Consider the following 576,716-nt stretch of genomic DNA (forward strand, 5'->3'; position numbering starts at 1 on the left):
TGGCTTATATTCTAGGGTGTGATTCTTATTTCTCAGGCGCGCCCTTTCTGAGGTGTAAGATGAAATCCCACAATGCTCAGTGAGGTCTCTCCACTCTGGATGGGATGGAACTCCAACATTCCTAACACTGCACACTCTCTGTTACCTCCTTCCACTCTCAGCCATGGGGCAGATGACCTCTGCCAGGCCTCCCGGAGTCTCACCACTGCATGCTCAGGAACTCTGGGCCAAGGGCACATACAATGCGTTTTTACAAAACACACTCTTTTCCTTCCCTGAAAACTCCAGGCCCTTCAGCAGCCTTGAACTACTCTGACTTATACCTTTTCGGTTCAGGGAGACCACTGCCCCTGGGGATCCATCTCTCTGTACCATGGCAGGAAGAGCTTCCCTGGGCAGAAAGGGCAGTTTTGGTGCTCCCATGGTGTGCTTTCCTTTTCTCAGGGGTCATAGCCTTGTGCTATTTAATGCCTTAAAACAGTTGTCTCATATATTTGAACTATTTTATAGTTGTTTTCAGTGGGAGGGTATGTCCTGTACCAGTATACTGCCATAACTGGAAGCAGAAGTATAATTTCTATTTTTAGATTTTTTTAAAAAACCAGAGAATCTCACATTTCCCTTCAACAGAAATACGTGTTTACATAAGCAGTTTGTAGTTGCCCTAGCTGCTTCCATGTCTTAGCTTGGGCAGCTCTTTCAATAATAATAACTTGCATTCATACAGCCCTTTTTAGTGCTTAAGAACTGTCTTGCAAATAGTATTTGATTTATTCCTTACAATATCACATTAGTCTCATTCTACAAATAAGAAACAGGCCTAAACATACAATTGTCTCAATATAGTAGTGAGAATTTCAACCCCAATTTTCTAACTCTGACTTTAGTACTCTTTACCTGTGTGCTGCCTGCTGCCCAGCATGGTGGTGTGGTGAGCAGGTACACATCCTCGGGGCGGGGGGGGCGGGGGGGGTGGGGGGGTGGGGGGGTGGGGGGGTGGGAGGGGCTCCCTGAGCCTCCCTCCCTGGCAGACTCTCCTCCGCATTTCCTCTGTGCACTCGTGGGATGGAGTCCTGTCCCATGTAGGGCGTGCTCCCTCCCTCTAATCTGTTTCCTTCCATACTCTAATCTGTTCTCACCAGAGACCCCTGATTGCCAGGCAATATGTTGTTACAGACTTTATTTTTTCATTGGTGACAATGAAGGAGGGGTTTTTAGCACATACCGCACAAACTTGATTCCAAATGTCTCTAAGATTGTCTGTTTCCCTTGGCCTGTCCCACATGCATGCTTTCATTTCTGCTCTTATACCCTACTCCTGTGTGTAGTGCAACTCCATCCTAGGTACAAACTAATCGACAGTCCAAGAGTCCAGCCTCTACTAGTCTATTGTCTTTAGCCGACACTCCCTGGAGAAGAATCTTGTGCCAACAGCCAAGAAAATGAACATTCCCCGCCCCATAATGGTACACACTATAGCACAATGGATCTTGGAAATAGTCTAAGCTCAGACTCTAATTTGTTGCTTTGTTACTTTAAAACAAATTGGAGCCCATTCTGGTTTGGCAAGGTGATATCTATGCTACTGCATGTACCTGTTACTCCTTTCAGGGTGAACCATAGTGCCCTGTTGAACTGTACATCTTAGTATCCATCTGTTCTCTGCCCAGGGACAGTGGGTTGAGAGATGAAAACTCAAGCAGGGATGTTGGCATGTCTCACTCCTGTCGGGGACTGAGCATAGTGTCAGAATGGGGAGTCCAGAGCTGAAAGTGGATTGCTCTCCTATTTTGACTGCTGTCTACTAACAACTTTGCATTGCTGAAAGCTGAGGTTTTATTGCAAAAGTTGTTTTCATCTTTGAACCAATCTTGAAGCCTTATTGCTAATCATAACAGATGATGTTGCTATTGCCTCTCAAAGTTACTCATAAATGGTCAGCTAGTTTTGTGAACTGGGGACAGGAGATGAGCTTGCATGAGGATCGGACATTCATGTTCTTGCTAACAGCTGCCCTTGCTCTTGGGGCAACACGCTTCTTTCAGAGAGCACCATAGGCACTGTGTGTGAATGGATGTGCTTGCTGGTCCTGTGTGGGTGATGTTATGGATAGATGACTTGGAATGGTTCAACCTAATTAATATACCCAAAGGAATGAGAATTTGGATTCTGTGTTTCAGAGAATTTCATTCTATTATTCAAAAATTTCTTTTATCACAACTTCAGTGTTACTTTACAGTTAGCCATGGAACATTGGAGGACTGTCAGTTGCTTGTTCAAGTTATGGAGGAGGTGGTTCGAGGATGGGGGAGGAAGGAGCCAAGTGAGAAGCTCTGAGTCTGTTGGGGAGAGTGCCGGTGAGCGCATACAATGTCCAGGGTTGCACTTTAAACGAATGTTTAATTACATTCACCTAAACACCACCATCATCCTCATTTTGTCAGAAGCTCAGAGAGGATAAATGGACACCAGTGGTCACCCTGCTAGTAAGCAGTGGACGCAGAACTCAGACCTATCTCAGACCTATGCTATTGGCAGAACTTTTTTTCTTGTCCTTGGCCCCACCCGGCATTGTTGGACTTCTGAGTGTACAGCCCCAAGGGGCCTTTCTGCAGAGCGCGAGTGACTGGCCAGAACTCAACAAGTTCTGTCATAGGCTGAGGAGTGGGCAGAGCCAGGCATCTGCCGACTCTCCACTTCTGCTTTCTCCAGGAAGTGAGCAGAGTCTTAGCGCAAGTGATTCATAGTGAAACGTCGTTGAAGGCTGACGTCGCTGGGCCAAGCCCTCTTCCCCCGAGTCTGAGGTGCTGTGGCTGGGGATGAGGGGGCCTATGCCATCTGACATCTGCAGGCCCTGACTGCCACCCCACTAGGTAGGTCACCTTGCTCTTGACCAAGCCAGGCCAGCCCAGAGGTGGGCCTGGGACAGACGGGGCCTACCGGTTGTCTCCTGGAAGACTGTCTGTGGGGGCATGTGTGCTCCCCAGGGCCTGTCCGGGTTTGTGGACGTGGGAAAGGGGGTGAGCTGAGGAGCAGGAAGTGTGGTGGGGGGCAGGCAGCCCGTGTGGTCAGGGCCGTTCCGGTGCCTGTATCTGCTGGGGTGTCTGTCACCGTTGGGGTTTGCCACGCTGCGCCAGGCTCCAGCACTTCTCATCCTCTGACAGCAGGTCAAGCCCTTTCTTGTGGTTCTGCTGATGACGGTGACCCTGCCACATCTGGGAAAGGCTGACACTGACCCATGCCAGTTGTCTAGGGGATGGGGAGAGGGCGCTGCCTGTGAGACTCCCCCTCCAGGCTCCTGTGTAGGCCTCTGACGAGTGCAGAGCAGTGGGGACCACTTTCGACTGGCCACCAAGAGAGCTGGGTCTGTGGCCCCAAGGTAAGTAGGTGCCCCTTCAGGCCTCACTTCTCTCATTTGAATTACTACAAAAACCTTTGAATCACCAACATTTTCTGAATAAGTAAGACCACCTGGCTCATCTCCTCTTCCTCTGAAATTGAACCTTCCAGAACACCACTAAACCAATCATTTGTCCCAATCTCTCTAAAGGGAGGAGGAGCTGACTTGATAACTAAGGGTTTTATGTATTACCCTTTCTAAGGAACCCTTTGATTTTAATATGATTTTCCACTTAATTATTCAACAAATATTTAGTGAGAGGCCATTCCTCGCCAGGTGCTGATAAAGGCAGCAGGGTTCTGTGGAGCACAGTGCCATGGGCTAAAGTGGCTTGAAGAGCAGCAGGTAGAGAGTGGGGACTCAGGAGGCCAGGGGAGGCTCCAGTCTTCCAAGAGGGGACCTGTAGGAGGGGAGTTCTGGGCCCTGTGTGCTTCTGAGACATGTTGGCAAAGGTCTGGAGGGTGAGGCCTGCTGGAGGCCGGCGTGGCAGAGTGGGGTGAGGGGCATGCTTGGGCGCCCAGCCAGAGAGGTAGAGAATGGGGTCATGTCAGGGAGACCCTTCCTGTCTGTCCATCCTAGGACTTGGGCTGTACTCCCACAGGCTTGGGAAGATTGTCAAAGTTGAGTAGATAGAAAAGAAAATTTAGAAAAAGTGTGTAGGGTAGAAGGAGTAAAAATAATGTAAACCCTGTGTGCTGACATATTAGATTTTTTTTTAGGATCGTCCTCATCTTTGAAGTCCTCTTTGTGCCCATCCTTCTTTCTTTCTTTCTCAGAGGCAGCTACTCTCCAGAGTTTTGGGTTTATCATTCCCTTGCTTTTCTTTCTAGTTTTACTTGGTATAGATAAATTGCTGAATATGTGTGATTTAGTTTTGCATGTTCTTGAACTTTATAAATATAGAACTAAATATTCTTTTAAGACTTGCTTATTTGACTCAAAATTAGGTTTCTGAAATTCCTTCATATTGTTGCATATGCCTCTAATTCCTGTTTTACTGCTGTATGGTATTATATTATATAAAAATACCTCAATGTATTTCTCTGAGATACTGCTGATGGGCACTTGAGATATTTCTAGAGTTTTTTTTTTTTTCCTATTATAAGCAGTGCCAGTAGGACTATTCTTGTACATATGTCCTGGGGTGTGTTTGCAAGAATTTCTCTAGGGTATATACTCTAGAAATAGAATTGGTGGCTTGTAGGTTATACATATCTCTGGACTTCCTCTATGATACTGAATTGTTTTCTGAAGTATTTGTGTCATTTTACCCAACCATCAGCAATGCATCAGAGTTTCTGTTGCTCCACATCTTCACCAACATTTTTGGTGAAAGTATTGTCAGATATTTTATTTTGCTAATCTGGTGGAAATGAAAAGCCATCATGTTTTTAATTTGCATTTCTCAAATTACTAAGGTTTGGCATCTTTTTATATGTTTCTTGATCATTCTAGATCCCTTTTCCTGTTTAAATCTTTTGCCCATTTCTCTATGGAGTTATCTGTCTTTTATTCTACTGACTTGCCATCATTCAATACATATTCTGGATATTACTTTTTTGCCATTTTATATATGCTGCAAATATTTTTCTTTTGCTTGTGCCTTGTCTGCTTATGTTCTTTGTGATTTCTATGAATGACTGAATTTCTTAATTTCAAACAAATTTAATCTATTCATCTGTTGTTTTATGATATATACTTATGTGTTATCTAAGAAATTCTCTCCCACTATAAAGTCATAAAATTATTCTTTTATATTATTTTCAAAAAATGTTATAGAAGGAGCAATAATATAGTGAATGTCCATGGTCCTATTATTCAACTTCAGCAGTTTGCAACCGTGCTATTTTCTCCACTCATCTCCCCTAATCCCACTGGATTAATTTTTTTTTAATTTCAGCTTATTATGGGGGTACAAAAGTTCAGGTTATATATATTGCCCATGCCCCCCCATCCCCCTGAGTCTGAGCTTCAAGCATGTCCATTTTCAATAATAAAAAAAATATATAAGTAAGAAAAAGAAATAAGGAAAATATACAAAAAAATGTTCACAGTGATTATCTGGATCTTGAACAATTTTATGGTGAAATATTTCCATGTTTTGCAATAAATATATATTACTTTTGTAAGTGGGAAATAAAAATGACAATAGTGAAACAATATTAGAGCAGAAATTCAAGCTTTTCTTTTGACCTATTATAGCAAAGTTCTCTAAAATAACATATGAATTCATATTGCTATATAAATATATCTCATTCATAAGAAAGAAATGAGTCTAGTATCTTAATGCTCACATTATCCTAAATATCACATTTCTCCACAAAAATAAAATGTTATAATATTGCCTTTTACACTGAAATTTTTAGTTTACCTGGAAGTGGCTTTTTTGTATGGTGCAAGGTAGGGAGAAACATTTTCTTTTTCCACTGATCTATGACAACTTTGCTGTAAATTGAGTTGTCATGTGTATGCAGGTCTGTTTCTTGTTTGGTCCTCTGTCAATTTGACTATCCCTTTGCTGATGCCACACACTATTATTAACTACGGGTTTATCATAAATTTTGATATCAAGAAAGAGTCTTCCCTGCTTTTCTTCTTTCATCTATCTTGACTATTCTAGGTACTTTACTCGTTCATGTACATTTTAGAATTGGCTTATCAGGTTGAACAGAAAAACTGTGTTCACATTTGATTGGAATATGATTTGGGGAGAAGTGAAATTTTTATGAAAATGACTTTTCCAATTCATGAACATGATTTGACTCCCCATTTATTTAGGTCTTCTCTAAAGTATTTAAATAAAATTTTATAATTTTCTTTATAAACACTAGTGTTATTTTGCCTATATTTGTTCCTAAGTGGTTTAGATTTTTATATCATGTCAATTGTCATTTAAATATGTTTTCTAAACTGTTGCTGATGTATGCATGCCTTTTTTTGATAAACAATATTTTACATATTTATGGGGTACATGTGCTATTTTGTTACATGCGTAGAATGTGTAATGATCAAGTTAGCGTATTTGATGTGTTCATCACTTTGAGTATGTATCATTTTTATGTGATGGGAACAATTCAAGTCCTCTTTTCTAGCTACTTTGAAATATATAATACATTGTTGTCAACTACAGTAACTCTGGTCAAATGATAGAACTTAATACCTTTTACATACCTTTATGTTTATATTCATTCCCCACTCACCCACCATCCTCAGAATCTAGTATCTATTATTTTTCTGTCTACCTTCGTGAGATCAACTTTTTTAGCTCCCACATATGGGTGACAACATGCAATATTTGTGTTTCTGTGCTTGGCTTATTTCACTTAAAATAATGACCTCCAGTTCCATCCATGTTGCTGCAAATGATATAATTTTATCCTTTTTATGGCTGAATAGTATTCCCTTATGTATACACAACATTTTCTTTACTCATTTATTTGTTTGTTGATAGACACTCAGCTTGATTCCATATCTTTGCTTTTGTGAACAGTGCTGTGATAAACATGTGAATACAGATATCCTTTTGACAAACTGATTTCTTTTCCTTTCTATAAATACCCAGTAGTGGAATTGCTGGATTGTATGCTAGTTATATTTTAGTTTTTGAGAAATTCCCATACTGTTTTCCATAGCTGTACTAATTTTCATTTCCACAAACAGTGGATAAGAGCCCCTGTTTCTCTGCATCTTCACCAGCATTTATTGTTCTTTGCCCCTTTAAAAATAGCCATTCTAACTGGGATAAGATGATAGCTCATTTTAGTTTTGATTTGAATTTCCCTGTTGATTAGTGAAGTTTAACACTTTTTCATATCCTTGTGGCCATTTGTATGTCTTCTTTTGAGAATTGTCTATTCATGTCCTTTGCCCACTTCTTAATGGGATTTTTTTTTTAATTGTCGCGTTGTTTGAGTTCCTTGTATATTCTGGATACTAGTCCCTTGTTGGATGAATAGTTTGCAAAATATTTTCTCTCCTTCAACAGATTGTCTCTTCACTCTGTTGATTGTTTCCATTGCTGTGCAGAAACATTTTAGTTTAATGTAGCTCCTTTTGTCTATTTTTGTTTTAGATACCTGTGCTTCTGAGATTTTAGCCATAAAATCTTTGCCTGTATCAATGTCTTGAAGTGTTTTCCCTATGTTTTATTCTAGTAGTTTTATTGTTTCAGGTCTTACGTTTCAATCTTTAATCCATCTTGAGTTGATTTTTTGTATATAGTGAGAGGTGGGGGTCCAATTTCATTCTTATGTGTATGGATATCCAATTTTCCTAGCACCATTTTTCAAATAGGGTGTCTTTTCCCCTGCATATGTTCTGGACACCTTTGTCAAAAATCAGGTGGCTGTAAATATGTGGATTTGGTTTTGGGCTCTCTGTTCTGTTCCAGGTATCTATGTGTCTATTTTTATACCAGACCATGCTGTTTTGGTTATGATAGCCTTGCAATATATTTTGAAGTCAGGTAGTCTGATGCCTCCAGTTTTGTTCTTTTTGCTCAGGATTGCTTTGGCTATTCTTGTTCTTTTTTGGTTGCATACAAATTTTAGGATTGTTTTTTCTATTTCTGTGAAAAAGACATTGGTATTCTGATAGAGATTACATTGAATCTGTATATTGTCAGTATGGTCATTTTAATGATATTAATTCTTTTGATCCTTGAGAATGAGATCTCTATCCATTTGTGTCCTCTTCAATATCTTTCATCAGTGTTCCATAGTTTTCCTTATAGAGCTCTTTTACCTCCTTATCTAAATTTATTCCTAGGTATTTGATTTTTTTTTTGTAGTTATTGTAAGTGGCATTGCCTTCTTAATTTCTTTTAAGCTATTTTATTATTAGTGTAGAGAAATGCTGTTGATTTTTATATGTTTACTTTGTATCCTGCATCTTTACAGAATTTGTTTAATCAGCTCTGAGAGTTTTTGGTAGTGTCTTTTGGTTTTTCTAAGTGAAGGATCATGTAATCTCCAAAGAGAGACATTTTTACTTCCTCTTTTCCAATTTGGATGCTTTTTATTTCTTTCTCTTGCCAGATTACTCTGACTAGGACTTTCATAGGAGTGGTGAAAGTGGGAATCCTTATCTTGTTCCAATTCTTTGAGGAAAGGCTTTTAACTTTTCCCCATTTAATATGATGTTAGGTATGGGTTTGTCATGTACAGCCTTTATTATCTTTAGGTACGTTCCTTGCATGCCTAGTTTGGTGAGAGGTTTTTTTTTCATGAAGGGATGTTGAATTTTATCAAATGCTTTTTCTGTGTCTGCTGAGATGATCATATGGTTTTTGTCCTTCATTCTGTTGATATGATGTATCATATTTATTGATTTGCATATGTTAAACCATTCTTATACCCTTGGTATAAATCTCACTTGATTATCATTTTCCTGTGCTGTTGAATTTGGTTTGCTAGTATTTTGTTGAGAATTTTTGCATCTATGTTCATCAGGGATGTTGCCCTGTAGTTTTGTTTTTATGTTGTGTCCTTGTTCGGTTTTGGTATCACGGCAATGCTGGCCTTATAGAATGAGTTAGGGAGAATTCCCTTTTCTTCATTTCTTTAGAATAGTTTGAGGAAGATTGGGATCAGTTCTTCTTTATATGTTTGATAGAATTTGGCGGTGAGCTCATCCAGTCCTGGGCCATTCTTTGTGGGGAGACTTTTTATTACTGATTAAATCTTTCTATTTATTTTTGTTCTTGAACATTTTCTATTTCTTCCTGATTTAATTTTGGTAGCTTGTGTTTTTCCAGGAATTTTCCATTTCCTATAGGTTTTCAAGTTTGTTAGTGTATAATAGCTCATTATAGTCTCTGATGATCTTTTGTATTTCTGTGGTATCAGTTGTAATATTTTCTTTTTCATTTGTGATTTTGTTTATTTGGGTCTTTTCTTGGTTAGTCTAGCTAGTGGTTTATCAATTTCATTTATCTTTTCAAAGAACCAGCTTTGCATTTTGTTAGTCCTTTGTATTTTTTAAAATTTCTATTTCATTTAATTCTGCTCTGATCTTTATCATTTCTCTTCTACTAATTTTGGGTTTGGTTTGTTGTTGCTTCTCTACTTCCTTGAGGTGCATTATTAGATTATTTCTTTGAATTTTTCTACCTTTTTAATGCAGGGGTTTGTTGCTACAAACTTCTCTCTTAATACTGTTTTTGCTTTATCCCGCAGGTTTTGGTATTTTGTGTTTCCATTTTCATTTGTTTCAAGATTTTTTTTATTCCATCTTAATTTCTTCATTCACTCAGTGTTCAGGAGCATGCTGCTTAATTTCCATGTATTTGTGCAGTTTCCAGAGTTCCCCTTGGTTTTGATTTCTAGTTTTATTGCATTATGGTCTGAGAATATACCTGATATAACTTCAGTTTTTTTAATTTCTTGGGACTAGTTTTGTGGCCTAACATATGGGCTACCCTGAGGAATGTTCCATGTATTGATGAAAAGAATGTGTATTCTGTAGTTGTTGGCTAAAATGTTCTGAAAATATCTGTTAGGTCCATTTGGTCTAAAGTCCAGTTTAAATCCAGTGTTTCTTTGTTGATTTTCTGTCTAGATGACCTATTTATTTCTGAGTGGTGGGTGTTGAGGTTCCTCACTGTTATTGTATTGTAGTCTCTCTTTTTAGATCTAATAATATTTACTTTATGAATCTTGGCACTCCAGTGTTGGGTGCATATATATTTAGAATTATTTCCTCTTGGTAGATTGATCTTTTTATCATTATATAATGACCCTCTTTGTCTTTTTTTTTAAAAATTCTTTTTGGCTTAAAGTCTGTTTTATCTGATATAAGTATAGCTACTCCTGCTCACTTATAGTTTCCATTTGTGTGGAATATATTTTTCCATCCCTTAACTTTCAGCCTATATATGTCATTACAGGTAAAAAGTGTTTCTTGTAAGCAGTGTGTAGTTAGGTCATGTTTTTTCCTTCTTTTTTATCCATTCTGCCAGTCTGTATGTTTTAAGTGGAGAATTTAGTCCATTTATATGCAAGGTTATTATTGATATGTGTGTTTTTGTTCCTATCATATTGTTAATTGTTTCTGCTTGTTTTGTATAGTTTTTGTTTCCTTCTTTTTATTTTACTTTTTGTCATTGTGGTTTGGCAGTTATCCGTAGTGGTACAATTTGAGTACTTTCTCTTTCTCATTTGTATGTTTGCTTTACCATTGAGTTTTATAATTTTATGTGTTTTCATAATGGTGAATGCTGTCCTTTTGCTTCCAGGTTTAGAACTCCCTTGAGCATTTCTTGTAAGGCCAATTTAGAGGTGATGAATTCTCTCAGCTTTTGCTTGTCTGGGAAAGAATTTATTTCTCCTTCAGTCATGAAGGATAATTTTGCTAGATATAGTATCCTTGGCTGACAGTTCTTTTTTTTTTTTTTTTCAGTAATTTGAATATATCATTCCATTCTCTCCTGGCCTGTAAGCTTTCTGCTGAGCAATCCACTGTTAGTCTGATGGAGGTTCTTTTATAGAGGACTAGATGCTTTTCTCTTGCTGTTTTTAGAATTCTCTCTGTGTCATTGACTTTAAACATTTTGATTATAATGTGCCATGGAGAAGACCTTTTCTCATTATATCTGGTTGGAGGTCACTGGGTCTCCTGAATCTGAATATCTAAATCTCTTGCTAGACTTGGGAAGTTTTTATTTATTATTTCATTAAATAGATTTTTGAACCCCTTTGTTCTCTCTTCACCTTCTGGGATACTGAAAAGTTACATATTTTGTTTCTTTATGGTGTCCCATATAGCACAAAGGCTTTGTTTATTCTTTTTTCTTTATTTTCGTCTGACTGGATTATTTCAAAAGACATGTCTTCCAGTTCTGAGATTGTTTCTTCTGCTTGATCTAGTCTATTATTGAAGATTTCAAAAGTATTTTGTAGTTCATTCAATTAATTCTTTAGTTACAGAATTTCTGTTTTTTTTTTTTTTTTAAGATGTCTATCTCTTTGTTAAGTTTCTCATTCATATGCTGAGTTTTTTTCTAATTTATTTGTATTGTTTTTTGGAATTCTTTTGTATCTCACTGAGATTCTTTAGAATCAGTAATTTAAATTCTTTTTCCAGAATTTCATATATTTCTTTTTTTAAAGTTTTTTCTCAACAATGCATATCTATATTTTTATATTTCAGAATATTATGGGGGCACAAATATTTTGGTTACATATAATGACTTTGTTTCACCCAAGCCAGGGCTACAAGTGTGCCCTTCACCCATAGAGTGCGCTCCACATCCATTAGTTGTGAGTTTACCCACCCCGATCACCCCCCTCCCACCTGACTGGCACCCAGTGAATCTTACTACCATATGAGCACCTTAGTGTTGTTCAGTCAGTACCAATTTGATGGTGAGTACATGTGGTGCTTGTATTTCCATTCTTGTAATACTTCACTTCGAAGGATGGGCTCAAACTCTATCCAGGATAATATGAGAGGTGTAGTTCACTATTGTTTCTTTGTAGCTGAGTAGTATTCCATGGTATACGTATATCACATTTTATTAATCCACTCCTGTATTGATGGGCACTTGGGTTGTTTTCACATCTTTGCAATTGTGAATTGTGCTGCCATAAACATTCGAGTGCAGATGTCTTTATTATAGAATGTCTTTTTTTCCTTTAGTTAGGTGCCTAGTAGTGGGATTGCTGGGTCAAATGATATTTCTATTTTTAGCTCTTTGAGATATCTCCAAATTACTTTCCACAGGGTTTGTACTAATTTGCAGTCCCACTAGCAGTGTAAGAGTGTTCCAGTCTCTCCACATCCATGCCAACATTTATTGTTTTGGGACTTTTTGACAAAAGCCATTCTCACTGGAGTTAGGTGATATCTCATTGTGAATTTGATTTGCATGTCCCTAATAATTAGAGATATTGAGCTTTTTTTTATATGTTTGTTGACCATTATTCTGACTTCTTTTGAAAGATTTCTGTTCATGTCTTTGGCCATTTATTGATGGGGTTGTTTGATTTTTTTCTTGTTAATTTTCTTAAGCTCTATGTAGATTCTTGTTATCAGCCCTTTATAGGATGTATAGAATGAAAATATTTTCTTCCATTCTGTAGGTTGTCTATTTGCTCTAATGATAATTTCTTTGGCTGTGCAGAACCTTTTTAATTCAACCAGATCCAATTTATTTATTTTTGTTGCTGCTGTGATGGGTTTGGAAGTCTTCTTCATAAATTCTTTGCCTAGGCTGATGTCTGTAAGAGATTTCCCAACATTTTCTTCTAGACTTCTTAAGGTTTTATGCCTGAGGTTTAAGTCTGTTATCCATCGTGAATTGATTTTTGTGAGAGGTGAGAGGTGGCAGTCCAGTTTCAGTCTTCTGCATGTGGTTAACAAGTTATCCCAGCACCATTTTTTGAAAAGAAATTCTTTTCCCCAATGTATATTTTTGTCTGCTTTGTCAAAGATTAGATGAAAATATGAGGATAGTTTTATATCTGGGTTCTCAGTCTTGTTCCAAAGGTCTATATGTCTGTTCTTGTGCCAGTACTATGCTGTTTTAGTAACTATAGCCTTGTAGTAAAGCTTGAAGTCTGGTAGACTGATGCCTCCCAATTTGTTCTTTTTGCTTAAGATTCCTTTGGCTATACAAGGTCTTCTTTGGTTTCATACGAAGTGTACAATTATTTTTTCTAGATCTGTAAAGAATGATGATAGTATTTTGATAGGGATTGCATTAATTCTTTAGATACCTTTAGGTAGTATGGACATTTTAACAACATTGATTCTGCCAATCCATGAGCGTGGTAGGATTTTCCATCTGTTTACATTGTCTACAATTTCTTTTCTAAGTGTTTTGTAGTTCTCCCTGTATATGTCTCTCACTTCCTTCATTAAATATATTCCTAAATATTTAATTTTCTTTGATGCTATTGTGAAAGGTGTTGTGTCTTTGATTTGATTTTTGGCTTGACTGTTATTGGTATGTATGAATGCCACTGATTTGTATGCATTAATTTTGTATCCTGAGACTTTACTGAATTCATTTATCAATTCCAGGAGTCTCTTGGTTGAGCCCTTAGGATTTTTTGGATATAATTTCATATCATCAGCAAAGAGTGAGAGTTTGACTTCTTCTTCCCCCATTTGTACACCCCAATTCCCCTCTCTTTTCTGATTGCTCTGGCAAGGAGTCTAGTACTATGTTGAATAGAAGTGGAGACAGTGGGCAACCTTGTGTGGTTCCAGTTCTAAGCAGGAATGCTTTCAATTTTTCCCCATTCAGTATGATATTGGTTGTTGGTTTATCATATATGGCCTTAATAATTTTAAGGTATGTCCCATCTATGTCTGTTTTGTTAAGAGTTTTTATCATAAAAGTGTGGTGGATTTTGTCAGATGCTTTTTTTGCATCTATTGGAAGAATCATATTGTCTTTTTTCTTGCTTTTATTTATGTGGTGAATTGCATTTATAGATTTGTGTATGTTGAACCAACCTTGCATCTCTGGGATAAAGCCCACCTGGTCATGATGAATTATTTTTTTGATGTGCCGTTTGATTCGGTTTGCTAAGATTTTGTTTTGAGGATTTTTGCATCTCTATTCATGAGGGATATTGGTCTGTAATTTTCTTTTTTTGTTGTGTCCTTCCCTGGCTTTGGCATCAAGGTGATATTGGTTCATAGATTGAGTTGGGCAGGATTCCTTCCTTCTCTATGTCATGAAACAATTTCTGCAGTATAGGTACCAGTTCTTTGTAGGGCTGGTAAAATTCAGCTTTGAAACCATCTGGTCTGGGACTTTTTTTGTTGGAATATTTTAAACTGCTGCTTCAATTTATGTGCTTGTTATTGGTCTGTTCAGGAATTCTATTTCTTCCTGATTGAGCCTAGGAAGATTTTGTGTTTCTAAGTATTTGTCCATTTCCTCCATGTTTTGTAGTTTTGGGGCATACAGATTTTTATAGTATTGAAAGATCATGTTTTGTATTTCCGTGATGTCAGTAGTGACCTCTTCTTTTTCATTTCTAATTGAGTTTATTAGAGTCCTTTCATTTCTAGTTCTTGTCAATCTAGCAAGAGGGCTGTCAATTTTGTTTATCTTTTCAAAAAATCAACTTTTGGTTTTATTAATCTTCTGTGTAGTTCTTTTATTCTCAATTTAATTTAGTTCTGCTCTAATCTTAGTTATTTCTTTTCTTCTGCTAGGTTTAGAATTAATTTGCTCTTCTTTTTCCTGTTCCTTGAGACAGTTTATTAGTTTGTTGATTTGTGAGCTTTCTGTCTTTGGATGTGAGCATTTAATGCTATTAGTTTTCCTCTCAGGAATGCTTTTTCTATATCCCACAGATTTTGATATCTTGTGCCCCCATTATCATTTACTTCAAAGAATCTTTTGATTTCTGTCTGGAGCTCCTCCTTGATCCAGTGGTCATTCATAATAGATTGTTTAATTTCCATGACTTTGTGAAGTAGTGAGTGTTTCTGCTGGAATCGATCTCTATTTTTATACCACTGTGGTCTAAGAAGATACATGGTATAATTTCTCTTTTTTTAAATTTGTTAAGATCTGATTTGTGTCCTATGATGTGATCAGTTTTAGAGAAAGTTCCATGAGCTGATGAGAAGAATGTATATGCAGGTTTATTTGGGTAGAATGTCCTGTAGATGTCTGTTAGCCCCATTTGTTCTAGAGCTCTGTTTAAGTCCATTGTTTCTTTGCTTACTTCTGCTTGGAAGATCTGTCCAGTTCAGTTAGTGGGGTGTGAAATCCCCAGCTACTGTGGAATTACTGTTTATCATGCTATTTAGATCAAACAGGGTTTGCTTTATGTATCTGGGCACTCCTGTGTTGGGTGCATAAATATTAAGAATTATTAAGTCTTCTTGTTGTGCTTTTCCTTTCATCATCATATACTGACCATATTTGACTTTCTTTACTTTTGCTATTTTAAAGTTTATGTTATCTAATATAAGAATAGCTACTCCACTTTCTTTTGGCTTCCATTTGCCTGGAAATTTGTTTTCCAATCCTTGACCTTGAGTCTGAAAGTGTCTCTGTGGGTTAGATGCATTTCCTGGAGACAGCAGATACTTGGCTTGTGATTTTTTTTTCCACTCAGCAAGTCTATGTCTCTTCAGTGAACAATTCAAGCCATTCACGTTTATTGAGAGAATTGATATTTGGGGTAGATTTCTGTTCATATTGTTGGATAAATTCTTATTGTTTTGTTTTACCTCTCAAGCTATTGTGAAATCCAGGATCTAGACTTTAACTCTTGAGTGATTGTACTTTGGTGGGTGTCTTTTGCGCTGGTCAGTACATAATGCAGGTCTGAGTACTTCCTGCAGGGCAGATCTGGTCTTCACAAATTCTATCAGCGATTGCTTGTCTGGGAAAGTCTTTATTTCTTCCTCATAGATGAAGCTTAGTTTTGATGGGTGAAGAATTGTAGGTTGGCCATTATTCTGTTTTAGAAGATTGAGGATGGGTCCCCAGTTCCTTCTGGCTTGTAACGTTTCATTTGAGAAGTCTGCAGTTAGTCTGATAGGTTTTCCTTTGTAGGTTATCGCTGTTTCAGCTTTCTGCTCGAAGGATTGCCTCTTTCATGTTTACTTTGGCCAGCCTAATAACTATGTGATGTGGTGATTGCCTTTTCACATTGAGTCTCCCAGGAGTTCTGTGTGCTTCTTGTACCTGGATATCTACATTTCTGTCCAGGCCAGGCAGGTTTTCCTCCAGTATTCCAAGAAATAAATGTTCCAGCCCTTGTGTATTTTCTTCTTCTCTCTCTGGGATGCCTGTAATTCTATTTGGTTTCTTTACATAATCCCTTATATGGGATTATATGTTTTGTTCTTATCTCTTGCTTCTGTGTTGTTTTTCTTCATCTGATTTGTTTAGCACATAGGCATTATCTTCAAGCTCTGAGATTCTTTCCTCTGCGTGATCCATCCTATTCTTAAGGCTTTCTACTGTATTTTGTAGTTCCTTGAATGCCTCTTTAATTTCCAGGATTTCTGTTTTCTTCTTTTGTAATATTTCAATTTCTTTAGGGAATTTTTCATTCATTTCTTGTATTTTTCTTGTGGCTTCTTTGTGTTGGGTTTCTATTTTCTCTTCAATTCCATTGAGTTTTCTTGTAATCTATATTCAGAGTTCTTCGTCCTTCATTTTAATCATTTTGTTTAAGTTGGTATCCGTTGTTGAGGATCTACTGATTTCTTTTGGGAGTGACTCTTCTCTCTGATCTTTCATGTGTCCTGCATTCTTTCACTGATTCTTTCTCATCAGGCTATTTGATTGAGAACTGGAGGTGCTAGGACTGGTTTTTGGTCCTATCTCCAAGTCCCTAAGGGTCATTCATTGACAGTGTTGGGGAGTGGTGTGCTGATCTTGCATTGCCTTAGAGATGTTTTAGCAAGTTGGGTTACCTCTGACCTGTTGTCTTTGCCTCTTGCCAATGGAAATTAGTGAGTTTAGTCCCCCAGCTTTAGCTCCAAGCTGGTGGATCGCACTTGTGTGTATGACTCTACTGCCCTGTAATAGCTTGAGATGGAAGGCACTGTGTTCAGGTATAGGGTTACCCTCTCTGTTGTTGATTGTAGTTTGTATGGAGGAACCAGTTATCAAGGTAATCTGATGTCTCTGTGTTAGGTTTTGGTCCCCCAGATGGGGTATACGAATACCCCGATCTTTGGGAAGGGTCTTGCCACTCCTGAGGGTTACTTGGATCCTGTTCCCCCTTAAGGTGGGGGTAAGGGCAAGATAGATTGGAACTGGCCCCTGCAAGCCTGGGTGTGTGTGCTTCCATGGTTGCTTGATCTGCCGCTAGAGGAAGCTGCGAATATGTTATTTAGGGCTTTTTCACCATACTTGGGAGGCTGCTCCTGATGGGAGGGATTAATTGGTGCAATTGTTAGGATCTCTGGCCAGATATTTCCTTCCCTGTCCATAAATCCTAATGCTGTCAGCCACTCAGTTGCCAAGAGCAAGCCCTAGAGTTATAATCTTATTAGATGACCTAAGACAGTCTGCTGGGCTGAATCAACAGGCTGCCAACCCTTCTTCAGCAACAAGGCCCTGCAGATTCATGCCAGTTGCACAGAGAAAGTGGTTTTTCTCGCTTCTCCCCACTGCTAAGAGCAGAGCCCACTGCGCCCAGCGTGAAAGTTGCCAGGCTTGGGGAGGGGTGCTGCCTGAGTCCACCACGTGCCCCAGCATCTCTGGGCTGGAGATCCCACAGATGGCGGCCACCCACCCCTGGAGAACTAGTTGGGAGGAAGCACTCAAGATTCGCCCGCTGACACTGGCCTGGCAAGCCGAATCAACAGGTCGTGGACTATTTTTCGGCACCAGAGTCCCATGGATTCATGCCAGCCGCACAGAGAAAGTGTCTTTTCTTGCTTCTCCCTAACTCCAAGGGCAGAGCCTGCCGCAGTTGGCATGAACGTCCCTGGGCTGGGGGAGGAGTGCTGCCCGAAACTGCAGTGGCTTTCATTGGAGGTGACCACTCAGGATTTGGCAGATGCCTGTTCGGGGGGCTGAATGGACGGGCTGCCAGCTGTCCCCCCTGCATCACTGTCCCGCAGTCTCACATATGCCTAGCGGAGGGTCCTGTTCTTTCTGTCCTGCCCTGAGCCAGCTGAATTGTCAGCGGTTTCCAGGGGCAGAGCCCCCTTTTCAGCAAGCACCTCCTTTGTTCTGGTCCTGCTGACCACCAGAGGCAAGGTGCCTGTCTCCAAACTCCCTCACATGGTCGTGGGAAATAACCACTCAGACCAGTCCCTCCCCTCCCCACAGCGGTCCCAGCACTGGGCATCAGGGAGTTCAAAATGTCTCCTGCTATTGTCTCCTTTCCACAAAGACTGCCATCCCATGCCGCGACTTTGCGCTTACTTCAGGCGTGGCCCTGGTCTGAGTGGGTGTGGAGGCTGGTGGAGGAGCCGGGTGTCCTCCTATGGGTTAGATAGCACTGCTCTGGCTGGCCAGACAGGGGCGGCTGCCCCACACTCTATTCCCTATTGTGTATCTTGCACGCTTCAGTCTTTGCGATCCTATCTCCCATTCACCTTTTTTCCCTCCTGTGCTCTGTATCCCATGCTGTTCTCTGCAGATTCACAGCGCTGTTCTTTGTGGGGTGGGGGGAGCGATCCACTTGTGTGTAGCTGTCTGAGTTCTTCACCTCCTTCTCTGGGAGAAGAGAGCCAGGAGGTCACCACTAATCCACCAGTTTTTGTTTTTTCCCGTGTATTTCTTTTTGATTGGGATTCGTTTCTGGAGAATTACCGTGTTCTTTTATAGAGCCTCTGTAGGATTTCTTTGGCTATAAACAGCATCAGCAGTATATGAGATTTCTTTGGTGGCTTAGGGTGTAGTCATTAGTGGAGGCTGTGTTGCAGTTTTACTGGGGACTGACTGTGATGCCAGGTAGGCCAGTCTTCAGGCCTTGGTGGTGGCAGTGGTAAGCTGAGCATGCCTGTCCTTGCACCCCAGGGTGATATACACTGGCACCAGTGTTAGTGGGTCCAGGCAGGCTGATTCTTGGGCTTCCAGGTCTTTTTCTCAGATGCTGGTAATGGCAGCCTTGGACCTGGCAGGTGGGTGGGTTGTTGGGCCCCTGGACAGCCAGTGTGGTGTGGACAGTGGCAGTGGCAGTGGTGAGGTGTGTGTACTGGTGTTGTTGGTGGCTGTGACGTTCTCGTGTTGGTGGTCAATGCAAGTAGGTGCCAGTTATGATAATAGTGGCTGGATGTACAGACCCAGCCTCAGGCCTCTGGGGGGATTATTCAGCTACCAATGGTGGTGAAGCTGCCTGGGCAATCTGCTGTCCCCTGAACTGTGTGCTCTGGCACAGGAGGGAAAGCGGCAAAGCTAGGATGGGCTGACTTGTCCTCAGGATCCCTGCTGGTGTGTGTAGGTGCTGGCCATGGTAGGCAGGGGTGGGGTGATCTCGAGGCCATGGTGGAGTGCTCGGGTGGAAGGCAGCAGTGGCTGTGAGGGGGATGCTGATGCTGCCTTCAGCGATGGCAGCCTAGGCCAGCGGGTGGAGAGTTCATGTGGTCCTTGTGCCTCAGCCCAGGTGGCACTTATGTCTCTGCTCCAGGTGTGGCAGACTGTGGTTGCTCACACCTCAGTCCGGGGACTGCAGCCTCTTTTCTACCTCAGTGCCATCGCTGTGGGGCTCCAGAACAGTGCGCAGTCTGTTGGGGGAAGAGTTCTAAATTGGTGCCTTTCCATAGCTGCTTAGGGAATGTGAGGAACCCAGCGTGAGCTTCCTCCGTGGGGCAGGGCCATTGTCCAATCTCCCGGCAGCTCCTACGTTAGTGAGGGTCGAGGGGCTCTCCTGTGACTAGGATTGTAGGAGTCCATGGTGAGAATATGGACCACTGACGGTCTCTCCCTTACCGTTTCCCCATAGTGGGCAGTGTGTCCTGGCTCCCTGCGGATCCCAGCCAAGCAGGCTGCCTTGCTTCCCCTTTCTTTATTGCTTTAGATAGTGCCTGTCATTTTTCTGTTGAATTCCAGAGTTCTCTCTTGGATGATCTATTCAAAGTGTGATTATCTACTCACCATGTTGGTTCTTTTTAGTGGACAGAGAGAGTACAAAATGCCCCTAGTCAACCGTTTTGAAGCCCCCCCCCAAAAAAAAATTAAAATTAAACTGTATGATTGCATTTTAAATAAGAATCATTTGGACTGTCATAGCAAGAATAGATTGTAGGAGACTAAAGGAAGAAGCAAGACTATCAGTTAAGAGTCTATTGCAGGCCGGGCGCGGTGGCTCACGCCTGTAATCCTAGCACTCTGGGAGGCCGAGGCGGGTGGATCGCTGGAGGTCAGGAGTTCGAGACCAGCCTGAGCAAGAGCGAGACCCCGTCTCTACTAAAAATAGAAAGAAATTATATGGACAACTAAAATATATATATATACAAAAAAAAATTAGCCGGGCATGGTGGCGCATGCCTGTAGTCCCAGCTACTCGGGAGGCTGAGGCAGTAGGATCACTTAAGCCCAGGAGTTTGAGGTTGCTGTGAGCTAGGCTGTTGCCACGGCACATACTCTAGCCCGGGCAACAGAGTGAGACTTTGTCTCAAAAAAAAAAAAAAAAAAAAAAAAAAAGAGTCTATTGCAATAATCCAGACTAGAGGTGATGGTGGCTTGTCCCAAAGTGATAGTAGTAGAGATAATGCAGTGTGGTCAGAGCAGTCAGATTCTAGACAATTGAGAGTGGGATTTGATGACATTTTAGGTTTAGGGTGTGGGAGAAAGAGAGAAGTTAAAGATGACTCTAGAGCAACAGGAAGAGTGAAATTGTCATTTACTCAGCTGGGTCAAGGGCAGTAGATGCAGACTTGGAAGGTGGTGGTTATTCAGGAATATGAGTTTGAACATAGCAAGGTGGAGATTCCTATTAGACATCAGGTGGGGAAATGATGTCTTGGCACCCTCCACACCCACCCACAGTGACCTTCGTGGTAAACAAGAAGGTAGCTCAGCCAGCTGGGGCAGAGAAGGCAGTTATCTTGTGCAGGAGGGAAATGGGGAAAATGAGCTTCTCAGAGTTCCTTGAGTCACACCTGAAAGCTAAGACCCACTTTATTTACAACTAGGGCCTCACATTTGTAACCTCCCTCCAAGTTCTCAAAGTGCAGATGAAATAGTATCTCCAGGCAACATTCCTGATAGTCCGTTTTGAAGCATCTGCACCCCTTAAATGCTTAAATCTCAAAGTCTAGATCTGAGCTGTGTCCAATGTAGAAACCACCAGCTGTACTTGAAATGTGTCCAGTCTGAATTGAGATGCATTGTAAATGTAAAATACTCAACAGATTTTAAAGATATCATAAACTAACAACAAAAATTATAAAATATCCCAATACTTAAAAAGCATTGATTACATATTGAAAATATTTTGGATATAGTGGGTTAAATAAAATATATTTTGAAAATTAATTTAAACTATTTATTTTTACTTTTTTTTAATGTGGCTACTGGAAGATTTAAAATTACATATGTGGCTTGAATTTGTGGCTAGCTTTGTACTTCTATTGGACAGTACCCTTTGGAGTAATGATAATTCTTGTTACGTGGTTAGAGGCTTTCATGGGGAACACAGTTCAAGAAGAATGAGAAGTTGGGGAAGTGAAAAGTTACTTGTTAAAAATAATTCCAAGAAGAAAGAAAGTACACAGGCTAAGAAGAATGGGTTTAGTATCTACAGTACACCAGTGTTATCCAAAGGGCCAGCAGGATGGCTAAATAGTAGAAAGGAGAGCTTTGTTGGCGATATCAGTTTGCAGACTGGGAAGAGACGGTCTCTGGTCAGTACTGAAGGTGCTCTCTCTTTGAAAGGGAAAGATCAAGTTGGGTTTTATACCTCATAGGGTCCATATTACACAAGAGCATCATACATATTCATCATGTTTTGGGGGAAAATCTATATATGTTTATGAGGGAGTCAAGTATACACACAATGGGTAAACATATGTGTAACATACATTTCATGTTCACTTTGGGGTTTTAGTGTTAGAATGAAGTGTAATTTGGCTCTTCACATCAAAAGGTGAACCATAGGATACAAAGACAGTTTGTGCACAGTCTCTCTCAATTGGCCAAAACTGGTTTGAGGTCTGTAGTTGTTTATCAGGAAAGAATGTTTGTAAGGCTGGTTCTCAGTCCAATCAGAGTTGCAGGGTCTGGGTTGTAATCAGAGTCAGGAAGGGTCTGACATTTTGCATGGTAACTGCTATCGTTGGGGAGTTCAGCAAAAGTGTGGATTTTCTTGTAGGAATTTAGGGAGTTGCCATGCCAGCTGAGCCCTCAGCCCTCAGCCCATAGGAAACTTTTTGCTTCCTTAACCTTAGGATCCATCCTAACTGCTAAAGGGGCATTTATTTTGGTTTCTCAGATCACACCAGACACTGGGTATTTGCAGTCTCTTTTAATCCTCACCATGGGATCAGTTTCATTATTTGCATTTTATATATGAGAAGGTGGAGACTCAGAGAGGTATGATCCTTTGCCCTCAGATAGTCAGTGGCTAAACTGGGAGTTGATCCTAGTTCCACCTGATTTGAAAGCCCAGGAACTTTGCAGTAGACAACACTGCCACTAAAGAGTTGAAGAAGTGACACTTCTGGAGAGGAACAGTCAGTGTTAGACAGGAGTGCTAAAACTGCTCTTCCTCTTTGGCCAAATGATTAATTCTTCTTTTGAGAATTCGTCTTCACAGATGATTCACAGGAAACAAAATCATTGTGGTGGAGATCATTTCCCCAGCTTTGCCCATGACAGCAACAGAAATGCTGTGAGCATCCAGTGATTAGAAAGTGAGAGAGTCAGTTATGGGCGATTGCCCAAGAGGATGCTTCCTGGTCATTAAGTTTGATAATTTAAGGAAAAGGGCAACATAGAATATGTGATATGATGGTGGATGATTTAATGTGATTAAACTATTTATAAATCAATTATAAGCAAAATATGCCTGGATAGGAAAAGCCATATGCAAAAATAAAAAGAGAAATACTTGTTGATTTTTGTGTTTTTCATGTAATAATAGAAAATTTCTCAGTAGCATTCTAATATCAGCTTTTAAAAGGATACGCACAAAATATAAAGAGATACATGGCGAAGATAAATAAAGGTATGTGCACATAACGAAACTGTGTGGAGGTTGGCCAGAACATACAGGGAGCTGATAATGTTGAAACGTGCTGCAGAGACCCACAGGGCTTTCCCTGACTCTGAGTGCTGGACGGAATCCAGAAGAGGGCAGCCCCACGTGTGGAAGACAACAGAGGGGGCGATGCGTGGAACTGAGGCAGGGGAGAACGCCCCTGCAGCTGTGTCCCAGTGTCTCTGTCCTGAGAAAGGGTGTCCTTTAGGAGAGGGAGGAGGGTAGCAATTAAAAGGGTGCAGTGGCTGGGGACTGTGGGTACTGAGTCACAAGACTCCTCACTGATCCAGGGTTGACACCCAGCGCATGTGCAGCAGCGCTCCGGGGTGGGGGTGGGGGCGCTGCCACCGTCTCTGAGGAGTGTGAAGGGTGAGAAAAGAGCTGGGAGAATCAGGGTGGGCAGACGTGCAGATATTCAGATGGGGGGAGCCCCACGGGCGCTCCTGTGCAATCAGAACACAAGTTCCTGTTATTTCCTAGCACACACCTATGGGCCGGGACACATTTACCCTAACAGGGCAGCTGAGATGGGGACGTGGCTCCGTGGCGGGGCAGAGGGGCTGGAGGGGCAGATGCGCTTGGAGACACTCTCCTTTCTGTGCCTCCCTGGCGGGAGGGGCCCCTCAATCACCTGTCTGAAAGATCACCTTTGCTTCAAGAAATACTTCTTTCCTCGCACAGTTGAAAGTGTCTGAGTAGTCTCATTTTTGAGTTGTGTATTTATTTAATGTGATGATTTTTCGCTTCTAAAGCACTTTAAATCACTGTGGCATTTTATAATTGATAGAAACTTAGAATTGAGGGGTCCAAGAGTGAGAAAGGGACAGAGTGTTCATGAATAACGATAATGTGAGGAAGAAAGTGCTGAGAGTCCAGTAATCACAGGCAGTAGGTCCTGGGGAAAGTGGCCCATTTGGGAATTACACAATGTAGACTTCTGTGGAGCCTGCCTGACTCTACCCTGGCGTCCCTGCACAAGTGGCTATCACCCTGGAGCTTCCCTTTCCTCCTGCAGTGGGGTCATCCAGGCCCTGCTGTGTCCCTCCCCGTCTTGCTGCAGTCACAAAGAGAGAGAACGCGTGGAAGCAGCGCTGAAAGCTGGGAAGGGCTGTCCCCTGCTGCTGTCCAATCACGGGATGGCCCAGTAGTGGCAGGAGTTGGGAAGTGGAGAGGGCAGGGTTACTTCTGTCTGGAAGGCAGCCACAGCTCTGTCTGGAAGGCTGCAGGATTTGGACTCCAGGCCCTGAAGTAGAAGCTTCTCAGGCTGGGGAGGAGACCTGAGTAAAGACAGGGTCAGGGTGGGAGCAAACAGGGCATTTGGCCAGACCCCACTGGTGTGCAGTGGGAAGTTAAGCAAGAAGGGGGCTTGGCAGTTGGGTGGCATAATCAGGGCCCCCGAGGACATTTGAACAAGGGAGTGATATGACAGAGCTGTGCTCCCAAGTCCGACAGAGTGGGGTGGGTGGGGGCAGTGGGGAGCCTGGGGACAGAGGCCTGCCATGGCAAGGCCTGGGAAGGGACGAGGAGCAGTGGGGACGGTGCCAGGCCCACCCTGGGCTGCCTGTCTCACCCACTCGTGTGGCATTGTGAGGTCTCTTGGCTCCTTTCAGTTCTCTTCAGGTGCCATCCTCCCCACCTCCTGGGCATGTAGAAGAATTAGGTCTGGGTTAAAAAATATTCCTGGCACATTAAGAAGTTCACTGGTTTGTGGGAGACTCATTCTGGTTAAACAAATATTCAGCTCTCAAGGGAGAAATCTGAGGCCTGTGAACATGAGGCTAATTTGAATGGCAGGCCTTCACTGGCAGATGGGACCCTTAAGGAACATCTATTAAATGCGTCATGTTACAGGTGGGGAAACTGAGCCACAGAGAGGCAGAGAGACTTAGCTGGAGCTGAAGCCCCTTCCTCCCAGCCGCCAGCACTATGTTTCCTTGCTCTTCACTTTGTGAAAAGGCACCAAGAGGCAAAGTTGAAAGTGTTTCTTTTTCTGGTTATAACGTAAAGGCAGAGTTCCCTGGGTCCAGCTCTGCCTGGTACGGTATAGGACAGGGAGCCCGAGAGAACGAGCAACCATCTCTGTGTATGATGTGGGTGGTTTAGTGTCCTCGCTCGCTGTGTTTAGATGAGCCATGAGAATTAAGAGATGCTCAGTTCCTTACAAGTCAGGAATGCAAACTCCAGATGGGTTTCAAAGTTTCACTAGTGCTTGGGTGTTTGTATTCTGACTAAATTACACTTGAAATGTAATAAGCTAAATGGGACACTTGTGTGGGCAAGCAGAGCCATCCTGGAAGTGTGTAAAAATCTTTCTCATCTTCGCATGTGACCTTAGAGGTGTAAAGGATGCTGCAAAGCTCCCTGGAGGTTTTGCTTCTCCCAGAGTTTGGAGGGCGAGGAGTCGGGTGGGGGCAGCCCTACTCCCCCATCCCTCCCAGTTGCACAGGAGCAGCGTGGTTGGGCCCAGCCTTTGCTGTGGTTTGCTTTTGCTTTGCGGTGGCCTGGCTTACTTCTCCTGTCCTCAGGCTCCCTCTCCAGAGCACCTGCTCCTGTGAAGCCTCTTCCACCCTGTCTGAGCCACCGCCACCTCACCCCCAGTAAGCAGCTCCTTCCCTTTGCCCCTCAGGGCTGGATCCCTGTTCCTGAGGCACATTTCAGGGGTTGTATTAGAGCATCCCCTCCCCTGCCTTCTCTTTCCAGTATGCTGTGAGCTGCTGGCGGTGGGATCTGGGCCCCTATGTAGGCCCAGCATCTAACAGGGGGCTGCTGTAAACTGTCTGTGTCACTCTCTGCTAAGAGTCCGACAGTGACTTCCAGGACTGCTCCATGGGACAAGCCTGGCATTCCTGGCCCTCTTACCATGCAGGCCTTCACCCCGTCCCTGCCCCTCTCTGCTCCAGCTTGCCCTCGGGACCTCATACCCTTCCCCAAACACTCCTGTTGCCTGGAGTGCCTATCCACCTGCCTAGAGAGCCCATACTTGTCCTTTGGTGCCCATCATGGGCACCATTTGTTCTGAAAAGCACTCCCAGACCTCCACGCCCTCCCTAGGCTGGGCCACAGCCTCCTTACCACAGCCGGCACCATCCTGCCTGATGCCTGCCCTGCTGTTCCCCTGACTGTGAGCTTGGAGTCCGGGGTGTGGACCACGTGTGATTCTGCTCCTTCCATGTTTAATATTAAATCCAAAAACTCACAACACAGAGCATGCCAAGGAGAGCCATAGCCCTGGTGCCTTAGCCTGGAGGGTGAGTGACTAATGTGGGGAGTGCTGGTGTCAGTCGAGGTGAGTGATAGCCCGGGGGTGCCTATGTTATGCCGTGCTAATGACCTCAAGGCTCCCAGGGACCAGCGCTTCCCTGGGCAATGGCACGACCATGGGATCCTGTTCTGGACCTACCTGTGTGTGGTGTGAGCTGGGGCCAAACAGCAGCCTGGCTCAAAATTCCTATGGCCAGGGCTCAGCCGAAGCTTTGCAAGTCCAGCCAGGGAACTCCTGCAGTGCTGTAGGCTGTTTCCAGCTAGTACCTAAGGTGCCCCAGGGCATGTTCTTACCACTGTTGGCCTCTGTGTGAAGCCACCCTCCAGTGTGGGAAAGAGGACCTAGGTTCAACCTTGATTCTGATGCTTGTCGCAGTTTGATTTCAGATGAATTACTTGTTGTCTCTGAGTCCCAATTTCTCTGAGTCTCACTTTGCCCATCTGTATGGTGGGAATGATAAAGCGTACCTTACAGATTTTCTAAGATTAGAGAACATTGATATCTACTAGTAGATGGTCATTCATCTGTGGCCGTTCTTACTTGAGCACATTTCCTTACGTTTCAGTGAGACCAAGCCACCGATTGGCTCCTACGCTGGAGAGGCTCACAGTAATGGGACTGGGCTTCCTGTGACCTGTGCTGTCCCCAGCTCCTGTTTTTGTGCCCATCGTGTAGCTCAACCAAAGCTGAACCAAGAGGGTCTAGCCAGGGGAAATGTTCCTTGGCCATTTTTGGCAATGTGGAAGTCGGTACATATACCAAGATACAGAAGTGGCCCCTCGCCGGGGATACTGTGAGTTCCTGTTGCAAAAACCACAGAGGTGTGTGCCTGCAGGAGCACAGCACAGACTGGAAGCAGAAAAAGGAAGTTTTGAGGGCTGTGGATCTGCCTGGTTCCTGCCAATCAGAGTTCCCATCTTACTCCTCAGGGGAATTTCTGAACTTCTGGAAACAACCTGAGCTTTCTGCCTTCTCCTTGTGAGTCATATGGAGCAAGTGTAGGGCCCTGGGCTCTGCTAGTCTCTGCCTACAGGCACACGCAGCCCTGGCCCATGTAGGAGGTGGGGACACTCGCTAACTGGTGGGGCTTGGGGAGGCACAGGGTTGATGGCTAGGGTCCTCCATGAGGCAGAGTCTAGTGGCCATGCCTTGGTCCTGACAACATGCCCCCTAAGGACAAGCTGGACATGCAGGTCCCACAGGGTACCTGTCCATCTGCCCAGTTCTTGCCCTCCCACCCCCTGTCTGCAGGGCCACCCTTTTCTCCACCTGCTCCTAATGTGGTGTCCCCCTGACATGGGCTCACAGACTTAGGGACAGCCCTTCTGCTCGTGTTTCCACATTGTGTCCTCACGGTGGCCAAATCCTCACCTGCACACTAAGGCATTGTCCTGACATCCACACAACCAGCTCCTTGTTGTGAGAAAACCTATGATTGGACAGATGCGGTGGCCAGGCTGAGGGGAGAGGACCCAGGAGAGAAGCAGGGTCTAGAGTGAACCGGGACAGCTTACCCTGACCTTGAAGCTGGACCCTAGAGACTGACCGAGGCCCCAGAGCACACCCACAAAGGGTTATGAGAGCTCAGGCTCCCTTGGGAAGTGCCGCAGATTTCAGGAACCTCGAGGCAGCAAGGGGTAGAGTGAGGGAGAGGCTGTGTGCTGGCTGCTAGAGCCTCGGGGGGCAGGGGCTGGAGGCCAAGCAGGAGGACCGGGCACTTTGTGGACATCTAGTGTCTACTGGACACCCTCTCTTGTACAGTGGCTTGCTTAATTCTTCCCACAACCTTGCAAGGAAGATAATTGATTCCATTTTACAGCTGGAGACAGAGGCTCTACGAGCCTAAGTCACTAAGGCCACAGGTTAGAAAAAGGTAGACTAGGATTTGAATCAGATCTGTGCTGTGCTGCTCAGGGTTGGCCTGCCCTTGGAGCCTAGGAGAGGCCAGCCTGGCCAGAAAGGCTAGGTTCAGGGTGGTGGTGTTTCTTACCAGGGAGTCAAGGTAGAGGCTGCCCTGCAGCCCAGGCTCATGGGTCCACTTTTAGATGCACCGAGCCATCCGCCCGTGGGCCTGGAACCCTCAGCTCCCCTCTGCCCAGCTCATAGGTAACCCCAGAGCTGATGTCTGGCCTCTGACGGCAGGGCCTGCTCTGAAGCAGGACAGACCTAGAGGCGGCCTCCTATACTAGTTCTCTCCCTCACCAGCTGCGATGTTCGATAAGCTGCTTACCTCTCTGGGCCACAGTTTTCGGGAAATGGCAGAGCTGGGGGTTGGGTCTTGGCTAAGCACATCTTCCTAGGCTCCCTGCCTCGCCTGGGGGCACATTGCAGTCACCTGAGACCTTGTAGCCAAGACGACTCATGCCTGGGGCCCACCCAGACTGATTAAGTTGCAGTGTCGGGGGAGCATGGCCTCCTAGCTGGTTCTGGTATGCAGCCTGGGTGGGTGATGGCTGCTCTGTTTCCGAGCTCATCAAGTGACTCTTCGTCCCTTTGGGTCATCTCCAAAGTTTCCTGGCATCTCTAGGCTGTGTGGCTGCTCCCACTGAGCTTGTTTCCTGCCCGATCTCCTCCAAGAAGCCCTTCCTTCTCCACAGGACGCTCCTGTCCACCATAGCTCCACTCACATTTATTCTCCCGTAGTCCTGGCCCCTGAGAGTTCCTCTGCAGAGAGGACGTGCTGCCCATTACACAGCCCCTGCTGTGGGCTGCTTCTCGACAGGCCAACTCATGGCATTTCCCAGCAGCACATTCTTCAGGAGAGGGTTGAATTTGGGAGAGTCACTTCTGAGACGACATACTTCACTGCATTAGGATCTGGGACCAGAACCCAGGGCTTGAAGCCAAATCCCAATTTTCTCTGCATATGATGCTTCCGTCTTCTAGCCTGGGAGATAGCACAAATCTCCTGGAATTTTGAAATGCTCTGATGCCATTCTCTGCCCCTGAGAGCATTACAGTACAAGGCTCTGGGCTGCAACAGTGACAAGGTCTCTGTGACATAGTCCTGTTCCAGCTCTGTAGCTGGTGGTCCTTGTTTGCTCAGAACTGGATTTTCATGAAACGCCCTTTCTGAGCAGCAGCTGCCTCTAGGAGGTCAGGGAGGAAGCAAGAGTACTTCATCCCACTTCCGGTGTGTTACTGACAACCTCTTTCTCTTGGGGGTCCACTGTTCACAGTTTCATGCTCAATTGTTGTTCTGTTTGTCCTCAGCTGGGGAGACAGATTGGAGCTCCAACCCCAATATGTCTCCTCTTTTACCACATGCGCCTAAGAAGGCACAGTCTAACACTGGGCCTGCCACTGGTACCAGTTCAGTAAGTGCTGCTGGGATATGTGGACAGATGTGGCTGGTGAAGAGCTCCTCCAGGCTTTATGAAAGACTGCCGTGCTGTATCAGTGAGGGTTCTCCAGAGAAACGGAACAGCAGGTTGTGTTCACACGTGCGTGTCCATGCTTCTTGTGTGTGTACATAGACAGAAATTCCTTTTAAGGAATTGTCTTCCACAATTGTGGGGGCTGGCAAGTCTGAAATCTGAAGAACAGGCTGGAGACCCAGGGAAGAGTTGCCATCGAGTCCAAAGACAATCTGCTGGCAGCTCTGGAGAGAGGGTAGCGATCTCTCACAAATGTCAGTGACTCAGAAGCTCCACGCAAACCCCGCACGAGCGCTCAGGCCTCAGAGAGCACATGCTGTGGAGCTGACAGGCTCTTGCTGTTTCTCTATATGTTCTTCCACAGACACCTGGTACTCACCTGCTACTCACCCCAGGGGTGAGGTGGCAGCATGAGGGGAGGGACATGGGAGGTGGAGGGAGCAGAGTGTCCATGGACAGGGCTCTCAGGGTGACCAAGGGAAGACATGAGGTGTGGTCGTGGCCATCCCTAGAGAGCAGGAAGAGAAGGAGCTTACGTGTTCAGTGTCCAGAAATTTCCGGTTTGGGAGCTGGCAGCATGGGCACCTTGAAGCCAGCAGGGGCAGAAGCAAAGAGACCTATTTTAACATCTGTGTCCCTCCTGCCCCTTCGCACCAGACACGTGGAGCTCGGGCCCTCAGTTAATGTGTCACTGATTTGGGCGAGGACTTTCTTTTCTGGGGAGGGTGGGAAGAGGACAGTTTTGGGGGGCTGGACAACCAGGGCAGGTAGAGTGGTGAAGAGCCTCTGGAGACAGACAGACATGGGCCTCAGTGAGCTGCAAGCCCAAGCTCCTAGCCTCAGTTTCTTCATCTGACAGGGGCATCCCTAGTATCCTCCTTATAGAATCATTGTGTGGGCCAAACAATGCTGTTGCGCAAGGCTGAGCTCCCACTTCCCCGAGCCGCTGCATTCTCTCACACACACTTTTCAGGCTGGTTCTCTAGGTCCACTGTCTGGGGTGGGGATGAGGGGTGGTCAGGGCTTGCAGTACTGCCAGATAAAACCAAGACAGTAAGACATTTCTGCTTCAAAGGTCCCTCTCCAAGTCATCTCCTTGGGTGGTGGTCTTCAATGTGTGGTCCCTGGACCAGCTGCCTCAGTACCTCCTGGGAACTTGTTAAAGATACAAATTCTTGGGCCCCACCCCAGACCTACTGAACTGGAAACTCTAGGTCTGGGGCCCAGTAAGCTGGGTTTTCACAGTCTCTTCAGGTGATACTGATGCACACTGAAGTTTTAGGACCACTGCTTTCAGGAACAGGTTCTCCGGGAGGGCAGGTTTTATGCTGAAGGTGCCAACCTGAAGACCGGCTGCCAGCCAAGCGAGGCATGCCGAAGGAAGTCTCAGGGCATTGTGATCTTCTATCAGCTCTTTCCTCAGGGGCCCACATGGAAGACTCAAGGCCGCCATTCCATTACCGTTGGTCTCCATGTCTGCCCTTTCCTTCTTTGCTCTGAACATTGTACAGACTGTGCTCTGGGGCCCTACGTCACATCCCACAGGAATTCCAGTGCTCTTGCCCACTTGCTGCAAATTCTCAGGGCCTGTGTCCTCCAAGCTACTTCCATCTCCTACTTTCTCTGATCTTGTGAGTGAGTCTCGCTGGGTCCCCCTTCTATGTGATAGCTGTCCTCTCTGCCCAGAGCTAACCCAGGTGTGGAACACAGGTCCTCTGCAGTTGATTTCCCCACAATCCTTCCAGCACAATGCCAGGTGTGTGGCAAAGGCTACTGAAGTCTTGGGCCATAAGGGAAGGGAATTCTTATCACACCCCTGAAAACGCCAGCTGTGAGCATGCCTAGCCATGCCGCTCAAACTCACAGTGACTGTTTCCTCCTCCCTCCTGGGCGTGTGTTTGGGGCTCATAACAGTCCTTGGGCCCTCGGCTTTTGAGAGAATTAAATCAGTTTATGCTGCAAAGCCCTTGGCTCAGAACCCAGTGTGGAGCAAGCACTCAGTGGGGCCAATTATTGTTATTTTATTGTGGTCGATAAACTGGAAGAATTATATCTTCTTCCTTTAACTTGTACCTTATCTATTTTATTTATGAATTCTGGTAAAATATACAAAATGTAAAATTTATCATCTTAACCATTTTTAAGTGTACAGTTCAGTGGCATTAAGTACATTTATAACCAGCTATCTCCAGGACTTTTTTATCTTCCCAAACTGAAACTTTGTGCCCAATGTTAAACGCTAATTCTCCATTCTCCCCTTCCTCAGCCCCTCGAGATCCCTCATATATGTGGAATCATATATTTGTCCTTTTGTGACTGGCTTATTTCACTTAGCGTAATGCCCTCAGATTTCATCCATGTTGTAGTGTGTGTCAGAATTTCCTTCCTTTTTAAATCTGAATAATATTCCGTTGTGTGTGCTTGTGTGTGTGTGTGTATGTGTGTGTACATGTATGTGTATATGGAGTCTCTCTGGAAAGTATCCAGCCATGTAATATGAAAAATATACTAACAATGTCTGGATACTTTCTGGATAGCCCTGTATACACACACACACACACACACACACGCGCGCGCGCGCGCACACACACACATACACACACACACATTTTGTTTGCCATTCTTTCATCCACCGATAGACACTTGGACACTGGGTTGTTTCTCTCTCTTGACTATTATGAATGATGCTGCTATGAACATGGGTGTACAAGTATTTGTGTCTCGGCTTTCAATTCTTTTGAGTATTCTTTTACTTTTTATAGTTGACCCACCTTGTCTGTTAGTGTAGGATAATTGTCAAGGATAGATATAGTCTTTTTAGCTGGATGCAAAAGTGGGTGGAAACTTAGGGAGCAATCTGCACTTGACCGAGGCCTGGGAAGGGCCCTGAGTGAGCCCTTATCTGAGTGTGGCTTGTATTCACGGGAGTCTCAGTCCTGTCCCCAGCCTGTGGTGCTCTGGGGAGGAGGGGGTATGGTTAGGAGGAGTGCGTGGGCTTTGGAGTCAGACAGTTAGAACTTGCCTTGTGACCCCTTGGGAAGCCCTGCAACCTTTCTGAGCCTTGATTCCACACCTGTAAAATACTGCTACTGTTTGCTCCCTCTAGGGATGGTGTTGTGAAGATAAAGAGAGATGATACAGAGAGGAAAAATGCAGAGCCCACTATAAGTTAGCTCTCAGCAAGGAGAGTTGTTAATGTGATAAAATACATATTTATATCCCATTGTACTGGATAAAAACCGAGGCCAAGGGACTAAAACCCCTGCCCCTTGCTTTTCCATTAGTTCTCTTTCAACCTCAGGACATTTGTTTTCTTAAAGTCAGGTATATTGAGGTATAATTTACATAAAAACAATTTACTTTTTAAGTGTACAATCGACAAACATAGACAGTCAAGATACAGAGCATCTTATCCCCAGTCCCTGGCAACCACTGATCTATTTTCTTCCCCTATAATTTTGCCTTTTCTAAAATGTTGTATAAGTGGAATAAGACAGTATGCAGCCTTCTGAGATGGGTTCCTGTCTCTCAACATAAGGCATTTGCGATCCATCCAGGTTGCTGTGTGTCTCAGTAGTGTGTTCTTTCTTGTTGCCAAGAAGTATTGTATTGTGTAGATGTACCGAGTTTGTTTATTCATTCACCCCTTGAGAGGTATTTGGCTTTTTTCTAGGTTTTGGCAGCTATGAATAGAGCTTCTATAAACATTCATATGGGCCGGGCGTGGTGGCTCACGCCTGTAATCCTAGCACTCTGGGAGGCCGAGGCGGGTGGATCGCTCGAGGTCAGGAGTTCGAGACCAGCCTGAGCAAGAGTGAGACCCCGTCTCTACTAAAAATAGAAAGAAATTATATGGACAACTAAAATATATATATACAAAAAATTAGCCGGGCATGGTGGTGCATGCCTGTAGTCCCAGCTACTCGGGAGGCTGAGGCAGGAGGATCGCTTGAGCCCAGGAGTTTGAGGTTGCTGTGAGGTAGGCTGAAGCCACGGCACTCACTCTAGCCCGGGCAACAGAGTGAGACTCTGTCTCAGAAAAAAAAAAAAAAAAAACATTCATATGTAGGTTTTTGTATGAACATAAGTTTCCATTTCTCTAGGGTTAATAGCAAGGAGTGGAATTGTTGGGTACGTGTTTCACTTTCTCAGAAATTGCCAAATTGTCTTCCAGAGTGGTGATGCCATTTTGCATTCCCACCAGCAAGGGTGAGAGTTGTGGTCACTATGCACCTTTGCCAATACTGGCATTGTCAATTTTTGTTTGTTTGTTGAAGACATTCTAATAGGTGTGTCCTGCTATCCCGTTTCATTATCATTTTCCTAACAATAATGCTGTTGTCCACTTTGGTACTTCTGACTGTATCAGCTGTAGAGTCAGATTTGCACAGAGCATTCATAGTTCATACTTTACTTCTGTCTGCCCCGGCCCCTTTTTCAATTTGGTTTTAACTTGTAAGCTCCCCTTGTTCATGTGAAATGGTGGGGACAAAGGAAGCAAGCCCTAGCCCCACCCACTCGCATTTTTGGAACAGGAATGGCTTTGTTATTTTTTTCTGGCAGCTCAAGGTTGAAGCCAGGACCTTGCTGAAATCAGGGGCAAGGGTGTTTGCACCTGCCGACATGCAGTGAGGCACGGACTTTTGAACGGAAGGGAAAACAGACCATTTACAGGCGCACATGAAAAATTGCTGTTCTATTCCGTATCATCTGGTTTAGAGGCCTCCCTTGCTCTAGGGCCTGAGGGCCGTGGCTCATCGCGTAGATGGCGAATAGGCAGTTTCTGCACCTGGAGTTTATAATCCGGAAATGAGAATAGTCACAGACGCTGACAAGAAAGGGGGAAAGGACTTTAATCTTTAATTTTATTAGAGCAACTCTTTGTTTCCAGGCCCCAGCTTCTCTGCAGAATGCACTGAGTCCCAGGCTGCCCTCTGACCTACCCTTTTGGGTCATTCCATGTACCTTCTTGCTCCGGGAGAGCTTTCCCCCATAATAGCTTGTTGGCTTCATACTTCCAAGGGCTGCTAGATGACATCTCACATCCTTAGGCTCCTGCCTGTCTGCAAACCACTCAACAGAAAGTCAGGGATGAAAACACTCAATCAACATGTTTACTTAGCAGCCAGAACATCAGCACCCCAGCAGTTGCTTCATGCCCCAGATCTACGCTTTAATGGGGCAGCTGTGCACAGGGTGCCCTGTGTGGGTCGTTACCAAGCAGAACTCTGGTGATGCTACGTGACCCCACAGGGTGGGTGGGGTGGGGGGCATGATGGTTAGTGACACCCAGAGAGCTGGGCCCATGTGGCTGCTCCCAGCCCTGGTGCTGCTGAGGTCGCAGGGCAACTCTCCATCTCAGGGTCACTGCAGGCTTGCCATGTGGTTCCCCAGATGTGGACGGTGGCAGGGGTGGGTTTCCTCACCTGGTCTGAGCACATTGCCTGCAGACCCCAGCCATCTGCTCCGGCATCTGTGCTGGGAGCCCCTCCGTGACTAACTCCCATGAGAGCAGAATCCCCCGGAGCCCGGCCCAGAAGTGACATTTGTTTAACTTGTTCATTTTTGTGAAAAATGCCCTGAGCTCGAATTCCCAGAGGGGGAGGCCAGTTTAGGTGGGAGGGTTGTGCAAGCGCAGGGTTGGATCCTGTCTTCATTTGAAATTTTGATTTTTGTTTCATCACAGATGTTTTCGGTGTTAATATTGAGTTTTAGAAATATCTCATTAAATCATTCCTTTCTGGCACCCCCTTAGATCTTGTGTGCAGGTGGGTGCCTCCTTCACCTCCTCAGCCCAGCCCCGGCCCCGCGCAGGCCTCCCCGGGCCCCTGGCTCCTGGCTGGCCTTTGTTCACGCCAGCTGTGCAGCGGCTGCCGCCACGTACCAGGCACTTCTGTGGTTCTTCACACGGCCCTGAGAGGCTACTCCCTGTTTCCTTCCCTTTTCAGATAAAACCGAAGCAGGTGTTGAGTGATCAGTGATGGGCAGAGGGGCAGGGGCGGGGCAGCCACAGCGAGGCATCTGCGTCAGATGCCATGGCCACGCAATTTCGCGGATCCGCGTTTGTTTGAGATTCTTGCTTTTTTCTGTTGAAGAGAAGGTGAATCGAGTGTTTTACTTCAGTGAATAGACACAGCTTCTACACGGCAAAGGAGATCTGGGGTGGCTTCTGATCCTTCCCCTGGGTATCCAGCTTCATTCCTGCTCGTTGCGGTGTTGTTTTCTGACCCGATGGTCACTTCGACTTGCCACTTGCTTGTCCTGAAAGCGGGGCATATTAGCGGGGCATGTTAGCAGACTCAGTGCACTGAATAAGCCAGTTAGCAGCACCTGCAGGTGTGGCCACAAAATGAATTTTATATGATAGAAACAACACTGAGCTCGCTATAACAGCCACCCAGTGGGTTAGGTGGCTCTGTGCTGGGCTTGGAGCTGGCTCTGTTGGTGCCTGGGGTGGCAGTTTGATCGGGACATGGTGACTTTCAAAGTCTGGGAGAAATCCAAGAATCTTGGAGTGAGAAAAAAGAACTTGTTCCAGAGAGGGGCCTGGGCTAGGGAGGGAGAGAGATTTGGGGGCCATAGCACATAGGTTACTCTATTTGTTGATTAACTTATACTTTCATTCATTTATTCGCTGACATTTTATGGAGCATTTACTGAGCGCCAGTCCCCGTTAGAGGTGTGATACTCTTGCCTTCACAGAGCTAACGCTTAGTGGGTATGTGGCACTCACGGGTACTTAAAGCCATGGGGAAAAGCTGAGACCGCCTTAACAAGGAATCCATGAAATGAGAACACACCAGAGCCTGATTCCAGAGTAGCAGCTGCAGGGAGCCATGAAGGAGACCTCGCGGCAGACAGACAGAAACATGCTCAGCACCTCACACTGCAACAGATACACAGTGGGAAACAAAGGAGAGCATTTGCTTTTGTTTCGTCAAATCAGCAGGACTTAAAGAAAATGGTAGTAACCAAGAAAGTGTGAACTTTTATACACTTATGGTAGGAGCACTGTCCATTAACATGGCGTTTAAGGAGAGGCTATTTGTAAATATGAATGAAGAGCCTGAAAACTTTACCTACCGTTAGACCTAGCTATTTCCTTTTAGAAACTTAAGACTATACTATGTTGTTTAATCGTGAATATATGGAAAGACTTAGACATGAGGACTGTCATTATAATACATTTGATAGTAGTGAATAATCAGATACCATTTAAATGTCTAAGTGTACAGGATTATTAAATAAACCATCAACATTACTCTATAGCCACCATGCAGCCATTAGAAATGAAGGCATTGAGGATCTTAAATGATGTGGAAAATATTCGTCATATGTTGTTTTGACAAAAAAGTTGCAAACTAATTTATAAGAAAAATGGATCAAGAGACGATATTTGCAGTTTTTAAAATCAACAAGGGACCAACTTCTAGACTATACTCTTGTAAAACAATAAAACAAAAGACAAGTAAGGAAAAAATAAGCAAAGGTTGTGAATAGTCAGTTCCCAGGGAAGGAACTCCCAGAGGCTAGCAGGCATGTAAAGAGATGCTCATACCTTTACAGAAATGCAAATTCAAATGACAATGAGGGCTTACTTTTCTTCAATCAGATGAACAAACATTGGAAAGCTGTGTGGTGCCAAGTAGGGGTGGCAATGAGGTGACTCAGGAGCCATCAAATGCCCTGGGTTATGTGCAGTTTGGTGCCCGCTTTCTGGAGCCATCTCAGCTGGCGGTGCTTGGTTGCAGGGAGCAGGCATAAACCCTTGACTCAGCTCTGCTGCTCCTGCGAACATACACAGTCAGCCACATGCAGCCCAGCGAGGGGACCAGCAAGGGACTGTCCACCACAGCCTTGTGTGCAGTACCAGAAGTCGTGGGTAATTTAGCCTCCTGTCACTGTAACAGCCAACAAGGAAAACAGGCACGTGACGCCCCTTTGGAACACGAGGCAGCAGTTAGAGGAAATGAACTTGGCAAACACAGAGCCATGTGGTTAGTCTGAAGACATAATGCTGAGTGGAAGGGTAAGATGCAGAAAAGATGCGGAAGATCATTGGGTAACTTGAGATGTGTGTGTACAGAGATCACGCACTGTGTGCTGTGCTTTATAAGGCCCTGTGCTAGAGGAAAAATAGCTATGGAGCAGGTGGGGTGGGTGGGATGGGGAAGAAAGAAATGGGAGTGGGGAGTGAAGATCCTAGGAATAAAGCAATAAAGGAACAAAGTCAGAGGGAGCCTGCCCAGGCCAGGGAAGGAGCTGAGGTGTGAGCAAGCGCACCTCCTGCCCCTGAGGGTCAACCCAAAAAAGGAAACAAAACTCCCATAAGCCTACAGCGAAACACCCAACAAAAGCAAAAGTGTAAATAAAAATATAAATAAAAAGTCTGCTTCAGCAGTATTATGGGTATGTTCTTATTAAACTCTGTATTCACAGATAAAAGCTAAAATGTCAGCAGTCATTTTTTCTGGGCATCGGCAAGTTTTATATTCTTCTTGATATTTTCCTTCCCAGTTTGTGACAATAAATGGACATGACTTTTGTAATAAGAAAGCAATTTTTGAAAATGGAGCGAGAGTGTTGAGAAGTGTCTGATCAGAGAGGAGCCGGGGCAGACGAGGTTCTGTGCACGAGGAGTCAGAGAGTGTCAGAGAGGGGATGGCGAACCTCCAGGTGCCATGGAGCTACGCCCCATTCTCATCTGCAAGGAACGTGTGTTTGGGCTAAAATTAAGCGTAATCTACCCCCCACCCTCACCCTGCTGCTGTAGCTAAGGGCAAACCATTAGGGACCCAGCTCTGTGTGTCCCTCTGTCTGGTCACTACTCTGTGATGGTTGCGTTACGGCTGGACTCCAGGATGGAGTCCCTATGTACTGACATTGAGTTTGGGGAGGGCTTTTGTCAGGGAGCCTGAACTTCCTGGTTTCTCCTTAGATTTTACTGCACTCCAGACAAACACACAACAAACACACCTTTGTTCTGCTGTGAGTCAATCGCAACTCACCTAAAAAGTTTGACAATTGAAAAGTCAAGGACACAAATAAAGGTACCTCCTGAAGGTTACCTATGTGGTGAATCAGTCTTTGGCTATATTCATTGCACAAGTTCTTGTTCTTGTGCCTCCTGACTTGAAGTTCCTGGCTTGCACCAATTGCTCCTGTGTGCGCTTGGAGAGGCTCTCCTGTAAACTCAAGGACTTAAAGGCCATTTTGAGGATGGAGTCCTCTAAAAATATTGAGTGTGAACCAAATAATGCAGAGAATGAGGAATCTCTGTCCTTTTGGACTCATTTGGTAAAAGGAAATTGTGGTTTAAGATGTAGAATCACATGCGTCTACTAACACTGGTAAATATTTACATGCCTCTTTTATTTACTCAGGCTTCTAAAAGAGAAGCAGCATCAGGTAATAAAAAAACAAAAAGCAGACTTTAGTATTAAAGGTTTGCATTTCAACTTGATGTCTAGGTGCCTGTATGCCTTTGGCCCAGTCAGTTTCCTTTCTTACATAGAATAAGAAGCCCATCTGTCTATGTCTCTGTGAGAGAGTCCGTGTGAAGAGCCCAGTGCAGTGTCTGGAACATGCTAGATTGTCAATATGTATTAATCACATCTACACTGAATCCCTTTTTTAGAAAAGCCTTCCTGTTTAGTCAGTTTCAGATTAGTAGAGGAACCGTCTTCAGTAGGAACTGGACTGAGTGAGTACTGTACCTTGTCCCACAACCAGAGTAATCAGGAAGTCACGTGACAGGACTTTTCAATTTCGCTTGTTCTGAATTTAGATCTGCTTTGCCAAGGCATGGAGGCAGAAGATCTTTCCAAGGCTGAAGATGGAACTGAGGATCCAGGTTCCAAAAATGAAGACCAGCCCGCCGTTGTGCAGCCAGGTGTCCCACTCGGAGGGCAGTCGCCTGGCCCCACGGCTCTCTGGGACACGCTAGAAAGGCGGTTTCTGGAATATGAGCAGTTGACTCACAGGAGTCCAGATGAACGGCAGAAAAGCTTGTTAAGTCTTCTCCCCCTGTTCCTGAAGGTTGGTATTCTTATTTTTGGAATTGTAAGATGATATAGGGGACACTTTTGGGCTGACTGGAAACTGAAGTTGATGGTTTTAATATCCTCACAAGTGGCTTCTGATTGGTTGCTCAGAGGAGAGTTGTCTTAGTCTGTTTGGGCTGCTGTAATAAAATACCATAAACTGGGTGGCATATAAACAGCAGGTATTTATTTCTCACAGTTTGAAACCCGGGAAGTCCAAGATCAAGGCAGATTCAGAATCTGGTGAAGGCCTACTTTCTGGCTCATAGATGGCGCCTTCTTGCCATGACCTCATGTGGTGGAAGGGGTGAGGGGTCTCTCTCCAGCCTTTTTTTTTATAAGAGCATGAATCCTATTCATGAGGGCAGAGCCAGATTTTCTCCCAGAGGCCCTACCTCCTAATACCCTCACCTGAGGGTGAGGATTTCAACATATGAATTTCAGGGGGACACAATCATTCAGACCCCAGCAAGAGTGTTGCTCTATCTAATGGAGATGGCAAAGGGGTGGGGGGCTTGGAAAGGACAGACAGTTGGCCCCTGAGTAATACTGTCTCTTCAGTTAAAAAATTACATTGTTCACCCACAGTCCCCGCTTAGGAGCCACAGAAGAGACCAGCTCCTTTTGGGGATAGGAAAGGTGTGTCTTGACATGAGTCGCAGGGGTGGCTAGCAACCTCACACTCATAACGCCAGCACCGAGGCCTGGCAGAACCAGAGCACCTTGCAACAGATTGTGCCAATAATGTAGACTAATCAGTGGGGCACACCAGGGCTTTGCCTTATGAAAGGAACAGTGTGAGCAGTCCCTGCCCACGTCCCTTTCCTGGTCGCAGGCACGCTAGGGAAGCCCAGTTTACCCACCGGCTTGGCTCTCGGGCTTGTGGCATCTGGCAGCAGCTTGTGTGCAAGGGATTTCCCTCGTGATCTGGGAATAAAGCTTCTGCCTGTAAGGTCCGCCTTATAGTTGAAGTCTAGTGCAGAGTTGAAAATGTATCTTTTTGTGAATACTTAGTTTTTGCTTGACTATTGATTTGGGGTTATTATTGAAAAAGCATACACCTATAAAACATTGAAAGCATGGGGAATATGAGATGCTTTTCACATTTGAACGTAGACTAGGACAGATGGAGGCTTTAAAAGGTTTTATTGGGATGGCTTTGTTGATATATTTCGTCTAACTTAATCAGAAATACTTAAGTATTTCCAAAGATGACTCAAAATCTTGAGATCATATTTATAGGATGCACTGCATACTCAGCATGTCTTTCTGTAAAAAAAATGCCAAGTAACTTACTGTCCATTAATTCATTATCTTCTTCCATGTTTTGGACTTGTACCCCCATCCTTCCCATTTTACAGATCGGATAACTGGGGCTAGGTTAGGAGAGACGGCCCAGGTTTCTCATTCCTGGCCCTGCCTATCCTGACTACTCCAGATATTGGGAGGTGGGTCAGTCTTACTCCAGTTCCCAGATCAACTTTGCCTATGGAAGGAACAGTGTGAGCAGTCCCGCCCGCCAGTGCAAGTCACTGGGAATGTGTGTGGGTTCAGCCATTGCTGAGCTGCTGGACTGTACCTTTCCCACCACCCTGGGCAGCCCAGGCTCTGAAGAAAGGACTCTGCACCCAAGAGCTGGGACTTGGTTCTTCTTCACCTCTCTCTCTATGGTTGATTTGAGAATTCATTCATTTTTTATATCAGTATTTATTGAGCTCCCATACCCTGCCCTAGGGCTTGGGCTATGGGAGTGAAGAAGACGGAGGTTCTGCTCCCATGGCCCATGCGGTCCAGAGCAGAGGACACTGAATGCGCACTCAGTGGGTTTTGTTTGGCCTGCAGGGGTTCAACGTGAATTAGTGGCCATTTTTTCAAAATGGAAAGTTTTCACATGAAAATTGGATTTCCAATTTTTCTTGAAAATTTTGGTAGATGTGATAATACTGACAAATGGACAGAAAGGGTTAGAGATCCTGCAGCTTACCCCAGAACCCCCACTCCTTAACATCTTTCACCCAATGCATATCACTCATTTATGTTGTCTCATCCTATAGGCACTTGGGCTTTCAACCCCGTATATAATGGTTCCTGTCATAACTGACCCTTGGTATTGGTCTGTTTCCCAAACCCTGTCCCAGTAATTGGATGCATAACGGCCCTGTTGTAGAACACATAGGCTTCTGAGTCAAACAGAATAGGGCTCAAGTGCTGGCTGCATCCCTTATTAGCTGTGCATCCTTGAGCAAGTTACTAAATATTGCTGGACCTCAGTTTTCTTTTTTTTTTTTTTTTTGAGACAGAGTCTCACTCTGTTGCCCAGGCTAGAGTGAGTGCCGTGGCGTCAGCCTAGCTCACAGCAACCTCAAACTCCTGAGCTCAAGGGATCCTCCTGTCTCAGCCTCCCGAGTAGCTGGGACTACAGGCATGCACCACCATGCCCGGCTAATTTTTTCTATATATATATTTTTAGCTGTCCATATAATATCTTTCTATTTTTAGTAGAGATGGGATCTCGCTCTTGCTCAGGCTGGTCTCGAACTCCTGAGCTCAAACAATCCGCCCACCTCGGCCTCCCAGAGTGCTAGGATTACAGGCGTGAGCCACTGCGCCCGGCCTGGACCTCAGTTTTCTTATCTGTAAAGTAGAATCAATACCATTTTGCTGCGAAACTATGAGGGTGAGATAAGATAATGCATATAAAGTCTACAGCTCATGGAAAGTAGACACAATTCCCATTTCCTTTCTTCCAGGTACTAACTGAATGTGTGCCTGACTGTTTGAGATCCTGTTGCCATGATCCCCAAAAACTGCTGATATAATCTGCTAGTCTTTGACTCCCTGGAGCCCAACCCTGATAAACCCCGTAGAGACAGAATATTATAGGCTTCTCATAATTTCTATATTCTTTTATGAAGTCCTACATGCCTACAAAACATTAGTTCTGACTAATAAAACCCTGCCAGAGCCAGAGCCCTCAGTCTTCTTAATTAAGAGTTGGCAGTGGAAAGAAACGTGGGGAAGATGGGAGGTTTTCCTCAGGTACAGTGCAGATAACATCTGACCTGTAGATGAAAACTGAGAACATTCACTGGGGTATATAGGCCCTGGTGTAGGAAGTCAAGCTTGCAACCACTCTGTTCGGAATTTTATAACCATAAGGCAGTGTTCTTCAGGAAAAGCCCCCTTGGAAATATAAGAGCCTGAAACTTTATGCCATTTCCTGTGGGATGTGGCTGTTACTGTCAAAGCCTTAGGTGTGTATTGGTTGTCATGGAAATCACACCTCACCTGGGCACTGAGGCTCCTGAGTGCATATATGAGTCCTGGACTACTGTGTTTGATGGAGCTCGATTCTCTATACCCGCCTCTTTTCACTTTGGGCTCAAGAAAAATTAAAATGATCTGGAATGTTCTTTGTTCTGAGACAATGCACACAAGAGATTTTGAGTTGTTGCCCCTGCTTGGAAAGGGCTGTGTCCCTGGGTCTTGCCTGGCTGGCTCAGCCTCCTTACCAGTCAGACCCAGCACAGAAGGGGTGATCCACGTTGTAGCTGGCGCTGGGTAAAAGGTCAACAGCTGTGTGTGCCCGCCTCAGTGGCTGTCACCTGCTTCCACGTAGTGAGTCCTGAGATTTGACAATAGACGTGGTCTTGTGTAGCAGACATCCTCAGAGATGCTTCTTTGGCACCTTCTTCTCAGAGAGGAACTTCCTTTTAACCTGTTTGGTTTTCTACCATATCTGACTCCTCCAAACCCACAGCAAGGGATTAACCTTCTCCTATCCCTGTCATTGTTTTTACATAAATTTTCATTAACTGCTAGGCAAGTACAAAGGTGAGCTTGGTATATACGATAGTAAATTCCAGCCCCGTTCCCTCTGAGTTGAGGAAGGACTGCAAGCTTGCTAACCCACTCAACATTTTGGCTACTGTCCAGGTAATAAGGAAGAATTTAACGGAATCTCAAGGAATTGGAACCCCAACAGGGAGCTGCCCCAAGGGGTGAGTCAGAAATGAAGTTCTCACCTGGAACAGCTGGCTCCCCTTCTCATACAGGTTCTACATGCCTATTCATAGGACAAGGAGGGTTCTCTGCCAGGGCAAGTTGAACAGGGTCTCAGTCTTGATGTGATCTAGGGTCAGATCTCCCCAACCCTGTTTTTTTTCCTTTTTCTTTTTGTTTTGTTCTGATATCACTCTATTCTGTCTTTGATCTGTGCTAACCAAACTGTTTATTAGAATTGAGGCTGAGAGGCGAAATGACGCCCTAAGTTCAAACAGTTAGCAAGGGACAGAATCAAGACTTAGGGCACCTTGATGCCTGGGTGAGTGATCCTTTTCACTGATGATAGCTAGGTAATATCCACCAAGCTCGAACTGGCTAACTGCATATTCTATTTAGTGTTTACAAGTCCTTACAATAACCCTGTGAAGTAGGTAGTATTTTTATCCCAGCTTTATAAATGAGGAAAGAGAGGTTTAAAGATGTTGCATAATTTTGCCAGCGTCACCGTTGTTAGCTGGGAGCAGAACTTAACCCAGGAAGTCTGCTGAAGGTCTGTGTTGTTAACCACTAGGAACCCTTGCTTAGTGCTGGGGTTTGTAGGATGGGGCATGTCTGGTTTCTCTTTCCTTATCCCCTTATCCCCTGACTCACTGGACAATGACTTTGCTCGGCTAAGACCTTACTTTTCCCTTGTGCACAAAAAGAATGTCACCCTTTGCACACAGGATGTTTGGATAACAGACTCCAGGATATTGCAGACAGAGAGGAGGTTTTATTGCTTCATGCAGGAAGTAACACAGGGCCAATGACTTCTGTAGTGTGCAGAGCAATGTTTTTAGGAAAGATTCAATAGACTATTGTTCTTTTCCTGACAAGAGCCTTGGCTTTGGTCTTTTTAGAACCTTTCCATCATAAGATCTCACACCAAGAGAAGAAGGCATTCCTCCAGAAAGCATGGGCAGGTTCTGGCCTCTGGTTGAGTTTGCTTTGGTGAGAGAAAGCTCTTGAGATCCTCACATTACATAGAGATATTCTTTAGTAATAGATACTGGGAAAGTTAGAGCCATAGAAGTAGTTGATGATAATTCTTAGAATATGTACTTCGAGAGAAATCATGAAGTTAGATAGAGAATCCCCAGAAATTAGTGTAAAATCCCTCACTGTCTATGACAGACTACCCCGGGGAGGGGGGAGGGTGGGACCACATTGGAAGAAAGGGAAGTGCATGGATGTGGTAGATTAGATGTGCTGTGAATGGGCTCATGCTCCTCCCTTCAAGAGGTGGGGTCTGCGTCCTTACCCCTGAATCTGGATGGATCTGTGATGGCTGGGCTAATGAAATAGGGCAGAAGTGACATTTTCAGGCACTGAGTTCAAGAGACTCACAGCTTCTTCTTCCTGTCACTTGAAATACTCACTCTTAGAACCTGGCTGTGATATTGTGTGGAAGTCCTGAGTAAATGCCTATGTTGGGAGGAACCAAGGCCCTTGACCTTGAGGCTGTGTTTGCTGCTGACAGCCAGAACCAACCTGCTAGCCATGTGGGTGCACCATCTTGGAAGTGGATCTCTTAGCCCCCGTTAGCTGCCCCAGTTGAGTAAAGCTGAGAAAAGCTACCCCTGCTGAGGCTTGCCCAAATTGCAGATCAGCGAGCAAAATTAATGATTGCTGTTATTTTAAGCCATTCAATTTTGGGGTGTTTTGTTATGCAGCAAAAGTAACTGGAACAGTGGGTAACATGGTGTGGGGAAATTAATCCATTTCCTAGTACCAGAGGATTGGAATTAACACTAAGTTAGTTGTATTTAGAGGTGAGTGTATTTGTGTGTGTGTGTGTCTGTGTGTGTGTTTTCATTCTCAGGCTAACCACCCTGCCAGTGGTGTAGAGTTCGTGCCATTGATTGTGGTCAATCATTCTCATAAAAACCAACTGTGAATCTAACTGACAATTGAAGAAAGATAAGTGCCATTAAATAAAACAGCAGGGATAACCAACAATTATTTCAAGTGTGGTGTCCAGAGGCAATGAGGGAAAGCGCCCTTCCTTGTCCAGTACTGACTCTATCCCACCTTGGAGTGAGGCCTACAATGTATCTATTGTCATCTCATGGAAATAAGATTTTTGTTGTTTTACAGAGTTTCGATGCACCACTTTTTAATTTAAATTTACAAAGGAGAGGTTCCAGTGTGTCACATTAGCACGGAAACCTAATGCAGTATCTCAGAAATGCTTTGAGCTCTCTTAAAGATGAACCCCCCAAATTCTGCAGTAATGGAGTAATAGTAACATTGCGATCATGCTGGAAAACCAGCCAGGCTCTCACTGTCATTCAGAAGCTGTTTTTTTCCTCCCGTTTCCTCAAGAGCTTTTGTCATTCCTTTTTTCCTTTGGCGACCAGAGCATCATTTTCTTTCTTTTTCTTCCATGTGAGGGGACAGTCACACAGCCTGGTGGTGCAGCTTAAATAATGTTCGTAAATAAAAGTTTTAAAAAATATTGAGCAATATTCTCCCAGCACGTAACTCCCAGTTTGGGAAAAAAATTAGGGCCTTTTGGAAGCTGCCTTAACTCTTTGGGGTCTCCATGGTACCATTCGGCAAATGATTGGCTCTGTGCATCAAACAGCACCCCGGTGGCCTGAAGGAGTTAACGCCGCCTCCAGAAGTGCCCATCACGGTCCCAGGAAGGAGCCTGAGCCTTGGGAGATCTGGCTCAGAGTACAATTACTGTTCAGCTCACAGTGGCCCAATTTGCTTTATTGTAGAGTGCCTCCTGGAGTCCCACTGCTCAGAGATGATACAGATGCCTCTGAGTCAACTGCCTGCAAATTGGTCTTCGAGGGGTTCGCCAGTGCAGGGAGGAGGCGCAGGAATTTGTTAGAAAGAAATCATAGCAGAGTTCTCGGTCCTGGGGAGGGAAATCATCTTGCCACAGAAATTCCAAGCCCAGAGGACTGACTGACTTTTTCTCTCCAGGGATTAACGTGTCTGAGTGACAGCTGGTTTCCAGGTGGTAGCTATAAGTTTCATAGACATGCAAATGCTACTTGGGTATGTTCATGTGTGTGTGAAATTATTTAACTCTTGACTGCCACTGAACTGATTCTTTGTGCTTAATCTGACCTCAGCCTTGGTTTCTGTGAAGTGGGCATAATGCTAGTACCAACCTCAAAGGCTCATTGTGGGAATTAGTGGAAATAATGCATGTAAGTGCTTGGCCCAGCATTTGGCACAAGACCAACACACAATACATTTGGCCATTGTTACCGTGTATTGTGAGTTTTATAATCATTTTGTTCACTTATCAAGTACTTGTTGATGATCCACTATGTCCAATAGTGTTTAACAATAATCTAGCATTTTGGTTGTTTTAGCACAGTTCTAATGCAGTGTTTTTTTTGTTTTTTGTTTTAAATTTACAAAGGAAAGGGTCAACCATGTCTTTTTATAGGCTAGAAAATTAAAAAAAAAATCAGGCCCATACAAAATTTTTCTCAAAACATAACACATTGATACTCACAACCCAGTATATAAGAAATAAAACATTTCAGATAAACTAAAGCCCCCTATGTACACATTCTATAACCCATTTTCCTGCTGCCCTACTCCAATGATAGCTAATTCCCACATTGAATTTGGGGTGCATCATCCTCCGTGTGGATGTACACCCCTGTTAGATGCATATAAATATTCATCAGTAGTGTACAATACAGTCTTACAGGTTTTTGTAGATTCATACTGTAATACACTTTTACAACTTGCTTTTTCTACTCAACATTCTATTTCTGGAGTTTTTACATGTTGATACATTTAGCTCTATTTCTTTTTCAGTACTATACAGCATCCTATTATATAAATATACCACAAACGGTTCATTCATTGTCCTATCAATGCATATTATGTATTTTTCCCAGTTTTTCCCAATTACAAATAATGCCAAATAAATATTTCTTGTCCAGCATGTGGGAATATACCGAGGAGTATATTGCTAGGTTGTAGGGTATGTGCCTCTTTAACTTTATTGGACTGAGTTAAACATTTCTTCAGATGGGTCCTTCCAAGTTACACCTCATCAATAGCACAGAGCGTTTCCTGTGGTTCCTCACGTTCTTCTACATTTGGTATTATCAGGCTTTTCATTTTTGTCAACGTAAAGCATCTCATTGAGGTTTTATTTTGTATTTTCCTGATCATTAGCAATTTGTTATTTATTTTGTCTTATATAAATTATCTGTTTTTTCCTGTGTTTATTTTGTTGTGTTTTAAAAATCTGTTTGTCCTTTTCTTATCATTTTATGGAGGCCTAGTTAGGAATCCTTTGTCAGTTGCAATATTTTCTCTCAATCTGTGGCTTGCCGCTTCACATTGTTTATAAAGAGAAAATATTTAAAGGTTTTATTTTTCAACAAACAGTGTCATAGCAAGAAACACATTAAAAATGTTTTCCTTTTGGGAATTTGATGCCTTCCTCCCTTTTTCTAGATGGATGAGCTCAGCTTTAAACACACACACACACACACACACACACACGCACACAAAACCCAGTCATGTCTTTGGGCAGGGATTTAATTTAATACAAATGGAGAGTGGGGGCAAGTGGATGGCAGCTGGCAAAACTGCACTTCATGGAGGCCACTGGAGCCAGAAATATGCACAGTAGCCTACCTTCCTGGTGGGAACTGGGGATGGGGAATCACTGGAGCTCAAGTCCTTGGCCAAGGGCAGTCCCTCCGCTTTGACCATTGGTCTGGAAGGCGCCCTCCCCACCCTAGGACTGGTAAACTTGGCCTGTGACAATGAGGTGGAACAAAGAGTAAAGGACATCTGCCCAAGGACTGATGCAAGGCAGACCTAGGGGCAGGATTGCTGCAGAAACTGGGAGGAGATTCCAAAAACAGTCTCGCATTGCAAGCAGAATTTTAAAACTCATGACTTCTGTTAAATCTTTAGGTTGGTGCAAAAGTAACTGTGGTTTTGGATCATGAACTTTAAATCATTATAACTAGGCTCAAACACATCTTTATTAATCAAAATAGGGACCATTACAATCAACACAGTTTTTGCTAATGAAAAATAAGTTTGTTTATTCCTGTGGCATAAAAATCTTTGCTTTGGGATTTGACGAGCTCTTGGGAAGCATTTTCTGCATCCTGCTGGTTGTGGAAGCATTTTCCCTGTAAAAAGTTGTCGAGATGCTTGAAGAAATGGTAGTCGGTTGGCGAGAGGTCAGGTGAAAATGGTGGAGGAGGCAAAACTTTGTAGTCCAATTTGTTCAACTTTTGAAGTGTTGGTTGTGCGACTTGCAGTCAAGTTTTGTCATGGAGAAGAACTGGACCCTTTCTGTTGACCAATGCCAGCTGCAGGCATTGTAGGTTTTGGTGAATCTCATTGATTTGCTGAGCATCTCAGATGTAATGGTTTCGCTGGGATTCAGAAAGCTGTAGTGGATCAGACTGGCAGCAGACCACCAAACAGTGACGATGACCTTTTTTTGGTGCAAATTTGACTTTGGAAAGTGGTTTGGAGCTGTTTCTCAGTCCAACCACTGAACCAGTTGTCACTGGTTGTATAAAATTCACTTTTTGTCGCATGTCACAATCCAGTGGAGAAATGGTTTGTTGTTTTGTATAAGAAAAGATGTATCCCCATAATATGTTGAAATAAAAAAAGAGAAGATGACACTTCAAAACGATTTTTTTTGATTTTCAGTCAGCTCATGAGGCACCCATTTACTGAGCTTTTCACCTTTCCAATTTGCTTCAAATGCCGAACAACCGTAGATTGGTGGTTGAGTTCTTTGGCACTTTGTCGTGTAGTTGTAAGATGGTCAGCTTCGATGATTGCTCTCAGTTGGTCGTTGTCAACTTCCAATGGCCGGCCACTGCGCTCCCCATCTTCAAGCTTCTCGTCTCCTTTGCAAAACTTCTTGAACCACCACTGCACTGTATGTTTGTTAGCAGTCCCTGGGCCAAATGCATTGTTGATGTTGAGAGTTGTCTCTGCTGCTTTAGGACCCATTTTGAATTCGAATAAGAAAATCACTTGAATTTGATTTTTGTCTAACATCATTTCCATAGTCTAAAATAAATATAAAATAAACAGCAAGTAATAAGTCATTAGCACAAAAACATAAAGTGAGAAATGTGCATTAAAATGATGTATAACATAATCACATTTATTTAAGAATGTATTCCAACATCAAATGGCAAATTTCATCAATGCTAAAACCATTATTACTTTTGCACCATCCTTTAGTAGTATCCTAAATAATAAGAGGAAAAAGTATGAGGAAAAAATGAACAGGTGGGATAGAAATAGAGGAGGGACAGATGAGAAAGAATTTTGAGGAATTTGAAAATGAGATTAAAAACAGCAACTTGGACTGGGGAAAGATGTTTTCAGCCTGGAACTAAAGCCATAAAATGAAAGAATAGATTGAGAAATTTGATTTCTCATTCTCACAAATTTCAGATTTCCATGTAGCAAAACCAAACAATACCAAATTGAAAGACAAAAATGGCAAACTGGAAATAACTGGAGTTACATTATGGACCCAAATTAACATTTTTATATACAAATAACTTTTTAAATAAACAGGAAAATAGTGGAAACCCTAATGGAGTAATAGGCTAAGAATCAACTGGCGTGCAAGAAGCATGAGAAGTGCTTGTCCACTCTAGTGATCGAAAGGCTGCAATGGAGATGAGACATGTTTCTTCCGTGAGGTTTTCCATTACAGATGAAGGAGTGTGCCCATGCTCAGTGCTGGTGTGGGCATGCAGAAAGCAGCCCTCTTCCACGGAGCCTGCCGTGTCTAATCTGGTGAACTTTATCTGGAGAATGAGTTAGTGATATGTAGTAAAGGGTTAAAAATAAAAAAGCATGTGCTTTAACTTGCAATTCACTTTTTAGAATTATCTAAAGGAAATAACTGAATGGCTAAAACTAAGATGTCTGTATAAGATTTGAAAACTGTACAGGAGGAGAGTCAGCGAGACACAGCAATTAATTGGATAAGGGTGAGAGAGGGACACCTAGAGAGTCCCTCTTGGAATTTCCACAAGGGCACTGGTTCCACAGAAGATTGTGGGGGAAGGTGAGGGGTCGGGCTCTGTGTGTTGAATGTTTCTGGAACACGGGTTTCTGGGGAGATGTCCAGGGGCATTTGGATGTGTGAGTCTGGAGCCCAGCAGGAAGTGAAAGGATTTAGAGACATTGGTGTAGGGACTGTGGCTGAAGCTGGGAGGGGGTGATTTGGTGGCCTGTGGGATGTAGCTGGGGAAGGGAGTTGAGCCATTGGTTTGTGCTGGGACGGCGGGAGGCAAGGTGATTCTCATGCCTTGCCTGTAGCGTTGACATCTCTGACCGAGCCCTGTCTGCTGCACTTCAGGCCTGGGAACACTCTGTGGGCATCATCTGCTTTCCCAGTCTCCAAAGGCTGGCAGAAGACGTTTCTGACCAGCTTGCCCGAGAACTACAGAAGGCCCTTGCTGGGAAGCCTGCAGGTAAGAGAACAGAGGGGCTGGAGCACACTCTATGAAGGGCAAAGCAGCTCTGCAGACCCCTCCAGGCCTCTCTGAGCCCCTCTCTGCTTTTTCATGGAGTTAGAGTGCTGCTCACCAGAGAGCACGTGGGCCCCGCTCTGCCCCTTCCCTCCTGGGAGGCAGAGAGAAGGGCGGAGGAGGAAGGAAACGGGGTCGGGAAGCTCTGCTGCTCCTAGGACATGGACATAGAAACACACATACACACACGGACATACTGCACACACTGCACACGATACGCCATACACAGACACATACAGATACACCACACACAGACACGTACACATGTAGTACACACAGACACACACGTCCCACAGAGATACACACAGACACCCACATAGACGTACATGTACACACAGACACATTGCACACAATACATTATACACAGACACACACAGATACTACGCACAGACACACAGGCAGACACTCATAGATACACACTACACACAGCAACATACAGAGACATTACACAAAAAGACACACACAGACACACAGACACATAAACAGACACAGACACCACACACATAGGCACACACATGTGCACACACACACAGAGGACCAGGGTCTATGGGAGGAAGGGCCAAGATCTGAGGTGCACCTGTATGTTCAGTGGAGAGCTTGGTCCCCAAAAGTTACAGAGGTCAAAGTGTGCATCTTCTGCAGGTCTCCTGACTTGCATTCTTCCACCTGTGCGAGCTGGTCCCTGAAGGCTGGGCAGAATTTCATGGTGGCTGAAGCCTGCAGGGCAGGAGAGAATTCCAAGAGGAAAACTAGCTCAAGCATGGTGTAGATTGTGGAGACTCCTGCAATGTAAGGGACTGTGTGATAGAGGAAGTGGGGAAGATCCTGGATTGTGGGGACTCCAACAGCTGAGGAGCTTGTTCTTACTCACTAGCAATAGGGAACCATTGATGGTTCTTAAACAGGGATGGTGGCACGATAAAGGCTGTCCTGCAAGGAGATTGGTCTGGCAGAGTGTGAAATGTTTGGTAGAGATTTGAGTGGCCTTGGAGGTGTGCAGGCAGGAGGCCAGAGCCCCCTAAAGATGCTCAGGCCCATCTCCTGGGGAGATGATGCCCTGTGTGGAGGGAGGGAAGCTGGACAGGTCACTGTACACCCTGTGGTGACACTTTCTTCCAGAGAAAGCACGGGTGGCAGCTCGGCAGTTGCTGTGGTGGAAGGGGGATGTGGATCAGGATGGCTACCTGCTCCTGAAGTCAGTGTACGTGCTCACAGGGACAGACTCGGTGAGTTCCAGGCCCATTGGCCCCTGCCCCGGGTGCTCTTCCTCCACGTGCAGAGGGGAGGCCACACAGGGCGGTGGCAAGTTCCAAGGGGTCTTTCTTTTTATGAAACTGACATTGTTTCTCCTTCCTACTCCCCTTCTGGTACAGAACATGGACTTCAGAGTCTGAAATTCAGGTTTGAATCCTGCCTTTCCAAGTGACAAGCTGCGTAACCATGGGCAAATTGTTTTAAGTCTCTGCCACTTGGTTATGTTTCTAATTTTAGAATTGGGGTAATAATGCCTCTCTTCTAGGGTTAGTGTGGGATTGATAACCGATGTTTATCGACTATTTCCCAAATGTTGGGGGTAAGGCTGGCGTGTCCCAAACATTGGGCTAATTAATCTCCCTTATGAGGGGACTATGGTGATGCCCAGTTAGTGATTAGAAAACAGGCTTACCTGTGCTATGACTGCAGAACCCATGCTCTGAGCCACTGTTCTTCATTGCTTCCTGTGACACTCAGCCTGAACGAGGTACACGGGCAGGCACCTGTCCTGCACTTGCCCAGAGATGATGCTTGGATGGCGTTGGGTCCTCCTCCTTCCCACTGTGCCTGCCCTGACTGAAGTCACATCTTGCCATCATGAGGCTGGGGGCCTGGGGCTTCTTCCCTAAGTGGTTTGCTGATGGCTGATGTCCTCTTGGGTGGTAGTGGCCCCTGGCAGCTGTGACCATTAGCAGAAATGGCCAGATGTCTTGAGCAGGGCTGACCCAGAGACTAATGGGTTTATCGGGAGTGCCCGCTGTGTGTCTGGCCCGCTGCTCTCAGTGTAACTTCACATTCTTCTGGCCTCTACCCATTACCTGATTCCAAAGCTGCTTCACTAGATGAACAGACACCAGTTGGGCATTTGGATCTGTGCACGGAGGTGTGATAGGAATACGGTGTGCAGTCGCTGTCTGGGGATGGTCCTGCTCGGGAAGTTAGCAGGAGGGAGGGCCACCTGACTTTCCTCCCCATAAACTACCTGGACCACTGTCAGTGGCCGGAAGCTCAGAACGCGGGCTTGTCTGCCCTGGGGAGGGACTCTGTAGCCTGAGTGGTGACACATTAACCCAAGGGCTTATGTTCCACCACACAGAGCAGTAGGAGCAGGAAGCAGGTGCAGATGGGTGAGGATAGGGGGAGCTGCCCCAAGGGGGTCACCGCCAGAAAGGCATCAAATAAAGAGAAAGATGTCATACCTCACACTGGGAACTTTCAGAAGGAAGATTAGGATCAGCAACCTGTGTCTGTGCCTGAGTGCGGCCCAGACTGTACATTCTTCCTTCTCTCCTCTAACTGACCCCCATGTCTGTCAGCTTAGCCAACTGGGTGGGAAGTTGCATGGACAATATTTCATGGGTTGACCCCACAGGTGCTCATATACGATTACACATGCGCACACATGTGCACACAGAGGTTGCAGCTGCTCTAATCCCAGTGGGCTGCAGGCAGAGCCCGTGGGAGAAAGGCCCTAGGCAGCTCTGCGTTCAGGCTGGTCTCCCTCTCTGCCGGCCTCCTAACCTTTTGGCCCCTGCCTGGCAGCCCTGGCAGTTTAGTGAGGTGTGGTTGTCTGTCTGCACCTAGAGCTGTGTGAGTCTTGGCAAGGTCTGGGACTGGATGAGACGGTGGAAGGGGCCGGATCAGATCCTCACGAGCTTATTATCGACCTCCCCTCCTGACCACTCCCGCTCTCTCTCCCTTCCTGGTCGGGAGGCCTCTGGCCGACCACAGTCAGCTGGTGTGGTTTGCTAGGGTGCCCGTGAAGTCTAAGCTCCACATTCCCTTCCCCCGTCTTTCTCTCCCCACCTTCCTTTCTTCCTATAGTCTGTGTATCTTATAGAGGAGCTATTAATAACATTTATAGAACACACAGTAGGTACTTTATATAAACAACCTTCACAGCCGCCCTGGCTGGGCCTCTGACTGTCTGCATTTTACACTCAAGGACTGGACCCAGAGAGGAAGTGGCTTTCCCAGGCCCCACTGCCTCTGCCGCCCTGGGTCACCTGTGTTCTTCCCTTGCAGGAGACACTGGGCAGGGTTGCAGAGTCTGGGCTTCCAGCCCTGCTCCTCCGGTGCCTTTACCTCTTCTTTGCATTTCCTGTGGAAAAGGATGAGCTTTTTGAAAATGATGTTCAAGTTCAGAGGATGTTTGTGCAGGTGAGTGTGAGGAGGGCCTTGCTTCCCAGAGATGCTTCAGGTGCTTCCCAGACCCAGGTCCTGAGCTCCTCTGTTCTCCCACAGGGGCTGGCTCTCCCCTCTGCCCCTACTCCCCCAATACCTGAATGGTGGGAAAGCGGTTGTGTCCCCTCACAGAAAGGTGTGCCCCCACCACTTGGCTGCCCTGCACCCCAAGCTCCTTCCGGACAGTCTGCATTCTTGGTCCTGCCCACCCTCCCTGGCATCTGGTCCTCCTCCCTCCAGCCCTTCCTTCCCCTCTGATAATGCTGGTCACTCCCATGAGCCCTCTCTGCTGTCCCAGGATGCGTAGTGTTGTCACCCTGAGGCTGACAAGCAAAGGTGTGGTGAGTAAGTGTGGGGTCTGTGCTCACAGAGGCTGTGGGAGGCGCTGGGGCTGGCGCTCTGGGCATTGGTTTTCCACTCACAGTCATGTGTTTAGCTTTTCTGTGGGCACCTCCTTCCCTCCCCCCAGCAGTCAGCTCAGGCCTCGAGCATCAAACACAGTATCCTCTTGCCATTCCACCTTTCCTTACCTCCTTTCCCTCCCCTCTTCTGGACAGTTTCTGCTTTCTCAGCTCCTGAGATGCTGGGTTCTGCAGAAAACTCTTCCTGCTTCTCTGACCTTGTGGGGGAGGGCAGGGAGGACCATGTGCCGGACCCATCTCTGTGTCCAACAACCTGGGCAGTGTCTCCCATGTAGCAGGTGCTTGTGACCATTCAGTGAATTTCCAAATGCAGCTGTCCATCGTACATGAGTGTCCCCAGAAACATCCATTTTAGACTGATTCTCAAGCGGACTCATCATTGCTGGAGGGCATTTCAGATTCCACTTATGGGGGGCTGTCGCCTAAGCTGCATTCCTCGCAATGAATGTAGGTGTCATTTGCCCCTAAATCGGATTCTAGGGGATTCCCAGAATGCTATACCAGGCCCTTTCACAAATCTTTACCATGTGGCTTTTATGTGCCCTGCAAGGAACTAGTGCAGCTCCTGTCTTTGAGGTCCTCTGGACATGAGGACAGGATGTGAACCCCGAGGGTAGACTATGTCTGTGTTCCCTAAGAGTTGTCATTATTTCATTCCATGAAAATACACAGAACTCCTACCAGAACTGCACTTACTTCAGAGGTGACAGAAAGGTAGAGAAGCCAAATGGAAAAACGATCCAGGAATAAGTGCATAGTTGGAAATTTTTTATGTGCTATGAAGGGAAAGTCAAAAGTGTGCTGGACAATGATGACAAGGGGCCCCGATTTATATTGGAGAATCAGTGGAGACGTTTGAAGGAAATGGCATTTACCCCGGGAGCTGAAGGTCGGCAGGGTCAGAGGAGGTGTCCTGGTGGGGGTGGCAGGAGCAGAGAAATGGTCACCCAAGCACAGGGACAGGTGAGAACCAGGTGAGACCTTGATCATGTGTCCACAACTACCTTTAGGGGAGGTGGGGACATGGGACCAGTAGGCCAGGTCCATGCTGCCCAGCATTGCTCTGTCACCGGGCTAGGAGGGGCTCATGGGCTCATTGCAGTGGAAGGAGTTGGTGATACCTGCTGAACTGAGGGAAGGTCCATTGGACCACCGAGAGCCCAGGGCAGAGCTGCACTTGTTAAAGTGAGAGAGGAGGCCAGGCCAGGCCACACAGGGTGCTGTGAGGCGTGCTGGGGGTTTGGATTTTATCCCAAGTGGGTAGGAAGGTACCGGAAGTCCCTCAGCTAGCCATTGGAAGGTTGGATTGGCCAGGGAAAGCCCAGTCAGGAGGTTCTAGGATAACTCTCATGATCTGATGGAAAAGTAGAGTTTGAGTGTCAATCAGGAGTTCTGGAACACCTCTTTTTTTAAACAGCACAGGGTCTTGTTAACTCCATACCTTAATCGTAGATGGCATTTTTCTGTATTTCTATATAAAAAGACATGAAGTCAATGACTTCTTTGTCATTCTGATTTGGAAAGGATAACAACTGCTTGTTTAGGGATGATGCCAGCAGACCTGAGCCCCAACCCTTGCCACCCTTTCCAAAACCTGCTCTGTTGACCCTGCTGGTCAGGGGCAGAGGGTGACCATGTACAGTCCTGTCCCTCCCACTGAGACATACCCATCAGTGCTCCAGGAAAGTAGGGAACAAATCGGTCATAGGAAGGAGGCTCCTAACCAGGTCTCCTTGGCTGTTTTATGCCTCCTTCTCCTTTTCTTTCTCCTTCTCCTTTTTTCCTCCCAGATGTTGCTGAACATTTGCAGCGAGTCTCAAGCTCTGGAGGGACTTCTCTCGGGAAGCGACCTCCAGGCTCTACTGATTGCCACAACCTGTCTTCGGGAGCACAGCTGCTGTTTCTGGAAAGAGCCCACCTTCTGCGTGCTGAGGGCCATCTCCAAGGCCCAGAACCTCGGCATCATCCAATACCTGCAGGGTATGTCCCAGGAGACCAGGTGCAGGCTGTGGGCCACCCAAGGGCTTCCCTTGAATTCTGAGAGCAAAGGCTGAGAGCCCACTTTTCACAATAAGACCCTGGGATGCTTTTGTAGCATCAGTATAGATTTCTGGGGCCAAAGGAGAGACGAATAAGCAGCCATGCCCAGTAGATAATCCCTCATTGCTTGGCTCCATTCGTGAAAGCAGTCTTATTGTTCATTCTGATCCTAACTGGAGGAGGAGGGAGAGAGACTCATTTACTATGAACATACTACCGAACAGACACTGTGCTGGGCCCACTTATACGTTGTCTCATTCGTTTCTTTGAGAGAGAGATTAATGTTCTTTTGCGGTGGGGGAAATAGAGATTGAGAGTGGTAGAAGAATTTGTCCTGGCTACTCAGCTAGTGAAGAAGAGAATCAATTTCCAAACCTGGAGATGCCTGACTCCAGCACCTCCATTTCCACTTGGGGATTAAGGCCACGGACTCTGGAGTCGGACAGCCAGGGTGTGGACTCCAGCTCTGCCCTCACAGCGGAGTGACCTCAGGCACTTAATCACCTGGGGGCCTCCGTTCTCTCATCTGTAAAATGGGGGGAATCATACTGCTGACCTTATTTAAGTGCTGTGGTTCTTCAATGATGTATTTTAATATTAAAAGCACCCTGTATGTGGTGGGTGCCACGTAGGTGTCAGCATCAGTTGCATCTTCATTACCTGGATTTGATCAGAAGCAGGACACTGAGGGATCAATTTTGTTAGTGGTGCCAGGGCCTCCCTGGCGTCATCTGCCTCCTGAGGACCCAGTTCATGCTGGATGCGTAGAGGTCACCATGGCCCATAGGATCTCAGGACACTGTGTCGGCCTCATCTCTGCTGGCCCAACACGGGGCAGGGAGAGGCTCTGCAAGGCTCGCACCAAGGAGAATATTCTCAGGAAGCTTCCTTTCTGCTCACCTCCCCCCACCATGCAGCATCTCCTCAGCTCCCCTGCTGAGCACAGCAGTCCATCTCTTGTGCTAACCCCCAGGTAGGGGATCTTTTGGGGAGAGTTGGGGGTCTGAGCCTACCCATGTGATCTGCTTGTCCACAGACACTTGCCCTGTGAGCTGTGTTCTTTCTGGGGCCTCCTGTAACAGAGGGAGGGAGTCAGCTGGTGAGATCTGGGGAAGAGCCTGGCAGCCCCTCTTCTGAGTGTAGCTGAGTCCCGGACAGAATGGCGGCTCCAGTTCGGGGATTCTAAGCTCCCTGTGAAGCCAGGACCAGTGGGAACAGTCTCCTGAGGTGCTCCACAGCCCGGGCACCCCTTCCTCAACAGGCTGGAGTCTGAGGTGGCTGAGAAGAAACTATTGCCATTGGCTGCAGGGGTCTCTCGCTGTGTTATTTTCTGATGCCCGAGACAGCAACGCTGAAAGAAAATTCCTCCTGAGTGGGGAGCCTGCCACCGAAGCACTCCTTCCTTAGGGCAGCGGGGGGTGTCTGTGGGTTTATGGGGTGAGGAGAGGGTCAGGAAGTCAGGGCTGACCTCACAGTTACCTGCTAAGCCGGCAATTCTGGGGGCTGCCTTGCTGGACGTGCAGACTTCAGAGCACTTCGGAGTCCCTGCAGCTGAGAGGCTGAGCTTGCGTAATCTCAAGTTCTCATAGGTACGGTTCCTGATCTGCTGGTGTGGCTTTCCCAGCACTCAGAGAGGCTTCTCTCAAAGAGAGATTTCTAAAAACAGTGATCCATCCAAATGCAAATCTGATGACCACTCTCTTCTAACTCTGGCTCTTCACTGCTCTGGGGTAGCCAGCAAGTCCCATGGCCACGCCCCACAGGAGGGGTGCCGCCTTCCTCCCCCTCCCTGGTCTCCTGGCTTCTTCAGTACCCAAAACACACCTTCTCTTCCCCCCTCATCTCTTCACGTATTCATACATCCTACACTTTTCACAAGCTAATTTCTGCTGAGCTCCAACTTTGCTTCCTTAAAGTCTGCTGTGGGCTCAGGCCTTGTGTCTTGCATCTCATTACCTAATGGACCTGGGCTCTCTGGGGTTCCGGGAATTAGGAGCAGAGGGCTGAGAGGCCGCCTTCCACTCCTGTGTTACCTGCTGGGCCTGCAAGAGCCAGCAGAACATGTTTTGGATTAATTCTCATTCACATATTGACATGCAGCTTTCAGTGGGGGGATGGGGGTGACCGTGGCTGAAAAGCTCTTGCTTTGGAGCTCAGCACTGTGCTTCCCTCCTGCAGCCACGGACTGTGTGAGGCTCTCCCTCCAGAACCTCTCCAGGCTGGCAGGCACTCTGCCCGCTCCCGAGGTCAGCGAGGCCATGAACCTCATCCTGGGCTTCGTGAAGGACTCCTACCCTGTCTCTGCGGCGCTGTTCCTGGAGTTTGAGAATGCGGAGGGCTACCCCCTGCTGCTCAAGGTGTTACTTCAGTAAGTGGCTGTGCTTGGTGGGGGAAAACATGGGACCACCAAAGCCTTGGTCCTCAGAATTACTCAGAGTGCTTTGGAGGAAGACAGATAGTGAGGTGTCATCTTCTGAAATACAAAGCTCCAGAGAGTGTGGCCAGAGAGACGTCCTATTGCAAAAGTAATTCAATGTGCAGACAGGTGTGGGGGTCATTTCCTTAGAGAATCAATGGGTGATAGCAGTGATAGTTCTACCAAGTCCACTTGGTGGCACCTGTCGCCTGCATGCCTGCTGGCCTGACCTCCAGGTGTCAGACCCAGAGAGAACCACCTGTCTGTGTTGGAGGGCTGTCTGGGGCTGCTGTGCTTGGAGGGCAGGGCGTGTCTGGGAATCAGCAATCCCCAAAAGCAGCTCTCGACCCGTGACTGGCATGAGCTGGTGGTCCATATCCAGCCAAGCCTCCCCTGGGATGGGCAAGCTCCACACTGCTTCTAGGGGTCCCTGGAAGGGTGACTCCTGTTGCCTAGTATGAGTTCGCTTGGGAATGCTCTTGTATCGGCTTCCTTCCCTTCCCGTCTTACTTTGCCTCGCCCCTCCTGGTATTTTCTGGGACCAGCTCCCCAGTGAACTGTTGTCTCTCAAATCCTTGAGCCATAGGAAACCCAAAGACATGTTCAGCCAAGTCTGGACAAACTTCCCCTATGCTGACTTGTCACATCATCTTCAGGCAGGGCCAAGGATTAGGGAGAGCAAGGGATGGAAATCACGGAAATTTCCTGATGATCCAAGCTCTCCCACTGATCTTGGGGAAGCTGCTTCAGGGCCAGACCATGTACGTTCCCTCGGGCTTTGCTCAGCAAGTGTGAGGTGCTCTCTCCCCTGTGGGGTGTGGTTTACTCCTGCGCTTCACAGACTTCACCGCAGAGCCAGGCTTCAGGTCTAAAGGCACTGGCTTGGACGAGGGGCTGAAGACTCTTGGCCCACAGTCTCCAAAAGGATGTGGTTAAATGACCACACCCTGAGGGTCTTCCTCCACGGGGCTGCTAAGCATAACAGTCCCTCTGGGTACGCCACATTTCATATTAGTCTGGACCATGATCGGATGACTGTTGCCACCATGGAGGTCTGTGTCATAACATTTCTTAAACATTTCTTTGGTTTAGTGGGTGGTCAGGTTTCCCCAGACATCTCGTGGAAGGCCGGAGGGGGACAGGAGCCTGTATGGGGGAATGTCCGGAAGGACCCATTTTGGCTCATTGGTTTTCCTTTCTGCCGTAACTGAAACTGCGCAGTGAGCACTTTTACTCCAGAAACGGCCGAGCTGGAATACTGAGAGCAAGACAGCCCACCTGCCTGTCATTAGAAGGCAAAAATAATACTCAACCTTAAAATAAGTACAGGGAAGCCAATAAAGCCATTTCCCCCACTGTTTTGTTGCTCTTTTGAACTATTCCATCCCTCATTTTAGAGGTGCCCCTGCTCTGCTGATGCCCTAAGAACAACACGTCATTTTTCCTATGAGCAGATGCTGTAGCTTTTCACTGGTTCTGACTTCTTTCCATCCAAGGCTGAAGTTTGCAAACAGTGATGTTTTCCCAGGGCATTCCCCTTGCCTTCTGGTGATGAACTGCCTCTTGGTGGGGACCCTTGGGGTTTTCCGCAGCATTGCAGACCTGCATTGTCTCTGCATCCCTGTGAGGAGCACCACGAACAAAGGGGGATGCTCTGTCCAAGAAGTACAGGGATCTGGCCTCATCTGTCCCCACAGGTATGACGGGCTGCCCCAGAGCGAAGTGGACCCACACCTGGAGGAGCTCCTTGGGCTGGTGGTGTGGCTGACGACCTGTGGGAAGTCAGAGCTGAAGGTGTTTGACAGTGTCACTTACCCTCAGCTTGAAGGCTTCAAGTTCTACCAGGAGGCTTCTGGTGGGTCCTTTCTGCATCTCTGGATGACTGGCAGAGTTGGGGCTGTGCCCTGACATGGCTACGAGGGTCTTCCCCTGGTTCTCTGTGCACCTGTCAATGATGCAATAGGCTCTGATTCTGTCATATCCTTTGGGGAGACTATCTATGGATCCTAAATCTCCCCATATAGATTTTCCCAGCTGTGCGACCTCAGCTTTGAGCAATGAGGAAGTTTGTTACCTGTGGGACTTAGAAGAAGCATTGCTTAATAAAGGCAAAGACTCTCTCAACTAAAGGAAGAGGGCTTGATTCTGTCACCCAACTCCAGTGTGACTTACTCTGTAACATTTGCTTTCATAATGGGGACTGATGTCCCTGAAACAGCCACCCAGGTGCAGGGTCAGAGACTTCTCAGTACGTTGAGATATTGATTGATTAATGAGCTCAGGTAGGACGCACCAGTTCTTTCCATGCAGCAGGCGCTCTGCCCCATGCGGATGCCAGTGTGAACAGGCCCGGTGTCTGCTCCCCGTACATCCTCTGTAGAGTCTGCCACATGTGTACTGAACCTTAGCTTGCTAGATACCAGGAGGATAAATACGTCAGGCACAGCCGTGACGCCAAGGTGGGTCACTCAGAAAACCCCAAACAGAAGGCTCAATGAAGGGGTTTTTAAGGCTAAGTGTAGGTTGTCTAGGTTGAAATAAAAGGGAAGAAGTTTAAAGGCAGAAAGTACAGTCTGGGGAGGATATGGTGGCCGGAAACAGCTGAGTAAGTCTGGAGAAATGACACCTGCCGTGGAGCAGAGGTAGGGACCAGGGTAAGAAGGGCCTGCGGATGGGGCTTCAGCAGACACACAGGGGCATGAATGTGGTCTAGGGCAGTGACTGCATCAGAGGGGAGTTTCAGAAACATCCCTAGTATTCGAGGCAGAGAGGGCTGGAGTCAGAGCTTTCTGACAAAGTGTATCCTGGATCAGGGAGAATGAAGCTTAACCTTCAAGCTGGAGAAAAAGGTAGAGGAAACATTGGACTGGGAAAGTGTGTTTATTTAACAGCTTGCCTAGAAATGAAACTGCCTTTGCTTAATAATCTCCAAAATCACTTGATTTTAATCAATTGAAACCAATCCTCCCAGCTCAGCACTGTCCAATGGAAATAAAATGCAAGGTACATTATATATATATATTTTTTTGAGACAGAGTTTTACTCTGTTGGCTGGGCTAGAGTGCTGTGGCATCAACCTAGCTCACAGCAACCTCAAACTCCTGGGCTCAAGAGATCCTCCTGCCTCAGCCTCCCGAGTAGCTGGGACTACAGGCGCGTGCCACCATGCCTGGCTAATTTTTTCTGTATATATTTTTAGTTGTTCATATAATTTCTTTCTATTTTTAGTAGAGATGGGGTCTTGATATTGCTCAGGCTGGTCTTGAACTCCTGAGCTCAAACAATCCTCCTGCCTCGGCCTCCCAAAGTGCTAGGATAATAGGCGTGAGCCACCGTGCCCGGCCTATGTATTTTCAATGTAATTTTAATTTTAAATAAGAAGAAACAGATTAAATTATTGTTGGTAATAGATTTTAACTCAGTATATACCAAATAGTACTATCTCAATGTGTGGTCAGTACAAACACTTGTCAATGAGATAGTTTGCATTCTTTTCTTCATGCTGTCCTTTGGAAATCCAGTATGATACTTGACGCTATGGCACGTCTCAGTTCAGAGTGGCCACAGTTCCAGTGCACCTTGGGCAATGCAGCACCAGGCTTCTTCACGTCCTGGGTGGCTGGATTTTCTGGACTTCTGATAGACACGTACCCACAGGAGCTAGAAAATAACAACTTCAAATAGCTTGTCCTAATGATAATGAAAGCACCTAATTTAGAGGCAGGCGGGAGAAATGGGTTGCAGGGTGATTCTTGTTTTCCTCTTCAGGGGTGACTGTTAAGAATCTTCAGGCCTTCCAGGTCCTGCAGAATGTCTTCCACAAATCCAGCAACTCTGTCCTCTGCACGCAAGTCCTGTCGGCCATCAGGACCATGTGGGCCTGGAATGCTCGAAACTTCTTCCTGCTGGAGTGGACCCTGCAGCCCATCTCCCAATTTGTGGAGCTCGTGCCCCTGAAGCCGGCCCCGGTGCAGGTGCACTTCTTCCGGCTGCTGGAGGCCCTGGTGTTCGAGCTGCACTACGTGCCCCACGAGATCCTGCGGAAGGTGCAGCATCTGATCAAGGAGAGCCCCGAGCCATCCTGCACTCTTGTGGCCCTGCAGAGCATCCTCAGTATCGCTGGTGGGGACCCGCTCTTCAGTGACATCTTCCGGGACTCGGGGCTCCTGGGCATGCTGCTGGCGCAGCTGCGGAGACAGGCCAAGATCATGAGGAAGTCAGGTGCTACCGGGTATCGGGAGGGGCGGGCGAATGGGCTGGGGCCAGTGTCAACCAGACCTGGGCTGCGTGCCAACCTGGCCACCTGTAAATGTAGTAAAGTGACATGCTTGTGTCACTAGGAAGGTACTGGGACACAGGGCTTCCCAAACAGCAGGGAGCCTCCCAGACTTCCCCATGAAGAGACAAGTGGGATGGTGAACTTGGGGCTAACTCAGGCCCTGTGAATTCTCGGCTTTAGGGTATCTCCTGCCCTAGACATTGCCTGGGTGTGCAGATGGGGAGACAGCAGGGTGTGACAGGTCCTCAGGCGTGGGAGCTTGGAGAGCCTGGGGATCTGGAGCCCTTCTGGGGTCTGCTGGGACACGGGCTGCCTGGGTCACTGCACTGTCAGCCCAGTGGTCTTCCACCGGGAAAGAGGTCACCAGGGTCTCCCTGGCCAGCACTCCCACTGAGTGTAGGTGTCCTGCTGGGATGTACCTGTGGCTCCTTGGCAATGTCCCCTTCCCCTGCCTTGGCCTCTACACTCTGGGGTCTCAAGCTCTGTGGACCCTGCAGCCCCACGGGGCTGCGAACTCTGTTCTTATTGGGGTGCAAGTGGCTCAGGGGTTGGGCTCTTTCCCTGCCTCTCCAAGCTCCATGCTACATGTCCTGCTGGGGACACCCCGTATGGTGGGCTGTAACCCCCACCTCCACTGACTTTCAAATGGGAAGTGGGTAGAAAACTCTTTTCCCAGCTCCTCTTGTTTTTCCGTTTGTCTACACGTGCTGCTCTGGGAAATAAGCCTGGAGAAGGGACACCGGGACACAGGAATCTGGCCACTTACCTCTCCCCACCTTTTTATCCTCTCCTTCTTCTCCTTGTCCCATTGTATTGTGCTTCAGGCCTAAGACAAGGTCATTGGTCTGTCTATTTCCTGGGCCTCTCTGGCGGGAAGCAGCTGAAGGAGAGGGCGTGGGTCACACAGCCCTGGCTGGAATCCTGGCCATGTTTCTCACAAGTTGAACGTCCCTGAGCAAGTTACTTAACCTCCATGAGCCTGTTTCCTCCTCTGTAAAATGGGGGCAGTGATACCTACATCACAGGCATGTTGTGAGTTCCCATGAGGAAATATCTGAAAAGGACCCCTTGCTGCGCTGGCACACAGCAGTTGCTCAAGAAATGTAGTCCACCTTATCCCTAGAGTTTCAGTGCTGTTGCTCAGGCACCTTTTGGAGGCCAAGCAGGACCCACACCCTCCCTAGGATGTTTGCAAACAAGGTCAGGCCTGTGGGTGCTGAGCCCTGGGATGCTTTGTGCATCTGGGCCTCGGGCTGGGCCCTGGCAGTGTTTTGTTATGCGCTTCCTTTTACAGCTCAGTAACTTCCTGCCTTAAATCCCATCATGAATGAAGTTAACATATTGCCTCCCCTGCTTTCCTTGGCATTTAACTGAGAAGTCTTTGCATCTTTTTTGTTTAGTGTTTCTGTGTTGTCTTAGCTGGATATTGCATTTCAGCAGTCTAATATCCAATTTGCTTTTGAAGCCAATCCCAGACCTATGACCATAGCTAGGATAATTTGAACTTTTTTATGAGCTGACGCATCTTGTCTACTTTGTGCTTTCTATTATTAAATGTATCTTGCTGTTTCTTAGATATTCTGTCACCTGGTTAATAAACTCTACTGTTACTCATTTCATTCATTCCTCAAATATGTATCGAGCTTCCAATTTGTGTCAGGCACTTTTCTGGCACTGGGGATTCAATGGTAACCAAAGGGACCTGGTTTTGCCCTCAGGGATCCAGTGGGGCCACGTTCACTCCCGGGTTTCCTGAGCTTCTCCGTGGCTCAGGCATCAGCTGGCAGTCCTGCCTTCCAGACATACATGGCAAACTACAAAAGTGGCCAAAGGGAAACCAAGGAGAAAGGGCTCCGTGTATCCTATAGGGCAGTGCTTCTCAAAGAGTGGTCCCTGGGCCAGCCTTGTCAGCGTCACCTGGGAACTTGTTAGAGATGCATATTGTGGGCCCCATCTAATAACCACTGATGCAGGAACTCTGGGGATGGGACCCAGCATGGCGCTCTGGATTTTAGCAACAAGCCCTGCAGGGGACTCCGATGTGTTTGAGTTGGAGAACCCCTGCTTCTGCTGTGGTAGTGTCTGTCTTATGAGCTGGGATGCACACTGCCTTGTAATGGAAGCATTGTATTCACATCTCCTTAAGAGGATAGAAAACTAATGCAGTCAGAGATGAGGGGTCATACCATATGTACTTAAATTTTTGTTGTTTTTGTTGCTTCTGAAATATTCAGGAAACAAAGAGTCTGCTTCTGGTGTTCAGGATCTGGAAGGAGAACTCACCTGTGTGATGCTGAGAACTGTGGCCACACTTCTGAAAGGGTCGGTTAGGAATGCAGGTAAGGCTGGTACCAGCTTTGCCTTGTCACTGCTTGGTACCACATTACTATTTCCTGGTTACTTATGTCAGTGTTCACGGGCTATATTCAAGGAATAATCAATACTAACACTGTGGCTAATGGCTAACGTCAACCCTTTGGTTGACTATTGGCTGATGTTCAGTGATCATTAGTGAGCTGGTAGATACGGACCTCAGTGGACATGTTTCACTTGTAAGGTTACTAAAGAAGGTTGATGAGGAAAGAAAAGAAAAGAAAAGAAAAGAAAATGCTTAAGCTAGCATTTTCTAAATTTTCTAAATTTATGAGAACACAGAGCCCATTCCTTTTTTTTCAAGTGCAATCTATTAATATCCTGCTGTACTGACTTTAGAGTTTTTTAATATCCAAACAGTAAAATACATGTAAAGAAAGCTAGTTATTTTAAAGAAACATAATTTTATATACTCCCAGCCATGATGGACTTAGCAGCTCCATCCATTGAAAAATCTTTTTAGCTTCCTAAAATCATGTGGCTTTTAGATTTAAAAAAAAGTCCATAAAATATATATGCATATGTATATTATAATATGAGACAGATACACCAACAAAGTCCTGTCAGTAAGTTTGGTAATTTAGGCATCTTTATCTGAGGCCCTCATAGATTACACCAAATGTAAAAAGTTATTTCATTATAGCGGAGAAAGAGTCTCCAACATTAGTCTGCAAAAGATTCCCTGGAGCTGCTGGTTAAAAGGCACATTCCTAGGCTCACTTCCAGATATGTAATTAGTTGTAGGTTAAAGTAGAGCTCAGGAATCTACTTTTAAACAGCCCTGCAGGGTGATTTCTGTGCATGGGGTACCTGACCCATAACTGGAGAAATCTTATCTGCTCAAGCAGATAATCAAGCCATTTGAAGGTTCCAGTTGTGTCCCAGTTTTTATTCCACAGGGATTAATCCAACTATCAATCCTGGGGAAGAAATGCTTTGGATTACATTTAAACAAAAACATACCACCAGCCAGATTTCTTTAGTTCTGTCCCCAAGAAACTACCTAGAAATGAAATATGTTCTTAACTTATATTCTGGCTTGCTTTCCATATGAATTTTGGCAGAGAGAAGAGAGAGAATTGTCATTTGCCCTGCGTTAGGGAATTACGGGGGAATCAAGGGAGAGGTAGATCTAGTTGAGGTTTATATTACTTAGGTTTCTAAAAATAAGGGGTACTTTTCTTTTCTTTTCCCCCCCTAGAATGCAACACACTGTTAATAACCGTAGTCACCATGTTGTACCATAGATCTCTCAGGCTTATTCCTCTTGTCTTGAACTTATCTCCTGTGGGTAGATCTTTGTCAAGAGATTTCTTTTTTAAAAAGCAAAATTCTCACTGGAGAAGAAGCTGTTTTTCTTTTTAATTCTCAGCTCCACAGTTTCTTTTTTACTCTTCTCATTTTAATAGTGGGTGTGGATTACAAAAAAAAACTTACCAGTGGACAAGAGAGAAACATAAAATGTGGTAAAATGAACTCTGATAATTGTCGGAAAAAACTTTCCTTGTGATTGAAGGTTTCAAGGCCCCCATCACTCTAGCCCTGTCCTGTCTGTCTGCTCCCCAGTTGTCCTGAAAGACCACGGAATGGTGCCCTTCATCAAGATCTTCCTGGACCACGAATGCTACCGGGAGACCTCGCTCAGCATCTTGGAGCAGCTGTCAGTCATCAACACCGAGGAGTACATGAGCATCATTGTGGGTGCTCTGTGCTCATCCACTCAAGGGGAGCTGCAGCTGAAACTGGATCTCCTCAAGGTGACTTCAAGTCTTCCTTTATGATTGGCTTTTCCGTGGGTATTCACCACGTTTGCCACATTTGCTCTTGCATGGTTTATTCAGCAGGCCACTGTATAGGTAGGGAGCACGCTGTATGAGGTAGTTTTAGGTGCTGTAACAGGTAAGTCCCACATTCTCAGTAGCCTGGCACATTGGAAATGTCTTTCTAATGTACAGTCCAATCAATGATTGGGGATTGTCATCCAAGGACAGCTGTCACCTGAGCCTTACTCAGCCAGCAGGTAAGGTAAGAGAGAATTGCACAGTGTATCTTACTCAGGTGTAGGACTGGCCTCCCTTAACTTCTGTCTCCAATTTTCATTGGGCAGAACTTGCCTGGGAGTAAGGGGTCCCAGGAAATGTAGTCCCTGGTAGGCAGCTACTTCCTAGCAACACTGTAGACTGTGGAGGTGGAGCCTGAACCAGTGGTGACCAAACAGCTCCACTGGTGACTTGACCAGCATTTATTGAGCATCTGTAAATTACCAGACCTGGTGCAGAGTGCCTGGGACATGCAGTGGAATACAGCCTTGCCATCTGGAAGATTACAGACTGGTGATAATGATAAGTGAGCAGTAGTTACATTGCAATGTGGTAAATCCCTGTTAGACACTGAGCACAGGCTGCTGTGGGTAAGAGAAGTAGGAGAGACCGGCTTTGCTTTACCTGGTTGAGGAAGGCTCATGGGGGAGAGAACCTGTGAGCCAGGAAAAAGAGGCAAAACACAGTGAAAGGTGTGGGGACAGTGGGTACAGAGGGACAAGCAAGGTTGGGTTGTCATGTTTGGGTAACAGAAGAATAGGTTTTTATATTATTGTTAATGATCATCAAATTATCTTAAAATAGTTAAAGAAATACAATAAATACCATCCCTCCCATCTTTTCAATCTTACAGCTTTCACAGTTTTGTTGCTGTTCTTTCTTTTCATTCCTTTTGTCTCTGTGGGTTTATACAGTGGTCCCCAACCTTTTTGGCACCAGGGACCAGTTTCATGGAGGACAATTTTTCCATGGACTGGGGGAGGGCAAATGGTTTCGAGACGATTGAAGCACATCACATTCACTGTGCAGTCAGACCTGTCTGCTAATGATAATCTGTATTTTCAGCCGCTGCCCAGTGCTGGCATCACCAGCTCAGCTCCACCTTGATCATCAGGCATCAGATTCTCACAAGGAGTGTGCAACCTAGACCCCTCCCACGCACGTTTGACAGTAGGGTCCGTGCTTCTATGAGAATCTGATGCAGCCCCTGATCTGACAGGAGGCAGAGCTTGGGCTTATATGCAGTGGCTGTAAATACAGATGAAGCTTCTTTCTGTCGCCTCACCTACCGCCCACCTCCTACTGTGCGGCCCGGTTCCTGACAGGCCATGGACTGGTGTTGGTCTGCAGCCTGGGCATTGGGGACCGCAGGGTTTATGCCTTTTAAAAATTCTCTTTTCTTTTGTTTTATGCTGTATGAGAGAAGAGCAGAAGTAAACACAAACATCCCCCAGGGGGCTGACTTTGGGACTTTCCGTGCATATGTGCAGCACCACCCCATAAAAAGCACATGCTCCTGTTAAATTAATACACCACACCTCATTATTGGTGAATTAAAAAAAAAGTACAAAGTTGCTCTGACTTCCCAAATTAGGTAAACATCAACCTAACTCAGTTAGTTGTGACCGTCTCTGTGCAAAACCTTTTTAGTATTTAGAGAACGGTGTTCAGTCCCCTCACTGACCGTATTTCTCTGCAGAGCCGATGCCAGATAGCGGTGCGAGCTGCTGCTACTGTCAGGTGGCCTAAGTCTGAGGTGCTTGGTGTGGCCACAGCATCACTAGTGGGCCATCCAAGAGTGACATCATGACCATAATTATCATGTGTCTTTCAGATGACAGGAACCCAAACAGTGATTTAATGACAGGGCCAAAAAATTCAGTGCAAGTGATTTATATGAAACAAAAGGAAAGTTAAATGCCTTTTGAAAGACATGTGGATCTTGTGTTACATGAGGTCAGGGGATTGAGAGAGACATGTAAAGCAGAGAATCAGGTAAAGGGGAGGTATATCAAGAATTAATGAAAATTTGGAGCTGGGAAGAACCTCAGGTTCATGTGATCCAATCTTCTAATGTTGCAGGCAGAGAGACATACAGAGAGCTTCACTGACAAAGTTAAATCACACAACTGCGAAAGGCGCAGTTGAGTTTCAGTCTAAGACCAGCAACTGAAAACTAAGTGATTTTTGCACTTCACCCTGTTGTTTGGAGCATTTTCCCTCATATGTCTGTCTGTGTTCAGCTTGATTGGCATGTTCTGGTAGGAACAGGGATGGCATGTCCAAAACAGTCAGGACTTCGGTTTTCTATTGGGTGAATAATTGTTTCTGACATGTTCATTTTGAAAGACAGATTTCCACAGAGAGGAAACTTTTGCTTTTACTTGGGAGAGTGAAAGTATTTTTGTGTCCAGTGTAGAAAAGAGTGCTCTGCTTTGCTCTGTGGGCAGAAGCATCTTATTGGAGTGTCAGTCCTTGAGTAATGGGACTGCATTTCTAGAATTAGCAATGCAAAGCCATTATGGTGTTTTACAGATTCAATATCATTTCAGAATCGCACTATCAAGAGAGCACGTAAGGGACGAACACTCGGGAAGCTTATTTAACAAAGTCATCGCTGGCACTCAGTGTGCTGTCTTTTCCCTGGGTGCCAAGTCACTGCCGAGCAGCCAGAGGTGCCAGGAGCTGCCGTTCTTCTCCAAGGACTAGGGTTGTCAGCTCACTGCTGCTCCAGGGGGCGGTGGGGAGGGATGGGCCCACGAGCCTCTTCCAGGCTCGTCCACCACTGAGTCACGTGAGCGAGTAGGGAATGTTTGCTGGAATCTGATGTGAGATCCACATTTGTTCCTAAACCGTCTTGGGAACCCCTTGGATCTTTGGAAACAAAGATGTAAAAGGAGCTCTTTCTGGGAGGCCTTTTAGCAGGTCAGAGCAGACTCTGTCCGCAGGCACCGTGTCTACAGAGTGGGTCAGTGGTGGGACGAAGGGGAAGTGCTGGGGTGGGTGGCCTGAAAGACTGAGGAGTAGGCAGCGCCCCCACCTGATAAAGGCTGCCACCTCCAAATTGCATTCACGCCATGGTGTCACTCTGTGTCCCTTCCCTGAGGCAGATCTGCCAGCTCTCCAGAGGAGAGCAACTTAGGGTAGTTGTTTCCAAAATCCAGTGGTGCTTCCATACCAACAGTGAAGCACATGTGACTTCCCCACCTAATTCTGGTAAATGATAACTGAGTTAAAGAATAATGTAAGCAAATGAATTTCCTCTCCGTGGCCGGTGGGACCGTGATTGGGTTATGCACAAATTCAGATTGATTTGCTAATATACATTTAGCTGTTCAACTCTCAGCTTAATCACATTACCTCACCGGTCTTCCAGCATGACACATGGAAAATTATGAGGAATAACAAATAATAGAATGTGAAATAAATCCTGTTAGTCCTAACGTAGTTAGCGCTTTGCAGCAGACATCCATTTTATAGATTCAAGCTGGAGGAATACTAACTCAGAGACAATGACATGGTAACTGAGTTAAGGATGAGAAAATGTGCTTAACGCTGACCTTTCTTGAAATGTGTCAACTTTAGCCTGATTACTTTGACTTCAGCTGATTAAATTTATTCCCTTCTGCAGACTGGAAACCCTGTGTGATGCATTATCATGCAAAGTTGAATGACAGTAATGGAGACCCTCCTCCTAGGCCCCTGGTTCCTGACAAATCGTTTCCCGAAGTAGCAAAGTATTTATTTTCTTTTATGATAGAAATGTTTCTCTTTAGTTGCTATGAAATTAAGCCTTTGTAATTGGATTTTGGACTTTTTACTTTATGACTCTGCAAATATGAAATTAACCCCATCCCAAGAAATAATAGAGCAGTCTAAGTTCTAATGAGATTACCCCCATTTTAGATAATGACTCTAAATTTAATAAATCAAACAAAGCAACAATTAAGGACAGCCATTCTTCCTCCTCCCCCTCCCAACAGGAGGAGAAGAAAATGACCACCTAGGAATTACAGGTGACAGAGCTGCTGAGAGACAGAGGTAGCGGTGGGGATGATTATTGTGTTGCTTCTGTTTTTAAAGTATCTGCTCTTGACACTCTTTGAATGATGGCATTCTTTTAGGTAATATATGGCATCAAACTGGACAATTGGAAGGTGGCTCCTTGAGAGAGAGGAGGTTTTAGTGATCATGCAGCACTCAGATGACTGTAATCTGATTAGTTTTGTTTTTAATCATTCTCCCTTTTTGGAATTTGTTTTGTCATATGTCGTATGATAAGCAGAAGAGCTTCATTCATTCCATTTGCCTTAAACAAATCTAGTGGCCTTAGGAGCCTTTGAAAGCACTCATATAAATGTAGACGGTTTAGCATCCTAGAGCTTAAGGTTTCCTGCTGTCTCCCTGATTTATTTATTTTTCCTGGAACGTGTCACGAGAGCAGGCACCAGATCAGGTTCAGGTGTCCACCGTCCCACACACCAGTGTGCAGCCTTTCCTCTGGGTCATCAATTGGACGGAAGGGACCAAACCCCCCACACAGACTTCAAGGTTAGACTGAGTTTCCAACTCAGCTGAAGAAATAATATTTTGCTGGGAACGAGTGGCTCAGACAAGGCAGGCACAGATGCAGCGAATCTGCCTTAGCCTCTCCTGGCCCCAGGGCCCCCGGGGGTGGGGCAGGCAGCCGTGGTGACCGTCTACACCACGAAAGGCCTTCCTAACCTATGCCATGCACTTTCACACCCAATGAGCATCACCATTCTGGAAGAACCTACTCTAACAATCTACATGCTTCTCTTTAAGGACATGTCTATAAATGTCCGTCTTTCCTGGATTTTGAGCCAAATTTGTAACGCATTAGGCCATATCCTGATGCAGAGGAGAAAGCAATGTCATTGCCTAGTCCTGAATATTCCTCCCCCTTTCTGGCAGTCTGGGAAGTCCATTTCCCTGAAGTCTCCGCCAGGACGACGCCACTCCACCCTTTCCTGGGTGGCCCTGAGGCTGAGTTTCTTTCAAAGAGTAAAATGACAATTCGGTTTCCCCACAGTCATCCCTGTGGGCTGTGCTGGGTATCACTGATCCAGCCACCACAAGTCATGCATTTCTTTTTCTGTAACTGGGAAAAGATCAACTGACCCGTATTGATAAGGATGACTCTGTCTACCTCATTTTATATTATTTGTCCATTTTGAACATAATTGGGGACTTTGGCCCTTCACAGGGTCTCCTAGTTACTGTAGTCTGTTTTGTGGGAACCCCTATGCAGCTCCCTGGCTGCCGTTTCTCTTCATCTGTGAAAGAATCCTGGCCTGTGTGAGCGAAGACAACAGGCTCATCCGGCGTTCTCCTGCCCCAGACGTGGGGTTGCTACTCACCAGGCAGCTCAGGTTTCTTGTAGGGGGATATAATATTAGAGAACAAAGTTGGAGCGGTGGAAACACACATTGTGTGTTTCAGATAAACACTAGTGTTAGGTTAGGGTGCCAGCATTTTAGAGCTAGAGCTGGAGAATGACCTTTCCCTCCAAAGTGCATGACTTCATATTTAGCAATAGCCTATGACGTCACTAAGTTCCTATTTGCCTTTCTGTGTATACAAGAGTTTTGAAATTTCACCTCTTCCCTCCTTTTTCCCCCTGAGCTGCCAGTTTTCTCTTTGCCCACTAACTTTCATGTGCCATGCCATAGATTGTCATCCTAAACCATGCAGTTAAGTTACAGCTTCACCCCTCCCCCACATTGGGAATTTTGCTTTTACCTTTTCTCTTTGAACTTTGTCTCACACATCCTGGAATTGACTCCTAACTGTGCCGGCTCAGACAATCTCCTTCCCTGTCTTACTAGAGCATTAAATGTCTGAAAAGATAAAACAGTTCAAACCTCTCTGCAGTCTGCTAATGAACCCGTGAGGATAGGGCCACTCTCTAGGAAACATGCACACAATGCCCTGAGTGTTAGATGGAGTCCCACGCAACTCACGTGATCAACAAATAAGTAAATACCAAAAACTACAGGCTTTTAATATTCATCCAAAATTGTCCATACATTCTCCACTTTTAGGTGTGAAGCTTTAGCACAGAATGGGAATTGCTTAAGTGTGGCCTTCCCTTCCTCGTTTCTTCTCTCCTTCTTTCCAATAATGTGTATTGAATACCTAGTGTAAGCCATGCATTGGGCTGCATGGATGGCACAGCCTAAGTGCTCAATAAAAGTTTGACTTTAGAAGGAAATAAAAGTTTGTCTGACCAGTAAAAATCTTAGTCATCTAGAGGGTGGTGAAGTCTACTGTGCATGCTACGAGCAGCCCAAATGCTTCTGCGCACTTGGCCTGTACTGTGTGTTATACATACGCCTTTCATTCCATTGAAGATTTCTCTTCTCTTCCCTGAAACCCTCATCTTTTTACGCCATGTTTCAAGTAGATTCATTTTACTGTTTCTCCTCATTTGATAGATGTACCATGCTGACGCTGAGAGGAAGATAAAGAATAATAAGCTGCTACTATATAATATATAGTACAGTGTAACTATATAATAAGCTACAGATTTCACTGTGAGTGTCCTGCACAGCAGAGAGATGGTTCATTCTACTCAAGTAGCGAATTCTTGTTAAGCATGTGCTATGCTCCACAGCAGTGAGCACGCCAGGTGTGGCTCCTGGTCTCATGGAGCTTCCATCTGGTGGAGAGCTGAGATCATTCTCACACTGTACTGTAATTGCAGTACAGTGTGATGAGCATGTTGATCGGGGAATGGCAGCACCTGAGCTGGAGGTCAGAGGAAGCTTTCTGGAGGGAGATGCATTTAAGTCCAGACACAGGACAGGTCACTCAACCCTATGAATTAGCGTAGAAGGCACCTGTGGGCAACCAGAACCTAAAAATAAGAGGAACAATATGGACGTCCCAGTGTTTCAGAATCTTCCTTCACGTAGCTTGTTCTGACAGGGCGAGGAGGGAAGAGCGCAGGGGATGCTTTGGCAGCGATGCACCTGAGCGCAGTGTTAGTCTGCCTCTGGAATTTGCTCATTGTTTATGTGCTTGGTGTTTCAGTCTCTGCTCCGGATCCTGGAGACTCCCAAGGGCCGTGCTGCTTTCAGAGTCGCCAGCGGGTTCAACGGGCTGCTGACCCTGCTCTCAGACCTGGAGGGCTCTCTCCACGAGCCCCGGCTGCAGGCGTGGGGGGCCGTGACCCCCGGCCAGACCCTGGAGCTGGTGCTGCACACTCTTTGTGCCATGTCTGCCGCGCTGCACCTGGACCCTGTCAACGGCGACTTCTTCAGGAGGAACGGGCTCTTTGAGAAGCTGGCCGAGGACCTGTGCCTGCTGGGCTGTTTTGGGGCCTCTGAGGAAGAGGGAGCCCCTCTGCGCTCCGGGGCTGAGATGAAGGCCAGGCCATTTGCTGATTTGCTGAGCGCTGCCTTCTCCTCCAGCGGCTCCCTCCCGCCCAGGGTGCAGAGCTGTCTCCAGATCCTTGGCTTTCTGGACAGCATGGCCAGCGGCACCCTCCACCTGCGCAGGGACTTGAAGGAGTCCCTGAGGGCCAGGCAGGAGCCAGTTGTGGATATCCGGAGGGGAGAAGCTGGCAGTGACCCCCAAGGCGACTGCAAGCAGTGGCCAGACCTGGAGGAGAGGTAGAGCAGAGCTTTGTTGCCTTCTTCTGCCGATGTGTATCTCTGTTTCCTGTTTCTTACCCGAACATCCTGCACGTGTGCAGTAGGTGGGAGGGCTAAGCTACAGATTGGGTGTGCAGAAGTGTCACAAGACTCATTTCTTAAAATCAAGTTATTGCTGACTCCAAGCTCTGCTACCCTGGGAGCTGACAGAAGACTCAGTCTGAGTCAGTGCAGGGTTGGAGGATGCTGTTGAGTCATGTGGGAACCAGGGAGGCTCACAGGATGCCTGGAGACCCGGGGTGGGCGTCCGCTGATGTACCCACTTTCTCCTTTGGGATCTTTACTGCGGCAAGGAGCCGTGGTGCCTGGGCCAGCCTCCCTGGGTGTGCTGGCAGCCTTTGCCTTCTGAGGTCTTCTCTCCGCCCCAGGGCTCTGCCAGAGGCCAGGTTGAAGTCCTTCAATTTGCAGGGCACAAACCACAGTGTCCATCCCAATCACGGGACTCTTCCTGTTCTTTCTTGGTGCTTCCACTGCCCCTAACAAGACAATGGCTCCTCTGCATCCACTGGCCACACCCTTCCATGGGCTCAGACTTTTGTAAACAGCCTTTTACTTCATTTCTGTGACACAGAATTCCACTAAAGCAAGGGAACACAAAGGACCGCCCCATCCCACCCTCCACGGAGTGGGAGGGGAAATGCAAGAACGCAACAGCAATAGTTGGTGTGTTTTTCTTTCTTCTAAGGCATCAATGACAGAATAGCAATTAATATTGCAATAGATTATTCTTGTGAAAGACACTGTGCAGTTTTATCCGAAGAGTGTTCCCAAGTCCCAGACTGCAGTGTGGGGGGTTGGTGGTGAGAGGTGGTTATACTGGTAATCATATGATTTTTTTGCTTCATAGGTTACTCTGGTAAATTGACTGGTTTCCTAATCTTGCATTTCTGCACAAATCAACTTGTTCGTGTTATATTTATTGCTGAGTTAGATTTGCTAATTTTTAAAAAGGATTTTTGCATCTATGTTTATGAGAGAGTTTGGCCTTTTATACTCCTTTCTTGCTAATTTCCTATCAAATTTGTTCCAGTCTCATGGCATAAGTTGCACAGTGTTCCTCTGCTATGCTCTGAAAGAGTTTATGTAAAGATTGTTTACTTCTGTCACTCAGCCATGTGATAGAACTTGCCGGTAAAACACTGTGAGCCTAGAGTTTTCTTACGAGAAGATTTATTCTTGTGGAAATAAGTTTCTACTTATTCTTTAATTTTTCTTGATAAGTTATTTTTCAAGCTTATTTTCCCATTTCATGTCAGTTTCAACTTACTGGCATACAGCCTCTTCCAGTGTAGCGTCTTCACGTGTGTCTCCGGCAGCCGCTGTGCGCTTCCCAGCTCTCACGCCTCTCAGTGAGCCGTGTCTTCCCTTGCCTCCCCTCAGTGTGTTGCCAGAGGTTTATTTTTTAGTGTGTCCTAGGAAGCAACTTTTGACTTTTCCTCTTTCTCCTGGTGAAATTTTTTGTTTTATTATTTTTTGTTCTTACAATTTCCTTCTATCTTTGGGCTTGTTCTGGTATTTTTTTTTTTTTCTTAACTTGCGTGTTTTCTTTTTGAATATAGATTTCTCTGTAATCCACAAGTTTTATTTTCAATATTATTTAATGCTAAATATTTTTCTAATTTCCTTTGTAATTTGTAGTTGACTCTTGGATATTGTTTGAAGTTTTTCCAATGCTACAGAGTGTTTCTAGTCATCTTTTTGTTATTGACTTCTCACTCCACCATGGCGAGGGAAGGTGGACGGTGTGGTTTGCATCCTTTGAAATTAGTTGAGGTTGACTTTATGGCCTTCCATGTGGTACGTTTTCATAATATCCCACGCATGCTTAGAAAGAAAGTATATTCTCTGATTGTTAGATTTGATGTTCTGTTTATGTCCATTGGATGGAAGCTGTCAATTGTTTCATTCAAATTTCCCCTATCATTAAATTTTTAAAATCTGCTTGATATGTCAGTTAAGACAGATACATTAAAAATCACTCCCTATAATAGTGTATATGTCAATTTCTGTTAATTTTTAACTTACATATATTTGAGGCTCTAAGGATCATCCATTTTTATAAGTTTTATATTCTTATAGAGTCTAAATTTTTTTTATTTTTTCTTCTTTATTTCAGCATATTATGGTGGTACAAATGTTTAGGTTACATACATTGCCCTTGCCCCACCTGAGTCACAGCTTCAAGCGTGTCCATCCCCCAGACAGTGTGCACCGCACCCATTACGTGTGTATATACCCATTCCCTCCTCCCCCCTCCCACTGCCTGACCCCCAGTGAATGTTACTACTATATATGCACTTAAGTGTTGATCAGTTAAAACCAATTTGATGGTTAGTACATGTGGTGCTTATTTTTCCATTCTTGGGATATTTCATTTAGTAGAATGGGTTCCAGCTCTATCCAGGATAATACAAGAGGTGGTATATCACTATTGTTTTTTGTAGCTAAATAGAACTCCATGGTAAACATATACCACATTTTATTAATCCACTCATGTATTGATGGGCACTTGGGTTGTTTCCACATCTTTGCAATTATAAATTGTGCTGCTATATAAACATTCAAGTGCAGATGTCTATTTTATAGAATGTCTTCTGTTCTTTTGAGTAGATGTCCAGTAATGGGATTGCTGAATCAAATGGTAGATCTATTTGTATCTCTTTAAGGTATCTCCATATTGCTTTCCACAGAGCTTGCACTAGTTTGCAGTCCTACCAGCAGTGTATGAGTGTTCCTGTCTCTCCACATCCACGCCAACATTTATTGTTTTGGAACTTTTTGATGAAGGCCAATCTTACTGGAGATAAGTGATATCTCATTGTGGTTTTGATTTACATTTCCCCAAGGATTAGAGATGTTGAGCATTTTTTCATGTTTCTTGGCCATTAGTCTATCTTTTTTTGAAAAGTTTCTGTTCATGTCCTTTGCCCACTTTTTGATGGGGTTGTTTGATTTTTTTCTTGCTGATTTTCCTGGGTTCTAAATAGATTCTAGTTATCAGCCCTTTATCAGATGTGTAGCATGGGAAAATTTTCTCCCATTCTGTAGGTTGTCTGTTTGCTCTTGTGACAGTTTCTTTGGCTATGCAGAAGCTTTTTAATTTGATCAGGTCCCATTTATTTATTTTTGTTGTTGCTGCGATTGCCTTTGGGGTCTTCTTCATAAATTCTTTGCCTAAGCCAATGTCTATAAGAGTTTTTCCAACATTTTCTTCTAGAATTCTTATAGTTTCATGTGTTAGGTTTAAATCTGTTATCCACCTTGAGTTGATTTTTGTAAGAGGTGAAAGGTGTGGATCCTGTTTCAGTCTTCTACATGTGGCTGTCCAGTTCTCCCAGCACCATTTATTGAATAAGGATTCTTTTCCCCAGTGTATGTTTTTGTCTGCTTTGTCAAAGATTAGTTGGCTATATGAGGATGGTTTTATATCTGGGTTCTCTGTTCTGTTCCATTGGTCTATGTCCCTGTTCTTGTGCCAGTACCATGCTGTTTTAGTTACTGTAGCCTTATTGTATAGCTTGAAGTCTGGTAAATTAAATTTTTATCATTATATAGTAACCTGTTTATCTCTAGTAGTGCATTTTGCTTTATTACCAATTTTGTCTAATAATAATAGGACCATATCAGGTTTCTTTTGGTTAGTGTGTGTCTAGGATTTTTCATCATTCTTTGTTGTAACCTTTCTGTGTCCTGTCTTTATGTTTTAGGTGTGTCTCTTGTACAAAATATAGAGCTATGTTTATTTTGCTTTACTTAAAAAAAATCTAGTGTGGTATTTTTTTTGTTATTTAACTGGAGAATATGACTTCTTTTGACATTTTTATAATTCCTTAATATATTTGGGATGATTTCTACTTTGCATTTTATATTTGTCCCACTTTTCTTTTTTTTTAAATTTTTATCTTGTCTTTTTAAAAATTATTTGAATTTTTTAAAATTTATTTTTTCTACCTAGTAGTTTGAAACTTATACTCTTTATGATTAGTTCTATAGTCGTTACCCTAGAATAATTTAACAGGCGTCTTTATAATGTTTAAATGTATCTTTATCCTCCTTCTAATTAATACATCAAGATCTTATAACTTATATATTATTATTCTTTCCTAACTTATACATTATTGTGGTCCAATATTTTAATTTTATCTCATGTTAGTAAATCCACCAAACAAGACATTTGTTATCATTGTTTTATAAAATGTTTATTTAGATTTACCTACATACTTTCAATATTTGTGCTCAGCATTCTTTCTTGCATCTACGCCATTCTATCTGGGATTATTTTTATCTATCTATGGGATATTTAGCGAGGGTCTGTTTGTGGTAAACCCTCCTGGTTTTTATTTGTCCGAAAATGTCTTTATTCATCTCTAATTGCTAAAAGTTTTGCTGGGTATACATTTATTGGTTGACAGTGATTTTCTCACAGCAAATAAAAGGTCTCCCCTATCTTTTGGCTTCCATGTTGCCATTAAGAAATTAGTTTTTATTTCTCTTCTTTGGAAGGTAATTTGTTATTTTTCTCTGATTGCTTTTCAGATTTTTACCATTCTTTTCTGTAGTTTTACTATCATGTATCTTGATGTGCATTATTTTTAAAATTTATTCTGCTCCATATCCATTGGGATTCCTGAATCTAATAATTGGTGTCTTTCATCAATTTTGGATATTCTCTTTAATTACTAACTCTTCTCCATTTTTTTTTCTATTATGCCCTTTTGGAACTAAGACAACTAAATGTGTGCTTTACTTTTTCATCCTATCCTCTATGTCTCTTGATTTCTCTTCTACATTTTACATTTTTTTGTCTCTCTGTATACTGTTCTGCACAATTTCTTTAATCTCTCTTCCAACTAATTGAACCTCCTACTAGCTGTGTCTAATCTGATGTTTAATCTAGGCATTCCAGTTTTGTTTTCAAAATTTCAGTGACAGTATCATATATTTCTAGATATACTGTTTGGTTCTTTTTCAAATCAACCGAGTTATTTAATAGCATGTTTCCTTGTCCATATTTGTCTTTTTCATTTCTTCAAATATATGAATCATAATTTATTTTTTCTTGTATCTTTTGAGAGTCTGATTTTACAGTCTGTTGTTTCTGTGGCTATATCACTGAAGGTTCCTTGTGTGGTACATGATTTTTGATGGTGAGTCACTTTCCAAATTTTCTTCTTCCTGGGCTTCATGTAAACCATTCTCAGTCTGGCCATCCTGCCTTTCTGCAGACATGGGGATGCCTTGGTGAGGCTGCAGCTGCCCTGTGTGAGCCAGGCCTTGGCCAGGTCCTGGGCTCTGCTCTTTTTGCTTTGTCTTGGGAAGAATTCCTTCTCTGAGTTTCATGATTTCTATATTCCAGGGAAATCCTCTGAGGAGATCCTTGTCCTGGCCACCTTGACAACATGAGTTTACTTTGAAATCTCAGTATGGAAACTTGTTCTGCTTATTCTACAGCTCTCAGAGGGCAGGAGAGTATTTGTTAGCAGTGGAAGACATGTAGTTGTATTGGGTGATGAAAGCAATAGTCATTTGTTGAATGTCTCTGAGCACTAAATGTTCATTTTTTATTTATTTCCCTCCCAAATCATGAAATATTATCAATGAGGAAACCAAGGCTAAGAAAGGGCAAGTAACATGGACAAAGGTCATACATTTAGTAAGTGATAAAGCCAGAATTTGAGCCCGGATCTACCTCCAAAGCCTCTGTACATGTGTCTGTGTGTGTCTGTGTGTGTGTTCTTCTAGCTTTTTCTTGATACTCCCACAATAATAGTGATGGTTTGCCAAATGTTTAACATGATAGCCTGCAGCTTGAGGTTCAGGCTCTAACCTATAGATTGCATCAGCTCTGATTCTTTAAAGATAACTCCTGTGTCAAATGCCATCCTGGTTTCATAATTAGTAATTTTAAATTTATAAGAGACATATTTCATAAATAGGGCTTTTTTTTTCCTCACTAAAAGAGCTACATGACCCTTGACCTTCCCTAATGGTTAGAGAACAGGAAGTGAAACCGCAAACTCTCCAGAGAGTCTGTGGGGTAAAGGGCAGGACAGTGGCCTGGGAATCGGAGGCAGGGAACTCACCTCTGCCCCCTCACTGACACCTGCTTCCCCTTGGGCAGGTGGCTTTGCTCAGCCCTGCCTCCTGCTAAGTGGGCCCAGTCTCTAGGGAGGAGAAGAGGCTGTGGGCCATGGAGGCAGACTGGCCACTCTGTGTGCCTTAGTGGCTGTGTTCTTGGGGCCTGCTGCCTTATTTCTCTAACTTCAGTTTCCTGATCTGAAGGCAGAGATTATAATAGTATCTACCTTGAGAGCTGTTGCAAGGTGAGAATTGAAGATGATGATGGTGGTAGTTAGAATGATCACAGCTGCCATTTATTGAACATGTGTGTGCCACACACAATGGACTTTTCTTCAATTCACTTAACCTATATAACTGCTATGATTTAAGTAACATATTTCACAAAATAGAGGTTATATATTATGTAATCCCCAAAACATATCTGAGATTTCCAAAATACATAATATGTCATCTCTATGAAATATTCACACACCCACATTCATCAGACACACACCCCACACACCACTTACATACCACACACCACACACCACACTACATATACATACTACCTACCCCCAACACACTGAACACACACCACCTATACATGCATACACATACACCACACATACCACACACACACTACACACACACATATACATACTGAAAATATACTTTACATGCACACACCACATACACACACAGTTGTTGTGCAGAGGAATTCAGTAAATGGCATCTGTGGTTGTCATCAGTCATGTGCTGACCTTCCTGGTATTTTCTGGATGCTGTTACCTGGGATGGACAATGTACCTCTCAGCAGCCCATCCACAGTGCAGGTCTGGAGATGAGGGTGGGGCGGGAGCAGGGTTAGACTGTGGCGGGCCTTGCACACTCCATGCACGAGGCCATTTCAGTTTCCTCCTGCAGGCCATGTGGCACCAGGACAGTCTCTGGGTGGGCCTGTGGGTTGTGAGGACCATTCTCTACAGCTGGGTCTTTCTATAGCCCAGAGAGGAGCCTCTTCAAGCAGGGTGTGTCTGTTCCTTCTTGATTCCTGCCTTAGCATGTGACCTTTCCCTGCCCTGTCAGGACTTGTGGGCTGACTTTTATTCCTGATGTCAGAAGAGGGAGCAACCCCAATTACCTTTACCTTGAGTTATGACTATGGCTCGTAGCCCTAAGGGGACACCATTTCAGCAGGAATGCGGAATACACCAGGCCATGGTGAAGTTTCAGTGGGTGTTCTGTAGGCCAGAGCCCCCAAACGGTCCCTCATCTTCCTCTGCTGCTGGTCTTCTTGCAGCATCATTCTGATCATTCCTGTTGAAACAATGTCCCCTTGTGGATATGAGTTATATCCGCAACTTAAGTTTGTTATTGGTAATTGTGAGTTTGATGGCTGAGCCAGACCACAGGGGGGACAGTGCAGATCCTGAACAGTCCCCACGAAGGCCATACTGGTGTTTGGAAGGCACAGATGTGATTCTGTTATTCCCACTTGGACGCCTCCAGTGTCTCCCTGTGGCTCCCAGGATATAGCTGGACATTGGGAGTGTGGGTCACACAGGCCTGAGGGTCCCACGTTTCCATGGTGTCATTGCTCCCAGCCTCACCTGGCACCTTGTAGCCATGTTCCAGACTCAGACTTCACACACACCCTTTCCTCTGCCTGGGATGGCCTTCCTGTATTCACCCTGCTTGGAAAATGGTTTCTTAAGCTTCAGATCTCTGCTTAGATGTCACTTCCTCTAAGAAACTTCCTCTGAATTCCCTATCCCCACCCTGTGTGCCAAATCAGGTCCCACCGTCTCACATTTTCTCAGCACCCTCAGCACTCATCACAGTGAAAGTTGATGATTAACTGTGTAGCCACCATGGTTCCTATTGCTTTGGAGCACATTTTCACACTCTGGCATACCTGAAACCAGGATGCATGTTAAAACTGATGCCATAAGGAGGACATCAGCCACTTTAGTTACTACTTCCCCATCTGCTAATAAAGCCACGGCGCATCTCTCAGTCCTTGGCTTCTTACCACTGTGGAAACAAGGTGGTGCTTGACTTTCTTTCTTCTGTACTGGAGTGGTGAGGTCTGTGAGAGCAAGGACTGGCTCTGCAGAAGGTCTACATCAGGGACCTCATGAGAGGTGGTGGAATGGAATATGTGCATGAATGAATGGAGGGGATGGGCAAGGACAGGAGGGAAGGCAGGGAGGGTACAAGGCAGACAGTCTGGGGCTCTCGTGCCTGGCATCTCCAAGACAGGATACCCACTGTGCAGTGATCCTGCAGCTTATGCAGACATGGCTGCTCCTGCCTGCACCTCCCCTTGGCTCCTTCCTAGTACAGCCATGGACAGATCATCATTCCTGTGTGGTGGGCGCCCTGATAGGGGCATCTCCAGAGACTGAGGGGGCAGAGAGTCTTGCGTACTTAATGCAGTCTGGAAAGGGGGTCAGAGAGATCTTCCTGAACAAGGAGACCCCTGAACTAAGCTATGACAGATGAGGAAGAGTTGCCTGGGCTGAGATGGGTTGTGGATGGGGTTCCAAGGTATGGAGGAGAGACTCAAAAACCAATTGTGTTGAGTGAGGCCCGTTCGACCTTTTGTCAGGATTGCTGAGACTCGGAGCAGTAGTAGAGCTCTAAGCTGTAGGAGTGGATGTGCAGAGACCACAGTGGAAGGGAGAGGAGCAGAGGAGCTGTCAGTCCCTCCTTCCACAGATAATGGTGGCTTGAGCTAAGACAGGGACACTGCTATCAGGTGAACATTTTGAAAACTACTTAGGACATATTTTGATAGACCTCGGCGACCAATTAGATGAGAGTGTGAGGGGGAGTGGCTGGTCTCAGGCCCTGAGAGAGAAGCTCTTCAAGATGTGGAAGAAGATGGTCGCTGTCTAGTGTAATCAGTGTGGAGTGCCCAAATGGGACCATATTTCTTTTAATTTTCTAATGAACCACTCAGAATCCACAGGCCTTAGTTACAGGAGATAGGGTATCAATCCTGCCCCTTGAATTTAGCTACTGATCAGATAAGAGACAGCCTGACTTCCATGTTTAAGTAGAACAAATACCAGGATCAGAGCAGCATCCTCTCTGATGTGTGGTTGCTGAAGGTGAGAGGTGGCAGGTTTGATAGCCAAGCTCAGGGGCTGTGTGACATGATGAGGCTTCACTGGTTCACATCCTCACAGAGGCTGCTATGGTTCTTCAAATGAGATGCAAAATTTGGCCAGACATCCCTAACACCACTACTGGCTCCCAAAAATATGGGTAATTGTGTATTTTTGGATTATGATGTTGTGTTACAGCCATGGATCTCTCGTGAAATACAAGCCATCTGGGAACATCAGGTCAGGTGGGGTACCAGCGCCTGCCCTGCCTGGGATCCAGAGCCCTGTCCCTGTTTCTGCTCTTGTGATCTATACCTTAGGGCAGTGCTTCTCAAAGTGTGTCCTGTTGACCACCTGCATCAGAGGCAGTTGCAGAACTGCACAGAAATAGTATGTAAACCAGATTTCCTGAGTCATAGTCTCTGGGGTTGAAATTTAGGGGTCTGTTTTTAAAAAATTCATCTTGTTACTTGCAAACACATTAAGGTTTGAGAACTCTGCTCCAGCTGCTAGGCATCTTTTTCTTTTAAATTTTTTTTAAACATCTTATTTTTTTTATTGAGTTGAAATTCACCTAATATAAAATTAACAATTTTAACACATTGACTACCATACTAGAAAAAAAATTTTTTTCCTTGGGACCACAGTGTTTTATGAAAACAAAATGATCCTTTCTAATTTATTGTTTTTTATTGTTTTGTGTGCATGAGTTATTAATATATGCAATGCAATCCACATTTTAAGAATTACATTATCAATATTAATTGTAATGATAAGAACATCAACAAGTAAGATTTTCATAAACTAACTGCAGGGTTTTGCTTCACACAGCTGTGGGCTCAAAACTAGCCTGAGTTAAATACAACTCACATGGCAGTCAATGTGTTAAAGTATTTAGTGAATGCTTTACAACAACCATCTCTATCTAGTTGCAAAACATTTTTATCATCTCAAAATGAAAACCCAGACTCATTCTCATTCCTTCCCCCATCCCTGGGCAACCACAGTCTGCTTTCTGTCTATGGATTTACCTATTCTGGGTATGTCATATACAGGGACTTGTACAACATGTGGCCCTTTGTGTCTGGCTTCTTTCATACAGCACATTTTTGAGGTTCATTTACATTTAACATGTATCAGTACTTCATTTCTTATTGTGGATGAATAATATCCCATTGTATGTGTATATACCACAGTCTGTTTATCCATTCGTCTGTGGATGGACATTTGGGTTGTTTCCATCTTTTGACTGTTGTGAATAGTGCTGCTATGAATATTCATGTTCATTTGTACCTGTTTTCAATTCTTTTAGTTATATACCTAGGCATAGAATTGGTGGGTCAAATAATAATTCTATGTTTAGCTTTCTGAGAAACTGCCAAACTGCTGTTTTCACAGGAGCTGAACTAATTTTACATTCCCATGAGCAATATATGAGGGTTCTGATTTCTCCATGTGTTTGTCAACACTTGTTATTGTCCTTTTTAAAAAAAGATTATAGCCATTCTAGTGGGTATGCAGTAGGATATCATTGTGATTTTGATTTTCATTTCCCTAATGACTAATGATATTGAGCATCTTTTCATGTGCTTCTTGGCCATTTGTATGTCTTTTTTTGGGAAATTTCTATTCAAGGTTTGGCCCATTTTTAAACTGGGTTGTTTCTCTTTTTGTTGAGTTGTATAAGTTCTTTTTATGTTGTGGATACTAGACGCTTCTCAGAATATGATTTGCAAATATTTTCTCCCATTCTGTATGTTATCCTTTCACAATCTTAATCATGTCTTTTGGTGCACACAATTTTTTAAATTTTGGTGAAGTCCAATTTACATAGGGCTATCCAGTTGTCTCAGTGCCATTTGTTGAAAAGTTCATTCTTGAATGGTTAGCACCCTTGTGGAAAATCAAGTGGCCATAGATGTATGAGTTTATTTGTGGATTCTCAATTCTATTTCATTGGTATATATGCATATCCTCATGCCCGTACCACACTGTTTTGCTTACTGTAGCTTTGTAGTAAGTTTTGTACTCCAGAAATGTGAGTTGTCCAGCTTTGTTTATCTTTTTGAATATTATTTGGCTGTTTAGAGTTTCCTGCAATTAATTCCACATAAATTTGAGGATCAGCTTTCACCATTTAGTATAATGCTAGATGTGGGCTTTTTATAAATGCCCTGTATCGTGAGGAAGTTCCTGTCTATTTCTAGTTTTCTGATTTTTTTTTTTTTTTTTAATCACAAGAGGGTTGGATTTTGTCAGATGCTCTTAATGCATCAGTTCAGATGATTGTGTTGCTTGTTTGGTCTATTAACACGGTATATTTTATTGATTGATTTTCTTGTGTTAAACCATTCTTGCATTTCTGGGATAAATCTTATTTGGTCATGGTGTGTAATCCTTTTAATATGCTGTTGCATTTATTTTGTTAGTATTTTGTTTAGGAGTTTTGCATTTATATTCATAGTTTTCTTTTCTGCACTGTCTTTGTGTGGCTTTGATATCAAAGTAAAAATAAAGGCTTCCTTGCTATTCCCAGAATATGCCAGACATGCTTTTACTGTGGGGCCTTTGCAAGGGCTGTTCCCTTTCCCTTTGCTTTCCTGTTGGAAGCTGCATCTCCTCTTTCAATTCTGCCTGAATCTGCCCTGCTGAGGGGTCAAGCCTGCCACCCCAATTAAGATTGCACATAGCTCTCTGTCTCCACTCGAGCACTATCAATTCTCCTTTCTCTACTCTAATTTTTTTCTCAATAACACTTATCATCTTTTTCATGATTTATTATTATGTAATATATATTAATATATCATATTATTTTTAATTTACTTATTTGTCGTGTTTATCTTTATTATCTAGACTCCTCTCCTTACACCTCAGTCATAGATTTTAGTTTGCTTAGTTTATAGATGTATCCAAATTTCCTGAATAGTGTCCAGAAAATAGTAAAAGGCCAATAAATATTTGTTCAGTTGAGTTGAATAAATTAACCCCAAGTGCTGGAAGCACTCCTGGGCATCTTAGCTACTCTGAGGGCTGTTGGTGTTGAGATCAGTCTCACTATGAGCATGAGAACGATGTTACATGCAAAGTGTTTGAAAATCAGGTGCTTGTAATCTGGGACTAGCCTTGTAGTTTATTATGATTATTATTTCAATTTACATACAGTAAAAGTCTCCGTGTTGTTGTGCAGGTCTGTGGGTTTTGATTCATGTGTAGAGTCATGTGTCCACCACCACAATCAAGAAACAGAACAGTCCCATCCCCTCAAATAGCTCGCAAATATTGCCCCACATGGTAAAACCTTTTCTCCACCCCAGCCCCTGGCAACTACTAATCTTTCCCTATAGCTTTGTCTTTCCAGAATATCATATACATGTGTAATCTGTTGAGACTGGCTTCTTCCACTCAGCCTAAGGCCTTTGAGTTTCATCCATGTTGTGTGTATAGTTAGTTCATACATCTTTATTGCTTCATATTATTCTGTTGCATGGATGCAAATATTTTATTCTAGTCCATAACTTATGTTTTCATCTTTAAACAGGGTCTTTCACAGAGCAAAAGTTTTGAATTTTGATGACGTCTTATTCATCAATCTTTTTCTTTTATGGATAGTGCTTTTATGTCAGTTCTAAAATCTCTTTGCTTAACCCAAGGTCACAAAGATTTTCTCCTATGTTTTCTTCTAAAAGTTTCATAGGTCTGTGATTCATTTTGAGTTACTTTTTGTACAAGGTGTGAGGTTTAGGTTGAGATGCATTTTTTTTTCATATGGATGTTTAATTCTTCCAATGCCAGCAGTTGAAAATATTATCTTTTTTCCATTAAATTATCTTTGTAAAAAATCATTTGGCCATATTTGTGTAGGTCTTTTCCTGGACCCCATTTCATTCCATTCATTTACGTGTCTAGTCCTTCACCAACACTGTCTTGATTATTCTAGCTTGATAATAAGTCATCAGATGAGCTAATGTGTGTTCTTTAAATGTATTCTCCCTTTACAAATTTGCATTGGTGATTTTATTTCCTTTGCCTTTGACTATCCTAGTACCATGCAAATGTTTATAATCAGTTTTAATTTCATTGATTTTTGCCATCTTTATTATTCCATTTCTTCTGCTTGCTTTGGTTTTTTTTAAAAAAATAGTATCTTCAGGTAGAAGCTTAGATTGTTGATTTGAGATCTTTTTTCTTTTGTATATGTTTAATCCTTTAAATTTCCCTCTAAACACTGCTTTACTAACATCCCACAAATATTTCTATGTATGTTCTTTTTATTTAAGCTCAAAATATTTTAAACTTTTTCTTGAAACTTTCTCTTTGACCCATAGGTTATTTTAATTTTCAAGAACCTGGGGATTTTTAAATTATCTTTCTATTATTTGTATTTAATTTAATTCTGTATGGTCAGAGAATACACTTTGTATGATTTTGCTGTTTGAAAAATGTTCCATGGAAACTACCTGAGAAAAATGTGTATTCTGCAGTTGTTGGGAGGAGTGTTCTATAAATGTCAATTACATCAGTTTGTTGATGGTGCTGTTCAGTTCTATTTTTGATGATTTTCTGTCTACTTTATCAATCACTGAGAGAAAGGTGTTGAAGTCTCTAGCTTTAGTTGTGGATTTTGCTGTCTTTTCAGTTCTATCAGTTTTTCTTTATGAATTTTGAGGTTCTGTTTGTGAAGTGAATACACATTTTGGATTGTTATATCTCCTTTAATATCACCTGTTTATTCCTTGTAATTTTCCCTGCTCTGAAGTCCACTTCCTCTGATATTAATAGAGCCATACCAGCTTTCTTTTGATTAGTGTTAGCATGGGAAAATTTTTCTATACTTTTGCTTTTAACCTATCTATATCATTATATTTAACAATGGCATATAACTTGGTTTTTAATTTTTTTCCATTCTGAAAATATGTATCCATTAATAATTTAATGTATTTATCAATATGTTTGAACTTAGATCTACCATTTTATTGTGTGTTTTCTCTTTTTTCCCCTATTTTTTGTTTCTTTCCTTTTCTTGCCTTTTTGCAGATAATTTGAATACATATTAATATTTTATTGGAATTTATTTATTGATTTTTTGGCTCTCTTTCTCTGTCTAGTCTTTTTAGTGTGTGTAATAGGGATGTACAATATACATACTTAACTTTACCTTTTGTTTTTTGTTTTCTTTAGAGACAGTGTGTCTCACTCTGTTGCCCAGGTGCAGGGTGATCTTCCTGCCTCAGCCTCCCAAGTAGCTGAGACTATGGATGCACACCACCACACCTGGATAATTAAATTTTTTTTTTTTTTTGGTAGAGATGGGATGTCGCTATGTTGCCCAGGCCAGTCTTAAACTCCTGGGCTCAAGCAATCCTCCCACCTCGGCCTCCCAAAGTGCTGGGAGTACAGGTGTGAGCCACTGCACCCAGCCATACTTAACTTTCAACAGTCTACTTAGAGTTAATATTTCAAATGTATTATAGAAAGCTTATCTCTCTACAGGTCCCTTTATCTTTCCTTATTTTTGCTGTGGCTCTCCTATGCATTATATCTAATATAATTTTGCTTTCAACTGTCATACATGTGTTTAAGAGCTTAAAAAAAGAAAAATAGTGGATTATATTTATATGAATATTTAACATTTCTATTACTCTTTCTTCATTCCTGAAGTACTAAGTTTCATTCTGTTATTATTTCCCTGCCACTTGAAGAACTTGTTAAAAGTATCATTTTTAGAACAAGTCTGATGGCAAGAAATTCTCTTTGTTTTCATTCATCTGATGTATTTATTTTTACTTCATTCCAGAAAGGTATTTTTGCTGGATATGAGATTTTGTGCATTTCTTTGCAGCACTTTTTGTTTCCTTGCCTTCTGCTTTCTCATGAGAAAATCCACAGTCACTCAGATTGTTCCCCTGTATGTAACGTGTCGGTTTTCTCTGGCTACTTTCAAGATTTTTTCATTGTCTTCAGAGTTTGGCAGTTTGATTATGATGTGCCTAGGCATGAATTTCTTTGTTTATTTTGTTTGGTTTTTGCTAAGCTTCTTGACTTTTTAAGGTTATACTTTTCACTAAATTTGAAGAAATAATGGTAAAAACCTTCTCAAACATTTTTTTCACTAAACTTGAAAAAAGAATGGCTAAAAACTACTCAAACATTTTTTTTTAAAATACCATATTCTTTCTCCTCTCCTTCTGAGATGCTAATGGTAGAAATGTTAGATCCTTTTTTTTTTTTTTTTTGACATATAACCTTGAGGCTGTCTTCATTTTTAAATGTAGTTTTCCTCTTTGTTGTTCAGATTGGGCAACTTCTTTCAATCCATCTGCAAGTTCATGAACTCTCATTCTCCTGTTGGTCTCGTTCAGTGAGTTTTTAAAATTTCAGTTATTGCGTTTTTCAGTTCCTAAATTTACATTTGATTCTTTTTTATTGTTTTCATTTCTTTATTGAAACTTTCTATTTTTTTCATTCATTTCAAAAGGGTTCACTCCTACATCTTGGAGTTTGGTTAATAATAACTGCTTACAAGGTCTTGTCTGATAGTTCCAATGTCTGTGTCATCTCAGCACTGGCATCTGTTGATTGCCTTTTTCTGTGTAAGAGATTGAGACTTCCCTGGGTTGGTCTATGTTGAGCAATTTAAGGTTGTATCCTGGATATCTTGGATGTTATCTTATGAATTCTTGCTCTTGTTGGCGTCTTACAGAGAACGTTCATGTTTTTGTTTTAGCAAGCAATTGACCCAGTGAGGTTCAGGCCACAGGTTTGTCCCCACCTTCTGTGGACTGTGGTTCCAGTGTCAGTTCAGTTTTCAAAGACTTTGCAGACTGACTTGATGTGCACCCCTCTTGCCTCATGCAGTAGTCAGTCTCCGTGGTTTACTTGCTAGGTGGGGTCGGATCCACACAAGCCCAGTGAGCATTGAGCCCAGAGGTTAGTACACAGCTGAGTGGTCACACTTTCTTCAGCCTCCTCCTCTTCGTTCTCTCCCTAACACTTTCTGGTTCCCATGGGTCCCCTTCCTTGTCTTTCTAGAAAGCAGGGCTTTAGTTTCTCTGCTCTTGCCCGCAACAGCGTCTGTCTCTGGGGCCAAGAAGGGAAAAGAAAAACGGAAAAAACAATGAGGGTTTCACCTACTCTTGGGACCACAGTTCCTCTAATCAGAGAGAAGGTTTCTCTCCAGAGAGAGTTTTAGAGCCTGCCTTGCTGCTGCTGCTGCTGGCGCTGCTGCTGAGGGAATTTCCCAGAAAACGGGGCGGGAAGAATGGAGAAACCAAAGAAAATGCCAGGGGTTTCCCCCAGTGTGCTGGGACCCGTAGGAGCCTCCCTTCTCACTCCTCAGACAGAACTGGAGGACTTCTCTTGGAGCTCTGTCCCTCCAGTTCCGGGTTTTAGTCTACGTAGGAGTCCACACCAGGGGATGCTAGAGGGAGAAGGCCTAGGAAACTCATTGCCAGTTCTGTGGTGCTTTGAGTTTGGTTTCTTTCTCTGCTACCATTTACGTTCCAGCATCCTCAGAAAGCTGCTGCATGAGTTTTGCTGGATTTTAGTTGCATTCGGGGGGGGGGGGGGGGGGACAGAGCAGCGTGTGCTTACACCATCTTGAAGGGACCCAGAAGCCCATGTGTGTGTGTGTGTATGTATGTGTGCATGTTCAATGTAAAATGAGAGCTTCTCAATCTCCCGCATATCTGGAGTGAAGGGAAGGAGACCAGGGAACTAACTTCCATTGAGTACTGACTGTGTGCCGGGCACATAGTCCATTATTGTACACTCCTAGGAGGAAAGTGTGGTGTCGTCAACACCATTGTACAGCTGGGGAAAGTTCGGCTCAGATGGAGCAGTTCAAGGTCATCTAGAGACTGAGGGTGTGTACCATGGTCAGTGTTAGAAAGACAGATCCAGCAAGTTCTGTCAAAAGGGAAGGGACTAGAAGGCCCATGTCTGATGTCCCCCTTTCCCTCTCTCTGCAGGATGGAGGAAGGTGATGCTGTGATCGCACATCCCGGGATGGTGTGTATCATGGTGAGGCTGCTTCCGCGGCTGTACCATGAAGATCACCCACAGGTACCTTCTGAAAAACACACGTGTTTTGTCATTTTCACATGACTCACCTTTTAGACTCCTTCTGGCCCAAGACTCCTTTTTCATTTTTCCTTTGTCCCCAGTGCCGTCTGTTAACAGAGCCACCTTTGGGAAGCACCTCTTGTGGGGAAGCCCCAATGTGTCTTGGACCCTTGACTGAGTTGTGCTCACCCTTCCAAAGCCATTCAAAACAGACCACTTCTGTTGGCAGACTGACCTTTCTGTTATTAAAACAACAGCCAAAACAAGGAACAACTGAAAATAATGGCACCTTCGCGAGGCAAGTCCCAGGTGCTAGGCACAATACTGGGTACTGATGGGTGGGCCCAGGAGTTCTCCACTCACCAACACATTCGTTCCTCCCACGGGGGCTGCAGAGACCCTGCCCTGTGCTCTGTGTGGGGCCTGCAGGGCTGGCAAGATGGGTACAGACACTGTCCACAGAGCCTGCGCTTATGGTGGGGGCTGGAGGTGGTGATGGTGCCCACAGACTAAATAAATGAGCTCACAAAGGAACATATGGTTATGAATTGTGACAAATGATATTAAGGGGAAAAAGTAGGGTGCCAAGAGAGAATAAGGGGAATGGAGATAGGGACAGACCTAATTAGGTCTAACTGAGATGAAGGGGTGGAGGTCAGGGAAGCCATCTCTCAGATGGTGCCGTTTAAGCAGCACCTTGGAAGATGAGTTGCCATGAACCTGGTAGGCAGGGGCTTGCTGCAGGTGGCCGGGGCAGGAGCCCAGTGGGTGAGCTGGACACGGGGCACTGGGGCAGACAGGGATGGAGGGGCCCTTGCCAACGTGCAGGTCATCCCAAGTGTAACAGGAAGCCTCTCTCAAGGGGATGGAGGAGGACACTCTCAGGTTTTGTATTAAAAATGTCATGTGGACTGTTTGGTGGGGGAGGGACTGGGAATGGGGGTTGTGGAGAGGAGATGAGGGGCGGCGGGTAGGAAGCTGTGGCTGCAGTCCAGGTGATGCCTGGGGGTAGCTGAGTTAGGGTGGTGTCTGTGTGAAGGTGTGGAGAAAGGAGTAAAAAGACCTTGTCAGAGATAGATTCTGTACCCCTGAGATGAATGGGGTGCAGGCACTGGGAAGACAAGGAGTCGAAGGGGACCTTCAAGTCTCTATCCTGGCAGGACTAGTGGTCCCACGCAGGAGCCAAGCTGGTAGGGGCAGGCGTGGAATAGCAGAGCAAGGCAAAATCTGAGCAGGTACTCTCCAGTGGAGGATTAAAGACCTTAGAAGTTCCAAGGAGGTGATGGGAAGAGTTGAGGAAGACTGGAAAATGTATCACTTTAGATTTATTAGCAGCAGATGGAAGGGAATTAATTGAATTGCGTTTATACTATGTCCCAGGCATGGTGGGATGGGGAACCTCTCACCTTAAGGCCACATGTGGCCTTCTGGATCCTTGAGTGTGACCTTTTGACTAAATCCAAATTTTACAGAACAAATCCTTTTATTAAAAGGGGTGCAGTAGAGAAAGATGAAACTTTTCTTGCCTCCTCTTGTGCTTAAAAGAGAAAATCTTGAAATCAGAAGGCCGCGGGTTCTCCACTCAACCCTTTCACTGCTTCTGTAATCCTAACTGCAGTTTTTTTGGGGGGTATTATTGTCTCCATTTTAACCAAGGGGGAAATGTAGATTCAGATCATTTAAAAGACTTTGAAGGATCCCCAGTGGGTGGCCCTGGTGTTGAATCTTGTCTTAGCTGGTGGCCGGTCTCCTGGTCTCTCCCACATGCAGCCGTGGCTTCCACAGGAGGAACAGTGGAGGCAAGGAGGGTCCAACTTTGCTTTGTCTGAGGGTTAAAAAGGAGGCAACATATTTTAGGAAGAAATGGCAACTGGTTGGCGTTATTTATCACAGCCTGTGAATGACAGTGACATTAGGAAGTCCGAATTCCATGCGAGAAGTGGAGGAGCGGAAGCCTTGATGCGTAGGGAAAGGAGCCGCTTCCATGGAGGAAAATCTGGAGTATTCAGCACAGGAGTGAAAAAAGCCTAACTCGGTTCCATGTCTCCGTGTCCTTTGGTGACTAGAGTTCTTTTTCTGGTTCCTGTCCCTCCGCTGGAGAGTGATGATAACGTGGCTATGACACCGGTGAGCGGGCACGCACAGAGTGGTGGGAGGGACTGCACTACACGGTGCTGAACGCCCGTCTGGAGGCAAGGAGGAGGCTGGGACAAAAAGGGTCGGAAAGTCAACAATAAGCATGCCATTATTCCCTGTGCTTCTGAGGGTCAGGGATGTAGGCAGGGCACAGCAGGAATGGCCGGTCTGTGCTCCACAGGGTGCTGGCTGTGTTGGACCACCCAAAACGGCCTCTTCTTCATAGAGGTGGCACTTCAACAAGGCTGGCTCCCCTGGCCGGGGCTCCTGTGCTGGCTCCCCTGGGTCGTCTAACTAGGCCGTGGTTCAAGCTGTCGGTGGGCTCCTGGGCTGCCCGCCACCCAGCCCTCTCCATCTGGCCTCTACCTGTGTCCCTCTGAGTGGGTGCTCCATCAGGGCACACAGCAGCCCTGGGCTCCCATGGCCACAACAGCAGAAGCTTCCATGCTTTGAAGGCTTAGGCTGGGACAAACCAGCCTCACTTCCACAGCATTCTGTTGGTCAAAGCGAGTCACAGGCTCAGCTTCAACTCAACAGGAGGGGACATACCCCTCCCCTACTGAGGTGAGGGGTGGCGTGTGTGTACAGGAGAGAGAGACTTGCTGGGGCCATCTGTAAAGACCAGCTACTGTAATTGCCTTAAGCCTCTGACTGATGGATAAAAACACTCGACCCCTAAATCCTGTGTCTTCTAGCCAGTGAGTTATTAATATCTAAAGTCCAGGACCTTACCTTCTTTACCTTAGTATTCAAGACAGGACTTGCTGGAGAAAATTAAAAACTAATACACATTGGAGGTTGCCTCTGTGCCAGGAATGTTAGTTTGCCAATCTTCACAATGACTCTTTGAAGTCTATGAGGTGCTTCCCATGCTGCAGGTGCTAGAGGCTTAGGAAAGCTATGTGACCCCTAGGATCACGGTGAGGGAAGCTGGTAAGGGAAGATCTGAAAGTCGCCCTGGCCCAAGCACAAGACATGGCTGATGAACAGGCCTCTGAGTTCTGCAGGTCTCCCAGAATGCAGGTCATATGTTCTAGGCATTGGACACCTTTCCAGGTGCAGTGGCCTTATTGCGAGGACGTCCAGCTCCCTTAGCTATATTTCATACCATGCAACGCCCTTGCAGTCGGAACACCTCAGCTGGTCTTAGCAGTCAGATGATTGCTAATGGATGCATTCTGCGAAAATCCACTGCAATAGTGACTGATGAAGTGACACAGAGAGGACAATGCCCTGTCTTACTCCCTCCTACAGGCACAGAAACTCCATGGATGGAGTTTCGGATTGACTCCTTGGTCGTCACAACACGATGTAAGGAAGAACTTCTACTATTTGCTCATCCTTTGATGATAATTGGACAAATTAAGCATGCAAATGAGAATTCCATTTGGTATGCTTTCTCTCTGTTCGGGTCATAATGAGTAATTTAAGAAAAAGTCTAATTGTCTTGCACTGTCTCTCAAATATGCAAATGAAATGTAGTGGTGCATTTTCTCAAATATTTTCTGCAGATGCCAAATCAGCAGCTATTAAAAGTTGGATAATTACAGTAATTAATTTCTGAGAGGAGGTGGAGGAAACCTCATAACAGCAGATAGAGTAGTACATCAAATGAGAAATGAGACCACACACAAAAGTGCTGAAACAGAACTGACTGCAGGCCTCCGCAGGTTTGGTGCAGGAGACAGAGCGGGGAGTTTCAGTAGATGGCAGTGCTACTAAGCAGATGGAGCTTGAGTCCCCATCATCATTTAGGTCTGCTTGACGGTTGCTAACACTCCCTACACTCTTACCCACTTTACATTACTCACATGCTCTTCCTCCCTCAGGGATGAGAAATTGATGGCTTTCCGAGGTACAGATGTCATCTGAGAGGCCACCATTTAAGTAACCTTATGGGCGTTCTGTTCTAGTTTATTTCCAGTTGTGGCCACATGACATTTGTTCTGTGAATGACCTGGAAGTGTTTTCCCCTCTGAAATTCCAGCACTGTGAGCTGCTCTTGGAAACAGATAATCCAGCTGTTTTGCTGCCTCTGGCATCACTGGTATAAAAAATTGGGTGGTGGGAATTTTACTGTGCACAAGGCAAAAATGGAGTCCACCTTGCTTCTCTTGGAGCTGAATTGGCCCCAGAAAGAAATCGCTATTTGGGAAGAAAGATACTTTCTCTTTCTAGCATACCGAGAATCCAGGAGGTAAGGGTGAGGCAGTGGGCCAGAGCTCTGACCAGTATTGGAAGGGCTTCCCAGGCCGAGGCACCACCCCTTCCTCCAGCACTGTGGCCCTTACGCAGGTCTTAGCTGAGGGCTATTTGCTGTGCATGTGGCAGAAGGCAGGAGGCCAGGTCTAGTTTAGCCGAGGTATAACTCAGCCTGTGTTGGAGCCACCCGTTTGATATGTTTGCTTCTATGAATAATTACAAAACATGTACTGTGTGTTTCTGGGGATCCACAGATGAATGTCGCAGGAACTCATACTCTGGGTTTGCGGGTGGGAGGCGGAGGAGCGTGGAAGACAGTAAGGAAACTTCCTGACACCTGTAACAGAGGCTTGGCCACAGGACCTTGGGACATGGGCAGGGGAAAAGCCACAGAGAGGTGGGACGCCAGAGCTCGGCTTTAAAGAGAAGGTGTGCCCAGGCCAGATCAGGGAGAGGAGGGAGGGAAGAGAAGCTCAGACACGGAGGGAAACACAAACAAAGATGCCTACGGGGGACTTTTAATAGTTCAGTGGGGCTAGGGTAAACCACATGGGTGGAAAGGCAGTGAGTGGGGCTGGGAAGGTCAGTTGAAGCCACATTATGAAGGGCGTTGAATGCCGAGCTAAGAGAGTTGGACTTTATTGGGTTACCATCCATTGACAGCGTCGGCGTTATTGTCGTCGTCGTCATCATCGTCGTCATCATCATCATCATCATTGCCATATTTAATGAACACCCACTGTAGGAGGGGCAGAGTTTAGGCTTCGAAGACAGCAGATTGTGGTCAAGTCTCAGCTGTGTCACTTAGCGGTCACAGATTCATAGGAAAGTTATTTAACTTCTTTGATCCTTAACTTCCTTTGTGTAGTGTGGGGGTAATAATGGGTCTTCCTCATGGCATCATTGTGAGGATCGCATGAAACAGTTCATGGCAAGCATAACTTGCACAGCAGTGTGGGAAGGACTTGATAATGGTGTAGTTACTGTTATTACTTGCCAAAAAAAAACTTTGCAAGCATTTTACCATTTAATATATATTTTTTTTTTTTTTTAGACAGAGTCTCACTCTGTTGGCCGGGCTAGAGTGCTGTGGCGTCAGCCTAGCTCACAGCAACCTCAAACTCCTGGGCTCAAGCGATCCTCCTGCCTCAGCCTCCTGAGTAGCTGGAACTACAGGCATGCGCCACTATGCCTGGCTAATTTTTCTATATGTATTTTTAGCTGTCCATATAATTTCTTTGTATTTTTAGTAGAGACAGGGTCTCACTCTTGCTCAGGCTGGTCTCGAACTCCTGAGCTCAAACAATCCGCCTGCCTTGGCCTCCCAGGGTGGTAGGATTAAAGGCATGAGCCACCACGCTCGGCCCCGTTTAATCTTCATAATAACCCTGTAAGGTGGCTATCAGTATTCCTGTTTCGTAGATGAAGTCTTGAAACTTGCAGCAATTAAGTGACACAGTCAACGTTGTTGCTATTGGTGGCTGTGGGGTCCAGACCTCCTGCTACCCCACCAAGTCACCTTTCCTGAGGGGAAGTGGTAGCCGTGGACAGTTATGGGAAGGCCACGGCACAGGTGGGCCTGGGCATTAGGGTCATTGTTGGGTGGGTCCCAGAGGCCTAAGGCTGCTGAGAAGACTCTGCTGCCGTGGAAACCTCTGCACAGTCTGCTGGGATGCGAAGAAGATCAGGTTCAGGCTGCGTGTATCTATTAACTCATTTGTGCCTAAATTTGGAAACGGTGCCATTTTCTGGAATTAGCCTGTATTTCAAACACACTGAACTAATCCTATGGGTTTCAAATAACTAAAATATTGACAACATTAATAGCCCTGGATAGCATTGCACGAGGACAGGCTATTTGAAAAGAGAGCCATTTCCTCCAACAAGGAAATGGTAAAGTGGGATTCTTGCTTTGTTAAATTATAACACATTAGGCATTTCAAATATGTTGAATTTGTATGGTTCCTATGCTCTCTCCCACTGAGCCCCATCCCCAAAATAGTTCTATTATTCATGAGTGGAAAATCTCAGATGTTAGTTGAAATCCAGGTGACTTCTCAGGGTAGCCTCTCAAAGAGAGCAAAGAGGCACCGTGTGCAGGGAGGTGACGAGGATCAGGAGCAAGCTACCTGGACTTAGCCTGATGGCAGGGGGACGGTGAGGGCCCAATTATCAGGCGAGTTTGCATCTAGTACCTTTTATCATCATTGCTTATGTGACACGTAGGCCATTTCCTTTCTCTGCACCTCAATTTCAACCACTCAGATTTGGCCTAAGTCAAAGGGTTTGGAGTCAATGTCTCGGGGCCAGAGAGGTAATGGACATGCATAATGAAGCCCGGGGTCAGCAATAGGGAGTGGTGAGGCCAGTGGCCAAAGGGGAGTACTCGCCCTGCCTAAAGGTGCCCACATTTAATTAAGAAGAAATGAAACAGAAGTAAAACCAAACTGAAAGGCTTCTATAGACCCTCAGTTTATGACCCCTATGAGGTCATAAATTCTCTTCCTCATAATTAGTGTATGGTGCAGTGTTAAAATCATGGGCTTTGTAGTAAGGTTTAGGTTGGGATGCCAGTTCTGGCACCCAGTATCTCTATGGCCTTAGGAAATTGATGAAAACTTTCCACGTCTCAGTGTTCTCATTTGCAAAATAGGCGTAATATTTCCTGTTGAGAAGAGTAGCAAACGCAGAGTTGCAGAGTTCCGTGTAGTCCCTGCGCTCGGTGTGTGCCTGTCAGAGGCTGCTCCACACTCCCTCCCTTCTCTTCTAGCTTTGATTGTATTCTTCAGAGTCTGGGTCATGGTATATAAAACTCTGAAAATATTAAATGGAAGGTAATACATTTTAGGTATATTTCCAACTGACATTACACTATTGATAAATTATAACAGGAAACTGATATTGAACTATGTTAATATCTGCTTATGAGTCGGAAGACTGGGTGCTTTCTCGTGCCACGTCTGTACTTTATTAGTGACCCGAGAGAAGCTCAGAGTGTAGCCAGCATAAAGCGGGGGAGGAGTTCACCATTGGATGACAGAATGGGGACGGGAAGGGTCCCTACCAGCTTGAGCAATGGGTAAGAATCCATGGGGTCAAAGTGCAGCAGACACACACTCATGTCTAGACACACATTCGTGCTGGCTGGTGCAGGACAAAAGAATGTGTGTGAGTCCTGGCGGTTTTAGGGCAAGGTCAATAATCATCCCCGGTGGACCGAGGACACCGTATGGTGAATTCCACTCTCTCAGGGGGGGTGAGCCCAGCGGCAGCTGCAGTCCAGCTGGGTGGTCAGGGTCTGAGCTGGGGCATAGCCACGCCCACTCACAGCACCCCCAGGAAGTCGGGACCAGGCGGTGAGGAGCCCTGGCAGGCAGGCTGTCCCCAGAGGGAGACCCCTCACTCCCGATCTAGTGTCAGGGCCTGGAGTGAGTATTGGGATACTGATTTGGGTCAGGCGGGGCCTGGGACCAGAGCTTGGAATGGGTACAAAAATCAGAGGGTAGCCTGTGATCTGGGGCATCTGGTAGAGGCTGGCTCGGAGACTTGGGGTGCTTTACAGATCAACTGCACCAGAAGTGGGTGAATCCTCAAGCAGCTCTCAAGAGCGAGGTCAGTGCTGGGTCACTGGGCTCTTAGCCCTCTGGGACTGGCTATCTGAAGAGTTCAGGGCTCTGTGCTCAGTTGTGGATTGCTCCATGAGCTGGGGCGGACAGGGTCTGGTAGGCAGAAGAGCAAGCCCCTCTGCATGACACCCAAGGCCCCTGATGTTGTGTCTCACCCCTGTGACCCCAGCCTTTCCCACAAGGCTGTGCTCATGCTCATCCCTGGCCTTCACACCTGCTGTTCCCCTGCCAGGAAGACCATTTCTCCTGCCGGCCTGGCTCACTCTCTCATTATCCTTCAACAGTTAATTGGCACATCACATTTTCTGACCATCCTGTCAGCGCTCTAGGTTAGGTGCACTTCCTGTGTTCTAGAATGTCCTGTGCTTGCACTTAGTGAGCAGCTATTGTATTTGAGGCAGAGAAAGGCACCAGGGGTGAGGAGTCATTGCCGCAGGCAGCAGCTCACAGTGCTGTGGGGTGGGGAGGAGAAGGGGAGACACAGAGTGAACCATCCATGGTGTGGCGTTTACCATGATTAAAGAACAGACACAGTTCTGATTGCAAAAGTCAGAAAAAGTTTCTTGGGTGAGAGGACATGTGAATTGTCTCTTGAGTAGTAAGTAGAAACTGAGCAAAGAGTGAGATTGAAAAGGACATTTCCAATTTTGGGTATCAGTCAAAAAGGGCCAGTACATTCAGCAGAGGGTGAGAGTGTCACTATGGCTGGAGTACAGGGTGGACAAAAGGGGAGGGTGGGAAGAAAAGTTGGAAAGAGAGAAATACTTTCTAAATGTGAGATTCTAGGCTCCAGTGACCTGGGAGCACTGGCCATCAAATGCATGTAATTTGTAAAAGAAGCAGAAGATTTGGAGCAGGCACCCACTTACCCACATGCATCTTTTTTTTTTATTTTTTTAAAATTTATTTTCGAATATTATGGGGGCACAAATGTTTTGGTTACATGGATTGCTTTTGTACTGCTTGAGTCAAAGTTATAAAGATGCCCATCACCTGGATAATGTACACTGTACCAGTTACATATGATTTCACCATCTCCTCCTCCCACCTCCCACCTGCATGATTTCTGCTGAGTTTTACTTCCATCTGTGCACATGAGTGCTGATCCGTTAGTTCCAATTCAATAGTGAGCACATGTGGGGTTTGTTTTTCCATTCTTGTGATACTTCACTTAGGAGGATGGTCTTCAGTTTCATCCAGATTGTTGCAAAAGGTATTAATCTTTTTATGGCTGAGTAGTGTTGCATGGTGTACGTTGTCATTTTATTCATCCACTCATGAATTGATGGACACTTGGGCTGATTCCACGTTCTTGCAATTGTGAATTGTGCTGCAGTAAACATTTGAGTGCAAGTGTTTTTTGATTTACCCAAAGGAAAAAAGTCATTTTACCACACACATCTTGATCTTAGTTACAAATCTGTCCAAGTGCATTGAGGAAGCCAGGCCCTTTAGACATGGATTCTGCTGATTTCACGGGAATCAGAATCTTTTACACCTAAACCAAGATCACAAACTCCCAAGGCCGTAGGGGCACCACAAATGAGTGTATCAGGCTGTAGGATGGTGGCAGAATGGAAAGTTCATGCCCATGTAACAAGAACTAATTCCAAGTAAGCAATAGCAAGGCCGTGAGAACTTGTCAAGTGAAGCGTGTCTGTGGGCCCTATTTATCCTTGCCATCCCATTTATAGTCTTTGAGAACATAACTTAAAAAGTTGAGCTCACTTAAAGTCTGCCATTTCTCTTCTAAAATCAGCAAATAAAGAACATTTCAACCAAACTGGAACAAGCAACTAACACAAATGTGAATAGCTCAATAAAGTCCCTAGTTTTTTCAGAGCGTGTGGGGGAAGCAGACACTGGGTGTCTCTGATGGTTTTTACATCGTGTCAGGACAATGTGGGTAAGGTCCAGCAGATACCCATGTCGGACACTGTGGTGTACCCAACACCCAGACCTCTCTGGAGGGACCCAGCACACCAGGACCTGGCCCTCATTGGGTTCTGGGGTCATGTTAATCTGGACCAGGAGAGACAGTGAGGCAAAGAGAGAGACAAATAAGAATAAACACCCACAGCTGCACAAGGGAGAACTTAAAGGCTAGACGGTTAAGTGGAGAAAGCAGAACACTCCTTAAGGCTGCCCCGAAAATCGCTATATGATAATTTGCCTGTGGGTCCAGCCGGGTGAGCCTGTTCTCTGACCACCGAGTCCTAATTGAACCACCGTCCCCTTTCCTGCGTTGGAAGTAATATGCGTTAGGAAAATCAATCCATTTGTAGGGGGAGAAACCAGACTGGTTTCCTGCTACTGCTCATATTTTCACTAAAACACCATTTTACTGGAACCGACATTGAAAAAAACAGCACATTTTATTCAAAACAAGGCAATATTGGTATTGACAGAGCTGCAGTGATAATGAGGACGATCAATTTTCCCTCCTCCATTATGGGGTATTGAGCAATTTTGGAGTAACTTGTGGCATCGTTAGACGAGATCAGCATTTCTCCCTTTTGTAAACTTTTCTTTTTTTCATTTCTTTTTTCTTTTTTTTTTTCATATTTAGATTTTATTCATGCTATGGTGTGCAAAAAAAAAAAAAAAAAAAAGAATAAGAAAAAAAAAATAGGAAAAAAAAACCCCAAAACCGAAAAACCCAAAAGTCTCCAAAGCAGTAAGTGAAGTGCTGGTAATAAAAACTGGAGTTTGTAGACATTTCTCTTTAATTCTTATTAATAATACATTGTTATGTTATTTTTACGTCTTGGTTCATACAGACTGCATTTCTTCTCTCCCCCTAAACTGAAGGAGTACAGTTACCAAATAAAATAATCCAAGTTCTGAGAGGGGATGTTCAAGGCAAGAGGGTGGACGTTCCTTTTCTGTTTTGAGGGGAAGGGAGGCAGAGGTGTGGGCTCAGATGGGCGAGGGAAGGGACAGTCAAAGCATCAGAAGAAAGGTGAAAGGTCTGAGGGAGGGAGCCAGGGAATTGGGGTGGATTTCCACATGGAAGAGTGAAAGTGATGGATTTGGAATAGTTTAGTGCAAATTCGTGTTGGCATTTCCACTTTCGGTTTCTGGTCCGTGTTGGGCTACACAGCACAGGCTGGTCATGCAGATACCACATTTGCAGGGAGAGGGGCCGTCTGCCCCGAGTGAGGCCTCTCCTCGACATCGGCGACACCACGTGCTCAGGCCAGCGGCAACATTGGCAAAATGGTGATGATTCAGAATGGGAAAATCCTGCCTGGGAGGGATGGGCCGCTGGAAAACCAGCCTAATGTAGTTATATCCGGCCCCCCAATTTTAAATCAGAAGTGTTAACTGATGACATCTTAGAGATGGGGATTTCCCTGAGTGCCATCAGTTTGAGGCAGAGCTATGAGAACTGTATGTCTGCAAGGCAGGTAGGAGGATGCAGGGGTGGGCTGTGTGACCCATGCAAGTTTTTAGAAAAATCTAGAACCTGATGATAAGCAATATAAATATGTTTCCCCATGCATTTTAGTCTGTGAAACATATGTGCTGCAAAACTGTGTTAGCAGCTGTGGAAGAGCCCTGTCTTATTTATCTCTGTCTCTTAGTGATAGAAACCATCTCTGGGCAGGGAGCCCTTCCAATGACTGCCATGTAGAGAGGAGGTGGTGGAACAAGGTGACACTGAGCATGAGGTTCAAGGTCAAAGTCAGGTTCTGCCCTTGCCTTCTGGCCCCCTGCTCTGGGCTCAGCTTCCTCATCTGTAAAGTGGGTATGGGGTAATATACCTTCCTCATAGGCTTCTCGCAGGGATTGCATAATCCATAAGTGCCAAAATGCTTAGAGAAGGGCCTGGCCCATTCCAAGCACCCAGAAAATAGTCTCATCCCAGGATAGAACTTGGCCCTCCCAGTGGATGCCAGGCCCAAAGTCCCTTCTAACTGCACAAGCTCCGTGAAATGTACGAGAGGCTTCAGGGACCCTCCCTGCCCAGATGCTGTAAATGTTCTGCTAGAGCACGTCTCATCGTGCAAAGACTGTTTGCCTGCTTGCTGGTCTCACCTTTAGTCCCTGAATCCCTGCAGGGACAGTGTCTTATTCATTGTTGATTACCTAGAGCTTTACCCAGAAGCTGATGTTGTGGAGCTGCTTAATTCTTGTTTGAGGAAGAAGAGGAGGAGAGGAAGCAGAAAGGACTCCAGGAAAGCTTTCATAGGCGGGCGTGAGGAATAGGGGTTCTGTGACTTGAAGAGACCAGGCTCCAGGCCTCCTTAGACAGAGCATGCTCCAGTCGTACCCTTATGGTTCCTCCTGGCTTGACTTTGATGGGCTAGACATCCTCTGTGTTGTCATACATGCATCTCTTTTCTTGGAACCACAAACTGGGGCAAAGGCATAGAATATGAAAAGGTTGCTGGTACCTCAGGTTGGGTTCCCTGGAAGTGGAGCCCGAGACAGGGATAGAGGTGTGTGGGATTTGTCAAGGGAGGGACCCAGGAGAAGCGGAGCAGGGGAAGGGGAAGGAGCTGGCAAGGATGTGCCATCAACTGAAGTCTAGCATTAGGCCCAGCCCACAAGGGCTCTGAAGCATGAATTTCACAGTCTGGAGGGTGATGACCTCATTGGTTTCAGACTGGTGTATGTGTGTGGTGCATGTGGGCACATATGCATGTGCATGTATATGTATGTGCATGCATGTGTATGTGCACACGTGTATGTGTGTATATAGGTGTGTTTGCACAGATGTGTGTGTATGTAGGGGGTTCTGTAGCGTTCAGGCAGGGCAGTTCTCCAGAGAAGAGGCAGCGTGGTGGGTGCACTGCTCACCTGCAGAAGGAGGTCTGGGTGGGCATCAGTAGCATCTGTGGTAGCAAGGAAAATTCCAGTAAGTTCTAACCTGTGTCCCTCTCATTTAAGATGGCATCTTATCCAACAATAAAAAAAAATGTGGACAATCCTAAGAGTGTTTTTTTAAAGGAATCCTGAGTCCATCCAATCCATTTCTATATCTTGAGCCCCGTGGAAGGCTGGGAATTCCAAGGGCTTATCTTTTTACAAAGAAAGGATGATTGCGAAAGCAATGTGTGATATTTGGCTCTAATGCTTACTGAGCCCACCCTGTGCCCTCTGTTCCAAGTGCCTCAAAGGACATAAAGAGAACCAAGTAACTGGAAACCTAATAGAGGGTAAGATAAGAGCACAGCTGTCCCTGTGACAGAAGGTGCTTATGACCCAGGACAGACAAAGGATGATGTGAGGGTAGGTGGAGGGAGGTGACACCTGGGGGTGAGAGTGGCTTAAGCGAGAGCTTCTCCCCGGAGCTGTGGCTGTAGCCGGCCTGCCAACTTTGGGTGTGGTTTGAGATGTGCACGGTGAGGTCTGCATCTGCCATGGCCAGTGTGTGTGTGTGTGTGTGTGTGTGTGTGTGTGTGTCGGGGGAGGAGGTTTTTCTTCAGGCTTGTACCTCCAGGTGGAGTACACCTTTTACACCGGGGTACAAACTCCAACACAGGAACTGTCACAGGAGGGATGCCAGCTGGGGGGATGTGGGACCCCTAGAGGGCACAGCCACCACCCAGTGCCAACTGCTCCTGTATGTGGAGCTGCAGGCCTGCAAGACCAGTTCTTCCCATCTTTTGAGAGGGGCCACAAGTCTGGATTTTTATATGAAATCTTCAGACTTTTCAATGTTAGCAGTTAATTTGCTTAAACATAGTGTGAGTCAAACACAGCTCGTCTAAAGGGCAGACCTGGCCTCCTGCCTGCTGGTGTGCAGCCTCCATTTTTAGCATTTAGCTCGTCAGCAGCTGCCCCCACAGCTAAGTCCGCCCGTAGGCAGACCTCCCCCTGCTGCCCCTGCAGGTGAGGCAGGCAGTGTAGGAACACCTGAAACAGATGGGTGCAGTGGCACAGGCCATGGTGGATTCAGGCTCCTTGCCCCACAGCCAACCCTAGGCCTAGCTGGGAGTTCTTCAATGTCACCCACAGGATGCTTTGCCCTTGAGGGCTCACGGCTTGCTTTGGTCCCCTCTCAGCTTTCTGAGGAGATCCAGTGCTCCCTGGCCAATCACATCCAGTCCCTGGTAAAATCGGAGAAGAACCGCCAGATCGTGTGCGAGGCCGGCATGCTCAGGACCCTCATGACCTCCTGCCACAGGGCCCTGTCCGCCCGCAGCAGCCCCCTGCACTCACGCCTCATCAGGATTTGTGAAAAACTCGCTTCCCAGGCCATTGAACCAGACGTGTTAAGGTACCAAGCTGCTAAATGCTGCCAAGCCCGGCAGCTGTGTCCATTGTGGGGCAAGGAGTGCGCCATGGGCCGTAAAGGGGCCTCCAGAACAAGTGTCCTGATGTCCCCTACCCACCCCTCTGCAGGGCATGGCCCTGTCCTGGCATTCAAGGCTGGAAGTGCACGGGCCAGCCTTGAGTCTGTACCAGGCAGTGTGCGGGTGCCCACAAAGCAGACACGGTCCCTCCACGGCATGTGGTGGGTGGGGCTTCGAGGAAGCGAAGGCTGAGCTGCTCCCTAGGCCTGTGCAGTTCACCACACAGGGAGAGGTGAGGATGGCTCTGCTGGGAGGGTGGGGCTGGGCGGGCCTGGAGAGGCTGGCCACAGGGAGCTGCAGGGACTCCTGGCACCACTGGATCCTGCAGGGGGCTTTTCTGTGGGCAGCCCCTCCATGAAGCTGCATTCCTGGAGAGCTGCAGCAGGGAGGGAACGTGCATGGGGAGCAGACGCAGGAGACAAGAAGGCAGGAGGGAAGGCTGCAGGACGGAGGGCAAGAGTCTCCCTGCCTCTGGGCGCAGTGCTGAGGGCCACACACTGCTGGGAGCCCCCTGCCGCTTACACACGAGAGCAAGTGCAGAGGGCACAGACAGCCCCTCCACCCAGCGGGCATGGGACCCAGGGCCAGGCATGGGGGCTGCCAGAGGAGGCCAACATGCTTATAGTGCTGAGTGGGAAATTCGTTAGAGATGTATAAACAATGTAGGACCAAGTGATTTTCTGGCAAATTACTTTTCATCACAAGGTCCAGCTTGAGGCTCCTGAACTGACCGGCTCTGCGGTCTAGGTGGCAGGACAGGGACACCTTGTCTCTGCAGCTTTTGGAAAGGGTGTTCCTGGCAGAGGTTGAAGGAGGGTGGGATTTGGGTGCACTGGGCGGCTAGGAAAGGGGTCAGGATGAAGCTGGAGAAAACTTTTGCCTGTGAAAGTTCATTTTGTCCTCTTGGTTGTTCTTTTCAGGCAGTTTCTAGGTCTTGGAATTCCCCCACCTCTGTCGGCTGCAGCCAAGACCCTCGGTTCATCTCTTGTGCACGGAGGCACCCCCAGGTGTGCAGGTGAGGGCAGGAAGGAGCAGGTTAACGGGAGTGAAAGAGAATATATGCATTCCTGGGGAGGAATCTGCCGCAGCAGTGGGGAAGCAGATTTAAACATGCTTTAGCTGCTCAACGGAGCGAGTGAGGAAAATCGCAGGAATTGGTGGTCCCTGGAGAAAGGCCAGATCTGAAAGGAGAAGGGAGACCCACACCCCTCTCCCAGTAAGACAGGTGACCCCTTTGGGCCCCAGATCCTGGAAACAGTGACAGAGCAGTACCTGGCGCTGCACTGGACAGAGGTGTGCAGTGAAGGCTTCTGCACAGCTCACAGCTCAGGGTGAGTCAGGGTGTCTGGAGGCCAAGATGCAGGTAGGTGGTACCCCAGGCCAGGCCTGGTACCCGGGGGAAGCTGGCACAGGGGACCAGCCTGGAGAAACGAGAGTTGTGGACACCTCGATGTAAAATCACATGGGACATTAAGGTTAGAATAAGGCTGAGAAGCAGGATGGAGAGTCGGGCTTGGGGCTGGCAGCCAGAGGTGGGAGCTGAGAGCTGTCAAGGAGAAAGGCTGCCTTGAAACAGCATGGAGGTCGGGGAGCAGGACGGAGCCCCAGGCAGAGACAGCAGCAGAAAGGGCTGTGTTGAAAAGGGGGAGAGTGCTGGAATGGAAAGGAGAAGTTTCTAGGGGAGCAGGTTGACACCACAGCTCCTTGTTATCAAAATCAGCGAGGGCTCAGGCAAGGGGACAGAGGCCACCCTCACTGGTGGTTCGGGAGTGCCCAGTGACTCTGCGGAACCCTCCATCGGGCTGCGGCAGGGATGTCTGGGCTATTGTGGGAAGAGGCGCAGAAATGCTTCCAGCAAGGCCCCATCTCCTCTCTTGCTTGCTGCCTTAGGGTCACAGACTGCACCAGCGGGCACAGCTGCGGGACCCTGGGGAGCTTCCCCAGATGCCAGCTCGCGCCCAGGAGTTGGACAGGCCCTGTCGTCCTTGGGGCCATCCCAGGATTCAACCACTGCCCTTCAGATGGCGCTGAGCCTCATCTCCATGACCTCGCCACGCAACCTGCAGCCTCAGAGGGCGGCCCTGGCTCCGTCATTTGTGGAATTTGACATGTCTGTGGAAGGTTACGGGTACAGCAGGCTTTCATATATCTGAAATACACTTTATTAATTTCCCAGTGCTTCCCTAGCCATGGAGGGCCAGGACCCTCTTTTCTGTGGTGTGGCTGCGTTCTGGAACGCCCTCCCGCCTTTCCTACCTGAGTGTGATTCCTCCCCTTAGGGCACCCTGCCAGCACCAGCTGCCTTCTGTTCCTGGGGCCTCCTGGTCTAGGTGGGGGTGCGGCCCCTGCAGCAGGACAGAGCACAGGGATGTCACAGCCCACACTGGTTGTGCTGACGTGAGCGGATGGCTTGCAGGCCAGTGATCCCAGACACTTTCCTGTTTCCAGATGTTTGTTTATTCCGACCCTGTCTACAATTATGGGGACCAGCACCGAGTACTCCATCTCTGGAGGGATTGGAACAGGTAGGTGTTTCCCAGGTGGTTTAGCTCCCCATCCCGCCCCAAGAGTCAGTCCTCAGGTGGCCTTGATTGCAGATTTCCACTTGGCGTCCCAAGAAAGCACTAGACTTCTCTTTGGTCCTGAGTATCTGTAGGTGAGTTGTCCTTCAACTGTTGAGGCTGCTCCTGCCCCTCTCAGAGCAAGGTGTGCTGTCCATTGTGATCCCAAGGGCCCAGCCTGCACTTGGGGCTCACTTGGCACTGATGGCCTGGGCCTGGGTTGGATTCGTTTTGTTGGTAACCTGTGTGGGCTGAAATGGACACGTTGCCCGCCTTGTAGAAATGCCTTATTCCTCTAGAGGGCAATACGAATTGTGCTGACAGCCATCAAGAAGGGACCAGTCCTTAGCAGGTGGCTCTTATGGGGACACATTGGGTCATTGGCATGCTTTGCACAGCACTGTACTCAGCTAAAAACCTGCTGGGCAGGACAGTGCAAGTGCCCAGCGCTGCCCGAGCCGGGCACCCTCGGTTAGGAGAGCCGGGTCTGGGTTTCCATGGGAGGGTGGGCATGAGTAGCCATTGCCTCCATGGCCTGTCAGCGTGGGCAAACCTGTCCATGTGTGTGTGGCACCAAGTCTGTGGACATAGTGCTGATTCTGCTGGTTCTGTGAGAACAACGGCCCCGTCTGTGTCACCAGCGCTGTTATGGGATGGGAAGGCATCCGTTACTCCTGGAGTGGAGCCCTTCCCCATTCAGGATTCAGCTGAGCCTGGCCGACGTCTTCTGTCCATGGCACATGCTGCCTGGCTTTAGATCAGCTGACCAGGGGTCAAATGGTGACAGATCTCAGGGATGTTGACACTCTCTCTGCTCCCTTGGAAAAGCAGCGCAGAATAGTAGAGAGGAGACGATTGCTGAGTGAGCACATAGTAGGTGCCACAGCTGAGCTGGATTGGAGCCGCGGGGATCTAAACATGCTTCCTAGCAGAGCGGAGCCTGACGGCGCGCTGTGTCTCCACCCCAGGCTCCGCCAGACCATTCCCTCCGCCCGGGGGGCTCACCTTCTCCTGCTGGTTCCTGATCAGCAGGCATGGAGCTGCCTCCGAGGGCCACCCGCTGCGCTTCCTAACCCTGGTGCGCCACCTGTCCAGGACGAAGGTGCCCTATGTCTGCTTCTCTGTCAGCCTCTGCCCAGACGACCTCTCCTTGATTGTGTCTACAGAAGAGAAAGAGTTTCAGCCCCTGGGTAAGGTGCTGGGATCCCAAGCTGCTTTCACCCACTCGTTGGTGAGATGGGGCTGAGTTAGAAGCTCCTGACACAGGCATGATGAGAAGCCTGGTGACCTCCTGTTTCTCCTCATCTTTTGAAGTTGCTCCCTGGGGCTCCATTCCTGGTGAAAGTCTGAAATATTTGCTATGTGCCACTGTGGCCTGTGGCCTGGTCCCTGGCATTATAACTGTCAGGCGGACAAGACCCCAGCCCTAGGCATGGCTTCAGAGGTTGTGCCTAGTGGCTTTCCAGATACTCTTCCCTGGTAGGGTGGTCACAATGGGACTTGGGGCTTTGCCTCACTGGGACACAGGTTGCCTCATCCCCTGAGCAATGTTTGTGAAGATGCACACAACTTAGCTGGAGCCGATGCAGCCTCAGTCATGTCCACACATGCTCAGCCCGAAACCCAGAGGGCTGGCCGTGCTTGGCATGGCAGGCTGCTGTGCTCCAGGGTCCGCCCTGCCTTCAACAGTGCTGACGGCCGGTCCTGGCTCTGCCTGAGGAAGCAGCCTGGTTCTCCAAGCTCATCTGCCTGAGATGGCCAGGCCCAGTGTATCCCAGCCACCTGTTCCTCTTTTGGGTCCTGAGAGTGTCACCATTTCATAGGGAAGCACCTGGGAGGCATGAAGGGTGGTTGGCACACTTGGCACATGACATGACTGCCTATGCCTCCCACCTCCAGGACTTGGCCTGCAAAGGGCAATCCCTGTGGATGCAGTCTCTAGTGTGGGACGGACCCTGGAGCCTGGCTCCTGGCTTTGAAGCCTGGCTGCACAACCTTGGGCAAGTTACCCAACCTCTCTGTGCCTCAGGATGGTACAGTGGGAATAATGATAGCGCCTGCTTCACAGAGTTGTGAAAATTAAATGAGTTGCTACTTGTAACAGTGTTTAAAAGAGTGTCTGACACAAAGTGAGAGCTCAAGGGATGACAGCTGCTGCTGCTGGTGCCGCCACCGTTGTCACTGTTTATGAGAGGAGGTGCTAGCCATGGCCCCACAGTGCAAAGCGCACCCTGGTTGACATGCCCCCTCACCCTGCCCCGGGCTCCTGGGTTGCTGCTGCACAGCGCCACATGTGAGATCCAGTGTTTACACTCTCTTGCAGATGTCATGGAACCTGAGGATGGCTCTGAGCCCTCAGGGGGATGCCAGCTCCTGGTCAAGTGTAGCCAGCTCCTGGCTTGTGGCCAGTGGCATCACTTGGCTGTGGTTGTCACCAAGGAAATGAAGAGGCATTGTACCGTTTCCACGTATCTGGATGGACAGGTTATTGGCTCAGCCAAGGTGAGAGTGTTCCTCTGAGTTGCACTTGCCCCATGACCTGCCTCCTGGCTACCACCCTGGAGTGGCCTTGGTTTTGTTTGTTTTGTTTTGTTTTGTTTTTGCCGGTGGGATTGGTATCTAATGAAATCCCCCTGTTGTTCAAGATACTTGGCTGAGCTCAGGCTCATATGAAAAGAATATTTTTAAAAAATGGACTGAAGGTTACACAATCAGGGCAGAGGCAAGACGTGGGGCCAGACCTGTAAAAGTACACATAAGAAGACAGAAAGCTCTAGAATGAACAGAGCAAAACTTCTCACATTTTAAGGGGCAAATTCCCCAGGGAGGCCTGGATAGGGCCTAAGGTCCAGATTTTCCAGGAAGCTCCCAGATGATGCCAGTGCCACCAGTCTGCACACCACACTTAGGAGCTAGACACTAGAGTTTGCAAAGACACCAATGTGTGTCACCAGATTTAGAGCAGCAACAATGGGGAAGGTAACAGAATGTGAATGCATAGCTGGAGGAAGCTCCTCATTGCTGTTATTTAGAGACACCTGAGATGCAAGGGAGCGGCACCTGTGGGAAAAGGAGCTGGTGGGCATGGACCAGCTGGTGGGCATGGACCAGCAGCCACGGTCAGAGGCCCCCAAGGCAGCCAGAGAGGGGAGGGCCCAGAAGACCACGGAGGGCAGGTACAGCTGGATTTTCACCCAGGTTCCAGAGAGAGTATCTCAACCCGGGCTGCGTTTTAGAATCACCTGGAAAGGCTTTTGAAAGTTTGCTTGCACAGGCTGCACCCCAGATCAGTTACATCAGAATCTCTGTGGGCTGGGTAATTTGATAATTCAGTAATATTTTTCTGCCATGGGCAGAAGTTCTTAGTTTTGATAAAGTATAATTCATCAATTTTTCCTTTTATGGCTCATGCTCTCTGTGTAAAATCTGAGAACTTTCTGTCTTGCCCTAGATCCTGAAGATTTTCTCCTATTTTTTTCTAAATTTTTTTGTTGTACATTTTACATTTGAGTTTGCAATCAATTATGAGTTCATTTTTGCTTAAGGTATGAGGTTTAAGTCAAAGTTCATTTCTTTACCTATGAATGTTCAGTTGCTCTAGCACCATTTGTTGAAGAGGCTATTCTTCCTCTATTGAACTGCTTCTACATCTTTGTCAAAAATCAGGTGGTCATATTTATAAAGATTTATTTCTGGGTTCTATATTCTGTTCCATTGATCTATGTTACTGTCCCTCTACCAATGTCACACTGTTTTGATTATTGTAGCTATATACTAAGCCTTATTATTAGGTAGAGTAGTTCCACTTAATTCTTCTTTTTCAAAATTGTTTAAGCTATTCTAGGGCCTGGATCATCCCATATAAACTTTAGAATTATCTTGTCCATGTCTATAAAAAGTCTTGCTGGGATTCTGATAGGAATTGCATTATATCTATAGGTATATAGATATTTGGGAAGAAAAGGCATCTTTAATATATTGAGTCTTCCTATCCATGAATCTGGTATGTCTCTTCATTTATATAGGTCTTCTTTGACTTTTTAAATCATTGTTTCAGGATTTTCAGCAAACAGATCCTGTGCATATTTTATTATTTCTTTTATGTGCATAATTATACATGGTATTTTTTTAAATTTTAGTTGCTATTTGTTTATTATTAGTCTATAGAAATGCAATTTATTTTTATATATTGATCATGTATACTATGACCTTGCTGACTCACTTATTGGTTCTAGGAGATTTTTTTTTTGTAAAGATTCCTTGGAATTTTCTACATAGACATATCATCTACAAATAGAGACACTTTTATTTCTGTCTTTTCAACCTGGTATCTCTGTAATTATTGTTTGTACATCAAACCTCATTAATGTGCCAACATGGGACATTTAGTTTCCTAGTAGAATGACTGAAACAAGAAAGATGGACATTTTTCTGTTTCTTAATATTTCTTATCAAATTTGCTTCCAAAGGCACAGTGTCAGTTTTTCACTCCCATCAGCATTTTATAAGTTGTTTTACTGCACACTTCTCAGATTCGAGAGTCATCTTTTTAATTTTTAGATAAAACAGACTTTCACTTTGAGATGAGAATAAGGTGCATTATACTATATCACTGTGTATTTATTTGATTAATTCTGAGCTTAAGCATCACTCACTTCCCCACCCTTTTTATTGTCACAGATGTTGTACATTCAGGCCTTACCAGGACCTTTCCTTTCAATGGATCCATCTTTATTTGTGGATGTTTATGGATATATTGCTACCCCTCGAGTTTGGAAACAAAAGTCATCATTAATCTGGCGTCTTGGCTCTACATACCTCTTCGAAGAAGCCATTTCAGTGGAAACTTTAGAAGTTATTAACAAACTTGGCCCAAGATACTGTGGTAACTTCCAAGCTGTGCATGCCCAAGGTATGGAGTGTTTTGATTTATAATGTTCTTGCTGATTTTAGTTTTTAAATGGACATCCAGTTATTTATAGCGTATTTATAAAGAATAAGCTCAGCACAGGTCAGTAATTAGGGAAGACCTCTGTAATTGGATCATTATATATTTATAACCCAACAGAAAATGTCACAGAAAAGGAAATGACAATATCCTTTAGATTTCAACTCTAAAGCACCTAATGGAGGAGGGTGGGTGGGTGAATACCACCAACAAAGAAAGAGGAGAGAATGAGATAAATAAGTTACATTCATTTTAATGAAGAAGCTTTTTAACTAAAGTATACTGTTGTCTTCCATTATTAAACAGGCAGACAAAACATCCACATTTTCGTTATTGATTGCTGGTTGTTCAAGCAGGGAGCACAGCTTTCTACACTCCGTCAAGTCAAGGGGGTCAGCTCCCATCTGGGAAGAATGACAAATGGATCTGTGTGTGGAGGCCTAGTGCCCGGGGAAGGGGGATTGAGCGCTGTTGAGTGTTTCTGTCTCCAGGCCCGTGTCTTCTTTAAACTTCATTTCCTATGACAAATGGCCTATGACAGAGCAATGGGACAAGGTTACATCTAGAGCCAAAGTCTCACAAACTCGATATTCGTGCCATGCTTCTCTAGTAGCATGTTGGCTCTCGCTGATTTGGAGACCAGAGTGCTAAGTCCAACTGGGATGTTCACCGTGGCTGTGAAGGTCGTTGAAAGTCAAGCCTTTGGGCTCAGCCTACCTCCTTCTTTACTAGTCAGCTTGCTTGTTCCTGAGCGTTTTGGTTTTGAGGAACAAAGTTATATCTTGGTAGAGTTTTAAGCTCTGGTAATTTCATAGCTGGAATGCCTCTATTTTATAATAGGGTCAACCTTGGGAAATTTCTCCACAGTTTTCTATAAGGATCAGAGACGCACAGGTGGGGGGAAAACATGACATACAAACACACAATATGCAAAAACATGCAACGTAACAGCATACGAACATCCTCTCAATGATTACTTTGCTGTGCGACAGAGATACTTAATCATCTGAGGATTAATTTCCTCCTCTGTAAAGTGAGTGTAGGAATGATTAAAGACGTGTTGTTACAGGAGAGGACCCGGACCGTGAAGCCGCACCCCTTGTTGCAGAGGAAAGGGTTTCTTTTGGACTTCACGTGGCCAGCTCCTCCATCACCAGTGTAGCAGACATCAGAAATGCTTACAATGAGGTGGACAGCCGCCTGATTGCCAAAGAGGTACAGTTCCTACCTTCCCTTGCAGCTCCCTGTTGAAATCTCGATCCCATGGCTTGCTTCAGCTTTCAGTGCTTAAGTACACACTAATGCATGTTTGCACATATGTAGATGGATATACACATGTGTGCTCCCCCCTTGTTTGTTAAAATACCCTATGGCTCGCTGCCCATTATCATCCCCCAAGAATAAACTTTTTATTTATATTTCCTCAGGGAAGAAAGTGGGTGCTCTCCATGGTAGAGCAAGAACAAATGGAATATTTTAAATACCTTGATTGAGGACACTACTGAGCTTCCCTGTGCCTGGGTGCTGATGGCCTGCTAACACTGAAAACTGTTCTTTGAGTTGCTGTGATTTTTTCTTTTTAAAAAACAGTAGGCTTGCAAAGCAATAAGCAGACATGTTTGTGGATGATAATGCATTAGATTTGCTTCCTAATTTCTGCGTAAAGATCTCTTTTGTCTAGTGCAGATGAATTTTAGCTGATTTGTTTATACTGTCTTCACCCCCCATGGACAGAGGTTCCCCCAGAGCCTGAGCTAGGTTGGGTTGATCATCAAAGCCGTGCTGTACCAGCAACATACTTTCTGATGGAGGAGGCCAGGATTCCTGTCCTTCTGCTCCTCTGAAACCTGCAGAGGTCGGGCTTGCAGAGAAGGTGGCAGCCCTCACCTTAGAAGCACTGTGTTACCTGTAGGTGTCTTTGGGTCCTTCTTGCTCTTGTTGGCTTCTCACTGTGAGCACGGGGGACATTGGTGGCACAGATTGTGTAACTGAAGCTGCTCACTTACAGTTAAGACATAGCCTGGAGGCAGGACACGTGAGCCTGAAGTTTGACCTCAGTCCCCTGACACTGGTTCAATTATTACTCACTCGCTGATCATCACCAATGGAGTTCTAGCACTGGGCCAGACCTCGGGGTGCCTACCCCTCAGGGGATCATGAACAACACCTCTTATTTTCCAGGAATTTCTTAGGAATAAGTGTTGCTTATTTCTCTAGATGAACATTTTATCCCGTGACAATGCCACGCCTGTGTTCTTGCTGAGAAATTGTGCCAGCCACCTGTCAGGTTCTCTGCGAACCATTGGAGCTGTTGCTGTGGGCCAATTAGGTATGTCAGGCCATGAACCTTCACTGCTATTTTGGAAGGAGGGAGGGCTTGTGCTGTCAGGCCTGTGCACCCTGGGGTTCTGGAGCAGCAGGCAGGATGGGACATTCCAGGGAGCCAGGATACTGAGGGCCAGAGTTGGGAGGAAACCCAGCCAAACCCAGTTGGCTTCCCAGAGGGCGTGGAGCTAAGTTCACCTGGTCCCATCTGACAATCGGTAGTGAACTCAGCTGCTAACCAGGCTGACGTCGATGCACAACGGGGGTCTGTCTATGTAGTGAGCACAGGGGGGCCTTTGAACTGAGGCAATGGTTGTGGTCATTTGAGTGAAGACTGCCAGTCGCCATTCAACTGGGCAATAGTGGCAAGTTGGTCAAGGCTCCAGCCCAGCAGGATCCCGAGGGCAGGCGTGAGCCAGTGGTTGTCAGAGCAGTCAGGAAGCTGAGGCTCAGAGAGTGTCTGGCTTACCCAGCACTCCAGACTCAAGACAGGAGGTGGCAATCTGAAATACTCTGGGCTATTTCAGCCTTTTGATGACCAAGGAAGGACTCAGCACAGTATCTCTCAGCCACCTAAGATGTCCAGAGCCCCCTACCCTTCCTCCCAGCCTGTCCTAGGCACTTTCCACTGTGATGAAGCTTACATACTGATGAAATGCCCCCTTTGTCCTGCGCAGGGGTGAGAGTGTTCCACTCCAGCCCTGCTGCCAGCAGCCTGGACTTCATTGGTGGGCCTGCCATCCTCCTGGGCCTCATCTCCTTAGCGACGGACGACCACACCATGTACGCGGCCATGAAAGTCCTGCACTCGGTCCTGACCAGTAACGCCATGTGTGACCGCCTGATGCGGCACATCTGCGGGTACGAGGTAATCCACACTCCTATCTGAGACAGGGACTCCCCAAAGGGCTGTTTTCCCCAAGGAGGAGGGATGGGCTTCACTTGCCCCAGTGTCATGCCCTCCAGGGTGGCTTCTAGAGAAGGGCAGCCAAAGGTTCCCAGGTTCTGAGACTGGCATCAGCAAGGCAGAGGAGGGCCAGGTGACAGCCAGCCCGAGAGAAGCTCTGTGTGGATGGGGATGCTCACCTGTCCACAGCTTCTGTCCCTCTCACTGACAAGTTCAGGTGTCACTTGTGGTCTCCCCACTTTGTGTCCAGCATGGTCTCTAGGAGCCCAGGCTGCGGAGCAGACTGCCAGGATTTAAATCCTGCCTCTTCCTCTAACTTGTATTTAACCTTGGATGAGTAATTTATCCCTGCCTCGGTTTCCCCACCTGTGAGATATGGATGCTGTACCTGCTGTATTACAGGGATGCAGTGGGGATTAGAGGATTTAGTATAAGTGAAGGGGTTAGAATTCTGTCTGGCCCAGAATAAGTACTCAATAAGTGTGAACCATTTTTAGTTCTTGATCTCTTTGTGCCTCAGTTCATTCCTGTGTAAAATGGGAATAATAACATCACCGATTCTGTAGAGTTGTGAGGGTTGAGTGTGTCGGTGTACGCTGAGAGCTTAGAAGAGCACCTGCACAGACGCACCGCTGGGGGGCGCTTGCTGCAATCTCGCTGCTGCTCACACTCGCCAGAGTCAGCTTGGACATGGCCCCAAGCACCTTGCCTTGTGGCTGGGACGTGGCCAGTGAGGAGTGAGGAGGGGCCGACTGAGGTCGGAGCCTGGGCAAGGCCACTGGGACAGGCAGCCAGTGGTGGCTCCTCCTGGCACAGCGGTGCTGGGAGAAAAAGCCTCTTGTCCCTTTGGCTCCCAAGTCAGAGTTTGAGCAGAAGAAGGCCATATGGTGTCACTCTGGCCTCTGGGCTCTCCTCACCTCACCTGTGCGCCTGCACAGCTGGATGGCGGCCCCTGCCCCAGCCTCTACCTCACAGCCCACTGGCCCAAGTTATAGCCCCACGTTAGAAATCTGCCTGTGCCTCTCCCGCGTGCAAACCCTTCAAAGGCTCCAGATCACTGCTACCATATTCCAAACTCCTTATACAGGCTTCCAAAGCCTTTCAAAACTGCCACCAACCTATCCTTCCAGCCCCATCTCCCACCCACCGAATGCTTCACACTGTATGCTCCCATCTCCCAAATCCTGCACCGTCACGAGTTGCTGAACCTTGGTACCCGTGCCCATGGCTTGGTCCCTCTCCCGTTCTCCCCAGATGCAGTCCTTCCATCTTCCCAGATGGAGCTCAAATGGCAGCGGTGGCACCCTCCCCTCCCAGCTGAGTGTGCAGCCGCCCCTGGGCCCACACGGCACTCGGGGCACCCCAGACCTAGCTGTCCTCGCACCCGTGCTGTAATGACCAGTCTGCACACATTCAGTGGACTGGAATCTCCCGGAGGTCTTGGCATTTCTCATTCTTTGCCAGTGTATCACTGGCACCATCAAGACACTCAGTACACATTTTGGAATAAGTGAATGAGTGTGTCTGGGTTTAAACTAAAACTCAAGAATTGGGGCTTTTGTTATATAAGTTTTCTTTGATTATATTGTTAGGGGATTTAGTCCAATATAGCACAAGGATATCTGCTGTGGTTAGGGATTTTAATAATTATTGTGAGCGTTTTTTAAAAGGTACAAAGCAGTTCCTGCCCTCATGGGTTTATCTAGAAGGATAAAATAAAGCAGGTACCAAAATATTATAATTATAATATAAATAAAAATGCAATAGTGACCAGGATTCTCTGTGGCTCGGTGGTTACCCAGCTGTCTTGCCAGAAGCTCTGAGCTCCGTAAAGAGCTGGGATGGTCTCGGGCTCGCTGTTGTCTCCTCACAGCGCACTGCAGAGCCCGGCACAGAGTGAGCTCCCAACGGGGGTTTGGGAATGAGAACATCGCCTTGAGAAAGGTGATGTGCCAGAGGGGTGCACGGGTGGCTGACATCACACGCGGGTAGAGGAGTCAAGAAGAACTTCTTTGGAATGGAGGGCGCTGGAGCCTGGGTTGGCTGAGTTTCTGGGCAGAGGCGGTGGAGTCAAGGGGAGCCCGTGGGTGGGACCGATTTACTCCACTTCATGCACTGATACCTCCCGGGACCAGGCATTGAGCCACGGGGGACACAGCGTGAACAAAATGGGTTCAGTCTCTCCCCTCATGGGACTCACTGTTAATGAGGTAGACAGAAAACTACTGTTAGTGTGAGAGGGAGACTCCCACATACTGCGTTTGAGTAAAGAGCCCTTCAGATTCAGAGATTATTGTACCTTTACACACGAAGGCCAAAGAAAGAAATTTTAAAATTCTTCTTCTGATTTAAAAAAAGACACATTTCAAATATTCATGTCTTTGAAGAAATTAAAAGAAGCTGGGTGGTGGTAGGGGTGGTGGGAAAGGGCAGGTTTGAGTGAAGAAATAGGATTATTTTATTTTTTTACTTCCTTGCCCACTCTGTATAAGGTAGAACCTCCGTCCTCCCTCATCTCTTTCTAGACATCTTCTCACTTTGTGTTTCTCTGTAACCTGCATGCCCAACTGCGGGACGTCTGTTTCCCTGTCACCATGTTGGTGGCCTGTTCACCCGCAGACACGTGCTCCAGGAGGGAGGTGCATCCTGCTTGTTTGTCCCTGTGCCCTAGAACTTGGGGTCGGCCGTTGGTGCTCAGGGAGGGTTTGGGACTGAGTCTGTGCGTGAAAACAGGGGCCTTCAGTTAAACGGCTTGCCTGGGAGCGGCTTTCTTCATTTTTAGGTTTTACTCTGTGTTCACTTGCTGGGTTTCTGGTTGAATGAAAGGGCATAAACCTGTCTGTCTGTAGTTTCTGTCTGACTGATTTATCACCCTCTTCTCAGAGTAGGCGACAGCCAGCTGAGTTTGATGGGATAGATGTTCTTAACGTGGGAAAGAAGGATAGTGTTCCGACTAACATTAGCAGCACTTAAGGGATCTGGTACGGGTTCCTGCACACGGCCAGAGGGAAGGACGATTGTGGGGCAGTGCACAGCAGGCCAGAGGCAGGGGAGGAGCGGTCCATGACTCTGCTACTGCAAGGAGTGTGGATTCTGTTTCCGAGGTGACAGGCAACCATAGGCAGGCTTAGAACAGGGAAACCGGATGAGTGACGCTTTGGAATGCCCCTTGACATGGTGTGGAAGATGGCTGGGAGGGGTGAGATTCAAGCAGGAGGCGGGGATAGAGCCTCACTGGATACGAGACTGTGCCCCCTGACCTGGAGCATCTCAGGATTGGTGATCAGTCTGCACAGGTGGCACCGAGGCAGCCAGGGCTGTGTGCCCAGAGGGTGCAGATAGGAGGGAAGGAAGACATCAGGGGCATGCTCAGTTAGAAATGTTTGTGAGACCTCGGAGGTGAAATGCCAAGTAAGCTAGATGGCTCTTGAGCTCAGAGGGGCAGGCTGGACTGGAAGTGTACACGCGAGGGTCTTTGACGTTGTGATGATGATATTTAATCCAAGGAAATTGGTGAGATAGCCAAAGAGAAGGAGTAGAGAGAGAAGAGGAGAGGACTGAGGAGGAAGCAGAGAGGCGCTCCCTACACAGGGGTTAGAAATGTTAAAACCCAATAAAGGAGGTTGAGAGGAAAGAGGGGAGAGAAACCAAAGAGAGTTTTGTCAAAGAATCTGAAAGAAGAAAGTGCTTCTGGAAGGTGGGTGTGGTCAAACAATGCTAAATGTTGATAAATAATGTGGCAAACTAAAGACAGAGATGTCCCCACTGGATGTGGCCACCTGGAAACCACTGGTGACCTTTCTGGGGAAGGTGGGCAGGTGGGAGCAGCAGCCGGCTGAGCTGGGTTGAAGAGAGAGCACGAGGTGAGTCACAGAGCCGAGTGTGCCGAGGATGCTTTCTAGAAGGCTGCCTGTGGAGGGGAGGAGTGGAGTCAGAGGCAGAGGGAGCAGGCATCAAGGGAGGGCTGGTTTTCAGAGGAGAGATCCTAGAGCGCAGTTGTACATGGAGTCAAGTGGCCTGGAAGGGAAAGGACGGCAGGGAAGGAGAGGCTGGGAGAGAAGAGCTATCCCAAAGAACAGTGTCTTTGAGCAGGTGACCGGTGGGATCCGGAGGCCAGGTGGGTGGGAACCCTGCTGGCAACAGGAAGGGACGCAACGCAGGCGTCGCAGATCTGCTGTGGGAAGGCAGGGCTGTTCCAATCTGATGGGTTCTGCCTTCTCAGCAGAGGATGAGGTCAGGTGGTGGAGCAGGAGGGAGGTGAGAGGAGAAGCAATGAAATCATGGTCTTCAGGACAAGAAAATCCAGCTCATTAGAAAAACAGAATTGGACTGCCAGGCCCAGCTGAGTACCGGTTTGACATTTGACACTAGTAATGTAAAGTGAAGCCGGTCAGCCCGAGAGTGTGACTTTTCTCAAGCAACCTTTGGCCCTCCTAACTATGTCTTGGTGGGGGTGGGGGGATTGGTCCGATTTCAGATATGTCAAAAAAAGTGACCAGAACAGTCTAAAAAGGTATAGAGTATTTGCTGATCACAAGCAAGAGTTCCCAAGGGTGCGTTGAGAGAGTCGGGAAGCACAGGGAGAGGGCGGGCTGTACTGCAGCTGGGGGTGCGAGGCGCCGAGAGTCCAGGTGAGATGGGTGAGGACCCAGATGCTGACAGGCTGCTGGGAGGCTTGATTTGTGTGTGACGGAGGTCAGTAGAGAAGTGAGGCTTGGACCCGTCTTCTTAGTTTCTGAGATGAGTTGAGCCACCAAACCTACTGCTGGGAGCCCAGCACCTCCTGCTGGGATGGATGGGACACGTGGCTGGCTTCCCAGGGGCTGGTGCCACAGGAAGGCACATCTGGTGGCTGCAGCCTGAAGCAAGGCTGGGCGTAACCAGGCTCAGGGGCAGGCGGTAGCTTCCTGGTGGTGCAACACCATTTATGGGACGGTTCTGCATACGAAGGATCCAGTAACAGAAAATTGGACAGAGTCCTGAGGAACCGAGGAAGAGGCCAGAAGAGAGTGGTGTTCTGGAAACATGGAAAAGATTCAGGGAGCAGCAGGGGGCCCAGTGAACGATTAGGTCGCAGTACAGAAAAGTGGACGCTAGCTGGAAGGAGCCACGGAAACTGGCCCGTGTTTTTCTCCTGAGAATGTGGGGCTGAAGGATGGTAGCAGCAGAGAGCAGAGGGTCTTCAGCTGGACTGGCCACAGGTGCTGTAGGCAGGAGCAGGAGAGAAGGAGCTCTGAGAACGCATTTATGAGGCAACCGCTTTGTGTTTCAACCTTTCAGATAATGGCGTTTCTCCTGAGGAAAAAGGTCTCTCTCCTGAACCATCGAATTTTTCAGCTGGTGCTCTCAGTTGCTGGCACTGCAGAGCTGGGCTTCAGGTCCTCTGCTGTCTCCAACACCGGCGTCTTCCAGCACATCCTCTGCAATTTCGAGGTAAATTGGAGACTGGCCCCTAGCCCTTCCAGGGAGAGAGAGAGAGAGAGAGAGAGCGCGCGCGCGCACGCGTGCGAGCATGTGTGTGTGATGGTAAAATACACGAAAAAGGCTGCAGTTTCCTCTAAATTCAGGTTGGCTTCCCCGATGGTCATGACTGTAGTGAGGGAAAACCACAAAAGTTTCGGAGTCCAAAGGCCCTGGTTTATAATTAAATCCTGCCACCTGTGGGCTGTGGCCTCGGGCAAGTCTCTCGTTCTCTCTGAACTTCACTCTGTTCTTGTGTGAGATGGAGACCATCATCTCTTCCTCACAGGTTGTCGTGGAGGTTACACCAGATAGTGTCTGGGAAAGGACTGTAGAACTGCAATGTAGCATGTACGTATGAGAGTTAAGAAAAGGATCCCAATTTCTTTGGATGGTGCTTTGCCGTTTCCAAATGATCCTTTAAAGGGCTGACTTGCGAGATGCTGAAAGACATGCCTGGCACCTGAGGAGTATGGCACAGGACCTTTGTGGGAGGATCAATCCATTCATGAAGCATCGTTTACTGAGCACCCATTGGGTCAGGGATTGGCCATGTGCTGGAGATACAGCGATGACCAGGACCTGGGTCTGCCCCCCAGCCAGATGGGCCTAGGACACAGCAAAGGTGACACTGCAATGTGCTAGGCCTCACAGTGAGGCAGGCACAGGGCATCTGGGTAGTGGGAGTGAGAGGACAGTCAGTTCAGCTTTAGGGATCAAGAATTCTGGGACTGAGTCTGGCAGAATTCAAGGGGGAAAGAACGTTCCAGGTGGACCATGTGTGCTTTTTGCAAATATGTCAGGGTGCAAGCAGCCATGTGGATTTGGGACAAATGGCTTGGTGGGGGTCTGCAGCTTTGTGTTGACTGCAGGAGGGGGAGGGAGAGAGGACAGACCCAAGGCGCTAAACTGCACTGTCTGTGCTTCAGCCTGTACATGTTGAGATCTGTGGAAGTATTTTAAAAACTGTTTATTTGTTTAGTAAAAAATTAATGTGTGTTTATTATAGAATATTTTTAAATTACAGAAAAGTGGAGGGAAACCCTCCTCTTTGCAAGACCCAGTCCATTGTCATCAAATTTGGATGCATTCTCCTGTAATACGTTCTATGCACAATATGTTTTTAATCATAGTCACTATTATGCTGTATCAGTTAGAGTCCTGCCTTATCTTATATGACAAAAACATTTTAACATAATCATTATAAACGTTTACACTGAGGTTAGAATAATACTTGGTTATATAGAGAGTTTCTTCACCGTTCCCCTATTGTCAAATTCTTAGATTATTCCTATATTTTATTGTTATAAATGCTGCTATAGACAGCAATTTTGTGTATACATTTCTCCTACTTTTAGTAAGAAACATTTTTATTGTGTTTGGAAACCTAATAAATATGGCCAGTTATAGACAATAGGATATCTAATCTGTATTGCTTATACTGACCCACTCTAGGAATCCAAAAAACCCCACATATTTTATAATAAATTATCAAAGTTGAATGATGAGAATAAAGCCTTTATAAACAATTGTTAGATTGTTGACAAGTTTTGCCAAACATCTGATATCTAAGGGTGTTAACTGAGGGGTGACATGTGAGAGTTTTATTTGAGTTATATTACTCCGGTGACAAGAGCCCCAAGGCAGGGGCATCAGTAGCGAGATGGTGACAGAAATCCAGCTGGAAGATTTTGAAACCTGAACTGAGACGATGGCACTGGGATAGAGAGGAGAGTCAATGAAAGAGTCGTAACTTGAGCTAGAAGTGATTTAGAGCCAAATGACAAGGGAAATGCTATGGATCAAAGCACCTTGGGGTTGCTGCTGAAGGCAAGACCAGAGGGAAACTTATGGTCATCAGTGTGTGTATTAGAAAAAAAGAGCATTTTAAAATTAATGCACAGAGCCTCCAGATGGAGAAGTTAGAATGGCCAAACAAAAACAAAACTCAGAGAAAGAAGGGAAAATATAGATGAGAACATAAATTAAATAAAATGGGAAAGAAAAAATACACAAAGGATCAACAAGGCCAGTTACTGGTTCCCCTAAAACACACAAACCTGTGTTGAGATTGGGCAAGAAAAGAAGACACAGGGCACACGTGAATCACACTAGGAAGGGCAGGGGAGCACACCGGAGGGAATGAGTGATTAGAAAAGTAACAAGAAAATAGGACCTACAACTTCGTGGCAATGAGTTAGACAAGTTAGCTCATTTGAACCATCTCATAGAAAACTAAGTTTTCCGAATTCACTCAAACAGAAATAAAAAAGCTCAGTGATCTCATAACCATCAAATAAACTGAATCACTTTTTAAAATCTTTAGAAACAAACAACATTCAGAAGGGAAATCCAGGCCCAGGGGTCCATAGGGAAAATCTACCAGTCAGGAAATAGGCCGTTTTGAGCCCTATACCTGGAAGAGGAGGCCACTCTCAGCTTATTTTATAAGCTAATCTTGATGCCAGAACACAAAGACAGTATAAAAAATGGAAAAGTACAGGATAATCTTATTCATAAACATAGCCACAAAAATCCCATGATATTAGCTATTTGAACCAGGCCAGGAGGAATTCCTTGAACCTGGATCTGTAGACCGATAGGAAGGTTGTGGAGGAGCCCAGGAGGCCTGGAGAATGGGCTGCCCGTGCACGGTGGGCAGGGAGAGGTGCATGCATGGCCACACCACCCTGCTAAATGGGACAACATGCCTTCCCTGCCCCGGCTGCCGTCCCTCCTGAAATGCTGTGGCCCTGCTCAGGCAGCCTGGCTCCCAGGCGTCCTTGCCACCAGCATGGCCCAGGAATTAGCCATGCAGGATCACCTCATACCCCCCCTCCTTCTCTGACAATGACCATGACACTACCCCACACCATTCCGAATAAACGACCCTTCATTTAAGAAAACAACCAACTAACAAGAAACAGATGCTAAAATGCTAAAATGAAATGAAGTAAAATAAGTTCAATATTGAGAGGGGAGAATTTCAAAACGACAAAAAATTTCCAAAATGTCTTGTTCTGCCTATAACAAGGACAGGGAACTGTGGGGGGAGGGAAGGAGGGACAGGGAGCTGTGAGGGGAGGGAAGGAGGGACAGGGAGCTGTGAGGGGAGGGAAGGAGGGACAGGGAGCTGTGAGGGGAGGGAAGGAGGGACAGGGAGCTGTGAGGGGAAGGGAAGGAGGGACAGGGAGCTGTGAGGGGAAGGGAAGGAGGGACAGGGAGCTGTGGGGGGAGGGAAGGAGGGACAGGGAGCTGTGGGGGGAGGGAAGGAGGGACAGTGAGCTGTGGGGGGAGGGAAGGAGGGACAGGGAGCTGTGGGGGGAGGGAAGGAGGGACAGGGAGCTGTGGGGGGAGGGAAGGAGGGACAGGGAGCTGTGGGGGGAGGGAAGGAGGGACAGGGAGCTGTGGGGGGAGGGAAGGAGGGACAGGGAGCTGTGGGGGGAGGGAAGGAGGGACAGGGAGCTGTGGGGGGAGGGAAGGAGGGACAGGGAGCTGTGGGTGGAAGGAAGGAGGGACAGCGAGCTGTGAGGGGAAAGAAGGAGGGACAGGGAGCTGTGAGGGGAAGGCAGGAGGGACAGGGAGCTGTGGGGTCAGGACAAATGGGAAGTTGAGATACAGGGAGGAACAGGAAGTTGAGGACAGCCAAGTCTTTGGCTCCTAGTTTGTTAAAGAAGGGACAGGCCAGCTCGCCTTTCTTAGAGTGAGGTGGTCTTAGGGGTGGAAACATCTACGGCATTATCCATTTGATATCCAAACAGATCTGATCCAGACATTTTAACACAATCCTTAGTACAGGGTTATTTGACACAGGGTAACAAATCAAACGAGTCAATTATCCACATTTCCCCAAATTCTATTATATAATTTCCTGCAGAGCTAGGCAACCTCAAATGTGTGTGGCAATTCATTGTTGTTCTAATGTTCTGAAAAGGAAATGGGAGAGGCTAGAAACTTCTGTGGGAAGAGTGAAGGGGTGCAGCGTTAGACTGAGAGGCTCATGTCTGACTTTCTCAGTTCTCTCAGCCCACAGCACCAAGCCTGGCACATGGTTTGTTGAATGACCGCCTTCATGAATGCAGGCAAGAAGCCTGAGTGTGCAGGGCTCTCGGGGTGCCGTACCGGCTGTCCATAGCCCCACTAGAGCTGCATCCGTGCACACCAGCTGTCCCAGATGGCAACTGCCCTACCTCTGTGTGCGTCTTTGGGCAGTGTCTGTGCTTATGAGGACTGGAAATCTGTCACTCTGTTCCTGGTTTAAGAGCAATCCACTTATTTTATCTTGGTTTACTTGGCATTCACTCTTTTTAAAAATTTAATGAATCCTTATTAAGTGTCCACTATGTGTCATGTGTGATGTTAGGCTGGGGGATGGGAGAGTGACAGTCCCTGCCTTTACAGGCCTCCTGATAAACTAGTGTTTGTTTGGGCTCTTTTGCATTCCCTCTTTAGTAAGAGGACAAGGCCATGGGCACCTGCTTGATTTTAAGTGAGGCTGATTATTGACCCTTGGGGTTGCTGTCCAGAGGAGAGGGCTGTGGGGACCTGATATGGAGGCAGGGAAATAGGCTCCATGGTCAGAGTGAGTGGCTTTGAAACCAGTCTCTGCCGATTAACCAAAGTGTGGTGCTGGAAAAGTCACTTAGTCTCTCTGAGCCTCACTCTCTTTATCTGCTAAATGCAGATGATGTATTTTGGGTCTTTGATTGGCACCTCTTGCCTTCAATAAATAGTAACAATTACAAGTGCAAATTCTTTTCATTGCTATATAAATGTACTCTTAGGGTCCCAAGGTGGGCCTTTGGAATTGTCAGTATTTAGAGATGAAAAATAGCAGAGCTCTCTAAAGGGAGATGGAAATGACAGGTGAAGGCAGCCATCAACTCTGCCCCAGAGGGACAATTAGCAGCTGCCTTTGTTGACTGTGAATGAAAACAACCTGAGTGGTAAACTTCACCTTCAGAATCTCAGTGAATTTCATATCTTTGTGTCATTTACAGTTTGACCTGCAGGAGAAGGCAAGGGTGGGCTGGGATGCAGATTTTACAGATGGGGCAACTGAAGAAAGTGTTGCGTGCACCGTGCACAGTCAACACGGAAAAGCCTGGAAGTTAAGACCTGCTATTTCCTACCACTTGCTGGTGGTGAGTGGAGCCTGTCACTCAACCAGTCTCTCTCATCCTCTATTTTTTCATCTGTAAGGTGGGAACACCAGCATTTGCCTTGCAGGTTCCAGTGAGGATGAGATGCATTCGGTGTGTGGACACTTGGGTCGTGGGCCCGGGGCTGGGCAGTTGTGGGAAACGGTTAGTACGAGTGTCCTGGGTTGGAATCTAGACCCACAGTGAAGCGCCAGGTAGCAGCAGAGATGGGGAGAGATGACCTTCTTCCCAGGGAGGCGCCCTCTACGCTGTAGATGTCAGGAGAGCTGGTCTGATTCCAGAGCTGCTAAATCACGTTGGTGATTCCAAGTTAGAGAATGATACGTCCAGCATCTGACCTGCTCATGTTGCCTGCCAACCCTTCTTTGCCCACACCTTAGTTTAGTGTGTGTTTGTTCTGTCTTCCAGCTCTGGATGAATACGGCAGACAACCTGGAACTTGCCCTCTTTTCCCATCTTATGGAAATTCTTCAATCACCAAGGTAGGTTGGGCTTTGGCAGCCTGGGAGTTAGAACTAAAGGCTTCATGCCAAGAATAGAGACCAAGAGGGCAGGAGCATCAGTAGTTCCTTCCTGCTCCCAGACCATTAGGTCCCCAGGGGGAAGCACATCCCACCCGGTGGCTCAGTCCCATATGCAGGGCAGGGCTGTTCCTTCTGATGGGCTTAAGCCTCAGGAAGGTAGGCGCAGAGGGCCTAGAGGCCTCTCTAGCCCCAGTGACTTGCACATACTGGGGGCTCAGCAGACGTGGCCAGCAAAAGCCATCTCTCCCCTTGAGTCCTGAGGTTCTCCAAGTCACTTTTGGAACTAGTCAGAGCTCTTTGGTTGCAAGTGGCAGAAATACAACTCAACCAGATTAATAAAGGAAAAAGGGAAGGAGAGAGGGAAGGGGGAGGAAGGGAAGAATAGAAGGAGAAAAGAAGGCCGATAGAGGGAATTCATTGGCTCGTACAATTGAAAGGGGCAGATGTTTGCCGGGTGGTGCTCATGTCATTTTATCTGAGCCCTGTCACCGCTCTTGTCTCTGCCTCCTCCACGCTGTCTTTGTGTTGGCAGGCTTTCTTCTGCGGCAGCCAGGTGGCTGCTGGGCAGCTCCTCAGGGCATATCCTCAGCATAGCACAGTCAGCAGAGAGCACTTTTTTTAATTCGACAGTCCTGGCTCTCGGGATTGGGTCCCAAGGCCAGGCTGGGAGCATGGCTTCCCCTCTGCAGCGAGTGGAAAGGAATTACAAAAGGTGGTCCCCAAAGCGAGCCAGGAGCCGTGATCCGAATAAGAGAGAAGGGAGGCCTGGAGGCCCGCACATCACCCGACCTGCGTCCCCACGGATCAGGCTGGTCCAGTGATCATGGGCACCTCTGGTGTGTTGAATGTGTTTGTGGACATCTTTCCTTCAGGCAGTTATTACTGAATATCCATCATAAACTCACCACCCATCACACCCCTTTCTTAGTGCTGAGTTCAGAGGTGAGTAAGGCAGCCTTGCTGAGGAGGAGGAGGAGGGACAGAGGGGCCGCTCGGTGCTCCGTGCTGTACCAGCAAGGCGCTGATGGCAGGCAGGTCACCAAGTGGCCAGGGGCACGTCCTCTGTGTCACAGCCGCTGCTAGGTCACACTCAGAACTGGGCTGGTTCTGCCTGTTCTGTGTGTCCGGGACGTGGAGCTCAGCAGAATGTAACATGATAATACCAGAAAAAGACAGTTGGAGAGGAGCAATCCACCGAAATTCACGCCGCTTCGCCTTTTCTTCCCTCCCACCTTTCACTTTCTTCCTGTACCTGCTCCAGTTCTAAGAAACAGACATTTACCCTGGGAGCAGTTTTCTTTGGGGGAGTAGAATTTACTGGAAACCGGATTTGTGATTATCCTAAGGAGAGGGATGTGGATACCTGAATTCTGCCTTTTCCTCCTTTGCTCCCAGCGGCGTGTTCATCCACTTTGTGGTTTGGGGCGGGCAGGAGGAGCGCACATGCAGACAGGAGGGCCCGTGCTCCTGGCTGTTGGGAAGTGCTCTTTGGTCACATGAGCGTCTGCTGTCTTTGTTCTGAGTTTTCTGAGGCCAGCACGAGTTTTCCCTGAGGCTCAGAATTTAAAAATCAATAATTGGGATTTGTCTCTGAAGGCGGTTTCCGGGGGCTGGAAGGAATGGGAGGCGCGTGGCCCAGTGACCCTGGCACTTGGTGGACACATATTCGATGGTGTCTGACGGCATCTTGACAAGTTGCCAAGAGAGCACTGGAGTCAGAGGGCCACGGAACAAGCCTAGCTTGGAAAACCTTTTTAGCAGAAACGCAGCAAATTTGGTTCATTCCAGTAAAAGCTTTTACTGCCTCTCTCCTGGCCTCACCAGGGAAGGACCCAGAAATGCTGAAGTTGCTCACCAGACAGGGCTGATACCTAAGCTTGTCTTCCTCTTCAATGAACCGAACCTGACCCCCTCCAAGATCCCCACTATCATTGCCATCCTGGGCTGTCAGCTGAGGGGCCACTTTAGCATCCGGGACTTGCTCAGGTACTGTACCAAGCTTCCCCGGGGAAGGGCAGACTCTCAGGCTGTTTTACAAAGGAATATAGGTCCCACCTATCTCCTGACCACACTCAACCCATCATCACTTGGAACCTTCTAGGGGGTTTTGCTCAGGGTTGAGCGTTGGGAAAAGGGATGAGTTTGCTTGAGGATGGGACAAGCAGGTTTCCCCGGCAGGGCTGTGCGTTCACTGCCCCCTGGTGCTCAGACTCCCATACCATGCCCAAGAATTCCAGAATCTCACAAGCACAGCCATGGTCACCAGCAGGTGACCCCACACTTCCCAAAGGACAGTCCCCACTGGCACCACATTTAGCCTTTTCTTTCCTCGTCATTATCTGATATATTGATCTGGCAGAGCCAGAGTTAACTTCTCTGATGAATCCTGACAGAGTTGAGAAGTCTCCAGAAACACTATATCAATCACAGAATAATGTGATTCCCCTCAAACTCTCACTTGAAGACACATTTGGGTAGATCTGTGTAAAAAACCACTAATCTGTGCTCAGCAGACATGGTTGAGCCCCCTTGGAGCATGTCCTTCTCTCCCTGTTCGTACAGGATTGGGCTGTTTATCGTGTACACCCTTAAGCCGTCATCAGTGAACGAGAGGCAGATCTGCGTGGATGGAGCCCCAGACCCTTCCATGCCTGGTGAGAAGACCTTTCCCAGCTGCCAGTCTAAGGCAGCGGGACGGCCCTCATGGAGCCCCTGAGAGGCGGGCGTTGTGGAGACATTTGGCAGAGGGAAGGGCTGAGCCAGAGGAAGGGGGAGGTACCCACAGCTGAGCAGGGATTACCAGGCAGTGGCTTGGGAGGCCACGGTTTTATGATGAAGGTCACAAATGAAATCAAATCATACATTTCTGCTTCAAAACCTGGAATGGCTTCCAAGTCCTCCAGGGTAAAATCAGTACCCTGTAGACCAGCAGGCAGGATCCTTTGTGCTTTGGCCTCTGCCTCCCTCCCTGGTTGAATCTCCTCCCCTCTCTCCTTTCCCATGAGTCCCACCCCCAGCACTCTGCAGCAGTGTGGCCCTAAGTGTGATGGCCTGCCCTTCGTCCCCGCTTGCGCGTGCTGCTCTCTCTAGAGCAATGTCATTCCCAGCCCCTACTAGACTAGCCACTTTAAGTCCAGTCCCGACAAGCCAGATTAAGTCCCTGCTCTGTGCTTCTGAAGCCCCTTGGATTTACCGTAACATACAGATTTGTGGTTTTTTTCCTTGAGTCTACGTCTTTCCCCAGCCAGATGCGGAACAGCAGCCAGGTTTGTAGCATCCTTCTGCTAGGGTGGTGTGGAAGGAGCCATTACGACCGTTTTGTCCTGGGCCCTCTGGATTGCGCTGTCCAAGATGGGAGCCTCTAAGCAATGTGTCGCCGTTTAAATTTATGTTAATTAAAATTAAATGTAATTAAAAATTTAATTCCTCATTCACTCACTAGTCACATTCTAAGTGCTCAATAACTACCTGAGGCTAGTACTGCTCTATCGGACAGGGCAGATACAAAGCAGTCTGATCATCACAAAAGATTCTCTTGGACAGCGTTACTTAGTCTAGAAAATTTATATTATATTTTACCTTTAGATCAAGCCTCATAGTAGGAATTACTACTCCCATTTTGCAGATGGAGAAACTGAGGTTCAATGAGATAAGGAGCTTTAATCACAGATGGGGCCAGAGTCTAAACAGAGGAAAACCTGACCCCACTTCTCTGAGTTGCCTCATCAGTCCTAGTTCTGCAGGCTGGTGTGTGTCCTAAAGTGGTCGTGAAACAACCGGGCAACTGAGGGAATGGGTGAATGGGTGCTGGGTTTTTAGTCAACCTTCCTCCTGCTATGGACTTTGTTATGAAACTTTTATCTAACCCAACATGCTGAAACATTGTTAACATGTCCTCCAGGGCTTTAGTAACACTTTAGAAATCAAATTTTTCTTCCACTGGCTCCGTATACCTCTCCTATGATTCAGGCTCTATTTTTAGTGTGACACAGATATGCAGAAGGCCTAGCCTGGAAACAAGGTGAAAGTAGGAACCAAGGGAAGGAAGACCATCATCTTCACCATTCTGGTCCCAGTAACTCACATAATACGAGCACATAGTAGGTACTCATGAAATGTTGCAACCTGTGATAAATTTTAAAAAATTCTACTGAAAGATAAATTTGCCCTTATCATTTTTAGGATGATTTTTTTTTTTTTTTTTTTTTTGGAGGTTGGGAAGCATTGAAGACATTTCTGATTAAAGGAAACTTCAGGAACCTTTTCTGAAATTCTTTGTAAGCATTGTATTAAAGTCTAGAATCAAATGCCAAAAATCTGAGTCCCATCCATGCCACAATTCTTGAGTAAGCTAAGCATTTGGTGAATATGATTGCTTACTGCAGCAAATGCGATGTCTCTTTACATCCGTTTTCTCTCAAATCTGAATTCTTTTTTGTAGCTGGAAGCCAAACATCTGGAAAGACAATCTGGCTCAGGAACCAGTTGCTGGAGATGCTGCTCAATGTAATATCTTCCCCCCAACTTCATCTGTCCTCTGAGTAAGTAGCTCCAGGAAGAGCAATTTGGCACGAGGTTGCCTCATACAGGGTGCTGTATTAAACCTTTTCTTAATGAAAAGTTTAGCATCTCTGAGTCTATTTTCTGCAATGTGTTTCCTGCACTCGTCAGAAAGAAAATTACATTCTCTCCACCCAATAAACCAGACCTTGCCCTAAGATATTCTGATGCAAATGTTAAATGGGCATGAGGAACTAGAAACAGATTTGGTATAATTACAATAAACTCCTTTTGTCACCATCGCTATAGTGTAATTGTTATTGTTTTGGCAGTTGGGATGATCGCTGATTTTGATGTCCTGTGCTTGGCAGATAATAGACTGGAGAAATGGTTAGCCTAAATAACATCTATCAAGGAAAAGGCTTGCCAAATTCTTCTGCTATTTACTGTTAGTGATTTAGTTATTTTTCCAAGTTGGAAGAAGCCTCTACCTTCAATTAGCTTTCAAAATAATGTGTAATCATAAAGCTGATTCCATTAAATCCCCCCTGCTGCCTCCCTGGAGCCACTCGTTCAGCATCTATTTCTTGAGCACCTACTGTGTGCCAACACTGTTCCTGGCTCCTAGGAGGCATCCCTGAGCAAGTCAGCCCAGATCCTTGGTCTTGTTATGTACACGCCTTAGTGTGTATGTGTGTTTGAGGGTGGTGGTGAGGAGTTACCCTTCAGTAAATCAGCCTTGCAAATAGCACTTAGAAATTTACCAGCCTACAGGGCTTTACATTCCTAGAATCAAAATGTGGTATAGCTGAAAGATCCTTTGGAGATGAGCTGTTCTAACCCCTTTCTTCTCCATCTTTTTGGAAGGAGTTGTATTATAGTGCAGCGCTTAACAGCTGGACTCTAGGATCTAGACCTTCTGGGTTTGAATCCCAGCTCTGTCCCTTCCCCTGGACTGGGGGGGCAGTTACTTAAGCCTCTCTCTATTCATCTGTATGAAAACAAAAATGGTACTTTCAGCAGATGGCTATGGTGAGGATGAAATGAATCAATGTATGGATAGCCCTGAAAATGGTGCCTGGGATACTGTAAATACTCTATAAGTGAACTGCTATCATCACCATTACCTTCATCACCATCACCTTCATCACCATTACCATCATTATCAGGACCATCACCACCACCATCATCACCATTATCACCATCACCATGACCATCCTTACCCACCATCCTTGTCGTCTATATCCTCACTGAGGAAATGACCAGAGCACAGCACGAGCCCTGTCAAAGTCATCCAGTTGGGAGACATCAGAGGCAGGGCTGGAAGAGAGGATGGTCTCTTCTCCTCACTCCTAGTGCAGTGCTCAGCTCATCCCAGTGGGTACCAGCCACACCCTCATTGCCCAGGACCCTCCCCTGCCTCCCAGAAGGCTGATCCTTCACTAAACCCATCATCTTAGCTGGGTTGGCCACTTACCCTCTGCCCTCAGGTTCTCTCCAGTTCCTTCCAGCAAGTCTGTATTCTCTAGACTCATCATTTTAAAGTTCCTTTTTGAAAGTGACAGTTCATCATGGGTTTTTTATTTTTGCCTAAACTGATAAAAATGCATAAACATTAGACTATTCCATTTAGATTAATTTTTATCAGTGTCTATAAAAAGGGCGGTGAATAATCATTTGTGTTTTATATGACTATGTTGATGATAATTAAATCAGATGGGAGGCCTGTCATACACTACTGTGTACATATGAATAGTACTGAAGTAGGGCTATTAAGAGGCATGTGCATTTTTACATCTATTGATACATAGTTTCCAATTGCTTTGAAAGGCTTTGGCCAGTTTACACTGCAGCCATTAATAGACAAATGCATCTAAATGCTTACCAGCATTTTATTTACCATTCTTTTGAAATGTAATATGTACTTTGCCAAATATTATCCAAATGTTGACCTTAACTTTCCTTTCCTAGGCAACTCGTGAGGTTGTACATTTCATATTCTCTGGACATGTCACTTGCTCAGGGACTGAGAGATAATTGCTTGCATTTTTTGACCTTCCAGGTCAAAGGAAGAGCTGTTTCTGAACCTGGGGCCCGACTGGTTCCTGCTGCTCCTACAGGGCCACCTGCATCCAAGCACCACTGTACTGGCACTGAAGCTGCTGCTGCACTTTCTGGCAAACCCCTCCCTCCGTGGGCGATTTAAAGACGGCCTATCTGCGGGATCCTGGTTGGAATGCAGCACCAAGGGCGTGGACGTTGTGATGGGTGAGCACTGCTGGCTCCAGGAAGCAGGGCGCCACCCGGTCCTGGGGTGTGAGCGAGGACCAAGCAGGCCCTCCCCAACTGGGACCTCTGCAGCTCCCTGCAGTAGGATCCCCTTGACCCCAGACTCCAACGCCTACACCCACACCAGCCCCAGTGCTCTCTAACTCCCTTTGCAGCCTCTCTGCACGCCAGTCACTGGAGGCCGCCTTCCATGCCTCAAGGGCTGCTTAGCTCTGTTCTCCTAGACACTTTATATTCTGCTTCTCTTCCTGGAATGCCTCCGATGTGGATCCAAATGCCACTTCCTCCAGGAAGGGAGGGGTCTCCCTGAATTGTGGCACTTCTGTTATAGTCTCTCTGCCTCTATTATTTTCCTCTATGGTGTTTATCACAATACGTAAGCATACATTTATTTGGGTATTTAATTGTGTAATGTCTGACCCTCCTATTACATTGTAAGCTTCACAAGTGTCCAGAATTCTGTACATCTGTGGAAACCCTATGTCCTTGTTGCCCAGCACAAAGTTGCCTTGTTGCCTCCTACCTAGCAGGCATCAAGTACCTGTTTCTGAGTGAATGAATGAGCATGGCAGGAACAGGGAAGGAATTATTGTTGAGCACTTTCCTGTTCTCATCTGAGTAGGGCGTACATTTCTATCCAGTGTTTTCTGTGATGTGAGAGGGTGGCAGGGTGCTCCCTCACATGTCCAGTCCCCACCTTCATCAACAGCTGTTCTCACCTGGATTTCATGCCCCTCCCCTGTAATAGACAACCTGAAGAGCCACCCTCCATCGCCTGAGCAGAGTCCCTGCCGGCTTCCTGGGTTCCGCGTCTTGAGCGACTTTCTGGCCCACCATGTTCACATTGCAGAAGTCTACCTCATCGTGTCCACCTTCTTCCTGCAAACGCCACTTACAGAGCTGATGGACAGTCCCAAAGTAGGTCCTTGGAGCACTCCTGGCACAGAGCATCATGCTTGGTTTTCTGATTCCATGTGACTAAGGCCATCCCCTAAGCCACTCTCTGCTTATCTCCCAGTGCTTTTTCTGACTGGGACTGTGTTCTGACCTGCTTCCTCCCCTAGCAGTCCCGCACCCTTGGCTGGCCTGCCACATGCCTCCTACCGGCCCCTTGGCTTCTTTGGCCTCCGCCTCCCATCATCCCTTCCGGAAGGTCTCTGATTTGGATCAGCCCATTTTCAAATCTTCCCCATCTGGGCACAGCTGGGGAAGTTACATGATGCTGGGGGGTGGCATTGCCTCAGCACCCTGCTATCCACCATCCACCTGTGCCGACCCTCTTCCTCACCTTCTCTCCACTGCCCCTGGGAAAGGGAGGCTTTCCAAGGCTGATCTCAGATTCCTTCAGCTCCTTGACCTCACCCCACAGTTATCCTTTTTTCATTTTCATTCTGTACTTTCAGTTTCTCATTTTCTATGGACTCTTTCCTCATAGACCATAGTATGTTAAACCATGTCCCACTTAAAACTAGAAGCTGCCCCTGGATTCACACACGTGACCAACTGCTGTCCTGTTTATTGCTTTCCTGTCCTTCCTTGGCCAAAGTTCTCCAACGAGGCGTCTGCGCTCACTGTGTGCACCTTCCCACCACCCACTGTCACCTGCTTGCACACGGCCCAAGTGTTCATTTGCTTTCGCTCCTGCGGCATCAGGTTCAGACTCCATAGCTGGCCTGGGATCCTTCATCTCGGGGGGCCTGACTTGTCTTTCCAAGCAGGCTGCAAGTCGCCAACCCTTTATCTGTGATTCCGCTAAATCGCCTCCCCAGTGAGACTGGCTGTTACTGATTCCCTGTTCACACCATCACCCACCTGGGTGGAGTGTCCTCCGCCAGCACTCAGCTCAGATGCCACCTCCTGCTTTGACCCCCTTGGCAGAGGGAACCATTTCCTCCTTTGTGCCTCAGTGTACCTTTACCTTATATGGTACCAACACGTTTTCATGCTTGCCTTCCCCCTTAGTTACCGAGCATCTGAACAGCAAGCCCAGCTTTTCCTCGCCTTCTTGGACACCTGACAAATAGCAGACTTGGAAATTGTTTCTTGGTCTTAAGGAGTTGAGTCAAACTGAACTGAAGTGAAATATAGGAGGGGAAGGACTTTGCAAAGAGAACGCTAAAAAATTCACTTATCTTTCCTATCTTTACAGTTAACAGATTTAAATCTTGATATAGACTAATAGTATTATAGGTCGCACTTCAAAATAAAGTCCTTAACGTGCTATGCTAAGGTAATTGAGACCCTAAATTTTTATTTCTCTAACATATTGTAGGAAACAAACATCTGCTAAGTGTTGGGATCCATGATAGATATTTTACATATTTTATTTTGCTTGATATTTAAAGAATCCCTTGGGGTAGGTAATGTAATTTTCATTTCACAGAGAAGGAAACTGAACTGCCAAGAAACAAAATAGCTTGCCTGAGCTCAGCTATTAAAAAGACAAAGTCAGGCCATTCTGATTCTAAACCTCATGCTCTCTCCTCTACACTCTGCACTGTCCTTTCCCCTGAAGCCTTTGAATTCTTCATATGTCTTATATAATCCCATTTACAAAAATTCATTAAAGTTGATTAGGACATTGAGTACTTGTGATGTCAGACCAGAGGAACTAAACTCGATACAAGTTGCTAGGGAGTCTTCATTCAGCACCTTCTTAGAGGTGTGTGTTTTCTTTATGCAACATCAACTGGGCTGGGGTTTTTCACATGGGCTCACCTAGACTGCTACTGTGCTGTTTTGCATTTCCCACTGAAGCCCCCCAGAAATGTGATGCACCGGCTGCAAAGCTGGTCCCCTTCGTGTGTAGCCACAGGTCTTACAGCCCCAGCCTCCTCCTTCAGGACAGCCTTGATGCCATGCTTCAGTGGCTCCTGCAGAAGTACCACCAGGAAGAAGTTCTCCGGGCCGGGCTGTGCACAGAAGGTGCCCTGCTGCTCCTCGAAATGCTAAAAGCCACCATAAGCCAGGTGAGACCCACTCCCCACATGCAGCCCCGAAGAGGTTCTAATGGGAAGGCCAGTTTGGAAGGGTCACCTTGACTTTTCCTAGCAGCTTCCCAGTAATGCTGGTAACTAGCAAGATGAGATAGAAGAGGCAGGGAAGGTTCCTAGAGATGACTCAGGTGCACAACTGGAAACCCAGCCTAATGGTCCCCAAGAAGCACATAAAGCTCCCTGGGGACATCTATTTTCCATTTAAACATTTGTGTAAACATTGGCTTTCTTCACTGGGAGATTTACTGCCTTCAGTCAAAGGGAACATTACTGAGGAGGAAGAGGGTCCTGTCTGCTCAAGGAGCCCACCTCCACCAAGACAGGGAGGCCTCGCCCATGAGTGACCTGTGAGGGAAAGACCTGTCAGAGAAGACAGGTGACAACCAGCTACAGGCACAGCGTGGAGAGGTTTCCACAGCGGGAAGCCTCTGACCTGGGCCTTCAAGGTCCACTAGATGTGGATAGAGAGGTTATCTCAGATGTAGAGCAAAGGCCATGTGGCCTGTGAGCAGGAGTGATTAATTAATGGTGAGTTGGGTCAGCAAGAACTTGCAGGAGAGGCTAGAAACTTCCAACCTCATTCTGTAGACACCAAGGGCCATTGGAGGCTTATTGTAAGGGGAAACTTACTGCTTTTCTAAAATGATACATGATTGTCTTTAACATTTAAACAAAAGAGAAAAGCAGAAAGTAAAAATCACCTGACATACACCCTCCCAGAAATGACCACTTTGAACTTTAGTGGAATATCCTTCTGGACACCTCTCCAAGATCATGCCATATCCTTACAGAGGATGTGACCGCAAGACCACATAAACTCCGTTTGCCTTTTGTTCTCAACATTTTCAAACATCTTTCCATGTCAATAAAGTGGAAAAATATCAGAATCATCTATATTTGTAATAGTAATTTATGCTGTTTTTTGGAGTGTTTGTTGTTATAAAATGGTTGTAATGAACTTTCTTAAATAATTTTTTCTTTTTAGCTTTATGACCTCCTTAGCACAAATTCTGGGACGCAGGATAGCAGGTCAAAGCATACTTTCTGTGTCTTCTTTTAGATGCACTTCTTAGAAGGATTGCACTAGCCATTACACACACACATCCCACCAGCTAGTTTCTATCTCAGGATCTCATATGGATGTGCACAGCCCACCCCCACAGCCTCCGCAGCTCGGCCAAACTGCGATGCTTTCATAGTGGAGTTCTTTTGCATTTATTATTACTGAGGTTGAAACCACTTTTCATATGCTCATTAATTATCTCTATTTATTTTGTTCTATCTCTATTTATTTTAATGTAAACTACTTGTTTCTATCTTTTGCCAGTTTTTCTGTGTGTATGTTTAATTATGCTGAGAAAGCACAGATCCCACTTTTTTCCTTTTTTGAAACAGAAAATTTTTTCATTTTTATTAAATTTTTAGCATATAATTAGGTGATCATATGCCTTTTTTCTTTTAACCAATTGCCTGTGATGAATTACACCAATAGATTTCTTTGCATTCTTGCAAGGACCTCATTTAGCCACTCAGTTTTTATTCTGTTTGTTAATATTTTATTTATGGTTTAGTATGCATGTATATGAATAGTATTGGCTTGCATGTTTCTTTTTGTTATAATTTTGTCAGGTTTTGGTATCAGTATTATGCTAGTTTTATATTTAAAAGAGACTGCTTTCCCTTCTTTATACTCAAGAAGATATTAAATCCATGATTCTTATATTATTTAAATTGTTCCGATGAAACTGACTGGCCCTAAGTTTGTTTCATGATTATTGACTTGTTTAGACTTTTAACTATTTTTTTGACTCTGTTCAGTTAATTGACATTTTAAAATAATTTCCCATTTATTTAATTTGCACAAGTATTCTCTTTTAATTCATTTCATTTTGAGTGTATTTCCCCTTCTCAGTCTCAGTTTGTGTGTCCATGTTCTCTTGTTACCTGCCTCTCCTGGTACTTAAGGAGCTGAAGGCTTGTGGGTTTATTTAAAGAACAACTTCCTTGGATACATTTATAAGTCTCCTGATTTTTTTTTTCCTGTCAATTTCTAAGATTTTGATTTTGGCATCTTCATTTTTTATTGCTTTCTAGAATTTCTGTGATTGCAGTTTAGAGTTCTCTTTGATTCATATTTTTAAAATCCATGTGGTTGAGCTTCTTGTTTTTTATTTTTAGCTATTTATAATTTTGTTTTTTCCCTGGTTGGGTTATATGATCTGCACATTTTTCATCTTTGGTAAATTTATTCATGGTTCCATTGTAGGACTATGTGCAGTTAATTTGGGGGGTGCCTAAGAAGGTATATATTTTCTGTTTGTAGCATAAGGAATATGTTACCTATATAACCAATTCATTTTTTAATGTTATTAAAAATAAAGCAAATAAAAATAACATACAAGCATTTAAAACAAAGAAAATACATAATATGGTAAATGAAGTAAAAATATAAGACCAAATCTTTATATCATAATAGCAAACATAAAAAGATTAAATTCCTGTGTTAAGGATATGACTTTTAGATTGAATAAAAAACAAGACCCAGCCTTCTGGGATCTAATATATATGTATACATAACAAGAACAAAGTCACTTAATGATTGATTTGGTACAATGAAGATATCTATCTTGAAAGCATCATTTACCAAATACAGGAGACAAGAATCAAAATATAAAAGACAAAAGCTGAAAGAATAAGAAAAAAAGGCTAGAAACTTAATTGTAGTGAATAGTTCTAACATATCTTTCTCAGACTGTTCAGATTTTATTATTTTATTTTATTTTTTGCCTGAAACTTTACTTTGGTATTATGCCGTTGCCCAGTAGTAACCATAGATTAGTTTGCCTGTTTCAGAACTTCATATAAATGGAACCATACAGTATGTATTGTTTTTGCATCTGACCTCTCTCACTCATCATTACATTTTGTGGGATTCACCCATGTTGTTGTGCATATCAGTAATTCATTTTTTTATTGTTGAGTGCTATTTTATTGTGATAATCACTGTTTATCCATTTTGATTCATTTCAGCTTGGAAATACCATAAATAAAGCTGCTATATACATGTTTTTTAGTGGACACGTCTACTCCTTTCTATGGGAGATATACTCAAAAGTGAAGTTGTGGATCACAAGCTATAAACAGGACTTGCTTTAGTAGATAATGCCAAATAGCTCTCCAAAGTAGAAGTACCAATTTACATTCTCCCCAGCCCTTATTCTGGAAGGGTTCTAGCTGTTCCACAGCCTTGCTAGTGTTTTGTGCTGTAAGTTCTTTGACGGTCCTTTGGAATAGATGGCGTTGTGTCCATTGTGAAAATGTGGAGGCTAACTCACTCAAGCAAGGTCACAGAGCAGGGACACAGTGGAGGCATGTGTGTCTGGCCTCAGTGTTGCACTCCTGGCCATGGGCATGCCTAAGAGCCTTCAGGGGCATCTCTCTTGCTTGGTACATCAACTCCAAAGTGCTCTTCCAAAAGTCTAAGTCCTCTCTATCTGACCTCCTCTCCCTGCTTCTTCTGTGTTTACCCTGTGCGAGTCACTGAAAATAAGCCCAAATTGCTAAAATGTCTCATTTGATCCTCACAGCAACCTTTTGAAATAGGTCACATTATGATCCTTGTTTTATAGAGTTGAGTCCAAGGCCTGGGGGAAGTAAAGAGCTGGTCTAAAGCTGCACCGTTAGCAAGTGGCAGAGGCAGGATTCAGTCCAGGTTTTCTAACTCCAGAGAAAGCTCTCTGAACTCCTGTCTTTCATCCTCTCCTGCAAATCTAACATTGTGCCTCAAGAACCTGGTAGAGAACTCAGATGCAGGTGACTTCAGAAATGGCTTCTCTCTGCCTGCCTACTCCAGCCCCATACAAAACCCTCGTGGGATCCCAGAAATGTGATTCTAATGGTCCCAAGTGTATTGCCTTTCTTTCTGCACTTAGATTTGAGTTTCTAAGTGTGAGACACAGTGCAGGCACTCGTTGGCTACTTGGTTAATGGGACATCCTAACTCAAGCACCCCAGGCCAGCACTGAGTGGCAGGCTGGTGGGGAAATGAGGGTGCCGCGGATGGGAGGGGCTGGGGCTGAGGAGCTGGCCTCACAAAGGAAGGGCCTGGTGTGCTCCTGTAGCATGTGCAGGAGCAGGCTGAGCATCGGTCCAGGTGCCATGTGGCTGTGCAGGGAGTGACCCTCAGGTTCAGGCTGGCCAGTTTTCCAGTTCCAGGGTATCCACTCAGGACAGCAGGGCCTCAGGCAGCAGCTGCATACACTGGGTTAGGGTCAGTGTCTGGACAGTGGCTGGCAAGGCCAGCCAAGGGAGCTGGGCTCCAGGGGGTGCTACTGTGTAGTCAGGACTCAGGGCAGAGGCTCAGCTGTGTGGCCAAGACCAGATGGGAGAGACGTTGTGGTGTCTGAGCAGACTGGTGCCCAGGCCTCCTCAGGGGTAGTACAATAGGAACCATCCCAGACCCCTGGCTGGCAGGGAAGAGGCTCTTTAAGCCCCACCAGCCTCAGATAAGGTGTGCCCAGGTATTGGCCTGGGCAAAATCTGCAGTGAAAACATGAGTGCCAGGCTAGGGAAGGCTGGATTTACTTCTGAGGGCAAGTTCCTGAGTATAGGGTGCTATGTCTAATCACACAGAGATCGTGTGGGGAAGACAGCCAGACTTTAGAGCCAGATTTCCTGTGTTCAGTTCCGGGCACTGACTCTTACCCACTGGGTGACCTTTGGCAAGCTACCGAACCTCTCTGGGCTTCTGGTTACCCACGTGTAAAATAGGGGTAAACACAGAACCTACCTCAGAGGGCTGTCGTGAGGTGGGAAAGGGAATGCGTGTGAAGCCCTCAGAACAACGTCTGTGCATATTAAACCCTTCCCCAAACCATGGGCAGTACCCGGTGCTGAGCCGCAGTCTTAGGTGTCTTGTTGAAAGTCTCAGAAAGGAGTCTTCCCCGGGCCTCAGCTCCTCTGCCTTAGCCAGCCCCTGCCCTGAGCCGCCACGCACCGCCTCTCACGAAGCGTGCCTCAGCCCCCCGCAGGTTCTGGAGACAGCGCCTGGGAGCAGGCGTTCCCGGCCGGCGTGCTGCAGTTCCTCGGCCTCGTGCACCACACCTACCCCCAGGACCCGGCGTGGCGAGCCCCGGAGTTCCTCCAGATCTTGGCCACAGCCACCTTCTCCCTGGGAACCCAAAAGGTAGGACATGCCACTGCCCCCGGGAGAGGAGGTGTGAGCTTCATCATCCCTCAAGGGACAAGGGAAAAGTTCCTCCCCACTCGCCCAAATTAAATACATTCTAAGGCAACTTGATTGGAACATTGAATAAACAACTTGGGTAATTTTCCTTTTCTTGACTGAGGTGCAGGTCCAGGTCGTTTTCTGCTCTGAGACTCAGTCATTGTTTTGAGCTGTTAAGGACCTCAGTAGTGAGGAATTTGATAGCAGATCGAGTCCAGTTCTGAATGGAGTTCCCACGCACTGACAGGGGGGAACGATGAGCCCCATTCCAGGAAGGCTGCTGCCTGTGCACCGGACAGGGGAGGCCGGTCCTGGCAGAGCATCCTGTTCGGCCTTTGGTTCTCAGGACCTCGTCCTGTTCGCAGGTCCCTCGGGTCATGACTCGAGTCTCCTCCCAGGCAGTGGGTTTGCTCGGAGGCCCAGCTCAGAGCCAGAGGAGCCAAGGGTGGGGAGGGGAGAAGGGCTGACCCAGGGCTCGAGAACAAGGCCTTGGGTCTTGTGTGCTGGGAGTCAGAGAAGGGCGATGGGAAGTTGTGTGAGTTTCAGGCCCAGAGGCAGGCCGCGCAGGTTAAGGGGTGGCGAGTCAGGTAGCTGAGAGCATCTGGGAGCTGAGAGGAGGAGCAGGTGAGAATGGGTGCAGAAGGTCAGGTATAGGAGGAGGATGGGCAGAAATACATGCATCCACCTCCACCTGGGCGGATTAGGGAGCAGGGACCCAAAGAGGGAGCGTGAGCTAGCCATGTCTGCAGGCCAACTGACAGCTGCAGCTAAAGGCAGGGCACGGTGCACAGGGGGATTTGCAGACAATGCCAAGCAAATGCGGGGGTGGTTGCTCCATAGCCCTCTGCTAACTGACAAAATGAGTGCACAACACACTGGTTTACTAGTGTGTCTCTGGGCACAGCCCCCACCGGCCGAACCTGGTGCTTTACGTAACCCGAACAGCCACCTGACAAAGGTGGTGTCAGTGAGAGGAAACGGAGATGCAGAAAGACAAAGGTGCTTACCAGTTTCTTCCCGGCCTCGTGGGGGTCGCAAGACCCATCTTCCAGCACAGCTGAGAGAATGAAAAATGCTGCACTTCACCTGATTAACAAGTGACAGAGCCAGGACTTAAGCCTCACGCCCTCAGCCCAAAGCCATGTCCTTTCCGTTATGGTCAGTTTAAAATAAAATTAAATGGCCAAATAAAATGTAAGAGTAATTAGTTTTAACAAAAAGACTATATATAAAGACTAGACTATTTTCAAAATAGTGGTTTTGAGATGGTTTGAGGGATTCATATTAACTGAAGTGACTTACTAGAAAAGTGAGAGTGAAAAAACTCAATCGAGAGCAAAGGAAGGCCCTGCTGGCTGCAGGAGGCGGGGTTGAGACCCGCACGCAGAGGCCAGGCAGCCAGGCCAGGCGGGGAGGATGGGGGAGACTAGGCCTTCCCCTGCACCCTGCTAAGTGGGTGCTCTGTAGGGGGCCAGTGGCCTGACACTCCCAACCCAGATGTCCTGCTCAGCCCCTATGCCCAAGGGCAAGGCTTGCCATCTGCTGGGTGGGGTTCCAGCCCAGTGCCCCGGCGTAGCCCAGGCGCACACTCTGACCCTGGGCTCTTCCTCCCCCTGGTCAGCAGCTCCTGCTTGGGGGAGGGCCCGGCCCAAAGTCACTTCTGCAGCTGACCATGGGCAAGCAAGCCAGGCCCCGTCTTGAGGCTCCTGGCTCCAGTTCCCAGGCGCTCCTCCCCACCCGTCCTTGCCTGTCCCAGCTCCAAGTTGGCTCCTCGAGGCCTTTGTTGCACAGAAATGTGACAGGCCCTCTTCATGCAGAAGGCTGGTGGCCAAAGGCTTCGATTTGCTGTGAATTTATATGGCATCTTTCCAATCAAGGCCGCACGGAGCTAATTAATGCAGTCACCACCTCCCTAGGTGCCATTAAATTCATTTTATGGCTTAATTAAGAATGGCTGCATTAATTTTATGAATGAGCAGAGGGAGGTGCTAACAGATGAACGTGCAGGAAAAGTTCACGGGCTGGGAGTCAGCAGTCCCCCGCCGAGTGTCCTTGGGTGCGTCACTCAGCCTCCCAGCTTCTCTGTGTCCTCCTGGATGTATCCGGGGTAATGAGCCCTGTCCACTTTCTCTCCCAGCATTGTAAATATAAAATGGGAAAGACAATGCCGAGGCACATCAGGGACTTGAGGAAAGGACTCTGGAGTCCTGCTTCTCCGTCATTCTCCCCTGAGGGTCCTACCTGTCAACATCAGCGGAGCCTGGGCAGGAAGTCAAGGCGGGGGCCCCACCAGGAGGCCAGAGTAGGCGTCCTCTGACCATATACTGGGTGCCAGGCTGTGCCATGTCCATTATTCTCTCATTTCATGCTCACAGCTCCGTTGTGAGATGGTTTGTATTGTCGCTGTTTACTGACGGGGGCTGTGGCGGGCAGGGAAGCAGCTTTGCCCAGCATATCCTGGGCTTTGTCTCTGAGTACCGCAGCCTCTCTGACTCTGGGCTTACCTTCTCTGTACGACACGGCCTAGCCCAGGTTCTCAGACCACAGCAGGTCACCTTACAAGCTACTGGACCCTGGGCAGGCGGCCTCCTTCCTTGAAGCCCCAGTTTCCCCACACGTTAGGGTGTGTGATGAGAACCCTGCCCACGCACACTGCAGATGTAGGGATGAAAGGGCTTGAGACAGGGCAGGCTGCTCATGTTGGGGTTCTCTTGTCTTTGAGGGGGCGGTGGCTGAGTCTGCCTGGAACACCAGCAGTCCTGGGGCTGCGGCTGAAGGTGACAGCCCTGTGAAGAGTCTGCAGGCTCCTGCCAAGTCACATCTCGCCCGGAGGCAGCTGAGGGAGTTCATGCAGCTTCTCCTGAGGGAGCTCCTCCTTGGGGCCCCCAGCCCCAAGCAGTGGCTGCCCCTGGAGGTGCTCCTAGAGGTGGGTTGGAGAGGGTGTTTTGGGGCCGTGTGCTGTGGAGCTTGCAAGGGGACAGGCACCCTCAGGGAAGGGTGTCCCCAGGGAGAGGGAGAGCCAGGGACTGCAGTGATCAGAGGGTAGGGGGGAGTCTCTGAACTGCAGGACCTGGCAGAGCAATTGGTGGTAGAGTGAGGGCAGGGGCCCTAGAAGCAGAGCCTGAGGAGGGGGCAGTTTGTGGAAACGATTTATTGAGGGGGGCATGCTCTTAGGAGAAGGATGGAGGCAAGCAGAGGGGGTGTGGGAGAAGTTAGCCCAGAGGTGGTCTCAGCTGGAGCCTGGTCCCCAGGGGGAGCTGGTATGCTATCTGCCTCCCAGATTTGGCCCCACCTCGAGGCACCTGCCAGGTGGCCATGGGCTGTGGGCTCCCTCCTTGCCTCTTCACTTGGGGAAGTGGGTGTCGTGTCCTGGGTGAGGCAGCTCGGTCGTCAGAGTGCAAAGCCCCCAAGAAGGGGCAGTTGTGAGCTGTCAGCAGTCCACGTCAAGGCAGCTGTGGCATCAGTGCACTGCCAGGCAAGGGCAGTGGTGGGTGCTGAGTGGACATGATGGCCGTGTGGCTGCTGTCTCAGTCAGTCCCCGGCTGTGCTTCCAGGCTTCTCCGGACAATGCCACCAGTCAACAGAAGCGAGACTTCCAGTCTGAAGTCCTGCTTTCCTCCATGGAAACATTCCACATGATGAGCGGGGGCAATGCCCTGATACTCACAGGTGAGTGGGACAACCTGGGCCTCCCTGTGTCTGACACGAGGCCACTGACCGCTGAGCGGGAAAGCCAGCGTGCCCCCCAGCAGGTGACCACAGCCATGGGACGCCACCCTCCTCCTGGGTGTCAGTCCCTCCAGGCATCCACAACAGTAGCTCACTGACCCTGCCCCGGCCCCCAGTGAAGGGGTGTTTGCCGCTTTCCATAGCACCACCGTCATTGCTGGACCACACGGAGACAGAAGGTTCTTTTGTCCTGTGAGCTAAAATCGGTTCTCCTCTAGCTTCAGTAGAAATGAGATCTCTTCCCATAAGGGAAGTCAAGATCCTGGAATTTCACATCGTCTGCTCAGCGTTCTGCCTGAGTACGGAAGAGGTGCGCGGCCCATGTTTCTTATACAAATGAACCTGGGTGAACATGCTGCCATTGCCCTTCAGAATTTCAGACTGAGGCTTCATTCCAATAACTTAATTCCAAGGTAGCTGTACCTTCTTGGCAAGATTAAATAAAAGTCCTTTCTGTGGTTTCTGAGCCACGGGACTCGTTGGGGACATGACTCATCTTCTGATCCTCCTTGCCCACAACTTGGAAACCCTGCCTTCTGGGCCTTTCTTACAGAGAGTGTGAAATGTGGGGGCGTGGCAGGGTGGTGCAGGGTGTGGGTGTGGCTCTGTCACTGGACAGCCGTGTGACTCTGGCCTGGGCAGGTGCCAGCACCTGTGCATGAGGACAGCAGTCGTGGCTAACTCATGGGGTTGTTCCAGGGGTTGGCTGACAACGTCACACACATGTCTGGGCCTGGTGCCTGCACTGTTGTGAGCATAGACCGACCACCAGTGTTCCACCTTTGTCCCCAGCCACACGTAGCAGCAGGGCTCCAGGTCTCCAATCATTGGCCTCAGGCACTACATTCCACCCCATCCTCATTCTAAAAAGCCACTGGCGGAGATGCTTCCCCTGGTCCTTTCTCACCACTTGGTTTATGTCACTGACCAGATTATTCATGATGCATTTACTTGGAATAACTATGTGCGCCGGGCACCTCCCAAGTACAAGACTCTGTCTTTGGAGCAATGGGGTGCCTGGAGGTGACTGAGACGTGGTTGGTCACCATGAGGGGCTTGGAGACTGTGGTGAAGTCCATGTAGACCCTCAAGCCAGCCTGTCTCCTCCCCGACCGCCAGGCAGTAAAGAGCCTCAGACAAATGCAGAAGCCGCCGCTGCTTTGCTCGCAAACGTCTCCTACTTCACCCAGAAGCTGGTGGAGAAGCTGAGCGGCGGGACGTTCTCGGCAGACCCCAGACACATCCTTCTCTTCATCCTGGAGCACATCATGGTGGTAAGCACGCCCCGCTGACTGACCGGGCGCCCGGGTGGGGTGCTCCTGGCCACTGTCCAGCTGGTGAAGGTGAGTCTGCCGTCCTTCCCTGGAATAGCATCTGATCTGGGCGGGGAAGGAAGTGCCCAGGGAGCACGTGGTGGTCACTGAGTGCCCTGCAGGGCCCTCACCTCAGGCCACCTGAGATCCATCTCAGCCACTGGGGCCTCCACTCCCTGCACTGGCACCTGAGCGCTGTAAACTCCTACACGCTGCTTCAACCCCTTGAGAGTTTATTGTCATTATCGGTTTGACCTTAATTATTTCTCATCAACAAAGAAAGGACTAACGACGTCTTTGTCTCTGAAAGGCCTATTTCATTTTCTTCCGTGGTACCCACCTCTATCTGTCATATTTGTACCTTCCTGAAATTGAGGCAGGAATCTAATATTTTTACCTGGTTTTGTTATTCATGCCTGTGCTCTCTCTCTCCAGATAAATAGATCTACGTACATACCCACGTGTGTGAATGCATGCCTATGGATCCGATCTAAAATGCTGCCGTGTGTGTGCGTACATGTGTGTACACACCGAGAATTACACAATCTCAAGATCCTAGCATTGAAAGGGGCCTTTTTTAGATCCCCAGCCCTGTTACATGCTGGAGACCTTTCCTGACAAGCCTCCGTGAGCCTTTGCCTGAACCCTCCTGTGAGGAGGGGTTCACTGTGGGACATACAAGTTGTCCCACCCATGGGGATGTCTGTGGTTCTAGAAAGTACTTCTCTTACCAAGCTGGAATCCACCTCCAGCAACTCCTATCGGCAGCCTTGGGCATGCCCTCTGCAGCGGAACCCAAGAGAACCGTCCTCCCTCCTCTTCATAACTTGCAGAGAGCAAAATTGGCTCCCCTAGCACCTTCCGTCTGCAGAGTCACCCACAGACCCCAGGCCTGGGCCTTGGCACAGTTCCTAGGGCAACCGTCAGTTTGTCTGATGCACAGGTCCAGGCAAACCTGGAAAAAAAAATGTATTCAGTGGCTTCTTCAGGAATAACTCCAGAAAGGTTAAAATCAGATTCTTGGGAAGTTGTGTTGAGAATGAAGCCAATGAGCTTCCCGTAGCCAAACCAGATACTCAGAGCTCATACCCAAAAGGGGGAGCCCGCAGGGGCTGGTGCCTTCAGGGGTGCTGGGCCCGAGGGCTCACAGCTCTCGAAACGTCTATGAGTCATAAATTCTTTGCCTAGGCCATGTGCAGAAGAGGTTTTCCTACATTTACTTCTAGAATGTTTATTCTAGACATTTAAGTCTTTAATCCTTGAGTTAATTTTTGTATATGGTGAGAGCTAGGGATCCAGTTTCATTCTTCTGCATGTGGCTCTCCAGTTTTCCCAGCACCGTTCATTGAATAGGGCGTCCTTTCCCCAGTGCGTGTTGTTGTCTGCTTTGTCGAAGATCAGTTGCCTGTTGGTATTTGCCTTGGTTTCTGGGTTCTCTATTCTGTGTGTCTCTAGTCTCTATTCTGTCTGTGTGTCTACCTTTACACCAGAACCATGCTGTTTGGTTACCATAGCCTTGTAGCCTAATTTGAAGTTGGGTAATGTGATGCCTCCAGCTTTGTTCTTTGTGTTTAGGATTGTTTTGGCTACTTGGGCTCGTTTGTGGTCCCATATGATTTTTAGGATTGTTTTTTCTAATTATGTGAAAAGTGATGTTGGTATTTTGATAGGAATTGCACTGAATCTGTGGATTGCTTTGGGCAGTATGGTCATTTTCACAATATTGATTCTTTCAATCCGTGAGCATAGGATGTTTTTCCACCTGTTTGTGTCATCTATGATTTCTTTCATCAGTGTTTTATAGTTCTCCTTGTAGAATTCTTTCACCTGTTTGGTTAAATATATCCTAGAATACCTGGAATATTGTAAAAACTCTACATATGGTAACTATTAATAATGACACATATCTATTTTTAGAAGTAGATATTACTAATAGCATGCTCTCATACACTTAATGTCAACCATGTTACCAGTATTTCAGGAATCTCTGGTTGCCAAGTCTATTTGTCATAATATGATCATGGTAAACTTTTAACTTTTTTTTGACACAAGTTTTCACCCAAATTCTGCATAGCCTTTTTTGATCATTCACTTAAATAGAAGCTCAAAGGTAAAGGAAACTAGTCCTATTTGAATTTTAGATCATGTCACTCTTTGATTTTATTTATTTATTTATTTATTTTGGTAAACTGGGTCAGTATCTAAAATTGCAAAATACTCACAAGTATATGTGTGTGTGTGTGTGTGTGTGTGTGTGTTATTTTTCTGACACAGGTCATCGAGACTGCCTCTTCTCAAAGGGATGCTGTCCTCAGTGCTTTATACAGCAGTTTAAATAAAGTCATTCTTTATTGCCTCTCCAAGCCCCAGCAGTCCCTCTCAGAATGCCTTGGCCTTCTCAGCATCCTGAACTTTCTACAGGAACACTGGGATGTTATCTTTGCCACCTACAATTCCAACGTCAGCTTCCTCCTGTGTCTCATGCATTGCCTTTTGCTGCTCAATGCAAGAAGGTGAGAGCTGCCCACTTATTCTCATTCCTGCTGGTGGTCAATGCAGAAAAGAGAGATTTAGAGGGATGCTTGATTGAGGTCAATATAAATGATATAATCCTTTTGTTTATCTGGTCATCCAAACTATGTACAGTGTTATAATAGATAATATATTAAGTCATACCCATACCTGCCCATGTGGCCGAGGAGATGGAATCATCATGAGATAATAATTTACCCTATATCTACAATTCTAAGCTTATAAGATATCTCACTGATTTAATTTTTGAAGCAGAAAATGCCGACATTAATTGTACACATTGATTTTATGAAACAGCCAGATTTCAGAAACATTAACATTTGATAAATGCAGTCTTAGAATGGAAAAGTATAATTTCATTGTGCAAACCAGGAATAATTGTTCTCTTAAAAATAAATTTATACATAATATAAATTATATCTATTAAATAATAAGACATCCATAAGCACACTTGCCTATGAAACACTAATAAAAAGCTATTAATTTAAGCTTATTTAAATCCTTTTCTAGAGGGCTCAAGTTTGAAAATATATTTCTCCACACAGTTTCATTCCTGTCTTTCTCTGTGTGGCAGTGTGCACATGCCACGTGTCACCAGCATCATCCTGCCTGTGAGCACTGTCTGTTATTAACAGAGCCATGTAAGTGTTGAGGAAGAGAGGACAATGGGATATTGCGCTCAGCTCTTGTCCTTTTATTTGGTCATATTCATCCCAGTGCAAGTTATAAGTTTGATCACTTGAAAAAAAATCCCCAAATCCTGTAGAGTTGACTGTAAACACTACCATTGACTTGCTTAAAACTCTCTGGGAAGTATTGAGTCACCCTCCTAGCCTAGAGGAGGCACTTGTCTTTTTATCTGTCTGAAATAAAAGAATTCATTTTCAGTGTGTGGCTAAATTTGGGGAGTTCTTTGTTTTCTTTTCTTTTTTTTCCTGTATTTTAAGAATTAGGCCCTAGCCATCCTGAAAGCATAAGTAAGGGGAGCAGAATGATGACTGGCTTTTGTGCTTGAAATGACGCCCTCCTCACATTCTTGTTCAGCAAGATTGCCTCCAACATCCAAAGGCGACTGTATTCTAGAAATTTCAAAAATGTACATTCTCATATGTTAATATGTTTTCCTTGCTCATCATTGTCAGTTCAACCCACAAACACTTACTGAGTGCCTATTGTGTTGTGTCATAATGGGCACATGGAAATTAACATCAGTAGGACCCCCAGAGCACACCATTCCTAGGAAACCTAATGTATAAACCACTGTGCCCCCACTTAGAACTGGCTACATCATGTGTGAGACCCCTGGAAAAATTTAAATGCAGGGCTCATGTCCAAAAATTACTCCAAATTTCAAGACGGGTAACAGCAGAGCCCCAAAACGGGGCCCTATTTATTGCACAGATAGGCACACCCATAAAGCAGCTCGGGCCCCATTCAAGGTGGCATGAAATCAGTGCCAAAGAAAGGCAGAGTTGAGTGTTTTGGGAAAGCGCCAAAATAAGTGGCCAGTTTGTTGGTGAGGAACCAGGAGAAGGCCCAGGGGCCTGCTGGGAGCACGGATGGAATTCCACAATTCCACAAGATGGGACTTCCCCTGAAGAGAAGGTGCTTTCCCTGCTATCCAGAATGCCACTGTTAATATCTGCTGTGGAAGTTGTTAAATAGTGTTTGCTTTAACTTGATGAGGTAAGTTTTTCCATATTGATATGCCCTGAGTTTTGAGTGTAATTATTTGTAATAAAGAACAATGGAATGGTCCCAAAGAAACTAGAGGTGATAGTGAAAAATCTCTTGTCCACCAGTTATCCAGAAGGATTTGGATTGGAGCCAAAGCCCAGAATGTCTCCTTATCATCAAGTCTTCCTTTCCCCAAATGAAGACGTCAAAGAAAAAAGAGGGGAAGACTTTCCAAGTTTGAGTGATGGTACATTGTATTTGTTTATTTTTGGGGGGTGGTGCTGGTAGATGGACAGTGGTACCTGCTGGGCATACGGTCTTCAGTTTATCCTTCCCAAGGTACGAGAGCAAATACCATCAAGGAAATTTTCAAAGGCCAGAAGAGGACATGGGAAATTCCAGAGTAATGTGGTAGTTAGTGTAGCAAGGTAGCCTAGTACAAAATCACCCTAGAATGGTCTTTGTGTATAATAAATGGAATGGAAAGGAATGAATGGATGGATAGATGGATGGTGGGTGGATGGATGGAAAGAAAGCTCTGTGGGACTTGGTTAGACTAGGAGCTTAATCCGTAGTGTTTCACTAGAAGTTGAAACTGGCATGCCATCTCACCTAGTTCAAGCCATTATCTAGTTGCCTCTCGGCTTTGTTCTCCAGTAAATGGGAAGGAAGTAAACAAACTCATTACTCTCTATAAGACTTTTGGCTTAATGGAGTTTATTCTTAGATTCACTAATCTCAAATCAAGTTTAGCAATATAGCAGCCAGTCCTCTGTGTTTGGGAGATTACACTCTCTCCTGATCTAGGAAGCAGAAGCTTCAGTACACCGTTGTCTGCCACTTTGATTTGCAGACTGCCACTCACCTTGTGATATCTTGTGATATAAGATTATATGCACAAGAGCCTCTGTGTTCTGGTCACATAGGTGCCCAAAGCCAGTGCCCAAAAATCTTGTGACTTTTGCATTTATGCTGACACTGTATTGATTACAGCATGAAGATATATACTTTGGGAGTTGGCTGGTAGAGCTGGACTGGGCACTGTCCATCCCCCTAGGGTGAGAAAAACAGTCTCCAGAGGATGGGCCAGAGGGAAGAGCCAGTGGTCCAAGATCAGAGGACATGTAGGCCTGGTTCAGGGAATTACAGATGTCGGGCACAACAGACAGAGGTGGCTTGGTAGCTCTATCCATGTCTGAGCAGTTCCAGGGCACTGATGAGTGGGTGATGGGAATCATGTTCCAGGGCTAGGAGAGATGACTGGCTTGGGTCCTGAACCCCGGGGCACATACTTGAGTCTGGCGTCCATTCCCCTGAGAAGCCAACATGTTAGGGGACATTGGAAGGAGCCATTTGGCTACACAGAGGCCACACAGTGTACTTCTGTGGCGTGCAGTGGAATTGAGGTGTCGGGGGAAGATGCTCTCTGAGCCCATCCATCATGTCTCCTAGTCTAGACGCGTGAGGCAGGCAGGACTTGATGGTAGGCAGTTAGAGGTGGGGGAGGCCAGCTTGCATGGATGTTGGCAGCATTGTTGTCAGTCCCATGGCTCTACATACTAACTGCTTCTGGCTGGAGCTTGAAAACTGGTGTGATGTTCCAGACATGAAGTGAGAAGGGTATGGGTAAAGCCACTCACGGTGCACCATCTCCTAGCCTTCTCTGGGGGGTTCACTGCGGTCGGCCTGATTGTCCCATGTGCTCTCTCTGCTAGTCCAGCACAACATCCAGACAACAGTGCAGACTCTCTGGCAGAAGCTCGTGGCACAGAGGCGGCAGGCACTGGAAGACACTTTCAAGATCGATCTCTCTGTGAAACCTGGAGAGAGTGAAGTGAAGATTGAAGAGGTCACCCCACTCTGGGAAGAGACAATGCTCAAGGCCTGGCAGCATTACTTAGGTCTCTGTCCACTTGGCTCTAGGGAGTGGGAGCTGCTAGGTCTTATAGAGCCAGACTCCCCCAGGTTCCACTCGGGGCCCAAAGCCTTTTCCACCCAGACCCTTTTTCTCGTCCCTTTGGTGGATGGGATTGACATCACTAAAACCTCATGTTCCTTTCCTCACAAAGAATAAATGTTGCATTGCATCTTGGGAGACTGGAAGTCCAGAGGTGCCAGCCAAGCAGGCAGATTCTAGTAATCTCTTAGAGGAAGGGGCCATTGTGTGGAGGCTGTGGCCTGGGCTCAGGAGCTTGGGGTTCTAGGTCTCTCCCTGACATCCCCCTACCAGCTTGGAAAGTTTGCACCAAGTCATGTGATGACCTTGAGCCTCAGGGTCCTCATGTCCCGTCACTTCATGAAGTGAAGTCTGTATCCCCAAAATATTAACATGCCTTGCATTCTGTCAGTGACTCAACATTTTACCCTCATATTAGTCCAGGCAGTTGCAAGAATGCAGTTTTGATTTTTTAGGAGTTTACTGCTCTCAGATTATGGCTCATATACTTGTCATTCAGCATCACAAAATTCACAGTGATTTAAGAGCTAGTTATTTTCACGTATATTGTCCCAGTGGCACAGAACCTTTATCTAATTGGCTTTCCAAATTAGTCCTGGCAAAGACATATATACGTAGCTGTTTTCTTCCATTTGTGCTGCTATAACAAAATATCACAGATTGGGTAATTTATAAATAACAAATATTTATTTGTTCACAGTTCTGGAGGCAGGGAAGCTCAGGATCAAACTACCAAGAAATCTTGTGTCTAATGAGGGCTCTGTCTGCTTCCAAGATAGTGCCTGTTGCTGCCCCCTCTGGGGGAAAGAAACGCTGTGTCCTCACATAGCGGAGGAGACAGAAGGGCAAAAAGGGGCTGGGCTGGTTCCCTCCAGCCCTTTCCAGGCACTAATCCATTCATGAGGGGGAACCCTCGTGGCTTAATCTCTTCTCAAAAGGCCCCACTAATTTCTACTGTTACTAATTTGCCCACTTATGATTTATTTTATCTTCTTCTGATTGCTGAGTTGAAAAATTTACTTCAGTAATTTTTATGATTTCTGGATTTCCTTAAATAATAAAAACATTTAAGGCTGGAGTTCCTCCTGAGCACAGCTTTGCTGCTTGCCATAGGGTCAGTGTTCCCACTGTCATTTTCTAAATAGTCTGTTATTCCAAATTTGATATCCTCTTTGACTGAAGAGATATTTAGGAAATGTAATTTCTAGGGGCATTACATTGTCTTTTTATTATTACTTTCTAATATTTCTACTACCATGGTCATAGAACATGGCCTATGTGATTTTGACTCTGTCTGTTTCATGAAGATTATTCTTGTGGTCTATTGCATAAACTTTTAAAAATGCCCTTTGGGTATTTGAAAACAAATATATATTTTCTTTTGGTTGAATAAAAATGTTAACAAGTTATACATATATAACCAAACGTTTTAATTGTTATTATGTTTACATTATGTTTTTCAGATACACTATTACCTTGATTTTGTCTATTTGATCTGTCAAATTCTAAGAAAGATCTTCATTATGAATGTAGTTTGTCCAGTCCTTTCTTGTATTTCTAACAGTTTTTGTTTTACATATTTCAGTGTTCCATGGCCTAGTATGTCAAGGTTCATGGGATTTTATATCTTCTTAGTATATGATTTAACATTATAAAAATATCACAATTTAAAAAAAAAAAAAGGCCCCACCTCTTAATACCACCAATTGAAATAAGTTTCAACATGAAGTTTGAAGGGGACACATATTCAAACCATGGCAATACCTATGTACACACATGTACAATTTGAATCGAAAATGTCAGCTGCCATTTCAGGGAAAAGTGCAATAAAAGAGGACATATATACTCATGCACATAGAGTGGAATAAAACGGTAAGAGGGACCTTAAAGCTTACAAATTGCTCTCTTTTTGCCAACAACTGTATATTATTGAACACTTTCTACATTCCAGATCCTTTAAATACATAGTCTTATCTAATCTTCATGACACCCAGTGAGTTCAGATACTGTCATTCCCATTCGACAGGATGAGAATCCTGGGGCTCAGCAACTTCAGCTGACTTGCCCACTATCTCGCTGCACACCAGCAAGCTGTGAAGCTAGGGGTGGGTTCCATGCCCAGTGACCTGAAAGCCCACGGTGTTTGTTAGCCAAGGGAGGGTCAGAAGACAGCAGCGTGAGCTCGTAACCTGGGCTGTTTCCTTTCGTGGAAGCAGCCACAGTAGGCTGCTGCCCCTGGCTGGCCCTTTGAAAGCTGAGACAGCTGTAGAAATACTGTGTGCTTTTACTTCACCTCTGACGTTCTTTGTTTCTCTGTCCCCAGCATCTGAGAAGAAGTCACTGGCCAGTCGCTCGAATGTCACCCACCAGAGCAAAGTCACTTCGTGGAGTGGAAGCCTGTCCTCAGCCATGAGGCTGATGCCCGGGCGGCAGGTCAAGGACCCGGAGTGCAAGACAGAGGTGAGCCCAGACAGCTTTTCCTTAGAGAAGCACCAGGCATTTGCTTCAAACCCCATGAGCTGTGTCTCCTCTCTGCTGTCTGTCACTGGATGTGAGCTAATTCCATGTTCTTTGGAGCACGTAAGGGTATGTGTCTGGCTTCCCAGCCGAGGCTATGTCTAGGGGAGCCAGAGCCTGGGCTGGCTCCTTGCTTCTCTTCGTCCTTGGAGTTGGGCATATTTAGCGGGCACTAGCACACTGCTCAGCATGGCTGGGTGTGTGAGCCCAGCAAAGGGGGCAGAAACATTGGCTCCATTTCCAGGACACACAGTGGTGGGCCCTCTTGACCTTGTGGGGCAGAGCCATTGGGGTTTTCTAGTCCATTTCTTGAAAGCTGCATAACAAATCCTTCTAAAGCTCAGAGGCACTGACAATGATTTTTTTGTGACCATGGGCACTAGTGTAAGGAATCTGGAGCACAGTGGGCAGGTGGGCATCTCAGCTCCACAATGTCTGGGGCTGGGGCTCGGATCATGGGAAGGCTCAGTTACGCGTTCAGTGGTTGCTGCTGGCGCTAGTCTGAGCCCTTACCTGAGGCTATCGGCTGGAGCACCTGCACGTGACCCCCTCATGGGACCGGCTTCTTTACAGCATGGTGGCAGGGTTTCCAGGGCTAATGGGAAGAGACAGACAGACAGAGAGCGAGCACCAGACAGAGCCGTGTTGCCTTTTACAGCCTAGCTTCAGAAGCCGCATGGCATCACCTATGTGGAGACAGGCACAAAGTTCTGCCCAAGTTCAAGGGGAGGGAAATAAACTCCACCTCCTCATGGGGAAGTGGCACGTTCTGCAAGAACACATAGGACTGGAAAGGTGGCTGAGACTCTTTGTGGAAGACACAGTCTGCCATATATTCTAAGGCAGGGGTCTCTGACTTCTCCAGAGCAGACTGTGGCTATTGCTGGACATGGCCTCGGGGCCAGGAGGCCTCTCTCCACAGTGGGGCAGATAGCTGTGGGAACTCGGGTGGGGCTCCCTGGGGAGGTGGAGGAGGCAGCAGACAGACACGTTACCTGCGTCCTAGCTCTCAGTCCCAAACTCCATCTGCTCAGAATCTGTTGTCCTGTGGTCAGTGACTGATGGGGAGGCACAGTCACCAGATGATGGGAGAAGAGAGGAGTAAGAGGCTGCTTGCAACTGCCCAGGCAGCCAGGGGACAGAGAATTTCTCTTTCTAATCTTCAGGAATCATAGGCTTCGGGGCACGTGGAGAGAGAGCCCAGATGTAGAAGGGAAGGCCAGAAATGAGCTTAGCTGGGCTGGCCCACCACCTGGCTCTGAGAACTGAGGGCAAAGCCTACCTCTTTTTCCGGCTGTATCTTCAGTGTGTTGACTTGCTGAAGACAGTGTTCGATAAATGTGTTCATAGACTCACTGATTGAATGAATGAATGCGTGTATAACTCACTCAGATTCTATAACAGCTACATAAGACAGGCGTTGTTAGCCCTGTTACATAAGTGTGGAAGCTGAATCTGAAAAGATTAAGGCTTTGCAGCCGTTAAGTGGCAGACTGAAGATAAGATCCCATCTCTGTGCTGCTGAGAAGGACCTTAGGCAATTCACAGAGCCTCTCAGAGCCTCCATTCCTGAATTTGCAACTGGAAAATGTGCTCTCTTTGCACCAGAACATGGGGAGGCACTTGGAAACTGCGCGTGCTTTAGAAATAGAAGACCGTTTACATAATTCCACGTTACTTTATAGCTCTCTCTGCCAAGAGGAAGCCGTCCCACAGGTGATGCTGTGTACTGAGCCCAGGAGCCTGGAGCACCCCCACTTGCCCAGGCATCTGCTTCCGCCAACATCGTTTGTGGCAGGAGGGGTCCAGCCCGTCCTCCCTTGGCTTCGCCCTGGAGCTTCTACTCCTTGATCAAGTTAGCACTGTCCCCAGAAAGTCAGGTCATCCTGTCTGGGAGCTAGGGAAGGGATGCTTATGGTGCTGGGCAGGGACATTCATTTTGTGGAATCCTTGCACCTGTCCACGCTGCCTCTTGCCAAGGCTCCTTCTCCAGTCACTGTCATTGGCACAGCTCAGCGGCCGTGAGTACCAGGGAGATGGGTTGAGCAACAGCTCATTGGAGAGCAGCTTGAGTAGGCTGCAGTGTTTGGGTAGGTGTACTGAGTGACTTGTGACAGTTTGCTCTTGGCTCACATTGAGAGATCTGGAAGAAAGAACGTCCAAAGCTGGCTGTCTTTGGTGAAGGCAGACTGCTGAAGATGTTGTCTACATCAGTTGAGGTCTTATTCATTTATTCAATAAATATTTATTGAGTGCTTAGTCTGTATCCTGCTCTAAGCAGTGAGGTTATAGCAGGGAGCAAAACTGACATATTCTCTGCTCGCACAGAGCTGCATTCTAAGGGACAAAGATAGATAATACGCAGATAAATAAATTCATAAACGCTAGGGGCGCTGGTTGCAATGAGGAGAGATTGTGCAGGGTCAGGGGAGGGAGAATGGCGAGAGAGGCCCGGCCTTTTAGATGGAGAACGTCAGTGAAGCCATCTTTGGCAAGAGGGCATTGAGGCAGAGGGGAGAATTTAGGAAGAACATGAGCCTTGTGACTGTCTGGGAAAGGGGTTGGCAGAGAGGACAGTTGGGCACTGGCCCCGAGGCAGGCTTGTGCTGGGTGCTCCAGGGCAGCCAAGGCCAGTGTGGCTGGACTGGAGCAGAGAGTCACCCACAGCCACCCCAATTTCCGCACAGCTATGGGAGTCTCCTCAGCTGTCAGCACGAGGAAGAACCTCACTTTCAGTAACTCAAGAACAGCAGGATTCTGCAACTGAGTATGTTTTTCTCTTTGATATGGAATCCCGGAGAGAGAAGCATGGTCCAGCTTTTGTAACTACACACACCTGAGGGGATAAATTTCTGTAACACACACGTCCACAAACACAAATATGCACACGCACACTTCTCCACGGCTTCTTCCTGCCCCTTTGAGCCCACTTTACCTTCAACCTGATTTATTCATCCTTTCTACTGTTACAGTATCTTGTGGATTTTTAAAAACATTATTTTCAAAACAAAGAGGACTCTTAATTTTGAACATCGACCGTATCTTTGCTTATCAGCATCCTATACAAGTAGCTCCGTCGGGGCTGGGCACAGTGCCTGCCACATAGCAGGCCCTTCCAGAACGTGCCGGGAAGTGCGCAGAGCGAGGGCGCAGACGCTCGCTCACCCTCCCTTCGCTGGGAGGAAACTCAGCAGCCTTCAGCCCCCCACATCCATCGCTCATCTCCACGAGATGTCTTTGTCACTAACAGAAGGCACAACTTCTCAGGTACATATGTACACTGTGATGTCATAGGATAAGAGCATCAACTATTTGCCCTGGGGTCTGTTTAATTATTTTTAAAAATTAATTTTGATTATTACAGCTGATTACACCTCAGTGAGCAATGTAATTGATATTTTCTAATGTATCCCAAGGAACATTTTGTACAACACGCTTTTTGTTGTTGAAGGTTAAAGACTCCGTTATTGGTTTTTCCCTAAATATGCCCACATCATTAGTCCCTCCAGTGAGAAGGTCGCCATCTGGAAAAAGCAGCATGGAGACATTATTCAGGCACAAGTGCATGAAATTGGGGTTTCTACATCTTCTGTCTCTCTTCTGGAAAGAAGAGGCTTGTAATTAAAGGAGTTGGTATTGGAGGCAACATTATTCATTTGGTGTTATTCCTTATCCTGTCAGCAGCTGACAGCTCTCTAGCACTGATAAATTGCTCCTTGGAGTGAGACATATGATGTAGGATCCATAATTCCTCTTACCTATCTTCATTTTCAGTAGAAAATGTTTTCTTCTTGGCAGGTGAGCTGAACTTTGAGGCAAGGCTGATTTGCTAGATGTTACTTCTGCTCCTTCCCTTTCTGACGCCATCACAGTAGTCACTTCTGGGATCAAATTGTGAAGTCACCACCTTCGGCATAGTAAAAGCCAGGGATCTCAGCCTGTTGGACAGAGGTTGGGAACTTGGGCTCCCCCGAGGCCATCAAAGGCCACCTCAGGGTGTTCTGCAGGCCACGCTCTGCTCGGAGAACTCCTGACTGCACTCTGGGCCGCTGTCCCTCCTCACAGCAGTGGACTCGCTTTGCTTGCCTGCTCAATCTCAGACCTCCCCGTTTAAAAACAAATTGAAAGATATCAACAACCATGCTAGTTTCTTAGTTTTGACAGATACACCATGGCAATGTGTGATGTTAACTAACATCTCGGGAAACCAGGCGAAGGGCAGACAGAGACTCTCTGTGCTGTCTTTGTCACTTTCCTGCAAATCTAAAATTATTCCAAAATACAAAGTGTGTCACCATCTGTTTTAAAGAAAAGTATTAGCAAACAGAAAATGAGCACCCAGGGGGAGGGGGCAGGGGCCGGGGAGGCAGCTGCGCCTAGAGCCAAGTCTGGAAGGGCAGTGGGTTCAAACCCGGTGCGGTGCAGGGCACTCGGGTGGGGAGAAGGCTGGGCATTGCTGGTGGTAAGACAGGAACCAAGGGGGCGGACAGAGGCCAGGTCAGGGGGCGCTGTGCGCTGGGCTAGACGTTCGCGTTTGCGTGTAGGTGGGGGTTAAACAGGAGAGGGGCACACCTGTGTCTACAGGTGAGATTTCAGGTGAGGGCCCTTAGGCAGGAGCTGAGCCAGGGGCTGCGGCACGGTTCAGGTGGGAGGCAGTGGGAGCTGCAGCAGCAGCAGTTGGAGTAGTGAACACCAAGGAACACACAAGAACATTTTGTCCACCTGAGGCTGGGACGAGTGAGACGGGCACCCAGGACAGAGGCCTGGCTGTGAGAAGAGAGGGCACTGGGCACAGGAGGGGCGGGACTTGGGTGGCTCTGTTGACTTTTCAGAGCACAGGGAGGATCGAGAGCCAGCGGAAGGGGTCAAAAGTGCAGGGTGGCCACTTCTGGCCCTTAGAGGTGTGGAGGTGGATGCAGCACCCTGACTGGCACTCGCCTCGTGGGCAGAGCGTGAACTGGATCTCACCCATCTTCCTCTCGGGATCCGCTGTAACGTGTGGGCAGCCTCCCATGCGGGGGCCGGGCAGGCCCCACCAGAGGAGCAAGACCCACACGCCAGCCTCTGAGCAAAGCTTGGGGGCTTACAGAGGAGAGGACCCCATGGAGGAGGGTCAGGCCCTGTGTCCCCCACGTGCCACTGGCTTTGGGGGATAGCTGCACAAGCTCCCAATTGCTGGTTTCGAAGCCACATATTAACAAGCTGCAGCAGCCCACGTAGGGAAGTCAGGGCTGTATGAAAATTAACAGAAGGGGATGAGAAGGCACCAGAAGCCAAAGGTTGACACTCTGAAGTTGCTAAAATATAATAGACAAACTTTTGTAGAAATTCTCCTTCTCCCCTGGCAAAACAAGGGAGAAGAGGAGACATCCCCACCACCCTGTCCTCTAAAAGCTGCGCTGGGGGAGAGCCCTGCCCACCTCCCCTATGCGACCAGCAGTGCCCCCTTCGGGGGCCTTGGTGACCTGCGAGGCAAGGGACCTGTGTGGACAGGGGCCTGTGATCTGCCACTGGCTACTTCCCTTATCATGTGCCAGCCCCACTGTCCCCACCCAGCCATGGCACAGCGCTGCCCCTGGCAGAGGGCAAGGTGCAAACTGAGGCTGGCAGCTTGGGGACAGCTCTGCTCAAGGCAGCCCTAGTTGAGGTCCCTGGCAAGGGAAATGACATTTTTGACCACCCTCTTTGAGCACTTCATGCATTATCTCTTTAAAAAAAATCATTGTGGAAATTTTTGAACATACACAGAAGTAGAGAATTTAATATAATGAGTCCCCATGTATCTATCCATCGCTTGACTTTAACAATCTTCATCTCATGGCCAATCTTGTCTCTTATCACTAGCCACTTTCCCCCTCTGCACTGAACAATTTTGAAATGACATCCCAGACATCATATTATTTCATGCGCAAATGTTTCTGGATACTTATTTTCTCTTTACAGAAATCATGAAACCCAAACACAAATTGCAGAGAAGAAAGCAAGTGTGCAGAGCTGCAGGGCGTTAGCAATCACGGTGGGAGTTCTCAAGCAGTTCATATCTTACTTGCGGCGTGTTTGCGTTTGTTTCCTGCTGAGGAGGGACTGTCTAGCTGAGGCTGAAGGCACGTTGAGCCTCAGAGAGCCCCATGCCGCAGCTTCATGAAGAAAGACGACGAGTTCTGCTGATGACTCGGCTGCACTCTGATTTAACACTCAGGCGGTCTGTGTGCGGGGGAGCGTCGCTTGAGGTGGAGGCCTCACATCACTCCCCTGGGATTAAACAGCTCCTGTGTCTGGAGAGCCCCAGGGGTGAGAATGGATTTGGGAAAATAGAAAGAGTTGGCTTGCAAATGAAGGTAGAATAGAGGGTGAGAGCTGAGGAAGTCCAAATGCAATTGTGAAAACAAAAGTTAGAATTTGCAGAGAAACTCTACTGCAAAAGTTAAAGTCAAAGATCTTTAAGAGGTTGCAGGAAAGTTTGAAAATTTGAAATTCAGAAGGTCATTGTGGGGAATATTTTTACTTAAAGTTGTGGTAAATTTAATATAATGTTTGTGGAAAAAGAGAAAGGACTTGTCCAGGAGATGAATGTAACTACGAGAGAAGTTTGGAAGCAGGGGCCTGTGTTTGGTGGAAAACGAAGACATAGGACTTCTAAAACTGAAGGGGCTGAGGAGCAAAAGAGAGGTGAAACCTTGGGGACAGGTTCTTGCTGGTGTGGCAGGAAAGCAGAGAGGCCAGCCTGCGCCCACAAATCAGGAGCGAGCAGGTTGGAGGGACAAGCTATGGAAAACCAGGGAAAAGATTCAGAAAACCTGAAAACACAGGCTTCGTAAGAGATCATGATGCTGTACTGTTGAGAAACCTAGTTGCGTTTGGTGGTGGTGGTAGGAGAAGTCTTGTGAACAAGTAATGAGATAGGACTGTGTTAGAGGAATAAAACCACTCAGAAACAAATGAAAGTATCATTTTAAGAAAACCTTGGAAAGTGTAAACTTCTCTACTGGTGTGACCGATGAGATAGGACCTTCTGCCAATGGAGTCTGGGTTTTCCCAGCTGTGGCGGGCAGCGCTGCCAAGAACTACTTTCTCTTGATGCTTTCCCAAGACAACTGACCCTAAAAATAATGCCTCTCTCCCCAGCCTGCCCTGAGAGCTCTTCGTCATGCTGCTTGGGCTAGGACCATTTTCAGAAAGGACTTCCATTATGCTCAGATTATGATGGTTTGGGGGGGGCAAAGGAGAAAGAGAAAAATAATCAAGTCTAATATTTTTTAAACCTCAAACATTTCCTTTTCCACTACAACTAAAAGCAAAGTCTATGTAGCGTGCACCGTAGTCCTCTGTTTTGCAGGCAGCTGCACCACACCCAGAATGCGTGGGCATAAGCTTCCCCTAGAGGTGCAGTGTCTGGTGATGGAGGTGGGGACACACCACTGTAGGGTCACAGAAATGCAACCAGGCTGGGGCAGGGGGGAGGGGGTGTATTAGCCCTTTAGGTTTTCTTGTGGTGGTCTGGGCACTCCACCAGGACCCTCCCTCTCATCTCTCTCTTCACTTGAGTAACACACATGCACACACACACACATCGTTCTGCAAGCAATTGATGTTAGAATCCACCCATCACATCAGTGAGAAGTGAACAGGAAGGAGCTCATTTGCACAAGAAATTCCATACCAGAACTGAACAGGGATGATAGTTCCGACCAGCCAAGGTTTTTGGAAAAGCAGCAGCATCACCAATACAGCATTAGTGTCTAGAATAAGGGGGGAGGACAATGGTGGGCTGATGGAAGGTAGTGGCCTTTCTTTTTCCATGTAAGGAAGTCTTAAATGTCATTAGTTTATCACAAGCCCCTGTTACAGGAGTTTGAAAAATAGCTGCAAATGAACAAAGCAAACACTGATACCTTTAATGATGTTTCTTTACAGAGTGCATCATTTGTGAGACATCTTTATCTTCATAAGAGAAGGATAATTAACATCACTAATTATCTAATTAAGTTCATTAAGCATCCACCAACAATGCACCGTGAAGTTGACATTATGTTCTACTGTCAACAAATGCTTTTGATTTCTTAGGAAGTAATTAAAATGTAAATTAGCATGCAATTTTATGCACAGGGGAAGTTTTGAATCAGATATTCATTTCAAAACTGCTCAGAGCAACACAGTTTTTGTTTTTTCTTCTTCAGTAAAGGCAGTCATTTTGCCATCAGTAGTATGTATTAAAGTGGCCACTCTGCTGTTCAGTGTTTGAATCATAGCGAGGTTATTGTACTATGTGACACGAAGTGTTCAGTTGATAAATCTGTTACTGTGCTTTGTCCTTTTTTCCTTATTTGATAATTTTATTTAACATGTTTGTGGGCTTTTATGTTTAAAAATATCACAACTGATTTTTTTTTCTGAAAAATTTCTGTAACTCATAGCCAACCTTTTCCCTTTAAAGGCATTTTAGTGCAGATCTTTTAATGTATCATTTCAGTCAGGTTAGGTTTGGTGAATATAATCAACAATTTGCTGAAAACAGGTTACACATGTTGTTCTACCTAGACAGGAAAGAGAAACTCGTGGTCTAGCTGTCCTTGGTTGCAAATTCACATTTTCCTGCTTTTTCAGGGCAGCCCCTTGGATTCTGATGAAATTTTATTAACGGAATGAGCAGGTTGTAGTGCTAAATACAGTAACCTTGTTAGATTAGGGCCTTTCCTGAAACATCACGGAGTCCCCCGATACCTGCTAGAAAACAGGCTCCCTGCAATAGAAGCCACCATGTCTAAGTCCCCAAAGCTTTCATCTTCCAGATGATTCCTATCGAATCCTGGGATGTCCATCTTTTGCTAAAGCAGACAGTTCAGTGGACGTAGTGTCCACTCGTCACCTTTGTACATGAAGACCCTGGACTATTTGAGCATCGAGCTGATGTCAGCTGATCCACATGAAGAAGAAAAGTCTCCGGTCATGATAGCAAATCGCCTCAGCCTCTTCTGGATGTTTCTGGGGGTGGTTGGTGCTGGATCCAAGCCTCTCAGTTTTCTGTGAAGAAGATTTTAGATAAATGCAAAAAGAATACAGAGACTTTAGAGAGACTTCTTTGTCCCCTTAACAGAATCAGTGTCGGGGCCTGCCTATGAACAGAGTTGGCTGAACCACTCGCCGCTCATCAGTGTGGGTGCAGACGGCAGTCCTGACAGTCCAAGCGGAGAGAGGCAGGTCTCAGGTGGGCAGACATCATCATCGCACGGCAACTCGTGGCAACCCGAGCCTGTCTGGCCTGCAGCGAGCAGCAGCATCACTGCCAAGGACGCTGACCCCTGCCAGGACCAGGGCTCCACAGAGAGGGCAGGCTCTGGGGTGGGCCCTGACTTCTATCCGACCTCTGCGGCAAGCCATGAGTTGTGGTGTGATCTGTGGTCACCCAGAAGGAGGATACCTTGTTCTCACTTGTCTGCCAGATGGGGGTCCTTTTGCTAGTTCATGCAAAGGACAGTGGCTAGGCTAGCAGAAACCCCGAACTAACCAAGGGAGCCTGATGCTAAAATCAGATGATGCCAGTCTTCTCCTTATGTACTTATGCAAGCATCTTGTACGTGCAAAGCCCACACACTTAATGAATAATCAGTAGCAACAGTGACTCACTTTATCCATGGCTTGCCTGGAGTCCTGTCTCCTACTGGTCACACTCTTCCTGTCCACAACTGCCTCTAAGGGAGGACTCTGTCACAGTCCTCCTCCTTGTGCCCTGCCACCTGAGACTGGCTCAATGCCATCTTTGACTATTCTTTGGGTCATTTGTCCTCACAAGAAATGGGGTTAAAGCTGGTTTGCTTTTGACAGCAGAATGATAGTATGAAACCTCTCCAAGAGAGCAGGCACTGAGGTCGTGCAATCTCCAGAGATCAGTGGAATATCATCCACCTGAGGTTACAAACCACTGCCCATTGAAAGATGCATTGTATCTAAATGACGCTTTGAAAAGTCCTTAAGGACAGATACTCAGTTCCTTCTCCAAAGACTTCTACCGAAGCAGAAATGTCTAGTCTGAAAAGTTAACTAGCTCTTCTCACCTTCTGCTAGGTATTTACTGATTATTGTTCCTTTTTCTCCTATAGTGACTTATTTTATTATAAAGTAGGCTAACCATGTTTATATGCCATATATAAAGGGTGTCATCAAGGAATATTTCAGGTAACTTAAGGTCCACGTGTGCAGCTCAACTCATAATATTTTAATTTTATATAAAGTATTTATATAATATTTTACCATATGCAATTCAACAATACATGAACGTCTTAAGTAGGCGTAACATTCCTTGCCATGAATATAGAATTGAATAACACATGTTTCCTATATTTAAGGAGTCCTTATAGTCTAGTTTTTGTCTCCCTAGTTAGATGACATCCAAGAAAAATCTGGGTAGCTGGGTTTTAGAAAAAAAAATGTTTACTGTATATACCAAGATTTTATAAATCAAAACAGATTTGAAATTAATTTAGGAATCCGGCAATTTAAAGAAATCCTGGGTTGAATCTTTTTGAAAACCAAATATAGTTCTGTATTTTAAAGGATAATTATAACTAGTCATCTATCTTGGGGTTCAGATTTGTTTATCTTGGTTTCCCCAACATGAGGTATACCTTCATTCTGAAAATTAAAGTTACAGTTCGGGGGAAGGTATCAACATCCCAGGTAATGCTTTTAGTTTAAAAAAATTATGATTTATGGGGGAAACACGTTTTGGTTTATTTCTCTAAATTTAAATATTAGAAAACTTACTCATCACTGCAAAACTGCTCTAGTGTTCCAAAAGACAGAAGTGTCCCACACTACATAGATGATGAGACGGCAGATGGCCGTGGAGTGGAGAACCCGACTGGGGCCCTCCTGAGGCGCTGCCGCCATTGACAGCCCGCCAGGCGCCAGCCCAGCCGCCCAGGCGCCTGTCGCGGGAGTTGCAGCCGCGCTCTCGCCCTGGGACCCAGCTATTATGAGAAACCATTTTGGTTAATTAAAAAAGTCTTTCAAAGTCTCAGAACAGAAAGTTCTGAAATTTGCTTCTCTTTCCCGTCGTTAACGGGGGCTGGTGAAAACTTGGCTCTTGGGCCTGGCACCGAAGGGAGGAGAGACTGAACAGAGAGGACGGGGAAGGCAGCAGAGGGAAGCGCTGCGTCCACTGCCTGGGGCCGAGCACGATGCTGGGGGCTCCTTGGGTGCTGATTCACCTCTTACTGTAACAGGGGTGATAACTGTCATCGCTGAGATCCTTGAGTGAAATGAAAGAACATTTGAGCCAGTGGGGGTGGGATGATTCTTGATTCCTGGGCCTCTGCATCTGGGACCTGCTCTGTGGCTTGGATGGCAGTTGAGTAAAACATAGGAGGTGCCCGCTCTCTGTTGGAGTGAAAACAGACTGTTAGCAAAGGGGAATGGATGAGAAAATCGTAGGTATTGTGAAAACATCCGAAGGAAAGAGATGGCGTGCTAGAGACTGACTTGAGAGTGTGGTAGGTTGGAAGGGCCAGGAAGGCTTCTCCACGGAGGTGGTGGTGAGTTGAGAGGAAGGGGCGGCTGTCCTACACCTGTGGGACCAGAGGGCGGAGAGCACCCAGCTAGTGCCAGGCTTAAGGTGGGAATGGGCTTGTGTGCTTGAAGACAGAGAGAGGCCCAAGTGGCTGAGATGCCATGGGGGAGTGGTCCGGAAGGAGGGTGGCAGGAGCCAGCTGCCAAGCACCAGTCCAAGTTCTTTATTAAAGGGGGTCTGTGTCTATGACTCGGTCGGCTTCTCCATCTCCACCTCTCTCTAGCGTCTCCATCACTCCTCTCCTGCACACCTGTGCCTTCCCTGAGCTCTGAGCCATCCTTCTTTCAACATCCACATGCGTTTCGTTGATTTCCTGCCATAGCTCAGGCCCTTGGGGGAAGGCGGAGGGATGCTGACAAGAAAAGGCACAGTTGCTGACCTGCCTAAGAGGCAACTCCTTCTAGGCCCGGGAAACAATTATGGTGTAAAAAGGGCTCAAAGGAGAGAGGGCCTAAGTCTGGTTTGGAGGAGCTTTGTCTGAGACTTAGAGGAGGAGGAGGGGCAGGCTGGTGGTGAGGGAGGGGCCCCTCCAGGTGCAAAGGAACAGTCAGGAGCATCTGCCTCGTGGGCCAGCTGCTGGCCTGGTATTACTGCAGTATCCTATCTAGTTTATCTCAACTTAATTTTATGGATTTATTAATATTTATATTTGGACTCTCTCCCCAGAGAATTTATGGTACCTCTAGGTGAGGGTGTATGCAATAAAGAAATGAGATCAGGAGAAAAAATAGAAGAAGGTACATTCCTAGGGAATGAAACCCCTAAATATGCATTCTATAAAGACTCGCCATTAAGCATCAACTCTGTGCCCTAGTTTTCTGTCCCCCATTGTGGAGCAGGAGGCAAGAGAGCTCCCACATTCATTCCTCAGCCATCAGCTATGCTGCTGCCAAGAGGCAGGTCCCCGGTGTGAGAACAGGGACACAGGGTGAGCAGAGCACATGGTTCCTGCCTAGTAGTTTACCCCAATTCACCCTGCCCCATCCTGCCTTCCTGCTACCCCCACTGTGAGTTTTTAAAGGTAAGAGCTGAAGATGTCATGTCCCTGATCAGAAGCCATCATTGGTTCCCACGCTGTCCAGGACAGACTCAGACCTGTTACCAATGGAGCAAGAAGCCTCATGCAGCCGACCCTGACTGCTTTTCCAAGTTCATTTCCTGCTGCAGCAGTACACGGCATCTTTGCTCCAGGAAGGCCCACTTTTTAAAATTTTGTAATAAGGCACCCTGTTTTCTCCCATCTCTACCCTTGGGCAAATGTGGTCCTCTCTGCTTGGAGGAGCCTCTCCCTGCTATCGGACCAGCCCCTTGCACTGTGCTACGAGAACGCTGTCCCTTCTCAAGGCCTGCCGAGCCCTCTCCAGCCTGGCTGGGACCCTGTGTGGCCCCTCCATGGGAGAGTGATCCTCCGATTTACCCCCCTCAGAGGATTTTAAGTTCCTGGAGGGCAAACTCTGTGCCTTGCTCATCTTCAAAGCTTCAGTGCTAGCACAGGGCCTAGGCTACAGCAGGTACTGGGAGTCGTTGGCTGAAAAGAGGCCGTCAGGAAGAAACCAGGCCTATCTATTTTGGGGCCTTTTTTCCACCCGCAATGGCTACATGTAGAGGGCCCGGCCTAAAGGAGAGGGAAAGGCCTGTGCTGCCCAGGTTCCCTGTGATGCTCATGCCGCCCAGCGCTGGGCACCTACTGGACAGTCTCCAAGTAGCCCCCAAGAGCACTGGGGTGTGCGACATCTGGAGGGAGGCATGGGGCCGTTGGCCTTTGAGAAGCTCCTGTGGGGGCCGCAGACTGCAGCCCGTGCTGCCAGGGGTTGCACCCGTGGCTGGCAGTGGCGGGCAGTCCTGACTAAGGCGGCCTTGTTGCTCTCCGTGAAGCCTGAGGAATCCTCCCCATGGACTCCAGCCCCAGTTGTTGTCTCTCTGAAATGTCAGTTGCCGTGTCCGGGTGTCTCAGTGCTGGGCATTATGTGGAGCGAAAGCACCTGTGTTATCTCCCTGGGCCGCCCTCGCGAGACCGGGTGGCTGAAACAACAGCAACTTCTTTCCTCACCGTCCTGGAGGCCGAAGGTCCAAGATCAAAGTGTTGGCAAATTGGTTTCTCCTGAGGCCTCTCTCCTTGGCTTGGAGGTGGCCGTCTTCTCCCTGTGTCCTCACACGGTCTTCTCTCTGTGCGTGTCTGTGTCCCAATGTCCTCTTCTTATAAATACACCACACATATTAGATCGGGGCCCACCCTAATGGCCTCATTTTAACTATAAAGATGCCTAGCTCCAAACACTGTCACTTTCTGAGGTACTGGGGGTTCAGCCTTCAACATGTGAATCGGGGAGGGACACAATTCAGTCCACGCCAGGATCTCACGTCTCAGTACGTGCTCAGAGGAAGACGTCTCCATGGGCTGCAGAGGCCCGGAGTAGGTCTGCACTTTCATCTCTCACCCAAACCCTTTCCCATAATTCCTGACCTTCCACCCTTGCCTGCGAAGGTGTGAGTCTTCTAGAAGGTCACCTCGGAGGACGAGGCTGACAGAGACACGGTGAGAACAGGCCGAGTTCAGGAAAAGCCCACGTGGCGGCGACCCTTCCCAGCGCCCGAGCCTCACAGGGAGGCGGGAGGGAGGCTTCCTCGAGAGGGCTCAACACCTGCAATTTTAAAACGTTCGTCCTTTGCTACACCAGAGTGGGTTTTTTTTTTTCAAGTAGTCATTCTTCATGTACTCATGATGATTGAATTTAATAAAAACATCACGGTTCAAAAAAGACAAATTAGAAAGCACCGTTCATCTTAGAAATTAATATGTGAGTGAATTTAACAAGAGATGAATTGTGCTGTGGAGGTCTGGTCCCTCTTCACCCACTCCGAGCACCAGTTGTTTGTCATTATGGCTGGAAATATGATTATTACTCTGGTATTGCTTGACATTTATTAAGAATCCAGAGGCTGCGTCTCCATAGCAGAGAAAAGTGCAATTATCTGGGCACTTGGAGAAAAGAGCGTTTCCTGGCCTGAGTCATCCAAATAGACATCCCCCAAAGACCCCTCGACCACGACCGCACTTCGTACAGGGCTGTTGTGTCACCTGGTGCACAACATACCTTCTTCATAATGGCTGCTAACATTTGATGGGCACACATATGGATGTTACACATGATTTACCAACAAACGGGGAAAGCATTTTATTTCATTGTTCTCTCATTAATTGCTTCTATCATTCAACTAAAACCAGCCTTCCTCTAAGAACTTGTCTTCAGAGGTACATGTCAGGCTTTGTGGAAGATTCATAATAGAAAAACTGTTTAGGTGGTCTGTTTACTGGATGTTTCAAAACCAGGAAAAGGCTGCATTTCAGAGGGTTCAAATGTGGCAGGGGAGGAGGCCAGAACTGTCCAGATCTGACCCTGGCTTTTTGAAGATCCAGGCCTGTTGTCATCTGGTCCTGTGGGTCTCATTAATCCTGACCACGTGGAATGTTCACTCTGTGCATGGAATGACTAGCTGCAGAGAATTTGGCCCAAAGGAGGCATGAAGAAGGTCTATGAGCTTCTTTTCAATTTCTCAAACTTTTATCGTTGCCGCCATTGCCATGCCCTTGAGGAGCTTATTCTGGGGGACTGGGGGCGAACCCAGTCATCACGCTCCAGAGCGCTGCCTCTGCAGGGCTCACCCTCTACCACGGGAGCCCCAAGGAGGCACCCTGGGAAAGAAAGAGTGTTCATAATAATCGCCGGTTTGTGTGATGACTACCAAGTGCTCGTACAGATGTGGCTGTCTCTTGCTCACTGCCACCCGACTATGTGGTCCTGTTTGTCAGATCCTCATCCTCTCAGCCAGCACCAGTGGGGGACAGGTGACCAGTGAGAGACCAGTGAGCACGTGTGGTCTCTGTGGCCAGAAGTCTTTTCCACATCAGCAGTTTCACTCCTGCCTGGGTGAGTGGGAGATGACTGGAGTTGAACTTGAACCTCTCTTTGGCCAGAGAAAGTTAGATGCTAAAGCAATCTGGAGTTGACACTGAAATCAAACAGCATGGCCATTGCTTTCATTTATGGAGTTGTTTATTTGTGAACAAGCAGAAACTTTAAAAAATTATAAAAGAAGACAGCCCACAGTGGAGTCACATATTATATGGGGTTAAGTTTTAAAATGTATTTGTAAAATGGAAATCAAGTTGTCAGCAATACTTTAAAAATTCCCCTGAACTGTCCATAGACAACACAACCATCTGTGATGGTATAAATTCTCTACCATCCTTCTGTGTGCGCACCAGGTGGCTTTGCCTCCAGTTTGGAGATCAATTATTATTTCTTTGTTAAGTCCCAGATGAAGTGGCTGGCCTGTCCAATCTGGGGAACAAAATTTACCAATAAATAATAGTTTTTAAACATGAGGATTACATTTAGTATAGTAAGCTGTTTACAGCCAAGGGAGCCCTTGGGTGGGGTCCACCTGAGAGAGCATTGACTCCCACTCTCCATCTCAGGGCCACGATGGGGCTCGAGTTTAGGTGGGGCGTGAATTCTCATTTTATTTTAGAAAATAAATTTTATTTTGCAATATTTTTCATATTCATATTCAATATTTCCATATACTCCTCACCCAGTTTCCTCCATTAACATTTTATATCACCATGGTACCTCTGCCAAAGCTAAGAAATTCACATTGGTATATTACTATTAACTAAAGTTCAGACTTTATTTCGATTTCACCAGTTTTTGTGCTAATCTGGGATTCAAGCCAGGGTGCCACGTTGCATTTAGTTATCATGTCTCCCTACTCTTCTGGTTTGTGACAATTTCTCAGACTTTCCTTGTTTTCCCTGACCTTGACAGTTTTGAGGAGTACTGCTCAGATATTTTGTAGAATGTCCCTCAATGTGGGTTTGTTTAATGTTTTTCTCATCATTGGTTGGAAGTTATGGATTTTTGGAAGGAAGACCACAGAGATGAAGTGCCCTCCTTGTAGCATTGGGTCAGGGGGCATGTGATATCCGTGTAGCATCGTCACTGGTGATGTTAACTTTCATCATGTGGTTAAGATGGTGTCTGTCAGATTCCTCGATTATAAAGTTACTATTTTTTCCTTTCTTTTCTTTTTACTTGATTGTTTATAATCAAGTCACTAAGTCAATCCTATGCTCAAAGAGGGTGAGCAGTTAACCTTCACCTCCTAGAGGAGGGGGGTATCTACATATGTTATAAATTCTGCTGTAAAAGGTTTGTCCCTTCTCCCCCATTTACTTATTTATTCAATCTTATTTATATCAGTAGGGACTTGTCCGTATTTATTTTAGAATTTGCGCTATAGTCCATTAAGCCCATTAAATTACTTATTTTGTGGCTCCAGTTGTTCCAACTTTGTGCTCACATTTAACTGATCTCAAACTTGCTTTCACTGAAGTTCTCTTGATCCTTTTTCCCTGCTCACAAATACGTTTTAATGCAATTCCACTGTAACCCTTCCTAATATTTTCAGTGTGTGTATTCAGGAAGAGTTAGGTTATATGGCAGTAACAAAAACTCCCAAATCTAACTGGCCTAAAATAGCAAATGTTTATTTCTCACTTGCACTACAACTTAAAAAAGAGAGAGCTTAGCAAATTGCTCTTGAGCCCTTAAAGCTTTTGCAAACTTCTCACTGGCCTCACCTAGCTCACAGGTAGCAGGAAGTCTGATCATGCCATGTGCCTACAGGAGAAAAAAACTGGAAATACTAAGCAAACAGCACTAATGACTAGCACATTTATTTTCTTTTAGTTTTTCTTTTCTATGCAAATATATACCGATTTAATCATTACTGTTAGCATACTGTTTTCTAACCTCCTTTAAAAAATTTTGATAGAGCAAGAAACTGGTCCTGTCTCATTAGATCTTTTTTGACACCAGGGCTGCAGTGAACAGTTGTGTAGGTTGCATGCAAGGGCATCTGGCCAGGGCGGCAAGGGGAGACTGAAATCCAGCCTTTGCTCCACTATTCAATCATCCTTCTCGGTCCAGGATGCTGTCCACCCAAGGGGGTGCCAAGGTGCTGGGGGCAGCCCTTTGTGAGAGCAGGATTTGTGCTGACTGCACAGTACTCTAGCATGGGGATGGCCATCTTCCATGTGTGCATATGTAAATTGTTTCATTTTGTGCTACTGTAAACAGGATGGTGAAAATGTCCACTGAATATTTGTGCATGTATCTTACAATTTCCTTGGGACAAATTACTGGCTGTGACAAAGGTGAGTGAAAGGATGAAATGATAATCACGCGTCGGTCTATGTAGATATGGTGCAGATGAAGACTTGGCCTCCCTCACTACTCAGTTTCAGCCCAGACCCAACATGTCGGTGCTTGGCTAGAGAGGCCAGGGCCCCTGATTGCAATTTTGGCAGCAAGTTTCAGAGCAGGATCTGAGCTGCTGCCTTCAGATACTGGCCTTTCACATTCTTGTGAAGCCATACAACTGTGATTACAGGAGTAATGATGCTTTAAACAAACAAGTGTAATGACTCTCATCAGTGGACAGCAAGTGTTTCCTGTGGGACAGCTTGGACAGGAGTGTCACAGCAGCTAGCAAGCTCCAGGGATGCCCCTGGCCATAGGTGGACACCACCAAGCTGTGGTCAGATCACTTAAAATTGTCACTCCAGGTAGAATATGCCCAATTCCCCATTCCAAGATCTGACCTGTTTCCTGAAGCCAAACCCTTCCTGAAGAAGGACTGGGAGAACAGGGCCCAGGCCATTAACCCAGACCTGCTTTTCCTCTCAAATCTCCAAATAGCCTTTGGAGCCTCTTTGTTCTACTTCAAAGGTTCTCAAACTCTCTAATGAGCTGGCAGTTGCTAGGCAAAGGCTATATAATAAGCAATGTAGAACTCTGCTCTGAATTTGTCCCTAATCGATGTGCTACATCCACTGCTGTCCAGGCAGATGGGCTTCTGCCCTTGACCCGATCCAAATCTCCTTTTCCTGTCCACATCCTGAGTATGACAACTTTCCAGGTCATTAAAAGGCTCAAAGGCCAGTGGGAAAGTAACATTTGCTTAGCATCATCGAGACATGCACGTGACGGAGGTGCCCACAGTCACAGAGTCTAAGGACTCATCTTCTGACTCTACCACTTCCTGTATTGAGAGAGTCACTTTATCCTCACTTGGCCTTAGTAACCTCTTCTGCAAAGTGGAAGTAGTCACACAGATTTCTCAGGAGGCTAAATGTTAAACGTAATAATGCATGTGGAAACTCCTTTGTCGGTTGCAAGGTGCTGTATGCATGTTAGTGAACTGGAAGTAATGTTGAGAAAACAGACCAAGGGATAACAATATTTGGGTTATCAATACTCTTAGATAACACACTGCTGTTCCTGTGGTCTGTTCTCTCTCCTGTTCTTCCAAGCATTCGCCATTCCGTGCATGATACCTGCTCAGCTCTCAGGGGAGGCAGCCATCCTGCCTCCTACCCCACCCTGGAGATGGACACCATCAGGTGTGAACATCCCGCTCTCCCCTGCCCGACTTACAGGTTCATGGCCATCCGCAGCCACCCTCAGGCCCTTCCCGCCAGCCTCAGAGGGGCCTCTTCCTTCCCCAGTGCGCAGCTCAGCTGCTGCACAGGCTGCGGGTCTGTCCTTTCTCCTTTTATCCTGTAGAACCTGTACCATCTGTGACCTTTCTTTTTCCTTTGCTTTTCAACCTTCTCCTTTCTACCACCCAGCTGCCCTCAGCCTGTAACACACTTGTGTCTTATCCTTCCTGTTTTAGCGTGTGGCCTGTCTCCTGTCTCTTTCTCTCCTTCAGAGTCAAGCTTCTTGAATGACTTGTCTGGACACAGCATCTCCATTGCCTTATCTCCAAATCCCTAGCTGACCCATTGCTGTCTAATCACTCCCCTGAGATGATTCTTGCAGAAGTCACCAATGACCAGTTTCTACAGACAAACCCAAAGGGCATTATCAGGCCTCATCTTACTGAGCCCTGGTGCATTCCCTCTGCTTCAAGTGCCCTTGGTTTTCATGACGTTTCTCTCTCTGGTTTCTCTTAGCACTTCTCTAACCCTTCTTCTCCTGGCCTAACTTTACTGGTGTTCCCCAGGTTTCTGACTTTGTCCCAGCAATCTCCTCTCTGTCCTTACTCTCCTTGGGGGATTTTATCATCTCTCAGGATTATCTGTCACCTATTTGCTGATGACTCACAAATCTACGTTGTCTCTGGACCTCTCTCCCAAGCTTTCTTCTGGGGAAATCCAGTTGTACCATTGACTCTTCAAATTCAACATGTCTTCATACCATGCAGACTTGCTCTTGCTTTTGTTTTTGTGATCTCTCGATGTTTCTTAGTTTTTCTACTTTAATTCACTCAGTTAAGCAAACCACAAATTTTGGAATAGTTCTTGCCCTCTCATACAGTCACCAATTCCTGCCAACTTTGCTTTCCATGTAGTTCTTGAATTTGATTCTTCCACGTAGCTTGTTCCACTGTTTGAACCCTCACAGGTACTGTCAGGAAAGTGTCCTAATGGGGCTCTCTACTTCCAGTCTTGGGTTCATTAAATCCATCCTCCAAATTACTGGCAGAGTAAGCTATCAAAGATGCTAAGTCAAAAAATACTAAAAATCAAAAGAATGGGAACACATCAGACTTCTATGTAAGTCTTCTCATTCGAGCATCATCTCCACTGGGGAGACTTCTCTGAACACTGGCTCATGCCAAGGTCACCTCTTCTGTGTATCTCCTTCACCGTATCCTGTGTCACCATGTCGTCTGTCTCAGCGCTCTCTCATGTTAATTCTTAACTATCTGTCCCTTCTATTAGGCTCCACAAAACCAGATATGGGGTTCATCTTTGTACTTTGTAATTTGTGCCTGGAAAATAGTAGGTGTCCAATAGCAGGTGAATGTTTGCTGAACTTAGCAACAGAGAGTAAATTTGAAGCCAGAAACGGAGTATCTGAGTTGCGTAAACAACCCTGGTCTGCAGCTACTGTAGACAGGGTATTTATTTGAAAGGCAAAAAATGATTTATAACTGAACTCATATAGCATTTTCTAAGTGTTAATTTTGAAGAGACCATCTAAGTCATTTCTTCCAACTGATGTTACCCCTGACTCCAATATTTTACACCCAAACAGCCTCTTTGGGTGACCCTTTGCAGTTTACAAAGTACTTTCACTCTACCACCTCCTCCTGGCTTGATGACATCTGTGCAAAATAGATAAAGGAGGTACTAGTAACCTCGTTTTATAGACAATACATTTTCAAAAGGATTAAGTGATTTCCCATGTAACATGGCTAGCAAGGACCCAACTAAGGTATCTGGACTCCTATGCTCTCTGCCTCCCACTCTCATTCTGCAGCACTCACAGCAACATGAACGTCTTTTCACGTTATCACGCCGAAGTCGGCCTGCCTGAAACTTCCTGCCCTGGGCCCACTCAGCCCCCGAGGACATCCTGACAAGGCCCGTCCCTCTGCGGCAGATAGCCCATTTGCTCTTCGAAGGCAGCTGCTTTGCGTGCAAGTGCCCCCCGAGAGCTCCCTAGTGCTGCAGCACATCTCCAAAGCATCACATTAGAAAAAGTCTGGGATTTGCCTTAGATGTAGAATTAGTCAAATTTTTCAGCATTTTATGTCACTTGTGATGCTCAGAATGATTGTTTTACTTATAAATGCATATAAAAAATATAACAGCAATATTGAAGAAAATTTTACAAACAAAAAAAAAAAAAGGAAAGAAGAAAAAGAATAAAACCACCCTATTCCCATTACTCCAAAACAGTAACGGGATTTTTAAAATTATATTGTTTTCATATTTTTTAGTCTTTGCCAATAAACACTTTTTTATTTTATTGAAGCTTAAAATGCATAGGAAAAACGGTTCAAATCACAAATAGACCAACTTAAGAATTTTAACAAAGTGAGTCTGTGACCACCACTCAGGTCAAAAAATACAGCGTTAATCATACCCAGAGGCATCCCTGACTTCGCACCCCTGGCTAGTCGCCAGCCCCCTCTTCTCCGAAAGCACCCACTCTCTTGGCATCTAATATCATACATTAATTTTCCACATTTTAAATTTTATATAAATGAAATAACATAGTATATACTTTTTTGTCTGGCTTATTTCACTCCCAGTTATGTTTATAAGATTTATCCATAGCATTGAAGTAGCAGTTCATTCATTTCCACAGTGGTAGAGCAACAGTTCTCAAACTTTTGGGTTCCAGGACCCCTTTACCCCCTTAAAAATATTGAGGATTCCAAAGAACTTTTGCCTATGTAGGTTATATCTATTGATATTTACTATATTATAAATGGAAACAATTTAAAATAATGCATTTATTAATTTATTTTAAAATAACAATAAACCCATTATGTGTAAACATAAATAACGTTTTTAACTGATACAGTAGTCCCCTCTCTCTGCAGCTTTGCTTTCTGCAGTTGTAGTTACCTGCGATCCACCATGGTCTGAAATATTAAAAGAAAGCTTTCAGAAATAAAAAATTCATAAGTTTTAAATAACTTTTCTTATAATATATTGCTATAGTTGTGCTATTTATTATTGGTTATTTTTGCTAATATCTTACTGTGCCTAATTTATAAATTAAACTTTATCATAGGTATGTATGTATAGACAGAACAGTATACATAGGGTTTGGTACTATCTGTGATTTCAAGCATCCTTGGAACGTCTTAGGAACATATCCCCATAGATAAAGACAGACTACTATATTTTTCAAAACAAAAAAAATATGAGAATAATGTTATTGTTCTATATTTTTGCAAATCTCTTTAATCTTAGGACTTAGTAGAAGACCACTATATTATCATAAATATATGTTTTTTTATTCAATGTGTTGTAATGTGGGGGTTTTTTTTGGTTGAAGAAAATCAGGCCTCCCACAGATATGTAGTATAAAAAGGATGGAGTATTTTAATAGCTTTTTCAGAAAATTATAGATTTTTTTTCTTTGATACCACACCGAAACTCAACAAGTGATAATTTCTTAAAGGATACTTGAAATCTTTATACTCTGTTACATTAAAATTTGTTGATCTGTCTTGTGCTTTGAATGGATATTTTAACACATACATGATTTTGTAATGCATATGAACATGCATGTAGCATGCATTGGAAATATTGGCTTTCTGAGTTAATTGTATCTCCCAATTCTTGACATATTTCTTCATGAAATATGGAAAAATCATACTCAAGTCACCACAAATATCATTAGAAAAATCTTTAGCTGCTGGGAAACTGTCAAACTCACAAAAACAGATAGATATATTTTCCAAAATTCTAATATTTGCTTGAAAGCTCAAATTTTATCTTTGGTAGTAAATACTGTCAGTTGTTTGATTTGAAATGACAGGTTCACTTTGCAAATTTTCAAGAAGATATCTGCTAGATACTCTTGTAAATGACTGTAATTTTGTCTATCACTCATTCTTTCAAATAAAAATGCTGTTCTGTGAGAGAGGCAGCTAGTTTAGTTCACAACCCTAACAATAACCCTAACAATTAAAGGTTTTCATTGAGACAACCACTACATTTTTGGTATTCAGAAGTGCTGTGTATATAGACATCCCATATTATCATACAGACTATTAAAAGAAGTATATTCAAGGGTTGAGATTTAATAAAATTAATATTTTGTACTGCTTCTCAAGGACATTCTTAAGTACAGACAGCCTTTTTCTCTTCTACAAATGCCTTGATTTCTGCTAAGGTAATAGTTTTACCATTGCTTTTGAGCTATCAATACAAATGTCAACACACTGAGGAAAAAAAGGCAAAAAAAGTCTTAGTATTTTGAATATAGTTTTGATTTCACAGGCCCTCTGAAAGGGTCTCAGGAACCCCTAGAGATTCATGGACCACATTATGAGAACAATTATTATAAAGTACTCAATATATAAATATATCATAATTTATTTATCCAGTCTATTATATAAAGGCTATTAATATTAAAGTCTGTGTCTCCATCTAGATGGATGACTGGAATAGTGGAGCAAAGTCTTTTAAAATCTGTATAGCCTCTTCAGTAAAATGTCTATTCATGTCTTTTGCACATACTCTAGTGGGAAGTTTTGGTTTTTAGCTTGTTGAGTTTTAGGAGTTCTTCTTACATTCTAGATGCTAGTCCTTTGATGGATATGTGGCTTGTAAATATTTTCATCCGGATTGTAGCATGGGTTCTTGTAGAGCAAAATGTTAATGCTGATGAGGTCCTGTTCATCAGTTTTTCCTTTTATAGATGGTGCTCTTAATGTAAAATTTACGAACCCTTTGCCTAGCTCTAGATCCCATAGATTTTCTCCTAAAATATTTATAGCTTTACGTTTGACATTTAAGTCTGTGGTCCATTTTGATTTAAATTTAGTATAAGGTGTGAGACTTAGGTTCATTTTTTGGGCTATGGATAGCCAATTGCTCCAAAACCGTTTGTTGAAAACCTATTTGTTGAATAGCTTTTGGAACTTTGTCAAAAATCATTTGGTCATATATGTGTGGATCTATTTCTGGATTCTCTATTCTGTTCCACTGATCTATGTGTCGGTTTGTCTGTCAGTACCACAGATTCTTGGTTACTGTAACTATTAGGTTAAGTATGAAGTGTCTGATTTCCTTAAATACTAAGTTTGATGGTTGTTATCTCTAACATTTCACTTTGACATTTCTTATTTTATTTGTATTGTGAAGGTACATCCTCATTTTTTCAAATGCATGGTTTGGCTTGTGATTATCTTTCAAAGTGTTTTTTAGAGGAATTTTGTGAAACAATGGATAAATCAAAAATTCGTGTTATTTTTGAATATGAATTTCTTTGTGGAACCAATGAAACACAGATATCTCAAAACATTAGCAAAGTGTTTCGGAAGGATGTGGCTAACAAAGGCATGGTATGTCAATGGTTTGAGAAATTCCATTCTGGTGATTTTAATCTTGAAAATGAGCCACCTGGGTAACCTGAGATCAAGGTGGATAATGATGAGCTGAAAGCTGTAGTGGAAGTGAATCCATCTCAACTTATGCGTGAATTAGCAGCAAGGTTTAACGTTACTATTCCAACAATATTGGACCATTTGAAACAAATCAGTGTAGTAAAGAAGCTGGATAGATGGGTTCAGCATGAATTAAAAGAGCGTCAGAAAAGAAGTTGTCCCGAAGCTTGCCTTTCTTTGCTGTCATGACATAAAAGCAAACCATTTCTACACCGTATTGTTATGTGTGATGAAAAATGGATTATTTTTGACAATCACAAGTGTTCAGCACAATGGTTGGATGAAGATGAAGTGCTAAAATACAGCCCAAAACCAAATACTCATCATAAAAAGCTAATGGTGTCTATTTGGTGGTCCAACGCTGGTTATTACCTACTACAGCTTCATAAAACCTGGTCAATGGATTACAGCAGATGTCTACTACAACCAATTGAACAAAGTTATGAGGATGCTTGTGATTAAGCAGCCGAGATTGGTAAATAGAGACAGGCCAATCCTCTTGCAAGACAATGCTCAACCACATGTCACACAAATAACACTGCTTAAACTACAGAGGCTGGACTTGGAAACTCTCTGTCCTCTGCCATATTCACCAGACCTTGCACCAACTGACCACCACTTCTTCCAGGCTTTGGACCACATCTTGCAAGGAAAAATATCAAATTCTCAACAAGCTGTAGAAAACAACTTTTGCGATTTCATTGACACTCGCTCTCCAGGCTTCTTCTCTGCTGGCAGAAACAAGCTACCCTTACGTTGGCAAAACTGTGCCAATAGTTTAGGCGTGTACTTTGATTAATTGTTCTGCTTCTTGTTTGAGATATAAAAAACTACTTTTGATTCGAAATCAGACATTTCATATTTAATGACCTAATACATAAGTTTTGAAATCGGGTAGAATAATTCTTCTCATTTTATTCTTAATTTTCAAGATTGTTTTAGTTCTTCTAGTTCCTTTGCCATGTGATTTTAGAAGCAATCTTGTCTGTGTCTTCAAAAAAATCTTGCTGGGATTTCGATAAGAATTTTATTACCACAAATTACCACAGACAGGGTGGCTTAAACAAACACATCAATTTGGGAAGAAATGGCATCTTTCTATGTTGAGTCTTCCAATTCATAAATATGATATGTTTGTTCCTTTATTTAGATCTTCTTTGATTTCTTTCATCTGTATTTTGTAGTTTTCAGCACATACATCCTATATGTATTTTGTTAGATTTACACCTAAGTATTTTATTTTTGAGAACTTGAAATGATATTGTGTCTTTTATTTTAGCATGCATGTGTTGATTGGTAATATTTTGAAATATAATTAATATGTGTATGTTGCCCTTGTATCCTGTGACCTCGAGTTTTTTTAAATACCTTGAGTATTTACCTTATTGAGTTTTGTTTTGTTGTAACACTTAATTCAACACAGACAATCAGGGCATCTGCAAATAGGGACAGTTTTACTTATTTCTTTTCAATATAGATGGCTTTTATTTTTTTTTTCTTGCCTTATTGCACTGAATAGAGCTTCTAGCGCTATATTAAAGGAAAGTAGTAGAAGCAGACATCCCTGCTTTTTTCCCCAGTCTTAGAGGGAAAATAGTCTTTATTCCACCTTGAATATAATGTTAGCTGTAGGGTTTTGGTAAATGCTCTTTATCAGTTTGAAAAAATTCCCACCTATTCCTAGTTTACTGAGAATTTTTAATCATGATTGGGTGTTAAATTTTATCAAATACTCTTCTGCATCAACTGATATGATCATGTGATTTTCTTTAACCTGCTGATATGGTGAATCCAATTGATTGCTTTCTTTGGATATCTTTTTTTTTTTTTTTTTTTGAGACAGAGTCTCGCTTTGTTGCCCGGGCTAGAGTGAGTGCCGTGGCGTCAGCCTAGCTCACAGCAACCTCAAACTCCTGGGCTTAAGCGATCCTACCCCCTCAGCCTCCCGAGTAGCTGGGACTACAGGCATGCGCCACCATGCCCGGCTAATTTTTTCTATATATATTTTAGTTGGCCAGATAATTTCTTTCTATTTTTAGTAGAGACGGGGTCTCACTCTTGCTCAGGCTGGTCTCGAACTCCTGACCTTGAGTGATCCACCCGCCTCGGCCTCCCAGAGTGCTAGGATTACAGGCGTGAGCCACCGCGCCCGGCCGCTTTCTTTGGATATTTACCGGACTTGCATCCCTGGAATAAATCCAACTTGGTCATTGGGTATAATTCTTTTTATGTTTTACTGAATTCCATTTGCTAATATAAGAAATTTTGCATCTACATTAATGAAGAATAAGGGGTTTTTTGGTACTGTTTGTCTGATTTTGTTGTCAGGCTATTGCTAGCTTCATCATACTAATTGGAAAATGTCAGCTCCTTTCCTATTTTCTGGAAGATAATTTATAAAATTGATTTTAATTCTTTATTAAAATGTTTTGTAAAATTCTCAAGTAAAACTATGTAGACCTGGAAATATGTTTTGGGGGAGTTTAAAAATTATGAGTTCAGTTTCCATAATAGTTATAAGGCTATTCCAGTGATTCATTTTATATTGAGTGAGTTGTGGTAGTTTGTGTTTAGCAAATAATTTGTTCCATTTCTTCTAAGTTGTCACATTTATGTGTATAGTTGTTCATAGTATCCCCTTGTTATCTTTTTGATGTCTGCAGAGTCTGTAGCAATAATAGCCTCTGTTTCATTCTTGATAAGAGCAATTTATGTTTCTCTTTTCATCTATGTCAGTGTTTCTATAGTTTTGTAAATTTTATTTATCTTTTCAAAGTATGAGTTTTTGTTTCAATGATTTCCTCTATGTTTTTTTCTGTTTTTAATTTATTCATTTCTGCGCTTTATTATTTCCTTCCTTCTGCTTGCTTTGGGTTTATTTTTCACATTTTTTTCCAGTTTATTGAGTAGGAGTTTAGCTATTTGTTTTACCAGTTCAGGCTACCATAGCAAATTACTACAGACAGGATGTCGTAAATAACAGACATTTATTTCTCATGGTTCTGAAGGCTGGGAAGTCTCAGATCAAGGTGCTGACCAGTTTTTTTCCTGGTGAGGGCTCTCTTTGTGGCTTGCTGATGGCTGCCTTCTTACTGTGTCCTCACATGGCACAGTAAGAAAGCTCTGATGACCTTTTCTCCTCTTATAAGGGCTCTGATACCATCATGGAGGCTCTACCCTCATGACTTTGTCTAAACCTAGTTGCTTACCAAGTGCCCCACCTCCTAACACCATCACATTGAGGGTTGGAGTTTCAACCTATGAATTGGAGGGGAACACAAACATTCAATACATAACAGAATTTTTACTCTTTTCTCATGTATGCATTTTTGCCACAAATTTTCCTCACAGCAGTGTTTTAGCTACATAACACAAATTTTAATATGTTCTATTTTCAATTTCAGTAAATTTAAAGTATTTTTTAAAAATTTCTCTTGAAACTTCTTTTTTGACACTTGGATTACTTAAAAGTATGTTTTTAGTTTCTAAGTGGAGATTTTCTGTGATCTTTATGTTACTGATTTCTAGTTTGATTCCATTGTGATTAAAGAATACATTTTGCATGTTTTCATTTTTTTTTTAATTTGTTGAGGTTTGTTTTATAGTCCAGGGTGTAGTTTATATACATGTTTTGTGAGCAATTGAAAAGAATGTGTATTGTACTATTATTGGGTGGAGCTGACTACAAATGTGGCTTACCCAAACATTTTTTGGAATTCCATTTTCATTTTTCATTGTTTTGAGTATATCTCTTTGTGTAGCTTTTTTAGTTGTTGCTCTAGGTATCACATTATATGTGTATATGTAACTTATCAGAGTCTACTGGTATTGTCATGAAATATAAATATTATCTCACTCCATTTATAATGTAATTATTTTAAATATTCCCTCTATATCCATTTAGAATCACATCAGTGTCATAATTTTTGCTTTAACCATCACCAATAAGTTAGACGTCTCAAGAGGAAAAGGAAAGTGTATTGCTTCTACCCATAGTTTTGCTTACTATATTCTTTATTCCTCCTTGATGTTTAAAGATTTTTTTCTTTTATCATTTATTTTCTGTTTAAAGAGCTTCCTTTAGCCATTCTTATAGGGTAGCTCTGGTGGTGACAAATGCTATTAATTTTTCTTTATCTGAGAATGTCTTGATTTACCCTCAAATTCAAAAGGATATCTTTGCTGGCTATAGGATACTGGGTTGACAGTTACTTATTTTAAGCACCTAAAAGAAATTATGCCACTTCTTTCTGACCTCCATGGTTTCTGATGAAAAAATTTACTGTCATTCAAATTCCTCTGTAAGTAAGGCATTGTTTCTCTTTTGCTGCTTTTAAGATTTTTTTCTTTGTCTTAGATTTAAGAAGTCTGACTGTAATGTATCTTGACATGGATTTCTGCAGGTTTGTCTTTTTGGGATTTGCTTAGGTTCTTGAGCTTGCAGATTTACATCTTTTGTCAATTTGGGTTTTTTTTTTTTTTTTCCTTAATTTTTTTTTTTTTTTTTGACAGAGTCTCACTCTGTTGCCGGGGCTAGAGAGCAGTGGTGTCATCATAGCTCACTGCAACCTGTTTGAGTGATTTTTAAGCACCACCCTCTTTATCCTTTCTTTCTGGGATTCTGGTGACACAATTACTAGATCTTTCATTGTAGTCCCACAGGTCTCTAAGGTTCCATTTATTTTTTTTCCATTCCATTTTCTCTCTGTTCTTCAGAACGCTACTTGCTGTTGCTCTGTCTTCCCATTCACTCATTCTTCCCTCTGTCCCTTGCATTCTGCTGCGGAGCCCACCCATTAAGGAGTTTTTTCCTTCAGTTACTGCTTTTTTAGTTCTAAAATTTACACTTGGTTCTTCTTTACATTTTCTATTTCTCTAATGAGACTTTCCATTTATTGGCTGAGGCCCCTAATTTTTTTTTATTTGTTATGGCATGTTGTTAATTGGTAGTTGTTGAAGCATGTTTTATGAAGGCTGCTTTAAAATCTTGATCAAATAGTTCTAACATTTCTGCCATCTCATTCTGTTGCATCCATTGATTGTCTTCTTGTATTCAGTCTGAGATTTTCCTGGTTCTGGGCATGAGTGTATGTTTTGAGATTCTGGATCTTATTTTTTCAGTTCCGTAAATATTTGTTTACTAAGCAGCTTTATTTAGATAATTCATATGCCATACACTTCACCCATTCAAAGTAAACAATTCAGTGGTTTATAGTGCATATATAAACATGGTGCAACCATCACCGTAATCAATTTGTAACGTTTTCATAACTCCAAAGAGAAACTCCACATTCTTCAGCTATCCCTCTTCTCTCCCTTATCCTCTAGACGCGACAATCACTAATGTGCTTTCTCTCTGTATAGACATTTTATATAATGAAATCATGTAATATGTGGTCTTTTGAGATTAGCTTCTTTCACTTAGGATCATATTTTTAATGTTTATCCATGATGTAACATGTGTCAACACTTCATTCTTTTTTGTGGCCAAATAATATGCCATTGTATGAATAGACCACATTTTGTTTATCCATTCATCAGTTGATAAATATTGGGGTTGTTTACAACTTTGGGCTATTAGGATTAACACTGCTATAAACATTCATGTATAAGTTTTTGTTTGGACATAAATTTTTATCTTGGGTGTATACCTTGGAGTGGAATTTCTGGGTCAATGGTAACACTTTGTTTAACCATTTGACTAACTGCCAGGGTATTTTCTAAAATTCTACTCCATTTTACATTCCCACTAAAATGGGTGAGGGTTTTAATTTATCCATGTCTTCAATAATGCTAGTTATTATCTAAAGTTTTTATTCTAGCCATCCTACTTCGTTGGCTATTTCATTGATCCCATTGTGAATTTTATTGGCATTTCTCTAATGACAAATGATGCCAAGTATCTTTTTACCTATTAGTCATTTGAATATCTTCTCTGGAGAACATGCTATTCAGATTATTGGTCCATTTTTAAGTTAGCCCATTAGGCTATTTTTCTTTTTTATTATTGATTTCTAAGAGTTCTTTATATATTCTACGTACAAGTCTGTTGTCAGATATATGATTTATAAATATTGTCTTCCATTCTGTGGGTTGTCTTTTTACTTTCATGACAGTGTCTTTTGAAGCACAAGTTTTTACTTTTGGTGAAGTTCAATTTATCCTTTTTATTATTGCTTATTCCTTTAGTGTCAAATCTAAATCTAAAAAATGCCAAATCTGAATTCATGAAGATTTACTCCCAAGTTTTCTTCTAAGAGTTTTATAGTTTTAGCTCTTATATTCAGGTCTTTGTTTCATTTTTGAGGTAAGTTTTATATATGTTATGAGGTAAGGGTATAACTTCATTCTTTTGCATGTGGCTATTATATCCTAGAACAATTTCTTAAAGAGACTACTCCTTTCCCACTGAATAGTTTTGGCACTCTTGTAAAAAATTGTCTGTAAAATAACTAAAAGAGTGAAATTGGAATGTTCCTAACACAAAGAAATGATAAATGTCTGAGGTGGTGGATACCCCAGTTACCCTGATTTGATTAATACACATCATTTGCCTGTATCAAATATTACATGAACCCTATAAATATATACTACTATGATGTACCCATAATAATTTAAAATAAAAAATAAAAATTGTAGCCACATGGTTTTATTTTTGGACTCTTAATTTTATTCTATTGGCCTTTATGTCTATCATATACCTGTGCCATACTGCCTTGTTTACCATTGCTTTGTAGTAAGTTTTGAAATCAGGAAGTATGAATCTTTCTACTGTTTTCTTCTTTTTTAAAAAAAGATTGTTTTGACTTTTTGGGGTCCCTTGGAATTTTATATGATCTTGAGGATTGGTTTTTCAATTTCTGCAAAAACTGGTCATTGGAATTTGATAGGGATTGTGTTATTCTGTAGATTGCTTTGGGTATTATTAGCATTTTAAAAATATGAAGTCTTCTTATCCATGAACATGGGATGTCTTTCCATTAATTTTTTTAAATTTCTTTGAGCAATGTTTTGTAGTTTCCCTTGTACAAAAATTTCATTTTCTTGGTTAAATTTATTCCTAGATATTGTATTCTTTAGGATGCTATCATACATGGAATTGATTTCTTTTTTTTTTTTTTTTTTTTTGTTGAGACAGAGTCTCACTCTGTTGCCCGGGCTAGAGTGAGTGCCGTGGCGTCAGCCTAGCTCACAGCAACCTCAAACTCCTGGGGTTAAGTGATCCTACTGCCTCAGCCTCCCGAGTAGCTGGGACTACAGGCATGCACCACCATGCCCGGCTAATTTTTTCTATATATATGTTTAGTTGGCCAGATCATTTCTTTCTATTTTTAGTAGAGACGAGGTCTCGCTCTTGCTCAGGCTGGTCTCAAACTCCTGACCTCAAGCGATCCACCCGCCTCGGCCTCCCAGAGTGCTAGGATTACAGGCGTGAGCCACCGCGCCCGGCCTGATTTCTTAATTATTATTATCATTTTTTGGATTGTTCATTGCTGGTGTATAGGAACACAACTGATTTATGCATTTGGATCTTACACCCTGCAATTTTGTTTAATTCATTTATTAGTTCTAGTAGTTCTTTTATGGATTATTTGGGATTTTCTATATATAGAATCATGCCATCTAGAGATATTTTTTTCTTCTTCCTTTTCAATTTGGATGGCTTCCATTTGTTTTTCTTGCCTGGTTGTCCAGTTTAGAACTTCCAGTATAATGTTGACTAGAAATATTGAGAGTGGACATCTTTGTCTTATTTCTGATGTTAGGGCAAAAGCAACCAGTCTTTCAGTACTAAGTATGATGTTAGCTGTGGGTTTTTTGTAGTTGCCCTTTATGAGATTGAGAAAGCTGCTTTTTTTCCCTAGGTGGTTGACATTTTTTGTCATGAAAGGATTTTATATTTTGTCAAATATTTTTCTGTGTATATTGAAATGTGGTTTTTGTTTTCTATTCTATTGATGTACTGTATTACATTAATTACTTTGAGATGTTAAACTAACTCTGTATTACTGAGATAAATCTCACTTGGTCATAGTGTATAATTTTTTTTATATCTTGCTGGATTCAGTTTGTTAGTATTTTGGTGAGGATTTTTGCATACATATATGTAAATGTATATGTGCAAATATATATTTATATATATAAAAGATATTGGTCTGTACTCTTCCTGTGATGTCTTTTTGGTTTTTGTATCAGGGTAATAACTGGTCTTGTAGAATATGTTGGAGAGTGTTCCCTTCTCTTCTAATTTTTGGAAGAGTTGTGAAGAACTGGCATTAATTCTTCACTAAGTGTTTGGCAGGATTCAGCAGTGAAGCCATCTGGGGCTGGGTTGGATTTTCCTTGTGGATAGGTTTTCTTTGTTTGTTGGTTTGGTTTTACTAATTTCCTTTCTTTACTTGTTATTGGTATATTTTGATTATTAGTTTCTTCTTGAGTTAGTTTTGATAATTTGTGTCTTTCTAAGAATTTTTTCCATTTCATCTAAGCGATCTAATTTATTGGCATATAGTTGTTCATAGTATTTCTTTATAATCCTTTTTAAAAATCATCTGTAAGGTCAGTAGTAATGTCAACTCTTCCATTTCTGATCCTTGTAATTTTATCCTTCTCTCTTTTTTCTTGGTCAATTTAGCTAAAGGCTGCCAATTTTGTTGATCTTTCCAAATAACCAGATTTTGTTTTGGTTTCATTAATTTTGTCCATTGTTTTTCTATTCTGTAATTCATTACTTCCTGCTTTAATATTTATTATTCCCTTCATTCTGCTTGTTTTAGGTTTAGTTTGCTCTTTTTTGTTCCCAGTGCCTTAAGGTGAAAGATTCAGATATTGATTTAAGGTTTTTCTTTTTTCTTAATGTAGGCATTTACACCTGTAAATTCCTCTCCATGTTGTGCTTTAGTTATACCCTAGATGTTTTGGTATGTTATGTCTTCAGTTTTACTCTCAAGTATTTTCTTTTGTTTCTTCTTTGATGCTTGGTTATTTAGGAGTGTGTTATTCAATTTATACTTAGTTTTGATTTTGCCAAGTTTTTTTTCTGCCAACTTCTAATTTTATTCCATTGTCATCTGAGAACACACTTTGTATTATGTCTATCTTTTTAAATTTACTGGGGTTTATTTTATGGCCTCAGCTTCTCAGCCTCTTGTGCTATTTGAAAATTTGTAAATATTTCAAGGGCCAGAAAGAAAAACAAAGCATAAAACTCACCTCAGTGAGTTTTCTTTCTCTCTAGGATCTTGGCTCCTCAAATCTTAGTTCTCTTGGAACTCTGTCTTACAGCAGATTGTTCAAATGTAGACTTATGTTGTTATTTTTGGGAGGAAAGTTGAGCCCCTACAAGCTAGCTCTTCATAAGTGAAAGTGGAAATAACCCATAAACATGTATTTGAATGTGTTAGTATGAGCATATCAGCATAGGTGAAGTCTTTGTTTATGTGGTTGTGAATGATTTGACCAACAAATCCTGAAACCATTATTTTCCCTGGCAATTGGTCAGCATAGAGAGAAGTTCTTATCTAAAATCACATCTATCATTAAGCTGTGACTTGTTTTCTCTCCAGGACTTTGTGTCATGTATAGAGAACTACAGAAGAAGAGGACAGGAGCTATATGCATCTTTCTATAAAGACCATGTACAGGTAAGAAACAAAACATACCTTTTCTCTACACAATATACTGGGATCCACCAGGAACTTGGAAAAAGAATCGCAAGGACCTTGAACCTGAAAAAAAAAAAATCACAAGAGCCTTCAGTTTAAGTAAAGGAAATGGTCATTAATGATTCAGGTTTGTTTTCATGACCTGCACCATAGGCTTGGGAAACAGGCCTTGTGTCCATCCATTCAGCTGCTCATTCATCCACTCAGTAAATAGCTATCAAGAGCCCAGGGAGCTCACACCCTGCCGGGAGCTTGGAGCAAGCATGTAGACCTGGGCCTCACTCTCAGGTAACTTCACTGTGAAGGAAGGATATACACTAAATAACTTCAAAAATAAATAGACAAGTATAACTTTTGAGGGGCGCTAGATGGGGAAAGCACAGGTACAATGAGAGAGTATAATGGGGGAGGAATCTAATTTGGGCAGGTCAGAGGTCCTCTCCAAGGAAGTGACCTTTAAGCTGAGAGCTGAAGAAGGAGGAGTATGGGCAGAGGCACTGGGGGAAGAGTGTTTTTGGCTAGGGGAGAGCATGTGTGAAGGTCCTGAGGCAGGAAAGACTGGATGTCGTCAACTCACTGGAGGAAGAAGGGACGGGGAGGACCTGTGCTGAGAAGGGACAGGGTGAAGAGGAAGCAGAGGCCAGAGCAGACAGGGCTTGTGCCACATTAGGATTTGTGCATTTTATCCTAAGCGCAGTGGGTTGTCACTGACAAGGGCGGGCTTGGATATTTAAGGCCCGTGTCTGGGCATGACTCCTGTACAGTCTAGGCAAAGGGCACTGGCTGTCTTGCCGGCCAGAGCCCTGTTTGCATCCCAGCTCTGCCCCTTCCTGGTGCTTGGGCCTCAGTGTCCTCATCTGCAAGGTGGGATAATACTTCCCAACTGTGAAGACTGAAGAGCAAGTGTGAAGCCCTCAGGCTATGGGTGGCAGAGAATGGGGATACCCTATGTGTCTGTGGAATGGCTAAGAAGTGAATTTTTAGTTGGTGATATTGTTAACAATAGAATTTTTTTTGAAAGATTGCTAATAATAGAATACAATATACAGTCTTAAACCCTGATTAATTATATTATTTACTGAGCAATTTCTCTGTTCCAAAGCCAGTTCAAGGTATATAAAATACAGAGATTATGATGATACTTCTCTGCCTTGAAGATGCTTAAACTTTGATGGGGGGGACAAAGAGTAAAGAAACACTCAGAAGACATGGTGACAAGGCCCACACCACAGGAAAGGAGTGATGGAGTGTAAGGAACCGTTAGTGTGCCTGGGATGGTAATCTGGTTTGGGAGCCCACGACACATGCCTGGATAGAGGGGTTCATTAGATGTGTGGCCTGCAGCCTGGAAACACACAGTCTAGCAACATACCCTCCTAGGCTGTCCCCAGTAACGGGAGCAGCAGCTTTTTGGACACACGGGTGTGAGAGAGCAGGTTTACAAAGGTGTCATCTGCCTTACTGGACAGACCTTTGCATGTCAGTGCCCCACCACACGGATTTGCTGATTTTATTCAGGACTAGCAATGCGGCTGGTAAATTCACTTGCCATTAAATTTATCTCCCTCTCCCTCATTGTACAGGATTGCATCCTTTATTTGTGGACACCCTCATCACCATTGTGTCATCCAGGACAGAGGATGTTGTTTATCTAGACTTGCAAACTGGTATCTGATCAAGAGCGTGACCATTTATGTTCCTATGGTTAGAAGAGCCTGGAAGACATGGTGGTGGCTAGGAGAGCTGTGCTCTGGGGCCCTTTGTGAATTTCTGCTGAACTTTGTGAGATGACAGGTTTATGTGGAAGGATGGGACCTGAGCAGAGGCTCCAAGCCCGGAAGGAAGGGTGCCGGGAGTTAGCTACTCTCCCAGAAAAACAGGTCCCAAGGCAGGATCGTCGCAAGGGATTTGGAAATAATGGGAAATAAAGAAAGAAATAACATAGATGGAGAAATGATTGAGACGGAGACAAAGTGCAGTTTAAATGATGGGGGAGTTAGGGGTCCTCTCCAGCACTCCCGTGAACTGTGAGACCACGAGTGAAGTCCCGCATCAGTATTTACTGTTACAGCAAATAGTTGTCTTTTGTTAGAGAATTACGTGTACAGTTCATTTTTTGAGGTTTCCAGGGGAACCTTACCTAATTCTGTCTACAAGAATAGACGGTTACACAATTTTTCTAAGATAAGCACGTTAAGCCCTAAGTTAGAAACAGATCTAGTTGAGCATACAAATTAAAGATAAAATGTATAAAATGAGAACACTGAGTCTGTGTACTACTCTAATCTACTTCTTCTAAACACAGAGACATGTAGTCAGGAGTGAAGCGGGAATAGCCTTGTAGTCTAGGATAGTTCCAGCTGTACGTTATCTGCTGGGCAGGCATTTTAATCAGCTTCTCCGCCAAGGACCCAAACCGAGCTTCTGCCTTGCAAAAAAGCTCAAGGCGATGGCCGGCAGCAAAGAAATGTTGCTTTGCAAACGTCCTCTGACGATGCCTCCCTTGTTGGAAGCGGCTTCTATTCTGTGAACTAACATGTCCACAGATTCCTTCAAGGCAAAGCCGTGCAAAACCCCTGAAACCTTTCAGGTCTCCCAGCCTATTTCCCAACAGAAGGGTGCAGCCTCCTGGAACATTAGCCCGTCTCATTTTCACCAGTGGGGCCTGACTGGGGCTCAGGGAGTGCTCGAGAAAGTTGTGCAGAGTTTTTCTGTTCAATGAGGTTTTTTGAGAAAATCAGCATTTAGAGGCTAATCCACAAGGATATTTTCCAAGTGTTTAAATATTTAAGACAGATTGTTTTGATGTTTAAAAGAATCCAGATGTAATCACTGTCTGCGAGAGATAATGCAGTCTGGAGAATTCACCCCGCTTTTTTAAGGGGCAGTCTTGGCCAACACAAGCCCCCACTCCACTTTCAGAAAAGTCCAGCCAAAACTCAGGACAGAAATCAGGTTTGTGAAATCTGCCTCGTTCTCCAAGCATGACTCCTCCTGGGTGCACCCAGTGAGGCCCTTCTGGGAGGCTGGCATGCTGAGACCCAGAGCCCCCGCCCGCGGGGCCATCAGTGACAGGCCATGCCAGGCTGCTCTCACCCAGCACGTCACCCACACTGAGAGGACACTGGAGAGAGCAACAGCCCATGGCACGACAAGGTGACATTACCCAGTGCCCTGGAAGTGAACCCACACTTGATTATATTCCATCATTTTATCAACAGCAAGTCGTGCAACTCTGACACTTACCCAGCCAATTTCTCCTCACTCCAGAAGTACTGGCGAGAATAGTTGCCCTCCTCTGGCCCTGTTCAGATGCCCTTTGTCTCGTCCAAGTCATTGTCATTCTGTCTTCCAGCTGCTCTTGTCCTGTATGTTACATACTTAGGCCATCCTGTTCTTTTATTGAATCTCTAACATAATTTACAGAAATTATCCACCCTGCGTACACAGTCTTTCCTGAAGCTCTTTGTGAGATAACCTGCTACCCCAGAAATGGTCTTTCTATTAGCATGTGCAGGGCACTCTCCTGTCCCACTCTCTTTGGGGCTTTCTAGGGGCCAATGGGCTGTTTCCATTTCTTGCTCGGTCTCTGCCTACTCCTTAAGTATTTGTCACAACTTTCGCGGATGCACGAATTGGAAACTCAACTCAAAGTGTCTTAGGCAACAAATGTTTTGTTTTACTGAAAAATGCAGGGAAGAGCAAACTTCAAATAGTGTTCTGATCCATGTATCCGTGCTCTGCGAGCAGAGCTAGAGCAAGATCGTGCTCTGCTCCCTCTGCTTGGGCTCCAGAGCGCACCATCTGCCCATCCCAAAGCACTCACACCGACTGGGATTAGTGAGATCTAGGGGAAGTGTTCATCCCTAAAGAAAGGGGTGGGGTCGGCACTGCTGAAGCAACAGGGACTGAAAGTAGGGAAGGGCTGATTGTCCAATGGAAAATCCAAGTGCTGCTACCCAAGGGCTGCTGTTCAGTCAAAAATCATAGCTGCTCGTGACATAGCAGAATCCCTGACTGAGTCTCAGGTGAGGCCTTTGGCCCACTTGGACTGAGAGAGGACCTTACACTCTGCACAAAGATGGGCGTTTCAGAACACCTTTGCGAGTGTGGGAACTCAGGGCTTTTGCTGTTTAGTCATCTGACATCCTCTGACCTGGGGCCACATGTAACTTGTTGTCATGGACAAAACCATCACTCCTCTCCCAGGGATCCCACCACGGGCACACATCTGTCTGGCTGCAGACATTCAAGACAGCACATGTGCCTTGCGATGAAGACTTATGAGGCTGTGCACCTCCAGGTTGCACAGGTGGAGCCTCCAGGTGGAGAATTGCTTAATTTAAGGACTTTAGAGAAACAAAATAATCTTACTTTGAAATAATACAAGCTTTTTTTCACACTAATAGCACTGGTTACTTAGGCTGGGTGAGGCACCACATTAGCATTTGAAAATATTGTATCATTTAATCTTTCCATAAGCTTGTCTTTTTATTGTTATGATAATATTATTAACCAAAGCTGACTAATGAGGAAGCTGAATTTCCTTCGGATTAAACTGCTGGTGAATTGCAGAAACATGGTGATCCAGGTCTGTCAGACACCAAAGCCCACGTGCTGGGCACTGTACCCCCGGCCATGTTTTCATGGGAATGCCTCCTGACAAGTTCTGAGAACAATTTGCCCATTTAAAATGGCCCGGGTCTGCAGGACCTAGATCCAAAAGTCCTCCGGTCTTTGCAGTAATGTCAGCAGAAACCACAAGCTCATAAAACGATAATAGCTCCCCAGCAAAGGAATCTAGCTCCCAAGCTCAAGGAAGGCTTTGGAATCCGACAGACTGGGTTTAAATATCAGCTTGGCCACCTGTTGGTCTTCGGGGAAGCCACTTCCCTGACTCAGTGTCTTCATGGGGATGACAGGAAGCACTTCTGCATGGTGGCAGTGGGTAGGGGGAAGGAGCTAAAGCAGGTGAGGGCTCAGCCTGATGCATGACCATGAGTGTCTTTTCTATTCATGTAAAGTTATGCTTCCTGTATAACTAAGATGTGTATTAGCTCTTTCACCTTTCTGTTTTCTGAAAAAATAAAATTAAAACTTAGAGCAAATGCCATTGAATATCTGAATAATTGCAAAAGTTTACCCTGCAAAGTTGATTTACTATCCAAACTGAACTGAAATATTTCTTTGACAGATGATGCATGAAACTTCAGTGTGGCCTATAAAAGCAGTTTAGGGGTGTTGATGCATTAATATTTTTTATTGACCACATGCTCCAACTGTGAGGACTTCATAGATATTAGGTGGGATTATTTTCATTAATGTGAAAGGTTTTAGCTTCTATGAACATTATAGAACCCCTAGACATTCTAGAATCATAAGATATTCAGATTTGAAAGGCCCTAATGACAGGCCCTCTCATTTAATAGCTGGAGATTCTGAGGTCCAGAGGCGGAAACGACTTGCTCAAATCAGCCACTTGTCACGAGAGCCACTAGTTTCCCTCTACTTTCAGCCCAGGCACCTGGAAGAAGCGTGGTGTGTTGAGCATTTTTGAAGGGCAGGGACCATAGGAAAATTCTGTGTCCACTGATGGGCAGCTGCAGGACTCGGGACCTGTGGCTCTGCCTGGTACCCAACAGTCTCATGGGTCTGAAGGCTGAAGGAAAGATGGTTTTCTTCTCCCCCAGCAGGGGTTAAACGATTTCAAAGCTGAGAAACTTTCCTTCTCCTGGCCTGGTCCTGTCTCTAGTGAGCACACTGAACATCCTCAGGGTGCTCAGGGCTACCTAGAGTGGGTATATTTCTCAAAAAATTAAGGGAGACTTGGCCTGTTCACCCTAGGAGGTTTGGGTCCAGGCCCAGGAGAAAAATGTATCCAGAGGTGACATTGTGTTTCTGTTTCCCAGAGGCGGAAATGTGGCAACATCAAGGCAGCCAACGCCTGGGCCCGGATCCAGGAGCAGCTTTTTGGGGAATTGGGCTTGTGGGGCCGGGGGGCAGAAGCCACACCCAGCCTCCGGTGGGAGCTGGACTGGAGAGAGGGACCTGCCCGCATGAAGAAACGCATTAGACGCGTGTCTCCACTGCAGGCCCCAAGCCCAGGAAGGCTCAAGGTAGGAGCTGGGTGCAGCAAGACAGTGACGGTTACAGGCGGGCACTGTGTAGGGAAGCAGCTCCTTAGCTTTCCCATCTTGTGTTGTTTTCGTCTCGGAGAAAACATCTCATCTAGGAGAGATGATGTATGCAGTTAAATTTAAGAGAGCCCCGTAATTTATTCTTGATGTCATTTAACAGAAGAAAAGACTCGCTAACCCTCCCAGATAGCTGGAAGGGATGCTGTAACTACAGCCTGAATGGACGGATAAGTGAGCGAGTGAGTGAATGAGTGGTTCACGTCTGTGCACTGACCCAGTACCACAGTGCAATCCACAGCAGTCCAGTGGAATACTCTGCACGTGTTTGGAAAGAGACAGGGAATGGCCCGTGTCTGCCTGTACAAGTTTTTGTCTTTGAGTGCAACCCACGCTGCTACGAGCATCATTGCACAGGCAAATCCTGTAGCAAGTTTGACGATGAAAATGTCTGGAACTCAGCTGTTTCTGCAAGTTTGAGCCTGGGGAGTGACCCACTCAGTCCACACAAAATCGAAGATATGTTGGCTTCCCAAACAACAGCATCCGGTGGTCCCTGGGAGTTTGCCGTAATGAAGCTCGAGCTGTGTCTTCAAACTCATGTTTTTCCCATCAAAAAGGATGGGAAGCCAGTTGGATTCATTGGGGAGTGGATATAGAAAAATCTGTTAATAGTTTTTATGTCCTCATTGAATAATCATGATTTAAAATATTCTAAAGGGCAACCTTCCTAGCACTGGAATGTTCGGTATTTCCTTCTGCGTTCATCCCAAGCTACAATGTTGAGTTTATTCTCTAGTCTGTAACCCCAGTGTGTTTTAAACTTTTATAAAACCTAATAGAAATTATATTTCATTTATTCAGTAGACATTTATATTTTTTTAAGTATTGTCAATAAACACTTGGTGGTATGTAGCCTTTTTCCCTCAAAATGTTCTTAGGAATTGGAGATAGGAAAAATCAGTAGCCTGCTGGCTGTGCCGGTGACAAAGCCGGAGACTGGCTGCAAAACCTGGGCTCTGGTGCAGCAGGAGGTCCAGCCCCAGGTGCTCCCCGTCCCCTCTCCGGGTAGCCCCACACAGACAGCCAGTATGCTATTTAATCCCATCCTGGCATCATCTTTGGTGATTACTGTAAGTCTTACTTAATGGAAGACTGTGGGTTTTTTCCCCTTTGACTCAGGAACATTAATACTTGCATTTTATTGTGGTCCTTTAGGATTTAGCATTTCTCTGCCCTTGAATCTGAGTCTTGAGTAATTTGAAGGGGTCACATGTACGTGTGTGTTTGTGAATCTGTGTGTGGTGAGGGTGGGGGACGTATGTGGAGTATCCAGGATTTAATTTCTCTTTTCTCTGGTCTTACTTCAGAAAAGCCAAGACAAAAATGGTGATATTTCTCAAACAGATGCTGAAAACCAAGGTATTCAGTTTATCTATTTTTTTCTTTTAATAATTAAGCCAATTATTGATTTATATAGTTTCTCACTAAAGATATTAAATTAACATTTTAGACGAAGAAAATGCTGCAAGTCTAGAGTAGGCAGCAATAAGACTCTTTTCCTTACTGTGTTTCCAGACCAAAGAGGAACCTATTCCAGACCTAGATGCTTGTATTAAGGTTTCAACAATAAGAATTTTCTAGAGGAGACCATCTTGTTAATTTGCTCTGTCCAGGAGACCTTAAAAATATCCCCAAACAATTCAAATATGTATTCAATAAGTGACCAAAAACAGAGGAAGACAATAAAATGTTTTAGAATAAAAACAGATGGAATAAGTAGTTAGTACTGTTTAAATTGAATTCTATAATTATGAAAATTATGGATATAATCATTATTTTCCAAATTTGAAGAAAATTCTTAGAGTCATTTTTGATATTCATACTTACTTTTTATTTGAATAATTATCATGAAGGAATTTGGTTCAGTTGCTTTGCTAAAAATACGGGGTTTATTTTCAGAGGTCCTTTTGGCACGAACACATCTAAACACACACACACACACACATGTATATACTGTGTGTGTGTGTGTGTGTGTGTAATTTTGTGTTTTTCCACCAAAGACTGCCTTTTGGTTTGAACACTCTCTGTGAGTTTCCCTGTAGCCCAGGCCCCAGGCAGTGTCTCCTCAGCCCAGTGACAGCTTCTCAGTGCTGGTCCAGCTTGTCTCATACACTGCTGAGTAACTGAGTTTGCATTGAGCTTACGACCTTGCCGGTCTGCAGTAACACAAGCAGATGGGCTCTGATCTCAGGGTGATTTGGGGGTCCCATTGTGGCACAGAACGTAGGATGACGTTGTAATACCTCTTTGTCCCCTCCTGTCCGCCCCAGCCCCGCCATGCTAACATCAGAATGATTGCCTGCCTGATCTGCCGCTCGGATGCGGGGGTGCAGGGAGTGCAGTGGTGGAAAGCACGTTCTGATTTCATGTGGACTATGGCCAGGGGCTTCTGTGTTCCCAACATGCAGAGCCCCTGGGTACCTGTGACCCTGGGCCTCCTTGGTGTTTCCAGAGTGGACCCTGAGTCAGGAGCTTAGCCAAGGGAGGAGAAAGGATCTGTGGTTCTCCACCCTGTCTTTCCTTGCTGCCTGTTCCTCTAAGACTGTTCTCCCTGTACGGGAAAAAGCCTATGAGGGTTTGCTGTGAGCAGCAGACACTTTCATTCACCCAGATGTGTGACTCCCAGGTGGGGAGGAGGTCAAGCTTCTTGGCACAAAGAAAATGGCCCATAACCTGCTGGCTTTGCAGTCATGAGTGACACGCATGCTCCAGGCAGACAGAAGCTCAGGACAGGTGGTGGAGGTGCAGAGTCCGGGAATCTGCATAGTTATGTGCTTAGCTTGGACCCACATGTCCCTGCCCAGAAGCGTATCCTTAGGAAATAAGTCTAGATGTGCACTCGGATGATTGCAGTGCAGTATAGTCATGAAATAGAAACCATCTGCAACTTTAAAAGATAGGGGATGGATTAATTAATTATGAAATTGCCATATAATAGATATTACACAGCCAATTAAGTAGTTCCAAGAACTTTTAATGGAATGGGAAAATGCTCATGATGTAATCTTGATTGAAAAAAATATTAGAGAAGAAAAACTATAAATTCACTATTATTATTATCATGTTAAAGAATTGTGTGTGTGTGTGCGCGCACAGATACGTCCAGAAAAGATGTTGAAAGTAAATCAACCAAATTGCAAACAGTGGAGCCAAACATCCTAGAGATTAACACACCAGACTCTGGACTCAGAGAAACTTTGTTCAGGTTCTGCCTCCACGTCTTAGTAGCCATAGGATCTTAGCCTTTTTCAATCTTTTCGTTTGTCAAGTGAGGATGAAATGGTATCTACAACCCAGGTAGGACTAGATGGAAAACAATGTCATCGCAAGTATCCAGCACAGAGAAAGGGCTCACTGAACGGGAACTGTTACTATTAGCACCGTCACTGGGTGCATGGGTGATACTTGTTTTATTTCTCACAAATTCATGGCTTTTCCAAGTTTTTTACAAGAGGAAGATATTTTGTCTATAATTAAAAAACCAACCACCTCTTTCAAAAACATGAACAAAGTGAAATTCAGAAAAAGCAAATCCTGATGTGCCTCCAGGGAGTTGCTTTACTGACTAGTGAGGGTAAGTTTTGCAAAGTTGCCTGGTGGCCACTGGACAGCTGTGGGGGAGCAGGCCTGGCACACCTGGGCCCTCCAGGATGAATCAACTCGAAGGTGTGTTGGCCACACCCAGGGTGGGTCCGATGGGTGGTGTCCAGTTCCGGAAGCAGTGGAGGGGCATGGTGAGAGATCCACACTGTTCGCTTCTGCCCTGCAAACTTGCAGTTCCTGTCAGTGACGGAAGCACATGCTGAGCACCAGCCCTCGCCATGTCAGGCTGCTCACACCAAAACCGTGTGTCCCTCTATTCTGCTGCAGATAAGCTGACACCAGAGGAAGCTGAGAGTGAGCCCGACGAGGTGGCCGTGGACTGCACCCAGTTGACGTTCTTCCCTGCCTTACACGAAAGTCTGCACTCAGAGGATTTCTTGGAGCTGTGTCAGGAAAGACAAGTTATTTTGCAAGAGCTTCTTGATCAAGAAAAGGTAATATACCCCATCGCGATTATTCTTTAAGATTGTCAGGCAGGAGAGAACCATGCTTTCTTCACTCCCCTGGGGAGTGAGATCTCTATTTGATAAACACTGTCAACTAAATAATCAATGAGCAAAGGGATAGGTTCCTAAATTTGTGGGCCCAGGGCAAGGGTGCAGATGGAAACCTATAAGCATTATGTTGAAATATTTAAAAGGCACAAAACAAGCTACAAAATTATTAATTAAATATGCCCTAACTTCCTGCTTTGACCTTCATAACAACCTGAGAGGCCAGTTTCAAGTTGAGAATTCTTGACCTTCTTGTAGTTCTTTCCCTTGACCCCCTGCGTACAATCTGACCACCCTGAGAGGGCCCATGCCTTGAGAAGCCGTGGGTGCGTACCCCAGCCCACATGTCCAAACTATCTCCACATCTTGGTCTCCCCTTGGCTACCCCTCAGGCTTAGGGATAAGCATACTCACGGCACTGTTAGCTTCTAAAAGGGTGGCCTTGGAGATGAAGTGTGCACAGGCCTGGGGGTAGGCTGGGGACTGGGTGGCAGGGACATCCAGGGTCCTGGGTGCCTGGAGATGGGTTGGGGGAGCCCTGGATCTCAATGTGCATGTCCTCTTGGCATGGCTAGAGGGGCCTCTGTAGAGAAGGGGACTCAGAGGGGCCTCTCTAGAGAAAGGAACCCAGAGAATGGCCCCTTTTATCACAGTCTAAGAATGATATGGAAGATGAAGCATATATCTTAGAGTAAAACCAACCTGAGTTAAAATCCCAACTTGGCCACATATTTATTAAACAGTATGCCACCTAACCTTTGGAATGGAGCCTCAGTTTTCCTGTCATTAATATGGAGCTTATAGTAACCATTTGATAGCATCTGGTTAGGCGTCAGTGGGGCAGTGGAGGAAGTACAGAGACTTGGTCAGAACCAGGCACATGTGAGGTGCTCATTAAAGCCTAGTTTTCTTGCCTTTCCAAAGGTCGAGTGGTTTAAGGGCTGGTGGGCCTCAGGGGCTCGTGGGTGGACCGGGCTTTTCCGTTGGGATGTAGGTGAAGGAGATGCCCCAGCAGAATGGAGTGGCAGGCAGGGCAGGGCCAGTGGGCCATGTGGGGACACACAGGGATGAGCACGTGAGAGCGGAGGACTAGTCTGGGCCCAGGGTGGGAGAGAGTAGTCCTAACCCAAGGCCTACCGAGGGAGCAGCCTGGGTTTCCAGGGGCAGGAAACCAGCTCAGAGGGCCCAGGATGGGCGTGAGCAAGTGGCAGACCCTGAAGCACGTCCTTTCCGGGGGTGTGTTAAACTGGGATTTCCCTTTCCAGGGGTTGGATTAGGAGGGCTGGCTTGAGGTGCATGGGCCAAATGGACCGCTGCAGGACTTCCAGCAAGCTGCTTTGCTGCTTTCAGATTTGGGCAACAGTTCAAGCAACATAGTCCCGTAGCAAAGCCATCCTTCTTATACCTGCATAACCAAAGCCTCCAGACACAGAGCACATTTCTAGGTGCCCGTCTACCTGCAGTGCCCTGCACACTGGACCCCAGCAACCAGCTCTCTGGAGTTGATCTTGGCTGCTTCTACTCTGAGACCTGGAGAACTGGTCTCTCCTCATTGCTATCTCTGCTGCCCGTGTGTTGCCTCCTGCATTGCTGCCGACACAGAGTTACTGTCCACACCTCCCCCGTCTGCCTCTGTCACTATTGATCCTGCTTGCAGCGGGGACCCCAGAGGCCTAACCTCAGGTGTGCCTGGAGCAGCCGGTTGGTAAACACTGATGAGTGAAGATTTGTTACATTCACATGCATTTTACTTTGATTATGGAAGTATTATATGTCTAGTGTGTGAAATTTTTAAAAATGGTTATTAAATACATATGTAACACACATATATACATATGTATGTATGTGTATTCATGATATCCAGCTGCCGAGGACCAACAGTGGATAATGGTTGGGATATATCAATATATTAACATGCTCACGTAAGTAGGTGGCTATTTAGTTATAAAAACAGCTAAGAAACCCATGCTTGCTTTCTATAATAACTTCTCTTTGCCTTATGCCCTTGAAGGATTATATAAAGTAACCGTTTTCATCCAGGGACAACTTTACCCCCCAGGGGACATTTGCCAATGTCTGGAGACATTTTTAGTTGTCATGGCTGGGGGTGGTGCCACTGGCATCTAGTGGGCAAAGGCCAGGGACACCGCTGGACACCCTGCAGGGTCTGCGGCGGCAAGGCCGAGAAACGACGCCAGGTCCCAGCCGTCCCTGCCTCCTTGCTGGTAGGGAAGGAAAGACTGGGTTATATGGTGTCTCATGTTGGTTCTTGTCATTGCTGTGCTGAGAGGAGAACAATGGCAATGCTTTATATTAGGTTCCTGTCTTTGGCAGAACAAATCACCGCAAACTTAGTGATTTAAGACAACACACATTTATTATCTCACAAGTCCAGGCAAAACGGGGCCTGCTGGTTTCTCCTGGAGTCTCAGAGGCTGAAACCCAGGGCGGCAGCAGGGCTGCATTTCTTTCCGGAGGCTCTGGGAGTGAATCCTTTCCCAATCAGGTGTCGGCAGGACCCAGTTCCCCGCTTCTGTCAGTCCAAGGCCCCGTTTCCTCGCCGCTGTCTGCCAGAGTGGCTGTCGGCTTCTCGAGGGCGTCCACCTCCCTTGCCTCGTGGCCTCCTCCCTCCATAAGCTCCCGTGGCTGGTAAAGCCCTTCTCCCCTCCTTTGCATCTCGCTGGCCCTCTGCCCCCTGCTCCCACGGCACCGCCTGTCTGACCAACGCCCGCTGACGGCCTCTTCTGCTGCTTAGGGCTCAGGGCATTGCCCTGGGCTCACCGGATAATCCAGGTGATCTCCCTATTTTCAGGTCATTTGATTCGTAACCTTAATTTCATCTGCAAAGTCCCTTCCGAGCAGTACCCAGTTGAGCATTGGATGGCACCGCCAGGGATGAGGCTCTCAGGGATTTCTCTGGAATACTGCCTGCCAGTTTGGAATCACCCAGGCCCACTGTCTACCCGGTGCACATCCTCAGCTTTCTAGGAGAGCCTCTGCAGATGGCCTGAATCCCATGTGCTTGCAAGGCCAGCCTGGGGTTCCAGCCCTGACCTGGCTGGGCTGAGGGCAAGGTCTGGAGTTTAAAGAATCCCAGCCCAGCCTCTTAGAGCCCGCAGGTGCCTTTGACATTTGTTGGGCTCCGAGAGTCTTGTTTTTGCTGATTATCCTACCCAGTAACATTTCCCTCGGGGGTCTTTTGTGGGGGTGGGGGGAAGGTCTAAAGCCAACAGGTGACTGACTTTCCCTGCCCCCGAGGCAGGACAGAGCCAAGAAGGGGCTCTCCTCTCATCCTCCCCTGCCTTGTATTTAAGCTTCAGTCTTCCTTGGCCTCCCTGTCGCTCAGCAGGAGCTGTCAGAAATGCCACATGCAGTTTGCTGTAGCTGGGGATCCCCAGGATGTGCAGACAGGCGCGTGGGAAACCCAGCAGGCGGTGGGGAGGGAGAGAACGGGAGCTGTCCTGCTCCCACTTAGCGCCCAGTGTCCTTGTGCCTGCTGAGAGGGGCCAGCTGTGTGAGCCCACGTGAGTGTCCACTCCCAGGAACCAGAGACTGGGCAGCTACAAGGTGAATCTTGACATTGGGTGGACATCTGTTCCTTGCATGAATTGTTTTGATCCGTTTCCTTGGGTTGAGCTGTTGCTTCCAGTTTCACGGTGAATTGTGGGAAAGGCTGGTTCCCAAGCTGGCCTGAGTTTGCCCACGGTCAGTGGCGCTGACGCAGCAGGCAGCTGTACCCTGGAGGTGCAGGCCGGGCGGAAAGCAGGGGCGGAGGCTACAGGCAGATGGGGCACAGACCCCGGCCAGTTCCCAGTTCTACCTCCGCTACTGACAGGCCCAGCGTCCGTGTGAGGAACAGAGCCCTCCCTGAGCCCCATGTTCTCTGTCTCTAGGGTGGGGCTCTGCACCTTTTCTCAGTAGTCTGTGACAAAGATCCATGAGGCACTGTGTGTCCCTGCCCGATGCTCCACAGCCCGTGAGGAGGGAGCGCTCAGTGGCCCGTATCTGCTGTTAGTTACTGCTGCGCTGTTGCTGCTCATGTAACAGGACCTTAGGCTCTGTCCCCACACTTCAAGAAGTAAGAAAGAGCATTGTGAGAACCTGGCACCTACGACATGGCCCTGAGGAGGCGGGAAAGGGCCCTGTCAGTGAAACGATGAAGTGCTCCTGTTTAGGCCAGTGTTCCTGTGTGGCGGAAATGAGTGGTGAGTGCTTGGGCAGAACGGGAGATGCCGGGGGTCTGAATGGGTCTGGGTATTCCACCAAGATGGTGGAGGATGAGACAGAGGGTCAGAGCGGAGCCCACCAGAGACCTGACCAGCTGCGATGGGGCCCCTCTCAGAGTTCCAACATCCACCACAAAATGCAAGATTTTGTGAGGAAGAGGGAAGTCACTGGGATTGGGGCCTAGACTGATGTGCAGTGCAAGCAGCGGGACTGCTGCATTGAAAGCACAAGGCAGGGAGGACACGAGGACGCAGGCCCCAGGAATCATGAGAACCTGAAAATCCTTGGGCCGGAGGAATGTGGTTCCTCTCTAGACTGGAGAGCTCAGTGGGGCAGGGCCCTGGCTGGCGGGTGGGACATACGGGGCCTCCGTGGCCTGGCCCTGCTCCTCCTCCTCCCCACACCTCCCCCAGCCAGATCCACACAGCCCACTCTGCCCACCACTCATGGATCCCCCACAGCCCAGAGGCCTCCTCTGCATGAGCCTGTCCCCAGCGCACTCCTACCCAGGGCACGGCTGGCGGCTCCATCCCTTGGGCCTCATCCAGCGCCCCTTACCACAGGACTGTGATTATTTTTGAGGCTGCCTGTGACTTCTTCAAAGGCAGGGACAGGCTTAGTTTCATCCTTGCCTCTCCCTTCCCCACAGGCAGGGCATATGCTCTGGAAAGATCTGCTGAAATGGAGGGCTCAGCCTGAAGGCAGGCTGCCTGAGTGCGGAGGTCGCCACGGGGAGCCAGCCGGGTGTGGCTGAGGCCCGTGTGGGGGCTCAGGGAGGGCCAGCCTGCCTGCAGCCACGACCTGGACCCAGCTTGAGGGGTGGCATGCCCTGGGGGACCTGGCTCCTGGGGGCAGGAGGGGCATGGCTGCACTGGGACAGGCTGCTGTGCCAAATCCAATACCGCCACCATGGAGGTATTGCTATTATTAGCAAAAATGCCAATAGCTGGATGTCACAAACCCTTCCTTTGTGTGCTTTTCATATGACGTCTCATCTGACCTCACTGTGGCCCTGTGAGGGAGGCCTTATCACTTCCGTTATACAGATGGCAAAAGCGGAGCCCAGGGTGCTGCTGGCTGGGATTGCTGGGGTTTGAACTAAGAGCTCTCTTACTCTCAGTTCCTGTGGTTGTTCCCCCTCTCTACTGTCTCCCAACTCTCTGTGTTGGGCAAGTTACATAAACTCTCCACCGCCCTGTCCCTTGGCAGCCTGCCCATACTGGGCTTGGAGATTTGGCCCCAGGCCCCGTGTGCTTCCTCTGTAGCAGTTCTGGATAATGCTAGTGCAGGCAGCCTCCAGGTCCCCACCCCGCCCCCAACACTGCATCTCTGCCTGGGACAGTACATGCTGAACACATGCCAACCTGCCCTCCTGCCTTAGCCCTGGCCACTTTGGCTTTTTGTCAAGGACAGGAACTGGGAGCTGAGCAGAGAAGGATGGGTGCACTGACCTTTGAACCTTGAAAATGTTAAAGCAAACATGCAGAAAATTTGCCCAAGGCAGGTGTGTGTGCATGCATGCGTGCATGTGCTTGCAGGGGACAGCCTCTGCATTTACACCACTGGCCTATGTGGAGGCATTTTGTGGCAAGCATTAGTTGTAACCTGGGCCTTCCCCTAACTCAGATGCCACCATGAGTCCTGTGGGCCTTCTGCTTTTTCTCAATTTCTAAGTGAAGCAGGCCCAGGGCAGGGGTGTGAACGCTGTGTGTCCTTGCTCTGGCAACAGGGTCCTGGCTCCTCTCCTGCCATGTCAGAAGTGCTTGCCTTTATGGCTTTTCTTATGCATGCAGCCCAGGAATGTTCCAGGGCATGACTACCTTCCAGGCATCCAGCCCTGGCAGAGGCCTCTGGAACTACAGGCACAGTCCTGCCCTGGGGGAAGCTGAAAGTCCTGGGGCTCCTGGGTGGCCGCAGATTAACTCATTTCTTTGTATGAACGTTAGAGTTCTGATACCTCGGACAGTAATTATTCAATTATTCTGTGCCACCTTCGCATCATTGATTAATGATTCCCAGGACCACAAACTCATTTCTCTGCAAACAGCTCTGACATGAGGAATGATTGATTTAATGTATGTTAATTATGGGCCCACGTCAGTCACCGCATGGTTGGGGACGGTCCCTTGTAACCCTCCATTCTGTTTCCAGTCCTAATCCAGAGTCAGAACTCAAGTGATGGCTTGTTTTTGCTGTTGTTCTCTTTGATTGCAGGAAAAATTAAACATTGGACATTTTTTCATACAAACTCAATATAAAATATGAATTTGACCTTGGTATAATGGAAACAACCAGCTCAAATAGAGATATTTTTGCTCTTGACAGCAAAGTAAGGGGTCTCCCACAAACTCCTTCCAGGTATTTTTAGCTGAGGCTGTTTGTAGAAGGTGAAAAATGGTGTTAACATTTCCATGTAGTAACTTCCTGTCTGGGTAAATCACCGTAACTTTCTGAAATGCAAAGTGCACGTGTCATCCCTACGTAATACCTCTGAGACTCTCAGTGTCATACTCTGTTCATAAGGTTGTTTCTGAGCCGGCCCTACAGCATCACTGGACTTGCCTCACTCACCCTTACACATGCACATGAATACACAATCATGTGTATTCTTTCATTGATTTCTTTGATTTGCATGCATAAACACAAGTGCACACACATGCACACGTGTACACACATACACATGTGTACACAAACATACACACACATGCACACATCCCTGACTTTTTATTCTGATTGTACAGAACTACCTGTAATCTCCAAATATGTTCAGCTGCTTCAAAACTTTGTGCCTGGGAATGCCCCTCCCGTGTTTTTGATCTTCTAACTCCTAGACCCAGCCTCAGGGTCACCTCCTCCGGAACCACTTCTCTGATGTCACTTCTGCCCCTCTCCCACCTCAGTCTGGGTCAGGCACCCTCCTCTGTGCTCCCGGAGTGCCTATGCTTTCCGCTCCCACACTGTGCCTGGAGAGTCGATTGTTAGACTATAAACTTCTTGAAGGCATGTTTTTTTTCCCTTTGTGCCTACCAGGGTGTGGGGCACATGCTAAACACGTAATACGTATCTGTTAAATGAATGAATGAACAAAAGGATGAGTGAATTATGAGCAATATGCTGACATCAGGTGAAAGCTTATCTTTCTTAGCCTAGCTGGTGCCCATGGGTCAGTTTCTCGATGTACGGTCTTCAGAGCACCTGCATCAGAGTCTCCTGGGCTGCTTATTAAAATGCAGATTCTAGGGCCCCACTCTGCACTTGTTGAATTGCTTCTGGGGATGTAGCTTTGGAATGTGAATTTTATCAAGCTGCCAAGAATATTCTATACATACTAACTTATTGAATAAATGCCCAAGATCCATAGTGCAGATTTTACAATATTGAGAACTACCTTGGCTAGAAATATTCTCCAATTTCAATCATTTGCCAATGAGCGGATCCTCATTTGTTGTGGTAAACATTGTGCTTTGAACAGTCCTTGGGACTTGCAATATGTTTCATATTACACTGATGTCACCAAACAAGAGCAAACGTATTGCCGTTTCCACCTGGTCTCCTCCGAGTCTGCACACAGGATGGCTGTTTGCAGGCTCGCTGTGGAAGTGGCACAGGCAGGCAGGCAGGGGGCATCCCTGCTCCTTGTCTCAAACTGAGAAACATATTTATATAGAGAGATCCATGCATTATATTCCTTTTCATGTTTGCCAAATATATATATATGTATATAAACGTGTGTATATAAAATAGCATCTCATTGTTTTTATTAAAGCAATTCTTTGATTGATACATTTATTTGATTCTTAGAATGACTGAATGCTTCATCTAAACGTGGTCAAGGTAGAAAGATTAGATACCAGAATTCATAGGTAGCCAACATAGTATAATTTATATAGCCTCTCCCTTTTTTGATACTTAACCTTTTCTCAGCAATCTGTACTTTTTGAAAAATGAGAACACTGTTCCAAATGCTGATACTAACAGATGTATTGGGACATGGTTGAGGCCAGCAGAAGATGTAGGAAGAGAGCAGATGATAAATGGGACCAGGGCTGAAGGTGTCTTTGCAGCAGACTCACCCTACACACAGAGGTAAGGGAGTGCACACATCACCAGCTCTGTTACTGGGTACCTGCAATGACCTCTCTGGACCTCAGTTTCCCTACCTGTAAAATTAGGGTGTTGCCATAAAATGCAGACTAATAATGCTGTTGAAGACTTCAGAGACCATGCAGTTCACCTTCTCCTTTGTAGGTGCACCCACTGAGGCCTGACTTCAGGAGAATGTGCTGGTGTGAGCTACCATTGAATGTCCCAGTGGATTGTTGTCCCTCTGCTATGGTTTGAGTGTGTTCCCCAAAGTTCATGTGTTGGAAACTTCATTGCCATTGTAACAGTATTAACAGGTGGGGCCTTTAAGAGGTGATAAGGCTACAAGGGCACCCCCCTCATGAATGGATTAACACCATTATCACAGGATTAGTTATCATGGGAGTGGGCTCCTGATAAAAAGGATGAGTTCAGCCCATTTCTTTCTCTGTCTTGTGTGCTTGCTTCTGCCTTCTGCTCTTCAGCTATGGGAAAACCCTCACCAGATGCCAGCACTGTGCTCTTGGACTTCCCAGCCACTAGAACCATGAGCCAAATAAACCTCTTTTATTTATAAATTTCCCAGTCTAGGATATTCTGTTACAGCAACAGAAAATGGACTAAGACACCTCTAACTTCAGCTCTGGCATTTTTGAATTTGCAGACAACCCGTTTGTCATCATACACATAGCTATGTGTAGCCACCTTCTTAGTTGTCCACCCATCAGGAGTGATAATATATCATCCAGCTGATCTTAAAAAAGCTCTACTTATGAAGCCAAAGTTCTACTCTTTTTAAAGTGATCAATAGAATCATGGCATGAGGGATTTCTTAATCATGAGTAAACTTAGGGATGGAGCCCTCCCAGGGCTAATTTAGATGGAAGAGCAGGTAATCGTTCACTTGGGTTCATTTTTCTGTTTTTAAAATGCCATTTATTTTCTAGCAGAATCAATTTTTAAGCATTAACCTAGCTCTCACCAGACATTCTTCTTGTGGTTTGGTTTATTCTGGTTAATACTTAAGTCTCCCCAAAGGGAAGCACCAGATCATAGGCATGTCCTCTGAGACCCTGCTGCAGGCACCATGGAGGTTGTGTTGGGGGCCTTGTGTCATGGGGAGGGGAGAGGGTTTGGAAGTGCATAGGCTAGGGCTGGCACCTTGGCTTTACATCGCACCACATGAACTTGAGGACAGAGTCTCTTCTGAGTATCATCTGTAAAAGGTACAACAGGAGAAAAAGCTTACACAACCTGGCATCACCCTCTGAACAGTGCTGGAGGGAGTGTAAATTGGTGTGACCTTGCAGGAGAGCCATCTGACAACAGCTATCAGAGTTTAAAATGACCACACCCTTGACCTGCAATTCTGACTCTAGGAATTTATCCTGCAGATTTACTTGTGTGTTCAAAGTGACATACCTATGGGGATGGTCATTGCAGCATTGCTTGTTAGGTCAAAACATCTGAAAGCAACCTGAATCGAAAGAAGATCAGTCCATAAGGTGTAGTACATCCATGCGAGGGGGTAATCTACAACTATTACTAAGAATGAGGCAACTCTAGAAAAAGTGATTTGGAAGGATCACCAAGATGGGCTGTTAAGGGAAAAGACTAGATGCAGAGCAGTAAGTATATGAATATGCTCTTTGTGTATATAAAAAAAGAATATATGTATAACGTGCTTATGTATTCATAGAATCTCTTTGAAAGAATAGCGTGGTGATGGTGGTTTCCTCTGGGGAAGACTTCTAGGAAAGCTGAGGACTCCACTCGGTTGAGCAAGCCTCAGAGTAGACATTTATTCTCACTCCTTCCAATTTCTCCTCATTATTCCCTTTCTTTCTTTCTTTTCTTTTCTTTCTCTTTTCTTTCCTTCTTTCCTTCTTTTTTTATCCCTCTCTCTATTTCCTTCCTTCCTTCCTTCCTTCCTATCTCTATCTCTTTCTTGATGTCCTTTCTTTTTCTTTTTTGGCTTTCCACATTTAGTCTAGGAGCAGTCCCTGTCAATTCTTCATCTTGCTGTCTAGATCCACCCACTTCTTCCCTCCCCACGCTGCTACCTCATCCCAGACCCTCACCCCCCACAGACCACTGAAATAGCAACGTGACTGGGCACCCTCCTTCCTCTCCTGACCCCTTATAATCCACTCTCTACCCAGTAGTCAGTGTCATCTTTCAGGAACAAGCTCTCCTGTGGCTCTCTGTTGCAGACACAATACAACTCAGTGGCCTTGCTAAGGTACCAAGGCCCCCATGACGGGAGCACTCCTACTTTCCAAGCTCATCTCAGCCATATTGACCTCTTTTCTGCTACATTAATCTGCTTTCCTGCCTCAAGGCTCTTAACTGCATGTTCTCCCAGCTTTTCCATGGCTGCCCCAGCTCCATACTTTTAGTCTCAGGGTCTGTATAAACTCTTCAAGTTTCTCTCTGCCTTATCATTAGCGCCCTGGTCTTTGTTTCCCAGCATGTGTCACAGTTTGTTGGTTAAAACACAATTTTATTGATTAAAATCTCCCCACTGGATTTTAAGTCCCATGAGGGTAGGGTTCTGGTTTATCTCGTGTACCCTGTATCCCCAAAGCCTGGCTCCGAGTCTGGCGTGGAGAAATGCTGAGTCCATAACTATTGGATAGATGATAATCTGGGTGAATGAATGAAATCAGATGAGTCCATGTTGGCCTCTGGCATGGAAGGTGGTTTGAGGGCCAGCTCCTCCCGCAAAGTAGTTTCAGGAGAGGCTGAGAGAGCCAGCTGTCTGCAGCAGGCTTAGTTACAGGAACCGAGACTCTTGGCTGGTTCTCACTTAGGAAAAACGGCTCCGCTTTGACTTTCCCTGGATTGTGGTGGTTAATGCTTGTCTTGAAACAAAACCCTCTGTGAATCTTTGCTTTCTGGCCTTGTCTCCGGATTTCATGAATCCTGTTTGATGCAGGAGTTAGAGAACTAGTGTTCAGGGCCTGCTGTCCAAGTTTCTCTACTACGGCCTCGTCACTGCTCCCAATAGTGAACAGAGAGCTTAGCTTTAGTCCAAGCTGTGCCACTCACCAGGTGACTGATCTTTGGTGAGATTCTCATCTCCTAGGACCTCTTTTATTTTTTCCTTCCAAAAATATCTGCTCTGCTTTTATGTAACTGAAAGTGACGCAAAATTACCCTGAGGAAATGTTGGCCTTGGCTTTGTTCTTGGTCCCTTGAGGCTGCTATCATCTAGAATTCATTTATTGACTCACTTGTTCCTTTAGGGATTTATTCTAGGTAAGGACTCACTTAGTCCTTACTACTTACAGGAATCTGGATCATCCCAAGACATTGTCGCAGGTCAGATTCCCTGGGAGCTGAGAGCCAGGAATGTGCATGCAGGAAGTGTTTTGGGCGTGAGGGTTGCAGGGCTGGGCTGATGCAGAAGCACAGCTCTGACGCAGTCTAGGCGGAGCCTCAGCAGACTCCACCGCAGCTCTCGGGTTGGCATGGTCCTTCAGAGTTGCCTTCGATCGAGGCAAAGGGGCTAAGCCTTCCCACTCCACACTGACCAATAGCTGGGCACAGACGGCCGTGGGGAGGAAGACAGACCTCAGGCCAGCTGTTCACTTCAGCTGAGGCAGTTCCAGAAAGCAGCCAGGGCAACGCAAGGTGCAAGAGGAAGAACGTGGGTGGAGCACTGCACATCTTCTACACGCTCTCGCCTCGGCCCTGCAGACAGCAGTGCCAGTCTCGGGATTCTAGGCAGACCTGAGTTCTGGTCCTGGCTAGTCTAGACCAGCTGGTGCCTGGACAAGCTTCTGCTCCTCTCTGACTGAGGGATTTCTTGCACCTGTAAACGTTGCTCACTGTTAGCTGTGGGATGCTTTGCATGGTTGTGGAGGGGCTTAACTTGAGAGAAAGAACTTTGACATGCTTCATAGAGCGATGAGCACTCACCCTCACGTCTTGGTAGGGGTGGGCTAGGCTTGGGCGTATTAAGCACCAGTCCAGGGTGTTGGGTGGAGAAGTGCCACATAGGGCGCCCGGAGGCAGCGGCACTGCCATTCATGGAAGGCACTGCTCTCACCTCCAGGTGCCCCGTGGGGGGCGGGTCACTGCTCTCCTAGTTTCCATGAGAACCGTGGCATGTTCACGTGTGCACTGCCTGACTCAGGTACTCTCTCCTTCCAGGTGACACAGAAGTTCTCCCTGGTGATCGTGCAGGGCCACCTGGTCTCGGAAGGGGTCCTGCTCTTTGGCCGCCAGCACTTCTACCTCTGTGAGAACTTCACACTGTCTCCCATGGGCGATGTCTACTGCACCCGCCACTGCTTATCCAAGTGAGTTCCTCGCTGGTCCCGGCAGCTTCTTCTCTGAGCCCTATCCTTGCTTCCCAGACACCCCACAGTCCCCCACCTGCCTAGTTCTTACAGCGGGCTTAGGTTTGGGCCTGAAACTGAGCCATGAGATAAAGCAGAAGAACCTACAGGTATAGACCTTCTGTGGCAGCTCCTCATGTCTTCCCTGGTACGGAATGCACCGCAGGGCATGGGGCTCTTTCCTCAGGTTATTTGGGTGACTGAATTCCGTTGTGTCACTTACTCACAAACAGCTTATTGGTTCCTCATTCTATGTAAGACAGCAGGCTCTGCCCCTCCCTCCGACACGAGTGCAGTCGGCAGCATCAGTGAGTTCTTTGAGAAAGAGTTTGGCGCACACAGTGATCACGGAACAAAACATATATGTTGTGAGAGGACTCTTCGGGGTTCATGCGTGGAGAGGTGGCCTGGGACTGGTGTGCTGAGGGAGGGCCTGAAGAGGGGGGCTAAGATCTGGCTCTTGCAGAATGAGTGAGAGTTGGGAAGAAATTTGAAGAGTCATTTTTACGTCAACTAATACCAGAGGGCTTTGGCGGGAAATTCTGGGGGCCTTCTTTAGGATCAGGTGTATTTGGTCTATTTGGGTTCCATCAGCTCTTAATGATTGATGATGGATGCTCTTGTTTTTATACAATACAGTCATTAAAAATCGAATTGATAGTTTTTGTACTTTTGCCAAAAGTCCAATTGTCAAATTGCAGGTTTTTACTTCATCATTGTTTTTGAAGACATTAGATGAATATTTCTTCATGTGGAGTTAGGCCTTGCCTTTTCTGGTTAGCCAAGGTTCAGATGATGACAAGACAGCCTCTTAGCCTGGTGGCTCGCTAGCTGACATCAGAATGACCTGGGGGGCGTGGTAGCACACAGACTTCTGGGTCCTGTCCCCAACCCAGTTTCCAATTCAGTAGGTCTGGGGTAGGACCTGAGATTCTAGCAGGTTCCTAGCTGTTGATGATTTTATCGCTGGTCTGAGACCACATTCTGGGAGCCACTGTTTTAGGCTATTGACAGAGGAATGAGAGTCTTACCTGACAATCACTAAGAGTTTTAACTAAAAGTTGTCCCATCGATTCCAGCCTGTGGATCAGGAAGCAAGAGCTGAAGGGCTGTGGAAGAGTGGATATCGGCTTACCCTCCTCTGATTTAGATCAAAAGCTTGAAAATGCTTTGCACTTTTCTCTCTGCTAATTTCCATCTTTTATTCATACCGAATGTTCACTGTTCACCAATTACTGTGAGTCTTCTGTGCTTTTCCAAGGCAGGAGGAGCATAATTAATACTTGGCTCACTGATCCCATCTTATTGCTCATGTTTTATTGATCCTGATCAATATGGACTACAAACTGCCTTTCTGAGAGCCGATGGAGCTCTCTGCTCTGCCTCTATGCGTGGCCTGCCCTGTGATGGCTGCGTCCCCACTGCCCCTCTTCTCCTCTCCACCCTGTGCGTGGCCTGCCCTGCGATGGCTGCGTCCCCACTGCCCCTCTTCTCCTCTCCACCCTGTACGTGGCCTGCCCTGCGATGGCTGCGTCCCCACTGCCCCTCTTCTCCTCTCCACCCTGTGCGTGGCCTGCCCTGTGATGGCTGTGTCCCCACTGCCCCTCTTCTCCTCTTCACCCTGTGCGTGGCCTGCCCTGTGATGGCTGCGTCCCCACTGCCCCTCTTCTCCTCTCCACCCTGTACGTGGCCTGCCCTGCGATGGCTGCGTCCCCACTGCCCCTCTTCTCCTCTTCACCCTGTGCGTGGCCTGCCCTGCGATGGCTGCGTCCCCACTGCCCCTCTTCTCCTCTTCACCCTGTGCGTGGCCTGCCCTGTGATGGCTGCGTCCCCACTGCCCCTCTTCTCCTCTCCACCCTGTGCGTGGCCTGCCCTGCGATGGCTGCGTCCCCACTGCCCCTCTTCTCCTCTCCACCCTGTGCGTGGCCTGCCCTGTGATGGCTGCGTCCCCACTGCCCCTCTTCTCCTCTCCACCCTGTGCGTGGCCTGCCCTGTGATGGCTGCGTCCCCACTGCCCCTCTTCTCCTCTTCACCCTGTGCGTGGCCTGCCCTGTGATGGCTGCGTCCCCACTGCCCCTCTTCTCCTCTCCACCCTGTGCGTGGCCTGCCCTGCGATGGCTGCGTCCCCACTGCCCCTCTTCTCCTCTTCACCCTGTGCGTGGCCTGCCCTGTGATGGCTGCGTCCCCACTGCCCCCTCTTCTCCTCTCCACCCTGTGCGTGGCCTGCCCTGCGATGGCTGCGTCCCCACTGCCCCTCTTCTCCTCTTCACCCTGTGCGTGGCCTGCCCTGCGATGGCTGCGTCCCCACTGCCCCTCTTCTCCTCTCCACCCTGTGCGTGGCCTGCCCTGCGATGGCTGCGTCCCCACTGCCCCTCTTCTCCTCTCCACCCTGTGCGTGGCCTGCCCTGCGATGGCTGCGTCCCCACTGCCCCTCTTCTCCTCTTCACCCTGTGCGTGGCCTGCCCTGTGATGGCTGCGTCCCCACTGCCCCCTCTTCTCCTCTCCACCCTGTGCGTGGCCTGCCCTGCGATGGCTGCGTCCCCACTGCCCCTCTTCTCCTCTCCACCCTGTGCGTGGCCTGCCCTGCGATGGCTGCGTCCCCACTGCCCCTCTTCTCCTCTCCACCCTGTGCGTGGCCTGCCCTGCGATGGCTGCGTCCCCACTGCCCCTCTTCTCCTCTCCACCCTGTGCGTGGCCTGCCCTGCGATGGCTGCGTCCCCACTGCCCCTCTTCTCCTCTTCACCCTGTGCGTGGCCTGCCCTGTGATGGCTGTGTCCCCACTGCCCCTCTTCTCCTCTCCACCCTGTGCGTGGCCTGCCCTGCGATGGCTGCGTCCCCACTGCCCCTCTTCTCCTCTCCACCCTGTGCGTGGCCTGCCCTGCGATGGCTGCGTCCCCACTGCCCCTCTTCTCCTCTTCACCCTGTGCGTGGCCTGCCCTGCGATGGCTGCGTCCCCACTGCCCCTCTTCTCCTCTTCACCCTGTGCGTGGCCTGCCCTGTGATGGCTGCGTCCCCACTGCCCCCTCTTCTCCTCTCCACCCTGTGCGTGGCCTGCCCTGTGATGGCTGCGTCCCCACTGCCCCTCTTCTCCTCTTCACCCTGTGCGTGGCCTGCCCTATGATGGCTGCGTCCCCACTGCCCCTCTTCTCCTCTCCACCCTGTGCGTGGCCTGCCCTGTGATGGCTGCGTCCCCACTGCCCCTCTTCTCCTCTCCACCCTGTGTGTGGCCTGCCCTGCGATGGCTGCATACCCTCTGCCTCACTCTTCACCTCTGGTTAGGTTGAGGTATGTTAGATAAGATCTTATTGATTAGGTAAATGTGTTTATGAGGTATAGCTAAGCATGATCAAATTGACCATATCTGCGCTTTTAATAGAAGCCCAGTGGTCAGGCTGTACGTACTCACTTGATTTGCAATGACAAGGGAGACTTCCCATGTCTGAAAACGTACTTTTCTAGAATACAAGTAGGAATAGAGTGAGAACAAGTTACTTCCCTGGAATGTCCTTTGGGAATCGCACAGGTAGTTTTAGTCACTGTGTCTCAAAGTATTTGTCAATCAGACAGTGCCTTTGGGGTCTTGTCTACTGCCCTGAGAAACTACCGGCACTCCGAGGGTGCAGTTCTCAGGGACAAGCTATTAGATCATGCCAGATCAATGGGGATTACATCCGATTTTGACCATAGAGACTAAGATACATAAATAAGCCTGTTAAAAATAAAGCTAAGTCAACCCTGAAATGTTTCTCTAAAAGACTGCTATCAAATTGAGTGCAGTTGAGCATTAGACCTTGAAACAGGCTCTCTGATGTAACATAAAAATATCCCAAATCAAACTCAAGAACACTGCAAATTCCTCATCAGCGATTGGACTTTGTACTTTGGAACTTTCCTGGCAAACCGACAACCTTCTGAGAAGGTGTTTTCTTGTAGCAGGTCCCTTCCTGGCTGATTATGATTAGCGTGGCTGTAGTAGCTCACTATGGCTGTGAAAAACTGTGTGGCTTAAAAGAATAGAAATTTATTGTTTCCCAGTTCTCGAGGCTGGAAGTATGAAATCCAGGCAGGGCTGCCCTTTCTCTGGCTGCCCCAGGGAAGAGTCCTTCCTTGCCTGTTCCAGTTTTGCTGTTTGCTGGCAATACCTGACCGTCCTCGGCTTGGAGGTGCATCGCCCCAGGCACGAGGCCACCTTCTCCCTGTGTCTTCACCTCGTCTTCCCTGTGTGTCTATCTCTGCATCCGTGTTTCCCCTTTGTATAAGGACAGCAGTCACTTTGAATTAGGGCCCACCTTAATGGTCTCATTTTAACATGATACGTCTTTTAACATTCTATTTTCAAATATAGTCACATTCTAGGGGTTAGCATTTCAACATATCTCTTTTGGAGGACATAGTTCTACCCTTAACAAGGGCGGTCAAGCTTGCAAGGTATAGCATTTGATTAGTTTGATGGAAAACCAAACCGTCCAACTGGCTCTTTGTGATAGGATACTTTTAATCAGATACTTCCTTCCCATCAGTGAGTAGTTTTAAGGCATCATTTTTTCTGTTTAATTCAATTCAACAAATATTTATTAAAAATCTATCTTATGCTAAGACTCCATAAGTACAAAGAAATGAGTCAGATGAGGGATAGGTTGGGTAAAGAGTTTATAATCTAATGAATGATTCTGGCTATAAATTCCAAGTATAATTCTGATGATAATCAGATAACTTCAAATATGGAGCAAATCAAAGCATATTTTATTCTGAAATCTACTTCTACCAAAGAACAGGTCAACAAATATCATAACTATTATTTAGCTTACTGTGATTTTCTTAATAGGAGTATTAAAAGTTATACTGTGACCACCTGGACAATTTTCAGGTATCATAATAGCTGTTATGCTGTAGAAATGTGAACAGCATTCTATGAACTATGGTTCTAGCTCTACCTACAGAAGAACATGGGCCAGCTGCTCCTTTCTAGCTATTAACCTTGGGTGCCTGAATTCTGATTTATTTTGCAGAACATGCAGGGTGCAGTGTTGTTGAAGACACCCAGTCACAAAGGGGTAAATGGCATTACATAAGACAGACCTCAGTTTGAACTCCTGTCAGGAAATTCAACAATGTTGTACATAATTTAGCTTTTCTGAGGATTTGGGTCTGAGTGTTCATGCCCTGTGTGGTTATTCAGTTTTTACAAGCAGGAGAAAAGTGACCATCATTCCTCCTAAAAGTCCCTTACCATTTCTCAGAGCGTTTTTCCCCCTGTCCTCGGTGTTTCCAAGTGCCAGGCAGCAGAGTCAGTCGGCACAGAGCAGACTGAAAAGAGCAGGCCAGGAAGCCTTTCTGCCTGGGGAGGACAGACACTGTGGAGAGAGGGTGGGTTTTTCAGAGGTCCTGGGTTGGAATCCAGGTTTACCTCCTAATGACCATATGACCTTGGAAAAGTCTCATTTCTTTGCAACACAGTTTCCTCACTATGAGAATAACAATGACACATGCTCAGTAAAGGTTCATTGAGAGGATCAAATTAAACAATGGACAGGGAAGTGCTTGGCTGGCTGTGGAGTGTGACAGTCACTTAGCAAATGCCCAGAGCTCAGTGGAAGATGCAGAGGACACAGAGCCATGGGCAAAGGCCTGTGCCTTTGCGTGGTCTGCAAGGAAGGGAGACCAGCCAGATACGCAGCTCAGGTGCGAAAGGAATTTGCTGTGGTTCCCAGAAGCAGGGCTATGGCGCACAGAGGAGTCCTTGTGTCACTCCTACCAGACCTTGACCCTAGGAGGTGCTGCTTGACCTAAGCCAAGGGTGGGAAGGAGAATTACCACTGTGGCCTCACTGAGAGTCAGGGAAGTTTAGCAGAAGCTCAACTTAGACCCAGTTAGAGGCGTTAGTAATAGACAAAGGGCCCTAGCCAGCAGCAGGTTTGAATTAAAGCATCCTGGCAGAAGCATCCAGAACCAAAGCTGCATTTTGTGTTTGATCCATCCTACAGGGGCATGGCTCAGAGCAGAGCGCACAGGAGGGTTGTCCTGAGAAGAGGCGTAGACCGTGTCCTTGGAGTCCAGCTGTGTAGGGGCTGAGCAAAGGGCTCATGCTGTGCCCCACACGACCAGGCCCCCTACCCACCCAGCTGTGAGCACCCACTGGGGGCCCAAGTCCAGGCTCTTAGTGCGGCAGATGCTGGACCACCACTGACCACAGACTAGAGGATTCCGGCCAGGCCTAACAGCCTGGCCTCTTTTTGGCTTCCCTCAAAGTATGGCACAGAGGCCCCGTGGCCTGCTCTGCAGGCTGGGTTGTGGAGACAGCGCTGGGAGCTGGGACTGGGGGCTGAACCAGTCTCCCCACCCACTCGCAGTCACCTTGGGCTGGCGCTGGCAGGACCACCTTGGGCCGGGGCCCTTTCAGCTCTTGGCTCTCTGGGCTGCTGGTCAGCACTCAGGCTTCTTGAGGGCATGGAAGGCCTTTCATTTCTCGAGGCCTGGCATTTTGTCAGAACTGTCATGGTTGCACACATGATTTAAAATGACTACATGGCCCAGATGTTCAGACATTCAATTGTCTGTCGCTGAAATCCTCTTTATTTCTCAAGCCCCGTTTGTAAGGACGGTGAAAAGCTTCACCTGGTTACCTCGTGCTATCTCAGTCACTTCGTGTACACATTGTTCTCCCTGGGAATAAATATGTGGACAAGTTTGTGATTCCCCCTTTTTCCCTCCTCTCCTCTCCTTCCCCAGGAGGAGGGCTTGTTCTGAGGCCTCTCAGGGAAAGCCTCCTCCGGAGACACCCGTCATGGCTGTCCAAGGTCTCATCTTGGGACCACGCCTGCGTTCTACAGGCACCCCCACGCCTCCTGTCACATGCGGGGCCCCACGCTGCCTTTGAGCAGGTCTGGCCAGTCCTCCAGGCTTCTTGCAACTCAGGGCCTGGCTTGGGACTGACGAGACGCACCCCTCTACTTCCTCTCACTCAAGCCTGGATCTTGCAAACCAAATGAGCTCTGGCTTTCAGACAGTTGTTTCTGTTGTGTGGTTAAGCAATCTCTTCAGAATTCAGTGGACCTCCTTGTCCCAGGCTGGACGTACGGCAGCAGCTCAGGGAAGTCCATCTAGAAAGCTCTCAGGGCTGCCAAAGATGTGGGAGAAGTGGGACCGGGGTCCTGAGAGCTCCGGGGTTTCACACCAGAACAGCTCCTGCAACCCCTGCAACACACCTTCGCTCACTCTGAGGAGGAGGCATCATCCTGAAGGTCCCCCGGGCCAGGCCGGCCTGGGCAGCCTCTCGGGACCCAAGTGCCACACAGGTGGGCTCCCTGGCTCTGCAGCCTCCTCGGCGGTCTCCATGCTCTTCTCTGCTCCCTTCTCTCCTCCTCACCGTGATGGCCCTCAAGCTCTGGTTTGCACTCAATCTCTGTGGTCATTCGGCTTCCCTGGAACCTTTGAGCTCCCACCCCCACACCCCCTGCTGAGCGCTCTGGACTCCCCAGTCCTAAGAGGAGGGGTCTGAGTCACACCAGTGGCAGTTGCAGGCCACATCTGACTCAGTGACCTCGGCCAGCCTCTCCAGCATGCCAGGGAAAGAGGTCAGTATAAAACAGACCACCTGGGCAGAGACTAAGGCATGTGGCAAGGCAGGTGTCCTGGGGCTTGGCCCATCCATGTGTGGGGCCAGAGGCTGAGGGCATAGGGCCAGCTGGACGCTGAGGAGCCAGCCCTCCTCACCTTCCTCCCAGGGAGGGGCACAGGAACCCTCCCTAGGCGCTCTGGCAGTGGTTGCCATCATGCATGAGGTCCACGAAGCTTTCCCTGCCGGCTCCCACCCTCGATAACCAGGAGCCTTCTCACCCCACCCAGACCCCCAGAATCCTTGTCAATGTTGTCCTGGAAACTATGCCATCATCTGGCTGTGCCCTTGCCTGGTGAGGCTGACACCCCACCCTACTTCTCGAGGGCAGGGCAGCTCCCCACGTGTCAGTGGCCTCGTGCCAGAGCTGACATGGGCAAGGGCTCAGAAAGGGTTTGTCAGATGGGTGGGTGCGGGCACACTGGCCGCCAGTGACCACAGCACTCCTTTGTCCCTAGAAATTTGTGTGTGGCGGGCAGAGGGCAGGAAGAGGAAGCCCGCCAGCTGCCCTCTCCCGCAGATGTCCAACAGGTTTCCTGCATGTCGTTTCCTTTTCAGCATCAGCGATCCGTTCATTTTCAACATGTGCAGCAAAGACAGGTCCTCTGACCATTACTCGTGCCAGCGCCACAGCTACGGTGACATGAGGGAGCTCCGGCAGGCCCGCTTCCTCCTGCAGGTATGACCGCTGGGCACTGACACGCCAGGAGGGGCAGGAGGGAGCTTCACGTCTTTGTGGGACAGATGGTTCAGGTGCCATCGAGGGACACACCTGTGTGACCCCTCTTTGCACCTGTGCACAGCACAGGGCCCTCAGGGGCACACCCGTGAATTCCTTGGGCTTTTGCCTGCCCTGGTCCCAGCTGGGAGTTCTGGCTTCTGCCACCCTCTCTCCAGTCCCTGCCCCTGGCTGCTGGACCTTTCTCTCTGCCTGTGTTGTCGAGCACCCAGGCACTTTGCTTTGTTCTGCCCTTGGCGTCCGCAGAGCTGCCTTGGAAATTAAGGAGTGCAGGGCCGGCGGCTGCATTGCCCCGTGGTGGAGCAGGTGATGAGAGCTGAGTGCCCTCTGCTCTGCTGTGCCACCACGCTGGGCCCCTCCCCCCAGCCGCCGCCCCACAGGCTCCCCCATGGCCAAGCTCCTGCCCGTTTCCAGGACAGAGCCGCTTAAGGACCTCCCGACAGCCCTCCACCCAGGTGCCCCGGAGCCCTACCCACTGCCTTCGAGGGCGCACAAGGCACTCAGCAGGAGGGAGGCTCCTTTCCCAGGAAGAGCTCAGCCAGGAGCTGGGCACAACCTCCCGCTTCTCATCCCTCCTCACAGATCACTCCTTCTAGAAGTATCTCCTCAGTGGCAAAGCGAGGAGGACAGACTCAGGCACCCCCAGTGACCTAAAAACGTCTTACTTTTAGCAGCTCAGCCTCAGCACTAGCAAAGCGCATCCCACACCCAAGGCCTCCACGGCAGGGGGCAGAGAGGGGCTGGGGACAACGTTGGGGGGCAGGGACCCTCCCCACCCTCCCTGCAGGGTCCCTTAGTTCCAGAGGCCAGCAGGGCAGTGCTTGTCCCAGATGAACTTAGTAAGGTGCCTTCCATTTGCAAATGCATTTTCTGTGGGTAGATCTTTGGTTCATCAGGTGAACCGCCCCCGCTTCCCCACCTCCCAGCAGAGGCCTCATGATTATTCTCTGAAACCGAAGCTCAGGAGGCCTTTCAGGGGAGAGACAAGGATCCAGCCAGTGGCTCAGTCGAGGCCTCTGCTGAGCCTCCTCCTCCCTCGCCGCGGCTTTGCCTGCACAGCGTTGACTCTCATTTTGCGTGACCCTCCCGAGCCCCTTTTAGAGAGGAGTGTGAGCTGGAAGGGGACGGGGAAGCAGCCCTGCCCTGATGGCTCTGGGCAGTGCCCCGCACTGGGCTCATCTGGGCACCTGTCCAGCATCCCTGCCCCAGTGAACAGAGGCCATGCGTGTCTTCCCACCGTCACCCATGTAGTGCTGAGCATATTCGGGGGCACATCGTAGGTACTCAAAGTTGTGTTTTGTGCTTACGTCTATCTTGCAGGTGATACGTAGTAGCAAATATCTAGCAGCAAGGAGTTTATTTTTCCCCAGTACACAGTGATTATTTCCAGATGGTTGGTTCGCCTAAAGTGGTGGAAGCCAGAAGCGCGAGTGTGTGTGCATGTGTGTGTGAGAGCAGGAGTGCACGTGTGTGCATGCGCCACCAAGTGGGCAGGGTTGGCATAGGGGGAGCTTTACAAGCGAGTCCACTCTTTACAGCCTTGGAGTCTTCCAGAAGAAAGTCAAAGCCTGGCACCCATGGTGGCCAGGGCAAGCTGTACCCTCCATAAATTCTACATTCACTTTATGTTTTGCACATTATTTACATTTTACCTGTAGAAAAAAATATGAGACTCTTACTTACATCCACTAGCAGAGAAGAGGGGTTTGCAATATATCACTGCAAATACTTTCCCTTTGCTCGAGAGCCTTAATGAACTGGACTTTGAGAACTCACTCCAGCCAGGTAGATGCAGGGCGGGCTCTGTCATTTGGTGCAGAGCCCATCTCTGAGTCTGGCCTCACCCACCCCATCTATCTCTCTATGCGCAGGCCTCACCCCTCCCTGGCCCTCCCTCCAGCCCTGGGAATTCTCTCCCCCTGGCCCCATCTTGTCCCTGAGATTTATCTCACATGGAGACTAACACTACCCTTATTCCAAGTCTGTTATTTACATAGCTTGGAATAGAAGGGAGGGAGAAAGGGAAGGAGGAGAGAAAGGGAGAGGAAAAGAAAGGAAAAGGAAAGACAATCTTGAGGATTTTATTTAGGCAGTAACAAGATACCCCTGATTACAACATTGCCATGTCAGCGTGGCCACATCAAGGTGGCTCAGCAAAATGGACCAGGCAGAGCACCCTGTGCCTCTTAGTCTGTAGGTCAGTGCACGATGCCGCCCAGTTTGAGAGCTGCACCCCCCTAGCCAGCTCCCCTAGTGCTCTGGTAAGGTGGCCCCTGGCTCAGGAAACCAAACTCATGACCTGGAAGTGAAAGTGTCTCTGTCGTCTCCTTCTCACTGGTCATGTGAGTGGGTCTTCCTGCTTCAGCCAAAGGAGCTCGGAGCTAGGTCAGGCCCCTGCCCTCCCACTCATTCTGCAGACACAGCCCTGTCACCGAAGTCTTCACAGCCAAAGGAGGTTGTTAGGACTAACCAGGAAGGACTGCTTGACACAGAGACCCAGTGACCCACTGCCAGCAGCTCTGTCACCCTGGGGGCGTCTCCATCCCAGGAAACATCAGGAGCAGTAAAAAGGGGTTTCTCTTCACAGGACATTGCCCTGGAGATCTTCTTCCAAAATGGATATTCCAAATTTCTTGTCTTCTACAACAGCGATCGGAATAAGGCCTTCAAAAGGTAAGGGGGTGAGCGTCCTCCTTCCGGGGAAGCTGATCCTGACCCGAAAGCTGAGGAACAGAGAGCGCCCAGTTCTGTTCTCAGGAAAAGTGTTCCCCACCCACAGCGGGCAGGATTTAGGCTAGGCACAGGGAAGAACTTCCTGGCCCACAGAACAGTCGAATCATGGGACAGAGTACGGAGAAAAGGTAGAGAAGTTTCTTCTCTGCATCCTGGGACACAGGCTCCATGTCCATGAGCCGAAGTGATTTAGAAGAGTAATTATTGAAGGGATAAAAAATCATACAGATGCAACATAGTTAAGAAACTGGCTGTTCAATGGGCCTTCCAGAATTTTCCGGCTTTATATTCTAATTTTCCAAGTAATTTTTTTTGGCTTAATCTTTTTTGTTTGTTTGTTTGATCCCAGCTGCCAATTTTAGTTGCTCCAATTTCGTATTTCGCTGGAAGGTTCCAAAGAACTGATTTCCCACATGTGCATTGAACATCTTTTTTCTTAAAGGGAGAAGCCTGCTGTTTTCCTTAACTTCTTTCTCCAAATGGATTAGTCAATCTAAGAAATCTAAGCCAGTGTATAAGTTCTTGATACCAAAGTTATTTATTTTCATTAATATTAAAGGGATAAACATTGCTTTGTGGAGAATCTAGAAAGGACCGGAAGCTCCGTGCGTGCGCAGAGCGCACAGAGGCTGGCCGAGCAGAGGGAGTGGCACGTTCTGCTCCTTGCTGGGCTGGGAGTTCCGGGGTGAGACTTGACCCCTCTGGCCAAGAAGCCCCATTTTGTGCTCAGAGATTCCAGTCCTCTGAAAGGCCAATATACGATCGGTAGGTGTTTTTACTTCAGTTAGGAATGAGGATAGGAAGGAGGACGTGGTTGCTGCTTTTCTTTAGGAGAATGTGGAGACAGGGCAGGAGGGGTGTCCCCAGGAATAATATTCAAAATATTTATAATGAGTATGGGAGGTACCACCAATTTATTCAAAATTATTATTGATAGCTTGCCTTCCTGGTGGCCCTGGCCAGTAACTGGCACCAGGGCCAGCTGCTGCAGCCGAGAGGCAAGGCCAGAGCAGAGCAAAACGACTCGCGCAGAGGGACTGTGTGTGCCAGCTCTGGGTGGACCTTCTTGGATTCACACGAGCCTTCCTGTGAGGTTCTTCCAAGGGCCACTGTTAGATTCCCTCCTAAAATCGTCTTCAAGGTCTATTTTAGACTAAACCGAATCAGCAGACATGCAATGCCAAACTTGATTCCTTTCCCCCCACGGTTTACATTTTTCCCAGTTGACCTGGAAGCCTCATATATCCATAGCACAGACTGTGACTATGGCCTAATGCAAACACCCCAAGACCACACCTCAGCCTGCTCAAGGAGTCTTATAGTAAAATGGCATTTGTCACCAGGGTGACACACTGAGACTCACATCAGAGGTTGCTGAAATTGGCAATGTTGTCAAACACCTGGCCCTGAGGAGGTACTGCAGGCACATTGCTTAAGTGACTATTGTTTTATTGTTGTCATTGTTATTATTAAGGCTAGAATGTGCAGTGCCAGAGGGTGCTAAGGGATGCCTCAGAGGTACGCCCGGGCCTGGTGTTCACGACCCAGGGGCGGGATGGGGCCGGAGAGGGGCAAGAACGGAGCCAGCTCTGGCCTGGCTGTAGAAATGTTTCTGCTGGAGGTGGACGGGTCTCTGCTCTGCTGATAGAATCATGCTTTCCCTTTTTGTTTAGCTTCTGCTCTTTCCAGCCCAGCCTGAAGGGGAAAGGCATCACAGAGGACCCCCTCAGTCCAAGGTAACGGCGGGGCAGCGTGCTCTCGGGCATGGTGCTGGCCTCACTTTGATTTCCTTCATCTGCCCTGTCCTCCTCTAAAGAAGTCATGCAGACAGCACAACAGTCTCTCTCCCCTCTGCTTTCCTCTCTTGTCACTGTACATCCTTCATCCTACTCCTGGAAGTCCTCGTGCCAAGTTAACCTCTATGCATAGATTTTAAGCCCCACATGCTCTGTGGCTTTTGCAGATTGGGGCAGGTTGGCCAGAGAGGTGTCAAGTCAGGGTCAGCTGTGGGGTCAGGCCCTCAGGGGCAGGTGTGTGAGCAACCCCAGGCCTGTGCCTCCTATAAAGAGAGTCTCTGAATGCTCAGAAGCCAAATTAATATAGGATGGCGAGTGAATCGCACGTTAATGTATGAGTCTATGACAGGGGACATCTTTCCCAATGAATGAAATGCTTACAGCTCTTACCCAGGACCCCGTTACTGGAACCAGCAGGTGTTTTTACTTCAATTAGGAATGAGGATAGGAAGAAGGACGTGGTTGCTGCTTTTCTTTAGGAGAATGTGGGGACAGGGCAGGAGGGGCGTCCCCAGGAATGACATACAAAATATTTATGGAATATTCATTCAAAATTATTTACCAGTAGCTTGTGGGGTGTGATGTTTGCTGCTTGACAGAGCAACAAGCAAAACAGCCCAAATATTCCCTGTTCTTACTAAGTTTATATTCTTCTGAGGAGGACAGCCATAAATCAATTTAGATGGGAGAACTTGGCAGCATGTTAGTGCGAAGCGTGAGTATAAGAACCAAGCAGGTAGACATGGGCACTGATTCTTAGATGGCCTTAGGAGGCTCTCGTCCAGCAAACGGTGTTTGAACTAAGACTTGAGCAAACTGAGGAAACGTGTCGTGAAGCTAACTGGCAGAAGAGCGTGTCAGGCCGAGGCAGGAGTGAGGTGCAGCTGGGGCCTGCAGGCTGGGGTGCAGGGAGCTAGTGGGAGCAGAGTGAGGGAGCTCACAGGGGCTAGTTGGTGCAAGCCTTAGGGGCTCATGGCTATGGTGTTGGCCTTTACTCTGAATAAATGGGAAGGCTTGGAGGGTTTGGGGCAGAGGAATGGGATGACCTGACTTATATTGGAAAGAGTCACTCTGGCTGCTGTTCCAAGAATGAACCGTAGTGGTCAGAGGCAGAAGCTGGAGTCTGGTTGGGAGGCCACTGCAGCATGGAGGGAGGTGGCAGCAAAGACGGCGTGATGTGGGCAGATTAAGGATGTGTTCTGAAGGTGCATCTGATGGTATCGGATGACAAATTAAGCATGGAGTTTGTGTGTGAGAGAAAGGACTTACGACTGAGGATTTAGGCTGAGCAATTGAGAAATGAAAGGGGGATGACCACGGGAAGAGCCGCTGTGGTCTGCAGTGGACGCCAGGAGCTCAGGTGTGGAGGTGTGAACTTAGAGATGCCTGTCACACATGCAGGCAGAGGCGTCGTGGAGACCATTGGATCTACGAATTTGGAATTCAAGGGAGCGGTCTGGATGAGATGTACATTTGGAATAGTGTTTAAAGCCATGAGAGTAGACAAGATCTTCGAGAGAATGCTTGCCTGTGGAAAAGAGGTCTGAGAACTGTGCCCTGGGCACAGCAGCCTTTAGAGGGTAAAGACGAGGACAGGGCCAGCAAAAGAGATGGGGAAGGAAGGAGTAGCCGGAAAGGTAGCCGAAACCGCAGGTGTGGAAAATGTCCTAGAAGCCAGGTGGCATGTGTCATGGTGGGAGCGGTCACATGTTGTTGATGGGCCAAGAAGGAGAAGAACTGAAAAATGACCATTGACCTTGGCCACACGGGAGCCATAGACGGCCTTCAGTAGACCGACTGCAGTGCTGCCTGTTGTGCCAGGCATTTACCCTTTAGCTGACAGACTGTGGGGAAGCCCGAGGCATGCCCGGGCGTGGTCCAGCAGGTCTGGGCAGCAGTGGGTCGCCAGAGGGGGGTGGCGGCTATTTACCAGCCACAGTGGGTGTAGTTCACTAGTGCAGCATGGCCCAGCCCTCACCGTGCACATCCGCTGAGCATTGTCGTGGTGATCTCATCTTGCTTGTTTTATATAAGCTTCTGGTTCATGCTTGGGTTTCTTAGCACTGTTTCACTACGAGTGTGAGAGAGCTATCTCAAACTAGCTGAAGCAAAAGAGAGGATTCATCACCTCACCTCATCCGAAGGCCAAAAATGGTCTGGCTGCAAGACATGGCTGGATCTCTAGCTCGAGTGAGTCTGCAGGGGGCTGTGGCCCTCCGTCCCTGGGAGAGGCTTTCCCTGGGACGGGCTCCACTCTTGGCAGGCGTTCGCAGCCTAGCAGCGTGGAAGCCCCAACAGCTCCAGACCGACATCCATCACAGAGGAATTCCACCACAGAGGAATTCCACCACACATCACACATGCTCCTTCCCAATAATTTCAGCAAAAATCCCCAAGGTGGCTGTCATTCTCCCAAGTTGGGTTGCCTGCCCACCCCAGAACCAATCAAATGTTTTCACTGCCCAGATCGGGTGATATGCTCGCCCAGGCTCTAGGGGCGAGGTCGGTCCCACCTGGCAACATGAACCAAACCGAGGGGAGTGTCGTTCCCTAGAGAGTAGAGGTTCTGCTGGCACAGGGGGTGAATGCTGAGGCGTGAACCACAGCAGCTGGCCATCCACTGCTGCGTTACAGAGGACTGCAAGGACCCATGGCACCCGCTGGCTGCATGTGGTTTTCTCTCTCCCTGGAACAGTTCTGCATCAGCTGTGACACAGATCACTTCACTAAGCCCCATTTGTCCCTGCAGCTCCCCCTCCTATGAATATATTATGTGATATCACTCAGCAATCGTGTAGTTGCCCCTGTGACTGTGAGCGGCACTCGGTCTGTTCCTAATCTATCACCTCAGAGTCTTTGGGGTGCTTTGGCCTGACAACACATACCTTTGTCCACAGGGGAAAGTTTCTATTTTTCTACTCCAAATAGAGAGGGGGCAGACAGAGGAGGGGCAGAGGGAAAGACACAGAAGAGGACCTGAAGCCTGGCTGTGGCCACTAAGCTGGGGGTCCCTACAGAAAGGGTTGCCAAGTGGTAGGAAGACGATTCTCTGGGTATGAGTCGGATGTTTGGAAATTCCTCCTCACTCATCCATAGCTTGGCGGTGGCCCCGCGACACCTGCCTGTGCAGCACCTTGCATGTGTGGGACAACTGAGCACCACACTGGTTTTATTTCCGCTGTGGTGATTTGTGCCACTGTGGCCACCTGTGCCCACTGGAGCAGGGTCTTCCAGGGCCATTCTGTGCCCTGCCGGACTCAGTCTCAGCACAGTGCCAAGACTGAAGACCCTTGGGGAAGCTTCTGGGTCAACTGGGAACAGTGCATGATGCTCCAGAGACATTCCCATCTCAGCATTTCTCTGAGAGTCTCAGCAAAATGAGGATGTCTCAGCAAATGAGGATGCCCCAGCAGAGTGCAGGGACTAGGCTCCGAGGCCACCCATGCAGCAGCAAGGGCGTGTGGTGAGACTGTGCTAAATAAACAGCCGTGGGCCTTGGATCAAACTGACTGTGCTGACCTGGACCCACAGGAGTTGCCCTGTAAATTGTAATCCCTTTGCCTAGTTTCAGAGTTGCCTGCTGTGTGTTTGGGATGTTAATGGAACAACTGATTAAAAACAGGAGGTTGTCCCTGCTCTCAGCTCTTCTGCATGTCCCTTTTGCAGCCCTCTTCTCACCAGCCTGAGTGTGGCTTCCGGAGTGCCGGGGTGGGAAGGCTGTGGTGGCCCTTGGCCCTAGGTGGGCTTGGCTGGCCATTGCCACGTGCCTGGAATGAACCTGATGATTTTCCATTTGGGTTGCCAGGGGCAATGCCTGGTCCACAGCATGAGTCTTGAAAAACGCCTGGGCACCTGTTGATTACTCTAGTGAGCATGCACTTCTCATCTCTAAAGGAGGTGTGTGTAGTTCTGAGGGTTTGCACTGGCCCATGATGCTTGCCCTATGCCATAGGTTTTCATATCTTCAACCCCCCTCCCCAAATGATGCCTCGTTTGTCCCCTTTGAACGCCATCCCTCATGTACAGGAAACCGGAGCTTTCGGTACCAGAGTTTTCCTGACTTTCAGTGACAAAGGTTGCCTCTACAACTGTATGCATACTAAGGAGGCTCTCTGGGCCTGGATCCTAAGTGGAAAATACTTGCAAAGTCTGGATGAACCTGGGATCCACAGCTCATCTGTGGGACTAGACCCCATGCTACAGGACTAGCCCGTTCTGAAGACGGCATGACCTGACTTCTGCAGGGTGTAAGGCTCTGCAAGCCTACAGGGCCTCCTAATGCAAAGCCAGCTAGAGGCCTTGGACAAGACACTCCATGGTGTTGGACACAGGCAGGCTCTGTTGCAGCACAAGTGGGACCAGTCAGAAAAGGAGAAACATGGCAGATGTTGCAAGGAAAGGAGAATGCACACGTGAATAAACACACATCCTTCCGCTTAAATGTGCTTATGCCCTTCCAGAAAGGGTTAGAAACAGCCTCAAAATTAAACACATGGTATAACAACGCTTTAACTATTACCCCAACACTCTTTTAAAGGAGAAAAACCATAGATGTGATCACCTGGAGTGATCTAGTTGCTCTAATTGTCCCGAAACTAAGAAAAACAAAACAATTGTGTTGGGTTATGTCATTTTCCAGTGACAGATAACAAAAACCAGATTTTTGTGAATTTTTTTCTGGAACATACTTTCTCTTGGCACTGAATATCAAATTTGTCCTTGTCTAAAGCATAGTGGGTACCAAAGGCAGCACTTCCTTTTTTACAAAATATGCAAAAAAGAGTGCTACAGAATATAACTTTCAAGATTAGCTCTCTGCAAGAATGGGGACCTGTCACTGGGACCTATTTTTGTACAGACCTTTCTTTGGGAAGGCAGCATGACCTGGCTGAGTTACAGTGCTTCCCAATGATCTCAGTTCATACTGAGCCCAGAGTTGAAAACACTCAGAGAAATACAAGGCTAGGATGCCTGCCTGGCTCTCCCTCTCTCAACTCTCTACTGGACTCAGCACACATCTTTGAATGAACTGGAGGAATGTTTCCATAGCTGTAGTTTCTAACAAAGTCTGAAATGCTGACTGGTCTTGGCATTGAGGCAAAAGTGTCCCTTGGCTGGAGAAAGGGGTTGGGTGTGAGGTAGTGCTTATGTTTGGGGCCTGATTGTACCTGGATGTTTGCAATTCCTGAAATCTCTCAGTTGTATAACTTCTTTAAGTATGGTGTGTAGAATGAAATTCATTTTGGGTGGTGCAAGTTCTACAGTTGAGCGTTTTCAGTTTATTGTTTCCTTTACATATTATCTTTGAGAAAAATAATGAAAGAAAAAGAATTTAGAAAACCAGCCATAAGACACTATGCAATTCCCTTAAGAATATGACTTTCCTCTATAATCAATCACGACCCCAGAGGCACCACCGTTAGCAACAGGGAGGCCAAAACCTCCAGTTCTCCTTCTCCCCATTTCTCCTTTTTCAATCACACTCCCAGGAGATCAATGCCATTGGCTAAAGATCAGTAAGGTACACCGAAACTTTGATAAAGGTGGTGTCAGCTTCTCCACTGAGTGGAGAAACATGGTCCATGGGTTTCTTGGTAAAGTGCAGCCCTGGGAGAGCAGTTGTGGATTCTAAACAACTCATACCCTGGGGCTAGCGCAGAGTTGCTGGAACCAAAGGTGAACCAAACCTGGCCACAAACTCAAAATGAGGGTGACATTTTGATGCCCCAGTATTTAGGAGCTTTTTACCCAGTTAGCTCAACAGACTACGGGCATCAGAGCCCCGGGGATTCTGCCTGGGTTGTGCTCCGACCGTGGCTCTGGCCCCATCCCACATTATTCTTGCTGCACCAGGTTTGTGTCTTGTCTCAGCCCGATCCTCAGCCATGACCTCAGACCCCTTCCTGGGCAAAGGCCTGACTCAAGGCCTGCTCTCTGCAGCAAGCCTGCCCATTCAAGGTCTACCCAGCCATATGCTTCCACAGCCGCCACACCCCCGCACTACCAGGGCTGCGGGGCAGGTGTGTAAAAGCCCAGGAGTGGTGAAGAGCAACCCACTGGTTCAAGTTTCCCCACTCCAGTTGCTTCCTGTGCCCAGCCACCTCCAGAAAGCCTGGCACGTAGGGAAGCCATGCATTCTTTTTATTTTAGCATCTTTCCCGGTAATCTGCAAGGAAAAGATCAACAATGGGAAATTTTAGACTAGTTGGGTGAGCCGAGGTTAAGGTGCCTAAAATGCCTTAACTCTGCCGGATGGTTGAGGAATTGCAGCTGTGGGCTGACTGGGTGTGTTGTAGTCATACTTTAAGCGTGCCATAGTGCCTCATAAATTAGCACAGGACAGATGTACAAGGATCTGTTTATTGTTGCATCTGGGCTGTAAGATCAGTTTTTAAAAAATTTATTTTAAAATATAGATTCACAGGAAGCTGCAAACACAATACACAGAGTCCCCATGTACCTTTCCTTTAGTTCCTTGCGCCCAATGGCTACATTTTATGTAACTCTAGAACAATTTCAAAACTAGGATGTTAACACCGGTACATGCCTATGCATAGTTCATTGTCATTTTATCATATGTGTAGATTCAGGTAACCACCACCACAATCAACATACACAATTATTTTATCACCACAAAGATACCTCTTGTGCTAACACTTTATGGTCATGCCTACCCCCTTCCTCCTCCCACCATCCTTAACTCCTGGCAACCACTGATCTGTTTTTTATCTCTATTATTTTTTCATTTAGAAGATGTTCTATAAATGGAATCGTAGAGTACATGACCTTTGAAGATTGGCCCTTTTCTTACTCAGAATAATGCCATTGAGATCCATCCAAGTTGTTGCATGTATCAATAGTATGTTCCTTGTTTTTGCTGAGTAGTAGTCCCTGGTATGAATATGCCAGAATTTGTTTAACCATTTGTGCATTGAGGGACATTTGGTTGTTTCCAGTTTGGGGCCATTACAAGTAAAATAGACCATTTACATTTATTGTAATTATCAAAATATTAGAACATAAGTCTGCCATTTTATTTTTTGTTTTCCATTTTTTCCCTGATGTTCATTTCTCTGTTTCATTTTTTTCTTGCCTACCTATGCATTACTGAACAATTTGTTAAAATTCAACTTGCATTTAGCTATCGTATTTTTAGCGTATTTCTCTATGTAAATTTTTAATAAAATTGATCCAGGCCACAGAGGCCAAACACAGCAGGTGACCAAGATCACACTTGGCTTTCAGAAATGGTGATGCTTAGGTTAGTGTGAATAGGGATTTTGTTCTATTGAGGGAAAGAGAAACCCCATGGCTTTTCTATGAAGTATTTTTAGGCTTAACACAATTTCCTGAAAGTAAAGGTGACTGAGGTATCTTAGAGCATGAAGGAACATCAACTTGACAGAGAAAGAACTAGAACCCGGAAGATGTCTCCTAACTGCTGTCTCCAGTCTCTGCTACAGGCCACTGCCAGCGTTTCCTGTCTAAATACATATCTGACTCGCATGCATTCTGGGGAAAATTGGGCCCACCGCCTGTTTATGTCTCAGTCCTGGTGAAGTTAAATGCACTTAAAACCCCTTCTTGAGACATGGCCATAGAGGGAAAGCGTAATAAACAGACGTCATCGTGTACGCAAGCAGGCACTCGGCAGCAAGCCCAGGAGCAGATGTCGAGGCTGACCCCAGCGAGGTGAGGAGTGTGCCGTGAGGAGGCAGGGCAGGGCGCTGCAGCCCCAGAGCCTTCCTGGGGCACAGGGGGATCTGTGACCACGGTACTTTTTTAACTTCTCTGAGTTGCCCGTCCTTTTGAATACGTAAGGGGAGAATACTGATTCTAAAGAAAAAGTGTCTCTCAAGGGGGCAGAATTGAAACGGGCAGTATCCAAGTGGCTAGTCACCACTCTCTGTCTTGACCATCTGTCCCCACGTGGATTCCATACCTCTTGGGCCAGGATGAGATGAGCAGATGGGCTCCTTTACGGACACATCCAGGGCCCCGACAGACTAGTGGTGGTTCCCGAGCCTGAGATGTGGCGTCTTGTCTTGCGCATCTCAGACACAATTGCTCCCCTCTTCTTCAGAAGGGCTTGTAATAAATCATTTCAGACGTTAAATGAAGAGAAAAGTATAAAGGACAGCGCTTGACATTAGCAAGGATACAGGGGGTGGGTCCTCTAATATGTTACTTGGTAGACACATAAATGTGTGTAAACATATGAGCTCCTTGATGGCATGCATCACAAATTATTTGCAAAAACACACCCTTTAACACAATATTTCCAATAATGAAGCTATGTCAGGGATATGATCCAAAATATTTTAAAACATTTTAGTTATATAAGCTTTTGTCACAAAACTATTTCTAGAAGTGAAAAAATCAGAAACAACTTAAAGGCTCAACTGTGACTTATAGTTAGGTGTATTCATAAGAATAACAAACTTGCAGATGTTTTAAGCTATGGTTATTAAGACCAGGTAAAAATATGGCTTTCAAAGTGGGATAGAAATGACATGAATGCTATAATGTTAACTACATATAAAAATATATACAGATGGCCGGGCGCGGTGGCTCACGCCTGTAATCCTAGCACTCTGGGAGGCCGAGGTGGGCGGATCGTTTGAGCTCAGGAGTTCGAGACCAGCCTGAGCAAGAGCGAGACCCCATCTCTACTAAAAATAGAAAGAAATTATATGGACAGCTAAAAATATATATAGAAAAAATTAGCCGGGCATGGTGGTGCATGCCTGTAGTCCCAGCTACTCGGGAGGCTGAGACAGGAGGATTGCTTGAGCCCAGGAGTTTGAGGTTGCTGTGAGCTAGGTTGACGCCACGGCACTCACTCTAGCCTGGGCAACAGAGTTAGACTCTGTCTCAAAAAAAAAAAAAAAAAGAAAAAAAAAAAATATATACAGAAAAATATCTAGCAAGGAAATCTGCCGGTATTATAGTTGGCTTATGCTGTGGAATGACAGAGACTTTAAACTGCTGTATTTGATACTATGTTGTGGTTCTGTTACTTTTGTAATGGAAAACATTTAATAAAAGGAAAAACCAAAATGAAAACTTTGAATCTAGATCTCCCCAGATTTCAGGAGGCTGGTAGGGCTGTCGCAGCCGAGCACTGCAAAGGGAAGTGCGCGGTGAGCAGGGAAGACACGCGTGTGCTGTCTGCGCGGCTCACCATGTGACCCAGGGCTGCCCAGCCACCACTGCAGCGACACTCGCCACCAACACAGGAGAGTCTTGGGGAAGAAATCCTCCCTCAAGTTATCTTCCTTGAGTCTTTAATTTTAGACAGTATGAAGGTATGAGTGAATGATACACAGTGAAGCCAGTTATTCTGAGAATTGACGCTACGGCCGTCATTTCTACCAAAAAAAAAAAAAAAAAAAAAAATCTAGTGTGAGTGGCGACACTGTCCAGAATGGTATTTCAGTTGCAAAATGCTCCAAGCTCTCATTCCTGGGGAAGACTGACTTCTGTTAAGTATGTATTCTATCTGTTAGCTACCTGTTTAAGGCACGCGACGACCCTTGGAGTTAGAGATGCTACTGTTCCCACTTTACAGATGAGGGGACCAAAGCTAAGTTAGGTGCCCCAAAACATGGCAAGTCAGAAACAGAGCTGCCACAGACCTAGATCTGTCCAACTCCAGAGTCTTTGGCTTTTCTCTAAGCCAGGCCAGCCCTGCAAATCATGCAACCCTGCTCTCCTAAGCTCTTCAGATGATGTTCTGCCCCGTCTTTCAGCCAGTCTCTCCTCCAGCTTCCACAGGGCAAGCCACGCTCTCCCCAACTGGACATAGTCCCTGTACCTAGCACAGTGCCTGGCAAGGTATTTATTTATCGGATGCATCAACCCATACCTGCCCCCATTCTTTCCTTCCTCCCATGAGGGAATGGAAAAACACTGGATATAGCAGAATGGGAGTGCAGCCTCATCCATTCACAGCCAGTCAAGGGCCTGGAGGTTTAGTCTAGAGGCTCCTTGAGCACAGTTCAGAGAAAAGGATAGGACTGCTTTGGGCCCAAAAAGCTATCTGCCAATACTTAATGATGACACCTTCCCCTTTCTGTGGCTCAGCTCCATCCCCTACCTGAGACCAAGTGCCCGCCTGCTCTCCCACAGCCATACTCTGACAAGCCTGACCCCTGAAGCCCAGACCCAGAACATCCCACGGAGCAAGCTCCACCTCTGGGAGCTGGCGGTGGGTTCTGCAATGCCAGGGTGGTGAGAGTAGGAGTGTGTGGCATCACTAGCCGCCCAGGCCACAGGCACAGGCAGGAGAGTTCTGGAGCGGAAGTGAGACGGACGGCCCTTTCCTGGGTCGCTGTGCCTGTGTGTGGCGGTGTGGGTGTGTGCATGCAGAGAAGGGAGACGTGTGGAATGGCAGGGAACCAACAGCCCTTCGGTCAACACAATCACAAGCTGAGGAAGCAGGGAATGATGTTTTATGGGCGTGACTGGAAGAGCTGTCCCAGTCACAAGGGGGCCCTCAATCTCTGGTGGTTGCAGCCCCCTTCCCTCTTCCCTCCCTCCTTCTTCCCCTCCTGCCTCAGGGTTGGGACCGCGTCATCTCCAGTCTTCCTGGGATTCCTTGGCCATGGAGTTGGGTGAGACCAGGTTGGAAAAGATGGCCTTTCTCGGTGCCGTCGTCAAGGCCGTGCTCTTGATCTTATTCAGCTTGTCCCGGGTATGTTGGCATTTTCTCAGGCAAGCCGGGCACAGATCCTTCTCCTCCACCAGATACAAGTTCTCCAGCCTTTTGATGGAATCTATGAATGTGTCCGATTCTTCCGGCTTTGGAAAGGGGTTCCGCTTTATGTTGAGCTTTTTCAGCTTGGGGAGTTTGGAGATGCTCACAGGGATGCTGTTGAGCAGGTTGTCATTGAGCCCCACCTCGTGCAGATCCTTCAGGGCACCCAGCGTGGTGGGCACGCTGTCCAGGTGGTTCAAGCCCAGATTCATGGTGCGGATGTTCTTGAGCTGGTTCAGCTCCACGGGGAGGCCGTTGGTGGTCAGCTTGTTGTTGCTGACGTTGAGGAAGAGCAGGCTGGTCATCTGGCCGATGGACTCGGGCAGCTTGTCAATGTAGTTGCTGTGCAGGTCCAGCCACCGGAGGTTCTGGAACTTGGAGATGGAGTCAGGGATCTTCCTGATCATGTTCCGGCTGAGGTCGAGCTCGTCCACATCATTGAGCCGCAGAATACACTTAGGGAAGGTGGTGATTCCCATCTTGCTCAAGTCAAGTCGTTTTCTCCCATCGAACGTGATTTTGATGCAATTCTTGGCCACATTGAGGGTGATCTTCTTGCCCTTGGGGGCTTTCGCGCCCTTGGCCATGTTCTTTTAGTAGGGGAATGTGTTTGAAGTACACTTGTTGATGTTGTTCTGATGGGATGGTGCTTGGCGTGAGGAAAAAGTCACATGAAACTGCTCGAAGATAGACTCTGAAGGAACAGAGAAAACACCTGGTTAGGCGATGAGGTAAGAGGACTGGACTGCCCCCACAGCCTAAGGCTTTGCTCGCCAGGGTTTAAAAAGAGAGAAAGAGGGCAGTGGGGAGGAATCGGCGTGTTGGCCACGGATCTCCAGCAGATTGCAGCAGGGTCCTCCTGAGGGACCATGACACCTGTCTCGCTGTGTGGTGCACACCGTCATTCGTGAATTCCCTCACTGTCCTGGACTTGCTGTATGCCCCACCCAGAGCTGCACACGTGTGTGTCTGTGTGTGTGTGTGTGTGTGCGCGTGTGCGTGTTCGTGGATATCTGCCACTTCTCAGACCCGTGCATAAATCCAGTGTCTCCTTAAGTTATCACACAAGTTCCTGGGGAGGGACTGCTGAGTTCTTACAAGTAACAAATGCCTGGAATGAAGGAATAGGTGGGCATTAAGACTGACTTATTACATCCTTTTCCACTGAGTAGACCCAGAGGGACTAGACAAGCCTTGGCTGCTGTCACCCCAGAGCACAGGAGCAGTGCAGAAAAGCCTGTTGCTCGGCCCAGGAGCATCACAGTGTCCCCTGTCCTCTTTGGTTCTGAAACCATTTTCCAACAACTCAGTGCCTCTTGCTTGGTGATTTTCTATCTTTGGACCAAGAGTCACAAACCAGGCAGAAAGCATGCCGTTGGAAGACGGACGCTTGCGCTGCCTCGTCCCCTCAGGGGCAGACCGGGAGGGTGCTCTGTAGTTCCTGTGCTCCATCATCCAGTCCTTTATTAGGATCCAAGTTGATATAACACAGGGATGTCTGGCAATCAAGCTGTTTGGGCCTATCGTCACGTTTGCCTCACCCAGGAATCCTCAGTATGCAAGGGAGATGTGTAGAAACGGCCTTTCTCATGCTTATGATAAACCCACCATTGCCACTCTTAGACAGAGGTCAGGGGGCCCCAGCCTATGCCAGTCCCTCTGGGTCTGAGCCTCCTGGGATGGACGGTGGTCTCCATAGTAAACCAAGGAAAGAATTCTCAGCTCTCAGTGGCATCGATATTCTTTGCACAGGCCTTGTAAGCTGACCCTATGCTTTAGAAATCATGGACGTTCCACATTCAGGTGTAAATGGCTGGTTACCAGAGACAGCACTATGTTCATCCGTATGGAAGTTCCTATATCATTCAGCTCTGAGGATCCAGATAAGACAGAGCAACTTAAAACAGAAAGCTGGTGTTCCAGTTCCCGCTGCGATGGAGAAAGCGCACTCGGTCCTGCCTCCCCCTGAAAGCAACTGAAGACCTTGGGCGGGTGCACAGAGAAGCAGCCCAGGATCTGCAGACAAATGGCATCAGGCAGGTCGGAGAAGAAATCCATAGCCCAAAGTAACACTACTGTGGCGGCAAGGTTCCTGAATCTTCCCTCCTCCCCTCGGCCGTATCCCTTGGCCTGGACTCAAAGACAGCCCCAAACACAAAACTTTGATGGGGTAAGGACAGAGAGATTCCTGATTTCTAACAAGAGCCTCTCTTCTTGGTCCAAGGAGCAGAAAAGTGAGCTTTGAGGGTCAGACAGAGTGAGGGGATCTGGGTCTTGCTCTGTTTGTCCCCCTCCTCTCCTGCCTCAGCCCGGGCAGTCCTGCATCCTGGGATCAGCCAGGCAGGTGCCCAGTAGCCAAGGGGGAAACAATTTTCTCTGACCAAACTGAGGTCCCGAGAGCCTGAGGGTTGCTTTGTTTCCTCCACCTTACTGCCGCTTGGCCCTAGGGCAGAACAGTGGCAAGAAGTGTGCAATAGACCTACAGAACCAAATCCCTGCACTTCCAGCCAAGAGACCGAGGAAAGGGGGAGAAGGGCAGAGGTACTTCTGGGAGGCAAAGTGTCAGGGAGATTGCAAAGAGGAGGAAGTTCAAGAAAAGTGATTCACAAAGTTGTATATGAACTGTGGACTTTCCCTGAACTGCTTTTACTCTGATGAACTTTTAAAAAGGCCTGCTTTAAGGAAAAAAATATATATAGTCATGCAGTGCATAATGACGTTTTGGTCAACAATGGGCTGCATATATGACAGTGGTCCCGTAAGATTATAGTACTATATTTTTACCATAGATACACAAATACTAACCATGTGTTACCATTGCCTGCAGTACTCATCACAGTAACATGCTGTGCAGGCTTATAGCCCAGGAGCGATAGGCTGTGCCATACGGGGCAGGTGTGTAGTGGGCCACCTCATCTAGGTCTGTGTAAGCACTCTAGGACGTTTGCGTAACGACGAAATTGCCTAGTGACACATTTCTCAGAACGTAACCCTGTCATTAAGTGAAGCATATCTGTATGTGCACGTGTGTGTATCTATATCTATGCCTGTATTTATACGTCAGAAAGAGTGGAAAAAGTTGTGCAGAAAAATATTTGAGGGAAAAACAGCTGAACGTTTTCAAAAGTTGGTGAAAAACATAAAAATTACAATTGCAAGGAGCTCGGCAAACTCCAAACAGGATAAATGAACTCAAATAAATTCATGCACAGGCACATAACCCCACTACTCAAAATTAAAGATGAAACCCGAAACCTGCCAGAAAAGAATAATGCATCACCCGCAGGGGAAGAGCAAAGCAACGGCTGCGGGTTTCTCATCAGAAACCGCGGAGGCCGGAGGTACTGAAAAATAGTTTTTAAAGTGCTGAAAGAAAAGAAAGTCAACCCAGACAGTGAAAATGTCCTTTAGGAATGAAGGAAAAGTAAAGACATTCTCAAATGAATGAAAAATAAAAGGTTTTACCACTAGCTGAGCTGCTGTGAAAGAAATGCCAGAGGAAGTTCTTCAGGTGAAAGGTGAGCCCCACTAAAGAGAAACTTGGAGCTTTGGGGATCAAGGAAGAGCAGTGGACATGGCAAATATCTGGGTAAATATAACAGACTATTCCTCTCCTCTTAAGACCTTTAAAATATGTATGCATTTGAAAGCAAAAATGAAAACACTCCCTGGTGGGGTTGTCAAAGTATATAGATGTAATACGTATGACAACTACAACATAATGGGGGAAGTTGATGAGACCTGTATGGTGGTAAGGTTTTACATTGCTTTTGAAGTAGTGAAATATTAATTCTAAGTAGACTGCTAAAAGTTAAGAATGTGTATTTTAATCCCCAGAGTAGTCACTAAGACAATATACAAAACGATATAGCAAATAGTAAAAAACGAGATATATAAAAATGAAGATGAAACAGTTTAAAAATTGAAATAACACAAAAGAAGGCAGGAAAAGGGAAATAGAGGGAGCAAACAAAAAAGAACTATTAAAGTGGTAGACCTAAATTCATTACCGTACTTACATTAAATAAAAGTGACCTAAACGCACCAATTAAAAGATGCAATTATCAGCATGAATTGCAAAAGAAAAAGAACCAATTACATATTATCTATAAAAATGCATTTTAAATAAACAAAAGCAAGTTAAATTAAAAGAATGGAAATAGATATACCATACAAACACTAAAGGAAGTCTGGAGTGACTTTATTAATATCAGACAAAGCATATTTCAGAGCAAGAAAATTTGCCTGAGAATAAGAAGGCAATTACTTATTAATAAAATGAACACTTACCAGGAAGACAAAAATCTAAATGTGTATATATCTAACAGCAAAGCATCAATATAAATGAAGGAAAAACTAATAAAATTGAAAGGAGAAATGGATAAATTTACAATTAAAGTTGGAGACATCAATACTTGTCTCTCAGTAATCAATAGAATAGGTAGAGAGAAAATCAGCAAGAAACAGGGTTTCTCAACCTTGGCTCTATTGATATTTTGGGCCAGATAAGTCTTTGTTGTTGGCAGGGGTAGGTGGTGATGAGGGGGAAGCCTGCCCCATGCATTGTAGAATGTTTAGCAGCATAAGGCTAGAAGATTCTACCTGTTGGATGCCAGTAGGTGCCCACTAGTTGGAACAATAATGTCTCTAGACATTGCCAAATGTCCACTGGTGAGTAAAATTGTTCCCAGATGAGAACCACTGGTATAAAAGAACCAACTATTACCATCAACCAACTGGATCTAACAGACATTTATAAAACACTGTACCCAGCAACAGCAGTATACACATTCTTTTCAAGTGCATATGAAATAGTCACTAATATAGACTATAGTCTGGGTCATGAAACAAACCTTAACAAATTTAAATGAGTTGAAATCATACAAAGAGTGTTCTCCAAAAATAATGGAATTAAATTAGAAATCAATAACAGAGTTAACAGAAAATTTCCAAATAGTTAACAATTAAACAACGTATTTATAAATCATGAGTCCAAGAAGTCTCAAGGGAAATTAGAAAATATTTTGAACTAAACATAAATAAAAATACCACATATCAAAACATGTGGTATGCAACCAAAACAGTGAGTAGAGGGAAATGTATAGCTTTCATGGCTCGTATTAGAAAGCAAAAAATATTTTAACTCAATAATTTAAACGTTCACCTTAAGAAACTAGTAAAGAAAAGAAAAATGAATCTAAAGCATGTTCAAGGAGGAAATAACAAAGAGCAGAAAACAATAGAATTGAAAAGAGAAAGATAATATAGAAAATAAATGAAAGTAAAAGCTGGTTCTTTGAAAATATTAATGAAACCGATAGCCAGACTGATAATAAAAAAGGAGGAAGTCACAAATTATGAATTTTAGGAGTTAAAGGGAGGATTCACTAAAACCCACAGGTATTAAATGGATAATAAGAGAATAACACAAACAACTCTAGGAAAAAAAAAAACTTAGGTAAAATCAACCACAAACTACCAAATCTCACCTGTGAGGAAACAAACAACCCAAATAAGCCTATTCATTTAATTTAATTCATAGCCAAAACCTTTCAAAAAAGAAAACTTGAAACCCATTGGTTTTATTGTTAAAATCTATCAAACATTTAAAAAAGATTGTCTTAGTCCATTCAGGCTTCTATAACAAAGTACCATAGACTGGGTGGCTTATAAACAACGGAAATTTATTTCTCACAGTTCTGTACACTGTGAAGTCCAAGACCAAGGTGCTGGCAGAGTAGGTGTTTGCTGAGTGTATGCTACCTGGTTTATAAAGGCTTTCTTCTTACTGTGTCCTCACATGGTAGAAAGAGGGCAAAAGTGTTCTCAGGGATCTCTTTTATAAGGGCACTAATTCCATTTATAATGTTTCCACCCTCGTGATCTATTATCCTCCCAAATATCCCAATTTCTAACACCATCACATTAGGGGTTAAGGTTTCAACATATAAATTTTAGGGGACGTAAACATTCAATCCATTGCAAAGACATATCCAATTTTATATAATCTCTTCCAGAAAACAGAAGAGGGAGCAATTCCCAACTTATTTTCTGAGGACAGCATTACCCTGATATTAAAGTCATACAAAGACAATATAAAGAAAGAAAACTACAGACCAATATCCCTCATGGACATAGATACAAAAATCCTCAACACAATGTTAGCAAAGTGAATCCAATGATATATAAAAAAAAAAATGACAACCAAGTAGAAATGCAAAGCTAACTTAAAACTTGGAAATCAGTCAATGTAATATACCATATTAACAGACTAAAAAGAAAAAGAATACACGATGATATCAACTTATGTGGAAAAAAGTTTGACAAATTTAACACCTCATGATAAAAACTCTCAGCAAACCAGTAGTAGAAAGACTCTCCCTTAATCTGATAAAGGGCATCCACTAAAAAATTATAGCTAATATCATATTTGGGGAAGAACTAAATGCTTTCCCCCAAGTCTGGGAAAAAGGCAGGGAAATACACTCTCACTATGCCTCCTGAACATTATATTGGAAATTCTAGCCAGTGCAATAATACATGAGAAATAAATAAAAGGCATACAGATAGAAAAGACCAAAATAAAACTGTCCCTATGCACAGATGACAGGATTGTACACCTAGAGAATCCCACAGGATTTTGAAAACACTCTTGGAACTAATAAGTGACTTTAGCAAGGTTGCAGGATATAAGGCTAACACACAAAAGCCCCATTGCATTTCTAGATACTAGCAATTGACAATTAGAAACTGAAATTTAAAAAGAGTGATGCTCTCAAAAAATAAAATACTTATGTATTTCATGTAAGTAACAAAAATGTGCAATATTTTTATGATGAAAATTACTAAACACTGATGTAAGAAAACATAGAAGATCTAAATAAATGGAAAAACATACCATGTTGTACCATGTTGATGAGTAGGATGACTCAATATAGTTGGGAATTCTCCCCAAACTTGTCTAATCAAAATTGCAGCAGAATTACTTACATGTATGAATGAATGGATTTTAAAATTCATATTGAAAAGTAAAGGAGCTAGAAATCAAAAACAATTTTGAAAAAGAAGAATAGAATTGTAGGATTCATGCTTCCCAATTTTAAAACTTATCATACAATTGCAATATGTGGTATTGGTGCAGGGACAGATATATAGATCAAAGGAATAGAAAATAGAGTCCAGAAATAGATTTGCACAAATTTAGCTAACATGGTCAATTAATTTTTGAAAAAAATTCAAAGGAAGTTCAATGGAGGAACAATTAACTTTTCAACAAATGTTGTTAGAAAAATTGGTTATCCCTGTGCACAAAAATAGAACCTTGGCCTAATTAAATTAACTCACATTAACTGAAAATGGATCATAGATATGAATATAAAATGTAAAACTATAAAACTTTTGGGAAAAATGGAGAAAATGTTCATAACTTTGAGTTAAGCAAAAGCACAATCCACAAAAGGTATTAGTAAACTGGACTTGAACAAAATTAAGAACTTTGTGGGAGAAAAAAAACTGTTGAGAAGGAAAAGATAAGCTAAAAACTGGAAGAAAATATGGCAAATCATATATCCAACAAAGGACTTGTATCCAAAATCTAGAAAGAACTCTTAAACTCAATAGTAAGAAAGGAAACAATACAATTTTTTAAAAGGCCCAAAAGATGTAAGTATACATTTCACCATAGACATGTAGAAACACAAAAACTGATAGTACAAAGATTTGTCAAGGATGTCCTGCAACTAGAGTTCTCATACATTGCTGATGGGCTTGCAAAATGGTACAGTCCCTCGGAAAACTGTTTAGCCATTTCTTATAAAATTAACCATGTACTTATCATATGATTCAGCATTTTCCCACCTAGGTATTTACCCTAGAAAAATAAAATCTTGTGTCCACACAAAAACCTGTTCACATATATTTACAGCTGCTCTATTCACAATTGCCAAAAACAGAAAAAAAAAATGTCCTTCAGTGGGTGGATTCCTCATACTGTGTAGTAGTCCCCCTTTTTCTTCCATTTCCATTTCCATGTTTTCAGTTCCTTGGTTCAAAAATATTAAATGGAAAAATCCAGAAATAAACAATTCATAAGTTTTAAATTGTGCACCATTCTGAGTAGCATGATGAACTCTTATGCTGTCCAGCTCCTTCCCACCCGGGACATGAATCATCCCTTGTCGAGCCTATCCACACTGTGGACGCTACCCACACTTAGTCACTTGGTAGCCATCTTGGTGTCAGATTGACTGTCCCGATAACAGTGCTTGTGTTCAAGTCACTGTTATTTTACTTCATAGTAGCCCCAAAATGCAAGAGTAGTGGTGCTGGCAATTCAGATGTGCCAAAGAGAAACTGTAAAGTGTTTCCTGTAAATGAAAAGATGAACATTCTTGGCTTAGTAAGGAAAGGAAAAAATTGTACGCTGGGGTTGGTAAGATCTACAGTAAGAACGAATCTTCTGTCTATGAGATTGTGAAGAGTATATTGTTGTAATTGTTCTGTTTTATCAGTCATTGTTGTTAATCTCTGTGCCTAATTTATAAACTAAACTTCATCATAAGTATATATGTATAGGAAAAAACATAGTGTACTATCTGAGGTTTAAGGCATCCACTGGGGGTCTTGGAACACATCCCCCATGAGACTCCTGCCAAGCACAAAAGGGATGGATCTGCTGATGCATGCAACATCTCACATAAATCATAAGAGCCTTTTGCTGAATACAAGAAGTCAATCTTGCAAGTCCCCATAATGATTCCATTTGTAGGACGTTCTGGAAAAGCCTTAGCGACAGGTACAGAAAACAGATCTGTGGTAGGGGGTTTTGGGGTGGGGGAAATGTTCGACTACAAGGGAGTGGCACAAGAGAGTTTTCTGGCTGGTGGCACTGCCTGTACCCTGACTGTGGTGATAGTACATGAATCTGTACATCTTTTAAAGCTCAGAGAACCATGCAAAAGTGGGGCAATTTTATTGTAGACAAATTGAAATGTAATTAAAAAAAAATTTTTTTCAGCATATTATGGGGGTACCAATGTTTAATTACATATATTGCCATTGCCTCACACGAGTCAGAGCTTCAAGCGTGTCCATCCCCCAGACAGTGCACATTACACCCATTACATGTGTATATACCTATCCTTCCTCTCCACCCCCATCTGCCCAACACCCTATGAGTGTTATTACTATATATGCACTTAAGTGTCAGTCAGTTAATACCACTTTGATGGGGAATACATGTGGTGCTTATTTTTCCATTCTTGGGATACTTCACTTAGTAGAATGGGTTCCAGCTCTATCCAGGATAATACAAGAGGTGCTAGATCACCATTGTTTTTTGTGGCTGAGTAGAACTCCATGGTATACATATACCACATTTTATTAATCCACTCATATATTGATGGGCACTTGGGTTGTTTCCACATCTTTGCAATTGTGAATTCTGCTGCTATAAACATTTGAGTGTGGATGTCTTTTTTATAGAATGTCTTTTGTTCTTTTGGGTAGATGTCCAGTAATGGGATTGCTGGATCAAATGATAGTTTTACTTGTATCTCTTTGAGGTATCTCCATATTGCTTTCCACAGAGGTTGCACTAGTTTGCAGTCCCACCAGCAGTGGGGTGTTCCTATCTCTCTGCATCCATGCCAACATTTATTGTTTTGGGACTTTTTCATAAAGGCCATTCTCACTGGAGATAAGTGATATCTCATTGTGGTTTTGATTTGCATTTCCCTGATGATTATAGATGTTGAGCATTTTTTCATATGTTTGTTGGCCATTAGTCTATCTTCTTTTGAAAAGTTTCTGTTCATGTCCTTTGCTCACTTCTTGATAGGGTTGTTTGACTTTTTCTTGCTGATTTTCCTGAATTCTATATAGATTCTAGTTATCAGCCCTTTATCGGATGTGTAGCATGCGAACATTTTCTCCTGTTCTGAGGTTGTCTGTTTGCTTTCATGATAGTTTCCTTGGCTGTGCAGAAGCTTTTTAATTTGATCAGGTCCCATTTATTTATTTTTGTTGTTGGTGTGATTGCCTTTGGGGTTTTCCTCATAAATTCTTTGCCTAGGCCAATATCTAAGAGTTTTTCCAACATTTTCTTCTAGAATTCTTATTGTTTCACACCTTAGGTTTAAATCTGTTACCCACCGTGAGTTGATTTTTGTGAGAGGTGAAAGGTGCGAATCCTGTTTCAGTCTTCTACATGTAGCTATCCAACTTTCCCAGCACCATTTATTGAATAAGGATTCTTTTCCCCAGGGTATGTTTTTGTCTGCTTTGTTAAAGGTTAGATGGCTATATGAGGATGGTTTTATATCTGGGTTCTTACTTCTATTCCATTGGTCTATGTCTCTGTTCTTATGCCAGTGCCATGCTGTTTTAGTTACTGTAGCCTTGTAATTTTTAAAAAATTTTAAACAATGGTGGGGATCCATATTCTATTTCTGTCACTTTCACTGTGGCTGCTTGCTCACCCACACTGGAAGTCTGTGACTTTGTTATGTCCCACACAGCTCAGTTCTGCCTCGTAAAGGGCATCCAAATGTGTACTGTCTGGGCACTGTTGTGGCCCAGTGTGTGTGGCTGCCATGTGGGAGCACTAGGGGGGATGCTGTGCATACCTCAGGGCACAGCATTTGCAAGCTGGCACGTCAGAAAGACAGTCTACTGCACTTGAGTTACAATCTTCACTAAAAAAAGATGAGCTGAGATCAGAGAAGCCTGTGCTCTGATCTTATGCTTATCAATGACTTCTCCCCATGGTAGGGTTGCCAAATTTAGCAAACAAAACTATAGGATCCCCTGTTAAATTTCAGCTTCAGATAAACAGCAGATAGTTTTTAGTATATATATGTGTCCCAAATATTGCATAGTCCTGTATTTTATTTGGTAACCCTAGCCCATGGGCTGGAACAAATAATAAATAAAGTTTCCTTTCTCCATGATTCTTATTAGTCCTTTGGGACTGATTTCAGCCAAGTTCACATGCTCACTCATGTGTTCATTCATTTGTTCACTCACTGTACAAGTGTATTGAGTACCTACTGCACAGCAAGCCTCTGAGCAATACAGGCTAACAGTGAACAGCCTCAGTCCCCAAGATCAAATAGCTGAAATCTGGACCATCACTGATTCTGGACACCAGATTCCCCTGAGCACCCAAAATCTGAGCTGCCTTTTGGTTTTCTTCTTCTGTTTAAGATAAAATTCACCCAGCATGAGTTAGAGGGGTCCTGGAAGGGGTGCTTCCAGTAGGATGGAGATCCAGCCAGTTGGGCCCAGCCGAGCCCACTCCCCACAGCCCACCCACCCCGTGAGAAGGAGCCCTTGCAGCTCTAATTGATGCTGAGGAAGCAGCATGGAGCTGGCTGCAAAGCACTTCTCCATTAGGGAGCCTCCCTCCAATGGGCCCTTTGGCTCTGAGCTTGACCATTAATCACCCAAAGGTAAAGCAGGGCTGGCTGAGATAATGCACTTCTCCCCCTTCCCAGCGAGTCTGGGTCCCCAGACAGTCCCAGGCCAAAAGGAGCATGTGGAGCCCCCAACCCCTTCATGCTTCTCTGGAGTGCCCTACCCTGGCTGGCACCACATTCTTGATTATGGAAGGCAGAGAGTGTCGTGTTGCTCAGGGTCCATCCTAACCGTTCCCCTGAGCTGTCTGGTACCACTGGGAGCAGACTAATGCCAGGACCCACTTCTCAGATCCCCCCCACAAACTGGGTCATCCATTTTGTTATCCAACTCTGTATGGCTAGCATCCTGCCCAGGGGTGCTGGCCCACTGAGTGTGAGAGTAAATGTTGGCAAAAGAAGTATGAACCCAATGATCTATTGCTACAACTCTTTTGTGGATTGTGCTTTTGTTTAACTCAAAGTTATGAGCATTTTCTCCATTTTTCCCAAAAGTTTTATAGTTTTACATTTTACATTCATATTCATACTTTACTAAAACTGGTTAGATGGCCTGTTATTATCAATTCATAGAATTCCTCGAATGTCAGAGCGGGGACCGACTCACACAAGGAAAGCTGGCAATTACAGGGAGGAAGAGATGTAAATAGATAAACAGACACATGGGTAGTCAGATACGCAGACGGATGAATAGATAGATGGGTAATAGATTTCATTTCCCATGAACAGCTTAGAAGCCCAAATATGAGAGCTTCCTAAATGGACTGTGTCTTTTTGTCTTCTACAATTGAATTTTATGCTTTGGAGGAAGTGGACTAGTTGGTTTGACTTTAATTTCTAATTATTTTTTTCTATCTAGTCATTGTGAATCAAACAGCATGATGGGACACCCCATGGATATCTAAATTAAAAAAGCAATGGCCACCTATATTTTAATGCCATCAAAAATACTTGCAAGCGTTTCCTGTTGTAAGATCCTTATCATCACCGTGACGCTAGAATTTATCTGGTGCTTCACACTCATGTGTCTTTGACTATGTTTTTAAATAAGACTGACTTCATTTCTACATATGTGATATCTCTGAATAGCTTTGCTAACATGATCTCACAATAATTATTTGTCTTTTAACTGATACTACATTGGAACACAGGAAAGACACATAGCAGAGCTGAAACCTCAAAAGTCACTACCATTTCACAGCTAGTATTTGGGACTAACTTCATAGGAAGTTCCTGCCATAGATGAGAGATATCTACTGCTTGTGGGTCATCTCTTAAGAGGAAATGATGCCAACTTCCCTCAGCAATTCACTCATTCAAAAGTAATTGCATTTGTTCTCTCTCCTGACCTTCATATTTTACTAGGCATATAACAGGCCAGCTCACCTTGCTGTGACTCGCCATCTGGCTTCAAATTGTCCGTTCCATGGGTCCTCTACCCCTTCCTAGAATGAGGTGGAGACATAGGCCATCACTGTGAGTCCCCTCTGTGGAGTGAGTGTGTTTGGAGCCTCTGGCTGGGCCTCTGAAATTAACACTCATTTTTGACTCAGGCATGATCGATTGGTGCTGGGAAAAAGAATTGCAGTTTGTTCCCAGGCCAGGGACTGGGCTCCATGCTGCTTATTTTGGAGTGTTATCCGGATTTAGGAGTATAGACCCACTGAGGTATAAACACGAAGGGCTTTTAGTTTCCCACTAACTGCCCCCGGCTGTGTTTCATTGAGCCCTCCTTTTCTGTGGGCAGAAGGACAGATTTCTGGGAAGGGGACAGGCTGGCAGTGCAGCCATCTCTGCGGTGCTCACAGCAACAGCTCCACCAAAGTCCTGGCGGAGTGGGAGACAGCTGGTGAGCAGGAGAGAGATGCAGACAGCAGAGATGGGAGCCTTACGGGACTCCGTAGTTTGGGCCATTTTCTGACATCAATTTTGGAAATGCTACCAAATGTCCAGAGCCCTTCACCGTTGTTCACTCAGGTAACATGTTCCAAAGTAATTGCCTCAGACATGCCACTGGGCCCTTCATTTATCTCTAATCTCCAGAGCAACTATACAAAGTGGCAACCCTATTTTTAAAAGAAGAGAATTGAGACTCGGGGGACAAAGAGCACAGCCAAAGCCAAACCAAGATGTGCCTGATACGTAAGCTGGTACAGGACCCTTCTGCTACACTCCGCTGCCTGCGCTCTGGCGGCTGCATCTGCCTCGTCCCAGGAGCACACAGCTGCCCCGACTCCAAGGAGAGGAAGCCACACTCCACACATCCACTTCTGCAATGGAAAATTAAGGCTGCTGCCTCCCCACTCCCCAAGAAGGGGTGTTCCTCTTTCCAAGGAGTGTCACAGAGTCCCTGGACTCTGGTGACCAGACACTCGCTCAGGTCCGTTCTAATTTGGCATGGGTTGGCCTGGGAATGGCACCGGCACTCCCAGGCAGGCCGCTTAAAGGCGAACGAAAGGTGTTCCTGCAGAAGCAGCCGGCCGACTCAGCAGAGAGGGGAAGGAGACGAACTCTTTGGCCAGAGTCCCCACAGGGGTCAGCAACTGACCTGCTGGAAGGAGGGAACACAGGCAAATCGAGGGCCCTGAAGAAACCATTTCAGCTTGGCCCCTTGGCTGTTCACTCCACTGCCCGGGGGCCGATATGTAGGATGCTCATTTTCATAGATACACCATGTATATATATACACATATATGTATGTATCCAATTATATATAAATAGTATGAATTTTAATAGCATTAATGGGGTCATTTAACTGTAAGAACTTGGCAACTGACAATGAGAGAGAGAGAAAGTTCATGGGACACACACAATGCCACGAGCCAGTTCACTCGACAGGCATGTCCCCAAGTGGGCAGTGACAAAGACAGGAATCTGTTGTTCCTCAGCTCCTCCAGGCCGCACATACTGTGAACGTCTTGCCACATTGAGTGTGAGTCAAAAGTGTAAAGGTTTTCCATCCAGCCTCGCCTGGGAACGTTAGCTAACTTCACTCCCTGGTCCTCTGCAAAGAAGCAGCGACCTCTTCTGCCCTGGAGGACTGCTGGCCTGGGAGGCTCTATGCAGACTGCCAGAAGCTCACCTGGCAATCTAACCCCTTGTAAGATGCACCTCCACCCTTCCCAAATGGTAGGGAGGCTGTCTCCGTGTGCCCTGTGCCCACCCTCGCCCACTCCCACACATATCCTTAGACCAGCCCTCGGAGGTGTGTCAGGCCTTCGCTTCACAAAGGGGCCTCCCCTTTGCCATTTCTTTCAGTCCTCACAACCCTCTTCTGAGGTAGGAGTGTCCCCGCCGTCCCACGGGCGAGGGTGCCGGGTGGTGGTAGTGGGTGCAAGTGGTTTGTCCAAGCTCATAGAGCCGCCTTATCCAGGACTTCTGGGGGCGAATGTTCTTCCCATTACATCAGAACTCCCACCCCCATGCCTGTAAAGCAACAAACAGTGCCCATATAAAAATTTTCAGCTTCACTATATTTGGCAATTATCTGGTTAATTTGATCAACACAGCTCTAAGTACCTTACTGGGATATTATACATTTATAGCCTTGTCTGCCCCTAATATTCTTTACTCCTCTGTCCTTAGCACCAGTATGGCTCTGCACACGTGCTGCCTGGGAAGCCGTTAGCTGTCAAACTGCCCCCTTCCCCCTTGCGGATAATAAGAATTCAACTTTTATTTGGAGCAAAAGTTCTCAGGGGATCACATGACCCAATAACAAAAGATTATGATTTCTTATTGGTTTAATAGCATCTATTTTGTAATTCTGAATGTACTCTGTTTTAATTGGATTTGTTAAAGGAACAAAAGGGAATAGGTGCCTTACAATTAAAATAAAATATTAAGATTACTAGTTTAACAGACTAGAAATGCCTTGTTCATATGGTTGAAACACACAAACCAAGCTCATTACAAGCAAAAGCCAAAGAAACAAAGAACCAAAGGTGGACCCAGCACCCTGAAACCCCATGAGCTGAGTGTCGATTGTGTTTCAGACGATATATTTTAAGCGCCGGTATTGCCAGACAGACATTATTTCATTTTCCTGGTGTAGATAAGGAAACCGGGGCACAGAATAGCTGCGTGGCAGGGCGGGGTGCAGGGCTTTGCCCAGCTGGTCACCGGCCCCCCGTGTGCCTTCCCTGGACAATCTCCCGCACCTCACTGAGCTTCCACTTCCACCTCTGTAAAGGGGTGATAAAGTGGCCGCCTTGCTCACGTCTCAGCTTTTATTGTTTGCAGAGCATTTACACCAACTGAAATGCTCGCTGGGTATTGGTTTGGTTTGGTTTTTCTGCTGGATTTGCTCTCTCCTAAAATGAGAGTGCCACAAGAAACACAAAGGTGTCTGCTGTGTCCACTGCCTATCTCCTGACCTGACCCACATTAGAACTGAAGTAGGAGTTCAGGCGAAAGTCAGGAAGAGAATACTGGGGGCATTGGGAAGTCCTCTCTGAGAAGGTGGCATGTGCGCTGTAACCGGAGTGCTAGGAGGAAGCTGCCAGGCAGGACTGGGCGTGAGCACAGAGGGCAGAGAGGGCAGGGTGGAAGGTGGCCCGGGCCAGGCAGGGCTGCGCGGGGTGGGCCTGTGCCCAGGGCAGGCAAAAGCATAAGGGTGCCTAGAAGGATGACAAGGGCTACGGGAGGCTGAGAGGCAGGGCGGGGAGTGGTGGGCACAGGCCAGGGGAGGAGGGCATGGACTGAGAGGGAAGTGGCAGAGGAGGGGCCATGTAGATAATGGCCATGAGGTGGAAACAGAGTCAAGGGAACATTCTAGATTGTGAATATGTGTATATGTGGGTCAGGCAAAGAGACAACTCAAGAGCAGGCTGAACTTGTAGTGGGCCCTGGCACCTTCCCTATATTTTCCCTCCTTTTGTCCAGCACTAACTGTATGTCTAAGGCCTTCGTGTGCCCGTCTTACTTAATCCCACCACTCCACCGAACAGATGAAACAGCGAGGCCCCGTCAAGGCCACAGCTCCTCGAGCACAGCCAGCAGCTGCCTGGTTCCCTTTCCTGTGGACTTAACTGCCATTTGGCTTTTCCATGCCAGTTTAACTTCACAATGTCCAGTGGCAAATCTGGCTCTCTGAGCCACCAGGGAAGCTCCTGACCCCTCGTGTTCTGCAGACACTGAGGGGAGCTGAGCTAGATCCTGTGAGAACTTTCATCCAAGCCAGGTCAAGCCCCATCCTTAAGGCTCAGCCCGCCCTGCACGTGTGTTATCAGATCCAGCTCCAGGGGTTGAGTGAGCTTCACTGTCTGAGACTGGCAGAGAGCTGGAAACTGAAGATTGGCAGTGAATGGGCTTGGCCGTGAGCTGAGAGTTGGCGATGGCGCTCGCGGCAGGGGAGCCTGTCGAGCTCAAGTGGAGCATGGGTGTGGCTCAGTTGCACACTTTGTGTTCCCCGGACTCCGGAGACCTGGAAACATCACCTAGCTTTCCCTCTCACCACTCAGCTGACGGGAAGGGAGAAAGAGCACGAAGTCACCCTCAGCACTGGGCAGCAGTGGGAGAGACCCTTGGAAGCCCAAGAGGAAGCTGGAGCCACCAAGCGTCAGGCACAGAAACCCAGTCTCTAGACAACTGCGGGTGCTCAGCGGCTCTGCAGGGCGGATAGTGGCTATCTCTGCACCCCCCTTCTCCCCTGGAGACTGAGGCTCAAACCCAGAAGGCATGTGTGTCACCCCAGCTTGGGGGCCGGTCACAGCTCTGTTCCTCCTTAGACGTGTGGCTTTGCACAAGTGTCTTAACCTCTTTGAGCCCCTGTTTCATTGCCCAGGAGTGTTACGTCATACTTGGTTCATATCACATCTGTGCAGTTCATAAATGTATTCAGAACCTACTATGTGCCAGACCTTTCGCAAAGCAATGACACTGCAATGAAATTAGGTTCCTGCCTTCAGACTGTGTGTATGGATTATACATGTGTACCCACTACAGGCCAGGCATTTTACAGACATTATAAGTGACTCTTACGATTTTTGTCTCCACTATACAGATACAGCATCTGAGGCTCAAAGAGGCCAAGCAACTTGTGCAAAGTCACAAATACTAAATAGAGGGCCTACCTTTTCCCGCCCTACCTGCCATGGAAATAGGGACTTGAGGAGCACATTCCAGTGTGTTCCATGAAGAATTCCTCTGTGCAAGGCCCAGCTCAGCCTAGGACTTAACTGCTTGAGTGGGTTCCAGTGTTCAGGATAACTTGGCAGAAGGAGTTTACACCAGACTTCTCAAAAGACGGATTGTTATCCAAGCCCCACTGCAGCTAGCAGTAAGCAGGTTTGGGCTCCCGAAGTCACGTTCATGGGCTCAACTCTGCTGGGTGAACAAGCATTCCCATTTCAGTTTCCTTAAAGGGGTGACTGGGTGGGAGAAGGCAAGCAGTTCACAACTGGTCTCTGCCTGCTTGTAGAGCAGCAAAACTGTTCCAGGAGACCCAGACCCTGGAGGGAGAATCCAGCACGATCCCAAAGCCCTGCTGACTCACACACCTCCTTTCTCAAGCTCACCCACAGCCCCTGGCACCAAAGGACTCTCCACTGGGCGCCCAGCTAGCTGCCCTTCCTGGCTGGGGCTCAGGGCAGCTTCCTCCTTCCCTAAATAACACACTAGCTCAAGTCTAGAATTTGTAAATAATAATAAGCACAATGGGAGAACAGGCATTTCCAAAGTTGCTTACTCAAAGGAGGGGAGAGAAAAAATTAGAGTTCGAAGCCATTGTAGTTTGCCAAAGTTAAATCAATAAATGCAGGGCCACCACCAGAGCAAAACTTACCCTGTTAGTTAGTCCCTGTTTCTGCTCCTCAACTGTGAAACTTTGTCACCAGGCAACAAGGGACTCGGACCTGGAATTAATTAGCATAATCTGCCAGCCTAGGAAGTGAAAGGACTCAGGCGGAAAAGGTCTCCAGGACACCGGATGCCTGCCAGGCCGGCCTGTCCCCCACAGGGGGCACCCCCAGGCCCGGAACCTGCATTTCCTGCAGCTGGGCTTTGTCTCCCGGTTCAGCAGAGGGCCAGAGGATCGGGAGGAAGCCGGCTTTCCAGGGCAACTGCCCTACAGAGGGAAGAAGCCACGCGTTTCCCTTTGAAGGGACACATATTTTACTTCAGTAGCATTCATGAAATATCTCTCCACTTCCTTCTAATTTGTCCAAATAGTTTTCTACTCTTTGGTTTCTGAGAGCAGCGTCTTTTATGTGTTTATTTGAATTTAATTATCTCTTGCTGTTTTGTTTCTCTTTGCACCCTTTTTTAAATCAGGGTAACTATAATACTCATAAAATCGTACAATTCTGTGGTCACTTTTTCCCTCAGTTTATAGTATGTCACTAAATGCTGATGTGTAGTTTCTAAAATCTATATCTTGAATGAATGCACAATACTGATTCTCCTGGACTTTGCTTTTCCTGTTGTTTCCAATTCGGCACTATCGTGAATGAGGCTGCAATGACTATATTTGTGCATTTGTGTTCTTTTTCTCGGTGTTTTTTCCTCACAATAAATTTCCAGAAATTGATAAAATGAGTAAAACAAGCCAAATGTTAAAATTATTATGCAAAGGATTTTTAAAACATGGTAGAAAAATTAGAAAATACGTATGTAGAGATAAAAATGCTTTAACTTTCTCTACCCAGACATGAATTAGAAAATAAATATAATAGTTGTCAAATAAATAAAATAAGTAATTTTAAATCCAAAATTAATCTAAGCAATAAAAAGTTTGGAAAGTACAAAAAAGCAAAATGAAATAACTTCAATTTAGAAATAACAATACGATAAATCATTAAAGGAGAATTAACTATAAAAGTTTGAATACATGAACACCACCACTATTTTATGTTTTTAGTCCAAAAATAAAATAAAATACATCGTTTAGATAGTAAATGGATTTAAATGAACTAGTGAATGAAGATAACTAGAAAATTAAAAATTCCCCAAAACTTCAGTACCCAGAACGTTTCTAATTAGAATGTATATAAAAATACATAATTTAAATTAGAAAATAATGTAAAATCATAAAATAAGCAAAAATAAAATTAATATTTTAAAGAAGAAAAAATACAAGATGATAAATACACTTTAAAGTGTAGATAAGTAAAACCTTACAAAAATTAAAATCACTTGTGATTTTGGCATCTAGAGGTAACTTTATACTGTATAAACTTCCAGACTTTTAATACTTCTACAGCATGATGTTACGGCATGGTTATGCACTAACAATGTAGTCAATTTACGAATGCTCATTTTTTTAACTAAAGGCCTGCAAATATATATCAATTACTAGTTTGTCAGGTAGCTGGCTTTTAATGTGATCAGAATGAAGATTTTGTTGTTTGTTTGCATTTGTTTTCTTTTCTCCTCCAGAGGAAAGAGGCTGGTGTTCTGGGTCAGGGCCCTTGTCTGGAGGCTGGTCCTGGCAGGCGCTCTCAGCAGCCCAGTGCTTCAGGTCTTACGGGCACCTGCTCTGGGCCAGGCCTTGGGGTGGGCACCAGCTACACCCTTCTCACTCCCTCGCCCCCTGCCTCCGTTCCCTCATCTGTAATTGGAGGTCATTGGGTCTTTATAAAAATTAGGCAATAGCTAAAAGTCTTTGCAATGGGCTAGTTATTAAGTGTTATTATTATTGGGTCTAAACTGTGTGCAAGATTTCTACATGTTAGGGAAATGAAGAAAGGAAGTTATAGAAAGGGTCACTACCCTGTTAGCCCAAGGGGAAGTCTCTGGCTTGAAGAAGTGTCTGTCTCCTCATGCCTGTCTATGGACCTGTTACCTAGAGCTGAAAACCACAGTGTAGGTTAAACCACATTTACTTCTGAGAGAAAAAAAAATGGGGAGTGTGTTTGGCTTCTCACTGCAGGCCCTGCTCATGCCACACTCTGTCCCCTGGCATTGCCCAGCTCACGTGTTCTCTACTCAGGGAACCCCCGGGAAAAGGCTGTGCAAAGCTGTGGTTGCCCTGTCCTGAGAAATAGCCCAAACCCATTAGCAGGCGTGTGTTGCCAGTTTGCCAAGATAGGTGAATTTTCCTCTTAGTGCTGTTGTGTTTTCCTGAAGCCTCTTAGCTCAAGAATGAAACCCCTCAGTTACACACTAGCCCGTTTCACCGTGTCCTCATAACTGTTTTGCAAATAGGCAACGCAATGCAAGAAAATTTGGAGGGGCAGTGGGATTTTGAGAAGTGTCTGCTTTAGCTCAGGGGCCCAGGTTCACCTGGGGGCCCTCCTTAGACATCTGCCAGTTTAGGGTTAGACCTAGCCTCCTAGTCCCAGAGGCGAGGAAGAGGATGGGCACAGACCTCCAGACTCCTTCCTGGGCTGAGAAGGTGAGGTTTCCATCCAGATGGGTCCCTCAGCAGAGACACTTTGTTCTGGGGGCTAATCCCCCACCTCTGCCAGCCCATCTAGGGGAGGCGGGAGCTCCTGGGAGGTGCCTTCGGCTCCCTCCTCACGGCCTGGGGGCCTGGCTTCAGGGTGGTGTGGAGCTGGTTAGGTGGAAGGGCAGCAACACTGTGGAGCTCAGGGTAGGCAAGGCTCCAGGGCCACAGTAGCACTTAAGCTTATAAAGCACATGTAGAGGGTGAAGGACAGAGATTTGGTTAAAAATGAAGCAGCATGGGCCGGGCGCGGTGGCTCACGCCTGTAATCCTAGCACTCTGGGAGGCCGAGGTGGGCGGATCATTTGAGCTCAGGAGTTCGAGACCAGCCTGAGCAAGAGCGAGACCCCATCTCTACTAAAAATAGAAAGAAATTATATGGACAGCTAAAAATATATATAGAAAAAATTAGCCAGGCATGGTGGTGCATGCCTGTAGTCCCAGCTACTCGGGAGGCTGAGACAGGAGGATCGCTTGAGCTCAGGAGTTTGAGGTTGCTGTGAGCTAGGCTGACGTCACGGCACTCACTCTAGCCTGGGCAACAGAGTGAGACTCTGTCTCAAAAAAAAAAAAAAAAAAAAAAAATGAAGCAGCATGGATAAAACTTACCCCTCAAAATAAGGCAGAATTTGAACCAAGTCTAGCTGATGACCACGCACAAGTTTGGATTTGGAGATAACTTCTCATCCTTGGAAGTAATCTGGCAGAGGCTAGTCAGCTGCTCTGGGGCGGCGAGGGGCTGGAGGGTTGACATGATGTCCTCTGTGGGCTCACTCATGCTAGTCCGGGGGGGGTGGACTGGGTAACCTCCTGTGTCCTCACTGGCTTCGTCTGAATTCTGTTCTCCACTCAACTCCCAGTTGCCCAGGGGCCCGGACTCCTGCCCCGGAGCTCACTGCAGACCCCAGCAAGCCATGAGGAACTCCTCACAATTGTTACCTGCTGGGCTGATGAGCAGGTGATCCAATTTACAGGTTGCACAATAATTCTGAGACAACCCAGGAGGGACCCGGCACAGCCAAGTGGGTCTTGTCCAGAAGCAGGTCCCCACTCTGCTGACACACTCTTCGTCTTGCCAGAGTGGAAGAGAACTGCGCCTGCTCTTGAACAGCATCGACGCCCACCAGGACCACGCCTGCCGAGGGAGCCCCATGCCCACAGCTGAGCACGCAGCCTTTTTCAGACCTGTGGTCACACTAGCTCTTCCATGCTCCTGCGTGGCAGGTGTGGTCAGCGTGTTCCAAAGATAACAGTTCAGAGAGGGCTGGGGTTTTGCCTAGGGGGTCCCCCATTAAGTGGTGGAGGTAGAATTTGGATCCAGGCGTCCCTGACTCCAAAACCAGAGCTCTTTCCCACACTGCCTCCTCCAGACCCCAGGAGGGCTTCAGAAAGCCAGGAGTCACCTCTAGCATCTCGGTTAATCTAAACCTTGCACGATAATGGTAGGTGATGCAAGATGCAGTTCACCAACTCTTAAGGAAACACTTTTAAGTAATCACCAGATATGTACAATATTCACACAGACCATTTCTAGAGTTCTGTAATTGCCTTCAGATCAATATGATTTTAAAACAATATTTTAAAAAATAGAACTCACCTTTGGTTAGGTGTCTCGGCACTGCTGGAAGGTAATGGTGTCTTCTCTGATGGTACCAGAAATGATGGATCCTCCTTGAAGCGCATAGCTGATGAAATGAAGAAAGGATTGGGAAATGCCTTTTTCTTCTGCATACCATTCCACCTGATGGCAACATCACAAATGACCATGGGCAAAATTCTAGAACGCTTTCTGAAAGGGAGGGTGGCAGAAGCTGTATGTCATTTCTTGGACCCTAACGGCACATTTAGCTTCCTCTTCTCACTGCCCCGTCAACTTCTAGACCAGGGTAGCCAGGTCAGCAGGCTTTGGCCTGCCAGCTGCATATGCTCATGGTTCTGAAGGTTTGGCTCAGATCCTTTTCAAGGTGACAACCTTCACTGTCTCCAGCCTGGGCTCTGCCTTTGTTCACAGCCGTAAGAGCAGCCGGCGCTCCAGAACTGGGGTGGGTGGTGGATCACAGACAGAGCGGGAGAACCAAATCTTCACTTGAGCTATTGCAAACTAAAGTAATAAATCTGACCATGTTTTGCCTCTGTTATTGTTTACCTGGATAAAATGGCCCAAATTGATGACTTCTCTAATTAGGGAGGAAGAAGGTAATCCCAGCCTGGAAGTTGCTTTCTGCTTATGGAAAATCTGCCAAGTAAAGACTTGAGTGCAGAGGGATGGGGAGCCCAGGACAGGCGATACGATGGTGGGCCTGTGCTGAGAAGGTGGAGAGGCGGCATCCCCACCGGGCACCCGGGCAGCCAGGCCTTGTCTAGCTGGGGGCCTGAGGGATCCTGGTGCAGTCCTGCAGGTGGGGCAGGGTGTACGAGGGGAACAGGTCTGTGAGCCCCTGAACAGGGCTGTGGCAAAGGGGACGGATGGAGCGAGGGGACATGATTTGGCTTAGTGTGTTGGAACATCTTGAACAAGGTCCCGGTCTTGTTAGTAGACAAAAGTGGGGAGGAAAACAGAGCTGGGAAAGGAACTGAGAGACACCGTGGAGGCTGAGGAAGCAGGCTCTGCACACAAATCCCTGCGGAATGTAAGGGACGTTTCAGGTGGAGAGGGAGGGCCCCCTCCATGCCCTCCTCAACGTTGCATTTTGTCACATTTTTAAACTCCTCTCTTCCAGAGTGGTCAACAGTGGTATTTCATTGGCTCGATTTGTGTATCTTAATTGTACAAGTGTAAATTGGTACCTCCTTTTAAGGGAACAGTTCAACCAAAGGCAGCAAAATTAGAAATGCTCACACTTTTTAGCCCAGTAGTAGCATGGCTAGGAACCTCTCTCATGGATACAGTCGCTGAAGTACCCAGAGGTGTGTGTCCACAGGTGGTCACACAAACATGGGCTGTGAGGACAAAGTGGCAAGCCAGTCTGTCACGATCCACCCACACAATGGCATCCTGCGACTCCAGAAACAGGATGTGCTAGAGCAACATGAGCCGGTCCCCAGAAGTGCCATGAAGCTGGGTGGAGTCCCGGGGGTATGCTGTGATGCCAGGTAGATCAGATGGAGGCATGTAGGCAGGCATCTGGGGAAAAGTTTTCCAGAATGATACACTAGAAACTGTTGATGGTGGGTAATTCTTGAGCCGGAGCAGTAGTTTGGAGACACTTGTATTGCATAGACTTTCCATAGTGTTTCCTTTTTTTTCACCATGTACATGTAGGATACCCTCATGCCAAAATAGGGGACAGGGATTGGACAAGGAAGGCCAGTGTGGCCGTGGAAATCCAGTGTGGGTTGTGAGGGAAGCCCTGTGGCTGCATGTCCCCTGAGACTTCTTGTTCTGGAGTCACACAAGAAGGACAGTGCTGCAAGAGCCTAACTCAGCAGGGCAGGGTGGGGTGAGAAGAGCTGGGTCCTAGTCTGTCCGCACTGGCCCTGAGGGTGGCTGTGGCTTTCCTGGATGGCCTGGCCCCATAAGGGCCAGGAGGACCCCGCATCTCCCTGGTTCATATTCATGCCTTGGGATGTTTGGTCACCACCATGGTTTTCTGTCCCACAGGAGATACCCCGGATTCGACAAGACCATGCTGCAGAAGTGGCAGGTACAGTGGCTCCTCCAGAGGGAAACCCTCTGGGAATGCAAACCAGAACCGTAGCTCAGCCCCAGTGATGGAGGGAAGGAGTATGCAGATTAACCAAAAGGGAGCTTCTTTTTGTTTGTTCATTTGTTCATTTAATTTACCCAATGTCCCAGCATTTCTCTGAGAAGATCTCAGTGGAGGACGGCAAATCTTGAGCACTGCAGTCAGAGCTGGGGGCTGAGTGGGGGCGGGGGGGGGACACGTATACTGTGTGTGTGTGCACACGCCCCATCCATGGAGATGCACATATATTCATCACTTCTTGTTCCTGGGAAGACACAGGTGGCTTCCAGCCTGCACGAATTGACATTCAATTGAGGGTTCTCATGAAAGGAAAGGACTCCAGGTGGACCAGTTGTAGAGATTGTGGGACAACAAGAAAGTAGCTCTTGGTCACTCATGTCCAAAATCCTCTCCCTGGGAGCAGGCCAAGGAAAGGAGAGACCCTGAGCATGCAGGTCCCACATTGGAGATGATGGCTCATTCCCCAGGCAGCCTCGGTGAATTGTTCCCAGCACTGTTCATCTTAAGACGGGGACCCCGGAGGGTGACTGTTATCCCAACAGGGACAAGGACAAGGCAGCTCCCCAAGTCCCAGAGGAAGACAGCATTCAGCCCATGAGCAAGGCCCCCTTTCTCTGTGACTAGCATGTCCCCTCAGCTTATTTTTCTAACCAGCAAAGGGTCAGCAGTAATACCCACAGATTTTGTGCTATTAATTTTTAGCAACATTTGAGTATGAATTCAACAGTTAACACACAAGAATGCTTTGTCCTTGGCTTTGGATTGCTGAGCTATATTTTATTTTCTGGCCAACTTTGCTTCCTGAGCATACCTGCTTCATTCAGTTCAGACTGAAATGAGTGTGTGACTCCCTGAGTTGGCGCCGGCTAACACAGCCATGCAGGGACCCCTAGGGACACGCAGGGAATGGCTGTCCTCGCCAGGAGAGCCAGGGGCTCCCGTGGAGGGCTGAGGGTGAGACCCTGAGGCCTCAGGAGATGTCAAACATGTTTGGCCTATCCCCTTTTTGTCTCTTGTGGTAGAAAAGGGACATCAGCAATTTTGAGTATCTCATGTACCTCAACACCGTGGCTGGGAGGACCTACAATGACTGCATGCAGTACCCGGTGTTCCCCTGGGTCCTTGCGGACTACACCTCGGAGGTAAGGCGCCACACAGACCGCGCGGCTGTCCGGGCGCCGTCTCACCCCATGACCGCAGCACGCGAAATCGGTGCGCAGAGCCTGACCTGGGTTCCTGGGCCTGGCGGCTGCCCGTGCTTGACTGTCTCGGCCCCACGGTGGCCTTCAGAGTCTGGCTGCCTGGGGTCCTGCCTCAGCTCTGCCGTGGCGTGATCCCGACGAGCACAGGTGCTAAAACGAGCCCCAGAGGGTTTCCAGCTTAGTCTCTACAGTGACGGCAACTGACCCCATCTGCGAAGATGCCACCATAGCCAACACCGGGGGACAGCTGCAGTCACAGTGAGCTGGGCTGGGGAATTTGTTCCTAGAATCAACATGTGCAGGGAGAGAGGGGAAGAGGGAGGGAGGGAGAGAGAAAAAAGGAGAGGGAAGGAGAAGGAGATAGAAATACAGAGAAAACGAACCACTCTCCCTGTAACTCGACTTCAGTAACCAGGAGGATGGCAGCTGGGCTTCCCCCAAGATCTGAACCAAGACATGCAGCTGTAGTGACAGGGGAGGCTGGTGGCAAGAGGGCCAGACCAGAAGACTCATCTCTTTTGGCCTCCACCCCTGGACCCCAGCAGGCAGGGGAAGGAGGAGGAGGAAAGCCCCAGAGCTGGGCCAAGGTGATGTCCGTGTGTAAGAGACGGAAGGTGGCTGGGTCACTTGTTCAGACGAGGCTGGTCAGCCCTGCCTAGAGCTGCCTGGATGACAGAGCCCTGGGATTTGGGAGAGGAAGACTTGCTGTTTTGTGATCTCCCGTCCCCACTAAAGATGTTCAACATGGCCAAACTTGTCTCACCGCCATGCTGCTTGTGGCACTCATGGTTCATCCTAGGCAGAGGCATTTCAAACACAAAACTTACATGTTGCAAAGTGGTGGTTTACAAGCCTTTTTCCTCTAGCCCATACCATGTATTTAAAATTTTTATTCTTTATCAACATTTAAAAATTGGGAGATTTCTCCTAAAAGAATCTAGGTTTCCAGTATCTTTTGGAAAATCAGGCTATCTGGGAACTGGGAAGCATTCTGACCTGGCGAGATGGCTGGGGCTGAGTGTGGGTCTCTGCATGTCCCCTCCCTCCCTCCCTGGGGTCTTAGGAGGAGATGCCTCACTCTGCCGGCTTCTGCAGGCATTTGAGATGCTGGCGCCCTCAGTGGAGCTGCTACTAAAAGAAAGAGGGTTACGCAGAAGCACCTCCTCCTGTAAAGAAATGCAAACCCTGGGAATACGGGGCTCCTCCGCTAACATGCAGAACGTTTCTGCTAAAAGAATTGTCTCCGAGGTGTCAACAGAAAAGAAGCCAAACTCTGTAAAATAATTTAAAGAGGTTTATTCTGAGCCAAATTTGAGGACCATGACTCAGAGCCACGCTCAAGAAGCCTTGAGCAAGTGGACTGGCTGTGGCTGGGTCACAGTTTGGTTTTATACATTTCAGGGAGACAGGGGTTACAGGTAAAGTCATAAATCAATACGTGGGAGGCCTACATTGGTTTGGTCGGAAAAGGTGGGACATCTCAAAGCCAAGACTTATAGGTTATAGGCGGGACTTAACGACTCTTTGACTTATAATTGTTTAAAAAAAATGAAGCTTTGTATATAAAGACTTAGAATGTTTTAAGTTAAGATAAGGAAGTCTGTTAATGAAAGACAGATGCTGGCCATATGGCGTGTAAATTGAGGACCTGCAGGTTTGTCTTGCATAGGCTTAGGCCTGTCAATGGGTTACAAAGGATGTGTGCAAGCACAGAGGGAGGTCATGAGGAGACAGGTCCCTCCCCATGGCTGGCAATTCAGTTTTAGGGTATCCCCTTGGCCAGGAGGGGGTCCATTCAGTCATCAGGGAGCGGGGAGCCTTAAGATTTTACTTTAGTTCACAGAGGGCACCCGGCCCTGATACTCTTCATGTCTCCTCTGTTGTGTGTTCCCAAGGACGGGGAGGGCGGTCATTGCCTGCTTTCACTGCCCAGAAGGGCCTTCAAAACAATGAAGTAGTTCCTCTCATTTCCTTCCAAACCGATGACTTCTAATTTCATATAAAATCAGTTTGATTTTTAAGCAAGGACCCTGAACTATTGGAGTAAATTACCCCATGAGGGCAAGAGCCAAATGCCTTATAGACGACGGGAATTCTTTTGAAAGTGCCTTTTCCGTAACAGGTGGCCATGTTCTGATTTGGGTCAACTTGGAACAGGTTCAGTGTGAACTCAATCTTCCCCTCCTCTTATTTTCCATCTCTCCCCTTTTAAGTCTTTCTGGATCACTGGCTTCGGGGCCATAAAACCCCATCCTGCCAGCTAATCACTAGAGGGGTCAGACCAAATGACAATAAACCAATAACGAGAACCATAAAACTGAAGAGCGTGGCTCTTAGGGCACAAGGGGGTCTGGGGGAGTTAACTCCAGCTGAATATCTGCCTTCTAGACGTTGAACTTGACGAATCCCAAGACTTTCCGGGATCTTTCAAAGCCCATGGGGGCTCAGACCAAGGAAAGGAAGCTGAAATTTGTCCAGAGGTTCAAAGAAGTTGAGAAAACTGAAGGTGAGTAGATCCAGCTCGATTCCGTGTGCAGCGCTGCTCCTGCAAAAGCGCTGAAATGACAGCTGGTAACAGCCCCCAAATGATTGCATCTGGATAGAGAACTCTCTAACCCAGGCTACGAATCACCCGGGAGCTTCTAAAAATTACTGATGTCTACGCCACACACCTGCCCCTAGAAATTCTGACTTAAATAAATACGTGGTGTGGCATAGCCCTGGTGATTCTCCTGTGAAACCAGGACGGAAAGGTGTCATGCTAAGGGCTAATAACTCCAGACCTCGGGGCAGGCAATGGCGAGGGAACTGATGTTCGTCCAGCCCTTTCGACATGCCAGGTGCAGGCCGACCTGCTGCACGTACCCAATGGCCCATTTCACAGAGAAAGAAACTGACTCTCAGAGAGTTTAAGCAACACGCACAAGATCGCAGCCTCACAAGGGCAGAGCGTGCACTTGTCTGGCTCTAGAACCTAGTTCTCAAACTTCCCCCGTCTGCACATCCCCTTTACAAGTTTTGCCACACTCACATGCCCCCTGCACTCTGACTGCCTTAATGTTTTTCTTTCTTTTTTTTTTTTTTTTTGAGATAGAGTCTCACTCTGTTGCCCGGGCTAGAGCGAGTGCCGTGGCGTCAGTCTAGCTCACAGCAACCTCAAACTCCTGGGCTTAAGCGATCCTACCCCCTCAGCCTCCCGAGTAGCTGGGACTACAGGCATGCGCCACCATGCCCGGCTAATTTTTTGTATATATATATTTTAGTTGTCCATATAATTTCTTTCTATTTTTAGTAGAGACGGGGTCTCGCTCTTGCTCAGGCTGGTCTCGAACTCCTGACCTCGAGCGATCCACCCGCCTCGGCCTCCCAGAGTGCTAGGATTACAGGCGTGAGCCACCGCGCCCGGCCCTTAATGTTTTTCTTGAGGTCTACTCCCTAAACTTCAATAAATGTATGTTTCTAAATGCTGTTCTTGAGCATGGTGTAGCCTGTGTGTCTGACGTATGTGAGCACATGTGGGGAAGCCGTCCTCAGGCGTGTCCTCTCATTGCAGGAGACATGACCGTCCAGTGCCACTACTATACCCACTACTCCTCAGCCATCATTGTTGCCTCCTACCTGGTCCGGATGCCACCCTTCACCCAGGCCTTCTGTGCTCTGCAGGTGAGCTGCCGCCCCAACACGCATGAACACACACATACACACACGCACACACACGCCCGCACACGAAGCTGCATCACACAGACGGAGACCTGGGCTGGAACACGGAGGGGACCCTTCTGCTAAAAACTCAATTATTTAAAGTGGGCTTGTTAGCCAGCAATTCCCCCTTGACGTGGGCTCCAGGATTCTGTCCACCAGCAAGTTCATCAGTCACACCTGCACATCTGCCCAACAGAGTCTTGCCAAAAAACTACAAAAATAAGGAATGAGATATAAAAAAAATTAAATACTTAATATAAATAAGATTTAGTGGAAAAGGAAAAGCTGTAAGCTTGGAGACTAGCAAGGCAGGTCAAGATTGGAAAAATAAATATAAGTAAAAACAATGAAAAGAATATGACTCAAGACATCAGAATGCATAAATCTGTGCTAAGTACAAACAAAATATTTAAAGACTGAAAGGAACAGCTAAACCAGAAAAAAAAGAACTAACCAACTTACCCACAAACTAACAGACCATTGCACCAGTTTAGGGTTGCCAGGTTTTTCAAATAAAAATACAGGATGCCTAGTTCAATGTGAATTCCAGATAAGCTGAGATTTTCAGATAAACAATGACTTATACTAAACAACAACAAAAAAATGGTTGTTTATCTGAAATTCAAATTTAGCTGGGCCTCCTGTATTTTAGCCGGCCAGTCTGGCTCCAGTGTGTGGTGGTGTCCAAGGCATGTGGGATTTCTGGGCAGATCCCTCATGGGCAGCATTGTGAGGGTGCCAAGAAGCTCTTTTCTCCTATTTCTCCCTCAATCCCATCACTGGGATCCTGCCTCCAAGAAACCCCTTATCCCAGGGAAACAGCTTTTCAACAGGGAGAACCCTTGGGTGGCCCAGCTGGCTCAGCCGACTCCGAAGTGAATATAGCACAGGGTCCGAGTTCGTGGGCTGACCCGATCCAGACCTTGCAGCCGTCCTGGGGAGAGGAAGGCGTGGGCCACCGTAGGCAACAGGCCACTGAACACACAGGGACTTGCTCTGACACCTGAACTTCATCTCGGAAGGGCATGGGTGTCCCAGGAGTCGTGTGTTGTGGTCTGACCTCACCAGCAAGGTCACTCTTTGTGGTGACTCAGAGGACCTTGACCCTGAGAGACCAAAGGCCACCCTTGGTCAGCACGAAGGCCAACTCCTGAGCCCTGGGCAGGAGTGAGTAGGCAAAGTCAAGGTGCTTTCTCCAAATAAGGAGCAAAAACCCTCCTGTCTTCTGTTACTTGGCACAGCCCTCTCTCTCCTTGACGGCACAGCTCGTCTAGACATTGCATAACCCCCTCTCCCTGGAAATTCACTCAAAAATAATAAGTGTGCTTCCCCTGAGCCTTTCTCAGGCAACAAGCATTTTAAGTAAGTTTGGTTTGGAGAACAAATGGTCCCAGAGCTGTACCCCATGCCAGGAATCCCATCCAGATGTTGCTCATTAACCCACAAGAAATGATGATCACCGTTGATGATAGTGATGGATTCCGTTACTGGTTTCCATCCAGGGAGTTGGAATGCTCAGGACGTTTTCAGAGTTTCCCTTTGCCCCCTCAGCCGGATGCATTAAAGCTGCAAGCCCGGCTCTACCTGTTGCTCAGGGTCCCTTCACACTGGGAGGAGGCGGAGTGAAACAGAAACAGCCCAGGCTGTGAGATTTACGTCCCAGCTCTGCCACTTGGTAGCTACAGAATCTTCTGCAAGTTAGTTTACCTCTGGAAATGGGAGTTAATTATGCACATCTCACTGGGCTGCTGAGACGATTAAATGAGAAAATGTGGAGAAAGCCCCAGCTCAGGGCCTGACACTACATAGGTGATCAATCACTATTAGTTCCTTTCTTCCCTCCTCAATCAGCCAGATCTAATCTCAGCAGGCCTGAGCTTGTTCAAGCTGGTCTCCGCTGCTGTAAGCTAATTTCAGGCAGTCTGGATGGCATCAAAGTATTCTAATGTTGCATGAGCCAGACGAAACAGGAGTGCTGTGAACCCACAGGGATATTTGGGTTATGGCCACTTTGAAGTTTACTGCTAGTTTGAGTTCATTTTAGCCAGTTTGGTCCACTGGTGACCAGGCCAGACTAGTTTGGGATGGTCTAAATCAGCGTGAGGTGGTCAGAGCCAGTTTCATATGCCTTTTACATGCACAAATGGAGTCATATCAGCTTGAGCCCATTTGACTCCCATATTGAAGTCTCTGATGTGACTCCTAGTTTTGGGGCCCGACTCTGTCTTTGGCAGACGGGCGCATCTAAGTTGGAATCGTCTGTGATCTTTACATGTGCTTCTGAATCGGTCTCACCTTCCTACTTTTAAATGACTCTTTTAGTGGGTCACATCTGGTCTAAGCCTTTGGAGCCAGCAGAAGAACCAGACATCGTCTCCTTTTTCCTTAAGAAAAAAATAAAAACTATGTATTTTTAGCTCTCAAGGGAATGGGCACAAAGGCTGCACCTGTGGGGGAAAGAGCCAGGCTCACCTTTGGGAGTCCTAGTGCCTTCACAGATCTTAGGAATTTTCTGGCATCTTCCTGACGTCAGTCTCCTCCCTCCACCCCACTCCACCTCCTAGGGTTCAGGCCTGTCCCTCCTCAAGAGACCTTTGCTTTACCCACCTGTGGTGACAGGAAAAGGAGCCTCCCCTAGTCTCAATAGCCTGAGGCCCTGACTCCCAGCCTGGGGTGGATCAAGGAGTGGGGGGAGCAGGAGAGGCGTGGAGGGTGCAGAAGCATTTGGTGGAGACCAGAGCCGGTGTGCACAGAAGAGGCAGCATGGGAAGGCGCTTTCCCACTCTGCCTGGGGCGGCCTCTGCCACGCACCCGCTAGCGTGAGTAAGCCGCAGTTGAGACGTTTGTAGGAAAGTCTGGAGCTCAGGTTCTCTGCCATGTCTGACCTTGAGCAGGTCAGTCTCTTCCTCCAGGACTCAGTTTCCTTTTTGATAAAATAAAGGAGGTGGGGGAGATGCTGGCCTCTGAAGTCCCTTTTGTAACAACATCAGCCTCTAATGTTCATTAAGCACCTACTATGTGCCTGGATGGTGCTAGGTACCTTACAAGTATTATTTAAATTTTTTTTACCATTTTACTGTGGTAAAATATGCATAACATAAAATTTACCCTTTTAACCATTATTAAGCATACAGTTCAGTGGCATTAAATGCATTCACATTGTTGTTCAGCCATTACCACCATCCCTCTCCAGAACTTTGTCATCTTCCCAAACTCAAACTCTGTACCCATTAAATGATAACCCTCCACTCATTCCTTCCCCCAGCCCCTGGCAACCACCATTCTACTTCCTGTCTCTATGAATTTGACTACCCTAAGTCTCATGTAAGTGCAATCATGCAATATTTTCCTTCTGGGACTGGCTATTTCACTTAGCATAATGTCCTCAAGGTTCATCCATGTTGTAGCAGGTGTCAGAATTTCCTAAGGCTGAGTCTGATTCCGTTGTTTGCACACACCACATTTTGTGTACCCATTGTCTCTCGATGGACACTTGGGCGGCTTCCGCCTTTTGGCTGTTGTGACCAGTGCTGCCGGGAACACTGTTAGGCCTTCCATGTGCTGGTAACTCACGGGACCTCCCTCGGTCGTGAGAGGGCGCTGCGATGAATCTCAGTCGGGGGTCTCTAGGAGGTCACCTCCCTCGAGAAATGACGTGGAGACGAGATGGGTTCCCGCTCTGGGGACACTGAGCCTGAAACACTCACTGTAAATAAAGTGAGGTGGGGTCTACAGAGGTTGCCCAGAGGGGACAGAGAGTTCAGCGGATAGGGACACATTCCATTTTCAAGGTCACATTTTCAGTAAAGCAGTGCAGCGTCCCTCATGCGACATCACACACAGGCACACACACATGCAATGTGACCTGTAGGCAGTCACGCAGTGCTGCATGCAGTCTGTGTGCAGTGAGCCGGCTGCATGTGTGGGCAGCGTGGCCCCCAGCACACCCAGGGCAGAGTGACAGGCAGCACGACAGCTGTGCCATGGCGTAGCTGTGTTGTCGCCTGCCCCGTGCCTGTGCTCTGCTGGGCTGCTAGGAGACAGGCACGGGGTTCTCGGGGCACCGTGGCTGCCCGGCTGTGCTGTGCAGAGCTGTGACAGCACGAGGAACTCCCACTGCGGTGTGGCGCACTCTGATTCCTGGCTGCAAGGAGTGCTTTATTCCTCTCCTGTTCTTAAGTTTGGGCTGGTTTTAGAATTGACACATCCCTCTATCGCTGCTATGTTTGTTTGTTTTTCTGCCCCAAACCTGTTATTACAATGTTAGATTCTTACAATCCAGAAAATATGCTGTATGTATGAGCAGGTGGCAGGTGCAGGCAGTGTGACCAGGCTGTGTGCTCTGTTATCCCCACTCCCTTGGAGGTGTGAACTGCTGTCTGGGGGAGCCCGGGGGGGCTCGTCTGCCCCAGCGGTGGCCTCAGCGTGCCCCACTTCCTGGGAGTCGTGCCCTGCTAGGGCTGGCATCTGTGAGCATGCAGAAAGTTGGGTCACTGGGGGCCAGGCCCCTGCTGCGGCCCCAGCCCATGCACCTGTTTCTGCCCCGGTAAAAGCACCAGTTGCTCTCAGGCCTGAGATCAGACCCCGCCTAGGTGGGGCCCAGCACGGCAGCCAGCGCCCAGCCAGGACACAGCGGCGGCGGCTGCTGCTGCATTTAATAAGAAACAGAATAAAGTGCTGTGTTAATTAAGTCACAGCCCATGTGAAATCAGCTGTTACCAGCAGTGGGGATGGGTTTTCTGAACCACCTGAGGTGAGATGGCTGGTTTCTGTGTGAGGCAGATGCTAACTGCACAGAGAACCGAGAACCACGGAGGAGCGCTTGGCCCGTCCTGCCTGTTTACCTGGGAGCTGGCCTCGGGTTCCTGGCTCCAGGGGCCCCCGTTCCCCAGCTTGGGGCAAACTGTGTGCCCGGGGAGGCGAGGAAGCCACGCTGCCTGTGTCTGTGCCCGCCCCGTGTGAGCCCTGCCTGGTGTCTTCACCCACCACCTGCAGCTCGCACCCGCCGCCTCGCGCAGGGCGCCCCCCGGATGCAGCCAGGGCTGCCAGGCTGGACTCAGAAGCCCCCAGCAGCACAGGACATGGTGTCCGAGATGGCCCAAACTGTGACTTGATGAGAATCCTTCAGGGTCTGCAGTATTTTGTAGTTGTCATCATACAGACTCAATGATTATTAGAAAAGGCACATGTAATACAGATAGTCCTGAGATAAACTGCTGGGTCTACAACTTTCTAAATGGCAGTATTGAATAGCTGAACCTGGCTTTCTTCATCCTTTGAAATAAGCCGTGACTGGTGGGTGGTGAGGATTAAGACAACCTGAGACGGTTTGGCTGTTTCTGAGCACGCCATGTATGTCTCCTCTCCCCCTTCCAGCAGGCTGCATGTGGCTGACATGCCTTTGTGGGGGTTACTCGTGTAGAAAAGGGCCACATCCCACAGGAAGGAAAGCTAATGGCTACTCCGGGGTCAGCCTGTCCTCCTTCAAGGCTGATCAGGCAGCCGGACTAGTGTGTGGGCTTCCCACGTACCCTGCGGGACCCGTGGCCGGGCATGTTCCTGCGGAAGCCCAGGGAATACGCCCGTCTGGCTCCCTCCTACCCTCGCACGTCTGCCCCTTTAGCTCTCTGGCGGTGGTGTTGCCACACAGCTGCCTGACTGTTTCCTGTCCCCTCTGGGGTCCTTCAGGTTCCCCACCCCGCTGCCCCTGTCCTGGGCACTGGAGGATCCCACTCCTCCACCCTCCCCGCCATGCTCCACCTCCCACCTTCGGTAACATCTGTCTCCTTTTTCTTTTCCATTTGCTGAGCCTCTGGGTGCCTTCCCCATGCACACTGAGACTGGGGCCCAGGATTGCTCCCCAGTCCCAAGTCTGTGCAAGGAAAAGACCTAGGGGCTGGGTTCACTTGGCACCTCCTTCTGCATGCCTAGGGCACCACGTGAGGTATAATTCACACACACACACACGATTGTTTTCACACACACAACAATCATTCAAGCTTTGCAGAGGAGGGTATGGGTGCTAAAATGGATTAAGAAACTCCTGCAAGAATGAACTGAAACTCTTACCCAAGTCGGCCTGGTTCTAAAGCTAATGTGCTTTCCATCATTGCACTCTGCCTCTTTGATGGGAAAAGACAGTGGTTTAGATCAACTGATACATCTGTAGGGTCCTGTAAGTGAATTGTTTGCTCGCGATACTTTTAAACTACTGGAAAGAACATCTGCAGTGAGAATGGGTTGATTCAGCAACGGTCCTTGTTAGCCACTTCTGTTCCCATTATTTTGCTCTTAATTTGATTCATTTCTTAGCAATATTGAGGACCTGTTAAAGGATTTTAACTGAGGAAAGATAATTAGGATTATATTATTTCTGAATCTTCAAATACTCACTGGCATCTACACATGAGTAATGTTCTAACTGGGAGTAAAATCCAAAGACTTTTGCCCCAGAACTCTCCAGCCTTGACTTGGTGCCACTGTCTCATGGCCTGAAGTCACATGGGAAGATCTTCTGCCAATAAGTTGTCCTTTTGTTGGCAATAATAACCTGGCAGTTATTTTTTTCAGTCCGTTTGGATGCATGTAGATTTTGTTATTCTTGTTTGTTTGTTTGTTTGTTTGAAGACATGAGGCCTTGCTATGTTGCCCAGGCTGGACTCAAACTCCTGAGCTCAAATGATCTTCCTGCCTCAGCTTCCTGAGTAGTTGGGATCACAGGCACATGCCACCACGCCTGGCTTCTCTATGCTTCATATTCAAGAATATCTGCAGCGCAGATTCAGGGTAAATCCTGGTTCAGTAGTTCTCTCTGATCACTTTGTTTCCTTCGATCTCCACACTTGATTTGTTGCTGTTTCCTCTCATTTGGGTTTGGACGTGCCTTAGGTGGGCGCTCTGTAAGCCTTTGTTGGGCCTCTCGACCTCTCTCCTCGCCCTTTCTTCCCTCTGTCTCTCTTCCCTTCTCATTCCTTCCTTTCCTGAGAACTAAGTTCGAGCTGGGACTCATTGCTGGCAGCCACCAGAGTTGACGTCAACCCACAGACTTGCAATGCAAATAACAAAGCAATTCTACTTTTTCTTCTAGGGAATTTGGTGTTTTCTTTTGTATTGCAGAAGTGAGAAAACCCATTAATTTTGAAACAAATGTATGCAAATACATTTATTAATATAGGAAATAGGAAAATCAGTTATTGCTTCCTTTATAAATAATACAGGCTTAAGTTTTAAAGATATTACTTTTGCTAAAATGCATTAGACAGCTGTGAAAAAAATAACATTTTTCTTTGTGGTAATATCTTTAACCAGATTTGTAGCACTAACAATATTCCGTATGTATATATTATTTTTATTTAATACAGGTAATCTTTTTATTACCAAATCATATTGTTTCTCAGGAGATTACCATCAGCACTCATAAAAACGACGAAAAGGCATCCATCTCCATGCATGTGAGGCTCGGGCTGCAGATTAAATACGCAGAGCTCTTAATGCATTTCAGTGAGTGACGCGTTAGGTCCAGATTCATTTAGACACCCCGCCCCCATTTTAGTTCTCTTTCAATGTAAATTTGACGGTGGACACTATTTCCTAATTTCAACTGAAAGCAAAGTCACCCTGGGGTAGAGCCACATTGTTGAGCTGCCCATGTGCTGTGTTTGGTTGAGACCCCACGGGTAACTGGATCTCTCCGTGTCCCTGTCCCTGTCCCTGTGTGGAGAATGACCCATGGAGCTCACTCGATCCTCAAGTCTGACTCAGAAAATTGATCAGCCGGTCCATACCCACCGGGATACCCGGGCACGTTCTCCCCTATCAGAAGGAGCTGAGTCCCCCTTGGTCCACACAGAGTAGGTCAAGTTTGTCCCAGGTCCCAGGAGGCCCCCAAGGAAACTGGCATGGGGCCAACCCTGCCCTTTGGCGTCACATCCATGGGTTTGACCCCAGTTCTGCCACTCACTGCTTGGCTGACCTTGGGAAGATCTGTACACTTTGAGTAGCCTCAGCTTTCTAGTCTACAAAATGGAAATACCAATTCCTTCCTGATGCACCTGCTGTGAGGATTAGAGAGATCACCTGTGTGTAGACCAGACGTGCTGAGAGAAGGCTCTTGCCCTTCTTTGCCCTTCACCTGCCACTGCTGCTGCCCAAAACCTCCTTAGGTAGATGCTGCTGGGGATCCTCAGCCCTCTGAGCAGGGAAGGGGGCTGACAGGCACAGAGGAGGCACCTCCACGCTGGGCTCTGCCCTTTGCTCTTGCGGCCACGTGTGTACTCTGCAGAACATGGCAGAAGAAAGGCCCAGCCTTGATGAGAGCAAGTAAACTATGAATCCCGGGAAGGAGGATGTTCCTTGGATGTCCCAGAACATAAGGAGACCCAAGACCCCGTTTCAGAAACTCTTTCCTGAAGTCCCTCTGCCCCCAGCACCCTCATTCCTCCAACCACCACCTGGTCTGAGGCACTTCTCTGCCTCCCTCCAACCCCCAGACCACTTAATGAATGAAGCTGGCATCAACTCAAGAAATTTGGCGATTTGGATGGGAAGATCAAAGCATCCAGGGAAAGACTCTTCTGTAAGTCTTACCTGGTCCAACTGCAACTGCCAACCTTGGGGCTGCATCAGGCCACCTGTGGAGATAGGCCTTGAACCCAAGGCTGGCCTTGGCAGGTGCTGTGGACATCTTGTCCCTCATGGACCAGCCTCCCACCCATTGAGCACTGGTGTTCCTCCAGCTCTCCATCCTCAGACCAATTCTCTCTTGTCAAGGCTGAGTCCACTGGGCCCAGAGCCGCCTCCTGCTCAGCCCCCTCCCCCACGGAATGCCACGGGCTCTGTGTTGGATGTCACCAGGGCGCTGATGTAACCAGCTCTCCTCCTGCCTCTGCTCCTTGCTGGGGCCCGGCCCTCTGCTCAGAACACTCTGCCGTCTTCCCCATCAGCAGGCTTCCAGACTACCTCCGTGGTGGGCTTCTCCAGGAAACTTCCCCTGGCCTTCCACATAGAATGTCTGCCCACTTCTTGGTCCTATAGTTGGTTCTTTATTTCCTGACAGTGTCATTCAAATGTGAGCATCTCAAAAGTCAAGTCCAAATCATTCTCATTCTTGCTATGTCGTGTTAGTGCCTGATTCAGAGCTGGCCCTTGGCAAACTCAGGGAATGGTCGGGTGGCTTTTCTGCATCTGCTTTGAACTCGCATTTCCACAACAGGCAAACACAGATCCCTTGGTCACCATGGATCCTGTATCCTCCCCGCAAGCTCTGGTGCAAGGTTCCAGAGAGTGATGGAGCGAATGGATGCGAGGTGGAGGCCCATGCCAGAGGTACCCGGCAGCCAGAGGGTCTGATCCTGTTGGCCCCTCTTCCCACAGGGTGGAAGCTTTGACGTGGCAGACAGAATGTTCCACAGCATGAAGAGCACTTGGGAGTCGGCCTCCAGAGAGAACATGAGTGATGTCAGGGAGCTGACGCCAGAGTTCTTCTACCTGCCTGAGTTCTTAACCAACTGCAATGAGGTGGAGTTCGGTGAGTGAGGCCTGGGCGAGGCCAGGGGTTGGGGGTGCAGGGTGCTCTCTCCCATAGCCCCTGGGTCGTGACAAACTTCGTCAATGACTTTGCTGGGCCCTCCCCGGGACAGTGTGGCTGGTGCGAGGCCTCCCCTGAGTTGCAGCAAACACCTGGATGGAAAGGTGGTTGCTGAGGAACTGGGCACTAGGCTGCCAGGACAGCACTGAGCCACAGCCCTACCCATGACCTTTCCTCCAAGGGTCCCAGGCCTGGTTCTGCAGCGAGGTGGTAGCCAGGGAGCAGGAGCCCTTGGTTGTACATAGCCCAGCTCTGGCACTGCCCTGCCTGCCTCACAGTGACCTTGGGCAAGCCCCGGCCCCACACCAGCCCTGTTTCCTCTTGTTCCATAAATGGGTTAACCTGGACTCTGAGAGAGGGACCCAGAGATGCTGGGTGGGGTCCCAGGACCCTTACACAGGCACTTGTGGCAGCTCCTCCTCTGTCCTGCACTTCAGACCCCCACCCAGGAGGAGCCGGGACTTCTTTAGCAGAGCAACAAACAATTCAGGAGGCCCAGTGGGCAGGTCCCCTGGTGCGTGGGCCTCAGAGCCTCCACTACACACGGATGTGAGTCTGAGTCAGGCAACCTGTAGATGGGGTGTGTGGGCAGAGCCTGGGCAGGGCGTGGGCCAGGGGCAGCTGCGGGCACTGGCCTGGCTGAGAATGCCCCCCAAAGAGAGCACTCATGAGCCATCACCAATGCACACCACAGACCCCAGGGTCCCCCTTCCTCAGGGCTCTCCTTCCTTCTCCTGGGCCAGGCCGGCTAAGGCCCCAGGGGAGCACAGGTGAGGAGATTAGTTTCTACCAAATTTTGTGCAGTGGTTTCCAGCCCTGGATTTGCAGCCAAGGTCCCCGTGGAGCCTGCCAGTGAGTTGGCCAGGCCCAGAGAGTCTGACCCATGGCACTTGGTGGCCTCGGCAGGCTGTCAGATGGCTCACATGTGTCGAGGGTGAGAACCAGACACATCCAAAGGACAGTCGTGAAGCATGGTGAGGCCCACGACAGGAGTGGGTTGGCAAGTGTGGGAGCCAAGGGGAGGGCGGCCACGCAGCCTGGGGTCAGAGCACCAGCCAGAGCACCGACTCTGTCCTGGAAATGCAGCCAGGCCTCTGAGGGACGTGTGACGGGCTCAGCTGCAGAAATGGTGGCACATACCAGCGACAGGGGCCAAGAGTGCAGGGTTCTCAGAGAAAGCAGGAGAACAAGTGTTTATTGAGCACCTACTGTGTGCAGGTGCTTCTATAGGCACTGAGGATTTAGCTGGGTCTGCTGGGATGGATTGTCCTGAAGATGTTCACCTTCTGAGTGGGGATGGGGAGAAGCAGGGAGAAAATATGGACAATTTCTGTGTTATAAGGGGAATATTGTTGGGCACTGGAGAAGTCTTATGAGGAAAATAGGTAACAAATGGTTTGAGAGTGACTCAGCAGGACCCGTGCTACTCTGGTCCCAGGAGGGACCTGTAAGAGGGTGACAGGTGAGCTGAGACCGTGCAATGAGAAGGGCCAGAGGGAGCAGGGGCAGGTCTCGTTCTAGCTGCTCCATGTCGGCTCTGGAGGGTTCAGGCGAGACTGTGGCTCACGCGCGTTGAGCAGCCTTCACGTGCCTGGTATTGCTCTAAGCACCGTTATGTGTATTTTCTCTTTGAATCCTTATGCCAGGCCTGTGAGCTAACTCCTGTAGTCGCCTCCACTGTACAGGTGGGAAAAGGAATCCCAGTGAGGTAAAGCAGTTTGCTCCAGGTTAGGCAGCTAATGGGCAGGGGAGAGACTTGGGCTGGAATCCAAGCTCCTCTTCCTACTGTGTGGGGAATCTCTGTCTAAAAACCTTGATGTCCTCACTTTAAAAATGGAGAGAAATGCATAAATTATAGCATTGGAATGAATCAACTCATTCAATGAGGCGATGTGTACCTAGAACCTAGCCTCGTGCCCGCCAGAGTTCGTGCCCAAATGTGCCGCTGGCACTGTCATCACCGACTCTCCCGCTGTGCCAGCGCTGTGCGAGAGGCACCCGGGTGAAAGACACAGCGTAGTGGGGAGGAAGATGCCCCGACAATGACGGCACTGAATCATTTTGTATGACTTGTGCATCAAGCATTAGCATTGCCTGGGAAGAGGACAGGGGACATTCCGGACAGAGAGGGCTGGAAGCAGTGTGGCCCTCGGAGGACACTCCCTCTCTGACCTACACAGTCAGCAAGCCTGGGCAGCACAGTCTTTATGTCCCTCGGTTCCTAGCCCGGTTGGGGCTCCCGTTTACTCAGATCCCTGCTGTCCCCCCATTTACTCAGATCCCTGCTGTTTGTCATGCCCCTCAGGTTGCATGCAAGACGGGACAGCACTGGGGGATGTGCAGCTCCCTCCCTGGGCTGATGGGGACCCTCGGAAATTCATCAGCCTGCACAGACAGGTGAGTCAGGCCAGGATCTGTGGGGTCCTGATGTGGGATCAGTATCGCTTCAAATTCCACGGAGGCTTTGCGTCCATGTGGAGGGCCAGGGACAAGCACTTCTGAGGCTTTAATGTCTGGGGAACCCAGAGACAGGGTATGATCTGCACCTTGCATGGGCAAGAAAAGCTTTGGGTTCTGGGCTGTTGTAAGAGCTCCATTAGGCTTAGGCTTTGTGCCAACTTGTTGTGGATGTGACTGGAGGAGGTGAGTTCAGATTCTTCTTGGGTCCCCTGGAGAGAAAGTGAGTGTCCTCAGCCAACCGTACTCTTAGCGCCGCTCCCGGGGCCTTGATGCCCATTGCAGCTCAGACAGGGTCTGGGGGCTCCAGGGGCTCCCACTAGCCAAAGGGTTTCTAGGACTGGGGAGGACTTGGCTTATTACCCAGAAAGGCTGATGTAGGCCGAGGCCACAGGCCATTTTGGACACAAATACCTGGGTTAACATAAGCACATGAAAAGATGTTCAACATTATCAGTCATCAGGGGAAATAAATTAAAACCACAATGAGATGCTACCACGCACCCACAAGAATGGCTTAAATTTAAGAGACTGATAAAACCAAGAGCTGGCGAGGATGTGGAGCAACTGGAATGCATCACACATCACTGGCGTGAAAAGCAAAACAGCACAACCACTTTGGACAAAACTTGGGAGTGTCTTATGAAGTTGAAGGTGCATTTGTCATATCACCCAGCAATTCCACTTTTAGGTACTCACCCAAGAAAAATAAAGACATGTCTACACAAACACTTGTGTATAGTCACCTGTTTGATTCAAACTAGTCAAAAACTGGAAATAATCCAAATGTCCATCAGCTGGTAGCTGGATAAACAAATGACACAGCCATGCAGTGGATGCTACTCAGCAATGAAAAGGGACTCGTTTACTGACACACAGAGCAACGTGGGTGAATTTCAAAGCATTGTCCTGAGTGAAAGAAGCCAAAGCTCGAAGCTACATCCTAAGTGATTTTATTTATGTGACATTTATAGGCAAAACTATAGACTGAGAAACAAATCAGTGGTTCCTAAAGTCTGGAGTAGGACAGTGACCTAAAAGGAACGTACAAGGGGACTTTTTGAATAATGGAAATGTTCTATGTCTTGATCGTGGTGATGGTCACGTGACTGCATGAAATTGCCAGGACACATTGAACTGCACACTTCAAAAGGGTGAATTTCGTAGTATGTAAATTATACCTGAAAAGAAATGATAACCGAGGCAGGCCTGACTAGTGACAACAATCCTGCGCCTTTTCCTGTGTCCTTTTCCCCTGGCAAGGAGAAAGTTTTCCCCTGGTTTATCCTGTCTCTAGAAATTCAGTGATAGGCGCCATCCTCCCAGCCCACTGGTCTTGAGTAACTGGGCCAGAGATGAGCTTGGCCTGCGGGTGCAGCAGCCCTGGTCCGGTAGGAGACAGAGGTACACATGATTCAGTAACACAACGAGGTGTTGACCTGAGTGGTGTTGGGTTGATGGGCCACTCCATCTAAGCTGGATAAAGACGTGCTCCAAGGCAGATGGTGCTGATGGATTGCAAAGAAGTAAAGGGGAAAGGGGACTGGAAGTTCTGACAGGTGGGAGAACAGACTTACAAAGCAGATAAACACCCAGCAAGGGAAGGATGTGGCTTTCACCAACTGGGACGTCAGCGATGGATACCGACATGGGTTATGGTATGTCCGTGGGATGGAGGCGAAGTCATGGCAGATGTGCAGGCTAAGGAACTGGGAGGCTGGAGAGTGCAGCGGCTGAGGATGGTGGCAGGGCTTGGAGAAGAAGGGAAGGCATGGCCAGGAGTCAGCATCTTCCACGAATGAGCATGGCAGAGAAGTCGGTAGAGGACAGCAGTGAGGATGGGGACTAGAGTTAGGTCTCACAGAGCACAGAGGAGCAGATTATTTGTTCTTTTTACAAGAGGGCAGGGGAGCAGTGGTCTGGGGCTGGCCGTGAGGATTGAAGAGACACCAATTCCACCTCCTGGCCCCCGACACATGGGACACGTCTCTCAAGTGGCTGCCACCTGAGCTTGCTGAAGGAGAGTTGGTGGCTCAGGGGGAAAGCCAGGCTTCAGTTATGGGAAGGAGGAGGAGAGGTGCTTGAGCAGCCCCTGGAGCCTGGGAAGTGTGTTGTTTAGGAAGCGGTAGGAAGAAGGGACCAGCGAAAGGGTCAGCCATCCTGGCCTGTGGTCTTCCCTCGCACGTGGCTGTACCTGCAGCCGTTCTGTTGTGACCACCGACACACGCTTTGATGCAGAGATCTGCAGAGGCCTCCGGGTGTGCTCCAGGCCAGACGGTAGACTTAGGAGAGCCACACCTTTCCTCACACCTCGCATGGCATGACTCAGCTGTGGCCTCAGAGCCACTTGGGCCATAGACCTTGGAGAAGCTAACCTGGCACAGGTGACCTGGCTTCCTCGGGCCCAGGTGTGGGGCTACATGTCCTTCCAGAGGACCAGCAGGGGAGCCCAGACAAGCCCAGATGGACATCTTTGTGTTCTGGAGACCCAGTCCTGGGCTAGGCTCTGCCTAGCAGAAACAGGTGCCGCCTTTCAAGGGGACCGGGACATCCAAACACTAGGCCACATTTCCTCTTGCTCATGTGTGGCAGCTGATGAGAAATACTGCCCACTTTGGTGCCCTAATCTGAGCCGGCACCATCCACCTGTGCTGTATGCAGGACGGAGCCCGCACGCTTGGCTCCTGTGCTCCATTCTTTCTATCTCCCAGAGGTGTCACCGTTAGTCAGGGGCAGACGTTGCTGACTTCCAGTGGCAGCTGTGTTCCTGAGCGGGGGGACCTTTAGTTCTTGCCTAGGAGTTGGAAGCTCAGAGCCAGGCTCCGTGGCCGAGTTGAGAAGGTCTCCCGTGCTCCCAGCTGGGGGTGGTGAGCCTGCGCGTGGGCAGAATGTTCCTCAGGTCTTTACACACCTGCCGCTCGGATGCGTGGGCGAGATGTTCTTTGCAGGCTTCACGCTCTGGGCTGGACAGAGGCGCCCCAGTGAGGGAAGCTCGCGTTTCTGGGGGCTGAGCTGCACCTCAAAAGCAGATTCTGTAATACCATTTCCCTGCCAGGAATGACTTAGAAAGATCTCCGCACCCAGATGTCAGTGATTTCTCAGTGCTTGAGTGAAGTGAGATCAGTGCAGCGAGGGGGACGTCCCCTGTGGGCTTCTGAGGCATGAACACTGGTGGCTGGGTGTTAGGTTCATGAACCACACACAAGCCTGGCCCGGAAGCGGGGTGACTGTACCTGCCAGCAAACGGTGATGTTAACGGGAAGAGACAGCACACGTCAAACCCCTGCCCATCCTGGCCCCAGTAGGTGCTCGGTGTAATCGCCTGACGACGCAGAGCTCACTGTGCACCAGACATGGACACGCCTGAATCCCCACGTAAACATGTGAAGAGGGTACAATTAATGTCCATTTTACAGACGAAGAAACTGAGGAACAGAGATGCTAAGAAACGTGTAAAAGACAGCACTCGACCCCCTCTGCCCCAGAGCATGCTGTCCTCATCGCCACCCTTAGTCTCAGCGTCCTGACTTTCTCTGGTCAGAATCAGCTCTCCCTGTTTCGTATGTCACATGTCAGGACTTTGTTTTCAGTCTGGTCTCTTCCATTTAGATGCCTCTCCCGGCCTGCACCACAGAGATATTCTGAACGGCACGGTTGTTTTATGAAGCGGCTGAGCAGGGGTGGTGGGAACAGTCAGCTATGGTTTGCCACTAGCTAGAGGCGGGAATCGGGTGGCCCTTGGGTGGCTGCCTCATCTGCCTGCTTCCTATTTGTCACGCCCAGGGTGCCGTCAATTGCCTCTCCTGTGCAGAGCCAGCACCCTGAAGCACGTGTCCCTTCTGTTCTGTGCAGAGAGTGCACGTGTCTGTGAGAGGCCTCGGTTTTCATGCTCTTGGGTTTTGGTTCCAGGCTCTGGAAAGTGACTTTGTCAGTGCCAACCTCCACCACTGGATAGACCTCATTTTTGGGTACAAGCAGCAGGGCCCGGCGGCAGTGGAGGCGGTTAACACCTTCCACCCCTACTTCTACGGCGACAAGGTGGATCTCAGCAGCATCGCTGACCCCCTGATCAAGAGCACCATCCTGGGGTTTGTCAGCAACTTCGGGCAGGTGCCCAAGCAGGTACGGCGTGCCTCGCACATTGTCTTGCTTTCCAGACGAGCGTGTGCAGCGTGAGCTGGGGAGCGGGGGAGGATGTCCTCTGCTGGGGTGGGAGCTAGGGACAGCGCTGGAGGGGCAAAATGGGCCCCCATCACCTGCCTGTGCTTTCAGTGTCAGGCTCCACCCTCAGCCACCACCTAGTGATGGTGAAGCTGATGCCATCAGTGATGATACTGGCCAAGGCTGTGTTCATCTGTGATGCGTGTGATAGACGCCATGATAAATACGTGGTATTTAGTTCTTTACATATGAATCTACCCTACAGGGCTGTTGTATCCAGTGAGATAAGACGTAGCAAGTGCTTGAATGTGCCTGAAATATGACTAGCACTTAGCAAATGTTGGCTATTAGTGTGCTTACGTTACTGAATCCTCGCATAAGCTCTGGGTGTAGAAAGTATTCTTTTATGGATCAGGAAACTGAGGTTCAGAGAAGCGAAACAAATACCTTGCCTAGAATTGCACCATTAGCAAGCAACAGAGGCAGAGCCCATCTGGGTAGGGCCACAGCTTGCACCACATTGCCACTGGTGTGACAGCACCTTCCGCTGCCTGCCGGGCCCCTGGAGAATTGTAGGAGTCCCAGTTGGACCTTTCACTCTGCTGGCCCCGTCTCCCATCAGCATGGCCACTTAGCAGCACGCGGCTGCATGTTCATGTTGACGTTCTGAGGAAAGGTCTGTGCAAGACTTGGGCGCTTCCTTAGCCCAGCCCAGCCCTGTTATCCCCAAACTGTTATGTGTGGAGATGTTTTGTCCCTGGACACAGTCACCTGAGCTCAGAAGTGTGGCCCCATGGCCGGGTCCCAGCCTGGGCAGTCAGCAGCCATGCTGGGAAATGGGAGCCTAAACCAGCCAGTTCTGGGTCAGTCCTGGCACTGTGTGGACTACACGCAGCCTTCCCTGCGTGTAACCACGAGGGCTAGGTGGGCTCCTCTGCAGTTAGTGCAAAGCTAATGCCATTTCCATCTGGCTGTACGTGCCGTGCTAGGGTTTGCCCAGCTCCAGGAACGGAGAGCGTGAGAGGGCGAGGGGCAGCTTGGCGAGGGGATGGCCCGCACCCCAAGTGGGTTTGCAGAGGCTTTGTAGAGAGCAGAGAATTTCAGGAAAGAAACTTGGTAGCCTAATGTTGTCATTTCTTTAATTAAAAATATATATAATGATATAGATAATGCAATAAAATAATTTAAAGTAGTAGCCACTACCACCCAACTGCATCCGGTTTTATGTACTCACAGTCCTTGCCTATAAGCACAAATGTCTTCACATGTCACAGCATAATCACGGAGTGCACACCATTTTAGATTCTGATTTTATTTAGTAATGTGGGCTTTTAAGAAATATCTCTTCGTAATCATCAGAATGAGAATGCCCAAGCCATCCCGGTCTGAAGACGCGGTTAAAGCGCTCGGTACTGCAGCCTGCTCCTGGCAGGGCCATGTCTGCTGCAGCTGCTGCAGGACTCAGCCTGGGGGCACTTCGGTCGTGCTGTGTGAGGAAGAACGTTCATTATTAAATGCCCGTTGAGAAATGATGACTTCTGTTTGTGTTGTTCACCCACCCAGCTATTTTTCGTAGCTCAGCATTTGATCCTGGCTGTAACGAAGCTGAGGCTGCTCTGAGACCCTCCCACGCCACCCCAGCTGCCCTGACTCTGCCCACGTGCACAGCCAGGGCCAGCTCAGACCCCATTCCCTCCCACGTGGCTTCAGCGGGTGGTTCTGGGAGTGCGGGATGTGCCACTGGCTGGAGAAAGCAGCCCGGCAGGAGCGCGATCAGGGAGCGCAGGGTGGAGATCGGCCAGGCAGGGCCGCCTTGCGCTTAGTGCTTGGTTCGGTTATGCATAACGTTTGGCATTAGGCACGTTTGGCATTGATGGAAGAGATCTGAGAAAAATGAGTGGTAGAAAGGCCACTAATGGGGTTTGCCTGTGCTTTTTGGAATATTCGCATGGATGCTATTAAGGAGTTGTGTTGATGCCTGGATGAATGAGCCTGCAGAGAGTTTGTGAGGGAAGGAAGAAAACTATGTGAAACAGCTTGAACCAGTGAAGGGAGCTCTGTGACCTAGGGAGGGGAGAGGGCCACTCTGTCCCCCTGCTATGAGAGGCAGTGCTGCTAGGGTCCAGGGACTCCTTAGCGAGCTCAGCCGTTTCCCAAGCCCTGGGGAGGAAGACCGATTTGGCAGGCCGCAGGGCTCTCCCTGTGACCCTGAGAAAGCAGCCGACCTCTCTGAGCCCCGGGCCCTTCACCTGTGACATCTGAGGGTTGGACCAGAGGGCTCTGCTCATGCTCAGCTCCATCAAGAGCAAGCCCAGCTGTGGCAGCACCCAGAAGGGGGTGCAGCTGTGGCGGCGTACGTGGGGTGCCTCCTCCTCCTCCAGGCGTCTGTCCCCTAATGGCCAGTGTGCCATGTGTCTGTTCCCTGCCTCTCCAGCTCTTTACTAAACCTCACCCAGCCAGGACCACGGCAGGGAAGCCGCCACCTGGAAAGGACGTCTCCACACCCTCCGGCCTGCCGGGGCACCCGCAGCCTTTCATCTACAGCCTGCAGTCGCTGAGGCCCTCCCAGGTCACCGTCAAAGGTGATTACCTGGCCCTGCATTGTTTGATGCCCTGTCCCAGGGTTGTCCCTTCAGTGACTGGGTTCCTCTGGAGGTCCCAGGGTACAGACCTGAACAAAGTATCGGGGTCTGACTTTGAAGGGCTGTGTCCGCAATCATGGTGGGATTCTGGGGAGGCCCCTGCCCTGGTACCCTCCAGGACCTCCTCTGGTCACACCCTGACTTCTAAAGACACATGTGTCTGTCTGTCTCAGACACACACACACCCCCTCCTCTCCTCTAAAGACTAATGGGAATGTCCCCAAGTGCCCCAAGGGAGGGTTGCAACCTCTGCTCCTTGGTCCCTGTTGCCTCTAGGCGTGCAGATGGGCACACAGCCAGTAGCCAAGAGCATGTGCCCTTGGACAGACGGCCCAGGTGTGAGTCCCGGCCTACCGCTCCTGGCTGTGTGGCTGCGGGCAAGTCATGTCACCTCCATGAGCCTCTGGGGACCTGAGTAGGGTTGCTGTGAGCCCTCAGCGAGAGCCATGTCCAGTGCCCAGCACGTCAGTGATGTCTCTGTCACGTTGGTGATTACCAGTCCCTCTCTTCTGACTGGCAGTGGCTGTGCCACCCGCAGACGTGCGCTGCTTTGGGGAGATCCCATTCCGCAGCACGTCATGTAAAGTCAGGCTTGTTGGAGTTTTACTGGCGTGTCCTTTTTCACCCTTGAAATCCAAGAACAGTGTCCTTGGCACACCCAGCCGTGGTAGATATGGTGCCTGCTGCTCTTGGCTCTGGGGACCAGGCCAGGGGATCTCCTGCCACATTTAAGTCCCTGGACAGTCAGGCACAGCCCCTGCCATCGCTGAGAGCGGGCACAGGGAGCAAACCACATCAACAAGTGAGAGAACAAATCTCCATCAGGCTTACAGAGACAAGTATGGAATTTACCAGTTCCCTAGTCCAGGGGGGACATTCCCGAGACTCAGTTCCCTCATTCGTACATAAGGTGGGGAAGGCAGTGGCCCTGTCCTCAGGCTTATTGTGACAATGCTGTGAAGCGGCATGTGTCCCATGGGCTGGCACCAAGCCAGCGCTCAGGCAGAGCCCTCTGAGCCTGTGCTGGGCCTGGCTGCACATGGTCAGGGCCCTGCTGCCCCAGCCCCTTCCCTCCGTCGTGGAGCCTCTGCCCCCTGGCTGGTAGGGGTCAGGGAGAGGGCGGTTCTTCCATTTCACCCAGCGCAGGACAGGGGTGCGGCCCCCCAGGAGGAAGGCAAGCCCCCACCTGTGGCGGGTGTGGTACGCCGCCTCAGAAACACGGCACAGCCGAGGGGAGATCGCTGTCCGCTCACAGGAGGGGCTGGGGTCTGGAGGGTGGGGCGACTTGCCCAGGATAGCCGGGGCTGGAATGCAGTCGGGCAGCTCTGGACCCCGTGCTCTGGGCTTATTCCAGCTGGAGCCGGGGCAGGACAGGAGCCGTAGTGCCAGGAGGGGGTGCAGGAAGGCCAGAGTCCCCCAGCCCCTAAGGCTTTGTGCCCTCTGTCCCACCGGCAGCCTCGGCTCCTCCTCTCCGGGCGTCACCTCCTGAGAGACACCGGAGGCCTGAGTGGCTGCACACCTGACCTGTGTGCCCGAGTCAGAGGAGCAGCCGGGAGCCGGTCGCTCAGCTGTGGGCAGGGTCTCATGCGCGTGCCCTGTCCAGCCGCTGTGCCCACCTGTAGCTCCCTCTCTCTGGGCCCAGCAGACACAGGTGTTGTCTGGAGCATGAGTTCGCCATACTGACTGGGGGGCAGATATGTACCTTTTTTCTCTAGGCTCGGAGTCCCCCAAAGGGGCCATCGGCCACATTGTCCCTACTGAGAAGACCATTCTGGCTGTGGAGAAGAACAAAGTGCTGCTGCCTCCTCTCTGGAACAGAACCTTCAGCTGGGGCTTTGACGACTTCAGCTGCTGCCTGGGGAACTACGGCTCCGACAAGGTGAGCCGGCCGCGGGAACAGGGGCGGCCACAGGGCCTCGGCCTTCCTCCTGCTGGGGGCCCAAAGCAGGGACGGCTGCCCATGCCCCACTCCCCCCACGAAGCAAGCTCCAGCCTGGGAGTGAGAGGGTTCAGTGCCAGAGCAAAGACACTCATGGGCCAGGCGTCAAACTCCTGGTCCAAAGAGCCGAGCTTGCAAATTAGTGCATGCTGTCACCTCCAGAGCAGAGGCTGGCTGTCATCTGGCTACATTGAGCCCACCCAGACTCATGCAGAGTCCAGGTGGGATGTACTGGGGGCCCAGCCATGGTGAAACTCAGAGGACACAGGCTGAGCATTCAGAAGGCCACCAGGAGCAGCGCCACCTGCCGGTCCTCCGGGCCCCCATGGGCCATTCAGTGTCTCTGGCATCTGGATGTGGCCCTGCCATCCTCCAGTCCCAGGCTGGCTCTGGCACCTCCACCATCCCATAGCCCGTGAATCCCCGACCGTCTGAGCTCTCTCCCGGCCCTCCATGGCCTCACACACCCCTCCCAACAGCCATCCAGACCACCCCAGGCTGAGCCGCTGCCTCCCGGTGCCAGGCGGGTCTTCCAGTGTCCCTCCCTGTCAGACACTGCTCACTTGTCCCTCCCCACTTGCTGGAGTGGGAGCTCCTCCTTGGGGACAGGCTGGGATGGCCTGGATTTCATCACCAGGGCCTGGCTCCCGAACACGTGACATGTCCCTGGTTCCCAAGGTCCCCAGACTAGCCTACATCCCCTCTCCGCCCTGTCACTCTGTCCCGGGCTCCTGGCCTCTGCTGGCCCTGTACCGGTGCTCACACCCCGCCGTCTCCACAGATCCTGATGACATTTGAGGACGTTGCCGCCTGGGGCCGTTGTCTGTGTGCCGTGTGCCTATCTCCCACGACGATTGTCACCTCTGGTGACAGCACCGTGGTGTGTGTGTGGGAGCTCAGCATGACCAAAGGCCACCCGAGAGGCTTGCGCCTCAGGCAGGTATGTACCTCAGGCAGGGACGGTACCTCGGGCGGGCGTGGCACCATGGGCAGGTGAGGTGCCTGAACATGCCCTGAATCCCTACCAGGGCCGGCCTGCCCTCAGGGTCAGGGGGTGCACAGCGAGCCGCAGAGGGGGGCCCACTGCCCTGTCATGCAGGGCTCAGTTTTATTCCCGCAGGTGGATTTGATGAGCACACAGGCGAGCGCCTCCATGGAGGCCACCCCAGGCCACACGCAGCTACTTCCACGTGCACTGCAGCTCCAGGGAAATCGGTTTCTGTGCACCAAATAATACTTTTTGAGCATTGCCCCGGGCTGCCATTACCCCAAGCACTGTCACGTGATCTTCTCATTTGACTTTCACAACAGCCCTGAAAAATAGGTACCATCATTATGCCCACTTTATGGGTGAAAAGAAATTGAGGTGCAAGGACATTCAGTCCAGGTCACAGACCCAGCACATGAGAGACTATTTCAGAAGGGAAGTGGCCGAGGCGGGAGAAGGAGCCGCAGGCCAGGGGCAGAGAGCCCGGCCCAGGCTAGCCCTGGCACGGATGCTGCCCATCCCATAATGCGCTCGCCGGGGGCTCACACTGCACAGCACCAAGGCCTCTCTGTGCACGAATTGCAATCTCGTAAAGGAGGTACTGTATTCCACTTCCAGATGAGGAAACTGAGGCTAGAATGGCAGTGTTTGCATTTGAACCCAGCTTTGTCTGACTCTGAACCCAAGAATTTCACTAGGGAACACTTCCAATTCTAAAACCCCATTCATTTTCGCATCTGTCTTTTAGTTAGCAGTAGAGCCTCAGAGTAACAGAACCCAAAGTGAACCACACAAAACTCGCCACTGACCAGACTCCCTAACCTGAACACCTTGCCCTGGGACTGATCCTGGGTTTCTGAGGGTGATTTTCAAGCCACTTGTCTCACCACAGCCTTCCCTGGTCCCCTGGTGCACCCCCAGCTCACAGAGGGTGCAGGGTAGCACTCAGCACGCAGCAAGCGCGCAGCGAAGGGACGAACGGGGCAGGGCACGAGGGGCCGGTGGGTCTGCAGGGGCAGCAGCACTTGCTGAGAGGCAGCGTGGAGGCCACTCGCAGGCGACCTTCACGGGCTCTCCGAGGGAATCCCGAAGCAGCCTGAGTCCTCCCTCCTTCCCGCACGTCCAGGTTGCTTCTGGAGGTTTCCTGGCTCCTCTTTCTTGACTGCTGCCGTCAGGGGGCTGGGTTGGATTCCTGACCTAAGTGGAGACACTGGAAATGAAAGACTGGACTGTCCCCTCTCCCCGGCATCATTGATGCCCACATACCGCCCGCTCCGGGCCCGTGGGCAGTTCAGTGTGACCCTGGAGCTGGCCTTGGGGCACCCGGGGGCCTGTGCCCCTGCCTCTGCGCCAGGCTCCCATTTAGCAGGGAAGACACACCATAAAAACCCAGTACTGACACCACAAAAATGTAATTTATCATCCTCTCCTAGGTCCAAATCGAGAAAAAGATACAGGGAACCCCGCACGCTCTTATCTTTTAGGTGAAATGAAACACTTCATCATTTTCCCGTAAAGGCTGCCGTAGGCTTGGGAATCCCCCAAACCGATGGTGCTCCGTCCTTGACTGGGAGACGACGTCTTCATTAAACAATTTCATAAACAGTTTTAATAGCATTTTATTTTTAAAGATATTATAACATTAAAGAATAATTTCAAATTCACTTCAAAGAGAATTCTCTGCAATTCCTATAAAAGCTTTCATTTTTGCGTACTACCATCCCCAGATATATGTATTTACATATTTCTGTCCATTGTGTAGATATTTTTATTGTATTTTCACCCAGCCTATCAAATTGTTTCCATTTTTCTCTAGTCTCTATAATTTACACTTGCAATAGTTCCATGTTATTCCACCTCCATAACATTAAGTTTCAGTTGTTAGTATGTCCGTACATCACGGTTTAATAAGCCATTTCTTCGGAAACTAGACAATTAAGTTGTTTCCAGGTTTGGACCGTTTTTAAGTAGTGCTGCAGGAAACATCCTGTATAGATCGCTGTTTGCTTCTGACGTCTCTCCTCAATGGTACGTTTCGAGGAGTGGAATTATGGACCAGTGACATGGTGCCTTCCGAATGGCTGCATAGCTGTACAGAGCCACCAACAATCAGTTATGAGTACCCGTCTCACCACAAGGCAACCAGCATGGGGAATTATTTTCAGGGGGGGTTGTTTTCTTTTACTCATTTTTTGCTATATTAGGTATAAGATGATATAATAAAGTTATTTTAATTGGCTCATAGAGAAGTATTCATTATTCTGAGAAAGCAAAGGAGCCCCTTGAGAACACATTTAAAACTGCTCTCTCCTTCCTCGATTTCCCTGCTTTTGCGGAGGGGGGTGCCGGCTGCCTCCTGGCGCTGGCGTGTCCCAGCTGCTGGGAAGGCGCCAGGCCTTACCAAGGGGCAGCGCCGTGGACACGGGCCGTCCCTGCGGAGGGAAACTGAGTTCCAGTAATGAACACCATGTGTTGGCATTCAGGCGCAGAGCTCCTGTCTCCGAATCCTTAGCCCTTACGCCTGCGTCCCCTTCCCTGCACTTTTTGGAGTCACCGTGTCCCCTGAGGTTAGAACTTAGCCACTAGACTTAGTTCACCCTGGGAAGAGCATGGGAAGCTTCCTGTCAGATCCCCTGCTTTCCTCTTTCATTCAGGGGGTTGCCATTTCCCAGGGTGACCCAAGTCTTCCGTGGGTCGTACCCAGAAACTTGCCAGCACCATCTGGGTGGTGTCACGTTAGGATCCATTGAGGACAAACAGGAGTCTGTGGCAGAACTTTTAATTGCTGTGACCAGGCAAAGTGACAGCTTTGAAAAATGACACTCAGCCTCATTGACCCAAATGAGTGAGCAGTTGTCTTTGTCCTGAGGGTGGTTTGCCACTTGGTAAGCCGGGCAAGTCACACCCCAGAACATCACCTGCACACCCCTCCGGCTGATCCCAAGGGGTGGCAGCACACGTGAGCACAGAGGACCGCGGGCCAGGCCTCCTGGCAGCCTCTGGGGCGGCTGTGGTAGAATCCACACTGCGGCTGGCGGCGGTGGGCCCGGGGCTGCCAGTGTGCCCGGTGGGCTGCCTCGGCCCCGTGGGGACGTGTCCACAGAGAGCAAGGCCTCTGGCCAGATCTGGACACACAACCACTCATTAGTCAGGCCAGGCCCCAAGTCACCTGCTGGGTATGAGCCAGTCGAATGCACTCAAGGAGTTCCATCTTTTTAATCATGGCCTGGCCTCCCTCCTTCCCAGTCCAGTTCAGGCACCTGTGCTCCCGAGCCCTCACCGTCATGGCTGCCCACTCGAGCACACAGAAGGCCCCGGAGGGCTTGCGAAAACCCGGATTTAGGGACCCTACCCCTAGGGTTTCTGATTCAGTAGGTCTGGAGTAGGACCCAAGAATTTGCATTTCTAACAAGCTCTGTGACACTGCCACGGCGCTGGCCCAGACACCACACGTTGCCAGCAGTGCCTTTGCAGGTTAACGCAGGGAGCACAAGGGCCCTGAACGCTGCTGGGCTCTGTGGCTTATGGTAAAGGGCCTGTTGGTTCTGCCCCGCAGAGCCCCAAGCCCAGGAAGGGGGTGTGGCTCAGAGGCCAGCCGTGGACACACGTGTACACAGCCCCAGCCCCACAGACCTGGGAACCACTGACTCACTCTGAATCTCTCTTTTCCTCATCTGGGGCCCAGCAGTAAAAGGGAAGGTGGGGGATCTCCTCCCGGTAGCTGGATTGAGAGTCCCTCCTGTAACCCATGAGTCTGTCTCCTGTCCCTAGGCCTTGTATGGACACACACAGGCTGTCACGTGCCTGGCAGCGTCAGTCACCTACAGCCTCCTGGTGAGCGGCTCCCAGGACAGCACCTGCATCCTGTGGGACCTGGACCACCTCACCCATGTGACTCGCCTGCCTGCCCACAGGGAGGGCATCTCAGCCATCGCCATCAGCGACGTCTCGGTGAGGCTTCTGCGTATCGATGTCAGTGTCCTCACATCTGTGAGCCTGTGCAGTAGGACAGTGGGCAACAGCTGTGAGAAAACCCAGGGGCAGAGAGATGCTGACCACCCCAGACTGCCAGGGGGTGCACATGTATGGGACAGCCACTAGATCAGCGCTTGCAGCATCTGGGGCTAGCTTTAATTTTTGATTCTTTAGCTTTCTCCCTCAGGGTGGGGGGTGGGGTGGAATGGCAGGTGTCTGTTCTGGCCTGGGCACCAGGGAGTTGGAAAGGAAGGTGTGCCTTTGGGGAGGGGTCTGCTGGGCATGGACAATACAGATCCTTAACTGCAAGTTAGTGGTGACTTGGCAGGTGTCTCTGCTGTCCCTCCGTGCTGGCTAACAAAGATGAGCAAGGGAGTTGGAGAAATATATGCCTATCTTTATATCACTATGGAGTTTCTTCCAGGCTGGAAGCTCCATCATGGCATATGGGCCTCCCTGGGCCCAGGGCATGAATAAAGTGGGCAGAGAGCTCACAGGAGGAGGGGGAGATGATGGAGAGGCCTCCTGGTGTCACTTTTTGCTGAAAGTGGTGCTCCAGGTAGGCTCAAATCCAGAATGGAGGTTAGATGGAAGGATGCAGGATGAATGGATGGGTGGATGAACGAAAGGATGGACGCATGGGTGCATAACTGGGCAGATAGAGGGATGAGTTAGTGAATGGATGGGAGGATGATGGATTGGTGGATGGTGGGTGAGTAGATGGATGGGCTGATTTATTGGAGAAGGCACCAAGCCCTAATCCGGGAGAACATAAAACCCGTAAGCAATTGTGTCCCCAGAACCCAGAGAAGACTGGCACCAGGAATAGTTGTCCTAGGGTGGATTGATTTCAGTATGTGCTTGTTGGGTCCAGTGCTGGGTGCTGGGCAGAGATGCGGTGAACACGGTTCCTGGCCTCAGACAGACCATCCCTAGCCATTCAGGAAGTTCCACAGTGGAGCCGTGCCCAGGGGGCTGTGGAGGGGCACTGAGCTCCCCACACCCCTTCTGTGGTTAGGACAAGGCTCGCTGACAGCAGCCACTGCAGAATAACAGGATGTGAGGAACAGAGGCTCTGATGTGAGATTTAGGAGATGCAGTGGGAGCTTCTTCTCAGAAATTCCCTCGGGGGGCACTGCACAGGTATATGAGCCATGTGCCATCATTTGGACCTTTGTACCCTGCCTTCTACCAGGTAACATCCAAAACTTCATGGAGCAGGGCTAGCAAACCAAGTGTCGGCCCCATGTCCAGAGCCAGGGGTGGTGTTCAGGCTGGGTCTTCCATGGCAGCCAGTGTGTGGCCAGGGAGTGGGGTCTGGGAGGAGCCCCAGTGTGAGCCAGTCAGCATCTGCCGGGATGCATCTGCCGGAAAGCGGTATCTAAGCACCTGATCACAATGTGCAAAGAGCTAAGAATTTAGAGTAGCATGAGGACACAGCAGACCTGTGAGTCCGCCGGAGAGAAGTGGTGCCCTGGGGGTCTTGGGGTCCCTTGGTTGGTCTTCAGAAGATGCCAGGTCCGGGTGCTTGGGTGTGCAAACTGGGTATCTAAGCAAGTGGCGGATGGGCAGGCAGCAGTGCCAGCTTAGAATGATGCCAACTCTCGCTGCTGCAGGGCACCATTGTCTCCTGCGCGGGAGCCCACTTATCCCTGTGGAATGTCAATGGACAGCCCCTGGCCAGCATCACCACAGCCTGGGGCCCAGAAGGAGCCATAACCTGCTGCTGCGTGATGGAAGGTCTGGCATGGGACACAAGCCATGTTGTCATCACCGGGAGTAAAGACGGCATGGTCCGGGTAGGTGTCTTGGGCAGGAGAACATGGCATGGGAAAGATGGTCGTCTCTAGTCTGCTCACTTCCTCCCAGGGTCCACACCTGAAGGTTGCATTTGAGACCATTCCAGACCAAATACCCGCAGCAAGTGAAGGGAAAGGCAAGGCTATTTCCAGGCAAAAGTATTTAATAAATAGATAAAATTATACATATACTACAACACAAACACACACACAATAAACACTGTTACAAGATGTAAATGCTGATTGGTCAAATGCGAAAGATTATATCCTAATGCTGAAAAGAGATATATCCATTCAGTCCAAACTTGCCCATCTATGCATCCATCCAGTAATCTACCCACCTACCAACTATTTATCTCTCCACCCATCCATTCATCCACTCATACATTCATCCATCCATGCATCTTTCCAAACACTCACTCACCACTCACTCACCATGCATCTACCCATCCACCCATTCACTCACCCATCCATCCATCCCATCTATCCACCCAACCACCCACCCACCCACCCACACTTGCATCCATTCTTCCATCCTTCCATCCATCCGCTAATCCATCCACCCACTCACCCATTTGTCCCTCTAACTGTCTGTCCACCTATCCGGCATTCACTGAGCTCTGGCTCCATGCCAGGCACTCATTCATGCCACCGCAGATACAGGGATTAGTGAGAAATGGGCCCTTTTTGTCAAGATGCTCACATTCCAGAAGAGGAGCAGAGAGAAAAGGTCCATGTGTGGTCCGTGCCATCGCTGAGATAATCAGAGTGCCATGGACCCTCTGAGAAGAGCCCTGAGGAGGAAGGAGCTTCAGGGAGACAAGAAGAGAAGGAAACACTGAGGTCAAGAGATAAAATTGGGAGAAAAGGGCATAGGTAACTTTTCTGAGACTGACAGGAAAGAGGAAGGAATGAATGAAGATAAGTCATAATTCAGAGGCTTACTCAAGAAAGTGGCAATCTAATTTCCCGATTTATGAAAGAAAATATCAATTGACTATCACAAGGTGTTGCAGAAAATGCCCGTTGAATCCCGAAAACGTCTGTGGAAGCTTGCTGTGTGCCAGCGTGGCTGCAGCCCGGCCTTGCCCTCCGTGGCCGTCCCTGCTCACAGTCTCACAGTGACCTTGGAGGTGATGCTTCAGGAGCAGAATGGAGCACTGTGGCAGGGCACAAGGGAAGAACGGATTTCTTTCCAACAAGGAGACTTGGGGAGATGCATTTCAGCTGGGTCCTGAGCATGAGGAAAAGGCAGGGCGTGTGGAGAAGCCATGTGGGCTCAGGGGCCAGCGTGAGGGCACAGGAGAGCCAGGGCTGGGGAGGCCCCCACAAGTCCACTCGGGGGCCCTGTCTGTGGCCTGTGGGGACACAGGGTCTCTGCAGAGAGCACAGTGTCCTGGGCTGGCCGGATGGTGAGGAGGTCACTCAGGCCTGGGCTTGGTGTGTGAGGGCCACACCTGCAGCTCAGCCCAAGGAGCCTGGGGTGGCTGCAGCAGGTACATTTCTTCCCTGGGCCACCCCAAGCATGTGCATTCATTCATTCAGCGTCGCAGTTGAGCACTGTGCGTGGCCTGAGCGGAGCTCACCGAGGCATTTGGGTGGAGGCCGGTCCCCGCCCTTCAGCAACACAAAGTCCAGGCTCAGTGAGTGAGAAGTCTTGGCAGTCAGCCTAAGGGCTCCCACAAGGGGGGCTGAGGACCCAGAGCCAGACACAGGGTGGGGCAGCCCAGCCGCCGAGGTGTGAGCTAAGTGAAATGATAATAAACCGGCTGCAGAGTCGCATCCTTGCAGGTAAGGGGTGGCAAGATGTGCTCAGGGACATGGGCGGGAGTGAACACGTCCAAGCTGCACTCATGATCAGCCAGCCTGCACTCGGGGAATCACCTTTCTCCCGACACTGAATTAACACCAGGAGGGACAGGGCCCAGGCCCCCAACCCTTCCCTCAGGGCGCCAGGTGTGAGGGAGTGGGACGGGCCACCCGGAGCCTGCAGACAGGATCATTTCCCCAGCCCATGACAGTTTCTCTTTTCTGGGCAGATCTGGAAGACTGAGGACGTGAAGATGTCTGTTCCTGGGCACCCAGCAGCAGAGGAGCCCTCGGCTCAGCCTCCAAGTCCAAGAGGTACCTGCCCTGCAGGGATGCGGCCCTTGCCTTGCCCTGCCCACACCCTCCCCCCCGCCAGCCCCCTGCCTAGAACCAAGGGCTGCAGGTCCAGCCGAGTCAGCCACTGAGGCTCTGGGGGTTGCGGCCAGGTTTTGGGGGAACAAGAGGACAGTCTATGTACTGCAAGCTGCTGGTGGGATGTGAGGCAGTGTGGAGACGCCCTCTCAAGTCCTGACCTCGTCGCTGCAGGGCCCAGCAAGCCCTGGGATGCTCCTGGACATGTGGACAGTGGCATGGTGGTTGTCAGGGGGTTCTGATCCTCAGGAGGGGGAAACACACCTTGCCAAGCTTGGTTTGATGCTCTCCATGTGCCTGGATGCCTCTTGGTGCCAAACTGCCCAGCCCAGGGCCTGGACCCAGCTGGCTCCTTGCCTGGACAGGAGCACGGGAGGGGCCACTTCCCCAGGGGCAAGGATGTGGCTCCATCATGCCCCAGTCAGCCCCCTGGACCCTGGCTCACCCCCCAGCTCCCCATGGCAGGCTTCTCCAAGTGGGTCTGGGGGCACTCTGCACCCGCATTGCCCGGGGCTTACTGAAAGTGCAGACCCTGGGCCCGGTCCTCCACCCAGCCCACTGGAAGGGATTTGGAGTTGCTAGAATTTATGTGTCCTACAAGTCCCCAGGTGAGTCTTAGTGTGCGCAAAAGTCAGAGAGCCACTACTCTGGAGCAAAGCCCTCTTTGGGTCGTGGCAGATGAAACTGAAGTAAGAAAGTCTCTTCCCTCCTCTGCCGTCACAGCCATGGCCACCACTATGGCCACCATTCTCGAGTAGCAATGGCGAGAGTGACGTGAGCAGGCGCCACTGTAAACATCACCCTGCATTCTCTTGTTTCTCGTGGCACCCCTGTGCAGTAGGTGTCACTAAGGCACCCATGTGAGAGTGATAATGAGACTGAGGCTCAGAGAGGTTCAGGGACTTGCTCAAAGTCACCCAGCAAGCAGACCATCGTTCTCACTTCTGCCACAGCAGCCACAGCCACTGCAGGTAACCCTGACCACAGACACTGCCACGGAACCACCATCACCAACCCCTACAACGAACACAGGCGCAAACCTCCCCACCAAAGCTGTCACCTGGCCATGTCCACGACAGCTGTCCAACCCCCCGTCAGCACCTCCTCCAGTGCGCCAACCTTCCCTCTCAGATCAGTCTTCATCAAAGACTCTGGCCCAGAGCTGGGACATCTTTCTTGGGTCCCGGGAGCAAAGGAAACACTCCGCTCTGTCCCAGCAACTTCTCTGGCCCTCAGTTCCCCGCCTGTCAAATGGAGGTCTTTCCTGTACGTCCTAACTTGTGGAGGGCTGATGTTGGGAAAAGGGTAGCCACAGACGAGAATCTGCTCCACAAATGCAGAATATTATTGTCATTTTCAGACTTTAAAGAGTTTCTTCTCTCTGAACACAGTATCTTATTACATTAGGGAACTTACGAGAGGGGCTCAGGCTGAGAGGGAGCCCCCGGTCCACATCCTTCCTCTGCCATCTGTCCTGACCTTAGGTCACTGCTGCCCCACTGAACTGACTGCCAAGATTGTGGTTAGAATTCAGGGGAGGATTGGGATGAAATGACAGGATGGCACAGGCACACTCAGGAAAAATCAGATTGGGCCATGGTTTAGAATTAACAAATTCAGGTGCAGATTTACAGACCTAACCCGCTGGAGGTCTTAATAAGGAAGCATGTTGTTCTTATAATATGTTTTGCTGGAAAGGGACCAGTATTGGGCATGACACATAGATATTTGCACGCGTGTCCTCTTGGAGTGTGTATTACTGCATCCCTCGGATGTCTTAAGGGGCAAGAAAAGAGATCTTTCAAGATATTAAGGATACTGCATTTGTGGGCAGGTGTAATATAATTTCTGCCTGGAATTCATTTATTTGCCATTTGCAGCAAGGACCAGCCCAGTTGAGTACAATTTATTTCAGGGATCACCCCGAAGATTTGGACTCAATCTGGTACCTAAAAAGTACTCACTCGGGAGAAGCTTACTGTTTGGATTTCTGCACAAATTCACAAATGCCTGGTGTGCATCAAGGCAGTTTCCCCCACTTGGACCCCTCATGCATTTCCTGGTGCACGGCCCTGTCTGCACACTCTGGTGACCACCCGGCAGAGCTGGGACTACAGCGTCATTCCTGCCCTGAGTCCGGCAAAGTAGCCTTGCAGGGATGTACCTGGTGGCGTCTCTCAATCTCACCCTTCACATTGAAGGAATTACTGCCTGTCCCCGAATGCAGTCATTAAAATGAGTGAAGTAACAATCATTGAGTTATATTTTTGGAAAAAACGTTCTCGGCATTTAATTATTGGTTGTGGCGTAAGAGGATTTAGATAAGTTGATAATGCCGACTTTATGTAATTTATTTTTACTAGGCAATTATAGCTGCATTACATCCTGGCAGCAAGGTATTGTGGGGCATCTTATTAAGCATAAAGCCAGTAAACACTGATGAACAATTTTGCTGAACTAGGCATGCAATTTAGAAAGCAATAATACACAAATCCAATTTGGTGCACAATGGATACCGCGGCACGTCAGCACATGTAACTATCACAGCCTGCAAATTAAATTGGGACGGCCCTTTTTGCAACAGCACAGGCCAAGATTAAATATATTTTCCCCCTCAATTTAACAAGTTGCTGACCACAAATATAAATATGTGCGCATGTGTTTGTGGCCCCGTATGTGGATGCACAGGTGAGTGAGTGTGAAGCCACTGGGGTGTTCTAACTACTCTCTCGAACGCTCCCCACAGGTCACAAGTGGGAGAAGAACCTTGCCCTGAGTCGAGAGCTGGATGTCAGCGTTGCTTTGACAGGGAAGCCCAGCAAGACCAGCCCTGCGGTGACAGCGCTGGCCGTGTCCAGGTAAACACGGCCGTTCCTCCAGGTCTCCAGCAGAGGGCGCTGCGGCCACCCCAAGGCAGGTCCCAGCAGCTCTGCGCTCAGGTGCATTGCAGGGACCCAGTGGGGCACCATGCACAGGAGGCAGGCAGCGTGGCCCTGTAGGGCCCTAGGAAACGCTTTGGGGGTTTTTCTTGTTGATTGTTTTTAACTCACACATGCTCTTGCTCTCTTGCTCTTGAACATCCATGAATGCATAAAGAAATCCGAAAGGTAGAAGTATATTTTTTTGTAATTTTATCCTAAAGAGTTCCACCGTGATCGTAACTTGGTATGCTGAGTATCCTACATGAACAGAAAGTGCCTTTGGAGGCCCCTAAGCCCACACAGCACAGCCATGTGTCGGGTCCCATGCTCAATACCTGTCATTGGTCTGTCCCAGGGAGCCAGTGGAGGTGGCTCCTGTCACCTCGTTCTGCACACCAAGAGGTGCGGTCCAGGAGCCTGCTGCCTTCAGGGCTGGGACATCCTCCCCCACTGGCCTGCCGGGACTGTTCCGGCATCCCCAGGGGCTGGAGCTGGGCAGTGTTCTAGATGCCAGGCTGAGGCAGGGTGGGCAGGGTGGGCGTGGGGGTAGGGAAGGAGAGCCCACAGCCACACTATTTGCTGGAGAACTCGCCATTTGTTCTTCCCGGGCCTGGCTCCATGTCTCACGGGCCAGGAGGCTTAGCTGGAGATGCTGGAGAGCGAGGCAGGACCTCACCGTTTCCCTGGGGCCTGGGCGTCTTGGAGCTCCCTCTCAGCACTCTGGGGGCCACAGTCCTTGTAGCTCAGGAGCCCTCAACCCCACCTGCCACCCCCACCCACCCAGTCAGAACATTCTCCATTTCTCCCGCTCCCTTCCCTGCGTCAGGGGAGCTGGGGCCAGGGGCAGGCTCCCGGGGTCCTGGACTGAGCCCCAGGCTGCAGCTTCCTGCGTGGTACCCACTCGCTGGCCGCCAACACTCTTGTCTTTTCTTTCTCTTCCCAAGAAACCAGACCAAACTCCTGGTGGGCGACGAGAAGGGGAGAATATTCTGCTGGTCTGCAGACTGGTAGTGAGGAGGAGGCCACAGCAGCGCCAGGTGGCGGAGGCGAAGCAGGGCCTGGGCTGTGTCCGAGAAGGAACCCCAGGGCCTTCCCTGCCCACAGCTCTCAAGGAGGGGCCTCTGGCCTCGGAGCTCCGACCCAGCGCTCTCCGTGGCCTTGGCATTTCTATGAAAAGGATCCGAGCACACTTCTGGGGTCTGCAAGCTGCGCTGGAGGCTGTGACTTGCCGACGCCACTCTGCACCTGAAATTACACGGCTCACCTTGTCCAGGGATGTTGCACTGAAAAAAAAATGGGGTCACTTGAGACCAGTGGAAAATATTGTATTGTCTTTATTTTATTAAAGCAACTGTTTTCCAAATGCAAAAGGATTCTTGAGTTTTAAATTGCCACTCTTTCCACGTGTAATGCTGCCTTTCTAAGTATTCGAATGTCCGTCCTGAGAAAGGCAGGGGAGCCTCAGGGAAGCGCACCCCACGTTCCTCTGTCTTCCTGCTTAGACACTGGCTCTCCCCCTTGTCTGGCGCCTACTGCAGCGTCCTGGGGAGTGAGGGGCCCCTGCTAGGGAGGCCCAGTCCTGCGGCTGAGCTGCAGGACACGATGTGAGTGTTGCCCATCGCAGGTGCAGGGAACTCGGCCTGGGGCAACGCACCCTCCCAGGCGTGCCTGCCCCTCTCCGGGGCCCACAGCCGGGGGTGGCTTGGCAGGCTCTTCCTGGGGCCCCAGTGCACACGCTGACTTTGAGCTGCAGCTCATCCTGGGGAAGTCCAAACTGCTCTGTGACTTTCATTCTCCATCTGAAAATGCATGGTGGGCAGGGTAGTCACTTGTGCCTCTCTGAGGCATTCCAGCACCTTCTAGTGCCTGGGTCACTCTCAAATCGGTTATTGGGCATCCAAGGCATCACCCTCACTCTAATGTCTCCTGCTCACCTCAAGACTTTCAGCGCTCCTTGAAAGAAAATCCACCTGCCTCTTTAATAAAATCAAGCTCAGATGGGCACAGGGGGATGGGGGGAGGCTAAGCCTTAGCTTCACTCCCCTTCCAGAGATCTCCCTTCTGGGGCCAAGTGCACATCCTAATGCTCCCCAGCTGTCTCCAAGCCTGCAGAAGCCCCAGTGGGTGGCCCCACCCAATTTAGCCCCAGCCTAGGAATGGCAGGAAAATACACTTGGTGTCTTATGGCCCAGGGTCATCTGGCCTCCTGGGGGCAGTGGGACAATTAAAAGATAAATATTAAGAAAGCAGAGGTGGTATGCAGCTATGTCGAAAGTAGTGAGGGACGGTTAGGACATAGTAATTCGTCTATAACCTTCGAGGTCTTTGCAAAGGGGGGAGATGGAGGAGGAGACCCTCCTCAGGGCCGGAGCACCCCTCCTGGGGTGAGAAGGGCTCAAGTCTGACTCCAGGGCCAAGGATCTCGCTGCTCCCGCACCACCTGCATGTGCCGTTAGCAGACAGCCCGTTTGCAATGCCCTCGTTGGTCTGGACTGCACCGGAGGACCATAAATGCAAGAGCGGAGAGCGCCACTCCCCCGGAAGGCCAGGAAGCAGCGTCATAAATATCAAGGCTGGGCCTGCTGTCATTCTTCAAGCCGCAATTCATGGCGTCACGCAGGGCTGCGGAGGGCTGCTGGCCCAAAGGCTGTCCTCATTCACTCAGGGATTCTGCCTCTCGTTGCCCCCGTATCACAGGGGAAGTGGGGAGATGTTGACTCCTGTCGCTGGGGTCCCGGTGCTGAGGCGTCTGTGCGAACAAGTGTGGCTTGAGGTGGGAAGGCTAAGATAGACGTGTCATGCACCCAGGGAAGGCAGAGGTGACGTTCAGTGGTCTTCGTGTGCTCAGGCTGCCATCACAGTACCAAAGGTTGGGTGGCCTACACAACAGAAATTTATGTCTCACAATTCTGGAGGCTGGAAGTTCAAGACCAAGGTGCCAACAGGATTGGTTTCTTCTGAGGCCTCTCTCCTTGGCTTGCAGACGGCCACCTTTTCTCTGTGCTCCTCCCTCTGTGCGCATCTGTGCCCTAATCTCTTCTTCTAAGGACAGCAGTCATATGGGATTAGGGCCCACCCTAATGGCCTCATTTTACCTATCTCCAAATACCGTCACAGTCTGAAGTACGAGGGGGTTAGGGCTTCAACCCAGGAATATTTCAGGGACACCGTTCAGCCCATACCACTGGCTGAAGGAGGTGGCCCTCAGACAAGACCTGGGAGGGAAGGCAGGCCTGGCCTGTTGAGACGGAGGGGAGGTCACCGCGGGGAGCTCGGACGGCCGTTGGGAAGGCACGGGGCATGTCGGGCTGGAGGCAGGAAGAACGAGAGGGCAAGGTGAGGTGGAGAGGCTGTGGCTCTGGGGCTGCGGGGGCTGCAGGCTGCTCATGGGGCAGGGGAGGGGGGTCAAGGCTGGCAGAGGCGGTCGCCCACCCCACGGAGCTGCGTGCCCCGTGCCACCCCTAAGTGGCAGACGTGCCGGTGAACGAACGATCCGCGGTGGCAGACGTGTCGGAGCTGCTGGTCCCGGGAGAGGAAACAGCCCTGCACATTGGCAGGTCCGAGCGGCAGCCCCTCCGTGGTGGGGGAGCAAACTGGAGTGAAGACTTGGGTAGGGATGACAGGAGACTCGGGGACGTTGTGCCCAGGGCCCAGGACGTGGCAGGGGCAACGCCAGCAGCCCGTGGTCACTGTTGGGAGTGGGGATTTGGGGGCGGCACCGTGGCAGAGGGGAGGGGCTGTGGGCAGATCGAGCCCACTAAGGAGCTGAGGGGGACTTCAGGGCCAGGCGCACCCTCGCCAGTGCAGGGTGTGTCTGGGAAGATTCGGTGGCCTCCTGGGAGCATCCTCTTTCCCAGTGGCACTAAGGCATCTCACCGGGCCTCCAGTGTGGTCCTCCTAGACCAGCTCCCTTACCCGGAGGACGGAGGCTGCTCTGCACCCAAACCCAGGAGAGAGCAGCCACCCTCGGGGCTCTCGGACATGGCCCGGCTGTGGGCCCCGAGGGGTCAGAAGCAGAGTCGGCGGGTGGGGGACAAAGACAGCAGGCCCGGATGGGGCTGGGGAGGAAAGCCACAGGTGCCGCTGGGCTGCCTCAGTGACAGGAGGCTCCGGCTGCAGAAGTCCGGCCGGCAAGGCCGGGGCTCCTGACGGTTGTCGGTGGAGGAGGAGGCTCACGGTCAGGGCCCCCCACGTTCCACTCTGCCGAGACAGCAGCCAGGCCCAGCTCACCCAGCGGAGCTCCCCCCATGTCAACTTCCTAACAACGGTGAGACCAACCCCACACCTGCCCCCACGCCATCCTGTGATGACGAAGGCACCCCCCCGCCAGCAATGCCACAGCCTCTGCCCCCGGGGAAGTCTTGGCCCTGCTCACCTTGCGAGCAAAATGCCACTTAACCACCCATTCCTCACGGAATGCCCACCCCAGGCCTCCCCCAGTCCTCCATGTCCTCTGGGAGGCCAGGCAAGGGCACCCCAGGGCAGCGGACAGCACCCTCACTGCAGGCACAAGGAAAGCAGGGACCTCCGGGTGACAGCTTCACCCATGAGGGGCCCGTACGCTCAGCTGTGCCCGCCCGTCCGTCTGGACAGGTCTGGCTGTGCTGGGACATACTTACACTAGCAAAGCATTCGTTGCTCATCGGAAATCCAAATCCGCCAGGGCGTCTCGTGTTTGTATTTGCTAAGTCTGACTGTCCCACTGCCCGAACTTCTTAGAGCTGGGGAAGGACGGTGCCTTGCCCGGGCCTGGCAGACCCCATCGCACTCAGTGAATCACTTGTATTGAATGGACGGAAATTCAACAGCAGAAGCTCTTGCAGGGACCACGGGGAGCTCTCCGTGCCACTGAGCAAGTGTCCTGGGCCTTCTGGGCCCTCTGGCCCTCCCCCTGGGGCCACAGCCTCCTGCCCTGCTCAGGCCCTCCTCCTCCACTCCTTCTTGCCCAGGCTCCAGGGAGAGAAGCTGAGTCCCCTGGAAGCCACCTGTGACAGAACTGCCTCTCCCCAGCTCAGCCAGCAGCCATGAGCGGAGTCCTGAGAGCCCAGTCTGGGGCCAGAAGAGAACTCAGAGATTGGATTTGACCACATTAAAATGCAGCCAAGCAGGGCACATTTGGGGAGGAATATACTCTTCATATGAAAATCCTGATGAAATTTGTTTAGCATAAAATCAAATCTCTCTAAGCCAAATCAGTTTTGCTTTAGTAAGTTCTTGGGTTCACATCCCCTGCCCAGATCAGGATGCGTGCGTGTGCGTGTGTGTGTGTGTGTGTGTGTGTGTGCGCGCGCATGTGTGTGTGTGTGTGTGTGTGCGTGTGTGCAGGCTCTAAAATGAATGTGCCGTTTTCAATTTTTCCCCTAGGGCATGCTGCCTGAGACCCTCTTAGTAGGAGGGCTTTCCAAATCATCTCCTTCCCCCGAGTCCCTGAAGGCTCAGGGAACTCTATGGTACCCTGAGCAGAGATCGCTGCCTCAAAACTAGCTGATAGAGAGACATCCTTTTCTAAGACCCTTTACCACCATTTGCCAGAAATGGGTCACAGTAAATAAGTCTACAATGGCCAGGCAGTGGAAAGTGCCACCAACATCATGCACCGCACACTGTGTAGCCTCGAAGTCTTCGCCCAGGCATTGGGCCCTGAGGGATTCTCAGTGACATCAGTGTGATGACTTGACTTTAACTATTTGTCCTCGCACTGGTTCGTTTCTTCAATCATTCATTCATTTCCTGGCATTGCACGAGGACCCTGGTGCCTGTCCCCTGCCAGGCCGGGAGCCCAGCAGAGGCTGAGTCTGGACATGGGTGCCTGACACGTAACCCCTGACGACCCATGTCCGTCAGGGGCCGCACAGACCCTCAACTCCACCACTTTACACCTGGAAGCTGGGCCCAGAGGATGGAAGGGGCTTGTCTAAGGCTGCATAGCCGGTCAGCGGTACAGCGTGGTGAAGGCTCCAGGCCTCAGTGTGGCCTTGTGGCCCTCAGGGTGGGCCACGGGCAGAGGGGAGTCCAAACGGCTGCCACTCCTTACTTCACAAGGAAACATGAAGGAAGAAAATGGGCTCAGATGCTTTTGAAGAATAGAAAAAATGCACCAGAATCTTTGTGTCGGAGAGTCCAGCTCGAATACCTCCTGCAACGAGGAGCTCACTACCTCAGGAAGCAGCCCCCTGTGACCGCGGGGCGTATCCTCACTGACAGCCCAGGTCACACAGAGGCCCCTCCACTCCTGCTCCTCCTCCTCCTCCTCTTCCTCCTCCTCCTCCTCCTCTTTCTCCTCCAAGGGCACCGGCAGGTGAGGGTGCACTCAGTCCCCCTGCTGCACCCCAAGCTCTCTCAAGGTCTTGTGTGCCCTTGGCCTCAGTCGTCTTGTCTTACGCCTGTTTTGTAAAATAGAAGTAAAAATTAATGATCTCATAGGTTGCTCTGAAAGCAAAATGAGGTAAAGTGTGTAAAGTTCCTAGCACAGGGCAGGAGCTCAGCAAATGATGAGGACGATGGTGGTTATAATTGCTAATATGGTTCCTCACACCAGGCCCAATACGAGAACAACGTCCCCCTCTCCTTTCTTCTCTCCCTGTTGGAGACATTGTCCACGCATTCACATGTTCACCAAATATATCTCATTCCCATACCACCTTCATGATTTTTCTACATCACCTGCACAACTACTTTCTTAATATTTGCCTTTAACTTCACTCTTCTTTAAACTTTAACCTCACCTAAGCACCAGTGTCTATGGAATCACAGGTTGGATTTACAGTCTATGGTTTCCTAATTACACAAAAACAGATGGGAAAAGTGCTTGCCTGTGCCCCCTTACAAGCATCTAATGTTGCTGCAGGTGTACCTGAGCCACGTTCGGGAAAATTCTGTCCTTACCCAAGGTCCTGGGGCAGATAGTATGTTTTCTCCAGGGAGCAGATGGCCCTGGTCCATCCACTCGAGCCAGGTCAGCACAGCCAGAGTGGGAAGGGACCGACTATGGTCCCCGCCTACTAGGACGGCCTCCCCTGCACCGAGAGGAAGAGGCTGTGGGTCATATCTAGAGGCAGACCCCTGGGTTCAGGGCCTGACTTCCTCTCCAAATCTGGGTAGCTTTGGGGGACATTGGCTTCTCTACTCATTCCTGGGTGTCTTCTGTAAAATGGGAATCAGTGTTGTGAGGCTTTAAGGAGCATATGCGTGTGAGGTGGGAACCCAAGACCTGGAACTTGGGAAGTTCTCGGTACTATAATAAGTTAGTATGGCCGTTATTATGTGACTATCGACACCCAGGCTCTGTGTGGCCAACACCAGGGATGGAGCCTCCCCCTCCCGGCTGCTCAGGCGCAAACCCTGCGGCCTCGCCGAGAAAGCTCCTCCCACGTGCCCCACGGCCAGGCCCTCAGGACACCTGCTCGGCCCCAGTAAACAATCAGAAACTCACACTACAATCTCAATGCCATTTAGCACTGCATCAGAAATATGAATTACTCAGGAATAAATATGACAAAAATGTGTAAGATCTGAAAACACCACTGAAAATTAAGGGAAATCACAGACCTGAGCAGGTGGAGAGAGGAGCTGCGGCCACGGAGCGCAGGACCCAGTGTGGCTGAGACGGTCAATCTCCCAGAAGGGAGCTAGAGATTCAACACGGCCCCCGTCAAAATCACAACAGGATTTTTAGTAGAAATTGGCAAACTGATTCTAGAATTCACATGGAAATGCAAAGAACCTAGAACAGTCTAGAACCTGAAAACATTGAACAAAGAACAAAGTGGGAGGGCTTGCACTACTTGATCTCAACTTACTGGGCAGCTCCGGTAATCAAGACAGCGCTGCTGACAGCGAGAGAACAGACAGAGCAAAGGAGCAGAACAGAGTCCAGAAACAGACCCACACGTGGTCGGCCGATTTCGACAAAGGGGCCGAGGCAACAGAAGAAAAGGGACCCTTTCGCCCCGCGGTATTGGAGCTGAGTACCCATATGCTAAGAAGAAAGAGGAATTATAATCTACACCTCACACCATAAAGAAAAATTAATTTTAAATGAATCAAGTCCTAACGGTGAAACCTAAAATTATGAAACTTCTAGAAGAAAACCTAGGAAAACTTTTTTGTGAACTGAGGTTATTTAAAGACCTCTTAGGTACAACACAGAAGTATGATCTGTTGAGGAAAAAACTGATGAATTGGGCTTTGTCAAAGTTAAGATCTTCTGCTCCTTGAAAGATACTGAGAACAAAATGGAAAGTTGAGCACGGAGAGAAAACAGTTGCAAACCATACGACTGACCAAGGACTTGTATCCATATCATATTGGAAACTCTCAAATTCAATAATTAGAAAACAAACAGCACAGTGTAAAAACATGCAAACAATTAGAACAGATATTCATGGAAGGAGACCCGTGGATGGCGAGTAGGCACGTGAGAAGCTGCTCCCTGTGGCCAGACACGTGCAAGCGAAGACCAAGTGGCGTTCCGCGGCGCCGCAGACACGGCTGCAGCCAGGACACTGGCCAGACAAGTGTCGGCAGGGACGTGGGGAAACTGGGCCTCTCGCGTAGTGCAGACAGGGATGGAAAACGGGACACTTTGGAAAACAGTTTGGCAGTTTCTAGAAAGGTAAACGAACTCTGCCCGCATGGCGTGAAAGCAGCCACGGACAGCACATGAACACAAAAGTGAGGGAGCGCTGGCTGGGTCCCAGTGCGACTTTATTTATTGTGGACATTTGAAAATGTAAAACCCATTCGTAGCTTTCAAACTATGTTAACACAGGGCTGTGGTTTGCCGCCCCGGCTCGTGGGTATGCGCCCAGGCTCAGGCCCAGCCTGCTGCTCAGAGACCGAGGCAGCAAAGCCGGCTCCAGGCTGGGGGAAGCGTCTTCTCCCCATTTCTGCATGAAACAGACCATCACACGGCCTCGGCCAGACTGGAGGGCACATGCAGCCTGGTCAGAGGGGGCTCAGGCAACAGGGCCCGTGGAAAAGGGGGGCCTCGAGGGGCCAGGGGTAGGTGACATTCACAGGGAAGGTGGAGCATCCACCAGGATCCTGAGAGTATATGACATCCTGGACCATGTCCTAAAACTGATGGGTCCCCTCTGGATGACCCACCATCGTACATGGGGATAAAGGCCACAGAGGTGGGACATTCCCACTCCTCTCTTGAACCTGCAGTCTGGGGAAGCCTGGGGACTTTGGGGACTCCTCACCAGGGGGTCTCAGCTCCTACGATGCCTTGTTGACAGGGGATCGGCCCTTTGAGCCTCAGAGCAGTAACCAGTGGTGACCCCACCAGCGGGGGTGGGGAGCCCAGCCTCCCACTCTCTATACTGGTGTGGTGTCCTGTGGGGCCTCAGGACCGTAGCAGGGCCACATGCTGGTGGGTTAGGAGGCCCGGCAGAGCCTGCAGGTGTCTTCCGTCTGGGCTGCACAGTGGTGATCATTACGTGGGTTTGCGTGTCTTGAAAGAGGCTTGGGGAGCTTTTCCAGTTAGCAGCAGAGCCTGTCATTTCGATTGCCTGGTTTCTGCAGGCTGCTTCAGGTGTTCACATTATTAGACTGGCCCCAGAACCCGTTTTGATCCATTGATACGACTACTGGCCAACACCTGGGGGAGACTCCGGGGTTGGGGACGGGGCAGAGCCCTCACCTTGCAGCGCGGGAGCAGCAGAGGGCTCCCACGGGAGCTCCCCAAGACCGGGCTCCCTAGAATCGTGAGTGATTTACAGAAATGTCTAAACAATTTGCTGGAGCGACTCCCCCGCCAGGCGCCTAACGGATGCAATCCACATCGAGTCACAAGTATTCAGTGATCTTTGCAGGCTACAAGGCCGGCAGAGACAGAGCAGCGCTGCTCTCAGGAGCTTACGGTCTAGTCACTGGGGCACGGCCAGGAAAAGACAAGAGGATGACGGAAGTGAGGAGCACGGGGCAGGAGCTGCTGTCCTGCGGGATGGCACATCTGGGGCACTGGAGGGATGCCCACTGGGAGCTGAAGGGCAGGAGAGTCCGGTTGAATGTTATCTCATTTAATCCTCATGCCTTACAATTAGGGAAACTGAGGCACAGAGCAGTTGGGTGCTAAGCCCAAGCCGAAAGGGCCTGGATTCAGCGAGCCCATCTCCCCGCACGCGGCAGTCGGGAGGCCTGGGTGGGGCACACTCAGCACCAGAGTCCTTTCCTCGGCCTGAGACGTGTCCTCCCTGATTATCCCCTGCCCCTCTTTCACCTGTGCCCCCCCTGCCGTCTCACGGGCCATCTGGACAGCGCGTGGCACAGGGTGGGCAGGGAGGGTAGTTTGTTGCCGTCTGCCTCCGTGTAGACGGTCCAAGCACCAGCACAGGGGGTCTGACCACTGCTACGCTGAAATGCCAGAGCCAAGCCCAGGCTTGCTGCTGGGGGCAGAGGGGGCACTGACCAGCCGCCGTGAAGGGGACCCAAGTTGGGCACCTCGTGGGCTGGGGCCCCTCAGGAGGGACGGGGTCCGGGTGAGGCCACATCCTCCCGGCAGGGCAGGGGACGTACGACGGCCTCTTCTCTTCCCACGAGGAGCCCAAGGAAGGCTCTGTTCTACCTGGGGTGCAGGGGAGGAGGACTCCAGGGGATCAAAGGCCCACACCAAACACCAATCCCCACGGCCGGACTCCTCCCGGCCCCCCAGCGCCCCACGTTGCCCGGCCCCGCCTAGCGCCCTGGAATGAATCGCCCACTTCCCTGACAGCCCCTAAGCCTCCGTGGGGGCAGCATGCACCCGTCCGCCCTGCCCAGCGGGGCCGGCCCTGTGTGGGATGGGAGCTCCACACAGGCAAACTGAATGAATGCGTGAAGGGAGGAAGGACAGGTGACAAACTGAAAGGAGGCCTCAAACATGCCACAGAGCAGCTCGCCAGGGCGCAGTGCGTGGTCAGCGCGGAAAGCGCGGCTGTGGCCGGCCGAGCTCGGCAGGGTGCGCCACCGCCCGCCTGGGGTAGCAGGTCCTGGGCTTGGGACTAAGCCCGAGGGAGCCGGGATGGACACGCAAACAGCAGCAAACAGGAAGGAGAGACACCAGAGACGCAGTGGGCAAAGCAGGGGGCCCTTGGGGCAGGTTCTGGGCAGGGGCAGTAGGCACAGCTGGACCTGCCCGAGGTTGGTGGCCTCATCACAGCTACCACCAGCCAGGAGCACCAAGCCCAGCTAACCCGTGGCCTTGGAGCAGGACAGACTGCAGCTCAAGTCCCAGCTCTGCCCGTCACTAGCTGAGGACCTTGAGGAAACCTTAGGAACCCTGAGTAACCCCTCTGAGCCTTGGTTTCCAACTCTGCAAAATGTCGATGAGCACACCCACTCCTGTAGGAGGATGAAGGTACGGTGTACGAGGCACGCATGTCCTAGCTGGGTGCCCGCTGGCCTTACAGAGCGCCCTTATCCCCCAGCCACCACCGTGGCTGTCTAGACCCGCGCTGCCCACCCCGCCTTAGACATTCCAACCCGGAAGTGCATCTGTCCTCTCAGCACTCCACCCCTGAGCTCCATCCCTGTGCTCCACCCCTGCACTCCTCCACCCCTGCGCTCCACCCCTGCACTGTTCCACCCCTGCACTCCTCCACCCCTGCGCTCCACCCCTGCACTCCACCCCTGCACTCCTCCACCCCTGCACTCCACCCCTGTGCTCCACGCCTGCACTCATCATCGCGCTCAGCACCGTCAACATGCGTGCATCAAGCAGTCGCCACCCCGGCGCCGGAGACACAGCAGGGAATACTGAGCCCCGGCCTGCAGCGAGCTCGCAGTCTACTCCGGGAGACGAAGAATAAACACACAGGCATCATGCCCGGTCTGTGCGGTACCACTCTAAGGAGGGAAAACAAAACAATAAACAAGCAGAGAAGGAGCGAGAGGGTACTGGGGAGGAGAAACATGGGCTAGGGTGGCCGGCACAGCTCCCCAAGAGGCGGCATTTGAGAGCTGGAGAAGCGAGGGAAGGAGGCACGTGGGCGTCGCAGGGAGGTGGTGCAGGGCCCGGCTGAGCGATGCTGGTCCCGGGGCAGGCGCTGCCGCTTGGGGGTCAGCTGGAAGGCAGCCATGGCTCCAGGCGGAGTGACGGAGTAGCAGGGCAGGGTCAGAGAGGAGATGGGCGTCACAGGGAGCCCATCCCTGGGTGGCCTTTGGGCTGCGGACACAGAGAAGGGACAGCAGCCTCTGAAAAGCAGGAACACCGCCGGCCACGCAAGGTGGTGGTGGCCTCCTCCTTCCCACCTCCTGAGCAGGTGACTCCTGGCTTTGTCCGCCGAGGCAGAAGTGTCCCCACACCCAGCCCTAGTGTCCCCCACCCCCACTCTCATCCTGGGGGCCCCTGCACCCCACACAGGGGCATGCTGTCCCCGAGTCAGGGCACAGCACTGTCAACATGAATCAAACTGGGAGGCCCGTGTCCGGCCCCCTCTCCCCATTCCACTGGAGGTCACGGCCCTGGCGAGGTCCCCTCGTGCCTCTTCCCAGAACGGCAGGGCCTCCACCGGGAGGGCTCCAGCGGGCAGGCTGCAGGCAGGGCCGAGGCCCGTGCGTGGGATCACTGTGAGAGATCACACAGATGGCGAGCTTGGCCATTTCCTGTACAACACGTAATTAGGTTAGATAAGAAACTAGCTGTGTCTAAGTGCTATAAATGTCTATATTAAGCTATTTTGAAAGCGCCGAGCACTTTGACATTTGAGAGTTCAGAGTAATTGAAGTATTGAAATAAAATTGCTTCTGTTATTTAAAAGGTCATTATCATCTTCAGCTAGATGTATGAGGACTATTTTCCACTCTAGTGAGCCGTTCTCTCTGGCACAATTAGCATCGCTTGAGCAGAGGCTTGCTGGGGAGCCTCCCACCCGGCCACCCCCGCCTGCAGCCCGAGGTAGCCATTAAGACACGCGGAGCACCAGGGAACCCAGGGACAGCCCACGACACCGGAGCTGCGCCTGCCCTGGGAGAGCCGTCTCCGCCGATCCAGCACCTACCGCGGACTGGGCCCTGCTCCGGTGCTTGTGTGACTTGGTCTCATCCTCATGAAGCCATCACTGTCAGAACGTAGTGGATGAGGAAACTGAGGCCCAAGGTTGCCATCCACAGTGAGGCTGCAGGGGTGTGGCAGCGGGCCCCCGGGAAGGGAGAGTATGCACTGACCGCCGTGCGCTGAGTGTGGGGCGGCCCTGGGAAGGCTGCCGGCCCCTTGCATTGCTGGCTCCTTTGGGCCTCGACGCCAGCCCGGGAAGAAACCTCTGCATTTCCTAAGCGAGAAACCTGAGATGCAGAGAGTTTAAGAAGCTGGAAACAGCAGGAATGTAGCTGGAAAACGCTGGAAGACTCGGGATGTTTTAAGAACATCGCCCAGCGCCTGCCCTGCACGCCCCCCATAGCTCACAGGGCTCTGGCCCCCTTCTGCCACATCCCGAGCCCCCAGCAGCCTGGCCGGTCCTCGTGGCTTTAGGGCTCCCCTCGAAGGGCAGGAATAAGAGCGGCCTCAGCTGGGCTGACCGGGACGGGTGGATCCGCACCCCATGGCCCGGGATGAGGCTCAGTGGGCGGGAGAGCTGAGCGCCGGCTCGCAGGGCGGCTGGACGCAGCAGTCACTTTCACGAGGGCCCTGAGCCCCTCTATGCTCATGCATCACATGGCATTCCTACAAGAATGCAACCAGGGAATAGATCTTAAACAACTACTAGAATGTTCCACTATAAAAACCAGACATTGCAGCTTTCCTCCAATTCTCATTCAAGCCACCTCAACAGCCCCCCCCCATTATTGAGTTAAATAAATAGAATGTTCTTAATTACAAATTAGATAGTATCTGATTTAGTACTGAATTTTATCCTTGGTTGTGGTTAGTTTAATATATCACAATTTCTAAAGGTCCCCCCAAGAGAGCCTTGACTTCCAAAGGCATCTTCATCGCAGCGGCGTGGGACCCAGTGCTCTCGGAAGGGGAGAACGGTGACGACAGTCTGCCGGGCGTGCGTATCGGGCACCCTCTCTGGGAGAGCCCTGGGCTGGGTGATGACGAGAAGCCCCTTAAGAAACGTGTGTCCTGTGACAGAGAGACCTGGGCAGATGCTGGCGCGCCTGTGCTCATGGCCACACTCTTCCAGACAGCCAGAGGCGCAAACAGCCCGGGCGCCCGCCAGCAATGAACACACACACAAATGCAATAGAATAGCATTCAGCCTTAAAAAGCAAGGAAATTCCGACACATGGACAGCATGGATGGACCTCAAGGACATTATTCCAAGTGAAATGATCAGCTAGGGACAAGAGACAAATCCTGAGTGAGTCCACTTACGTGAGGCACCGAGAGCAGTCAGTTCACAGACAGAAAGGGGAACCGTGGTCGCCAGGGGCTGAGAAGGGGTTCAGTGTCCAACGGGGACGGAGCCTCAGTTCTGACAGATTACGAGTTCTGGGGACGGATGGCAGTGACGGCTGCACAGCCACGTGACTGCGCTTGACACCACAGAGCTGTATGCGTAACAATAACTAAAATGGTCCATTTTATATTGCATATATTTTACCACAGTAAAACACATTTTCAAACAGTAAAAAATAAGGAAACATGCATCCTCGTGGGGACAGTCCTGCAGGGGCCACACGGTGGCACGCTGTCATGCTTAAATGACGGGACGCGAGGCAGCCTGCTCCACGTTTGCCTGACGCGGGCTCGTCGTGTTTAAAAGCTCCATTTCTGCCTGTCCGGGGACATCAGCTTACGAGCTGCTGTCACACAGAGCTACTCAGAGGACAGCACTGAGCCTGGCTGAGCGTCACACACTGCAGGGTAGACGGTGACGCGGCGGCACTGGGGGATGAAAGGCGACTTGATGCCATCTGAGAACACCAGGGGGTGACCGGCCGGGACGGGTAAGACGGCAGTGGGGACGCCCCTGCCCTGGGCACATACCTAGGAAGGACTCGAGTGGTGGATGAGACCAACTCCTGGCGCTCTCTCAGAGAGAGAACTTACAAACATATGTGTTGAATCTGGGGGAGAAGCACGGTACACCAGGAGCACCCTCTGCAAACTGTAAGCAACTTGCAAACATAAGCCGCCCCCACAACCTTGTTCCAGAGCTGGGACTGCAGCCCGGACAATGAAATATTGTCTTAAAAAAAAAAAAACAAAAAAAACCTGGTGTGGGCAAGGCAAAGGCATTACTTGTAACCAAAATGTTTGTACCCCCATAATATTCAAAATTAAAAAAAACTGGTTCCAGCCTGTACAGATTAGTCTGAAATTGTCTGGACCCGAAGGCCAGGTATCTTCTTAGGAAGTTGAGGACATCTTCCCCCAGACTCCAGACCCCCACCGCTGCAGTCTTCTGGCCTCAGTGGTTCTGAGTCTGAGCGGCTGGCCCCGAGCCGGGCCCGGGTCCATAATGGTCCAGTGTTTCTCTGGAAAGATGCACCAGCTCCTTCTTGTCCTGCAGGAGGAGCCTCTGCAGGCCCCTGAGGTGTGGACACCAGGGTTCCTGTCCGGGCTGTCCGGGCCTGGCCACAGCAGAGGGCACCGCCAGCCACCTCAGCTGCGTCACCACCCCCAGACGAGCATGTTTATTTGAGGCTGGTCTTTGATGGAAACTGGCAACGGGGGCTGCCAATAGGATAAATATAGCAGTTTCTTCTTGCTGAGCTGTGCAAGCTCTGGACAGTGTGGTTTGGGGCAGAGGATTTGCATGCCTTTAGGAAGAAACAAAATCTACGGGGAAAAAAAGAAAATCCTTCCCAGATGGGTTGTGTGTTTTTAGTTTTCAAAGCACCTTCACAGCCCTTCCCCACTGTTTGTTGCATTTCCAAGTATTGAGAAGCAACAGGAGATGGTAGCTCTGTGCCTGGCAGCAGGGAGAGTGTGGTGACTCAGCAGACAGGGCTACCACCAGTGGGGCTCGCTGTCCCCAGGAGAGAGGAAAGCCACCATTTAATTACTTTGTTCCGAGGAAGAACAGTCTGATGGAAGAAGACCTGCTGGGGACGCAAATGTCAGGAGCTGGGGACCGATTGTCAGGGCTCAGGGAAGGTCTTGGGCAAAGACAGGAGCTGACCCTCGTGGCCTCTGCACCGGGCACGGCACTGCGTGTATTCTCATGGGTCAGATACTATCAGCAGAGAGTTTCATCTCCAGGCCATGCTGAGAACAAGCCGATGAGAGAGCCGTTGACCTCCCAGCATGACCACTCCCGGGCCGGGGCCTGTGGGCGGCTTGTCCCTGGGGTGCAGCCCTCACAAGCCTGTCCCTGCGTGCAGCATCCTCACCCACCTCTGCCGTCTTCTGGGGCCCATGTCCAGGGCTTGTGACTACAAGCCCAACCCTGCCATCCTCCCTGAAGGCAGACTTGTTCGCATGGGAAGGTGCCTCTTTAAATCCTGTTGGCCAGGCCACTTTTCAAAGGAGGAAATTGCAGGTCAGAGAGCTCGAAGGGCTTCTCAAAGACACAAAGAGCCATGTTTTGGGTCAGATCTTCAGACTCTAAAGACAACGCTCGTGCCACTGAGTGAGAAAAGCCAGGACTGCAGCAGCAGAAATCCAATTGCACCCTAGGAGACGAAGCTCCAGACACTGAGCGCCTCCCGGGAATCTCATCCTGTATCCGGCGCCCAAGCCAGCGAGAACGGCTCGGAAACGCCTGGTAAGTTCATAGCCCGTCTGTGGCACAAGACATACGTCTTTCTACTTGCAAATGGAACGGAGGGACTGGGAGAGAGGGAAAGGGAGAGCATAGAATGAACAGAGAGAGATCGGGACCAAGGTCGTATCAGGAAGAGAATGTGTGGGAATGCAGAGGAGAGGCAGAGGTATCTGACCCATAAAGGAGGGGGACGAGAGGTCCACGTGAAGAAGGACCAGTGGAAGCCGGGGAGGCCTGCAAGTTCTCAGTAATGGCCACCAGATGGCGGTGTCAACTGTGAGCAGTGCGGTTGCGGTCACGGTGAGACAGTGGCAAGAAGCCTCCAGGGTTGGGGGCCAAGAGGGGCAAGGAAACAGTGTGTCACCGTACATCCATATCTGTCAACTGACGAAACCCCAAACCCTGGATGAATAACCTCACCAACTTCTCTTCTAGCCAGTCACCTGCTGTCAGTGGTCAAGCTGGCAACCGTCTCCATCTTTACTCGGATATCTGGAATGAACCACGTGGATGGTAATCTGTATGAATTCCAATCTGTCAAAATAAAATAAATAAAATCTAAAAGGAACAAGGCCACCACGTTCCCTCCACTGGGGACAAAAGTGTGAAGAATTCCAGAATTTAGTGGGGCTTTGAGGTAAAGAACTTTTCTCTGCAATGTATCATTTTGCTCTTTATGCCACCCGGTAGGCATGCCAGAGTATCCTCTTCACCGCAGCGCTTATCCTAACTTCTGAATGGCCCAGGTTTCCTCTTGCTAGAACAAGGCTGTCTCCCGACCTGGTGGGAGGGAGAGCCTGGAGCTCCCAGGGTCTCCCTGCTTGATCACTATTTGAAACACCATCTGAAGTCCCTGAGCTGTCTTGGTTCCCAGGCAGCCTGTGGTTCCACTGTTTACTGCAGTCGCCGGGCGGGGCTGCCCAGGGTTGGGCAGGTGCTCTTGGCACCCGGCACCCTCCCAAGAAGAGGTCTGCATGCAGGTGGGTGTCTGTAGTCCAGGCAGGCCCCTGCCTCTGCCTCGTGGCAGACCCTGCCCTCCACAAGGGCTCTGTTGAGATGGACACTTCCTCCAAAAAGTCTGTTCTAACCTTTTCCTCTGTTCGGTTTCTCAGGTGCTTTGGAATTATTTCCTTTTTTGTTCTTATACCGAACCACAGTGGGAAGAGCACAGAATTGGCACTGGGTTTGAATTTGAATCCAGCTCTGAAACTTATAGTGTGGCCTTGAGCAAGTCACTTCTGATGACTCTGATGCTCATTTCTCTGAGCCACAAAGTAGCACTAATGCCACCTGCCTTTCAGAGCGGCCATGAAGCCCCCAGGCCGTGCCCTGTCCACAGTAACCATCACAGGATGTTTTTCCCTTTAACCGGGCTTCCTTGCTGGCCTGTAATCACTGTGTGAATTCAGTGTTGGACGTAGCAGGGCTCAGCAAAAAGTAGTGGAACTGAATGTTGCCCTCTGAAATGTGCCTTGAGTGAGCTGAGCTTACCGTGTGATGAAATCCCGTCCCCTGGCTGCTCCCCATCCGGCCCCCTGCCGAGGCTGGGGCACCCCTGCCCTCTGGGGCTGGGGGGCTGTGGACAAGGGCGAGGGCAAATGGAAAGGGGAGAGGAAACCCGAGTTCTGACCCCGAGGGCCCCACCTGAGGCTCTGTGACCCAGACTCTCCTTAAATCCTGTTCTGGTGTGCAAATGGCAGGGACTGGAAGGGGGCTTAGGTGGACAGCCTCTAGTGCCTCTTTTCATTACGACATTCTATGAAGGGGCTGTGTTCCTAGACACCCAGCCGTTATCTTCTGGTGCTTGGGGGCCTGCACTGCCACCGTGGGGTAGAGATAAAATCTGCCACTGCCCAGGGAAGCTGGCCTGGAGTCCCTCTCCCCTGCCCAGGGGTGGGCTCTATCTTCCCTTTGGGTGCCTCCCATTCGCATGTCAAACAATGACCACAAGGCCTTACCAATGGTGTCCCTGCCAGTGTAGACAGACGAACCCCAGCTGCCTCCTGAGGGCTGGAGCACTTCCCTTTCCACTGCCTCTGATGCAGGTTGCTCCAGAGCTGGCCACCCCTGTGCTGCCACAGGTGCTGCCACCAAAGCCGGCAGCTGTGTCCGTGAGCACCGGGGTGGGAGGACGGGGACCCTGCCTGGTCTTCCTGCTCCTCGGGCTCTGCTGAAGAGGGAAGTGCAGGCTGGCTGCCCGTGAGGACCTCACTAGTCCCCAGAGGCCTGCTCTCAGCTCGCCGTGGGCTCTGATGACCGTCACAGTCGCCACGGAGGCAAAGGCCCGTGCCCAGCACAGAGCGGCTGCTCCTGCAGTCGTGAAGCCCCATGGCACACTGGGCTGGGCTCCCAGAGTGGCAGCTCACAGTCACCAAGGCCTGAGCCGACGGCACAGGTGGGGAGTGGCAAGAGACGAGACCAGAAGGGCAGGCAGAGGCGTTTTAAAGAGTTGGAAACTGACCGTGAGAGGGGCTAGGGTGCAGCCACAGGGCACTCAGAACTGGGGACCACGAGAACCTGGGACCCCACGCGGGCGCTGGGAGGGGAAGGGGTGGAGGAGGTCCTGGCAGCCCCACCTTAGCTGAGCCCAGGACCAGCCCTGCCATAGGCCGGGGCTCCCCAGCCGGCAGGAGCGAGGGTGGGGGCAGGAGGCTTCCCAGGACCAGAGCTGGGCGGCAGGGTGGGGGTCTAGGGTTAGGATGCATTGGAGGGTGCAGGGCTGGCACATCCCTCTCTGTCGCCTTAGTTTCCTCTGCATCATCACGGTGCTCCCGGGGACCCTGGCAGGTAGGACCTGGGCATAGTGTCTCCAAGAGTCCATCTTTTGTAGATTATGGACCCCTTTTAGAAAACCGAAGAGAACATGGGACCATCACACACAACCCAAACTTCTGCACAGACACCCGGGTGTCGGTAGCTTCCCTAAAACCCTCCTGCAGACCCAGGAGTCACAGGAAGCCATCACAGCAGCTGGGCAGCTGCACTAAAGGCAACAGAGCGAGGGCCCTTCAGCCGCGGCCCCCACGAGGACACCTGCTGACGAGCTTTCTCCTCTTTGCTGATGGAGGACACTTGTAATCAAGTTTAATGTGGAAGAACAAGGTGCGTTTAACCAAAGCTGTAAACGTCTCTGATTCTATTCAAAACTGTAGGGTGCAGCCCATTCGCATTTAACAATCAGACACCAAATTGGTGTGACGCTACTCGAGCTGTGTTCATTGGAAATCAGGCACTGAGTCATCTCTCACCAATGGCAGCAGAAGATGCTGAAAGCCGCCACGGCCAACCCTCAGCCCCGCTCCGTGTGTTCATTAAGAGTCTTGTCCGTGTGGCCACCCTGCGGGAAGACCGGTATTGCTTTGGAAAATACGCTCAACAGAGCAGACACAGCTCAGCACCAAAGCCTGTTAGTTAGCCTTGTGCAGAAAAAGAAACCATTCTTTCAAAGTGAGAAGTGCATGATTAACTCAATGAGCAACGGCTCAGCCTCTCCTCCACCTGACCCCTCAGAGCTCACCCTGCTGAGCCCTTCCTCCTTCTGGACACTCCAGGCCCAGCTTTCCCCTGGCTCCCCACCCCTCTGATTGCTGCTGTCCTCTGACCTTCTCCGTCTCCTGGCCTGGCCTGGACCTGCCAGCTCGGGCACTCCCCACCGCTCAGGCCTAGCATGTCCCTTCCTCACTGGACGGCTTCTCCCCGGGGGGTCTTGCCTGCTCTCAGGCTCCAGCTGTGTCCCCTACACAGAGTGCGCCCCCTTCCCACAGTGAGCTCTGGACCCACATTTCCAACAGGTTGCATCCTTGCTACTCACGTGCAGCCCGGGGACCAGACGCATGGCCATGCCCTGGGAGCAGGTGAGGAACTCAGAATCCCAGGTCCCACGCCAGACCTCCTGAACCAGGCTCTCCATTTTTACAAGATTCCATGTGATTTGGGCACACATTGAAGTCTAGGGAGCTCTAGTCCGCGTGCCCATCTGCCTGGACACCCCACTGCAACCCAAGCTCAACACGGCCATGCTGAATGCAGACTCACCCCCCAAACCATGAGTTTCTGCTTCATTTTCCTTCCCGACGAACAGCTTCTGACCCGTGTGTGGGTGGGGTTGTGGTCCGGGTTGGGGCCAATGTCTCCACCTCTGTGGCTGCCTCACCTTATAATGGGCTACAAATGACACAGAGCTGGGTCACCCTCTGACCTGTCTCCTGGGCCAGGGGACCTGGAAAGACACCAGCTCCACGTGGAAGCCCAAGCACTGGCCGACACAAAACAGCTCCCTCCGACATGGACGTGGCGTGGCTTGCAGCTCACCTGTGCCCTTCCTTCCCCTGCTGCTGCCAGCGCCTCCCAGCCCTGCCCCCACCCTGCTGGTGTCCCTGTCCAAGCCGAGGGCTCACTGAGAAAGGTGCCTTCAGAGCCAAGGGAGGGGCCGCTCAGGCAGCAGGGCACAGAGCACAGCAGGAGCTCAGGGTCCCAAGTACAGCCGCTGGGTGTGGCCCCGGGGCTCCCTGGGTAATGACAGCCAGTGTAAGTTTTTTTTCTTCCTGTGCTGAGAAACAACTTTGACGCATACTGTATTCTAATTTTTCCTGTTGTAATCTAGCTTGAGCAAAACCAGGATTAAAATAGTAGAATAATGAAGTCGTTTATGGGATTAAAAGAAGATCTGAAGGGAAGAGAAGAGTCGGGGGGATTCTAGGGTCCTGGGGCTGGGATCCTGTGCTTCTAGAACAGTCTCCTCCCTGCTTCTCACTCTGCGTCTGTTGTTTCCCAAGGCTTCTCTGCTCGGCAGGAGACAGGGTGTAGGCAGATCTAACTTGTGCCATCCCAGCTTTGCCACCCAAGGGAATCTTTCTTTCCCAAGGACTGTGCTTAGCCCAGAAGGCCACGTATGTGCTTTGGGCCACGTGTGTGTGAGCCCCATTCTCCACCCAGCCCGGGTTACAGTCACACACATCAGAGGTCAAGTGACACACAAGGACACGAGTCCGTAACAGCAAGTGAGTCTTTGGGCTTATGGATTGCGAGCTGACCCACACAATTGTGTGTTCAAGTGCATTCAAGAGTACACAGTGGCCGGGTCGCTTTCACTTCTGTTAGGAGCGGGAGGTAGGTCTGGCTTTTTCTTATGTTCCCTGTGAGCTAACAGAGCCACCCTGCTTTAGTGAAGAGGGACCCTGGAGGAACCCAGCCATCTCTCCTTCCCTCTGCTGCTCCAGTCCAGGCCTTGGGGCTTTGCTGGGCCAGGTAGTTCCACTCGGGCGGACACCCCGCTACACCCCCTTACTTCCCGAGACAACGCCGTGCCAGCCATGGCTGAGGCCGAAATTCACCCCCAGTCTGATGGTGCCTGCTCTCTGCCTCTAAGAAGGTGCTGCATTCTGAGCAGTGGGCTCATATTCACTTTAACTTCATTTAAACGTAAAGGCAGGTGTCCATTATGAAAACTACTCACATGTGTTCATAGCTGCTCCCACGGATGCCTTATAGTAAAACCAAATCAAAGGAATTTTCCTGACTTCCATCTCAGTGATATGTTTCCCCTTGCTCATCTTCAGAAACGTCAGTGCACGGCTAGTGTCCATTTGACAGAGAATGGATGAGCAGCCACATTTCTTAAGCTTCCTATGGCAACACTGTCAAGGTTTATCACCTTAAACAAGCCCCAGGCACAGACCGTGCGCTGCTTCCCGCCTGGAGCAGTGCGTGGATGGTTTCCCTCCGGAGCTCGCAGTGGGACGAGCCCTGCGTGGACGCTGTCCACAGCTCCCATGGCTCCCTTGGTGGCATTTGCAGGAGGAGGGGAGCCGGCAGGTCCCCACTGGCACAACTGGGTGTGGACTCGTGCAGCTGTGACCAGAGTTTGGGAGAAAGAAGGTGAAATGAATCTACAACCATGATGGGTTAAACTCTTCAAAGTGTGTATTTTCTTAGTGGAATGTGTTCACTTCATACATCATGGCCCTAAGCTCTCCATGGATTCAAGGAGGGTGGGTTGAGGGTGATCTAATTTCATTTCCATTCTGCAGAGGCCCATAGGCGTTGGAAGTTACTGCCTCCTGCCCCGTTGCCCTCTCCCCACCATCTCATCTTCATGCACCCCACTCTCCCTCCCTCTTGGCACCTCAGGCCCCATTAGCCCACATGGGTCTTTGTGCAAATTAGGAAATCACTGTCTGCCCTCAAAACACTATACAACCATCTGCAGGACATTGCCATGACAGAATGAAAACATCCCTGGGGTAACTGTGTTATGAATGGTGCACTAACCCTAAATTCTCCCCTCCCAGAGAAATGCTCAGTGAGTTTTTCCAAATGCTTCCTCAAAAGCTGTGTGGTTTATTCACACCTTTGAGATCTAGCAGAGGGAGGAGGTGAGAGGCAGGTGTCGTCCAGGAAGGGTGCACCTCCACCCTGCAAAGGCAGGTCATTCCTGCCTCCAGGAAATCAACATCTGCTTCCAATTTGGGATCTTTCCAGTAAAAAATGAGAGCCCTCATAAGCTATCATGAGTCTTCGGGAGCATAAAGCAATGCTAAAGGGCTAAGTTTGTGGCAAATGCTCAGCTTTTTTTTAACTGATTGCAATGAGAGCCTTATATAGCATAGAAACTTTCATCTTGAAAGTGCAGACTGGCTTTAGCATGAATGTCAACACAGAGCATCTGTGTGGCAGTCTGTAGTTTCCAAAACCTGGCAATATTCCTCATCCCATTTTACCCTCGGTAATTCTATGAGAGGTTAGGTCACCTTTACACACACATGGAGTCTGAGGCCATCAGGGGATAAGGAAGCAGACCAAGGTAATGTGGCTGTATACAAGGTTACAACTCACCCCCAAGCTGTGCTTAAAATAGTTAATTTGTCATATATACATGGTCCATTACATAGTCAAACAGTTTCTATAGTGTGTAGTAAGTAGCCACCCAGAGCACACTCACACATCAAGGAATGTCCTTAGCAACACAGGCGACAGGATGACTCTTCCAGAACGGATCCCGCTCCAGTGAGTCTGAGATTCAGGGATGTCATACAGGCCCACAGAGCACTTTCCCCACGTGCCCAGCCCCCACCCAAGCCCATCAGCATTCACATGCAAGGTTGTGACGGGCAAGGCGCTTGGCAAGAGTAGGGTTTCCGGAAGACATTTTCCCACCTCAGCTTGCACTTCCCACCCTCCTGCCCTGAGGGGGTCCTGGCAGCGGACTTGGTTCTCACAGAGTGGGCATTCAGTCAGGGCCACCTGAGCTTGCACACCGTGAGGGGCCAGCTGCTCCAGGGTGTCAGTGGCTGGCCAAGGCCTCTGCTCCTTTGAAAAAGAGTAAGAACTCTTGGAGAATGTGTCTACATCAGTACAGGTCCACCCTGCTGAAGGGATGGCAGCCCTCTAGAAGGGTGTTCTGCTGGTCCTGAGGCCTCAGGGAATCCCAGGTGGGCAGCCAGGCACGTGGCATTCAGAGACAGACCCCAGACTTCCCCACAATCTGCCCTCTGTCCTTGAATCTCCAGGGTCAGTGCACCTATTTAAAACAAGAGATGCCGTCCCACCGTACGCGGCTTGCAGTCGGCAGTCTGCCGCAGTCTGGGGGCCTAGCAATGTCAGCTGGTCCTTGGGAAACCAATCGCCACGTGTCTGCCACCTCACACTGCGGCCTGTAGTGACGCTTCCGCTAGCTGTACACTGCGAGCTTCTATCACGGATACAGGAAGGGCAGAAGAGTAGAATTATGATTTACAAAAGATATTTAAAAAGTAAAACCCAGGGAAAGAAGAAGAAAAGGTGAAGGGATTTGGCTCAGCAGAAAATCTCCTTGGGCGCCCTCAGAATCAGTCCTGGCACCGCGGGGCTCGGGCCCAGAAACACTTTGCCCTGGGAGATTTGTCCAAGGGCTGTGGCCCCTGTTCCTTCGTGGGGAGCAGCCTCGTACCTCTTGGTGAAGGCACCTGGAATGCCGCTGGAAAGGGGCTCCCCAGCACTCAGAAGGCACAAGTGAAAATACAGAAATAAGGGCCTTGTCTCCAAGGTTCCATGAATCACTGGGTGGCAGGTACGGAACAGAACCACAGAAGAGGAGCTGGCGTTACAGCTTGTTCTCCTCGAAGAGGATCTGGGCATACACTGTGCTGGTGGGGAGGCCTTTGGCTGCCTGGTGGGGCTTGATCAGCTCCAGCTCAGCGTAGGTCAAGTTTTCCTCGGCTATCTTTGGCTGTAAAAGAAAAAACACAACACAACTGTAGCTGATTACAGAGAGTTCTACACCACACACTCATTGGTCAAGAGTACAATTTCATAGCATTTTAGGGATTCAAAGGGAACAAGTGGAAAAACGTTTAAAAGGATATATAAAACCCAATAACATAGTTAATAAGGTAGATCTCATTGTCTCATATAGAACTCTATGCCCTGTAAAGAGACACTATGATTTATTTTCAAGTTGACATGGAACACTCACCAAAAAAATGATTAAACACCAGGCCACGTAGAAAACTTTAATGCTGAAAAGTAAAAATAATGTAACTAACGGTCTCTGATCAAAAGAGAAATGTAAAGATGGAGATAGAAACAAAAGATCCTAGAAATTAATAACAAAACTAGCATGCTACCACCTAGATATTTTTGTAAGTGACTTAACCTGTATCAAACTAAACTTTCAGAGTATCTTGGAAACAAGGCTGAGGAAGACATGCCTTGCCAGAGCCTAAGGAATGTGGTCGAAGTGCTCAGAGAGACAATGGACAGCTGTAAACACTTAGGACGCAGGAATTACAGGGACCAAGCATCCAACTCAGAAAGTTAGAAAAAGAAGAACAAAATAAATGAAAGAAAAGTAGAAGGAAGAACTCAGTAAAAATAAAACCAGACTGCATGAGTCAGAAAACAGAAAAATAGCAGAGTATCTAAAAGCTGGTGCTTGGAAAACAACAAAAAGACAAATAAACTGAAAAATAAATTAATCAAAGAAAAAGGCATAAGTGAATAAAATGGAAAATGGAGAAAGGGATATAATGTAAGCGAAGAATTTTTTTTTAATTTTAAGAAGAATAACATTCTCAAATTATTGAAAAAAATTTTGAAATATAAGCTCAAATAGGTAATATTCTAGAAAATATAAATTACAAACAATAACTCCAAGAAATTTGAATGTACTAATTGCCATCACAAAAAGAAAGAGAAAGATAGAGAGAGAGGAAGGAAGGAGTGGAAAGAGGAAGGAAGGGAGGGAGGGAAGGAGGGTTAAAAAGTTCTTTCTCAAAAGCACCAGGCCAGCAGTTTCATAGGAAAATTTCTAAAAGCAATTCCTTAGGGAAGAGATAATTTCAATGCAATTAAGCTGGTCCAGAGCATAAAAAAGGAAGAAAGACCTCACATATTTCAGAATAACATCATTTATTTATGTAAATGTTAAGTCAAATTTACTCAGAGAAAATGAAGAAGTACATCAAAAGATTGATAGTCATATTCAAGTCGATTTTATTCCAAGAATGCAAGGATGGCTCAATATTAGGAAAAAAATCATAGTAGTAATAGATCAAAAGAGAAAAACCATATGATTATCTTTACAGATTCTGGAAAGGCATTTAATAAAATTAAAAACACATTTTTACTAAAAACAATTTTCGAATAAAGTAGTCATGGATGTATATTTTCTTAATGTGATTAAGACACTATTAAAATAAAGAATAACTGGTGATCCAACTCTAGTGATAGTAAACACATAAAGCTGAAATAATTTAAATCCTGCAGTATTGGCAGATAAATAGATATGTATACCAGTGGGACTGGAAAGTCTAGAAATTAATAATTAACCTAAATATAATTTTTCAATAAATGCCGTTTGGATACTTGGACAGCCATTTGAGAAAAAAAATTAAATCACATCCTTATATCATTTATTACACTCAGGCAAATTTCACATGAATTAAAAATTTTAATGTGGAAAATAAACCCATGAAAGTACTGGAAAAACGTGTGGGGAGTTTTTAAAAATAATCTCAGATTTTTAAATAAATATTTATGTAATACTTTAATTTTAAAGTATAACACAAAATCCAGAAGCAATAGAAAAAAGATGTGGACATTTTCATATTACATATGGGAAAATATTCTCTCTATATAGTCAAAAGACAATTGAAAAATAGGGAAAATATTTGCATCTCATATTAAAAGGCCTTATAATTTAACAAGATAATTACCAGCAATCCATTAGAAAATTAAGCAAAGGATAACAGACAGGACCAGCTAGTTCACAGGAAAGGAAATGCACGTGGCTCTGCCACAGATGAAATGAGACTCAATCTCTCATGCCTAGAGAACTGTGACCTAAAATCACACTTAAAACATCATTTTTTGTCTTTCAAGTTGCCAAACATTAAAAAAAAAAAGGTTGACAGAAAAACAGGTCCTCTCATATATTGTTGGTGGAATGTTTCTTGGTACAAGCAAAAAACAGGAAAACACTGGAACAGACATCAATAGGAGACTGGGGCGTTTGCTCAATGGACTACATGGTACAGTCTTTAAGAAGGTGACGGAGCTGTGTGAGTACTGTATGTTTCACTATCATTTGTGTAAATACTGGTGCATGTGGGTATGTGAATAAATGCATGTATGCATATTTTACTTACTTAGAAAACCCTGGGAACCTTTGGAACCCGTTTAGGAAATGGAGAACCCATTAACCATGGCTCCCTCTAGGGAAGTAACCTGGCTGGCTGGAGGGAGGCTCACCCTCGATTGTGTACATTTGTTCATATCTTGAATTTTGTAGTAGGCACGTGTATCCAAACAATACATTAATTAATTTTAATTTATAACTAGAAAAACAAAAGTTGGTCATTAATCTATAGAAATCTATGGAAAAACCTGTGGGGAGTTTTTAAAAATAATGTCAGATTTTTAAATAAATATTTATGTAATATTTTAATTTTAAAGTATAACACAAAATCCAGACACAAAAGAAAAAAGATGTGGACATTTTCATATTACATATGTCATGTAGTCAGTTTCGTTTAAGCAGTCCTGCTCTCTATAATCTAGGATGTTAGACTTAGGGTTTTTTCTTTGTGCCTTTGGTTTTGTTATTGTTTAAAGTTTTGCTTTTTTAAAAAAAAATTGTGTCTACATCTTGGTTATCTTGTGGAAATTCAGAACAAATAAACTGTTAACAGTCAGTTTAAGTTACTTAAAAAGAATGCCAAAAGTAAAATGCCTCTTTTCTTTTGAAATAAAGCACCCTCAAAGGGACAGGAAGCAAGAGACCGAGTGTATAAAGAACTCCTTGAAGCCAGCACCTCTGGGCCAGGTGACTGCCACGTGACCTGCACAAACTGCCTAGCGTTTTTCAGTTTCAAAGTTCAGGACATCTATAGGAATGAGAATCTTCTGCTTGTCTTTTGACACCAGAAGTCTTTATAATGCTCCTTAGTCATCCATATCTTACCAGGCAACAAAAACCCTGTTTACATCCTTGCCTTTCGGTTTAATCACATTTCCCGTTATAACGGTTCTGTTTAGAAATGCCATGTGTCCTCAAATAAGCACACAAAACCCAGCTCATGTAAATTTTAGAACCAAGATTTATGAAATCATATTGTCCAGGTGTTTTATTACATTACCTTGAAATTGCATTGTTTTCTAGTGTAGATTATCTGTTTATTCTTAAGTTATTCCATTACGTTTGGATATGAAAAATAACACTAGCTTTCTCAATACCAGGTCACCAGGCTGGCTTGGCTGATGTGTTGTTTTCATACATTTTTATGATGTTCCTATAGTAAACATAATTTAATAAAGGCAAAGCACACTAAATAAATAATTGCATCTAGAAAAGCAATAAAAACAAATAAAATTAGTACTTTCATAAGTGGAAAATGTACTTCAATTACTGCTACAAGCAACAACCCACCATAAAATGTGTAGAATCATTTCCCTTATGCATATTTCTGGAATATAATAATTTGATTGAAGATATGAGGCAGCACACAGGAGGCTCGGAATTGTGAAGTATATACAGTTTCCAAGAGAAGACGCATAATATCAGTCCTTGGCATCTTTAAAGAACCTATTGTTTTCCTGGCACACACACTTGGCTATCACCATCATCCATGTGCTTAATTACATTTCCCAGCTTGTTTAACTGGAAATAAATTCCTAATGGCCAATAAAAGGGGGCAAATGTGTACTCCTCACTGGTTTTCACCGAGACACCTTTCTTTGCACTGACATGTCAGTGGAAGGCTCAGGTGCATCTGAGAAGTAGCTTAGAGAAAATCCTTGGCAAATCAGTGAGACCAGAGGAGACTACGGAACTGGTAGTAGAGCCAGGAGCCAGGAGCAGGATGCAGGGGCTGAAGCAGGTGGCTGCAATGGGGCAGAGCCAGGTGAGGGCCACACCTTTATTTCAGGCGATACAATTTCACTCCAGTCTGGATTAGACAAACCCAACCACTAACCAGGATTTAAGCTAAGGAGTCACTCCCGTGTCTACGGCAGTTCAAGAACTGCAGGGGACTGAGTGGTCTCTGGAGATGAGTCAGGAAGCACTTATGCTTACTCCCCTACAGCAGCTGGCCCTCAAAATGACCCTCTTCAAGTGCCCCCAGCTCTGACGACTCCCAGGGGTGCAGGAAGTATAGACGGATTCAAGCAGTAGGATTGAGAGGACAGACTTCAATAATGTCAACTGTCTGTTCACAAACTCTCTCACCACAACTTCAGATCCCACTGAAAGCATTAAGGAAACTCCACGAGGAGGATTTCCAGGCCTCAGACCCAAGCTTTACATTCATATCCAGATACCCACTGGCACACAGGCGGCAGAGGTGAGCCAACTGCTGGAATGTCCTGGTAGGTCCCTTAGAAAAAGCCCTAGAACTTTCTAAATATGTGAGTAGCAACCTGGCCATTTCCCCTCTCCCAGGACTGTTTGGTTTTACTTTCCTTTGCCTCTCCCCAGCCTGCAGAGGCTCCTGGTCAGATTCTCTTTCTAGTCCTCAGGTAAAGGCTGGGCAGTTGCTGTGTTCAACTACTCGCTATCCATACGTCCCAAAGCCCTTGTTTTATGTTCCTTTAATCTCACTTTTCATATATTTCCTACCAGTTAGCAAAACTCCACTGCTACGTTTGGAGGGATTCTATGAGCAAGAGGGGTTCGAGGGTCAGGTACAGACAGACACTGATGCATCAAAGCAGGCCGGGATGAAAGGGAACGTGTTCATGGAGGAGAGGTGAGGACAGTGCCCCGAGCCCACCGTCCGGAGCTGGCTGCAGACCCTGGGTGCAGGAGGAAATCGGACTTCAGTTCAAATGTCAGCTGTGTGACCTCGGGCTAGTCCCATCGCTGGTGCTCAGGGGTGATGAGACCACTAATGCTTTGTTGGACGATGATGAGGACTCGAACGAGAGGTGTGTGAACACCGTGGCACAGAGCCTGCGCCGAAAAAGCTGCTGAGCACGTGAGGCTGAGGAGAGGGATGTTTCGGCAGCATCTCCTCTCTGGAGTCAGCCGCCCGCTTGCGCATGCTCTGAATGCCTCCCAGGTTAACAGGGACTATGTGCACCGTGTAGCCTTGCATGTCTTTTACAGGTAAGGAACAGATTCTAGGAAATTAGTCCCTATGGGTGGAATTATGTGCCCCCCAATTCCTACGCTGAAGCCCTAACCCCAGTACCTCAGAACGTGCCTGTATTTGGAGACAAGACCCTCAGAAAGCTGACTGAGTTAAGATGGGGCTGTCAGGGTGAGTCCTAAGCCAATACGACTGGCATCCTTATAAGAAGGGGACATTAGGACACAGACATGCACAGAGGAAAGACCACGTGAGGACACGGAGAAGGTGACCGCCTACAAGCCAAGCAGAGAGGCCTCAGGAGAAACCGCCCCTGCTGACACCCTGATCTCAGACTTCCAGCCTGTGCGACGACACATTTCTGTGTGTAAGCCCCCGTCTGCGGCAGCTTATTAGGGCACCCCAGCAGGCTAATCCATCAGTCAAGGTGGGGACAGAAGGGAATGGAAGACGAGGAAACAGGCTCCCTCGGGGGAGAGAAAATGAAGTATCTGATGCGGTGGGTGGATACAAGAGACCGACGCGTTTGTCAGCCGCAGGGGAGAGCCAGCCCTGAGAGGGCGGGCAGGGACTGAGGGCCGATGGGTTTACCCCATTCAGTGAGGGGCAAGGCCGGAGTAGAGGGGTTCCAGGATGCCCCCCGAAATACATACCACCCACCACCCACCCCAGCGGCCGGCCCTCTGTGCCTGGGCCTTGGCCTTGATCCGGGCTGAGATGGACCTAGCTGTGCCCACCACGCCCACCACCAGCATTTAGGAGAGGGGGCAGTGGGGGCTCAGCCTGGCTCCGGCGTGAGAGGGACGCTAGCGGAGGCTGGGACGGAGGCCCGGGAGTGAGGAGCCCAGCCGCCAGGGGAGCCGCACACAGGCCTGCTGAACTGGACCTGAGGCGGGGACACAACCCACTGTCACCCTTTACAGCCGAGCACACGGAGGCCCCGAGCGAGGAGGGTCAGCGGTGCTCAGCCAGCGTGTTTTTGCCCCGACCCTTGTGCTCCCACCTGCCACTCCACAGCCCTCTCGGAGGCCACTTTTCTTTTGTTGCCGCCCCTCGTGCTGGGGACACAAGAGGAAGCCAAACAGGACACAGAAGCAGCCACACTTCGGGAAGAGGTGGGTCTGAGGTTTGGGACATGCTGGGTAGAAGACACAAAATGCCCACGGCACGGGGCTTCCGGCCCAGGGAAGCGATTGCACCCAGACCTCCGTGGGTAAGGCCTCTTGTTTCTTCCAATGAAAAACAAATGGACCAGTTCTTAAGACCTTGGGGCAATGAGAATGAAAGACAAGGCCAACCTGCTCAAGACAGTGAAGAAGAAAGAGGGGCCTAGTATCTGTGGCCTCAGGGAACCACTGGCCCTGGCTGGACCTGGGGACTCCAGGTTTAGGTGACTCCTTAGTGACACCTCCTTGAAACTCACCCCATGCTCACCTCGGCCAAGATGTTCTGTAGGGTGCAGAGCTGTTCCCACTGCAATGGGGAGCTCCCCTGTAATTGTCTATTAAGAAGGGGCACCTTTTCTAAACCTACACACAGGTGCCATATGTACCGGCAGTGGCCCAGGCCTATGCCCAGATATCTTGTTCTAAAAGACAGATAAAGACCACTCTGTTTCAAGATCAAGTGAAATATTTAAACCAAGGTTTGGGGGATTCCCACTCCTGGGCTAAGCAGAAGTGACAATGGTGGGAGGCAGTGGCATTTAACCTCGGAGTAGCTCTTGGCAATGGTGGCAGCCTGCTGCTTGCTGCTCTTGTCACAGAAGAGGGGGCCCAGCCCGCTGGGGGAGTGGGAAGGCAGAGCTCAGGGCGTGGGCGTGAACAAGGGCAGGCCTGGGCCAGAGTTTGTTCCTTCCCAGCAGAGGAACCTGCCAATACCTGCCTCGAGGGTCTTTCTGACCATTGTTTGAACATCAGAGAGGTCCTCTAGCAATAAATGCTGCAGTTGCAAAACCCCAAGGGAAGGTGTTTCCTTACTCTGGACATCCTGTGACTGCTGAAAGCACCAAGGATTATGCTATGGATGCAACGTGGTCCACGTGGTCTGCTCCCAGCCTCCCTTCCAGCTCCCCTCTGAAACTCCCCGAACAGGCGAGGGGGGTTGGGTTTCTGTTTGAGGGGACAGCCTCCGCGCGGAGTTCTCTCCCCCTCGCACACAAGGTGGACCTCTAGTCCTTCGGGACCCGGCCAGGTCCTCTGTGTGACCTCCCTGACACCGTGAATGACCACGCCCACCTCCACAAACTGCTCCTGTGACATCCTCCGGTATTGTTCTCAGAGCTGCTGGAATTCTGCCTCTCTTTCTCTAATCACCATTATCGTCCTCACAGAACTGCTCACTGATCAACAAAGGAAGTAATTTTATAATAAATGATTATGAATCAATTGATTTATATTATAAAATCTAAGCATGTTCTCAAGTAAGTGCAAGGCCTGCCGAGCTGCGGGCCTGTTCACAGACGCGTGCCACACACGTGTGCACACTCAGTCCTGGGAACTCAGTTCCACTCATGCCTCCTGCTATGTCTTCCAGTGACATAAAGGAGGTTTTTTAAAAATATATATATTTTTAAATAACACGGGGTAAAACTGACATTTTAGGTGTACAGTTTTACGCCTGCTAATGCACGTGCAGATCTCCATACCCACCATCACAATCAGGACACAGGACAGGGCCACGGCCCCGGCACGCCACCCCGCTGCAGTCACAGCTTCCCTCCAGCCCTAGCCCGGGGCCGCCATAAATCTACTTTCTGCCACGGTGGCTCTGTCTCCCAGACGAGGTCACATACAAAGAACCATATGGCGCGCATTCTTTGGGGCTTGGCTTTTTTTACTCGGCATAATTCCCTCAAGATCCACCCACGCTGCTGCGTGTCTCAATAGTGTGTCTCTCTTGTTGCTGTGCGTGTTCCGTGGGGTTCCACGTGCCACAGTGAGCTCAGCGTTCACCTGCGGAACGACGCGTGGGTTGCTTCAAGTGTTGGCGATTACGAATACAGTTGTTACGGACGCTCGTGTAGAGGTTTCTGTGTGATGTTTCATTCCTCCAGAGCACCTACCCGGGAGCGGTTTGCCGGCCACACGGCAACCGCCGTTTAACTTCATAAGAAACTGCGGAGCCGTCTTGCCCAAGTGCCCCACTTGGTCCTCCACCTGCCAAGGCTGAGAGTTTCAATGCTCTGCATCCTTGTCAGCACTTATTTTTTTCTCCTAGTCATTCTACTAGGAGTTAGTGGCACAATAAATACCTTTTCTCTGTCCTTAAGGAACTTTCCAATCTTTGGCTTGAACGCAAGTGCTCACTGATGGCCGCTGGGCCAGATCAAATCCTCACGTAGCACAGCTTCCCCTCAGAAGAAGTAGGAAAGGATCATCACACAGACCACTGCTCCAATGCAGTGATGAAACTTCCAGGCTCCAGGTGTCACAAAGTGAGTGTGCAAGTTGCACGTTTTAGAGATTGCAGTGGCATCTGTAGCATCCACCACCCACCCGTTCTACCAATGGTGATGAGCTGCGAGGGCAGGTAACAGCCTCCGGGCTGGCTCACCTACCTCTAATGCCAGCCCTTCCTTCCCCCAGGTGTAGAGGGATGATCACGGAAAGCATGTCCACGGGGAAGGAATTACTTGATTTGGCTAACACTAGAAAAGTCAGCCCCAAGGAATTCAGAAGTTGTGCATCTCTTTGGAACACAACATATTTCAAGCTCCTAATGGCTAGTTTCTGAGTATTTCATTTTTTAGATGTATTTCCATGATTCAAGCTGGAAGTTAATATTCCTACCGAGAGACAGAGATAGAGGGAGAGAGAGAGAGAGAGAGAGAAACGTGTGTTTAACAATCTCTTATGCAGACACTTTTTCATAGAGAACAAAGTTGGATGTGCAACTTAAATTAAGTTGCAGGAATAAAAGAAAAATGCAATTGCAGCCACTGCAAGTTCTCCAATGTCAAAAGTTCAATTGGGTAATACCATTATCATGGCAACAGATCGATAACCAGGACTTGGAATGTTTATGCTAACGTCACCTTAGAGTTAAAAAATGTGACTACAGTTCTACAGAGTTGCACTATTAGGAATCTATTTACCCAGGAGAGAATTACAAATTATCAGGGGCAGACTGCCTCTTCTCCCTTCAAGATAAGTGCTCATTTTTCATTCAACAGAGGCGTAACTGGTAAAACAAACTCTCTGCTCACATCACTGCACATATGACCATGGCCACCAAGGAGGTCGAGGTTGTGTATTCAAAGCTCTATTCGACAGATGCTCCTCAGTGAGCTAGCTGGAAACTCAGGAAAGAAAAGCATGCCATAGTCCCTATCCGTCTGTTAGAACCAACACGCCTTGGAGGTGAACCTCAGTTTTGGGTTCCACGGGTTTGCCATCTCCCAAACTTAGACATATTATGAAAAGAGACTGTAGGGTTATCTGAAGTGCAAGTTAAAAAAAAAAAAGAATCAAAGCAAACAAAAGAAACAGTAATACCTTTCCAAGCCAGAGGTATTAAACGAGAGAGCAAAGGACATACTCCGTAAGTGGCTTTGGGAGGCAGCAGAGTGTGGTGGCTGAGAATTGGTCCTTCTGAGAACAGAACCCAGCAAATGTGAACTAATTTTCACCATCTCGGTCCATCTCCACGTCAGCCCTGTGAGGTGGGTCCAATGATCATGCCCACCTCACAGATCAGCACACACGCTCTAACTGTTCAAGGTTCCCGGGTTGCCGGGTGAGTCCAGATTCAGAGCCAGTGGGTCCTGCTCGGGGTGTTTGTGGCCAGCACGCAGCATTTACAAGTGCACGGCCAGAGGCAGTGACCATGCTGTGAAGCGAGCACAGCATCAGGGGAGCCAGACGGGCAGATGGCTGTCCCTCTCCCCAGAGGCCACGCCCCAGATCCCAGCAGGGAAAACGGTGACGTGTCATTGGCACAATCACACGCAGCTTGGAACAGGCCCACACCATGCAGTGGGCAGCGTGAGCTCCACCTGCAAGGGGAGGGGGGCTGGCCCCATCCTCATCTGAGGCAGAGGCCCTGGCTTGGTGTGGACAGACACAAGACTTGAGGCCACAGAACCCAGGACTTCGCAAGGTAGACACATGGGCTGTCACTGACAGGAGAGGATAATAGAGGGGAGGAAAGAATCCTGCAGGAACGCCCTCAGGTGGCCTGCGCCTCTGTGACAGTCTCACCCCAGGTCCTCAGTGCACCTGTGACTGGCATGGGACGCAGGCGCCAAGGCCGTGGGCTCTGCTTTGGTCAGGAAGTGTATGGGGTGGCAACAGACCCCAGGCGGGAGCTGTCTGCTAGATGGAAACGTGAAGCTGAGTGTGGAATGAGCTAGAACCGAAGAGGTCCAGGGGAATTTGCTGAGGGAACTACTGGAGCCAAACACCAGGTCTACTCTCACCACCTCCTGCAGCGGAGGCCCCAGGTCTGGCTCTCACAGCATAGCTCATACCAGAATCCTCACTCAGAGGTGAAGGCTGGAGCCCCGTTGCGTCCCAAATCCAGCATTCAGCTGTGACTGCTGACTTAGGCACGTCTTGACCATTTGAGCCTGAGTCTGGGGCACACGGGGCCTGGGCACTCTCCAAGGCACAAAACACCCCACCTGTTCTATGGCTTCAGCCATCTATAAGCCTTGGGATTGTACCTGCCCAGATTCCCACCTCCACCCCTGCTGCTGCAAGCTCGCCCAGTCACCAGTGTGCTCTAGGACAGCAGAAAGACTGGAAAGGAACCAGAGCTCAGGGGAGAGTTCTCGGATGGAGACGAAGATTTCAAAGCCCTGTCCAGGTCTGTCGGCACCGTGGTGGATGAACTCATGCAGACACCACAGCAGAGCAAACGCACATCATGCTTTTGAGTCCAGAGAGTTCAGAGGATATTTAGCAAAGCACAATCTCAGAATGGATTTGGCATGGCAGAGAGTCACAGGCTAAGTGCCCTGAGGACAGACAGAGGTGACCATGGCTAGGACCTGCTGAAGCTGAGCACAGAAAGGCCTAAGGCCAAATATCGTTGGTTCAGGTTTCGACAAGTCATCAGACAGATGGATGCCTGTAAATTATAACAACATATGGTTTGGAAGCTAAAACGTGATCACAGATAGTGCTCTCGGGAGGGTCCTGATGCATGAAACTCCATAGTCTCACAGCGACTGCTCCACAGTCTAATACAGTCATTCGTTTTCTCCGCCCTGTCATCCATCGATGTATTAATATGTATTCCCAGCTGCCTTCCAGAAGTACTTTTACTGGCAGAATTATTCAAGACGATGCTTTTGCTTAGAAAAAGAGAGTGTTTGGTTGTCCACTTCCATATAGGGGTGCATGCTGAGAATCTGCAATCTTGAACACTCTCAATATTCTAATTAACTTCAATCCTGAACACACTTCTAGATTCCTCTGATTGTGCACGGGCTTATCTAGAGGTGCTTAAGAACATGTGCTCTCAGAGACAGAATGACTGCCATTTACTAGCTGTGTGACCTTGGGCAAGATACTTGACCTCTCTGTGCCTCCATTTCCTCATCTACAAAGTAGAACTCATAAAAGTAACTATCCTACAGGGTTGTTTTGAGGATTAAATGCGTTACTACGTGTAAAGTACTTAGACAAATATCTGGTAGGCATATGGTAAATGCTATACACGTGTTCAATTATTATTACCATTACTATTATTTTTTATTATAGATTATGAATGAGTATTGTTTTAACAGTTGGTTTCTTTGAATTATTTAGAGGCAGAAAGAAGACACTCATAGACTTTTTGGAAAATATTATGTGCTAAATGCTGACAATGTCACTGGGCCTCAGGCCAGTGGCAAATACACGCAGTTACTATTTTTAATAGTAGGAAAGATTATCCTTCTAAAGGATGAGTCAAACCACGCCACTCACTGCCCTGCACAAAATTCCCCAGTGGTTTCTCATCACATTGGGAATAAAATCCAGAGTCCTTATCAAGAAGTCGGATGGAGGAGCACCCTGGCCCTTCGTGGTCTCGCCCATGCCCACCTCCAGCCTCGGTGCGCTCCGCAGGTCCCGTGCTGCCCAGGGCTCCAGCCACGCTGGTCTCTGCGTGTCTCTCGGACGTGCCTGGACAGCACTCCTCACTCGGGGCCCACCGGGGCCTTTGCCCAGGCTGTGTCCTCTGCCTGGAAAGTTCTTCCCCCACACAGCAGTGCCCACGCCCTCACTTTGCCAGCTGTGCTTCCGCGTGGCGTCCTCCCCACGCAGCGTGGCCGCTCGCTGGCCCTCACGCCCTGCCCGCGGCTCTCAGAGCAGGCATCACTCCTCGGCGTTACAAGGTATCGGCCACCTGGTTATCTTCTGTCCTCCTCCACTGAGTGGGACAGTAGCACCCAATACTTACTCAGTGCAGGTACAGCTCCATGTGGAAGGTGCTCTCAGTAGCACCCTCATTTTACACGTGCAGAAACGAAGGCAGGGAACGGTGAGGCCGAGGCCAGCGGCAGAGCCAGCGGACAGCAGCCTCCGACCACACCTCCCGGCTCCACAAAGGCAGGGGCTGCATCAGACTTACTCACTGCTGCAGCCAGGGCCGTGTGGGCGAGTGCTGAGCAACAGGCTTGCCAAGAAAAAAGCCCTGACGTGTAGCGTTTTCTGGTCTACATGTGTGAGCGCTAACACCACGGCTGAGTTCAAGCTGCCAGTGAGGTTTGCTCTCCCCAGGGGACAGGAGTGGGCTCGGCATGCTGCCGGCTGCAACCTCGGCTCGCGGAAAGATACACGGACTCAGGTAAAACCTGGCACACAGTAGATACTCAGTGCCCATTTTAAATGAATGAGTCAAAAAGACAAAATGAAAGGAAACCAGTCTGATAACTGTCATTTCAAACCCTCCCCTGTATCTGCTTGGCTTTGGAACACTCTCCTCCCCCTCCCCGACCCCGGGGGACGCTTTCTCTCCTTCGGCTTCTCCAGGGCTTCCGAGGCGACACTCTGCTGAGAAGAGGGATACGTGGGTTCTGCTGTCGGGAGTCTTACAAAATCTGCACGTGGCATTCAGTTTACTAGTTTAAAATATAGGTAGATGATCAATCTATGCACAGAGACAGCCAGGTGGTATCTTACATTGGGGAGGGGGTGAGGAAGTGGTCATCTCATCCTTTGTTGCTGAGAGAATAACATGACATTATGGCAGTTAACTGGGCAGAATGTACTGAAATTAAACATGAGGATATACTTTCACATAATAATCCCATGTCTAAAACTCTCTCCTACAGAAATACATTTAAATAAATTATATACAAAAGGATATTCACGACGGCATCCATCCTAAGAGTGAAAAATCACATCCCAAATGGCCACAAGTTGGAGACTAAAGAAATTATGATTCTGTAGCACTTTTCAGTCGTTAAAAGAATAGGCAGATCTACATGTACTGCTGTAGAAAGATGAGCCTGACATATTGTTAAAGAGAAAACAATTCAATGTGTGTACCCACTGGTGTATATATAGAGGGGAAAATATTTAGAATATAAGCCAAACTCCTAACAGAGGGCACCTGGGGAATAATTTCACTTTCTATTTTAGCAAATGGAGATTCTGAATCGCCAGCCCACTCCTGTACTGCATTTACAATCACCTTTGCAAGTATCATCATGTTTTTACCTGTCCAATGAGGTCGAGACGGAAAACACCCTGAGACTTGGTAGACTCGGACTTTACTGAGCACTTTTGACAAGAGGCATCAGAGCTCAGAGGGGAAGAACAGGGATCTGGGGCCAAGTGCCTGGTGGGAGCAGTTCTGCCGCGTCCTGGCAGGAGAGCTTGGGCTGGTATTTACCTTCCTGCCTCCTCTGCCACGTCTGTGAGACGGAGACAGTGAGGGCTGTCCCAGAGTCAAAGGTGTGTTCCTACTAGTAAGCACTGGGACAGTGTCTGCTTGTGGGAAGTGGCGTTGAAGTGTGCGTTATCAACATCACCACCATCATCTTCACCATCATCACTATCATCATAATTACTGTCATCATCATCATTATCACCCTCATCATCATTACCGTCACCATGGTCACCACCACCACCATCATCACCACCGTCATCGTCACCATCATGGTAGTGTTAGGTCATAGACATGCTATACAGGGCACAAGCCAGGCGTTAAGACCACATCTAAAATAGCAGTGGGCATGTCGGCTCGTCTGCGGAATTCACACTGGATGCAACGTGGCCATGGGCACCCAGGACCTCTTCCTCTGTCTATGCACATTCTTACCATAAATTCACGAAGCTGTGTCTTATGGTCTTTTGTTCATCACATGTGCTTGCTGATAATTTATAACTTTAGCTTTAGGAAGCTATAATAACAAATTAGAATTGATTCTGGCTAGGGGAAAAAGCCCCTTAAATGCACCAGGAGTTTGTTGTGAGCTCGGAATTTCACAGACATATTCTGCCCGACGTTCGGGACGCCGAGCCGGATGTGACAGCTCTGTCGATGATTTTTCCTTTCTTTCCAAAATGGCACTTCATTTCCAGTATTCTCCATCTGAGATTGAAAAAGTCTTTTAATAACTCTGAAGTACTCTGTGCTCAAAACTGAAATTTTAAATGAAATAGGCTTAAAAAATCAAATGTGAGCAGAAATGATACTGTTTCATGAGATTATAAAAATAAAACAGAGTGAAAAAGTTTAAAAAAAATTTCCCAGCAGTGCAATGATCCCAGAAATGAAGTGCCCAATAACAGCAGCAAATCAGCCAAGCTGAGCTGGAGAACAAGCTACCACTCTGCAGGGAGGGACACTCCCTGCAGACACACAGGGACAGGCCTAGCCCACAGTGGGGTCCCAGCAGGACCCCTGGGAGCAGGGAGGACTGGACAGCCGGGAGAGGGCACTCGTGGGGCTGGACCTGCTGGACGTGCAGGTCCGCCTCCTTCCCAGCCCAACCTCCAGCCAGCTCATCTCCCTGCCACCTGCTCGCCTTTGTCAGCTGGGTCTCAGGCTCATGCTGCTGCCTCGCCAGCACCTTGCGCCCTGCCTGTCAGTGCTCAGCACTGCTGGGGAATGAATATGCAGAAGACTGGAGAAGCAACGTGAATGAATCAGCGACGCAGTAAACAGGAGAAGCACACGGTCCCAAGGCGGTCAATGCCAAAGTCACCTTCCTTCTCAAAGCACAAAACCGCATCACTCTTCTAGAACAAAGTTAAGGCCAACTCCCTCTGCAGCGCATCTGCAGTAGGATTCCTGCTGTCCCCCAAACGGGGGTTCCTAGTGAGGGTTTAACCTGCTGCCCAGTTTTAGAGACTCCCTGAAAGCAACTGCGTCACTCAGCGCTTCTTCAGCAGAATCAGAGCCGCGATCGTTCTCTCTCGGCCTGGCCACCAGGTAGCAGAGGCACCTCGGCACCGACTGCGTGGCCTGCCTGGAAATGACAGCCCCGTGTCAGGGTTAAAAGTCTCCCAGTACAGGACATTGTCACTTCCACTTTGGAGGACTGATCTTGATCGCTTCCAGCTTACTAAAGGCCCGGCCCGGCCTGCGCTCTCCGGACTGGAGGAAGCCCACGAAACCAATGACTTCTGTTTTCCGCACGCTCATCCCTTCCGAAGCCCCGGCATCTATTCTTCCCTCCAGTCGACACGCATAACTCCCGGTGACAATAACGGGATGTGCATGTGTACCGAGGGGAGCATAGAATTTTTATCTCTGCAGAAATGGTACTAGCGTGGTATAAGCAAAGTTTTTGTTTTTTTCCCAAGGCTTTTACTTGGGGCAATATATTGTACATGTGGTTGTGGGTTTTTTCCTTCTTTTTAATTTTAAATCGAGATTATGAACATATTTTATGCAGGTTAATATATCCTTTTCATGTAAAATTTAACTGAAACCAGTTCTAGCACATTAACGACAACAAGAGAAATTCTCTGGCTTATTATAAACATCCTTCAAGAAACCTGAAATGCGTGTCCTCTGGAAATAATTTTGCTGGGATTTGGGTTATTATTTAAATCCTCTCAGAATTCTATCACTGGTGTTTAATTGCCTCAAAGCCTTTTTCTGCTACTGATCAGAGACCTGGCAGAACGTTCTCGGTGGCGATAACGGGGCTGGGGGAAGAGACTTCTTTCCACAGCAGACCACACGGCACAGGGCTGCATCTCAGCCCGGGGCTGACACTCTGGGTTCTCGGCAGAGCCGCAGAGAGGCAGTTCCTGGGACAGGGTCCCTCGGAACCAGGCGGAATGAGCTGCTTCCTCTCTGTCCATTTTGTGTGCTCTTATCTGCGGGTTTCCACGACAGGAGGGAGGTTTACTGTAGACTTGAAACTTGAGGGAGTCCCAGGCAAGTAGGTCTTGTCACCTGTGAGGGGACCTGGGAGGTCATGGGGCAGGGCGACACCCAGCTGGGGTGTAGACGAGCTGCCCCGGCAAGGCTGGCAGGAAGGAGGGAGAGTCGCAATACCCTTGAGAATTCTTGTACTTAATTTTCTCTTCACTGACAAGTGCGACAGCCCGCCATCCTCCCCGGGGGACTGTGCTGCCTTGCTGAGATGTAAGGACAGTCCTCCCTGGGGTGGGCAGCGGTGACTCGCCCTGACGGCACTGACCCTCCCAGATAGCAGTCTGGTAAGGTAGTCAGAGCCACACTCGGCAAACTTCAGTGTTACTACATCCATCTGGGATCCTGCTACACTGCAGGTTCTGCTTTAGCGGGCCTAGGTTAGGGCCTGAGATCCTTTCTGCTTTTCCGAGAAGCCCCCAGGCAACGCCTGGGCTGTGGACCACACTTTCTGCAGGGAGAACTTAGATTAAACTCCAGCCTCAGATCCTGGCTCGAGCCGTTCATTCGCTCTGCACAGCCCGGCCTCGGCGGCACTCTGCGGCTGCCACGCTCTCTACCCAGGACATCGCGAGGGGGGGACGGGTTTGCCCCACGAAAAGGTCAAACTTCTGGGCATTAGGAAGCCATTAACAGGTGAGAAGACGACCTACAGAATGAGTGAAAATGCTGGCAAGTTATATATCTGATGAAGGATTAATATTCAGAATATATAAAGGACTCCTACAACTCAACCACAAACCCAAAAACCTGAGGAAAGAAATGAGCAAAGGACTTGAATAGACATTGCTCCAAAGAAGGCATACACATGGCCAAAAGCACAGGGACAGACGCTCAACATCACTAATCATTAGGGAAACGCAAACCCAAGCCACCACAATGAAATACCACCTTACACCACTGCAATGGCTACTATCAAGAAAGAAAGAAAGACAGAGAGAGAGAGAAAGAAAGAAAAAGGAAGGAAGGAAGGAAACAACAAGAAAGGAAGAAAATAACAAGGTTTGGTGAAGACATAGAGAAACTGGAGCCCTTGTGCACTGTTGGTGGGAATGTAAAATGGTGTAGCTGCTCCGGAAATATAATAGTTCCTCAAAAAATTAAAAATAGAACTACCATATATGATCCAGCAATCCCACTTCTGGGTACATATCCTAAAGAATTAAAAGCAGGGATTTGGACAGATATTTGTACACTATGTTCATAGCACCATTAGCCAAAAAGTGAAAGCACCCTTAGTGTCCATGAAGTGATGAATGGACACACAAAATGTGGTACATACACACAAGGGAATATTACTCAGCCTTAAAAAGAACGGAAATTCTGACACACGCTACAACATGGATGACCCTGGAGGACATCATGGTAAGTGAAATAAGCCAGTCACAAAAAGACAAATACTGTGTGCCTTCACTTATGTGAGGTGCCTAGAGTTGTCAAACTTATAGAGACAGGAAGTAGAACGGGGGATTGCAGGGCCTAGGGGACAGGGAAGTAGGGGGTTTGACGGGTACAGAGGTTGAGGTGTGCAAGAGGAAAAGGTCCTGGAGCTAGGTTGCACAGCAGTGGGAATGTGCTTAACACAACTGAATTATACACTTAAAATGGGTGAGACAGTAAATTTCATGCATGCGTGTTTTAGCACAGTTTAGCCTCTGGATGAGATTGCTGTGTGTGGAGGTGGAGACAGCCCAGAGAGGGCGGGTGTGGGGCAGGCAAGAGTTCAGTGTGTGTCCTGGAGAAACTGAGGCGCCGTGCGCCCTCTGGGGGACTGTCCGACCAACAGTGAGAAGAGCCGGTCTAGCACTGTCCTGAGGCCCCGGCTAGGGAGCCGCTGAGCTGCACGGGTGGCTGCTGCACCTGTGAGAGGCTGGCTCTTCCAGGGAATGTGTTCCAGGGGAAGGGGCCCCAGAGGCGCCAGCACTCTGGGCAGTGGAGGAGGGGCAGGGGCCTGAGCACCTGGGGAGGAGTGACCACCAGGAGGAAAAGCAGTCCTCTGGGGACACTGCCTCCAAGAACAAGCGAGGGCGTGTTCAGCAGCATCCAGGCCGCGGGGGTCAGCCACGACAGACGCACTGAAAAGTGCCCCAAGAGCCATCGATGAGCGGGTCACTGGCGTGAAGAGGCCTGACTATGACCCATGGGTGGCCCTGGAATCGTGGAGAAGTGGGGGCTGGGGGCCAGGAGGCCGCAGAGGAAGGTGATGGGAGCCACGTCTGGGGCTAAGCTGCAGCTCCGGGCGAGGAAGGGCGGGCGTGGGGGAGGCAGACGGCTGCGTGAGAGGACCCCGGCCAGGGCCGTCCTGCTGGGACGAGGGTGCCGGGTGGGATGGGACCAAGGGAGCAGAGGCAGATGATGACAGCCGCCTGCCACTCGCAGGAAGCCACACGCCATCCTGGAGGCGAGGGGGAGCCATTCGGATCTTTTAAGCAGGGGATGACAGGGTTGGAGCTGTGCGTTAGAGAACTCCCCGGGCAGCAGTGCAGAGGATGGATCCGAGGGGAGACAGCATACAAGCCCCGCCCCCGGGAGGCTTGCGGGAATCAAGCCCGTGATGTTCCTGATGTTTCTGTGTCTTCAGTCTCTGGTTCACAAGAGATCATTTCTCCCTAGAGAACAGGGGTGGCCTGAGCCCTCCAGCTACCCCGGTGCCCAAGTACAGAGAGGGAGGGAGGCGACACAGGCGAGGCGGGGGTGGTCCTGGTCGAGGGGGGCACCGATGCCCCGTGGGACATGGAGGAGCCCGTGGAAGTCCCGTTAGCTCCAAGGACGGTGCTCGTTCTTTTTCAGTTAATTCCAGGACGCTGACCACCCTCCTCTCCAACCCTGTGACAGTTTTGTGTCCTGTGCTTGTTTTTCCTTTAAACTTTTAGGTTTTGCTTCCACATCACAGAAACTGTTTTTGTTCCCCTACTCGGCCTCTGAATCAATAACTGACCTAATGCAAGAAAAATAAACCAAATGTGCCCTTGCCTTCTGTTAATGTGAAACAAGGAAGCAACCACAGCTTGTCCTGGAAGTGTGTAAATTAGTGCCACAGGCTCCCGAGGCCGAGAAGGCTTCAGGGGGTCTTTGGGCCAGGGCCCCAATTTCAAGGAAAACCACAGGTGCACCTGCCCTGGAGCATCTGGAGTTCTGAGAAGGTGCTCCCTCCCCACGACGGATGAGGGACCACTGGTGGAAGGGAATAAAGACTCGCTGTAAACACTGAGACTTATTAGACAAACTGGCTGCATTGTCAGACAGTCAGAAAGAGCCTGCGTGAGCAACGTGGCCCACAACCTGATTAGCAGAACTTTGGAAGCAGGTTGCTGTGTTTGGTGGTTTTGTTTTGTTAAAAAGAAAAGGTGGGGGTAGGAAGCAGTTTTCATACATTGATTACAAAATGTTTAAAATGCCTTTCTCACCCCTTCTTTCTTCTTGTGTCCCATCAGTTTTTAAACCTCTGCTCACATCTAATCTACCGTATACATACTTCTCGCAAAAGGCCACGTTGTCTTAGAAACATATGAAAAAATTCCTGCTTGTTAATGCCTTGAGAGTTGCAAACACGAGACGCACACTCGTTAAGTTTTTGGTGTCGCAGTCGAGGCCAGTGAGACAGAGCCTGGCCCGCAGCAGCCTCGGGACACAGAGCTCCTCCCGCCAGCCTGCTCCCCTCCTGTCAATCAGTGGGTGCGGTGGCAGCGCAGCTCCCAGAAAGAGGGACTGGGGAGCTCTGTGGCCTGGGACCACACCAGGGAGCACTGTTTTGCAGGGATTGCAGCAAATTGAAACAATTACAGAGTTAAACACCTAAACCGGTACCAGGACCCCCAAAATAAGATGTCTGCAAGTTATATTCTTACATTATCCACTAAGTCTGTGTGAGTCAACAGGTAGCTATTGACTTTAGTTTCAGCTACCATCAAGATTTATTGATCTAAGAGATAAATATCAACCAAGTTGAGAGTGAGGTCAATGCTGACCTCCTGGGAAAATAAATCTTAACATTCCCCCAAACCTGCAGACGCCAAGGCTTATATGTTTGACTCTAGCCTGTGGGTCAGAGGCTCTTTCAGTTGAGGTCAGCTCTTTTCTTTGTTATAGGTGCAAACTGTTTCCAAATTGACTTATTTCTGGAATTTTGTATATAAAAATTTTAAATCTCTTCATATCTTAAATGATCAAGAGAAAATGTGATATTTAAAGAACTGCTATTGGCAGTACTTCCATAAAATAAGAATCCTTTTGACATCTAATCTAACCACCCTGATCTGCTCTCCGTGCAAACTAAGCATGGCCCATGCTGAAGCCCACTCAGGGGAGCGCGCCGGCTCCCACAAACACACACAGAAACTCACAATCAAGGCTCAGGGGGGCGTGCTGGCTCCCACAAACCCACACAGAAACTCACAATCAAGGCTCAGGGGGCCGTGCTGGCTCCCACAAACCCACACAGAAACTCACAGTCAAGACCAGGGTTCTTTCTGAAAACACTGTTGAATCCAATCTTTTTAATAAGTGGCCAAAAAACTGCTTAAGACAGCGTTTTGTACCACGAGGTACACAACTGATTTTTCTGTTTAATGCATAAATGAAAGGTGGGTCCCACAGGCTGTCAACAAGGGGAAGTTGTTTATTCAAGACTGATGACATTACCCCTTACGGGTATGGATCACTTTTCTTAAACTGAGTGTTTGTGTCTTCTCACATGCAAAGCTGGGGGTTGAAGGGGGGAATCTCATTTTAAGAATTAAGTACAATGACATGCAAAAAGCGCTTTTTTAATCTACCCCTGGGATAGATTAAGAAAACTTCGATATACAGCTATTTCTGTTATTACCAGGGTATGAGACTGGTTTTGGAATAACAGGTCTGGAGCAGCTTAGAGAGAACATAAGGTAGTGAAATTTACGATGTGTAGTCACTCTTGAGGTTGTTGATATATATCAGAAAGAAAAGATCTAAAAGAGACACACTCACACACATACACACAAGCACACACAGGTGTGCAGTGATACACACAGTTGAGAGGACACCTGAGCTCAGCCCATCTATTTCCAGGAGACAGAATCTCAAAGGCGGGGACGAGGATGTTCCAAGGCCAAGGGAAATTGATAGTTTTAGCCTTTATGTTCCACTGAGTGGCCAGAAGCTCACTGAGTGGCCAGAAGTCTATTAAAATAAGCAAAAAAAAAAAAAAAAAAAAGTCTGCTGCACTTAAGAACCGGTATAGTCAACAGAGCAGAATCAATGAGGGATTTTTGATTACATGAACCAGATGGAATCTGCTATATGAAAAGCCCACTGGACCTAAGTTCACTGCAGGCTCTCTTTGGAAAATAGGTGAAGCCGCCTCTCCAGTAGAATGGTAGAAAACCTGGCACAGAGCAGCAAGGGCAGGAGCAAGGCTGAGCCATGCAGGACTTCCGGACTGTGCACAGAGAGCCCCAGACCCAGACTCCACACTGAGGCAAAGCTTCCAACGCACTGGCTAAAAGCTTGTCTTTGGGATTAAGCCATGACTGCAAGCCAAAAGCTGCATGACCTTGGGTAAGTCACCCATCTCTCACCTTACTGACTCTCAGAGTCTCATGTGACCAACTATAAATACAGAATTACATACACTCCATAGAGCTGGTGTGCAGAATCAAGACCAAATATCTATCGCACTAGACACCGTTCTAGGCATGGAGAAGACAGCAGAGAACAGAGGAGACAAGCTCCCTGCCTTCATGGATCTTGCATTCACTGATCTCTAATGAATAGAGAAATGCAAACAAAACAAGTTTTGTCTATAAGATATCAGGACAGCTTTTTCATAGAGGGTGAGTGAAAAGCCACAGGCAGATCCTGGGGAGGACGTTCCAGGCAGAGAGGATAGCAGGCGTGTAGGCCCTGACCCAGAAGTACGATTGCCATGTTTAGGGACTAGCAAGGTGGCCAATGTGGCCAGAGGGAAGTGAGGGAGGAAAAGGGTGGTGGCAAAAAGGATGTCAGAGAGGCAATGGGACCTAGATCACACTGGGCCGTGCTGTCCAATATGGTAGCCACCAGCCACATGCGTCTATTAGGCACTTGAAATGTGGCTCTGCACTAAGACATGCAGTAAGTGTCAAATATACACTGGAGTTTTGAAGACTTAGTACAACAAAAAGAATGTAAAATATTAATATTTCATTAATAATTATTATATAGATTACATGTTTCAATGATAATATTTTTAAGTATTAAGTTAAACTATATCATTACAATTGGTTTCACCTGTTTCTTTTTAGCCTTTAAATATGGCCACTAGAAAATTTAAATTACTTATGTGGCCGTCATGATACAGGGCATTATAGGTGACAGTCACGAGTTCAGCATTTATGCTCAGCAATACGGGAAGTATGAAGAGATGCACATGAAGTGCTTGCCATATTTCTCAGCACCTAGTGGGAAAAGTTTATGGATCCAGAATTCCATTCACAGACAAACTACTCAAATGGAAAAGGAATTTGGGGGGCAGACACCAGGTTCAAGAAAGTGAAATAAATAACAAAATAGTAAAAGTTAAGTTTAAATAATTGTTAAGAATGTAGTGGTGAAGCTTAATGAAGTTAGAAATAATGGCTGTTGAAATCTGAGACATGAAGTAAAATAAAAAAGAATCTGACAAACAGATGAAATTGGATCCTAAACCACAAATGGATTGGAGCAATACAGGCAAAAAATGAAAACATGCAGGTAATTCATTTTAGCTACCCTGGATGTGTTTGTATGTTTTTAACTCAGCTTTCCATGAGGTCAATGAGGTTAAGGACTTTTTAATGAGCTTTCTTGCCATTTGTGTATCTTCTTTTGCGAAGTGTGCATTTACAACTTTTGCCCATTTTTTGTAATACTGTCTTTTTATTTTTTATTGGTTTGTAGCTGTTCATATAGTCTAGATAAGAAACCTTTGTCAGATATGTGCACACAGACACGGTCTCCCAATCTGTGGCTTGCCTTTTCATTCTTTTATTGGTATATTTAATCAGAATAAAAGACCTAGGTTTTAAAGGTCCAGGTTTTAATGTAATCCAAATTTTTCAATCTTTTTCTTTATGGTTAATGCTTTATGACCCTTGTTTAAAAAATCTTTGCCTACCCTGAAATTAGGCAGATATGCCATCTTCAAGAAGCTTAAATTTTTACCTTTCATACTGATGTTGACGATCCATCTATAATCAATGTGTGTGTGTGGTGTGAAGTAGGGATTATGGCCTTTTTTTTCATGTGTGTATCCAGCGAACCCACCACCATCTAATGAAAAGATAAACCTGGGCTCACTGCATTGGAAGGTTACTTTTGTCGTAATTCAGTGACAATCCACAAGCAGATGAGTTTGCGGCTCTTTATTCTGTTCCTTTGTCTCCTTGTCTGTCCTTTTGTTAATATTATACCATATTGTATTAATCACTGTGGCTTTAGTGTTAATCTTGAGAATTGGTATCTCAATCCCTCCCCCTTTTTTTCCTTTTACAAAAATGAAAGCCCATGGTACCCAGTATTCCCAGTCAGCCTGGCCCTGCTTAGCTTCCAAGAACAGACAAGACTGGGCACATTCAGGGTGGCACAGCCACAGACACACGCCCCACCTTGTTCTCTTCCCTCGATATTACCTTGGCCCTTTGCGGTATATACACATTTTGGCATAGCTGTGACAGTTTCTCCATTTCTCTCCGTCTCTCTTTCTCTCTCGCACACACAACTGCTAAGCAATATTAGCAACAAAATAAATAACAATATGATTAAAAACTAAAAAAAAAATCCACGGATCCATACTGATATCAAGAAATTAGTGAATAAATAAGGAAAAGGAGACAGCTCTTCCTTATAGAATTCCAAATAACAAATGGAGAAGCACTCAAAGAAATGGAAAATCGCCATTTGCACACCATAGTAAAACCTGCTGCAAGCAAAATTCACTGAGGAATGCAAGCTTAGTGAGTACCAGTTCAAGGAAAAACAGGATATTTGCACAGCTTTGGTATATCCTCCCTAAAAGATTTATTAATTACTGTGGTGGTTTTAACATGTCCTCAAATTCTTGACACGCGTCCTTACAGGAGGTGGAGCTTAACTTCCCTTGCTTTGAGTGTGGACTGGACTTAGGGATGGCTTCACACAAATAGAGCACAGAAAGGGAAAAATAGTAACTTTACAGTGAAGACACCTGGGAGACACCACCATAGCCAAGTGACCAAGATGGACATCACCGCTAATAAGACATAGGGACACCATAAGCCCCTGGCATGACGCAGTGAGAACAACACGACCCAAAGAGAAGGGAACTTCGCCTCTGTGTTGTTCTTCCCCAAAATCCGATACCCATTTCTTATCATCAGAAAACCTCAGAGAAACCCATATTAAGGGACATTCTAGAAAATAACTGGCCACTCCTCTTCAAAAGTGTCAATGCTATGAAAGAAAAAGGACCGAGGAGTGTCACAGACTGAGGAAAGTTAGGAGACATGGCAGGTAAATGCCGTCTGATACGCTGGGCTGGATCCGGAAGAGGAGAGGAACATCCGTGGATAAACTGAAACCCGCGTGGAGTCTGCAGTGTGCTTCATTCCTGGTGCTAAATTCTTAGTGCTGACTCGCACCGTGGCTATGCAAGATGCTAGCGCTAAGGGTGTGCAGGGTACACAGGGACTCTCTGAACAGCTTTACAACTTTTCTGCACATCTAAAATTATTCAAAATAAAAATCTTAACATATTTTCTGGAAGATACGTTTAACAGTCTCTTCGGAGTGGTTATCAGGTAAATGTATACGAGCAGGTCCACCTTCTATTTGCTACATTTCTGAGTATGGCTTTTTCCTTCTTTTAGAAAAGCAGCATTTACAATAAAAAATATTTGGATTTTTAAAGAGTCACTCTGGGAACTGACTGTGGAGAAAAGCTGCCCTGAGGAGAGAGAATGCATTTGCTTGGGAACAAAGTTACCAAGAAAGTTCAACATGTTTTGAGTCAGTGAACACCTACTCCCACCCAGGGGCTGGACCCTGTCCGGACCCTGGAGCGTGTTTAGGGCTGGAGGGACGTGTCCATGCAGAAGACGTTACTCACCAGGGTGACTTTTCTTTGCGGTTTCAGCAGCTTCGGCTTGTGGAACGTGGGGGCTATCGGAGCTGTGGAAGTAGGTCAAAAGTGTCACTTGCAGGGTTTCCCGGGACACCTAACTGGCCATGTATTAAGAGCATCCCAGAGACACTGTGTAGAGCCGTGGACCCCTTCCTGGCCCCACGGAAGAAATCCGGTTTCTGATCTAGGAGTCGTGGAGTGCCCCGCGGTGGGAGCAGTCCTCCCCTGTCTTTGGACATGTCCTCATCTCCCCTCGGCGAGGTCAATAAAACATCTGGGCATAAAACACTGCCAGCTACAAAGAGGCCAGGTGTGCAGGTGAGAACCAGGTGCACCTGGTAAAGGCTGAGGCTGGGCCCTTCCCTGGTAGAATCCATCCTACCCACAAACTAACACCAACAGCAATGACCTTTGGTCCTCAAAGAAACCCTGTGAGGTCATCAGGGAGGGTCTTATTGTCCCCATTTAACAGAGAAGGAAACATCCGCTCTTCCCCAAACCTCATGTAACTAGCCTTTGAACCATTTGGGACTTGAACTTGGCATTGAAAGCCAGGCTCTGCCACTTAGCTCTCTACATCCCTTTTGCGTCTTCTATAAGGTGGAGTCACATCTACTCCAGAGGGGATGAGACAGACAGCAGTAGATGCCCGGCCCAGGGCGGGTGTTCCCTCCCAGACCTGCGCTCGCCCTGCCCGCCACCCCGACCACGCCCCTCCTCCCCCAGCAGCACCACTGGCTTCCCCACGGGGCTCAAAGGGTCCCAGGGACGTCCTGTGAGGCCCCAACTGAGAGCTGAAATGTATCTTGTCTTGTTACTAAATTGTTCATCTGGGCATCCTTGAATTCCCAACTATGTTTCAAATTTGTTGAGGTATGAACACCTCCTAAATGGCCAGTTACTTTAGGAATTATCTGTAGACATTCTTGGTTCTCTTAGTACTTGTGCAGTTCTTTCCTCCAGAACACCATCGTCCTCACTCATCTTGCTCTAAATCATAACTGGAATCACAGGATAGCCCTTATTTTATCCTCAGAACAAATTTGAAATAAGCGGTATACCTGGTTGACATCTTTAAAAATTCAGAGACCCTTCTTTCCCTTGAATGAACGACGAGGATTCGGGCGCCCACCCCGCCACGGGCAGAGCACTGTAACAGTTCAGGGTGAAACACAGCCCGGGCTCCCCTGTGGCCGTGGACCCTTCCCCTGCCGCCCTGCGCTGGGCCAACGGCGCACACCTACTCCCACCCAGGGGCTGGGCCAAGGGCTGTTAGGACCAGAATCTAGGTGGGCTCTGCAGACCATATGACACTAAACGCCACGTCCTCCATCTGCCTATGCCCTCTGTCCTGATCCCACAGGGAACCCCGGGCCCACCCTGGGTCAGTCATGGCGGTTCCCATGTGGGAGCCTGCAGGCCAGCTTCCTACCTTTGGCAGGGACTGCAGGAGGAACATCAGCCTTCTCCTTCCGCCTCTTGCCCTTCTTGGGCTGCAGTGGGGCCAAGCTGGTCACGCTGGTGACAGTCTCCCCCGAGCTGCAGAAGAACAAGGTCCTGGTTAAGCCAAAGGTGGGTTTATTGCAGAGGAGATCAGACAAAAATCTAGCTTTGTCGTGCTTCCTGTGTGCTGTACAAGGGAGGGCTGTCTTACGGCTGGGCTGGAATCGCTCTGTGCTGATCTCCAGGGACGGCTGGAGTCTGGTACTGACCCTTGGCCACGATAAGAAGGATGAATTTACAATGTGCTGTTTAGTGTTCCAGACTCCCTGGAGGGACCCAGGGCCGGCTTGTCTACATTGTTTATGGATGTATGGATGGATGGTTTACACCTGGTTTAACTGGTTACACAGTCCGGCTTGGCTGCATCACCAGTAGGGTATTAAAGATACCACTAGAAATTTCTGCTTAAGCTCCCCTAAAACCAAGATTCCTCGCACATGTCTTTGTGGTTTATAATCCAAAAGCACAACAGCTCCTGAGCAACTAAGAAAGGACCCTGGGTGTGGCACCTAGAAGTCTCTGAGATGCTCCCACGACGCTGGAGCTTTCTCCTGCTGTAGCTTTACCTGAAGGTCAGGCGAAGTGAGTTCACCCGAGGAGTGCTGCCTCTCCCATTGCCTGGCCCGGTGTAGCCACTGCAGTGTCAGGTTCTTTCTGGGCATCATCCAGGACAACCCAAAGTGACAGGACTAATAAGCCTTTTTATACTACAGGTAAGAAGGCTAAGGCTTAAAGATGCTACCGGATTGGTCTAAGTGACACTGTTGGCTGCAAACGTAGGCTGCCCTGCTGTGAAACCTGTTCTTCGTGCTGCACGTGGGAGGCGCCCACAAGCTTTCTCAAACGCCTGTCAGTCTTGCTTCAGATGCTTCCTGTTGGCTCCGGCAGCCCAGAGGGAAGTACCTTGTAGAATCTCATCCTCAGCCACATGCTCCAGCCAGGTAGGGCCAGATACAAAAGAAGCTATCTCCCAACATGTAAACAATTTCTAGAAATCCATAAAAATATGACCCAATCATGGGAATGGAAGGTGGTAAACAAGCAGTTTTCACGCAACTGAAAGGCTCTTTCACACGTGAGAACACGCTAATGCTCCCTCACGAGAAAGAAATTCAAGTTAACATGTACTCACTTCTTTTTTCACAAATCAGAATGGCTACGATCAAATTTGAGGAAAAGCGCTCTTTTGGTAAGGGTGCAGGGATGGAGAATAACACAGTAAAATCTATCAGAATTGCAGAAGCTTAGACTCTTTGCCCTGGCAATCTCATTTCCAGGAATTCATTCTGTGGGCATCCTCACATGCGTATGAAATGAGGTGTGTGGAGGATCAGTCATCACGGTGCTGTTTGTGATGGCACGGATGAGAAACAGCCCAGTGCATGACAGGGCTGGTCGAGTAGTTACGGGGAAGCCACACAGCAGGTCCCCAGTGCTGCAAAGAGCAAAGAAGCCACTTCTGTCCTGATAAGGAAAGATGCATTGTTAAGTGGAATGCTGGAGTGTTGTTAAGTGGGACAAGGTGGAAAATGTGCCACTTTTTATATAAAAATAGAGGGAAATAATAATATATATTAGTATTTTCTGGCACATGGGTAAAAAAATCTGTAAATATTCCTAAGAATTTAAAAATAGGGGTTCCCTAGAAAGGGATGCTGAGGAGCTGAACAGATGGGAGACAGGACAGGGAGAACTATTACCAGATATGTTTATCATTCAAGCAAATATATACATATGTGTAAAAAGAGATAGTTTATTCTAATAATGGCCTTAGATATTTAAAAATAAACAAAGACTGAATCACACGTTGTGGGAAAAATTCCAAGAATACAGTTCCCACTGAGCTTCCCCAAAGACGGCTTATTTTTATTGGGAACACAAATTCTAACCGGTCATAGCTTTAGAGTACAGGGTCAATTGTGTAAATTCCCAAATAGCCAAAAGGAATGTGAATTTACAAAAGTTTGACCACGAAGAGCAAACAAGGGATGAGAAACTCTCAGAATTGCTTAAATATACAACCACATGTTCAGCTTCATTCTGTAGCTTTTTAAACTCTTAAAATGTTTGTTTCTTCTTTCCGTTATAAAATAATTCATGTTCCTGTTTTAAAATGGTAATTACAGGCATGGAGACCAAAGAAAATAAGTCTATCATAACCAAAACACGACCTTTGTAAATATTTTCACTTTTTCCTCTTCCTTGCTTTTTTTTTTTTTTTTTTTTTTTTAAAGGACTTTAGTTTTTAAAGTAGTTTTAGGTTCACAGAAAGACTGAGTGGAAGATACAGAGTTTCCACATACCCGCCGCCCCACACACGCACGGCTTCCCACATTGTCAACCTCCCCACGAGGGTGGCACATTTGTCACAACTGATGAACCTGCGCTGTCAGATCATTATTACTCACAGTCCATAGTTCCCACTAGGGTCCACTCTAAATGCACTGTACATGCTTTGGGTGGGGACAAATTTATAATGACGTGCATCCATCACTGTAGTATCACACAGCATAGTGTCGCTACCCTGAAATCCTTCATGCTCCACCTAGTCATCCCTCCCTCCTTCCCCCAACCCCTGGCAGCCACTGATCCTTTTACTGTCTCCACAGTTTTGCCTTTTCCAGGATGTCGTGTCGTTGGAATCACACAGTATGTAGCCTTTGCAGACGGGCTGCTTCCATGCAGTGATATGCATTTACATCTCCTCCATGTCTCTCCGTGACTCCACAGCTCCTTTCTCTTTAGCACTGAATGGTGTTCCACTGTCTGGATGTACCACAGTTTATTTATCCCCTCACCTACTGAGGGACAGCTTGGCTGTTTCTGAGTTTTGGCAATTACCAATAAAGATGCCACAAAAATCTGTGTGCAGGTTTTTGTGTGGATATACATTTTCAACTTTTCCTTGTTTTTTATACATTGTTTTTTAAATCACACTATATTTCAATTTTGCATCCTTTTTATTTAATGTACATTTTTCATATTGTTACATTCTCATACTAATCCAGTGAGAAGATAAGGTATGGTTTACTTAGCCATGTTCTGACATCTAAACATCTAATTTGCCTCCTGGTTTGATATAAAAATAACACTGCTAAAAATATCTTTGGGCATAATGGTTTTTCATTCTTAGACTTTTGCTTTTGGGTTGGATTCTTAGAATCCAACTTAAAATTACTAGGTCCCTAAGGAGGACCATTTTAAAAGCTATTTAATACCCACTGTCAAAATGATTTCTGACAGGTTAGTACTATTTTATAGCTATCTGATCAATGAATGAGAGTACCGATGTTGTCACCCTTTCTAACACCAAGTTTGTCAATTTAAAAAAATGACTCATTTAATAAAGAAAAATGTGGGCCGGGCGCGGTGGCTCACGCCTGTAATCCTAGCACTCTGGGAGGCCGAGGCGGGTGGATCGCTCGAGGTCAGGAGTTTGAGACCAGCCTGAACCAGAGGGGGACCCCGTCTCTACTAAAAATAGAAAGAAATTATCTGGCCAACTAAAATGTATATAGAAAAAATTAGCCAGCATGGTGGCGCATGCCTGTAGCTACTTGGGAGGCTGAGGCAGTAGGATTGCTTGAGCCCAGGAGTTTGAGGTTGCTGTGAGCTAGGCTGACGCCACGGCACTCACTCTAGCCCGGGCAACAAAGCAAGACTCTGTCTCAAAAAAAAAAAAAAAAAAAAAAGAAAAGAAAAATGTGATCTCTTTTTTACTTGCATTTTTCTGATTCCTAGTGAGGACAAACATTTCCCATGTTTGTCTAGTGACTTTCCTCATTTATGGTGTATGGATATCCTCTGCTATTATTTATTGATTTTAAATTTTTGTTACAGATGTGCATGCAAATTTTACATCATTCTGACATATTTATTGCAAATATTTTCCCCAGTTGCCTTTCAATTTTGGCTTTTTGTTCAATGTACAGTGTTTTATTTGTTTTTGCTAAAATCTTTTGATATTTTCCTTTCTTCTATTGCCTCTGAGCTTGGACAGTCTCCCCAACTGCACCTCACACACTGGAAAATCAAATGATATTTCCACTTCTTTTTCTCTTTACTTGGATTTAATTCTTTAGCTCTTTAATAGAAAATGGAAGATGCTGGAACATCCTTTATAAGAACTTACGCCATCATGCGCAGGGATTTCAGTAAGCTGAAAAAAATCTGCTTTGTCATCACGGTTTTCCTTCAAAACAGTAAAACTGTACTAAACTAAATTTAGTTCCAATTCATATTTCAACAATCTGATCTAATACAGACAATGAGTCACCACAATGACACACGATAGATGATTTTTCCCTCAGAATCTTGTTTCTCCCACTGAGCCAGCGGGGCTGGTAAAAATTTTTGACTAAGAAAGTCTCCCTTATGATTAACTTATAAGAAATGTTATTCTACATCTTGAGTTGGAACAGGGCTGTATTTTGTCTCTGACACAACAGAGCGGGCGTTGTTGGAGCCAGTCAAACCAAGAAAGGGGGAAAACAGGCCGGGCCGGAAACTCCTGTAAATGAGAGAGCTGTGCAAGAGCAGAGTGGTGCTATTTGCGCTGCTGAGCAGGCTGCTTCCCTGGCTCCAGCATGGGCGGGGCAGGAGGCAGCACGTGCGGAGCCCTTGCTGTAGGCCGGATTCGGTGAATGGGCACTGGGCAAGGGGCAGAAGGCCTGCACTAAAGCTGCTTCCATCTAACGGGAGAGGTAACCCTGGACAAGTCACTCACTTCCCTGGGCCTCCACCCCCCGATCTGTAAAATAGGAGACTCATCCTTGCTGTCTATCTCACAGGGTTATTATGAGGGTCAGATGAGATAGCAAAGCCTAAACCAGATGGGGCCTGACATGGCTAAATAGCAACTGACCCTGGTCTCTACCATGTGGGTGCAGTGTGGACACTTCATGGTGCTACCATGATATTGCTTGGGTATTTCATGGTGCCCATGTTTTAGCCCTGTGGGAGGGCTGAAAGTTTCAACTTAGGCCTTGATCAGCAAATCTTTCTGCCCAGGATAATACAACATGCCCTCCCCTTGACAGATGCCCCCACAGATACAGCAGTGCTGAACAAGACCAGTGCAGGCCAGGCCAGGCAGGCCATGGGGGAGGGGCCGCAAACCCAAGCAATGGACAGCTGCCCCAGAACACCAGGAGAAGCAGGCAACCTGGATTTTGTAAGGCACTGGACAGATTCTGAGCAACATATTTTGCAGAAACTAAAGTTAACAATATGTTTGTGCCTATCCTGTGCAAAGCACTGTGGAAAGTGCTTGATATCAATAACCTCTGACCTTCCCAGAGGAGAAAACGAGACCTTCCCAAAGGTTATCAGCTGGGCAGGGGACGTGGCATTTGATCCAAGTCAGCCTGCCTCCTTGGCCCTGAAGCAAGGACACTGGGCCCAGCCCAGGCAACAGAGAACAAGAAAACTGGGACAGGAAGAAGATCAATAGATCCTGATCCACGTGGCTCTTCGGGGCTTACACCAGCTCCCAAAAGGACAGGTACTGGAAGGTGACATCACATCCCACTGCATTGTAAGAGTGTATTAAATTCAGGATGGGGAACTCCTGGTGCTGTCACAGCTGCTCTAATCCCTGCCCTGGTGGGAAGAGGAGAGGCCAACCCAGGTCCTGTGGTCTTAGGGGCTGGAGCTGTGGCCAGCGCCCAAGACCAAGGGCCACCCTGGGTAGAGTGGGTGGTGGGAGCATGGTCCTGGACGTTGTCTGGCATAGGTGACATCAGCTGACAAAATGGGGCTGGGTACAGTGGGCTAGCCACACAGAAACTCTGCACCTCCACTCTAGCGCTAAGAGTGTTTCGGAGCAGAGAGGGCACAAAACAGCATACGGAGCTGGTTCCACCAAAGAACAGAATCATAATTAAGAATTGCATATCCCGCCAAACCCTGCTTTCACGGCCCAATGTGAGTTCAAAGCGCATGCATGTTGTGCCCTGGGGCAGCACCTATGGCATCACAGGTCCTCATCCCTCCCTGTCACGACCCTGGGCCATCAAACGGCCATTCCAATACAGGCCTCTCTCTGGGATATGCTAGAGGCGCAGCTGACCGTGCGAGCCAAGGGGCTTTCATACATCCAAGGACCCCACAGACACCAGGAGCTTCCTCTGGCCCAGGGCAATCTTTGCACCCTGACATATGAATTACGAATCAAAATGCTACCTCGAGGTCTGTTAAGTCTCATTCCTCAACCTGGGCACAGAGCTGTCTGCTTCTGCTCCAGAGGGATTTGCTGTGATCTGAACTGAGACAGCCAGGGACACAAGGTGTCTTTGTCAGGCCGAAGATCCAGACCCAGAACCCTTAGCGAGCAGGCCAGGGAAGCATTATTATCACGGATGCTGCTCTCTGAGTCCTCGCATAGGGAGCAGGGCAGGGCAGTGTTCTCTGCAACCCGAGCCAGAGCCAGCACTCCTGGAAAGGATGGCCAGACCAGCAGGGTCACAATGCAATACTTCCGCTGCTTTGGCCCTGTGACATTTTGCACGCATATTCTGAACAGCATCAGAATAAAAGTTGCTCCTTTGCGAGGTAGCTGCCAAGGCGTCTCCCTGACCACAGCCTCCCCATGGCCCCTTATAATAAATGGTTTACATCACCCAAGAAGTTCCTCGTTAGAGCCACACAAGAAGATTCTGCAGACGCCAAGGGAAGCTCTTCCTCTGCATTTTGCTACCACGACAGTCCGCGGCAGAGGCTTTGCCAGGCTGGCGTTTTTGTCTGAGCTTAAAATGTCTATACGATAGCTGGTGAGATCAGGAGGTACTTCCTTAAAATTTAGTGGTGCTACACTGGGTTCCGGTCTTGGGTCATAATCATAATGTCTAGGAGACGTCAGTGGGGTGACCTCCCCAGCATCCACCCCACCCAGGGGTGAGGCTGTGTGTTTGGGTGGGATTGGCCCCAGCCCCTGCTGGGCACAATCTGCCCCCAACCTTAGTACATGGTTCAGGCTGGTCCACTAACAGGGAGGTGCGCAGCTGTGTTTGCTGGTTAGGAAGAGAGATGACTTGTTCGTGTAGGCCGTTTGCGGATGCACGACGCCAACCCCTGCTGGCACTTGTGCCTGCCCCAGGGGAGCCGGCCTGGCCTGAGGTCCCATCACCACCTGGAGGCAGCACTGCCCAGAGAAGGGCGAGGACCCTGTGTCCCTCTGGACAGAACTATCTAAGGTCCACCCATGGCAGGGTCCCCAGTTAGGGGACCTGGGAAAGTCCCTTCCTGGGCAGGATCATCTGAGCTGGCTTTTCTGTCACCTGGAATCAAAAGGTTTGTAAATGATACAGGGCTAGCCATTTAGCTAACGGTTGGCAGTTTCATCCATGTTTAGTCTGGGGAGACTAATTTGTGCCTTGAGGGGTTTTTATGAAGATTAGAAATAAATCCCATAAAGAGTTCAGCTGCACCAGTCCAAGCACTCTGTGAGCAATTAGGAAGGCTTGGTCCACAACCACTGCTCTCTCATGGAATTCTCACGGTGACCCTGAGCGACAGGGACAACAGGGAAGCCCATGCCCATTCTGTGGAGAGAGAAACATTCCCAGAGAGGCTGAGTGACTGGCCCAAGTGCACAAAGCTGCCAGGTGGCATGGCTTGACCCGAGGCTAAGGCTGTCAGAATACAGGGGCATGTTCTTTACACTCTGCCAGGAATCCCCCTCTCAGGCCTGCCCTGCCTGGCAGCTGTGGAAGAGGACCTGGGCCTGAGTGCTGGGTTGGGGACATGGCGAGGCGGTAATGACCATGGGTGTGCATGAAGGAGGTGGCCAGTGAGGCATGTGCCTGCACCTGCAGTCCCCGTCCTCACCACCCTGCTTGCTCGGTGGACGTGGCGGAAGGAGGGCACACGGTGTCCATGTGGGCTCCAAACCAGGCAAACAACAAAATGCTTGGGGTGCAGCATAACCTGGTTCAGAGTTTCAGCATCCACTGGGACTAAAGGTTCTCCCTCAGGAGGCAGAATGACCTGCCCTAGGCTCTGACATGTGTCCAGGAGAGCCCTGGCATGAGCTGATTATACCAAGGTCATAGTCGAGCCCACTCAATCTGCATTCACAAATCCATGCGTTTGATGCAAGGCCATTGGACCTCACACAGTCGGGCCTGCAGTTTGCTGCAGCCATCCCCAGCATCCGTCATTCTGCCCGCCCACTTCTCCTCCCACAGCCCTGACTCTCTGCAGCATCGGTCCCTTGCCTGCTTGTGTGAATGCCAACACCGTAAGCACTCACGGTCAGGTCCAAGCTTCCCAGCACGCCTGGGACGGTGCGCTGGCCCTGGAGCCAGATCGCCTGGGTGGCCACCCCTCCCTGGGTTGCTGCACTGCTCCTGGGTGAGGGGACCTCAGCACATGCTCACACTCTTTTTGTATTGGTTCCTCATCTGTAGATTGGGGACAATGACAGCCCGTACTCATGGGGCTGTTGTGAAGAGTGAAGAAGATGTTGTGTGTTCCATGCTTGGTGCTCTGCTCAGGATGCAGCATTTATTAATAGTGAAAGTGCAGCTTGGTTACTGTTACTAACGGGAGGATTGCCGTCCTGGCATCTGGCCCAGCCACCCTCCTGCTGCTCCGTCCTGCACCACCAGGGCTTCTCACCCCCACAGCCCAAGTTCTTGCAGCCCCCAGGTCTTCCCCCTGGGGTGCCACTCCCTCCCCAGCCCTGCAAGTCCTCTTCCCCCATCCCTTTTCACTTGGGACTCTCTGCCTCATCCTTCAAAACTCGGGGTCAGGATGGGGTCCTCTGGGTGCCTGGGCAGCTCGGTGGGCACGCCTAGCATGGAGCTGCCACAGCTGTCCTCCTCTAGGTCTCCCCTTAGACAGGGACCTTAAGGCACAGGCTGTGTCGTTTCTTCCCTCTATGGCCTTGCAAGCTGTCCCACAAAAAAGAATCATGCGGTAAGTATGGACTGAACGACGATAGAATCATCTGCATGGAGTTCACTGCTCACCAGGTGCTGCTGGAAGCACTTTACACAAACTACCTCATTTCATCCTCCAAATGATGCTCTGTGTGAGGTGTGTTGTCCCCATTTTTCAGAGAGGAAGGAAAACACAGCAGTCAGAGAACGGACTGGATTTGCACTGAGCCGCCCCATCACCGCAGACGGCCTTCCATAGAGGGAATACATGTTTTCATCGCTGCTGCTGTTCCATATTATAGAAAAGGAAGCCATGTGAGTTACATCTGTAAGTCGGAAGCATATATCTTTACATTCTCTCTGAAATCATATCTTTGCCTTCACTCGGAGATCCTGCATCACCTGTGAGAGTGGATACGCACCAGAAAAGGTAAGGAAAGCTTGGATAACTTCAGTTGCTACGGGCATAGGTAACACGGTGTCCACGTTAACGCCCCCCATGTGCAAGCACTGTATGACTCGACCCCAGAAGGAGAGGTTGAGCGCAAGGCCAGGAGATGGACCGGCTGGGAACCGCCTTTGCACGTGCCCGTTCCAACCTCTCCACAACCTGCGTGAACTTGCCCTGCGGGAAGGCAGGCATCCGAGTCCACGGCTGAGATGTTGTGGTGTGTAACGCTTCATAGCTCCATGCAACTGCTAGATTTCATTTTAAATCTGACTTTCTGGCCCATTTCGGAGCAGTTGCATACTGGCCGTAGAACTGCTCTCACGGCTGTTTTCCCCGGGGAGGGCACATTTAATCTCTCTCTGCGCTGGGACCTGTGTGCTCAGAACGCTTTGCCATGGGAAAGAAACGGTCTCTCAACCCCAAAGGTCAGGGCCACCCCTCCCAGAAGATGGCAACTTCCAACCTCAGGGATAATGCACATTCAAGATGAGATTTATTTTCCTTCTGTTTGAACTTCTCTCAGAAAGTCATGGAATTCCCTAGAGTCTCCAGGTTCTGCTCTGGTCACTTGGCAAGGCTCCCCTCTCAGTGACCACAGCCTCAGCACCAGCACGTGGCCTCTTCTGCAGGCCCTCCCCCTCCTCTGCCCGAGGGTTTCTGACCTGGGCATCTTGCCTCGGTCCTGCATTTTCTGCCCAGGAGGAAGTGGTCAGAGGCCAGGGAAGGGCTCCAGGGGCCCAACCACCCACAGCGGCAGCACAGGGTGGGCAGACAGCTGAGGGTGCTGGGACCTGGGAGATCCCTGGCATGACAGGGACAGGAGGAACTGCCTGGGCTGCAGAGGCATAATTCAGGCCAAAGCCAGGTGTACAGGCAGGAGTTGACCAGCTCACTAGCCAGCACTATGGCAGGGAATCTGGTTGCATGAAGTGGAACAGGAATGAGATTCTAATCAGAAAAATGAAGCAAAGTTGGTCGGAAGGTTGTTATCAGGTTTATGGGGGTGAGGCCTGGCCCCAGCAGGATCCTGGGTGCAGGTGTAGTAAAAGCAGGCTTTCCAGAGGCAGATCTGTGGGCCGACCCCACGGGAGACATGCCCAGGGGGAGAACTGCCACTCAGGCCCCCGACCCACCTCACTGACAGCGCTCAGCACAGCTGGCAGAGGAGGAAGCAGTGCCGGAGTAAGACTCTGTGGTCATCCCCACCACGAGTACCCCAGGACTGGGGGAGATCAAACGCCAGTGCCCACCAGGCTGAGATGACGTCTTTGCTGCGCTTCCAGCCTCAGCACCAGCTCAGAATGGGGCAACTGCAGGGGAAGGAGGAGGGGCCCAAGTCACCAGACGCTGCTTGCTAGCCACACAGGGCCACACACGAACGTCACGGGACGCAGGTCCCAAATACACTGGCAGGCTGACCACCACAGCTCTGACCAGCCCCACCCATCACCCAAGTCCAAACTGCCAGCATCACCCTAGTCCTTGAGGCCTCATGGGGACACATGCTTTAAAAAAGAAACAAACTGCTTTATTGAGGCATAACTGATGTCCTCATAAAATTGACTGACCACAAGTGTACAATTCAATAGTTTTTTGACTTATAAAGTTGTGCAACCATCACTACAATACAGTTTTAGAATATTTATGTCACCCCCCAAACTTCCATCTTGTCCATTTATAGTTAACCCTCACTCCCACCCTCAGCGCTAGGAAACCACTGATCTACTTTCTGTCTCTATAAATTTACCTTTTTTAGGCATTTCATACAAATGGAATCATATAATAAGTAATTTTTTGCATCTGGCTCCTTTCACTTAGCACACTGTTTCTGAGGTTCATCCAGGTTTCGGCCTGTAGCTGTAGTCTGTTCCTTTTTATTACCAAGTAGTACGTTATTGGGTGGATATACTAAATTTTGTTTACCCATTCACTTGCTGTCAGATATATTTAGATTGTTTCCAGTTTCCAGTTATTGTGAATAAAGCAGCTCTGAACAACTGCATATATGTCTTTGTGTGGACATATACCTTCATTTCTCTTGGGTAGATTCCTACAAGTGGAATTGCTGGGTCATATGGTAAGTTACATGTTTTAAGAAACCAACAAACTCTTTTCCCGAATGGCTGCACCATTTTATAGTCCCAACAGCAATGTACAAAGATCCAATTTCTCCACCTCCTTGCCAGAACTTGGCATTGTCTGTCTTTTGGATTATAGCCATTGTAGTAGGGGTGCAGTGGTACCATATTGTGGTTTTAATTTGCACTTCCCTAATGATCACGGATACTGAACATCTTTCATATACTTATCAGCCATCTGTCTATCTTCTTTAGGGAAATATCTGTTCAAATCTTTTTTGCCCGTTTTTAATTGTGTTATCTGTCTTCTTATTATTGAACTGTAAGAGGTCTTTATATATTTTGGAAACAAGTTCTTTACCCATTATCTGATTTGAAAGTATTTTTTCTTAATTTGGGGCTTATCTTTTTATTTTCTTAGTGGTGTCTTTGGAAGTGCAAAGATTTTTAATTCTATCAATTCTTTCATTTAAATCCTGTGGTTGGTATCACTTTCCCCAACTCATTGGCACAAAGATTTTTTTCTGTTTTCTTCTATAGTTTTTGTACTTTTGGCTTTTACATTTAGTTCTAAGATCTATTTTTAGTTAATTTGGGGGATAATGTGAGGCAACGGTCTCAGATGATGTTTTTATATGTGGGTGTCCAAGTGTCTTAGCACTGTTTGTTGAAAAGACTATGCTTTCCCTTTAGAATTGTCCTGACAGTTTTGTCAAAATTTAATCAACCATAAAGTTCAGGATTTATTTCTGGACTTTCAATTATTTTACACTGATCTCTGCTCATATGTGTACCAATACCTCAGTGTCTTCATTACTGTAGCATTAGAATAAGCTTTGAAAACAAGAAGTGTAAGTCCTCCAACTTTGTTCTTTATCAAAATTTACATATATAATCCAGAATCAGCTTGTTATTTTTAACAAAAAAGTGTGCTGTTTAATTTTGACATGTTTAGAGATTTTCCTGCTATTATTTTGTTATTGATTTCTCATTTGATTCCACTGTGGTCAGAGAACACACTCTGTATGATATTAATTCTTTTCAATTTATTTAGGTTTGTTTTATAGCCCAGGATATGGTCTATCATGATGAATGTTCCATGAGGGCTTGAAAAAAAATGTGTTCTTCCATCGTTGGTTGGAGTGTTTACTAGGTAGCAGTTGGGTCCTGTTGGTTGAGCGTGTGGCTGGGTACCAGTCCGTGGCCTGGTGGCCTGTTAGGAACTGGGCCACACATCACTGCCTGAGCTAGGATCCCACACCCTCCCACCTCCACCTCTCCACCCCCCATCCATGGAAAAATTGTCTTCCATGAAACTGGTCCACGGTGCCAAAAAGGTTGGGGACCACTGGCTTACATCTTAAATATACTTGCTAATTTTCTGTCTACAGGAAGTCTATCAGTTACTGAAAGAGAGGTATTGAAATCTACAACTAAAACTGTAGATTTATCTATTTCTTCTCAGATCTTTCAGTTTTTGCTTTTTTAATTTTGTGGTTCTATTGTTTGATGTGTGCACATTTAGGAGCTCTATCTTTCTGTTGGATTCATCCTTTTATCATCTAATATCCCCCTGAAGTCTATTTTATCAGATATAGTATATCCACTCCTGATTTATTTTATTGTTTGTGTGGTATATCTTTTTCCATCCTTTTACTTTCAATCTACTTGTGTCACTGTGTCTGAAGTGAATTTTTTGTAAACAGCCTATAGTTGGGTCATGTTTTTTATCCACTTTGCCAGTCTCTGATTTTATAGATGTATTTTCATTTACATTTAAAATAAATGGTATGTTAGCAATTTTCATAGCACTGCCATCTTAACATTTTTTTTCTGTTTGCTTTCTGTGGTTCTCATTCCTGTGTTTCTTTGTGTTACTTGAATATATTTTAAGATTCTATCTTGATTTTTCTATAGTGTTTTTGAACGTGGCTTTTTTTTTATTTGTTTGTTTTTTACAGTTATTTTAGTGGTTGCTTTGAGCATTACAAAACATACGTGACTTACCACAGTCTACTGGCACAAATATTCCATCCTTTGCTGGACTTTTGCTATTAATTTGGGTCACTTTAACTTTCTCACTTTTAAATAGCATTGTCTTAAACATCAGATGGTTTTATAATTTTTGTTTCAATCATCAAATATGATTTTTAAAACTCATGACTATTCATGGAAGGAATAGCCTACAGTATGTACTCATGTTTTTGCTCTTTCTGTTGCTCTTTCTTCCTAATGCTTCAAGATATTTTTTGTTTGTTTGTTTCAAGAATTTCTTTTAGGCCTTGTTTTAAAGTAGGTCTGCTAGTGACAACTTCTTTTAGTTTTCGTTCATCTGAGAACATCTTTATTTCCCTTTCATTCCTGAAGGATAGTTTCACTGGATATAGAATTTGCAATTAACAATTTTTTTCTATCAGTATTTGAAAAATGTGCCACTTTTTCCTGCTTTCCATGGAATCTGAGGATATATGCTTTAATATGCACTGTCATTCAAATTTGTCTTCTGTTTAATTATAAAGTGTCTTGGTGTAAATTTTGTTGGGTTATCCTGCTTGGCATTTATTCAGTTTCTTAAATCTATAGATCTTTGTCTTTTGCTAAATTTGTAGAGTGATCTTTCAGCCATTATTTCTTCCAATAGTCTTTCCAATACTCATTCCACTCTGTTTCTCCTCTCCTTCTGAAACCGTAATAATAGAATGTTAGATCTTTTTTTCCATAGGTAATCAAGGAATGTTCATCTTTTGTTTGTTTTTAGTCTATTTTGTCTCTGTTGTTCATATTAGACAAATTATATTGATCTGTCCTCAAGTTCACTAACTTCTCTGTTCACTGACATTTCACTGACATCTCCACTCTACTATGGAGCCTAACCAGTGAGATTTTACTTCTGTTTTGTACTATTTAGTTCTATAATTTCCATTTGTTGTGGGTTTATTTTATAACTTCTCTATATTGGCTGAGATTTTCTATTTTGTCATTTAAGAGAATTTGTAATTGATCATTGAATCATTTTTATGACAACTACTTTAAAATCCTTGTGAGATAATTCCAGTACTTGATTCATCTTAGTGTTGATCTGGTCAGTTTTATTTTCTCATTCAAAATGTGATTTTTGTGGTTTTAGTATGAAGAGTGCTTTTTGATAGTATCCTGTTAGGAGGCCCTGGGTCCTATTTGAATCTTTTATTTTTGTAATTGGTCACCCTGTTTAGGTTTATCATGCAATCCTGGCCTGTTTCTGTGGACTATGGTTCCAATGATCTTTTCATTTTCAGAGGCTTTATAGTATTATTTTGGTCTGTTTGGTTTATCTGGTGCTGCTGGGCCCTCCCTGCAAGTGCTGCCTGAAGGGGTGGAGGAGATTTCCCCAGATTGGGAAGCCAGATGTCTCTTGGTTGTGAAGGGAAGACTCAGGCCCACAGAGAAGAAGCAGCTTCCTCACTGGGCCCTTGTTGTGTCTAGGTTCCTTTTGCTGGCTCTGTAGGAGTGTCAGGCCTGGCAGGGGAGAAGAGCCTTCCCCTGGGGGTACTGTGGGAGGCGCTCCCAATTCCCCTCCTTGCTGGTGATGTTAGGCTCATCTGAGATCTTCAAAGGAACTCCCATCAGATCCAGGGGAGGAAGGAGCTTACCTGGATGTTTTCTGTCGCTAGGTTGGGGTAGGGAAACATGGGTCTGGGTCACCTTCTGCTGTGGGATGGGGAAACATGAGACGCCCTGCATCTGTGCTATTTCTCCAGTCCTGGGATCCAAGTCAGTTTACCGTCTTTGCCTACCTTTCAAAGTCCTTTGATGGTCTCTTGTGTTATTTCTAGTGTTTATAGTTTTGCTTAGTGGAGAAGAAAAGGAAGAAGTTGATCTATGCCATCTTGTCTGGATTGAAGTCTCCAATTTTTAAATGCTTTGAGTGTGCAGTATTTCCTATAATTATTATGTTCTCTGTGAGGAGCCTCCCGCCAGCTAAAAGTGGGGCATAGGACAAGTCAGCATGGATGAAGGGGATCAGGAGTGTTTGTGGTCAAAGGTATCAAAGTGCAAGCCCCTCCTAAGCAGGGGAGGGGCTTGCAGGACCACACCTGAGCCACCTCCCACATGCGTGTCTGGTAAGCATGAGCCATGTGCACTCTGAACTCTCTGGGGTGATAACAAGACTGTGGACTCTGCAAACATGCAAATGCATGCAGAACACATATCTTTAGGCTTATTTGTGGACTAACATGCAGACTTTTAGGTAAAAATACAAATTTAACCAATTTCTTAGTAATATCAAAAGAATATAAAATAGCAAAGAGCTCCATTTGAAAAACGGAAGAAAATATTCTTACCTGTTCTGAGGGCATTTCACCAAATAATGTCTCACTGTGAAAGGAAAAATAATAAAAGATGGTAAATCAATGCTACTCCACATGTATATGCTCCAGGAATTACCAGCAAATGCAGGGACCTAGGTGTTATTCGGGTGGTGGTGCTGTACCAGCCAACTCCCAGGGCTTCTGTACTTCTCTTTGTGGGAGTACAGCACGGACACCACAGTGAATTGATATTGTTCCAGCCCTGGAGCTAGCCAGGCACCAAGCCATACACCCCAGAGTTCTTGGTTACATAACCCAAAATGTTCATTTTTGGCCAAAGCAGGTTGACTTGGGTTCTAACCTGAAGGGTCCCAGAGTAATAGGGTCCCCCAACTTCTGAGCTCTCCCTGAGTCACCAGAAAGTCCTCTTGGGGCCAGATGGGACAACCTGTCTCCACTTAGAAGATCCTCATTATAAAATGGGGTTGCATTCTCTGATTAATGCTCTTCCAGGACTAAAAAGAGGCCCTTGGGAAAACAGTCTTGGAGCAAGGCATCCTTTTACAGTAGCTCTCCTTGAGGAAAAACAAGGGATTCTGGCTGCAGAGGAAAAATAAGAATACTTAGGTACTTTATCCAATAAGTGTCCAATCTAAGGCTCACAGTTCAGTTTACTTCAAATAGAAGTAAAGCCGATGGGAGGCCGAGGCAGCAGGACTGCTTAAGGTCAGGAGTTCGATCCCAGCCTGAGCAAGAGCAAGACTCCATCTCTACCAAAAATAGAAAAAATTAGCGGCGCACGGTGGTATGCGCCTATAGTCCCTGATACTCGGGAGGTTGAGGCAGGAGGATTGCTTGAGCCCAAGAGTTTGAGGTTGCTGTGAGCTACGATGACTCTGTACTCTACCCCGGGCAACAGAATGATACCCTATCTCCATAAAAAATAAGAAAAAAAAAAAAAGGAAGAGGTAAAGCTAAAACAATCAGGGGAGGCTGGGGTTGTGTGGTCTATCGTTGTATCAGTGGACCCAGCGACTCACGCCTCCCGGTATCTGTCATACCCACATATAAGCCCCCGCACAGGCACACTGACTGCAGGCTTGGCCACATGACTCGCCGTGGTCAAGGGAACATTAGCCAGTGTGTGACAAGCAGAGGCATAAAAGGCACCTGTGCTCTGAGGTTTACTGTCCCTCTTGCCACCACATGAGGAAGCCTGGCTGGCCTACTGGAAGAGGAGACTGCACGGATCAGACACCGTCATTCCAGCTGAGGCCCCAGAGCAGCCAGACCGTGCCTGATCCACCAGCCGACTGCAGCTGTGTGACTGACCCCAGCTGAGACCAGGAGACGAGCTGCACACGGAGCCCAGCCCAAGCTCTGACATGTGGGGTTGTGGGCAAATAAAATGGTTTTCTTAAGCTATTGTATTTGGGGTGATCTGGCATGCAGGTGACCAATGCAGGTTCCAGAGCAGTCCGAGAGAACCTCAGCTTCAGAGGATGCTGTATCAGTTTACCTGGTCCAACCCCCTATTTATACCTACGCTCTGCATTCCATTACTGAGCACCTACTATGTGCTAGGTAATTTATAGATGCAACAATAACCACCAGAGTTGGTATTTATCAAACGTTTCTTGTGCTCCTGACACTATTCTAAGTTTATTAGACGGATCAGTGGCCTTCAGTCTAGGGTTTTCACAGCCCCTGGGTACACTCTGGAAGAACAGTTTTAAGGGAATCAATTTCTAGATATTCATCGTCCACGGTATTCTTCCCTAAGAAATCGTTGCTTTGGAACATGCCTGTTGCCTAGCTGTATTCCTTCCCCTGCTCCTTTTTACCACCACCCTTTTCTATTCATAAACTCCAAGCATACCCCACAGGCATCCTCACTTACCCTCTGTTGACCTGTCCTGGAGGGAAATGTCAGTGGGCATCAAACAAGAAATGATGTAAAATACTGATATCTGTGTCAATAAAGCAAATGACTAATAACTGGGCACCTAAACCTTCCACAACAGGGGAAGTTGCCAACATTTTGCTTTCAACAGTGATTGAACAATGACTAATTCAGTTGTCATTTTTGATGACAGATCATTATGTGGTCTTTGACGTACAACTTAGAAGCAGTTTAAAGTACTACATGGTATAAGACAATTTCATCCATTCATGCCCCTTTGTATATTGAATGAGGGATTTCAGAGCTAATATCCTTAACAAAATAGGAATAGAGTTGGTGATGAATTCCACCCCTAAGCAAATTCATATAAGGACATATGACATAAAAATAAAATTTCATTTCAATAAAAATGCATTTCCAACAAAATTTTATTTATTATTTATCTAAATTTATGACATATTTATGTCATTTTGATTAATTTTATACTAATTTTCCAAAGCTTATTAATTGTGCAATATTGATAATTCAGTCTAAAAATATTTTAATACTTAGAGACCTACAGAATAAGGAAATGAAAAAATTGTTAATGTAAATTTGTACACACATACTATCTTACAGATAAGTATAACAGGGTGATCAGTACAGAACTTTCAAAACAAAGGATGTATTAAAGTAGGACAAGATTTTGTGGGGAAGTGAGTTGAAGATAGAATTTCAAGGAGAAAAAGGGACAATATAAAATTTCTAACAGCTAAAGTTTGGGGGGTCTTTCTTTTCTCAAGAAGTCTTTAAACAGAGACAGTCATTAAATTCAAGACTTTTAGATGTATAAGAGAGATGGATGTAACCATTTCATTTTTAAGATGTCAATATTTGTAATGCTCTGGAAATTACAACCTTTGTAACAATTTACATTTTTTATGAAAAAGTTTAGATGTTAACAAAAAACGATTAACGGTGCATAGTTTTTGAAATTATTTTAGGAGGTATGCAAGCAAATATGTTTGAAGCCCAAAACTTTGTACTCTAATCTTCATAATAACCTTGTCATTACTCCTATTTTACAGTGGAGGATGCTGAAGCACAGAGATTAACAAATCTGCCTGAGGCCACACAGCTGGTGTGGGGCTGAATTATGTCCTCTCCAAAATTCATATGTTGAAGGTCTAACACCTAGTACTTCAGAATGTGACTACATTTGGAGACAGGGTCTTTAATGAGGTAATAAGGTTAAAATGAGGCCACTAGGGTGGGCCCCAATCCAACATGACCGGTGTCCTTAGAGGAAGAGGACATTAGGACACAGACACACACAGAGGGAAGACCACAGGAGGACACAGGGAGAAGACGGCCACCTACAAAGCCTCAGGAGAAACCAACCCATCTGGCAGCTTGATCTCTGACTTCCAGCCTCCAGAACTGTGAGAAAACAGGCTCCTGTTGTTAAAGCCACCCAGTCTGTGGCACTTCGCTATGGCAGCCCTGCGAGGTAGCACACGTGGGAAGCCACAAAAGGTGGGCAGTCTGGCCAGAGCCCTCTGTGACCACATCATCCTGCGGCATCTGCAGGGGGTTCGTTCCAGCACCCCCCACCACAAAGGGTACCAAAAACTGAAGATTTTCAAGTCCCTTATATAAAATGGTGTAGTATTTGCACACAACCTACACACATTCTCCTGTATACTTTAACGCATTGACCGCCATGTGGGTTGTATTTAACTCAGGCTAGTTTTTTGTTGTTGTTGTTGTTGTTTATTTATTTCAGGATGTTATGGGGGTACAAACATTTTGGTTACATGTTATGACTTTGCCACACCCAAACCACGATTGAGGTGCGGCTTTTCCCCCCTACAACGTTCGCCGCGCCCATTAGTTTACCCACCCCCAACCTTCCAATCCCTGAAGGATATTACCACCGTGTGAGCACCTTAGTGTTGATCAGTTAGTGCCAATTTGATGGCGAGTACATGTGGAGCTATTTCTTCCATTCTTGTGATACCTCACTTCGGAGGATGGGCTCAAGCTCTATCCAGGATAATATAAGAGGTGCTAGAACACCGTCGTTTCTCGTAATTGTAACTCAGGCTAGTTTTAACCCCAGGGCCTCGTGAAGCAAGGTTGGTGAAAATCTTACTTGTTCATGTTCTTATTGTTACAATTAATATTGACAATTTAATTCTAAAAACATGCATTGCATTGCATATAACTCACACACAGAAAATGATAAAAATTAACAAATTAGAAAGGATTGTTTTGTTTTAGTAAAACACCGTGGCCCCAGGGGAAAAGTTTTTTTCTAATGTGACAATCAATGTGTTACATCATCTCTAGATTACTGATGCAAATAAATACTATGTAAATAGTTGTTAGACTAGATTGTCTCCTATTTGTATTATTTGTTATTGTTGTATTATTATTTATTATTATTATTTTTTAAATATTTTCCAGCTGCGGTTGGTGGAATCACAGACGCGGAACCCGCGGATACGGAGGACCGGCTGTGTTCCGCACCATTCTCATTTACCCAGGGCGGCTGACGTTAGGGCTCCTACAGATGTAGAAACGGCCAGCCCACTGTGCCACAGCGGGGCGGGGCAGAGCTGGGGCTGAGACCCGAGAGAATCCCCTGAGTGGACCTGTGTTTCGAGAGGTCTAGCCCAGGGGCAGCAGGGTGGGCAGCCTGGGGGGCAGGAGAGCAGCTGCGGGGCTCCTGTGGGGGGCTCCCTAAGAAGGGCCCGCCTCCCAGTGATGCCAGCCAGTGCCAGCGTTGAGAGGACACACCCCTGCCAGCACCTGCTGACAGTCCAAGGTCTCAGCCAGGTGTGTGCAGGGCTGGTGGTCCAATTAATAAAGAGAGGCTGCCTGTAGGACCAAAAGTGACTCTGGACACCAAAGGTGAGGCTTATGGGCATCCAAGAAATAGAATTCAGCGACAGCCACCTTAAGTGTGCAAAGCATAATCAGCGCTGGTTTCGTGACCGTGTTGACCTCGCTTGGCTTGGATTCCCCCAGACACAGAGACCCTGAGGCAAGATTCCAGGGCCAGGAGTGCATGTGGGAGCTCGGCCGAGGAAACCCACTGCGGATGGTGGGGACCAGGAAGAGCAGCAGCCCATGAAGGGCGTGTGACGGAGCCTGTCCCCACCATGGGCCATGGCCTTGCACCCAGGCATGTGACCTAGAGCCTCTGGCTCCACACAAGGCACCGTCCTGCACAGAAAAAACAACTCAGGGTGCAGCTCTTTTTAAATGTGGTCTTAGGATCTTTGGAACTTTGAGGCTTTTATAGGAAAGCCTGTTTCTCTCACCTCTCCTGCTAAGAAGCAGCAGGCCCTGGGTCACTCCCTGCCACCCCCACCTTTTCTCCTCCTCCCGAGCTCAGACCACTGCTCACAGCCCCCAGCACACGGTCAAACCTCCCAGATGGCATGTCCAGCCATCGCACCCTTGCACCCTCTTCTGACCCCCAGGCCTTGCACAGACCCTGCAACAACGGCACCTGTGGATGTTTCTGCTCTATTCACCGAGTGTTCTCCACACTCAGCAAAGACTGTGGCAGCCCAGGCACCACATGAGGTCATCGTACTTCATGCACAGTAAGTGCCCAGGGGCATTTGCAGAGCGTAGGGTCACAGTGTCCTCCTCACCTCCTGCAGGCCAGCACAGGCAGGGAGCCCTGCAGCCTGGAAAAGCAGCGCCTGCATTCAGCGTCCAGCCCACGCCCTGCCTGCATCTCCCCGGGGAGAGACGGGACCAGGGCTGCGCCCTTTCCTACGCACAGCCCTGTGCTCTCGCCACGCCAGGCCTAAGAGCCCAGCCCCTCTGGAACAGTCCTGCCTTGACAGCTTGGCAGGCCAGCACAGATGCAGGGAGGGACCGCTTCTCAGTCACCAGGCGGGGGCTGAGAAGGAGAAGCAAGTCCTCTAACTCCTGCCACCTTGGTGCAAAGGGCCACTTAGTGGCCCCATCTTCAGTGAAAAGCGCCAGCACGTGGCGTGGTCTGACTGGAGACCCACTGTCCCGTGTGGCCGTCGAGAGCCCCAGCAAGGCATCAAGCCCTCAAAATGTGTCCAATCCCAACGGGGGCGTGCTGGAAGTGTGAGACCACGCGCGGATGACGAGATCACACCTCAGTGGGAAAAGAGGGATGCAGCCTATGTCGTCCATGAGCTTTATATGCTGATCCTTGTTTGAATGATATTTTGGATATGGTGGGTTAAAAAAAGATATTAAAATTAATTTCACATGTTTTCTTTTACCTTTTTAAGATGACTACTAAACAACAGGCAGATTACACCTGTGGCTCACCTTGTATGTCTAGTGGGACGGCGTGAAAAGGACCTTCGCTTGCCTGAGCCGCCGGGCTGCCACGGTGACGGGGCCCAGGAAAAGTGGACCCCACACACGACAGGGGGCCCTGGAGCTGCCCACGCCCAGGACGGGAAAGGTCTCCACAGCCCCAAGAGTTAACCCTTGTCCTGTGTTACAGTGAGAAAATTTGGGGGTTCAGAACGTAATTTATTTGGGGTCTCAGAAGACCCACCTTGTAAATAAGGGAGTGTGAATCTAGGCTCTAAGTCCAGACTTTGTTTACCAGGCTACTGGGGAGGCTGGCGAGCCCCCGCAAAGGAAAGACGGGAGCCCATCGGGCCGACGAGAGAGACAGCCGGGCATGCGGGCACAGGCCGGCACAGGCCGAGGAGCCAGAGAGAGCGCCAGGGCTGTCCAGGTGTCTCCAGCTCTGTGCGATGAGCCCTTTGTCCTCAGCTTCCCCTCGTCCACAGCCCCCCATTCTGTGCTTTGTGCTCCCTCCCCCTGAGTCCGGCTGTGAAGGGACACAGCCTCCAGCTCCCTCTTCTTGTCCCTCGGGAAGAAAAGGCCTCAGGCCCTTTGGTTCATCCTCTCAGGGCAGCAGAGAGTGGCTCTCAGCAGGGAGGGATGGGTGTTCAACAAGCCTCAGGGAGTCCCTTCATGGAGTGCAAACTGAGCAGCGAGGAACTCACACACGTGAGTACTAAGTGGTTAGGCAACTCCTCTTCCTGCACGGCTCCAGTGTGCCTGAGAAAACGTACATCCAAAAGCTCAGACACAGGAGGCTGGAGGATTGTCAGGGCCACCCCAAAGTAGCAAGTCTGGACCAATTCCCAAAGAAGCAAAGGCCTTTGGAAACCAGTGTGCTTGAGGAACCGAGGGTAACTAAGGGCTGGGCCCTGGGCCACCAGGATCGGTGTCTTCCAGGGTGATTCAGAGCTGCAAAGGCCGTGGGATGAGGCTCTGGGCACGACCCAGAGCAGGGACGGAGATCCACAGCTCGGGAGGGGAGGCGGAAAGCATGCCTGTGCTTGGCAGGCACCATGTGGGTGCAATTAACCCCCGCTCATGCGAACGCTGAGCCCTCGGAAACAAAGCAGCGCCAGGCCTGGGGGAGGCCCGGGCAGCAGGAAGGCTGAGAATGAAGAGGGGCTGGCCTGCAGCTCCCTGGCTTGCAGAAGGGGCTGTATTTGTCTCAGGGTCCCACTGGGGCTGCATCAGGAGTGGGGCCAGCTACCCTGACTCCTCTCTCCAGACGGATGCTGCTGCGGGAGCTGGAGAGCAGCGCTGGGCTCAGCCCTCTCGCACACACGGGTGTGAGCAGCCCATAAAAACACTTATCTTCACAGAAAACCTAGAAACCGTCTATACAGCAAGGGTTCCTAGTAAGGCCGGGGTCCTCCTTGAACCAAGCTCTGCTCTCAGTGTGTTCGCCTAATCATATGCATTACTAGTTCCCATCCGGGTGACACAAGTTTGTTACGGTGCGGTGCCTTGAATGTGAGAGTATGGTCTATGTGAGTTGTAAGAGTGTTGCTGGGTTTCAGTGTTGTCATTTATGAGGATCACATGGCCTGGCCCACAGATGCCTGACTGCCCCCAAGGACAGCATGACCACCTGCAGCTGGCCCACAAAAGCAGCAGCCTCTGGGGATGCAGCCTGATGTGGACAGATGTGCCCTGTCCCTGCTGTCACTCTGGCACCTGCTGGAACCCGCCACTTTGGAATCGCTACCCATGTTCCAACTCCCTTCCATCTCTGCCCAGACACAAACAGTGCATGCTCCTCGGGAACTAGCTGGTTGCCAGGGTAACAGCCCAGCACCACCATCCTTAGGCCCCTCAGTGGTCATGACTTCCTTGTCATCATCCCCCTGCCCTCAGCCTCGGCTGCCCTCACGACTTTCTTTAACCAATAGAATGTTGAGAGAGTGACGCTGGGCCAGCGTCCAGCCTAGGCAACATGGAGCCTGCAGCCACCAATCAAGTAGGGAGATCGGGCTGCCCTGCTGGTAAGACACAGGGAGAGAAAGAGATGTCACCAGCCCTGCTGTCCCATCCATCTCAGAGATGGGCAGTGCCACTCCTGGAGGTGATGGCCCATCTGTGCCAGTCAGTGCTTGTCCCTGTCCCACGCATATTGAGTCTTCCTATACATACACTTGTGCTAATTTAGCCTCTATTTCAAGTGTCATAAATAAAGGATTATTTTTCTCTGAAATTCACACCTATCAAAAGAAGAGGTGAAATCCTAAAATTTGTCATATTGTGTTATAAATTACTTTCCTTTTATTTCTCCTTTACTTCTAGAGCATTAAATTGATTTGGGGGTACAGGTAGTAGTAGTGAAATCATTTCAAAATGTTTGTTTTAAAAGTGGGGTGTGGGTGGGACAGAGGTCAGAAGAGCTGGCTCTAAGGCCTCGCTACACAGAGCCGGAGGGAAGTGTGGGCTGGCAGGACGGCCGGCATGCTGGGCCAGAAGCTGCACCTGCGCAGGTTCCCGGGGGGACGGCCTGCTCCCGAAGGTTTGGCAGTGCTGTTCCCAGGCTCCGGGGCCCAGCTGAGGGGGACCCCAAGGCCACCATGCACAGTCCTCCATCCTCGGCCCCACAGGGTGGCTGGAAGGTGCCTGGATCCTAGGGCCGAGCGGGGCAGCTTCTACCCTGCAGGACGGCCCTGAGCCTGCCAAGGGGAGTTTTGCCAGACCACGGCCAGGCCCTGGGAGCTGCAGGTGCTGGGTGGAGCTGTTTGGGAGGAAGCTCAGCAACAACTGTCATTGAAGGATGAAGCAAAATTCCTTCAACAAGTTTGCCGCCCCCTCACCCGCCCAGTGGGCGACGTTTGAGGCTTGGGAGGAAGCTGGGCTTAAACCTCGCCTCTGCCCCTGCCTGGTTTCAGGACTTTTTTGAGCTCCTCGGCTGTGTTCTCTGTGAAATGGAGCCATCCGGGCTGTCGTCCAGGAGTGCATGAGAACATGCAGGAGCCAGCACGGGGCCTGGCCCGCAGCAGGTGCTCGGATGGAGCCCTGGACAGCCGGGGGCTTTCAGCGCCATGCACAGACACAACAAGGCCATCTGGGCCCCCTCACTCCCCCGCGGGGACAAGGCAGCTGGCATCCCCATTCTCAGGAGGCTCTCTGTGGGGCCTCCAGGAGGACATCAGCTACTCCTGTGTGCCCCAGTCTGCACTTCTGGGCCTTGCTTTGCTTCCCTGGCCCTGCCCAGGGCCCGGTGGGGCCTGTAGCTCAAGTCAGACTCTCTAGCACACCCCTGAGCCCAGGCAGAGGTGCTGTCAGAGCACACCCGGCTTGGAATGTGCTTATGTGGCTTCCACACTCCACCCGTTCAGAGCAAAGCAGCTGCGAAACAAACCCATTTGTCCGCCATGTGTTGAGCATCTGTCACGAGCCAGATTCCAAGGAGAATGGATCAAATGTGTGGTCCCTGCCTTGCACGCTCTTGAAAGGAGGCCCATGCCTATGCGTGTATACAATGGGCCTTGAGGGGGAGGCTTCCAGAACTGGCTTTGCAGGACAGCACAGAGACGTGCAAAGAGGCTGGCAGGAAGGGCATGGGCTCCAGAGGGAGAGACCTAGGCTGCATCAGCCCCATGGCATGGTGCCAAGTATGCAGGAGTTCTCTGCTGCCCCTCTGGACCCCTGTCCACCCATGCCCACCCTGCTCAGGCCCCTGGAGGCTGGCCTCTGTGCCTTTGTGCTCCCCTGCCCTCTGACTTCTGGTGGGCGATCTGAGTGGGGAAGAGAGAGGCTGAGGAATGCACGATCCTGGCTCCCTCCCCACTAACTCCCCCTTCTAAGGCCCCTGCTGGCAACACCTCTCAAAGCCGCAGCTCCCAGCTCTCGCACTTCAGGAACCTCTCCTCCCCTTGTCCCTTAAGGTCTAGGCTGGAAACAGCTTCCTGTCGGTGCTCATCCCTGGACGTGTGTCCTCCCTCCCTGGTCCCTTAACCTTTCCCATACCCTGGCGAGAATCCCCTCCCTAAACGCTGCCCGGAGTCCCTGTTGGAGTGGCCCCTCAAGCCGAGATGACCACATCTAACACTTCCAAGCTCCAAGACCTTGGGCTAATAGTGATGATTATTATGTATAATTATAACCATATGTCAACATCAATATGGGACGTTTACCAGGAGCTAGAATGTCTTAAAGGTTTTGAACATGTCTCTGTTGGTAACTTAGACCTCACAGCACCGCTGAGGCTGGTGTGCCGCTGTTTCCGTGTCTCAGGTGAGGAAGGAGAGGCAGAGAGGGGGCACACCGTCCGCAGTAAGCGAGGGAGGTGCTGTGGAACCGCCGTCAGTCCAATTCCAGAGCTCAGCTCTTATCCCGGTCACCAGGGGAGTGATAGTGTCCCCGGCTGTTTTGGAGATTCTGAAGGGGGGATGCAGGGAGGGCTCTCAGAGGAGACCACCAACAAGAGGTCTGCACATGCGAAATCGAGGCTTGATGAGAGGTGGGGACTCACGAGAAGGCTGGCAGCGTTCACAGGGAGGTGACAGTCACGAGAACCGCCAGCCCTGAGAAAGATGGCGTGAGGCAGGAAGGGGCTGAGGACAGAGTCCAGGGAAACAGGGACACTGGCCAGAAAGGAGATGGAAGGGGACACTCAGGCTGAACAGGGAAAGATGGGAAGGGGCACTTTCCAAGTCCTGCCTGCCAGGGGAACACTCACGGGAACGTTCCATCTAAGGAAAGGGTGTGGATCCCGTTTCAGAAATTCAGAACGTTCAGGAACTTGTCCAAAAGCTCTTATGTGGCAGAGCCATAATTCAACCCCAGGCTCATCTGACACCACAGCCTCTTTGGGGAGAATAAGAGCAGGAAGGGGCCGTAGAGACCCAAGAAGGGTTTCTGTCAACAGCGGCCACGCTGTATTTGAGCAGAGGCTAAGGAAACACATCTTCTGGCCCGCTGTGCTCAGCACTCACAGGTAAATAACCCCTGACTCACGATATATTTTTCCACCAAAGTGATACTTTGCCCGGCACCTTCCGCCTGTCTGTGGTCGGGCTGTGCTCACATCCCAGACATGACCTTATCGTTTTCTTACCTCTGGATTTCCTCTTGCTAAACACAGACTGCCAGATGATGGCCAGCAGGAAGAGCAGGATGCTGAGGATGCCGAGGCAGCACACGAGGGCGGCGTAGATGTAGAGATCTGAAAGGCAAGGGCACGCGGCTCAGCCTCGCGGGTGCGGGGGCACGCACTGGCACCAAGACAGTCAGAAACGGAAATTTGAAGTCCCGACACTACAGTAATCGGGGTGCTGTGTAGCGGTGGAGGGACAGACACATCAGAGAAACAGAACAGACAGCCCAGAGATAGACCCACACAAGTATGCTCAATGGATTTTTGACAAAAGTGCAAAATGACTCAGTGGTGGGAAGACAGCTTCTTCCATCAATGGTGCTGGAGCAAGTGGACTTTCACTGGCAAAAAATAAAATTAAACCTCACACATTATATAATAATTGACTCAAAAGGAACCACAAACCTAAATGTAAAATGTAAACGAAAAAACTTTTAGGAAAAACAGAAGAAAATCCTGGGGATCTGGGACGAGGTGCAGAGTTCCCAGACCTGACCCCAGAAGCTCCATCCACGTAAGTAAAACGAGAGAAAATTGATTTAATCAAAATTAAAAACTTTTGCTCTGTAAACCACATGAAGAGGATAAAAAATCAAGCTACAGACCAGAAGAAAATATTTGCAAACCACATATCCAACAAAGGATTAGAACCTAGAACATAAAGACTCTCAACACTCAACAGTAAAAAATAAACCAACAATCTTATTAGAAAAAATGGGCAAAACATACAGAGACATTTCACCAAAAAGGATATATAGGCAGTGAATAAGCACATGAGAAAATCTTTAATTTCCTTAGCCATTAGAGAAATGCAAACATATCCCACACACCTTTCAGAATGGCTAAAATAAAAAATTGCGTCAACACCAAATGCTGGCAAGGATGTGGATAAACTGGGTCACTCAGATGTGGCTGGGGGGAATGTGAAATGGTACAGCCACTTTGGAAAACAGTTTGGAAGTTTCTTAAACGATAACTCTGTAACCATTCAACCCTGCAATGGCACTCTAGGGCACTTGTCCCACAGAAATGGCAGCTTAAGTTCTCACAAAAACCTGTACATGTATGTTGATAGTGAAACCACTTATATTAAAGTAATGTAGGTCCATAAGGCAAGAACTGTGGCAGAAGTCTGATTTCTACAGAAGAATAAGCATAGCTAAAAGTTAACCAGCCACTCTGTTTCACCGCTTGCCTTCCTGCAATTGCTTACTGCCTAGGAGCCATGTACTCCTGACTGTCGTAAGATTTGTAATTGCTCCTATAGACAACATCACTGTTGTAAACCTAAAACTGGTCTTTGGGATATTTCCCAGACTCTGCAGGCAGGGAGCCGACTGACACCCACCACAGCAGTGGCCAACAGGTCCTGCGACCCTCTACCCAAGGACTGTCTCAGTCCAGAAGACAATTTCTGCTTCCCCAACCCTGTGAGTTCATCCCCAGCCAATCAGCAGACCCAATACGCTTACCCTTTGTCTGCCAAATTACCTTTAAAATCCCTGGCCCCAACATTCTCAGGGAGATGAATTTGAAAAATTCCTCTCGCCTCCTTGCTTGGCGCCTCGCGATATTAAACTCCTTCTCTGCTGCTACCCTTGCTGTCTCAACGCACTGGCTTCCTCCTGAGCCCTGTTGTGTGGTAGCGACAGCAACACAACAGCCCAAAACAGACACAACCCAGATGTCCTTGAATGGGTGATCAATGAAACGAAGTATGGTATGTCCACACTGTGGCATGCTCAGCAATAAAAAAAACTACTGACACACACAACAATCTGGATGACTCTCTAGAGAATTATGCTGAATGGAAAAAAGGGCTCCGCAAAGGTTACACACTGTACGATTTCATTTATGTAACATTCTCAAAATGACAAAAGTACAGAAATAGAGAACAGATTAGTGTGGCTGCCAGGGGTTCAGGAGGGGCTGGGGATGGGAGGAAAATGAGTTTGGCCAGAAGGGTCCCTTGCAGTGACAGAGACATTCTGGCCCTGGACTGTGTCAATGTCCATGTCCCGGTTGCGATACTGTACTACAGTTCTGCAAAACTCTGTCACTGAGAGAAATCAGGTACAGGGATCTCTCTGTACGATCGCTTGGAAATGGATGTTAATCTGCAATAACTTCAAAACAAAAAGTTTCTTAAATCTCAATAGCTAAGCCCTGTTCATATACATACATTTCTTAAATTCAACTTTATCAACGATCTGATCCATTAAATGCCCAAACTGCGCAGAAAGTGGGAAGGGAGGCCAGAGCATGATTTCAACCTTCTGGGAAGCAAAATGCTGCAGATGTTTGAACTTAGCAAATGCGTTTCTCTGCTGACTTAAATTTCTTCAGCCAACAGACACTTATTATCAGCCACGTTCAGTACTCTGCTAAGTACAAGAAATAAAGACGAACATGCAAAGGTTTTCTCTTCAAGACATCGGAGGAGTACGTGGTAACTATAACGATAGAACGTGAGCCCCATCCCAGGGACACATGGATGGACGCAACCCAGCCTGGGCAGGCTGTGGGGCTTCCGAGAGAATAGAGCCCTGCACTGAGCTGTATGCAAAGTAACACAAAATACAAAAATGTATAGAGGAAAAGTCATCGGCCATCCCATCGCCCTGAGGTCACTACTGCTAACATTTGGTGTACTTAACGATTTTCATGCATGCATTTTTAAATTGAGATCAGGCAGTCACACATCTTGCTTTTTATTTATCTCATTTTCTCAATAAGTTCTTTTCAGAAAATGATTCTGAATCATTTTTAAAAATATGATAAAAGTTTATCATATTAGTATACCATGAGTGATTTAACAATCCCTTACTATTGGCTACCCAAAGTATTTCTACCTGTTCCCCATAATAAATAATTCCATCATGAGCATTCATGAACTTTAACCTTAATGCACCTCTCACAGTATGTCCTTAAGATTAAGTTCCCAGAAGTGGAATTGCTGAGTTAACAGGAATGCACCTTTGTAAAGCCCTCGGGACATGGAGAAGCAGTTAGTTAAGTGCTCAAGCTGAAAAAGCAAGCTGCTGGGTGCGCTGGCTCCCACAGCAAGCCTGGAGGAGCAGGCCTGGCTTCAGGTCAGTGAGAGAGAAGGGAGAACAGGATGGAATCAGACACTTCGACTCTCCTCTCCCCGGTCCGGGCCCCAGGGAGGCTCAGCGCAGCTCCAGCCCTCCTGCGTTCAGGAGGTCAGCGTTTTCACCCAAGCTAGCTTGAGTAGGGTTCTGCGTCTGGTGACGTATGAGGCTGGGCTAAAATTAAAATGAGTAGAAAGTGCCGTAGGACAGGCTGCAGGTGATCACTTGCACTGATATTTCAGGGAGCGGGGCGGGTGGGTGGGAGGGAGAGTCCCCTACAAAGGGATCTGGAGCTGGTCGTGGAAGCAGAGAGGACTGGAGCGAGAGTTCTAGAAGCCAAGAGTAAAGCATTGCAAGGATTCCTTAGTAGCATCCACTGCAGGAAAACCGCTCCTGGAGGGAAGCCCGTCAGTGGGCTGCCAGGGGCAGCTGGACGAGAGCGGTCGGGGAGCGATGAGGTGTGAGGAGCTGAGACAGAAATAGAGAAAACTCTCTCATATGTCTAAAATTAAAACTGCTTTCTCCATAGATACCTGTGTCCCTAATGTGTGGGCTTTGTAGGTTAGCAAGGTGGAGCGGCCCACGAGGGGTCAGAGTTAGGACAGAGGCTTGGGCCTCCATTGAAACTACGTGAAACTCAGCAATGGGACTCTGGGATCCTGGACAAGACACTTGTTGACAAACTGGGGAGCAGAGCAGAGTCCACAGACCAGGACTCGGACAGGACACTAGGATGCAGGACTGGCCAGAAAACAGCCAACACATGGCCCGCCCAGATTCACGCACCGTTGAGCGAACTACTCCAGGACAGATCGCAGAGCCCTTCCTGGCAGGAGAGGACGGTAAACAACATGGTCGTATTGCCAGACAGACGGGACGTGGCAGACAGACAGGACAGGGGGACGCAACATCCACCTCGAAGGGTTGGCAGATGTGGGCCCAGAGACCAAAAGGCAGGACAATTTGGCTCCAGTCTCATTCTTGGAATGGAGAGGAAAACTGTCTTACAAAGGTTTCCGTGCACGGGAGCAGGGCAGCCCGATCCAGGCACACGCCTCTTCCTCTGAACTCGTTCCCTGATTTCAGGACTGCAGGAACCCAAGAGGGACACGGCTGCAGGTGACAACCGCACTGTGGCAGGCAATTGTCCCCGAGCGCCGGGCAGCACACGGTGGGCATCCGGGCAGCACACGGTGGGCATCCGGGCAGCACACGGTGGGCATCCGGGCAGCACACGGTGGGCATCCGGGCCCCACTCTGCCCGGGCAGCAGGCGAGGGCCCTCACGTGGTTCAGACTGCGGCCTCCGCAGCGCGGCACGAAGGGGGCTCTCCACAGGCAGCTGTGGCTCCAGAATCACAAGACGTCTGGCCAGTCCGGAGGGCACAGCTACCCTGCCAAGCACACAGGCCTCCGGGCTGTGGACACTCCCGCCTGCGTGTGGGTCCCACACACACAGGAACAGTGGTGGCCGCTCCGTTGTGTTTCTGAAGCTACAGGAACCTCAAAAAGTATCACCTTGCAGGAGGAGAAAATCCCAGAAAGAATATTTGAGTTTCCCTCCAGGAGGCAGCAACCAGTACCCCAAAGTTCTGATATTTTTCCTTCTGTTCCAAGCATTCCTTTCGCTGCATAAGGACAACCACCCTGCTCTGTCTACTCGAAGCACCTACTCTGCCGCCCCGGGTGTTCTCTGCAAACAAGGGTTAGACTCTGAGCCACCGAAGCCAGGGTCACCTTCTGCCATGTCAGCTGGTGCAAAGCCGCACCATGCCTCAGCTGTGGGGCCTGTTCTTAGGCTGGAAGGCTGGCCTGGTGTTGCCGCATCTTCCATCTCGTCCTAAAACTTTTTATGTAAAAATCTCTCTAATTATACATGTTGGCTCTGAAGTTTTAAAACTGACCCCAGGCCAAACAACACTTGCCAGAAGGCTGAAGCCAAATCTTCAGGCCCAAATTTAAGAAAACATCTGCGTTTAACTGAATCTGGAGTTAGCTTTTAAAATACCATATATTCCTGCACACCCACCATAATTGCAGAAACCGTGTTATATTCCCTGAATTCATCTGAAGTCTTTTGCCATTGGACTTCCAAAGGATGCCATGCGTGCACTCAACTGCAAGCAACCATGCAGAAACTGACGAGGCCTCCCTGACGCAGACGCAGAGCTGGCAGGCTGGAGTGGCGGCCCCCGCGGCAGAGAAGGCAAGACAGGGGTGTACAATGTTGGTGTGCCGGCTCCCCCCTTCCCAGACAACACGGCCAAGCCAGGACAAACAGCACCTGTTGCCTGGCAACCTGGATTCCGGCAGGGGTATTCTGTGCTGCTCTGAAACAGGGTGACCCCTGCATTCCTCAGCATAATCAAGGAACCCCACTTTCCCCCCACCACTGGATGAAGAGAGATATTGTCAGTCCTGTACATTTCCAGGGCAAATGCAAAAGCCTAGAAGATGGCAGTTTTCTGGCGACAAAACTCTGCTTCCTGCGACTATGTTTTAATCCAGCCCATAACTGCATCTTGCTTAGGCTGAAATACCTGAGCAGTAGCCCTGAGGGACTTTAACTCACTCGGCATCTCACAAAGAGGCCTGGCCATCAATGCCTCCTTTGTGCGGTGGCTCGGGGCCAGGCGAGGGGCCCCAGGAGGATGGCTATCCATCCACAATCCCCGCTGCACTCTCCTGGCAGGAACAAAAGGGCAAAAGGCTGGGATCGTGTGCCAGGGAGTTTCAGCTGTACCTCCAGCCTCGCCAAAGCTGTGGCTGGGTTAAAAAGCAAAGCACGCGGATGTAGCTGCTGTAGCTTCCATTGCCAGAATCATAGGAAAAGACGCTTTGGACACAGCTGCTCTGAGGCAAGCATTGCACATGGCGAGAAAACCAGCTCTGCTCTTTGAAGGGACGATTCCGTCTGCTGAGAAGACAGCACACGCTGAGCCACGGTCTTCACGTAGAGAGTTAGGTCGGGAGAAACCCTGATGTTCTACAGCTACACATGAATTATAAAATATTGTTCATTATACAGAGTGCTTCAGAGACACTGATTATGTTGCAGGTTGTGGTGAGACTAACAGCCACAATCCTTCCAAATATATAAAGTTTTGTTTTTTGTACCACGGTATTTTCAAAATATGATCCTCAGACCACTTGCCTAGGAATCTCCTCTGCCCCTGAGAAAGTGTGAATTCTTCAATCTCCTCTTAATGTAATAATCAGCCTCAGGAGCTGGAGCCCAGGGTCACCCCGGGAGATTCATATGCATCTGATGATGCATAGGGCTCTGGCTGTCACATCCTGGTGACATCCCTATCCTTAGGGACACCCAGGTCATCTCCATAACCCCATCCTGTCACAGTGCCTGGACATAGGGCAGCTCCAGAGTCATGGGGTGAAAACAATGAGGATTGCTCAATGTTACTAAACATCAACGAGAAGGTCAGCCTTGCTTTTAGTGCTGCTTCACTCCATGAAGAGTAAAGCCACTTTCATCTCTTTGCCAACAGGTAGGCATTTAAGGGAACTGGGGATTATTTGCTAGAAGATCATTAAACATAGAAAAAAAGCAGCTACAAAAGGTACAGAAGTAAAGTCAGGGAATACAAAGAATCATTGTCGGCATAAAGTGCAATCTGAGGAACAAAATACATGACTATAAAACTAAACAATCCTAGTGGCCTACATGGGTGACACCTTAAGGTTTGCAAATGATGTTCACAATTAAAAATTACATTTTTCTAATAAGAAAGAAAGTGCTTCAACCCACTGCTTTATAACCAGTTATTGGAGGAGGTGGGCTTGAATGCGAGTGCTCTCCCTCTAAGGCCGACCCTGCTTCTGCCAGACTGCCCTCTGGGTTAGCAAAGGGTGACAGTCACGTCCCAGGGCACGCGCATCTCCTGAGATGCTTTTGGCTAGATCATTCTTCATTAATAAATGCCACGCCTTCCCAAGACATAATCCTTCCAAAGTTGACTGATCAAAGGCTCTGCCTGAGAACTCACAGAGTACATTGTTTCATTGCTTATGGTTCATAATCCTCACTCATTTTACGGTAATAATTTCTCTGACCTTTGCTTACTCCAAGGCAGCGCTTTTTGACCTCAGCACTCTTGACATCTGCAGCCGAAATTCCTCGCTGTGGGGACTACCCTGTACATTGTGGGATGTTTAACATCATACCTGCACCCTAGCAACTAGATGCTGGGAACATCCCCCCACAGTTGTGGCAACAAAAATATATCCAGACAGTGACAAATGTCCTCTGGAGGAGCAAAATCACCCCCTGTTGAGAACCCCTGCTCTAGGGCCCAAACCTGAGTGTGCGTCAGAATCGCCTGCAGGTCTTACTAAAACCCAGATTGTTGAACATCGCCCCCAGCATTTCTGATCCTGCCAGCTGGGGTGGGGCCCCGCCGCATGCACCTGTAACAAGGTTCCAGGTGATGCCGACGACGCTGGCCTGGGACCACACTTCGGGAGCCACTGTTCTAAGGCTGTGGTCTTCAGCCAGGCTGTGTGCTGGAATCAGCTGAGGAGCTTCTAACGAGTTCCCACTGAATCAGGAGTTTCCTGTCTCTAGAGACACGAAAAGGCATCAGTGTCAAAGATCCCCAACTGATTCTAGCATGGGTTGAAAATTACTTGCTTAAGGTTTTCAAACTGTTTCTCGAACCCCAAACTCCTTAAGACACTTGAAATAAAATGTAGTCACGATAGATGTACTTATCATTGTAATATCACTTCAAGATTCAGGAATTATGAAGACAAACAAAACAAACAAACAAAAATTATGCAGATTGGTGCTTCAATTTCTGCTCTTTGAAAACACATGGGCTGACACCATCAATGATTCCCATCTTACTCTTGAGTAGGTTTAGGCCAAGAAAACAACTTGATGTTACAGCAAAACTTAGAAGTTAGGACACTTTCTTCCAATTCTCTTCCCTTCCTACTGTCTGAAAGTGAGGCTGCATCTTATAATAAGGAAATATGCAAGCTTTACCTTCAAAAACTGCCCAAGTCTTCTTCTTTTTCTCAAAAGATGAATCTTCAGAAGCTTTGAGAGCAATCACTGTAAGACAAAAAGAAACAGCACAATATGAAGTAGAGTAGCTTACAGTCCTGTCCCACATGGTAATCCAAAACAATACCACATGCTATATATGGCACTTAAGTTCATAAAGTCATTTCCACATTTGCAAACCCACACTTAATTGCCACAACTAACATGTTAGGGAAGGTGCAGGGGCCCACCCGCAACAGTTAGGAACCCCGGGGCACAGAAAAGTTGAAGTGTGTTGTCCATGTTTAAAAGCCAGGAAACGGCAGAGCCGGGACGCAGTTCAATAAAAGCTTCACCTGCCCCATGTACTAGTAAAATAAAGAGTTCTCCAATGGGAAGTTCAATGACCAAAACAATGTCTATTTCACTATTTTGGTGCCTGAGTGTTCCTAGATAGAGGAGGCTGCAGTCATCTGATGACTCAGCGTCAGGCTCTGAGCGCCATTCTCCACGCAAGACGGTCCCACAGAGCCACAGGCATCTGATTTTGAGATTATTCTGTCTTCTTTCTGCTAATGGTTAATCACTGAATTTACTTCGCCTGCTTTCAGTAGGCAGGGAAACAGAATTGAGTCAGCCTGTGTAAAATCTTGAACATCACACTAAAGAGTTTGGAACCACGAAAATGTTCTATGCATAGGGGAAACATCGTCATAAGTAAAAATCTAAAAATTAAACTGACAAAAAATGTAAAATATCAGGGAATGAGATTATTGTCCAAGAGAACTTTCTGAGATAGTAGAAGTGTTCTATGTCTTCACTGTCCAATACAGTAGCCACTGGCCACATGTGGCTATTGAGCACTTGAAATGTGGCCAGTGTGACTGAGGAACTTAATTTGTTATTCAATTTTAATTAATTTAAATTTAAATAGCCACACATGGTCAGTGGCTACCACATTGAAGAGCTCTAGACAAGAGAATTCAGGACCAAATAAAAAAAAAAAAAAACCAAGGTAGTTGGAATGGAGATTGAACCAATACGAGAGGAAAGGAATTTGGCAAAGGTGGCCTAGAACTTTAACTCTCTTTACTGCCCCTCCCACAAACTTTTGTATTATTTTCATAATTTCAATACTTAATTTTGCATCCTTTTTCTCTCTAGACCTTGTATCGGATGCTTCCTATTGACCTATCTTCCAAATCACTAATTTTCTTTTCATCTGTGTCTAACCTCCTGTACAGCCCATTAAGTTCTTAATTTCATTCATTGTATTTTTTAGTTTTAGATTATTTGTTTAAATTTTTTATATGTATCTCAGTTCTCTAATGACTTTCTCTAGCTTGTCATCTGATTTCTTAACCATATTAATCATACTGTTTTAATATCCATGTCTGATAACTTTCATATCATCACCTATAAACACATTTCTATCATCTGTTTTTGCTTTGGATCTTATCCACTGGTATGCCTGATTTTTTTTTTTTCTAATTATCTGTGGAAAATCATGGAAGGTCTAGATAAAATTTTAATTTCCTGATAGGAAGTTAGAGTAGGGGGATAGTCACCTTAGTCCAATCAGGGTTTGAACTATTTAGTGGCTTGGTTTTAGTTTTTATAGAGTCCGGTCTATTTCTGATGTGCCCTTACTCTTAAGGTTCACTCAACCCTTCAGATTCCCCATTGGCAATCCTGGCGTATTTACCGCAGCCCTTCTAATTTTCATCTCACTGTTAGGATCGCCAAAAACTCACTTGCCTCCTAAACATCTGGTTGTCACTTTCTGCATAGCTTCTCTCAACTAGCACTGCTTAAGTATGGTTGAATTTCTTGAAAAAGTCTCACCAACAATGGAATTCACCTTGCTCACTTTGCTTTCTCTATGATCTATTTACCTATCTAGTCCTTCCGAGAACAACTGGGATAGCTGAAATATAATTGCACATATATAATTATGTAATACAAATGTATTTATGAAATATAGATATGTAATTCAGAAAGTAGAAATGCTGATAGATGTTTTCAGTTTTCTTAATTGTTCTTAGAAGGAGGCCTTTGGTCTGCTATAAGTGGGTTTGCCTTTACCATAGAACTCTTCTCCCATTACAACCTAAACTCTTTAAAGCCAGTGGCTATATCTTCTACCTTTGTATCCTCATCATTTGGCACATTGCCTGGCAGCTGATAGGCACTTGGTATGTAAATGAATGATCCATTTCTTTCTGCTTGTAAAGCAATGATTCATTGCTTCACAAAGTAAGCAAGCTGGACCTCCAGGAAGGAATTCTTAGTGGATATTTGGTCTTGCATGTGACATAAGATACGTCAGACAATTAGTCCGTCATGCCCGACTTCCCCTGCCTGCCTATTTTGCCCTGTAATCTGTTGATTGCCAGGGCAACCAATCAGATTCAAGCACTTAAAATAAGAAAGAGAGTACATATGGTTGCTGTAGGCCTGGATGGGAAAGAGCTGGTGGCCTGGGGGTGGGAGTGGGTGCAGCCCTGTGGGGAAGCAGGCGGGCAGGATGGAGCAAAGATGGGAACTGCACAAAGGAAGGGGAGGTGGAGGCCCCAGGCTTGATGGTGCTCTGGGCCGCGAGAGGCCTGATGTTTCTTGCGTTCCATGAGCTCTGCATCCTAAACTGTTCCCGCCCCTCTCCTGAATCAGCTTGGCCAGGTTTTCATGGCTTCAACTAATCCAGCCTAGACAATGACAAGAAAGTCCTGACGAAGGAAACACAGAAATGGACAACAAACGTATCTCCAAGGAGCTTAGTTTTCAGGAGGTCAAAGATGTACACGGTGGTCCAGAGGCTTATCCCACCTGGGAGCCTGTTGGAAGTGCAGAATCTCAGGTCCCACCTTGGATCTACTGAATTAGAATCTGCTTTTAACAGACCGCCCAGGGGATCTGTTTCACTCACAGCCCCTGGGTGAAACATATGCACTTTAAAGTTTGGGATACATTGATGCTCAGGGGTTGAAATACTAAATTGCGCTTGCTTGTTGTGTGAGCTTGGATAAGTCACTTAACTTCCCTGCCCTACTTTCCTCATTTGTAAAAAAGGGATGATGAGAAGTGCTCATGTGAGGGTAGATGTGAGGGTTAAAGCGGTTAATGTGCATAAAGTACTTAGAACAGTCTGGAGACCTAGTGAGTCATCTTTATCCACAAGGACATTAGCTCCCTGAGAACAGGGATTTTTGTCTATTTTATTCCCTGCTCTAATTCCGCCATCTAGAATGGTCCTTTGCTGTCAGCCCTTTGCCTCAGAGTATGACTCTTCAATTGTCCTAATGATCAACAAGGAAGGGCTCCCTGTCCTTGTGGCTAACTCCCTATAGCTCAGATGAGCCGAGGCAGGTGCCTGTGGATCGCTTTTAATTCACCTTTCGGGGCAGAAATTGTGAGTCCTTGATTTAATCCAATTACAGTGCAGATATTTTAAGGGGAAGCCTAGTAGCTTTGTTTGGCACAGGATGATTAGCAACACTGGTCATAACCTTATCTGTTCCTACAAGAAAGGAAAATCTTTACACGGACCCTGCCAGAGCTTCAGGAATTTTCCCAAGGTTCTGCCATAACTATCTCGTTTCAGCTGCTAATTCTGTGCTGTCTCAAAGTGAATTTGATACATTGTCAAACCACGTGTCTAAGTCCACAGACTATATGGACACAGGGCTGTCAGAGATGGCCAGGCCCACAGCAAGGGCTTTGTAGTGGACAGTCAGTGGGTCTTCTGACTTTATGAAAGCACCTCCCTCCCCGGCACAGCTGCGCGGCTGACATAAATTCACCTTGGTTAACCTGTAAGCACTGAGTGGAAGAGGCCCCTGCAGGGTAGACAGCTGAAGAGGATGAAGCGCTTTGACAAAACATTTTGCTAGACCAGGGAACGAATGGTGAATTTTCCAACCACAGATTACTAATGTTGCTCAAAGACTTTCTGAAATAAAAGGCAAATCTCCTGATCGAAGAGCATTTATAATAGTTTCCAATGAGTTTAGCCATCAGAAGGCTGCAGCCTTTTAAACAATAGTCAACAAACCTACGCACTTTCAACTGTGTTGGCTTCACCTTGTGGCCCAGTGGGACCCCCAGACGATGGAGGAGGAGGGCTCTTGCTAAGCACCCGCCCAGGGAGCTGGGAGTCCTGCCCCGCTGCCAGCTACCCCTGACTGTACTCAGCTAATCCCTCAAAAGGAAAACACAGGGAGCTGGTGGGGAGCTTCTGCCCCTTCCCAGGAGGGAGCGGGATGGAGTGGCACTCCCTGACTCTCCCCACCCCTCCCCTCTCCGATCACTGTCCCCTTCTCCCTCATGGGCCAGGAGAAGCCCCTGATCCAGGTGAGAGGAACATGGTAAGACCCTCTTCCAGGTGGCCTCTGTCTTGCCACGTGCTCTGAGACTGGCCCCCAGCAAATAGCTGGCATGGGGGGTGGGAGCAGGTGCCATGTGCTCCCTGGGGAAGGTCTCCTCACCCAACTGCTGGGAGCCAAGCCAGCCCTGCCTCCCAGGGAGCCCCCCCGGCTGTGGCCAGGCTCCTCCCCCATCCTTCCTAAGTCAGGGATCCCCAAGGGAGGGCGGTACAAGGACCCTGACCTCCTCCTGCCAGGGCATGCAGGCCTCTGGGGATGGGAAGAGGGGACAGAGAGTACGACCAGTCAGAGGAGCAGAAGGAAGTCCAATCTGGCCAACTTTCTCAACACAGCTTTATCGGAAATACATGGGTATTTCCATTCCTGTTTGACCCCCACTCCCACTTATCAATCAGTTCTGGACTCACGGCGGGGGGTGGGGGGCAGAGGGGAGAGAAATCAACAGCACTAAAAAGCTAAATTATCAATAGATCTATCGGCTGATTTGTAATTTCCTGGGGACCCCGCAGCCAACCGGCACAGCCCATCTGACCTTCCAGTGAGGCGGTGGCCCAGATGACTGAGCTCGGGCCACTCTGGGCCTTCCCCGGGAGCACAGAATCAGATGAAATCTAATCGGGGACAAGCTGTGAGATCCACCACGTCACTGCCCCTCTGGGAAGAACGTGGCCGCAGGATCGAATGGCCTGGAGGGATGCAGCCCAGACGCACCGAGACAAACCGATCGTATCAGCCTCGCGTCTGGAGGAAGCAGGTTGGAAAGAGAGAACCTCAGTAATGTCCCCTTTGATGAGACCTGAGGGGAAACTGTCACTCAAAGAGGTGTGGAAACTGAGAGCCTTGATTCCTAACTTGGAAAGAACTGCCCGCCCACTTCCCTGGGGAGGGCGTGTGTCACAGCTGCGTGTCTCACGCCAAGACCCTGTGACGGTGCCCAGAGGGGGCACCTTGGCTCCTCACAGTCCCTGTTCACTGAGGATGCTGACATCAGCTGTGGGGCTGACCCAGTCACCCACGGAAGAGACGGCCAAAGATATCGGGAGGCTCTGGGAAGGCTCCATTTCTCCTGAAATTCTCTCCCAGCGGTTGACATGTGCCCCAGTTCCTTTTACAAAGAATCCTATGATTAACGAAGCTTAAATTGCAACTGTAGGTTACATCCAAAGCAAGTGCACATTTCTGACACAGAGAGCCTTCCGGAACGTGGGCTCTGCTGGCGAGGAGAGCAGAGAGGCCCTGGCACGCAGGGAGAAGCAAGGAGGCGGCTGCAAGCAGGGGCAGGGACGTGGGGCAGGCCAGCCACGAGTCGGGGGAGGCCCTCGCCATTCTCTTCCTGCCGCCGGCCAGGCAGCCTAAAGTATTCTGTGTTCTACAGATCTCCATCTTAGCGGGTGTCGTCTTCATTAGTGCCCCAAGGCCAAGATTTTTAAAACTTTATTGTGCAGGAGAATCAACTGGGCTCTTTATAAAATGAAGATTCCCAGGTATGGCCCCTGAGTTTCCGGGGAGGGCTCAGGAATCTGCCCAATCAGGGGGCTGACCTCTCAGGAAGTCCTCGGGCTGCAGGTCCCAGGACCCCACTTGGAGAAGCTCTGCCTTATGCACTCCTAGAAAAGAGGGAACCCGAGTCCAGGGAGACACAGCAGAGGAGATTCATGCCGTGAGAAACCAGACCCTGGGCCTCAATGTGCAGTCCAGGCCAGGGCAGGGTCTAGAACTCAAAACTAAGCGAATGCCTCTTCAGTTGAATCCAGGGAAAACAAGTCATAACAAAACACAAGGAGTGAGCCCATCACAAAGTGTTGTCCGCAAAGGACCCCAAAGGGCTCCTTAAAACAGCAGTCTCACTGTAGAAAACGATGTGCAGAAAGCAGCTTTTGAGAAACAGTTATTTCCAAAAGAGCAGGACATCTGTAAGGACGGGAGTGTCTCCCTGAGGGGTCAACTCCCGGCCTTGGAAACTGGGGAAAATCGGAGCCGGAGGCGCTTCCTGCAGTGGTCACCTAAGGGCTCACTCCGCTCCGTCCAGTGTGTGGCCTCACGGTGCGGCACTAGTGCCACAGCACACCCTTCGCTCGTTCACCAGTTCATCATCTGCATCTGTTTCCTTCACTGTCTAGAATCCTTCTTGGGCCAAAGTTCAAGTCAAAGTTACTTTAAAAGAATGCACGAATGGAATGAGTGGGAGGCTGCATAGGTAGGCCAAGGCCTCCCAAAGGGAATCTGCCGGGACCATGACACTGTTACCCTCTGGAGGGCTGGGAGAGAGGCCAGAGGCGGGGGTCCCCGCCCTGCCCTGCACCTTCCTTCACCCGGACCCCAGAAGCGTGGGGGTGCGCCAGCGCCCCAGGCCACCGGGCAGGCTTCTGCATGGCGGTCTGGCCGCAGAGTCGCAAGCCTTCTGTCTGTTCTAACGCATGCTATGGCCTCTGAGCTTGGTTCCCTGCAGGAGGGAAGCAGGAAGACAGAAGATTGATTCCTAAACAGAAAATGATTCTTAAGTCGTCTCAGGTTGAAGGGGCAGAAGTTTAAGGCCTTGATCCGGGCATGAAGGCCTTGCTAATTTGCACCCGGGGGAGAGCAAACACCACCCTGCCTCGGTTTCCTCAGGCAGCATCTTGCACGGGTTGATGGCAGAGAAGGTAAAGGGACGGGACGAGGACGGTGATGTGAAGTATGTACAAGAAAAGATCTAAATAAAATAAAGACGAGTCAACAGTTTTGTTCCAAATTCCAAGTTAATGCACTCAGTTCACCGTCCCTTTGCATTCAACCATGGGATGGTTCCCACGGAAAAAAACCTACACTGTAGCTGTGTCCCCACTATTTATAACTGGATCCGCACTCCCAGGGGCAGCGACTGCAACCCCACAGAGACGCAGAGACCTCTGCTCCTGCTCTCAGAAGCCGGCCTCTCGCTTCCTCTCTCGCTTCCTCCCTCGCCTGCGCTGCGAGGCCGAGGGCAAAGGCGGCCTCTCTCCTGGCTCCTTCGCCATGTGCGGCAGTCGGACCGCTGAGGGACCCGCAGGGAGCAGCCGCCGGAAACAGTGAAGCCCAGCTTTGTCCCATTCACCCCACTCTTTCCTATTGCCCTCGTCTAAGACAAATTCCAGAAAACAAAGAAACGAAGCAAAAGAGCAAACAAAAAACTATGCTACATAGACCTCCCGTTATGACAAAGCAGCTGAAAAGGACTTCAAAATCTGAGGGAGGAGCTGCAGAATATAAGGCCATCTTGATGTCCCCAAATAGTGGTCAGGAAATACCGAAACTGAGGGCTTGGTGACGGTCCCCTCCGCACACAGCAGCTCCGGGATAGGGCTCCATATTCGCGTGTTACCACCTTCCACTGTGTTGCCATTTTAACTGGGCATTTTACCAAAGAGTTTGGATCACTCATTCACTCTTTCATCCAAAAAAATCATTCTCAAGCCCCTTCTGCGTGCACTGTGACACGTGTGAGGGAGCATTTCAGAAGAATCTGGCAGGAGACCCCTGGCCAGGTCTATCCTTCCAGCCTTTCCACCCCAGGAACCACCAACTGCAAGCAGGCAGCAAACCCACCAAGTCTGTGCACGCCTCTCCTGCCCGGCTGCCTTCTCACCCCGAATGGCGTGGCCCGTCATCGTCTGCTGGCCTTTCACACTCCCTTTTTATTTGCTGTCTCGATAATGCCGGCGAGAGCCTTACCCATCGCCACCTACGTCTCCTCCTCCAGATTGTGAGGCTGGGATCCAGCCTCTCCACCCTGACCTCTCCCCGGGCAGGGCACGGCGATGACAGGCTCATAAACCAGTGCTTCACACAGCTTTGCGAGTGTAAGTTTTTAATCTTCTAAATTCTTCTAAGACCATGGCAGTTGGAACGAGGGTATGTACAATGAAGAATTGTTTTAAGTGGTGTTTAAATTACACTCCGGTTGTCAATTTGTTCCCTTTGAGTGTCTGGACCTGTTGACACTTTAAACACCACGATGTGTGCTTGCTTAATTAAGCAGTAGCACTAAATGTTCAGTAAATCTCATTCCTAATTATCTGTTTCATGTCTCCAGAGAAAAAGGAATTATTTAGTTAATTTCTTCCACTGAAACTTGAAGTATCAGTTCCCTGTGGTAGTAACTTCAGATCTAATTATTAAATTGCCTGTCACATTTTGGGGTTAAATAGTCAGATGAATTATAGTTTCATCTTTGCCCCTAAACACTGCTATGGGGTGGCAGAGAGGTTTCCATTTGCTTCGCTCACACTGCACCTTTAAACCTGACTTACAGAATCTTAAGTCGAATAACAATTTGGCTTCTTAAAATATGCTATTTGGGGTGAGAGCGAATTACTGATTAAACTGCAGGAGACAGCCCTTGCAAATTGCTTCTATTATTAGCATTTTCACTGTTGATGAAGACATCTCCATGTGAAGGTGCGGAGATTTATTTCAGCTCAGAATGTTAGGCTGCTTCCCAGTCTGCGGGTCGCAGAGCTGGGCTGCAGAGGCAAGGAGGATCATTTTTTTTCACGAGGTCTTAGGGATCAAAGCTACTGCAGCCCTAAGAGCAGAGGCCTAACGTGAATGACCACATCCTTCTGCGAACTCCTGGAGCCCGGCTCCTAGGGTGAAGGCCCAGGCAGCGCCCCCAGGCTGAGCCCCTGCAGACCGACTCAGAGCTCTCTCAGTAACCCAGGACCTGTGGCACTCAGGACTGTGGCCGGGGCCCAGTCTTGGCCGGGAGCCCCACAGACCCAGGCTTCATCTTGGAAACTCTCCTGTCAGCACCTGAAGAAGCAACCAGGCCAAGGGGCTGGTCCGGCACCCCATATCCACCAGGGGCCACCTCTCACTTAGCAGATACAGAATCTGCACTTCCTGGGAGGGGCCAGCCAGATGAGTGCCCGAGGGGGACAAGTCTGGAGGTAACAGACTCAAGCAGGATGGAGGAGGCACACAGGTGGGAGATCCCAGAGCTTGGGGAAGAGGTGCCAAGGGGACCTAAAGGAATTATTACAAAGAGCAGGGGACAGAACACAAACAGCAACAGCCTGGACTCCGGGACAAAGGGCAAAGGGGATGAAGGTTACACAGAAGGGCCATCGGGACCCTGACGTGCCAGGAAAAGGGAGACGACCCCTTGCAGGCGAGTGGCAGTCAGCGCTGTGTGGAGGACAGACCCAGGGTCGGACGTGCCCTCCGCAGCCACAGGCGCAGAGCAAGGTGAATTTATTCAGAAAGTATTATTATTTGAAAAAATATTTACCATAACTAGCTATATATTCTTTTTCAATATATGAGAGATTTTGGCTCCCTAAAATATTAAATCTTCACCTCATTTCAAAGGTGATCTTAGACTTTACCCTGAAGAGGACAAGAACAACTTGTCTCAGTCTCAACACTTACATAAAATTATTGGACCCAACTACATATAAAGCAAAACTGCTAACTGGTTTTTGTTTTGTTGGTTGGTTTTTGTTTGTGTTTCTGACCTAAAGGCTCCAAGAACCAACAGCATTTGAGAATGTGTGCACTAGGCTACGAGGCCCTCCAGGTAAGAAACTCATTCCCATTCACGATACCCCGAACTCACCCAGCATACATGCGCCACTCTCTTGGAGAGAGGGAGACATGGCTGGGCAGGATCGTCTCTCTGTTGGAAATCACCCCACCATCCGATCTGCTCCCTTTATTTCCACGCTGCTTCCCTTGTGCCGTGCCCATCAGCCTTGCTATGCCCCACCGTGCTGGGCACAGGACCTGTGGGACTCGGCCTCCCCACCAGTCCTGGGGCCGGGCAGGCAGTACCTGAGCTCCGTGTCATTAGGGCTCACCTGCAGTGAGCCACACCTGCATCTCACCTGCACGTGACAAATGGGTGAAAAGCTGCTAGAGATGATCGTCATGGGAACAGAGGACACAGGGCCTATGGGCTTCAGCACCTCATTCCCTGCCTGGGACAGTGTGTTTCTCTGTGTCTCAGAGTGACCTTCTGGCTTCCTAAGAAGAGCTGCTGCACCTCACCCTACAGTGGCTGCCGAAAACACTGCCTCTTCCAGACAGCCAGCAAGCTGGCCCCAGGGAGCCCGTACAGCAGACACCATGTAAGCCAGCTCCTGCTGCTGCCCCAAGCAGGGCTGCTTCCCAGGTCTCCATCCTTGGCTCCTGCCCCTTGGGGATCTCACCCACCCACATGGGTTCACCTGCCTGACTCAGAAGTCAGTTCTGGCCGGGCGCGGTGGCTCACGCCTGTAATCCTAGCACTCTGGGAGGCCGAGGCGGGTGGATTGCTCAAGGTCAGGAGTTCGAGACCAGCCTGAGCGAGACCCCGTCTCTACTAAAAAATAGAAAGACATTATATGGACAACTAAAAATCTATATAGAAAAAATTAGCCGGGCATAGTGGCGCTTGCCTGTAGTCCCAGCTACTCGGGAGGCTGAGGCAGTAGGATCGCTTAAGCCGAGGAGTCTGAGGTTGCTGTGAGCTAAGCTGACGCCACGGCACTCACTCTAGCCTGGGCAACAAAGTGAGACTCTGTCTCAACAAAAAAAAAAAAAAAAAAAAGAAGTCAGTTCTCACTAGAAATATCCAACGAGAGCTTCAGACCCACACATCTATGTGCCCACCGGACATCTCTGAGGGGATGGCCTCCAGCCATCTCACTCTCCCAACTTCCCCCATGGACCACTCCATCTCTGTGGTCCCTTTCTCAGCGTTGGGCACCACTGCACACATACTTACTGAGTTAAAGCCCTGGGTGTCATCCCAAAGCTCTCCCCATCACCCACATCCAGCCAATTAGTAAAGACTTCTCATTTGACCTCTTAATATCTCTCCATTCCTACTGCCAAGGTTGGTGCTCCATCATCTCAAACCTGTGCAACTACAAAAGACTCCGCCTCTTCCCCCTTTAGTTTGGTCCCCCAAATCCATGCCCCAGGCAGCCAGCACAGGGACCCATCAAAGGACTCTAACTGCTTCACGAGCTTTCCAGGCCTGCAGCAAAGACCACCCCCAACAGCCGACGGCAAGATAGCCTAGACTGCATGTTAAATATACAGAGTCCATCCCAGACCTAATAAACCAGCATCTCCGGGGCACATGTTTGAGAATCCGGTGGTAACAACAGCCCTGGAGATCCTTATCGTCAGGCAAGGTGCAAATACTGGCCCACAAAATCAAGAGGAACCTCCTTAATATTCAGTACAAGCCCCTGAGTGATCCGAAGTGACCCCACCCACACCACTCCTGCACAAACTAAGAGCGTCGGCTCCAGCACTACCCTCTCCCTCGGCTCACGAGGGCGTCCTGTGCATCCCGCAGAATGCACGCACACCCTAGCCCTGCACTCACACGGAGCATCTCATGTGTTTGTGTGCCTGCTGCCCCTCTAGACAGATCACCTGTGTGTTCCCAGGTTTCCACTGTCACAACCCGGCACGGAGCCGGTGTTTGATAACATGCCCACTGAATGGAGGGATAAATAAATCCACCCAGCGCTGCTAAACATCGTCCTCATTATTCTTTTCCCATGCAATCTCTCCGCTGAGCCACGCAAAGCTTCCTGGACCACACAGATCCTGTCTCCGAAGGCGGCTGCTCATTTCCTTAGCACATTTGCTGCTCTTCTGTCGCTTGAATCTATCTTTCTGGAAATGAGGCTCCCAAAGCCAACTTTGTAGTCCCCATTAGAGTCTCACCAGCATAGTACACACGACACAATCACCTTCCTTCTCAGGGACGCCAGGCGGATTTGAACATGGCCAGAAATGACACCGGCTGTCTGTGCTGCCGTGTCACGCTGCAGACACATGGCTAATTCACCCGCCCTATCGCTCCGAGTCCCTTCGCCGAGACAGCCCCTGGCCTCTCGGTGACTATCCAGCAGTGCTTGAGATTTGTTCTCCCCAAATGTATTACTCTGCCATTTTTCAAATCGAATCTCATTTTGTTATTTCCTGCCTATATTTCTTACCTCTCTGGAATAGTTTTTATTATGTTTTACTCCTCATTGATGTTAAGAACATTTCCCAATTTTGCATTTTTTTATACAGCAATCAAAGGAAATCACACCTAACATTGGCCCTCATGACTTCCACTGGAAACCTCTCCAGGGGGTTCCAATGCCCTGTGTCACGTGGGACTTTTCAGTCCGTTCTCTCTCTAGCCTGGGTTTCTCGCCCCCTGAAATCATCACAGGGCACAGGCAACTGGAGACACTTCCCTCTCATTCTTTGCCTTTCCTTTCACCTTTGCATAATAAAAACGACATCCACAAGTTCCTCTGGTGTGAGATTCTCCGGAGTGAGCCAAGCTTGGCTCCACTGTCCTCCAGAGTCACTTCTGCGCTATCATTGTGTGCCGCATGACACCAACAACCCTTGGTGCAGCCAGGAGCACCCCTGCCAAATCCTGCACATACATGGTTTGCAGATAAACCCAAACTTAATACTTCTCTAATTCTTCAAAATCCCCAATTCTCTACCATACTTTAATAATTTGCACAGTGAAAACATAAAATGGCAGCATGTGCATCGCTCTGACTTAACGCAGCCTGTGCATCAGTGTGGTGAAACACATTTGCAGGAGTATCTCCAGGAATTCATTTATTACTGTAGATTTTTTCCAACAATTTGCTACTTATTTTTTTTATCACCATACACACATGCTGAAGGACATACCCAGAGTTTAGGGGAAAGTGAAACTACGTAGAGCAAAGTAAAGCAAATCACACTGCAGATACTGGGATTGGTTGTTTATTTGTTTTGGTTCCAGGTTTTTTGCGCGGCATTCAGAGAGCATTTCACAAGCATGTGACTAAGGAGCGGGACTCCGTCACCATTTTAGGGATGCAATATGAATGCAACAGGCTGAGGTTACGCACAAGCCCTGGACATCCCTGTAACTCCATTCCTTCTCTCCCGCTCAAGAGAGCAAATCAAAGCTCAAGTGATATGGACTGCAGCTATGATAAAAGACCTGACTCCACTCTAACATGGATAAACAATTTAAACCCCCAAGCCGGGGGGTTTTAATCAGTGTTCATGACAATTTGGTTGTGGCACCCCAATAATATCCATGGGTTTAATGCATTCAACACCTGCAAGTGAGCTTTCCCAGCAGGGCCTTTTGCAGCCAGTGGGCTCACTCACCACACTCTCAGCTCTTCCTTCCCCAGAGCAGAACCTGTCACCGTTCTTAAGCGATGACCATTCACCCGTCAGAAAAAACTGCAGCTAAAGCATAATGAGTGCGATGTGCACTGTCTGGGGAATGGACACGCCTGAAGCTCTGACTTGGGGGGCATTGGCAATATACATAACCTAAACTTTTGTACCCCCATAATATGCTGAAATAAAAAAAAAAAGAAAGAAAAGTGAGAAATTCTGAAAGATAGCAAAGGTGCCAATGACTAGAGGCAGGCAAGTGTCTTGCTTAAAAAAAAGTTAGGTTATAAACACTCTAGGCTGATGGAATTTTCATCTGTATCTGACAGGCTTCTGGAATGGATTTTTAAATAAGGGTTTTAAGAAATTAAAAAAGGAAAAGGTAAATTACTAAAAGAGATGGGAAAAATGTGGTCAAGATAAAAACCCAAACGGTAATGTTGAAATTCATAGTCCTATCATACAAAAAGAGTATAGGTAGACAGCTCACTACCTCTAAAGTGCTGGCCACGGCAATGTGGTTAGAAAAGGTAATGAGATATAAATTACCAGATATCCCTGAGAAGCAGCTGAAAGAGACTATATACAAAATAATAAGGTAACTCATGTTGCCAAACATAAGTCAACAAAAGCCAAACTTTTCTATACACCAGCAATACCATTTAAAAGCTGTGTGTATGTGTGTGTGTGTAGAGCGAGAGGGTATATATTAATTACAACTATAAAATACCTAGAAATAAAATAATAAAAATGTTCAAAATTCAAGTGAAGAAATTCTCACTAGAAGACATAAAAAACCATCCTGAATACATAAAGGAACATGACAGATTCCTGGACACGAACATTTAAAACCATAAAGATGTCTAAGATGTATATACCCACCCCAAAGTAATGTATAAAGCCAACGACATCCCGAGCAAACCCCAAAATAATTTTTACAAAACTAGGTAAGTTGATTCTCAAGATCATCTTAAAAACAAACTAAATGTATAAGAATATCTAAGACTATTTAAAGAATAATAAAGAGACTTGCCTTATTCTATAATAATTAAAATAGTGCTGTCCTGGTGAAGTATACATATTTTACATTTAAATATAGGAATTTAGCTTATGAAAAATGTGGCATTTCAAGATAGGAAAATATTATCTGTTCAATAGATTATGTAGAGACAACAAGTTTGCCATTTGTAAAGAAAAAGTAAATTAGGTACTGCATAACTTATATAAAAATAAATTCAAAGAGATGAATAAACCATTCAATTATTCATTTAAAAACACTGGAGAAAAAATATGGAAAACATTTTTATAAGCTTGGGGTGGGAATACCTTCTAAGATTAGATAAAAACCAAGGTACCATGTGCAATTTATTGAATAAAAATTACACTTCAGCAAAAAAAGACCACTGGAAAAAGGAATACCACAAAGGAAAAAAATGCCAAATTTGACTACATGCATATCTTGAAAATGTGAAATATATGTATGACAAAAGAAAACATTAAAAAATGGAAAAACAAATGACAATAGGAAGAAATTTTTGCACCATATCTAACAGCTAAAGACTTAATGTATGAAAAAGACAGCAACTCAATTATGGACAATTATGGTTATGGACAGGCAATTCACAGAAGAAATTTTTTAAACAGTCAATAAATATATAAGGAGATGCTCAACCTCACTAGTAATTGAATACAACAACAGAAATTAAATTGCATTGTATTGTATTGAATATAATAATTGAAATTAAAACAACAATGAAATATTTTCTCATCATTATGATAAATAATGGAAAAGAGTAATAATATCGATTGCTAAGGAGGTTTCAGGGAAGTAAACACTGTCATGCAATGATGGTCAGAGTATAAATTCATAAAGTCTTCTCAGCAATAGCATTTTGGCATTGTCTATTAAAAATTTAAATATGCATAGACTTAGGCCCAGCAATTCCCTTTCCAAGAATCTAACCAACAAAAACACTTAGAAATATGCACAAGGATTTCACTGAAGCACTGTTCTTGTTAGTGAAAAACTGGAAGTTTCCTAAGTGTCTATCACTGTGTGAATGACTGGATGCAGTTTGGTATTCTCTTACTAGATAATATCAGTTACAAAAAAACACATATGTTGTCATCAACACTTACAAAGCAACACATGCCCTACTGTTAAAATACATGTGCGTGGGTGTGCATGAAAGTCAACAGGAGAGGGGCTTGAAAGATCTAAACCAAATCATTGATAATGATTACATCTGTGGGGAGTGGAACTGGGTAGGGAAGAGAGACTTTCACATTTTAGTTTTTGCATCGTTTGATTCTTTTATTTATAATATTTTTTGACATCAACCCTGTGCCACAGCAGCTTACAAAAACAGCGGCGTGACTGCACAGTGTTGTGTCAATAATACATAAAACAGAAGCTACAGGATGCCGCAGTATGCGGGGCTGGCATACTCATAGAAGGCATGACAGAAGAGGATGTGGGTCCTCACACAGGCTGGACGACTAAAACAGCCAAGGGAGAGAGGCGAGGTCTCCCAGAGAGGTGACTGCAGCCACCAAGTCATGCCTACCAAAGCCACTAAGAAAGAGCATTTCATGCATTCATCAAATATTTATTGAGGGGCCACTGTATTCCAGGCACTGTTGTGGGCATTCATCATTATCGTGATCATCATTATCCTCCACAATTATGTATGATTATATTAGGCTTCTCCAGAGAAACAGAATCAGCACAACCAAAAATAATGTTTTATCAGCTATCTGGGCATCCCTGAGCCCAGTCAAGGTTGACAAGTAAAATTAACCATCACAATTATGTAAAAGAAAATCCATGGGGAAAAGGCATTTTCAGTGCTGGTGTGAATACAAATTTATTAACTATTTTAGAAGTCAATTCACTTCCTGAAATTTCAGCCATCTTTAAATTGGGTAGATCCTTGGACCCAGCAATCTAATTTCCAGGACCTGTGCTAAGGACAGGGACATTCATGGACATTTATTGACAAGGATTTAGAGCAGCTTAAATGCCCAGTAACAATAATTAGGAAGCTAAATCATGGTCCATCTACACCACAGAATCCTATTCCGTCATTAGCATTATGGTATGGAAGCATATCTAACAACAAGGGAATATGCACACACTTTTTGGTATGTCAGGAAAGCCAGTCACAGAACAGTACTTACTGTAAGACTCAAATTAGGTTTTAAAATTTTATTTGCATAAAATGATTTGCACTGAATTGTTAAGCTGTGCCTGAATGGAGATACGGTATGTTATTTTTATTTTCTTCTTTAAACCCTGTCAGTATTTGTCCATGTTTTCTATAATTGAACTATGTTACTTTTGCAATAGAGAACAGCCAACATATGGAAATCGGGACAAATGATAGGAGCCAGCCCCCACGACCCCGCTCTGTGCTGGGAGCCACGCTTGCACACATCAGCAGGGCCACCCTCCAGCTGCGGAGCAAGGTGCATCCAACCAAGGAAGAGGAGAAGAGACCAGGCATAGCCTTTCCTTGCAGGAGTTTGCAGTGGAAGACAAGCAACTGTATCTCATGTTCAGAATATTGCAGGAAGAGACTGTGATGAAGTCCGTGGTGAGGAGCCAAGAGTGGGGGTAGTACTAGAAAGGAAATCCCAAGAAAAGCTCCCCTCTCCCATGGATGGCTCAAGATGCCTGCAGAAAGCAGGGAAGAAAAGTGAGCATATTGGGAAAGAGACTGTGGGCTGTGGGGGGTGGGAAGTGGGGCACCTCAAAACATCTGTGAGTGGCCGGGCGTGGTGGCTCACACCTGTAATCCTAGCACTCTGGGAGGCTGAGGCAGGAGGATCACTTGAGCTCAGGAGTTCAAGAGTGAGACTCCAACTCTACAAAAAATAGAAAAAAATTAGCCAGGTGTAGTAGCCACACCTGTAGTCCCAGCAACTTAGGAGGCTGAGGCAGGAAGATCGCTTGAGCCCAGGAGTTTGTTTTTTTTTTTTTTTTTGAGACAGAGTCTCACTCTGTTGCCCAGGCTAGAGTGAGTGCCGTGGCTTCAGCCTAGCTCACAGCAACCTCAAACTCCTGGGCTCAAGCGATCCTCCTGCCTCAGCCTCCCGAGTAGCTGGGACTACAGGCATGCACCACCATGCCCGGCTAATTTTTTGTATGTATATATTTTAGTTGTCCATATAATTTCTTTCTATTTTTAGTAGAGACAGGGTCTCACTCTTGCTCAGGCTGGTCTCAAACTCCTGACCCCGAGCGATCCACCCGCCTCGGCCTCCCAGAGTGCTAGGATTACAGGCGTGAGCCACCGCGCCCGGCCGAGCCCAGGAGTTTGAAGTTGCTGTGAGCTATGATGACACCACTGCACTCTAGCCTGGGTGATAGAGACAGACTCTGTCTCAAAAAAACAGAAAAATAATCCATGAGAGACCCTGTTTAATATGCCACATGCCAACCCAAACGGATCTACCTGTAGAACTTCTCATTGTTGTTGGTTTTGCTTTTGTCTTCCATATAACAACTATGAACATGAGGTGGAGATTAAGGAAAACAAGGCCCCTGGACCCCAGGAAAGGTTCCCACCTGGTAGGGCTGGAACAGCAGGCCCGGCCTGTGCCTGCCTGGGAAGGACAGGTGGCCAAGGCTCACATGCTTCCCTGCCTGGGGACCCTATGCTCCAACCTAAACAAGACAGTCTGGTTTCAGGCCATTTACTTGGGGTTACCTTTCTTTTACGCCTTGGAACAGTCCCCTGGAAGTGTAAGTGGAACTTTCTAGAAGGTAAGGTCATTGCTTCCTAAGGTTTTGAATCTTCCCATCAGTGAACCACAGCCCCGCCCAGAGGCTGGGGCAGAGTAAAGTGGTGAGGTGGGCAGAGCTCTGCTCTGCAGAGAGGTTAGAACCCCTGCCAGGCAAGAGGTCGGGAGGACAAGCGGTGAGAGAGAGACAGGGAAAGGGGAAGGTCAAAAGAGACAGTGAGTGCAGGAGAGGAGGGCAAGGGGAAGGGTAGGGCAGGGAGGAAGCAGCAGAAGACGGCAAAGACATGCTCATTTCCCGTGAAGTCTTAAAACCACCTCAGGTTTTCAGAGCGAGCTTTAAATAAATGTTCTAGAAGGAACCCAGCATCACTCACTGAAAGTAGATTCGCATTAAATGGGGAGCTACATGACTGTGCTTACTTGAAGGTACATTTTTATATATTCTGTTGGGCAGAACGTTGTGACTGCCAAGAGTTCCAGTGTGTGACCCCAGAATACACCGTGACATAAAGACAAAAGGAAAAAACTCTTATATAATAAGATCTTGTGCTTCAGAGTCAAGCGATGTTCAAAGTGGATTCTCTCCCCAGCCCGGGCCATCTGATGTATTTTTTGTTTTCTGTGCCAAAATACATATTTATACTAATAGTAATTGGTTTTCTTGAATTAATTTGCTAAAGGAGAAAAAGTGCACAACATTTTAGTTAACGCATCATTCCATGCTTAAGAGCATTACAACAAGCCAACTGCAAAGGCAAGCTGGACTGCTTCTATGAGTATCTTTGTAAATTATTCCAACACATGTCCCTTATTCATACAGGACATTAAAAATACCTTCCACAACTGAGTTTTATCCCATAAAAATGTTATCAAAACATAACTAAGGCATTTAATATTATATTACATGTATACAGCAAAATTAGAGATTCTTTTTCATTTTGGGGTCTATCAGCTTTACTTCATAATCCCTTGATCTTATTATGCCAAACTAAATTCAATTTCGAAACAATCAAAGATATAATTTCAGTAGTCAATAGAAAGTTTTAATAAAATGGCGAGAGGTGTCTTTTTGAATAGAACATTGGTGATAAAAAAATATTAACCCTCAAATATGGTAGCGAGATGTTCCAGAAACGGCCCACACCTCCCGTCTACCTGCAGGGAGGGAGGGCCCCTCCGCGGCTCCGCCCACTTCCTGATGGGTTTCTCAGCAAGCTGCTGCCTGAGCGTGGATGCGTTCCACGGGGCGATGGATCAGAGTCACCAGCCCGTCCTGCTCTGAGGCCTGAGGATTCACACGAGGACCTCCCAGCACGTGCCCCTCCATGGGCGCCTGGCACCCCCGGCCCCCGTGAGCGCGGCTGCACAGGCCTGAGCTGGGGCCTGGGCCCTGACGAGGATTCTCCTGGAGCAAACTCCTCCAGCCTCCTCAAAGCCCCGTCTCAACGAGGCCTCAACCTAGCCCTGTGAAGACTTGGGACAAACACGAACACAGTTTCTAAAACAGCTCGAGGCCGTGTGGCTAGAATGACCCTACTCTCCTCAAACTGCCTGCTGTCTGTTCCAGCCCACGCCGGAGACAGAGCTCCCCACTCCAGTCTCTGTGGGAAGTAGGGACCTAACTTCCACAGGCACATTAGCAAACCCAGGTGGGTCTATGCAGACCAAACACCCCTGCACACTGCTTTTTGTAACGTTTACACTTCCCTGACTCTCCTGAGTCCCCGATCACCCCCTCCCCGCTCCTTCACTCTCCTTAGAGTCAGTCACCTCTGCACCAGTCACCTCTGCACAGGCCAGCGTCCAGCGTCCATGCTAGACACTCTTCCCTATTGCAGTCGTTACTACTGAATAACACCTGCCCTGACCCCTTTGATGAGTGTCCAGCTTTGTGCATCTGTGACGGCACACGGCTAATCCAACCTGTAGACAGGACACAGGTTTTGCCCAGAGGGTAGGCCGGGTGGCTCGGGGCAGGCACTGGGTCCCGCCTGCCCTCACCTCCATGTCTGCACCACACCTCAGCTGTGCCCAGGTGAAGGCTTGCCTCCTCTGACAGTGGCCCACTGAGGCCAACAAGGTGTGTTCTGGCCCAGCAGACCCAACCCGGGTGGCCCTGCATGGTGACAGGAGGGAGGGCCACTGACCTGCCCCCACGCTTCTCCCCAGGGAGACGACGCACCCTCACCTCTCATTTCCGTCGCTGAGGAGCCGTTGGACCAAGCCGTCCACTTATTCCTGTGCTTGCTGATCTCCTGGACTTTGCAGACATAATGCCCTTGATCCGCTGGCCGGAGGGTCAAGACAGAGAGCCTGTAGAGCGCCCCCCGCCGCTCCTCGAGCAGGCGCAGCCTCTGCCGATTGGCACTGCGGCTGAAGTTCCCGTAGTACTGCACCACCCTGAGCTTCGTCATCTTAACCATCAAGACCTCCTGGGAGTCAGAGCGCGCAAAGAACCAGCGCACGGCCAGCAAGCTGTCCTTCCGTCTCTTCTGGGAGACGTGGCAGAGGAGAGTGGCATTTTCCCCCTCCAGGTAGTCAACCACAGGCCCCGGGGACACGGTGACATTGAGGGCCCCACAGACCTCTGCAGAGAAAAAAGGGAAAGGAGAAGATGAGGACGGCCCTGTGTCCCCACGTGGACAGCCCACAGTCGAGGAGCCAGGGAAATGCCCAAGGCCGTGGGTGCCCTGCACGCTGCCTGGCCGGAGAGGCAAGCAGCCCCTGCACCCCTCCACGCCCCGCGCTTCACCTTCCTGAGGGCCAAAGGAGGGGTTCTTCTGGGACGAACCTCCATGGGCTCCCACTTTCCCATCTATGGGTCCACCCCATCCACGTACAATGCCAAACACTGACCGCCTGGCCCAGAAGTATTTTGCAAAATTTTGTAGTCAAAATTTGGTAACATTTAAAATTCAGAAGACTTCACATAAAAATTTGAATTTTTGTCATCTCTTGAAAATTTCCAGCTCACCCGTACCCTCCACCCCCAGCCACCTCCTCAAGCAGGCTTGGATCAGTTTTGTCACCAGCCTGATGTCAAGCTGCTGGGGCACGGCAGGCAGGGCTGCCCCCGTGACGGCCTGTCCACCACGAAGCTGGGCCTGCCTTTCTGTGCCCCTTGCCCTGTCCCGGCTGTCTCAACTGTAACCAGGGCAGATGGTTAGTAACCATCAGCTGGGGTGCTAAACAGTGAGCTGGAATGACAAGAGTTTCTCAGTTTCATCGTTGACTCAGGGTCCGTGGTCTCAGAGTTGAAGCAAGAATAAAGAACGATCGGGCCCCAGGAACGGGGAGGGATGAGAGCCCTTCCCATCACCCCAAAACATGCATTGGAACTCCAGGCCCAGTCACTACTTCCTGTCTTTGGTTTCTTAGTTAGAACCAGCCCGAGGGCTGCCCACTCCCAGCCACTGTTCCACTCTTGAACTGACCTTTGATGGAGCCACCCCAACCCCACCCAGCCATCCCAACCAGCAGACCTCGGAGGGGCCGGGCTGTCTTTTCCCAGGAGCCACTGTTCATGGCACAGCCTGGACTGCACTGTGGCCAGGCCGACCCTTGGAGCTCACGGGCAGAGCCTTCTCCTGGCACGCAGAGACCAGGCAAGGACACTGCACGGGATGCGGGGAGCTCTTTCTGTTCAGCCAGGGCTGTCTCTTGCCAGGCCCGCACCCCTGCACTGATCGGTCCACAAGTCCAGGAAGCCATTCGCTGCCCACCCTCTTGCACAAGCAAGTGTCCCCACTTCATCCCAAACCACATCTTTCAGTCCCCAAATGTCACCGTCTAGTCACATAAAAGGGCTTGGGCCCCAGACGTCGAGGTCACCAAAAGCTTCGATCCCGGTCAGTGCTGCAGGTAGGTGAGGAAGAGAGAGAAGGAGGTCAGGACAGGCCCGGACACCCCACACAGAGGCTGGGGGGCCGCACACGAGCAGCCTGCAGCGGCCGCGGGGGGAATAGCCTTCCTGCGGAAACCCAGGCAGTGGGTCATCCTCCTATACGGGTTCTGCTGTTGATTTAATAAACTGAGCACCTCGAGAGAGACTATTTGAGAGTCAATTTTCTTTAATTTTCTTTCTCATCTCTCAGGAGACAGGCACTAGCCCAGGGTACTCGAGGATAACCCAAGAGCTTTAACTTAATCACGCCCGTATAATGCCTTTGGTCGTATCAGGTCACATTCACAGGTCCCCAGGGTTTAGACACAGACACCTCTGGCGTGTATGGAAGCAAACTCAGAAGAACAAGGTTAATGCTCGACCGGACTTTCAGCTTCTTGCGGACAGGTGTGAGGACTCCCGCGTCTACAGCAATGAGGGACCAGGCCAGCCCCGGGAGACACTTGGGAACTACAGATCCACAGGAGCCAAGGGAGGGACATGCTCTCTAGTAACAATCCCACTGTCATCAGAAGTCACTCACCCAGGGCAAGAGAAGAGGAATTGGCCCCACCATGGCCCGTGCAGCTCGCCCACCTGGCGGGCACCTTGCCCGAAAGCCATATTAAATTAGTTGGACAGCATTTGTTCCTGACTGCTAAGGCCCCGTGTCCCCACAGCCCCATGGCAGGAGCTCCCTGGTGAGGCATGTGGCAGCTGGGGACAGGCTGACCCTGCTCCAACAGCTGCTGGGGCTGGGCAGGGGGAGAGCAGCAGAGAGACAAGGCAGCTGGCTTCCAGAATTCAAGTCCAGCCCCACCTCGCCCGAGAGCTCCCAGCGGAGCCCAGGAGAGCCGGGGAAGGCAGGAAATTGAAACAAGATGGGTGGGATGAGCACACAGCCGGGACCCCACGCCCCAGGCTCCTCCTATTAACGCTGCAAGAAGGATGGATTATTTATAGTGACTGCAACCAAGAGAATGTGCCAAGTGCTCGGTCCCCACGGGAGGCCAGATTCCATCCTGGAGGCAAGCTAGTAACCCTTCCGCCTCTGCCCGGGAGAGGGAGTGGGCTGAACTAGTTCCCCAAATGAACCCTCTTTTTTTCTTTATCACACACCTCTCTGCCTTCATCTTGCCCCATATTCTCTTACAAATGGGCCAAGTATCTGTTTCTGCCACTGAAGCACAAAGACCCTTGCTGTGTGGGCGGAATTGTGTCTCCCCGAAATTCACATGCTGAGCCCTAACCCCTTAGTACCTGAGAATGGGACTGTATTTGGAGATGAGGTCTTTAAAGAGGTAATCAAATTAAAATAAGGTCATCAAGGTACATCCTAATCTAATATCACTGGTGTCCTTCTAAGGAGATTAGGACAGAGACAGGCACAGCGGCAAGACCCCGTGCAGGCGCGGGAGAAGGCAGCCCTCTGCAAGCCAGGGAGAAAGGCTTCTGAAGGAACCGACCCTGCTCACACCTTGATCTTGGGCTTCTGGCTTGCAGAATGTGAGACAATAAATTTCTGTGGTATAAGCCACCGGCCTGTGGTACTTTGCTACGGCAGCCGGGGCAAACCGCGACAACCCTGTGCACGGGAAGGCTCGTCTCAGCCCTCCAGCGGCCACCAGCCCAGGTATTCATTCAACACGAGGGGGTAGGTGATGTTACTGGAACTTCAGGTTGTGGGGTCCCCGTGCCTGTGAGGGGTCTTCTCAGGTGACACCCCCCCGTGGCACTGGAGATGGCTGCCTAAAACCAGCAAAGGCGGCACACAAACGCCTGCAGCTGCGGGAGGGGCAGGTCTGGAGGGAGGGGAGCGAAGCAGGCAGGAGCCCAGGCCTGGCAAATGTCAGCCGGTGGATGTCATTTCAATACTAAGGTCGGCGGGGGGAGGGGTCAGACATCTGTCCCCTGCAATCGTCAGGCCCCACAAGGCTCAGTGAGGAAACGCCCGTGAGAGTCAGGATGTGGGAAGTAGGGCACAACCACGTCCAAAGGCAGGTGACAAGCCCGGGCCATTCCCCTCTGGATCTCAGTCTGAAAGACAGAGCACACAACCCGGCAGGACAGAGGGGCTGAGCAAACATGGGCCACGCCAGCCCCTTGGCGAGACAGGATGGGGGTCACTCGCCCCTGCTCCACCAGGTAAGAAAATGAGGAGCCCTGGCAGAGCACACGCTCCCCTCTCCTGGCCTAGGAAGGAGGACTGTCAAGGTCACTCTGGCCCAGAAAAGAATTTAACTTCTTGTCTTAAGGCCCTGTGTTGCAGGGAATTGAGCTGGGAGGTAGACCCGTCCCCCCACATTCTACCTCCCCACTCAGAGTTCCTGCTTCCCCAGCTACGCTCCATGTGGCAGGTACTGTGTGAAGAAGACAACGTTCCTGACCTCGTGGAGCTGGGAGTCCAGAGGGTAAGGCAGCGTTCATAGGCACAAAGACGTAGGAGAATGTAACCACAGTGTCACATGCTACAGAGAAAAAGCGCAGGGCTTCAGAAAGTCATGGCAAGACCCTGATCTAGACTTCAGGGTCAGGGAAGGGGCCCTGGGGATATGACCGTGAGCTGAAGGCCCAGTTGGAGTTAATAAAATAAAATTCAGGGCAACAGTAAGGAGTGACCTTCCTAGAAGAGTGTCCCACCCGTGCAAAGGTCCTGAGGCAGGAGGACCAGGCTGGAAACGGAAAGATCAGTGCCCCCTGCTGAACTGCACCCCACTGTGGCCCAGACAGCCACCCCTGCCTGCACAGGGGCCTCAGCAGGGGATTCTCCACCCCGATCTGGACCCCTGTATTCACTGATAGGGCAGAGACCGACCCAGACAGAGGTACGGATTCCCGCTGCAGTGAGTCCCACTCCTTCACCAAGCACATGCTCTGTCACTCGGCAGTCCTGGGCACCCACCCATCTAGGCACGGGGATGCCATGGGCCTGGGCCTTCCCAGGTAGCTGGGAGACACAATGAGACACAGAAGTGGTGGCTTGGTGGGGCTGGGTGGAAAGCCAGGGGCTGGGCTGGAAACCTGGTTCTGTGAAGTGTGAGGCCCCAGGAGCCTCAGTTTCGTCACCTGAAAAATGGGAAAATGCCTTTTTTGGTGAGCATAAGGCTGAAATGAGAAAACACCTTTAAAACATAGATATTAGTTAGTTTGCATGCCCGAGAGCTGTGGCGGCGGGGCACCAGCAAGCGGTATGCACACCGTCCTGTTGGGAGGGTGGCCTCAGGGGCCTGAGACCTGCAGACACAGAGGGCCCCACACTCGGTTTAATCTCTGCTATTGCTTCCTTGAAATCTTAGTAATTCTTTATCAAGGGGCCCCACATTTTCATTTCGCGCTGGATCCCACAAATGACGTAGCTGGTATGCTTGTAAGTGAATCTTAAATTCCCGTGGACAAGAGTTAAGGGGTCTAACCCCCTTGATTGCATTTGGAGAGTGTCATGAAAAGAACTAACAGCTCTGAAGACAGCCTAAAAGGACATCCACGTAGCTAAATAGTACACAACCTACTCATTGTGAAGCCGTATTTCTAACAGAGCCTCACCTGAGACACAGAAGTAGGCTCAGCGAGAGCCTTAGTTCTGACCTGGTCAGGAATGTGCTGGCAGCTCTGGGCCCCACACTTCCTCTCTGCCTGAAGAAACTGCACCCACTCACTTCAGGGAGCTGAGTGTTACTTAAAAAGCCATGGCACCGGGAACCAGTGTTCCCTGAGTACTAAGCAGAGGTGCTGCCTGACCTGGCCCATGGGGTGATTCATTCATATTAAGCCCATCACCTGAAGACACTTCTTATCCAGGACAAAATTACCACCTTGCCCAGTGATGGAGGCTAACATCTGCTGGGTACAAACTCTATGCCAAGTACTGTTCCATGCACTTTGGATGTCTTTTTTCAATTTACCCTCATACTCTGTTTATTGTCATTTTACAGACAGGAGGAGTGAGGCACCGAGAGGCTAAGCCACTTGTTCAAGCTTGCACAGTATGTGGCAGAGCTGGAATTTGAACCTAGGCAATCTGGCTTCAAAGACAACTCTTTGCCACCACTCTGGACTACAGCTTTGCTTTTGGTAAATATTTTGCATGTCAGTTTTCTTTTCTGTAAAATGAAATGTGGGACCAATGTCCAAATGGAGAGGTAGAAAAGTGCAGTGGTTAGGATGCTGGACGTATGTATAACATGGGTCTGGCAGGATCATGGCAAGGAGTTGTGGGTGAAGCACTCAGAAGAATGGGTGGCATCACACATGGTGAGTGTCGCCAAAGCAGGAGCTGTGACCATTATCTGAGGGGTGGCCCTGGGCACAGCAAGGGTGGACTCAGAAGGATCCCAAATTCTAGCTCTCAAGGCTCCTGAGGGCTCCTGGAGACAAGAGAGTGTCCTTGACCCTCTAAAAAAATCCAATTTCTGGGGACACCCACTCCGACAGCACCCGCAATTAGGAGCCTGGGGGAGGAGGGACCTCGGTGCCCCCTTGCATCCCACTGACTGCTGGCTAGTGCAGGCTGACTACGAGAGCTGGCCTGGCCCAATGGGCCCAGCAAAACTGCCCGTCATTCCCAGCCAAGGCAGTGGCAACTGGGACAAGGTGCATTTCCCACAGCACTGATTTCAAGTTCACTGGAAGCCTGGCAGCACTTGTGGCTGGGGACAATGGATGAATTTCTTCCCACTGTTACCCAAGTTCCTCCTTCCCAGACTCTGATCCATGCTGGCTCAAATGTCAGCTGCACCACTTAGCAGCTGGGTCACCCTTAGAAAATTACTTAATTCTGAGCATCAGTTCCCTAATTTACAAAACAATGACAACGCTGCTTAGCAGTTACAAGCACAGGGTCTAGAGCCAGGCTTCCCGGCTTCAAATCCCAGCTCCACCACTTACAAGCCTGGTGACTTAGGACAAGTTAGTTCACGGCCCTGTGCCTCAGTTTCCTCAGCTATACAGTGGTGATAATAATAGCATTTCCTTCAGAGGTTACTGGTGAGATTAACCAAATTAATGTTTTCTGAAATACCTGGATATGTAAACATTTGCTCTACTCCTTATAACTCTGAAGTACTGTGATTAAACACGTAGCACTACACCTGGCACTGGACAGGCACCCAGGAAAAGTGCACCATTGATGTATTTATTTATCACAATAATATATGTATTGTTCTGGCCAGCATGGTCCTCACTGCCCTGAGGAGGTTGGACAGGGCCCTGGGGAATAAAGAGGGGAAATTCTTCAGCAACTTCCCAGTGGGAGCAGCAAAACCCCGGTGAAAGCCAGTACACAGCGGGCAGGGAAGCCGCCTGCAGAGCAGGGTGCTGCGGGAAAGGGGCGGCTCCTTCCAGCTGCGACGCCCCATCTCCCCAGGCCTGGTCACCTCAGAGAGCCCATGACCAAGTCCCCAGTCCCCAAGGTCCCGGCCAAGGCAGACCCAGCCACTCCTGCCTCCATCCGCCGAGTAACTCTCCGAAGAGAGCTAAAGGCAAGTTGCTGCCCAGAAGAACCTGCCAACAGCCGTGGGTCCCGACCGCCGTGGAAAAAGAGAAAGCACACCAGCACCCAGGGGCTGCGCTCCCGCATCCCCGCTCCGAGGCCTGCCGTCTGGAAGGAGCCGGGGCTGTCGTGAGAGCTTCGGAGCGAGCGGGGAGCCCTGGGCGAGGTCGGGGACTGAGATGCGACCCCGGGAGGGCATCGCCGAGAGTTGGGAAGGCGCCGCTGCGCCCCGCGAGTTCGCGGCGAGCCACGAGAGCGCTCCGGCGACCGTGACAGCGCGGCCCGGGCCCGGGCAGGGGCGACGGCAGGCGGCGGGGCCTCCCCGCCAGGCCCCGAGCCCGGCCTCCCCGGCGCGGGCGGCCCGGTCCCCACCCGCACCGCGCCCGCCCAGCCCGCCGCGCTTACCCGGGGCCGGAGCCCGCGCCAGCAGCGCTGCCGCCGCCAGCGCCAGGAGCCGCATCTCCCCGCCGCAGCCGGCGCTGTGACGCGGGAGAGCGCCACGGCCGCCTGCCTGGCCGCCACCGCCCGCCCCGCGCCCGCCCCGCGCCCGCCCCCGCCCCCGGCCCGGCCCGGCCCGCCCCTCGGGCCGCCCGCCACCGCCGCGGACAGGGCTTCTGGGTCCCTAGGCCCGCACTAGGCATGGGATCCGCCCCGCGATCGGCTCGCTCCACGGCCTGGGTTGTCTCCTTCACCACCCCCATTTCCCAGATGAGAAAACTGAGGTTCAGAGAGGGCTCATGACACAAAATACGTAGCTGCAGTGGGACTGGCGGTCCCTTGCCCCACAGACACAGTGATTCATAACGGGAGGGGTACTTGGAGCTGGGGAGGTGCCTCTGCGGAACCTCTGACCTGAGACTACCTGCTGCAGCCGCCTCCTGTGCCACCTCGTGCGCTCCTCCTCCACGGCGGCCTCCGTGAGCCAAGGAGCAGTGCCGTGGGGCGGGTAGAAGCCCCCTGAACTTGGTGGTGGGGAGCCGAGGTGGGGACTCTTGGAAAATGGAGAGGGGGGCACACAGACAAGTTCAGAATATGTGGAAACAAGTAACTATTGTGCCTATTTGGGGCGTTTTCAGCCAGGCCTACATTGTTTGGGGCGGGGTTACTGAACCCCTCCACTGTGAGACCCTGGGACAGCTCCCTCATCTCCCTGTGCCTCAGTTTCCTCCAGCTGTACACTGGGAGATGGACCCATCCCTCATGGGTGTTTAAGAAAACCAAGTAAGACAATTCCAGTTAAGGTGTCTCACCCAGCCCCTGACTCATCCATGTCAGCCATCATCACTATTATTTTTATACATAAGGAAGCAGAACCCGGAAGATGTACCAACAGACCCAGATCACACAGCCAGGAAGCCCAGTCCCTCTGGATTAATTCCTGGCATCTTCACCACAGTTCTAAAACTGAGGTCTGAGCTTAACTGATGTGTCAGTCCAGGATCTCTGAGCAAAATATTCGTATATATGTTAGGTATATTTTGTGTGTGTCTGTCAGGGGAGGTCTTTGCAGGATTCCAGAAAAGGGGAGCAGGAGCTAGCAAGTGGCTCCTGGCTGGGAGCCCAGGGTCCCTACCGCCTTCCTTCTAGGGGAAGCAGGGAGAGGTGGGGGAGGCATGGAGAGAGTGTGTGCCACACACTGGTGTTGAGCCCCAGGGCATGTGTCAAAGGGACTGTCTACCCCTGTAGCCCAGGCCAGTGGGTGCAAAGGATGTGTGATCTCTGAATCCCAGGCACGTCCTGGGGTCCCTCCGGCTGGGAGACCCGCTCGCAGAGCAGGCCCTGCAGGGACTGGGTGGCCTATCCACCTCACAGGCCCGTTGGTGGAAGGGCCTGAGGATCCAATGGTGAGCTGCCTGCAAGGTCCCCTGGGTCTGATGCCAAGGACAAGAAGTGAGGACAAGAGCTGGGGTCAAACAGAGTCCTACAGCTCAGGAATGCAAACATTCCCACAAGGCTCCCAGACCAGAGCTTGGAAACTGCCTCACAAACATGAGCAAGTGAGCTTCACATCCCATCCCATGAAGTCTCAGGCCCCATTTTGCAGATTAGTAAACTCAGGCTGTCCAGGGTTCTATGGGCCACTGAACATTGGAGCTGGGAGCTTGGATTCTGACTGCAGACTGTCAGCTTGGCCCTGGAACCTGCAGTCGTACTTGCAGGGGAGGGTGCCAGAAGAAGAGTGTTGGTTCTGAAAGCAGACCAGGGGCCCACTCTGGGCAACAGCTGCAGGCCCTTTGGCAGTATAACCTCTCTGAATCTCGTTTTTCAGATGAAGGTGACATATGTTAAATGGCGTGTCGACATGCCTGCAACCAAGGGGGGCTAGGGAAGCGACAGGGAGGTCTGGTGTCCTCAGTGACCTCCCGCCTCAACCTTTGTGCTCACAATATACTCTCCCAGTTGATAGAAAGCGGAAGGGACCCCTTAGACATGTTGGCCACTCTTGGAGGAGCCAACTCCTGCCTCGGTCATTGAATATTTCTAAATATTAGTCTCTTCTTGCAGAACTGAGCAGACATTCAACCCAGGCACCCTTTGCCTCATCTTCTCTTTGCCAAAACTGGTGCTGACCTGGAGATTTGGGGCTAGAAAGTGTTTTTCTTACAATTCTGGGACACATAGCATTCTGCTGTTTTTAGCTGTGTGCACTGCCAGTACTTTTCAGCTTCCCAAATAATCCAGCTGATCATCTTGGTAAGACCTTTGCTGCATGACACAGAAACAGGGGAATACACCCAGTCCTCATGGGAGACACAGCCCGTGGCCTGGAGGAGACAGTGTTTCAGTTGCTCTAGACCTCACGGGCAAAGGCCTTCCAGACAGTTCCCATAGCCCTGCTGCCTGCCCACTCACTCACAAGCACAGGACAATTTGAAAACCCTCCACCAACTTATTTGTCCATCCCCCATCGGGTCTGACTTTGTTCTGAATTAGAAGAATCATATGGTGCAATTATTTTTTTTTTTAATTATCTCTTCTAAAAACCCCCATCTAGGGTTGCTGGATGGGCATTCAGACAATTCTAAAGTTCATCTGGGTTCCTGTGGACACTAAGCTATGTGGCGGCCCTGCTGGACCAATCTGGATTCTACTGGTCACCATTGAAAGAACCTTGGAAATCCGGATTCCTTCAAAATAAGTGCATTCTGCAATCACCTGACATACTGCGGCTTTTCTTTCATCATCCAGTTGTTTGTTAAAACCTGGGTCAGAGATGGAAGAGTATGGCATGGCTTTGTAATCAACTTGACTTTGATTACACAATATGCTACAAATATATCCCTCAACTAAGAGCACCAAGGAAAAATAAACACCCGTTCTAAGGTGTTCAGCAGATTTCTATGTATTGCTTTTTCAGCATGGATTTATATAAGTAATTTTGAGTATTTCTTCCTCCAAATTGCTCACAGGCATTTTACAGCTAAAAGCAGCAGTCAGTTGTGTGCTTGAATTGCCACTGAAAGGGAGCGAACAAAGAGTAGACTCTGGATAAAAGAGGTTTTCGGCTGTGAGTGATAGGGCAGGGAAAGGACAAGAAAGAAGAGATAACAGTTAGAGACAATGTGCCCGGCCAATCAGAAGGAAAAGCCTCGAGCCACCCATGGTAGAATTTGCATGAAACCTCCAGGAGCATCTTCCCCCTGCACAACAGGGCAAGGGGTGTGGAGTGCACTCTTTTGTTTTCTTTAAAAGAAAGAAATTGTAAAGCTGTGGACCCGACAGGATACCTAGATAGAAATAGCTTCTTCTAACCAACCTCACCGGTGACCCTGATAGACGGGCATCGCTCACGACCTTCGCTGCAATTGTGAGCTTGGTGCCAAGGACTCTGTGGGCTGGCTGGACGCAGCAACCTGGGCGAGCTCCCAGGAAACGGAAAGAAATGGCCCCAGATTCCTAGGAGGCTCCAGATGGAGGAGATTTGAATGAGAGACGGACTAGAAACTGGACACCTGACCACAAAGAAAATTTACCTTAGAGCTGACCGCTGACGTGCAAGACTAAAAATCTTAGTCCACGCCTTCTGCTTTCATTGAACAAAACATTCAGTGAGCGACAGACAGTCTGAGGACCTGTCCAGAATAGAGCAGGTGAAAGAGACTTACCAACTAAATGCCATGTGTGATCCTGATTCATCAGATCTGGGATCAGAAGAAAATTGCGAAAAAGAACATTATCAGTACTGTTGGCAAAATTTGAATATGGATGGACTGTTGGGTATGGTTATGGAAGAGAATGCCTTTGCACTTATTCTTAGGAGTGTTAACAATCATGATGTCTACAAATTACTCTTAAATGGTTCAGCAAAAATAACAAGTGCATCTGTAACATGTATTATGTATATATATAAAAAGACAGACTCAGGAAGAGGCAAAATGGGAGGAGTTGGTGGATCATTGTACTATTCTTGTAACTTCTGTAAGTTTTCACTTTTTTGAAAATAAAAATAAAAGTTTGTTTATAAACTATTTTAAGACATCTCAATTTTTATTTATATGTTGGTTATAAGCATCTTATAATTATTAATAGCTACTATGTCACACAAATTATCATATTTCAATCTATTATAAGGTGCTATTGATTATAAAATGCTTCCTCCCAATTTCAGACGTTGCAGTGAGATATGGTTCTGATATTTTGTGAATCTAAGCAGAAGACTTAGGCTTCAGGGAAGTTGTCACTCTGGACTCCTAGTAATTTAAAAATAAGTGAATAAGACGTCCCTCAGTAAGTCCCCTGTAGAAGTGCCAATACTCCAAGCTTGGAGCAAGTCCGGACTGAAAGTGCTACAGAACAATGGCTTGTAAGCAACAGGAGTCTGCGATGAGCAAGTCGGCCCAGATGGTAGTTTGACTCCCGTGGGGGTGAAGAAATCGGGCTCTCTCAGGGTGCTGCTGCCGGCGGTATCTGACCTACTGCCAGGCACGTGGCCTTGAGGACCCATCACCCCCGAATGAGTCTGAGTCACACTCAGTCCCACATTCACACAAGAAGCAAGTTGGTTCACAAACACCAAGCTCGGCAGTCACATAAAGTCAACGTTGGTAGTTTTATTGCTGTTCGTTAACTGTGTGCATATTTAATTTATAAATTTGTTTTTCTTTTGCAGTCGTAAAGCAACTATAAACTTGGATGTTTGTGTTTTTGCTGTTTAAGTCCTTTCAATAGCAATAACTTAACACGGGCTGAAGTTGAACGAAGAATATTTCTTGGCCTTTGAAAAGGCTGGTCCTCAGTCCTCAAGTCTGCCGAACACAGCTGCGGGGATTCTCACTCTCTTCCGACACCCATGGCACCTCTGCTCACAGTTCCTGGCTTTGTGCTCAGACTCACAGAGTCCTTGTGCTCTGCCCCAGGTTAAGTACCAGCACAGCCCAGGGCAGAACAGCAGGCACCCCCACAAACACACACATACACACAACTCACACACACACACATTCACATATACACACATACTCATATACACACGCTCATACACTCACATACACACACACACTCACATACACACTCACATACACACACACAACTCACATATACACACACATATATACACACTCACACTCATGCACACACAGGGTCTGGTTCTTGGCACCGAAGATTTGAGCTGTAGACCTGACATCTTTGCAAACGTCCTTGCTCTGTCTTCCCAACAGCTCAGCACATCCTCATCACGTCTGTGCCCAACTCGCTTCCCTGTGGCACCTTCCGGTCAGTCTCACCGGCAGGGGAAGCAACTGAAGCTTAGAGTGTGGTGACACACTCCCACGCTCGGTTCCTTCTGCACAACCCTCTGATAGGTGCCCACAGCACTTTGCAAGCTCAGGGCCAGAGACCACCGTGTTTGCCAAAAGTTAGTTGCGTGTTCCCAAATGCTATTCCTCACTGTGTGCTTGTGCTGACCGGGACTTTGACCAGGAAGGCTCCCTACCTAAAATACGGGCCCCCTGGAGCCTCTGTGGCTCTGTCTCCCTGCCTCCGGCTTCTGCTCCTCAGAATCTACACTGGTTTTCTCAAGCTGCCATGACAAAGTGCCACAGACCAGCTGGCTGAAACTATAGCAATTTATTGTCTCCTGGTACCTAAAAGTCCAAGATTAAGGTGCCAGCTGGGCTGATTTCTCCTGAGGCCTCTCTCCTCGGTTGTAGATGGCCACCTTCTCTGTGTCCTCTTCCCTCTGTGGGTGTCTGTGTCCTAATCTCTCCTTCTTATAAAGACGCCAGTAGTATGGAGTAGGCCCCGCCATGTGCACTCATTTCACCTCAGTTTCCTCCTTCAAAGCTCTGTCTCCAAACGCAGGCATATTCTGAGGTACTGGGGGTTAGGGCTTCAGCACAGAAATGTTGGGGACAGTTCTGCCCCTAGCAGCATCCATTACTGAGCGCCTCAGTGGCTGTCGACGCCCACGGAAAGCTCCGCCAAGATTCCACCATCTCTGACGGGACCCTCGTCTTCCTCCACACTCCCCCTGCCCAGACCCCTCTGTGACGTCACCTCCCGAATAGTGCAGCACATGTTATTCTCAACTCTGCCACTTCTGTTTCCCCTCCAGCTCCCTTTCCAACTTTTCCGTCTTTCCTGCACGCTCCTTCCACTCCCTCCCCTGCCTCCCCTTGCGTGGCCCTGGTACACGGCCTCACGTGTACCTTTCCTGGGCCTTGCCTGGACTCTCATCTTCACCCTTTCTACTGAGCCCCCACCCTGGTTCTCTCTCAAGATCTCCCTCTCACAGCTTTCGCGCTTTGTAAGAAGGGAGGACACATCTCAAAAAGAGGTTTGTGACTTAACCGCCTTGAGTTGCCTGGAACCTCATCAGTTACAAAGTGCTCTTAAAAGTGAAGCTAGTTTAACTCTGAAGACAGAGGATTAAGATGTTAAGAGCTGGGATTCTCATGGGGTGGTCCGTAGATCACAAATGTGAACTGGGAAGGTCGCCAAAGTCATTCCTGAGATAATATTTGATTAAATGGTTTATTGCCTTTTTATTCTGGAAGCCATACTTGCTCAATTTAGAAAACATAAAATAAGGAAAACTACAGAAAAAAACAAAATTGATCAACAATTCTCAACTAGAGATAATCACTTGGACATTTCATTGCTCTTGCAATATTTCCATGAAGATATATTTATCTAGTAGATGGAATATTTTGCATGTTATTTTCTAATTCGTCATGTCCAATACACAAGGATGCTTTTGATGTCAATCTTACATCTCAATCCTTTGATTATCTCTTTTTTCAATAGTTTCTAGTTAACTCATTTGGACATTCTAAGAAAGTATATCTTTTTCTGAAAATTATAATTTTCTATCTGTTATATATAACATTTCTGTTTTATGTCTTACGAATGGGTTATAACTTCCAGAACAATGTCAAATAAAAATTGTAATACATGACACATTTTACATAATTTCAATGGGAATATGAGATTTTTTTTTTTTGCTTTTTAAGATAGATATTCTATATCATCTGAAAAAAATTTTATTCTCAGTTTCTAAGGAATTTATAACAGGAGTGGTTGTTGTATTTATTACATGTCTTTAAAATTGAGATATAATTCACATACCATAAAATTCAGCTTTCTAAAGCATATAATTCAGTGGTTTATAATATATTCTCAAAGTTGTGTAACCATCACTACCAATTACTCAATGTTTTCGTCACCCCAAGAAGAAATCCCAGAACAATTATCAGTTACTCTCATTCTTCCCCTTCCCCTGGATTCCTGGGAACCACTAATCTGCTGTCTGTCTCTATAAATTTTCCTGTTTGGATATTTCATATACAGAGAATCATACATCATGTGGCCTTTTGCACCTGGCTTCTTTCCCTTCACATAATGTTTTCAAGGTTCATCCAAACGTAGCATGGATCAGTTCATTTTATTTTATAGCTGAATTATATCTCATTGTATACATATACGCATTGTATTTGTCCGTTCAACATTTGATAAACATGTAGGTTGTTTTCACATTTCATATTATGGGAATTATGTGTACTGCATGTTGCTATGAATATTCATGTATAAGTTATTGATACGTCTTCAGTTCTCAGAATTTACACCCATGTTTCCTCTAAGAGTTTTACAGTTTTAGCTCTTACAATTAGGTCTTTTCCATTTTTAGTTAATTCTTTGTATGGTGTGAGGTAGGGATCCAACTTTACTCTTTTGTATGCAGATATCCAGTAGTCCCAGCACAATTTGCTAAAAAGATTATTCTTCCCCCTATTAAATTATCTTGGCATCCTTGTTGAAAACTCACCTGACCATACATGTATGGGTTTATGTCTGATTATTATGTCTTTTTAATATCTATTGAAATGATCAGAATTTCCTTTCAGTGTAAATTATTGCTAGAGTTAATAATTTTTAACTATCTTTAGTCAAGAGATGACCCAAATCCAGTCATGGTGAATTACTATTTTCATATTCTGTTAAATTTAATTAGCTATTACTTTATGTCATAAGTGAGATCACTATATTGCTTACTTTTTTAGTGCCATCTTTGTCAGGCCTTGTTATCAGGTTTATATAAGTTTTATAAAACGAGTGACATATTTTTTCTGGTTTGGGAAAATAAAGGTTTAAAATGCCTGAGGTCCCTTGGGCCCTCTGGGAGGGTTTCCCTGACTCACTCCAATGCCCATCTTATCTGTGGAGGCCACAGGTCTCAGTGATGTTTAAACCACAAGTGAAAACTTAACTCAGTTGAGTTTAAGTTATGTTTTAAGAACAAGTCACTGCCTTAAGAATAATGTTCTCTTCTTCCCCTGTCCGTATCAGCTGAAGTTATCCTTTAATCGTTTGCTTACCTGAGGTTGCCGTCATCCTTCGTTTGTCATGAACCACCATCACCTTTCCTTCTCCTGATCTCCAGCTGCTGCTGCTTAACCTAAAGAAAATACAGGCTGTGGAGTTGACGTGTTTGCTTTCCTAAATACCTTGCATCTGTCTTTACATTAAAGTTTGCACCTCAGTGTGATGATTATAGCATAGGCTTGGAGCCAGGCTGCATAGGCTTGGAGCCACACCCAAGGGTGTGAAGCTGGACTCTGCCGTACACCAGGAGACTAAGTATGACCTTAATAAAGTCTTAGATTACTCACCTATAAAACAGGGATAAAAATAGGACCTATCTCAGTGTGTTGTGGAGAGCATTGCATAATTTAATATTCATAAGGTGTTTAGAACAATGCTTGGCCCTTTGAATACCATCGAGTTCAGCACATAAATACACTTACTTGTCTTTTAAAGGCCTAAATTCCAGAGCTGAGATACCATGCCTCATTTTAATTCCCTCAATACTGATTTTTTTAAAAATAAAAATATTCTCTTCCTCATTAGCGCTCACTACTTCTGGCGCAACAGCCTCCAATTTCCTTAGACTGTCCTAGGATTCTGCCTGACTATTAAGCGCCCTAAAACACCAGATGGCCCTTCTGAGAAGAGTTTGACAAAGTGAGGGGCCTTTTTTCCTTCCTGTGGATGCTTCAACCCTTTCACACTGAGTTTAGATCTGTAACCTCTGCTGCACCTTGCAAAGGCTAAGACCCCACCCGCCGCTGATGCCTGTTCTAAGAGGTCCATGTAAAGTACCATGGCCTCAGCTAACCACGTATGTGCAGACAACCTCAGCTCTCTCTATCCCAGTTACCACTCGTCCAAGCTCCAGACCCTTCCACCTAGCTCACTTCTGAATGTTTCTATCTCAAACTCAGCTTGTTCAAGAGTTGCCCATCAGCCTCCCAGCAGATCTCCTTCTTTGCTGTTCCAGTATTCTCAAATGGCACCGACCTTCACCAGTCACTCAAGAGAAAACCCTGGAGATCATTCTGGACAACTTCCTCCCACCAGCCTCATCAAACACTAGCCATGCTCTATGGTTTCGATCTTCTAAATTTCGCATGAATTGATCCTGCCGCCAGTTCTGTAGCTGGACCCCTGGTCACCAGCCAAGCTTGCTCTCATACTCTCCCCCACTCTCCCCGCTGTTCTCCAGAGTGATCTTTTCAGATGCAGATTGACTTGCTCCAAATCCCTCCAGAGCTTCTGGTAGTTTTCAGGGGGAGAAAGTTCAACTTCCATTAATGTTGGCTCCCAAGCCCTAGGTGACCTAAGTGCCCATCTGCGTGCAGCAGGGAGTGCAGAGCTGCTCTTGCCAAGGCCCTTTCTGCACATCCACTCAGCCCCTCTCCTGCTTGACTATGCTCCTTAGCTTTCCCATTTTTCCCCTCGCTTTCTCAGGCTCTTCCTTTCCATTGGATCATGTCCACTGGATTATAAATTTGCTCCCGTCTTTGTCATTTTTTCAGTGTCCTTTTGTCCAGCTACAGCCATTAGCACTTTCCTTTCTAAAGCAGAGATGTCTAACGCTGCCTCACATGGTTTGCCTTGTGTCCACTCCTGGGGCGCCCATCTAACCGCTGCCCCTCTGCCCCCTGGCCACTCTCAGCAGTGCCCTCAACAGCCGCGGTGCCAAATGAAATGAGAAACGTTTCCTCCTTGGCTCACTGCAGCCCTCCCTAGCATGACACTGGTAACCCCTGAAAACTGTCTTTTGCTTTTGTTGAATTTGAAGGAAACTCCTAAGAAATGCTCCCCACTCCATTCCCCCTACCTCACAGAGCACCCCGTAACTCCAGCCACTCTCCAGTTAGTGCCATCCATCCATGGGTGTGGTTTTAAATAGGGCACCATTTACATGCTGTTAACTTCCTCGCCTGTGTTTCCAATCCAGGCTTGTCCTCTGAGTTCTAAGTCAGGAACTTCCCATTCAACATCTCTACCGGATGTGCCATTAGCATTTAGAATTGACCATGTCATAACTGACCTCTATCACCCCCTCCCAGCACTCACGCTTACATGTCCACGTGCAGACACTGATCACACACGCATGTTCACACACAGACAGGTGTGCGTGCTCACACACAAACATGCTCACACACACACACACACACACTCTCACACCCCTGATCTTCCTCCAAAGTTCCCCATATCAGTTAATGTACGACCGTCCCCCATTTACTCCTGCTAGTAACCTAGGACTCCACCTTGGCAACAAACCCCACTCCCCACCCACACGTACCCATCCCCAAGTCCTTTGGATGCTATTCCCCAAATAAGTCCCCAACGCTCCCACTCTTCTTCCTCCTGGCTCGTGACCAGCTTTGTCCAAGTCACCAAACTGATCTCTCCATTTCTCATTTTCTTCTTTTGCTACGATACCAATCCATATCCCACACACCACCAGAGTGAGCTTTTTAAAACATGAATCTGATCATGTCACTTCTCTTCTTAAAACCAACTGCACTCAGAATGAAGCAACTGCTAGAGCCCTGTGGTTGGGGAAGGGCCCTTTGCAAAGGTGATATTGAAGCTGCAACCTCAATGATGAACAATGGGTCAGCTGGAAGAGAGACAGACAAGGGATGCCTTCCACTTAGAAGAGAGAGCAAGTGCAAAAAGGCCCGGAGGTATGAACACTTGGATCCTTCAAGAAGAAAGGCCAATGTGTCTGGAGCACAGTGAGTGACGAAGAGGATGCTAAGAGATGGTGATGGAGAAGATGGCAAAGCCTGAGCCACCCAGGGCCCTGGAGGTCAGGAAACAGGTACTTTCATAATGATTTTTAATTTTACATGATTTGGCCATTGGTCATAAGCTCCACAGGGCAGCATCCATGTCAGTTTTCTTCCTTCTGTTCACTGTCTATTCCCCACGATGAGTACAGTGCCTGGCACATCTCATGGACTATATGAACAGATAAATATCGCCAGCATTCTAGCCAGGCCAGGTGTCTGGCAACTCCCCAAATGTAGCCTGTTGTTTCCTCTGACAAGGTCTGGCTTTTGTCTAGTTCAGTGGTTCTCAACCAGGGGTGATTTTTTCCTCCAGGGGACATTTGTTAATGTCTAGAGACATTTGTGATTGTCACAATTGAAGGGGAGGAGATACTACTGGCATCAGGGATGCTGGTAAACATCCCGGAGCAGACAGGACAACCTCCCCAACAAAGAATTATGTAGCCTACAGTGTCAACAGTGCTGCAGTTAAGCAACCCAGGTCTAGCTTATTCTACACTTGTCCTCAAAGCCCCTGTGAGCATCACCTGTTTTGGAAATATTTTCCTCCTGATCAAATAGCCAGAGTTTGAGGCCCCTCCTCTGGGCTTCCCAAACCTCCTTGGCGGGATTCATCCCCTTGCCTTGCAAGTGCTCCTGCAAACGGCCTCTCATTGGAAGTAACAGAGGTTGGGTGTGTGTTCCGTCAACACACCTAACTCACAGTGGACACGCTTATGGTTTTCTGAATGAATGCAGCCCTCTGAGCTGGGGACAGGTAGGAGGGTAAAGATGAATTTCATGGCAAACTATACATTTAAAAATATACAGTTGACATACATGAACTCATAGGTCAGAAGGATGTCCTCAGCCCTGTCTTTACCCTGGGAAATTGTCTGTCCGCAGGTCTCTGTGCTATTAATAGTTTGTAACCCACAGAAAGGGCAACTTCCTACGTGCCCAATCTGACAGCATGGTTCACTCAGTTTCTGCCTTCAATTTTGATTTATTCAAGTTTAATCCCAACAACATAAGACATAGAACTAGGGCATATGACGCATTCCTAACAATGAAAAAAATAGGGCCAAAGCTTCATTTGCAGTTGGCTCTCCTGTGAGTCACGTCTACTTATATAGCAAGTGTGGACTTGCTTGATCCACCAGCAAAAATAGAAATCCCTCTGGCCACGTGTTTGCAGGGTTCAGATCTTGTGCCCACCATGGAAACGCTGGAAGCCCTCTTCTTTGGATTTGGTTTTGAAATGGACTCTGGTGGAAATGCTGTGTGCCCTTGGGGAAGGCTCCTTCCCGCCCTGTCTCCCGGCCCTGGCTGCTCTCCACGCCACTCGCTTCCACCCACGACCCTGTCCTCTCCCGCTGCCCTCGTGCCTCCGATCCTGCCTGCGGGGGAGGAGAAGCCCGCGAAGTGTGGAGGCGCGGGCAGGGCGGGCACCTCCCCAACAGCTCACGGCTCCTGCTGCTGCGGAGGGAGCACCTTGCCGTGCACCGGGGAGCACTCGCTGTTGTCAGAAGGGTTCTGCTCCTTCTCTTCTTTCTCCTCCTTCTCCCCCTCCTGCTCCTCCTCTTCCTCCTCCGGTTGGTCATGAGCTTGGCCTCGGGCCCGCCTTCTCTCCAGCATCTCCTCGAAGAAGATCTGGCAGCTGAAGCCCTCCCGAATGCCGTGCTGGGCGTGCTCCAGCAGAGCGTCCAGCGAGGGGAAGACTCGGCAGCAGGCCACGCAGCGCAGCCCGTAGCCGGTGGTGACCAGCCAGTCCGGGGGCGCCCGCAGCTCCTGCAGGCAGCACTCCAGCAGCTCCGCGTCGGCGGGTTCGGGGCTGCGGGGGTTCTTGCAGGCCTCCAGGTCCCAGCGCAGGTCCGTGTTGGAAGCCATCTCGAAGGAGGAGCCTTTCCGCCGCTGCCTCTTGATGAACTGCGCCTCACGGATGCGCGGCTTCCTGCTGACCGGCTGGAAGCCGGCCTCGGTCTCCCAGGCCACCGCCACGCCGCGCACGGTCTGCACGTGGGTGTAGAAGGCGCACACGCTCTGCGGGGTCCCGCTCTCGGCGTCGCACATGAGGGAGCAGCAGGACTGGCACTGCGAGTAGGACCGGTACTCGGAGGAGGACTCGGACGAGGGAGAGCTGCTCCAGCCCAGCATGCCCCGAGCCCTGGCAGCAAGGTAGATGTCCTCCTCGCAGGGAGTGGCAGGTCCCGGCAGCGGAGGTGACTCTTCTTTCTTTATGGTCCCTGAGAAGTGGAAGGATATTTTCATCAGTGCCCGCAAGAGACCCGTGCCACAACCTTCGGTAGCCCAGACTGTGAAGGATGCAGGCTTTGGAGGCCCTTGGGCAGGTACCGTCACCTTCCTGTGCCTGTGGCCTCATGAAATGGCGATGATAATAATGCCTACCCCAACGGGTGACGGTGAGGACTGAATAATGTGTAGGTGCAATGACCCAAGCCTTGACTTAGAACGGACACTAAACGGTGACTAGACAGATTTACCTGCACATTACGAATATGATAAGTATCCAAAATGTATTAATGGAATCACCAAAACTTAACTAAACCAAAAGGGCCATGGACTGGTGGATAAACAGACTGTGGTACCTCTGTACAATGCAGCCCTATTTGCAGACAAGATGATTGAACTACAGATACATGCAACAATATGAATCTCTAATGCATTATGCTAAATAAAAGAGTCCAATTAAAATGGCTACATACTACATGATTCTGTTTAGATGACATTCTAGAATTCCAGAAAAGGCAGTTTTATAGGGACAGAGAACAGATCAGTGGTTGCCAGGAGCTTGGGGTGAGGTGAAGAGGGCTGACCAGAAAGGGGCATGAGGGGACCTTTAGGGGCTCTGATAATGCTCTGCACCGGGATGGTGGTGGTGATGATGCAAAGGTACACGTGTCAAAATTCTTCAAATTGTGCACTTGACATTGGTGAAGTTTGTGTACTTAAATGGCAGCCCAATAAAGCACATTAAAAAAGCAGCGCATGGGGGGGGGAGTGCTTTGGCCTGGCCACCCAGCCCCACTGTCCCCATCTCCATTTGTGACACTTGGTCTCTATCTCACTCAGGGAACACCTGGCCATCTCCTTGGACACTTACTGTGTCCACATCACCATATAAGTGCTTGCCAAGTGTTAACTCCTTTCATACGCAAGACACCCCTGAGAAAATTCATTGCTATGATTCCCATTGGACAGATTAGGAAACTGAGGCACAGAATTTAAATGACTGCTGGAGTTGATGTTACCTGAAAGCTGATGTTACCCTTAGGTGATGCCCACAAACATGCTCTAATGGTCTTCAGAGTGATGCCCTAGATGAGCTTTCATCAATTTATTATACAGGATTTTTTAATTTGGCTGCTGAGATCACAAGATTGACATGTTAACTGTGTTTTTTCAAATACACATTAAAATAAGTACATAATGGTTCATATTTTACATTTTCATCCTCATACTTTCTGAAATCATCTCATATACTCGCAACAGCCTAGGTAATACCAAACATCCCATAAATATCAGTTTCCTTGGTCTCCACCATCCTCTTGTATGGTCAATGCAGCCCTCTGGTAACAGGATCAGGGCAACCTGGCACCTTCCCAGGAGGTACACCTGGCTGCACCCTCAGCCTTTGCTGTAGACCCACCTGGCCACACTTCCACACTGTCCTCTGTGGATTCAAGGCTGGTCAAGCTAAGAGTGGTCCCCTCGGTTGGTGACTGTTCTCCCCTGTGATCCGTGAAGTGGGGTTTCATAATTTAAAAGCAGCGCCCAGGGGCCCGGTGCTCCAGCTGTTGAGTGGCAGTTGGCTTGGGCTGTGCTGAAGCCTCCAGCTGGCCCCAGCCAAAGTGGACGCTGGCTCCCACGGTCACTAGGATCCTGGCTGTATTCTGTGACCTCATCAGTGACACTGGTGTGTTCTGTGACCCATGGCAAGGACAGAGCCCCAGCCTGGATGCCAGAGGAGGTTTCCCAACATGATCTCATTTTCTGTCTTGTGTATTATCAGGGACAGGCACAAACACAAAACACACACACTCTTAAGCGCTTATACACAAATACACACACAAAGACACAAACATACACACGCTTACACAAACACACACATAGACACTTACACGCCTATAAGCATGCATATACCCACACACATACATGATCACTCAGACACACACACTGGGGACACACATGAGCATGCGTAGACATACAAACAGTAACATAAACATACACATGTGTTCACACACACATATTCAGACACATGTAGACACATAACACACACACAAATTCACACACATGTTCACTTAACCACACACATATGCATTGCCACAAACTCACACCATATTCACATAGCCACACTCGTGCTCACGTACATAGTCATCATCAGCATCAAAATGGCCCTCCTTCCCACCTGGGAAATTTCACCTCCTCCTCACTAGCCCAGGCCCACACCCTGACCTTGTTTAGGCTCCTCAGCCCCCTGCAGCCTCCACACCTCCCTTCCGCCCACTTCCTTGCTCAGCTCCTGTGGCTCCAGCCTCCTCGCTGTCCCCAAACACACCAGGGACCCTCCCCTCCTGGGCTCAGGGCCCCCGCATTTGCTCTTCCTCATGCCTGTTCCAGGCTCTTCCCCATGTCCCTGTGTGGTCACTCCCCTCCCGGCCTCTGCTGAAACCTCACCTTGAGAGAGCAGCTGGTCTGACACCCTCAGGAAAAGAATTGTCTTCAGTCCCGCATCTCTCTGTCTCCTTAGCCTGCTTTATTTTTTCCATGATGGCATTTTCCACCCTCAGACATATGTAAGTTCTATGTGTGCGTGTGTCATGGGTTTCCCTATATCTGTCTCCTCCTCCTCAAATGGAAAGGGAAAGACTTCGTTCATTTTCCCCCGTTGTATCCCTAGTGTCTAGAACAGTGTTTGACACATTAATAAGCACTCTAGAAATAAACATCAGATTAACGAGTAAATAAAGGACGAATATGTTGGGCTGACAAGGATGTCACTCCCTCTCAGAGTTGCCTCTCCTGTGCCGCCACCTACGCAGCTCCACGGCGGACCAGTTCTCTCCCACTCAGAGGGACTCTGAGAGCTGCCTCTTCCTTCCCCACTCACGCAAACCACGCCCCAGCCTGCAGCAGCCTGGCACTGCGTCCACCCACCGTCTTTCTGCTCCAGGATGTCGTAGTATTTGGACGCACTACCCCCAACACGCTTCTCACCATTTCCCTCTGTAGCGAATCTTTTTCCAACCCTCGGTCAGTCTCATCAACTCTAGTCCTTTGAATACCAGATTCTAAATAGTTCAAAACAGTGATGGGTTGAAAATAATCCCAATATTCCAAAAACAACACCAGCATCCCACACACATCTAGCACCTGGGAATATACTCTCTAGAGTGTGAGGCCACTGAGTGCTGCAGGACACCGCGGAGCTCGCTCAACTGAGTGATGACAGTCACACCTGCACCAGGAGACAGCATTCCCTGGTTGGAAGAGGAAATACCATAAATGCGTTCTTTCTTACCGAGCAAACGCAGAGACTTGCCTTATAAAAACAAGGGGCTGCATCACAGAAAACAAGGAGAGCAGTGAAAGATGGAAGGAAGTTCGGAAAGAGATGACATTGTATTTTAGACTTGTTAAGGGATTAAATAAATATCTTGTCTGGGAGGAGGCCTTGGCCAACAAATGATGCTGAAAATTTTTATTCATTATTTTTTTAAAAATCAACTCTGGTCTCACCTCATATGAAACAACTAAGCATATTTTCATAGGGTTCAGAGGTTATGTTTTAATTAAAAATATGTGGAAAGAAAATATTTTGACATTTGTAATTTTAGGGTGGCTTTTCTCAACTTCAACAATATTAATCTTCACAAGCATTGAGAATCTCTGTCATCTTTTTCACTTCATTGCTTTAAAAAACCCCACTGTTCACTTTGTCCTTCTCTGCTTTTCAGGGCAACTGAACAGAAGACAAGGAAGGAAAATGCACAGGCAATTTCCAGAAGAACAGCAGATGGCTGATGGCTGTGTGAGAAGTTGCTGGACGTAACCTCAGGAAAGGGACTGCAAGTCACATATGCATGGTGCACGGTACAGCATTTGTCACCCAAAAGATAGGCAAGAGTTAAAGAGATTGAAAATACCAAGTGCTGGTGAGGAAACGAACACTCTTGTACTCTTTTAGGAACAGTGATACTTTACCTTTCTCAAAGGGAGCTTGGTGGTGCCTATTAAAGTTAAAGTGAGTGTGCTCTCTCACTAAGCAGTTTACACATCATCTCTTTCCTGGGGCACAGTCAGATTTTGTGTTATGTGCATAAAATAACACATAGAGGAATATTAATTGCAGCATTGCATATAATAGGCAAACAAGCAAAAAACGTTCTTAAGATTCATCAAAATAAAGGAATGGTTAAATAAATTACTACATAATCAAACTGTGGAATGCTATACCACAATAAAAAGAAACAGATCTACACATACTAATAAATTAATTCATGTTAAATGAAAACATAAGATGCAAGGGAATGCATAGCTGATCCCACTTATGTAAAAGTTAAACACACTACCTCTCCCCCCAGAAGCCCCAAGCAAGTTCTACAGTGTCTGTGCAGGTAAATGCACAGAGGAGACCTGAAGGGGGCTGTGAGAGACTGAATTTTCCGAGGATGGCCCACCAATGTATATCACATCCGCGTGCTCGTCCAACAGCACGACAGGGTCCCTCTTCCTGAACCTGGCTGGATTTTGTAACTGCAATAGGATGCAGAGGCCTGAGGCTTTGTGACTGTTAATGCTAGGTCCAAAAGATGCTATGACTTCCTCCTGGTTCTCTCTCACTCTCCTTTGCACTCACCCCAGACCTCCTGGAGGGGCCACGCAGGAGTGTTCGAGGCAACAACCCTGGTGAGGGTCTCAGTCAACCACGTGTGAGTGAAGACACCATCAGATGATTCTGCCAACCAGCCTTTGAGTCTTCCCAGGGCATCCTGGACATCACAGGGCAGAGGCAAGCCATCCCTTGGGTGCACTGCTTAAATTCCCACCCAAATTCCCACCCACAAAAACTGTGGGCACAGGAAAAGGTGTTTTATGCACTAGGTTTTGGGGCGATTTGTTAAGCACTGTTACAATTCAAAGTCCGCAATGTCTAAATCTGTTCTGGTAAGACAGCACATTGGCTGGCGTCTGTGCTGTGTGCACTTTCTCGACACTGTCAGAGAAACTCGGGGGCCAGGTGAGCACTGTGGTTTTCCCAGGACAACTAAGGAGGATGGGTCCCCCACCACAGTCCGCTTCCCTGTTTGTTTAATCCCAGTGTCCATGTGTGGCGGCTTCAGGATTGTTAACTCTGGGGAATTGTTAGCCCATGGAAAACAACTTTACCAGTTAGATTACAGTGTTTATATACAGTTGTTTTTGTCTTTAGCTTTGCAGTTTCTGGCCCAAACATCACTTTCCAAAGTTGCTTGGGTAAGGTCCTTCTTTGCCCCAGAATCCACATGTGTTCTTTCTAGTCTTCTCAGTAATTCTGCCAGAGAGGCACCATTAACCCTCCTTACAGATAGGAGGTTGGAGACTCAAAGAGGTTCGGGAGGCGTGGGTGGGAGGGCTGAGAGTGACAGTTCCCATCCCAAGCCTGGAGGCAGGGCTGCTTGGCTGGCTGCCCTGATGCCGGGCCTCTTCCCATTGGCTACACCAATGTGTGCAATGGTCCCTCACCCTCACGTGGCCTCTGGGCTGCTTCCGTTCATGCAGTGGCCTCTGTCCCAGCCCCTCTGCCTGCTCCGTGAAGATACTGAGCTGAGACCACCCATACACGGTTCCCACCCTCCCACAGCCCCAGCCTGCAGTTTTCCAGCTGGTTTTCCAGCCTTGCCAGGAACCTCTGCGCTTCACTGCTGCAGCCAGCAGGGCTGGTGTGCAAAACCCCAAAAGGACCAACACAGCACTTTCTTGGAGCTCTGACTCCCGGCCAGCTCATTTCACACATTTGCACGTGAGCCCTCATCAAGAAGGCCTGGAGTATTTTCTTGTCTTAACTTTTCTTCCAAAACCTACTCTTCCCAGCCTCTGTTTTCCCCAGCTGAGAAGAAGGCTAACAGGAAACAAACCAGCAGGAAGTGGAGAGGCCACATCTCGCTTCCCTTCGCTTCTAATTCCAGAGATTGGCTTGTGCCCCAATCGAGGCTATAGTCAGAATCAAATCATTCATTCTATGGCTGATAAGAGTCCAGAAATAGCCCATGCACTTGGCGTAGAAGCCTACTGTTCCCAGGTGTATGGGTCTTGGTTGTGGCGTGTCTGTGCTGAGCCACTCTGTAAAGGTGTTTCAAGTGGGCAATGCTCTCTTCACACTGAAAGTGGGGCCCGTGGAGGGGGAGCCAGTTCCCTGCCGCCCTCCCCTAGTACGGTTCCCGTTTTTCCTACCGGAGGGCAGGAGAGAAGCGGGCAGCTGCCCCAGGGGCTGCTGCACAGGTATGCGGAGACCCAGAGTGGGGACTTTCTCCCCGGGAGAGCCAATCCCCAAGAATTAAGGATGGCTTCATGCCATGCTCAGGCTGCAGAGAAAGTGCCAGAAGCTATCAGACAAACTGAGGATTAGAGTTGAGAAGTACTATCCTTGAGTTCATTTTCTGTTGCTTCTTGTAACTATTTAAAAAGAAGTGAGTCAATGGCCCATGTAAGGAAAACCCAGCCGCAGAGAAATGGACTGCGGAGAGCTCCTCCTCAGCTCCCTCGTGCAACTGCAGGAGTTTTGCTTTTGTTTTTCCCCCAGACTTAATAACAGGCTGCTCCTCTTGCGTAGTCTCTTTGGCGCTGTCTCGGGTTTTGGCCTTCTCCTCAGGGCGCCCACACAAATAGCCCAGGCCTTCCCTGTCAAAGGAGAGCCAAGAGGGGTGGGGGCTGGCCCCTGGGGCGGGTCCCCCAGGCACAGCTGTGGCTGTGCTCCAGGCCCCGGGGCCCCCCCTGGCCCGGAGCCTGCCGCCCTGCTGCTCAGCTCTGGCGTGGTGGGACTGTGAATGTTCAGCGACATTGCTGGCTGCAGGAGTGTCTCCTTCTGACACCCGCTTCCTCGGAAGGGTGATCTCAGCTGGGAGGAAGGACATCCTGCTGGATGCCATGCATGTGACCCAGGGGCTGCAGGATCCCAGGGGCTGGCCATGCCCTTTGCATGTTCTTGGAGAGCCATGCTGGGAGCTCCAGGGAAGGGCTGGGTCTGACCCCTCTCTGTGTCCAAAATGGGCTGGCCACAGGCTGCCCTGGACACAGCCCTCAGGCAGCAGTTGCTGACTTGTACTGAGGGAACCTTCTGGCAGCACGGCCCATGGCTCCAATTTGGAGGGTGAGATCCCAGGACCCCAAAGGCCAACGGTGAGTTACCCTGATTTGTAAGTGTGCTGTGCTTGCTTCTCTGCCCCCTTAAAGGAGTATGGTTGTCTTGTCGACAGAAATCAGCGAATGCATTCACAGGTAACCCCTGAGAACAACTGGGATGATTTGGTTTTGTCCCGAGGACTAGAATGGCAATAGCAAAGACCTGTCTTAAGAGTGGTTTCTCCCCAGCCCGCCCTTCAGAGAAATGAAGCAGTTGCTTAATGGACGGTTGAGGTGTCCCAGGGCAGGGACAGTCCCTGCTCCAGACACACCCAAAGTCTTGAGCCCTCTAGGAATGAAGTACAGGTGGGGTGGAGACTTTGGGGAAGGCTGGATCAGGCCACATGAAATTCCTGCAGGAAAATTCCCGGGAAAGAAGCCTGAGGCCAAGGCATAGGGCCAGAATCAGAAGCGGACATTCAGCCACGCCCGCCTGCTGCTGGCCGCGCTGTCCCCTGCAATGCAGCGAGACCGGCTAGACGTTGGTCAGGACACTGCTTCCAGCCCGCCCCGGCCCCCACCCCACACCCGCCCCAGGCTTGTGCAGAGCTGGGCTCCAGCACATGCGCAGTGCAACAGGGAGTGGACAGACAGGGCCCCGGCAGCGTGCCACCCCCTAACCCACCTGTGTCACCTGCTGCAGCCAGCATGCAGGTCCACTTCTGGGGAGCACAGGGGAGCCCTGCCAATGCCCGTGGGAAGGACGGAGTCAGCCTCGATGCACCTCACCAGGGAAAGACAGCTGTCTTCAGAAGCCAACCCACGCCCACCCAGGCCGTCAGAAATTCGACGAACATAGTCAAGATTAGAGGGAGCATCTATGAGTTACTTAAGACTATAAGCACCTGCATATTATTTAAATTTAAATATATAGTTTTAAAATGATTCCCTGTAAACATAAAGATAATTCAGCAAATGTGTTATTACATTATTGGAACCAACATATAATAATGGGCTATTTATGGGGCCCAAATTCACAGATCGTGGTACCTTACAGTGAAATACCACTGAACAGGCCAAAAGATAATTTCTTACATTATTTACCTGCCCCGGTGGGACAGGTATGAACGGCTCATATTTGAACCACAGCGGGTACACAGATTCAAGTTGGCGCATTTGGCAGATTGCAGGCCACCAGCATCAGTAATGAAATACAAACAGTCACACTGTAGGCTTCACCACCCAACCCACAACAAGTCAAATTGATCACAGTAAAGCCAAACTAAGATAATTAAAAGGCAGGAATAGCAGCAATTGAACACGGGTCTCTCGAGACCTCAGTGGTGAGGTTCTGGATGCAGAGCCTCCTTCCCCATGTTGCGGCGTCTCTGCACAGGTGTGTGGGGGCAGCTTGGCTGCATCTCTGAGCACCAGATGTCTGAGCAGGACCCCAAAGTTCGATCCCTGCAAAGCCGAATAATACTGGACTATTTTAAAATATAAATGCCAAACATATATATCAAATAACACAGATAACTGAGAATCAAAATAATTCAGACTGCCAACGTATAGCCCTCAGTCAAATGTTAAAAATCAAAGTCAGTGTAACTATTCCTCCATAAGGATGGAAAAGTGACTTGCATTTTCATGAGTTTATGACTAAGAGGGGCCTGCTGGTGCTAGCTAATGAGAGCCAGCTGTCAAATCTTCCAAGAACTTTGCAAGCCAGTTGTTAAACGCAGCCATTATCGAAATTAAAATCATATAAACTTAAAATTAAATAAATTATATTAAACAAAAAAGTAACAAATATTCAAAACTCTCTACTTCCTATTTATTTTACTACATTTTAAGACAGAGGCTTGGTAGGAGTATTTACACCATGGTAAGAAGCAAAGGCTAAAATGAGAGCACCCCCACCACCACCACCATCAGCAAGAGCAAGTTGTCAAATATTTATGATCACACTACTGGGAGCCTCCCACAGGCAAGAGTTCTGATGTGAAGATAAGCCCCTAAGCGATGTTTCCCTGGTAACTCTTTCTGGAACAATTCCCACAGTATGGGCCGCATCTTAATCTTCCAGGGAAATGCTTAGAACCCTCCCCCTTGCACACGAGTCACATTTAGAAAGGGCACTCCATCAGCCTTTCATGATTCTGCAGCCAGCATGCAGCTCCACCGCTGGGGAGGACAGGGAAGCCAGGGACCCAGACACGTGGGCCAAGCAGTATTCTTTCCCCTCTGACAGATGAAGAAACGGAGGCAGACAGGTGAGGGAGGCTTCCTGGGTTCACAGAGCCCACACTATGGGAATCTAGCCTCATTGGCTGTATTAGCTAGAAGAGGTGGGCACAGTTTATTATTAATAGAAATAGAGAAATTAAATCCACACAAGGTCCAGAACTGGTGTCTTCTGTTGGAAAAATAAATTGAAATTAATTTTCTGGCAGTAAGTAGTAAAACTTTAAACCTGTGATACCATCTGTCTTGGCAATCCCACTTCTACAAATTTACCCTTAAGGAAATTAAGGATGTGCCCAACATTTCAATAGCCCATTTTCAGTGCAGTGTGTTTTCTATGAGTGAACTCAGAAGCAACGTAAGTGTCCAGGCTGGAGCTTGGGCTAAATTGGTTGAGTCCCATTTGCTGCACTTGGGAACTTGTGAGAAATGCAAGTTCTCGGGTTCCACCCCAGTTCTACTAACTGAGACACTCTGAGGTGGGGGCCAGCAGCCTGCGCTTAAATGAGCAGCCCCATGTTGATGCCGTTGTCTGCCAGGGTTCGAGAACTCACAGGTGAAATAAATTATGGAAGAACTAAACAATGGAATACAATGGAACATGGAAAAATACCTTCACAATATCATGAGTAAAAACATATACTGAATAATCCCAGTTATGTAAGACCTGATATATGTTTGCATATGTACACACTCATACACATGTGAAGTCTGGAATTACACATGCCAAACCTTAACAACATTTATCTTTGTACAGGAAAAAAATTCCCCATCCTTTTGTTAATCTTTATTTTCTGATTTTTCTATGATAATCATGTAAGAAAATAAGCAATAAATTACTTCTAGTTTTATTTAAATACTAATGAGGCTGGGGAAAAATACATACCCACAAGCGAGATTTTGCAAAGCCCCATGCCTTCTCGATACTCGGTCCTTAGGATGAGCACAGCAATCCCGTGGGCAGGTCCCTCAGCCCAGAGCCCCAGACACCAGCCTCTGGGTCAGACAGCAGCATCTGACTGACTAGGTGCAGAAGTGGGGCTCGGGAGGTGAGGAGGAGAAACCTGCCCCTGTCCACAGGGGGTTAAAACCCAACTGGTTACAGAGGGACTCACAGAAAGAAAGATGTGACATTTGTTTACAAGGAAACACAAACAAGGACAAATGAAGACAGTGACATGTGACCCAGCGGTGCCTGATCAAAGCCAGCTGGGCAAGCAGGCCAGGCTGCAGGGACAGAGACACCCCAGGCTTAGCTGGCCAGGGCCTGGGGGGAGGGCAGGGCAGCCTTCCTGGCTATGGGGACTGGCCATGGGAATGTGGCCTAGAAGGAAAGCCCCGCTTGGGGAAGTGGAGTAAGGTCGGGCTTTAGGGGTTGAGACCTGAATTAGCTGTTGCAGCTGCTGGGAGGAAGGCCCCCCAGATCTGTGTTCTCAGCCTCACGCTATCAAACAGAAAAGAGTCAGCATTCACCAGCTGCCAACCACATGCCGAGCACAGAGCAGGGACCTTCATTATGTCACTGAATCCTTATGACCGTCCTGGAGAAGAAGCATTTTTCTCCCCCCACTGCATTTTCCAGCCCAATGTGCTCAAGGTCAAACAGCCGCCGAGTCGTGGCGCAGGCTTCAGAGCTGCGGGCCTGCGTCCGTCTGCAGAGTGCAGGCTGTTTCCGTCACAGCGAGCCAGACCGGCGTCGGTGCCCACCGGAGCACGGGCACCTCCCCACGCCCTCCCGCCCCGTGGGGCACCTGCCCCATCCCGCAGCTCTTGCACCCACACCTTCCTGCCATCACTCCTGAGCAACAGGGCCCCTTAAGGCGCCAGTGTGGGCCCAGGCTCAGCATTGCCGTTTCCAAGCTGTGAGTGCTACGGCAGCTCGGCCATGCTTATTTAAAATTGCGCCATGCGGAAGCTGAGCACGTGTGTAAATTATCATTAACTGCACAGGTATTTCCTTTTTGGAGACAAAATGCCTCACAGATTCAACGGACAATAGTTGTAGCTTAGACGTTACGGTACGCTCACAGGTTTTCTCATCTGTCCCGGGCCCAAATCCGACCTTTTGCTGTTTTCCCACATTGCTTTCAGATGACAGACGCAGGCTCCCTGCTCAGAACGCAGAGGGGAGGCGGGGTTCCCTCTGGGCCCCAGATGATGACTGAGAATGTGGCCTGCCCCACCTGCACGTTCCAGGTGTCAAAGTTACCTCTTGTCACCACCTTCTGACCGTGCCTGTTTCTTCCTCCCCTTCTCACCACGTCTTGCTATAAGCCAGTGAGTCACCACCACCCCCATCGCGAAGGTCACAGAGAAAGGTGCATTTAGCTGGCCTGAGACCGAGTCATGCCCACCCTGGCTGGAATCCATCTTTCCTTGAAGAAACATCAAGGGTTTTATGTGGTAAAACTTCCAAAAAAATCCTCTTTAGACATCATTCCCTCTCTAAAAATTTCACTCCCAGAGAACTTTTGAAAACTCCGCCTTTGGGGGCAGATTCCCTTCCTGCCACTTGGCTCTTCCACGTCCCCCTTCTCTGGGTAGTGGCGCTGTCCCCTCGGCTGAGCTTGCTTTTCAGGGGAGGCGCCCCTGCGGTTCAGGCGCATGCAACCCTCCACGTGGCCGTCTACAACTTTGGTCATTCTTTCATGGCTGGGCTGCAGTAGCTCCATGGCCACCACGAGGAGCTGAGTTTCTGGATTCAGTGCCTGCTGTTGCTCCCAGAGATTCCTATCCTGGCTTAACACCTGCCTGTACTGTTCATCTGATTAGTGGGAATAAAAACCGTCTCTAAGCTAGTTACTCCCCCTGCTTACCCCACCACTGTGACACCCACAGCTCCCCCAGCCTGACACGCCTGTACCTGCAGCTGTGGTCGCAGCGTCCCCACCCTCCACTTCACCCAGGCTGTCTTTGATCCCTAGTCTTAGCTTGTTTCCACCTTGTTGCTGCCCTTTCTGGTCTCACAGGTCATTCTGTCTGCACTGTTCTCCTACCCTGGGATGCTCTTGGCCAACACCACCTGCAAAAGCAGCTCTCACCACTCTCTCAGTCTCCAAGGGAAGGCTGGTGTCACTGGAGCCAAACCTGAGGTTCAGACTCCAAGAGGCCAGAGAGGAAAGTGCTTCTGTTCCAAGTGTGGGGCTTTGGAGACCAGGCTCCCCATGAATATTAATACCTTTACTAAGACCTTTTCTACCCTGGTTATGCCACATGCAAACTGCAGTTATAGGAGTAAAAATTCTGTCTGCCCCCGGAGAAATTCTCACCTCTGTGCTAAAAGAATACACACAAGAATTTTCATTGCATGTGGTTTATAGTAACAAAAAGTTAGAAAGGGCACACATTAAGAGACAGTGAAACACTGGGAATGATTTCAATCAAGAAAAAAATGGCACAATGATTAAAAGGCAAAAAGCACTGGTGGATGTGTGGAAGGGAACTGTGAACGGGAATGGACTGGGAATGATTCGGTGGTGAAGACTTAAGCGGTATCTGCTCTCATTTTTATTTTTAATTCCCCCTGCCGTGGTAATAGACCTGTCTAGTTTTCCAACTTCTTTTTAAGGCAAGTGTTGTCATTTAAATTTTCTGAGAAAATCATTCATCTTATGCAGATTTATAGATTTATTTCTATAAACTATTCTTTATGTTTTTTAATACTCTCTGCGTATTTTTCACGTCTGTAGTTCAATAGCAATAAATATTTACTAAGCACCTATTTTCTGTCTGCACTGTGCTGGCATATTCCTGCGAGGGATAGACAAAAGTAGATAAAAGCATAAATATGCAACATAATGTTAGTGGTGATAAATCATTTCGTGAAAACTATGGCACGGAAGTGGATACACAGCTATGGGAGTGCCCTCAGAGGGACTTTAGCAGGATGCTGAGGGCAGGACTCAGGGTGGAAAAAGGGGGTGGGTCAGTCATTGGAGAATCTGGGGAAAGAGCTTTGCCAGCAAGAGAAATAGCAAGTGCAAAGACATAGGCTAGATAGGGCATTTTTCAGTTCTAGAAATTCCATGTGATTCTTTCATAGAGTTTCCATTTACCCACCAAGGATTCCCCTCTGTTCACCCTTATATTCATTTACCTGAAAAAAAATATATGTTTATATTAATAATATATGCATATCATATAAGCACATTAAATGACTGCTAATTTGAATATCTGGGTTATCATAGATCCATTTCTATTGTCTGTTTTCTCTTAAGAGTTGCGTTTTCCTTCTTCTTTGAATGTCTGGTATTGCTCCATTGAACATCCGCGTGGTGGATGACACATCGTGGAAACTCTGGATTTCATAGTATTCGTCTGAAGAGTGTGGATTTTCAGTTGTGCTGACTGTGTTAGACTCTGTGTTTGTCTATTTGGCATGTATTAATTACATGGCCAAACTAATAGTCAAAATTGTGTACATCATCCTTGCAGTCCAGCTTTCCTAAGTGCCTGAAAAATCATATTACAAACCTTCCAACCTGAGTCCATACCCCACCACCACCTTCTTTACCTAACTCTCACACACCAAGCCAATATTTACCCTGCCCTAAACCACCCAGGGCCAGTACCAGACAGCCAGAGACCAGAGCCCACCAACACCACCCAAACTAGCCAGTCCTAAGCTGTTCCCACAGAAAACACAATAAAGGGCCCTGGGCCATGCTCTCCCCTCACCCCTCTGCTTCCTGACCAAACCTGGTGTTCCTCCCTGTGGTCCTGTGTGACAAAGTGTGTCCCCTTCTCTTGGGAAATCCAAATCCTAGTAATATAATAAATTCTTTTTTCAATGACATGAGCTCTCTGTCTTGTCATTCAATCAGTTTTATAAAGTAAGACCCAGGCATAAATCACTAGTCTGGGAAGTTAAATAACTGGAAAATTCCTTTGATTCTATAGAATCCTGGTTTGGGGCTTTGTCAGGTGGGTCCATTTCAATTTTATCTCTAGTCTTTACTCCTAGGGCACAGCTCCTAGTCCTGGTTTCCATGGGAAGCCAGCTGTGCTTACCAAGTGTCTTAGCGATCTCCAGAGAAAGAGAACTGACAAGATGTAAATAGAGAGAGATTTATTTTAGGGAACTGGCTCACACAATTATGGAGGCCGGCAAGTCCAAAATCTGCCAGGAGGGCCAGCAGGCCGGAGACCGAGGATGCTGCAGCCCAAGGCTGGAAGCCCCCTGCTGCAGACTCCCTCCCATCAGGGGTGGTCAGTCTGTGCTCTGCTCTTGCCTTCAGGTGCCTGAGCGAGGCCCGCCCACGCTGTCCAGCAACCTGCTTCACTCCAAGTTCTCCAGCTTAAACGCAAATCTCATCCATAAACACACTCACAGAAATGTCCAAAATAGTGTTGGACCAAATATCTGGGATTTAAGGGGAATTTTAAAGCAGATTTTGTGTTTCTCCTTCTAAGGTTGCTTTGGTCCTGGGATTGCTCTTCCAAATTCTAGCCACTACGATGGTTTTAAGCCCCAACCTCTGTCTTCCCGCCCAGCGAGACAGTCACTTCCTGCTCAAACTCTCGCTCTGTGTGCAGCATAAACTGGATGAGTCCACAGGCGCAGAGCTGAAAACATGTGACGCTCACCTGCTTCTCTTCTTTCAAGTGTCAATTTCCCTCTGGCTTATGGTGGCTCTTTGGTGACTTTGAACAGTTGTGTAAGTGTATTTTGTACTGAGTTAGTTCATTGTTATTAGCTCGAGGGTTACAATGAGACACAACTCTGTCAGAACCAGCTTCCGAATCCCTCAAGTTTTTTTTTTTAAAGTATTTTAAGATGTACAAGCAAAGAAATGTTTTTTCATTAGCATTTTTAAATTTTTAAAATTTTTATTTCATTGTGGTCAATCAGTGTAGAGCATATCATTTCAATCTTTTTAATTCGTTGGGATTATTTTTGTTTCTGTGTGGCCTAAAAAGTTCCAAAGTTAATATGTTGATATTTGGGAGAGCTGGTTTAGAACCTCCCACTATTTCTCCTTGTGTGAATAGCATGATTCACTATGAGGTTGTTGTTTCAGAGCTATGTTGTCAGGCACATAAAGCATCATGATGCTTTGATTATCCTGGTGGATTGTCAATGTGAAATATCCTTCTCTGTGCCTTGTTAAGTTTTTTACTTGAATTCAATTTTTTTGTGATATTACTATTCCTACATGTTTGTTTTGTTAGCATTTGTCTGGTAAATTTTCTCATCCCTTTTATTTTCAACCTCACTTTAATTTTTATTTTAGTCGTGTCCCTTATAAATAGCATGTGGCTGAATTTTTAAAATCAAAATATGTTTTAAATAGGTAAATTTAGGGAATCTAATTAGTTCACATTTATTTTTATGTATTTATACTTATTTTTGCCACCCTAATTTGTTATTTATTATGATGCTTTCTTGCTTGTTGTTCTTTGATTTGATTTGATTTTCTTTGTTCTTGATGCTCTCAAATTTTGAATTTTCTGGACATAGTTGGCTTTGCATTTATCTCACTAGATTCTTCCCTCTAAACTAAGGTCTAGTGCCTTTCTGCAGCTATAGTAAATTTTATTCTCTCTCTTTTGATATATCCTTTTCTTTGTTCTGTCTGCTCCCTCCTTCTAGAACACTTATTAAATAAATATTAGAACTCCTGGATCTTTCCTCCACATCTCCAAACTTCCATTTAATATAGTCACTTATTGTCTTTCTGCAACTGTGAGTGAGAAAACGGATTTCACAAATCAAAATTCAGACAGCCAAGTGGCTGAGCATGTTAGCGCCTAGTTTGCACCTAGACTTCCCGACCCTCCTTCCCCTGTGGCCCGGGGCACAGTGATCTCCTTGCCCCTCGTAGCCTGCCGTGTTCTTTTGTGCCCCTCGAATTGGCACGCCAAGTGCCAGAAGCCTCTGCCCTCCCCCCTGACTGGCAAAGTCCTCTGTGTCCAGGCTGAGACATCACTCTGCTGGCTGTAGGATTTTCTTTTTTTTTCCCCCAGGCTCCAGCAGGACGCTGTTCACACCTCTGAATAAAGTTTTTATTTTAGAGCAGTGTTAAACCTACCCAAAAGTTGGAGGTGTAGCTGAGAGTTCCTGATGCCCCACAGCCAGCCTCCCCTGTTACTAACATCTTTCATTGGTTCGGAACGTCCGTTGCAGTCAGTGAGCCGCTGCTAATGCGTGAGCACGGCCTAAAGGCCACGCGTGGTTGGATTTGCTCAGCTTTTACCTAATACCCTTGTCCTGGCCCAGCAGCACCCCAGCCAGGAGACCATGGGACTTTTAGTCGGCCTGTCTTCTCAGGCTCTTCTTGCTTGTGACGCTTTCTCAGACTCCCCTCGTTTTTGGTGACCTTGACAGTTTTGAGGAGCACCGGTCAGAGACTTTGCAGACTGTCCCTCACTGGGAGGTGTCTGATACTTTTCTCATGAAGATAAATTTCTTTTAAGCTAAGTTTAAAATAAAATTGATTCTAATTATACAAAAACTGAGTGTTCACTCACCTTTATCATTGCTCATGTAAATAAAATTAGCCAGATAGCTGACAGATCCCACTGAAGTTTGAAGTGGGTGAGCTCTTGTCTGAATAAAGCAAGGCAGGTGTTTTCTAGTGAGTGCGGGGCTGCTGTGGCCGGCGTCCTGTGATCCCCGTCCGCTCTGGGCCGCAGCACAGAGCAGAGCGCCTGCGGCTCCCGAGCGGGCGCACCGCAGTCCTCCCTCACCAGGCTACGCCCAGCCCCCTTTGCTCCCTCTGTGCACGGGCGGGGAGCTCCTGGCAGTGTGGTGTGAGCTCCCCAGGGAAACAGATCAGGGCTGCCCGTTATTATCTTTTTAGCAAAAAAGGAACCATAAGGAAGCCTTTACAATGTGGTTCTGATTTTTTTCCTTTTCTGAGTTTAAATCAGGAGATGGCATCAAATTGTGAGTCAAGCACAACTAGGAATTGAAACCATGTCCCAGGGTCACCCCAGAAGTGTTCTGACAGGGCACCTGCAGCCAGCAGCAAGGGCTCTGCTGCTGCCACCTGTAGACTCACTGCAAGAGGGGACATTCCGTGGACTCCTGCCTACAACGTCCAGAAGACTATGGATGACGCTCCTCTCACCCCCGTTAGCCTTCTGAAGTCCTGAAGTCCGGCCACACTGCCAACCCCTACTCCTCCGGTCAGGCCTTGAGTGGGGTTCGTTCAGTCTGGGCGTGAGTGGAACTGATGACCAGAAGGAAAATGAGACACAGCGGAGTGGGAGAAACCCTTCTCAGTAGAGGACGGTGGCAGGCACCTGCTACCTTCATCATAGCCTGCGGAGATGTCAGTCTTGTCTGTACTTCCAAGCCTGGCTTCTTCAGACATAGTTGCACTCACTGTAACAACCTACCGTATTGATGCGCGTGCTCTTTTGCGGGTGGGATTGTTCACTGGGTGGTCCAGCGTGTGGGCTCTAGCCCAGGGGCCTGGGTCTACTTCTTCCTGGTCCACCACTTACCAACCTCTGATGAGTGACTCAACTTTATCTTCGTTTTCTCAACCGTGAAATGAGGATGGAGACCACAGGGGCTTGTATGACTTTCCAGAGAGTTACTGTACGTAAAACACTTGGAACGGTGTCCAAAACGGGTAAATACTCTATAAATGTTTCTTGTGCTCCTGTCTGGCATGAGACACCACCTATGTGGGGAAAATAAAGACAGAGATGCGGCCCTTAATTAGAGGGAACCAAAGGCAAGCAGCGTAAGTTGTTTCACCGTTAAATAATTTGTCCGGCTCACAAAGCAGCGCTTGGTTGCAGAACCCAGATGCTGTACCACTGCTCTGTGCTGCTCAGAGAAGGGGCCACAAAGGAAGAGAAAAATCACGAGTCAGTTGAAACTGCAGGACCATGAACACTCGGACCTAAGATAAGCTGCTAGGTGAAGCTGGGACGTCCAAGGCCCGAGTGACTTCCCCGCATCTGTGTACGCAGCCTGGGAGATGAGCCACTCATTTGTCATCTGACGATAATATACTCGGAATACGAAAAATCATATTCTCTGAAGGATGGTTAATTAGTCTGACAAGTCTGAGGTTATAACAAATGACCCAGAAGGGAAAGAGTCCATCATAGCCTGGACCCAGCCTGGTATGGACTTCCCACGGCCCCTTCTGCACACGCCATCTTAGGGGACAGAAGCCTCACGACTCTTCCAGGCCAGTTGTCCCTGTTTGCTTTCATAAATACCCGGGCAAGTTCTAGATCATTCTTCAACACATGTTTTCAACCCCAATTCACAGGCTTGCATACCTGCAGGAATGTGGGGCTCACTCTCTCCAAATGCAGCCCATCCTTGGCCCCCTAACAGTTGCCACAGGAGACGAAAGACCCTGCCGCAGACCTCTCCCAAGGCCAGCGCTCCTCGAGAGCTCCACATCCCAGACAATGGCCCCAAGCCTGGGTGGCGACTGCCCTCTCCCTTCCTGCCCACATCGATCCATCAGCAAGTCCTGGCATCTCTCCCCTAAGGTCCATCCCAAACCCACCATCGTCTGCCTCTTCACCACTGGCACCCCACCCAACCCACGCTCACCTTTCGCTTGGGCTGGGGCACGGACGCCCAGGTGACCCTAGGGGTTGGGAGAGATGCTGACATGTGATGCCTCCTGCGAAACCACAGTAGCCCTGATCTTTTCATCTCCGGCAGCCGAGCTCGTCGCAGCTGTTCCCAGCTGACACGATGAAAGCTGCACCTTCAGCTCCACTCAGCTCGGCCTCCCTCTGCCTGGGCAACCCTGCCAGAAAGGAGCTTTACCTCCTCCAAACCACCACCTGTGTCTTAGAATTGTGTGATATGTATACTTTTAACACACAGAGGAGTATACACATACACGCACGTTTATTTGTTAATGTATTCATTTTAATTTACAGATTCAAAGTAAACATACTTTCAATTTACAGATCTATAGATTGATACATCTATAGATGAGTTTTAATTTATTGACTTTGCCAGATAACCCTCTCCCGCCTCACCTTCCCCTCCTCCTGGTCCTGAGTCCTGCAGGCCCCAAACCACGGCCATACGGTCAGATCCTGGCTGGCTGCTGCCATCTGCAGCATGGTGTTTGAGGGTCATCTGTCCCCTTGTCTGTGGCCATGGTGTTCCTCATGCTGAGTGGGTGGGGTGGGGGAACAGTATGTGTTTTGGTGGCCCCGGGGCCTACTGGGCCGAGAGAGAGCAGGGGTTATCCCAGCCCCAGGCCTCTGCTCGCACACTCCCTAACCACGGGGTGAGGCTCCAGTGTCCGAACAGCCCTGACTCCAGACGCTGCACCTGCAGACACAGTGGCTTGTTGGGGCTGCTAGTCACTTCCAAGAGCTTCCCCTTGGAGCCCCTGTCCCCAGGAGCTGCTCTGGGCAGGGGCTGTGAAGAGGGGCTTCAGAGAGCTTCCAGGGCTCTGGAAGGACTCCCAGAAGGAAGCCACTGAGCTTAGGTTTGGGGCACCAGCTAGGGAGACCTCAATGCCAAAGGCCCCCAGCCTATTCTGCCTCCCAGATGACATCAGCCTTTACCACCCTAGGAGAGGACACTGGTCATCAGTGTATTTCTCTGTTTTTCACTCAGGAAACCTTGTCCCAGAAACAAAACCAGAGTCCAATGGTGGTGCCGGGAAAATATGGCACGAGGTGAAGCGGGGGAGAGGATCTACAGTTCTGGGTGCCGGAGCACTCACCTTCAGTTCGATATGCTCCTGCCGCTCACAAACCAGATGTCTTAATTAAAATGCTGCTAAAGGAAGCAAATCAATTAGCAGATTCCTTACACGGTGGTTTATTCTATGTTACACACAGAAAATTGCTTATGAAAGTCGCATCACCACTTTCGGTTATCAGTAACAAAGGCCGCTAATGAACAGCATCGTTACCAAGTCAGATGAAAGACGCCCTGGGAATCCAGGCAAATTATGGTAATGCAGGCTCCGTGTTGAAATACAGCTCCTCTTTCATCACACGTGAGGAGGGTAGCCCAGTCCAAGGAGAACCGCTCCAGTCTCTGCTGCTGAGAGGGCAAGGAGTCTTCCGTGACGCAGTCCCGGATATACAGGCTGGCATCACGGGTGAGAGGAATGTTCATGGGGCCTGTACCACGGAACCCTAGTTTGACAGCAATAATTGAAGGACATGGGTTTCCTGAGCCTCTGCCATTCGTGTCCGTCCTGCAAAAGCTATGCAAGTTGTGATAATAACCGCAAAGCAATGACGTAAGGATAGCAATAACAGCTTTCCCGTGCATAGCTCTGTACGAGGCACAGCATCTGCTTCCTCACTCAGCCCTCTGCGGGCACCGTCACTGGAAGGTCTGCAGAGCTGCGGGCCCAGTCACGACCCTCGGGCCCTTCCCACTGCTGCCCCGCCTGCCATTTCCCCTCCAGGTCAGACTCTCACAGACAGGGCTAGTGACCGCCTCACTGTCCCCATGTTTCAGGGCTCCTGAGTGTTCACAGGGTCTGTCTTTAACATGGGATTTTCCTGGCAGCTAAGAAGGTGAGGCCAACAGTTCTAGAAAGTGCTGCTTAGCTGCTGATAAGATGGTAGTGCTCAGGAAGTTGTGGCTCGGGTTCGATTCCCATTTCCATGAGCCATTTGCTGTGAGTAGGTTCTGCTGACATGGATACGATGCCATCGTAGAAGCATGACCAGCTCCAACACAGGGGACTCCAACAGGCGGTGTGAATTTTTTGGCTTCGGTCTTTGCTTACTGCTGGCTACAGCACTCAGGCCTCCCTCTGCGCAGCCAGCTTCTTGCAGAAGAGGAGTGGCATTTTCCTTGAGGACACAGGGACAGTAGGTTCTGTTCCTTCCATCACTTGCCTCCAGTATTGAGTCCATGTGAAGGTCTATCACCAGCCACGGATGTTCGAATTCAAAGCGTCCTGAGACAGTAACTGCCTGCGAGTGGTCGTCTACACTGCTGGACCCCTCCTGATGCAACCGTCACCTAGAGCTCAATCACTCGTGCATCTCTGGAAAGGAAGAGAACCATCTGGGAGACACTGAAAGAGTGACTGTGCTCTACCTAATCGTCACACGTGCGTCTGTGACACACGCAAACAGGCATGAAGGAGTTCACCAGCAAATCCCAGCAAGGTGGACATTTCCGTGTGCAGCACAGAAAGGAACCCGAAGACCAGCGGCTTCTGCGTACAGGGAGAGAGCTCGGCCTGGAGCTTGCTCTCCGCCTGCCAAACCTGAGCCCGCAGAACCAAACCTCACCAACGCTCATGTCGCAAAGGGAAGACATCATTCCCTGAGGTTGATAAGCATATTTCGGGGAAAGTAGCCCTTTCTGCAGTTGAAGATTTTGTACATATTTGGGCAGATGCTACAAGGAACAAAGTAGACCTCTAGGAATGTGATTGGACAATGATGCTTGCAAGTCTGAACTACAAGCTGTTACCGAGGGTGGGACTTCTCTGTACTTAGTGTCCCAGCTTTGACAGAAGGGAAGGGGAGGACAGACATATGGAAAAGGAGGAACACAGAAGAAAAGATGAGGCCAGCAAACCAGACCTTGATACAAGACAGCTGGGGCTGAAAGTCAGCCAAAGACCCTGCTGTGGCCACGCACAGCTAAGGGCCCCACAAACCTCCGTGCACCGAGAACAAATTCACACCCTCACTGCAGTTCCACACGGACACCGTGTGCACTTACGATAGAACGGCATACTTACGCTTACACCGAGTGATGCGCAATTGTTTCTGACATTCCATTGCGCATATTCAGCCGCAATCTCTTGACATCTAACATCTCCCCAGGAGAGAAGAGACACCAACGGCAGGAAGACAAACCAAGTCAGAGACCGCAAGCTGGACAGCACATAGTCACCCACTCTGTGCGTGAGGACCAAGAGCACAGGCCAAGGGCGGAGCTCTAGAGCTTGACAGCAGCACAGCCAGCGCTGAAGACAAGGCGGATGCTGGGAACAAGCAAGGCCTGGCGAGGGGAACGGGAGAGAGGTGTGGATTCCAGGCAAGGGCCTCAAAAGCCGTCAGGTGTTTGTGCTTCTCGTTTAGAGGATGGTGGGTCTAGAAGAATATGGAATTTGAGTCAGCTGGTCTAGAGGCCCAGAGGCTAGGCAGAAAGTTCACCTCCCTTGTTGTCTTTAACAAGCCCTGAGTTAGAAGGTTCCTTCAGGTATTGTTAAGGAAGGAGTCTGAAGAGGCTGGACTGGAAATAGCGATGCCCAGAGGGGGAAGGGAGGCCGTTGTTCTCCGACAGGCAGAGATGGAAACGGACACATCAGCAGCCACCAGAGAGCCAGGCACCACCTGCAGGGAAAGGGAAGCCGGGCAGGCTCTGGCGATACTGTACAATGCAGTGGCTGCTAAACTCAAATCTTTCCCTGTGTCCTCCAAGAATCATGTAGACCAACAAGGAAAGAAGGAAAACAACAAAAACAGAACTAAAACTAATAACAAGGGCACCTGTCCATTTTGGTTAGCCCAGGGCAGTCCCAGGGTGTATCTGTGGAAGATACCTTATTATTGCCTGTTAATACTGAAAAGACCTTTCACAAAATCCAACACCCGTTTCTGATTTTTAAAACTCAATAAAATAGGAACTGAAGAATGCTTCCTTAACATGATCAAATATGTGCCCTTCAGCTCTGAGGCCAGTATCTCACTTGATGGAAGCCAGCAGTGGACGTCCCACCACGATCAGGCACCAGGCACCCACGTGCACCACCCCCACTGCTAGGCAGCGTTGGTGGTTTTAGCCCACGCAACCAGAGAGGAGAAAACCGTGAGAGGGACAAGAACTGGGGAAGCAGGTCTACCTTTTGGCAGGTGACACAGTATCGTGAAAACTCAAGGATCGAGGAATAAACAAACACAAACAGCAGAAGCATTCAATAAGGCAGCCACTGTAATGTTAACGTACAGAAAAATCAATATGCAATCGATGAGCAGGGAGGAGACACAATGGGAAAGTCCATTTAGAGAGCAACAAAGATATAAAATGCTTAGGAATAAACGTAAGAAATGTGAAGACCCTAGGAGAGTAAAACCTGAAAGCTCTCTTGAAACACACAAAAACAGACTTGTTAAAAAAATTATCTCTTTTCCCTGGAGGAACACTTAACATAGTAAAGAAGTCAATCCTCTTCAATTTAATATGTAAGTGTAATGCAACCCCAGTAAAAATATCAAGATGTTTGTTTCTGTAGAGAGACTCTGAAGTTCACATGGAAAAATAAGTATGCGAGAATAGCCGGACTAGAACAGCAAGACTGTGCCCCTGGGAAGGAAATGCAACGTGCAGGTGCGCGGGTGGGGAAACGAGCCCCTCAGATCGCAGGGAGCACCACGCGGCCTCCCCAGGTGAGAGCGAGGCGCTGGTGTGTGAGCAGCCTCGAACACCGTCGGAGAATAACATGAAGTCTGGAATAGCCCTAGTACAGATGGAAGTTCAGAGTGTCGTAAAAGTAGCAAATGAAACACTGGGGAAATAGGGTGGTTTTCAAAAATAATATTGAAATAATTGGATTGCCATTTTGGAAAAAGATAAAATTGGATCTATTGCTCATACCAGGATAAATGCCAATGGATTGGAGAGCTAAGTAAAAAATAAAACTATAAAAGTACTGGAAAAGATATATAGGCATACATTTTTTAATTGTATAAAAAAATGCACATATATGTAAAAATATTGTTTAATTAAATATATTTTTATAAAAATAACACAGGAAGGATCAACCAAGAAGTATTGAAAATAGTAAGTTCGCAGCAGAGAGTGGGGACAGGGGACGGTAGACAGTTATGGGAGCAAGACTTCTCTGAGTTTACTTTCTATGTAGCTTTGTCTTTGAATGATGTACACATTTTACATTTTCAAAAATTAAATTAAGTTAAAGGGATAAAAAAGGGAAACATTAAAATAGCAAACACGTTAAAACAAGTGTTTCTTATTCTATCCAGTTGCTAACGTAACCACACAGAGAAAGTAAATAATTCAATTTGAACACAATACTCTTACTGCATACAAGGGCTAAACTCCTTAAGTAAAAAGCGTTGCAAGGAAACCTCCAAGTTTACAAAGCAAGTCTGTGGCTGTACAGTGCTGTGATTTCTGGAAGTATCTTGTGCGTATTATAGGATAGAGCAAATGAGTAAAAATATTTACATGGTTGAGAGCTAGAGTTTTTACTTTAGATGAGGCAATATAGAAATACGGACTGGGGAAAGCTTGGGAAAAGCCTCATGGTATTGAGTTCGCAATTGAAATACACATTTCCTGACTCTGTCCATTGAAAGCATAGAAGCAAAGATGCCTCAGTAGCCCCGAGCACACGTTGTGCCCAGTTCCTGGTTCCTAAAAATCAATCCACAGTAACAAAATAGAAAAAAAGGAAAACAGGGGTGCTTGGGAAAATGGGAGATTCCAGTTTGGAGCAGCAAAAGCTGAGCCTGAGCTCTGGGATAGTGACAGAAGTCTAGGAAGTGCTCAGAGACTAGCGGGGGCCTGTCCAAAGGGCACAGGAGCCACTAAGAAGTGACCTGCACTGTCCAAATGTGGGACAATTTGAGCATCAAAAAGAATCATGGTGACAATGAATTAAAGTGCATTGAAGTCCGTAGTAACAATGCTCGACAAGCAGGAGAAAGGGAAACAAGAGAATTCTTTCCTCCAGTGAGTGGCCACTAGTCAATGGAGAAGGAATGCGAGAATTAGAAGGTCAGTATTTTGTAACCACCAATGACAATAACTGATTCAAGCAGGATCATGAATCAATGTGAAATCATTGAGTGAGGAACTACTGGGGGTCAAGATATTCACAAGTTCTTAAAGGTACCCCCCTCAGATTCTTTACTCATTGCAAAGGGGAAATTTTTTATCTCTACAGTGCGGGGATCTAGCAGTCACTTTTTTAACCAAGGGATCAGATGAAGCATTGCCAACAGGCATCCTGGCATCACCCACCTCCTGTTGCAATACAGTAAAAGACACGCAATGTCTTTTCTGTTATATTCTTGACAAAAAAACCTTCAGTCTGAATCTACTCAGGAGGAAACAACCAGACAGATGCAGAAAACGGGACATTACGTAAGACAACTGGCTTGCGTACTTCAAAATCGACAATGCCGTGGGGAGAAGGAGGCAGAGGGCGTGTTCAGCACTGAAAGAGACTAAAAAGAGATGAAATAAAATACAAATATTTTTCCTACATTGGAAAATAGAGAGATAAAAGACAGTTTTGAAACAATTAGAGAAATACGAATGTGGACTGTGTAATAGACGATATTGCAATAGCATTCATTTTCCTGGGAGTGGTCACTGCATTGTGATCATGTAGGCGATCAATGGCGAAGTGTTAGGGGTGAATATCATTTTATCTACACTAATTTTCGGGTGGCTCAGTCAAGAAAGGTAGATGTGCACAGGGAGAAAGCAAAGGGAGCACAGTGTTCTTTAGTGAATCTAGGCGGAGCATATATATTTTTTGGTTGCACTGTTCTTGCAACTTTTTTGTGGATTTGAAGGTTTTTCAAAAAGCAAGAGGGTGAGAGAGGAGTCAAGAGACTGCCTCGGGCCTGCCTGACCATCCTGGGTGGATGAGACAGGGGCCAAATTCTCGGTGGGGCAGCCACTCTGGGAAAAGCACGTGCCCGGAGAATGAGCGAGAGAAAGCAGCTCTGGGGAAGGTGGACTGTGAAACGGCGATTTGCGCAAACCCGGTGAAGATGCCTCTTTCCAAGGAGTAGGGCTTGTCCGGTCAGGAGGCCCAGGATCCGGTCCCCTCCTGCAGACCCTGCCCTGCACACACAGGCTCTGTCCGCTCTGAGACCCCAGAGCAGCACTGGGAAGCAAACACTCAGCCAAACTGATAGCTTGATGACACAAAGAGATGTTTGGGAATTTCTTTTTTCATCAAATGGACTAAACTGGCTAATGGTTAGATCACCCACTGCCAAAAATAAGGTCTTGGAAAATGAACAAAAAAAAATTAACTCTCCTGTTCAAACTCAGTTTTCTCAACTTCACGTGGGCAAATGCCGCACAGCTTCATTATAAATCTTGCCGAAGTACCACTGCATGAGAACGGGGCGCTGCGGGGCGGGCTGACCGCCCTCCTTTTAGTACACACGATCACTCGTACAACTCACCTTTCAGACAAATGGAGGTTTAGCCTGCAAAACAAGATAATAGGACGTTCATTAGCTAAGTCTTAGATGACAGAAAGCACATGCAAAGTTTTACCACGGCAGAATGGCTTGCTTGTCAACAGCTTTTTCTTTTGATCTAGCTTCTTGGTGACTCAGCCTGACTCCATCTAGTGTCAGTTTTGGAAACTTGAATTGCGCCTCCCCTGTGTTGGGAAGTCCCTCTGTAGAGGAGCTCTGGTATGACGCCTGTCACGCACGTGACACAGGCCGTACATCCCAGCGGAGCAAACGCCCGTCCTGCACTTGCCTCCCAGCCCCCCTCTCTCCTGTCTTTCATCTCGTCTCCCTTCTTCGACGCATCTGACTTCCTCCAGCATCCAATCATGTTCTTTTTCCCCTGCACTTCACTTTCAAAATGTTCCTTGTTGAATATTTTGCACCCATGTTGCCTGGATTATGGAAATTGCCTCCCATAGCCCTGATGTCTCAAAATAATCCAGAGCTTCCACACACACACAGAGCATAGATGCTCCTCTTGCAGGATCATGCAAAAGCACAGTGACTGTTCATTCAGCAGTGCTTGCAGATTGGCTTGTGTTGTGTTGCTCACAGCATCTTCCCTCATGCACATATGTGTCAATCATTGTGAGTTGTCACATACACACATGTACACACATGCACCCACACAAACACACATGCATGCACACACATGCACACACATCCACCAGGATTAAGAATTGGGCTTTGTGAAATTTCATGCTATGTGATTTCCATGACTAAGATGTTCCTGAAACATGATCTGTGTCAAGTTCTAGAGGTTTCCAAAGCAAGAGCCTTGACTCAAAGTGCTACTCGATGTGTGTGGGCAGTTTGGATGGTCAAGGTAACCTGGCTGTGCCAGATGGAGCTCGAGCACCTCAGAGCCCTTCCTGGGGGTGGTGAGCAGGTCACTGTGCTAAAGTCCCCACAGGGCTCAGTGGTCTTGACCACAGGTCCTGAGCTGGCCACAGCAGTCTGCAGCTTCTGCTCCTGTCCAAAGCTGACTCCTCCTGCACTGCCCACCACTGAGTCCACCTGGACCCAGAAAGGCAATGCAGGTTCTGGCTCTGGAGGTCACCTGTTCATTTCCAGGTCCCTCTCCACCTGGAGCCAATTCTCCTCATCCTTCCAGCCTCCATCCACAGCCTCCCTGTGTCCCAGTCCACCAAGAGCCCAGTGTGAAAACCCTGCTGGAGGTCAGTGGGCCCCGATTCCATAGTGGGGGAGGCTGACATGGCACCCAACACACAGCCGGCGAGTGCTGCCTCGGGGTGAGTGCAGACCAGGACGCCCTCCTGGCCAGGCGTCGCAGCAGCACACTCAGGGTGGGGGGGCCTGGCATCATGATGGTCCCCAGGGGCTAGAAGAAGCCAGGGCTGCCCCAGGGAGAGGTCCTCCTGGGGCGGGGAGCCCCACTTTCAGGCATAAGTGGTCTCATGGGTTTGGTGGCACTGGGGCATGTTCAGCGTGTTTCTTCTATTAAAGGGAATGTGACAGCTTCATCCACTGTGGGTCTGGGTGTGCGAATGTGTGTGTGTGTGTGTCTGCGAGATGGGTGCCTGGCACCCCAGTTCCCCCAGCCTCTAATGCCCCCAATTCCACCACACATTTCCAAAAGCCCCCTGCCCTGGTGCAGAAGAGGTGACAATGGCCAGTGAGAGGAGAGCCGTGTGGTCACCCAGGGCCTGGAGACCTCCCAGGTCCACTCAACCTGGGGTGACCACACGTCCCTGCTTCCCTAGGACTTAGCGGTGCCTCTTCTCACTTCCACAAAGGGGTGATAAGTCACACGGTCTCCTAACCACACCTCTGTCTTCCCCAGCGCCGGCCCCAGTGGGGTGACCAGACATAAGGAAGGGGAGTGAGGAGGGGACAGGGAGAAGGAGAGTGGGAAGGGCCTCGAAATCAGAAAGCACTGCCAAAACCAGAACATCTGAAGAAGGGGAATCCTCAAAACAGCGAACTTCTCGAGAAAGCCCATTGCTGGCTCATCCTGGGGCGGGAACCCATAAGGGCCATGGATCCCGACCTCTGACGCCTGCGCCACGCATCGTCTCTCGTTCCATCCATCCGTCCATCCACTCCTGCACTAGATGCCACTTGGCGCTTACCAAGCCCCAGGTCGCATGGAAGAGCTAGAGGGTGAGACTGTGCTTTGGCCCCTTTCTAAAAACCACCACCACTGTCTCCGCCCCGACCTCTGTCCTGAACACCAGGCACCTACCGAACACCTCCTCTACTTGGAAATTTCCAGAAACCTCAGGCTCACCATGTTTGAAAAAGTAGCTGCCATCTCACCCGCTAGCTCACGACCAAAGCTGCTCCCCCACCTACTTCCAGAAAACTCGGAGCTGCTCTAGGTCCCTTTATCTCCTCACGTGGCCATACCAGCCCCCTCAGCCCCCCGGTCCTGGGCTGGCTGCCTCCTCCACATCCCCCATCTGCCGTCTCCTCTGTCACCTCCACTTGGCCTTGTGCCAGCAGGGCTCTGCCGCAGGCCTGACTCTGCCACTCCGTCGCGTGTCCCTGTCTCCAGCTGGGCCCCTCCTCCACGCTACTGCAACACAAAAAATATTCCAGCCCTCCCCGGCTTAGAACCTGGCAGTGGTTGACCAAAAGTCTCAGGATAGATTTCAGACTCCTGTGCTTAGCACAGACCCTCTGGCTCCCCATGAGTGGAAGCTGCCTGTCCCTCCAGCCTCGTCCCTCCGCACCTCCACGAGCAGCATTTGCTCCTGCCACACTGTGTGCTTGCTGGCTGCAGGTTTTCCACAATGACCCAGGGTCCCCTGTGCCCACATGAGCTGCTCTTTGTCTTTCCGCATGCAGACCGAAGCCCACCTGCACCTACCCAGCTGGCTGTGCTGGCTCTGCACCCCCAAGACACGAGGCAACACACGTGTGGCCCTGCCACAGCCCTCCCACGAGCTCACTCCCACATGCAGCCACCACCAGCGACCTGCCTGTCTCCCCTGTAGATGGAGGGAGCTTGTCTTACTTCTCTGCTCTTAACCCCCAGCACTTGGCTCAGGGCCTCATGCCCGTTCATTCATTCATTCAACAAGTACAAGAGCAACTATCTGCTCCTGGCACTATGCTAAGTACCAGGGCCACAGAGGTGAAACAGAAGACCCCACCCTTAAGTAGCTTGCATTTTAGGGAGGAAAGCATTAAAAAAAGACAAATCAATATAGCATGTAACATCAACTGGTGGAAAGAACTATAAAGAAAAAATAAAGCCAGGTAAGGGGAAGAGAATAAGGGCTGCGGGGGAGGCAGGATTCTGCTTTAAACAGGCCATCTATAATGAAGTGGTGACGTTGAAGCAGAGATGTGGAGGAAACGAGGGGCGAGGTTCACAGCTATATGGGCAAAGAGCACTTCACATGGTAGGAAAAGCAAGTGCAAAGGTCCCGAGGCAGGACTGTCCGTGAGGACATGTGCTCCATGTGGAAGAGCAGTGTGGCTGGGTGCCAGCAGAGAAGCCAGGAAACCTGGGCAGACCATGTGTGGACTCCCAGGGGAGGGGGTGGCAGAGCCTGGGACCTCATTTTACGTGGGGTTGGGGATGTCCTGGAGGGTTCCAAGCAGGCGGTGGGCCAGAATCTGACCCAGGGTGTGCAGAAACAAGCCCAAGCCCCCTTTGGCTGCTGTGCCCTGAGGCCCCCACTCTCATGACACCTGCCCACTGGTGCCAAGGAGAGGAGGTGGGAGGAGGGGGCTGAGGGGCACATACTAAGGGAGTGGGATGGCTGGGACAGCAACACCCCTTGCCGACCGCAACACAGCGACCTTACCTTGGAGCTCTCTTCTTCAGCAGCATGGCGTCTAGACGGAGAAAGCGGGCGTTAGGCGGGAGGGCTCTTTCCTGGAGCCCTCGCCTCCCCACTCCCCGGCCCTCGGACTTGCAGCTGCCAGGCCCTCTAGTTCTGCAGTCCCCACCTGCAGGATGCCACCGGGCCACAGAGCTCCCCCCGCACCCCCAACCCTGGTCTGTGGAAAAATCATCTTCCGTGAAACCGGTCCCTGGTGCCAAAAAGGCTGGGGATCGCTGCTCTAGCTCACTGACGTCCTCAAGTGATGCGGGGCCTGACTGCGGTGGGGGAAGAGGCTGTTTCCTCCCCTTTACTTATAGGGACACAAAATTCACGGTAAACAAACTCCTATGACAGATCAAGCCCCTCGTGCAACGGGACACGCCTGCCTCTCAGGACCCCTGCTCCTGCCCTGGCGCAGACCGCCCCTACTGCACATCTGCAAGCCGCAGAGCCGCATTTCCCAGAAACGCAGTGAGGCTCCTTTCTCAGCGGAAACACCTCTGCGAAACTGCGTCATCGTTGCCTTAAGCAGTGTAACACGACACAGGATGATTTTGTGGTGACACCTTGAGAGAGAGGGGATGCCAGTCAACGTTGCATTTTGCTGTTGAAACCCGCAGACTGGATGCTGGGCACCGGCCTGGGAGCCACTCCCTGCACTGCGGGGCGCGGGGCCAGCGGTGCGTCTCACAGCCCGGCCGGGTCTGAGCGGGACTCACCCAATCCACGGGAACAGAATGATGCCACTCGACCATGTAAGCAGTGTGGGCAGCACCTGCCGCCACCACCTACCCGCACTGAGACCAGCCCCACTCCTCCTGAGGCCGATTCTGCCTGATTCTATCGTGTGGACAGAGAAGAGGAATTTCTGACTGAACCCAGTTGCAGCTCCTCTTCCCGCCTTTCTCCAGGAATACCGAGAGCGGAATGGAAAGTACAGAGGGAGGCAGAGAGACAGAGGCAGAGACACAGAGACTGAGACAGCGGAGACAGAAGCAGACGCAGGCACAGCGAGGTCACGGCATCTCCTGTGGGCCGAAGCCTGCTGTGCTCGGGGACTGCAGGTTTGGTTCCTTCTCTAGCCAGTGCCATGGAGGTGCCCTCCGCGCCTCTCGCTGGGTGGCTGCCTGGGACGCTGTGCTTTCCTGGGCCAGTCCCTCACCATTGGGGACCTGGTGTGTGCTTCTCAGGTCTGAAGAGTAGTCATCGAACAAGTGTCTCCTGATCATGCAGATCTTCAGGGCCAGGAAGCCGGCAGAGATGGCGACGCCCAGCGCGGTGCCGATGAGGGCGTACTTGATGTCTGGCGCACAGGGAGGAATCGAACAACAGGCCTCAGTCACCACGCTGCAAAGCTCTGCGACAGCTCCCTTTGCGAGGGCTGACGTGCACAAGGTGCGCGCACGCTGCCACCGCTGAGGCCAGCCTATTTTCCACTCCCTGTGAGCCCCTTCCCCCAGCCTTTGCCACATCCCACCCTGTCCTCCTGGAGCAACGCCCCTGGTCCCTCCAGCTGTGGAAACTGTTCCCACCTTCCCAGGGGCCCTCATGCTCACCTGCCACCCCAGCCCGGGTGGCAGGTGGCTCATTTCTCTGGCTTCCTGTGGCCCTTCCTCACTTATCCCTTCATTAACTCAGTGACCCATTTGTCGGGTACGTGTTCATCGCCTGCCCCGAGGTGAGCACTGAAGGCAAACGTAGAGGAGTCTGTCTGCCTTTGAAGAGCCTGCAGTCAGCTGGGGAGGACGGACAAAGAGCTCACTCCAAGGCCACACAGCGGGCATATGCCGGGTGGTGTGGACTCATCCGAGTCGGGCGCCTTCAAGGGGAAGAGCACGCAGACTGCACCTTGCCTGCAGGGCGAGCCAGGCAACCCCCCGGGGCGGGGAGGAGCTGGAACTGCGTGGGTGGAGGGATGCATGGGGGAGGCAGAGCCTGCTGTGGGGCTCTCAGCTGCAGTGCAGGGTGCTATGGGTGCTGGAGCTGCTCATCCGGCATAGAGACCAAAGGTGGCCCTTGATGCCTCACGCTGTAACCACACCAGACCATCTGGCTCAACTTGTATGTAACGAAGTTTTGAGTTGCTTCTGGGTTGCCGTGGGCCCCCGGGTTGAAGGTCAGGTGACCTGAGCATGCCCAGATGAACCAAGCGTGCAACCATGGAGAAACCTAAGTGCTTGGACCGAGGAGAGGGAGCTGAAGAAGTGGGCACCGCCTGGCAGGATCAAGGACCCAATCAGATTGGGTCACCCCATGGCAGGGGCCAGTCAGATCATGCCTCCTGGCATCACCTCCTTGCAAGATCCAATCAGATCACGCCTCACTCCCCTATGCTTATAAAGCCAGCCCAACCCTCTTGTTCTGGGACACACTGCTTTGGGGGGGTGCCCCAGTGTGCCCCTTACCAGTGCCAGATAATAAAAGCCCTCTCGCTATGATCAACTAGGCTGTGTCTGTTGACTTGATGTCCACCAAGCGAATGAACCCCTTCACTGGAGAGGTAACAGTGTCCCCTTTGAGGACAGGCTCTAATGCAGGACCTTGTCCTGTGGGATAAAGCTGTTAGCCACTCAGGCAGGCCTGGAGGTGAGGGTGGCCCTTGTTCTGCACTTACCAGTGTGGAACCAATACCACACCACAGCCACCTGCCTGTGATTTCTGGAAAGCCTCCTTCTGCCCCCCGACCCTGCACCCGGGATTAGATGGAGTCACCTACCAATTTCAGCCCCGGCAGACTTGCCAGTTGCCAACACTTGAGCTCCTCCAACATCTGCAAGAAATGAAAATCCAGAGTCCAGTGAGAACAAAGCAGGCTGCGATCAGGCCGGGGGTTGAGGGTCCCCAGCCACCCACTCCCACAGGTACCCCTCCCACCTGGCCACCACCCTCAGAGCACAGAGGTGGGCTCCTGATTGCCACCGAGTGTCTTGGAGCCTTGCTGGGATGTTAGAGTTGCTCTCAAAGCCCAGACCAGGAATGTGATTCTGTCGAGTTCGGTCAAGCCCTTTGACACAGTTTCCAAGACCCACACCCCGACCTCAGCCTGCCTGTCTAGGCTTCCGCCTCGCTCCCAGGGCCCCTCTTAGTCCAGCAGGACCGTGGGACTTCCAGTTCCCCACCCAGGCAGGGCGTCTGCTGCCTCTGGGACACACCGCCTGCCTGGCCCCTTCTTCTCCCCCTCCTGCCGTACTTGGTCTTGGTTCTGGATGGCTTCCTAGGGAGGAAGCCCTCTGAGTGCCCTGTGGTGCTGTGCTCACCCACCCTAACTGACCACACTGCTAGTTAACACACACACAGCACTGCCGTGCACCAGGCACCGCACTCCTCAGGTATTAACCCACAGATGCATCTCCCCGCTGGTCTCCCCAGCGGGCTGCACAGTGCAGTGCCCAGTATTTGGTGCGGTGCCTGGTATTATTAGAGACCATAATAAATGCCTCTTTATCCAACTAAGACAGACCTAAGGTTAAGGAAACAAAAGTTACCTGTGGGCCAAGGGTTCAGGGCTCAGCTGGCAGGGCGACTTCCCAAGTTCCTATGGCTACAAGATAAACTACATCCTTGCTAAACTCGCTAACTATGGGAGCTATCAGGAAAATTTCCCAACCCCTCCTGACTCTGATTTACAACCAGACCCTACAACTCTGACTGAACAGAGAACCAGCCTTACACACATTCTTCCCTGATAAGTAGCTGCAGAGCCAGTTTCAGCCTGGCTCATAGAGGCTGCACACAAACTGTCTTTGTGTTAGGTAGGTCACCTTGTGATGTGAAGAGCCAAATTCCACCTCATTTTAAGGCTAAAACCCTGCCCCAAAGTCAAAGTGAACATGGGATGTGTGTTACATATATGTTTACCCATTGCACATGTGTGTGACCCACCCCATAAATACATATAGCTTTTCCCCCAAACCTGCTGAACATATATGACTCTATTGTGAAGTACAGACCCCGTGAGGCATGAAACCCAACCTGCCCTTTCTCTCTTCCTAAAAAGCACCTTCACGCCACACAGGAGAAGTTTGCAAACTGATATCTCCAATAAAGCTCTCCTTTCCACTAGTTAGCCATCCTGGTGGCCTTGCGGATGACAGAATGAATGAATAGTGACAGAGCATGCCTCAGGGCTGCCTCACATTTCTAACCAGTGCTTGAAACCTTAAGACGGGAGATACCACTCACAAGCAGGGCCTGTGTCCCGCAGATGGGTCCTAGAAGAGCAATGCAGAGGTGTCAGCCTTGGAGAGGAAGGTGCACATTAATAGGCCACTTACTGTGAAACAGATATTGGGTGTGGTGGTGGCACTAACAGATTTAATACTCACAGCAACAACCCTACGAGACAGGCACTGTCACCATCGCCATTTGATGAACGAGGAACCAGGGGCATAGAGGACTTGATAATGTATCCAAGGGCCAAGAGAAGGGGCAGTGGCGGGGCTGCACTGAGAGCCCAGGAAGCCCTGCAAGCACGAATCTGACTCCGGAGAAGCTGCCAGATGCAAGAACACCAAAGCCATCAAGGCCCAGGGCTAGATGGGTGTGGGCTGGGGCAACCCACGGTGAGACCAGGTCTGACTCTCAGGGTCAGACTTGCAGGCGGAGGCAGAAGGAGAGAACACCACGCCCCCTGTGTGTGATAAAGGAAGCAGGTGTTCACTGGGGAAGGGCAAGTTGCATGACAGTGAAAGCCCTGATGGCCAAGGCGGGAAAGACGCCTTCCACACTCCCCTGCCGGCTGCCCACTGTCGACGGTGCCCAGGGTGACATGGCAGGTTGAAGCTCTACAGAGGACGACTTTGCTCAGTGTGTGGTGGGAACAAGGATCACAAGGATTTTTCTGCAGCCTAACTTGGCAGATGGAGAAAGCGTGGGGTTCTGAAGCAAAGTTCACAGCCTTGTTCTAATCACAGGTCTCTCTGGTAACGCAGTGATTCCCGTCTTTCCCACAGACACAAGCCCCCACGTGGGCCACGTCCCCTCACACACAGTGACACCACTGCACACAAGATGACCCTGGCCGTGGCTGTTCTCTGAAACCCCCAGCGAGCTTCATAGCACTACCTTTTGCTGTTTCTTTAAATTAATCCTTGTGTTCCGTCTAGGCTGAGAACCATCCAGAGACAGGCAAAGCCTTGTAACAGACAGACTGACGCTCCAAACTCAGAGCCGCGGGTGCTGCAGCCTCACCCTGCACCCGACACTTTCCCGACACCTCACTGGGCAGAGGCAGGGGCACAGGGAGGCCCCTAGGGGACAGCTTCCCCCGACCCCCTCACACACTAACGTGCTGCTGGTTCCCCCTCAGGGGCCCTCCCCTCCGTGACCACTGCTCCCCACGTGGAGCACCCGGCATGGCAACTTCACGCTAGCCCCAGATGAAACATGGACAGAGAAAGAAGAAAGGGATTAGACAGAGACAGACAGAGAGATGCACACAGAGAAACACAAGCAGACACACATGCAGGGACCCACGCGGAGGCTGCCTGGGCGGCTCAGACCGTCGGTGGGAGGGAGGATGAAGAAAGGAGAAAAAGCCCGGGCCCCGGCCTCCCTGCAGGCAGCCAGGCCCCATCTCACCAGGCTGGTGACATCCTCCTCATCAGCTGTGCCCCCCAAATGGGTGTTCTGAACACTTGGCTCTTTCTGCCCCCCCTCATGGCTGGGACTCAGCTCCGCAGCCCCCACCACCTTCTGCACTCCATCATGTGTCCCCTCCAAGACGTGAGGCTTCCCAAATCCCTGCCCCCGACAGGCTCTCTCTGGGCCCTAAGCTCTCCTCATCAGGTCTAACGGGGAGTGAGTGAACTGCCCCAGGAGCTCGCCTGCAGGGAGACAAGCGCAGTGGACCAAGCTGTGCACTGAAACAGGCAAAGGCGGTAAAGCCTGCTAGCCAGGCCCACAGCCACTCGGCGGCAGCCTTTCTCCTCCTCAGGGACGGCAATCCCGGAATGCAGCCCTCCCCTAATGGGGAGCTGTGACCCAGCCTGCTAAGGAGCCCCAGGGTGAGGATCCATCTTGAGCCAAACAGCTCGGCGCCCCGCCTCCTGCCAGGGTCAAAGCTGGGGGAGTCCCTCTTGGGCTGCATGCCCCTGCGAGGCCCCAGCGCTGAAGTCCCCTGGCTCAGCAAAGTAGCTGGAGGATGGACGGCCTAGCAGGGCTGATGGGCCAGCATAGCCAGAGCACTCCAGAATGCTCCTGCTGCCTTCAGATCTGTGACAGACCGCAGGAGGAAGCCCACGGAAGCCAGCAGGAGCCGCACCATACTCTCTTCTGGACTTCTCTGGCCTCTGGTCTCTGGTCTCTCGTGCAAAAAGGAGAGTGGATTTGGCACCCAAAGGAGAGTCCAGGGGGCTTAGCAGGGGCTGGATGTACCCAGGCTGATCTCCCTGGTGGTAGAAGTGAGGGTGTGATGCATGGACTCTTCTGACCAGTAGATTCAGGAAGACAGTAGGTGGCCAAATCTGGCTTGACCCCATCTGACTGCCACACTGGCCACATGAGCCTGGCCGACCCACCTCCCCCAGACTGTTCACGCTTGGCTGGGTGCACAAAGCCAGGGCAAGGCCCTTGCTGCTGCCTAGAGCAGAGAGCAGAAGGCGCCTCCCAATGGCCCTGCTGAGATTCTGGGCCTTCTGTAGCCTCCGAGTCAGGCCCTGCACAAAGGTACTGTATGGGCTCTTGACTCTAGAGTCTCTGCTTTCTCCCCCAAACCCCATGTGGACCTGATACTCTGCTCCTCCCAGCCAAACCAGTGGGCCCCAGCCCCTCCATGCACCCCCCATGCCTGCAGTGCACAGCCTGCTCTGCCAGTGGCTTCCCTGACAGCAAGGAGCCTCCTGCAAGAGTGCATGGCCCTGAGGCCTATGGCCCCCAGCAGCATAGGAGGGCAGCCATGCTGCTGCCTGCAGAGGAAGATGGCAGGGCTGTTCTATGCAACTGAGATGAGAGGAGCTGTTTCAGAGTGAGCCAAGGGCATGGCCCAGCCTTGCCCCTTCTCACTTGGAATCTGACCTGCTGAGAGCCCATCCCTGGCATCCAGACCTCTCTGTGCTGTCCACCTGTTGGGTCCACCCTCAATGGGGGACTGGTACTCTTTGCCACCCTTATTAGGGCAGAATCAGGCTGTGTGATTCCCAGCTGTGGGCCAGTAGGCGTGCATGCACTCAGATGTCATTCTATAAGTATCTGAACTAAAAATAGGGAGAGGCTACCCTAAGTGTTTGTCAGTTGATGCCTGGCCATATTTGTCTTGGAACCTAAATATTGCAGAATGGCTCCTAACTTTAGACCTCATGAATTCCGACATTCTCAGCTAGAGGAAGCAGTTTCAAATGTCTAGAACAAGCATCCCTGGTGTCCTGACAGGGTCCACACACATAAAGCACCTGTGGGGTACTCTGGGGGGTCCTGTGCCCAGGGGAGATCCAAGAGCAGCCAAAGACCCACATCCCCGTGAAGGAGCTCACAGGGTGACAGGGGAGACCAGATTTACACTGAAGAAAGATCAGAGCATCACAGGCATAGCTTAGCACCTTCATGCAAACATCAGACACCACAAGCTGGAGGAAGTCTGAACAGGGGTGCTGTGGTGGACATTGTTATATGGCCTGCCCACCTCCCCAACCCTTCGTCTGCGACCAGCACCTTGGTTTTCCTCTGGTGAACCACCTCCATGTGACTGGAGTGTGAACCGCACCTCATAATTAGCATAGTTCTTCTTCCTGTCAACAGTGATTGGTCAAGGGGTGGGGATGAATGTGTGAACCACACCTCATTAATTAGCATAGTTCTTCCTGTCAACAGTGATTGGTCGAGGGATGGAGCAGGTGATCCAATTCAAGCCGGTGAGACTCAACTCTGGGACTTTGAGGGGAACACTGGGAAGCAGGAACGTCTTCTGGAACCGACACACCCCTGTGGGGCTGAGGGAGGCCTGAAGTCGCCCACTGTATGGGGGGAACCTGCTGAGACTGAAGTCCCCTCTGAAGAGGGTCCAGCTGAGGCAAGTCCTAAAGACAGCTTTTGAGCCCCTGAATCCAGCTGTGCGTAAAGCATGTCTCCCTGGACTTTTGGTTGCTTCAGTGAAGAAATGCCTTCTCTTTCTTATCTGAGCTCAGAAACCGTCACGTGCAATCGGAAGAATCCCAATGACTTGATGGCAGGTCCCGACAGGGCACCACTGGAAATCAGGTTGGCAGGGAGGAGAGAAGAGCAGGGAATCCTGGCTGTGAACACGGAGCTCCACAGCTCAGCCTTAGATAAACCTGACTAGGACCTGCAAGCAGAGCAGCCCTGTGCCCCTCTGGGCCTTTGCACATGCTGCTGTCATTGAGGCAATGCCTTTCCCTTATATCTGCGGAAGTTCCTACTTCAAGACTTAGCACAGAAGCCACCTCCCCTGGAAGTCCCCTTTGGTCTCAGTTGGTCCACCTCGTCATACCTCTCCCCTGCATCGTTTGCACTGGACACAGTTGCTCCGTGGCGTGAAGGCTGCCCATACCCCAGGGGAGCTGTTTCCCCCAGGAGCAGGATGATGGGGAGACCCCTTGGAACTTAGATTCTACTAGTGGGAGATGCAGGGAGCAGGCAGAAGGGGAGAATGACACTCAACTGACTGAGCCAGTACCCCAAAGTGACAGAGCATTAAACCAGAAGTGGCTCGAAGAGATAAGATCGAGTTCATGGTTCTGAGTGATATGGGCCCTCAGGAGCTAAGCAAAGTTCAGCCGGAGAGGAACAAACCGAGTGATAGCATCGCGCATGTGACTCCAGCACTGTGAACACGAGAGGCTGCCACTGAACGGTTCCAAGTTCCCCCGCAGACCAGGAGCCCTGGAGGCCCGGCTGGCACCTCGTAGCATACAAGAGAGGCTTGGAAAGGGAGCTGGACATGCGGAGTCAAAGGGGGAAGTCCAGCTATCCACCATCTGACCCTGGGCCTCAGTCTTCTCATCTGAAAATGGGACACAGGACCCTGACGGATAGGAAGGACTCACCAGAGACAGCCCCTGCCTTTCTGCCCCTTTATCCTGAGGCTCCCCGCAATGTCGCAGACCCTGGGATCAGAGTGGAACACAAGGCACACTTTCCTAATTCAGCTGGTTTGGGTGGGATTGGTGCTGGCAGCCCCTCCCCTGCCTCGGGGCTCACAACTGGGTCTGCTTCTCAGAAAAACAAGGCCAGGGGCCCTGGCCCTTCGGGCCTTCCACACGGCTGTTTGAAACTAGAAATGAAGCACATCTACCCCAAGTGCAGCCTCGCTTCTCCAGCCCTCTCCCGAGTGGAGAGCCCTCGGGTACACGGTCCTCCCACTCCCAGAGTCGCTTGCCTTACACCAGGGTCTAGAGCCTTCTCCGACACTGCCATGACTTGCAAAAACCTCAGACTCCCCATCACAAGCCCAGAAACCACCTGAGATTGCTCTTCCTCAGTCACCCTCTGCGGTCTCATCAGAGCATGGCTCTAGCTGCCCAACTTCAAGTAAACAGGACATCCGTCACCTCCCCCTCCACACACACAGCTGCTTGTTCATCTTTCTTTCTGTGAAAGGATCTACACTCAGGCTGGAACCCAAAGCTTCCCAGCAGAGCTGTGCAGGTCCCAGAGAAAGAACACACAGGAGAAAGGAGCAGAAAGCAGAGTGGGCTTGGGCACAGCGCAGGGGCCTCTAGACACCTCCTTGATGTCCATGCATCCCCCACCCATGGGAGATGGGGGAGGGAGGAGGACAGAGGACAGAGGACAGAGGCGGAGCCAGAGCAGGTCGCCTGCTCTGCTGACCCAGCCCAGGCCCTGGGAAGGTGGGCGGGGAGTGAGTGAGGAATTCCACACACAGGCAGGCCAGCACAGGAAACTACACAGCGATTAGCCAGCCGGGAGGGCTAAGGGGGCACCGAACCCAGCCTGGAGGTGTCAGAGAAGTTCCCCTGGGGGGATCCTTATTTAAATTGAAGGCAACAGGACCAGCTGGAACTAACAAAGACAAAGCAAGGCAGAGGGTGGCGGGGCTGAGAGTGGCCCAGCAGAGGAAGAGGTAGGTGCAAAGGCCGGGAGGCTCGCAAGGGTGCAGAGGGCTGAGGAACTGAAGAAGGCAGCTCGGCAGGGTCGGAGCAGCCGGGGACACTGGTGCAAGATACAGCTGGCACCTCAGGCAGGTGAGGGTCCCAAACCAGCAGAGGGGAGAGTCCGCGGCCCACTGCGAGAAACTGCAGCCACACTGGCCACGCTGCTCCTGGGGGTGGGCGGCTTGGCCTGGCTGGCATTTTGCCTACAGCCATGCCTCTGTGAGCTGGAGGCCACGAGAGCCACAGGGAAGAGGGAGAAGGCAAGGAGGCTGAGCATATGGGAGCTTGCCTCCGGCTTCCAGAAACAGCACCGTAATTAAGAGGGAAGTGATAATAGGGGGGTGACCAGGAGGTATCAAAACTTGTGTCCACTTTCTTTTTCCTGAGCAATCTTTGCTAATTAATCCTTAAAGATTCACACTCTGGGATTGAAACACACAACGCACAGAGGCCAAACTGATCAATACCTTTTCAGGCTAATGGAGGGGCTGGAGTCAGGGAGCAGCTTGGGCCCGAGGTAGAACTGGGGATGCTCCAGGCACTGGGAGATCTTCCAAAGGAGCAGGGCCTCCAGGGGTGTCCCAGGGCCACTCTGACCAGGAGGTGGTGACATGCTGATGCTAAGCCACACCTGGCAGGGAAGCTGCTGAAACCTCGAGGGGGAGCCTGAGGCTATCGTGGTGGGTGGTGGGTGGATGAGGGTCCAGAGAGGTCAGACGGGAGAGCCCACAGCAGGACACCTGCCCACCCTGCACGCTAGGGTACACTTTGCCCTGTCTCCAATTCTCTCTGCAGGGGCCTGAAGCCCCCTCTGACCCCATGGTGGCTGGCAGGAACGGCCATTTGGAACCAGGAGATCTGAGTCCCCATTCTGCAGCGCATTGCTCAGCCAAGGGCCTAGGCCAGGCACAGCATGGTTGCAAGCTCAGTGGCCACATGGCCATGGCTGGGCCAATTCCCTGAAGGCGAGTGTGTGCAGTGAGGTGCAGGTGGGAGCCGTCCTTCCACAGGCAAGCTCGCCACCCATTGAGGTGGGTGTCCTCCACTCTCCTAGGGGCCAGGGGAGAAGTGGGGAGCAGAGCATGCAAGGGGAGCTCTGGGGAGGTGCTCAGATCAGAAAGGAGGTGTCCTTTTGAGATGTGGCTGAGCCAAGATTCCAGTGGGGAAGGGCCCAGCCCCTCGACGTTGGTGCTTCAGACCAGAGCAGGCCTGTTTTCCAGAGCCAATCTCAGGGCTTGCCTTTGCAGAGAGAGAGGGGAGCTGGAAGCAGTGCAGCAGTGCAGAATAATTAATTAATGATGGTAAAGTATTGTGGAAGAGGAAAGGTTGCATAACCGCTAAGTGGTGGGGTTATTATTGTTCATGCAATATTCATACTGTGCTCTTCAGCCTCTGGGAAGCTTCTCTCCAGAGTCCTGGGGGACCTGACCGAGGGGAACACGTGCCCAGGGATCGAGGCTGTGGGATGACAGCTGGCCCAGCCCGCTGGGACAGAGCCGTGATGCTGCAGAGGAAACTGTAGCTTGCAGCCAACACCGGAGCCCCTGGCAAAGCCAGGGCAGCCACACTGAGCCACCTGCCTGCGACCACCAGGAGAAGCCACTCACTGAGCCCTGCCATGCAGCCGGTCTGTGCTGGGCATCTCCACTCCCCTTGTCTTTTCTGAGGCTACTCCACATTTACAGAACCCGGAGCACACTACATGTCTAAATATTTAAGCTACACATCAAGACACAGGCACAGCCCAGCCCACATGCCCCAGGCCCTACAGTCCACTCCCTAGAAGCCCCTTCCAGAGGGGCTCAGGCAGGTGGCAGGTCTCAACCAGCAGAGCCAGAGGACCCAGGCTGGGCCTGGGCCACCTGGAACCACCCAACCTTGCAGGACTGGGGATGGGAACTGACCCCCGCAGACTGTGCAGAGGCTTCTCCCATCAAGCCCTGGCTCTCCCCTGAACTCCTGGGCACCGAAGGAAGAGAGGCAGCTCTGTTATCTGGGACTTGGTCTCTTGGTAACTGAAACGAAAGCATCTCTCCCCTCCCTTGCTGGCTCCCAGGTGGCCACCGGGCTGCGGTTACTTCTCCTCCCTCCCCCCAACAGCCCTCACTTTCAGCTGCAGGGGACCCGGTGCACACACAAGTCCCTTTCCCCTTACCTGTGTGCTGACCCAGATCCTGAACTTTCAAAAAATTCCTGGCAAGATCAAAAGGAAAATACGTCTTTGCATTTGGATCTCTGTGTCTATGCAGGGCCCCACAGCAGGGGGCAGGACAGGGGCCTCTTTTGGGGGACGGTGGCCCTCGTTTCATGGGAAAGCCCTAGGAGATGATGTGACCTCTTCGGGACCACATGCCTGAATATGAGAGATCTGGGGTTTGAAGCTGAGCCTGCCTGGCTCTGGGGAAGAGTCTCACACAGTATGGACTACAAGTTGACCAAAGTATCTTAATGTGTCATGTTGTGTGGCTCAACAATCAGGCTCACCTGCAGCTTGGGAGGGTCTCTGTCCCCCAGTACCCCAGGGGACAGCCTGGGACCTCTCCCTGGGACTGCCACACAGCCCGGGGCCTGCCCTGTCCAACAGGGGCTGAGCACGGGCTGGCCGCCGGCTGTGACAGACACCAACCATCCAGCCACATAGCCCAATCTCGGACCACTCGCTGTTTCCCGTGGGGAAGTGGCTGTGAGGGTGCACTGGGGCCCCAGCAGCCAGCATGAGTGCCGCGTGGCCCTGGACTGCCTTGTCACCTTCTCGTGGGTCTCCCTACCTCCAGCCCGAGTGGGGCTCTGCGGCGGAGCCCTCTTCCTTCGAGGCTGTTTAACATCCTGCAGGATGATGTCTGACGGCCTCCCCAGGGCCCGCCAAGCCCTCCTCCCTGCTGGCCTGTGTCACCTCTCGCACGGCCCCTGCAGTCCCTGCTGCCGTCACCCCAGGCCTCGGCAGGGGCTGTCCTTTCTCCTCTCTTCCTAGAACACCACCCCTCTGCTCCCAACCAGACACGCTCCTGCACACGTTCCTACAGACTGGCTCCCGAAGCTCACGTTCCACTTCGTGCACTAATTAACTCACAGACAAGTGCCAGTTACTGAGCAGGTGTGGGGCGGTGGCCCAGTCAGACTGGATCCCTGCCCTGACAGAGGTGACAGTCCAGTGGGAATGAGAGTGCCTCCACGGCCCTGGAAGGAGATGGCACTCATCCCACGCAGAGGAGATGACGTGAGGAAGCCTCAAGGCCAGACAGTCACCCGATGGATGTGCCCTGGGGCCGGAAGCAGGAACACCAGGGTTGGCCCGTGGCGGGGCTGGGAGGTCCATGGGCACAGCATGCTTTGGTCTGTGCTGGCCGCAGTGGGAGCAGCTGAAGGATTTCAGCCAGGCAGAGGCATAACCAATTTGCACTCGATAAGACTCCTCCCCGAGGAAGCCCTCCAGGACACCCCAGTTTGGATGAAGGGTTTCTTCTCTGCCTCTTTTTGTGCTTCCTTCAACTCAGCATGTCACACTCTGCAATGTAACTGTCCCCACAGACTGTCAACTCCTCAGGTTGGAGCCTGACTCACTTTGGCCCAGCAAAGTTTGTTGAAAGTCAGTATTTGCGTAAGCAAAGAGAAAGCTCTGGATGTCCGTGCGCCCCAACCCTCTGGGACGGCCTGCTGGCCCAGCTCCAAGCCCTCTGCCTCTTCCCCTGAACAGGAAGCAGCTGGTCATCTGCTTTGTCCACGCGAGCAGGAGAGGGCAAGCACAGTTCGTCTTACTCAGAACCATTAGCCGGTTATTTAATAGACTCAAATTTAATAAAAGGAGCAGTTTAAGCAATTCTGGCAGATAAATGAGGGTCTGGGTGTGACATTAATGCTTACAGTGACTTTAAAGAGGAAGCGCAGATGGCTTAATTTGGGAGCTGGTGAAAAAGTCTGCATAGTTGTGTGTTAGCAGCTTGGTGGCCTCCCAGCTGTGGCTGTCACTGGGCGTTGAGGCCAAGGGCTCACTGTGCGTAGGCCGCCCCTACTGCCTTCACCCCACGAGGCATCCCCCCGTCTGGAGCCCCGTGATCAGGGATGTGTGTCTGAGGGATGTCAGGCAGCCCAGGCCCCCGCCCCCGACAGCACTGCCCCAAATCACCATCCCCCAGGCACTAAACACTCATTTCAGACTTCCATTTCTGGCACCACGGAATACACTTGCTCCTCCCTGTTCCTCTCGCTAAGTATAGCTAAAACCCTTAGCTATTTTCTCAAAAAACAAAAATAAGATGACCCCAACAGGTGGAGAGAACAAGGCAGAACAAACAGGGACCTTGAAACTCCAGAAGTTACAGGACAGTGAATCTCCTGGGTTTTCTTTTTGCCTCATAGATCCTAGCCCAAGTGACAGAGAAGCTGGCAACCCAGAAATGCCAACAGGCACAGACACAGGAGCCACAGGAAAAGCCACCTCTTGCAAGCCAAAAAACCTGGAAAGTGTTAGCCTAGAAAGACAAGGCTTCTAGACAATAAATAATCCACAACAGGCAAATGGTACAGAAAAAACTGTGCCCCCACCCTCACATCAACAAAGGCCGAGTGGGGACCTGGACTTCCACCCTCGCTGGGCCCGAAGTAGGAGCCCAGCTTCCCACGGAGGCCGGGATCAGAGAGCCAAGTGGGGCACCGGGACTTCATCCCCAACAGATGAGAAAGTCCCTGCCTCCAGGTGGTGTCAGCATGTGGGGAACCTGGACTTCCCCCCACCTGGCAGTGACAAGGAACCTCTGGCCCTCCCTGCTGGGGTGGGGTCAGAGGAGGGCTGGGGGTGTCAGGACTCCCACCATTGGCCAGCAACCTCAAGGCCACCCTTGCCCCGCAGTGTTGGTGCAAAGCAGTGATGAGCCTGTCCCCCAGCAAGGGAGGTATGGGGTACCTAGCAGGGAGCCTGCCCTGCACCCCACACAGAGCAACAACAAGCCCCTCTGCCACCAGGTGTCAGTGGAGGCCAGAGAGGAAAATGGGCTCTCCCTATCTGGCAGCAATGAGGAAATGTCCTTTTTCTCCCACCAGAATGATGTCTGAGGAGGCCTGTTAAAACAGAAGATTTAAATAAGATTCAGCGTTTCATAATATAATACTCAAAATGCCCAAGTTTCAATGGAAAATCACTTGTCATAGCAAGAACTAAGAAAATCTCTATTTAAATGAGAAAAGACGGCCGGGCGTGGTGGCTCACGCCTGTAATCCTAGCACTCTGGGAGGCCGAGGTGGGCGGATCGTTTGAGCTCAGGAGTTCGAGACCAGCCTGAGCAAGAGCGAGACCCCATCTCTACTAAAAATAGAAAGAAATTATATGGACAGCTAAAAATATATATAGAAAAAATTAGCCGGGCATGGTGGTGCATGCCTGTAGTCCCAGCTACTCGGGAGGCTGAGACAGGAGGATTGCTTGAGCCCAGGAGTTTGAGGTTGCTGTGAGCTAGGCTGACGCCACGGCACTCACTCTAGCCTGGGCAACAGAGTGAGACTCTGTCTCAAAAAAAAAAAATAAAATAAAATAAATGAGAAAAGACACTCAGCAGATGCCAACACCTGGATGGCACAGATGTCAGTATTATCCAACAGAGAGCTTAGAGTAATCATCATAAAAACGCTTTAATGAGCAACTATGAAAACTTTCTCAACTTGATAAAGAATATCTACAAAAATACCTGCAGCTAAAATCAAACTTAATGGTGAGAAATGAAATGCTTTCCCACTAAGATCAGGAACAAAGCAAAGATATCCGCCGTCACCAACCCTGTTCAATCTAGTACTAAAAGTTCTCATCAGCCCAGTGAGGCAAGGAAAGGAAATAAAAGGCACACTGTTCAGAAAGGAAGAATACGACTGACTCTATTTGCAGATACGATGGTCAACATAGAAAATCCCCAGGGATCTAAATAATTCTTTTTAGAATAAGTGAGCTCAGGTAGAATATAAGATCAACACATACAAATCAGTTATATTTCTGTATACTAACAATTATACACAGAAAGAAAATATTTAAATACAACACAATTTGCAATCACTCACAGAAATACTTAGGTGTAAGCCCAATGATACAACACTGAAGAAAGAGATCGAAAAGGATCTTAGCAAATGGAGACACATACCAAGTTCATGGAAAATGCAACATACTAAAAATGCCAAATCTCCCCAATTGATCTATAGGTTTAATATAATTCCTATCAAAAGCCCAGCTTTGAAAAAAAAAAAAAAAAAAAAAGCCCAGCTTTGGTTTTTTCTGTAGATGTACAAATTTTATTCTAAAATTTACATGAAAAGGTAAAGGAACCAGAAATGCTAAAAAATAATTTTGAAAAAGAAGAGTAAAGTAGGAAGAATCATCCCTACCATCTTGAGACTTTATATCTACAGGAATCAAGACTCTGTGGTATTGGCAGGGGGACAGACACATACAAAAAGGAGAAAGAAAAGAGAAGCAAAAACTGGCCCCACGCAAGTATTACCAGCTGATTTTTGACAAGGGAACAAAATCAGTTCAATAAAGGAAGGAGAGTTTTTTTTAACCAATGATACTGGAGCAATTTGTTATCCATAGGTCAAAAACAAATTGATCTAAACTTATATTTTGTACAAAAAATGAACCCAAAATGTATCAGAGACTTAAATGTAAAACATAGAACTATATAAATTTTAGTATAATATCTTGAGGACTGAGGGCTTGGTGAAAATTCCTCAGATATGATATCAAAAGCACAATCCATGGAAGAAAAAAAATCAATAAATTAGACTTAATTAAACACTCTTGTTCCGTGAAAGACACTGTTAAGAGGATGGAAAGATAAACTATAGACCAGGAGAAAATATTTGCAGACTACATATTTGACAAAGGACTTGTATCTAGACTATATTAATAACTGTTGGCCGGGTGCGGTGGCTCACGCCTGTAATCCTAGCACTCTGGGAGGCCGAGGCGGGTGGATCGTCAAGGTCAGGAGTTCTAGACCAGCCTGAGCAAGAGCGAGACCTCGTCTCTACTAAAAATAGAAAGAAATTATATGGACAACTAAAATATATATAGAAAAAATTAGCCGAGTATGGTGGCGCATGCCTGTAGTCCCAGCTACTCGGGAGGCTGAGGCAGGAGGATCGCTTGAGCCCAGGAGTTTGAGGTTGCTGTGAGCTAGGCTGACGCCATGGCACTCACTCTAGCCAGGGCAACAAAGCGACACTCTGTCTCAAAAAAAAAAAAAGAAAAAAAAAAATAAAGAACTGTTAAAATTCAAAAATAAAAGAAAAAGCAAGCGATCCAATTAGAATATGGGCAAAAGTCATTAGGGGAATTCTTGCCAGATCAGGAAGTTTCTCTTGCCTACCTGGGCTCCCAGCCTCTTCCTCTACCTCCTGCTGACTTGCCAAGAGACCCTGGCCTACTAGTTTTCTTTTGTACATTTCCAGAGACTTGTTGCCACAAAACAAAACTAATACATCAAGAATTCTTTCTCACTGAAATCCACACACCACATGATTCTGAACCATTGCCTTGGCAGGAACTTGGAAGAGGGGAAAAGCTGTCAGGAAAGATTTTTACAAAGATCTCAGGGAATAAGAGCCAAAGAGTAAAGTGATGACTTTGACTTGTAAGATAAAAACGAATTTAATTCTCTTTACCCTGGCCTCTGCCATCTTTTCATTATAAATTAAGGAGGAAAAAAAGCCTCTTCTCTCTTCAATAACTCTGGCTCCTCCAGTGAAGAATGTTTTAGGCACTGGAACATAATTAAAGTGATATTGTATTTCTTTTATTATCATGATTATAATAATACATAGATTTCAGCAGATGCTTTCCAACAGAATTAAAACAGAGACAGATGGCTGACATTTTGGTTGGAATTAGAGTCCACAGAAATATTTTATATGGCAGCTTTTTTAAAAGGAAGATGCAGAGCTCTAATAAAATGCCTAGAAATTTCACCAGATATTTTCAATAGCTATTCTTAGATAAATATTTTAGCAAAATTTAAAAATACTGACCTGTTGGTATTTAAGTAGCAAATAATTTATTTAGAATTGTGACAACCACAATCCAAAGCCTAGTTTTCAGTCTTTTATCATTATGTGAAAAGTCCCTCAGCCTTTTTGGGACATCCTGTGTCTCCAAGTGTGAGCGCTGAGGACTGACCTAGCTATGTAGTCTTCCGGTAGGGAATGGATAACTTGCATCTAATCACTAGGAAATATCTTGCAAACCCCCAAATGAGGAATATTCTGTGGGGAAAATAAAAGGGTGGGAAGCTGTGTGCTTCAAAAATACTTTTGCCATGCAAGACAAACAAAGGCTGTGGGGATGTTCTGGATTAAAGAAAGCTGCTGTGACACAGGCACCCAATGGGATACCTGCCCTGGGCTGGGTCCTGGCCTGGGGGCACAACGAAGCCTGTAGGAGATATTATTGGGTCCACTGAAAATATTGGGATACTATCAATAGACTATATAGAAGTATTTTGTCAGCATGAAATTTCCTAAAGTTGATAACTATACCGTGGTATATAAGAGAATATCTCAATTCTTAAGAAATAAACACTGATTTATTTACAGGTTTAAAAAAACTCATGACATATACAATTTGTCTTCAAGAGGTTCAGAAAAATAAAAAATTATGTGTATGTGTCTATATACATATATAAAGAGAACATATGATCAAGCAAATAAGGTAAATTGTTTAAAATAGGCAAATCACGTGAGTGTTCTTTGTACTATTCTTATTCTCGCAACTTTTCTTGAAGTCTGAAATTATTTTGAAATAAAAAAATTGAAAACAGTTTTTTAAAAGTCACATCAGTTTCATGATGTCCTTTCTATTTTCGACTAAGACAGTTTGGTGTTAGACTAAAATTTCAGCTTTGGGGCATCAGAATGCCTCAATTTGAATCTCAGCTCAGCCACTACCTACTACTTTGATCTCTCTTTGCCTCAGTTTCCTTATCTGTAAAAATGGGTGTGACTATAATAAGAGCATCTACCCTTGGAGCAGGGCTGAGAAGTGAAAGAGGTCCGTCCACACAGAGTGCTGAGAGCAGCCCTGTGCCCAGGGTCTCGGGAAGTGGAATTTTATCACCTTCCAAAGAAGGAGCTCTACATGCAAGAGGAAGTGAACTAAGAGCCAAGATGATTCTAAAAACAATGACAAACAGAAGGGGAAATCTTACCTACAAGCTATCAAGATTCATAAGCTATAGTAAGCAAAACAGCATGACAGAATTCCAACAGAGACAGATGCAAAAGGAGGCACAGAAGAGGAAGCCCGAACAGCTCAGACATATACTAAACGGGTACAGAAGAGATACAGAGTATATGCGCAACACAGAATCATTGCAAAGCAGGGAAGAAAGGAAAGGTTAGCACATAAATGATATTAGGACAATGGATGTTCCATACAGAAAACATTAAAATTAGAGCCTTTCTATAGGCTATACATAAAAATAAATTAAAGACCTAATCATAAAGATGCAACAACTTTAAAGAAAAAAATAAAAAATGTTTTTTAGACAAGACATAAAAACCAAACACACAAAAAGAGAAAAAAAACAATAATTGGATTATATCACATTGAGAGACTTCTGCACTGCAAAGGATACCACAAAGATAAAAGATAAGCAACATACCCAGAGAAGATGTTTGCAACACATGAAACAGACAGATAATTAATACCCAGAAAAGAATACATAAAAGACCAATAATCAAATGAAACTTGGAAGAAAGTCCTATATAATGGGAAACTTATAGACAAAAAGAATTGACTGGCTGATAAATACAGGGAAATGCATATTCTCAGTAGTAAGTCAGAACACACAACCTAAAACTTGGAGATAATATTTTACACCTTCCAACGGGCAAAAATGCAGAAGTGTGACAATATTAGGTATTACCAAGCATGTAGGGGAACAGATATGTCCACATCACCCTGGTGGACAGCAATTCGACAATATCCAATAAAAGGAGAATTGACGCACAATTGCCCTCCAGGGTGTCAGCCAGAAAACAGCTTCATGCAAGTTCCAGGAAACAATGGAAATTCCTGAAACGGTCAGAAACAACCGAAATTCCATCAGTACAAGAGTGGGTAAGCAAATGGATAAATGGCAGTGTTTCCACAGGCGCTTACAGAGTGGCTGAGATGAACGCTTGTGGTCTATGTCTTCAGGATGCTAGAGAGTGGGGCTGTTGACTACCCAGTGGCTGGTTCCTGCGGAGTTAAAAGGCCTCCCAGGCGGCTCAGAAAGGAAGCGCGGCCCCCCTGCGGTGCTGCTCCCTCTGGAGGGGGAGGGGCACGTGGGACAGAGGAAGGGAGCCAGGGGGCTTTAACTCCATCCCTAACATTCCATTTTTTGACGGATTTGTTGATTTAGCTACCTACCTTTAAATACAGATATCCCCCCAAAATTAACATGTGTTCATTCATGATGTTGGCTCCATAAATGTTTGTTCCATTAATCTCAGTTTTTTAAAACATGTTTATTGAATATTCCAAAACCATTTTTTCAAAAACACTCCAATGATGCTGTGTTTGGGCAACAGTGACCTGGCTTCTCGGCCCGGGGCCCCCGCCAGCCCGGTCAGCTGTTTGCACTTGGGAGCGTGGACATCACAGGGCGACGGGGCAGATTCATCAGTCACTGAAGAGAAAGTCAATTTTTTTCTTCAGTTGGGTTCAATAAGCTGTCCTGTTATTTTTTGTTCACAGAAATATATTTATTGGAACTAAAAATGTATATGATCATTATGAAAAATTCCAATACAGAGAAACTAACGTGGCCCATAATCCTTCTTCCTAGAAAGAGTAAAGGATACTCAGAGCCCCATTTTCCAGACTTCCAGTCAATTTCTGGATAGATGAGCAAACATGCAAACCATAACTACAACTACGTAACTCCATAACTATCGCTTTGTCACTTTTGTTCAGTCCACGGACATTCATAGGAAGGCGTGTCTTTCATCTAAACCTATTGGAAATTGTTTGAAACATCACAGTGTAACTGATTTAGCCAGATTCCTACTGATACTCACTTTTTCTGGATTTTACTATGGTTTCAGCAGTGCTGAATAATATCCTACTAAATATTTTAGGAGGCTCTTAACCTATTATTTCATTAGGACCGATTCCTAGGGGTAGAATTTCTGGGCAAAATGTTGTGAACAGCTTGCTCTTTACTACGTATTGCCAAACTGCCCTCTGAAAAGATTGGATCAATGAAACCCCTCACACCCTACAGTGAGTGCTGACGGCGTGCCAGACACTGTGCTAAGTGCTTTAAATGTAGTAACAGATTTAATTCTCTCAACAGCCCCATGAGGTCGGTACAAGCATTATCCCCAATTTGCAGATGAGAAAACTGAGCACAGAGAGCATGAATAACTTGCCCAGGTTCTCCAGGCTGGTAAGTGGCAAAGCAGGGATTTACACGCAGGGAGCCCAGCCCCAGCCACACCCTCCTGCCCACGGCGTGTCTCTGCTGATGGCGTGTGAAGGCACTAGCGCGCCCAGGGGCTCTGCCAAGCAATCTAAACCTCACCGATAAAATGCAGGCAGTGGTGGTGCCCATTTCATAGAGCTGCTGTGGGGATGGAATGAACTAATACAAAGTGTTTTGCAGAGTACCTGGCACACCAGAAACACTCAAAATAAAGGAAATGGTGTCATTTCCTCTATTATTTGTGAGCTTGAGCGTTTTGAAGGCTTGTTGTTTATAATTCCTCAATGAATTGCCTGCTTATGAAATTTGCACATTTTTCATTGGGTTTCTCAAATTTAACCTCGTTTTCCCCCCACAGGACAGACTGGTTTGTTCATCTAGATGGATGAAAGGCGGAAACAAGGGTCAGAGCTCCTCTCACCTGCCGCCCGCCCTCCACCAGGCCGACACACCGTACTTTGCCACCCTACACTGGCTCGGGGGCTGGCCGGTTTCCGCAGTGCCCTCAGGGTCGGTGCCAGCGGCCATGAAAACTGACAGGTGCTGTGTCTGTCTGTCTGTCCGACATGCTAACTTCCAGAGGCCACGGTCTTCGTTATCCTCTGCCTAGTGCGGGCTTCAGATGGAGCCCTGCCCACGGGACTCACTCTGCCCGTGTCCGGACACAGCCTAGTGCTCCGGGACAGCAGATTTCGTCTGAAGACAGACAACTTGCCTTTGAGTCTTGGCCCAGTGCAAGTTCTGGGAAAGAAATCTTTGTGTATATAAGGAATATTTGATGCTTTTTAGGAAATAGCAGTTGATGTCAAAGGGGACTTTAAAAAGTCTCATGTCTCTCTCCGTCTCTGTCTCTGTGCCTCTGTCTCTCTCTCTCTCTGGAATTCTTCCTCTCTGTCTGCGCTCTGACCTGGGATTCTCCCCCTCCAGCTGCCCTTACTTTTCTGTCAGTCTCTGCCTCTCTCCCTGCTCCCTTCTTCCAATGCACACATTAAAGATGATTTTAAAAGCCAAATACGCTGTCGCTCTGGGTAACAAGGAGTTCACTTCACGGCATAGTAACACTGATTCACTATTAAGGGTGGGGCAGTATCTATATGCCTACATTTTCTCATTCTATGTAATTATTTTTATTTGACTTTATTAAATTTAACTTAATTCTCCCACAGTCCCAAAAAGTAAGCATTATTATCTCCCATTTCGTTGGTTCAGAAACTTACACTCACAGAGTTTCAGAAGCTTGTTCTAGTTTGCCTGCAAATGAAGACATAGTTTAAACCCAGATTTTTCCAAATCCCAAGCCCAGAGCTCTTTCTGCCACACAATCCTTCCTATGCATCCTTAGCCCAAAAGCATTTGTAAGTTGCAGCTGAAATGAAACAAACAAGAGCACTGCTCACTGTCAAAGCGAGAGAAGCCATCTGTCCACAGGGACATATCTATGCTTTAGGGATCGAGCCCCAGTGGGTTACGGTTCCTCCAGTTTCCTGCCCACTGAGGCCCCCAAGGCCCGAGAAGAGCAACGCCCGCCCCGCATCCACAGGCCACACTCACCCAGGAGGAGGAGGAGGGCTCTCAGCATGCTGGCCCCTGAGCCCATGCTGGCACTCTGCTCCTGGCTCCTTGCAGGCCAGGCACAGTGAGCCGTGTGACTAAGGCTCCAGGGGACAGGAACAAAGCCCCACGTGACCGATGGGGAAGGAAGCCACTGCTACAGCCAGGAGGCTGCTCAGCTCCTCTCAGCTCTCTCTGAGGGCAGGGCTGAGAGGCCACGTGCCTGTGATGAGGGTCCACCGCGGCGCCCTGGGCTGCTGCACACAGTGTCGCCTCCATAATCCCCTCACGGAGTGCGGGAGCCGTAGCGTGGCTGGGTGCGGTTGCTTGCCCAAAGGCCCATGCTGGTGTCAGAAGGGCTCGGGAGCAAAGCTGGTCTGTCCTGAAGTCCAGCCCTGGCAGCAGCCACCCCCACCCCCCGCCTTGGGCAGGAACAGGAAGCGCCCCTCCAGCCCAGAGCACGGCCCAGGCACTGTTTTTGTGCCAGGGACCCTTCCGAGGCTGGGGAGGCCTATCGCTCTCTTCTCAGGGTAACATTTTTAAATCCCCAAAGTAAAGCATATAAGGATTATAAAAGAAATCAGTAGTATTAAAACATAGTATTAAAATATTTTTAAAAACCAAACTTGTGGTATAAAAATATGCATGCCACTTTATCCACACAGTAAGATCCAGCGGCAGATAAAATAGCCACCACAATCTCAACTGAGTGATGAATGCAAACAGTATTTAGAGCTGTCTGCCACAGCTGGAGTGTGGATGGAGCTACCTGTGATTCCCGTGAGGAACAAAGTCCCCGGTGTCGCTGTGCTTTGTCTGCTGCACTCGTGCTGGAAGGAAACCCTAAGTGTCTGTCAAGGTCAGAGAACAGAGGTGTGATCGCTTCCTAGCCAAGTTCACAGACCCCAGGTCACGGTCCCTGCCTGGAGGAAGTTGGCTGCGTGGGACACAGGTGCAGCCAGCAGCCTGCAGCCACATGCTCCTGCAGTTCTCTGTGTGCCTGCACGGTGTCAAATGCTTAACTCCAAGCACCAACCCCAGTGTGCAAGAAATGTCACTTTTTAAAATATAAGTCCACTGAATGACAAGTCTCGAGCCCCCACACAGCTGAGCTGGCAGAAATTGGGCTCTTTTCACTCTTGGGCTCCCTCAGTCAAATCCCCAGAGTAGCAGCCAACTCACAGGCACTTCCTACTCTGCCTGGCACTCTCGTAGAGTGTGACATTTACTCAACCCCCTTCACGACCCTAGCTGAGTGTGTGAGCCGGGCCTCGGGCCTCCCCCCCGCAGGTGCCCTCGGTGCACGGGCGCCGCCCTGCCCAGGTCCTGCCAGGGGCTGTCGGTCGGCCACTAGGTCCTGCAGTGTGGCCACCGTGGCTCTTTCTGAGTCTCACGTAAATAACGGACATGAGTGGAGAAGGCTGGGAGTGAGAAACCAGTCTCTCCACCCAGACACACTTTATTTATTTTATTTCATGAAATTAAAATCAGTTTTCACCTGTACCGAGAAATACACTCTCTCTCGTTTCTCCTGGAACGTGTGAAGTTTTAAAAATTTTCCCCCAGTTAATGGAAACATTTGCAGGAGAAATATTTCACTTTCCTCTAAGTGTACAGTAAGAAAATGCCAGTGGAGACGTGACAATCTGCAGACAGCAGCTGGGGACCAGGGGAGCTGCATTCAGACCAGGCCCAGGGCGTCCAGCCATGCCAAGTGGTTCCGTTTTTCTGTGAAATCACTAATTTTCAAATGTTGGCAACTAATTTTAAAATATTTCCGCATGGGGTGCATGCATGCAGACGCTAGTGAGAACTTCTTTTCCAGAACACCCTGGAAACCCCTGCAGGGGCCCGACCTGTCCTGCAGACGCCCCGGAGGAGAAGTATCTGCAGCAACTTCTGCTTTTTACTCGGCCACAACCTCCTGAGTCTGGCAAGTGCAGAGTCTGCTACCTGCTGAGAACTAGGCTCAAAATGGCCCACAAGCTGGACTCTCGCCAGGTGACCTGACACCCAGCCTCTGCACCGCAGTGTGGGGGCTCGTCTGTCTTCTCCGTGTGGCACGATGACCCCCCTAGGGTGGCTGCCCTACCCCGTGCTCCTATACTGAATGCCTGGCTCAGCCCCCGAGGCAGCTCCTGTGCCAGGCGTGCAGTGGCTGCCACCAGATGGGGAACCTGTGAGGGCAGGCCCAGAGCACCTGGCCCAGCGCCCGATGCCACACAGGTACCCAATAGTGCTTGTGCAATGGGGGATGGGCTCCCTGTCTTGGCTCACACCCAGGCCCAGCCAGCCCAGCCGCCAGCCCACCAGGCAGGCATGTCATGGGGGTCACCTGAGTGGGGGAGGTCACCTGCACAGCTGGTCAGAAAATGAGCCCCACTCCAGCAACGCCGAGACTCTGTTTCTCACTGGGATGTGAGGGCCCCTCCAGTGCTGCCAAGCGGGGACCCTCTCCTCCCCCAGCACCCTCAGGACCAGCCATGGAGCTTGCGGGATTGTGTGTGTGCCTTTAGGGCAAGTCAGGAGAAACCGCCAAATCCCACATCTTTGTAGGAGGTTTTTAAAAATTTGAAGACAAGGAAGATTTGACACACAGATGGCTGTATGGGCATTACATACAACTCTGCACCCAATGGTTAAAAAACAGCCATTTTTCTCAGCACACATGCAGCATTTATCCAAAAAAATGGCCAGATCTGGGCCATGATGTAAGTCTCAAAAATGTCAGAGAATAGGTGCCATCCAGACCACATTTTCTTACCACAGTGCAACTGAATCAGATGACGGTTACAAAAACACAACGTCAAATTTCCGTTCGTTTGGAAATTTAAAAACATTTCTAAGTAACTCATAGATCAAACAAAAAATTATGGTGAAAATTAAAAATAGCTTTGAACTGAATGATAATGAAAATGTTGCATGTCAGATTTTGTAGAATTCAAGCCAAGTTAGAATTAGAAGGAAAGGTATAGACGTAAATACCTAGAAAGAAAGGACTGAAAAAGGAATGAGCTGAGCAACCAGTTTGAGAAGTCTGGAAAAGAATAAACCCAGAAAAAAGGAAATAATAAATATGAGAGCAGAAATAAATGAAGCAGAAAGCAAAGATACGATAGGGAGAATCAATACATCTTAAAAGTTTCTCCTTAAAAAACTAATATGGCAAACTTCTCACAAAATAGATTAAGGGAAAAAGAGAGAAGACAAAAATAAATAATATTAAGAATAAAAAGGGAATATAAGTACAGAAAAAGTAGCGATAATAGCATTATTAACAATCTTATGCCAATAAATTTGAAAACTTGATGAAGTGCACACAATCTCAGGAAAATATAGGTTACTGAAACAGACTTGAAAAAAACAGAAAGACAGTGGGTCCTAATATCTTTCAAAAAATTGAATTAAATAGTTAAAAATCTTGCCACAAAGAAAATGCCAAGTCAAACTGTTTTATAGAATTTTATTAAAATGTTAGAAACTTTAAGGACTAGAAAATTCCAATATTAACAAACTAGTTTGTATAATAGAAAAAAAGGAATATTCTCTGACTAGTTCTATGAGATTAGCATAACTTTTTACCGAAACCAGACAAGAAGAGAGTAAGAAAGTAAAAGTATAGCCCAATCTCACTCAAGAACATAGAGGCCAAAATCCTTTTAAAAATTAGCAAATCAAATACAGTGATGTGTGTGTGTATATAAATATATATATATATATATATATATATATGGTAAATTATCATGACCAAGTCATTCACCAACTTTAATGAGTTAAAACAGAAAAAAACATTAATTTTCTCAATAGATACAGAAAAGTATTTGATAAAATCCATCAACCATTCATGATAAAAACTCCTGACAATCTAGGAATAGATAAGAACTCCCTTAATCTGATTAAAAAGACCAAAATGTAACAACAAACATCATTATCATGATGCACCACAAGGATGCAATCTCTTTCGAATTAGGAGCAAGACAAGATGCCATTATCACCATTTCTATTCAATATTGACCACAGGTCTAGTTAGTTCAGGATTTCTTTTGTTTTTAAAGGAACACAAAGAATGGGAATTGGGAAGGGAACAAAAACCGTATTCTCAGTTGATATGTTTGTCTATGCAGAAAGCCTCTAAGACTCAAAAACTAATTATTAAAAATAATAATATGGCTGAATACAAGATCAATATTGTAAACATCAACTTAATTTCTATATGCTAGTAACAGAAACATATTTTTTAAAAAATTATACAACCACCATTCCACAATGTATACCTATTTCTAAACTTGTTCACCTGATAAAGGTAGATAATTTTTATTTGTCAATTATTTGAAATATCTAGTCTTTCTAGATGTTTTTAAACTAGATGTTTAAAAGTGCACAACATATGTTAAAAGTAGAGGGCCAAAGTAATACCCTTGAAATGTTTCTTGTTATTTCATAGGAGTGGTTCCATCTGGGGAATGGAACTGTTGAACGTGACGTCTTGGAGAGTGTGCTGAGTGTCCCTGGGTGGCGGGGGAGGGGAGGAGGAAGCATGCAGAGCAGGGCTCTGTGCCAGAGTTAGGTTAGTTCAGATTGCTTAACCATTGTTCTATGTGTGTGTTTTAGTTAATATTGCTATGTATAATGTGATAAACAAATTCTAAAGCTCAAGGCATGTTAAAAGTAGAGGTGGTAAAATAATCCCTTTATATATGGCCTTTTGTTAGTTTTTAGGAAGAATTGTCTTTTGGGAGTGACTTTTTTTTTTTTTTTATTGAGACAGAGTCTCACTCTGTCAACAGGGCTAGAGTGCCTGGCATCAGCCTAGCTCACAGCAACCTGAAAGTCCTGGGCTCAAGCCATCCTCCTGCCTCAGCCTCCCAAGTGGCTGGAACTACAGGTGCTCACCACCACGCCCAGCTAATTTTTCTATTTTTAGTCGAGATGGTGTCTCACTCTTGCTCAGGCTGGTCTTGAACTCCTGACCTCAAGCGATACTGGGAGATACATTTTTTAATCCACCTCTTGGAGCTACAGGTAGTCCTGTACTTAGTCACTGGAGTGAGGGAAGAGGAAGAAGAAGAAGGATGAAGGGAAGGGCTCTTTGCTAGTATCAGCATATCTAGAAGATGGTTTTAGATTATAACCATAGGTCTATATGTGCATTTTAAGTAAAGTATCTGTGTTTATTCTGGGCAAAGTTCATTGCTTTGCAACATCTAAGCTTTGGACATGTCCTGAGGTGACAATGGATGATAAAAAGTAGAACTAGTGAATTAGAAATTTTGTGAGTATCTTTTTGTTGTAATTGATGGAAAGATGCACCTTGGACACAGAATGGTTAAAGCAGCCCTGGGCAGTGTGTGTCAGGACTTGCTCGCCAGCTTGGCAGCAGAGGGGCGGAAGGAAGCATGCGAGGAGGGACGTGTGCAGATGGCTTCACGTTTTCATTTGACGTTAGCCGTTGATGTGTGTGCATCCTTTGGCTGTACTAGAAGAATATATTAAGTAATTCAGTAGAAACTTACCTTCTTGCTAATATTTTAATGGTATAGATCTGATAATGAATTCTTTAGAAACAGTACACTTAGTGTACTCTGTTGCTTTCTGTTTGGTTTTAAATCGAGCATGAAGGGAATGCAGCATTTTAACCAGAACTCTGCCAGTGCTTTTATCGGGAGGCCTGTTGCCATTTTTGTCTTCTATGAAATTTCCATCCCAAGAAAGGCAGGATTACATTTTTTCCTAACAGATGGAGTTGGTGGAGTGTATTTTTGGCTATCAAAATACTCACATAGCTTTGGGATTTTGGATTGGTAAATATTCATGATGTGTGAAAAAGCATGATATATACTGTATGATCTCAATGCCATAAAATTGGATGTTGTGTATGTGTCAGGATCTAGAAGGACACGTCAAACTGTAAACTGCTTGTGACTGTGGATGACGTCCTTTGCTTCTTGGGTTTTTCAGTTTCCTATAGTGCATATATTAACTTTTAAAAAAATAAAGGTTATTTTAAAAACTGGAAAAAATAAATAATTATTTATTGTGATTATAATTAATTATAATTATCTTATAAATAAATAAAATAAATAAATTCTTTTATAAATAAATAAAAATTATTTACTTAATAATAATTATTATACCACCAACAGTAAAATATATATACATATCTATGGAATATAACAAATACATCATACATTTATTTCATTTACATAAATGCATAATGAAACTAACAGAGGTTGCTCAAGACTCATGTGGAGAAAATGTTAGTGCACAGCATTAAAGAGGATCTAAACAAAAGATGTGTTAATCATGGATAGGAAAACTCAAAAATCGTAAGGACATTGATTCTTCTCAAGCTGCTCTATAGCGTTACTACGATCTTACACTCAACCGCATTAGCAGTCCGAGAAATGCAGATGAGGACCACAGTGAGATACATTTTATACTCTTCAGACTGGCAATAATAAGAATCCTGGGTAGTGCTAAAGTTAAGTGTGAATGTCCACAAATAAGGTATAACATCAACAATTTTCGTTCTTTGATGCAGGTAAAGATTAGTGTACCCCGTGATTCAACAGTACCACTCCCGGAGATACACCCAGGGGCTCCCCACACACGCACATTCAGAGGTAGAGAAAAGAATATTTATAGAGCGTAATTCATAATAGCAAAGAAGACCTCGAAAGAACCATGAAATCCATCAACAGGAGAATGGATAAAGAATTTGCAATAAATTTTTACAATGGAATATCACACAGCTATTATATAAAAATGAATAAATGACAGCAACATAGAATTATTTGGTTAAATCTTAGAAGGACCACATTGTGTGAAAAATCAAATTGCAAAAGATGACAGAATGATACCATTTTCACAAAATACAGAAATGAGCAAAGCTATATAGTAAAGAGTGGAGAAATACACACACTGGGCTGTCCAGAAAGCTTCTAGCCATTGTTAATACATATTTTTCATATTACATGGCTGGATACTTTCCGGAAAGCCCTTGCATATTTTTCATTGAATAGTATTTTTTAAAATCTAGACAATGATAAACCCAAAATTCAGAAGGGCGTTTTCGCTCGGAGCAAGGCAGAGGAAGGAAACAGGAAAGGGATGCACAGTAGGATGCAGAGGTAATGTTCTAGCTCTTTAATTAAGAGGGGGGTGCATGGACGTTCATTTTGTTGTTATGCTTCATTAATAGAAAGACCATATGCTGAGTTTTTCTTAGATAAGTCCTTGGGTTATGCCCATTATTTTAGTGCAATTATAATATCTCTGTGCATGCCTAAAGTTTTGACAAAAGTCCTGGTTTGAGTGATAAATTATTTAATCTCCTTATTCATAACCCACATATATTATAAAGAATTTGATATTTAGTAAAGATTGCATAATTAAAATGTAATCAAAACAAGTATCAATACCAGCAAGGTTGTGTTGACACAAATTTTAATGGTTTTCCTCATTTTGGCAATAGTTATGAGCAGCTTTAAAAGTTTACCCCAATTTTGATCCATTAATCCCACTTTAAGGAATGTAGCTTAAGGAAATCATTGAACAAATGTATAAGGATGGATGTATAAGGATGCTCATCTCAGAATCCTTGCAAATTAAAAATCAAAGCATCCTTGTGTTACTTCACTTAGCAGAATAGGCTAGAATGGAAAAACAAGCACCACATGTACTCACCATCAAATTGGTACTAACTGATGAACACTTACGTGCATATATGGTAGTAACATTCATCGCGTGTCGGGCAGGTGGGTGGGGGAGGAGGGGATGGGTATGTTCACACCTAATGGGTGTGGTGCGCCCTGTCTGGGGGATGGACAAGCTTGTAGCTCTACCTCGGGCAGACAAAGGCAATATATGTAACCTACACATTTGTACTCTTGTAATATTCTGAAATCAAAAAAATTAAAAAAAAATCACAACAAGTAAAAGGCAGGAACCAACCTAAACTGGTACATGTCTAATGAAATAGCAAGCAGACAGGAGGGCGTGCACCAAGAAATGAGAGTTCCTTTATCCTCACCACCTCGCTAGTCTCTCGGTAAGCAAATTGGTGCAGACACCTGCGTCCAGGTAAAGACGAAAGGTGAAGGCCACGAGCACACACGGCCAGTGGTTGCAGCCTCCTTGTCCATGACCTTTGCAATTAAGGAACTGCGTGACCTTGGACCACAGCAGAAGTAATAAGGTAAAGTAAGGATATGTGTATATTTAGGGGAGGTCTACAGGGAATCTGATACATAAATGTGACCCAGTCTTACCATAAATACATATATATGTGTTGTTGTTTTAATATTATTTCCTGATTGTAAAAATTCTATTTATGCCCGCACGTCTTAATTTCTTTCCCTATCTCTGCATTGCTGTGCACATTTCTGTTACTGACCCAAGAATAATATTGTAGTTCTAAATTTTTCTCAAATATGGCCAGGTCATGATAAAAAGTATAAAGTTCATTAAGGTACTAATGCAAATTTCATTATTAAAGTAATAAATCTTGGAATAATGAAACTACTAAAACCCAAGAGTAACTTTCACCCTCCATTTTCGTCTAGTACACCCTGGGAGCCCAGGAGCTGGTCATCTGCTGGCTGACTTTGGGGAGGCCACACACCCAAGCCCTGTTCAGTAATGCAGAGGCCCAGAGCCCAGGAGGCCTGGCTCAGGAGCTCCTGGCTGGGGAAACCTATGCATGGCTTTCCGGGAGCCCAGTTCAAAGGGAGCTCAGAGGACAGGGCAGTTTTTTCAGTCTGGGCATGCCATTTCATGCACACTTGGCCATCTGAAAGCAGTGTGAGAATTAGTAAACTATGGGCCCATAGAGTCTTTTCCTCATTGTTGAAAACAGGACCTTCATTCTCAGTCCTATCTCTTAGAATGTTGCAAAAATCCTCATTTTCCAAATGTAAAGACCAACAAAAATTGGAACCATCCAGATGCCTTGCTTCTTGACTTTCACCTTGAGTAAAGCTATTTGGGCATCTGACATGACATAGGAAGCTTCTTAGAGAACACTACCAAATACTGGGGTTCTCACAGCCCCACCTCATTCTCAGGAGGATTTAACATTTTCCTTGGCTTCTCTGCCTAAGATATGAGCCTCGAGTCACCCACAAATACTCAGTTTGAATTGGATTCGGCCCTGGAATCCAAAGACTTAAGTATAAACAATAATTTCCTACATATTAAAAAATGTCACCTTATAAATAAGGACTCCGAAAATGGACCTACATGAAAAATTTCTTCTTACCTACGCAAACCCGAAGACCTATCTGCTTGGGTAAAATTCACAACAGGATATATTGTTTACTAAGCAGTAAGACTTGGAATGGGGAAGAAGGCAAAAACTTTAGAGAAAGATACAATGTTGGAACTGAGTCAGGCTTTTTAAAAAGAAATTTAGAGTCAGATATAATACAGTGATTAAGAGCAAAGACTCAGGGGCCAGGTGACATTGGCCCTAAACTTAACCTGTGTCTTTGTTTCGTCATTTGTAATAAAAGAGAAATAAAAACGTATTCATAGTGTTGTTATGAGGAGTAAGTGAATTAATACACGCAATAATGACTGGCACGTGGTAAATGTGTGTGGTGTTGATGAGAGCTCTGTTATTTTTTGTAACGCTGATTTACAAAACTCAACTCCATTTTGAGTGGCGCACAAAATGGATACTACAAGTCTGCACAGGACGATATAAAGGGTGACTTAAATAAATGAAGACTTCTCACAGGTTTCTGAATAGACTGGCATAGGGTCCCCGGCAGCCCGGCAAAGGGCTTCTCGCCAAGAAGTGAGAGAATGGATGATCCCTAGGATCTGAGCGGAACGCCGTGAGAAACCCTTGAGGAGACAGAGGTGGCCGGGTTCCAGCCTGCGCAGGCAGGAACTGGCTGCCTGGAGCGACGAGGCCCAGGTGCCATCGGCGGGACAGGTGGTGAGCTCACGCCAGGGAGCGGAGGGCACCAACAGGGGGCTGCCGACGGCCTGCCCCTGAGCACTAATGCTGTCTCCACCTCCCGCTCATGTGCACAGCACTGCTGCCTTGAGATGCTGACACCTGGGAGTGGGGCCAGGTGCCGCTGCAGAGCAACCCCACGAGGGCCCACGGACTTCAAGGTTTGGAGGGTGAGGAAAGGTGTGCAAATAAGGAGTGCTCGGGCCCAGGTCGTAAAGGCACAGGAGGAAGCTCCCCCAGCACGCTCCCAACGCCCTCAGTGAGGCCCCAGCGGGGCTAGGACGGTGCTGCTCCTGCAGCGCAGGTCACCAGCCCCACGGCTGATCATCCTAAACCCAGGTGAGTTCCCAGGGGCAGGTGAGGAGACATCTGAAATGCACAAGAGCAAAGTATGAAAATTAAAAAACTAAACATGTAACAGCAGAGGAATTAGAGTTAATAGAGCAGGAGGAAAACCCCAATAATTTAACACACACACACACACAGAGTCAGGAGAGGGTATTGGAAACATGAAGCAGGAACAAACAAATTAGGAAAAAGAACGATGGAGTCACTGAGTATGAAGGCATGTAAATAAGGAACACAGTCAAGGAGATAAATAAAGGAAAGAATACAGCAGAACAATTCATTAGTGACTTTGAAAGATCAGCTTTTCCTGAAAGCCCTCAGAAGCATCAGAAAGAAGAGAGGAATGTGGGAAGAATAAAATAAACATCAAGAAGTTTGGAGCAAAAGGGTCAACATGGGCATCACTGGAAAGTTGGAAGAAGTGAAAAAAATGGAGAGGGAAGGAACATTTGAAGAAATAATAAATAAAATTTCTCAGAAATAAAGATTAAAGGTTTCAGACAGAAATGGCTCAAGGAATGTTCAAAAGGATATAAAAGAGAGAGGGAAACATCTGAGTATATTTTATTAAAATTTAATAACATCACAGAAAAAATGGAAAATTCTAAGAGGTTTAAGAGAGAAAACGAACATCACTGACAAAGAAAAACGAATCAGGATATATGTGAAGTAAAAGGACTTGAAACCAAGAATTCTATATCCAGCTAAACTCTCATTTAAATGCAAAAATAAAATGAAGATATTCTTGGTCATGCAAAACTTCTGAATCTTTTTGAAAACACTCAGAAGAAATACTCTAGCAAAAGAGAAATTCAAGAAGCCAAAGAAAGATATTAAGTGTTAGTGTTAAAATTTTTTTTAAGTCTGTTGTTCAAATGTGGGATTATCAAAAGAATGGAGAAAATATATACATATTTTTAAAAAATCCCTCTTTTCTCCATTTTAATTTCCCTACTCTCTTGATTTTTAAAATAATTATGGAGATACATGCACGCATATTTTCAGTATTAAAATTCTATATGACATTAATATGGGAGGCTGGAGGCAAGAGACTGGGAGGACATCAGATGGAAGTTAGCATATGCTAAAGAAATCACTTTATTCTAAAAAAGACAGATATTGATAAGCTCAGTAAATTGATGAGAGAAAAATCATAGGGATGGATCATGATAGGCCAGAGATAAATATCAGAATCACAAAAATGGGCTATTTAAATTTTAAATGAACAAAACTCAGTCTGTTCAATGGAAGTGGACCACGCATACCACATGAATTAAATGAGCGTCAAAATAGAAATCATCTCGAAGCCTGCCTTTCTTTGCTGTCATGACATAAAGGCAAACCATTTCTACACCGTACTGTTATGTGTGAGGAAAAATGGATTATTTCTGACAATCACAAGCATTTGGCACAATGGTTGGGTAAAGATAAAGTGCTGAGACATAGTCCAAAACTGAATATTGATCAAAAAAAGCTGATGGTGTCTATTTGGGGGTCCAGCTCTGGTATTATCCATTACAGTTTCATGAAACCTGGTCAGTCGATTACAGCGGATGTCTACCACAGCCAATTGGAGGAAATGATGAGGATCCTTGTGATTAAGCAGCCGAGATTGGTCAATAGAAACAGGCCAATCCTCTTGCAAGACAATGCTCAACCACATCGCCCAAACGAAGCTGCTCAAACTACAGATGCTGGACTTGGCAACTCTCTGTCATCCACGTATTCACCAGATCCTGCACCCACTGACTACCACTTCTTCCAGGCTTTGGACCACCTCTTGCAAGGAAAAATATTCATTCCTCAACAAGCTGTGGGAAACGCCTTTTGCGATTTCATCAACACTCGCTCTCCAGGTGGCTTCACTGCTGGCATAAACCAGCTACCATTGAGATGGCAAAACTATGTGGATAGTTTAGGCACACACTTTGATTAATTGTACTGTGTCTTGTTTGAGATATAAACTTCACTTTTGATTCGCAATCAGACATTTCATATTTAAAAACCTATAGATAAGCTTATACTAATTCATTTATACTCAACAAAAAGAGAATACAAATTTTGTGACATGTCATTTTCTCTTACATTTCATTGGCAAGAACTTCAGCATATGACTGCACTTAACTGCAAAGATGCTGGGAAATGCTATCTTTCATCCTAATGTCCGAGGTTAAGTTGAGAGATTTATTACTAAGGTAAAAGGGGAGAAAGGAGACATACAATAGAAATGATTAACAAAACACTGGTTATTTACAAAGATTAATACAATGGATCTCTAGCAAGACTTATCAAGGGGGAGAGGAGAAATAACATATAAATATATAAGATATTATGACAAAATTGAGAGTTTTTAAAAAAATTATGAAGAACTACATTAATATAATCAAAGGCCTCAAAGAAATGGACACAAACTGGTAAAAATAGAAAATGTCAAAATTAGAACAAGAAGAAATAGACAATTTAAAGATACAATGGCCATCAAAAAAATTGAAAAGGTAATCAAAGACATTATTCCTTTAAAAAAAATCCATGTTTGGATGGCCTCATAAGTGGGATCTACCAAATTTTATAGGATCAAATATTTCTTACACAAATTTTTACAGAGAAAGAAAGGAGTAAAACCTATTCTATTCATTTTAATAAAAGCTCATATCATCTGAGTGTCAAAACCAGACAAGAGAAATGCAAAAAAGATATTCACATATGAATATATATATAAAATATTAACAAATTGAATTCCACTGCTTATTTAAGAAAACTAATAAACTATATCAAATAGGGTTTATTCAAGAAATTCAAGAATGGTTTCAAATTAGAAAATCTACCAATGTAATTCACTATATTTGTGGATCAAAGGACAAAAATATATGATTATCTGAATAGATGCCTAAAATGTATTTAATAAAGTTCAAAACTTGTTTATGGTTTTTAAAAACAAAAAAAGTTCTTGGTGTTGAAAAGGAAGAAACAAAATTGTCATTACTTCCAAATGAAATAATTATCTGAATAGAAATCTCAACAGAATTAGTATACAATAATGAAAATTAATAAAGGAGCTAAGCCAGATATTTGAACACAAAGCAACTATATAAAGCAATAGCAGCAAAAATAAATTTTAAAATCTATTCAAATATTACGATACCATTTGCAATAGCAACTTCAATTGCATATTATCTAGAAACTTACTTAATGAAGAATGCACAACTCATTTATAGAGACATATAAATCTCCAGTGAATAACATTAAAGAAGACCTGAATAAATGCAAAGAACACCACGTTTACATATGGGACGGTTTAACATTATAAAGATGATAGCTCTCTGAAATGTATAGATTCAATATAATGACAATAAAAATCTCAGATGAAATTTTGGGAGCTTCATATACTGAGTTTAAATCTGATACAGAAAAATATAAGCCTATGAGTAAGTTTATTTTTAAAGACTTTGAGTGTAGGGTAGGAGTGAGGATTGTTGGCAGAGGGGATCTTGCCCTGCCAGATGTCAACACCTGCTAAGTAATACTGAGAATAGTGAAAAGATGATGATGATGATGATGATGATTCCTTTATATAGTCAAATATCTTTTTTGTTGCTCTTTACTCCTTCCTACCTTTGTAAGCATCCCTCTGGGAGCATTTTCCTTCTTCTTGAATAACACCTTTATATTAATATATTTTTCAATATGAGTCTGAAGGTCACAAATTCTGTGGGTTTTTTTTTTCTGAAAAAGCCTTTATTTCATTTTCATTTGTATAAGATATTTTTGCTGGATATTGCTGGAATTAAACATAAACAATAATTTTCCTTTACCACTCTAAAAATATTATTTTATTGACTATTATTATTTTTGTTTAAAAGTCAGCTATCTGCAGTGGGAGATCTAAGTTTTGTGTGGTCTGAAGAGTATAAAATTTAGGAGACATGATTTAAGAGAAAGAACACAAAATCAGATTTAAAAGTGTACATTTACTTAGAATGAGAGAAGAAATCACAGAAAATTACAAATTCGTAAAATGTATAAAAAGCTAAACATGCTACAAACAACAAAAATCTTAAAAATCAAAATAATAACTGCATGACCAGACTATATAATACTTTTTCTCCATTTTTTTTGCTACATATTATTTTATGTCTCTTTATTTAACTATTTTTTATAGAAAGTTTCTACTAACATAATTAAAATTTATTTTTTGTTGCTGATTGTTTACGAAAAGTTTCTTTAGCACCGCTCTTACTAGTAATGCAGCCAAAAAATAAAAAAGTTTATGATTGTTGCCAAAACTGGGAAAATCCCTATCAAGTTTCTTTCATGTAATAAGTTATAAGATTTGGAAGAATTTTCCACAGACTAGATTCTGGATTCTGTATGTTTCAGATTTTTCATTTGTTTGCTTGCATGTTTTTCTCTACTACCCGTATACTTCCATTGCCAACCACCGGAGGCACATTGGTACTTAGATACAGCCTTTGTGTCATTGTGAGTGATCACACTAGGCAGAAGAGTAATACAGAGAACTGTTTCTGTACCGTAATGATATATGTGAAAGTAGCCAAGAACCACATAATTATATCCCGTTAAACCAAAACTAAATGAATATCCCAACTCAACTTCACCTTCACCTGATCCCCCAAATCCTAGAACTACTCTAACCCAACACATCAAAGTGTCTAGTACATGGACAGAAATTGGAGTGGGAAAGGAGTGTTCTTAATCAGTTAGCGTTAAAATTTCTTACCAGCAAGTTCTATAAAAGCCTTTGACCATGTAAACCAATGCCCAGAAGAGTTCATGCCAGTGAAGAACTCTCAAGTTTAAGCCTTACTGCTGTCACAAAAATCCATCTTTGGCAATCTCATTGTCACTCTTTTGAAGATAATTTTTCTTCTCTTTCTGTCTATGACTAATCTTTTCCTTTGTCATTCACTTTCAACAGTTTCACTCTGATATGCCTAAGTAAGATTTTTCTTTTGATTTATCCTGCTTGAAATTTTTCATAACTTCTTGAATATGTGGCTTGATGTTTTGCGTTAGTTTTAGAAAATTCTCAGCCATTATCTCTTAAAATATTATTTCTGTTTAATTCTCTTTATCCTCTCCTCCTGGTACGCTAGAATTTTCATTTGATTAAAATTATCAAAAAAATCATTTCATTAATCCTTTTCTATACTTTTTAGTTCTCTGTGAAAATTTACAATCTTATCTTTTACTTCTTGTACAAAGAAGTACATAGCTCTTCCAAAGTCTGTATTCTGGTAGCTTTACTTCCTGGATCAACTATGGGTCTATTTCTATTATCTATTGTTTCTCTCATGTGTGTGTGCACACACACAGACACACTTTACTGTCTTCTCATGTGCCTGGCTGTTATTTTTCAATGAGTCTTTGATGTTGTAAAAACAATTATAGAAGTAAAATAATTTTAAGCTGAGGACTATGTTATCTTCCTCCAAATGGATTCATGTTGCTTTTGACAGTCTTCTAGCTTTCCCTAGCAAAACTGCAACACCTGAATATGATTTCAGAGATTATGATAAATTAAAGCTGGGCTTCAGTCCTTTCGAGGGCCAATTTGTGTCCAGTTCACCATTCTCCTAGGGATTAGTCCTTTAGCATCCTGACCCAAGGCTGGGAGGGTTACCAGGGTTCCTCTTCCTTGGCAGGTTCTGCGTTCTAGCCCCTCAAAGCTATTCACAGCTTTATTCACTTCTCAGCCTCTCAGCCACCTCTCCTGAGAGTGAAAGATGCCTCTGGAAAAACAACTTTTCAAATTTCAGGTTCATCTTTGGGTTTCATCTCCCAGATATTGTTCTCATAATTATATATTACTTTATTAGCTCTCTGATATCTTTAAGTAGATGTTTAAAAATATATTTTGTCTAACTTTTCTAGTCATTGTTAATGGGAAGAAAGGTTTAAATTACCTAGTGTATATTCCTGAAAATCCAAGTCTCCAAAGCCAAACCTGTTGCACTACAATACTGGTAACTATGGTGGTACTTTCCAAGCTTTCTGTTCACAGAGATTAAGGCCTGCAAACAGATTTCGTGAAATTGCTAACCAGCTGCTAAATATTCAAAACAGTCTAATTATTTATAGTAGTATGGATTGATCAAGTCATTGAACTCTTTTAGAATAGAAGTTCAACCAGGCATGGTGGTGCGCACCTGTAGTCTCAGCTACTTGGGAAGCTGAAGCAGGAGGATCACTTGAGCCCAGGAGTTTGAGGCTACAGTGAGCTATGATTGCACCACTGAACTCCAGCTTGGGCAGCAGATTGAGACTCTATCTCTAAAAAAATAGTATTATAGAAATTCAGGCCACCATTCCTAAGAAATCTTCTGGTGGCAAGTCTTCCTCTAACCTATAGAAAAATAAGCTAAGATTCTCAAAGCCAAACAGAGCTTGGAATGCACTTGCACACCTAAGTTCATCGTCTAAGGCTTTGCCCTTCTCCTCCAGTGCACAATGCTTCTGCTTCCAGAGACCCCTGACTCGGAGCACCTGCCCAGTGTCAGTCTGCCCACACCTATCCCAGGCTGTCTTACATAAGGGGCATAAGGTGATCTCAACCCACATGCTTTCTCCTTCTCTTTGAACTCCCTCCCCACCTATCTGTTGCAGCTCAGGATATATACATTTAATTAATTCAACTTTACCTCCAACCTGTAAAGAGTGGGAGAAATGTCAGATTTATACGGTAGATAAATAACAAGGGTTTTCCCAACAGACTCTATCCTGGTGAAAGAGGGTAACTGTAATTTTCAGCTGTGAGTAATTGTACATAATATAATCCTAAATGATTTTTCTTCTGTAATTTCATTAGAGTTTAGAAATTTAATTAGATTTTGAATCACTCTGAAATAAAGTAGCAAAACACCGAGAGACTGAGAGCAGTGGTTATTTTGTCCTTTGAGGCCACATTCTTGGTCTCAAATTGGCATGTCTTCATTAGGAGGAAGTTTGCAGAACTTCTTGATATATTATTGTCTTTCAGAATGGACTCTGAATAGGTCTTTGGAGAGCATTACAAGAGTACACAATTATTATGCACACTCTTCTTGAGGTTTAAGATCATCTGCCTTGCATATACTTAATAAAAATATGTCTCTAAAGTTGTTTAAGAAACTGTGGAGATAGGAAAGATGTTCCTTGAATGCCCCAATGCTGTTCCTGGGTTATTAGCAACTACCTGTACATTATGATGCAGTGAGGGGCTGTTTGCTTAACTTTAATGATTATGTAAGGTTTATGGTTATTTTTATTGCTACAACATATGAACTGTCATGGTGGCTGTAATTAGAGGCAAGCTAAAGTGTTACTGTTACAGTCCTCTGGGACTGGGGAGGAACTACTTCCTTCTTATCAACTTTGCCTCTGTGCAAGAGTTGGCAAAAAAAAGGAATCAAACTGAATGAACAGTTCTTACCTCAAAACAGGTTATGACAGAGAAAAAAAAAATAAAAAGAACATTAAAACTTTAGGCCAACAGCTTGCACCTAATGAAGCTGCGAGGAAACAATCTCCTGTCCCCTGAAATATTTGCATTTGTTTAATTCTCAAAAGGACCATTGCCCAAGTCTCTTCCCAAAGACCACCCAGGTGGCACAGTGATGGTGGAAATGTTCTAAGGAGATTCCATCTGTCTCTGCCACGGTGTTGCTGTCTCTACCCAGATGTCCTCCCTGCACCCCAGGCAGGGGGCTGAGAAACTCAGAGGGATGGAGATACACAGAGAAGAACCCAGACACTCTGGGAGCTGTGCAGGAGTCCCAGGCTGCAGAGAAAAAAAAAGACACAGCAGCAGGAGGTGAGACAGGCGAGACAATCCCACTACACGGCCGCTGGTCTGCAGAGGCCGGGCTGGCTTGGGTGGGAAGCTGAGACACAGTTACAGACTCGGGAGAGCTGAGAGCTCTGAGGCTTGAACATGGGGACTCATGCTGGGCAGCAGGGGAGAGAGGGGGTGTTCTGGAGAAAGGACAAGCATGGGAGGTGCTCCCGGAGCACTGAGAATAGGGAGTGGGACGCTAGGCCGGGGGAGCAGAGCTGCAGCTGTCTCCACCCCGTGTCATCTGCCTTCTCTTCCAGACGGAGTTCTTTGAGGAGCAGGGAAGTGTCAGATTCATTTCTGTTTCCACTGCACACACAACGGTGCCTGGTAGACAGCAGAGGCTCAATCACTGTTGGATGAATGAATGAATCAGAAAACGGCAGAGAGAAGCCGACGCCTGTGCCGTGAGGCGGAAGCTGACTGAGGCTCAGGGTTGGCCCACGGACGCTGACACTGCAGACCGGGATTCTCCCTGGGAAGGGCTGCTTGGTAATTTGTAACAAAGTTTTAAAAACAGTTATGCTCTTTCATTCTCAAACTGTACTTCTGGCGGTCTTTTCTAACAAAATAACCTTAAATATGGTAAATAGTCCTATGTACAAACATACTTGTAACAGTGAAAAATTAGAAATGACCCAAATGTTCAAAGAGGAGATATCAAACCAGAACTCATGCACTTTATGGGATATAGTGCAACTAATAAAGTAATTTTTACAAAGCAGTAACACGTGGAAGCCCATTTAGGGGGGAAACAGTATACAGAATCTGTTTGCACAGCGTGATCACAGAAATACACAGGGAAAGAAAGACCGTAATGAAATATAATAAAATGACAATAATAGCTGTGTCTGGGCCATATGCCTAGGAGGGAATCAATGTCTCCTCCCAACTTTTCTGTATTTTCCAAACTTTTATTAATGCCACAGCAGGGTCCCACTTCTAAAAGAGCCCTCAGCCCAGTCCGTCTCAGTCACCACTCAACGCTTGCACCTGCCGGCTCTCCAGGGAGGCTTTTCCTGGAGAACCATCTCTGGGTTCAGTCCCACGGTGACTTCTGCCTACAGAAACCTAAATCTAATCTCATTGGAAGTGTACAGCAACTCTAAGTCACGGAGCTGAAGTAAGCTCAGTGTATCTGTCCCTTGCTTTCGAGATTTTATTGCATTTTATTTTATACACGTCACCAAGGCTCCATGTATGTCAAAATTCTGCCTTCAGTCCCAATTGGGACAATTGTCTTCTACTTATCTGCATCCTCTGTCATTTCCACTGGAATTTAGTCCTCGTATCACATCCTGCTCTGAGCTTTGCCTGCTTCTGAGCAGTTGGGAAGAGCTTTCTCGAGGGTCAAGCATCATCTCCTAGCATAGCGTTTGTGGTTCCAGGCAAGGCGTTATTCTCTGCTGTCCTCAGAGGCTCATCTTGCAGATTACCTGAGCTCTAAGCCACCGGGCCACCCCCACAGTCATCGTCTCTGCGAGGAGTGAGAGACAGGAGCAGTCCGTGCCGGGGGAGCTGGTGCAGGGAACGCGCTCTTGACTTGATCATGAGCTCTAATTAAAGCTGGGGGTAGCGGGTGGCAAGGGAGGACGCAGAGCCCAGGATCCAAAATAGACAGGCGGGGAAAGCAAGCACTCTTGAACAAAAACAGAGGCAGCTTGGCTCTGTTTTAAGCTTCTGGGGCTGAGATCCTGGGGATCCAGCCCATTCTTGGGGCCCCAAAATGGGTCCTGGGCTTTGGAGTCAGAGAGCGCTGGCCTTGCATCCCAGCTCTGTCCCTTACCAGCTGCGTCTGGGAGCAGGGCTCGCCGCTGTCCCACAGCATTGTCATGAAGCTGTGCAGCACGGCACGTGGTTAGGGGCTGCACTCGGGAGCCAAACTGCCTGGGTCCCAGTTTCGGTGTCCCCTTAGGCCTGTTGCACAACCTCCCTGGGCCTCCGCTTCCTCACTGTAAGATCAGGATGATGGTAACAGTAAGATCTGCCTGGCACCAAAGGAGCTGACGCCTGCAGGTGATGGGGCCCCGTGTGCCACACGCAGACTGTTTGCTGTGAGTCCACACAGTGTCTGGCACACACAGGGGCCTCACACTGGTTCTCCCAGCCCCATCCCTCCCTGCCTTCCTGGCTGCCGCAGAAGCAGAGCACGTCTGTGGTTCTGTCCTCCTGGGTCCTCCTGGTCCCAAATCCAGCTGTCCCTGGGTTTGGCCACTCTTGAGCTCCCACCTTCCCAAGCTAGGTGGCTCTAGTTCCATGGTGGCCCAACTGGAGCTGCAGGCTGTAGGTCTCATCTGCTGTCCCCTACGCCCCTCACTGGGCAGGGAAAGGGGAGTTTCACGAACCCCTGCACCAGGCTTGGCTGCAGCCTCAGCGTTAGCAGCCTTCTCTCTGGACACAAACAGTGGAATGCTGGTGACAGAGGCCCTGGGTCCCAGCCGCTCTGCTTCCTTACCTGGCCTCACCACCCCTGAATCCTGGGCCCTGCAGTCAGAGCAGCACACGGGGCCTGCAGCTGGCTCTCCATGGCCACCACCCCCCAGGCTGCATGGAAGCAGAGTTCCCGCTGGCCCTTTCTCTGCTTCCTCCAAACCACCCACCCTTGCTCTGGTGCCAGTGGTGGGCAGGCACGCAGTGGGTGGCACACACTCTGGCCCTCCACTGCATCCCACCACGCATAACCAGAGAGCTGGGTGGGGTGTGGAATCCAGTATTACAGACAGACCCCGCCCTGACAAGGAGCCACGATGAAGTCCTGGCCCTTCCTGCAAGAGCTGCTAAAGTGGAAGTCCAAGTGAGTGAACATTCTAGAAAGACTTGCCTCTCGGGCCTCTGCCTCCTCACCAGGGCTTTGGCAGGAACAGACGGGGGGAAATTCTCCATTCCTCAGGGCCTGGATGCAGGAGCCCTCCCCTTGGCCCCCCACACTCTCATTGTCTTTGCTTCTCCCCAGAAACATCATTTAGAACAGCAGCTGCTAGAAAGGCACAGTCATTCCTTGGTACCCTTGGGGGATTGGTCCCCGGAACCTCGCAGGTAGCAAAATCCGTGCTGTTCGGGTCCCTGATATAAAATGACGCAGTGTTTGCACATAACTGCACACCCTCCTGCGTGCTTTTGGTCACCTCTAGATCACTTGCAATACCTAGTACAGTGCAGACGCTATACGTAGTTGTTATGGCACATTGTTTAGGGCTAATGACAAGAAAAAAAGTCTGCACATGCTCAGCACTGACACAGCCATCAATTTTATTTTCGACTCTTTTTCATCTGCGGTTGGTTGAAGCCACGATGCGGAACCCGCAGATACAGAGGGCTGACTGTGTGGAGCAAAGCCCTGGACGTTGCTATCCCTTTATCAGATAAGAAAACTGACTTTCAAAGCGCTGAGCAGCTCGCCCAGGGCCAACAGGACTGAAACTCAGGCTGCATGACTCCGGAGCCCGTGATCTTATCGCGAGAAAAACCCCAAACCACACTGAAGGGCGGCTTGGAGGTCATTCAAGAAGTTGGATCCAGGGATTATCAGAGTCTTCGGCCCAGCACAGCCACTTTGGCTACAGTGTGGGTACAGGGTGCTGTTTTGGGGATAGGAAGTGGCCTCCAGAGTTGGCCTGGCCACTGCTGGCCAAGCTGAAAAACTGAAGATTGAAGTGAGTCTTCTAGCCCTGCAGCCACATTCATAATCGGGACCCCTCCTTCAAACAGGGCAAAGCCCAGATTTCCCAAGCACTATGCCATTCCCTCCTCCCCCTACAGAAAACCTAAGAGGGAGGTGCTTCCTGGTGTTCCGGACTGAAGGCGTCAACCACTTGTCCCTGTGTGGATTGCTCCTCCTGGGCGGCTTTGATGTCAGTGGCCCCGATGGGGAAACAAGACACTAAAAATACCTGTGGAGGCTAGAAAAGACACGGCGTGGCCGTGGCCACCAACTGGAGCGGACCCTGGGGACACTACTCACAGCCTCCACAAAGCTCTGAGGGAAGAAAAGTCCCCAACAGACAGAGCCTGAGCAAGGGCCAGACCCTCAGTGCTGGGCCGCAACCTGCAGGGTGGCGCTGGGGGGACCATGATCCTGCAGCAGCTCCTCCTGCGCCTGTGCACCCCGCAGGGCCAGGAGCCGCCGCCCGCCCGCAGCCTGGCTCTTGCGTTAGGATTTTCAGGGTGGACTCTGTCTTGCCCTTCTTCCTGAAAGGGCGGTGCTGCAGAGGCAATGGCTAAGATCTGGCCCTGACGGGGAGCAGGCAGTCGCTAGATTAACTTAGCCTTGTAACTGTCTCGGTTATCGCTGTGCCCGGGGGCCTTTGAGTCAGGTCTGCAGAAACTGCTTTCCCTTTCAAAGGCAGGAAACAGCCTGGCCTTTGCTTAGAGTCAGTCATATCAGACTAGACAGTTGTCTCAGCAAGAAAACTAGAGAATTGAACTCGAGTGTTAATACCAAGAGCAGATATTGGGCACAGCCTCATTCACCCTTCTTAAAAATTAGGAAGGAAATTGATAACATGAGGAAGGAAATTGTTAACAGTTCCAAGATGTGTTTAATATAAGCCACTGCCTAGAAAAGTTTTATTTGATCATATTCTTTTTCAGAATATACAAAATTATGCAAAAGAAATTTATCTATACATTTGTCTCTATAAAGAGCTTGCAGCTTGGGTCAAATTTTGTTGCTTCTGGCCAAAAGCCCGTGATAGAATTTAAAGAGCAGATGAGCTGTGATCTTTAGCGGGCTTCAGAGTTACAGGGATCAAATTATTTTTGGAGCCCTAATAGAAGGACATTTAGCATTTCAAAGGCTGTTCATAAAAGGAATCATCATAGCATCCACCGTATGGATCTACTTGGACTGCCTAAAATCTCTTCAAGCTCTGATTCTTTGAAGAGCCACTGCGCAGAAAGCGCGGCCCCAGAAGCTGCGCCTGTCAGTGTCGGCAGCTCGCGACTCCCCCTCTGTGGGTTTGGTTTCCGTGAGTGCTGCTCAGACCAACAAGGTCTCTGGGTGTGGGTCTAGGACAAGAGACAAAATGGGAATTCCACTATTTGAAGAATGGATGTGACATCTACTCTGGTTCCCAAGGCTGGGTAAGGTTAGGGAAAAGCTTTTGATAGTTCAAACATGTTCCATCCTTCACCTTCAAAAGCATTTCCTGCTACAACTGAGTTCTAGTGCTTTCTCTGTGCTCCATCACCTACGGGCCTGTTGGGCCCCCAAGCAGTTGATGTTCTCGAAACCCCAAGGGAAGGACGCACATGCTGACCAGACAGGGAGGGACCTTAGGGACTGCCTGGGCTCGCTTACCTGGAGCAGGTGAAGCCTCGGGGCGGAAAAGGACCTGCCCACGCCACACCATTAGCTGTGCCCATGGCCAGCTCAGTGTCCTTCTCTGAGCCCTGTGTCTTGTCCACCTCATGTCGGGGTGGCATCCTCTGCTTCTCTTCAGAGGAGTTAAATTTCTGTCCTCCAAACGTGAATCTGATTTTGGAATTAAACAAAAGTTCACTTAGAGCCAAGTCTAGAGAACTAGGTGAGCAGTCGTGAGTATAAGGTAATCAGATTAAAGGATTATTTCCTCATGACCAGCTGCTTCCCTCTGAGCTTCATCGCTTGGACACTAGTCTGTGACGTGTCTGAAGTGACCAACACAGCACAGCCCTCGGTTTCCCTGTGCCCAGCCTGCCTCTCTCAGGACGTGCCTTGCTGCGAGGCACCGCGCTCTCCCCTTCCCATGCATAGTCCGCACCTAAACAGAGCAAGCTTAAAGGAGAAAAAAGTCCGGTTTGATGGGCTCTTACGGGCAGACACTAGCTTGCCGGATCTTTGCTTTTTAGTGTCCTTTCTCCAGTTAGCAAATATCTAATTCCCGGAGACCAAGCTAAGAATTTGAGAATTGAAACTGAGCTTTGCTTCAGCTCTTAAAGAGATCAAATACAAGCTGAGGTCATGGAAAGAGGGCCCTGGCACCAAATCAGGCAACCCCCGCCGGAATCCTGGCCCCGTTAGCATCTCCCAGAGAGCCAGGCAGAAGGAGGGGTCACAGCACAGAATGGACACAGCGGCGGAAGGTGCCGAGTGGCTGCTAGCACCCGACACTGAGCTAGGCTCCTTCATGTGCAAAGGGAAACCGAGAACCATGTTGTGTTGGTCATTTCAGACACATCACAGACTAGTGTCCAAGCGTGGCCTCTACAGTGATGAAGCTCAGACGGAAGCAGGTGGCCACGAGGAAATCACAGGAGAGAATCCTTTAATCCGCCGTGAGTGTCTCGCTTGAACTTGGCCACCTCCAATTTCAGCCACGGTAGGTGGGCAGGCCCAAGCACACATCCCAGTGCAACTCGAGCCATGGGCCACGGTCTTTTTGCTTCTCCGCTTCCGAGTTTTCTCTGAGGGCACAGCACCTGGCTCAGCTCATGCAGCCTGGAAATAGGGGAGGTATTGCTTCCTGGACAACTCTTAAACAGCCGGCCAGGAGCCGGCAGACACATGCCTCAAACTCGAGAGTTTCAAAGGACAATTTCCAGCGACCCTTCTCACACATCCCCACAGAGCTCCTTCCTGCTGTCTGCAGAAGCTCTGGCTAATGCCATGTCACAGGCTTCTCCCTGCCCCGCTCCCTCCTCGTGGCCTCCTCCTCAGTGGCTTCTTTGTGCCCAAGGATTTGTCTCAGGCTCTGCGTGGGGAAAAACACAAACAAAAGCAACTCAAATAAGCAGAATGAAGAGCTTTGCAATTGATATTCTTAGCTGCCTTCTCAGAAAAGTGAATGTTGTTTAAGCAAATCCCATGTTGTCTGCTGAGCCCCTGAATGGACTGGATGCAAAATGTGGGGAGAAGAATGTGGAGTTCCTGCGTTACCTGGTGCAGCTGGGAGGAGGCAGGTGCAGAAGGAAAAGAGGAATGTGAAGCCCATGTGGACGCGGGTGGAGAGGAGCTCCGCGGAAGGCACCTGGACGGAACGCTGGACAAACAGGAATCAGATCAGCAGTCCCAGTTCTTTATCTGACTCCTCCCAACCCCCTTTCAGCCGATCTTGTGAGTGGCTTCTCTGGCTCTCAGAGCAGGAACTAAGTTTCACACCTGCATCAATGTCACGCACAGAGATGACACCACCCCCCAAAAGGAAGTCAGGACCTCTCGGCAGAAGTGGTCAAGAAGATGCCACCTCCTGGGAAATCAGACTCTGGAATCAAGCAAGGTCTTCACGGCAGGTGGGATTGGGGTTGAGCCATCCTGTCCAGAGCTTGTGGGGCAACGAGCTCCTCTTCCTCACCTGGCCCTGGCAAAGTCCTTCTAACAGAGCCCAGAGGCACCCATTGAAGATACAGGGTGGGGCTGGAGAGGGCCGGGGGATTGGTCCTGGACTCCAGATTAACACAAATGGGAACCAGAATCCAAATCTGGGTATGTCTGTCCCCAATCCACACTTTTCACAACACCATGATGCTCTGAAGCAAAACATTATTGACAAAGCCAGTGAAAGGGTTAATCTGGCAAAGACATCTGTTCCCTGGGTGTCTCAAGAAGGGCAGTTACCCTGGAATGGAGCATTATTTCCATGTTGTGCTTCCAAGCACGGCTGCTAACAATTTGGCCACTTTGAGTGGCTCTTCTGTTCCCTGAAATAGCTCTAGATGTCTCCTCTATTAATTGCTGGAGAGGAAAATGCGAGTTGTGGTGTCTGGTGAACACAGAAATGAAGCCAGTTGGCTGCTGAGACTCTATTAGTGCCGAGACAGTGAGGAGCTCACACCTCTGGTCGCATGATGTCGTTTGGACTAAACAGAGTCCTCCTTCCTTTGAAGTGGGTCGCCAACATGCCTGGCAAGCTGCTGGGTGGCCCGGTCTCGCCATGCCTGCTGCACACGCTGCCAGAGGTGTGGGCCACTCTGCTGGCACTCGGAGCCCCCAGAGGCCCTGGGCTGCTCCAGTCTGAACCTTTTCCACTGTGGGATCCCTGCACTGCTGCGTCGCCTGTCAGCGTCCACGTTCACGGCTCCGCTTCCAGTGTGCACTCGGACGACAGGGACGAAGTTGTCCCTCAGTCAGTACGGCAGGTAACAATTGCGCAGAGCTCTTGTTCCAGACACTGTTCCAATGACTTTTGCAATACTAGTTGATTTGCTCTTCAAAAACAAACAAACAACAACCAAAGAAAAGTCACTGTGAAGTAGTGCCACCGGGAGCCGGTGCTATATCACGGGGGAGGAGCAGAGGGACGGCTGGGCGGCCTTCCGTAGGCCACACAGCTGGTGGGAGACAGGGTGGCCGAGCTGGGCTATAAACCCAGGTGGTCTGACCCAGAGGCTGGATCCTAACCCCGGTTCCAGGATGTCTCTGTAAAGGGGTGTCAGTGAACAGTGGATGTGCTGTGCCTGGCATCCCCACCAGCCTGAGCATGGTGATAATTAAGAATATTTCTCAACCCGAATGTCTTAGTTTGTGCAGGTTTCTGTGACAGAGCACCACAGACGGGCGGCTTATAAACAATAGGCATTTATTTCTCACCGCTCTCAAGACTGGGAGGGCCCAGATGGAGATACCAGCAGATTTGGCGGCCGACACAGGCCACTCTCCGGTTCGTAGGGGCACCTTCCGCTGCATCCTCACGTGGTAGGGGGGGAGGAGGTCTCTCTGGGGCCTCTTTTGTAAGGCACAGATCCCATTCATGAGGGCTCGACTGTGGTAACCACCTCCTAAAGGCCCCTCCTTACCCCATCATCTTGGAGGTGAGGATTCCAACATATGAAGATGAGGGCACACAAAATTCAGACCATAGCGCCAGACTCCTCCAGAGCTGACAAACTGCTTACAGTTTCTATTGTTCGTGGACACCCAGCCGTCAGAGAGAAGGGGAAGGTGGGCGAGGTGAAGCTCACTGAGGGGCCTGGACAGAGAGTGACGCTGCCCGTGAGGGGCTCGTGAATATGGATCCAAGAAACCTCGGCCTCGGCCGCCATGAACCAGCCTGCCTCCCTGCGCCGGCTCACTTTTCCCATCTCTAAAATGGGGCAATAAGTACATCAAAAGGGGGTTAATTGGAGCGGGATGAATACTAGTAACAAGAAAACCACAGCTACACACATGGAAGTAAATCCGTAGTAAATCAAAGACAAATAGGAAATGTTTAAAGAAGTCAGAGAGAGGAAAAAGACACATGACCGTACAGGGTACAACAAGGAGACCAAATATGGCCTTCTCGGTTTACGAGCTGGAGGCCGAGGATAACGCTCGTATCTTCCAAGTTCGGGAGGAAAATCAACTCAGACCTAGGATTCCATGTCCAGCAAAGATACCCTTCAGAAAGAAAAGTAAAGCAAAGATACTTCCAGGCAAACAAAAGCAGAGAATTTATCGCAGGCAGACCGACCGCTAAGGGAAACACCAGAAGGCTTTCTTTCGACAGATGAAATGATTCCAGATAGGAGAGAGAGGTGCAAAAAGAACAATGAGCAAGAGAGAGAAAATATGTGAGCAAATATAAATACCTCTTGACTGTGGAGAGCAATAACAACAATGCCTTGTGGGGTGTAGGCAGGTAGAGAATCGAAATGCTCGACAAGGCACGCAAGGCAGGAGGGACAAATGGAATTAAAGAATAACGTCTTTGCATTGTATGGGAGGTGGGAAAGATATTAATCTTTATTAGACGTTAATAAGTCAGTGATGCATGTTGCAATCTCCAGGTGACCATTAAAACTAGTGAAATGATTCGTAAAAAACTTGCTAGTAAAGGGGAAAGAATGGAATAATTAAAAAATAATAATCCAAAAGAAAGCAAGAAAGGGGAGACAAAAGGAAGGTGAACAGGCAGAACAGCTGGAAAGGAGTGGCAAAAGGGTAATTATAAACCTAAATATATCTGAAAATGCAGTCAATGTAAACATAATAAATATTTCAATAAAAGACATAGATCATTAGGCTGGAGGGAAAAAAGCTGCTTACAAAAGACACAGTTTGGATGATTCAGAACAGTTAGAAGTAAAAGGCTGGAAAAGGCATGGAGAAAGCCCAAAGGCATATTTTTAAGTGAAGAGGCCAGTCTGACATGGCGCGTGCTGTGTGGTCCCAACTGTGTGACATTCTGGCAGAGGCAGAATGGTGAAGACAGTGAGATCAGTGCTGGGGCTGGGAGCGGGGGGTGGGGGACGTGAACAGGCGGAGCACAGAGGGTTTCAGGGCAGTGACGCTGCTCTGGACGGCAGCACCATGGTGGATGCGTGGCATTGTGTACTCGCCAAAACCCACAGAATATAAAACACCAAGAGTGAACCCTAATGTCAACTGTGGACGCTGGGGGACCATGATGTGTCACTGTAGTTCAGCTGTGACAAATGCACAGTGTCGTTGATCACTGTAGCAAAGGCACCGCTCTGGGGGGGCTGTAGAGGTACACGTGGGGGAGGGGCGCAGGGACATCTCTGTATCTTCCCCTCAGTTTTGCCGCAGACCTAAAATTGCTCTTAAAAAGTCAATAAATAAATCTTAGCCTTTTTTAAAAAGTAAAAAGATGGAAATTAATGCCATGTAAACACTAACCAAAAAAAAAGTTGAAGTAGCTGTATTAATATCAGACTTCGAGGCAAGAAGCATTATTAAAAATAAAGAGGGACATTTTACAATAAGAAAAGTTTCACCAAGATAAAATAATCCTGAAATTTTACATCTAACAGTGTAGCCTCAAAATGTACGTAAGAAGAATTGACAGCACTAAAATGGAAGTAGGCAAATTGACAATCAGAGTGGGAGATTTTAACACATCTCCCTCAGGAATGACAAAACAAGCAGATAATAAAACTCAGTAAGAAAAAAGGAGATTTGAACAACACAGGTAAAAAAAAAAAAAAAAAAAAAAAACACGACCCACCTGGCTAATACAGAATATGGCACTGAGTATTTCCAGCTGTCACCCCAGCTGGAGGGGAGGAGGGAAGGGAGAGGTTACGAGGATGCCAACGTCGCTGACCCTCGGCCAAGGAACAAAGCCAGGGCAACTGCAAGGAGGGATCTGGGGGGACGGACACCCCGACCTTGCTGTCTTCCCTCCGACCTCATCCCAGGGCTCCCCACTGGCCAGGCCCAGCTGAAAATCACTGACGCGGTCCCTACAGATCAGGGCCCCTGGGCAGAGGACAGCTGGGGGCGGGGGGCGGAGGGAAGCTGCCCAGCACAGTGTGCAAAAATGCACCTTTCTCTTCTATAACTCAGTTTGCAGAATTGTAGCCATACGTGGCCGTATCTCCAGCCAGTCCCTGGAGGGCTTTGTCCCTATCCCAACCTATCTTTTATAGGCACTTAATCTATCCACGTGTCTATAAGCTCTGTCCATATATGATTTCTCAGTCACTTAAGGTTTAAAATTCAGTCTTATCAGGGTTTTCCCTTTTTAGGAATTCCTCCTTTTCATGGTTTCTCGTTGCTCCAGGGGTTGATGCTAAACTCTGGGTTCACAAGACAGAGGAGGGAAAAGGAAGAAGGTGCTCTCTTCTTAGTTTCAGCCTCCAGCAGGTCTGAGGAGGCCTCTTGCTTTCAACAGGGCTCATCCCACTCTGCCCGTGGCATTGCCACGAGCGGCTTGTCTGGTCTGCGGGCGCTGACTCGACGCCTGCGTAGCTCCCTGGGGACGTGGCCGTGTCTCCCGCCAGTCGCTGGTGGGGTTTGTCCCAGCCACGTGATTCTATGCGCATTTCCTCATCTCAGCCACTGGCCTCTGTACAGACCTGTGATAGTCTGTCTCTGTCTCTGCTAACTCCTTGGTCCCACCAGGGACCCCTTGAAAAATCGGGATGCTCTACTGAGCCTTGGGTAAATGGGTGGTGTGCTGAGAAAGGGGGACAATCCCTGCCCCTGTCGTACCTCGGAGTGCCAGCCCACATCTCCCCACTGTCGCCGCAGGACAGCATGGCACACGTCACTGCTCACTCCTGGGCTAGGCTGCAGCAAGCGTGGTTCAGTCCTCTCGACTCCCTCACCCCAGACTTTCTCGGGGGGTGCAGAGCGTGGAGATCCCAACATGCTCCGATTGTTTTCGCCCCAAACTGTCTTCCTCACCTTAGTTTGCCGGGTCTTTGAAGAGTCCTGGGGAGGGAACTGGGAGAGCAGGAGACAGGATTGCAACTTCTTTCAAAGATTCCAGCTCACACGCATCCGCCAGCTCTTGGACCCAGAGTCTAGCATCTCTGTTCTCTGGCCCAATATGACAAGCCCCACTGCAGTTCAGGGCCACCCTGTGTCACGGACCTGGAGCAGAAGAAAAAGACGCTGGTGCGTGTTTCATGAGGGCCTCACAGTGCCCTGGCTCATGGGAAGAGTCAGCCCTCAGTCTCACGCCTCTCGCCTTCGGACGGTTTTTATTTCTTCTGCCATCCTTTTTCACTCCCGAAGCACCAGTGTCTTCTCTCTGCTGGATCATCCAACAGCACACAAATGCTCTAGTGGCTCCTCCTGAAACCAGCCAGAATTCCCCAGACTGTTCCCTCCTCTCCAGCCACCGGCTCATTTCTCTGCTCTCCTTGTCAGCGAGCCTCTCCCCAAGGCCACCACTCTGGCTCCCCTGCTCTGCCCTCTGCAACTCCACGTGGGCGTCCCGTCCATCCTGTTGCTTCATTGAAATTCATCCTGCCAATGTCACCGCAGACCTGCGCAGAGCCAGATGTTTTCATTACCCCCTCAAATGCACAGTGGCCGCAGCCCTTGCTTGCCCCAACCTATGAAATTAGCACCTGGAGACATTTCTGGTCTTTCTCCTCGGAGTCTCACCTCCCCTCTCCTCCACACGCTGCTGGTTCTCACACTCGATCACCAGCCAAGTCGTCCTCCCGACCTGCAGAGCTGCCACCATACTGCCCTCCCGGTCTCTGCACTGGTACCGCCAGCTGGCATCTGACACGTCGTGGGGTGGAGATAGATCTCCTGCCTCCCCAGCCCTCCCTGCAGCCTGTCTCTCGCTCGTGCACCCACCCAGCTCCCCACGCCCCACCTGAAAGGTGCCCATGCTGATTCCTGTCCTTAGTGTGCCACGTCCGAGCATCACGACGAATCCCAGTGGCACAGTGTTCTCCATCGTGGCCTCCCTGGTCCAAGTCCCCACCACCCTCTGTCGAGACTGTTCCGATGCCCTCGACTGCTCTCCCGGCTCCGCGCTTCCCTCTCTACGGTCTCGTCTCCACCCAGCAACCACGGTGAGGCATGAACAGATCAGAAACACGAAACAGCTCAAGTCACTCCCCCGCAAAAACCCTGTGACTAGCTACATAGTCTCAGTACAAAATTCAAACTCTATGCCAAGCCTTTTTTATGTGTTTTTTTTCAGTGATGGTCAAAGCTTAAACTCATTTTATTCCACATCTCAAAAATAAACAAAAATAAATAAATAAATCTGAACATACTCATATTGAATCTGAATTTTGAAATTTTCATTGATGAGGCTGCCACGGTGGCTCACACTTGTAATCTTAGCATTTTGGGAGGCCAAGGCAGGAGGATCGCTCGGGCTGAGGAGTTCAAGACCAGCCTGAGCAAGAGCAAGACACGTCTCTACAAAAAAACAGAAAAATTAGCCTGGCATGGTGATGCACACTTGTAGTCCCAGCTACTTGGGAGGCTGAGGCAGGAGAATCACTTGAGCCCACGAGTTTGACGTTACAGTGAGCTATGGTGATGCCACTGCACTCTAGCCAGGGCGACAGAGTGAGACCCTGTCTCCAAAAAAAAAAAAAAAATGTCATTGATGAGTTGAATGAGTATCTCCAAGTATGTGTGGCCAATGTGGTTAATTTATCATTGCGATTTTAGTCAGAAAATCTTATCTAATATTAACATTAGCATCAGGTTTCACAAAAGTAAAAGGGGTGTTTATAAGTATGTGTTCATATGGATCCTCAAAATTTCTGCTAAGTAGCGTGTGCTAGGGAAGATATTTATTGTACAACTACTAAGTGCTGGGGTATGTTGGAAAGTTGTGCCTGGGAGGGAAGGTGACTTGCCCAGGGACACGTGGCTAACACACAGCGCAGTCGGCATGCCGCCTCGGGTCTGCAGGAGTCTGAAGCCTCTTGGCTTCTCCACGTGACTGTCTGCGAATCTCCAAGCCGGTCGTGGGCGTTGCTGCAATCGCTGAGCTCTGCACTCTGGAGCAGGCACAGTGCCGGGGCTTCACATTCATTATCCCGTTCACTGCCCATGACAGCTCCGTGTGCTATGGACTATAATTATCACCCTTGCACACGGGGAACTAAGGGTCAGGGCTATCGCTGCTTGCTCCAGTCAAACGGCAGTAAATGCTGGGGCCGGGATTTGAACACATGTCTGTATGATGCTATAACCCACACTCAGAAGCATGCCCCTAACCTGCCACCCCTACGGCTCTGGGTCTTTAAAAGCAACAAGCTTTATTCCCTGGGAGTACAAGATGATGTCAGGCAGGCACAGGGCCAGGACTGTGGGGCTTCGCTGGCCCAGGGCACCCCCATAGCAGCAGCTGCAGGGAGACCCAGAGGAGCAGCCAGGCCAGAACCTCCAGGGCTTAGCATTTTCCACCTCGTCTTCCCCCAGCTCCAAGGCTCTGGGAGTCTTCCGAAGCATCCTTCTGTCTGCGGAGAGGCATTAGGTCACCAGTCCTCAGCCCCTGGCCCTTAGATAAACAGTCTTCTGTTCTCACCTGCATCTGCCCCTTAGGGTGGAACTGTCACAGGGCCTGCCACTTGGTACTGGTAACTTCCTTCTGTCATGATACAAAATCCCTTCAGGATCACACAGCCGTGCCCTCCTGCAGCACAGGAACGTCTGGAGGCTGAGTGTGAGCATCGGAGCAGCCCGTGAGGGCAGCCCTTGATGGTCAGACCAGCATGGGCACGGCCAGCAGGTGGGTGAGGCAGGTGGGCTCAGACAGGGACCCAGGGGCAGTGAAGATATGTGAGTGGCCAACTCAGAATAGCTCAGAGCAGATGGGCAGGGACGCCCTGCCTGCATTTGCAGGTTCCTATCATTCTGCCCAGCCCGGTTACCTGCCCTGTCCCCACTCCCCTCCCCGCCCCCCCAACCCTGCCCCCCAGGGTGCCATTGGCATGAGAAGAGTGTCCTCTGCTCACAGCAGCAGTGCCATGACCCCCTAATGTGCTGTGCGTCTCCGGGGAATTTGCTGTATCTTCTTGCTTCCTAGTTTAAAAATGGGATGGCTGGTCAACTGGCCTCGCCAGGCCTTCTGGCCACATACGACATAGTGTGCCTTCCTGAAGCCCCGTTGCTTTCCCAGGGAGAGACGCGATGAGCCCCAGCACCGCAGACTGGCCGGGAGCCCTGCAGGCTTGTGGGGGCTGCTGCCTTGCTCAGTGCCTGTGGGCAACTGGTGTCCCTCCAAGTCCCAGCACGACCAAGTGATTTCTAAAGGAAGGCCCTTGCAGTCTTAAGATTCGGTGACCAATGAAATACGACTGTGAAAACATGATACAGATGTTCTTCAGCTCAAGGTGGGGTTACATCCCAATAAACCCATCTAAGTGGAAAATATCGTAAGTTGAAAATGCATCTAATCCACCTAACCTGCTGAACATCACAGCTTAGTCTAGCCTCCCTTAAATGTGCTCAGACCACTTATGTTTGCCTGCAGGTAGGCAAAATCATCTAACACAAAGCCTATTTGTATTTGTTTATTTATTTATTGTTATTTTTAGAGACGAGGTCTCACTCTGTTGCCCAGGCTGGGGTGCAGTTGTGTGATCACAGTTCACAGCAGTCTCAAATTCTTGGGCTCAAGTGATCTTTCCACATCAGCCTCCTGAGAAACTGGGACTACAGGCACATACCACCATGTGCAACTAATTTTTTAAAGGTTTTTTAGAGATGGGGTCTTACTATGTTACCCAGGCTGGTCTCAAACTGCTGGGTTCAAGCAGTCCTCCCATCTCAGCCTCCCAAATTTCTGGGATTACAGGCTTGAACCACTGTGCCTGGCCTCAAAGCCTATTTTATAATAGTGTTGGGTAGCTTATGGAAGAGTATTATACTGCACTTTGCTAGCCTAGGAAAAGATCAAAATTCAAAATTTGAAGTATGGTTTCTACTGAATACATATTGCTTTTGCACCGTTGTTAAGTCAACCCTTCATAAATTGAGGACTGTCTGAACTTAATAAGGCCCTTCTATCCAAAGAACTTTGAGAGAGGGGGCAGAGCAAGATGTCTGAATAGAAACCTTCCGTAGTCATCCTCCACACAAATACTGAATTCAACAACTATCCATGCAACCAACCTTCTTCAGAAGAACCAAAACTCAGGTGAGCAATCATACTATCCGGTTTCAACATTACGTCAAGGAAAGAGGCACTGAAGAAGCCAGAAAAGATAACCTTGCATTGCCTGCACCACCCCTACCCTATCCCCTGGCAGGGCTGCACCAGCACGCTTAGTGGAGAGAGAATCTGTGTGCCTGGCACAGGGAGAGTGAAGTAATTGTGACACTGTACATTGAAACCTAGGGCTGCCCTGGCGCAGGGGAACACAGCACAGGACAAAATTCTGCTGGTGCCCATGGAGGGAGCATTTAGACTGGCCCAGCCAGAGGGAAAAAATCCTCCCCTCTAAAACCGAAGTTCCGGCTGGGCACACCACCAGCTGATAAAAAGCAACCGGGGCATGGACTGAAGTCGTAAGGCAGTGAGTGGGTCCACAGAGGCTGCAGTCCCCTGGGCAATTCCTGCGGCTGTGCTGGCTTGGAGCCAGTGGTCTTGGGGTGGTCATGACCCAGTGAGACACCAGCAGTGGCAGCCAAGTCAGAGCCTGTGTCACCCCCACCAGCCCAAAAGCAGGCAGTGCAGTTCAGGTAGTCTTGTTCCACTGGAGGAAAGGAAAGGGAGAAGTTCAGAGGACTCTGTTTTGCAGCTTGTCAGCCACAGTAAAATAAAGTATCGAGCAGATTCCTGAAGCCCCTGAGTCCAGGCCTTGGTTTCTGGACAGCATTTCTGGACTCACCCTGGGCCAGAATGAAATATGCTACCCTGAAGGCAAGAACCCAGTCCTGGCAGCATTCACCACCTGCTGACTAAAGAGCCCTTGGGTTTTGAATAAATATCAGATGTAGCCAGGCAACAGTCACCACAGGCTTGGATGAGACTGATCTGGCTTCAGGTGTGACCTGGTGCTAGTGGCCATGAGAGAATGCCCGTGTCATTCCTCCCCCAAATCCAGCAGCCCAGCACAGAGTGTGAAGGAAGAGAGTGAGAGACTCTGCCTGGTAATCTAGGGAACTCTCCTATATTATACCCAAGTTCACCAAGGTGGTACCACCAGGGCTCTGCAAGAGTCATTACTGGGCTTGGGGAAGTCCTGAAAAAACTCAATGAATTTCAAGAGAACACAGAGAAAAAATTCAAAAATCTATCACAGAAATTAATAAAGAGATTGAAATAATAAAAAAAAATCAAGCAGAAATTCTGGAGCTTATGAATTCAATTGACAAACTGAGAAATGCATCAGAGTCTCTCGATAGCAGAATTGACCAAGTAGAAGAAAGAATTAGTGAGCTTGAAGACAGGCTATTTGAAAACACATAGTCAGAAGAGAAAAAAGAATAAAAGAGAATGAAGCATGCCTACAAGATCTACAAAATGGCCTCAAAAGGGCAAATCTAAAAGTTATTTGCCTAAAACAAGAGGTAGAGAAAGAGTTTGGGGTACAAAGTTTATTTAAAGAAATAATAACAGAGAACTTTCCAAACCTGGAGAAAGAGATCAAATGCTCAGGTACAAAAAGGTCATAGAACTCCAAGCAGATTTAACCAAACAAGCCTACCTCAAGGCATTTAATAATCAAGCTCTCAAAGGTCATGGATAAAGAAAAGGTCCCGTGAGAAGCAAGAAAAAAGAAAAAAATAACACATAAAGGAGCTCCAATATGTCTGGCAGCAGATTGCCCAGTGGAAACCTTACAGGCAAGGAGAGAGTGGCATGACATATTCAAAGTGCTGAAGGAAAAATCCCCTTAACCTAGAATATTATATCCTGCAAAAATATCCTTCAAACATAAAGGAGAAATAAAGACTTTACCAGACCTGTCCTACAAAATACTAAAAGGAGTTTCCAATCTGAAAAAAAAGGACACTAGTGAGCAATAAGAAACCATCTGGAGGTATACAGCTAACCAGTAACAGTAGGTACACAAATACAGAATGCTGTATTGCTGCATTGCAATGCATAAAAGATAAACCTATCAAAAATAACTACAACTTTTTGAAAGACAGATAGTATAAAAAGATAAGGATGGAAACAACAAAAGTTAAAAAGCAAGGGAGTGCAGTCAAAGGGCAGAATTTCTGTTAGATCTCTGTGATTGCTTGTTTGTTTGTTTATAAGCCCAGTTGTCATATGTTTAATATAATTGGTTATAAAATGATTTTTGCAAGCCTCATGATAACCTGAAATCAAAAAATCTAGAACAGATATACAAAAAATAAAAAGCAAGAAATTAAGACATACTGCCACAGAAAATCACTTTTAAAAGGAAGACAGGAAGGAAGAAAGAGAGGACCACAAAACAACCAGAAATCAAGTAATAACATGGCAGTAGTAAATCCTTACTTATCAATAATAATATTGAATGTGAATGGACTAAACTCTCCAATCAAAAGATACAGAATGGCTGAACGAATAAAAAAAATAAAACAAGAACCAACCATATGTTGTCTTCAAGAAATATACTTCACCTATAAAGATACATTAGACTGAAAATAAAGGAATGGAAAAAGATATTCCATGCAAATGGAAACCAAAAAAGAAGGAGTACCTACACTCCTATCAGCTAAAATAGATTTCAAGATAAAAGCTGTAAAAAGAGACAAAGAAGGTCATTACATAATTATAAAGTGGTCAATTCAGCAAGAGGATATAACAACTCTAAATATGTATGTACCCAACACTGGAGCACCCAGATATATAAAGCAAATATTATCAGAGTTAAAGAGGGAGATAAACCCCAATATGATAATTGCTGGAGACCTCAGCACTCCACTTTCAGCATTGGACAGATCATCCAGACAAAAAATCAACAAAGAAACATTGGACTTTACCTTCACTATAAACCAAATGAACCTAACAGATATTTGTAGGACATTTCATCCAACAGCTGAGGAATACACATTCTTCCCCTCAGCTCCTGGATCATTCTCAAGGATAGACCATATTTTAGGCCACAAAATCAGTCTTAAAAAATTCAAAAAAAAATTGAAATCATACCAAGTATTTTTGACCACAATAAAATAAAACTAGAAATTAATAACAAGAGGAATCTTGGAAAATATACAAACACATGGAAATTAAATAATATGCTCCTGAATGACCAGTGTGTCAATGAAGAGATTAAGAAGGAGATTTAAAAATTTCTCAAAACAAATGAAAATGAAAATACAACATATCAAAACCTATAGGATATAAGAGAAACAGTAATAAGAAGAAAGTTTATAGCAATACATTCCTACATCAAAAAGTAGAAAAGCTTCAAATAAACAACCTGACAATGCATCTCAAAGAACTAGGAAAATCAAGAGCAAACTAAACCAAAATTAGAAGAAAAGAAATGACAAAGATCAGAGCAGAATTAAATCATATTGAAACCAAGAAAATGCAAAACATCAACAAATGAAAAGTTGGCTTTTTGAAAATATAAACAAAATTGACATACCTTTAGCCAGACTAAGAAAAAATAGAGAGAAGACCCAAATAAATAAAATCAAAGATGAAAAAGGAGACATTACATCTGATACTGCAGAAATTCAAAGGATCATTAGAGACTACTATGAGCAACTATAGGCCAATGAATTGGAAAACATAGAAGAAATGGATAAATTCCTAGACACAAACAACCTACCAAGATTGAACCAGGAATAAATCCAAAACCTGAACAAAGCAATAACAAGTAATGAGATAGAAGCAGTAATAAAATATCTCCGATCAAAGGAAAGCTCAGGACCTCAGGGCTTCACTGCTGAATTCTACTCAAAGAAGAATTAATACCAATTCTATTAATACTTAAACTATTTCAAAAATTCGAGGGGGAAGGATACTTCCAAACTCATTATATGACGCTTGTATCACCCTGATACCAAAACCAGACAAAGACACAACAAAGAAAGACAACTATAGGCCAATTTCTCTGATGAACATAGATGCAGAAATCCTCAACAAAATGCTAGCATACCAAATTCAACAGCATATTAGAAAGGTTATTCATCATGATCAAGTGGGATTCATCCCAGGGATGCAAGGATCTTTCAACAAATGCAAATGGATCAAGATGATACATCCTATCAACAGAACGAAAGACAAAAACCATATGATCATTTCAATTGATGCTGAAAAAGTATTCGATAAAATTCAACAGCTCTTCATGATAAAAACTCTCAAAAAACTGGGTATAGAATGAACTTACCTCAACACAATAAAAGCCATATAGGACAGATCCACAGCTAGTATCATATGGAATAGGGAAAAACTGAAAGTCTTTCCTCTAAGATCTGGAACAAGATAAGCATGCCCACTTTCACAACTGTTATTCAACATAGTACTGGAAGTTCTAGCTAGAGCAACCAGACAAGAGAATGAAGTAAAGGGCATCCAAATTGGAAAGGAAGAAGTCAAATTGTCCTTGTTTGCAGATAATATGATCTTATACCTAGAGGAACCTAAAGACTCCACCAAAAAAATGCTATTAGAACTGATAAATAAATTCAGTGAAGTTGCAGAATACAAAATCAATATATAAAAACCATATCATTTCTACATGCCAACAGTAAACAATCTGAAAAAGAAACTAAGAAAGTAATCCCATTTACAATAGCTACAAATAAAATAAAATACCCAGGAATAAACTTAACCAAAGCATTGAAAGATCTCTATAATAAAACTATAAAACATTGATGAGAGAAATTGAAGAGGACACAAAAAAAATGGAAAAGATGTTCCATGATCATGGATTGGAAGAATCACCGTTGTTAAAATGTCCATACTACCCAAAGCAATCTACAGATTCAATGCAATCCCCATGAAAAATGCCAAGGACATTCTTCACAGAAATACAAAAAAAAAAAAAATTCTAAAATGTATATGGAACCACAAAAGACCCAGAATAGCCAAAGCAAAAAGAACAAAGCTGGAGGAATCACATTGCCTGACTTCAAATTATGCTACAGGGTTGTAGTAACCAAAACAGCATGGTACTGGCATAAAAATAGATACGTAGACCAATTGCACAGAATAGAGAACTCAGAATAAATCCACACATCTATATACTGAACATATCTTCAACAAAGGTGCCAAGAACATACAGTGGGGAAAAGACATTCTCTTCAATAAATGATGCTGGGAAAACCGGATATCCATATGCAGAAGAATGAAACTAGACCTTTATCTCTCGTCATATACAAAAATCAAATCAAAATGGATTAAAGACTTAAATCTAAGACCTGAAACTATAAAACTACTAAAAGTAGTTTAGTAGTTTGCGGAAACACTTCAGGACATTGGTCTGGGCAAGGACTTCTTGAGTAATAGCCCCAAAGCCCAGGCAACCAAAGCAAAACTGGACAAATGGGATCACATTAAGCTAAACAGCTTCTGCACAGCAAAGGAAACGATCAGCAAAGGGAAGAGATAGCCCACAGAATGGGAGAAAATATGTGCAAACTACTCTTCTGACAAGGGACTAATAACTAGAACCTATAAGGAGCTACAAAATCTCAATAGGAAAAAAAATCAAATAATCCAATTTTTTAAAGGGCAAAGAATCTGAGTAGACATTTCTCAAAAGGAGAAATACATACGGCCAACAGGTATGTGAAAAAATGCTTAACATCATTAGTCATCAGAGAAATGCAAATCAAAACTACAATGAGATACCATCTCACCCCAGTTAAAATGGCTTTGATCAAAAAGACATAATAACGAATGCTGGTGAGGATGTGGAGAAAGTGAACGCCATACACTGTGGTTGGAATAGAAATCAGTGCAACCACTACAGAGAAAAGCATGGAGGTTACTCAAAAAACGGAAAATCTAATGACCACATGACCCAGAAATCCCACTGCTGGGTACGTATCCAAAGAAGGGGAAATCAGTATGTGGGAAAGCTGTCTCACTAGCACGTTTACTGCAGCGCTGTCCACAACAGCCAAGATTTGGACTCAACCTAAGGTTCCCTCAGCAGATAAATGGATGAAGAAATTGTGGTACATACACACAATGGAACATTATTCAACCACAAAAAGAATGGAATCTGCCATTTGTGACAACATGGATAGAACTGGAGAACATTGTTTCAAGTGAAATAAGCCAAGCACAGAAAGACAAATCCTGCATGTTCTCACCCATATGTGGGATCAAAATATGAAGAACAATTGATCTCATGGAGACAGAGAGTAGAATTACAGGTACCAGAGGCTGGGAAGGGTAGTGGGGATGGTTAATGGATGCAGAAGTATAGTTAGATACTTAGATAGAATGCACAATATTTGATAGCACAACGTGACTGTAATCAACAATAAATTAGAGTATACTTTAAATAACTAGAAAAGTGGAATTGCAATGTTCCTAACACAAAGAAATGATAGATGCCTGAGGTGATGGATACCCCCATTACCCTGATTTGGTTAATTCACGTTGCATGCCTATATCAAACATTGCATGTGCCCTATAAAGATATACAACTATTATGTACCCATAATAATTTTAAAAAAATTTTGAAAAAGAGTTTTGAGCAGCAGACCTAAAAGCTGTTGTCTGCTGACTTGTCATCTTCCACAGCTATGAGCTCAGAGGCAGCGGCCCCCCCAAACGCTCCCTGATCAGTTCCCACACAAACACCACGGGAAAATTCCAGGCAGCCCCGCTATGTTGCTGCTGCTTTCTGATAACACCAGAGGGCTCTCAGAATAGTTCTCAAGCACAGGCTGTGACTCTCAAACGTGTCACCACGAAGGGTAATGAGGATGACATTCTAGGACCCTGGAGATCTCCTTCTCCACCTTGCTCTTCTGGGAGAGTGAGTGAGGAGTAGCTGGCAGGAAGCTGGCTCAGAAGGGCCTCCAGGAAACAAGCACTGCTAGCCCCAGCCAGGGCGCTTCCATGTGGCAAAGGCTGCGGGCAGGGCTGTGTGGACACGTCACTCAAGGACTCACACAGGTGCTGAGGGAGGGTGGGATGCAGGGTGTGAAGGCACCCGCCTGAGTGAGCGGAAGATGGCGAGGCCATTGATTTTGGACAGAAACACAGGAAGAAAGGGGAGTGGCCATTCTCTGCCTAACGTGGGCCTGTGCCCTGGGCGCTGTGGCCACCCAGGCAAAGCTCGGGAGAAAGCTCTACTTCCCCAACAAAGATTCACAGGTGGGCATCAGACCATCGGAGGGAAGGATGTTGGGATGGCTTGCCTAAAAGCACAAAAAGCAAGACTGAGGGAAGGGGAGGGTCTGAGGACCCATTCAGAGAGAGGGCTGGCAAGAGGCCAGCGCAGATGACTGTGGGAGGGTGGCCGGGAGGTAGGCCGAGAGCCAGGAGGAGGCACCATGGAAGGCAGGAGGGGGCTACACAGTCCGTGTTGAATGTGATGGGGAAGTCAAGCCACGTGAGGGCTGGCGTGTCCCCTGGCAGTCGAAGCAGTTCCCGCAGAGGGTTCGATGCCTTAGGAAGAAGGGGTTCAGTGGTGTGGGGAGACGGGAGGCAGACTTCAGAGAGGAGTGGTGGGTGCAAGGAGAGAAGGGCAGACAGGGCCCACACGCCACCCTGTCAAGAAGGTGGCCGTGACTCACAGGAAAGAAAGGAATTGGGTGGAGGGGCTGATGGTGGAGCAGGGGACCCCTCTCGCTTCTATCGACAGCACACGCTGGCCCCAGGGTTGGACCTGCTCTGGGGTAGGGGCCCCCGGGCTGGCCCAGACCCCCTCAGGGGGAAGCAGAGGACCCAGAGCAGGACACAAGTGGGAAGCAGCACACGCTCGCTCAGTGCTCTCGCTGTCCCGGTGCAGGAGGCGCTCCCCATGGGCGCTGCTCTCCCCATGGGCGCTGCTCTCCCCATGGGCGCTGCTCTCCCCATGGGCGCTGCTCTCCCCATGAGCTCCGTAGATCTCTGAGCATCTAGGCATGTTTTCTTACAGTTTCTTGGTGATCGTCATTCTGTTGGTGTGACTTCGCCGCGTTGAGGGGCATAGAGTTTGGCAAGGAAGGTTCTTGGTTTCCTCCAAGGGAACGGTCTTGGCAGATTGGGAACCTGTTTTGTGAGCCCCACAGGATGGCAGGAAAGTAGCAGACACTGCTGGGCTGTGACACAGATGAGCACATCAGCTATCCTGGGCCAAAGGTTGAGGGTGAGAACACGGGTATCAGGATGGGGCAGGGGTCTGGGCACGAGGCTGCCCTCAGAGTTCAGACCCCCCTGGGGACACGGCTGTGAGTGCCTCTGAACTGTTAAGGGGGAAACAGTGACAAGGACACCAGCGTGTCAGTCTCCCTCCTGTCAGAGGCCACCAATGGCTCCACACTGTGCACAGGAGAAGCGCAGGCAGCTTGTTTGGTGCGCCCTGGAGTCTGCGCCTGAGCGGGGCTCTCACCTTCCACCTGCCGCCACGCTCCAGAAGTCATTTCCTCCAACTACAGCAGATGTCTCTTGGGGGCTGAGGCAGGCGGGTGACCAAGCTCACTGTAATTCTCCTTCTCTAGGGACACAGAGGTGACACCCAGAGACTTTATTGTGTAAGCTCTCCTGCCTCCCTGGCCGTGGCCGAGTGGCACCTGGCCCGAGTGTGCCCTGTCACAGCCTTTCCTTGGATCTCAGAGGCACAGAGGATGGAGCTGCTCCCTCCTTGGGCCCCAGAGAGAAGGCCAGCAAGGCCCCACCAAGATGGCGCTATTGCTGCCGCCCGGGTTCCTGCCTCCCCAGTCTTGCGTTTCACTTCCCGTTCAGGCTCCCTGAATCTGAGACAGCCTGGTATCCAATCGCCACTGTCTACGAGCGTCCCCATCACACTGCACTTCTGTTGCTTAAATGAAAGAAACTTAACTAATTTAGCCACCAACCTGGTGCTCTCCAAGGCCCCTCACTCCCCCTCATGCACCCTTCCTCCTAAAGCCCCCTCTGCTTGGAGTGACATTTGTGGCAGCTCTTCATGGTGTCATTAATTGTGTCCACCCTGCAAGGGCTGATATCAAATGCCAACTGCTTCCTGGGGTTTTCCAGACCTTCCCAAGCAGTCGTGATCTCTGCCACACTGCATGTCCTCCCTAGGGCCCTTGCACCTACCTTGTGGCACTCACCCTACTCCACCAGGTGGTCTCAGGTAATTATCCTTAACCCGCTCCCCCAGCTAGAGTTGCAGGTTCTGTGCAGGCAGAATCCGGGCCTCGCTCTTCTCTGAATCTACCACGGGGCCTTGCCGGCCTGGTCCGTGGAAAATGCCCAGTGAGTCTGTGTAAAGCAATGGGAAGTGTGGAGAGAGGAAATGGCACTGAAGTTCTCGTAGACTGTCACACGGTCTGGACCAGGCCTGGCCTGTGCTGAGCAGCAGCGAGGACACGGAAGCAGGGTCCCACAGGAGACGTAAGTGCAGCCCCACCTGTCTCAGATGCTTGAACTTCCTGCCAGCACAGGGCTCGGAACTGGGTCTCCACTGCAGAGAAAATGCTTGTGGGCACAGCCACAGGGTCGGAGCAGCTGCCCCTCCCAGAAGGACAGACGTTTATGGACCCATGTGTCAAGAACGACTAGGACATGGGTCTCTGGGGCTGGGTGCAGGCTCGGCTCTCCTGTCCTCCGTGAGCTCCATGTGCTTGCCGCGTGGTGCCGCGTGTCTGCGCTCGGGTTACCAGGGCACGTCCAACAAGGCACTGAGAGTCCTGCATGGTGGAAGCTTTAACAAACTGAGAAAGCTTTTGACAAACACGCCTGGGCTACGGACCCTGTGTCTCAGGAGAATATGCTAGAAGTTCAGCTGCTAAAGTCTGGGGTAAAGAAATAGGTTGTGCAGCCTTTAGGGGCAGGGAAGACAGCAATGCGAGGGGTGGGGCGTGGGATTTGCCCCCAAACTGCAACCTGGAGGGCCAGCCCCGTCATCTGCCACCAGGCTGGGTGCTGGGCCCCCTCCTCCCGGGAGGTCCCATCTGCCCCCAGGACCACTGTGGGGCCCTTCCCACCCTTCTCAGGAAACGCCCTTTCTAGGAGAACAAGGAGGCGTTTTTGCAAAAGGCGAGAAGTGCCAGGTAGCACGGGACAGCCTGCTGTGCTTCTGAGGGACAGCAGCCCCTTCAGCTGCAGGAGCAAAGCCATTTGGTTTAAAATCCTCATAAAAGCAGCAATGCTCATTTCCTATATTGGGTTGTATTTCCTAATTACTGTCCCAAAGGGAAACCCAGGCAGGAGGAGAGGGGAGAGCCAGCCTCGTGGCCTTCATTTGTACGTTTAAGTGAAGTGTGATTAAAAAGCACACCCCGCACATTTCCTGAAACACCTTCCTTTGGTGCATGCTTCTGAGGAACACAAAATGGAATCGCTTGAAAAAATTATTAGTTCAGCTTGAAAGTAATTGCCACTTATTTTGTTTATAAAGCAAGCTCTGCTGGTGACATCAGATTAGACTTAACTGCATCCTGTTTTGATGCTAACTAATATTTGCCCTAATACTAAGCATAAATAAGTAGGGATTTCTCCTGAGACACCACAGATATTACATCTTTAATGGGACCTAATAGTCGGGGGAGAGCCAATCGCCCTGCTGTGGGACTGTAATTATGAGCGCTCTTTCCCCCCTTTTAGGTTTCACAGAGAGGAGCGCTCGAAGCCATTAGGCTTTCTCCAGAAACGTGGGGTAAAAATAAAACCAGCCGTGTGCAACTCCACCGTCATCCCTTCCGGAAGCTGACGGCATTCTGGACGCTCCCTCATACACGTTGCCTTCCCCAAAGCTTCCCGGTAAGTGGCTGATGCCACCAGCTGCTGGCGGGGGGGGCTGGCAGGTAAAAGTAGACACCTGCCGCCGAAGCTGGGAGCGTGATCTCCAGGCTGCCCGCCGTCCGCGGGTGCTCCTGCTGCTCGGCGGCTCTGACCTGGCCCACTGGTCTACGCAGGGACGGCATCCTCCAGCTTTGTCTGGGGACTATGCTATTGCTTTTTCCTGGGAGGGTGCTCAGTGGCCAGGACGCAGAGCCCCGACTCAAAGGACATCTGAGCCACCTGGGCAAACAGGCGAGCCCTCTATAAGAGCTCCTTCAGGCCTCAGGGTCTGAGCCCGGCCCTGCCCCACCAACCTGGCGAGACTCTGGGGCCTGAGACAAGAAACATGGTGGACACTTTGAGAGGCAGGGACTCAAGGAGGAAGAGGTCTGACCTCCCCTCGAGATGCTGGAGGCAGAAGGCAGGATGCAGATGGTATAAGAGGAGGATGTTGGGGCCTGGACACTGGGGGACCTCGCCCAGCCAGGCTTGGACAACAGGCTGGGAAGCTCAGGGTGGCCCACTGAGGCTGGGCAGGAAGGGCCTGGCAAGGCCACCAGGCTCGGGGCTCTGTGCTTGTCAGGCCACTGCCCTGGGGCAGGGCCTGGGTCGAGCCAGTGGAGTAGCACAGGCAGAGGAGTCAGGGATGACGCTGGTCCCTTCTCCCTGTTGCTGGAGTCCCAGGCCCCCTAGGGTCCTCATGGAAGTGATTCTCAGGAAGGAGGACTTTTCCAGCCAGTGGGCATGTCCCAAACCCACCTCCTCCTAGACAGCTGAAAATGGCCTCCCCCCATGCTCCCACCTTGGCTCCCAGGTGATCTCAAACACACCCTCTTTTGCTTGGCTCTCCTGGGCCGTGGATTCTACGAGCTGAGGATACCCATCTCCAGCCACTGCCTGCGAGCCAGGACCCTGCCAGCCCTTCCCTGTCGTCCCCTCTCTCCAGCCCTCCATCAAACTAACGGCTCTGGTTATTAAGTTCTCCTGCAACTGACATGGAGGTACTCAGTAAGTGGTAGCTCTTATTTTATTATTATTTTATAACAGGCGTGGAAGAAACACGTGGAGGCACAGATGATCCGTGATGTTGGAACTCAGAGGGGAGCTCAACGGGAGCCAGAAACGGGGGAGGGCGTCTCAGGGAAGGGGTCCTGAGAACGAAGGCCCGGTGATGGGCAGGTGTGTGACTGCTTTGAGAATCACCGTGTGAACTATTTGGCTCTGTCAAGAGGTCCTTGTTAGGAGAGCAGGGAGTGGGGAGGGAAGATAGAAAGAGGGACAGGGTCAGGGGTCGGGGAAGGAACAAGGCCTGCAGAGGTGCACAGGTGTCAGGCTGAGCTGTTTAGACCTTGTTCCACCCCCAACAGGTGACCCCCGAGCATCTTCACACCTGAGGGTGACAGATGTGTCATGGTATTTGGGAAGGCCAGTCTGGAATGTTAGCCAACATGGATTGGGGAGAGAGAGACAGAGGAGGGGGCAGAGGGAGGCCAGTCACAAAAGGGACCGCAGGGCTCAGGGACCCCTTGCCTGTGCAGGAGAGGGAGAAGGACAGGAGAGAATGCAGAGGTTTTGCTGCTGAAAAAAGGGCCTATAGACCTGAATCAGGTTTGTATCAAAAGGACCTCAGGCTTCGGGAGCCAGTCAGCCGGGAACCTGCAGGGAGCCGGGGCTGTCCCCGCCCCAGTGAGAGCTGCCAGCCACACAGAGCCTCACGCTGCAATGACGGTGTCCTCCCTCGAGGCACCTACTGCGCATGTATTATTGGACAAGTTTTGTCCTGCCTTTGCTGCTGCTGAGCAAAGTCTCGCCCTTCTTTTTAATTTTTGGAAAATTTTAAAAACTGAAATACAAAGAAAAAAAAAAGAACCAATGAACCTATTTCAGACCCTAGAACTAACCATTGTGACTATGTTGACATATTTCTTCTCCATCTGTTCCTGTGCATGTATACCTTTTTAAAAAATTGCACAAATATTGTGTTAATATCTTTTTTTAACCAATGTGAGGACATTTTAGTTAAAATTAAGGTCTTTACCCTTATGTCCACACAGTGTCTGCCACTATTATGAGTTTCATGTGGCCTCCAGCTCATTTTTATAGTTATATATGTTGACAGGTACACATGTATCCATAGAAAGTTAATCAGATCATTTGGCATGTTTCCATTTTCATCACTGACATGGAAATGGGTTTTTCTGCACCTTGGTTTTTTCCGCTCAACAGTGGGTTTTGAGATCTACCCATGTTAATTCGGGTAGCCTCAAATCTATGGCTTTTGCCAGCCATACAATATTTTTATGTTTGCTAGGTTTACATTGAATTTGTCCTTTCCCCCTTCCACACTACCTTTAGGTTGTTACAGTTAATTATCACAAACATCGCTGCCATGAATCTCTCCTGGTTTATGTGTCTAAACTGACACACCGCGTCATTCTGTCTTCAAGGCTGGGAAAGGCGTTACCCTGAGAAAAATTGTTGTTTCACGGAGGCTGATGCCTACAGTGGGACTGTTGACTGATGGGATGTGTGCATTTTAATTCCCTTCTCTTCCCTTCCAGCAAGCAATTTCACTGGCCACACACATTCCCAAAATAAACGCCTCTGAGTTTGGAGATGTCCGTGTGCTCTCAGGAGGAATTAGTCAAGAGGCCATCTGGGAAAGTAGATTAAAAATCCCTCACATGGAAAATGCTATTTGGTCTCAGTTTACTACTGATATTGGTATGAACTTTCACTCTTATGTATTTATAATTTTAATTACAAATATAACATGATATAAAGTGCAGAAAGAGATGAAATGCCATTCTTATAGACTTAGAAAATCACAGTTTTGTCATCTCAAGGCAATGAATCTCGACAGCGATCATCAATGCTGCAAGTCCATTAGCCAAGGGTTGACAGGGACCTCCATGATAACAGAATCTGCCACCACCTGACCCCACCGATCAGTTGTCACTTATAGTGGGACCACCAGGTGCTACGCTCCTCTTGATATGATGTAGTAGGAACACAACACCACCCAGCAAGGGTTCGTTCCAAAGCAAAAACAACCTAAACGTGAGCAAGCATCTAGGTCCAACTGCCAGTTAAGGGAATCTGGAGCTAGAGAAACATGGTAAATGACACCTTTTAGATAAAATCAGACAAATCCAGAATGTGCAAAATTCTACAGAATAAAATAGATAATCTAGTTCTTGCACAAATAAATGGCATGAAAAGGGGGTGCTATTATAGATTATTCAAATATCTTTAAGAGATTTATAATGAAACCAAAAAATAAAAATTTGTTTGGATCCTGATTAGAACAAGTCAACTACAAAAAGACACTATATTGAAAATCAAGGAAAACTGAAAACAGGCAGATTATTAGATAGTGTTAAGAAATTATTGTTGGTAGCCAACATAATGGCAATGACTAAATCTAAATCTTTCAACATAATCTCCAAAAATAAAAAGAGAGATAAAGAGAAAATAAACAAAAAGAACAAATAAAATTACACAAAACCCATACCCTCTGCACAAATAGAAGACAAAAAATGTCCAAACTTCAAATGATTCGATTGAGCAAAGAAACAAATACAATTGTGAATAATGGGAGTTAAATGTATTACGGGCAGAGAAGAGGAGTTACAGAGAAAGTAAGGGTAAATCAGCCTGTGCTGTTGGATCGGATTTAGAAGTTCCAGTGTAAATTTACAGATATGCGTGTATGTGTATATATACAATAACTAAGTAGCTATATCGACATGCATATGTGTGGGTGGGTGTGTGGATGTGTATTTCCTAGCAGGGACCACTGGAAGCAATGAAAGCCCCACAGCAACAAACACACTTGCACCCAGATCTTGGTTTCTAAAAACCATCTCTACTAAAAGAAGCCAGCACGCCTTGGTACAATAGCTGATTGCAGGGCTGGGGCACAGACTGTACAAGATAAGACTAGAACATCTTGTTGTGCTCAAAAAATTATGGTGATATGTCTAAAGGATACGAATTCAGCATGAAGAGCTCTTGGTGGCCAAATCTGGGACAATCAGAACATCAAAATAAAGAATGGCAGTAATGGATAATGACCTATTGAATAAGGTAAGAATCCAGAGTCTGTGCTGATGTCAGTCAGTCAATCAATACAAAGAAAAGGCTCTTGTGAAAGCCAGCTAATAAAAGTAGAAGACATTTTAAAATTAGAAAAGTCATCACTTGGCAATCATGATAACAATAATTTCATTTAAGCAGGAATCATCAATTTACCTGCTAAAAACAAGCAGGTAAACTGTGAGGAATAACAGGACACACGGATTCAGAGCGTCTCCCCACAGGACGCTCAGTCATTTCAAAGAGGAAAAATAGCGACTTCACGGTTTCCTAACTGATCAAAGTTAACAGCACCGGTAATTGTGCAAATTAAAGTCACACGCCTCCCGACGTGATACACTGAGAAGAACATAGCATAGCTCCTGCAATATTCCTGCCAAAAATGCACACTCTAAATCTGATCAAGAGAAAGCATCAGAAATCCCAAACTGAGGGACACTCTACAAAATAATTGGCCTATAATCTTCAAAAATGTCAATGTCATGGAAGACAAAGGAAGACTGAGGAGTTATTCCAGATTAGAGGTAGCTAAGGAGACACACACCTGAATGCAATGTGTGAATCAGGACCCCCTTTGCTATAAGACTGCCATCAAGTCAAGTCTGAATAAAACCTGTGTAGTAGATAATAGTATTATATCCAGAACTAGCTACATGATTTGTGGGCCCAGTGCAAAATGAAAATGTGGGTCCCTTGTTCAAAAATTATCAAGAATTTCAAGATGGCAACAGCAAAACATTAAAGCTGGCATGGGACCCTTCTGAGCACAGGGCCGTGTGCAAGTACATAGGTCACATGCCCCTGATAGTATAATGTTAATTTCCTGGCTGTAATCGCTAGACTCAAGTTATGCAAGAAAATGTCTTTGCTTTTAGAAAATGCACACCGTAGTACTTAGGGATACAGCGGCATCACGTCTGCAATTTATTCTCAAACGGTTTAGAAAAAAATAAGCTGTGTATGTACATGGGAGGGGAAGGATAAATAGAGCAAATGAGGTTTGCTCTATTTTGGACACTCTAGTTTAAGGGTGTATGGGAATTCCCTGTACTAGTCCTCCAACTTTTCTAAGTCTAAAATTACATCAAAAATTTTTAAAAGCCCACACACACGAGTGCACAAGAAATTATCTTGCTGGCTGTGATGATAGTATGTTGGTTATGCTATTAAAAAAATAATTGTCTATTAGATATTTTAAATATATATGAAGCATATAGAGATTCTCCTTGCCCTACGATGGAGTAATGTCCTGATAAACCCATCATAAATTGAAAATATAATCAGCTGAGATGCATTTAATACACCTAGCCTACTCAACATCATAGCTTAGCCTTGCCCAGAACACTTACGTTAGCCTACAGTTGGGCAAACACAAAGCCTATTTCATAACAAAGTATTGACTGGCTCATGTAATTTATTGAATACTATACTAAAAGTGAAAAACAGAATACTTGTGTGGGTATTCAAAGTACAGTTTCTACTAAATGCATATCAATTTTGTACCATCATAAAGTCAAAAAATTATTAAGTCAAACCATCGTAAGACAGGGACCATCTGTACCGCAAAAAGCTAGTAATTGTGCAATCGATGTGGTGGGTGAGAGTTTACTACCTTCTCTGTCTCGTGTATGTTTGAAATTTTTCATAACAAAGAGTTGTTTTTTCAAAAAAAAAGTTATTCTTAATTCCATTTGCTTAACATCATCATTTTTGTGTATTCCCTTCTGGTCTTTGGGGCGATGCATATATTTTATGTTGTACACACCATTTAAATCCTGCCCACTTTGTTTTCATGTGCCAGAGGCTTCATAATCAGCTCTTAAATGGCTGCAGATTAGTTTATGAGCTAGAAAATACACTAAATCGTTCCTTTATTGGTGTAGTTGTAGCTTGCTTATGTAGTGCACTCAAATACCTGTTTTCCCCTATTTGTGATCTTTCTTAGGAAATATTTACAGGAGTGGGATTTCTGGATCACAGACAGGATCATATTTATGAATCCTGAAGCATTTTGCCAAATTGCTTTCCAAAGCATAGTGCCGATTCACACCATATGAGACTAACCGTTGGGAGGCAGCATTAATTTTTTAACTGGTGCTGGGGCTGTGCTGCATTCATCTTTCTGATTCCTCTTTTGTGAGTTGTTCTGTCTCCATGCCTCAATTGGGGGGGGTTAATGTTCTTCAAAATCTGCATGAGCTCTTTGAGTAGTAAAGATAGTACCTTTCATATCATCTTTGGCTCAAATGTTTTTCCTGGAAAACTCCCTTTAAATGGAAGGAAAGCACATAACTGTATCCTGGAAACCAGACAGCCATCGTGCACGCCCACCCTTGCACACCGGCTCTCACACTCCCCCCAGGAAGGTCCCGGGAGGCCTTTGTTTAGAACACAAATGGTTACATTTACCTAGAACATGAAATGCCACAAAAGGATTTTCTCTCGATACAATTTGCTGAAGACTACAAAACAGACCAAACACCCTGGCTATGTCTTCGTGATCAAAATAACTAGCTTTTAAAAATGGCTGGTGGCTTTCTTAACAATTAAATCAGACAATCTCATGATTAGTAAAAGTAGATTATTATGGTAGCCAGGTAAATCTATCCATAAGGGGAAAAAGAAAAGAAATAGAATGCCTCTATTTCTACAGAAAAAATGTAGATCTGTTTCTCCAGGGTGGACTTCTAAACAGCTCAGCCTGAAACTGACAGAAAAGACCTCCATATTGTCCCAACAGGCAGTCAGCGCTGGCCGAGTAGGCGAGGCATGGCACCTTTGTCTCCTTTTCCTGTGTAGCAGCGACTAGGATTATGTTATTAATATATCATGTTTCTCTACCCCATGTCTTTTGGTAACCTTGATGGTCACGTTGACTAGGCCTAGCTGCTACCATGTTAATGGGAGCTTCAAGAATTTGCCAGAAGTAGGCCGGGCGCGGTGGCTCATGCCTGTAATCCTAGCACTCTGGGAGGCTCAGGTGGGAGGATTGTTTGAGCTCAGGAGTTCAAGACCAGCCTGAGCAAGAGCGAGACCCCGTCTCTACTAAAAAATTAGAAAAAATTATCTGGACAACTAAAAAAAAAATATATATATATATAAATATATATATATATATATATATATATATATAGAAAAAATTAGCCGGGCATGGTGGCACATGCCTGTAGTCCCAGCTACTCGGGAGGCTGAGGCAGGAGGATTGCTTGAGCCCAGAACTTTGAGGTTGCTTTGGGCTAGGCTGATGCCACGGCACTCTAGCCCAGGCAACAGAGTAAGACTCTATCTCAAAAAAAAAAAAAAAAAAAAAAAAAAAGAATTTGCCAGAAGCTTTCTTGAGCTGGCTTCCAAGACTACTGTCCTGTTAGGGACTCAGGAAAACATTTAGTCCGAAAAGTCAGAGCGAGTAATGGGATGGCGGTTTAGCTGATGCCTACTGTCACCTGAAGCATAGAAATTTGCTACAGTGGGTGGTGTGACAAATCCTACAAGCTGGCCCTCAGCCAATGCCCTTCTCACTAGACTTCCTATGGTGTAGAGACCCCGAGGTTAGAAACTGTATTTCCCAGACTCCTCTGCAGACAGAGCTCCACATGTGACCTAGCGGCCACCAAGCTGACGCGTTGGAAAAGGAAGTGAACAAGAGGTTCTGGCCCCACAACAGGACATGCTATCTTCCAGAAACCTCAACTGCAGAAGCAACTCTCTTCAGAGCTGCTGAGATGGGATTTTTGAGTACCCTGGTGCCATGGGTGTCAAGCAATGGGTGGTGGCATCAGTGACATTTTGCTCGAACAGTTCTGTGTATACTTGAGCAATTTTCCTGGCTGTGTGGCAGCCAAGTTCATTGCCTGGTTTCCCTGGAGATCCTGTAAACAAAGTAATATGATTTTAAAATTCCCTTTTTGGATAAACTAACTAGTATGGGTTTTGCTGCTTGCTAGTAAAAACTCTGTCCAACACAGGTGGGGAGCCCAGGGCATGAAGAGTTCCTGGAGATGAAAACACTTCACAAATATGATCCCCTTTAAACATGTTCTCTGAACACAAGCCAAGAGATTTTACAAGCATTTTGCTGAAATTGTGAGGAAGAGATATCAAAAGTTTCTAGAGAGGAAGAGATGGCAAATGGAAATTAATTATAAACTTCACGCTATTACAAAATTACGATGTGTAAGAGGCCACTGCTTTTGTCTTTATTTAGTATGCTGCCTTTCTTTTATTGTAGTAAAAAACATATGTTTAAATGCTTCATGGTTCATTTATGACCTCTGTTCTCAACCCTCTTTTTCTCACAAGCTTCTCAACAATGGGTTCTCTTACTACTGGAGTTTCAAGGAAATCACCATTCGGGCCGGGCACAGATTCCTAGCCATGCATTGTCAGGATGACGCATCTAGTAATTAATTAAAGATTACCTGGTAATTGTAGCTGTTATCCTGAGCAACAGTGAGGAGGGTGGCCCAGAAGATGGTAAGGTTCTTTCCAGCCATAGCATTTTACAACTCTATAAATATAATTTCCAAATCATTTGAGTCTTGTTTTCCCAATAGACTGCAAGGCCCAGCTGGCCAGGACATCCTTCTTAGATAGCTCCAAGCAGATTGTCTTACACCCAAAGCCCATCTAAGAGCCCCTGGAAGGGGACATGGGACCCACAGGTATCTGTCTTAGCTCTGAGATGGGAGAACACTTTGGTATGGAACATGGTTTCCCCAGATGACCAAGGAAGGAAGAAAGACTGGCCAGCCCTCCACGGCCAGTCTGGGAGCAAAGCCTACAAAGGGAGACAGGAAAGGGACAACTGTGGCTTTGCCGGGTCTTCTCAGTCTCAGGATCCAGAGTGAGCTCCCAACACCAGCACCTGGCAGCTGGGGAGCCCACGCGAGTCACTTCATTTCCCTGAGCCTGTGGGATCTCTATGAGAATTAACAGAAGGTGGCAGATGTGAGGGCTCTGAAAGGCTGTCTCTGAAGTGACGATTATTGTGTAAGCGCCAACGGCTTGGGCGAGACGCAGCCCGTCTGCAGGGCCTTCCCGGGCACCTGGCTGGACTCTACATACTCTGACGTGTTCTCAGAAAATGCACTCTGTGTTTCTTGGAGCCGAGAGATCAACAACCCAACAGAGCTAGGGCTCAGATTCTCAGCTGCTGAGGGTTGGATGGTCCTCACTGCAACCCAAGCGATCACAGCCCTGTGGTGGTGCTGCCTGGAGAATGAAATCCCAGCCCCTTGCCCTGGTGTCCTCCCCCTCTCCGTCCCCCTGCCATTTCTCCTCTCCTCCAGCCACAGTGGTCTCCTCTTGGCTCCTCGGGCACTCTGAAGTCTCCCAGCCCTCAGGCCATTTGCACACAACATCCCTCCTCCAGCACATGCTTCCCCAGCTCCCCGAGTTGGTGCTCCCTTAGCTCTCTGCTCAATGAGGGCAAAGACTGTGTCTCTCTCGTTCACTGCCAAATCCTTCACTCCTAAAACTGTACCTGCTCCGTAGTAGCAAACTATGAAAAAATATATACATATTGAAGACCAGTGAGGATTCAACCAGTTGAACTTGCTAATAATATGTAAAGGAAATAGTGACAGTCTTAGCTTTGCATTTTTCTCAACTTTCCACTCCGAGGCTCCCCCAGCTAAAGGCAGGAAATGCGTGGAGTCCCACTGGGTTACTTTGATCAAAAACTTTTCTTCCACCGCTGGAATCCTAGCACTCTGGGAGGCCGAGGCGGGAGTACTGCTAGAGCTCAGGAGTTCGAGACCAGCCTTAGCAAGAGCGAGACCTTGTCTCTTTAAAATAAAAAAAGAAGAAGAAAGAAAAACAAAACACTTTCCTTCATGTCATCTCCCCTGGGCTTACTTGTGTCATATTTGAAGCGAGAGTCAGTCTGTGCCCTGGCAGTCGGCAGAGGCTTAGAGCTAGCAAGCAGTAAGCCTTTATTTTATGACACGTTCTCTCTGTTTAATACTTGTGATCCTCACAACAGCCTGGGTGGTTTTTCCCTCCCTAACTGATAATGGAGAACCAGAGCTTCGAGGACATTAAGAAGTTTGCTTAAGGTCACATTCTTGTAAGTTGCACGACCAGATTTTGACTCCAAAGTCAGTGCTCAATCCTCCACGATCCAGTAGGTGGTAAACTGAGAGTGCTTCTGGGAGTGTCACACAGTAATAGATGACAGCGACCCCTTGCAGGGTGCTGGGGGTTGGGTGGTTGATGACAAGGCTGTAAGCAGTGGAATAGGTGGCTAGCTGGCAGGTCAAAGGCAGAGCCAGCGACTCCAGCCTGCACAGATGTGTCCTGAGCTCTGAGCCACCGTGTTGGGTGACCCTGGGCAAGGCTGCTGGCCTCCCGTGACCTCCCCAGTCTCATTTCCAGAAGGGAGAAAGAACATAGCAACCGAAGTGCACTGACAGCTCCGGAGTGCTGGGAGAATTAACTAATAACTGATTGGGAAGCACTAGGCAAATGTAAAGTGCTGTATAAATGCTTAATAGTAACAACCACCCTGTCAGGCATCCAGGGCTGATTCTGGGCCCTGTGGTCCTTGTGTAATGATACTGAACCCTACAAAGTGCTTTACAAATAGTAAATAATTCATTTTCAGGGCACCCCAGGGAAGCGAGAAAGTATTCCTCTTACTTCAGAAGAGTTGAGATCCAACATTTGCTGGGGCGGCTCAGCCAGGAGTCCTTGCAAAGCCAAGTTTAGATCCCCGCGGCCCTCTGGGTCGGCCGGGCTGGGCCCAGCTGCTCAGGGCCGGGGGCTGGCAGCGTTGAGAGTGTGCCTGTGCTCCCCGGGCCTGCCCGACGGTGTCTGTCGGGCTCTGGAGCTGCCGGCGTGGCATGAAAATAAACAAACATAGCCTGGAAGTGGGACGTGCACAGTAGCCCCTTGCTGTCAAGGTACTGTGTGGGGTGGCAGGGATGTCCTCTTCCACCAGGGTGGTCCTGAGAACACTGGGCCCAGAGGGAGGCCCCTTCTCAGTCAGGGCTCACAACCTGACCTTGCCGTAACACTTAGGGCAGAACCGAGGGCAGCAGGAGAGGCCTGTCCCCCCACGGTCGGGGCAGAAGCGCAGTCTTCGGAGAGGCTGCTGCAGGGAGTCAGGTCCAGGGGTCTGGGGACAGGCGTGTCCGGGACGGGGGTGGCTGGGCCAGGCAAGGCTATAAGTTAGGGCACTCCATGGGGGTCTGACGTGGGGACTCCAGGTGTCCTCAGTTCCGACACTGTCTCCTTCCTCTGGGACCCCAGCGAGGTCCAGGCCCCACCTGGGCTTCTTCCCTCTGAGACCAGGAATCAAAAGTCCTGTCCTGCGTCTCCCTGAGAACCAGCGCGACGCCTGCGGCCTGTGAGTGCCCGGCGTGACGCGGTCTCTGTGCCGCTGGCGATGCTGCGGATGCAAACAAGAAATCTCGGAGAGGCAAGAGGACGTGGACTTCTCCGAAGCAGGCCCCGAGTTAATTGAAGATATTAATAACCGGCTTCCCTACCGACTCGCTGCGTGACACAGGACGCGCTTCTTAACCTCATCCCCAACGATAAAATGAGGATAACCATCGCTGTCACTTTGCCACCGCTGTGGAGGGCAGACAGCCTGACACGCTAATGGGCACATGAGTCATGGTGTCCCAGTGTCGGGTCAGTCCCCGGTGCCAAGACAGCGCTTATGTCCCTCTCCTGGGGCCCGGGGGCGGCATCTGGCATAGCTAACGGCCAACAATCCCAAGACCTCAGACCCACCCACGGTCAGTTAACAACCTTCTGGCAGGTGGCATTTTTATTGTTGTTGTCCCCTCAAGGCTGGGACTGGAAGACAGCCAGTGTCACTCGTCCTCACAGCAGACGAGGAAGCTGAGGGTCAAAAGAGCAAGCTGGCCTCCCCAGGGTCACTCAGCGGCCACCCCGGCTTCCTGGCCTGGCCGCTGCTCTGTCCTGCTGCCTGCAGGGACCCGAGAAGCAGTGGCAGAGCGTAAACTGGCAGAGAAGCGAGCTCAGTGGACACTGGAGCTTTCCTGCCGCCACACAGAGACAGAGGCGCCACACAGCTGCTCTCCCACCCCGACCCGGGGGAGGGAAGGGAAGTGCAGAGTCCTCAGATTCTCCTCGAGGGTCCTTTCTTGTCCGCTCCTGGACTACACGTATGTTGGGTGCCTGGCATGTGCCAGGGGCTGTGCTGGGCACGGGGGGGGGTGGGGGGGCAGTGGGCCAGCAAGGGGCTGTGTTCAGGACACACAAGGAATTTGGTGGGGGCGGGGGTTAGACAATGAGGAACTAAACCAGAAACAAATCAGTGGACCCTAAAAGGTGGGGAGTGCGCTGACGAGCACAGGGTGTACAGCCCTAGAGAAGCCCCCTTAGAGGGTGACAGCGACGCCAGTGAAAGAAACCACTCACAGGGAACACGCGGGCTCACAAAACTCCACGGCCGGGGCAACAGCATCAGAAGGGAGAGAGGAGCGTGGAGACGAGGGACTGGCAGGGAAATCATTATGGCCAGAGGTTTTAACACACGTCTTTTAACTGCTGAAAAACCCAGTTGATAAAAAATAAGGGACATAGAAATTATGAGAATTATGATCAGTAAGATTGGATCAACAGGTAGAATTTAGACTTTGTGCTCTGCAGACAATACTCCTACTTACCAAGCACCCTGGGGCATTCATGAAAGAATAAACAAAAACCTAAAAGGCAGAAATTATACATTCAATACCCTAAAACAAAGTACAGTAAGAACAAGAAGTTGATCATCAAGTTTAAATAAACAAATGAAATTTAGCCCCCTGGAAATTTTTTAAAAAGTAATAAAGTTGAGGGGGGAGCTTTTGGCTAAGTCTTGAACCATAAAGGCCACAAGTGCAGTTACAGACTCTTGCGGAAAAACAATGAGAACAGAAACATTGAATCTCAAAGGATATGGAGCGTGGCCCAAAGTGGAAGTGGAAACCGGTTTATAATCTAAAGTGCTTTCGCTACAGTAAAAAAATGAAAGTTGGTCAAAAACATGAGAAGTTGCCAGGAAACAAAAAAAGGAAAAAAAAAAAACAAGACTAAGGAGAACAGGTAGATGGAAACAGTAGAGCTAAAAGCTAACTCAATACTACACCAAGACAAATCATCAGAGAAGGCCCCGTGCCAGGGGGAAGTGACAGCAAAATCCTCCTCAGACTGGCTCTGCGGGGCGGGGCTGGGTGAGAATACAGGGACCTGCAGAGCAGAGAAATCTCTGCTAACGCGAATCAAGAAAAGAGACAGAGACATGAATAAAGGTAACTAGTGATGTGAAATGAGACTCACCAAGTGTAAGGAAATCGCAAACATTATTATGAAAACTTGCGTAGAAATTTACTCCAAAAAGTATAAATATCCAGATAAATTGACCAATTTCCTGGAAAAAAAAAACCAAATAATTAAAATTGGCTTTAGAAAATCAGAATCTGCATGGTGGGGTGGGGGAACAATATTCCTATTGAAAATTTTTTTTTAATCTTTCAAAATAACTTCTCAAGGATGCCCCGGGGCCACATGGCCCTGCCTCCAGGTCCCCTTTCACATCTCTGAGGAGCAGCTAGTTCCCATACCAAACACAGTCTACCAGAGGACGAAAACACAGCAAGCCACCCTTTTCATTTTCTGAAATGAACATGAACCTGATATGAAAACCTGACCAAGGTAGCACCAAAAAGCAGCCATGGGCCAATTTCAACTTCATGTACAAAGCGTGAAAGCAGAGCTGAGGGCCAGCGTCTGCACATGCCGCCCGCGCGGCTGCGCAAGAACCCCGTGCTTGGTTTAATGCTCTGCTGTCACTGTCTTGAAATGCTTAACAAAGTTTGAGCACAGAGTCCCACATTCTCCTTTTGCTCGGGGCTTTGCAAATTATGTAGCCAGTGCTGGCAAAAAATACCAGCAAATCAAATATGATAGTACAATAAAATAATCTCTACCTTGGTCAAGGTGATTTTTACCTGATTAAACACTAGGAAATCTAGTAACATACCTATGAGATGGATTATAAAATGAGGATGTTAACAAATACTGAAAAGACATTTGATGAAACTGAATGCAAAGGTGACTTTCTTATCATTTAAAAAATTGAAAATCATATTTTGGAATGGCAAAAGACAACCTTAAGCCAAAATAATACCTAATTCCTTGCTACACAGCTTCATTACCTTTGCAGTGAAGCTGACTACCAGCAGTATTAGCACCCGTTGGGAAGTTCCGGTAGGTGGAAGAAGGCGTAGTTGGAGGGAAGTGGAATGATTCCAGGAGAGGAGATGCAGCATGATGTCATTTACAGACAGTGTGGCTATAAACTAAGAATGCTCAAGAGAGTTGACAAAAAAACTATTTAAATCAATAAGTTGTTGGTCACAAGAGAAATCAACATAATCAAAAATATCACTAAACACCAGCAATAATTGCTAAAAAGGCCTAATAACAAAATGACTTCTTCATAACGGATTTTTAAAGAATAAAACAACCAGAATAACTATTAAAATATATGTATGTAATCAACATAAATAAATGACAAAAGTTTATTGAAATATATAAAGCAATGTTTTAATAAATGGACAAAAAAATGCAAGTATATTGCAAAGTTGCCACAGAGTTCCATAAATAGGCACAGATAAATGAATGAATGTTCATTGCTTTCCAATTAAATAGTTAATACAGTGATCATCAATATGCCAGTGGAATTCTTTAATAAAACATATTTATAAAATAATTCTAAACTTTAAAATATAAACAAGTGGGAAATGTTGGAAGCATTTTTTAAAAGCAGGGGGAATTGTTCTGCCAAATTTTAAAGTGTATTTTAAAAGTTCCAACAATTAAGTGTTTTATTGGCAGAAGAATTTGCAAACAGATCAATGGAACAAACTAAATAAGGACAGAAAGAAATCTCAGAAATATATAGAACTAAGAAGATAATAAAGGGAGCATGGCACCCAAGGGGAAGGGAATGGATCAGTCATCAAACGGTATTCTCATTAATAAAGGAAACCTTAGAAAAAAGGAGTAAATATATGCCAGTAATTACTGATATTGGGATAGTGGAAGCACTTCTAAGATCAGCAATAAAAAAATGCCACAAAGAAAAATATTGATGGATTAAACCACATAATCTATATATGTGTCTCTTATATAGATTATGGCAAAAATGCCACATTTAAAAATAAAAGCTGGAAAGCAGTATTTTCAACAGATATTATAAAGGGTTGATATTCTTATTTAAAGAACTCTAACAAATCAGAAAGAGAAACTTATCAAGAATCAAAACGCCAATAGAAATGTGGGCTAAATATGAAGGCAAACAGGCAATAAATCATAAATATGTTTTTAAATCCTCAGCCTCACTAGTAATCAATGGGGTGGGAATTACGACACTGAGATATTGTCTAGAGCAGGGGTCCCCAACCTTTTTGGCACCAGGGACCAGTGTCCTGGAAGACGAGTTTTCCACAGACCGAAGGGTGGGGGATCATTTCGGGATGATTCAAGCGCATTACATTTATTGTGCACTTTATTCCTAGCATTATTACATTGTAATATCTAATGAAAAAATGATACAACTCACCATAATGCAGAATCTAATGCCGCTGCTGATCTGACAGGAGGCGGAGCTCAGGCGGTGATACCAGTGACGAGGGGCAGCTGTAAACACAGATGAAGCTTCGCCCACCTGCCGCCACTCACCTCCTGCTGTGAAGCCGGGTTCCCAACAGGTCCACGGCCCGGGGGTTCGGGACCACAGGAACTGGCAACGAGGAAGGGAATTATTTTTGTCCTTGTTTTTGACATTGAACGTGACTATTCAATACCACTGTGGATGCAATAAAATAAACTCTGGGGATGAAAATAAATTGTGCAAACAACTTGAGAGTGTGTATTAGGAACCTTAAAAATTATTCCTTTTGATTCAATGATGTCATTTCTACAATCTATCCTAAAATTAAAAAGTTAGAACAACACCGAAAGATATAAGTACAAGAACAATAAACACAGTGTTATCCTTTTCCCGAGTACCTTTACCTTTAGTTACTTAGTACACCTTTCCCATTGATTCATGCTTTCTATTAGACAAATTTATTATGTTTAACATTTTATTTTGAGATAGTTGAGATTCACGTGCAGCTGTAAGATAAGCACAGAGATCCCTGCACCCTTCACCCAGTTTCCCCCAATAGTAGCATCTTGTATCACCGTGGGACAATGTCCCAACCAGGAAATGGACATTGGTACGTCCGTGTCATTCGTATTTCCCCTGCTTTAGGTGTACTCGTGCTGGGGTGGGGGGGGGGCGGTTCCATGCAATTTTATCCCTGTGTGGATTAGTGGGAGCACCACCCTAGCACAGATACCACAGGGATCTCTTGTGTTTCTGTAGCCAAACCCACTTCCCTCCCAGCACTCATGAGCCCTGGCAGCCACGAATCTATTCCCCATCTGTACCATCCTGTCATTTCGGGAATGTCATATAAATGGAATCAGACAGCATGCAACCCGCTTGGACTGGCTTTTTTCACTCAGCAAAATTCCCTTGAGATCATCCAAGCTGCTGCATGTACAGTTTGTTCCTTGTCACTGCTGATTCAGATCCGTGGAATGGATATACCGCAGTGTGTTTTAATCGTTCGCCCACTGAAGGACACTTGGGTTGTTTCCAGTTTCCAGTTGTTTTGGTTGCTGTGAACATTTATGTTACAGGTTTTACAGGATTATTTTTAGGAGCAATAAATAAATAAATAAATAAATAAATGGAAATGAACACAATTTAGAATTCCAGTACTATCCAACAATAGGGAGATAACTAAATAAATTATGGCAAATTGAATATTCTGATGTCATTAAAAATCATGTATAATTGGTATATTAAATGAGCTGGACTCAAAGGTATAAGATAAAATGACCTTTATTTTTTCCCTTCAGCCTCTGGCTTTAGCAGTGGAAAGTCTGATCTCCCTTCCTGGACCCCGAGCAACATTTGGGCGTATCTCTTAGCTTGTCAGTTACTTTCAGGTGTTTGATAATACAGTCTTCAGGTATTAGAAAGTCTCATCCACTCTAAATCAAAATCTCTGTCTTTCACCCAGTTAAAATTTTCTCCCTTCCTTCCAGCGGGGAGGTGGGGCATGGTCTGGCCCTTCTTCCCCTCCATGTCCCTCCTGCTGCGTCTGTATCCCCCAGGGCCTGGTGGGAGGAGGGAGGAGGATGAGGGGTCCTTGCTGCCACCATGTGGTCTCTTGACACCCTCCCCTTGTGCTGCTCTGCAGTCTCTCTAGTCCCCTGCCCTCGCTGGAGCCTCCCACCCCGCAGCTTCCTGAGGCTGCTGCTGCCTCCTGACCGTCATCTTCGGGTCCCCCGCAGCTCCTGCTCTGAGGCCCGGTCCCTATCTGCACTGTCCCCTACTCCAGCCAGCCACTGTAGGGTGAGGGGGCGCTTCCAGATGGCTGCTGACCTCGTGGTCCTTTCAGTCCACAGGAAAACGTCACTCTGCCAACTCTGGAAGTGCGTGGCTCCCCTGTGCCCTTTTGTCCTCTGGGAGAGAACTCTCCCACCAGGGCCCCTGGGAGGCAGGTGGAGGCGGGGAGGCTGAGCTCCGCAGGACCTTGCCTGACACCCTTCCTGCCCTCCTTCCCTCTGCCTCCCCAGTTTCTCCTCATCGCAAGTTCTTCTCCTGGAGAGCCTGACTCAAGAAGTTTGGAGGCCAAAGGCATAAGCCCAAGCATTGAGGATGTCAGGGCGTCGTTGCAGTAGGTAGGCGGTAGGAATAAGGGACCACATCTGGACCATCTGTTATATGAGGGCACTCTTGACACATTATCTCATTTAATCTGTACAGGAGTTGTGATAAAGGAGTTGTTTCATTTTACAGATAAACTGGGATTCATTATGAAGTTCAGTATTTTCCCTAAAACAGGGCTTCTCCAAGTGTGGTCCCAGGTTAGCAGCATCAGCATCACTTGGGAGCTTGTTGGAAATACAGAATCGCAATCCCCCCGCACCCCCAAGAACAGCCGATGCACTGATGTTTGGGAGCCTCTGATGTGGATTCTACAGCAAGCTGGGGGAAGGGCCGGGAATGAAACCCGGGCCTAACACCAAAGATTACGTCCACGGAGAAGGAAAAGCATGACGCAAGATTAGCTGGCCCACATGATCCCAGCTAAAGCAGATCTAGATAGAAAGGCAGGTAGATAACTGTGAGAGATGAGAGCCATGATACTATCTTTAGCACTCCTCTCAGTTCTAAGATTCTACGACAATTTAAATATGTTTGACACAGGCTTGCTTATGTTGCACAAACCCAAGATCCCTTAAAAAGAAATGGTAGATAGTGCTGAGCAAAACTGAATATTTCACCAAGCACCTGAATGAATTAGCTAGAAATGTCAGGTGTAGACTAAGGGGTGATTCTGCAGCATAAGAAAAGGCTATGCAGAAGCAGGAGCACCCACGAAGGAGGGCTTTCCGGGGCAGAGACGGGATGGGCCAGGGAGTGCCTGGGGCACAGCAGGGAAGGAGGCCCCCCCCACCCTGCCAGGCGCCGCCGTCTCCGAGCACAGCCCTGAGAGCAGAGCCTCCTGAAGAGTGAGCCCCTGCTAAATTTTGCAACCCAGACACCCTCCCTGCTTCACCCTCATGCTGGCCCTGGAGCAAGCCTGAGTGTCCTAGAAGAGATAGCAGATTTCTTTCTTTTTTTTACATTTTTTTATTATTTTTTTTTATTTTATTTCAGCTTATTATGGGGGATACAAAAGTTCAGGTTACATACTTTGCCCATGTACCGCCTGTCCCCCCAAGTCAAAGCTCCAGGCGTGTCCGTTCCCCAGACAGTGCGCAATGCACTCATTGTGTAGGCATACCCCCATCCCCTCCTCCCACCCCCCACCTCAGTCTGATATCCGATTGGTATCATTCCCAGATGTGAATTTAGGTGATGATCAGGGAAACCAATTTTCTGGTGAATACATGTGATGCTTGTTTTTCCATTCTTGGGATACTTCACTTAATATAATGGGTTCCAACTCTCTCCAGGAGAACCATAGAGATGTCGTATACTCCATGGTATACGTATACCACAGTTTACTAATCCATTCATTAATTGATGGGCATTTGGATTGTTTCCACATCTTTGCAATTGTGAATTGTGCTGCTATAAACATTCGGGTACATGTGTCTTTGTTATAGAATGACCTTTGTTCCTTTGGGTAGATGCCCAATAATGGGATTGCTGGATTGAATGGTAGGTCTACTTGAATCTGTTTAAGATATCTCCATAATGCTTTCCACAGGGGTTGCACTAGTTTGCAGTCCCACCAGCAGTGTATGAGTGTTCCTGTCTCTCCGCATCCACGCCAATATGCGTTGTTTTGGGACTTTCTGATAACGGCCATTCTCACTGGAGTTAAGTGATATCTCATTGTGGTTTTGATTTGCATTTCCCTGATGATTAGAGATGTTGACCCTGAACGTGCTCGATCTCCTCTGATCTCGGAAGCTAAGCAGGGTCGGGCCCGGTTAGTACTTGGATAGGAGATGGCAGATTTCTGTAGAGGCTTCCTGTGAGTGTCAAAGAGAGAAAGTGGGCACAGCAGGGGATCCCTAATGGAATACTTTACACCAAGTCTTATATAAGAGCCCAGCAAATCCAGGAGGGACAGGGTCGAAAACCAGCTCAAACATTGTCGTTGTCGGTGTGCAGAAGAATCACCAGGGGGAGTCATTAAAATGCAGATTTCCACGCTTGGCCTCAGAGATTCTGATCCCCCTGTCTGGGCTGGGGTCCCCGCCTTTGTGCCGGGTCGATCTGCTGGAGATGGTCCCTCGACCACACTCCGAGAAAGGCGGCTCCTGAGCTGGGAAGGAGACCCTGGGAAGCTGCCTGGAGCTAGGCAAACTCCGTTTCGGGTAGGGAGGAGTTTTAGTTGGCTTCAGAAAAATAATGGGCTCAACCATTGAAAAAGTCAAGCTCTGGGCTTTTTTGATACCCCCGACGCAGGAGGTTTCCTGGGCGTGTCTGCTGAGGCCATTCCAAAGGAACGTGCTCCCCACTTCCATCAGAGGAAACAGCCTGCCCAGGGCTCCCACTTCATTTAGTGGGGGCTTCGCCTGCACACCCAGACCCTCACACTCTTGGAAAGCATCTGGCTGCAGACACGTTACACAAGTGAAGTGCAGGAAGACCAATGGGACCTTGAAGATTCCTATTGTTCATTAGCTTTACCTAAAATTGGGTGGTCTTTTGGTATTAGTGTCAAAAGACAAAATTGCAACAAATTTGATCTAAAGACCTAATTGGCTTTTATTTGCAATTCTTGAATTGGGAGACGCATAATTCTAAAAACAGAATGAGTGTTCTGCTGGACACGACAGAATGGCTCGTCTCTGTAAGGTGGAAACAAGGAGACAGAACAATTGAGAAAGAAATTGGTTAATGTCAGGTTACTACGGGTCACTTTCCTCTTTCTGATTGGTTTCTGTGAATCTCCTGTTTCCTAGAACAGCTGGTCTATTTGGGGATCTACCTCCCTCCCTAAAGTTTCCGTTTGACTTTTTGGCGCTTAGCATGAGTGACTGCATTTTGGTTTGGTCTGGTCTGCTGAGGCCAAGCAGTGGGCTCCCAGAAATGTTGTTTACCATTAGTATTGAGAGGTACAGAATGGATGGCTGAACAACTTGTTTATTTTGTGATCCTTAATATAAGTCATTGAACACACTGATTTGTGTATGAGGGTGAAAGCGTGGAGTTCTCCTGACTCTTCCTCCTCTTTGTCTCCAGTAAATCTGATCGAAAGGCCGCCATGCTGCCAGAGTGGGCAGTCCTGCTGGTCCTGCGGGTGTAACAGCAGAGCAGCATCTGGCCAGGCACTGATCCTCTCAACAGTCCTGCAAGGTAAGTGCCACCATCCCCACCCGGCAGACCAGGAACCCGAGGCTCAGCACTTTGAGCGCTGACGCCAGTAACATTGCAGGGCTTGAACCCAGGGCTCCCAGGCTCCCAACCCGCACTGTTCCATCCACACCCCGCTGCCCATCATGAGAAGTCTCTTTCAGCAGCCCCGAAAACTTTCTCATGACAGCAGAGCACTGTCGCCCCAGAACCCTGGCTGGCTGGCTCTGTGGCTTCATGCTCCGAAAACCACAAGGGTGTGGTGAGCTGGAAGTAGATCTGCTCAGAGATGCTGTGTCCACTTGGCAGAATGCCCATAACTCTGCGCGCTGGCTGGGCACTAGCTCGAGAGTGTCCTGAGAACAGGGACAACCTGACCTTTGTAACCTCTGCCCTAGCAGGTGTAGGCACTCCATAGGCAATTATTAAATAAACAAGACCTAACATGTGCCAGCAGTTCTGCCAAAGGCTTGCACGTGCAATCCTATGGCAGAGACAGTGGTCATCTATACCAGCCATTTTTCTCCTTCCCTTCTTGGTTATAGAGCCCTGGTTTTCCAACTAGGAGAAAAGGCACCAGTTAAAATCTTTATTTACTGCTGTGGTGCCCAACCCCCGGGCCTCGGACTGGTACCAGTCCATGGCCTGTTAGGGACTGGGCCACAGAGCTCTGCCACCTCCCCCATCCCCTGTCTGTGGAAAACTTGTCTTCCATGAAACTTAGGAAGTGGGGGGCACATAGCAGGAAGTGGGTGGTGGGTGAGCTAGTGAAGCTTCACCTGCATTTGCGATCGCTCCCCATGGCTCACATCTCCGCCTGAGCCCCGCCCCCACACCCCTCTACCCCTGGTCCGTGGAAAAATTGTCTTCCATGAAACTTGTCCCTGGTGCCAAGAAGGTTGGGGGCCACTGATTTACCTCTCTTCCCTGCAGTTAAAGGTAGTCATGGGACTGAGTCTGGCTGCGGGAGTGGAAATGAATTGGCCCCCGGGAATGCTGGAAACCGGCTCAACTGGGAAAAGCAGGCTTCAGTCCCCACCGGCTGCCTCCTTCCTGCGGCTGGCCTGGGACGCCGACCTGACGGCTGGAGCTTTGTCAACCGACTGTGACCACAAAGTGACCTTGAGGATGGAAGCTGCACAGAGGAGCAAAGAAGAGAGGGGGGTCTGCCCCATGGCGACACCCCAGGGCTGCTTTCCAGTGCTGCCTGCCTGGCTCCAGACTTTTTAAAAACCCACTGAGATCTTGGATTTCTCTATTCTATTGCAGCTGAGCTTAACCCAAAACATTATAAATTATCTCAATAACCCTGAAAGGGAGACAAGAAAATTCAGATTTGATTGCAGAATTTTCCACTCCTCTGAAGCTACGGCATTTGAGGGACAACAGTAAAGTCAGGTTGAGTCTCCAGGCAGAGCACCTGCAATGTCCTGGTGACGTGTCCTCCCCCAAGCAGTGGGAAATGATGACCCGTGAAGAACTGGGGTTGCTGAGCCGTGTCCCACAGCCTGTTGTTCACACCCTCTCTCTGCTGCCTGTGGCAGAAGAGTCCCTAGGCTGAGTCTTTTTAGTCTTTTTTTTTTTTTTTTTTTTTTTTTTGAGACAGAGTCTCACTCTGTTGCCCGGGCTAGAGTGCCGTGGTGTCAGCCTAGCTCACAGCAACCTCAAACTCCTGGGCTCAAGAGATCCGCCTGCCTCAGCCTCCCGAGTAGCTGGGACTACAGGCATGCACCACCATGCCCGGCTAATTTTTTCTATATATGTTTTTAGTTATCCATAAAATTTCTTTCTATTTTCTTAGTAGAGACAGGGTCTTGCTCTTGCTCAGGCTGGTCTCAAACTCCTGACCTTGAGCGATCCTCCTGCCTCGGCCTCCCAGAGTGCTAGGGTTACAGGCGTGAGCCGCCGTGCCCGGCCCCTAGGCTTATTCTTGAAGTGAAAAGGGAAAGATGTTAAAATACTCACTTCAACTGACTGCCTTCAACTACAGAAGAATTAACCACCATTAATGATGATAGTGATAATTATACAATATATAAAATATAGTATGTAGATAAAATATGCAATTAAATAATTACCATTTTTCACAAGCTCATATGGGATCATTCCAGGGTAATGAGCAGGGTTACTAATGCTGTCAAATTAAACCTACCTCACTTCTATGCCCGTTGACCAGGCAGTTACCTCCCTGGACTTCAGTGTCCTCATCTACAAAATGAGGGACTTCAGCAAGGTGCTCTCAGGAGCCTTGGGCTCTCGTGGGTCTGACAGCTGGTAGACATGGGCCGTTTCCTTTGGGACATGGGATCTGACTGGCACTCTGCGAAAGATCTTTACCACAACGCAAAAGTGATTTTGTCTCCTTCTTGGAGACGCACAGCGCTTTTTGCTTCCAACGTGCAGAACAAGCTCCTTATGGCAAAGGGAAGTACGTGGTCTGTCCCCGCCCGGTCCAGGCTGTGGCATGTGGACAACACGGGAGTAAACAGACGAGGCTGCCTGTGGCTGGAGGGGACCAGGTGTCCTTCCCACACCCGCCCGCTGTCCCCAGGACCAAAGAGAACAACACGTTGGCTCATCCATAACCTACGCACAACACACTGGAAAGTGCTGGATTCAAGGACTAGAAAATCAAGAAAAGTAAACACTATTTTGCCTTACTTGTCTATCAGATTTACTTGTTTATTTTGATTTTGCCTAAAAGGCAAACACAGGAGTGAGACCTTGCAACAAACAACCCACAGGCATCTCAGGGCAACTTCCCCAAAACCCCGAGGCCGCCCACAGGCTCTTGCCCTCTTTGCTCAGACCCCGGCTCCAGGCAGCCCCTGGACTGTCCAAAGCTGCCCTGCAGTGTAGACAGCAGGGCCTGGCCTTCGCTCGGGGGCCGGGATGGGGGTTCCTCATTCTCAAGGCCAAGTTTGTTCAGCCTGACGGACAAGCCCTCGTCCTTCCTCTTGAAAGCAGTGACAGTCAATCCTCCACCAAAAGGACGGCCTGGGCTGGGGGTTCAGGGAAAGGAATCGAAGGAGGGGAAATCTGACTGTCCTCTCTGGGCATTGAAAGATGAACTTGATCTTGTTTGCACCAGGGGCCCGATGACCGTCATCCAGGTGTCCCTCTTCACTGTTCATGAGTAGAGATAAGGGAAGAGGTGGGGATTCTGGAGTTCGGGACCTTTCTTCTAATTTTAGTTCCACTGTTTACTTCACATTCCTAAGCCTTGGTTTTCTCTGTATGAAATGGAAAATGCTATTGACATTAGCAGGTATCTATTGAAACCTACTACATGCCAGTACTCTGCTAGGGTGGAGAGACATCACGGTGAACCAAACTGCAGAGGACGGTGGTGACGTGCTGCCCAGAGCCCCTGTGTTTGCTCTCAGTGGCTGGGGCTGTCGGTGGGTGGTCTTCAGCTGGCAGTCCCTTTAGGGGGCCCATCAGCACAGAGCCACCTGGCCCAAGGTCCTGCCCTTCCCAGGGTGGCCCCTATCCAATGACCAATCACAGCAGAAGGACGAAGATCTGGCCACCTCAACCCAACCCAGGACAGCGCTGAAGGGCCCCGGCAGCCCAAGTCTCCCATGGTGCTGGCTGAGTCTCCGCTGGGCGGGATCACAGCTTGGTGTGTCCCTCTGCCCACACCTGATTCAAACCCTCCCTGCCATGGGGGCCTCCTTAATGAACCTCCTGCCCGCTAATCTCCATCTCAGAGTCGCCTCCAGGATGCCCAGCCTGAGACAAAGCAACCTGCTCTCTCCCAGGCAACCAACTTCGGGGAGAAACGACAAAGCAACTCTGTGAGGCCTGCTGAGGGGGACAGATGAGACGGTGTGTGTGGAGGCACCTGAGCAGCTCGGAACTGCTGCGGTAGCTGCAGGTTAGTTTTATCTCTAGTGGTTTGGGACAAGTCCAGTTGCTTGGAAAGAAAACCTGCCACCCCCTCTTCGCCCGTCTTCAAAGCACATGCTCAGTACGCTGCAAGGGCACCTAACCCAGGCAGGTGTGGCAATGCCCAGGCCCCTGCGGGAGACGGGCTGAGGGGGCCTCACATACCCCCAGGGGGAAATATCTTAGCTCGCGTCTGCAGAACACCTGTCCTTAGCACAAGCCCACAAAAGGAGGCCACACAAAGGAGAGAGCCACGTGACCCCCAAGCCCAGCTGACAACTTTCCAAGTTCCACTGTGCTATAGCAACTCTGCAGAAGCAGAATCCTTGGCTCCAAACCACTAATGAACTCCTTCTAGCTCCAGGTTTAATTAGTTTTCATTGCAATATTAATGATCCTAACAAACCATTTCAACTTTCCTGTAGCACAGCTGGAATTCTTTTATTTGGCATTTGGTCTCTTTATAAGAAAATCCCACGTGCATCCCCTCCCCTTGCCCCATCAGAGGGAATAGGATCACATTCTCACTTTGCTTATCACTTTGGCCAGCCCAGGGACAGTAGCTTTAATAATTTTGAAACTGGGAGCATTAAACACATCACAAACTGCCATACAAATAACATATAATATAACTCCAGGATTTTAATTACAGTGACTAATATATGTACCAACCCCAAAATCTCCGTAGTACCATTAGGCCACATTCATGGACATTACTGGGAGGTTTAAAATTTGCACAAGGTGTGTCATTAGTTGATCCAGGGCTTTCCAGATCTAGAGTTCTCATCTGGGACCCAGAATTCATTTATTGGGCACTTTGAACTACCCAGCCACAGGCAGTGCTGTTTTCATTAGTGGCGATGAAAAATGATTAGGCATCGCCACCGGTTCAAGCCAGGTTGTGCTGAGGGCAGGTCTGGCCCCCTGGAAGAACAGGTAGGCGTTTGCTGGTGGATCTGCGGGCTCTTTATTTTCTCTCCCTCTCTGGTGCAGGAGAGAAGCAAAAGCAAAGTACGCCCTGCCGGCTTCCAGAATCCTCCAGCATGGGCTCAATGGAATATGATCTGGATTTATATGAGAATCCACCAGATTCCAGGTGCAGTGTCCTTCTAGGCAGAGACAAGAAGTGGAGGAGCCACTGGATGGTGACTGCTGGAAACTGAGTTATGTCCCCAGGAGACCTCTCCAAAGAAAGGGCAGCAGCCCCCGGTCTCGGCCCAAGGGTGCGTGATGAGCTAAACAAGGCACAGCCAGCGTCAGCGCGCGGCGGCCGTGCGATGTCGGGCAGCAGTGCTGAGCTGGCGGTGAGGGTCCCAGCTCAGAGAGGCACAGTCCGTGTGGCCTGAGTCCCTGGAGAGAGGACTGGCCACCCAGATGGGGCGAGGAAAGGTCACAGAGCCTCACACTGGCGGTGGGGAGCAAACCATTCCTGAGCCTGTTTTCTAGCAAGGAAGGAATTCCTGGGATTCTTCCTGCACTGAGAAAGGGACGGCCTCTGCTGCCCACAGCTTGGGGGAGCAGCGATCCCGATGGCTGACTCGGCCTCCCGAGTGAGAGATCCCTGCTATAAAGGCATCCAGGCCAGGCCACTCCTGGGACAAGTCTCCAAACCGGTGTCCCCGCCCCAGCACACACACACCATGGCTGAAGATTCTTCCTTAAACTTGCCTTTTTCCTGCTTACAACCTCTCAAAACCCATAAAGTGCTATCAGCTACACTGCCAAAGTGGTCCTCATGAGACCTGTTTTTGTCGCCACCCAGGCCCTCAAAAGGGCCCCAGAGCTCCTGGTGAGATTTCAATAACCACTCAGAAAATGGAAAAGAATGAAAAAACTGATGCACAACCATGACTATGAAATATTTATAAACAAACTTAACATGAAATGTACAGGACTATTTAAAAAAAACTGCCAAATATTGTGAAGGAAATAAAAGATAACCTGAGAAATAAAGGTATATACCTTATTACTGGATGGAAAGCCCTGATCTTTTTACCATATCAACTCCCTCCAAATTGATCTATATATACATTTATTTCAATCCCAAATGAAATCCTGAAAGGTTTTATGTTTGTGAAAAAGACAAATGATTCTAAATTTACATGGAAATGTGAAGACTTAGACTAGCAAGATCAACCTTGAAAAAAAAAGAACAAAGTTTAAGGACTTACACTACCAAATTTCAAGACTTACTGGAAAGCTACAGTAATTAATACCGTGTGGCTTGGGTGCAGGATAGACAAGGACACCGTAAAGTGTTCAGAAAGAGAAAATAAGACTGGGCCTCCTACAGAGGAGAGAAAGCCATCCATACTGCTGGCCATGCGTTAGCCACATGGGGTGCTACAAGATTATAAAGCAATGCCCTAAAAATCCTAAAAGAAAAATTTATTTGTAACCTGAAATTTTACGTCCATAGGAACAGCGAAATGTGAAATAAGAATAAAGACATTTTGTCCAGACACCAAGATGTGGAGAGTGTACTTGCCTCACGCTCCTCCATGTTGCCTGAGACGGGTCCCGGCAAAGCAAGGGGCCAACCAGGGCTAAGGAGGATGAGGCATAGGGACAGCATGAGTAAGCTCAAGACAGAAATGAGGGACGTGCCCAGTGACAGCTGTGGACAGCCCCGAGAGCCAAAGTCCAAGTCAGAGAAGAGGATGGAGGCTCTAAGAAGTTAAAAAAGAACATCACCATGGTGAGTTTCTTGGGCTTTCTTTTTATCACCATGTATCTCAGACTAGATGCCTGGAACCCAGAATTACCAGTAGACCAAAAAAAAAAAAAAAAAAAAAGGCCGGATAAGGACGTAGGGTATCAGCAGGCTCTTCCCACAGCCGCAGCACCAACAGAGCTGGGAAGAGGAGAGCCCATCCCGCTTCACACGTGTCAGCAGCAGTGAGCCTGCTGTGGCCACACGTGGTTAGCAGGGCCAGGGTGGGCCAGTCCACCTCCTGCCTCACACAGGCCAGCAGCAGCAGGGGCAGCACCAGCAGAGCCCTGAAAGAAACCCCCTCCTGTCTCACACCAGCTGACAGCAGGGGGCCAGTCTGCCTGGGGACCAACACATTTCCCCCATCACACCTGCCGTATTTGTTTTCTTTCCTTTTCTTTTTTTTTTTTCCTAATTTCAGCTTATTATGGGGGTACAAAAGTTCAGGTTATATATATTGCCCATGCCCCCGAGTCAGAACTTCAAGCGTGTCCATTCCCCAGACAGTGCACATCGCACTTACCATGTAGGTATACCCCCATCCCCTCCCCCCACCCCATCCCCTCCGAGTCAGGACTTCAAGCGTGTTTCTACTGCTGTGACAGCAAATTACCACAAACTTAGTGTCTTGAAACAGCCACAAATTTATTATCTTATAGTTCTGTAGGTCAAAAGCCTGTTGCAGGTCTCTCTGAGCTAAAGTAAGAGTTTTGGCAGGGCTGTGCTCCTTTTTGGAGGCACCAGGGAAAAATCTGTTTCCCTGCCTTTTCCAGCTTCTAGAGGCCACCTGAATTCCTTTAATCGTGGCCCCTTCCATCTTTAAAGCCAGCAATAGCCAGTCAAATCTTTCCGGCGCTGCCACCTCTCCCAATTCTCTCTCCCTCTATTACAGACCCTGTGATTACATAGGGACCACCAAGGTCATCTTCTTATTTTAAGGCCAACTGATTAGCAATCTCAATTTCATCTGTTGTGTTCCCTTTTGCCACAGATTCCAAAAAGCAGGATGTAGACGTCTTCGAGGAGCCATTGTTCTGCCTGCCACACCTGTCTACAGTAACAGGCCTACCTACCCCATCAGCGACATCAGCAGAGCCAGGGAGGCCCTCCAGAACCTACATGCTAAACCTAAGCAGGAAAGCTGCCTGCCAAAATAGAAGATGCAAATACGATCAAGAGTGTCCTAACATACTATCCAGAATACAATGGAAAATCACTACTCCTACCAGAACCAGGAAAATCATAACTTAAGTAAGAAGACAATAAACCAATGTCAATACAGAGATGAATCAGATATTGGAACTATTTGACAAACATTATAAGGCAGCTGTCATAAAATTGATTCAACTAATAGTTCTGAATTCTCTTGAAACAAATGAAAAAATATAAAATCTTTGCAAAGAAATACAAGTCACCAAAAAAAAAAAAAAGTATAGAACTGAAAAACACAAAAAATTAAAAACTCATAATAGGGTAGAGATGAGAGAAGATAGCATAAATGAACTTGAGAACAGATATATAGAATTTATTCAACCTAAAGGACAGAAAGAAACTAGACTGAAGCAAAAAATTGGCAGAGCCTCAGGACATGTTGGACATTAACAAAAGATCTAATATTCACATCATTAGAGTCCCCACAAAACAGGAGAAAGATGTAGGGCTTAAAAGTACTTGAAATTATAATGTCTGAAAAATTCCCAAATTTGGTAAAAAACAAACTAAAAGATTCAGGAAGCTGATGAAATCCCAAATAGGACAAGTCAAAAAGAAGCCACACTGTAACACATGGCAATTAAACTTCTGAAAATTAAAGACAAAGAAAAAAAATCTTCAAATCAGAGACAAATGATACTTTACTTATAGGGAAACATCAGTTTGAATTATGGCAGATATCCTATCTGGAATTATGGAGTCCAGGCAGAAGTGACACATATTTTTCATGTGCTAGAAGAAAAGGACTGTCAACCTCAAATTCTATATCCAATGAAACAATCCCTCAGGGAAATCTGTAGCACTAAATGTTTACATCAGAAAAAAAGAAAGTCTCAAATCAATAATCTAAGTTCTTACTTCAAGAAGCTAAAAAAGAAAAACAAAATAAATCTGAAGCAAGCACAAGAAATAAAATAACAAAAACAAGAAGAAAAATCAATGAAACTGAAACAGGAAAACAACAGAGAAAAATCAATGAAACCAAAAACCTACTTCCTAAATAAAATCAATAAAATTAATAAACCTCTAGAAGGACTGACAAAGATAAAAAGAGAGAAGACACAAATCACCAATAGTAGGAAGAAAACAAGAGATTTCACTATAGATCCTGCAGCCCTTAAACAGGTAGTAAAGGCATGCTACAGACAATGAGAAATGTACCAAGCCCTCAAAAAACACAGGTAGAAAATTCAACCAAGATGAAATAGACAAACTGAATAGTCCTATAATCATTAATGAAATTGAAATTTGTAACTAAATGGTTCCCAAAAAATAAATTTCTAAGCCCAATGTCTTCATTAGAGAATTTTACCAAACATTTACAGAATTATATCAATTTGATACAAATCTCAGCAAGACATAGAAAAAGGAACAATCCCCAACTCATTTTATGAGATCAGAATTAACCTTAATACCAAAACCAGGCAAGGATATCACAAGAAAAGAAAACTATAAACCAGTAACCTTGCAAATTTAGATGCAAAAACCCTCAACAAAGGATTAGCAAATCTAATTCAATGATGTATAAAAAGAATTATACACCATGACCAAGTGAGATTTATTCCAGGTGTGCAAGACATATTCAACATTTGAAAATCAATTAATGTAACCCACTGTATCAACAGGCTAAAAAAGGAAAATCACATGATCATATCAATTGACACAGGAAAAATATTTGACAAAATGCCACCTCCATTTATGGTAATAACAACTTTTTTAAAACTCTCAGCAAGTTAGGAATAGAAGGGAACCAACTCAAGTTGATAAAGTGTATTTACAAAAAACTTGCAGCTAACACCGTACTGAATAGTGGAAAAAATTGAACCCGCCCTTGCCAAGATAAGGAACAAGGTAAGGGTATCTGCTCTCAGCACTCCTATTCAACACAGTATCATAAGTTCTAGTCACTGCAATAAGGTAAGAAAAAGAAATAAGCCCTTTTCAGCCCTTCAGTCTGCTCCAGGGACACCAGTCATGATGGATTAGGGCCCATCCTAATGACCTCATCTAACCTTAATCACCAATATAAAGGCCCTATCTCCAAATACATTCTGAGATATCAGTATATGAATACTGATATACATACTTCAAGATATGAATTTCAGAGGGGACACAATTCAGCCTATGACAATGCCCAACTGATTTTTGACAAAGGTAGAAAAGCCATTCAATGGAGAAAATGTAGCCTTTACAGCAAATGGTGCCGGAGCAATCAGACATTCAAACGAACCTCTCCTAAGACTCATGTCTTATACAAAAATTAACACAAAAGGGATTGCAGATTTAAATGTCAAACACAAAACCATAAATCTCTTAGAAAAATATCGGAGTAAGTCACTGAAATTCTAGGGCTTGGCAAAGGATTCTCAGACTTGACCCCAGAACTACCAGCTATAAAAAGAAAAATGGTACGAGCCACGTCAAAATTAAAAAACTTTTGCTCTGCAGAAGATCAGGTCAAGAGAAGGAAAAGACCTGGAGAAAATATTTGCAAACTGCATATCTGACAAAGGGCTCCTATCTAAACATATAAAGAGCTTTCATACCTCAGGGATAAAAAGCAAATAACCAAACTTGGAAATGGACAAAAGAACATGACCAGATATTTCACCAGAGAGGACACACAAGAAGATGTTCGATTTCAGTAACCCTTAGGGAAGCACCAATTGAAACCATGGTGAGCTATCATTACACATCTATCAGAATGGCCAAAATTAAACAATCTTTCAAAGTGGTGCAGAGGACTGGATCATTCATATATTGCTGGTAGGAATATAAAATAGTACAGGCACTTTGGAACACACTTGGTAGTTCCTTAAAAAGTCAACATGCAATTATCACATGACCCTGTGATTGCACTCTTGGGCATTTACCCCAGAAGAATGGAAATTTATCTTCACACAAAATTCTGTACACAGGACAGCCCAAGTCCAAGGTTTGGGAAGTGTTTGGGTGATGTGGAAACTTACCAGCCCCAAGGGAAGTGACAGTAGGTGACCAGTGGAGAACCCCGTTTATAAGGAATGTGTGGGCTTGGCACACACAGCGTTTCTGAGCACCACTGTCTGTCCAGATCTCTTGGTCTAGCTGCTGCTGCCTGAACCTATGACAGACAAGCAGGCTTCAGTCTGCTTCGGGGCCTGCACCTCCCTCTCCTGGCCCCCACCCCTCATGCCGCTCACTTTCCATCTCAGACCTTCCCTGATGCCAGGGCACATGGTGACATCGGCAGGAATCCAGTGAGCACTCCCATGGCTGCCGTCCCCAAGTGCTGGGGTGTTCATACCCGGGGCCACCCATGACCTGTGGGAAGAGAGCAGCCAAAAGGTGAACCACTCCCCACTTGAGCTCCAGGAAGAAAGTTCTGGAAGGTATTTCAAAATGCCCTACAGAAGATTCTGGCCAGATGGAGCACCAAGCCTCCCACTTAGCAGCGAGTAACCCCACAGTCCACCCTGGAATTGCCTCTCACTGTTCTGTGCCCGCTCCCTGTCCTCTCCCTGGCATCCCTGCAACACTGCCCAAATGCACTACTTGCATCAGCCCTTTGTTTTGGTTCCTGCTGGGACCACCCAAGATAGGACACCTAACAAGGATCTAGCAAGGGCTGACTGGGTACCGCAGCCAGAGCACCCTGCCCGGTCCCCTGCTGCCTCTCAGTAGGCTGGGTCCCCTCTAAGCCATGGGTGCCAAAGTGAAGAAGTAAAGACAGAGCAGGTGAGGCAGGGAGAGACAGACTGGACACTGAGTCCAGCCACGTGGATCTAGCTGAGGCCATAATCCAAGCCAGTGACCAAAGACATCAAGTCCAGGTGGGGGAGGGTGGGACACCACCTCTAAGAGGCAAGTCCAAGGTCAGAGCCAGCAGGTGGGTGACAGGTAAGGCAACAGAGTCAAGGAGATCACAAGGTGTGATCTAGGTATGGTCGGTTCTGTCTCAAAGGTCTCTGACTGGCCTGGACCCACCAAAAAGCCTCTACTGGTCTTACAGGACTGGTATGAAACAGGACCCAGCTTCTGGCATCCAGGAGCTCCTGTAACCAGGTACGAAATGTGGTCTGGAGAATGTGGGTGGCATTTTTGTCTTGCTGAAAGGCCTGGCTTTAAAACAAGGAGTAGCCTCTGGGAGGTGACCGGCTGACCTTGTAGATGAGGTTGTAAACTGGCCTGAAGCTTCTGAGCTACAGAGGTTACTCCAGAACCAGTGGGCTCCCACAAAGACAGGGAGTCTGGTAGGGTATGGCCCTCCTGATCCAAAGGGCTGGAAACCGACATTGGATGGGGAAGAAATTTGTCCTGAAACCCCAGCTACCTTGAAGGACAAGTTGTCATACCAAGTGAAGAAAGAGACTTGAGGATGTGCTAGCAAATTTTTAAAAGTTAATAATGCAGGGGAAGAATAGGGACAGAAGCCTCACATCACACATGGCTTTGTCCATCTGCTTGCAACAGTGAGAGTGTGAGTGAAGTCCAAATATGCCAGAAATCACAGTGCCATCCATCTGCCCATCCATCCATCCTTCTGTCCATCTATCCATTGTCCATCTATCCATCCATCCATCCATCCAAACATTTGTCCATTCATCTATGCATCCACCTTTCCATCCTTCCATTCATCTATCCATCACCCAACCATCTGTCCCTCTGTCCATCCATCATCCATCTATCCATCCATCCATTTGTCCAACCATCCATCCACTCACCTATTCATCCATCCATCTGGCCATCTACCTGTTCATCCTTTCAGTCATCTATTCATCCATTCATCCTTCCATCCATCAATCCCTCCATTCATCTGTCCACCCATCCATCTATCCACTCATCCATTCCTCTGTCTCTCCATTCATTCATCCGCCCATCTTTCCATCCATTCCTCCATTCAGCAGACCCTAGCTGCATCGTGACAGCCCACAGGGTGCCGGGTCCTAGAAGATATTAATGACTGTGACATAGTTCTTGTCCTTGAGCATCTTTTGGCCTCTCAAGGGAGGTGGTTGCCACATCCAGTGCCCCCGGTTGGCAAGGTGACCTTCCTTGTGCTCTCATTGCACCCCACACTTCCCTTATCAAAGAGTGTCATGGTGGTTTATCTTGTCTGACTTCCTGCTGGGCTGGAAACTCCAGAATGATAAGGGCTCACGCTCACACACACCCACACACACCACGCACAGCACCATCCTCGGCTTAACTGACAGCAACCCAAAGAAGAAGAACTTGACAGCTGAGGCCCAGAGGGGTGAAGTGACTTGCCCAAGGTCACACAGACAGTTCAATCCCGACACTCTGGCTCCAGAGCCTGTGCCCTAGACAGTGACCTCTGAGGTCTGGTAGGAGAACAGGCTGGAGCTCTGTGTTTGCTGCGAAATCCCAGAACCTAGCAGAGGACCCGACCCGTCAAGCGGCTCGGCAGTGTGGTTACGGGGAGCAGGTAGGGCAGCAGGTGCCAGGTGCCACAGGAGCACGGGGAAGGGAGGAAGGGAGGGGAGGAAGGAGAGAGGGAAGCGGGAAGGAGTGGAGAGGTAGGAGGGGAAACAGCAGCCTTGAGCAGGGCTCCTGGGGCTGGGATGTGTGGCTTGAAAGAGGAGCTGTGACAGTGATATGAGGCTGCCAGTGGGCAGGGCCGATTCTGAGGGATTTCTATCCAGCAGGGGTGAGAAATCATTAACACACTGAGGCAGGGAATGTGACGAAATCAGAGCAGTCAGTGGCAAGGTGCTTTGTGAAGTGGGCCTGCAGCAGGGCCCCGAGGCAGGAGAGAGTTCAGGAAGCTGCTGCAGGGCCCTGGGTGAGGCGGCGGGAGCACTGGGGAGGCAGGTAGCATGTGGGGGAGGCTGGGGGGCAGTGCAAAGGTGCGGGTTTGTGTGGGTGAGTGGGCGATCAAAACAACCGTTTCATGAGCACCTGCTACGTGCCAGGCCCTGGACCCGGCCCTTACATGGCGTCTGGCTTCGCAATTGCAGCAGTGCTGTGAGGGGGTTGCTCCTTCCCACTGTACTGGGGAGAAAACTGTCTGAGCCTCTCCCAGTTCCCACGGACCACACGCAATGGAGGGGATGGACCCAGGGGTCTACGTGACTCCAGAGTGCCAGCCCCAGGAGACCACACTCAGGTCATCTTCACTCAGCCGAGAGTACGACACAGTGACAGCTGCACTGGCTTTGTGAGTGGCGTGGTGGCTGAGCGCCAAGCTACAAATCACACCACGTCACCACGAAAGCCAAAGTCACAAGCATCCCTGTGTGGTCTGCTCACTCCAGCTGTCTCAGCTCAACCGGATCTATTGACGATTCACTAATCCAGCCGATAGCTGCACGCTGACCCACAAACTCATCCACAGCCGAGCCCAAGGCGACACCCAGCCTGCTCCCAAGCCCTGGCATTAGTCAGCGCTAGTCCACCATTAGAGTCGCCTTCCGCAGATCCACCTGGCCCGGGGTGCCCTAGACAGCGGAGCAGCAGACACCCCAAATCTCCACTTCCCTCTGTGACAGGTCCTCTTCTCGAGCTTCCTGATGTCACCCACCTGTCAGTGGCCGTCTTGAGAAATGTCACTCGTGAAAACAAGCTGCAGTGGCCTGAGTGGTGGCCCCCAAAACACCTATCCATGTCCAAATCTCTGCAATCTGTGAATGTGACTTTATTTGGAAAAAGGGTCCTTGCAGGTGTAACTAAGGATCTTGAGATGAGAAGCCCATTGTGCTGGGCCCAAAATGCAATGACAAGTATCCTTGTGTAAGAGAAAGTTAGGGGGATATTTGAGAGAGACAGGAGAGGAGGAAGTAACCAACCACAGAGGCAGAGATGCGAGTGACACTGCTGCAGGCCAGGGACGAACGGGCCCCCCGAAGCCAGACGAAGCAAGGAAGGATGTGCTGCTGGTGCCTTCAGAGGGAGATGACCCTGCGGACACCTTGACTTTGGGCTTCTGGCCTCCAGAACTGTGAGAGAATAAGTTCTGTTGTTTGAAGCCACCCAGCGTTTGGGTAACACGTTACGGCAGCCACAGGAAAGCAGTAACACACAAGCTGACTTGGGTTTCTGACTGTGAGCATAAGTTGCTATTTGCAGGAGAATTTGTGACCTCATCCCTCAGGCCCACGAGCTGGTCGGGTCCTGTTCTGCCCTTGGCTGGAAAGGGAATCCCGAGGTTGCATCTGCTGCTCGGGTGTGGAGCTCTGGGCTGGAGCAAGATGAGAAATGGGCCTATTTATAAACGACAGAGCCAAGGGCGGCACGGGGTCAACCGAGGGCTTCACCAAGGTCAGAGGCGCAGCCCCAGGGGACCCAGCATTGCAGCAAAGAGAGTTAGGCGGGGGTGGAGCGGGGCACTCCGGCCGTGGTCGCCTTCTGAACGGCCTAACGCAGGAATGTCCAGCTGGCTTCCAAGTCATATCTGGTGTCGTGGGCAAAGGGCAGGCCCGGGTGGGTGGGAGCAGATTCTTTCCTGCTGCCTCACTGCCGCTCTGAGAAAGGAAGTGTGAGTCCCAGGGCGGGCGCCCTGCACGAAGCCCGCAGCCAGCCTGTGGGCGGTTGTGCCCGCCACGCTCCTGCCACCTCAAGGGGGACGCTGTCACGGTGAGTGGGCCTCTGTGCTCCTCTGTGTTTCCCACTCTGTTGGCAGGGCCAGGTGGGAGGGACTTAGTGGGCGGTGTGTCAGCCTCAGGCTGTCACACGGAGAGTGGACAGGAAGCTGTGCACAGTGCCAGGGATGCTGGTGGACAGGGACCCTACTCATGAGTGGCTGGGTTAGACCAGGGTCACTTTCCTCAGCCCAGCCCTGCTCTCTGCCCCAGGGTCCTGGGAGCCGGCAGAAGGCTTCCCCAATGGCAGGAGTGGCCTCCAGCCCAGCTTCCAGCTTGGAGCCTGGGCTCCGTCACACCAGTGGCCGTATCATGAGCTGGCCGCAGAGTCCGGCAAGCCTTCAGGCTCTTCTCCCCGTAGGCGTCCATTTCTAACTGCGTGGCTCCAGCTGGAAGAAGAATGTGGCAGGTTTTTACTTGCTCGGGTTCAGAAGGGATAAGGTTTAGCGAGCCTCGAATCCCAGCTCCATCCCTTCCTTATCTGTGTGACCTTGGGCACATAACTCAACCTCTCTGTCTTATTTCCTTGTCTGCAAAAATGGGGATAACAGGCCTGCTTCACCAGCTACTGGAGGTTAAATGGGACAGTACTTGTGACCAAAGCTCTAATCCCTGTAAGAGGACGTCTTATTTCCTTTTTAACCTTTCTTCTTGAGGAAGTCTGCCCGAGCTTCAGTGGCCCAGTCCACCCTGGTTGTGTGCCTGGTCACACACATGGAGTGGTCGCCACGGATCCATGTGCTGCACAGGGCTGGCCTCTGTCTGCCTGAGACTAGACACTCACGGGGACATTCGTGCAGCCTGTGCGGGACTCACAGAGCCCAGGCGCCTGCAGCCCACAGACCCGCTAGTCCAACCCTCTGGACTCTGGGCTCTGGCCCAGCTGGTCGTGGTTAAGGGACCCAAATTCTGAGCCTGACACCAAGCCTGTGTCTTTATCAGTCCCCTTGCCAAGCCTCATCCTTCCTGCAGAAGTAGAGTTATGGCCTTTCCAGGATTGAGCTCATGGTGGAGGAGGCATAGAATCGTACTTTGCAGGAATCATTTCTAGAAGAGGACCCACCGCCTCCTTACAGAGCCACAGGGTGCTGCTCCACGCTTCTTACGTGGTCTTGGACAAGTCACTTTTTCCTCTCAGTTTCTTCATCTTTAAAATGGGTATAACCATCCTTAAGTCTCAGAGTAGCTGTAGGTTGGTGGGAAATCTCCCGGCCTGGCGCCTGCCCTCTAGTAGGTGTTCAATCAATGCTGGGCTCCCCCGCCCCCCTCCTGGAAGCCCCAGCCCCACCTTGCCTGAGGACAGCAGTGTGACTCGGGGCTCCAGGATGGGAACTGGCTCAAGGAGGGCCAGAGACCCACAGAGTCCTGGAGGCATAAGGGGCTCCACCTTCTGTCCCTGCAGGGGCTCCCCTGAGGGCCTCACCCTCAGACGAGAGGAAGGAGGGTGGTCAGATGCCACCTTGGTCTCTGCAGGTCTAAGGGGGATGCCATCTCCTCTGCCTGGGCTGTGCTCATTGTCCCGCTGAACAGAACTGGACTGGGTCCTCCTCCCTCCCACGCCCACACACACGCACAACTCACCCACCTCCCCAGTCCTCCCGAGCACCTGGGAGTGAGGCCAGCCGGTGGTCCTCTGCCCCCACGTCCACTGTGCTCCCTCTGGGGCCTCTGTCTCTGCTGCTGCAGGTCAGGCCCTCACTGTACCCGCCACGCTGTTAGAGCAGCCTCCTCGTCCCACCCAACTCTGCTCGTGCCCCCCCAGACCTGCCCCCACTGCAGTGCACATACTTACAGGCCGCTCTGAGAACTGCTGCTGCCCAACCTCAAAGCCAGGGCACCTGTGCTGACCTGGACCCCCCCTCAGCCTGCAGTGTGGAGCGGCTCCAAGCATGTCTAGGGTTTCTCATACAAGTGGGAGACTAGAAACACAGACCCCACACTCTCATGGTCAAACTCAAGGAACAGCTCTGCCGCCCCCCTGGTGAGTGCCTGCCCCGCACCCAGCTCCCTCCGAGCACCGGGAGCCAGCACCTCTCTCCCCATTACCAACACGAAACCAACAACAGGCCCCCAGCACACGCACTCACTCAGGCACTCGCGCGTGCTCACACACAGACGCTCACACTCTCAAACTCATGCACGCGCACACTCTGCAACAGACACAGCTCCACAGCAGGTGAAGAGGAAGGCGAGAGGGAAGGCCTGTGTCCACCATGTGTCCAGCCTGGGAGGAGACCGTCCCCTTTCACAGACGGCTGACCACAGCGCTTCCCATGCACACGAGTGTATGGCCTATTTCCACCAGCTCCTCAAGAGGCTCTGGGCACATGCTCACCCAGACCCTCCACAGGGGAGACTGCCATGCAGACACAGAGCAGGGAAAACCCCGCGGGAGGGGCTGAGCAAGTAGCCTGTGTGCTGCGACCCCTCTCTTCCAGCTCTGCCCGGCACCCCAGAGGCAGAGTATGCAGCAAGACGTGGGCACGGGCCAGGCCCATGATTGCAGCTCGGCACTGGCCTGGAGACATTACCGTCCCACCCCCCTCAGCCAGCCTCCAGGTCATCCCTGAGGGCCATGAAGGCTTTCAGAATCCCACCTCCCACCAAGGGCTAGGAATGTGCTCGGGCGCACGTGTGGACAGGAAGGGAGGGCACCAGTGTTTCCAGAGCCTGCTCTGAGCCAGGCCTTTGCCCCCACCAGCAGTTCTCACTGGGGGACCAGTGTCACCCAGAGCCCTGTTGGAGAGAGAAATCCTCAGGCCTCACTGCAGACCTGATCAATCACACACTCCGGGGTGGGGCCGGCTGCCAGCGTTTAAACAAGCCCCCCCTTCCCGGTGACTCCGATGCCACCCAAGGTTGAGAGCCCCTGCCCACCTACACTATCACACCAGGCCCTCGGGGCCGCGTCCTGAGTCACACCTGAACTTACCCACCTTCTGTGAGCACCAGGCCCCACAGTGCTGCTGCTGGGGAGCCAGGCCCTTGGGGTTGATGTGTCTTCCACTTGGTCTTCCCATGCCTGATGGTGACACAGGCTTTGCCAGGAGAGGATCGGAGGATGGTTTGAAGCCAGGCCTGGTTACAGGTGTGAAGGCCATAAATCAAGGTGATCTGTGAATTACCTGGGGGATTACTTGGGTGAACAGTCAACCCACAGTAGGAAACAGGGAAGCAGCTAGCCAGACCCTCTCATATCCATCCCTGGGGGGATCCCAAAACTACTCTCCTGCATTAATCGGATTTGCAGAGCAGTGGACGGAGCAGCGAGGCGCGCAGGCTGCGCTGGAGCTGGCGTCTCCCTGGCCTCCCTTGAGCCACTCAGCAGCTCCGGCCCCACGGGAGGGCCAAGTGCCCAGGAGGGCGCAGTAGGGTCTCATCCATGGGCTCAGTGAGCCGGCAGGGTCTCCTCAGGGAAGCAGAGAAGCCCAGAAGCAGGAAGGACGAGGCTGGGGGAGGTGGATTGGGTCCAGGTGGTGCTGTTGACACCTGGGAGGTCTGACGGGGTGAGTGGCAGGCTGGGACAGCAGGAATCCCAGGGGGCTCAAGCCATACTGTGAGTGTTGGTGCCCTGTTAGAACAGAGGCTAGAGCCAGGGAACCCATAGGAAGTTGGGGAGACTGTGCCTGGGTGGGCAGGTGGCCCCAGGCAGCCCTGCCCCTGCTGGCAGAGCAGGTCTGAGGATGAGTCTGCAGGCCTGCCTCCAAGGGCCACCACGCCTGGGAAGGGGAGGCGGAGAGAGCCGGCGTCTTCCCACAAAGAGTTCGTTAAAAACATTAAAAGATGACTCCCATGTATGTAAAAAGATGTTCAGACAAATTAAATATGCTTCGGCCACATGCCTGGGGCAGGCCCCGCTCCCTAAAGCCCCGTGACGGGGGGCAGAGAGCACCGTGTTCCTGGCTGCCATGGGCTGAAGCGTGGCCCCAAAAACACGCGTCCACATTCTGGCCCCCAGAACCTGCAAAAATGAGCTTATTTGAAAAAAGGGTCTTTGTGGATGAAATTACATTACAAATCTTCAAATGAGCAGATCGTAATTATCCAGGTGGGCCCTAAATCCAGTGACAAGGCGTCATTATAAGAGACACACACAGAGACACGCAGACTGGAGAAGGCCGTGTGAAGACGGAAGCAGAGATGGGAGAGGTGCAGCCACAGCGAGGAAGGCCAGAAGCCACCGGACGCTGGAAGAGGCAGGGAAGGACTCTGTCCTAGGGCTTTGGGAAGGAGCATGACCCCACAGCACCCTGGATTCCGGACTTCTGCCCCAGAACCATGACAGAATCAACTTCCATTGTTTTAAGACACCCAGTTGTGGGAGTTGTTAGAGAAGCCGCAGGAAACTAATGCAGCAGCCTGTAAAATGGGTTAGTAATATCCACCTCTTACAGTTAGTTACAGGGGAAGGTTTTCCTAAAGTGTTCGTAAAAGAAAGAACATGAAGTTCCAACCACAGGAGATTGGCGCAGATGACATGACATTTACTCGAAGGAACGGAGTCCAGCCATACAAAGAAGTCTGTGGACAGTAGTTAGTGATGCGGCAAATGTTCGTATTACAATATTGAGTGGGAAAACAGAGCATCAGATTATAAAATTCTAAATGTATGTGAACCTAATTTTGTTTTTTAAAAGTATGCTGAAAACAGAAAAGGTAACATTGACCATCTCTGGGCAACATAATGCCATGTTCTTTATCTTCTTCATTGTTATTTTCTGTATTTTCTAAATTCTTCTCAATGAATATAAATCACTTTCATTATCAGGAAAAAAAAGCTGTTCTAAAACTGATTTCTTCCTACAAATATTATTACACGATTGTGCAAGAGTTGCTGGCCTCCATTTTCTTCCCACCTGTGATCTCTTATAACAGCCACCAGGAGGTCCTGCTATCACTCTGTGCTGTAGATGAGGACAGCCAGGCTCCAGGGAGGTGACTTGTTCAGCCACAGAGTCGGCCTGGGGCCAACCCGGGAACTGAACGAGCCTGTCTGCCCTGGGAGCCCAAGTGAGGGAACCACGTCCCCCAACTCCAGCCACAGCCGAGGCAAGTGCCACCACCATCTCCCCTGCCTGACCACACCCAGGGCCGGCTGTGTCCTTCACGTCAGAGGCAGGTAAAAGTCTCAAGCACCCTCCAGGCAGAGATGAATGACAAAGTGCCAAATCTGGGGTTCTGGTTTCCTATTTTTACATGGAATGAAGGATAAATCATTTCTGCTGTTTTTACCTAGCTGCAGGAAATGATGCATCGCCATCTTTTAAAAGAAAATTAAGCCTTTAATTCCATGGCACATGTAATAAAATGGTACTTCAGCTCTCTGTGCGGAATATATGGCCCATCGTGCCCTAATTTACTATTTCGATGCTGCCTGAAATGTTCTGAAGTTATTAATGTGGCAATATATTCCGGCACAAAAGCTGGCCTTCGAAGGCTGCTGAAGCAGCCAGTTAGCACAGCGCATGGCCGCGGGGTGCCAAAGGGGCAGCCGGCGAGGGCATTGCCCTGGGAGCTGGGTACACAGCTCGCCCTGCCATTGCGCACTGGCGTGCGCTGGAGCCTGTCTCTTCTTCTGCAAGGCAGATATTACGGTCCCTGATTCACAGGCAGGCGCCACGTGCCTGCTCACTGCAGGCCTTGAGGAAACGCCCTTTTGCTCCCTAACCTGCATTCCTGCCCCAGATGCCATTTTCCTTGTTCTGACTGTGTCACAGTCCACAGGGGGGTTGCAAATGGTTCTGCACACGTACAGACGCTCAGCATGTGCGTGCACACACACACACGTGGCAGCTCATCCCAGGCTCCAAGCTGGCACGTCCCGCGTAGCTTGGAGAACAGGCCTTTATGGCCACAGAGCTGGCCCAGTGATCCCTGCAAAGATACACCAGGGCGAAGTTCCAACGTCCTATTCATCTCCTGAGCCTCCCTGCCCTCAGGTGATGCTGACTGGTGCAGCCAACTGTCAGCTGACCTCACAAGCCCTCCCTTCTCTTTGGCAACTGGAACAGCCACTGCATGGGGACATCTAGATGGAGCCACTCTGAGTGACAGCCCTTCTTGTAACAGAGGGAATGGCCTGAAAAAAAAAAAAAGGCAAAAAGATTTTCTGTATCTTTAAAACTTCCGCCAGGCTTTTGGGAGCTGCAGCCTGGCCTGCAACCCTGAGGCATGTTAAGTCTTTTGTTAAAACTTGAAGTGGCTCTGGCCCCCTAGGTGGGCCGATAGCAGGGTTCACAAGCTTTGTGTTTGGCAGAGATGAGAGGATTAGAATAGTTAACCACAGTAATTGCCTGAAGCTGAGAACTCTCCCATTAAAAGCTCTGTATTTCTGCCTATGTTCAGGAAATTTGGGATTTGAGACACGAAGGTCTACCATATTTCCTTCTTTGCCGGCAAAGTGGAGTCTCTCTCTTTCCTCCCTGCTCAAACTGCTTGTCCTCATTATTCAGCCTCGTGGACAAGTGGCTGAGCTTGCGGTAACACTTCTGCTCAGAGATGCCACTGGGGTCTCTGGGCTCAGGGGCTCCAGCTCTGTCTGTGGCCCTGGACAGTGCAAAGCAGCCCAGCTACCCCTTGCCTTCTCCAGGGAAAGGCTCATCTTCTGTTTTGGGGACAGGAGTTGGGACAGTTGACTTAGCTTTCAGCAGCTCATAAGGGGAATTGCAAAGCTATCATATTCCCAAATATGGACCTGATCCCTCGGAAATGGGCTTGAGCAAGGTCCCCTCTGAGCTGGTGGCTTGAGGTGGGGACTGATTTTCTGAAGGAGCCGGATGCCCAGGCTACTAGCCAGGTGACCTCAAGCAAATGACTTGGATGACTGTAGTACTCTCCTAAGATTGCTGCAGTTATTAAACTGAGTCATCACGTGGCCGTCACCCAGGGCTGTGCCTGGCACATAGACCCAGTTCAGTCGCTACACGCTAGCTGTGGAATGTGCGAGCCCCTTGCACTGTGGTGTCCCCGAATTTCACGCAACCATAAGTGACTTCCCCACACTCCCACCGAGAGCAAGCATTCAGCACTGGGAGTCTTCCCCAACCTCGCAGGCAAGCCTTCAGCGAGTAACACACTCATTAAGAATTTGGAAAATATAGAAAACAACAAATTCTATCCCAGATGAGCCCTCCTCTCCTCTCCCTGAGCCTTGAGCCACCTTCACTCTGGCCAGACCCCTGCAGGGGCCTTCTGACCGGCCGGCCACCTGCCCTGGTCTCATCCTACAACATTCCGTTTGCTATTCGGCAGCCAGGGAAGTCTTTCTAAAACATACAGCAAATCCTACGGACCCTGATTAAAGCCACTGTTGACATCCTGTGACACTGAACAAAATGCAAACCTGTGCCCTGGCCGCCAAGGCTTCATGCGGCCTGGCCCCGTCTGCCCTCTGCTCTCCTCGCTATGATCCCTGGCCCCAGTCCCCAGACGTACATTCTAGGAGAGCAGGGACCCTGTCTGTCTTGTGCCTGGCCTGTGGTGGTTACAAAACAGTTACTTCTAGAATAAGTGAATGATTTGAATCCATGTAAACTCTACTGCACTGCACCGTTGGATAGAGGGAACAGGTGCTAATGGAAATAAATCACGTCCACTAAGCTCACCTCGGTCCCTCCCCCTGACCTGGGAGCCAGTGGGCCCAGAGGGGTGAGGAAGAAGTTTGTCCACTGCCGGGCTGAGTCTCCAAGGGCCAGGTGGCCCTAGAGGGGCCACTGCATTCAGCCACTCAGGCTGTGGGCTGCACAGATCCCAGGGTGCCACTGACCCTGGAGTTTGTAGATGGGGCAGAGCAGCAGCCCTGGACCCCTCAACCTGCCCCCTCAGCCCTGCTCAGGCCCCACTGTGCCTCTATGCCTCGATTAATATCCTCCTTGAGAATTCTCGGACCAAGAAACCAGGGAACAACACGAATGGCCACCACTTGGGGAGGAAAGAGGATGGACTGGCAGACGGGAAGGGGGAGACCTGGGTCCCAGCAGCACAGCTTTCAGTCTTGTCTCCGCTGCTTCCTGGCTGTGCGCCCTGAGCCCACCACTCTTCCGAGCCTCGAGCTCTCAGCGCATACAGATGTCAGAGCATTTGGCTGAGCGGACTGGACTCTGCACGGCAGGGCTGATCATAAAGCGCGTGCCCATGGCAGACTCAACAGCACAATCCACCCAGAGTGGGCACATCCCCTCTTCCCTTTACTTGCCGTAATGGTGCGCGTGAATGAGCATTGTTCCTTCTTGCAGATGAGGCCACGGGTAGCCCAGAGAGGTTCAATGGCTCCCAAGTCCTCCAGCTGTGGTGGTGAGACAGCGGCTAACCCCGGCCCTGCTGACGGGCCTGCAGCTCCCACCAGCCTGTGGTGGTGCCCAGAGGCCATCGGGGCAGTGGAGCCAGAGACTTCGATCTTCGAAGCTCAGCCACATGCTCCGGGACCCTGGGCAGTTTCCCAGGACCAGCCCTCTCTCCGTCCCCCACGCACTCCCCACGAGCCATCCAGGTGACTCTGTGGGGTCTGTCCGTGAGCCGAAAATTGGGGTGGGGAGGAGGTGAGACTCCTCCTGAAAGCCAAATCCCCACCTTGTAACAGCTTGGCTGTCAAGCCGAAGCCTGACACTAAGTCTGAAAGCCTGGGACGGTGCTGCTGACAGCCCCATGACAGCCCAGCTGGGAGCTCGGCTATATTTAGCCACAGGCTTGACCTAGGATGCTATCAGGAGCACCAGGGAGCAGGAAGGGAGGCGGCAGAGGGGAGGCAGCACCCCAGCTGTGCAACCTCAGCCCCTGGGGGATGCTTCCACTTCCCAGACACTTTGCTTCCAATGTTAGGAGGGGTTTGTAATTTGCCTAGTGCTTTTGGCCTGAGAGCAGTAGCCAGCATAGCAACCTTGTTAGGAGGTAGAAGCTAAAATCAATCCGTTCTGTTTGCAGCAGGAGGAATTTCAGCACAAAGGAGTAAAGAAACATGTCCATGGCTCCCAGGGCCAGCTTCCTTCCGCATCCCCGGGTGACGACAGCGCTGCGAGGGAGCCTGTGCCCCGGCGTTGGCAGAGTGTTTTGTGGGGAAGGGAACTGGGGCTGTTCTGCAGCACAGACCCAAATCCTCGTTAATGATGCTTCCTGCCTCTTAGAGTTTTTGAAAAGATCGAATGAAATAGAGCATGAGAAGTATGCAACAAGATAAATGCCATGACTTTTTCTCCCTTCCCTCGATCCTCCTAATCCTACGAGGTAGTTTTAGTAGATTTATCCCCATTCTACAGATGAAGAAACTGAACCCAACACTCCAAGAAGGTGACTTGCCTGAGTTCTCAGCTAGGATCTCAGCAGTATCTGTGTTGCAGACACATCAATGTTTCCCATCTCTGTGGTTGACCTCACTAAATGGTTCAAGAAAATGGGGGGTGGGGGGCACTAATTTCCCAGAAGTAATCTTACCTCTGCTCTTTGAAGTGTCACAATTGATGTGAGACTGCTCCTGTCAGCAGCCCCACCTCTGGCCGCTGAGAGCACTTTTAGCACCTGATTAAAAAGGGAGTCTTGTTTTCCTGAGCAATTACCAGCCTGCATCTCACACTCTCACCCCAAAGGCGGGAGGGAGAATGACGGCAGGCCACCCAGGCTGCTGGATGCTCCCAGGACCCTGTCAGAGCCACAGAGGAGGACACAGCTGAGCCCCTGCCCCAACGACAAATCCTACTTGCTTGCGGCTCCCGGCTCCCGCCGTCCCAGCCCAAGCCGCACCTGGAGCACTCCACATGCAGGTGCCGCCGGGCCAGGCTGAAGTGCTCTTCAGGGTGAGCTCCTGTCACAGGCCGTGACCCGGCTGCTGGGGGATTTGGAAACGAAGCACAGGGAAGAAGGGGCCGGCCTGACTTACGTTCTCCCGTGGGGACGTCATCATTTCAGCTCTTCTTGGGAACATGTCAACCTCACACTATATTAAAGGAAACAGAGACTCGGGAGATGACCTCTTGGCCACAGTCATATGGCCAGCAGCACAGCAGAGAAGGGACTCCAAGCCAGCTCTGCCCTAAGCTGCAGCTGCACTCTGCCATCTGCCATGGGGTGCCCTGCGCTGCCTTCCAGAGAAGCTGGGGGCTGCGTCCACCCAGGCCCGTCCCCTCTGGTCTCACCATCAGCAACTGGGAGCCCAGGAAGGGTGCCCTGCCCTGAGGGGGGCTAAAAACACCACTCCCCCACTCCCCCTGCTGTGCCCTCGCTGGGCAGGCTGCTCTGCACCCTCTGCCTGGCCTCTGACATAGCTAGGCAAGTTTTGCACACGTGGGGCTCCATTTCCTCCCGCTCACAGTGGCAAAGACCCACGAATAGAAACGTCCAATGCTGCCGAAGATGTGATCAAACAGGCAGGCTAACTCGCTGCTGGTTGTGGTGGGAAGCAATTTGGCAACATGTGTGCACAGAGAGCTTACTATGTAAGAACCGGTTTCCCTCAGTCCCAGGAACAGATAGGCAGAGTCACCAAGGCTGCAACAGACAAAGGAGTTTATTTTCTAGCCCAGGCTAGGGTGCAAGGCTCAGAGCACCAGCGCAGTGGTCTCTCCACGAGCCCGGACCCCGCCCTGGGGTGGAAACAAAGCTTTTATACTTATCGATAGGTTACATGTATCGGGCACACCCCCCCACCCCCCTTTTAGTTCATTTGTTCCCTCAAAAGTGGCCGATAGCTTTGGCTCCTGATTGGCCAGTTTCCAAGCCAGGGCCCTCAGTTGTTACCAGCAGCATTCCGGGGAGGGGGAGGGCCTGCGTTGGGGAAACCAAAACTTAGGCCTTTCCTAAGAGGTCCAGTCTGTCATGGAGTTACTCCTGTTTTCCTTCCTGCTCTACAACTAATGTGTACCTCTTTGACCCAGTCATTACACATCTGCAAATATACTGTAGGCGATAAGCTTATATAAGTCTTACCTATAAAAATCTTTATCATGGCATTTTGTAAAGAGTTGAATAACATCAAAAGCCCATATCATAAATATTAACCCATCAAAAATAGTGTTTCAGAAGCATTCATAGTAACATGAAAATTCTTTTTATAAAGTTTAGTAACAAAAGAAAGTTATGAAATTATCCAGATAGTGTGATCATAGCTATGTGGAGAAAATAAGAAGTAAAATATGTTAAATAAACCAATGAATGAATTGGTATTCAAATGGTACACAAGATTATGGGTGGAGTTTTTATTTATTTTTTTATTAACAGTCTTTATTTTTTTAGACTAGTTTTAGATCCACCATAAAATTGAGCAGAAAGTGCAGAGATGTCCCCATGTACCTCTGCCCCATTGTCAACACCCCTGCCTGGGGTTGTTCCCCCGCTTTCTTGCTTTCACCACAAAATTGTCTAGAATGAGAAAAAGACATTTTATTAGGAAAGAACGAAGAAAGGAAGTGAAGGAGGGAGGAGGAAAGGCAAGAAGAGGACCCTGTCACACCCTAGTAAGACCCCGGTTCCTGTCCCTTTTAGCTTTCCCATACTCCTTGCTATTTCACCAGCTGTTGGGTCCCTCACCAGGTTAAGCTTGCGGGCCTCATCCCCTGTCCACACATGCTCTCCCGGGAGGGCAGGCCATGCCAACACCCCACCCCTCCTGTGGTCGCCAAATCTGAGCCCGCCTCGGCAGGAAGCCTCCTGGGCCCACTCCGGCTCCCTGTAGCTTAGGCAGGTGCAGTCATAACCCTTCTTCAGCTCCGTCCCCAAGTCTGCGGGGTCCACGGTACAACCTGCAGGGTCTGCCGCCCGCCAGCAGGGGGCAGTGTGCTGAGCCCAGGTAGGGCTCGGCCTGTGCCTGCGCATCTCGGGGTCCCTGATGCCCAGAACCGGGGGGCACAGGAACATTGACTGCATGAGGGGTGTGTCCACAGGCCTGTGTTCAGCACCCTCAAGAGCTTTACACAGGGAACTGGGTTTTCCTGGCAGCGATGGTGGCGTCCGAATGCTGTGAAATCACCCCACAGGAGCGGGGTTCCTCACCTGCCTGCTGTGGTCTCCTGAGGGCTGGTCCCACCAAACTGTGCTGCCGCAGAAAGAGTCCGGGACTGGGGTTTGCCGTCCACACCCCGGGTAACCTCGGACAAGGGCCCTGAAAACTTCACATTAGGTATGCAGCTAAGGGTTTCCCATACATTGTGTTTACTTAGCATAGACACAAAAATGCCAGGTCAATATTATTACACCCACTTTCTCAGTAAGACAACTGAGGCAGAGGGAGGATAAATAACTTGTCCACACCCACATAGCTAGTAGGAGGCCAAACTGGGATTTGAAACCAGATGCCAGGTCTTTCCTCTCCTCTGACCGCCTCTCAATCTGTCATCCAGGAGGGCGGGGAGGGACATGGCAGCCAACATTCCCTAAAGGAGGTGGAAAACATCCCCTGAGGTCACAGCCCTGCTT

The 576,716-nt window shown here is 47.9% G+C and overlaps 4 protein-coding genes across 4 annotated transcripts; 1 reads left to right on the plus strand and 3 right to left on the minus strand.

The window, feature by feature from the left end:
* The first annotated feature begins 39,469 nt into the window (after positions 1–39,469).
* Positions 39,470–302,033, plus strand: WDFY4 (WDFY family member 4). The gene is made up of 61 exons (XM_069461073.1): positions 39,470–39,720; positions 51,121–51,235; positions 52,412–52,518; positions 54,572–54,706; positions 56,943–57,132; positions 59,371–59,560; positions 61,306–61,463; positions 63,377–63,829; positions 66,122–66,226; positions 67,827–68,017; positions 75,137–75,717; positions 92,900–92,993; positions 106,972–107,186; positions 108,183–108,277; positions 109,153–109,390; positions 109,711–109,787; positions 110,792–111,013; positions 112,147–112,325; positions 114,504–114,735; positions 115,841–115,986; positions 116,989–117,100; positions 117,774–117,964; positions 123,284–123,436; positions 129,034–129,107; positions 130,974–131,135; positions 131,712–131,803; positions 133,591–133,690; positions 135,712–135,917; positions 136,687–136,856; positions 138,782–138,907; positions 143,955–144,119; positions 146,884–147,087; positions 147,716–147,830; positions 149,010–149,164; positions 151,478–151,716; positions 153,538–153,659; positions 155,128–155,313; positions 157,693–157,829; positions 192,006–192,083; positions 198,014–198,220; positions 199,609–199,660; positions 202,172–202,338; positions 214,867–215,015; positions 223,228–223,348; positions 225,996–226,081; positions 227,815–227,877; positions 263,097–263,139; positions 264,225–264,344; positions 266,793–266,910; positions 267,958–268,067; positions 277,479–277,632; positions 279,998–280,089; positions 284,059–284,271; positions 286,745–286,892; positions 288,647–288,831; positions 289,673–289,831; positions 293,651–293,830; positions 295,471–295,653; positions 297,693–297,777; positions 300,581–300,692; positions 301,700–302,033. The coding sequence occupies exons 1-61, from the start codon at positions 39,487–39,489 to the stop codon at positions 301,764–301,766; spliced, it is 9,558 nt and encodes a 3,185-aa protein (XP_069317174.1). The 5' UTR covers positions 39,470–39,486; the 3' UTR covers positions 301,767–302,033.
* On the minus strand, positions 238,513–239,283 carry LRRC18 (leucine rich repeat containing 18). Its single transcript, XM_069460939.1, has one exon. It carries the CDS (start codon positions 239,281–239,283, stop codon positions 238,513–238,515), a length of 771 nt encoding a protein of 256 aa, XP_069317040.1.
* Positions 302,034–323,906: 21,873 nt separating the features above from the next.
* VSTM4 (V-set and transmembrane domain containing 4) lies at positions 323,907–416,117 on the minus strand. The gene is made up of 8 exons (XM_069460622.1): positions 416,063–416,117; positions 408,475–408,873; positions 388,009–388,077; positions 379,874–379,981; positions 368,622–368,655; positions 352,815–352,921; positions 351,368–351,429; positions 323,907–325,601 (listed from the first exon to the last, which is right to left on the minus strand). The coding sequence occupies exons 1-8, from the start codon at positions 416,115–416,117 to the stop codon at positions 325,476–325,478; spliced, it is 960 nt and encodes a 319-aa protein (XP_069316723.1). The 3' UTR covers positions 323,907–325,475.
* Positions 416,118–428,679: 12,562 nt separating this feature from the next.
* Positions 428,680–431,086, minus strand: FAM170B (family with sequence similarity 170 member B). Its single transcript, XM_069460977.1, has 2 exons — positions 430,886–431,086; positions 428,680–429,461 (listed from the first exon to the last, which is right to left on the minus strand). The coding sequence occupies exons 1-2, from the start codon at positions 430,992–430,994 to the stop codon at positions 428,680–428,682; spliced, it is 891 nt and encodes a 296-aa protein (XP_069317078.1). The 5' UTR covers positions 430,995–431,086.
* Between the last annotated feature and the right edge of the window lie 145,630 nt (positions 431,087–576,716).

This window comes from Eulemur rufifrons, chromosome 28 (assembly GCF_041146395.1).
Source record: "Eulemur rufifrons isolate Redbay chromosome 28, OSU_ERuf_1, whole genome shotgun sequence".
Taxonomy (NCBI): domain Eukaryota; kingdom Metazoa; phylum Chordata; class Mammalia; order Primates; family Lemuridae; genus Eulemur; species Eulemur rufifrons.

Excerpts from the sequence above, each read along its gene's own strand:
- FAM170B (XM_069460977.1), bottom strand. The coding sequence starts at position 430,994 with ATGAAACCCCACTTCACGGATCACAGGGGAGAACAGTCACCAACCGAG. Across the intron at positions 429,462-430,885 it reads CAGTGTGGAAGTGTGGCCAG|GGACCATAAAGAAAGAAGAG; the intron begins GTGGGTCTACAG and ends TCCACTTCTCAG.
- VSTM4 (XM_069460622.1), bottom strand. The coding sequence starts at position 416,117 with ATGCGGCTCCTGGCGCTGGCGGCGGCAGCGCTGCTGGCGCGGGCTCCG. Across the intron at positions 408,874-416,062 it reads GGCGCGGGCTCCGGCCCCGG|AGGTCTGTGGGGCCCTCAAT; the intron begins GTAAGCGCGGCG and ends TTTTCTCTGCAG. Across the intron at positions 352,922-368,621 it reads GTGAAATGCCCTCAGAACAG|CTCGGGGGAGACTGTCACCA; the intron begins GTAAGAATATTT and ends GTTCTTCTGCAG.
- WDFY4 (XM_069461073.1), top strand. The coding sequence starts at position 39,487 with ATGGAGGCAGAAGATCTTTCCAAGGCTGAAGATGGAACTGAGGATCCA. Across the intron at positions 117,101-117,773 it reads TGTTGCTGTGGGCCAATTAG|GGGTGAGAGTGTTCCACTCC; the intron begins GTATGTCAGGCC and ends TGTCCTGCGCAG. Across the intron at positions 157,830-192,005 it reads ACCCGGAGTGCAAGACAGAG|GACTTTGTGTCATGTATAGA; the intron begins GTGAGCCCAGAC and ends TTTTCTCTCCAG.
- LRRC18 (XM_069460939.1), bottom strand. The coding sequence starts at position 239,283 with ATGGCCAAGGGCGCGAAAGCCCCCAAGGGCAAGAAGATCACCCTCAAT.